At 46.9% G+C, this 558,093-nt stretch overlaps 3 protein-coding genes and 1 long non-coding RNA gene across 7 annotated transcripts; 1 reads left to right on the top strand and 3 right to left on the bottom strand.

Annotated features, from left to right (window-relative positions):
- The first annotated feature begins 73,779 nt into the window (after positions 1-73,779).
- Positions 73,780-87,041, top strand: COMMD9 (COMM domain containing 9). Its single transcript, XM_045808494.2, has 6 exons — positions 73,780-73,848; positions 81,802-81,927; positions 83,652-83,791; positions 84,865-84,899; positions 85,290-85,393; positions 86,461-87,041. The coding sequence occupies exons 1-6, from the start codon at positions 73,798-73,800 to the stop codon at positions 86,599-86,601; spliced, it is 597 nt and encodes a 198-aa protein (XP_045664450.1). The 5' UTR covers positions 73,780-73,797; the 3' UTR covers positions 86,602-87,041.
- Positions 87,042-119,432: 32,391 nt separating this feature from the next.
- Positions 119,433-343,004, bottom strand: LDLRAD3 (low density lipoprotein receptor class A domain containing 3). Of its 3 annotated transcripts, none has more exons than XM_045808495.2 (6): positions 342,904-343,004; positions 274,629-274,775; positions 237,719-237,844; positions 223,050-223,184; positions 124,368-124,713; positions 119,433-122,485 (listed from the first exon to the last, which is right to left on the bottom strand). In XM_045808495.2, exons 1-6 carry the CDS (start codon positions 342,947-342,949, stop codon positions 122,245-122,247), a joined length of 1,041 nt encoding a protein of 346 aa, XP_045664451.1. In that variant the 5' UTR covers positions 342,950-343,004; the 3' UTR covers positions 119,433-122,244. The 3 variants fall into 3 exon arrangements, with proteins under 3 accessions (XP_045664451.1, XP_045664452.1, XP_045664453.1); XM_045808496.2 differs by lacking the exon at positions 342,904-343,004 and adding an exon at positions 306,300-316,271; XM_045808497.2 differs by lacking the exon at positions 342,904-343,004 and adding an exon at positions 289,105-290,659.
- A 57,881-nt stretch (positions 343,005-400,885) lies between these two features.
- Positions 400,886-406,902, bottom strand: LOC148107857 (uncharacterized). Its single transcript, XR_015721422.1, has 3 exons — positions 406,155-406,902; positions 405,797-405,926; positions 400,886-405,378 (listed from the first exon to the last, which is right to left on the bottom strand). It is a non-coding gene; the product is annotated as an uncharacterized LOC148107857 (long non-coding RNA).
- Positions 406,903-448,937: 42,035 nt separating this feature from the next.
- On the bottom strand, positions 448,938-557,632 carry TRIM44 (TRIM family member 44). Of its 2 annotated transcripts, XM_045808499.2 has the most exons (6): positions 556,645-557,632; positions 536,908-536,985; positions 514,362-514,601; positions 502,401-502,420; positions 468,207-468,235; positions 448,938-453,418 (listed from the first exon to the last, which is right to left on the bottom strand). In XM_045808499.2, exons 1-6 carry the CDS (start codon positions 557,311-557,313, stop codon positions 453,210-453,212), a joined length of 1,245 nt encoding a protein of 414 aa, XP_045664455.2. In that variant the 5' UTR covers positions 557,314-557,632; the 3' UTR covers positions 448,938-453,209. The 2 variants fall into 2 exon arrangements, with proteins under 2 accessions (XP_045664455.2, XP_045664456.2); XM_045808500.2 differs by lacking the exon at positions 468,207-468,235 and having other exon boundaries at positions 453,246-453,418.
- Between the last annotated feature and the right edge of the window lie 461 nt (positions 557,633-558,093).

The following is a 558,093-nucleotide window of genomic DNA, read 5'->3' as shown; positions in this document are numbered from 1 at the left end:
CGAGAGAGAGCTCACACTAGAGGAGATCCCCGCCGCTAACCTCCACCGAGGGATCTCCGCCGCATCCCCCTACCAAGGGAAACTCTACCAAGAAGCCATGGGATTGTTTCTAAGCCTTAGTAGAGTCCCAGAGAGACTGGGACTTTCGCTGTTGTTTCAAGAACAGTCCCCAGGCCGATTCCAGGAACAGTGGTTTTAAGTGCATTAATGAAAATATAATTCCAGTGACGCCTCTCCCTTAGATTTGCAAAACCCTTTTAAAGCTTCCAAATTCTCCTTCCAGCTGAAGGTTTAGTGAATTGGAGGGTCCCTCAGAGTTTGAAACAACAGAAAACAAGCCGATCTCAAAATTAAAAACAATGTAAAATTCTTTTCTTTTTTTTTTTTTTCTTTCATTCTTTTTTCTTTCTTTTTTTTTTTTTTTTCTTCTTTTTGCAGGTGCTAAGAATTTGAGGCAGCTGTTTTCAGGACTCACTGGCTTGTATAATTTCACCCTATGGTTGAGCAGGAAATACTTTTAAAATGCTGTCCGCTCAAACATCACACTTAGGCTTTGAAACCACAGTGACATTTGCTGAAGAAAAGATGTGTCTTTTTATGTCAAAACTGAGAAAAAAATAAGTGTTTATTTTGATCACTGTGACCTTACAAGACCTATGTAAGCAAGGGTTGCTTGGTCAGGGTGTGCCCAAGGGAGGAGTCTTGAGGGGGTTTGAAGAAGTTCCCCAAGCCCCACTTGTCCAGTGATATTCAAGGATTCCCAGTTCAAACCCCAGGGTGGTGAAGAGACTTTAAATCTCATCCCAGAAATCACACGCATGGAAAAGCTCCAGGCTCCAGGCACGTGCCTGGGAGAGGAAAGCAGAAGGGGCAGGAACTTGAGAGATGGCCTCCAGGCAGCTGTGCTGACGTCTCAAGACCCCAAGGCTCGAGCCGATTGGAAGGTCAGAGTTTGTATCCCACCTCCTCCTGTTACTAGCTGCAGGATATTAGCCAAGTTACTTAACCTGTGCTATGCCTCAGTTTACCCCCGTGAAAATGGGGATAAAAGTAGTAGTGATCCCAGGAGTGCTATGAGGATGTAATGAATTCATATGGACAAAGCGCTTAGAATCTCTGAGGGATTTCAACAGAAATTAAGCCATTATTATTACTATTATTATCTCTCAGGTCAGGAAAGTGAAAAAGGAGCTATTTCTACAGGGCTGCAGGAAGCCCTGGTTGGGCACACCCACTCTACATTCTAACTCCCTCATCTTCTTCAAGTCTTTGCTGGGGGGGGGGGGGCACCCTATTCTATTTCAAGCTGTAACTCACTCCTCCCTCCCAATCCCTCTCTCTGGACTCTTTTCCTTTTGTCCATTGCATCTATCACCTTGTAAGGTATTACAGAATTTACTTTTTTTTTTTAGAAAATGTATCTCTCTCCTACCACCTCCTACTTCCAGGCCAGAACATCAACTCTACAGGAACATGGATTTGTTCTATTCACTGATATTGTTCAAGATCCTAGAACAGGGGCGCCTGGGTGGCACAGCAGTTAAGCATCTGCCTTCGGCTCAGGGCTTGATCCCGGCGTTATGGGATCGAGCCCCACATCAGGCTTCTCTGCTATGAGCCTGCTTCTTCCTTTCCCACTCCCCCTGCTTGTGTTCCCTCTCTCGCTGGCTGTCTCTATCTCTGTCAAATAAATAAATAGAATCTTAAAAAAAAAAAAAAGATCCTAGAACAGTGCCTGGCACATAGTATGCACCCAGTAAATATCCTATAATCCATAAATGGATTCATTCAGCAAATTGATACTGGGCTGGTAGGATGGGTTGGGCACTGTGCAATAAGAAAAAAAAACTTAATCACTAGGCCTATCCAAGGATAAAAGAGCCTCCTTCTGGAAGAAGTGTACTCCCTAGTAAAGAGAAGTACCTACAATGTGGGCGATGCCAGCTTGGTGGGGAAGCCATAAAAGAGCATTCAAGGACTGGAAGGGAGGTTTAAAGAGGTTAAAGTCTCTTCTAAACCTAAGAGTTACGAATTACGTAACCTGAATTTTCTTAAAATGAGAAGTAGCCAACATTTGGTATAAATCAGAGCCTCTCTCTAATAACTATTACTACCAGTATCTTATACTTATCACCACCCACATTTTTACCAAAATTCTATCTAAATGCCAGTGGAACATTGCCTTTTCTTAAGAAACAGAATTTTGTTAGGACAAACCAATACAGATCGTGCTATTTAAACATTCATTTATGGAGATGAAAATTGTAGGTCTTTGGAAGACGTATCGGGTACAGAGTTTGCCATGGCCTCAGCCTCTGGAATGGAAGGTGGCTGAACAAAGGTCCCTGCTGAAAAGGCAGGCCTTAGGCAGCCCCTTTAAGATCAAGGGCAGGTACCTAACCCAAATACAGCAAACTCTGTGACAAACTTCTGTGACCAGCCCTGGCCTGGAAGAGGTGCACTGCCCCAGTCAGATTCCATCTCAGGAGTGAGGACGCACACAGCTACACACGTGTGAACACACACGCAGAGCTAGTACCCAGAACAGAAGCTGAGAGGTCATGACGTTATCTAAACTCCCGATTCTAGAAGCCGCCTCATCTGTGGTCCAGCTAGTTGTAGATTACAGGTAGCATGTTTTTGAACCCCACGGTGTCAGCATTTTAAAAATTACTTGCCAATATGTAAGAATCAGAACACTTCATGCAAAAATGTGGATTTTTCAGCTTGCCTTGACAGATCTGAAAGGCCTGGTGCTGTTCATGCTGTGAGCCCCCACGGCCACAACCCGCTAGTGCTTGAGCCCGTCTCCCTCTAGACAGGGCAGGCAGGTTTCAGTTTGCCACGGTCTCAACCACTTCTTGACCCCAGCCTACTTCACCCGCTTCCCTGGCGTTCCTGGTACAGCCAGAGAAGGGATGCTGGCTCCTAGTTGGGAGGGGCCAGAGCTGTGAGGAAGCAGACATAATCCAGTAAAATGGCATGGGCTCGAATCATTTTTCTCCCCAGCAAGAGAACCTTTCCTCTAGACAAAACCTTGCTTGGCATGGTGTGCACACTGTTGAAGTAAAGGAAGCTCTGGAGTAGAGATGGAGGCAAGTGGGCATCGAGACAGGGAGAAGCAGAAGGCCCTCCTTGGGGCTGCCTTGGGATCAAAACCGCCACCCAGTTTCTGCTCTTCCAGTGCTGTATTGTTCTCCTTTTCCTTTGTTCCCGTAACAATGCCTGCCCACCTCATCTTCGTAACTCATTTCTGTCCCCCAAAGCCTAAGCAGACCAAGTTCAGAAAGGGCGAGGTGACTTGTCCAAAGTTAGACGCAAGGTGAAAAAAGGATAAGGCAGGGATCCCCGACATTAATTCAGTCCTCTCCTACTACACAGTACTCTCTCTCGGTAGGGTTAACTGCGTCTGTCTCTGAATGATAATTAAAATCACTTGAGTCTAGAAAATCATAGCATTGAATGCCTCAAGGATCTGTAGTATGCAATAGGTGTAAAATAAATACGTGTTAACTTTGGGCATTCAAGTTTGGACCTCCTTCCATAATACTTCCATGTCTCGTACAGTGTCTTAAAGGCATTCCAATGAAGAAAGGCTTCATATCCTTTCATATGTTTTCTCCTTTTTGCAGATGGGAAAATGCAGGTCCTGAGAATCTAAGATTGTGCTGAGGCCAGGCACAGAGTTTGCGAGGCGCACAGGCAGGCCCCCCAGGCACGTGCAGCGTTAGAACACAGTTTTTCAGGTTCTCAGGGCTCCGGTCATAAAATAAGTTAATGTAGTTACTCATGATAAATACCAGTCTAGATAGAGAACCTTGCGTAAGCGCTCAGTGTACATCCACAGCTCTGCACAGTCCATAAAAACAGGACCATCTGAGAAATCAGCTCAGCGTCTGATCTAACACCAGGATGTAAACTCAGTGACCTTTGGCACAGCAGGAAGACTTCACGCACGGATGAAAAAAAAAAGCTTGCCCTCCTTCTGTCGTCTTTTTAACTTCCACAGTGCACAAATTGAGGTACCTGAAGTTTGTTCTTTGAAGAACTGTGGATGATACAAACAAAAAATCGTTTTTGTCCTCTTCATCCTTTCCTTGGGAAAAATGGAGTGTTACTGGTACGTTGGTCACTAGTCTCTGTTTTTGACTTCCGGTATGGGCAAGTATCTGGCCTCTACTCGAAAGGGGGTAGTAATTGTTTTGAGATTGTATTTTGAGAATGACTTGAATGAGCACATCTTAAAAGTGAAAAGAATTTAGAATCCTACCCGAATTTTCCCTGGGTAATCCAGATTTCAGCTATTCCTTCCTGCAGTTCCAAGTCAGTTAGTTGACAGATACTGACTGATCACCTCTTGGTACCAAGTACCGGGGATGCCAGTGAACAAAACAAAGTCTCCACCATCAAGGAGCAGCAAACAAACAATAAACATGCAAATGAACACACAAAGATCATTTCAAGTGCTGGCCTTTGCTGTGAGGAGGCTATGGGGTGCTGGAGTGACCACAGGGAAGAGAAGTGCTTTATCCAGGGTCATCAGGGATGACCTCAGCCAAGGTAGCTTTGGTGCTGAGGTATAAATGATGAAAAGAAGAACCCATAGCAATAGAGGGATGTTCCAGACAGAAGACGTGGCCAATACAGAGACCTTGAGTCAGGAAGAAGCTTGACAAGCGAGAGGGATGAGAAGACAACCATTATGGTGGAAGCATAGAAACCAGGTGGAGAGCGGAACAAGAGGGGGTCCAAGAACTAGACCAGGGTCAGATCCCACAGGACCTGGTAAGTCAGGGTAGGGTTTGGCCACAGTGGGACGTCATCAGAGGGGTTTAGAGCAGAAGTAACATGATCTGGCTGGTGGGTGGCAGATGAACTAGAAAAAGGGCAAAATGAGGGCAGTCCCTTCGAGGAGGTGGCCTCAGTAGGCCAAAGAAGAGATGAGGATACTTGGATTAGGTGTGGAGCAATTATATTTGTCAAACATTGAACTAGAGATGATGGAATTTTCTGATGGATTGGCCACGTGAGGAGGGATAGGCACCATGGGTGAGGCTTCAGTTTTTTGTTTGAGCAACGGGGTGGATAATGGTGCCAGTCACTGAGCTGGGAAAGACAGAATGGAGAGTGCAGGCAGAATGAGAATCCCTAGTTCTGCGGTAGCTCTGTGGAGTTTGAAATGCCCGGGTGAGAGCCATGCAGAGATGTCCAACAGACATTTGCATACATGAGATGGCATTGAGGGCTTTGAGGGATAAATTTGAGACCTCTCAGTGTATATAAATGGTATTGAAAACCAAAGGACTGCGTGCGATGCTTTGAGGAGTGAGTATGGACAGAGAGGAGAAGCCAGGAAGAATCGAGGAGTCTAATAAAAGAAGAGCAAGCAGCAGAAGAATGAAAAGCAATGAGTCGCTAATGAGCTAGGGAAGTCCAAGGGAGTGTGATACAGAGCCCTGGAGAAGAAGACGTACCGGGAAGGAAGACTCGGTCAAGGATGTCCAATGCTGTCCAAAAATGAAACGAGAACAGCGAATTAACTTTGACAAAGCCACATTGGTGACCTTGATAAGGGTCCTTTCAGTGGGGTGGTGTGGGAGGAAATCCCATCAGAGTGGGCTGAGGGGAGACAGCATTGAAGAGAAGGAGACAAGGAATACTAAACTCTTTCAAAGAATTCTGCCATGAAGGGGAGCAGAGAAATGGGGATGTACCTAGAGGGGGGGTGCAGGGTCAAGAGAAAGTCCGTTGATTTGATGGTTTGATTACTTTTAAATGGGTGAAAATGAATAAGGCATGTTTTGAAGGCTGATGGGAATTATCCAATGGAGAGGGAAATTGATCTATGTCCCTACTCACAGTTCAGCGGGGGGGGGGGGGGGGGGTAGGAAATAAATGCTCTTTTGAGCACATTCTCCAAATGTGGCACATTTAAACACACTTCAGAATTTTTTATTTTTTATTCATTGAATCTTTATATTTGCAAGCTCTTTTACTTTCCTGTGATTATGGAATTGTGTTGATCTGGTTGGAAGAGTTAAATATTTTTAAATGCAATACATTCACGTGTTGAGATTATGATCAGATGTTGAGGCAAACACTGCCAAAGTAAGATTTTGACATGCACAGGCAAGGTTCTCGTGTCAGGGCTTCTGCCTTACACAACTGCAAGGGACATCAGTTGTTTGAATTACAGTGTGAATGGTGTCTTCTGCAATCGGGCAAAATGGCTGGTTTGAGCAGATTCTTTGGGCTCGCTCTTCCACCAACCAACCACTGGTGCAGATCCATCTCCAGACTTTCTCCACTGATGTAGGAATCTGGCTGTATACATCAACCCGCTCACCACTGCCACATCCGAAGATGCTGATGTTGTATTGCCCAATCTGTCTCTCAGAAGGCCTTTTGCATCCAGAGGCAATGGAAGACGTTCATAGCAAACCACGTACCCCAATTTTTTGTGTCACAATGTAAGATCAGCATATGCCCAACCCAGCTCTGCACCTTCAGGCAAGACTGAATACTCAAAGGTGTTCCCAAAAAAGTTATTTCATTTTCCGTACTCATTGTAGCAGTCATTTGAGAATGCCTGCCCAGACCATACTCTCTTCCAGATTTTGCAGGATGGGGCAGTGAATCATCCTACCACTTGTGCAGTTGAGTGGTCTTGGGAGGGGGCATCTGACAGAAGAGCAGGTGAGGAGCACCAGTCAGACTCCCCCTTAAGGATTCAAATGCTATGTAGGATGGCTGGTCTCCTGGCACCATATCTCTCCCAGCGGGAGCTGGCTCGGTGTGTTCCTGGCCCCCTGGCAGCACTCAGACTCATCACTACCCTCTGACTTCAAGTACTCAGGACTGGCCTCCCTAAGGCCTTCATCCCTGTCTCTGCCCATCAACGCAAGAAGCTGGGGCTCAAGGTTACCCTTAATCCTTCATACTGTCATCACCACATGGCCATTTCCATTCCCACTTCTGACCAGTCTCCCAGCCCTTCCCCATTTCCTAGAACCTTCTGTTGTATTCTCTGGAAACTTCAGATGACACTCTTAGAAGAGGACTCCAAAGAACTTTTGTTCATGTGGGTTATATCCATCAATACATACTGGATTTGAAATTAAACATGAAAATTAACTTACTAACTTTAAAATAACTAATAAAACCATCAAATATTTTATGAAAACTAACCGTATATTTTTAAAGTCAAGGGAAGAGTGGCGTTGTTTTACATTTCTGCAAATCTCTTTAACTTCTGGCTTAATAGAAGACAGCTGGAATCTCCTATCCACTTCTGCATTCAATCTGTGGTGTTATCACACATCACGTAGCCTCTGGAAAATTCCACTGTGCACTTGTGAGAGAACGAGAGCAAAAAGACAAATAATATCGTAGTCTTACTATGAAAATAGTTTTTGACTTGTGGATCTGTGACAGGGACTCAGAGACTCCCTGGGGTTCCTAAACTACACTTTGAGAATCACTGTTCTAACTGAGCCCTCGTTCTCCCCTGAGGACTCTCCCTCCCCCAAAATCCTCTCGAATGGTGGTAGGTTCTCTCCAACACTCCTTCTATCCCTGGACTGTGAAGGAGAATGCTTGCTTTCCTTGCTCCTTGTGCCACTTTCAAGACTACATCCCCACCCTAAAAATCCCCATCGAACCATCAGATGAGTCTACTCATTTCCCCTCCTTGTTGTGGTCATTGCAGACTGCCAGGTTATTCCTCTCTTTCCTTGAAGCTTTAAGTCCTGGTTCACTGCTTAGCTACTGCTCCTGCTTTAATTCCTGATTATTTCAATATTCATAGACAAAATCTTTCCAACGTCCTGGCAGCTCAGTTCCTTAACTTCTGCTCCAGTGATCTTGTTCTCCACTCTACTGCAATCACTCACTCTCACAGTCAGCCTTGACTTTGTCGTTTCCTATTGCCACCCTCTTCCACTCTCTTACTTTCCAGTTCACTCCTCCAGTACCCTGACTCCCATAATTCTGCAACTCCCTGAAATCTATTACCTTTCATGGCCTGTCATCTCTCACTTCCCTCCTCACCCAGATTAGATTCCATTATGATATTAACTTCCTCACATGCACCCTACACTCCCTTGCCATTTCTCACTTCATTGTATTTGCTTTGCTAGGTCAAGGTTGTTCAGTCTGATTCTCCTCCTCCTCGGTGCTTGCATCAGTTTAAACATGCCTGGAGAAACACACCAGACCACACTGCCTGATTTCACTTTAAATCCACACTCACCCCGCTCCTGGGTTCTAATGCCACTCAGCATCCACACGAGATGTCTGTAGTCTAGTCACTGTCCCACCATCTCCAACATTCCCAAATTTTCTCACACATCCTCACTCTCATCTGAGAATCTTTGTTCCTTCTTTGATCGAGAGCATAGGAACGTACTTTCCATAATGGTATGGACTGAAGGTTTGTCTCCCCACAAATTCGTATGTTGAAGCCCTTCTCCCCAGTGTGATGGTATTTGGAGGTGGGCCCCCAGGGAGGTGATCAGGGTTAGATGAGGTCATGAGGAGAGAGCACTCATGATGGGATTAGTCGCCTTACAAAAAGAGAAGGAGACACAAGATTGTTAATCTCTCTCTGTCTCTCTCCACCAAGGAAAAGTCATGTGAGCACACAGCAAGAAGGGGGCATCTGCAAGCCGTGAAAAGGGTCCTCACCAAGAACCAAATCTGCCAGGACCTTGATCTGGGACCACCCAGCCTCCATATCTGTGAGAGAACGATGTCTGCTGTGGGTTCCCAGCCTAGTTGTTACAGCAGCCGGACCTGATGGAGACACACATGCTGCCGCGGTTGTGCCTATCCACCCGCCAGAGTCAGCTGTCGTGCTCTGCCTCCCTCCTACTCCCCCCTCATCTTCCCCCCTTCTTCTTCTTCTTCCTCTCTTTCTCTCTCACACGCATACAGGAAAACACAAATATGGAATCAATAATAACAACAATTACAATTGACATAAATGTATGACGTACTGACACCGTGCCAGGTGTTTCAAACGCAGTATCTCCCCCATCACAGACAACACTATGGCATGGGTGCTGTGATTACTCCCATTTTACAGATGAAGAAATCCAGGCTCACGTGGGTGGTTTAGTCCTTTCTCAAGGCCACACACTTGTCAGAAGTAAAAATAACCCCAAGGGTTTATTTCCCATTGTAGGCGCTTCCCTCCCCTTAGTCAACTTGACCTCCCAGATGAGGGAGAGGAAGTTGCATAGCTGTTTGGGGAAGATAAATATTCTCATTCAAAACACCAACTGCAGGGAGCTTTTGTGCTGGATGTGGGAAATAAGGAGAATTCTGCAATAGCAGAAAGTGGATGGATGAAAGATGCCCTGTCCCCTAAGACAGCGGTACCCAGCGGTGCTTGAATGTCCCCTGCAGTCAAGACGAGCCAAGCTGGCAGGTGGATGGCCGGCCTTCACAAAGAACTCTCTGTTCATTCTCTAGCATTAAGTGGGGCAGTTCTGGCCTGATAGGAACGCATACCAGCCCATTACTCACCGTCTATTCTATTTCTCCTCCCAGGGATGATATTCACGTACTGGAGTTCGGGTGTTTCTGCATGGCTTCCATCAATGAAGTCTAGCTTAGACTTAGACTGTTCTCTGAGGAAGGGTGATACCACGAGACACAGCTACTGTTACTGGAGAAAGGTCCCTTAGCCAAATAATTTTGGGAACTACTACATACAATAGCATAACAGGCTGAAGTCTATCAAGAACTCGGAGGTGGTCTGCAGGAAAGAAACTCAATAATTTAATTGCTTTTCATGGAATACTATCAACAGTTCGAGGATAGGGTGCTCCACAGAACGTGAGTGGGGAGATGCTATCCCAGGCAGAATTGCGTGCCAGTCAAATTTGCTTTGAAGAGGGCCTGGGATTAAATAAGATCAAGGCAGGATCTTAACTGAGTCTACTGAGTAGACTCCGCTTTCTGATTTTTAATTTCTTGGATGACTAATCTACTGATAGTATCCTAAATTTACAGGGAAAAAAATATCCCTGCTTCACTTTCCACTGCAGAAACAAAACGAGTAACCTTGAACAATCATTCCCCTGACCTGCCTAAGTATCTCATCTGGGCTGGAGAAAAGAGTGACGAGCCAGTCACCTTCTTCCTAAGAAAGGATGATGAGGCCAGAGATCGATGTGAACTGAGGACCTCTGCTAGGAAGTGAGCACGAGCAGCCGTGTTTGCTGTGGACACGCTGGGTAGCAGGTCCCCCGGCTGGGCCCTCAGCAGACAGGCACCCATTTCCTCCCTCCAGGCTGCCTCTGATGCACCACTGACCCGTCCATGTGGGGAATACCCAGAACCTAGCACTGAATACCCAGAACCCAGCACCGTGCCTCCGCTGAGGAGACACTCAATAAATATTTATTAACGGAAGGAAGGGAGGGAGGAAGGAAACAGATTGAGGTTTGTAGATGTTAACTTGCCCAATGTCACACCTCTTGCAAGCAGGAGAGCCAGGACTCAAAGGCAGCGTGGCTCAGTTCTTCTACGCCTCGCCAAGCTGCCACGTTTTTGTGAATCAACGCACGACCAGCCCCTAGGAGCCGGCTTGAGGCTCCAGCCACACTTGCTCAGGGCCTTAGCTTCGGCATTATTGTAGTTGGTGCAATCAAAATTGGTGCATTTATAGGGCACTTTTGGGGGGCTGCCCGATAATAACATCCAAAATTTGTTGAGCACTTCCTATGTGCCAGGCACGACACTAAGAACTGGACACAACTCGTTTCCATGACCGTCCCGGGAAATCGGTGCAATTATAACCCCCGTTTTACAGATGAGGAAACTGAGGAGCAGAGAGACTAGGTGACCACCCCTAATTAAGTGGTGGAATGAGGATCTGGCACTGAGGCACTTTAACCCTCAAATCCCTGCTCTTAGTCTATTTCCCTAAGTCCGTTCCCTCTGTCCGATGACAGACATCCTGAAGGAAAGAAAAGACAGAGGCAAGTACCGCGCGAAGCTGGATAATTAAATATATTTATTTCGTTACTTTAACCCTTAAAAGTGCGTAGTTCTAAGCACATCACACGTATCCCCTCATTTGATTCTCATACTACCATGAAACAACAGCATGGGGCTGGTCCTGTTATTACTCCGACTTCATAGATGAGGAACCGGAGGCATCGTCTCCATGGGTGGGAAACTTGCCCACACAGCAGGTGACAGAGATGGGACCCAAACCCAGACAGTCCGGCTCCCTCGACTTTGGGCTGAACCACCACAGAGTGCTGTCTGCTGAGAGCAAGAGGGCATCTCATTTAAAAGTGAGGTACCCTCCCACTAGCAGGGGGAGGAGGGTAGCAAAACAGGAACACCGAGTCCTCTGCAGTCCTGGAAGTTCAACGGGAGCGGGGAGCTTGAATGACATCACTGTTCGATTTAGATTTCCTGGCCCAGTCGGTTCCTGTGCGTCCCACTGGAAATTAATAGCTGATTGTTTCTTTGCATTCTTGTGGGAGGGGTGGGCCATCCTCCTCGGGCTGCTAGCCATGGAAAAGTAAGCCCTCAGCCAGCGTCAGGCAGGTAAAGGGGACCAAATCCCTGTGACAGAGATGGGTCAACTCCTGCTTACTTGGCTGGTCTAGGAGCTGGGCCCTCATTGTCCCCTCGGGGGCAGGAAACCTGCCCTGGGCTCGGTTCACAGCTCTTCTGATGGAGGGAGCAGGGATGGAGGGAGCAGGAGGAAGGAAGGGAGGAAAGAAAAGCCGGGTCAGATTATTTGTTAGAAGGGACAGAGGTCTTCTAAGGAAGTGATGCGGAGCCGGACCCACAGCGTCAGTGGAAGTGGCAGAGCCGATCACAGTGAACCCTGCTTAGCTCTGCAAGACTGTGCCCACTACGCTGCGAAGAGGTGGGACAGGAGCTCCGAGGCTGGGAGTGATACCCAACCAGGGGCAGGACAAGTGCCCAATGAATATATGTTAAATATCTTAGGACACCCATATAAGTTAATAGCACCTCGAGGAGCGGGGCCTTACTTTTCTCTGGCCCATAAATGCTTGCCTCCCTTTTCTGTTTAACCCTGTGACTAAAGGGATTCTAAGTGAACCCGGACCACAGGCCTCATTCCCAGCCACCCTTTTCCCCCACCTCACCCTGTGCTGGGTCTCCCCGAGCTGCTGGCGGTCTGGGAAGGCAGTACCGCATACAGGTCAAGGGTGCCAGCTATGGAGGCGAACCAGCTTTCAACGCTGAGCCAGCAACCTACCAAGGCGACCTTGGGCAGCTTACTTAACCTCCCTGGGCCTGCTCTCTTTCTCCCTTGCTCTCTTTCTCCCCCTGATGAACACCCACTTCCCCCTCCACGAGCCAGGTCAAGAATTTATCCTTCCCCTGCATCCCAGGCAGGCTGCCCTAGCACTTAGCACACCGTCCCTTAGCGCCTTGCCTCAGTGTGTCATGGTGGTCACCTCACCTGTCTCCACGCACCAGTTACGCAATCAACGACACCATGTTATTTATCTCCAAATCCCAATACCTAGGCAATTCCTGAGCTATCACAGAGGTCTTTCTGGAAGAGGAAAAGTGAGAATGAGGAAGGAAAGACAGAGGCAGGGAGGAAGGGAGGACAGGCATAATTGATCACCCCTCTAAAGCAACAGGCATGGTTTGAAAAGTACTAGAAACATGTTCTTTCCCCCAAATGTCCGTACAGCTTGCCTAGCCTCTAACATTTCCTGCCTAGGAGATTTGTTCCTTAGGGTAAAGATACTGTCTCCAGGATCTCCGTTTTCTTTTCCAAGGGTAATGTGTGCAACTATTAACAGCCAAGCACCTTAGCATTCGTTTATAAGATGGATTTTCAAAGGACAAGTGGGGGAAAACCCCGTCAGGACTTTTGTCCTAAAAGTGAAGGAAAGAGGCCCCCCAAAAGGGAAGGGACATATCCGTGACTTAAAAAAAATGTCAATCTCAGTGAGTCAGAGTCATAAGAACGAGAACACGCGATTCCCATTCCCACTCTGCCCGCCACCCACACCCCGCCCCAGTTCTCTCTAGCGCACACCCCTGGGAGAAAGTTCTTTTCAGGCTCCAGCTGGTACCCCAGTCTCGTAAGCAAGATCGGAATCTCCAGTGACTGCTCCACTGCTTTGGTGCTGACAGAATGTCCCCTCTCTCTCTTTCCTTTGAAGATAGGGACCCATTGGTTATCACTTCAACCTGTGAGTTTGGACTTGGTAAGGCAAAGGACCCTCATCCACCATTCCAGAAGTGCAAGGGACCTCAGAGGTCACTACCTCCAACTCTCTGCCTCATGACGGCCCCTCGCCAGCACCCACAGGAAGGGGGCAGTCTGGACCCTCGGAGGGAAGACATGGAAGAGATGTTCACTGCCTCTTGAAGCAGCCATTCCATTTTGGGACACTCCAATGGCTAGATATGACCTGGAATCAGCCGGCCTGAAGCCTTTATGAAGGAGAAAAACAAGTAAAGCAAGTGATGTGTGTCAGATGACACTTGGGGAAATTCTGCAGAAGGTCAAGGGTAAGGAACGGATGATGTCTTTGCCTCATTTTTTGATAGACATAGATTTACCTGCATAAGTGACCAAGTGTGATGGTTAATTTTACATGTCAACCTGACTGGGCTAAGCAGTGCCCAGATGACCCATAACACGCTTCTGGGTGTGTCTGTGAGGGTGTGCTGGAAGGGATTAGCCTTTGAATTGGTATACCCGGTAGAAGAGATCACCCTCACCGACGCGGGTGGGCCTCACCCAATTGCGTGAAGGGTGCGCATAGAACGAAAGGCAAAGGCAGGGTGAATCTGCTCTCTGCCTGAACTGGGACACCCGTCTTCTCCTGCCCTTGGACATCGGTGCTCCTGCTTCTCCTTCAGACTCAGCCCGGGGTTCACCCATTGCATGTTAACATAAATAACATTTTCATGAAGACTGACTGTATTTTCCAAAAACAAACTATATGCAGTGAGAAGAGTGGCATCGTTTTTCATTTCTGCCAATCTCTTTAGTGCCCAGCTCAGGAGAAAATAACCGGATTCTCATACCTGCTTCTGCATTCAGTCTGTTATAATAGCCATGTCCTACAGCTGCTGGAAAAGCCCACCGTGCTCTCGTGTGAGAATGGGAAAAGAAAAGGCAAATAATGGAGCACTGTATCATTCACGTATTAGTATTAGAAGAGTATTGAGCTCAAGAACCCCACGAAAGGTTCTCAAACAATTAAGAGCAGCTACATAATTTGCAGTGCAACTGAACATTTGGGGTCCCTTGTCCGAAAGGCATTAAGAATTTCAAGGCAGCCGCACAGAGCGTTACACTGAGCATGGGGCCCGTCGTGACTTGCACGGGTTCTGAGGGCAACTTCAAAGGCCCCCAGACCACGCTTTGCTACTGTAGGATTCCACCTGCATCTTGAATCAAAGGGCTGGCTTAGGGCCACAGTGCACACCGAGGTGCTACAGAAGTCAGTGTGCGTGTGTGTGTGTGTGCGTGCACACGTGTGCATGCGTGCGTGCATGGATCTAAGCTGCTGGATCACTGGGTGTAAGTGTTCTCGAGCAGTAACATATTCATAATGCGAAAGGCGTCATTGTGCAGGGCTTTCCCTGGGTGCGTGCCGAACCTTGTACCCTCTTCAGCCTCTTACTCCATACTGACCACACACACACATACGCACACACACACCCCTAACTGAGGCACTGCACCCCTCGTCTTCCTAATGGCTGCACACCAGAAAGTGAGATACTTGACGTGGTTTCCTGTTTTGTGTTTTTATTGTGGTTACGGGCTTTGATCAGCCAAACTGACATGCACGGTCCTCATTTTCCTGTTTGGTGCCTGACACATAGTAGGCTCTCTGTGCTTCTACTGAGTTATAGCTCTCGTGGCTGAGGCAAATTCTGCCTATTAAATGCTGTCACCAGCAGTTGGCTGGCCGCACAAGCACACGCTTTGGTCCTCCCTCCTGACAAGTAGGCTCTTGGGGAGATCTGCCATCCCACTACCGATGCGTGGACGAGCGTATTCAAATGACAAGGCGCTGCTCTCCGGCAGGGAGCTAGCAACTCAGGCATGATGGGCCTGAGGCTCACGTATGTATTCGGCTCATGAAGGACATGCATTGTTGTTGTTGAAGCAGGCTCCACACCCAGGGTGGAGCCCAACGCAGGGCTTGACCTCACGACCCTGAGAGCAAGACCCGAGCAGAGACCAAGAGTCGGATACTCAACCGACTGAGCCACCCAGGTGCCCCAAGGACATATGTTTTTGTAGTATTTGGAATGATGCCCTCAGAATTCTGGTAACAGGGGCGCCTGGGTGGCACAGCGGTTAAGCGTCTGCCTTCGGCTCAGGGCGTGATCCCAGCGTTATGGGATCGAGCCCCACATCAGGCTCCTCCGCTATGAGCCTGCTTCTTCCTCTCCCACTCCCCCTGCTTGTGTTCCCTCTCTCGCTGGCTGTCTCTATCTCTGTTGAATAAATAAATAAAAATCTTTAAAAAAAAAAAGAATTCTGGTAACAAATTAATCCATTTTAATGAACATTATGCACGTTTATAAATATATTGTGGATCCATTTACAATTCTGGTCAAATTACCTCTCTCTTCGGCACAGAGAAGTGACTGCGGCTGCTCTCCCACTCAAATAAAAAATCACGCGATAAGGGAATTAATTTCTTACCTAAAACAGCAGGGCGTTTTTCTATCCATATTAGATATTCATCCTGCTGCAGGTGCAAGGACCCAGGATCTGTAGTTCAACTCTGCCACTTTACAGATGGGGAAATTGAGGCTCGGAGACAAGAAGTGACTTATTTGGGGCATCTGGGTGGCTCAGTCAGTTAAGTGTCTGCCTTCGGCTCAGGGCACAATCCCAGGGTCCTGGGATTGAGCCTCACATCAGGCTCCCTGCTCAGCGGAGAGCGTGCATCTCCCTCTTCCTCTTCCTCTCCCCCTGCTTGTGCTCTCTCTCTCTGTCTCAAATAAATAAATAAATTTTTCAAAAGAAAAACAAAAAGAAGTGACTTATTTGTCCAAGAACACACAGCTATCTAGGGGCAGCTCTGAGATGCACACCCACTTCTCCAAACAATTCGGTAACGGACCATCCACACCAGGAGAATGTGGGCTCTCAGGACAGGGTGAGTCCAGATTACTGAACATTTAACCCCTGATTCATGAGGGGATCATTAACAAGTAAAGCCAAAAACATCTCTTCCGAATCCAGCTGGACTGCAAACCCTCTGCTCTTGCCCTGAGAGCTCTATCCCTTCCCAGATGTTTATTGGAAACCTCTTTCCTCCCTCCTCAGCATCTTCATCCTCTTCCCCTCCACCAGCACCCTTTCCTTCTTGACAGGGTGTATTCAAACCTTCACACGGCGGGCTGCCCCCTGTAGCTGCAATTCTATTTCTGTCTCCTTTCTACTGCCCAACTCCTGGAAGTGATAGATACAGGGAGGCCTCCCTTTTCTCACCTCCCTGGACCGAGCTAAGCCTTTGCAGTCTGGCTGCCATCCCAGCGCTTTGCAGAAACCACCTGATCAAGGGTCAATGATGTGCTTGTTTCTAAATCAGATGGCTTTCTCCTTGCCATCAAGGATGTGCTTCCCTAATAGCGACAGTTGTCATGATAATATGGAAGCTTTTATACTAAAATAGGTCAGGGGTTAAAAAGCCATTTGTAAGTTCAGGAGTTAAAAGCCAGACCACCTGGTTCACCTCTCGCTCCCAAAACTGAAGCGAGTTGCGCCTCAGCTTCCGTATCTGTGAAATGGGAACACAGCCGTACCCAGCACATGGAGTCTGGGTGGAAGTCCATGAAATGTGCTTGGCACACAACCTGGCACATAGTACATGCTCAACAAAAGTGAGTTGTTGTCGATGTAAAATTCATAACTCGAAGGTGACTAAGAGTTTACTTCTGCAGTACCCATTCACAGGGCCACCGAATGGAAGTGCTGGTTTATGCTCTGAAGTTTATGTTCCTCCTGGCTGCTCTCATACATCCCTCTCTTGGGCATAGCTCCTTAAAATAGATCCATTTGGAGATCTGTTGAGGCGAATGACACTTCCTCCCCCAATGGTCTCCCTACGTGTCTCAGAGACCTATAGGATCTGTACTCGGAGTGCCCAAAATTCACTTCAATGAAGAACAAATTCAAATGAACCTTAAATTCACGGGACACCCATGGCTTGCAACAAACATCTCCAAGTGGCTCTCCCCACTTCCCTCAAGCTAAGCCCTTGCATTCTCCCATCCCCAGGTGGCTCCTGAATTTCCATGAGGTTTCCAAGACCCACACTCAGCTGTAGCCAACTACTTGAGATTTTTTCCAATTCACTCTTTACTTTTCCTTGCTTTTGGCTGGTAAGTGCAGAGTATGTAAGCTCAGAAATCGTTCAGGTACTATAGGATTTCTTCCTTGTTCTACGTAATGACGATGATGATGGTGGTGGTAGTGGTGGTGGTGGTGGTGGAAGATAGATCTAGAGTGCTTACTAGGTGCAAAGGTTGTTTCTAAGCACTTTCCAATGCATTCCTTCAAATGCACATGCAGAATTCTGCATTTTCTCACTTCCAACTTTTAACAAAATGACCTCTGCTCTCATTTTCATTATGAGCAGATATCTCTCTTAAGTAGCACGCTCAACAGTCTCACTGCTTTTGTGCATATAGGAAATGAAGGATTTAGTAATAGTTGTATGACACCTCAAAGCAAGCACACATACAATCCAGAAGCCGTAAATAAGGGACAATCAGGTGGCTGACTTAATATACCTGCCCCGGTGACTTCGTCCTCTTCAGTGCTGCTGGACGCGCTTTTACCTAGAGTGCGATTTTGCTCTTCATTATAAAATAATATAAACTGAACAATGATTACAGAAGCTTCTACAGCGCTAGTCTGCGTGCTTACCAGGTCCCGAGCTCCGTGCGAAGAGCTTCACACATGTTATCTTACGGAATCTTCAAAACAACCATGAGCTGACTATTGTTCTTACCTCCATTTTACAGATAAGGAAACTGAGGTTAAGAAAATAATTTGCCCAAGTCATACTAAGCGGAGGTTCAGTCACAGGTGCATCTGACTTCAAAGCCCAGGCTCTCAGGGGCTCAGTTTCTAGGTTGATTTGTGCAGCAGAACGTTCTCCCTGTTGTCCATCCACACCTGACTGTCCGTGCCTTCCCCGGCTTCTCTCCCTTCTCCTGCTCCCGGGGGACTCTTTCAGCCCTCGAGGTGAGCAATTATTTTCACAGCATCCCTGATCTTGCCTACACACTCTTTAAAGCTGTCTCATCCATCCCCGTCTCCCTAAAGATGACCACAGCTCCTGGCACACAGCGCATAAACGATGCGTATTTGTGGAATGAATAAACAAATCACCTGTCTAACGATTATTTGGAAAATACAAACCATTTCATCCTCAGTGAATGATCTAAAAGCTTCAACATTTAAGCTTTTGTGGTTTGGGGCCCATGCAGGGCTGGAACTCACTGTAAGCACATCGATACAAGGCATTGGTTCTCAACCAAGAGCGATGTTGTGCCTCCCCCCACCCCCCCTCCTGCCAAGGACATTCAGCAAAGTCTATTAACATTTTAATTCCCATGACTGGGGGTGGGGAGAAGGGGTGAAGAGGCCTGTGGCATCTAATGGCAAGGTCCCACAGTACCAGGGCAGTCACCCACAACAAGGAATTTTCAGATTCAAGGTGTCAATTGTGCTGAGGTTGGGAAGCCTGATGTAACAGTTTGGTTTGTCTTCCGAAAACTGGTGTCCTGGCGGCCAAGATGGGTCAGGAATACAAAAGCCCTCCTGTTTATCTGAGTGGCCAGTGCTGAAACCCAGGGTTGGCATTGACCTCTTGTTTGAAAGGAAGGAACAGGGGAAAAATTGGGAATCCAGCTCGAGGATCCAGAGGTCTAACTTCTTTTTTTTTTTTTTTAAGATTTTATTTATTAATTTGACATAGAGAGACAGCCAGCGAGAGAGGGAACACAAGCAGGGGGAGTGGGAGAGGAAGAAGCAGGCTCCCAGCAGAGGAGCCTGATATGGGGCTCAATCCCAGGACCCCGGGATCACGCCCTGAGCCGAACGCAGATGCCTAACAACTGCGCCACCCAGGTGCCCCCAGAGGTCTAACTTCTGACCCTGACACCTGGAATTACCATGATGTGCTGCTCTAGGCAAGCCGTTGGGTCCAACTTCTCACCTATAAAATGTGCGTGTGTGCATGCAGGGCGTGGCGAGGGAGCCCTTCTAGCTCTAAAATCCTCTCGTTTTCATGAATTCTGAAAGTCGAACTTCTTTTTTAAACTTATCCCCCTGGTTCACATCCAATCTCAAGTCAAGCATTATGTTTACTTTTAAGACCCTCTTGCAATTGCCTCTTTTCCCTCCTGTGCCAACCCCACCTACACACAGACGCACAATTGCCCCGCCCAGGCCCTCACCACCACCGCTTGGATTATAGGACCGTGCTCCTCATGAACCTCCCTTTCTCCAGCCTTAATCCTCAAAATCAGGAGCTTGACCTGGATTCCCAGCAGCCACTCATATGTGACCTGAGGCACATTCTCTCTCCTCGTTTTGCTCTCCACCCTCCCCGGAGGGTGGCTCAGATGCTTCAGGATCCCTCATCGTGGAAACTTCCCCAAAGTCAGCAGAAGTGCCTCTTCTTCATTCACACTGTAGTACCCTCTTTGCCTAAAAGCAGGGCATACATTTCCCCTGTGAAAGATATCTTCCTGGTACCAGGAAGAAAAGAACACTCTAATTACCTAAGATGGGGAGCTGACACTGAGATGAGTCTGCTCTATAAATAGCCCTTATCTTGCCTTCGTTTCCCCAATATGTTTCCTAGTCACACTCCCACACTCTGCCACCCCCAGAAACCCAAAGCCCTCTCCCTTGTCCAACTACTTTGCTGCAATTGATCGCCCTTTGTTATAATAGCATCTAAGCCCCCTAATCGACCATTCTTGGAGATCTTCAGGAATCTTGCTTTTCTAGGAAGCTCCCCATGCCACATAACAATATTAACATCGAGTAAACTGTGTGTGCTTTTCTCCCGTCACTCTGTCATTTGTCAGCTTAATTCACAGTCCTGAATCTCAGAACCTAAGACGGTAGAGGAAAAGTTTTCCTTCCCCTACAAAGGCAAAAGTATTATTAAACAACTATGGCCCGCAGCTGTTTCTACATTATGTGCCAGTTAGGGATATTCTTTATTATCTTTATTATCCCTGTGGTGGGAGAGTGGGGAGAAGTGGACTGATTTTTTGTTTAGAAGAACATGGTGATGAGCCTTTAGGTATAAAAGGTTCCCTGGCTCAGATCAGAATGAGGAAGCAGAAATAAAGGAAGTGGAATGTGTTCTCTGTAATTAAGTAATAAGAATTCTCTTTCCCCCTTGCAACCTGGGCCATACACATATCAGAGAGGCCCAGGAGTTCTCTAGGGGAAGAAAATGAAAGCAGTTGCCCCTCAGAGTCAGGGCCGGCGCAGGCCCCAACAACACAGAGCTTGACTAGGTCAAAGTCAGAGACTTTTTAGATGCTATGGCAGTTACACATTAACATTATCTGGTGCTTTCTATGCGCCAGGCATGGTTCTGAGCCCCTTACAAGTATCAGGGTGATTTAATCTCCACAATGATCCCAATGGTGTTATCTCCATTTTACAAATGAGGACACTGAAACACGGAGAAGTTAAGTGACTTGCTTAACACCACCCAGCTGGTAGGAGGCACAACTGGGATCTGAACCTGGACAGTCTGATGTGAAGATTGGTGCTTTTCACTACTTTACTGGTATTGCACGTGAGTGTGCTTGATGTAATTCTGTTAGACCAGAAGAATATGGGAAGTAAAACTGAAAGAACTAAATATACCCCCTTGTCCCAGGGGCTAAGTGGTGCGGAGAGCTGAAAGTAGCCCCAGCATCAGTGAGGAGGGGGCTGGAGGGGATAGAGAAATGGGGACCGCGGGAGGTGCGAGATGGTGCTGGTCTCTCTCCTTTGCTGAGTCCCCTGTGGGGATGGGCAGGTCTCAGAGTATTTTTTTTTCTGGATATTGGAGGAAAGAGTGAGTCCAGTTACAGCTGGACCACCGCAAGACGCCTTAGGTATGGTAGGGTTCAGAAGATGAGTTGTTAAGAGAAGTGATAAACTAAACCTTCCCCTCTTGCCATCAAGGAAGCAATGAAGGAGGCTGCACCCCCATGCCCACAACCAACCCCCCACCGCCATGAAGGGGAAGATGTGGAGTGCTCTGTGGCGGGGGTGTGATTATTCCTGCTTGTTCAAAGAGTGGGCATCACGGGATTCCGGAGAAAGAACAGAAGGCCCCTTGCCTTCCTTCCCATGAACAATTGACCAGAAGGAAGCAGGGACGCTCAGCCCCTGGATTTCCCCGCAGGAAACCTGGACCCTACTAGGGCCTCCTGCTTCCCCTCCCTCGGCGCGCTGGGTCAGTTCCAGGTGAGCTCTCTGCCTGTTTGGAAAACAGAAGCCAGAAGGGGCCAAGTGCAAACTCAGACCGTGTGTGTGTGTATGTGTGTGTGCATGTATGTGTTCAACTTCAACTCAGATGCTTTTAGAAATAGCAATTTTTAAAAACCTCTGATTCATCAGAGAGGGAGCACGAAAGGTATTTTTCTTCTCGTTTACCCTGCATCTACTGTGTGCTGATACTCTGCTTAGCCCCGAGAGAGAAAGAACGTGTCAGCCTCTTCAGGTGTTTGGGTGGTACTTAATTCCTGAAGCTGCTTAATTACTTTCCTGCACCCTGTTTTTCGTCAATAAACTGGGAACTTGATAGCTGCCTTGCAGAGGTGTTGGGATAGCCTTAAATTTTAATTCCGTGTGAAAGCATCTAGTACCGTCGCTGACACACGGCAATCTCCTCGAGTTCCACATCTATTATTAGTTTTTCATGAATCTGTTATTCATGGAGAGATTCCACCTCTCCGAGATCTCTCTTTCAGCTGTGGCCGTGACGCATACATGGGAAATGACGCACATATGACACAGGGCAGGACGGGAGAGCATTACCAGCCCAGATGGGCACAGAGAGAGTTGTGCCCGAATGTTCTGTGGAGGGAGATCCCCACGTGTTCAGAAGAGCAGGACTCTGGTGTGCAGAAGGGTGAGGTAGGGAGCTCCATGCTTGGGGTGTCCTGTCACCTTCCACTAGTACCCCACACTGTGCTGTCCTGGGGCGCATCCCTGACATCCTTCATGCATCACCTGCTTTACTGGAGAGGCACAATAGCTACGATGAAATCTGCGTGATAGATGAGAAAACTGAGACTCACGGAAAGCCATGCCACCAAGCCACAATCAGCTTGATTGAGTCAAAGAAGGCTGTGGGGTAAAATGTTGCAAGGTTAAGGGGGCAGGCCAGTCACGCACAACTTCAGGCGGAAGCTCAGAGGGTAATCTGGCAGTTGTCATAGTAACAACCTGAGTAGTAAGGACCATGACAACAAACTATGAACTGTTACTAAGCACTTATTTGTTGGGCCAGGCATCATGGAAAATGCTGTGTATAGACTCGTTTGGTTCTCATGGTAACTGTATGAAATTGGAGGTATTATTACTATTATTATTAACTTTCTTTCCTTTACATAGGAAAAGTGGAGGTGTTGAGAGGTTCAGAAATTTTCTCCAAGGTTGCTGGGCTCTGAACTGGCAAGGTCAACTGCAAACCCAGGTCTGTCTACCCCAAAGCTCAGGCACTAAACCACAGCAGCTGCCTCCTGAGTCCTGCGGAGACCAGTGTGTTCTGGAGTATTGTAGAAAGAGGCCTTGTAGGGAACATCCAGCCTGCTCTCATCCAATACCCCTTGTGGCTGGACCATCCTCTGCCTGACAAGAGATGACGGGTCACAGCGGTCCAGGCACAGTCTCTGGAGCTGGGTGAGCAGTTCCTTTGCACTTCACCACCACGTGAGGACTCTAGTTTCCCCCATGCCCGCCCTCTCTCCAGGCTAACCATGCTCCTCTTCACGGAACTTCCACACCCTTCACCTTCCCAGGGTCTGTCTCTGGCAATGATCTAGTTTGCCCATGCCTGCCTTACAACCCAGCACCCCAAACTCAAAAGACAGCCCTGCATATGACTTGACTGGTACAAAGAACATTGGGACCCTCTCCTTTATTTATCATACAATCACACTTTCACTTTCATTGTTTCACACTGCAATAGGTCTTAAGAAATTGCTGAATTTTTTCAAATAAACCTCTTTAAATCAAGTCAAAGCTTTTCCAAAACTCTATGGGTAAACACACTCTGATACAGCTGAAAAATCCAAATGCTTAGTAATGTCATTTTAGAAATTTGAAGAAGAAATTTCAAAAGCAACACACAGTGTTGCATTTTAAATCAAACAACGGAGAACAGAGTAAAGGAAAGGTGAATGATCTTCCTGCTCCCCACATCACCCTTTTTTTCTCCAATGTAAACAATATTAAGTTTGGAGCTACCTTTACAAAACAGACACACATGATACAAGGGTTCTTTTCAAAAAGATTACATCCTATTCCAAGTGTCAGCAAACCATGATCTACAGCCTAATCTGGGCCACTGCCTGCTTTTATAAATAAAGTTTTATTGAAACACAGCCAAGCCTATTTTTTACGTATTGTCTATTGATGCTTTTGCATTGCAATGGCAGAGCCTGAAATATTTGCCATTTGGCCCTTTACAGAAAATGTTTTCCCCTCTCTGCCCTATGTACTACACTTCAACCTTTCACTTAAGACAGTATCATGAACACCTCTCAGGTAACTGCATATAGATCTAACGTTCGTTTAAAAAGCTATCTAATATTTCATAATACGGATGAACTATAATTTATTCTCTAACTTCACTATTTGTGATCTTGTGATATAATAAGAAATACGTATTTTGTCTTCCTTTCTGGTTCCTGGCACAGAGCTTCTAAAACCCTTGGAATTTCCTGAGTAATGGGCTGAGAGGAGCATTTTTATTATTCATTACAAAGCCCTTTGCAACCATACCTGAGTTTATGCTAATGAGGCGACACTTGGTGGGCCCCTAGATAATTTCAGGATGGGGGGCTGGTTGCCAGAGTAACCAACCATGTGATTGGAAGGCAGAAACTTTCAACCCTGTTCCCATACCCCTCCCTACCTCCAGGGAAGGGAGGGGGGGCTGGAAACTGAATCACCAATGGCCAATGATTTCATCAACCGTGCCTATGTAATGGAACCTCCATAAAAACCCTACATGAAGGCGTTCATAGACTACCTGAGATGGTAAGCGCATCCATGTGCTGGGTGGGTGGTGCCCCCAAACTCTACAGGGACAGAAACTCCTGTGTTCAGGATCCCCCCAGACCTTGCCCTATATACTTCATTATCTGGCTGTTTGCTTGCATCCTTCATAAAATTGTTTACAATAAACTGGCAATAGCAAGGAAAGTGTTTCCCTGGATTCTGTGAGCCCTTATAGCAAATTATCCAACCTGAGGAGGGTGCCATGGGAACCACCAATTTGTAGCCAGGTCTGACAGAAATGTGAGTAACCTGAGAACCCATTACTTGTGATTGGCATCTGAAGTGGGGGGTCAGTCTTTTGGGACTGGGCCCTTAATGTCTGGGGTCTGCGCTAACTCCAGGCAATTAGTGTCACAATTAAGTTGACCCGTACGACACCAGTCGGTGTCCACAGAGCGCTAGAGAATTGCTTGGTGTGGAAAAGCCACACGTTTGTCAGAAGTAAAATGTGGGTAAAAAACATCACAGAAGTAGTATCATTGATGGACTCCTCAGATCGCATTCAGATTTCGGCCACTATGGACAATGCCGTAACAAACATCTATTTTTTTAATCCTTCAGAAGAATCTGGACATGATAGAGAGATCACAGGGCTCAAGCATGAAGCTCCTACTGTGCCAGGGAGCCTCTTCAAGCAGCAGTCAGAGGCAGCTGGCTGGTGTTGCCAGGCTCCCAGAGGAGGAATTAAACCTTTAGAAAAGAGAGAATGTCTCTACACAGAGATATGGCCCTGATAGCTTCGCCTGGATGCTCTCCCTAGCTTTCTGCTGTGCCCTCGAGCTCTTCCCTGAGCATCAGTCTCTGTCACTTGAGACACCCCCACCTCACAACCCGGGTGTTAGGGTGGGGCTCCCCACCACTCCATCCAGGCAGGGTATTTGCAGGGCAAGAGGAGTTTGGCTCTGGCGACAGAGTGCCTTGGGTCCTAGAAATGGAAGGAATACACACAGATCACTTGTTCCTAATCTTTTTGTGGTTGTAGATGCCTGAAAGGTAAAGATCTTCTCCCCCACCCCACCCCAGAAAAGCCTGTGTATTTTTTCTGTATGGATTCAGCATAAATTCAGAGCACGCCCGGAATTCCTGAAGATGCTGTCCGTGGTGTATGATCCTTAGGCTAACCACCCCTGCCCCACGTACATTGCAGCCACGTTCCTTATGAGGCTTACCCTCCCCTTGTCATCACTTTGACACAGCAAATTTCTCTGTGATTCATTAACTCTTCCTTCCTTGCATCACTGACCTTGTGCCTGCTGTTCCAAAGGCTGGCTGTCACGTGCCTCCTTCTTCCTCTGGCCATCCTGTTGGGCAAGATAAACTCACTTCCCAGCCCTCAGGCACCTCCTGCCTGGCACGAAATGCCCACTGACCAACTCTACTGACAAGCACCATTCTTCCTGCTTCTCTCACCCTGACCTGCTTTCCTAGCCTCTGGTGCGAGCCTACGTTGTAGAGCCTTTTTTCCCTCCAGCCCTTTGCCATCTGGATCAGTCTTCCGGAACGTTCCTGAGAGCCGTAAATCTTTCAAGTAAACTAGATTTTCCTTTCTGGCTCTTGCCTGTAGATGTGGTGGGTTTGTTGTTCCTAATTTTAACAAAGGAAGTTTGTCAAAAAATACTACAAAAATGTCAAATTCAGTGGCCGTGGGGGCTCTCCACTGGTATTTGTTTGTGCTGCCCCCTACTGGTTAGAAAAGTAGCACCAAATAAACCTGCCGACTTGGTCATTTTGTTCACCAGGTTATCTTGGTTTTTAAACGGAGTCTTAGAAAGTAATGCTTAGAAAGTAACGCTGATCTTCCTTATTTACAAAGGCGGAATGCCCTGTGGTCTATTTTAATGGCTCGTAATGTCCATTAACCATTTTTGCCCTTTGACCTAGAAATTTCCTTCCCAGGAATCTGCCTTAAAGACATAGTAAGGAGTGCAAGCAAGAGATTACCTCCAAAGAGGGCCATCTTGTTATTGGTGGTGTAAAGACTCAGAAGGAAGTTAAATGTCTGGCAACAGGTGACATGACACAGGCATAGGATGGAATATTATGTTTGCCCGAAAAATGATGTTAATGAATAATTGTCAATGATATGGAGAAATCTTTATGTTAAATAAGCAGGACACAAAACCATGAGCCCGTGTACAATCTCAACTAAATGTGCCCAAGTAGTGCAATTAGATTGCCTTACACACTCGTATGTTTCCCTGTGTTCCTGTGAGCATGTGATATTTGCAAAGTCAAGAAAAATACATAAATCTTATTTTTGCATGGTGGAAGGTACACAGAGAATCATTGAGTGCATTGAGAATCAAATGACCCCGATTTATAGCCTGACTCTGTGTTCTTGGATGAGTGACTCAACCTCTACAGACCTGTTTTCTCAGCAGTAAGTCGACGTCTTAATAGCGCCTGCACCACAGAACAGGGTAAGACTTGAATACGCATTGCGAACGTTCCCGAACAATCCTTGTCTTCCATTCGTTTCCCCCCATATATTTATCTTTGCACAATTTGCCGCCTCAAGAAGCTCAAGCCTTCCTCCCCTTGTCTTATTTTCCCACAGTTCATCCCCCACCTTTTTTTTTTTTTAAAGATTTTATTTATTTGTCAGAGAGGGAGAGAGAGAGAAAGAGCACAAGCAGGGGGAGGGACAGAGGGAGAAGCAGGCTCCCTGTCGAGCAAGGAGCCCGAAGCGGGATTCCATCCCAGGATGCTGGGATCATCACCTGAGCCAAAGGCAGATGCTTAACCGACTGAGCCACCCGGCGCCCCTAGATCATCACCCTTTTTAAAAATGGTGTATAAACTCCCAGGCTTAACCACTTTGGGGGGGTTTCACTTCTTTTCTTTGAGCACCCCCCCAGTATAAAATAAACCTTTTTTTTCCTGTTCACCTGTCTTTTGTCAGTTTAATTCACAGTCCCCAGACACTAAACCTAATAAGGTAGAAGAAAATGTTTTCCTCCCCTACACTACCCACATTTGCTAAACTCTTAGTAGGGAGGAATAATGTAGCTCCTCCAACCTGGACTGTATGCTCAGATGAAATCCCTTCTTGCTGTCTTTTTTGGCTGTTCAGACCAACCATCTTGCATGTGTTAAAAGATAAAGTGAACGTTAAGTTTATTTGAGCAAAATCAAGTCAAATCAGGCAGCATCTAATCTAGCAGAAAGATAAGGGTTCCAAGGAACTCTACGAAATGACAACTTTTATAGGCAGAAGGAAGCAGGAATAAGGAAATTATACTAGGGAATAAAAACGTGGATTGGCTATTGCCAGGTTATTTTCCTTGAGGGGATGGCAGGCGCCTGCCAGGCAGAGCACCAGTGCCGACCAGGAGATTTCTGATTGGCTCGTTTAGGATTCCATTTCTGGGAGAGCTGAAACTGTAATTAAGTCAAGTCTTGGCTTGGGGAAGGGGGTAGCATAAGGAACTCCATTTTGGGAAAGGGGCTTCAGGATTTCAGACGCAGGATTATAGTCAATCTCAGGCAACCAAGAAATTTCGAAATAGATAGAGGGCCATTAAGGGGTCAAGACTTGAATTCTTACATACTTTTCACACGAAGCTTGGGGGTGTCAGTAATAAAATATTCTAGCCGATCTACAGACCTTGAGTAAACACGCCCTGATAATAACTGAGACCCCCTTTCTGACCTCCATTATTCCCAGCAACGTATTGCTAATTTCACCAAGGCAAATCCATTTCCGACACTTAGCTGGCTAATTGGCAAAACATTTGGTATTTCTCAGAGGTATAGACAGCCGATGCACTTCAAGTGGTCCCTCCTGGAATTAGACTTTTCTTTTTTTTTTTTTTTTTTTTTAAGATTTTATTTATTTATTCAACAGAGATAGAGACAGCCAGCGAGAGAGGGAACACAAGCAGGGGGAGTGGGAGAGGAAGAAGCAGGCTCATAGCGGAAGAGCCTGATGTGGGGCTCTTCCCAGAACGCCGGGATCCCAGAACGCCGGGATCACGCCCTGAGCCGAAGGCAGACGCTTAACCGCTGTGCCACCCAGGCGCCCCATGGAATTAGACTTTTCTGACATAATGCCAGCTGACTGCTTGGGAGCATGGGCACCTGATCGGAGAGGTAGCTGCCCCAGATGTCACTTTAGATAATATTCATAAATAGCACGCGCTCTATGCTGACATGATGCGGAGTGAATTACAGCCATCGCACCTGTAAACAATATCGCTAGTCCCTGACACGTGTCCGCACACAACAGTGATTATTAAATCTGCTGCAAAAATTCTAGGTAACACCATCTTCTGAATTTTGCATTTCCTACATGAACTCCCTTACAGATTATGAACTAGGGATTCTTTTCTTCTTCCCTCCCTCCTTCTCTCCCACTTCCCACCCTCCCCCCTTTCTCTCTTTCACTCTTCCTTCTTTTCCTCCTTTCTTTTAATGAATTCTTTTATCCCCATTTCTTTCTGAAGTGTGGCCACATTTAACGGGGAGGTAGGCTGTACGGGAAGGGTCCCCAGTCAGAATACTGAACAGGTCAATGCTGAATCCAAGGTTCCCAGGGCAGAAAGGCGATCCCCACTCCACCCCCACCCCTTCCAGGTCTCACTGCACCTCAGGAATCCCATAAAAAGGCCTCCTTTGGTATTCCGAGAGCTCTCCATTCAGGGTGGTTTTATCGGAGAAATTAAACCAGAAAGCATTCAGCTCAGATAACAGGATTAATTAACATTCTTCTCATTCTGCAGACAAACCCTCTGGGAGGAGTGCCACTCAGGTCTTACTGAGGTAGGACTGGGGCGGTCTTGGAGCTGCCCCCGGCTGGAGGGGGGATTTCCTGAGGTTCATTGGGCGGCACGGTAGGCTTTTCTAGGAAGGGTGTGTTGGAGTACAGCTCCCCTTTGTCCTCTTGGGGCAATTATGTCCTCCTGTCCAACCGCCTGGTTCTCGGCTTTGTATTTCCAGGTTGGTGTGGACAGATTGAACCTGGCCTTCCTAAGAGTAATCATGGTAAGAAGAGCAAGAGGTGACATTACGCTGGGGTCTACACCAGGCTGAGCACTTGGAATTTGCAAACTCCAAAGGAGAGGCCCTTCAGGAGCACGTGGTCTCCGCTCTCACCACCCACCCACCTTGAGTCTGTTGCATCCTCCCCAGAGGTCTGCCTCCTCAAGGGTTCTTGAGCAATGGCCCTTCCACTGAAGGCCTCACATAAAGTTGGGCCCACAGGCTTGGAATTGCAGTGCACACCGCATGGCGGGAACCTAGACGGTTTTCCATTCGCTGTCTCCTCCCGCTCCCACACCCACATTTCTTTCCTCTTCCAACTGTCTCTTTATTTCTCCTCTTTCTCGTCCCCACCCTCAGCCTCTATTAATTCCCTTGATTTTCCAGAGCCATTAAGCACAAGGGCTCACCTTGCAAAGCCCACTGGCATCTCAGCTTACAAAGCCACCTCAGTCCCCTGAGCCCAACAGCTTGGCCTCAAGCCCTTCCCTCATGGGGAGGGATCTCTCAGCACGTTCCAGCCACATTATCTGGTATAATCCTCACAACATTCTCGAGAGGTAAGAACTCAGGACAGTTATCATCCCCGTGTACACAGCAAGAAACAGGCTCGGAGATGAACTTGCCCAGTATCAGTAGTCCAAAGCCATGAGGACTCTTAAAGGCTCTGTTGGCAGTGACCACCTGTGCCAGGGAGCCCAGATCGGCCCCTGTAAGCCTGTGTGCTTCACTCTCCAGAGGGCTCTGGTCTGGGATCTTAGGATCACCCTAACTACAGCACAGGTGTCAGAGATGCTTGTCCACAGCTTCAGAGATGCTTGTCCCTGCTGGGTCTTGCGACAGCTGTCACCCAGCCGAAGCAGCCATACTCCGCCTGCCTCTGCCTCAGAGCGCTTGAAGTGGGCTCAGTGTTCCGAGGCTGACAGGCAGGTGACCTAACCTAAGCCATCGCTCTCTGCACCGCGGGCTCCATTCATGCCCCTGTGGACCCACAGCCCAGCCCAGGGGGCTCAGGCAGGCTGGGGACCACGGAGGACGCTACGACACTTGCTCGAGCTGGCATCACCTGCACCCACCTCCCTGGGAGCCCACAGGATTGAGATGGACTACACTTGTTTGCAGGGTAACGTTTCAAGTGACAGGTGGAGGGAGGCTTAATGGAATCAACACATTCTCTTTTCCAAGAGGGACGGAATCGGAGACAAGGGAAAGCCGTCCACCGCAGCTGGCTCTGAGATGGCCCCAAAGACGCTGCAGGGGCTCACCCGGCTTCCCTTTAGGGCCCTGATTTCCTCTGGGTCAGGTTAAACTCCATTCAGAGCCTTTCTCTGCTTGCCTGTTACTGGTATAGGACATCAGCTCTGTGGGGTTGTGTTTTTCATGTGGGGCAGGGGGACAGGTCCCCTCTTGCTTTGCTCTTCCTTCAGAGCAGGGCTCCACGGAGGGGTAACGTGCAGGGCTTAAAGGCAAAGACTGGAGCCGGGATGCCTGGGTGAGTCCCAGCCCACCCACGGCTATTAGTGTGGGCCTTCATTTCCTCATCTGTAAAGTGGGGACAGGAGCCGTACCTCTTCCAAAGCCGACTGAAGCCATGCAAAGTAGAGCACGTAACGCAGTGTCTGACGGCGAGTGTATCGTATATACACGCGCGCTTCATGCGATGGGTAGAATTCGCTGCAGACGGGTCAGGAACACGAAGGTGGCCGTAGGTGTCGGGCTAACAGGGAGGAGGCCAGTTCAGAAGGAACAGCTTCCATGGTTCCAGCTTCCCGGCCACCTGGGCCCGTGGGCAGACAGACCCACTGTTTCTGAAATCTTCCAGTTTTTCACAAGAAGCCAAAAATCCAGAGTTTTGCATGACATCTTCTAATTCATAAATACTGACAACAAATTTAAAAAGCATTATTAAACACTAGGCTGCACAAAAAGAAACGAGTCAGGGGGCCTGATCCTGTTGGAGGCAGACCAGATGGGAGCGAAGCTATGCGGGGACCACGAACTACAAAGGTGGTGAATTGTTTTCATTGCAGCCATAGTGGGATTTGATTCTCAAAAGGGAGGAGAGGAGACATAGGCGGGGGCAGCTGAGGCTCAGAAGCGGACTGGGAGGTTACAGTGCCCTGCGTGGCGGGCACGCCTCAGGGAAAGGCCATCCCGGCTGAGGAAAGCGTCTGGTTGGGACAAGGTGACAGGAAAAGTCCCAGTTGTGGATGGGTATTTTCAATAAGGCCACTAAATCTTCAAATCATGAGATCACCCTTGCTTTCCAGCTACCTTCTTGACATAGTGACTCAGAGCCTGGGCTCAGGAATCAAGCTGCCTGGATGAAATCCTAGCTCCACCCCTCACCACTGTGTGACTTTGAGTAAGTGACCTAACCTCTCTGTGCTTCTTTTTTTTTTTTTTAAGATTTTTTATTTATTTATTCGACAGAGATAGAGACAGCCAGCGAGAGAGGGAACACAAGCAGGGGGACTGGGAGAGGAAGAAGCAGGCTCATAGCAGAGGAGCCTGATGTGGGGCTCGATCCCATAACGCCGGGAACACGCCCTGAGCCGAAGGCAGACGCTTAACCGCTGTGCCACCCAGGCGCCCCTCTGTGCTTCATTTTTATTTGTAAACATTAGTACTGTCTATCTCATAGCTGTTGTAATAAAGAAATGAAGTGAATGCATGTGAAAGGCCTAGCACATAGTAATTACTTGATAAATGCTATTTTGAGCATAAGTAATAGTCATTTAAATAACTGCCCACTCTTCGTGCTCAACAATGCAATGGAAATTTGTGAAGTACTTCGTGTGTGCAAATTTGTATTTTTTTAAAGTTTCTTTTCTAATTTATTATTATTTTTTTTAGTAATCTCCACACCAGCGCGGAGCTTGAACTCATGACCCAGAGATCAAGAGTTGCATGCTCTTCCAACTGAGCTAGCCAGGGGCCCCTACATTTGCAAGTATCTCTCTTTTTTTTTTTTTTTTAAGTAGGCTCCATGCCCAACATGGAGCTTGAACTCAAGACCCTGAGATTAAGACCTGAGCTGAGATCAGGACCTCAGCTGAAATCAAGGGTCAGACGCTCAACCAACTGAGCCACCCTTGAGCCCCTACATTTGTAAGTTTTTAATAAGACTCCATGGGAAATTTAGGACTTGGAAGACAGGCCCCATGCATTATTCGCTACTAAATCCCCCACACTGAGCACCATGCCGAATGTACGGTAGGGGGCCAATGATGTTCATTGAGCAACGAGGTGCTGTCCTCATGGAATCTAGAATGATGGATGGGGGCGGGAGACAAGACCTAAATGTATAAAAAATTAAAAATGAAAAATGTATGCTGTTCAAGTCATCAAAAGAAGAGCAGTCTGAAGTAAGCGTGTGGATATCTGAACAATTTAAATACATACTCATTGCTGGAAGAGCTCAGCTTCAAAAGAAATCATCCCAGATTCAAGCAGAAAGGGGGAGGCCTCATGGTGACAAAGGCGTGGCTTGGATATGAAACAAAAAGGCATTCCAAGAAGGCTGAGTAAACAGAGACAGGGTGATCAAGTACCAGGTGTGTTTCACAGACAGTAAGCAATGGAATCTGATGGGGACAGAATGTTCAGAAGAGCTAGTAGGTGAAGGAAATCTGGGAAATCAGGTTGAAAAAGACTTTTAATGCCAAGCAAAGGTAGAAATTACTAGATATTGCCCCTTCCTTTTTAAAAAGCATCCAATTTTTTTGCCCAGAATGCACTATACTCCTTAGCCTCACTGGTAGCTGGGTGCAACCATGTGCCTAAGTTATGATTTGGTTAAGACCACATTCTTTTTTTTTTTTTTTTTTTTTGAGAGAGAGGGAACACAAGCATGGGGAGTGGGAGAGGAAGAAGCAGGCTTCCAGCGGAGGAGCCTGATGTGGGGCTCGATCCCATAACGCCGGGATCACGCCCTGAGCCGAAGGCAGACGCTTAATGACTGCACTACCCAGGCGCCCCTAAGACCACATTCTGATTTAGTTAAGACTTAAGGGAAAGTCCTACTTGCAAATTCTGGAATGTGGGCACAATGGCTGGAGCTTTAGCAGCCATTTTAGATCATGAGGCAGACTGCTAAGGTTGATGGAAGAGGAAGGAAGGAGCCAGGGTCCCTGATGACTCCACCAGTTTCAGAAATAATGGTCACACAAGAGAGAAATAAACTGTACTGTTTAAGCCACTGCTATTTGGTGCCTGGTGTCTATTTTAAAACACAGGCAAACCTAATGCTAACTAATGCACAAGCCAAAGACTTCATACTTTATCCTGGGATAGTAGGTGAACATTGGAAGTTTGAGAGCTGGCAAATAACAAGATGAATACATACATATGTATTATTCATATTTATTCATATATATAATATATTCATATATAAATATATGAATAATACATATATATATATTATATATATATATGAACCGGCTTGTGCAGTTATGGAGGTTGAGAAATCCCAATATCTGTAATCAACAAGGAGAGCCAATGGTACAGTTTTAGTGGGAGCCCAAAGTAAAAGAAGACTGAGCACCTGGGTGGCTCAGTCAGTTAAGCATCGCAGTCTTGATTTTGGCTCAGGTCATGGTTTCAGGGTGGTGAGATCAAGCCCTGCATGGGGTTCTGTGCTGGGTGTGGAGCCTGCTTAAGATTCTCTCACTCTCCTGCTGCCCCTCCCCCAGGCCCCCCCCTTTCTCTCTCACTCAAAAGAAAAAAAAAAGGAAGAAGAGACCAATTTCCTAGCTTGAAGACAGTCAGGTGGAGACAGTGAATTCTCTCTTACTCAGCCCTTTTTTCTTTTATGCAGGCCTTTGAGTGATCGGATGAGGCCTACTCACATTTGGGGGAGCAATCGGCTTTACTGAGCCTACCGATTCAAATCTTAATCTCATCCAAAAAAACGCCCGCACAGACACACACAGAATAGCGTTTGAGCAACTGTCTGGGCACCCAGTGGCCCAGTCAAGTCGATGCATAAAGTCAACCATCACAAATGACTATGTGCTAAAAAGTGTTTAGAGGGGAAAATCACCCAAAGAATTGACATAAAAACGTTAAAAATACACATTCTTCTTGATTGGTCTAACTAAAATCGACAGGCTTGGGAGCTCAGCTGGACCAGAGAAAATCAAATAATCCAGTGTACTACTTAAAAAGAAGGGCTCCTGGGGCGCCTGGGTGGCACAGCGGTTGAGTGTCTGCCTTCGGCTCAGGGCGTGATCCCGGCGTTGCGGGATCGAGCCCCACATCAGGCTCCTCCGCTATGAGCCTGCTTCTTCCTCTCCCACTCCCCCTGCTTGTGTTCCCTCTCTCGCTGGCTGTCTCTATCTCTGTCGAATCAAAAAAAAAAAAATCTTTAAAAATAAATTTAAAAAAAAAAAAAAAGAAGAAGAAGAAGGGCTCCTGAGTTAACTGCCAGAGATCAGATCCTTGCTCCTTCAGTTAGCAGCTCTGTAACCTTGGGCAAGTTACTGAACACCTCTGTGCCTTGGTTCTTCTTCATCTGTAGGACAGTGGGAAGACAGTTTATGTGCTAGCGGTGCTGTAAGAATCAAATCAGGTAAGCCGCTCGTTCGTTCACAGGTGTTTGTTTTATTATACATGTTATGTGCCTTATACCATGCTTGGCGCTGGGTACACGGAGGTGGACAAAACTGTTAAGAAGGGGGTTGCCTAGCTCGTGAGTAAGACATTAAACAAATGATGAAGGGAGATCACTTCTGCAGTGACAATTGCTTGGAAAAGTATGGTGCAAATATAAGAAATAGTGCAGAGGATCATGGGGGAAGGGAGGGAAAACTGAATGGGAAGAAATCAGAGAGGGAGACAAACCATGAGAGACTCTTGACTCTGGGAAACAAACTGAGGGTCACGGAAGGGGAGGTGGGCGGGGGGATTGGGTAACTGGGTGATGGGTGTTAAAGAGGCACGTGATGTGATGAGCACTGGGGGTTATATGCAGCTGATGAATCATTGAGCACTACATGAAAAACTGGAGATGTACTAAATGTTGGCTAATTGAATTTAAATTAAAAAAAAAGAAAAAGAAAAAAAAGAAGACTATGGTGCATAGTATACACTGCTAGTAACATGCAAGAAGGTTTTACATGGGAAGCAAATGAACAGTTTTAGTTGTTTGTAATAGCCAAATACCGATAACATATCTTAGAGAAGTACTTGTCTCGCTATTGATGATGACATTTATTCATTCAACAAACACTCTTTGAGAACCTACTGGGCACTATATTTGCCAATGAGGGGATACGGTGGAGAGCAAGACAGAAAAGTCCCTGACCTGCCTGAGCTGACATTATACATTCGTTTACAATTAATTTAGTTGTCCTTTCTAAGTCCCTTTAAGTTTAGAAAATAGAATTCATCTTATTAAGTAAATAATGCCTTGTGGGTAGGCAAATAAGGCAAAAACGGTGACAGTGGTACAGAATGAACCAGGCCTGGGACACGCTGAGCCCAACATAGCTCAGTTAGCACCTGCTGGAAGGAGTTTCCAGACTGGTGCTCGTTCCAAGAAGCGCATGGCCACACCCCCAACCCCCAGCTTCCTGCTCATCCTCTCTTTATATCTCAAGTCTTCTGTTTATTCCTTTGACTACGTTCTGGGGTGTATGCAAGTCTAAATCAGTGTATTTCCACTTCGAAATTAAAACAAAACCCACTGATTGGATTAACGGTGGCAAAACTTTGGAAATCAAGGAAACTTTGAATAAGAAAATGTTTATAAAGAAAGGGGTTTTTCCCTTTTGCTTATTATATAGTTGGCTAACCGTGAGTTGCACCTTAAAGAACCTGTTTCTCCGACTCTATTAATATCCTGTAATTATCCTGTCAAAGCTCCCGCTTAAGCAGACCATACTGTATCTGCATTCCAAATAAATACCAGGTACTTGAGAATAATCTGTGCCTCAAGTAGAGGAACGGAGCCTCACTCCCCGGTGAAATGAACAACATAAATATGTTGCCGCCCTCCCCTGAGCCCTCAGCACCCCACTCCTGTTCCCACACTCAATAATTCCAATCCCCCCCCAGGGAGATGGGAGGTAATGAACTGTATAGTAACTTTTATTTCCACAAACTTTACTCATTTCACACACACCCCCACACATACACCCTGCCCCCCAAGCAGACAATATTTATAGAAAGATCGCCCCTCAAAACATAGGTGGTGGCTGAAATGCCCGTTTAGGGTAGAGGTAACAGAGCAAGTGACCAACTAAAATACCAGTAAGTCTTTCAAAACTGGCATCTAACAAAGGTAAGCAGGGCTCAGGGGAACTACGGAACTTCTCCTTAGCCACCTCTCTTGATGAACAGTCCTGGATAAAGTGCATTCATTCATTCATTCATTCAGACACTGGTAAACCCAGGCGAACAGAAAGGAGCTTACAGTACGGTGTGTGAGAAAGATAGTGATCTTATTGTCACACAAATATAAGATTACAAACTGTGAGAAGCACCATATAGGAAAGGTATGTGTAAAACAAACAAGGAGTTTGCCCTAAGCAGAGGAGTCAGGATGAACCGAGAGCTGAAAGATAGGGTGTTTAGGCAAAGAGTGAGGGGCAGGTGTTCCAAACGGAAGGAAGCAGTAAATGAAGCCCTGCTGATGGGCTAGAGTGGCCAAAGGCAGTAAATACTGGCGGGAGCTCCTCAACCCAAAAGAGTAAGTTACAAAGGTAGGCAGGGACCAGATTCGGCATGTTTGGGGAGCCCTGCATGCAAGGAGTTTGGCCTTGATTCTGAGACCGGTGGAAAGCCACTTGACGAGCTTTAAGCAGAGAGGGTACTATGATCACATGCACATTTTGAAGACAAGATACAAGCAGCCAAGTAAAAAACTAAATCTGCTACACGTGACCATCTGAGATAAAGACTACATTTCCCAGCCCCCTTTGCAACCAGGTATGTGCATGTGACTAAATTATGCCCAATGGCATGTTAGCAAAATACCAGGAGGGAGGGGCTTCCAAGACCCTCTTTTAAGAGGCAAACTACATGTGTTCTTTGCCCTCCTCTTTGTCCCTTCCTCCATCTTGCAGCTTGAACACCAGATGCTGCCATCTTGGACAATGAGGAAGAAGCCACTAGGGAGAAGAAATGAGAAAAAAGATGCCGGGTTCCTGACACTGTGGAAAGCTTACCAACCTCAGACTGTTCCTTCAGCTTTTTAATTTCTTGAGGTATAACTTATATACAGTTTTTATATACAAAAAACTCCTGCATCCATCTGAAGCATGTAATTTGATATATCTGAGTGTTGTATACATCCGTGTAATGACCAAGATGGAGAATATTTCTATCATCCCTAAAAGATTTTTTTTTTAAGTAATCTCTACACCCAACGTGGGGCTCAAACTCAAAACCCTGAGATCAAGAGTCACATGATTTACCAACTGAACCAGCTAGGCACCCCTCCCAAATTGTTCCATGCCCCTTTGCAATTCACCCATCCCCCTATTTCCAGCATGAGACAACCACTAATCTGCTTTCTGCCACTATAGACTAATTTTCATTTTCTAGAACTTTATATAATGAAATCATATAGCAAATACTCTTTTTTGTCTGACGTCTTTCATTCAGCATAATTATTTTGAGATTCATCCATGTTGTATCAATAATCCCTTCCTTTATACTGCTGAGTAGTCTTCTATCGTATAGAGGTAACAGTTTGTTTAATCCATTCATCAATTGATAGACATTTGGGTTGTTTAGTGTTTGGGGCTATTGTGAACAAAGCTGCTATGAACATCTATGTATAAATCTTTGTGTAGACATAGGATTCATTTCTCTGGGTAAATACCTAGCAGTGAAATGGCTGCATCATATGGTGGACGTCTGTTTAACAATAGAAGAAACAGCCAGTTTTTCAAAGTGGGTATAGCAGTTTACATTCTCATGAGCAGTTAATGAGAAGCCTGGTTGCTCCATGTCCTTGCCAATACTTGGTATTGTCTGTCTTTAAAATTTTAGATATTCTAATGGGTGTGTGGTGGGCTATCTAGATTTTTACATGAGAAAAGAAAACTACCATCTTAGTTGTGTTTAAGCCATGTTAGTTTGGATTTTCTGTTACTCTCAGCCAAAGTACTGCTATGGATTGCAGAAAGCAAGACTGGAAGGAGGAAAACCAGTTAGGAGACTCCCGGGGTTCAGACAAGACATGGTGGTGGATCCAAGTAGGGGAGGGCAGTGAGGATGGAGAGAAATGGATGGATTGATGAGGCAATTGGGAAATAATGGATTTAGGATCAGAAAATTAGGTATGGGTTCGGTATGGAGGGTTAAGAAAATCACTTGGGTTACACAGCAGAGGAGCTGGGTCTTAGATCCAGGCTCATTTCATGCCAGAGGATGTTCCTAACCACCGCTCTCTTTGCCTGCTAGATGTCAAAGTCATGTGGAGGAGAAACCAGCAACTGCTCCAGCTTCCACTGTGGCCAGTCTCTGGTTTTTGCTGGTTGAGTTGTTTGTATCTTTGTTCTGGTGTGGGGGACAATGTTTTGGACAGGAAGGAGGAGGATGTAAAAATGCTGATGTTGGCATTCATAAAGACTTTTGGTACTATTATTACTATTTTTGTTAATACTGATAAAATTATTAATATTGATTTCTGTGTGTATCTCCTCTTTCAACTCCAATTCCATGGTGGCAAGAAATTAAAGGAGTTAAATACGTATAATCCCACCGGAAGCCAAAAACTAAACTAAGAGCTCTGGGTGGATAATTTTTATTTCATTCTTGTAATAATCCTGTGCTTTTCTGCATTTTACAGATAAGGGAAACTAAGACTCAGAGAGATTAAGTACCTTGCCCAAGGTCACACAGCTTGTAAGAAATGATCCTTCCTGTGTTTTGGAACATCACTCCCAAAGCAGAAGGATTATAAAGAAGGGTCTGTTGGGATTCAGATGGGTGGAGAAGAGCACAAGAGATTAAACAAGAACAGCCAAATGATGATTAGTGAAGCTGGGCAATAGGACATGGGGGTTCACAGGACTCTCCTGATTTTACATATTCGAGTTTTCAAAAATAAGCAAAAGTAAAATAAGACAGCATACATCATTGCTGCTAGTGTAATTTAATACAAGTTTTTTGGAAAGCAATTTGGAATTCACATCAAAAGTACTAAAGATGTTTACGTCTTAAAAGAAAGCCTCAGCATTTTTGCAGACTTTAATAATGGACTCATGGGCACACATCCTAAGGAAATAATCCGGTATGTGTAAAGGTCACTGAGAGGATGTATATTCCAGAGGGGGTTATTATGTCAGAACAAGGAAAACAATCCTAATGACTGTCAATAAAAAACGAGTTAAAAAAATAAAAAATAATGAAAATTTTAAAATAAGTTAAAGAATTCATGGCGAAGGACTGTGTTGGTATATTATGCCTTCTTGAAAATGGTGCTGTTGGAGAATACTTACCAACATAAAAAATGTTCACAATAGGTTTAAAAAAAGTAACAAAACAATTGGTACCCTATGATCAGATTTTTCCTTGACTTCAAAGAGAATGGAGAGATACATCTCAAAAGTCATCAATGATATTTTGTAAGGAGTGGATATGTGAATGACTTATTTTCTGCTTCTCTATTTTCCAAAATATGTATTTGCTTTCAGTGTAATTAAGAAATTAAGAAAAGAATAGGCTAAATAGACTTTTAATGTTAAAATAACCATATTTTATAGACTCAGCATCAGTATATTTTCCCTAGAAATTCTGGTGTGATAACACACCCTGAAGTAAAGCACATTAATTTCAAGTGCCCAACTTGATGACTCTCCTTACATATGTCCACACCTGGTAACCATTACCCAGATCAAGACATAGAACATTTCTGGCACCTCATAAGGTTCCCTCATGTGCCCTTCTCTTCTGTTGTCCCCTTCCCCTTAGAAGTAACCTTTTTTTGACTTCTATAAACACTGACAAGTTTATACTGTTCTTTTTTAATTTGGAACTTATTTTATTTAAATTCAGTTCGTTAACATATAGTGTATCATTAGTTTCAGATGTAGAGTTGAGTGATTCATCCGTTGCATAGAACACCCAGTGCTCATTCCATCACGTGCCCGTCTTAATGCCCATCCCCCAGTGATGTGCTGTTTCTATCATCGTGCAGATGGAATTATGCAGTAGATAGTCTTTTGTGTCTGGTTTCTATAACACAACACAATATATGCTATTCATCTATATTCTTATGTGCTCCAGGGGTCCAGTCTTTTCTACTGACTCAACAGAACTTTGTTATATAAATATACCATAATTTATATATTTAGTATTTGGGCATTTGGGCTGTTATTGACCACTAGGAATAATTTATTTATGGACTTTATTGTTTGAGTCTTTTTGTAGGCATCTACAATCATTTCTCTTGGGTATATACCTAAGAGTGAAATAACTGGCTAGCTTTTCTTAACTTGTAAGTTATTTAACTGGTTAACCAGTGAGATAACTGCCGAACCGTTTTTCAAAGACGTTGGACCACTTTATATCCCCACCTGCAATGGTACAAGACTTTCCGATGCTCTGTATCCTTACCACCCTGTGGTATTTTCAGCCCATTACATTTTAACCCAGTTCGTTTTAGGTAGGCATTCTCCAAGTGCTAAGCAGATTTATAGCTGATGATGCTGGACTAACCAGGACCATTTTAAGTGCACGTGATAGAAAGCCAGGGCAAACTGTGTCCACAAAAACAGTCACTTACTGGCTCATGTCCCTGGAAAGGCTATGGAGTAGGTTAATGCTTCCCAACATTTTCCTGTCATGGTATAGAGAGAAAATGACAATATGTATAGAGCGCGTGGGGGTGATACTAACTTGAGTTGACTCTGGTGGCAGTTGGAGGCAGCCTGCTCATCTCATCCCAAGCAGACCACCCGAGAGGCTGACGAGACCCATTTCTCAGGACACCTAGAACCCTGCTGCCTTTGGTACCCGAGTTGGGAAGCTCTGAGGTAGGTCTCATGTAGCACAATAAAGAATGGCTATGGGAACAGGGCCAAGAGATTGAACTCACTCCCTACTGGTCCATCTCTCATCTCTGTTTATCTCTTTCCTTTGGCCTTACTCTTTCTCCACAGGCTGGGGGTGGTAGCCACCCAGAGCCCTCAGCTTCAGCTGGCTCTTCAGAGAATGGGAGGTGTATTGTTTTCCTAAGGCTGCTGGGACAAAGTACTACAAACTAGATTGCTTCAAAGAACAGAAACTCCATTTTTCACAATTCTGCAGGCTAGAAGTCTAAAGTCAAGGTGCCACAAGGACGCGCTCTCTCTGAAGGCTCAGGGGAGAAACTGTCCCACGTGTTTCCCTTAGCTTTTGGTGCTGCTACCCATCCGTGGTGTTTCTTGGCTTGTAGACACCACTTGGCTGTAATATCGCCTACAATCTTTGCCTCCATCCTCACATGGTGTTCTCCTCATGTGTCTCTGTGTCTCTTCTGCCCTTCTTGAGGGACAACAGTCCTACTGGATGAGGGCCCACCCTAGCTGAGTAGAACTTCATCTCAATGTGATTATATCCGCAAAGACGCTGTTTCCAAATAAGGTCCCATTCACAGGTACTCAGGATGAAGACTTCAACCTATCTTTTGAGGGGCACACAATTCAACCCACAACAGGATGGCTATTCTCCTCTCATTCCTAACATTCAGATAAATCCTGACTTAGGCCATGTTTTCAGTCCTTCAACTAATCACCATGTCCCAAGGATACAACCCTATGTTTAACCCTGTGATGAGGCCAGAGTAGTGGTAGTGGGCAATGATTTGATGGTTTAACACCTAAAGGTCACTTGGAGTAGAGAAGGAATTCTCCCAAAGAACCCAAAAGAAATGGTATGACCAAAGTGTGCTAGGCAGATGAAAATAATAGCCACCACAGTTCACTCTAAACCATGAGGTTAAATCATTCCATTTTCTAGGGTTATATGTATTACCAATTCATTTTGAGAGGTTCACCAAGTATTTATGTTGAGTATATCAGTGTGGGCATTTTACTGAGATACTTTTTAAAACGAGGTACTTGAATTACTGGTCACACCTGCCTTAAAACTTTCCTAAGATGAAACAGTTGGGTAGGTCAAAGATTTCCTGACTTTGAGAGAACTTCATGGATAAAATGGTTGCCTTAATTTCTGAGGCAATGTCAGTGTAGGTTCATTTCAAAGAACGTTTTTGGAACAATTATAAAGTATAGATATATACCAAACCATGAAGAACATTATTCTGAGGAGTAGTCTTGGAGGTGGTGAATTGTTATGGGCTGAATGGTGTCCCCCAAAGCTCATATGCTGAGGTCCTAACCTCCAAGTACCTCAGAACGTGACTAAATTTGGAGACAGAGCCTCCAAAAGGTTATTAAGGCAAATGAGGTTTCTAGGGTGGGCCCTAATCCAATATGACTGGTGTCCTTCTAAGAAGAGGAGATTAGGACCAAACACACCCAGAGAGAAGAGCAGGTGAGGACGCAGCAAGAAGGCAGCCATCTGCAAGCCAAGGAGGCCTCAGAAGAAACCAACCCTGCCAACACCTTGCTCTTGGATTTTTAGCTTCTAGAACAGTGAGGAAATACATTTCTGGTGTTTAAGCCACACCCAGTCTGTGGCATTTTGTTATGACAGTCCTAGAAGATGAGTGTGGGGATTGACAAACCACACAGAGGATTAAAACAGGCGGAGGAGTGGAGTGGATGCTCTGCGCTTACCACGCGGTCATGGTCACAGTCACGGTCACGGTCACGGTGGAGGTTCCCCCAGGCACGCCCCTCCTGCACTCTCGGGGGTGCTGCGCGGCCAGTCAGGCAGCTCCTCAGGTGCGTCTGGACTAGGTTAAGCACATTAGTGATGCCCAACCTCGATGGGCACAATTCTTTCAAGAATGAGTTCATGACCTCACCCGGGCAAATGAGGTGTGAAAGGACTTTTGTTAGAGGCTTATGGGAAAGAAACTTTCTTGCTCTTCTGAGAGCCACTTGGAGAGACCTTTCCTCTTTCTCTAGGATGTGGAAGAGGAGGCAGGGAACCCCTGGATCTATTGATACCCATCTGCGGCCATGGATTGAAACTGTTTTACCATTTCCATGATCCCCAAAGAAGGCGGAATGTAGAGAGGGGAAGAAAATAGTATTTGAGGACATTTTAAAAAAAGATTTTATTTATTTATTTGACAGAGAGACAGCCAGTGAGAGAGGGAACACAAGCAGGGGGAGTGGGAGAGTAAGAGGCAGGCTCCCAGCGGAGGAACCTGATGTGGGGCTCGATCCCAGAATGCCAGGATCACGCCCTGAGCCGAAGGCAGACACTTAACGACTGAGCCACCCAGGCGCCCCTATTTGAGGACATTTTTGAGCACTGTATTAAGCCGTAGAGGACTTTGCAATGACATGGGACAATAAATGCCCTTTCTTATATAAATCTGTTACTTTAACTGCAAGCACCCTACTCTAATGGTTAGAAAATCAAACATTTTTTTTAAATAGGCATGTTTTACCTTTACAGTTTTAGAGAAGTAACTAAAAACAACCGACAGCACTGAAACTCAAAGAATTACTTTTGAAAAATTGTATAATAAGAACAGTAAAAAAAAAAAAAACAACAAAACCAGGAGGAACTCGCTAGCAGGAACCTATTTCTAAAAACCAAATAACACCATTACAAGCAATTATAATAAACAATTATCCTTTCCAGATTATCTACTACGTACTAAGCATACTGTAAGCAGTATCTCACTGAATCTACGGGACAATCCCATGAAGAGGGTCCTATTAGTATCCCCATTTTACAGATGACAAAACAAAGTTTCCAAAAGTTTAAATAATCTGCTCAATGTTATAGCAAGAAATAGGCTACACAAGGATTGAGTCCTACTAATCCATAATTCTGAAGCCCCGACTCTGAACCAGTACACACACGCTCCGTCTCTAAGCATGTGGCACACAGTCCTAACCCTCACACCCCTTCCTGGGTAGAGCCAGTAACAGATGAGGAAATTCATACTCCCAGAATTCAGTAACACGAGGGAGCTCCCACAGCTAGTGATTATGCAGGCAGGTGAGCCACAGGGCAGGGAGTATTAAATCTTAGAGACCAACAGGCAAATAATTGATATATGGAAGGAACCACCAAAACTTGACACTCAAAGGGGCCTTAAAGATCCTCATTTCATTACCTTCTTTTTGTATCTGCAGAATTAAGGCCCAGAGAAGTTTCGTATCTTGCCCGAGGCAACACAGCATGTTAGTGGCAGAAGGGCAATTAGGACCTGGGTCTTCTGTCGAGGAGAGCTTTTTTCTGGCACACAGAACTGTGTTCGATGAGCTCCGTGTATAGGGTGCTTGCTGAATATGCTTGATTTTGGAAACTTCTCCTGTCTTTTTTTTTTTTTAAGATTTTTATTTATTTGAGAAAGAGAGAGAGCAGGGGGAGGGGCAGAGGGAAAACAAGAGGCAGACTCCCCGTTCGTTTAGTGGGGAGCCCAATGCGGGGCTCGATTCCAGGACCCGGAGATCATGACCTGAGTCGAAGGCAGATGCTTAACAGACTGAGCCACCCAGGAGCCCTTTTCCTGTCTTAATGGAGTAGGGTCAACCCCCAGTGCTGGCTCTTCTGAGGATAGCCCCCATATTCTCCCTACAGAAACACCCACTTCCCTGTTGCATGTGGCCTTGGAAGGACGGATAAAGGGCCTTCCTGTGATCATGTGACCTGAACTGGACAATGGGAATCTCTCTCCTGGGAATTTGATTTTTGGCTACCCTTTTTTGATAATAAATCTGTTTTTCCTTAAGGAGTTCAGAGTCAGTTTCTAGGGCCCACAACCCAAGAACCTGGATCAGTTGGGGTTTTTTCAGTTACAAGTTTTAGAAATACCAAGCCAAAAATGCTTAAGCAAAAAAAGGGGATTTAGTGCCTTAGATGAGGGATGTGCAAACTATTGTTCTTGGGCCACATTCTGCCCACCACCTGCCTTTGTAATAGTTTAATTGGGACACAGCTATGCCCATTGATCTGTTATTGCCCATGGCTTTTATGCTGCAATACCAGTGATGAATAGCTGTGACGGAAACAAAGCCCCAAAACTTTGCTGATCCCCAACTTCAAAGCAAATCAGATGCGGCTTGATGCAGGGGCTCAATGACATTTTTGAAACCCAGATCTTCCATCTCAACTTCCGGCTGCTTTCCCCACGTTTGAGTGGGATTCTCAGACTGACTCTCCCCTTGTGGTTACAGCCCACGCAGGGACAACAGCTTTATCCCTTCCACAGGCAAATAAAAGTCTTTGGTCAGACACTCATCAGCCCATATCAGCCTTTCTCTGTGTTCAGAGAGACGTGATTGGTGTAAGTCAATCAGGATTCATCCCCTGGAGCTGAAAGTGGGGTAAACCAGGATTCTGGGGGAGAATGCCCTGATCTGCTACACTTGCTGAATTCCCTGGTGTAAATACTCCCTCCTACTGAGGGTGACTTCAAGCCATCACATGTCACTGAATGCAACCCTGGGAGGAGACACACAGTAGCACATTGTTATGTGTATTTCCACCATAGATAAAATAGACAAATGGTCTCAAGGGCATAGATAATAACAAAATGTAGCAAAATAATCAGGAAGTGATAAGCTTTGAGCATTTATTACTTTTGCTTTCCCTATGCTATTTAACTGCACGTTTATATAATTTAATTTTTATTAATGGCCATGTTTGACAACTGGCTTATTCTTAACAGTCAACTCTTCTTCTCCAGCTCTGACACAGCATTGGGTTAAGCTCACCCAAACCATTATGAGAACTTCTTTTACCAGAACAAAAAATAAATAGATAATAGATGGTAAACAAAACAAATGAACAAAATCCCACACAAGTGTTCACTATGGAACACTAACTGATAAACCAGGTAAGATGGGAAATAGCATGTGGTTTTAAGGAAACAAAATATTTATACCAGCAGGTGGACCCAATGGTGGTGCTAAGCAGAAGAGGCTAGAGATTTGCGTGTTTACGCAGGCTGCCCATTATCACTCCAGGACCTCCATAAAGCATCGGTTTATGCTGACTTCAGGTGTAGGTAAAGTAGGTAAAGTAACACATTATATCTTACTGATGGCTGATTCAGAGAGCTCCATAGAAAGAAATCAGACCACTTAGGAGGGCCAGATTCTAAGGAAATTTCAAAGCACAATACCATGGAAAAATGGATAAGTATTAAATGCCGTTCCCATGGAACCAAATTCATTGATAGCACAAGTGGTCTCTGGAAGCATTATTAATAAATAATAAATGTCTTAAGTATAGTGCTTGACGCTTTCAAAGGACAGTCCTATGCACTGCCTGCTTTTGGCCCCATGCTCACTCCCTTGAGTAGACACCATCTCTACTTTATAAATGAGAAAATAAGAAATGTCAAGTGGTAATTGCTGGAAACTAATTCTAGTCTTTTAATTCCAAGCTCTTTCTATTCTACAAGCTGTAATCTCACAGATAACATACTTTTGCCTCGGGATGTGTCCACACACCCACAGGTCAAAGGTTAAGAACAAAGTCACCACAAGAAAAAATACCCAAATACTAAATGCTTCTATTTAAGTTATACTTTCACAGGCTAATGAGTCTATTAAGGTATTTTGTATCATCTAGCTATGTTAGTGCACAGAACGGTGTTGGTAAATTCGCCTCCACTAAGTGGTAGATTTCAACACCCTTAGCTATGGAAAATATAGTGGTTCAGAATTCAGATTCCAGGAGCACGGACCTGAATCTCAGCTCTACCAGCTAGCTGGGAATGTTGGGCAAGTTGCTTCATCTCTCTGCAGCTTATTTTCCTCGTCTATAAAGTGGATATAATAATGGTGCTAACTCATAAGGTCATTTGAAGATTAAATGAAATAATATATGAAACATGCTTAGGGGCCTCCGGGTGGCTCAGCCGGCTACGCGTCTGCCTTGGGCTCTGATCATGATCCCCGGGTCCTCAGATTGAACCCTGCATGGGGCTCCCTGCTCCCGGGAGAGCCTATTTCTCCCTCTCCCTCTGCTGCTCCCCCTGCTTGTGTGCTCTTTCTCCCTCTCTCTCTGCCTCTGTCAAATAAATAAATAAAATCCTAAAAAAGAAAAAATGCTTGAACGGTGCCTGGCACACAGTAAGCCCTTGATAGATGCTGGTGGTTAGTACTTTTACCATAATAAAATAATCCACACAATGATCCCGAAGCTGCACTTTGCTTTTTGGCTCCTACATCGCATGGCTGTTCTTTGTTTACAAAGCTTCCCCGCTGCTCCAAGTCCCTTGCTACGTACAATGGTCCTTGTTTGATGCCTCCCCGGCATCAGCTTTCTTCCCGTTATTGGAGAATTCACTTTTCACCGCTGCTCAATCCTGCAGTTCCTGCGGGGACCGGTCCACACCCAACTACAGGTTGGATCCCGTCTGATAAAGACAGCCAACCTTTTCTCTTGCCCACGTGATTGGATGAGGCGAGGGCACGTGACCGTTGTGGGCCAATGAGAGGTTTGAATCCCCGGTCTTAGAGGAGACAGAAGAGATTCCTCGTCTTTCTGTGCTCAGTATAGGGTGAGGGCTCCAACTGCTTTAGCTATTTTGCTCTTAAGAGGAGGGAATGAGAAGGTACCCAGGGGTGGGAATGACCATGCATAGAAGTGAAGGATGACGTCAGCAGTAATGAACACAGAGCGAAGTTATGGAAAAAATCCCAATCCTTGGTGATGTCATTTGAGTAAAGCCTCACCCGAGGCCCAGCACCCACTCTAGACTTTTCCGATATGAGTGTCAACATTTTCCTTTTATCGTTGAAGCCTTCAAGTTGGGTTTTCAGTCACTAAGTTGCAAACAAGAGCTCTTTCTGAAAGACTGGGCCTCCCAATACCATCTACACAGAACCCTCAAAGAAAAGGAAGGATTTATTTTGGCTGGAATATATATTCTTCACAGTGCTGGCTTCCACTTCTAAATTTCCTTTATAACTTTTATATAGCACCTGTTCAAAAGTTAATAACCCATTTTATTTCCCATCAGGAAAGAAAAAAAAAGTGGTGGGTATGAAGTGCCTCCAGTATAAAGACAGAGAGAAAGAGAGAGAGAAAAAAAAAAGAAAGAAAGAAAAGAGAAAAAAAGAAAGTCATTACTATGCGATTTGTACTTTTAGGACCTCCTAGTAAAAAAAAAAAAATTGGGAAAATTTAAGAAAATCACCTCCGATGAACACCTTCTTTTGTTCTATTTGGGTCTCTGACATTTGCTACCAAATTTCCGTCTTTTCCTTTCATCTCTCTTCCCTCCCATCTATCCTGTGACCCACCCCATCTCAATTCTTTTTCAGTTTTCCTGATAACCAGGACATTCCCCTGGCTACACTCCATGGATGCCCAAACTTCCATTTCACTGTATCGCTTCACCTCGCCCCTGAAATCCTGCCCTAGTGCACGCTTCCCATCCCCCTTGTACATAATGATCCGCAGCTGACGGTAGCTCCACGCACCTGTATCTACCCTCTTCACGTGTGTTGAAAATGAACCCAGATGAATACCAACTGGCTGGGTTTCAGGGATTCATCAAGTCTCAGGATTAAAAAGAAATTAGCTAATCCAATGGTTCTAACTGGTGTGTATCGATCAGCTGTGTGCAGTAATAAGCAAGGACCTACAAATAGAGCCCAGTAATTTACTTAAGTCATTGAATTTAAGTCAGCAAAACAAAGGTTGATAAATAGCACTAGATTAAGATCGGAGATTTCTGTTTGTCAGAAACCATCTGCAACAGCTGACGTTCTCCGATCCAGACTATGGAAAGAGCTGCTGCAGATCAATAAGAAAACTTGGCACTCACACAGGCACTTCCCAGAACAGGATATTCAAATGACTATATGTCAAGTGCACAAACACATTCCTTACTTGGAAGACACCAGCGAAAACTACCAGAAACCAGAATGATAAGCAATTGGAGCTCTTATAACAAGGCTCATGGGAATATAAATAGATATAGCCATTTTGGAAAATTCCTTCATGTCAGCTAAGCAGTTTGATATCTCCTAAAGCTGACGTGTACAACCTGTGATCCGACAATCCCACTCCTGGGTGTATCACGGAACGCATAAAATAACTCTGAACATAGACCCAACTCAGGGGGAGTTGTATTCTAAAGTTTGTATGAAAGGTGAGAAAAAAAATCCCCAAAAGGCAAAATTACTCTTGAAGTTTCCTTAAATTGCCCGTAAAAGACAGTATTCAGACACGCTATGTCTGCCATTTAGTGTGTGCTAACCACTTTACAAAACACGGTTTGTTTAATCCTCATAACTCCATGAGACAAGTTCTAACACCCCAATTTTACAGATGGGCTCAGAGGGGTAAAATAAGTTGCCCGAGGTCACACAGCTAAATGAGGACAGCGCTAGGGTTTAAACCAAATCCCAGTCCGTCTCCACCCTCCGACCCACTCTGCACCACCTTTCTAGGTGCTCGCCTTCACTAGGGTAGGCAGGCCCTATAAAGGAGGGGAAGAGAAAATGAGTTTTGAAGTTTCCCTGCCCCAACTACCCACACACCTATCTCATCCATCAACCCGGATGCTAGCCTGCCTCAGGAAAGTGTTGTTTTGGATTCTCTTCTCCAGTTTCCCATTGAGAGCCTTAACCTAGACCAGGAGTCCATGAACTACAGCCTATGGGCTAAATCCAACCCTTCCTCCCTCCCTCCCTTCCTTCCTTCCTTCCTTCCTTCCATCCTTCCTCCCTTCCTTCCTTCCTTTCAAATTTTTATTTATTTATTTTACAGAGAGAGCACGAGAAGGGAGAGGAGCAGAGGGGGCAGGACAAGCAGACTCCATGCTGAATGCAGAGCCCCATGCAGGGCTCGATCTCATGACCCTGAGATCATGACCTGAGCCAAAACCAAGAGTGGAGGCTTAACCGACTGAACCACCCAGGCTCCCCACCTGTTTCTTTAAAGTTTTATTGAAACATAGCCAGATCCATGAGTCTATGTGTAGACTATGGCTGTTTGGGGCCTACAATGGCAAGAGTTGAGTTGTGACAACACAGACCATACGGCCTTCAGTGCCTACAGTATTTATTATCCAGCTCTTTACAGAAAAAGTTCGCTGACCCTGGCCTAGCCTAATCAACTTTCCTTGCAGCCAAATCCCTCTAAGGACCAGAATGAGGTTGTTTTCATCATCTCTTAGTTCCAAACAACAAGCTTGCTGGTCACCCAGGGGTCCCAAAGAAGAGACGTCTGGATGCTCTGAGTTCCGAAGAATTCTGAGGGCCCTTAAAGTTGATTTCTGCTCCAAAATCCCCCACCCCTCTTCCTCTGGTAGCTAATGCTGGAAGGACTTGTCTGGGAGCAAGGTAACTGCAGTCCTCCGTGTGGACCGCATTTGTGTCTAATCACCCCACAGCACGATATTGATTCTGCATACCCTTTACGGCATCACATTAAGTTTGTGGCAAGCCGTATTTGATCCCAACACTAAACTCCGCTCATGCATATTCCATCTTCATAACTAGTTGTTCGTGGAATATGGCCAATTGCTCAGTTTACACAAAATCAAAGGGAACCTGGTCACAAGTGCTGAGCTATTAGCGTGTACCCCAAATTAATTCTTAATGGGTAGCTGATGAAAGGAAACTACTACAAAGCTAACAGCCCAAAAAGAATTTAAGTTTTCCGAAATGAAATATCAAGAGAGAGCCATTAGTGAGTTTACGAATTGCGTAGTGATTTAAAATTTCTAAAGCCGAAGCTATCAGCTTAAATTAATCAATTTCTGTCTTGACTAAAGTAGTCAGTTAAATAGCATTGGGATTTCCTAAATGCATCTGAACTTTGCAAATGTGAATTTTATACCCGGAAAAGAGGCAAATACACTTCCCTATCCTAGCAGTTCAGTTCAAGGCATAAGCTTTTAATAATAATAGCTACAGTTTTCTAAACTTTTACATTGGACCAGACTTTGTTTTTACATGCATTATCTCATTTAATCCTCCCCACACCCATATAAATAGGTACTATTATTATCCCCATTTTACAATGGAGAAAGCTCGTGTACAGAGTGATTAAGTAACCTGCAAAATTTCCCAGCACGATCTAGATAGACCTAAGTGTTCATTCTTTTAAGTCCCATAGTGCCTTATACACATCTCATAAAAAGTTATGGATGCCCATTTTCTGCTGGGAGAAATCCCATTTATGTTTTGCGAGCGATGGGGCTATTATTTATTCAAAAAGCATAGATTATGCTGCTATGAAACACCAGGCAGTGTTCTGTGTTTTGCAGGCACGATTTCACTTTGGGTTCACAACAGCGCCTCCAGGCCTAGCATTACCGTCATTTTTCAGATGAGTAACCCAGGGGCTTGCCCACCATCACGGAGTTAGTAAATAACAGAGCAGTAGGGACTCAACATGGGTCTGGGCATTCGGACGTCTGCAACGTGCTTTGATGCACCATCTTGATACATCAACTGAGTCAAGTTGGAGATGTCGGGCCATCGTGCATTTGATAGGGTAAGTGTGTGCTGGAGTGGGGGCAGGGCCAATGAGCCCTGCTTTCTACAAAGAGTAAGGAATTTAAAGCTCCCAAGAGGCAAAAAAGGGAGAACAACATTGGGGGCTGATGTGGGAATAGGGCACCAAGGGAAACCACCCAAGTGCCGCCAGCCGGGGACTTTAGAGGGAAGAAATCCTAAAGGAGGTGTGACTGTTGTCTGCGGTGGTGCGCGCACACATGTGAGTGCATGGGCATGCACTGCGATACCCCTCCCCTCGGCCCCTCCTCACACCTGGCCAGGATACTGTCAGGAAAGTCCACCTTGCTCACCAATGTGTACCTTCTAGGGTAACTCAGTGAGGCACCAAGATCTGATTTTTGCGAGGCCAAGACAGAGACCGCTCCTGTGGACACAAACACCCAAGTCCAAGGGACCCACTGACTCCATCCATAAGTCATTGACGGGGACCTTGTTTTGGTTCCTTCTGGCCTACCACATGATTCAACTGAATTAAGTACCCTGCAGCGCCAGGTACTAAACAGGAGGTGGGGGGAGGGACTCATCCCAGGGTATTTGAGATCCAACTTCTGTATCACTTACTATGAAACAGCCACTTGACCTATATTAACTCATTTGCCCTCATGAAGTGCCCCAGCCTTACGAAGGGGGCACTATTATGATTGCCATTTTCCAGAAGAGAAATTGAGGCACAGAGAAGTTAAGTGACTGGGTCAAAACCACTCAGCTGCTGTAGGCAGCACAGCTGGGACTTGAACTCAGGCAGACCAACTTCAGAGCTCAGGGTCTGGACCCCTACATTAAACTGCCCAGTGCATGCAGCCTGGAGTATGGTGCACTGAGGAGAATGGCTGCCATTGTGGGGCACTAACCTCCGACGTCTGGTTGCTGAGTTGACATGTCCGTACTCTCTCTACTATTCTTCCTCAATGCACAGTTAATGGGTATTGTACATAAAGTCAATGGCCCTTGGCTGCTGCCGGACCCCTATGTGGACGTGTTTGGCTTTGTCATGCAGGAAAGACCCTGGGGCTGAGGTGGGACTGACACGCCAGATGTCTGGTCCCCAAGCCCCGTCCTGCTCTAAGCACCTCCCACTCTGCCTGATTACATCTGAGGGCAGGCTTGTCTGTCATCGGCTCACCTGCTCCTTCAACCAGAGACAGTACTTAGCAACACAACAAAGCGAAGCTTATCTCTGACCAGACCATGGGGACCAGGACAAAACTATCTTTGATGTATTAGACGGTTTTAAAACCTGAAACACACTTAACTCTTCGAACCTTGGACATTGCTGTGACTTAAAACTTCTTTCACAAGGCGGAGTAAAAACGTAACAGACTTAATTGAGGGAACTCTCTAATTACACCTGCTTTACTTTTTCTTCGGCGCAACTAAGATCAAATCATCACCAACAGAGCTCCAAGTAAATTTCTCACCCAGGGTGTCGTCAGGCCCACGGCTCCTTTCCATGAGACAAGAAAAAGGCTGAGAATTAAGGACCGGCTGCTGTTGGGATGTGGGAGGAGGGAGGAGGGCTCTCCTATTAGAGGAACCATTAACTTTTAGAGTCGTTTCCACAATAACATTAAGCCATTTACTTTGCAATTACGCAGGGAATAAACACTGATAGGGCGTTCTGCGAGCACAGCTGCATGCCAGCATCTGGCACTACCTCTGGAATCCTAGAGGACACATCTGCCAGCAGAGTAGCACCGGACCAGGCCCTTCGATGCCAGAAGGCACACGTGGATGCTGCACCAGCCAGCAACGCCGGCAAGGGCCAGGTTGCCCTGCCCAGGCAAGAAGCCGTACACTCTGTTCTGCCTTCTGTGAAGAGTTGGGATCTGTGCTACTGAGCACGCCAATAAACGACGAAGCTAGCAAAACTAAGCACCAGACGCTCTTGAGCATCTGTGACGGGCCAGGTGGTGTCCCCTGCGCTCTGTGTGTGACTCTTCATGACACGGAGCTGGGTGCTGGTATTTTTCTTGTTTTACATGTGGGGAGGGGATGAATTCAACACTCACACCCATGCATCTTGCTAGTGCCAGAGCCAGGAGCATAGTTTTATTTTGATGCTGGATCCCGTGCTCTTCACCATCACCCTATGCTGCTTCCCGAGTGGGTGGCAGCAAAGAGTTGTGCCAACTGGTCGTTCAGAGCCGTGGTGAGCTCAGACCTAGCAGTCGTGTTTCTGGGCACCTACTCAGTGCGAGGCACGCCCAGTGAACGGAGATGTGGGGAGCAGACCCACGGCATAGCCGACATGTGCAGACGGCGTTTCTCCGCCTTCCAAGTGTCCCGCCCGCCCAGTTCTTCACTTGCACCTTCTTATATTTCCCCACTCACCACTCTTTCTTTCTCCCTCTCCCAAAGTCATGACAAGAGATAACCAGGTGACTTATGAGAAGGGGCAACAATTATTTTATTCTATACCATCTATGTCTCCCCCCCCACCGCTAAGTCATTTTCTAGGTCTCTACCTATATACAGGTAATGATTTACATGTTTCCGCAAAATCGTATTCTGCGAAAAGTCTCCCTCTCACCCAGGCCCCTACCTACCCTGTGCCCACCCCAAAGCTCTACCTATCAGTATTTTCTTGTGATTCCCTCCAAACCTTATGTACACCTAGGACGCTACACACTTAGGTTACCCTCCCTCATTCCTTCCCATTCTTTTTAGAGCTCTTTCCATGTGAATACCCAGAGTATCTTCATTCCCTTTTTAGCTGCATAGTATTCCATTTTATGGTTATACTATATTTGTTTACCCTTCCACCGACTAATGAACATTCAGATTGTCTCTAATACTTTGCTATTTATAAGTTGGTGCCCAAGCTCCTTGGGTCTATATCTCCATTGGTTAGAATTCAGTGAAGAAGGAGGGCAGATATTGCATGGAGCACTGACTGTAACATGCAAACAGTGAATCACGGAACGCTACATCAAAAACTAACGATGTACTGTATGGTGACTAACATAACATAATAAAAAATTAAAAAAAAGAATTCAGTGAGGAGGGAGGTTGCTGGGCATCTCCAAATTCCAACACTATCTATCACTACAATCTATCAGAGCAAAGAAGCAAAACACACTCAACGAAAGCCCCACTGTAAGAAGATCTTTCTATGCCAGGAGAGACTGCCATGTCTATCTATTCCCAAATATTCCATTTCTCTTCAGCCCAGAGAAAAAGTGACATTTTGAACTAGGCAATCTATACAGAGAGCATTTTTTTAAACTATAATTTGAAGGAGTTCATGAAGATAATATACAATTCAACCCAGCCTCACCTACCAACTCAAGAGAAGGCCAAGTTGAGGACCTTTGCCTCCCTGACTGGGCCAGGAGGGGCTAAGTAATAGTCCTCTCCACTAAGACCTTTGCATCCCCAGCCCTCCCCCATCTGAGCCAGAGATGCGTGCCTGTACTTGCGACAATGTTGTGTCAGTGCTGGTTTTGTCCCCAAGGGATGCCATGTGTTACTTCTATTCCTTTAAAGTTTTTCGCCAAAAACAGCTGTGCCAAGCAGCCCCTCCTTAGAATGGGACTAGCCCGAGAAAATGACAATTAGGACAATCTGGATGCTCTTTGATTTGTCCCAACATCTTTGCCTTCCCTAAACTCAGTCACTGTGTTCTCAAACCATCTCCCCTGCTTCCCCCAGCCTGTAGTTAATGGTGTTGGTGTCCCACCCACATCCCCTTAGGTGGTAACATTTCAGGGCATGCTGGTCCGATTTTCCATGACCAGCATCTGCATCTTTTGTCTAAGGGCTCTCTCCGGCTACCAGAGTCTGTTTTATACATGCACGAGGCAGGCTGGAAGGGCTTATTAGCTAATACCAACATCACTGCCCACTGGGCAGCCTTCAACCCCTGACTTACCCAAGCTGGTATAAATAACCCAGCTCCTTTCCCATTCAGGGGGGAAAAGTTTAAGGATTGCATTCTATATTGTTTTCCAGTATCCCCCCCAGCAAGATTAAGCTCATTGTGGTAACTTGCTTGAAAATGGGCCATTCACTGGCCTTCCCTTGCCAGCCTCACTTCCTCCCTCCCTGCTGGTGCTTGCTTCATTTTCCAAATGAACAATTGGCTCTGGAATCCTTGTCTTTAGGTCTTCTTGGTACCAGAAGTCCTCTTTAGAAGCAGTGTCTCAGGATGGGACTCTGGAAGTTGGATCACAGATGGTCTGGGTGGCCTCGGTGTAGAAGCCACTTCAAGCCACAGAAGTGCTGTTAGGGGTGAGGGGGATTAAACTAGGGTTGAAGGGCAGGAGTGCGGATCTCAGTTCCCTTAGCATGGGAATTTGTTCCACAAGTTTTCTGTTTTCAGTCTTTTACTTTACTTTAAGGAAAGTTATGACTGGTCATCATCTTGAAGACTCAGTGACGGAACAGAAAGAACTTAAAAGAGGACAAGGGGAGACCTGAATGGTACAAGGGGTGGACTGTAGGGGTACTCTCAGTGTTCAAGCCTTACCATCTAGATTCATCTCTTTACCTAAGGACGTTCTCTGGCCACCAGGATTCACTCTGCTCATGCACATGTCTAGAAGAGTCAGGAAATGAGTGCACTGGGAGCAATTCTTACCCCGTGGCTAAGGCAGTTGGTGTGTGAATACCCCTGCTCCCTCTCCCGTTGGGTGGGATAATTGTAAGATGTGTGTTCCATGCTAGTTCCCAGGTTTCTTAGGATTTCTCTTCTGTCACCCACACAGTAGTTTGATTGACAACACACGCATTGTTGGTTACTCTCCTTTGCATACCTCACTTTCCTACTGTTATAATAGTGCTTCCCTTATCTTCCAAGTAAACTACTTGCATGTGAATCCTTGTCTCAGGGTCGGCTTCTGGGGGAACCCAAACTAAGACACTCCATCCCATCCTCGTCTAATGCTCCTGAGATAGATTCTGAGGAACTATTTCTTACTAAAGTGTGAATGACTGATAGGGTCCAGAGAAGTGAGTTTAAAAGAAGAATTATCCTTAAGGCAGTGATGCTGAAGCAGTAGTCTGGACACACAGGAGCCCTCTACAAGAGTGCTGACAAATTATGATCTAGGGGTAAAGTCTATTTTTGTAACAACTGATTGCATTTAGTATTACACTGTCAGACAGACTTGTAAGCTGAGAAGTCCTTGGGGACAGAGTAACATGGGGTACAATTTGCAGCACATAAGAGTAAAGAAGCCCAGTGTTATAAGGAGCCACAGAATGATCATGTGTTCCTTTGAGAGGATGCAACAGATTTCCAGGTCAGAGTGGTAAATTACTTTGCTCAAATAGTGACATAGGGTTGAAGAACAACCATGTGACTAGAAAGATAAGCACAGATGATTGCACATACACTGGATCACTGTAGCAGTGACTTTGTTGTATGGTTGACTTGTTGAATGTGGTTGAGTCTCTTCATCTCTTCAAGCTTCAAAGTGTGTCAAAACACACATACACACACATAAATCTTTACTTTTGGTTTTCAGATTCTAGTCAGTGGGAGAAATCTAGGGGGAAGAGAAGGCAGGGAAACCTCTTCTGGGAGGCTGGACTCATACACCACCACCGCCACGACCAGTACCACCAGCACTGTCACCAGTACCATCACCACCATCACCAGTACCTTCATCATGGACATTTGTAGGGTGGTTTTACTACCTAAGTTGTTTTCAAACTGGGTTTTAGGGAACCCTAAGGTCCCCACGAACCTGGCAGGTTCTGCCAACAATGAAAGACTCGGTGCCAAATAAATATTTAAGCTGACTGTGGTATCCAGTTATTAGTTTTATATATTGATTTTGTTAGGAAGAAAAAAAACCTCACCCACTAGAAGTACAGTTTGGAAACCATAAATACGCATGATCATTTTATTCTTGTAACCACCCCCAGCTTGCACAGGAGACAAATGAGGTTCATAGGGATTAAATGACTTACCCAACGTTATGGACGAGACATGAGCTGAACTGTGGTACAAAACCACACCACGTCCAGCGCTCTTTCCTCTACATTCTGCTACATTTGAACACTGATGATGAAACACGTGGTTTAGCAATTTCTTGACCAGTAAGTCTGTTTTGTTGAGAAGGGGTCAGAGAACAGTTTATAAAAAGTTCTTAGAATTTGGGTCGTTCCAAGGAACTTAGCAAAACATCTCCAGTTCATTCCCTCCCTGAGCTATATTCTACACGTTCTATTCCAGGGGCTGCTTTGATGGGACATGTTCTCACAGCTGGTCCTATGTGTCGGCTACACCATCCAGACCCCTTGGGCCACACTCAGAAATAAGCCTGGTAGCAGTCAGCTTTGCTGCAACACTGCAGCAGAAGACTTGTGACGTATGAAAACAGGCATTGATTTTTCTTGCATACAGGTCTGCAGGTTGGCGAGGGCGACTCCGGTTCAGTTGGAGTTTGGGTCTGCTCCATGTGGCTAATCCTTGGAGGCCAGAGAGAAGGAGCAGTGGCTACCCAAGGTGTGCTCTTCTCATGGTGGTTGCGAGAACACAAGGGTAGCCAAACAGTGCACACATTGCTTAAAGTCTCTGCTAGAGTCATATCCATTCATAGTCCATTGGCTAAAGCATGTCCATGGCCAAGCCCAAAGTCAGCGGGGTGAGAAATATACTACGTCCTAAGCTGCAAGGGAGGTGAATGAAAATTTGATGACTGATACTCCAATCTATCACGTTAGCTAAAAAAGTGATTCCAAAGAAGGGAGGCCAAGTACCTCTTTCCAAAACCGTCTAAATCCGCAGACTGATATTGTCCTATTAATAAAGTCAGTCCTGTAAGCTGCCAAGAGGAGACCATCCCAAAGGGGCCTTTCCTGAGAGACCCCAGGGGAGTGTGACATGGCAGTTTCCCAGGCTAGCAATCCCCAAGATAGAAATTACCTAGTTACCACTGGAATATTTTTAAAACTCACTACTTCATTTCCAGTGATCTGCCCTAAATCAAACTTCCAAGCTTCCTTTCATAGAGGATGGGACCTGCAGACAGAAAGAAGGGGCATATGTGGGTGATTTCTAAGCTTCACCTTAAAAACTCAATTTCTAGCAATGGAAGTCTTGGCCACAATGCAGGACAGTGCAGTGACTAGAAATAGACACTCCCGACTCTGACAACACGAGTCTTTCCTTACGTTGGATAATATTGGTTCATCCATCCAATTCCTCAACATCCGTTTCCTCTTCTCCCTTTCAAATACACCCCTGATTCTGCTCGAGGAACTCCCTTCCTCAAGGAACAGGGACCCATCTCCAACACAAACGCAGGGCACCGGCCAAATTGGTGAAGAGGTGAATCCATTCCCTTTGCCCGTGATTGGCTCAAGAATAGAAAAGTGACCTAGAATCAGCCTATCAGACAAATTGTGCCTGTCGGAAAAGTGTGCTGGAAGCAGAGGGGAGGCAGGTCTTCTAGAAAAAGTTACTTATTCTAAGGAGAAAGCAGCAGAAAGACACTGATGCTTTCTCTTTCTCTGAACCCTGCTCTGTCTAGATAACCCTGCTAGAGCCCTACTTCTTCCTGAAGACGGAAACAACAGGAAGATGGCAGAGCAAAGAGTTGGAAAGGACAGGTGTCCTGAGGGTATCACTGAACCGCTAAATCAGCCTCTCCCTTGAAGCTTGCCCTAACTACGTCTGTCCTTTTTTTTTTTTAATATTTCTTTTTTTTAAGATTTTATTTATTTATTTGTCAGAGAGAGAGAGCGCAATCAGGGGGAGCAGCAGGCAGAAGGAGAAGCAGGATCTCCACTGAGCAAGGAGCCTGATGCGGGACTCGATCCCAGGACCCTGGGATCATGACCTGAGCCAAAGGCAGATGCTTAACCAACTGAGCCACCCAGGCATCCCTATATCCTTATTTTTTAATGAGATAATAAAAGATCCTGGTGTGTGACTCCTGACTCACAGCTAAAGGCATCTTCAGCCATGTCTCAGCCGTCTACTAGCAGTGCGTTTGGGCAATTGCTTGATTTCTCCAGCTGCTGCTTTGCCCCAGCACCGATGTCATAGAATCCTTGTGGAGGTTAAATGATGACACACCTGTGGGGTATGGTGTCCGGTAAGGGTGCAAATGACGCGCAGGTATGACTTTTGGTACCATTGAGTGAGCAAGTGCAGGCCTGGGCTCATAACTGCAATTTCTGTGCTTCCCTATATTCTCATCCTCTGGCTGTGGCAATAAAACCTTCACAGTGGGAAGGATCTGTGTGTTTTTAGGGTGGACTGAGAAGTATAAGGTCTCCCATCCTGACCACTAAAGCCTGCAGAGGGTAAAAGTCCCATGGGAAAAAGTAGATGGGGGGGGAATACATTTACTTATAAATATCATATAAGTATTATACGTTCTGGGTTTTTTAAATTAAAAACATTTTTATTCAAGTATAATTAGAATACAGTGTTATAGTAGTTTCAGGTGTATAATAAAATGATTAAACAATTCTATACATTTCTTAGTGTTCCTCACGATAAGCATACTCTTAATCCCCTTTATCTATTTCACCCAACCCCCATCCACCTCCCCTGTGGCAAGCATTCGTCTGCTGTATTTAAGAGTCTGTGGAGTTGTTCTTGTTGGTTTTTTTTTTTTTGCCTCCTTTTAAAATGTGTTTGTTCACTTGTTTTGTTTCTTAAATTCCACATATGAGTGAAACCATATGGTATTTGTCTTTTCCCGAATAATTTATTTCACTTAGCATTGTATACCCTTTAGGTCCACCCGTGAAAAGATCACTCATCATCAGGTAAATGCAAATTAAAACCACAATGAGATATCACTTAACACCTGCCAAGATAGCTAAAATAAAACCCACAGGAAATAACAGGGTTGGCAAAGATGTGGAGAAAAAGGAACCCCCGTGCACTGTTGATGGGAATGCAAAGTGGTGCAGCCACTGTGGAAGACGGTGTGGAAGGTCCTCAAAAAATTAAAAACAGAATTAACATGTGATCCAGTAATTCCACTACTGAGTATTTACCCAAAGAAAATGAAAACCCTAATTTGAAAAGATATGTGCACCCCTGTGTTTATTGCAGCATTATTTACAACAGATAAGATGTCCATCTGCAGACTAATGCATAAAGAAGACGTGATAAATATGGAGATATCTTCCACTGATAGAGAGCTGTATCAATGGACTATTACTCAGCCATGAAGAAGAATGAGATCATGCCATTTGCAACTGCATATTCTGTTCTTAAAAATATGAAAAAATTCAGATAAGCACTATGAGAAAAGAAAAGAAAGTCCACACTCAATCCCATCACAATATTATTCTTAAAGAACAGCTCTGTTGAGACACAAGGCACATGCCATACAATTTACCCAAAGTGTACAGTTCAATACTTTTTTAGTATATTCGCACGGTTGTGCAAGCGTCATCACAATTTTACGACATTTTCATCACCCCCCCAAAGAAGCCCTGTACCTCTGAGGACTCATTCCCCATTACCTCGACCTCTCTACCCCCTGGTATACACATTTTGTGTATCCGTTCATCAGTTGGTGGACATTTGGGTTGTTTCTAGCTTCGGGCCAATATGAAGAACGCTGCTATGAATACTTGTGCACAAGTTTCTGCGTGGCCCTGTGTTTTCGTTATTGTGGGTATCTACGTCAAAGTAGAATTGTTGGGCCATATGGTGTAATTCTCTGCTTTACCTTTTCAGGAGCTGCCCAACATTTTCCCAAAGTGGCTGCACCACTTTCTATTCCCACCAGCTACACAAGGGTTCCAATTCGGTCAGATCCTCGCCAGCCAACACTTGTTAGTACCCGTCTTTTTGATTAGAGACCCCCGAGGGGAGGGAAGCGGCATCTCACTGTGGCTTGTTTGCGTTTCCTTGATGAATAGAGGGAGGTACCATTATTACCTTCCGTGCATCAAGCAACGGAGGCGCAGAGAGGTTCATTCACTTACCTGTGGTCACTCGGTACGGGTGCAGACTCCCGTGTCTACAGCGGTATATGCAGAAGGAAGTTTGCTGCAGCGCTGTTGGCGGCAAACAGTAGAAGAACCTCTATGTCTACCTGCAAGGGTTTGTCCTGCAGAAGACCGTGACGCAGCTATCACCGATGAGCCAGGTCCATGTAGGCTGATGTGGAGTGGGTTCTAAGACACACTGGTAGTGAAGAAGCCACTCACAGAATCGCGTGTACAACACGCACCTATAGACCCAGGCCTAGAGATAGGTGTGATGCACGCATAGATGCGGGCTACACTCAAAGCTCCTCACAACGGCCCCTGGAACTTAAGCTCCCAGGAGAGCAGGGGTATTTCCATTGGTGCCCTGCTGTATGGCCAGCACCTAGAACCGGAGGTAGTAAGTAGTAGCAGCTAAATAAATACTTGCTGTTAGATGAACGATTCCCTCGGAGAGAGAGAGAGAGGGCAGTATATTTGGAAGCGCGCATGCTGTGCTCTGCAGACCCTCGTTCTCTGCGTACAAATTCATGCAGTACTTGAATCATTTTTGACACACACATATAAAATAACCTGGAATTCTTGGGGCCTTTTGCAACAAAAAAAACACCACAACAAAACAAGGCCCCAGAGATTGACGTAGAACTGAGAAGTGGCCCCAGTGGCTTCCCAGTGCCCCTAGCTTGAAGTGAGTACTGACACCCCCCCTCCAGCCCCGCCACGCTCCATCTATGGACCGGACGACCCAGACAGGAGACGGTCCCATCCCCGCCCTGCCAGGCATCCCACCCTGATCGATGAGCCACTCTTCCAGCTAACAGGAATCCAATGTCAAGATGACGGCAGTGAATCTTGTTTTCATGCCTGAGAAGATCTTAAAAATCAATAAGCATTAGAAGGACACAGCCAAGTGTTTTTCTTTTTATCGTTTTTTCAATATTTGTTTAATTTGTCATCCCGGCTGAGCCCAGTGAAGGGGGCCCGAGGATCAAGGGCTCCTGGCGGAACAGCACAGGTGTCCTCCTAGTGGCTTTTGGAGCTAACGGTGTGCTGGGTAGGCTGGGAGACGATTAGGAAAGCAATTGGCGGCTGTGGCCTCCCTGTGCCAGGAAACGTAGGGTACGGGAATGACAACAGTTGCAGGTGATGAAATTCTCACTGTGAAGATAGCAGGTGGCACCAAAAATGATGCTTAGCGGAGGCCAGGACAGGAGAAATGTGAGTCAAGGCCCAGTAGGCTGCTCCTCCCAGGTGGACGTGACGTTAGGGACCCACTCATACCCTCTCCATGTGTTAGGAAGAGGATTGCTCCAGGGCCCCTTTCTCGTGCCTGAGTGGGGCAGTTTCTCGGTGGGGTGTGGACTGGGCGCCGTCTTTGACTTCCCCTGCACACCACCATTTGACCACCAAGTCCTGCCAATTTCGCTGTGAAATAACTCGGTCCTGTCCGTTTTCCCCATCTCCGAGGTTACTACGTGAGTTCGAGTCACCTTCCCTACTCTCCTGGGCTCGTGCAACTGCTCCCTAAGTGCTCTTCCTGCCTCGAGGCCTGTTTGCCCCCAGATCTTTGTCCACAGAGAGCATCCTGGCCCTGAGAGGTGGGGTGGCGTCGTGGGTTAAAAGCATGACTCTGGAGCCAGGCTGCCTGGATTCCAATCCTGCCTCGTCCAGATTGGTGGCCTCGAGCTGCTACTTCAACATTCTGGGCCTCAGTTTGTCTAATCCGTGAAATAGTGGTGCTCACTTCTAGATGCCCGAAGCCAGTGAGGATTAAGTGTGCTAATACAGACGGCTGCTTACAGCAGTGGCTGCCAGACCCCAGCTCGATACACACCACCTTCCCTTCTCACCTCTTGGTAACTCCTTGATTCACATTCAACACTCTGGTTAAATGTCTTTTTTTGTGGTTCCTCTAACAAAACAGGCTACCAAGCACTCACACAACACATGCTGCCTATTACATTCTCCCCAGGGTGCTTCTCCCGTCCCCTGTCCATCGGCCCGTCATCTCTCCACTCTTAGATGCTATTTTCTTTGGAAAGCTTCTCTCACCCATCACATTCCAATCAGGCGCCCTCTTTTGTGTTCCCACGGCACCCTTACTTCCCATCGATGCGCCTGCTACTTTGTATTTTTAAATTTTTATTATGCAAGTTTTCACACAGAAAAACCAAAAGCCAAAAGAATAGTAGAACAGTACAATGAACTCTCATATACTCCCAACAACTGGTAACATTTTACCATATTTGCTCTCCTTTTGTGTGTGTATTCATTTTGTTTCCAAGTAAATTACTGACATCATGCTCTTTCACCCCTAAATATTTCAACTTGTATCTCCAAAAAAGGAAGAAAGCTGAGGAGTGTTCTCCCACCTAAAATACGATGCCATAATCACACTTTCAGAAATGAATCATTCTCTAATGTCGCTGAATACTTGGCCTGTATCCAGATTTCCCCAGCCCTTCCCCAGTTCCCTTTTACAGTCTTTCTGCTACATTTCATTTGAATTGCTCCTTCACTTGGGCTGTAAGCTCTGAGAGGAATGGAATGTGTCCCCTTTACTTCCCTCTCCCCAGCACTCAGCTTATGGCAAGCCCTCAGTACCTATTTGTTAAAAGAAAGAACAACCTCGATGCCCCACTTCCTCCTGCTGAAAAGGGTCTTCAGCCTGCTCCAATCCCAGCCCAGCTGCCCCCTCCACGCACACACACACACACACACACACATGCTCACCCGTTGGTAATGACATAGCATCAATTCAGTGGGCCAAATCAGAAGCCAGAGGGGCATTCTAGATGCCTCCATCAGTTGACCCACACAGCTCCCCCACTGTCTCCTGCCTTACCCATTCCCCTCTCCATTCTGGAGGCCAGGGCTGTGGTTCGATCCTTCATGCTCCCTTGCCCAGCTCCCTGTCTTGTTGCCTCTGATGTTCCAGTGTACCCCTGTCTTGCCTCAGAGCTCACTTTTCCCAGGGCCCTTTCAACGACCCATCCCTTCCTGGCAGAGTACCCACGAAGGCCCTGAGCGTAATTCTGCTGAGTGGATAGAGAGAAATACAATCCTCTCCTTCCCTGGTCAAGTTCACAGCAGCCCTGGTGCGTTCCTGCCCTGTGCCCTGGGTGCCAGACTCCAGCCAGCCCAGCCCAGTGCCGCCTCCAGATGGATCCCCGGCAGCCTCGGCACACAGCTTCCAAACGGCTGCCAGACCCATTTGTCATTCTCCCTGCCCTAGGAACCTGTGGGAGGATGGGCAACAGCAGGCCCGGACTTTTTATAGTTAAAGAAAATAATGAAAAATCTAAACAGAAAAAGTCAGCTTAAAAATCAAGATCTTTCTATTTTGAAGTCTGCTTTAGGTAACGTACCTCCTATGAGATACAGGGTGAGATGATCCAGCCCCTTCTTGCCTCAAAATAAGATTTTCAGAACGCAATTTTGCTTTGTGTGCTTCTACAAAGAAAGCTAGTCCACTGCCCTGTCATTACTCCTGATGGAGTATGCTGGGGGAGGGACAGAGCGTTCCAGCAGAGACCCCTTGGGTACACGGAGCCCCTCGAACGCTGGACCCATCACCCCTGGCACCGGCCCCTGCAATTTCAACTGCAGCACTCAAACCAGGCGGGGACTTTACCTTTTCACCCTGGTAACATTCTGCTAAGAAGGAACTTCTTCCCAGCGCAGAACAAAGGCCAGCCGTCAAAAGCTCTCAGAAGCCTGGTGGTGATCAAAGCGGATCTGAAGTGGATCAAAGCGGATCTCTGCTCCCCGCTGGCCACTGGCTCTACCATCTGTCCTGGGGGAGCTCCTGAACTGGTCTAAGCTCCAGCTTCTCCCCCTTCAGCTAGACGAGGACACTCTCATCCTTCTCATAGGGGTCTTCATGAAAATTAAATGAGGCATTGTAGGTGTAGCAAGTGGGAAGACTATTCGAATCTCAGTGTGTGCCGAAGACAAGCCATCAGGGGACACATTCCAAGGGAGCTGCGATGCCATCATGCAGGACTTACAAAAGAAACCAGTTTCCCCCTTATTGGACCACCCTCAGCCTGCAAAGGAGGGCTGGAGGAGGAAACAGTGGGAGCGAAGAGGAGGAATCTTGGAGCGAATGGTAGGTGTGCTCCCAGTCCCAGCCGCCCACTCTGCACCTGCCGGGAGTGATCTGTATGCCACAGCCTGAGCGCCACTAAAGACCCATGTCTGCATCACACCTTCAAAGCCCAAAGCGAAGAGACATGGAGCGGCCAGCGGGAGTGAGGGGGCCTAGAGGCTTTGGATTTACCGGGGTAAAGAGGAGTCGAGTATTTCTGATAGGCCAGAGGGGTGCCACCGGTGACCTTGGGAGTGGTATAGATCCTCTGGAAGAGGGCCACCAGGAGGAGTGCAGACCCTCCCCCAGACAGGCTGCAGCACCTGATCTGGCTGAATTGTGTGCCCCCCCCCCGCCCCAAACTCGAATGTTCCGGCCTGGACTCCCAGTACCTCAGAACGGAACTGTATTTGCACATAGGGCTTTAAACGAGGCGACTGAGCTAAAATGAATCCTTTAGAGCAGACCCTCATCCAATCTGACTGGTGTCTCCATCAAATTGAGCTGCCCTATGACCCAGCCATTGCACTACTGGGTGTTTACCCCAAAGGTCCAGACGTAGTGAAGAGAAGGGCCATATGCACCCCAATGTTCATAGCAGCATTGTCCACAATAGCTAAATCATGGAAGGATCCGAGATGCCCTTCAACAGATGACTGGATTAAGAAGTTGTGGTCCATATATACAACGGAATATTACTCAGCTATCAGAAAGAACGAGTTCTCAACATTTGCTGCAACATGGACGGCACTGGAGGAGATAATGCTAAGTGAAATAAGTCAAGCAGAGAAAGACAATTACCATATGATTTCTCTCATCTATGGAACATAAGAACTAGGAAGATCGGTAGGAGAAGAAAGGGATAAAGAAAGGGGGGGTAAAGAGAAGGGGGAATGAACCATGAGAGACTATGGATTCTGGGAAACAAACTGAGGGCTTCAGAGGGGAGAGGGGTGGGGAATCAGGATAGGCCGGTGATGGGTAGTAAGGAGGGCACGTATTGCATGGAGCACTGGGTGTTACACGCAAGTAATGAATCATGGAATTTTACATCAAAAACTAGGGATGTTCTGTAGGTGACTAACATAACATAATAAAAAAATATTATAAAAAAAAAGAAGACGAGATTTGGACACACAGAGAGGTATCAAGGATGCACGCACGCAAAGGGGAGAACATGCGAAGAGCAGGGAGAAGACGGCCAGCCACAAGCCAGCGAGAGAGGCCTCAGAAGAAACCAAGCCTGCCAACGCCTGAGGCTTCCAGCCTCCAGAGCGGTACGAAAATTAGTTTCTGTTGTTTAGGACGCTCAGTCTGTGGTATTTGCTTTGGTGGCCCCACCAAACTAGCAAGCACTGCTCAGACACTAGGGGCCGGAAGACGGGGTCTTAGGCAGCCAGCTCTAAGGGACCAGCAGTTTAGAAACCTCCAAAATGAGGAAGGAGGGTGTTCCCTGAAGTATCGATAAAATTGTGCCAAGAGATAAAGAATCAGGTGTAAACACCCACCAGGCCCAGCCAGCTGACCGCAGTATTAACCAAGTAAGGACTCCCTGCTCCTCTGCGTCCTCCTCTCTCCGTCTCCTGTCCCTGTGCGGGGCGGGGGGCGGGGGGTGTCAGAATCCCCAGTGAGCCAGAGGGACGCATAGGTGGGAAGCAGGAAATGGACCGCAGACTCCCTTCCCTGCCCCAGGCCCCTGCTGGAGGAGGAAGAGAGTTTCCATGGGAACAATGTTTGAAGGTCCGGGTTTTTCCACACACCTGAACATAGCCATTACGGGACTGAGACAGTGCTGGAACTAGAAAGGGAGCCAGAAGAGCCATGGGTCTGCCCTAATTTTCATCCTGGGGCAAGGAAAGAAGGGGACACCACCGGAAAAACCTGAGGGGCGGTAACAGACAAAAGTAAAGTTGGCCTCCTGAATGTACCCCCATGTGTCCTGTTTATGTACCATACGTCCTCCTACACAGGGGGCAGCTCAGCCCAGACTCTGGCCAAGTGGGAGACGGCATTTGTGCAGCAATTACCATCATTCCAAATTCATTCCCTGCCACCATTGCGCAGGTCCATCGCCATCAAGCAAGGCACGAGCTAACAACAGACGAACCATTTCAGACCTTCTGCACTCCCCAAGCCAGTCGCGTAAGTGTAAACGGTCTAGAAAGCCAGGGACAGAATACCACCCTTTATACCTCATGACCCAGAGGAGGACACTTAACTCCAAACCAGCCACAGGGCGGGGCAGGCTTTCGAATCACACAACACTCCGGTGAGAACTGAGCTCAAAACCCGCCTCTGCCATGTGACAGCTGTGTGACCCTGGGAGAGTTACTTAGCTTCCCTGCACTTCAGTTGCCTCCTCAATAAAAGGGAGATCATAAAAGTATCCATCCGATTGAGTTATTATGCAGCACGAATGAGGACAGAGATGCTAAGCCCTTGGAACATTGCCTGGCCCAGGGCAAAGGGCTCAGTACACATAGTTGTCATTATACATCTCCGCCTCTCAAGGTGAAACCTTGGAATGACCTTGATTTAGTGTACAGAACGTTATGTAACAAGCATATGATGAAAAGCACAGATTCTAGGACCAGGAATCTAGGGCTGGAATCAAGCAAGAATGGAAAACACATTGTATAAGTGTTTGCCGTAATTGCTATCAATGCGGTAAGATACATACAGCGATATGTACACAAATACGGTAAGAACAGGAGGAGCTTAATAAAGGCAGCAATGATTAAGGAAACAGTCATTTCCATAAATCCACATGGACCCTGAAGTTTCTCGTTACCCAAAGACATCAGAGGCACTGAGTAAGGGTCAGACAGGCAGAGTGTGTCCCGAATTGGGAGGCTGCTGAACTTGACCTCAGTTGCTTTTGCTTATCATTTGTCTGCCAGCAGACCGTGGCTCTCCAGCAAACAGGGAATCTGGAAAACAGAAACCCATCCTCCTCGGGCTGGACTCTGAGCCATTGCCTCCAGGCCCCGCTCCCTGCCAGCAACTCTCAGCCTGTCTCCCGTGTTACCTGGTCTGGTTCCTTCCTCCAGGGCAGGTCCCACCTTGCAGGGGAGAGGTGAGGGGCCACCACCTTCCAGCCTCCTGAGAAGGTGACATTTTGATGGGCCCCGCTGTCTCTGGGCCCAGCTCGGTTCCCACCGACCCTGGGCCTGAAGACTGCCGGAGAAGCAGACAGAAAAGATGAAAAGCTGATACTTCCCGCAGGAAATAATTGTCTACCTGATTCCAGAACTGAAAAACATAAGTATAACATTGGAGAAAGGAGAGCAAAGGGCCATTCAAGGCCATTGTTACAGCCTCCTTTCTGTGTATCAGGGAAACAAAGAGGCCCTGTGTGTGAGGACAATGCCGTGTGTTACCAGCCACTTCTGTGTTACTCCTGGGGATGGGAGGGTGAGAAACGAGGCCACAGTGCCCTCCCAGCCTGATGCGCTCTGGACCTCACTAATTATAACCTCCAGGCTAGCCAGAGCCAGGAGAGGAAATGTGGACTCCCAACTCATGGAGTTCTGAAGTGGGGATACAAGAGACACCCCCTTGGGAGGGACCCGTTGGGTACCTGCTAGTCTTCCAGGCATCACAAATTGGCAAATGCCCTCTCCTCTCCCACCCCTCTTCTCTTGCTACCTTTCAGAGACTCACCACTAGTTGAGCTGGAAAGAACGGCAGACATCACCTCTCCAAACACATATGTCACCGACTCCAACCCCTGACTTTAGTGAGGACGAGGGTCTGGCTGCGTAGCATGCTAGCAGGGATTGCAAAGCCAGGTGAATCGTTACGTGGCAGCCTCCGCTGAGCCCCCCCCGCAGTGGACCAGGCGCTCTATTATGAGCAAGCTCACAAAATGACCTCATTTTCTCCTACCTTCAAATCCTTGATCTGCCACTAATTACCCCTGGATTATGAGTTCATTTTCTGACCCTTCGTTTTCCCACTTGTAAACTGGGCATATTCATGGGTCACTGTGAGGATTGCATGAGTTTAAACAAGCAAAGCTCTTAGAACCGTGCTTGGGTCATACAAATCACTCGAGAGGCATGAATGGGAAATCAGATGTCCTCCTGCAACTTGCTTAGGCTCACGGTGAGACGAGATGCAGAGAAGTGGAAACACAGGATCTCAAATACAAACTCAGCCTGGCCATCGACTACAGCCTCACTTTACCCCCTTAGGTCACTGAGGGAAGCTGGTCACTAACAAATACTCTCCGGCCAGGATAAGGCAGGTGACATGTGGGGAGGGCCAACTGTGACATAACAGGGAGCAGTGGGGACAGTGGGGGTTTGGAGAGCCTGTGCCTATCTTCAGGGAGGCAGGCAGGACTCAGCTCCAGCCAACTACCACACTGTGCAATGTGAGAGCAGCATGGCTAGGCCCGTCAACTTTTAGAGAAAAGCCAGAAATCTGGATTTTTTAGGTCACATTTCCCAATTTTGAAATACTGTGTTAACCAAGTCACTGTTAGTGCAAAGTGAGCCCCAGATCATGCCTGATCTGGACATAGACAGCTTGTCCAAGCCACTGTGCACCTGTCATTTTCAGGTCTTCTGTCCACAATTTCCCAATGAGCTGATCAGTCCACTTCGAAACCAGTCTTCGACTTAGAGCAGATGGTATGAGATCAACACGGTAAAGCAGGCCCTTTCTCTGTGGACACCTGCCCTCGTCTCCTTCCATGAAATGGGGGTGAGGAAAAGGGAAAACAGGGAAATATGAGGGCTCTCCCTAAAAGACCACAGGCCCGTTGGCCTCATCCACTTCCTGCAGGTGTTCCTCTGATAAAGAAGTCGGCCCAGACTTGGTGGCAGGACCCAAGGGCAGACTGGGGGCTTAAGCCCCCATAATCTCCATCAGTCACCTCAAATGAACATCAGTAGCCTAGATGATAACATGGGCCACTATGCAAATTTCAACTCTGAAGCAAGCTTGCTGGCAACAAGACACTGCCTCACACCCACCAGGACGACTATAATCAGACAGACAGACATAATAACCAGTGTCGGTGAGGATGTGGGGAAATTGGAACCCTCAGACATTGCTGATGGGAATGTAAATGGCGCAACCAGTCTGGCAGTTCCTCAGAAAGTTCAACACAGAGCTACTCTGTGACTCCTGGATACATATCCCAAGAGAAATGAAAATGTAAGTCTACAAAAAAGCTTGTTCAGGAGTGTTCAGAGCGGCATTACTCATGACTGCCAAAAGGCAGAAATGATCCAAATATCCATGACCTGATGAATGGATAAACAAAATGTGATTAGCCACACAATGGAAATTTCTCGGTCATCAAAAGGAATGACGTCCTGATACATGATACACCACATGGACGACCCTTGAAAACATCCGGCTAAGCGGGAGAAATTGATGAAAACACCCACATCTGATTCCATGTGTCTGCCATGTTCAGAACGGGTAAATCGAGAGGAGAGAAAGGAGATTCGTGGTAGCCTGGGGTTGGGGTGTGATGGAAACAGAAGAGGGGAAGATAGCTAAAGGGTGTGGTTTTCCTTTTTGGTGGTAAATATGTTCTTGCATTGTGGTGATGGTTTCACAACTCTGTGAATATACTAAAATCCACTGAATTGTATACTTTAAATGGATACATTGTATATGTGAATTACCTTTTAATAAAGCTGTTAGCAACAACAACAAAAGAACTCTCAAATTAAGATTGCTGCCCCTAATCGCCTTCTATTTAAAAATTCTGCATCCATGCTGCTCTCTTCACATCAGCCCCACTGGAGAAGACCGGACAAGCATTCTAAAAAATGATTTTCCTCAAAGGCTCAGGGCTCACAGGAGGGTGCCTTGCTAGCCTGGTTTGCCCAGGACTGTCCCAGTGTTAGCACTGCAAGTGTCGTGTCCCAGGAAATCCCTCATTCTTGGACAAACAGATGGTTGATCACCCTAGTGGCAACCCTTTCTATTAGCACAGGAGCACTCTGTCCTTTAGATCTGCCAATGGCTCAAATGGAGTCTTCAAATAAATAATCCTCCTCTCTTTGGGGTATAAATCATCCTTGAGTTCCACATAATGGTCAAAAGGTATTTTAATTGTTGTTTCCATTTTACAGATGAGGAGACTGAGGTTCAGAGAGATGAAGTAACATGCCAGAGGCACACAGGAGCCAGGAATTGAACCGGAGTCTTTTTCCAAAGGTACCCCCTCCATTCATTATCTTGTCTCTCATCATACCACTGGGCTGATTATCCAGGAACACCCTCAGATTTTTCTTGCCCTGTTGGGAAGGTAATCAGACATTCAGACAGGAGAAGCACGAGTTTTCTGCTATGGGAAGACAAGGAGACATATACAGCTTGACAGTTAACTGCACAGACTCTGGAGCCCAGCTGCTCAAGTTTGAATCTGGGCTCTGCCACTACCTAGCTGTGTGACCTTGGGCAAGTTACTTAACTTCTCTGTGCCTTGATTTCCTCATATGTAAAATGGGAAAAATAATAGTAGTGTGTGTGTGTGTGTGTGTGTGTGTGTGTGTGTGTGTTTAACACATAGGATTGTTATAGGAAGTAAGTAAATCAGTAAGTGTGAGAAGCTTAGAAAGGAGCCTGGCTCATGACAAGTTTATTTAAATGAAAGCAAGCACAAATTCCTATACCCAGAATTGGAAAGAAAATAATCCTAACAAAAACCAGGTAGTGGGACCAGATTATGGAAATAAATTCCACCATTCTATTCTGTTCCTGTCTGTGAAAACATTTATGGTTTAGGAATTGCTCTAAGTTCTCCAGACCATAGATGAACCTTTAAATGCATCATGGTAGTGGCAGTCTGGGAAGCCCTACCAAAAAGGGATGACATCGTGCAGGGTCACAGGCCCTACCCATCACTGACTGGAGCCCAGGGGATCGCCATGTAGCATACCTGCCCACAGGGCCAGAGAGCTGGATATCCCCTCGGGGGCAGCACCTATCACTCAGCTCTGCTCTCTGCAGCAGGTGTGATCGACATCATTTTACAGGTGTGGAAACCGAGGCTCAGAGAAGTTCAAGAATTTGCTCAAGTTACAGTTAATAACATGTAGAGTTGGGATTCAAACTTAGGTGAAATTCTAAAGCCTCTATGCTGTATTGTCTTCATGTATTATTTATTATTGCTGTGTAAAAAATTACCAAATTTAGTGGCTTAAAACAACATACATTTATAATCATACAGTTCTTGAAGACCAGAAATCCAGGAGTGGCTTAGCTGGATGGTTCTGGTCCTGAAAGTCTCATGATGTAGTCAAACTGTTGGCCATCGCTAAGCTCTGCCGAGTCTATTGAATCTGCTTCTAAACTCAGTAATGAGGTTGTTGGCAGGCTTTAGTTTCTTGCTGGCGATTGGCCAGAGGCTTCAGTTCTTTGCCACATGGACCTCTCCAGAGGGCTGCTCACAACATGACAGCTTACTTTCCCCAGAGCAAGAGATTCAAGAAAAAGGAGTAGGCAAAAGAGAATACCCAAAAAGCTGCAGTCTTTTACAAATAATTTTAGAAGTGACATACCATCACTTCTGCCACTTGATATTGGCCACACAGACCAATCCTGGTACAGTGTGGGGGGGACAACATAGGGTGTGAATACCACCTGCAGGTGCATTCCCCAAATCAGCCAGCCCACCCACACAGGTCAAGGAAAATCAATTTTCCCTGTCTTGGGGAGTAGACAAGCCCAGCCAAGCCAATTTCCACCCGGGGAAATCTATCCCACATCTGCGTCCTCCAAACTCCACTGTCCTAGAGTCCCCAGGCTGAGCCATCATCATCTAGCGATCTTGTCCTATGGGCCCCTTCCCATCCCGAAGCGGCCGTCACCATCCCGAAGGACTACAACCCCCAGCATTCCCTGCGGCGGCTCCGGAGCCACGTGACGAACTTCTCCGCGTGCAGCCATCAGGTGATTTGGGGAAGATGGCCGCGTTGACAGCGGAGAATTTCGCGGCGCTCCAGAGCCTGCTGAAGGTAAATTGGCGGGGTGGGGACAGCGTGAGGCGGGCCTTTGTCCCCAGGCCTTGGGACGGAGTGGGAATTGGGATCAAATGGACCCTGATTTAGAGCCATGACTCTGCCACTACCTCTCTGGGGGACTCCGTCGTTGCGCATTTCCGAGCTTTTAGAAAGCGGGCTCGAAATTAATACCGTCCCGACAGGATGGTGGGGGAACAAATAGGATCACGGACGTGCAGGTGCTGTACAAATGCCCCCTACTAAAAGTCTCTGGGGCTGGTGTCCAGGATTGGTCTAAGATCTAGATCTTACAGTAAGTGCTAGATCTACGTTGCCATTTCCCCATTTCATCGCGCAGCCCCTCTTCGCTCCGTGGTTGAGAAATCTCATCCTCTGCGTCCTCGCGGCCCCCTGAGTGAAGTGGGCGTGTGTTCTCCTGAGTCCGGGTGTTCTGGGCTTTGACCTGTGTAAGGGCCCAAACGCTCTCCTGATAATCGTTTGAAAGATTGTGAGACTTCTTAAAACCAAATGAAACGATGGATTGAAATTACTTGTTTAACTTCTGATTTTCCTGATGGAAGAAGGGGCGGTTTTATTTTCCTTTGTAGACATTATGCGTCTGTTTGCCTGTTTTCTGCTTTTCTTGCAGAATGTAAGATCCAATTGGGACTTTTTTTTTTTTTTTTTTGGTTTTAACTCCAGATGAAAAGGGTTGAGTTCATAACACTAAGCAGTTCATGGCACAGCATCTTCATTGGTTGGTTCATTCAATGGTCCCTCCTTTGTTTTAACAGTCTCAGCAGTATTCACTTGTATTCTCCATCCCTAAAAGCATCTGCTCTCTGATATTCACAAATGTATCCCCAACAAGTGTATCCTCAACTTCTGGCACACAGCATGTGCTCAGTACATGAATTAATGGAAGAAGTAACAAAGCTGAAATTGGAAACCTATGGCTCTCAGCTCACAGCCCTGGGCCTTTCCACTCTCCTCTGTTCTGCCCACTCCCCACCCAATGCCTATTCATCGTATGGACTTTTTTTTTTCTGTTAGTAAGCTTTTAAAAAGTATTATTAACGTGTAACACAGAAAAGCACACAAATCGTAAACGCACAGCTCAATGATTTATTACACACCCATGTAACCATCACTATGGTCAAAACCAAAATATTACCAGTACTGCAGAAGTCTCTCTCTTGTTCCTTTGTTACTTCCTTCACCTCCCCAGTAGTAACCACTATCTTTGTTTTTAAAATCAATTTAATATTGCCCATGTTTGAACTTCACATAAATGGAATAATACAGCACATACTTTTTTATTCCTGGCTTTTTTTGCTTGTCATTATGTAGCAACAGTTAATTCATTCTCATTCCTATTCTGCTATGTATTTTCTTTTTTAAAAAATTACTTAGGGGTGCTTACGTGGCTCAGTCGGTTGAGCGTCTGCCATCAGCTCAGGTTGTGATCTAGGGGTCTTGGGATCCAGCTCCACGTCAGGCTCCCTGCTCAGCGGGGAGTCTGCTTCTTCCTCTCCCCCCACTCTTGCTGGCTCTCCTTCTTTCTCTCAGATAAATAAAATCTTCGAAAAAATTTAAGTTTTTATTTTGAGGGAATTATAGTTTTACATACAGTTGTAAAAAGTAATACAGAAAGGTCCCATTTACCCTTTACCCAGTTTCCCCCTATAGAAACGTCTTGCAAAACTATAGCATTATATCCCAACCAGGATATTGACTTTGAAATACTCAAGATATGGAACATTGCCATCACTACAGGATCCTTGCTGTTGCCCTTTTATAGTCGCATCCACTTCCCCTCTGCCCTCACCCTCTCCTTACCCTTGGAGGAGGGGAGGCTTGTGAGAAGAGGATAGGCAGAGGGAGAGAGAGAGAGAATCACAAGCAGGCTCCATGAGTGCAGAGCCCGGCATGGGGCTTGATCCCATGACCCCGAGATCACGGCCTGAGCTGAAATCAAGAGTCCAATGCTCACCTGACTGGGCCACCCAGGAGCCCCTCTCCATTTCCCTTTTTAATAAGGACACCGGTCCTATTGGATTAGGGTCCACCCTATGACTTCATCTTAACTAATTAATCTGCAACAATTCTGTTTCTAAATGACATCGCATTTTGAGGTACTGGGAATTGGGACTTTAATACATGAATTTTAGGGGGACACCATTGAACCCATAACAGGAGCTTTTGCAGAGCAAAAGTTTTAATTTTGATGAAGTACAATTTACCAACAATTTTTCCTTTTATGAATTGTACTTTTGGTGTCATGTATAAGAACTCTTTGCCAAGCCATAGATCTCCAAATTTTCTCCTCTTTTTTCTAAAAGTTTTATAGTTTCATGTTTATATTACATTTTACATTTAAGTACATGATCAGTTTTGACTTAATTTGGTATATGTGTGAGACAGTTTGAGGTTGTTTTTTTTTTTTTTTTTTGGCCTGTGAATGTCCAGTTGTTCCAGAACCATTTGTTGAAAATGCTGTCTTTCTCCATTGAATTGCTTTTGCAACTTTGTCAAGAATCAGTTGGGCAAATTCGTGTGGGTCTATTTCAGGGTTCTCTGTTTTGTTCTGTTGATCTATTTGTTTATTCCTCTGATAATACCTCACAGTCTTAATTACTATAGCTATGTAATAAGTCTTGAAATCAGATTGGCTGATTTCTCCTACTTCATTCTTTATCAGAATTATTTTAGCTATGCTAGTTTCTTTGCCTTCTTATATAAATTTTAGAATGATTTTGTCTATGTTTAAAAAAACCTGCTGAGATTTTCATAGGAGTTGTGTTAAATCTGTGTATCAGTTAGGGGAGAATTGACATCTTTAGTGTGTTGAATCTTCCAGTCCATGATATACCTCCCCATTTATTTAGATCTTTGATTTCTTTTATCTGTGTTGTGTAATTTTTTAGCATACAAGTCCTGTACATGTTTTGCAAGATTTATACCATAGTATTTTTCTTTTTTTGAGCAATGGCAAATGATATTAAGTTTTTATTTATTTTTTAAAAGTTTGCTTATTTTGTGGGCACCTGGGTGGCTCAGCTGAGTGTCCTACTCTTGGTTTCGGCTCGGATCATGATCTTAGCATTGCCATATGGAGCCCCACATCGGGCGCCGCGCTCAGCAGGGCATCTGCTTGTCCCTCTCCTGCTCGTGATTTCCTGTGTGTGCTCTCTTTCTCATTCTATCTCTCTCAAATAAATAAACACAAAATCTTTAAGAAACGTTTATTTATTAATTTATTAGTAATCTCTACCCCAACATGGAGCTTGAATTCACAACCCTGAGATCCAGAGTCGCGTGCTCTTTAGACTGAGATAGCCAGGCACTCCAGATAATGTATTTTTAATTCCAGTGTTTATATGTTCTTTGCTAGTGTATAGAATACAGCTTAATTTTTGTATGTATCTCGTATCTACAAACATGCTGAACTCACTTATTCTAGTAGTTTTTTTGTACATTCCTTGAGACTTTGTGGACAATCATGTTATCTGCAAATAGGGACAGTTTTGTTTCTACCTTTCTGATCTGTATATATTTTATTCCTTATTCTTAACTAATTTCAGTGGCTAGAATTTTCAGCACTATGTTGAATAAGAGTGGTAACAGCAGACATCCTTGCCTTGTTCTTAGCTTTAGATTTTCACCGTGAAGTGTAATGCTGTCTCTAGGGTTTTTGTAGATGCTGTATATCAAATTATGGAAGGTCCCTTCTATTCCTAATTCTACAAGAGTTTTCATCACGCATGGATGTTGAATTTTGTCAACTGCTTTTTCTGCATTGATTAATATCATGTGATTTTCTTCTTGAGCCTGTTTTTTTTCCCCAAAGATTTTATTTATTTATATGACAGAGAGAGACAGCCAGCGAGAGAGGGAACACAAGCAGGGGGAGTGGGAGAGGAAGAAGCAGGCTCCCAGCGGAGGAGCCTGATGTGGGGCTCGATCCCAGGACTCCGGGATCCCGCCTGAGCCGAAGGCAGACGCTTAAGGCCTGAGACACCCAGGCGCCCCTCTTCTCGAGCCTGTTAATATGGTAGATTACATAGGTTTTTAAATACTGAACCAGCCTTGCATCCCTGGACTAAATCCTCCCTGCGTATAGTGAATAATTCTTTTTATATATTGCTGAACTCTGTTTGCTAATATTTTTTTAAAGGTCTTTTACCTCTGTCTTTGTGAGGGATATTGGACTCCAGTTGTTTTTTATGCTTTTGTACAGTCTTTGTCTGCCTTTGATGTCAGGGTAGTACTAGTTTTATGAAATGAACTGGAGAGTGTTCCATCCTTTTTTGTTTCCTAAAAAAGATTGTGTAGAATTAGTTAATTCTTTTCTTAAACATTTGTTAGAATTCTCCAGTGAAACCATCTGGGCCTGGAGATTTCTTCTTGGGGAGTTTTAAATTATGAATTCAATTTCCTTCATTGTTATAAGCCTATTCAAATTATCAGTTACATATTGGGGGAACTGTAGTAGTTTGTGTTTTTTGAGGAATTTATCCATTTTGTCCAAGCTGCCAAATTTGTGTGTATAGAGTTATTTTTGGTTATTCTTATTTTCCTTTTGAAGTCTTTAGTGACTGTTTCATTCCTGATATTGGTAATTTGTGTCTTCTCTCTGTTTAACTTTGCCAGTCTTCCTAAAAGTTTGTCAATTTTATTGATATTTTCAAAGAACTTGTTATTTGGTTCATTGATTTCTCTCTCTCTTTTTTTTTTTTCCCTGTTTTCAATTTCATTGGTTTCTGCTCTTCGTTGTTTCCTTCCTTCTTCCTTTGGGTTTATTATACTTTTCTTTTTCTATGTTCTTGAGGTGGGAACTTTGATTATTGATTTGAGAACTTTTCTCTTTTTTAATATATGTGTTTAATGCTGTAAATTTACCTGTCAACACTGTCATGGCTGTGCCCCCAAATTTTTGTGGGTTTTTTTTCATTGTTATGCATTAGTATAATTTTTATAGTATAATTTTAAAAATTTCCTTTGAGGCTCCTCTATGATCTGTGAATTATTTAGAAGGGTGTTTAGGTTTCCAAGTGTTTGGATATATTCTTGTCATCTTTCTGTTAGTGATTTCTAGTTTATTGCATTGTGGTCACCAAGAACACACTCAATATGATTTCAGTTCTTTCAAATTTGTTGAGGTTTGTTTTATGGCTCAGAATATGATCTATCTTGGTATATGTTCAGCGGGCACTTGAAAAGAATGTGTATTCTGTTGCTACTGGGTTGTGTTCCATAAGCATTGATTAGATCGATCAATGGTGGTGTTGAAATCTTCTGTGTTCTTGTTGAATATCTGTCTAGTTGTTCTATCAGTTGTTGAAAGATGGGTGTTGAAGTCTCCAGCTATATGTGTGGACTTGTCTGTCCCTCCTTTCCATTCTCTTTTTACTTCTTATGTTTTCTAGCTCTCTTGCTGGGTGCATACATATTTAGGATGTCTTCTTAGGAGATAGAACCTTTTATCATTATATAATGTCCCTTTCTGCCTCTGGTAATTTTCTTTGCTGTGAAATCTATTTTGTCTGATATTATTGTAGCCACTCTTGATTTTATTTCATTAATATTTGCATGACATATCTTTTTCCATCCTTTTAATCTGTCTCTATCATATTTGAAGAGCATTTCTTATAGACCACATTTAATTGAGTTCTATTTGCAGCTCATATTTAATTTCCCACTTACAGCTAATGTAATTGAATATTAGAGCTTAAGTCTGCCATTTAATTTTTTGTTTTTTATCTGCTCTTTTCTGTTTTTTGTTTCTCTTTACTTTTTCTAGACTTCCTGTGGGTTATTTGAACATATTTTTGGAATTCCCCTTTGATTTATCTGTAGCATCTTAAAATGCATTTCTTTTTATAACGTTTTTAGTGGCTGCTCTAGTTATTACATTTATATACAAAATATCAGATTCTATCAGTGTCATCATTTTACCAGTTAGAGCTGAGGTATAGAAACCTTCCCTTTATATCCCTTCCCTCATTTGTAATATAATTGTCTTAAATATTTCCTCTGCGTACATTTAGAGCCGCATTGGACAGTGGTATAATTTTTGCTTCATCCATTAAACAGAATTTAGAAATTCAAGAGAAGGAAAATCTATTGTATTTACCCTTATTTTTGTTTGTTGTGTTCTCTCTTTCTTCCTGATGTTCCAAGGTTCCTTTTATTGTTTCCTTTCTGTTAAGAGAACGTCTTTTGTGACAGATTTTCATAGTTTTCTTTCATATGAGAATGTCTTGATTTCCTCTTCATTTTCTGAAGGATATTTTTTGCTGGGTGTAGGATTCTGGGTTGACAGTTCTTTTCTTCCAACACCTGAGAAATATTGTGCCACTTTCTTCTTGCTTCCATGAGTTCTGATTTAAAATCTGCTATTATTCTAATGATCCCTTACGGATAAGATATTGTTTCTCTCTCACTGCTTTCAAGATTTTTTCTTTGCCTTTAGTTTCCTGGAGTTTAATTATGGTGCGTCTTGGTATGGATTTCTTTGGATTTATCCTGTTGAGAATTTGCTTAGGTTCTTGAATGCATACAGTTACGTCTGTAGCTAAACTTGGAAAGTTTTCAGCCATTATTTTAAGTACTTTTTCAGCCTTGCACTCTTTAATCCTCCCCTTCTAGGACTCTAGTGACATGAATGTTAGATTTTTTTGGTATAGTCCCACAGATCCTGGAGGCTCTGTTCATTATTTTCAGTTTGTTTTCTATGTGCAAACTGGGTGATTTCTAGTGGCTCTGTCTTCCAGTTTACTGATTCTTTCCTCTGTGCCTTTCATTCTGGTGCTGAGCCCGTCTACCAAACTTTTAATTTTGGTTATTGTATTTTTCAGTGTTAAAATTTCCATTTTGTTCTTCTTTGTATCTTCTGTTCCTTTACTGGGACTTTCCGGTTGTTTTTATTTGTTTCAAACATGTTTGTACTTACTTGTTGAAGCATTTTTTGTCATGGCTGCTTTAAAATCTTTTTCAGATAATTTTAACATCTGTTATCTTGATGTTGGCATCTAATGATTGTCTTTTTTCATTCAGTGTGAGATCTTTCTGACTCTTGCTATGATGAATGATTTTAAGTTGAAACCTGGGCATTGTCATGTTATACTCTGAGATTCTGAAGAGTTTCTGCCTCATTATTACCAGATGGAGATGAAGGTTCAGATTCTGCCTTTGGCTCCTACTGACACCCAAAAGTGGGGGTTCTTTGTTACTGTTGGGCAGGGATGGAAGTTCTGGCCCCATGTGCTTACTATTAATGCCAAGGGGTGGTGGGACTAGTTGCCAGTCGGTGGGGATGAAGGTCCCATCTCCCTATTTGGCCTTCTCTGACACCACCCTGGCGGGGGTGATGCGATACCTCATTGTAGCCTTAAAAGGGGGGAAGTCTGCATTCCCCACTCAGCCTTTGCTAACATAGGTGGGAGTGGGGCTACTGTTTTTTCTGTGGTGTTTGGCTCAGTAGAGCAGTTATCTCATAACAGTTTTCTGTCTTGCTAAGCTTTCTTAGTCCCTTGGCTAGAGAGAGCAGGTATTTGTTGGAGTTTTTTGTTTGTTTTGTTTTTGTGTGCCCATTGGCGTTCTGGGCTGCCCTGTCCTTCAGCTCAAAGTCTGGGATATATGAACAAGAAGAAAATCCAGGAAACTCAGTACCATGTCATTTCTTGGTCTGGAGGGGGAGGCCCACAGCAGGTCCGTCTTCTGTCTGCTCCCTCTTGGAGTGGTCTAACCTCTGTTTCCCACATAGTGCCCAGCACTTTCAGTTGTGCTGAGAAGGGAAAATAAGACAAACTACATCTGTTTCACCGCCCTGGAAATGGAGATGTCCTGTGCACCTTTAAACCTTGAGTCTCAAAGGTATACATCATGACTGAGACAATACTATGTTCTGAAACAAGTATTTTCAGAGTCTTTTTTTTTTCTCCCCATCTGTGAATTAATTCATAGGCCTCCTCAAAAGATGTTGTCAGACAGCTGTGCCAAGAGAGCTTTTCCAGTTCAGCCCTTGGCTCAGAAAAACTCTTGGATATTACATGTTCCAGCTTGTCTGTGACCCAGGAGGAAGCAGAGCAAGTAAGTATGGTCAGAAATGACCTTTGGCCACTGGCTTCTTAGCTCATTACTCTCTTTCTTAACTTCCCAATCATTGCCACATCCAAGGAAATTTTCCCCCTGAAATGTCTGTTGACATTATAACAAACTTAAAATAGATTTTCATTTTAATGCTAGTGAACTTAAAAGCTATTGTCTTTGAACCTTCACTTCCTTATGATAAATGAGGCACGGATGGGAGACTATACCCAGAATCAGAGGTCCTGGCCATTTCCTTTTCAGACTTGTTCCCTAGACGGTGTGGACAAAAGCCAACCTTTCTGCAATTTTCTTTCCCTATAACTTGTCTCTGCTGATAGATCGTCAGCCAGATAGCTTAAACAGACTTCTTTGGGGGCACTGGGCAGAAGCTCTGAGGCCTGAGTATGGTTCGGAGGACGTGCTGTTGGACCCTACCTGACCCCAGCTGGTGGCCAAGAGGAAGAGTGAAGTGACTCAGCTAATGCAGTCCTCACAGCCTTCTCTTTTTAGGGCAAATATGCCTCTAAAATAGAAGTTCATTCAAACAGGCCTGCATTATTACTGTTACTATTTTTAAACCAGAGCTGTTTTCATTGAAGTCACAGTGAAAGGCAGCAGGCAGATTATGGAAGTGAGTTGTAGACTTAGTTTGGCTTCCCCAAAAGTAGACCCTGAGGCTAAGAGTTGGTTGCAAGTGATTACCTGGGGAAGGAGAGTCTAGAAAGCACAAAGGAGGGAGTGGGGACAATCTAACAGGGAGGAGGGCCAAAGCCAAGAAAGAATGTGTCGATGCCCAGGTACTGCTGTGGGCACTGGGGCTCAAACTTGGGCCCTGTAAGAAACCCTGGGGGACACACCGCAGAACTGTCTCCCTGGAGGGTGGGGAGGCTGGGGCAGTGATGCCCTGACCTCACCCCTCCTCGCCTCTCGCCTCTCGGGTTGTGCCTCTGCGGCTGGGCAGCCTCCCAGGGCCTCAGAGAAAGCCCTAGAGCAGCCCCCTCCAGAGCGTCCTCCGAGTTTCGAGTTTCGAGTTTCGAGCGTTGCTGCATTCACAAGCGGCCCCAGGCCATCCTTGGCTACAGTCAGTTGGAAGGACCTAGGGCAGAGCACAGCAAACCTGCAGGGTGGTGTCAGGCCCTCCTCTTCCACAGGGGAGTCAGCACAGCCCCCCATCCATTTGTTTTCTTCGCCTGCTCAGTGACAGCCTAGGGGCAAGGGCGCCCTCGATTCAAAGCCCACACCCCGCCAGAGCCAGTACCTGTGATAGCAAGTCAGTGAGCGCAGCTTCGGGGTCTGCCCGCTCAGGGGAGCCCATGGCTCTGGGCCCCCAGGGGTTTGTGCAGACCTCCCAGCCCAGAAGCAGTGGCCAAGGCAGCGTTGCCTAGTAACACAGCCGACTTTTCACTTCTCTCACGTTACCAGGGAACAGGCTAGAAAGTGAACTGAAGTCAGATTCTGTGCACAAGGGAAGGGGACTTATTAACCCTTTGCTCCCAAGCAGAAGTTTCTGGCACGTTGACAGGTTCCTAAGTCGGGCAACTACCCCCGCCTTCTAAAGCAACAGGTGAACTTAGAGGTGGACAGAGGCACGTGGGCATCAGCATCTGGGAGCGAGGCCTCAGGACCCATGGGACTGTTCGGACGGCTGTGGCGATGTGTGGCGGGCGGGGGGATGGAGCCGTGCCCCCTGCCCTGCTTCTCACCACCGCCGGCCTGTCCCGCAGCTGCTCCAGGCCCTGCACCGCCTCACCAGGCTGGCGGTGTTCCGCGACCTGTCCTCTGCCGAGGCGATCCTGGCTCTCTTTCCCGAGACTTTCCACCAAAACCTCAAAAACCTGCTGACAAAAATCATCCTAGAACACGTGTAAGTGCTCGTTTCTTGAGAGTTCCTTGTGATGCTTATATAATGATATCTTAGGTCGAGAAATACCTTCGGTGTCCTTTTTAATGGCTAAATATATTCTTTATGTGGAGAAATTATATAAAATTTAGTTAAGAAATTCCCTAGTGTTGCATGTTTAGGCTACTGGCAGTTTTCACTTCAGTTTACCGTGGAAGCGTTGCTCTTGTGCTCACTTATCTCCTTACTGGTTAAAGGCCATAGTGAGGTGCTTTCTGTTCTCAAGCTGACCATGAGAAAGATTGCGCCAACTGGCTTTCTACCAGGAGGCGTGAGTGCGCCCCCTCCCTACACCTTCATCGGCACCGAGGGAATTTTTTTACATTTTTCCCTAGTTCACAAATGGCAGATGCGCCTCACTTGCATTTATATTATCTTGGATACTAGTGATGTCATATATCCTTTTCGTACGTTTAATTGGTCATTTTTGTTTCTTTTGTGCATTATCTAAATATTTCCTGGGAAAACCCTGTAGATACGTACAACTGAAGCAGACCTGATTAGCTGCTGGTCAGCGGCAGGCTTGAACAGAATTCTTGGACAGTAATGAGAGATAATCCCTGCTTGCCGAGGGTTTTAGTGTTTATTTAGAAACTTTTCTCACACGTGATCACATTTATTCTGCCTCTGCTTTGCATCTCACTGTGATGCTCTTGGCTGTAGCATTAGACGGGTGTGTTTGGGTGTGTTTTGCATAAAACGCAATACTTTGGGGAGGAGATGCTCAAGAAAAGAGAATTGGTAGACTTTTCCTGCTTCGTCTCTGAGAGCGGGAGCACACTAAGAATGCAATACAGGAAGGCTCTTCTTTCTTTTTGCCCCCTAAGCTACGAAAACTAACAGCACTTCTGGCCTTAACGTCACTGAGCTGTGTAGACCAAACAAGAAACTGCGTCTGCCATGCAGCAGACGTGTCTGAGGTCCTTCCCGGTCAGGGAGCGATGACAGGCTCCAAGATGCCAGGTCCACGGGCCTCCCTCATGATCAGTTCTCATCCCTTTTCCATTCTTTTGTCCTCATCTTTCCCTCTTAACCAGCTCTACTTGGCGGACGGAAGCCCAGGCAAATCAGAGTGAGTACCAAGAAACCCGCCTCCCTCCCTGCCCTTCCTTCCCAGCCCCGGCTCAGCTCTGCCGGGCGGCCCGAGCGCGTCGCCGAAACTCAGCGTGCATGAACCTCATCCCAGACTCGCCTCTCGTTTTGTGCCGACATCTGGAGGCTCGAATGTCAGGCAGAGGCGTGGCGGGGCGCCCGCCGTGAATCACTGCCAAGTGCAGGTGGCGCGGAGCCGCGGGGAGGAAGGCCCCGGCTTCCTGTGCGGTCTGGAGCCCCGTCTTCCCCTCCCTCAGAGACTAGCTCTGTGGCTCAGGAGCGTGACCCAGCCCTCGGGGCTACCTGTCCCAGAGTCAGGGCTCGGTGAAGCGAGCGGCGTGGGCTCTGAGCTGGCCTGTCGCCTTCACAGTCTCTCTGCCGCGCCTGGTCGACCTGGACTGGAGAGTGGACATCAAGACCTCCTCCGACAGCATCAGCCGCATGGCCGTCCCCACCTGCCTGCTGCGGATGAAGGTGCGTCCGCTGCGCCGCTCGTGGGAGGGAGACGAGGGGCCTCAGGGGCTCGGCACCCCGCGCCCGCACGAACACCAGTCTCCGAGCTCTGCGACCTCTGACCCCCTGGAAACATATGCAGCACCCCCAGATGCGCTCTGTATTTGTCGAGGACACGGTCACTACTGTACTAACATGTTATGGACGTAATTAAACGTACACTGGAAGTAGAAATTTTTAAAGGAGAAGACACACACAAAACACAAGTTTTAAGAAGGGTTAGCTTTTCCCTGAAGTTTACCTTCTACGCTAACGGGAAAGTTTAGCTTTCAGGATGGGGGCGCGCCGTCAGATTTCAGATTGCCTTCTTGATAATGTGGGTGTCCCTCAGGCGACCGCTTGTCCAGCTGATGGTGGCGCCGCTGTTTGTGACGTGGCCCAGCCAGCGTGCGCGGTCGCGGCTGGGGAAGCGTCGGCCCTTCCTTTTCTTGTTGGCACGCTCTGGCCTCCCCGTGTTACCTTCACTCTACAGATCTTTTCAGGAATCTTTTTAAACCCTGTATCTATGGTTAGGGTTTGTTTAGTGATGCCCTGTTTACTTAACCACAGACCCGGAAACTCAGCACCTGTTAGAAAATGAAAAAGTAAGGGTGCCTCTAACAATGAAGTTTGTAAACATTAGTAGAGTTGATTTTTGTTTTGGAAGGAACAAGTAAATATAACTAGGAGCTGTAATGTTTTTTCTGCCCCCAGTGAATTCTCACCACCCCTAGAGCCCCCTGCGTAAAGGACCTGTATGGGCCCGTGCAATGTCTCCTCACTCCAGTGCTGAGAGGCAGGGGTCCGAGGGGTGAGTGAGCCTTGGCTTCTCCAGTACTTGCCCTGAGCGCTCCTCTCCCAAGCCTCTGGGAAGCTCCTCCTGTCTCCTCATTTGCTGAAGGCCAGGGCTAGGACTCTGTGTGGCTCTGAGCAAAGAGCCTGACTTCAGAGGTTCACCGGAACAGGGGAGGGCTCTCGGGTCCAGGGCTCACCTCCAGGGCGGTGGGAAGAGGGGCGGCTCTTACGTTGGGGCCCTGTTCTCTTTTCAGATCCAGGAAGATCCTAGTCTATGTGGAGACAAGCCCTCCGTCTCAGCGGTCACTGTGGAGCTGAGTAAGGAAACGCTGGACACTATGCTAGACGGCCTGGGCCGTATCCGCGACCAGCTCTCCGCCATGGCCAACAAATGACCCCAGCCAGCTGTCGGCCCCACGGCCGGGCCCCAGCTCCTGGCCAGCGGTGTGCGCCTCCCAGCTCCCGGAGTAGCAGCTGCAGCCGGCGGTGGGCCGGGTGGTGGGGACCGGGAGGGGGCTGCCCTCTGGAAGGCACGGCTGGACCGGGAGGAAGTGGCCGTGGCCCCACGCCGTTGTCCTCACTCATCGTCTTCTCGTCTTTCTGGTGCGGGTGAGCAGAAGCGTCCGTCTCTGGAAGACTCCATCACCGCTGCGGCGGTGTGAGGGCCGTCCGCACCGTCAGCTGTCCCTGCGTGGCTGGCTGGAAAACTCAGGTCCACCCTGGGGAGCTCATGTAAGAAGTTCCTTTCCAGCATGAGGTCTGGTTGGTCCGTTTCCAGCACGGGAACACAGGGGGCATCACGTGGGTGAGGCCAGCAGTTCCCACTTCTCCGGAAGCCGGACAGAGCCCGTAGAGCAGGGCCACTGCAGTGGGGCCCACGCCCGGCCTCAGTGCAGACCTTCCCGAGCCCCCGCGGGCCCTCTTCCAGCATAGGCAGTCTGGGATGGGTGTGCATTTCCTCCTTCGTGAAGCCAGAGGGCCCTTCCTTGATACAATACAGCCATTCCAGGGGAAAGAAGTGGGAATGACTGGAAATAAATAATCATTCGAAAAACTTCATGACTCTAGTCATGTCTTTCGAAGCTTCTGTCCTTAACCTGAGTTGTTGCCTGATGCCAGTGCTGCCTGTCATTTGTAGAGATGATCCCAGCTTCGCATTGCCAGCTAAGTTCGTGAGCATGGTGTGACCTGAAACCAGGCTCGTGACCCTCAGCGCCTTCCAGGTGTCCGTCTGTCACGTGGAGACGAAGAAAGCAAGGCTGACGGTGTGTGCGCGTTACAGGGGCTGCGGTGGAAGCGCTGCAGGGATCTGGACCTCGGCGGGGCTCGTGGGGAAGGCTGACCCCTCATCGGCCCCGTCACCCCGTGGCGACCGCACGCGGCCTGCTCTCAGTGCTTTGTTCTGGCGGTTCCGGCGGTGTGTGAGGACGCAGGGAGGGTGAGTGGAGGAGGTAGAGCCCTGGGGCCAGAGGTTGGGCTCCAGTTGGACTGCCGGGGTCGGGGGTCGGAAGCCAGCTCTGCCTCTCAGTGGCTACAGGCTTGCCCCTGCGTCTCAATTCTCCCCCTCCCACATCTAAGAATTCAATGGGGATAATAACGGTACCTCTTCTGTAGGGCTTCTGTGAGGACGAAATGATAGCGTGTCCCTAAAAGCACTTAGCACCGTGAGGGTGTATAAGAAAGGCTGGATCGTGTTCGCATTGATTCTTAAAGGAAAAGAAGGTGGAAAGCTCTCTGCAGTCACTGTTCCATTTACTGTCGCAGGATTGGTGCGACAGTGAATGTCATTATCTTCTCTTTATCGATGAGGAAATCAGCTCATTGAGGTTAAGTCGCCTGCTGGCAAATGGCCTCATTAGGACCTGGGCCCAGATTTCTCTCCCTTTCTATCACACAGGACTCTGCAAGGGACGTGGAGTTCTGTGACTTTAGCTCCATTCGGAAAATACTGGAACTGAAGTAGAGATGAGAAAACTTACTCCTAAGACACTAGGAGTGTCGAGAAGGAAGTCCCGAGCTCCTCTTTGCTGTTTCTTGGAAGCCGAGCAACCTTCTGTTAACGCAGTTCTCAACATTTGGGGGCTGTATCCATTGATAATCTCGGAAAGCTGTGGGTCCTTTCTGTAGGAAATGAACATTCTAGTTTTTATATTCAGTGACAAGAGTTCGTGGACCCTGAAAGGCAGCCCACTGTTTCCAGATTGAGAGCCCCTGGTCTTACTGTCAGGTTGAGGACAGCCTTGTGAATTCAACCCCCCTCTTTTCCTTCTAGTCCCTGTGACCCACAGTCCGATCTCCAAGTCCCTGTTCCCTGGGCCTCCCAGGGGCATCCATAAGAAAGTAGCTGGAAGCAGCATAGGTGTCTGGGCAGTTGAACGTCATTGGTTCAGCCAGATCAACCTGGACAGAACCATCTGGGTGCATGACCTATAGAGGGCATTCAGTAAATAACTGGAAAGCTCAGTGAATGTTTGCTACCCTTCACCCCGCATGCTCACTTAAGGCGTTTGTTTTCTGCTGTTAGGGAGGTTGGGTTGTGGATACTATATTTCTAGTTGGCCTGATCCTATCTCAGAAAAGCATCCTACTTTCTATCTATTGATAAAGCCAGTTCCCTCATTCAGTGCTTGTCTGGATTTCCAGTAATATTTTGTGTAATGAGCAGCCATCTGCTAACTGTCCTTTCCTTAGGGCATGGCAAGGTGTGGATGTCCAGACTCCAGCCACAAAAGGGCAATGACAGATCCGGTCATTGGTGCCCGTGCTCCTGGCTGCTCAGCACTTTCCACCCACCAGGCCACAGTGGAGAGCATATGGCTCAATGCTAATCAACGCACATGTCCCATAGATCGTCTCATGATTGTACATGACCCAGATTGGGCTGGTCTGAGTCCTTCCCTATGACTTTTTCTGCCAGAATCTGCCGGGAAAACCATCTCGTGCCTCTGGGCTCTGGCAATGAAGCCAGGATGCTTGGGTTCTTCCTGCCATGTGGAGAAAGCCCATCTGCAGGGGGAGAGGCTAGCTTAGAGCAAGGCAGAACCCAGAGGCTGGCAAGAGGGTGAGAAAACCCGGTGTGCCTGATGCCAATCCCAGCCTTCCTCCTAGTCTTTCCTAGCGTAAAAACGTACCTGGGATTTGTTTTTATTGGGAATGGTAAGATACGCACGAGGTCAGGAAGGAAGAAGTTTATACACACAGATCCCTAGAATCAGGCATGGCACATCACACAGGGCCATGTGGGGAAAGACCAGGGATGGTCAGGAGGCAGGGAGGGCAAGCGGATAGCGTGGAAGGAATGGGCAAGGCAAAAGAGGTACATTGAGTAAGCTCAGGATTGGCCGGTTGGAATGATTTGGGCAGGCTCTGGACTACACGAGGAGTCCCTAGTTGTGCAGTACCTGGTCCTGGGGTGACTTAGGGCAGGGGGACTACTGTTTGGTGTGTGAGAGTTTGATAAAAGACATTTGGGGTGTGGCTGTAGATTGATTTCTGTATTAAAGCCACGTTCTCAGGGGAGTTAGGGATCAGCCCCATGAAGGAGAGTCTCTAGGATTAAGGTCCCAAATGCCAGAGCATCAAAAATACAGAAAATAAAGTGTGGTCAGTGTGAGGTTATGCAGAAATCACACACAATCCCAAGGTTGCAGTGGCTTTTCGCTTCACAGACGTTTACATTTCCTCCCGACCAAAAGAGAGTGGGGACAGGGAGTAAGTGTTCTCACCGTCGTCACTCAGAACAATGGAAACTTTGTCCCGGCACATGCCTCCACGATCACTGCGGTGGGCTGAGGGAACGTGGCAGGTGGCGTGCTCGCTCTTAAAGCTTCTGCCCAGAAGAGACCAGCAAGTCACACGGTCACACCTAGCTGAAGAGGGCAGAGAGCTTCAATCCTACGGCACACCGGGAAGGAAGGGAAGGGGACCTTTGTGATCAGCTCTGATGACTACTGCCCACCACCACCTGAACCAGAAGATGTCTCTTCCGCTGCGGCTGATTCGCACTTGCAAACGATGCAACGGCGAGCAAGAGCACCCACGTGCGCCATGTCCGTGTCTTTTCTCACAATGATCCTCATCGCCTGTGCGGCACTGGAAACATCCCCCCAAATGTCTTCTCGCCTCCACCTTAACCTCCGGGGGTCGGGGGAGCATCTCCGCGTCAGGTAGTCCATTGTGCATTCGACTCCGAAGTCACCTTGCGGGGCCCAGGGTTGAGTTAGAACTTGGATCTGGGTCTTTGAACCTCAAGGTCGGTAGTGTCTCTATCCCTGCCTCCACTTTGGGAAAAGAACACTTGGATTCTTCGCAGACGGCTGAACCTCCCCATAGTCGGGCGACTTTCCGCTCTCTGCTGCTCCCGTTCTGCCTTACGACTTCAAGCCCTTTGCCTCCCCTTCTGCTGATTTTCAGGTCCAAAGACACTGACGTGAGGACCAGACGTTTGGGTCTTTCCCACACGAGCCCGTTCTCTAAACACGCGGAGGGGGCACCGTGTCCAGCGGTGATTCGTCACGCTCTGTGGTCTGGTAGTTAGGAATTTCGAGGAAGCGGGTCCAGTGTGGGGTAGAGGGCTCTTCATTATTTCGCTCAGTGAGCTCAGATGCTATCAGCGGTGAAAGAGAGTTTTTAGTCCTTTAAAACAATTTCATCTAGAAACCACTGGCTACCTGGCATTTTGAAGGCTTTCCAGTGGTTGAACATTTACAAGAACGATTTTGAACCGGTAACCGCCGACTTCCAAATGCTAATCATTACTTAATATCCTCTGACCTGCGTGATGTGGCCTTTTGTCCAACTTCCTGTTTCTTTAGTGCTCACAGTTCAGTGGCTTAATTGTCCTTTTCACAACTACTCTGAGAAAGGGAAAAAAAAACAACAACAACAAGATTTCTTAATAGTATTCCCTGGTTTGTGCCAAAGGACCCTAATCTCCGAGGAGACAGAAGCAGTCTTAGCTTGAGGAAGTGTCAAGAGCTCTTACAGGTAAGTCTGAGCATCTGAGTTTCTATTAACCCCGGGCTCGTGGCAAAGACGCTGCTGGGCTTTCACGCGCCGGTAAGTGGAGATAAGCTCCTTAGGTGAGGCGTCTCACAGATTTGCAGTAAACTATGAAGCGGACGCGTTGACTGAAGAACGGGACTTTCTTGGCTGTTGGTATCACTGTTGCACTAGCCATCCGACCTTAGACACACGCCACACAACGAAATACGACACTGTCCCAGCAAGTGGAATGATCAACGAATTGAGAGATGCTCGGGGATATCAGAAGGCACTGGGGCCAGTGTTAGAAACACGCTGGATCAGAAGATGGCCTCTGCTGGGGGTTTGGGGGCCTCTGAGAAGGTTCCTCCTCAAGGCCTTCCTTTGGTTTATTTAGCTTCTGGGAGTGAGCGTCACTGTATCCGGATGGGGATTTGAGGTTGCTTCAGCAAAAGCTCAGTTTCCGCGGATGAAAGAACTGAGTTTCTCTCTTGCATGTGAAAGTCGGGCTGGTAGAGGTTCGAGGAGGTAGGATAGTTCTACTCCAGAGATGCGGGTCCCCCCCACCCCGCCGTCTTGTTGCTTCGCCCATCACCAGGTGTTGGCCCTCATCCCGTGTGCAAAGCCTGTTCGCCGCTACACCCCATGCTTGCCTCCCAGCCCCCAGGAACAGGGCAAGAGGAAGAGGACGGCGTACCTAACTGTTACCACATATTTCCACTCCCGTGTCACTGGTCACAATCACGTGGCCTCATGCAGCTGCCAGGTAGGCTGGGAAGCGCAGCCTCTGGCTGGACCGTTGCGTGTCTGTCCAGAGCTGGGGGTGGGGGTGGCGGAAGTGGTGGGCGGGGCTCATTACTAAAGCAAGAAGGAGAGAAAGGACAGTGAGAGACAAGCGCAGGCACGGTTCTAAACAGCCGCTCAGTTGCTCAGTGTGGCTCTGTGTATCAGTTGCTTTCCGGGAGCAGGTTTAGTGGAGGATGAGATGAGAACAGAAGAGCTCTGTGGGTGTGCAGGGGGGCTGCTGGTGGAGGCGAAGGGTGCGTCCTGAGGACGAACCGTGTCTCCTTGCCTTGGACCCATCGTAGCTCGCACAGTGCCCAGCACACAGACTTCCGATCAGTGCTCATTCATGTCCCACCATCCTCCACAAACCCACAGGATTTGACCTGTATTAATAAATGATGGTTGAATTCTACCCAATTGACTCGAATGGCAGGCGGATGGAATTCATGCCAACTCCAGTTGCTGTTCCTCCATCTATCTCGGTAGTGCTCCCTTTTACTTCAGATCAGTTCCTTTACCTGCAGAAGGACCTGTGGTGGCCGGGCCCTAATTCACCAACTAGGATTATTCTCCCATCTTCCGCCATGCTTTCCAGCCCTGGTTGACTTAGGGTCTGGCCGTGCAGAGGCCTGCTCAGGGCAGTCTCCCAAGAACCCTCATTTGGGGGAAGGGATAACCCTGGGATGAGGGTAGGGGAAATCTGCTGGCAAGGAGCAGCCATCGGCCCTCTGAGCTCCTGCCACTGTTTTCGGGGACCAGCATCTCGAAGGGGCCCGCAGAGCAAGGGTGCTGAGTTCTGTCCAACTGCTGCAGGGACAGGAAAGGAGCAGCAAGCCCTGGGCCTGAGCACGGACAGCAGCGGACTCCCAGGTCTTATTCTGTCCTCTCTCTGGAATGTCTTCCCTTAACCCCCGTTTAACTCCTCTTTGTCCTGGATAGCAGCACCTAACAGGGGCCTAGGGAGTCAACTCAACTGGTCTGTCTTCTCTTGCCTGTATTTTCCCCCATCATTCCTCTTACCAGATTGTAATTGTCTTTGTATTTCCCCCGCCACACACTCTGTTCACCATTGTGTCCCCATCCCCTGAGTGCACAGATAATGGCCCTGAGAGCTTCCTGCCATCAGCTGAAATGGGATTCCGTCCCCAGGGTTACTTCTATAGAAGAGGTCCCTTGTCCCTTGTCACTCCCACTTCGGGGACCCAAGACTCCTCTTACCCCAAAGGCCCCAGCGGATGGGAAGCTTCCTCCTCCCGCTCACCTGGGCGTGGCTGGCACTTCCCAGGACGGCCAGCAGATGGCGCGGTTGCCCTCCTTATCCTCTCTCCCTGGCCTCACCTCGCAAACAAAGACCTGGAAAGAGTGGGGAAGGTGGGCTAGTGGGCAGGCCTCTCCCAGGACCCTGGAAAGAGGAGAAACTTCCCGCAAAGGAAGCGTCCAGGTCCAGGCCCCCTCCCCTAGAGAACTGTCCCTCTCAGGAGCCACAAAAGAGAGAAGGAACACAGGGCTGTGTGGAGCCACTCAGGAAGCCCGTTCCCACCGCTCCCAGGCCCAGTTTCAGAAGCACCCACTGTCTCTTCCTTGCTTCTATGCTGGCGGGTGGATGCCAGAAATCCCACCATGGGGGCCTGTTAGATACGACTCTCAGGTCTTGCTAGCGGCAACCGCACAGGTGCAGCACCTGGCCCGGGGGCCTTGCGTCCTGGAACTTTCTAGCTGCACACCTTGGGCCCGCGGCGGAGTGAAGACTCAAATTCAGGGCGGCTTGAAGCCAAGTCTCAGTTTCTTCATCTCTAAGAAAGAGAGATGAAGTTTAATCTTTCCTGACAACACAGCTTGGAGGGGATTAATTATCCATGAAGGCGTCTGAGAAGTGGAAGGTGCCCGATCCATGTTGGTTAAACTTCAAAGGCGCGGATGCCTCTGCGGGGAGATGCAGGGCGAGGAGACTCATCCGCTCTTCTCCGCCAGTGCGCTGGGTGGGAGGCGCAGGGCAGGGCTGGCCAGGAGCCCTTGTCCTCTCTCATCCGGATTATTCCGAAGGCTCCTTCGCTGCTCTCCCTGCCTCCAGCCCTGCCACCCTCTCTTCTTCCCTCCCATCCTGCCTCCTCCCTGCAGGTGTTTTCTGTATAGAAATTGAATGCCATCCCTTTGCCTAAAATACTTACATGGCTTTTCAAACACTCTCAGAATAAAAGCCAAACTCAGAAAAATGTCATTCAGCGTTATCTTTTTTTAAAGATTTTATTTATTTATTTGAGACAGAGAGAGAGAGCGCGCACGAGCAGGGGGGAGGGGCAGAGGGAGAGGGAGAAGGCTCCCCGCTGAGCAAGGAGCCCGAGGCAGAACTCGATCCCAGGACCCTGAGATCATGATCTGAGCCAAAAGCAGACATTTCACCAATCCATCCTTCCAGGCACAGCTCAGCGTTCTTTACAACCGATTTCTGCCCCCTGTGTTAGTCTCAGGAAACAAGATTAAAGGAAGGGGCTTAACCCCGATGGACAGCGTGAGTTCCAAGGGCTGGAGGGAGCAGGCCCTGTGTGAGGGCTGGACAGGTCTGAGCACCGAGAATGGAAGTGGGGACAGGCCGCGGAAGGAAGGAAGGGGTTGACAGCCGGCAGGGCCCGTCCTCCACCTGCCTCTTCTGGAGGACAGAGCGGGGCTCGTGCTCACCGTCTTGTCCCCAGTACCGGGGCGCCGGCTGCCCCTGCAGGTGTTGAGCCCGCATCTGTTGGAGGGATGCAGGCACGAATGAAGGAGTGAGAATCCTGACGGGGTCTGAGGTCGACTAGCCACATTCAGGGTCCGCTAGCCACGGCCTTTCGCCTGCAAGAGGACACCCCTCCTTCCCCCCACCGCTGCCAGGCCAGCCCCCGTGCCTAACCGTCTGCTAACGTCCGAGGCTGGAAGGGGCAGTGCTACAGGACAGCGAGACCAAGAAGAGCGCTTGTCCAGGGGGACGAAATGGTGGCATGGAAGGTGGAAATCCCAGAGCCTGGTCCGCCCGCGGCCTCTCTGAATTCTCTGTCCGAAACCTCGCGGGGAGGTCACCCTGGCAGGAAAGGGTCGCCCTGCGTCTGCCCCCGTGGTCAGCCAGGTTCCTGAGCATGGCTGCCTGCCCTCCTGTTTCCCAGGGCGGCCTTCTCCCTGGCGCGGATGGTGGGTGGCTGGTGCCCTGTTCCCCCATGACCCCATTCTCTGCATCCCCTGCCTCCGCTCTTGCCCATAGGGTGGCTTCACTTCAGTGTTCTCCAGGAAGAACTCCTCCGTCTGGTTGGCTTGCTCAGCTGCCTCACGGACAGAATCCACAGCATTTGAACAAGCAGAAAGCTCTTTGCTTGTTTAGCAGGGATGTGGGATGGCCCACCGTCCCCACAGTCCTGGTCATGCATGGCCCTCCTCATCATCTGTCACCTGGAACACTGGATGGGCTCCCTTGCCCTGTGCCTGTCTTCCCCTAATCCAGCCTCCACAGTGCTTTCTAGAAAGTACATTTGACCTTGTTTCATCCTTTGAACCCAATCCCCCTTTACCCAGGCTTCTCCATCTCAGTAAATAACAGTTCCGACCAGAAATGTGGGAGACGTCACTGCCTCCTCCTTCCCCTAATGCTACCCACAGGCATTCTCATCCCCTTCCCTCCACTGGCAAGCCCTTGATTCTATCTCCAAATATATTCACGCTGATCCATTTCTCTTCATCTCTGCACCAACTTAGGTCATGGCATGGTCACTTGGCAGAAGTCCTTGTCCATGAGGACGTCTGTCAGCCTCTGCTCTTGATCTTGCCACTTCCCTCATTGCACTAACCTCCCATCAGTTCCAGGAGTCTTCTAAACTCTTGCTGCTGTAGGGTCTTTGCACTTGCTGCTTCCCCAACGCCTCTTGGAACACTCCTTCTCCTGGTTTTCATGAGACCAGCTCCTTCTCATCTTTCGGGGCTCGACTAGAAGGTCACTTCCCCAGACTTTCCTGGGCTATTCTCTCTGAAGAGGATTCGTCCTTTTCATCTCCATCCCAGAATCCTGTTTCTTTCCTTCCTGATCCCCAATATAAAGTCTTATTAACTTAACACATTTATGTATATACTTATTTAGCCTGTCATTGTCTGTCTCCCCACTAGAATGTACCATCAGGTACACGAGAGGCTCATCTGTCTTGTTCAACGCGATATCCCCAGGGCCCACCACAGGCCTGCGCGGGGTGCGTGCTCAGTTAATATTTGTTAACTGAACGTAATAAACAAATGGCAGATTCACCATGTCACGGCCCTGCTTTAGTCTGTCATCACTTCCCCAAACTCCCCAGGGCCCCGTTGCAGCTTCTTCACCACCTGCTTGACTTACCTTTTCTGGCTTCCCTGCCAGCCGATGGGGACTCAATCAAGTCAGAAGGGTTAAGTCAGAACAGGGGCCATGATGCAAACACGAGCACGGGGCAGGGAGGTTTAAAAGAAAAAGTGGGGGAGGGGACATGGGACCTTCATGATGATGGGCAGATGACCTTCTTCACGATCCTGGGTAGGGCTTCACTTCTGTGATGTCTTTTTTTTTTTTTTTAAACCATAACAAGGATTAAACTCTGGACCAAGAAGCCAAGGTAGCAGGTGGAAATCAGAGGGGGCACCTCTCCCCACGGTGGGTGGCCGGGGGCTGGGATTCCCCACTGCCCACTCAGGCCGGGCTGCAACCGAATTCTTAAAAGAGCAAGTCCTCTCAACGAGCGGATCTGAGAGCAGGAACCGAGCCCGACCTAGCCCCTGCCCCTGCCCCAGAGCTTAGCCCTGTACTTGGCCCATCGTGTGTCCTCAGAGAAGAGCAAAAGCATGTGTCCTGGGGGCCAGAAAGCCCAACCCACTCAGGTCACGACTGAGGAGCAGCAAGACCACAGGAAGCCCTCAGAGGCGGGGTCGTTCCGAACGAGAAGCCTCTCTAGGTAGATGGCAGGGGAGGGGGCTCTCTGCCCATACCATCCCCGAGTCCCCAGATGAAGCTGTCCCGGTGCCCAGCTTCTGTTCCGCTCTGCAGGCGGAGACAGTCATCTGGCAGCTCAAACTTGTCTTGGCCGGCTCCTCGCAGAGTGGCTCTGTGCTGGGGTTTCTCCTCTGCTGCGCCCAGCCCAGCACCAGGCGGTGGCCGGGGGTGCAGGAGGCGTTCCTGAGTCTGGGGGCCAGCCCCTCTAGGAAGCCTGCCTACAGGCCCTGGCGTGCGGCTCTGGGGACGGCCCTGGGCACAGCTTTAAATCCAGCCTCCACGGGGCGGGGGGCGGGTGTGTGTGTGTGTGGGGGGGGTGTGGGGTGTAGAGGGAGTGAAGTTTCCAGAAGGAGCTGAGGGTATCTCATGTGCCTTTCCACCAACCACAGTCCTTCCGAGCAGCAGGAGCTTCTTCACAGCGAGGCCAGAAACCGATTTGTGTTTCTGATCAACCCCCTGAGATCCATCTACCAAGAGGGCGGAGTGTCCCCACTCTCCCCCCTGGGCATCAGCCGTTGTCGCAGACCGCCTCTGGCAGGCCTGTGCCCTGGCTCTTCCCCAGATCTGGAGCTGGACGCTCCGAGAGGGCCATTATCTGCTGGAGGTCACGGAGCTAAGTGCCTTCTGGTCCCAAGGCAAGTGGTGTCCTGTTTTTGGAAAACATGGGGCTCACCGGAAGTTAGTGTGGAGAAGCATCATCCCCAGCAGAAGAGCAGTCACCAACCAGAAGAGGAAACCCCCGGGAGTGCGGGGGATCAGAAGCTGTGAGCTCCGGGCTGCCTCCTGCTGAGAAGGAAGGTCCCAGAGATGGATCTACGGACAGAGAGACCTTGTGACAGGAGGAGCCAGTGGGCCGAGAGGATGGAAACACAGGAGAAAGCTGGAGGTGGGACGAGGGACCCCTATCACCGGGCGCTGTCCCGGAAGGGGGTCCGTCGGATTCCAGGCAGCTGAGGGTGAGGCCGGAGCCGGCAGGTGGGTGGGAAGGGCTGGGCAACGCTGCTGGCTTTGTGGGCTGCTCTCTGGCTCTGGGACGAGAGTGGAAGCTGGTGCTTTAATTCGGGGTGCTTTTGTGCGTTTCCCAGAAGCCTCCATCTGAGCAGGTGCCCGTCTCCTCCAGCAGCCACTCAGGACTCCTGCCAGCCCTGGCTGTCCTGCTTCACTCCTTGACGGCCCATCAGCCTCCAGGTAGCTAGCTGGTCCAGCTGGCTCTCCCTCCCTCAGCCCCATGAGACGCGGAGGGGAGATTCGTACATCCTCGGCCCCAACAGACTCAGAGCTTCAGTGTCCCCTGTGCAGCCTCCTCTCCTGGCCACCCTCACCCATACCTAGGCCTTCGCACACCTGCCTCTGACTCAGACTCTGGGCCCTCAGGGTCAAGGCGGCATGGCCTTCTTGAAGCACCTCTCGCTGGGCTTGGGGGAGGGGGATAGAGGCACATCCCATCCTTCCCTTAGCCTGCCAACCGCTCTCTCCAAATATCGTCTCCATTTCCTACCTTCCCAGACACAATCCCTCCAACTCTTTTAGACTTTATATTTTGAGCTGTGAGTCCTCAAAACATTTGCAGCTCCTTCTTTGCAAACCCAGTCTCAGCATGGAATACAGCGGCACTCGGCATTGACTATTTTGTGCTTGGCCTTTTAGGACCATGGTGAACACAACAGTTGCATTTTAACATCAAGGTTCGTTTTATTTTATTTTATCTTAAATTGGTAATATATCATATGATCAAAAATATCAAAAGGAGGGGCGCCCGGGTGGCACAGTTGGTTGGGCGACCGACTCTTGGTTTCGGCTCAGGTCATGATCTCAGAGTCTTGAGATGGAGTCCGGCACTGGGCTCTGTGCTCAGCTCGGAGTGTGCTTGGAGTTTCCCTCTTCCTCTCCCTCCGCCCCTCCCCACTGCACTTGCTCTCTCTCTCCCTCTCTCTCTCTCTAAAATAAATAAATAAATCTCCCCTCCCCCCCAAAAAAAAATCAAAAGGAGGGGTGGCTGGGTGGCTCAGTTGGTTAAGCGTCAGACTCTTGATTTCAGCTCAGGTCATGATCTCAGGGTCCTGAGATGGAGCCCGGCATTGGGCTCTGTGTTTGGTGCGTAGCCTGCTTAAGATTCTCTCTCCCTCTTCCTCTGCCCCTCCTCCATGCTCTCTCTCTCTTAAAATTAAATTAAATTAAATTAAATTAAATTAAATTAAAATTTATCAAAAGAAACAAAAGTATGCACAATGAAAACTCGCTCTCACACCCCAGTTCCCAGGTCTCCTCCCACAGGCATGGATAGTATCAGTTTCTTGCGAATCCTTCTAGAGATAGATTTTGCCTGTGCAAACATCCTGCCCCTTAACCCCGGGGTCAGCAAACTTCAGCTGAGCTCCCCACCGAGGCCAAGTCCGGCTCACATTACGCTATTGTTCAGCCCGAGAAGGAATTATGGTTTTCACATTTTTAAAAGATTATAAGAAAACCAAACCAAACAACAACAACAACCCCCCCCCAGAAGAAAACAAAAAAACCCCAAAAATATGCAACAGAGGTGGCCTGTGGTTTGTGAAGCCTAAAACATTTACTCTCTGGCCCTTTACGGAAAGTTTGGTCAAAATTTAATCAAAAGATGGCATACTCGATACACCCCGCTTTTATATTCACTCGATCATCTATCCCAAGCCCCCTTTCTATCAGTATCACTCTGTGCTGCTTCACGCGTCTCTAAGGGCACACGGGATCCTGCGGTCCAGGCGGACAGCTAGGTTGTTACCGCCCCGCTGCGGTTAGGGACACCGGCCCAGGGCACCAGCCCCGCACCGCAGACTGGCTGGCCCGTAACCGTGGGGATGTGTCTCTCACGGCCCTGGCGGCCCAGCGTCCGAGATCAAGACACCTGCCGCTTCCATGTCCCGGGAGGGTCTGCCTCCTGGCTCGCAGGTGACCGCCTTCTCACTGTGTCCCCACGCGGTGCAAGGGGGCTCTTCTACGAGGGCCCTGATCCCGTTCAGGGGGCCCCACCTCCATGAACTGAGCAGCTCACAGACCCCCCCCCCCAATGCCGTCACCCTGGGCCTTCATTCTCAAGGTAGGAATTTGGAGGACTCAAACGTTCAGTCTGTAGCCCTTTCCCTTTATCCACCCCCTTCCCACTCCCCCTTCTTTTCCTCCTTTCCTCATTTTCCCCTCCCAGCTATAATGCTGGCGTCTCAAAGACTATTGAGTGCGTGAGTGAACAGACTTCTGTCTGGGAGGGGAGGGTTGTCAGGAGACTGTTGCCCCAGGGAGAACCAAGTCTCTGGTGGTCTCAGCGTCAGACCTGCGGCCCCTTCTCCTTCCCTTCCTCACCTCTCCGCCAGCCAGTACGGTGGTGCCCTGTCTCCCCAGCACCTTCATGGGCTCTTGGGCACCCCCCACACCCCCCTTCACCTGCAGGAGGCAGATCTGCGAAGGGGGTGATCCCCAGGTCACTGGCACTTCCTTCAGACTTCCTCCAGCCTCCTGTCCCCTCTGTATGTGGCTGCCAGTCACTGGGCTCTGCAGGGCATCTCAGTGCTCCATCCAGAGCAGGAGCTGAAGCCGCGTGGGTAACCACACCCTGGGCTGGGGCTGCCAGGGCCCAGGGCTACAACGGCGCAAAACTCCAGTTCCCCTGACAGATTGGATCCTGGCTTGATCCAACGTCCTTTTTCCCGTCCTCCCAAAGCTTCTCACTTCCGAGCTCTGCTCTCATGAGAGGAGTACCAGCCAGAAAGGCCAGCCGCCAGCTGCCCAAACCTGCTGTCCGCTGAGTCCCAGGATGGAGGAGACTGCTCGTGTTGGGGAAGGGCTGGAAGCAGGGACCCTCCCCAAAGCCTTTTCTGTTCTGGACAGGGCAGGACTGGCTACCACCAGCCCCCTCTCCCCAGAGCTCCACCTTGCACCATCATCGAGCAAGGGGCCTCTGCGATCTGGCCCCCGGAGCTGTGAGCAGGGGCTCTTGTCTCTAGTTCTGGGGCTCCAACTGCCCACTTAGCTTGCAAGGCAGAGAACATCCCAGACACAGGCTGTGTGTGGATGGACAGTCCTCTGATCTCAAGCCCCAAACCTCAAAACCTAACTGACTTGTCCATTTCCTTTCCCCTCTTTCACGCAGGACTCAGCAACACCTCTGGGTCCCGAAGTCACAATACGGCTCCACCTGCCCGCTCCCTCAGTTCCACCGTCCACACTAAGTTGGAATAAGAGCATCTCTCATCAGGACTCCTCAAGCAGAGAGGGGGAGAGGCGGGAGGCTGGGATGAGGTGCTGTTGGGGAGAGCCCCGCGGCCAGTTTAAGTGCAGGAGTGATGACCTCTAATGGGTTTAACGGGATCACGTGGCTACCAGGAAAGGCGTGGCCTTCAGGGGGCAGCAGCAGAAGCAGGGAGACCTGCTAGGGGAACTTGAGGAGTCCTGATGAGAGGTGCTCCCCCTTCGCACCAGCTCATCCCGCTCGGGAATGCTCTCCCACAGATCCGCACGACCTGCTCACAGAGCTCAGCCCCACTCAGCCTTCTCGTCCTGGGGCAGCTCGCTGGCAAGATCGGGTGTGCGGCCGCCTGTCTCCTCCCCACGGAAGACGCGCTCCGGGACAGTAGGAAGCTTGGGTGTCGAGTTCGCGGTGGTGTCCCCACGTTCTAGAACTTGCACTCCCTTTTCCGTAGAGCTCCACAAAAGCTGTGTCTCGGTCACGTCCCTGGAGACTTTCAACAAACACCTTTATTAGGCAGGAGGTCCGGCAGCCCCTTACTTTGGTTTCTGAAACTTCACTAAAATTCACAAATTAGAGCACGGATCCCGTCTCAGAGGATAGAGAATCCTCCAGCTGATCGGCTCCTCTCTCCTTTGATGTGGACTCTTTTGATTTCCTCCACCTGCCGGCCTCACTCCTTCCGCCCATGCCGCCCGCCCCCAGCCCCAGCCCTGCCTGCTTGCCGCTCCCCCATCAAAGGGAGGCAAGGTCCACCGGGGAACCCCTGAGCTTGTGGGAAATGAACAAAAGGAACGAGGGAAGAGAGACAAAGATAGAGAACGTGGAGGGAGGGGTAATACTAACAGGGGCAAGCCACGGAAGAAGTTGGCCAAGAGCGTGCCAGGCGTCTCTGAGAGCGCCCAGCCCTGGCCTGGTGGCTCATGGCGTCGTGGACACACGCTCAGGCAAGCTTGCTCCTGGATGACCAGCCCTCTCAACAGAGCTAGAGAGTCTAGGGCAAAGTCCCAGGAGGAAAGTGACATTTGAACACCAGCTTTGCCTTGGAATTGTTGAAGAGTCAGGGATGGGGGTCTGAGCTGGTCACCCACCTCTTGATTTCCTTGTCTCTTTGTCTCGTCCTTGACCTCCATCCCTGGAGGATTTGAGAAGAAAGAATAACAGCTCGTAATTTTGAGTATCTACTATCAGCCAGCCACTGTTCTGAGCGCTTGGAATCACACAACAACCTTGTGAAGGAAGAACTATTATTATTCTCATTTGTACCAGATGAGAAAACGGAGATCCAAGGAAATGAAGTGACTTACCCAAGTCACACAGCTAATAAAAATGAGAACTAGAATGTGCTCCAGGCCATCTCCTTCTAGACTCTGGGCACTTCACCACCCTCCCTGCATGGCTCTCAAGCAAGAAATCAACATGAACAAGGCTTGTTAAACGCGACAACCCCATATAATAATTCAATTTTCATCAAGCCCTTCTCTCGTGGCTCCCAGCATCTCTCCATGTCTCTGTGACAGGACTTCTACCCCAGGGATACCAAGGGACCCAGATGGGAGTCGTGCCCTCTGGGACCCCAGAGCCCAGCACCGAGCCTGGCACAACAGCCACACAGACGGGTAAGCAGTTGGGCTCCTCTCGAGAGGGCTGTTGAGGAAGGAGTGAAGACCGATAAGACAGTAGAGGAGCTGGAGCCGCAAGTTATAGCTTATTGATCATTCTGTTCGTAATAAAAAACAGATGATGTTTATTGCCCGCTACTCACACAGCAGGCATCATTTGGAGCCTTCAGATATTCATTGAAATGCTTATGCTGTTTGTCTTACAGGTGGCCCCCAGTGATCCTCACTTCTGATATTCTTACCTTAGTTTCGTCCCCTCCCACAGTAAATCAGGGCTGACCTGTGTGACCAGGAAATTATATGACGGAAGTGACAGCGTGTGAAGGAACTGCATCTTCCTCTTTGGTGTCCTGGATCACTATATGGAAAGGAGCTGAGACGTCTGGCCATTGGCTGCCTGAGTGAGCCATCTTGGAAATGGACCCTCCAGCCCCACTCAAGTCTCCCGATTTCGCAGTGCCAGCCCACATCCGACTGTACCCTCAGGAGAGATCTTGAGCTGGAATTGCCCAGTGAAAAAACCCCTGAATTCTTGACTCATGGAAACTGTGACAGATAATAAATGGTTGTCTTATGCCACTAAGTTTTGGGATAATTTGTTATACAGCAAGAAATAACTAATACTCATTGAATCATCCCAACAACTCTATGAAGTAGATACTTTAATTGCCCAAAGTTTACAGCTAGAAGGAGGAGAAGGCAGGATTTTTCTCAGGCACACCCCCCTCCCCCCCAAAACTTGTCTTCTAGTTGGACACCTAATGATGCTTCTGTGGTGGGAGATCTACTGGGGGATGTTGAGCAGACCACAGTGCCAGGCTCCCCAAACTGGCCAGTCCTCAGGGCCACCTTATTAAAAATAAAGACTCCCAGGACCTTTCCCTATTTTGGCTCCGTAGGTCTAGAAGGGGACCTTCAGCCGTTTTAACACTTGAGTATTTCAGGACTCACTAATATTCCCAGAACTTCTCAGCAGACAGCCATGGCTCTCCCATTTGGCTAGTTAGGGGACACTAGATTATACAGCAGTGACCAGAAATTTCAGTGGCTTAATCCCCAGAGGTTCATTTCTCCCTCCCATCTCAATCTGATACCAGTTGGGTGGTCCTCCTCCATCTTGAGCTAAGCCACCTGGAACACGTGGCTTCCAAAATCCCTGCAGCAAGGCAAGAGAAAGAAAGGAGTGATCATGGGACACGTTTAGAAGGGTTAAGCCTGGGAGTAACTGATAGTCATGCCCACCCACATTCATTGGCTGGAACTGAAAGGGAGGCTGGGAAATGTGAAGAGCAAAGGACTATCTGAGGGACCACGGACACCCTCTGTCACACCCACTGTTCAGCCTTGAATTACGTACTGTGTTGCATATTGATGTGTTCCTCTTGATTCCTCAGTCAGATGTGAATTCTCTGAGCTCAAGAGCAACCTTGCATTTCTCCCCTACAGGGCTGAGCCCTTGGACACTGCGCAGTGTATTCTTCTAGATAAATTGGTAATAAATGGCTCTGCACAGAAGCAGTGTGGCGAGAGGGTCTGATAGGTCTGGGCGCAAATTCTGTCTCTAACATTCTCTTGGCACATTTTCTGAGCCTCAATTATTTTGCCTGTAAAATAGGAATGACGACTGCCTTACGAAGTGATCGGGGGATGAAACGACGTGATTTAGAATATAAATTACCTGCCACGTTTCATGTAACATAGCGAGATTCAAAACCTGGTAGGTATTATAGCCTATCACACTAGGGGCACTAAGGAGGCGGAGCCTTCTGGGGTCTGTGAGCCCCTTGAAATCATATGCAAGCACGCATATGCATAAACACATAGGGGCCCTGCCTTCCTCACCCTCTCTTTATTTACGAAAGCGCACATGTGATAGCTGTCAGTGTAAAATGGTTAAGCATCACAGATCCTAACAACTCACGTGTCAACGGCGTCCTACAAGCCGGGCAGCTCTGAGCGCTCCGAACACACGACCTGTTCAGCCTGAGCGTGAACCCCGTGAGGGGGCTACTGTCGTTAACATCCTTATGTCACACTGTACAGATGAGGAAACCGATTCACAGAGACACTACATTGTCAAAGGTCCTGAGCTGGTTTCAGCTCAAACCCTGGCAGCATGGTTCCAGGGTCCTTCTCCACCAGAGGTTCTCAAGGTGGACCAGCAGCCGCAGCACCTGCGAATGAGTTAGAAACGCAAATTCTTGGGCCCCCCTCAGACCTACAGAATCAGAGCGCTCCAGGTGATTCTGGGACACCTTGAAGTTCGAGAACCCTGCGCTGTGCTCTTGTGTGCTTCCCCCCTGCGCCCCCCCGCCCTGCGCTCCCCCACCTGTAATTAGTCCTTCTGGATCCCAGAGAAGTGCTGGCTGCTTATTAGATGAATGAATGAACGCTGTCCCCCGCTCCTAACTCCCGTTCACAGTCCTTCCTCCTGCCCCCGAGGTCAGAAGCACCAGAAGGAAACCACGCCCCGCAATTGGAAATGCCCTCCTCATCCTCTCGGGGCACTTGCCCTGAGTTCTTGAACTGGGCAAGTGGGCCATCAGATCCGCTCCCTGGGTAAGATTGGGCTGGTGTCCCCTGCTCGCTGCACGCCCAGGAGAGCGGCAGGTCGTGGCTGGCTGGGTCCGGAGACGCTGTTTTGTTCCTAGCCCCAAACCAGACACCTCCAACCACGGCACCGCAAACAGATTGCGGCCCGGCCTCTCCCGGCCTCCCGCCCCAGCTGTTCCTGCCTGGCAGCCGCCCCGGCTCGGCGCTCCTGTCGCATCCAGATGGAAGCGGACTCAGCAGGCGCAGCAGCCCCGGGCAGGCAGCTGTGTGTCTGACTCGCAGGAGAGCCCCGCAGACCCGGCTTATCGGGAGGGCTCACGACGTCAGCGCAGAGGCAGCCGCGAAAATGCCAGCCTGTCCCAGCCCCCGGCCAGCCAGGGGAGCTTTCTCACGGTGGTTCTGATGTCTGTTAAGTGATGCCAGGACAACCAGGACGACCCAGCGCTTCCTGTGGGTCGGACGTCCTGCGTTACAACAACCCTTCGGTGGAGACCGTGTTAAGATCACCTGTTTCACACGTGACGGAAATGAGCCTCAGGCTGGGATGTAATGAATCCAAGCGCTCTGAGCAGATGCGTAGTGAAGACAGTCTCAGACCCCGGTCTGTGCGACCCCACGCCCCTAGGTCTAACCACTGCTCTCGATGGAGGAAACCAGCACGGCGGACTTTCACTTGGGCCTGAGCTGGCCAACAGGGGCTCCTCATGTAGCCGTGACCCACTTTTCCAGCCTTCTGGGAGCCTCTTTCTAAGGCTGCCAGCGTTCACAACCGTTTATTGAGCAGCTCCTGCTTTTGTTTAGAATTATGACATCTTGTTTCCCATAAATCCATGAGAACCAGTCCATGAGAACCAGGATTTTTTTTCTTTTTGGATCCCTGCTGGATTTCCAGCAGCTAGAATAGTACCCAGCACACAGTAGGCACACGATAAATACCTGTTAAATGAACGAGAGGCTCTGACCTCCAGATCTTGACCTGTTGCAGCCACAGGGAAGATGTAATTCTCTACTTGCATTATTTTCTTAAAAATCCATTACCACAGGGGCAGGGCTGGGTCTAATCATGAAAAATGCTTTTGAACTGGGGGATGGGTGATGAACTGTGAGGCAAGGCGAAGTGTGTGGTGTGCGCGCTGACTCCCCAGAGCACATTCTAACGCCGCTGAGGCGGCACCTGCCGCAGACGTGGGACGCCGGTGGCATTACTTGGATCAAGGATCTTGGAACTTTCTTCTCTGGCTTTTGTAGTCCCTGCAGAGATGCTGCCTTTTGGTGCTCTTGGCTTGGAAAGTGAATTCTGGGAGGCGGTAAGGCAGAGGGACCCAAAACTTAGGCTCTTCGCAGTGCTATGACTTCGAGACAGGCCATGCACCTTCTCCAAGTCCCATTCTCCTCCTCCGTAAAATGGGACTAATAACAGAACTTCCCCCCCATGATTCTTTTTATCATCACCATCACTTCATCCATCATTACCACCATGCTTTGGGCCTCTAGGGCGCTCCCCGTGCCCAGCGCTGGCCTGTCAGGCCCCTGGTTTCACCAGGGATGGACAGAGAGGTCATGGGCTCTTCCAAAGGCAATGGAAGCAGTGATGCAGCTGTGAGACAATGTGGCAACCTCTAGAAGCTAGAAAGGGCCAGGAATGGATCCTCCCACGGAGGCCTGAGCAGAAAGGCAGGCCTGTCCACACCTTGATTTTAGCCTAGTAAGACCATTTCCGGGAGACTAAGACTCTGATCTCCAGAACTGTAAGTTAATAAGCCACTAAGCCCAACAGCATTAAGAAACTAATACAAGGGCCTCTAGTCTTGCTTTATCCTTCTCTGAAATCAGGACTCCAGCTTCTATTTTATTCCATAAAAATCAAAACACACTTTGTTATATTAATTAGTTCTAGCCTGGAGAAAATACAATTTTCCGATAATACACTGTAAGGCCAGTCCCGTGGGTGTTTCTGGCCCTGCACTAGTCTGTGTAAACCAGTTTGTGCTCTGATCTACCACCACCCTTCCCTCACTCAGCTCCACCCTGCAGAGAACTACATTTTCGAGAACCGTCTTGCAAATGGCTTCCAGCTTGTTCAGGCCGATGGGCAGCACCAACAGGAGGTGGGAAGGGGGGAAGCCATAGCAGCTTGCTTCTCACTCTGCCTCAGGTGACTTCTCCAGCTGTGGCTGCATCACTTCTTGGGCCCAGTTCCTGATGGAAATTCCCTCCTGCTACAATTCCAGGTCCCCCTGGGCATCATCCACTGTGACTTTGGCTCCTGCTGGTTGGTTTCTGATACTGGGCCACTCCCTTGTTCATTTCCAGCCCGGATGTGAGATGACTTCTTATAGTTGCTCATCTCTGGGTTGTTGGGCTCCTCAGCACCTGTATAACCAGTTCCCTGTACTAACTGCCCGTTGTTTGAAGTCCCTGGAGTGGCTAATTTCCTGACAGCCCTTTTTCTACAAAGGCACTGCAGACAGTCCTACGTTCTCTGGCTCCCAAACAGTCTGCAGGCTCTGAGGCTGTGGACTCTGTCTTCTGGGACCATGACAGCCCTTGACCCCGTGCTGGGCTAAGTCAGCTCCATCTGGTTTTGGTCATGGTTTAAAAGAGGGGAAACCAAATATGGCAGCCATGGCTTGTTCTCCATTTTTCATTCTCCCTGACATAGTAATAGAATCCCAGACCTTGGGATGCCTGGGTGGCTCAGTCAGTTAGGCGTCTGCCTTCTGCTCAGCTCATGATCCCAGGGTCCTGGGATCCAGCCCTGTATCTGGCTCCCAGCTCAGCAGCAGTCTGCTTCTCTCTCTCCCTCTGCCTCTGCCCCTGCCTGTGCTCTCTCTCTCTCAAATGAATAAATAAAATAAAAAATAAATAAAAAGACTGAGGCCTTGGGAGTACATAGGTAAGGTGGAACATAAACTTGGACCTAGGCCATCGGGTTCAAACCCTACCTCCTTATGAGCTCTGTGACCTTGTGTGCAATACTGAATCTTTCTGCATCACAGGGTTCTCATCTGTGAAATGAGGATGATGGGAGGGCCTAACTCATGTAGTTGCCCCGTGTATTAAATGAGAAAATGTCTCTAGAGCACCAACCCAGGGCCTGGAACATAGCAAGTGCTGGATAAACGTTCCTTTCCTCCCACACCGGGATGGTGGAGGCAGTGAGTCTGAGCCCTGGGTTAGGAGCTGAGTCTGAGGTTCCAGTGTTAGCAGGGGGCCACACTGGTGTCATGAGCCATGGGGTGCAAACTGAGAAAGTCCCCCCAAACCTCTCCGTCCACCCGGTCTCTGGAGCTGAGGAGACAACACTTGTCCGGAAGGCCCTTCTCTCTGGGGGAGGGGGAGAGCTGGGGAGGCGAGGCACGGACAGCAGCGGTCCACCAGCAACCTGGCCCCCGCCAGCCCCTCCCTCCTTGCTCAGACGATGAGTCTGTCGGGAGGGGCAGTAGCCTGTTTCATCACCCTAATTGCTGTGTGGTTTGCGTTCATCAAGGAAACAGCAGGGATTCCAAATTAAATTCCAACACTCAATTTATTCAAGATGTAAGGCCCGTTGAGAGACTCTGCAGACTGCCCTGCCCTCCCGCTCGGAGGCTGCCAGCCTGCCGCAGCCCACCCTGGTCTCCTGGGACCGAGGCTCTCCGGAAAGGGGATTCTCCCTGGGCTGCTGTCCAGCTGCATTCCCATTTTACAGATGGGGTTGCTGAGGCACAGAGAAGGGTCTCGCGCATGGAAACCGTCCTGGGGACACGGTGGCCAGCGCCAGCACGGGCTGGTCTGTCTTCGGGAATCGTGCATGACAAAGTATCTGTCCGGCACACCCTGAAGATGACAAATGAGCCAATTCTGAACGGTAGTAAGGGCCGTGGGAATCTCATTCGGAAAACCAAGTCATTCCTCCAGCATTCATTGGCCTGAAAGAGGCTTCTGAACAGAGCGCAGGTTACCAACCCTCTCGCTCAGGCTTCCTAGCGATGGGCCAACCCCTTCCGGGCAGACCCACCTGCCAGCGCTTTTGGACAGGTGACTACCACCTAGTCCCCCGGGAAGCTTTCATGAGTCACACAGACACCAGAATGGAGACGACAAAGTCGGTGGGAAACCACAGAGGTGAGGAAGCCACTGAACTGAGTAGGGGCCTGGCGGGGACGGCTCATGCACGCGTGGCTCCCTCCTTGTGCAGTTCTGCGCTGACAGGCAGGCGCTGGGTGCCGGGCCCCCAGAATCCCCCTCCAGGAAAGCACCCTGTGATGGCGGCCGTCAACGGTTTGCGGCCAGAGACTAATTCCTCCCAGGTAAGCTTTGCATTCAGATGAGAATTAGAGCAACATGCCCAAACACCCTTTGGGGCTCAGGGGTCCTTAATGTGGAAGGGTGTGGTGTAGGTACATCAAAGTGACATGTGCTGAAACCCGGATTATGTGCATTCTGGAAGGAAGACTTTGCACAAAGCCAGCCCTGTCCGGCAAAGCTGTATTTTTCTAGGCTCCTGGACTCAGCTCCAAAACCAGCAGACTTCCTACCACTTAGCAGACCGCACTGCGCCTTCGGGGAATGGATCGATTTTGAGAGCAGTAAGGCCGCAAACAATGTCTAGGGAAGCAACATCCAGTTCTGAGTGAGAGCCTGGAGGTGGGAAGTGGACGATTCAATTCAGGCCTGCTGCCGTCATTTGAAGGAGGCAGGCAGTGACTTGCATGTACCAGTTTCCCCAGAGGAACGGGGAACGGAGAGGAGGAGGCATCACTGCCATGAAACGACCGGAAGTTTAAAACTTAATTGTTGCAGCCTGGCCTTTGAACTCAAATCTGACACGGAGGCCTTTTTACGTTTAGGTCTTAGAACAAGCTCTTTTATGTCTCAGGCCCTCAGTTTCCCAATCTGGAAAGTGGGTGGAATAATGATACCCAACTCTCAGGCTTCATTTAGAGCAAGGATCGGCACGTTTTCCCCATTAAATGCAGATGGCAAATACTTTAAGGCTTTGGGGCCAAACGGACACGGTTGCGGCTACTCTACTCTGCCTTTGTGCCTCGAAAGCAGCTGTAGAAATAGTAAATGTATGGGCATAGGTGTGCCCCAATAAAACTTTATTTATAAAACAAATGGTGGGCCAGACTGTGAGTTATGGCGTGCCAATCCCTGATTCAGGCGATTATATGAGCCAATGCAAATGCTAGCAAAAGTGCTCGGCACAAAATTGCTGACCAATAAATGTTGCTATCATCATCTCAATATCATCATCATCATCATCATCATCATGGGCGTTACTGCTCTGCATTTGGCCATTTGGGTCATCAGGTGCTGCCTACTACATATCTCTATCTCCCCTCCCAGCCTTTACCAACTTGTTAAATCAATTTCCAAAAGGGCACTTAAGTGGATTAATTCAGACTCCTGGGTGCAAATGCATTCAGGACTTTGCCCTGAAGTGGTGTGCTTAACGCAGTTTCCCAAATCTCTTAGCAAGACATTTCTCCAAAGAAGCCATACAAATGGCCAACAGACACATGAAAAAATGCGCAACATCACTCGGCATCAGGGAAATACAAATCAAAACCACAATGAGATACCACCTCACCTTGGTCAGAATGGCTAAAATTAACAAGTCAGGAAACGGCAGACGTTGGCGAGGATGTGGAGAAAGGGGAACCTCTTACACTGTTGGTGGGAATGCAAGCTGGTGCAGCCACTCTGGAAAACAGTGTGGAGGTTCCTCAAGAAGTTGAAAATAGAGTTAGCCTATGACCCAGCAATTGCACTACTGGGTATTTACCCCAAAGATACAGACGTAGGGATCTGAAAGGTCACCCCAATGTTTATAGCAGCAATGTCCACAATAGCCAACTATGGAAAGAGCCCAGATGTCCATTGATAGATGAATGGATAAAAATGTGAGATACACACACACACACACACACACACACACACACACACACACTGGAATATTACTCAGCCATCAAAAAAAGAAATCTTGCCATTTGCAACGATGTGGATGGAACTAGAGGGTATTATGCTGAGTGAAATAAGTCAATCAGAGAAAGACAATTATCATATGATCTCACTCCTATGTGGAATTTAAGAAACAAAACAGAGGATCACAGGGGAAGGGAGAGAAAATAAGATGAAATCAGAGAGGGAGACAAACCATAAGAAACAAAATAGAGGATCACAGGGGAAGGGAGAGAAAATAAGATGAAATCAGAGAGGGAGACAAACCATAAGACTCTTAATCATAGGAAGCAAACCGAGGGTTGCTGGAGGGGAGGGGGGATGGGGTAACTGGGTGCTGGACATTAAGGAGGGCACGTGATGAAATGTGCACTGGGTGTTACATAAGACTGATGAATCACTGACCTCTACCTCTGAAACTAATAATGTACTATATGTTAATTACTTGAATTTAAATGTAAAAACCCTGGAAAAAGAAAAAAAGAAAGCAAAAATATCAATAAATCCACTCTCCAGAAATTAGAAACAACAACAACAAAAAAGCAAGGGCGGCTTGGATCCCCGCTGAAGTAACATTGATAAGACTTCCCATTTAGAGTTTCTATCACCAGGGACTTCATTTGGAAGCAAGACGGCACAGATTTCCCACTGCTGCTTGAGGAAGTAGAGATGATTACAACCGTTTTGTGTGTAAGGAACTGAGCTTTGGTTAGACTGATCTGTGTGAAGTCACGAGGAGCGGTGGGAGCTGGGCTGAAATTTGGTCTCAGGTCCGTGGACTCGAAATCCAGTGCTCCTTCCCTGCCACGGCAGCTGCAGATTTGCTGGTTTAAACAGGGAAGCAATTCATTGAGTCAATGGCTTGGAGAGTTTGTGCAAGGAGCAGAGAACCAGGGCTGGGGCTGTGTAGGAGAACACCACCCCACGGCCCTGGAGCCCCAGCCGGCCCCAGCCACGCAGAGCACCTTCGCTGCGGCCTGAAGCCTGACGTTCCTAAGCCACCCTCAGAACCAATTCCGTCTGCATGGTGCCTCCTTCTTCACCTTCTTTGCTTTCAAAGGGAAGTCTTCACGTGAGCGTCCTAGGAGCTGAGCCTCGGCCACGTGTCTGGGCCCCAGGTCCCAAGGAGCTTGCACAAGGGAGTCACTTCTTCCTTGGGGAGGCAGGACTCACAGGAGGGTGTGGAAAACCTAGGAAGGGTGTGGAAAAGGTGCGGGGCCAGCTCCTCTGTGGGTATACACCCCAAAGAAGCGAACCCAGGGACTCAAAGATCCACCTGCACGCCCTCGCACACAGCAGCATTAGTCTCCGTCGCCAAAACGTGGCCACAAATCAAATGCTCGTCTATAGATGAAATAAACGAACTGTGGCAGATACCTACAAGGGACTCTCATTCGGCCTTAGAAAGTGGGAAATCCTGCCACACGCTGCCACATGGGGGAACTTGGAGGACATTATGCTGAGCGAAATCAACTAAGCCCAAAAAGACACTTCTGCTCATATGAGGTCCCTAGACTATTCAGAGAGACAGAAAGTAGAACAGAGCGTGCCAGGGCTGAGCGAACCGGGGAGGGGGGCTACGGTTTAATGCGGACAGAGTTTCAGTTTGGGGTAATGAAAATTTTCTGGAGATGGAGGGTGGTGATGTCTGCACGATGACGTGAATGTGCTTAGCGCCACTGAACTGCACACTTAACAGTGGCTACGATGGTAAATTCTATGTTCTATTTTACGACACACACAAGCAAAGGTGCTGGGCATGACAAATGTCCATTGCCAGAACTTAGGTTTTCATTTTCCAGAAGGGGAAACAGAGGCCCAGAAAGTGACAAGACTAATTAGTGGCAAAGTTGGCAATTGTCTGAATCCCTGGTACTTGTTCTTCCCAGAAAGAAACTGCTGGTAGAAATTTGGATGCTGGCTCCTCAGCCTTGCTCCCTCCAGGTTCTAACAAGTCGGACAGGGGCCAGGCAAGCAATTAAATAAGTGAAGTGGGTTGGATGGGAGACGGGAGGGAGAAGCGGTGGCCGCGATGAGCAAACGTTCCATGCGAACAGGCCAGCAGCTCCCCAGCGCTGGCGAGCCCGACGTGTTGGAAGGGAGCCCAATGTTGCTCTAGTTTATGGTTCTTCACAAGAAGCCAGACATCCAGATATGAATTTGCCTGAACCTCAGTCATTGGCAATAGATTCAAACAAACAAAAAAAAGTCTACAAGCTGATGAAAATATATGTAAGGGTTGAATACTACCCTTGGGTTTCTGGCTTGCAAACCCAGTTTGTGAGTACAGAGGCAAGGACCCAAGATAAAAGTTTTGATAGTAAACGCCAAGTGCCTGGTAATTTTTCAAAGTATAGGCTCCCCAGTAGGGGTCGATAAGTAAAACATGGCTATTAACTAAAACCCAAATGAGAACATTCTGTTACATTCTATTTGCCAAATGTAAACCTTTGGATCTTCCAGGGGAGGATTAGGACTGCAGATTACACTCGGAAGGCTCTGAGCCACCCCATTTGCTCCAAGCAGCATGAAGAGACTTATCTTTAAAACTCAGTAAGCAAGGAACGGAGCTTGGGAGAGAGGACAGGGAAAGAGGGAGAGAGACGGACAAGGAGGACAGGTGTGGAAGGGTGGGAGAGACTGGATGAGCATTCCCCTTTCAAGGCTGACTCTTCCTTCTGGAATCTCTGAACTCTTGTTCCCCCTTCGAGTAATCTGTTCCCTGGTTGACATGGCCAGATTGATATGTTTACCTGATTGACTCTTACCTAGTACATTTGCTTCTGTGAGGTGTTCGTGAGCAGGAGAGAGGAAAACCATGGGGAGAGGGGCCAGATGCCTCTATCTTGGCTTCCAACTTTTTGACTTGACAGCCAAACCTACGGTCAACCCACAGGCCATTTCTCTCAGGGGAGGAGGCATGTATCTCACTCCCATCTGCAGGAATTTGCTCACCCAACACCCATAACTGTCCCATTTTGAGTTTCCTTGGGACCCACAGTGGGCAGTAGGAAGTTTTGTTCAGGGTCAAAACAGATCATGAGTAAAAGTAACCCCAAAGCAAAGCCTTTTCTATTTCCCAACACAAATTGCCCAAACAGCTTACCAGAAATTATACCAAAGAATATAATGGAATCATCCCAGTATTGAAAACAATGGCCTCCAATGATTGGGTATACCTAGAAAAATTCAGGGTCAAAATCAAATTCCCTTTCCCCATGAATTACAAAGAACTTAAGGTCCAATACTCATCAGACTGATTTGCTACATAATAAGAAATCTCACCTGGAGGATGGAGGGTCTGTTTTGGAAATGACTGCATGGCCGGGCATCCTGGTCCCCCCCGTGGGCTGAGGGCCCATTGACTCCATTCTCGCCCAAGGCTGGGAACCGTGCTCCCCAGAATCCTCTTTCTCGAATGGCTCCAGGTGAGTGTGCCCATGAAGGGAGCTCATGTGAGGTGCGAAAGGCGAGGTGCAGCTGCGTCGTTATTCTTGGGGGTTTGGGGCGGCATGGCTTTACAGCCCTGTGAGCTCTCCCGTTGCAGTACCATTGGGGAGTTAATGTGGCTTCTCCACTTGCCTTGCAGGCCCCGGTTTCTCTGCCTGTCCCTGGATGTGGCTGGTGTCATTGGTAACTGGGTCTTGGGTCCTTTCAGGCCATCACTTGGCCAGCTCTCGGTAAGCCCTCATTTCCATATTCAATCCCTTATTCCTGTAATGCTTGCAGTGGCTCTAACGCATCCCAGCTGATACACACTGGGCAAACACAACATCATCTTCACAAACGAGCCACTTATTAGATTTAAGCCGAGTCAGCAAGAGGGGTCAAGACACTCACATCCAGTCATTTCCCAGGACCTGATTCCAACGGGAGGGATGAGTTATTGAAGCAGTTTATTTTTCACTTAGAAGGAAGCTATCTCCTTCTTTTCTTTCTCTAACTCTCTAACTCTTCTCTGTTTGAGCTAGATGCCAACACCTCATCTCTGACCCCAGGATGCCACCATTTCCGACCAGGAATCGGTGATCCTAGGGAGTTGCCAGGCACGTCGGTGTGCCCTCTAGCTGATTCACCGACTGATACACCAGAACGCACTCCAAGAGGAACGTCTGGCTCAAGTTCTTCTGCAAAAGAATCATGTGTCATGCAGGGGTCGCTGAAAGAGCAGGCCCCCCGTGGGCGTGCATTTAGGTGTCACCTCCATCCCTAGGTCCTGTCCTTCACAGTCCAGTGTATTATCCCCAAGTTCAAGGTATTTCTTAAGTCGGCTCACCTCTTGACCCTTGGATAATATTAGCATTGGTCCAAATTACATTTCCAGACCTCACTTTTCAAACATACTCCCCAAAGCTCCTTCCCAAGTTCCCATGCACTGCTTTGGTCTAGGAATCCCTCAAAATCATTTAAGTGCTAACTAGATCTTGGTGAAGAGCGAGCTCTGCTATTTCTCTCTTCCAAGAGTCTCCAAGTGGCCACAGCTGAGGTCCCCAAGACGGCAATAGGAAGATTCTAAGTGGACATGGGTCATGATGGTTTTCTGATGGGGAAGAGTGTTCCATGTGTCTGGAGATGGGTGTTCCGGGTAATGGGAATAGCAGGAGCAAAGGCCTGAGCGGGGAGAGTGCCTGGTGGGATCCGGAGCCAGCAAAGGGGCCAAGGTCGCTGGAGCAGTGAGAGGGAGGAGGAGAAGAGTAGAAAATGAGGTTGGATAGGTAATGGCGGCTGATGGTGTGAATGTCCAGTAGATCACAATTTTGACTTTTACTCTGGGAGACTTGAAAGTTATTCAAGTATTTTGAGAATTAGGTTAAAGGAAGTCAATCTAAGAAGACAAATGATAAAAGATATGTGGGGTTGAGAAATTGTCCTAATAGGGGAGCCACATTTGCGTTGGACAGAAATTTTCACTGATCCTAGACATTGAATCTGATTAGATGCAGAATCTGGTTGGGTTTCTTCTTTGGGGAAGGGATGACTGTATTTTATGAGGGGAAACAAGTGTATGAACATATATTTGGTGGCTGGTGTCAAAATCCACTTCCGGTTCTTCCAGGACACACATCCAATCTATCTTCCCAGCCTCCTTGCAGTAGCCGTGGCTGTGAGACTGATCAGACCCTGGGTAAGGATGTGAGTGGACGGGAATGACCACTTCCAGGCCTGGTCCATAAATGCTGCCCATGTGTTCTCCATTTTAGAGAAAAGTCCAGAGGATTTCTCCATGTGTCTTTTGCTCTGTTGGCCCACAGGGATGATTTATCAGGATGAACTTGAAAGCCCAGCAATGGCAAATACTGCCTGGTATTGGAACTTAGCAGGAATCACCCTTGCTCAGCCCAGAGACCCACCCAGAAGTGGGTCTGAAGAATCAGTCATGTTAAAATAAACAAGCTTGCCCCAGTATTGCATCCCAGTCCCCCATGGTCATGCCTTCAAGTCCCAACCGTGATGGGAATTCAGCCCCTCAGCTCCTGTGACACCAGCTGTGCCAGAATTTCCAAGTTGTGGTTCTCTGGACATTGATGCATCCTGGCTCTTAGTGGGGGCACATAAAAGGGTTAATTTGGAAAGCTTAGTTAACAGCATGCATAATTGAGTCTAAGTCTTTGCATAGTGTAACAAGGGTGAAAAATGGGAATGTATCTCTGATCCATCAAATTAGAAATCCTGTGCAAGTTGGGGATGAATCTTGGTGGGATACCTGCACCATTTCCATGCTTCCAGGGGTCCGGGCGAAAGCCCTAGATCCCAAAAAAGAAAGTTCAAGCTTCTTTAGGGCAGAACTCCTCCTATCTTTATCCATGTGACCTACCCCAGATGAATCTCTCATAAAAGCATACCTAACCCGGGTCCAATATACCTGTAACCTGAAACTGACCTTGCCCCCTACTTTTAGAGAAAGGCTGTTCTCTTCTGAAATTTTCACTGTTAACACTGCCTCTGCTCTTTTCAGCCCTATGTTGCCTGAAGCTTGAAGTTGCGTGCATTTTCTTATGTGCGCCAGAAATTGTGCCAGCCAGTTGTGGGTCCCATTCCTTGGTGAGTGAGGCTCTACAGTAGACATATTCATATGTTGGCTACTACGAGCCCCTCCCATATGGGAATCATCCCTTTCCCATTTCACGTAATGCTGGCAGGACTGTAAATCAAGAGACTGATTCCCACACACAGTATTGGCCATATGACCAAGGACGACCAGTCATAATTCCATTTAAGGGAATTTCTGTAGACTCTAGGAGAAGAAATAGTATCTCTTTTTCTGAGATTGCAAACTTGGATCTTCTGGGACCCTCTTTTTCACCTACTGTGAAGCCATGACACCAATGCTGGGCAAAGCAGGGTGCTGAAGTGGAGAGGGAGAAACAGACTCCTAATGACAGGTGTTGAGCAACTAGAGCCAGCCCAACCTGAAACCAACAGTCCCATATCCTTGGACTTAGTTGCATTAGCCAATATATCTTCTAAAATTTAATACAATTAAGCATGTTATGAATTGGATTTCTATCACTTGGGGATTATTGGGGAGTGATCCCATGATCTTACCTAATTATAAGATGTCAAGGGAGTCAGCATATTACCTCACTGACATTTTTCCTGAAGGTCTTACTGGGTGCACTTATCACACCTCCACCGTAGTCATCTGAAGCTTTTTTTTTTTTTTTAATAGTTTTCCCTTTCGATCTACTACTGCCTTGCCTCAGGTTGCCAGCTAAGTGGAGAATACGGACAATCTTCTCAGAGCACTCATTCCCATGGACTTTTCTCTGAAACACAAAATGTTATGTCAGTTTATCAGGTTAGAGAATCCTTAGTGAGAGTAATTTTTTTTTACTAGGACCTCTGCATTCAAAACAACTGTTTAGGACCTCATTGGGAAAGCCTCTACTCATCTTAATCCTGTATTTCTATTCACCGGAAAAGAGTTTACAGGGTCAATTAAAATTAATTCCACAGGTCTTTGAATTGCTTGCCTCAGAAGTTCTATTTTTTATTTTTATTTTTTGGAGATGGGTGCAATTTTAAGGGTTCTAATATTCCGGGCCACTAACATACTGTTTCTTTTCTACAATGCTGCTAGCCTTGGATACATGAACCCAATGTAGGAATGCTCTTTTAGGTCAAGGGTTGGGGAACCCCAGCCCACGGGCTAAAATCCAGCCAGCTGCCTATTTTTATGAATAGTTTTATTGGAACACACCCACACCCACGTATTTATTGTCTACGGCTGCTTTTGTCCTTGCTACAGAGACCATAAGGCTGCCGAGCCAAAAATATTTAGTATCGGACCCTTTACACAAAACGTTTACTGATTTCTGCTCTAGATTGATGCTTCTCAACCATTTCCTCATCCTGGCACCCCGTAAATAATGGTACTTGGAGAGATGAAGGAGTTAATATCTTGACAAACCTTTGGAGCATACTGCTGGGGGAAGGTCTCCTCTAGACCACCTGGGGCAGGACACGGCCGGGTATACACTCGGCAGACCACTGTCTGAGAGCCCGGCCTTCTTTAGGAGACACCTGGGGATGGACACGTGATCTAAACCTTGGTTCCATACATTCTGTGTTTAGAAATCCATGCGGATTTCGATCTTGGCCAAGGCCAGGGTTATTTCTCCTGTTCATGGGTGAGCTCTTGGGCACCCTGACTTTCTGTGGAAACTATCCGTGCAGCCTCAATTAACATATAGTTCCAAAATGAGACTCGGAAAAGCACAAAGACATTATCATCACTGGTGGGGCCAGTCTGAGCCACTGGGGTTCAAAACTAATGACCAGCTAACTGTGCGAGAGCTGTAGTGTGCCCCTGAACACGTGGTCAGAATGTGTTTGCTGTCACAGTTAACTGTCCTTTTCCCTCAAATGGCACCCTAGTGACGGCAGTCAGTGTCCACCTTCTGAACGGACATGCTGGGTCCCATGATACTAACTGGTGTCCATGACTTCACTTCTGTATTTCAACCCCACGAGCTACAGAATCCTTAAACGCCCATCACATTTTCAGGTCCCATCACTATACTCCTCCTTTTTCTCACTTTGTTATGGCGTAAATTCACAGCAGAAGCCATGAGGAGTGGCCGCGGACTCTTCATACTGCCACAGAGGAGAAACACGGGTTAAGAACCATTTGCACCAATAGAAAGAATGAAACTGCAAGTTTATTTGAAAGTATAAAAATTAAAAAAAAAAAAAAAAAGAAACCCAAACCAAAACCTGACCAAAACACGAAAAGCAACCACACAACAAACTTTCCAGTTTACATCAACTTTGAACATCGCACACTATTTGTCAGCCACTTTGTTGCATTTTTTTTAAAAAGTCAGTTTCAGAGGAGGGGGCTGAGTTAGGGGATAAGATATGGGTTACAGGGATGTGAATTTGAACATGAAAATAAAAAGAACTTGCTGGTCTCATTTGAGGAAAAAGAGCAGAGATGGTTTTCTGTAGATTTAGGCAATATATAAAAAAATAGCCTGGATGGAATGAGTTAAAAAATATTGCTGGCCACTTACTTGCCATCTTGAGTAGGGGGAAAAAAAACAGGAAAAACCCCTGCAGCTTTGGTGTCCTATTTATATATTTTTTAAAAGATTCATTAAAAAAATCACCATCTATAATAAAAATGTCCCTGTGTTTATTTAAAAAAAAACCCAACAACAACATTAATAGGCTTTCTTATCTACTAAGACCATTTGTTTTTCCTAAGATGCCTGGAAGCAGAAAAGTGAGTGAGATTAATTCACTGCACAATTAATTAAAATTAGAATCCTTTCCTCTAAATAACTTCCAAAATACCAGAAAGAAGCACGGGCCCATCAAAGGGAGAAGATATAAAGCCATTCTGACTCATAGGAGATGAAATGCTCAGCCGGAGTTCTTAACACACTCCGGCTCCCATCAAAAGTTCTTTCTTTATTGGATTACGCGGAAAATAACTCAAGTGTTATTTAAAAAAATGAAAGACGCAAGCAACCAAGGCTCCTTTTCTTTAACTTAAAAAAGACAGAAAGAAATCAACAAGTGGCTAGCCTTCCTCTAACACAGTTTGGATTTGGTTAAAAAAAAAAAAAAGTTCCAAGAACAGGATCATTAAATGCCACGTCGTACCCCCCCACTCCTGCAGGCTTCACTGAAATTCGCATCAACGAGGTCACTGAACATTTCTCCTGCTGTGGAAGAAGTCCTGAACTGGTGACAGCTGCCTGGAGTGGTTCCACCTGGTTCCAGTTTTGCTCCCCATCAGTCAGTGTGGTTTCCTGCCAACGAACGCCCACATTTCTACCCACCATTTCTCCAGGGAGTGGGCCCTGTGGCTGGCTGGGCACAGAGGAAGAGGAAAGCTAGCATAAACACAGAGACTGTGAACCGAGGGAGAAAGGCATCCCTCTTTCTGCATCCTTCAAGAACTCGATAAATAATGACTCAAAGTGCAACAATGCACAAAAGCCTGGCACGCAGGTCAGTCTGGAGTGACTTGGTATCAAGGCTCAGTGGGACAAAGGTGTGATCTCCTTTCGCATCTTTCTTTGGACCTCACTGAAGGAAAAACAAACAAACAAAAAAGACAGCTTTCCTATACACATATAAATAATCCCTTAACTAGAAGGGAAAAAACAAACACACTGTTTCAAATGCATTTCTAAGAGATTAAAAAAAAAAAAAAGTCCGAATGGCAAATCTTGACTCCAAATTGTCTACTGTCCACGTCTTTTAGAGGAGAAACTATGGCAGGTCAGAAGCAGCCTGAGCCTGACGCTAACCCTAACCCTAATGCTAAATCAGGGTGCTGGTCTCTGGGCCTTGGGAAGGGAAGTGTGTGCCGCGCAGGGAGCCAGGAGCCCTGGTGGGAGGTACTGAACATGGTTCTCATGCTTGTCAGAAACCACAGTGCCAAGTCCAAACGCACAGGGAAAATGACTTCTGGGGGTGAAGGTAACCTGGGAAGCTAGTGCGGAAAGCTGCACGAATGGGCAAGACAGGCTGGGTGTGGTTTCCGGGGACAGAGGACCAGATCCGATTTTTGGCCAATTCAAGGTGGGTCCTCCTTCCTTGGATCAGGGCAGGTCACAGCTGGAGGGGTGACAGACCAGAAGCCGGGGGAAGGACTGTGGACCAAAGCAGGCCCGGGCTCTCAACAGCCTGCATTTGAGGAGCCGAGAACTCGGCTGAATGTATGGCTGGGGCTTCCTGCCTATTCTGGGATGAGGCTGATGACAGACGCCGCCAGACCCTCCAAACGAGGATTTTCGGGCAAGTTTTTAAAGCGAGTCTCTGCAGAGTAGATGGTTTGAGTTGTTCAGAGAACCAAAATGGCCCCCTGATGGCTCAAGGGCATAACCCTTGGCAACGTCTCCTCTGGCCGCTGCCTCCAATGAACTGAGGGCAGCGTGCACAAGAGTGCAAGGCAGGGTTTGCGGCTCACCCGGGTTCTTTCCAGGGCGGCCATCCGTGCCGGCCTCCTCGGAGCACCAACCAAGCCCAACCCCCAATAGAGCTGCAGTGAGCGGCCCACGGAGAACCTGGCCCAGTGTCTCCTGCCCCTCTGAACACCCAGCATGGCACAGCAACACTGCGTTCTCGAGGACTCCCCAAATACTGCCTTATTCTGCCGCCTGCAAACTTAGGCTGCCTATTCGGCACGATGCCACCAGTCACAGGACAATGATATGACAAGTGAGGTCATGATCCTGGGCTCCGAAGGACGAGTGACCTTCCAGACAAGACGCACAATACATCAGGTCACCCGAGAGGCCGGAAAAACGCCAGGTCTCCCTCGAAAGAACATCCCTGAAATTTGGGGCGGGGAGGGGGGCGGGAAGGGGAACGGAGAGACAGCTGACACCCCAAATCCCTCCTTGAGGCACCCTGAGGAGCTTCCCACGAGCGTAAGTTGTTAGGATGGTAACAAGTCAGAGCAGATGAACCCATATGGGCTTTGGAAGCGCCGGGTTTAGACTTCTGCGGTGCCCTGGCCAGGCACGGAGTCCCTGGGCCCCGGGGTGCTCTCCGGAGGAGGGCCGGCCTGCCCGGGGCTGTGGCCGCTGTCTTCCGTGCTCAGCAGGCTGCTGGCCGCCTGGGAGCCGGCGCTGTCGGCGCTCCCGGAGCGCGAGCGGTACGGGGGCAGGTCGGCTTGGTTCAGAGACTCGGTGTCGGACGAGTAGGGCGGTGGAGGAAGGTCGTACCACGCGGGTCTGCAGGGAGAGGCAGGATGGGGCGGGAGAGGCAGGGGAGAGCAGAGGGAAGACAACACGTTAGGAGCCAAGGTCAGGGGGCAACCCCTCTCTGCCCCCCACCCCAGTCTGCGGGATGCTGGTGTGCCCCCCAAGGAGGACGGCTATCCGAGGACTAGGGTGACCCCTGCAACAAGACCAAGGGAACGGAAGAGGTCGGTGTGCTGCAGCTGGCGTGTGCTGAATGGGCGGTGCCCAAGCCACGTCCTGTGGGTCGGCTCCGGGGCAGGGTGGGGGGACGATGCCCAGCACCAGCGAGGGGCCCTGGGGCCGAGCGGCTGGCTGGCTGTTCTGGCCGAACCTCTGACCGTCCACAGAACTTGGGGTTCTTACTGAAAGCCAACTCTTCCTGGCTGTGTGGACTTGGGTGAGAGGGGACCTTCCCATTGACTCCGTCTCTTCTGTCAGAGGAGGTAATAAGGACACTGGCTGGCCGGGCACTAACTTCACAGAAGATAGTCTGTTTTGCAGCTCTTCCCGCAGGCTTCCTGCCACCCGCTCTGCCTTCACTACCCCACTTAACGCTCATGACATTAAGAGGCGGACATTACTTTTATGCCCATCATACTGGGGAGTAAACTGAGGCAAGGGGGCATGAAATGACTTGCATAAGACCACAAATAACTAGGAAGCAGCAGCTCTGGGATCGAAACCCAGTGCTCTGTCTTTGGATTTGGCCACTTTAACTTGACTCTACACTGGCTGGTCCAGGTGAAGAGGCTGTGTGGAGAGTGAGGCTCTGGGCTCTTAACACTTATTTGCAAAGATGTCTTAAGCACTGCCCCCTAACGCTACCTTTACCTTTTATGAGGAGGAAAAACAAAGATTAAATAACACAAGAGCTGCCGCTGGAGAGGGTCCAAGAGGAGCCCAGTCAGCCCGGGAACATGAACTGCAAAATGCCTCTCGCCACACCCGGTGAGTCCTGGGCTCGGAGGAGGAGAGCACGGGGGACCTAGAGCCAAAGTGAACTTTCAACATGGGTTCTCTGGGATACCCTGGAGGTCACCAAGGAAGGGAGGGGGAGGCTGAGCCGGCAGGATTCAACTACAGAACTCTGCCTTTTCACTTTCTCTGTTGCGCTTTCTGGCCCTCATTTCATTGGAAATGAGGGCCCTACTGTTTTGAAAAGCTTGGGACTGCTCTATGCTACCTCCTTTATTTTATAAATGAAGCCAAGCAAAGAACTCATTCATCCATTTCATTCATTCATTCATTCATTCATTCAACAATATGAACCACCCTCTAGTACGGCCTGGCCACTGTTCTGTGGTAGCAGGTGAGGCCCTGGAGCTAGCAGGTGGGCTGACCACGTGTCAGCGTGGCACTACCAGGGAGCACCAGGGCTCTGAGGTGGCCAGGATCCTAGCTCTATGTCCTTGGACAAGTCACTTAATATCCCAGAATCAGTTTCTCATCTCTAAGGCTGAGGCACTCCCCCAGTGACCTGCAGAGAGGGTTAAATGAGATGATGCAGGGGCGCCTGAGTGGCTCAGTGGGTTAAGCGTCTGCCTTCGTTCAGGTCATGATCTTAGGGTCCTGGGATCAAGTCCTGCATTGGGCTCCCTGCTCAGCAGGGAGTCTGCTTCTCCCTCTCCCTCTGCCCCTTTCTCCTGGCTTGTGCTCTCTCTCTCGCTCTCTCACTCTCTTAAATAAATGAAAATCTTAAAAAAAAAAAAAAAAAAGGGATGATACATGTGAATTGTTCTGCCAGGACCCAGGACAGGCGGCCCCCGTGGCCGCCGTCAGCAGCCGGGTGCAGCTCTCGGCAAGCCCTGGGAACCCGTATCCCGCTTTCCCCGTCGATGCCCTCCCCCGCCCACCTCCGCCCTCCGGCTCGCACCTTTGGTCCAGGAGGGCCTCTGAGTAGGAGGGCGGGGAGCCCACTTCCGAGGCGTTCTGCTCGGCCTGGCTGGCCACGTACTGGATGCCGTTGTTGACGTTGTAGGTGACGTTGCAGTGGTGGGGGTGGTCCAGGACCACCAGGCGGGAGAGCAGCACCGGGTGCTGCAGCCGGTGCACGGGCAAAGTCATGAGGTTGTTCCTCTTCCGCTGGTGATGCAAGACCAGCGCCAGCAGCGCCACCACCAGCACGAAGATGACCGAGCTGCCGATGATGGCGTACGTGATGCTGGGGTAATACACGAGCTGGTTCTCTGACGTCACGAACACCTGCCCGCTGCCTGGCTCTGAGAAACCCCAGGGGGAGAGAAAAGGAGACAGCTCAGCGGTTTGGCTCACACCTCTGCTTCCGACTCAGTCCCAGGAAGCGTGCAAGTGTTCGTCGCGACACAATCCGCCACAGCCAGAAACTGGGAAGCCACCCCCACGTCCAGTGACTGGTGAGGGGCTAAACGAAATGTGGGACAGCACACGATGAGCGGAATATTATTCGGCCACGAAAAGTACTGATGCGTGTTACAACATGGACGGATCCCAACAACGTGATGTTAAGCAAAATAAGCCAGACACCAGAGGCCACATCCTGTATGATTCCATTATCACGTGAAATGTTCAGGGAAGGCAAATGTACAGAGATGGAAAATGGATCGATGGTTGCCGAGGGCTGGAAACTCACTGGGAATTCACGGGAAGTGTGTACTATGACGTATATGAAGACCCCTGGTTGGTATTATGCAGAGCGCTCACTTTATGCCAGCCCTATGCCGAACACCGGCGAACATGAGGGACTCTGGAGCCAGACTGGGTTCAGACCCCAGCCTCTGCGCCCTCCGGAACGTACTATGTGCCCCTTGTAAGGCGGCAGCCTCTCTGTGCTGTAATTTCGTCATCTGTAAAGCGGGGACAGTCACGGTGCCCACCTCGCTGGCTGTGGTGGGCATGAAATGAGCGAATCGTGTCGGAGCACTTGCAACAAGGGCTGACGCTGTGCTATGCAGGGACGGGGTCAGGACAGATAAACGCACGCTTCAGCCCCTCTACTCGCCTCACAGCAATTCCACGAATCAGGTGCCGTAACTGCCTTCTTTTCAAGATGAGCAAAGAGCATCTCAGAGGGTCCAGGCCCCCTGACGAGGGTCCCATGGTTAGTAGGTAAAGAGTGGCCTGACATCAGCGCCTTGCCCCTCACACTGTGTCCTGCACCCCCTGACCAGACCGTTAGGCAATCTGCAAGCATGTCCTCAGAGGCCCTCAAGCAAAAGTCTGGGACACGTCCGACCCCCACAGGTTGCCAACACCCTCCTCTCCAAATGCACTAATAAGCCATGCTTCAAATCCTCAGGCGAGGGAGGGGCTTTCCACTCAGCGGGACACGCCTGGCAACCAAGACACGGTCCAGGCTGGCCCAGCAAACCAGCGTGGTCCCTCCTGGTCGAGAGCTAGGGACCCCTCATCTCTGCAGAACCACAACCACCACTGCTGTGGCCCCGCTGGAAGAAAAACAGAAATATAGCCCAAGTGAGCCGATCTGGTGGCCACCTCCTGTGCCTGGCCCACCCCGGCAGCACGGAGGCTTTCGGGATCCACAGGAGCCGAAACGCACATGTGACATAGCAGCAGGAGCGGCAACGGCCGGGTGTCCGGGCCCCGTGTCCTGGAGCTGGGCTAAGCTTACCGATCCCTCGTTACTAGACACGCACCTGTTCTGTTCAGCACAGTACCCCCAGCCAGTCTGCAGGACGGTGCCTGGCACGGAGCAGACCCTGCATACGTGCCTTCAACTCAGTGGGGAAAGTATCTGTGCGTTCACACACCCTGGGAAGGGAGGTGCTATCATCATTATTATTATTCCAGATATTATTATGATTTCCAGATAGCAACCTGACTCAGAGGTGAATTAACTTGTCTAGGTTCACATAAGATGCAAGTAGAAGACTCAGGCCTAGAAACCACCACACGCTGGGAAACACGCTATCTCTTCTCTTTCCTAATACAAACATCTCTCGATTTCCCAAACAATCCTAACCTGCGACAAATGAAGATCTTCAAAAGCTTCGATGTTCCTGTGGCCACTGTTGGAAGGATTACCTGTACAGTAAGATCCCCGACAAACCCAGCACACGCTGCAGACAGTGGAGGGACAGACGCGGTTTGGAATTTATCCCGAGACAACTAGCTGTGGCACTCGGGGGGGGGGGGTGTTGCTGGTGGAGTTCTGTCTGCTCTCAGTTTAGCTAACTAAAAATTGGGTGGGAGCTCCTGTGTGTGTGTGTGTGTGATGTTTCAGAGCTCAGCTTTCAAAAGAAAATATCCTCTTTATTTTGTGATCTCCAGCCCAGAGCTGAGGGGTCAAATCCCGGGGCCACTGCTTCCAGCTGTTGCTCGAGCAAGTGACTGCCCTCTTCGGAGCCTCGAGTGCCTCCCTGTCTACAATGGCGGCGGCTGTGGGTAAATCACAGTAGCCAAGTCCTTGGATTCGTGGGAGGGTAAAATACACTATATATGCAATGTGCCTGGCAAGGGTTTGAATTCCATTAATGCTAGTTCTTTTTGCTTTTTTATGGTGGTAAAATACACACAAAGCTTACTTTACCATTCTCACCATGGCTAAGGGTTTGGTTCAGTGGCAGTAAGTACATTCGCGTTGCTCTGCAACCATCACCATCCTCCATATCCGGAACGTTTCATCATCCCACACTGGTTCATGCTAATTCTGAGTGTTCACATTCTTTCCATTATCCTCCCCAATTTCTCTGGGCCAGACAGAGACGGGGAGAGTCCCCTTTGCAGGGGGCAGGATGGCAGAGAGAGTAAGGATCAAGTGAGTTCCTCTTTAGAGAGCTGTGTCTCCTAAAAACTGAAAGCCAGTGCATTTTCCTCCGGCAAACAAATAGGTCCGGAGATTTTAAAACACTGACTTCCGTGTAACCACGTGAAGTTTTAAGAATACAAGAGGGAGCGCTTTAAAGTGAATGGAATATGAAATGATTGCAAATCTTAACAGTCTCATTTATGTCTCCGAAAGCAGGCTCTCTCCAGCTCGGCCCACTTTGGCACGCGAGAAGCAGCAATCACATTTACTCGAGAAATTATGATGTTACATAACTCAGTGCTGCCTGGTCTCGTTTTTGCTCTGTGTGTAAAATGTCATCTTGTATTAATTCATTAACTAGATTCACTTTTCTTAAGAGCTTAATGAGCCCGCTGGCCAAATTACTAATATCAGAGTTGCCTGGGACCTGAGTTCTAAGTGCATAATCCATAGATAATGAAGTTTCCATTTATTCTGGCTGTCCCTCAAACGAATGCCCTCATGCTTCAGGCAGCCTGAATTCCTGTCCTGTATCTGCCGCTAAGACCGCAGTCATTGCGGGCAATCTGGGTACCACCCAGAGACCGCTGTGCTCTCGAAACCTCCAGGGCCCCCCCACCCCGCTGCTGCCTGTGGGGGAGGAGGCTGTGCTGTCCCCAGCTCCGGGGCTGTTCTTCACCTCACTGTCCTCACAGATTTGTACGGTTATCACAACAGCTTTCTGGCAGGTGGCAGTCAAGGAAAAGGCACGCCTTTTCCTAATTCACAGAGAGGCGCTGTCTGGCCTGACGGAGGCAAGGGGGGAGGTGACGCTTGAGACGCACTGTGCCTTTGCTTCTAAAATAGTCCTTCCTCCAGAAGCGAATCGAATTTCCTAGAAGGTACACTTTCTCACCTATCACACTGGCAAAGGCAAACCTGGATTTCCCATTCTGCTGGCCAGGTCTTGGGAAAACAGGTGTTACTTATTCATGTGGGGCTGGGGGAAGGGTGAACGGGTTATCACCCAGGGTGGTCACAGGGTTCACCATACACATCAAAATAGAAATGTACCTGTCCTTTGGTCCAGCCGTTCCACTTTCAAGACTCTAGAGTCACACACACGAGAAGTAACTTTTTAATATGCATATTAACTGAAGCATCATTTGTAATGCGCCCCTATCGGAAATGATCTGAATGTCTCCCAGCGGCAGCCGGGCCAAATCCATACGATACCACACCTATTTAAGTATGAGGGCAGCTCTACATGTCCTGATGGGGAACAATCTGAAGGAGACCTTGATCCGTGAAAAACAGCAAAGTTCAATAGAGAACGCATGAAATATTTCTAGGCAGACGCACGGAACTGGTAATGCTGGTAGCTGCCAGGGTGCAGAAGAGAGGTGAAGGGACGTTTGTTTACTCCTTTCTACTCTCTGTACTGTATTGTCCCTTCCAAAACCATGTCCATTGTCCACCACCTTGGTACTGCCTAGGCCGACAGTACGTCTGTTCGTTTTCCTTCCTTCTCTCCCTGTAACATGAGGACCCCTCGGGGTCACTCACTTAGGAACCCCCACTGACTCACCACTCCCAGAGTATGGCACTAACGCCTCCTGCCTGACCTCTGGAGTCCTGTTCTGGAATGTTCACTGCCCCATTCAAACCGACTCCTCATCATTCCTCTGAAAGATCAACTCCTGTGCGCCTTTTTTTTTTTTAATTATTTTTTAAAGTCTGTTTTTCCCCAGATTATGATCTTAGAAAGTCAGGTTGATTGAGCTATCTATAATTTGCACACAATCCAATGTCCCCTTTTACAATGAGCAGCGAGAGGCGTTTCACAGAATGAAACAGTTGCATAACCACGACCACAAACGAGACAGGAACCTTCGCGTCCCTCCCCAGAAGTTCTCTCGTGCTCCTTTGCAGTCCATTCACTGCCCCTGGAAAACACTCCTCTGTTTTCTGCCCAAATGGATTCACTTTTCCCAGCAAGGCTTGTCACTGGAACCACACAGGATGTAGCCAGATGTGTCTGGCTTCCTCTCCTTGCATGGTGCTTCTGAAATCCCCCATGTCTCTGAGTATCAGTAGTTTCCTCCTTCAGAACGCGCAGTCGCATTCCATCGGACGCGGGATCACAATTTGTGTCGAGGGAGGGAACTGTGTTGTTTCCAGTTTCTGGAATGCAGGTCACTGCACGGACATATATTTTCCGATTTCTTGGGTTTACACCTTAGGGGTAAGGCTGCTGGGCCATATGGGAAGGGTACGTTTAGCTTTATAAGAAACTCTCCCCATTTGTTCACGGTGGCCACAGCATTCGGCCTCCCCCAGACGCTCTGCACCCTCACCAGCATGTAATGAGGCTAGTCTTTAACTGTAGCCACGCGAGCAGGTGTGCAGTGACGGCTCCCTGAGGTTTTAAGTTGCATTTCCCAGTGACTAATGATGTCACGCCTCCGTTCACGTGCTGATTTCCCACCTGCAGATCTTCTTTGCTCAAGTGGAGCAAAAATCTCTTTAAATCTCTTGCCCATTTTAAAATTTGGTCATTTGGTTACTTGAGTAGTAAGGATCCTTTGTACGTTCTAGGATACAAGCCTTTGTCCAGAAATGTGTTTTGCAAATATTTCCTCCCCGGTTGGTGGCTTGCCTCTTCCTTTACAGTGCCTCTTTGAAGATAAGTGCTTAAAATTTTTTTATGAAGTCTATTGTATTAATGATTTCTCTTACGCTTCCTGTTTTTTGTACTCTATCCAAGAAATCTTTGCCTAGAAGACGTTTCATAGCATTAGCTCCTACATTTCCTTCTCCCATCCACTGCAAGTTAATTTTTTTTTATGGTTCAAGGTGAAGTTCAGTGTTCTTTCCCCCCCCCCCCCCCGGATAATCAATTGTTCTAGCACCGTTTGTTGAAAGCTTATCCTTTCCTATTGAATTACCTTGGCACCTGACGATACAAGTCTGGGTCTATTTCTAGATTCTCTATTCTGTTTGATTGAACCATATACCAATCTTTGTGCCCGTAAGTGTGTTGGTAACTAGAGCTTTACAGCAAGTCTCAAAATCAGGTATTGTGAGTCCTCTATGCTTTTTTCCTTCCAAACTGGACCTTCTATCTTATTATACAAATCCAGAGTTGGAGGGGAAATAAAAAAAAATCCATTAACATTAAAAGCAAAACAGAAATATTCATCACCTCCCTCCCCTAAACCTACTAGAACAAAACAGTTAAGAGCTTGGTGTAGACCAGGGTTTGGCAACCTTTTTCTGTCAAAGGCGAGACAGTCAATATTCCATGCTTTGTGGGGCAGACAGCTTCCGTCACAACTACTCAACTTCACTGTTGTCATACAAAGTCAGTTTCAGATGAGATACATCCGTGAATGAGGACAGTTGTGTCCCAATCAAATGTTACTTACATAGAGGCAGCAGCTGGGCTCACTGGCTGTAGTTTCTCCATCTACAGCGTGTACCCTTCAAAACTATTCTCCATGCATAGCCACACACACATAAGTACTTTTGTTCCTGCTACACAGATATTTCTGCGTATGGACATCTTTCCTCACCCACCCACACCTTTGTTAAAGAGTAGCTGTGTGGGATCCCACTACACAGACGCATCACAACTTACAACCAACACCTGCTGATGTACACTTAGGTTACTTCCCTTTTCGTTGTCGTTGTTGCTGTGACCAACAATGCGACCACCCCACCCAGGGAGACCACGTGGACCGTGAGAGCCACGAGAGCGGAGCCAGGCTTGCTCTCTCCACCATCCTGTAGTTGGTGCTCAACGCATGTTGAGTAAGTTAGTGACCTGTGGGCACTGGTGTCATTTCTTAGGACAGACTTCCAGATACTGGTCACATCCTTGGTCCTCTGCTCTCCCAGGCCCGAACATTCGGGCTGTCTTGAACTCTCTCTTCTTCTCTGTCCACAGGGGGCCACCACGTGTGGTCGGTTTCTGCAGCGTGGGGTTTCTCCACCTCATCCATGTCCACGTTAGGAGGAGAAACTGCCTTGGGGGTCTTTCTGTCTTCAGCCTCTCATCCTCCAATCCTTCGGCAACGCTCCCATCAGTCTGTGTCACTGTGTGATCCTTGTAAAATTCTTTGCACCAAGGACCCTCGATGGCTCGCATGGCCCTCGTCGCCCACACTTGCAGACTCTGCAGCGTCCCCCGCCTTGGCTTCCCAGCACCAACCTTCAGGAGGTATGGGGAAAGAAGTCCAGGGCTGGGGAGAAACACTATTTGCCTTGGGCCTACCCCCCTCCTGATTTGAATTAATTAATAACACAAATAATACTAACCACCACCATCCATATTTGCTTTGGACTCGAAAACAGAGTAACAATAATAATCTCATCCTAACAATGATCACGGAGGTTCCTGCCCGACTGGCAGTATCTTCTGTGTGGTATGTATATTCACTCTTATAATCCTTCCACCATCGGTCGCGAGCTGAATGATGTCCCTCCCAAAGATAGGTCCACTTGGAGTCTCAGACTGTGATCTATTTAGAGTAAGGGTCTCTGCAGATGAAATTAAGGGAAAGCTCTTAAGATGAGGTCATCCCAAATTAGGGTGGACTCTCCAGCCAGTGAAGCGGAAGAAAAGGAGAAGATGCAAAACAGACGAGGGAGAAGGCCATGTGCAAGGGACACAGGGACTGAAGTCGCGCAGCCCAAGCCAAGGACTGCCTAGAATTGCAGAAGAGAGGCAAGGACGGATTCCCCTCTGAGCCTGCACAAAGAGCCAACCCTGCCAGTGCTTTGACCTGGGGCTTCTGGGCTCCAGAGCAGCAAGAGAAGAGGTTTCTGTTGTTTGAAGCAGTCCAGTTTGTGGGAGTTTGTTACGGCAGACCTAGGCAACAAATACACCATCCTATGAAGCCGACGATTTTAAAAAAGAGGAAATGGGAAGCAGGGGAGCTGAAGTAACATGCCCATGTGGTCCAAAGCCTCGGTTACTATTCACAACTACTGGTATAGTTTGCTAGCTGAAAAACCGACTGAGCCATCCCGACGCCCCAACAAACCCGTGATGATTGACAGCTACAGTACAGGACTTCTCAGAGGCTTTACCAGGCAAATATTCACTGTGATGCTTTACGAGAGGACGTGGCTATTTCACCAACCGCAGTGCTACCTGAGATGGACAGGACCCCCATCATATTCCAAAAAAGCACATTCCCAACATTCTGGAAGTTGTCTTTTTACAAATCAGATAGGGGCATCCCCGGCCCTACTGTCGGGAGGAAGCTCTGTGGCTGCAGCTGTCCACTGATGAGGTGGACGCTGAGAAGCAGATGCCTCGGCCCCCTTCCGTCTCCATGCAGAGCAGCCCCCACCTGGGAGGCGGGGCCTGGTTAGGGTTCAGCAGCAGGGTCCCTGACGGAAGCAGGCCGAGCACCGGGAGCCTGACCGTGCAGCAGCTGCTGAGCGAGATGCGAGACTGCACCCGGAGGGCTGCATGACACCCTGGCCCCCTGACACCTGACAAGACGAGTCGTCAGGAGCTGATCCTATTCAAATGTGCGTGAAGCCCAAGGCTGCCCTGGGTCTGCGAGTTCGCCAGCCTCCTGCATAATCGGGTCACTCGTGCGACGCCTGCCCGGGAAACCTGATTACCCAGGATCTGCTGAGTGGGCACCCCTGGAGCTTCTGAACGCAAAAACTTTCTGAATTATTTAGGGGAAATGGCTGAAGAGAGAAGCATTACAAGAGGGGCTCCCAAGAAGGAGCTTTACTGACACAAATGAATTTCCCCCTTCTGGAGATTTCAGAAAGTCTCAGCAATACGACTGGGGCCCCAGACGGAAGGGCTATCTGTTTTGCACACCCTGGCGTCTAGGGCTCCCGTCCCAGTGCTCCCAGTGCCGGCAGGACAAGGTGTCCTCAAAGAGAAGCACAACACACAGCTGATCCCAATGAGCACCCCGCACACCAGCCCCTGGCTGGCCCCTCGTGGCCTCACACCCTCCACACCACTGCCACCCTTGTCCCGGCTGCGGTATAAAGTCCAAGTCTTCACCATGGTCTCCTTTTCCGCCTCTCCCTGGCTTCTTGTGCTGCAGACTCACTAGCTTTCTTTCTGTGGTTTCAGAACATGCCAAGCACACACCTGCCCCAGGGCCTTTGCCCTTGCTGTGTTCTCTGCTCTATAGGCTGCTCCCCGGGCAACTGCATCACTCACACTCTCTCCCACCCAAGTCCCTGCTCCTAGGTCAGTGTTAGCGAGAGGACTTTCCGAGCCACCGCCAGGCCTCTCCATCCATCCCCTCCCCTGACCTTATCTTTCTGCACGGCACTTGCCACCACCTGTCATGTCCACTGTATTTGTATGTAATTATCCCAAAGTGGTCAAGATGGCGCCCGGACCCAGTCAGGCCAGGCCAAGCCTATGGAGACCCTCAGACTTGACCTGACTCAGCCGCCGCTCACCACCCCGCCTGAACCTTCTACTTCCCAAGGGCCAAGTCCCAGCTCCTCATTGTGACACTCGGCTCTTCCCTCTTGGTTCCTCCCTCCCCGTCTTCTCTCACTGCTTCCACCCCGACCTGCCCTCCCAGGCCCTGGCTGGCCTGGCCTGGAACAGGGTGCTCAGTGCTCCGGATCCACCCACAACCCTCCTGCCTGGTGCCCACCGCCTGCCGAAGTGCGCCCCGCAGCCTCCTGGTTTCACAGGGGAGAACGGAAGAGGTTCATGCAGGGACCGTGACGGCCGTTCCCGGACTCAGGCCTGGGGGTGAGCACGTGGCTCCTAGGACCAGGTGAGCCTCTGGCGGAGGAATGTGGCCAGCACCCGCGTGTGGCTCACAGACAGGACGCGGGAGGAACAAACACGCTGACCTTTTCTCTTCCACTCCCCTCCCTCCTGCTGGTGCTTCCCACTGGTCACCACAGGACGCCAAGGGGAGGAAGGGCCAGCTGATGCAGCCCGGGAAGGGGACAGTGGTGCCGGGAGGAGAGGCAGGGAGAGGGGCTGGAAGGGACCACCCCCTCCCCCATCACAGCCTGGCAAATTCGACCATCCTCCCGGCATGCGCTCAAATGCCACCGCTTTCACGAAGGCTCCTGCTGTCGCCGCTATTGGACGGACATGCCATCCTTCCCTCTGCTAGACCCCTAATGACACCTTGCTGTAGGCCGCGCCGACGTCATGCTGCAGGCGAGGGGGCCCGGTGCTGAGCAGCACGGAACGGCCGCGCCTGCGACCCCCTCGGGGAAGCACCTGTCTTCAGAGCTGGCCCGCACGCCTGCTGCCTGCTGACGCGGGAAGAAACGGAGCCCCCCAGATGAGCGAAGCAAGGGCTGTTTCTTCAGAGCTTGCCACAGCAAGGGAGTCAGCCGCTCTCCGCTGCATTCCTGCAGAGCCTCCGAGGCAGGCCGAGGGGCTTCGGGAAAGCTTCAGAGCGGGCTGAGGGAAGGCCTCAGGGGTGCCCCGAGTGGGGGCTGCTGGCACGCACGAGAAGCAGGACAGCCCCTGTGACTGGTTATGTATCTGGCTTTCTCTGCTTGGCCCCAAGCTGGAAGCAGGGACACACATTAGGGGAGCTGTCAGTTTATTAACCGGGTCTTGGATGCTTTGGGCCCAGGGCTGCAAGGGCCATCGCTGGGCTTCCTGGCTGGTCACTGTAGTGGCTGGATGGGCGTCCTGGGCTGGTTGCTGGAGGCTGGGGGTCACAGTTCTGCTTTCACAGGTGGTCTGGCCATTGTCTGTTTATTCAGTCTTTCACCGACGAGCCTACCCACATCGCTGAGTCTGGCCCAAATCCCACTGCTGCTTGAGTCTCTGCGACACCTTGGGCCAGTCTCAGGCTCGGTCTCCTCGTTTGTAAAGTAGGGGCAGTAAACACCCCCCTGCAGCATCCCTGGGGGGCTGAGCGCCGACACAGGTGAAGTCCAGACGTGGGCAGTGCATTCCGCCCAGACAGTCGCTGATAATACCACGCACCTGTCTGTGCACAGAGGGACGGAAGGTGGAGCATGAATGCGGATGGCGGGACCCAACTAAAAAGGGGGTGGTTAGTCTACGTTTGGGAGTCTGACTGACTGGCTGAAAGTTCTGGTTTTGCCACAGACCGGGAGTGACTTCGGGCTATTTACTGCAGCTTTGTAAGCGTCCTCTGTAAAACTGGGCTTAAAAACCCATACCCAGCACAGAGTTGATGTGAACGTTAAAGGCTATTGTGTGAAATGTGAGCCAAGTGAACTGATGGTGAGCTCGCTTCTGTGGCTTCCTAGCATCGGCGCAGTCTGGTCCCCTCACGTGGTTAAAAAGGCCTCGTGAATGCAGGCTAGCGGAGAAGAGGGACACTGCCCAGGGGAGGCAGGAAGGACAGTGGGATTTTAGGGACACAGAGGCTGTGGCCTTCCAAGGATGGAAGGGAACGGACACTCCCTGGTGGGCTAGTGATTAGAATTCCACGCTGTCTCCAAGGACGGAAGGGAAGAGCTGAGGAGGAAAGTCTGGCCAGCAGTACATTCATTTATCTGCTTAGTGGCCCAGACTGCGGGGCAGGCCGTGTGCTCAGTGCTGGGGATTCTAGAACCAAAACAGCAGAGACCCAACTGGGAGGAGCTCCCCGCACAGAGAGGCCCTGGGACCCACTTCTCTCCAGCTCCCCATGACCTCTACGGCCTATGGCCCATTCTCTCCAGCACGGAAGCTTCCAGGAAAGGTCTTGGCTATTGTAAAGGAAAAGCATCCCCTACCCACCCTTTCTTGTTTAAAAAAACAAAAAAACATCCTGTGGGGGCTGCAGCACGTTTATGGGCCCCTACTCCAAGCATACCTCGTGTCCCAATTTAACTGTGGACTGAAAAAGTTTAATTTAAAGGGCAGACCGGCAAATGGCTGAATCCAAAGAAAATCACGAAAACCCCACTGAACCATTACCATGGCAACTCATGTTTCTAAAATTAACTGGAAGAAGGGGGAGGGGAAATCCACGCTGCTAGACTGCCCCGCATCAGATGGACCCGGCAGGAGCCGGGCTGGCCTGAGCCTGAGGGAAATCAGGGGACCCATCTGCCAGGAGGGAGCTAGGACTCTAGGGCCATCCAGGGCCAGGAGACAAGCACCAGAAGATTAGATGCAAAATGAGAGAGAGGGGGGAGGAAAAAGACACGAGAAAGTTGTAAAACTGAAGACAGAAGGAAGCAGATATCTTCCTGGGAATTTTCAGTTGTTCCTATCCTAACAGACCAAAGGGGTTTTGGCCCTCCCAGACCCTCACTTATGCCGCCTGCTGGGCAAAGGGGGCAGGGAAGCATCCTTGAAAGGCCCTGCGTTTTCAGCAGGCGCTACTGAACCAGCCAGCTGTTGCCGGTGGCCCCTAATTTACAAGCTGCTCCCAGCAAGGAGGGCGTCGTGGCTTGGAGGCAACAGCCTGTGGTCCCGGAGCTCTCTGAAGCCTGCTAAGGACTGCAGCACACCCTGAGAGCTTGATCTCAGCCTCTGATGAGGGAGGGTGCCAATGATAACCTGGGGAGCGAGCTGGGGAAGGGCCTCTGCTAAGGAACAGGCACAGGGCAGTTACAGAACCAGCTGGAGAATAAGGAACTTAATTGGCTGCTTAAGGTGGAAAAGGGCATTTTTTATTAGGAACTTAGATTGCTACCAAAACGCAGTGATGAGGGTAATTGGAGCGAGGGCCCTGGGTGGCCTTTTTAGAGCTCTGTTCAATTGTGTCATGGATTTAAAAATGTCAACAGAGGAGGGCCATGGAAGGAAGGGGGAGGGGCGGACAGTAATCTAGTTCTTTGGTGCCTCTTCTACGTTAGAAAGACCACGGAAAGCAAAAGCCAGCAGGGGAGGGGTGTGGGCCTTGGTGATGAGCTCAAGGACTGGGATCCGTGTTCTAATCTTTCCACCCACCAAAGGGGAGACCTCCGAGCCCTCTCTCTCCTGTGCGCTGAGGGGCTCTGGGCAAACCAGGCTCCCCCCCCACTGACAACAGAGGCCGTTCCTGCTCGCGCGTGCTTGCTTCCAACGGATGCCCTGGCCGCCTGCAATATGCTGAATCAGGAGGGCTGCACAGAATTCCTCTTTCTACTGTTTACTCCAGCTGCAAAATTAAACGCTTAGCACGCAGTCTTTGAACTCAATGGCCCGTTGGTTTCTGGGCCGGTACTCAGGCTGGGCGAGCAACAAGACAGCGGTCTGTGGAGCCTGCAACGTCAGTGGCCCCAGCCCCAGCGGCATCCTGCTAACTCAAGCAGGATGCAGGGGCGGGGCGGGGCAGGGGGGGTGGTTGAGGCTTTGATGAGTTTGTGAATCCTGCGTAATCCTTACACAAACAGCATTGCAGGGAGAAGCTCACCTTAAAAACCAGGGAGAGGGAGAACCTACCTCAGGCATACCATCGGCGGCAAATCAAATCTCATCAGTGGGAGCTGAGAAAACAAACAGCATCCAGTATCCGTTCCGATCCCGCAGGGGCATCCCGGCCACCCCAAAGCCGGACGTCCCAGCTGGGTCCTGCCTTCCCTATTCCATTCATGACCTTCCCTATTCATTCGTGTCCAAGGGGCAGGTCCTGCCAACTCTGCTCCCAGATTCTGCGACAAGTTACCATGATCTGTTGCGTGGATTCCCACATGAACTTCCCAGCTGGCTTCCCACTCTCCAGTCTTGCTCCTCTCCATGTGCCACGCGGCATGCAGAAAGCTTTTTAGGAAGTAAATAAGAGGGCGGCGTTGTCCCCGAAATCCAACTTCCTAACTGCGGCCTCCAGAGGCCTCTCTGACCTGGCCCTTGAGTCTTCGACAGTCTGACTTGAGCCATTTGCCTTGTAGCACTCCATGCTCTAGCCCTGGGGTCAGGGAAGCCTGGCCTGCTGCCTGTTTCTAGAAAGAAAGTTTTCCTGGAATACAGCCATGGCCATTTTATACGTATAGTCTCCATCTGCTTTTACGCTACCGTGGCTGAGCTGTGTGGTTCGGACCACAGGCTCTAGGCACACAGAGCCCCAAACACCGACGGTCTGGTCCACACGGGTGTAATTTCGATCCCCTGAGCAGACTGACATGTAATGAGCTATGAGCTGAGAGGTCCACCAACCGCTTTCATCCAGAGCAGTCTCTTTGGGAAGTCACTCTAATATCCAAAACGCAGCAGTCGTGATAAGCTGAAGAACCGCACAGAAAGGAGACAGAGAAACTGGGAGGTCAAGGGAGACATCAAGCACACCCCTTCCCGCCCTGCCTCTCTTGGCTCTAGCTTTTGGTTGCATCTAGAAGAAGGTGACAGAGATTTCCCAGAGGACGTGAAAGACTTGGCGTCAATCCAGGATACGAAATACCCGAATGGTTAAACATCTGCTTGCCCTCTGCGGCCACCACCTCCCTGTGTGGCCGCCCATCCCGTCTGACGCAGCAGTCCCGTCCTCTGAGAGGTGCTGGGAGGTCTCCCATCTCCGCTTCCTGAAAGGAAGGCCTGGTGGAGCTTTTCATGTTCTCCAAGACAAGGTGCTGGAGGATCCCTTCGAACACCACAGGGCCTCCTGGGCATGGGGTCAATGAACCTGCCTGTTTGAGAAGAGACGAGCAACAACAGGGTTGGAGGCAGTGGAGAAGTCAGTTACCTTCTTGATTCTTTAAAGAGGAGACAATCACCCCATATCCCCAGGGCCGTTTTCAAATCCATGTATCCCTGTCAAAAGCTTTCCAGACACCGCAGACAGGCCAGAGAGCTCAGACAAGCATTTTTTCAACACTAATGGGGCTGTGTTAAAACCAGCGAGTGAAGAAATCAAAGCCTCCTGTCACTGACAGAGGACCCAAGCTGGCCTCCTCAGGGAGAGAAATGAGGGGATGTGATGTGATCCGTCCCATGCCGGGCCAACAGCAGAGCAGGGTGCGTCTTCACTAACCATTTACTGGGCACCCACTGGGGGATGGCCAGGGTGCAAGGAGATCCCGGGTCACAGTCATGGGGCTGGAGTTACTGGAGAATGGACAGGAGCCCAGGGAACCTCAGAGCTCTCACGGCTGCTTAGAATTTTTTAAAATTTATTATTTGAATAGAGAATCAATTCCTGGTTCAAAACTCAAAAGGTACGTACGGATCTGCAGAGAAAAGTAAAGCTGCCTCCCCTATCTGTCCCCAGCCACCAGAGTCCCCTCCCCAGAGGCAGCCACTGGCACCATTTTCTTTTCGTGTGGGCTTCTAAAACTAGTCCAGGCGTCTATCAGCAACTACCTATTATTTTCAGTACACATTTTAAGTATTTATGATTTTTACTTAAAATTTTTTTTCACCTAATGAACCACATCAATACACTAATTTTTAAAAAACCAAGTACCGTTTTGCCTATTTAATAAATACCTATACAGCACTTCCTATGGGCTAGGCTCTCCTTTTCTTTAAAAACACTTTTTATTTTGAGGTAGGTTTGGATTTACAGGAGAGTTGCAAAAATAGTACAGAGAGTTCCCATAGACCCCACATCCAGCTCTCCCCAATGTTAACACCTTACCTAACCACAGAACGGTCAAAACGAAGAGGGGGTGTTGGAATGGTAATGATATTCACAAAATTCCAGCATTTTTTCAGGCTTTTCCAGTTCTCCACTCATGTCCTCTTTCTGTCCTACCACCCAATCCACAGCACCTGCTTCTAAGCTGTGGCAGCTTCTCGGGTCTTCCCTGACCACGACCCTTCAGAGGAGACTGAGCAGTGATTCTGTAGGCTGTCCCTCCACATTGGCTTCCCAAACGTCGCTTCATGAGCAGAGGTGCTGTGCCTTCTCTGTGTGTCCTACCAGAGGTTGGAGGCTGTGTCCCCACCGCTGACAACCACGGCCACCTGGTTCCGTGAAGGTGGCCTCTGCCCGGTCTCTTCACTGTCAAGTGATTTTTCCTTTTGGAGTGAATACTGTCTTGGAGGAGATCTTCGCGACTATGGGACTATTCTGCTTCTGCTCAGACTTCAGACTCTCCCCCACGCATGTTAGTATTCTTCAGGGGTCCTGCCCGCAGCAGTTATGACTCCGCTGTTCCAATGGGGCTTCTCCAGTTCCCTCACGCCTTCTCCATTCATTACCTGGAATTCAGCAGCATGGAAGGAAGCGTTGCCCCTTCCTCCTGTTTATTTATTTGGTTACTTATTGACATCAGATAGACTCGTGACTATTTACTTCACTCTCCAAGCTATCATCCGATACTATTATTAATTAATTGTTACGTAGGTTGTTGCAACTTTTGGCCACAGGGTGCTTTTCTAGGCTGGCTCAGCTCCTGTAACCTTTCAACACACCCCCAGGATTCTGTTTCTTTGTCTATTTCAGGGACTACTTGTTTACTTTCTGGCAGAAAATACTTCAGACTCAGACCTGGAATCGACTCTTTTTTTTTCTTTTTAAGATTTTTATTTATTTATTTGAGAGAGAGAGAGAGACAGTGCACGAGAGCCAGCGTGAGCAGGGGGAAGAGGGAGAGGGAGAAGCAGACTCCCAGAGGAGCAGGGAGCCTGACGTGGGACTCGATCCCAGGACCCTGAGATCAAGACCTGAGCTTAAGGCAGGCGCTTAACCAACTAAGCTACCCAGGCAGCTACCCCGACTCTAACTCTTTTCACAAGTAGCTGCATGGTGTGCTCCTTGTAGAGATGTGCCCCTGGTTATTTAACCAGAACCCATGATGGGCACCTAGGGTCTACTTCCAATCTCTTCCTATCATCATCTTTTACAACAAAAAGATCCTTGTGGATGGGTCATTTTGCAGTTCAGCAATTGTTAAAGTCAAACCCGAAGTCTTTACAAAGCCTCCCGAGCCCCTCTCTGACCTCAGGTCCTGTCACTCCTTCCCTTCCCACCCAGTGTGGTGGGCAACCCCGAAGATGGCCCCTCTGATTCTCTGCTCCTGGGATTCAAGCTCCTATGCAATCCCATTCCTGCGAGTCGGGCCGGATTTATTTTCTCTCTTCTAATGAACAGAATATGGGAGAAATTACAAGCTGTCACTTCCAATATCAGGTGATAGAAAGCCTGTGGCTTCTGTTTTGTCTTAGGTCCTTGTTCTCTCTCCCTCCCTCGCCTGCTCTGAGAGCCACGATGAGAGTTGTGCTAGAGAAGGCCACTTGGCGAGGACCAGAGGGAGGCCTCCACCTGCCAGCCAGCCAGCGAGGAGCGGAGCCCATCATCCCAGCAGCCCACCAGGAACTGAACCTTGTCAACAGCTATGCGAGTGAGCTTGGGTGCTGACCCTCCCTGCGCGGACCCTTCAGATGACACCACAGTCCCGGCCAATAGCATCGCTGTGAGCTCTAAAGACAACAGAGCAAGAGCTACTCATGTACAAAGGGTTAAGTCAACTCACGTCTCAGGAACCGCTGAAGGTGGAGAGCAGTCTCACTAGTCACAGGGCTCTACGGGTAACTCACTAGTCACAGGGCTCTACGGGTAAATCGTTCTAGATGCCCTTCCTTCTTAGGACTGCCCCTCTCTTGGCCCACTGTGTCCTTCCCAACATGACCTCCAGGCCACATCCTCACCGGCCTCCAAGACTCAGATGGCCCCTGAGCTACTTTCTCCCTGACTTCTCCCCCATCCCCCAGCCCTCTCAACTAGAAATAGCTTGTCTCTGCTACAACCTCCCACTGCCCCTCACCTGATCCCCCGCAGGGCACTTCTTACTCCCTCCCTTGCTACAGAGTTATGGACACAGCTAGTTTCCTACAAAGAAAACCCTAAATTTCTTGAGTGTCGGATTCCCATTTCAGTCATGTTTATAATGCATTCCTCTTGCTTCGAAGCACTAAGTTCAGGCTTACGCACCTACTGGGTGCTTCATAATATCTGTAGAGCCAGTAAGTAATAATAAGCCTTAAATTATGGGTTAGAATCCACTTACAGTCACAACGCTTACCACACACCATATTAGCCATTATAAGCATTATTATCACCGATCGGTATTTCATAAATGAATGTTCTCTTTTCTCACAAGGATTTAGTTCTCTGGGCTCCCCATGGTTTTCCTCCCCCATTTTAGAACTTCCAAGTTTAGAGGAAATAAGAGCTAATTCCTGGCCAAAAGTTGAGGACCTCGGGCTTAATTCTGCCGTTTTTATGTATCAACCGTCCCTTCTGGTGATGCCTTCACCCAGAGCAACAAGGAGACCCTGGTGTCAATAGCAACCTCAAATCTTGGCTGGAGGCTCAGGGCAGAAGCTTCCAGGCAGAAGCCAACCAAATTCCTGTCAATTAATATTCTACTCCTCATTTCTGAGAGTTCGCTGGCCACACTATCGCCCCAGCAAAGCCTTCTTGCAATAGTGTCTATGTCCAATTGTACTAATTGAACACACACATAAGGGAGATAAAGGAAGACTCGGCTAATTGTATTTTTTTGTTGGTTCTAGAGGAGGAAAACTCATAATCAGTCATGATTACAGATGCCCCTGTGGTCTCAACAGTACAGACCGAGGCTGGCACTCTTCTGAAGCATCTTGTCGGATGGCAGATAAACAAGCTCTTAACTCTTTCTCGCTCCATACAAGACTTCTGAGGGAGTAAGAGGAGATGTTGCAGATTTTCCTCCTTCCTTTGGTTTAGAAGCTCCTTTAACCCCGAGTCTAAGCTAAAGATGCTGTCATTTGTGGCATTTCCCCCATCATTGGTTCTCTTTGTGGATAAAAGATGAACACCTTGGGGGACGGGGGGGGGGGGTAAAAGAAAATAACAGGGCCAGCCCTGAGAAGCCCGTGACTGTCTCGACCGTCTCGACAGAGAGGTGCTGAAGGAGAAGGCCCTGGGCTTTCACTCTCTTCAGAGACGGGCTGCGGGCTTCCTTCAGCCTTTCACACTGATGGGATCAACTGTGTGTGGGGGGTGTAGTCCTGCTGATGGTAGGACTCTCAGGAACGTCCCAGCCTGTGGAGACCAAGAAGGGACCACGGTTTTGTCACCTTAACTTATCTGAACTCACAGAATAAGAATAAGGCAAATGCAGATTGGATGGATCAACTGAACATTGATCTTGAGCCCCGGGCAGAGCTTGGAATATATAAATCTGAGTTCCAGAGAATTCTGGCCTTCTATTAATGAAGGGGACAAAGGAGCTGGGAACCTGGGGGAAGGGGGCTGGGGGTGCACAGGGGCAGGTGGTCTGAGCCTGGGGCTGGTAGCTCTCTGCAGACTTTTGCAAAGTATGTGTGACCTAATACCCCGAACAGGATGCTGGTAGGAGGCAGGAATGTCTAAGGGTGGAGCGCTATTTTGGGAAAACTTTGTGAACGTAAGAACCCAAGGAAAACTGAAATCAGTAACAAAGAACTCTGATGACAACAAGAAAATCCCAAAACACCCGGAGAAGAGAGCAAGACCCATGAGCGCAGCCCCACTGCACACCCTGGGAGAGACAAGGGAGCGGGAGGTGGAGGACGGGGCCTGGGCCAGCGTGGCCGCTGGCTGACTCACTCTCCAACTTTGGGCAAACTGCTTACTCTCTCTGTGCCTCAGTTTCTCGCCTCCTGATGCTGCCCCTGACATGGCATAAAGACTTGGCTCGGACCTGATCCACCTGGACACCGTATATACGACGGACAGATATCCAGGCTGTTGTGCCCAGAGCCTTCTGCTCTCCCTCCGACCCGCACACTGTGACCTGCTTCAGTCTCACGTCAGCGAGTCTGCCCATAAATACATTCAGCCCCAAACTGCTTTAATTACAGAATGAGGAAATTGCTCCACTTGGCGAAAGCTTCTTCCCAGTTCGACTAATGGCAGTCTGGTAGGAGTGTGTGTGATGGGATTTTTTTTTCACTAAAACCATCGGGCTTAATGAGAATTGGAAGAAGGCCATGGAATCAGCATTCACTGGGGCCCAACCCAGCCCTTCCGGTGAGCTGTCACTGCCTGAAGAAATCACACACCATTCCAGATAGTCACTACTGACCTCCAAGTGACTGAGTGCTTCAAAAACCAAAAGTAGTCACTGACTAAGACAGCTTGACCTAACAGAGAGGGGAAAAGGCTGAGAGGTCTTTCTGTGGTTGTGTTATCTGAAAATGGGAACCTCAGAAAAAGTGCCCTGTGTTAAATAAATACAAGACCCTGTAATGACTGCAGTGAGACACACTCTAGATTTCTCTTATCCTTTGCTCTGGAGAGTCTAGAAAGTTCTTGACGAGCACCCAACTATCACCTCCTTTGTAGCCAGGGAAATCTTTGAGACTGCCAACCCTTAAGACTTGGGTTCTTGCCACCAGCAGGCAAGACTGAAGAAGACGGCCTTTGTAGGGCCATGTGTTCCCACCTGGTGAGCGGCTGCCCCTGGACATTAAAAAGGGGTTGGGAAGATGATGCTCTGTTGTCCAGGACGGACTCTAGCCTCTAGCGGCTGCCAGACCTGCGTTTGAATCCTGGCTCTACCAATGACTAGCTCTGCAATCTTAGCAAGTCACGGGAACTCCTAAGTCTCAGTTTTCCTCATCTGTAGAATGGGCATAACAGCAGCCATCTCCTGGGGTAGTTTGAGAAGATCAGACTTGGTCGTTATAAAGTACGTAGCACAGTGGCTGGCAAACAGTCTGAGAGCTCAGCAGACGTTTGCTGCTGCCCCTGGCAGTACCCCCAAATCTACCACCTCTGTGATATTCTTCTTCATGGCTTCTTGAATGGGGCCTTGCTTTACTGGTTGACATACCCCTGGAATGTCCATCTTTAGCACAAGGGCAACCCCAGAAAAAGAAGCAAGCTGAATAAATTCCACTTGCAGCCACAAGTGAGGGGTACAAGGATTTCTTTCTTTTTTCCAGCTTGGACAAACATGAGAGTGAATGAGTGGCAAGTGACCCTGGGCAAGTTCCTTAAGTCTCAGATCTCCACCCTGGGCAAGTTCCTTAAGTCTCAGATCTCCACCCTGGGCAAGTTCCTTTTCTCAGATCTCCGTGGCCGGGTAAGAGAGAATAATGCACGTCAAGGGCTTAGCATTTGAATGGCCTGCTGTAACCGCTCGACCCAGGAGACACTGTTCTTAATCATATGCTTGTTACAACCCAACTCCTATACCCTGCGCTATAGAAAAGGAGGCCCCAGGAATGCCCAACGAAGGGTCTTTGACACAGGCCACATTTATTTATTTATTTATAATATTTTTTAAATTATATTATGTTAGTCACCATACAGTACATCCCCGGTTTTTGATGTAAAGTTCGATGATTCATTAGTTGCGTATAACACCCAGTGCACCATGCAATACGTGCCCTCCTTACTACAGGCCACATTTAAACAAAGTGGCCTATGTACCAGGGTTGGGCTATGCTTACTTGCCAAAAAATGATCATCTAAGGTATGGTTAGGGCCACACCCTGGACAACAGTGCCCAAGAAAGCGAGAAGTCTACAGAACGAAGAGGACAGTTGAGAAAAAAAGCACCTGTGATTTTCTCCTTTATGTTTCTGGGGGCTGTTAGTTTGGGGAGGCTTTGCTAATAGTTTGGGAGACTGAAACACAATGCAGGCTCCCTGAGCTAAGCCAGCTAAAAGTTTAATTAAATACAATTGCTTGCTGTGCGTTCTTTTCCCAAACGGCCTCATCCATATTCATCATGGTAATTACAGTAGTGAAAAAATTCACGACTAATTATTCCATGCTCCCCATCTTTCACATGCCTAGAATTTTTGCATAATTACTGTTGAAATTAATTACAAGTTAGTTAATTTTATACTTTGTTCTTTCAAAACTTAATTGAAAATTAATTTAAAAGATACAAAAAAACCCACTCCAAAACCAAAACACAATCTAACAACCACCCAACAAAACCCCCATCACCAGCCACGATGGCAAGCCTGGTTACTCAGACTTATGACGTGCATTAAAAATGTGACGTGATTCCTTCTAACTCAGACACAGGGTTGTGGGTGTCAAGCTACAATTGTGGCCGGTCCCTGGAGTCAGACCTCTACCTTTCTACCATCCGGCAACAGAGACAAGATTTGTGATGGGTGGAGAGGCCTGCCAATGGTCTGGCTGTCTTCTGGCCAGGGGCTTAGCGTTTTATGTTGTAAGAATAATTGCATCTCCAGCCTCGAAGAAGTCCGAGCGAGGCTCCCATTTTTACCCCACCCAGCTTCCACCCTCAACTGTCTCCACCGATTAACTCTCTCAGGACCCACTGCCACGTGGCACCCAGGGCACTTCCGTTTCATGCTGAACGAAATGAAACATTTCTTTCTCCCCATTCTGTCACCGCACTGGGCGATCACTGGCTCCTGCACTGGGTCACTCCCGCTGATCCCGTTCCTGGGCTCTGTTCCGTGTGGGACCTGCCAGGAAACACTTATTGGGTGCCCACCCTGTCCTGCACTTGGGTCTAAGGCAGACGTGTGAGTTTCAGGTCATTTCAGCACTTGACATAGTGCCTGATATGTCACAGGTAACCAACCAACCAATCAACCCATAGTGATTTCTTGACGGACTCACTGAATAAAGAACACTGCCAGGACGCATAAATGCGTAAAGAAAGAACTCCTTGCAAGCCCACGATCCAGCATCCCCAGCCCCACTTTTATAGAGGAGGAAAGGTCCGTTCACATAGACGAAGTGTATCTCTTGAGTTCACACAGCCAGTGAGTGGCCAGGCTGCCACTCTCTTTCTGCCATGCTGGGTTACCCCTCCATGCTCCTCTCGATGCCCTACCATCCCGACCGTTCAGATTTTCTCTTCTACCAGCCACTCTCTTAGTAACATGCTTTTCTTACCCCCAAGTCCTGAAGCCTGTTGGTGATGACCTGAATATTTGTGTCCCCTCCCCAAATTCCCATGTGGAAGCCCTAACCCACACGTGATGCTATTGAGGCAGGGCCTTTGGGAGGCAATCGGGGTTGGATGAGGTCACGAGGGTGGGACCCTTCTCCTAGGATCAGCACCTGTTAAGAAGGAGACATCAGGGAGCTCTCTCTCTCTCTCTCTCCCAGCAGTGCCAGGACACAGCAAGAAGGCTGCAGAAGAGGCACCCAGAGAACCAAACTGGCCTGTACTTTGATCTTGGACTTTCCAGCCTCTCCAACCACGAGAAAGAAATTTCTGTTGTCCAGAGCACCCGGTCCATGGGATTTAGTTACGGCAGCTGAACAGAACAAGATACCGTGCCACAGTTTTACTGAAGGACCTTGGTTACTCACCTTATACATTTTGGACTGACTCAAGGAGGAGCTGTGAGAGTATGAAGGAAAAGAGAAGTGAAAGCCAAATCAGGGCAAGTCTTTGTGGCACAAAGGAAGCCGGACGGGGTACCGCTGAAAGGCCGAGGCAGGCATATGCATGCTAAGCGGGTGCCGTCGCCCCACCTGGAATGGGACAGAAGGCACATATGTGCGAACAGGGTCCTCAGCCAGAGAGCTGACGTGTCTTCGATTGTGCCACAGAGGACAAGAATGAATCAACCTGTCACCGAGTAGATGGGGAGGAAAAAGAGGTGGAAAGTCAATTCACAGAGCACAAGGCCATTGATGGGTTTTGTTTTTGAGTCCATGAAAGTATCTCCTTTGAAAGTGACTCATAGTGACCTGAGCCTTCAGCAATTTCAAGACAAACAATTCATCCTCCAAGAGACTAATAAGGTTTGGGGGTCTCTTATGACCCTAGGAGCAAATTCCTCAACAGGAATTCTTTAGAATTCGGGATCCCAACACAGAAGAGGTACTTAAAGAAATAAGATGATGGGCATGCATATGAATTCTTCCTCCACGTGTTAAGCAGAGGCTCCTGGTCCAGAAAAGCCTTTTAAATGCTGGCTGCAAACCCAAGTTATGTTTTCAGAGGGAGCCATAAAGTTTCTGGGTACCATTTGCACATGAGAATATGCTCCAGGGAACCTGGAGGCTCTCTGCCAGGCTCTCTGCAGGGCCCAGGGAGCGGGCGTGTGACAAGAGCTGCAGGGGGATGTCAGGAAGGGCTGGCTCTGACACAACCATCCGGCCTTGTGGGAAGGCAGGGGAGGGCCGGGGCAGGGAGGTAAGCAGGTAGGTCACCAGCTGGAGGGTCCAGAGTGGCTCTCAGTAATCAGGAAGTCAGTCCCAATGGCTGACCCACAAAGGTGTCTGTGGTATGCTGCTTGGTGGAAGAAAGCACTTTAGGGAAAAACACACAGTTTTTAAGAACAGGATGCCATTTTTGGGGATGAGGACACGTGCATGCGTGCGTGTATTTTTATTCATTCATAAAAAAGATACGGAAGGCTACATACTAATATGTTAACAGTAGTTATCATGGGATGGAGGAATTATCAGTGGTTTTTTGTATTTTCCTGTATTTTCTGAGTTAGTTTGTAATGAATTAATGCTTCGCTTTCCTTCGCTCTCAGGGCAATCATCCCCTCCTCAGGGAAGCCTGAGATGACCTTCCTGATGAGGACAAGTCTCCTCGTTTGTGTTCCCCTGGAAGGAGTTACCCGCCCCTCCCCAGCATGGCACATTCTACCGTCAACAGTTTTACTCCGATCTTGCACATAGGGCCTGCCTCCCCAGGAAACTCTGTCCGTATAGACAGGGACCATGTGGCTTCTGTTTTGTTCTTGCGGACAGTTTTGTTCCCAGCATCTAGTAATAGTAATGATAATTAATACTACTATTAGTACTCCTCCTCCTCCTACTCTCAACAACAGTAGCAGTAAAGGTGGCGGACAGTTCGACAGTACTGACGGTGGGCCAGGCACTAGTCCGAGGACTTTAGAATGAGGAAAGGGTGGTTTGCTTGGTGGCCCCATTTTACCCAAGGGGAAACCACAGCACTGGAAGGCCATGTGGCCGGCACAACCTCACTCAGCGATTTGGGGCTGGAGCTGGGATCTGCACCCAGGCCGTTGGCTCCTGCGTCCGGGCTCCTAACAACTTCACTGCACTGACCTTTTCTCCAGCGCACGGGGGTCCCCGACAAAAAGCTGTCACCGAAAGGTCGATCACACACTGCTTTCTGGAATTCTCAAAATGTTCTCTTTTTCTAGATGAACAGAGATTAAAAAAAAAAAAAAATCGCTCCCCTGGGAATGAACCATCAACACAAAAGAGGTCGTTTTGAACCACCAGAGTTTTCTGGAAAGAAATTTTCTTTTTCAGACATCCGTGCGTGCCTCTGAAGAAAAATGTTCCCCACGAGGTTCATTCGTTATGACAAGTCCCAGTTTTCACTTCCCCGAGTCCAGAAGGGATGAGGGGGCAGACTGGGCTCAATGCCTTTTTCTTTCCACATTCTACAGCTGGGCCTCTGGACTCAAATTCCCATCACTTGATAAAGTCAAAGGTTCTGGTTCCTCGTAAGTGGCTTATCAAAGGAAGAGACAATCCTTCATTTAAAACCTTCCCAGGCTCACAGTAAGAGAGCCCGACCCCAGAGGACGGGCGCTGCACTACCGCTAAGGTTAAGTCACGCCAAGGGCCTGGCGCGTTGCGTGAGGGATTTGGGTAAAACCATGTAGGCATGGGGAATTACCGATTCCTCCCCCCAAAAAGCAGGCAGAAGTGGTTATACTTGCATGGTCTTAGCAGAACATGACTGTCTGTGGAGCTAAAGGGCCCCCTGTGCATTGTTAGCTAGAAATATTTAACGGATTAGGACCGCGTGTACGGGCAGACAGACCTCATTTGAGTTTTTTACATGATGTGAAATCCCCAGGGTAAAACCCAACATGCTGGCATCATTCCAGGTGGAAGCAGGAGATAAAACTGGAAGAATCTGGGCTGCTCCGTTCATTGCAACCCAGGAAAGTGAGCGTCTCCTTTATAGCTTATTGTTTCAGGATTAGTGTACGTAATGTCAGCGCCACGCTGCATACCGATGAGATGGGCCTCACGTCAGGAAGCCTGGGAAGCGGTTAAACTGCCACCCACCTCAGAGCCTACGGGAGTCATCATACACTGACTTGTCCTACACACAGAAGGCAAGGCTCCACTCCCTCCTCTTCTGATCGTTTCAAAAGCGAGAGAAAAAAATATAGACTTCTTCCAACTCCCTTGTGTCTTAGAGTAAGATAAGAACACATTTTCTACCATTTCTACCATCCTTCGGCTCACGCCAATAATACGAAATAACTCCGTGAAGCCAGATGTATCCGATTTCTGCCAGGGCTTAGAAACAGACCCAGCTACCAGGCAGCTGTGAAACAGAGCAGCAAACTGTCGGGATTTAATGAGGCCAGCTTTTTGGATGGGGTATACGTCTTTTTTTTTTCTTTCCTTGGGGGGGGGAATGGATATTTTGGCAAAAGGCTACGGTGGACTAGGACTGTGGCGTAAGTACGTCCTTGATTCAGGGGATGTCTGACTGTAGCAGTGGCACAGTGACTTCCCTTTCTTTACTCAACGACCCTGACCTTGAGCAGGCATAGACCCGGAAGTGTCTGCATGTTATGCACAAATGGGGAATGAACAGTGGTGTTTCTCTGGCTCTCCTGTCCTTCCTGCCAAACCCACCAGGTGTCATTGCCTGGTCCAGCGTCCTGGGTGACTGAGCCCCAGAGGGACTTAGTGTGTATTTTTCCCTAGGAACAGTGACTGACATCTGGCCATAGAGAGGCATACGCAGGCACTCATTCGATGTATCCCAGGGACGGACGGTTTTCAGCCCCTTTGTCTGGCTTTCAGAATTATTAGCTGCTTTCTCCCTTTTAAAAAATGTTCAATTCATATTCAGCTGTTCTTCCCATACTCTGAACCTTAGCAGTGAAAAGCCACTTGAATGTTCCAAAGGGATTAGAGGCTGGGACTTCAGAGGCCAACAACAGTGGGTCAGCTGGAGCCACACAGACGCCAATCACAGCGGATTAGCTGGAGCCAGGCCAGTGTCACAAACAGCGGAGAGGTGGGACTACAGAGGTGGTCCTTACTGGGTGCTTCGGGTCCATGGGAAACAAGCTCTCAGGGACTAATGTGTTCACACAAACAACCATTTGTAATATGGTTCTTACCACCAAGCCAGCCCTGCAAGAAATACTAAGGGGGATGTTGTAACATGGTTCTTACAGGAAAATGCGAAACCTTCCTTACTGGTTCCACATCTCCCCATTCCCACCATCACTGACCTTCATCCTAAATACTACAGTGATGGTGAGGAGGGGGGTGGCGATGATGATGAAACCTTACCAAGGCTTTCCACATGCCAACATCTTTTTTTTTTAAATAATAATATTTTTTATTATATTATGTTAGTCACCATACAGTACATCCCTAGTTTTTGATGTAAAGTTCCATGATTCATTACTTGTGTATAACACCCAGTGCACCTTGCAATACGTGCCCTCCTTAGTACCCATCACCAGTCTATCCCAATCCCCCACCCTCCCCCGAAGCCCTCAGTTTGTTTCAACATCTTAATGAAATGTTCTCTATGGGTTCTGTACCTCACTTCCTCTTTATAATAATCCTATAACGTAAGTACGGTCAGTTATCACGCTCATTTTAAAGATGGTAAGACTGAGGTACAGAGAGTTTTAGAACTTGTCCAAGGCTGCCAGGAAGAGATGCAAGGCCATGTGGGTGGGCTGTCTCCAGAGCCCATTCTTAGGCCCTGCAGTGAACTGCTGCTCTGCCCAGCTGTCAGCTCTGAGTGGGCAGGGACACATCTATTATCGCTATGTTGTTGTAAACACAACAGTGCTTGGGACACAGCAGGTCTCGACAGGTATTATATTTGTTTTTGTTTTTTTTTTTAAAGATTTTATTTATTTATTCGACAGAGATAGAGAGAGCCAGCGAGAGAGGGAACACAAGCAGGGGGAGTGGGAGAGGAAGAAGCAGGCTCATAGCAGAGGAGCCTGATGTGGGGCTCGATCCCGGAACGCCGGGATCACGCCCTTAGCCGAAGGCAGACGCTTAACCGCTGTGCCACCCAGGCGCCCCTATATTTGTTGAGTAAATGAATCAATGAGTGGGTGAGTGGAGGATGACAGAACTTTAGAGGACTGGAGTCCCTGAATATTGGTCAGAATTTCAGACGGGATACAACGTTCTTCTTCACGTGTCCTCACTGCTTGGAGGAACAGCTGAGTCTCTAGACAACTGGATTTATTCTCGGGTTCTGGCAAAGGCCGTGGATCAGGGAGGGAACCGTGAACCCCTGCAGAACGGGGCTGTAGCTCATCACCGAGACTCCAAGTGCCTGGCAAAGACCTGCACACCCAGCAGGAGGCTTTCAAACAGGCAACTTCATGTGCAAAGCAGGGGGTAGACTTTTGGAGGACACAGCAGTCATTAGGGGGTTGACCAATGTTTCTAAATGTCTCTCCTTCCAGATACACAGTAGGATTAGACCTCCCTGTCCCCTTAAACATTAGACTTGCCCAGAGGACTCGCTTTGGTCAATGAAAGGTGAGAGGTCTAGCTCCCTGGGTGACTAGAATGACAAGGGCTTGCCCTACCCATCCATAATGGACGTGCAGGGTGAACAAGAAATCAACATCTACTGTTCTAAACGGCTGGGACCTGGGCCTACATGTTACTACAGCATTAGCTAGCAGACACTGACTGATACAGAGGGGTAAGTTACACGAACAGAATATTCGGGTCCCGCACCTGAGGAGCCGGTGTTGTATCAAAGCAACAAAACATGCACAAATGAAACAATGTAGGGAAGAAAATTCATCTGTTAGCAACTGAATGCCGGGTGTGATGCTACGGGATTTATGGGGCTGTTTCACGGCGGTCTTATGCACTGGAAGCCGGGAATAATGACACTGTGCCCAGCTCCCAGATGTGCGTGTTACAAGTGAGGACGCGAAGAGGTAAAATTACGTTCCCAGGGTCTCTCGGCTAGTCTGTAACACAACTAAGATCGGAAACCAAACCTGTCAGACTCCAAAGCGTCATGATCCTTCCCACGGCGCTCCGTGGGAAGTTTGCCCCAAACTGCAGGAGACCGGCGCTGGTTATAGCAGGAGTGCTGCCAAGCCAAGGAACCAAGAAGTGACTAGAGCAGGCTTTCTGATGGAAGTGAGTTCCCAATCAACTCCTGAAATAAGCAATGTTCTTTCTGTTCTTTTTTAAAAAGATTTTATATATTTATTTGTTAGAGAGAGAGCACAAGCAGGCGGAGCAGCAGGCAGAAGGAGACGCAGGCTCCCCACTGAGCAAGGAGCCCGACGCGGGACTCGATCCCAGGACCCCGGGATCATGACCTGAGCCGAAGGCAGATGCTTCACCGACTGAGCCACCCAGACGCCCCAATAAGTGACGTTCTTAAGAGGGAAGCCGGGGAGGGCGTGACAGCACGCAGCCCGCCGAGGTGGGAGACGCCAGCGCGCACGAGGAATGAGGTGACCATCTGCACAGAGAAGAGGCAAAGCGGAGAGCGGGGAAGGAGGCAGCTGTGTGAAGTTTTAAATAACAGGCTGGGGTGTTGTGATTTTATAACCACAGTGGGCTCTTCAGCGGGGGCGGGAAGTGATAAAACCAGTGTTTCTGGAAAATTGTTCCGGCAACCGTGTGGAGGATGAGCTCCCCCAGAGACAGGGAGAGAGACTGGCCAGGCAGGAGGCAGGCAGGCCTGAGTGAGGACAGAGGCCGAGGGTGAGGAAAGGAAGGAAGGACGAATGAACTTCATGACCTGAGCTCTTACCGGCTGCCGTGTATTAGGTTATGCAATTTGTCCACATCAGCTCATGGAATGTTCACAACGATCTCGGGAGATGCCCCCATCTCCCCCCATTTTACAACTACGGAAACTGAGGCTCAGAGAGATTCAGTGGCTTTCCCAGTATGACGCAGGTAATCGAATACTGAGTTAATAGTGTGTGATGGGTCCTGTTCTAAGAACACGTCTTACGTGCTCTTTCCTTCTACATTGTAGGTACTACCCTTATCCCCATTTTACAGAAGACAAAACAGAGGTTCAGGGACATGCAGGAACCTCGTCTGAGTCACACCCAGCCGAGAAGTGCAAGGTCAAGATTTGAATCCCATCTGGGGTGGGTTCCAAAGCTCCTGCTTCAGAGCACGGGGCTCGTGAGCGCGTTTGGCGTCTGCGGCCCTGGGGCTGGCTGGGCTGCCGGCCCATGAGTGTGCACAGGACCCGTCTCAGAAGAAGAGCCTCTGCTCTTCACCCCAAGAGGTGCTCAGGGATGAGTCAGGTAACATCCTGTGTCTGGAGTCTGTAAGGAATGTGGCGCAATCAGCGTACCTAATCCAGGCTCGCCTGGGAGGGTGGGGGAAGAGAGCGTGAATCCTTATCCCACTCTGCAGATGGACACCATGTGGTTTGGCTCTGAAAACCAGGGCAGAATTGTAAGTTACCACACAAAGGCGCCTTGTGCTGCTTTGTGTGTGACCCAAACCCACTGAGAGGGCACCCCGGCCACCTCGTCTGGCTTGCGGTAGACCGACACGCTCAGAATTGGATTTTTCAATAAACCACTCATCCTGCAGTTATTCTGCACAGAAAAAAGTCAGGTCATGGGCTTCCATCACCAAGGTAGACCTGGACTGGGAGATGAGGGGGGGTGCAGTGTGGTTCGCGTCCGGGCCATCTGTGGCGAGGCCGGGGACCCCACGAAGGAGCTTCTTCTTGGACAGCGCATTTCTAAGCACAGAGGCATGGTTACGGACCACTTGTTTCTCCCCGAGCATTGTTCAACTTCCGTTTCTGTTTTTATCAAAGGAACACGTGTATACGGTTTAGAGTCAGAGAGTTGTGTGGGCTGCGATAACGGATATCGCCTTCTTTGACCCCCCTGTCCCAGAAGCAATCATGTCCCCCTATCTTCAGTTGGGTCTTCTCCTTGTTCACCTGCCTATTTCTGTGTAACATGCTGCTAGGAGTGCCTCTTGATTTTTCAGGGTTGGGAACTAGCTGCTGACTTTGCACTCGAGGAGGAGGACTTAGCCCCGGTTTATGGCCACACACTTCCCTTCTCGGCAAAAGTTTCTGTTCTCCCTGGAGTGACTAGAGCCTTTCCCTGCCACCGTGTTCTACACATTTCTCACGGATCCAAACACAACATTGTCCCCAGACATGTCGTCCCCAGCTTGGTCAATCTTCTCTACATTTCAGTCCATTAGGGATTCTAGCAGTGTCTTCACAGAAAAATGTCGCCACGAGTGTGAGCCATGCCAGGCTGCACAGCCACCCAAGGGATGCCCTTCGTGGCATCCTGGACAGCCTCATCCACGCTCACTCAGGTCAGATCCCGATTTCCCCTATCCTGTGTCTTCGTCTAGCTTTACTCTCTTCGTTTTGGTAGAGCATATTCATTGGTAGTTTTCTGGACAGGCCATCTAGAAGTCTCTTTCTTCTCACTTCTGAAAACGTCTTTATGGTGGAGAATTTGAAATTATTCACTTCAGAACTGTTGACTCACATCTGGTGTTATTAAGAAGTCTGACGCCATTTTGATTCTTGAACCTTTGTATGAAACCTGTGTTTATTCGTTTATTTCTTTATTTTTGAATATTCTCCCCAGAAGCTTGGAGGATCTTCCTTTGGCCCAATGTTCTGAAATCTCATACCAGGGGGTGGGGCCTGGTGTGGTTTATCCTCATTCATGGATCTGAACATTAAGGTGGGCCCCTTCCTGTCCAGAAGCTCTGTCCTTGGTTCAGGGGGGGATTTCCTTCAGTGTTTCTTCTCTTCTCTCCAGAAGGCCTATTATTTGGATATAAATCTAACCACATCCTTCATTTTTCTTATCCTTTCAATCTTATTTTGTATTTCTTTTTGCTTTTGTACTTCCTGGGATATACCCTTAAATTTATTGCAAACTTTTTCATATTTTAAATTTCTGAGGTCTTTCCTGTTGGCTTCCCTAAAAAGGGAGAGGGGGCATCCTGTTTTTATTTCAAGAATGCAAGATCTTCAGCTATCTTTTAGTTTAGTTTTTTTTTTTTTTTTAAGTTTTCTTCATATATAGCCTGTTTCCTGTAAGGTCCTTCTCCCTCCTCTTGTCTTCTCTATCTGCGTGTGTGTTGTGTCTTTCATTGTCAAGGCTTTCCCCACGGGGTGGGTGGTTCTCGGCTGCCTGCTCACTTCTAGGCATGGATACTAAAAAGCACCCAGCTGACGTTTGTTGACAGCCCCATCACCATATGATGATTCCACTGGGCCATCTCCTTGGGGATTTCCAATCCCTTAAACCGGTGAGATTCCCCCAGAGAAGACTCTTCTAAACTCCTGACTGGAAGGAACTGGCTGACTATTCTGGGAAATGGCCTGAGGAAAAAGAAGGGTGGTTTCAACAATCACTATGGCAACTGGCACTAAATCCATTTTCAGAACAGAACGGAACCTCCATCCTCACCCAGGTGCTTGACTCCTGATGTTCCGGAGACCCTGTCTGCCGCCCGGTGGGGGAGGGGCAGTCGCCAGGCTGAGTCATGCAGGGAGGGGATCTGCAAGGGTGACAGCTTCCTGATGAAATTCCAACCGATTTTCCTGTTTTTAGCCCCAATGCCACCCCTGCTCTCAGGGCTATCTCATGCTGCCCATCCCCAGGGATTCTGGAAGTGAATTTGGTGGCTTCTTAGTTCTCCTGCGTGCCAGGGAGGACCGCGTTGCCTGAGCCCACTAAGTCAGTTTCTGCTCATGCATCCGTGCTCCAACTTCCACATCTTTACTGCTGTTTCTTCTCCTCTTCTCTGTCCTTGTGAGTTCACCCTTTAAAACACTATTTGAGCAGATTTTCAGGAGGAAGCAGAGGTGAATGTGTGTGCCCGGGCTGCCATTTTAAACCAGAAGACTTGAAGGTAGGTCGTCCTAGCATGTCCTCCTGAACCCCAACTATCTAAGGCACCTGGGTTTTCAGGGAAGGGCTGCTACCAGGATCCTGGATGTCTGTGTGGTGGAGACTGGTCTCTTCCTAGCGTGGTGTTCTTCTTAGTGTGGAAGAACACCGGGCCAGGAGTAGGAAAGGAGGGATGAATCCTAGCTCTGATTCCTACTCCGAGGTTATCCTTGTGCAGGCTCAGGAGAACAACCCCAACCCTGTGCACCTTCAGGGTTCTAAGGGGGATCAAATGGGATACTGTGTGTGAAAGCACTTCGGAAAGCATAAAGTACTACAGAAACACATGGCTTTACTATTACTTAAAGACTCCCTTTCACCTCCTGAAATCCAATGTAATATTATCTTGGCCTGTTGTTGGGGAAGAGAGGTGTCTCCAGTCATCTTACAAATCACCCTTGAGACGTTCAAAAGAATGTCCTCTAGTCACACGGACATACGACACAGGACAGTGTCTCTCACTCCACCAACACAGTCCAATCAATTGCCCAAGCCAGCCACGCTCCACATTACCCAAAAAGAACACTCCAGAATCCCAAGGAGTTTAACCCAAAAGGGATGAGTGAGATGGAACTCTCTTTGGGGGTCCATTCCACAATGGGTCTGCCTCTCAGCTGAGCTATAAATCCATCTTGAGTCAGGTTAGAAATATAGAAAAAAAGAGTGGCTAAATATATCCAAACAATAGACATATTACAACCATTGCAAAAAAAGAGTTGGGGAGGTAGCTCTATTTGTGGTGATGTGAACCCACCATCTATTAAGCGATAAAAACAAGACGCAGAGCAATGTGAATGCATCCATCTTCAGAGTGAAACAACGAAACCTTATATACGGGTATGTATTGCTGCTCTACATACCTAAATATTTGTGTTATACACACACACACACACACACACACACACACACACACACACACACACTGAGAGAGGGCCTGGCTGCATTCTCACCAAACCACTAATGCTAGGCCTTCAGGAAATGGGACGGGAGGTGGGGAAAGATGTTCACTTTCTACTTTACACACCTCTGAGTGGTTGAGAATTTTTTTCATAACATGGATATATTATTTCTGATCATAAAAAATATTAAATATAAAAGAGTAAGAAAGAAAAAAAATCTGGGAAGAAAAGTAAAGGCAGTTAAGAAGTCAGATGAAGATGTGGTGGAGAAACGGCTAAGAAAGGTACCAGCGTTGGCGGGAGGTGGGGGCAGGTCACACACTTCTCCTAGAGATGTACGACAGGTGTACCTCCCCACAGCTGGTGACCACAAAAGGACCCTCCTCAGCCCATGACAACAGCCTGCACATTTAGGCAGGCTCCACTACCAACTCAAGGGGAGGAAAGCCTCATCTAAAAAAGACCTGTAATTTCTGTACAATGAAATGCACCCATCTTGAGTCTACAGTTTAATCGAAAGTTCAATGACTTTGGAAAAAATGCATATACCCAGGCAGCTCAGGGGGAATTTGTTTTTAACATAATCTCCTAGCTGTGTGTGGCTGAGTGGGGGGACTGAGCTCACTAGCTAGGATCAAACATAGGAATGGGCTGACTGTCTCAACCCCAAGAGCCTGTGACGGGTCAGGGGTTGTCGCTCGGTGTGGGACTCAGATCCCACTCATCTCACTCATTCTGAGCAGCACCTGCCCGGTGGTGCTTTCTAGCCTTCTGTCTGCATTTCCCAAAGATTCCCTGATTCTATATCCTCCTAACATGGGTGTTTCCCGGCTCAGCAACTCTTACGTCTCTTGGCAATGACCATGATAACGCTAGAACACACATGCAATCTGTCTGGCAAGGGTGTTCTGAGTGGAAAAGATCCTGGGATGTGGACCAGCTCTCTCCGACAAGCCAGCTACCACTGTCAATTTCCCTTTTCAAAATGGGAGCTCTTAGCTCCCGTGACGCGCTGGAACAGGGGACTGTTTTATAGGCGTTGACAGTATCTGCATATAGTTGCTCTGGGCTAGCATAATCATCATGATAGCTCACGTTTATTGAGTGCTTGCTATAGCCAAGCATTCTATTCGAAGCAATTTACATGATTTATCTTTACCAACAACACCATGAGATGGGAAGCATCATTATCTCCATTGTAGAGATAATGAACTCAGGCAGAGATGCGAGTAACTCGCCCAAGGTCTCAGAATTAGTAAGTGTCAAGACCGGAACCCCATGAGGCTATGCGTTGTCTCACCGGGGAAGGATGGGCAGAACCAGGGTTGCAAATGTCATCTCCTGACTTCCCGGCTACGGCTTTCTTTGCCAGACTCTGTGGCCTCTGTGTAATATATAAAACTGTCGAGTCCATCTTTCTTCTAAAAAGAGGTAAATATACAGTCCTCTCTAGGTATTGCTAGGGCCACAGAGGGGTCTCTTAGCTCTGTCTAGACACAAAACCAACAGAGTGTAATGCATAACAGTGTTTTATAGCCAGAGGTTTTTATCTTGTTTCTTCTCTGAGGAGTTGGCTGATAAATCAGGCTTCACAGGTAGAGAGGAATGTGTGTTTTCAAGAGTGACTTTCAGGAGCGGAGTGAAGGGCAAGCAATAATGTGGCAAAGTGAAGCATCCTTCAGAACCAGTGGCAATCTCACCTCAAGAGGCCAATTAATCCATTTGAGGGAATAACGAGGACGAGAGCGACGGAGCCTGGGTGCGGACTGTCTGCCCGATTTTCCATGACGGAAGCTGGAGCACTCCTTCCTGCCTGCACTCATCCGTCTCTGCGGTGAACACGAGCCACCCCGCAGCACTGCACCCATCAGACCGCGTTTGCGGGCTACCGGCACCCAGCGATCAGGAGAGGGAAGATGAGCTCCAGGGCATCTGGCCGGCTGTGGCTCCCAGTCCCTGAATCCCCAGCAGCTGAGGATTCCCAGCCTTTACGGCATCCCCATCGCCTCCTTCTAGAAGCACCGTTTGACCTTTTTATTGCACTGAAGTAAGTGCGGCTTTCAGATTTGAGCCATCTCATTGAAATACCCCGAGATACCTTAGGAGAATGGAAGTGAGAGAGCTGGGCAAAGACAGGTAAAGCGTTCTACCCAACAACAGGCCAGAAGCAGATCTTCTGTTCTCTGCTCTATTAATGTGGGCTGGAGTGGACAGAGGCATGCTTGTCAAATTCTAGCATAGAGACTTCCAGTTCTGGTCATATGGTGGGCTAGCTATTCAACCAATTTTCCCATCAGAAAAAAATAACTTACAGTGCTGGAGGAAAATATTTTTTTAAGACGTCTTAAGATCATTGAAGAGGTGATAAAAAGTAAAGGGTAAAAACCTGGAAAACTGAGATAACTTTTTGTGGTGGTCTGCACCAGCTTGGGTTCCAGGTCTTGCCCACAGTGGGAATCTAAGGGAGACCCTTCCTTCACGCCGTGACTCGAAGAGCTAACTCCTAGGGTCGGGAGGAAGTAAACCTCTTCCCCCTTGCCCAGGAAACTGCAGGGAGGGTTATCTTTGCAACAGGAGCAACACGGGAGATGTGGAGGAATTTATTACTATGGACAGCCTCTCATGGACAGTGTACCTTGGGTTTGCATTACTTAGATGGTCTCGGGGACCTCATCAATTGGGATTGAAGTGGTAGTGTACTAGAATACTCCCACGCACCTAGCAGAAGCCAGACTCAATCTCTCTGAAGAAAGGCAAATTTATCACAGGCTTTAAAGAATCTCCACAAACAATTTGTCAGAGATAAGGAGCAATATATAGCCCAAAATACCAAGCACTTGAGGAACCAATGCACCGTGAGTAGACCAAGAGGAACAGCAGACCATCAGACACAGAGCCACAAGGACTTCAGATATTAAACTTTTCACACCAAATCATAAACATGCTTGCTATTTTTAGAGAAATAAAGGGTTGAATACATCCATCTGCAGGGAATAGTATGCTACTAAAAAAAAATATGACTAAATAAATTTTAAAAAGAACCACACAGAATGTCCAGAAGTTAACAACACTGTAACTAAAATCGAAACCTTGACGGACCAGTTTAACAGTAGATTAGAAACAGATGAAAAAAGAATGCATGAACTGAAAGACAGCTCAGGAGGAATTACTCAGAATGCAGCAGAGAGCAGGGCAAAGACAGAAAAGACGAAGAAGCAGCTAAGAGACATGGAGCGAGGCGGTCTAAAGGAAATTCAAACTATGATGTGCAACAGATCACCTTTGGAGCTTGTTGAGATATGGATCCTGGGGCCCTAATACCACCCAAGTCACTTCTTCAGGAATACTTGGGGTCCAGGAATAGGCAACGTTAACAGGTTCGGAAGCCACCTATACACTAAGAAGTAGTGGAATTCCAACTTCTGGGTGGCAGACTTCAGAAGCTAATTTTCTTTCTTTTGTCCAACATGAAGTTTTTCACCTCTCCTTGACCAAACCCTTCTCACCTGTACAGCTGCACAGAACGTGTGATGTACCTTTTTGTATTATGGTCAATGTACTTGAATTCAATTGGGGTTTACACAGCAGAACCAAAACATGTTTGAACTGTGTGCATCCACTCATACATGGATTTAAAAAAAAAATAAATACAATACTACAAGTGTATTTTCTCTTTTGCATGATTTTCTTAATAACATTTTCTTTCCTCTAGCTTACTTCATTGTAAGAATACAGCATATAATACATAAAACACACAAGATATGTGTTGTTAATGTTACTGTTAAAGCTTCTGGTCAACAACAGGTTATTAGTAGTTAAGTTTTGGGGGAGTCAAAATTTATGTACAGTTTTTGATGGCACAGGGACTTAGCACCCCTGACTCCTGTGTTGTTCAAGGGTCATGTGTATTTCCAAAGCAGATGACATTGAAAAGAATTGTTTAAATTTTGCCTTGAGTAAGTGTGCATTCACTACTGATGTTTAACATGGTGTTTGGTAAAAGTACATGCTGCTTGTCTTGGACTCACTTCAGCCTATGGAAAGTGCCTCTCGAAAGCTAGCTAACTACCACGGTGTGTGTGGGGCTAGCTCACTTCACCTGCCATGTCTCACCTGTCCCACCTGTAACACGAGCGTCCCACCATCTATAGTCCAGGCGGCACGTGTGAAGTGCTCAGCACAGTGCCTGGTACACCGGCAGTGCTCAAAAACGTGGAAGCCATTATTAATAAATGACGAATCCATTTCCTGAATTGCAACAGACTTCTCCTGTTGTCTCTCCAAATTCCTTGTGCTTTTTCAAAGACAGCACCTTCCTGGCACTGCTGCTGTAGGCTTCTCCTTTGCTTGACTCTTAATATCAGGCTGTCTGTGTGTGTAACAGTAACGAAGAGCCTGCATGATTAGACGACGCACGTGGCCCCTGGTAATTCCAGGGCCGTCTTCCCAAAGATGCAAAAGGTGACAGATAAGGGGGAAAGCCTTTGTGACTTGTCATCATGTTCTTCCCTATAAAATGGTGTCCTGCACTGTGAGGGGTCTGTAAGAGCTGCAATAGGGAACTGGAGGTGACTGGCCACTTCCCACCGTCCCCACTTCAGAAGGCATGCACGAGGGGCTTGTAGAATTTCTAAAGCCCCGTGGAACACGTCTCTCCGCAGTGCAAATGCACTAATAAGGCAGCAGATGTTGCCAAGAGCAGAACCCACTCCTTTCTTCTTAAAGGAGGGCAGGATGGGGTGGAAGTGAAAGGGGGATGGGGAATGTTGAGATGATGCCAAAAGTTTGAACCTGGGGGACTGAATTCTGAAGATCACTCAAAGCTATTATACTTCGTCTACATTTCCCACCTTCCTTCCTATGTCTCTTTCAAAATCTTTTTTTCTCCCCCTTTATGGTGTGTCTTCCAGCTCCCAAACCTGCAAATCTGCATACGTCTTGGTGATCAGTGTTACACAGTTTCAAACCTCATTTCTTCTACCTGGAAAGGACTGGATCACAAGCAACAACTTCATGCCGAGGACATAATTCCATCCCAGGACCGTTTCCAAGCAAGCGGAGTGCAAGCCCACCTCCTGTTTAAAGCTGATCAATGTATCCTCCCGAGGTCGTCTCAGTGCAGTGATTCGTTCCTGGTCATTTCCACTGTCCCTGTCGAGATAAGCTCCTCATTTCTGTTGTGTGCAGGCTCAGATCAAAGGATCAGAGCCAAAGTTAGGGAGACAGGATAAGATGTTTTCTAGTAGTCAAGATTGGTCGGCTTGACCTTTTATTTCAAATGCTTCGGGTCAACTGCAAGCTCAAGCTGTGTATGTGTGCGTGAGAGAGAGGCAAAGAGAGGGAGAGAGCGAGGCAGGCAAAACTGACTCCCGTCCCCCCTCAGGGCCCTCCTATTAACAATTTAACGACACTTCACATTTTCAAAGTGTTATCAAACCATTAATAATTGAGCAACTTCTCAAAACAATGTTGGGCTGCCTTCTCAGGAGAGAAGGAAAGCTGTAATGAGAAATATGGCAGTCTATTGAGAGAAGCCACATTTAATTAGTCCATTTTAATTTAATTTAGGTAGGGTCTACACAAAGTCGCTCGCAACCAACCCCATAGCAGGAGATGCTGGAGAAGTTTCAGAAGGCTCCTTCGTGAAAGCCTGGGGCGCTTGCTGCCAGGACAGCGGTCAAGAGCTGAGGCTTCTGTGTCTGAGGAGCTACCATGAACCCCTGCCTTCAATGGCCTTGGGCAAGTCACTCCCCTTAATTCCATCTCCTCATCTGCATAATGTGAAAAAAAGGTATCTACATTTCAAAGATTTGATATGGAGATTATAGTCAGGAGATGCTTATGAGGCACCTAATTGGCTCAGGGCTGGGCTTGCAGAACATGTAGAAACACACCCGCAAAAAATAAATAAGTAAATAAATAAATAAATAAATAAATAAAAATTTAAAAATGCAAAAAGCAAACTGAACGATAATTATCCAAGAGCAGCAGGGGTAGCGAGGAAGACTTACTTTTTCACCCAAGTCCTGTATTCTTAAAAAGCTAATGTTCAGCCACGTATGTGGTGGAGTTTCCAAACCGCCCCAGAGACCAGCCACCTGAGGCCACACTCAACCTCAGGAGGTGATCAGCCCCCAGACGCGTTCCTGATCTGTCCTTCTTGCGACGCACCCCCGTTTCTGTCATTGGTCGCTCCACCCTGCCACTTCCTCAAGCCAAACATGTTGGTGTCAGCGTCGACTCTTCTCATACTCCACACCCAATCCATAAGCAATTCTAACCGACCCACTTCAAAACACAGCCTGAGTCTCTCCAACTGCTTCTCACCACGTCCACTGTGACCGCCATCGGGCCTGGGGCCCCCCTCCCATGCCTGGATCCCTGCAGTGGCTACCATCCACCTGCTTCCCTGCTCCTACCACCACCCTGTAAAGTCTATTCTCAACACTGCGGCAACAGGAGTCAGACCTTGCCATGTCACTCCTCTGCTCAAGGCGCTCCATGGGCTCCACCTCCCCTGGAGTAGAAGCCAAAGTCCCTCCCACACGCACAGTGTATTCACCATCTGGTTCCCAGACTCCTCTCTGTCCCGGCTCCTCCCACTCTCCTCCCTCACTCGGCTTCAGCTTCATCGTGCTCCCTGCAATGTCCTCCTACCTATATATCATGCTTCTAGTCTATCTAGAATAGAGGCTCCTTGAGGACAGGGACTTTCACTCATTCTGTTCCCTGCCGTATGTCCAGTGTCTACACCAGCGTCTGGCACAGAGCAGATACTCAACGATATATGCTGAGGCGACGGCACCCAGAAATAGCGCTCTAAGGAAAGCAGCATGGACATTGGGTCCTTGGCAACTCAGGTCCACCCGGCCACAAGCAGCAGAAAGAGGCAAAGAAGCAGATGAATTGCAGGAGCAGAAGAGCTGTGGATTCTGCTGGAAGGGACCTTCAAACAGTGCTGTGGGCGACCAGGATGCAGAACCGGATGTGGCCCTTTGGGAAAGGAAGCCACATCCACAGTGTCTACTGTGATCAAAGTCCCGGGGCAGCCATGTGGAGGGAGATGGCACTGGGCAGTGAAAGACAGGAAATGACAAGATCTGTTTGGGGAACGACAATCAATCCAGTTTCGCTGGGGCGTGGGGACAGTGTGTGAAGTCCCCTGGAGTCCAAGCTCTGAGGGCCGGGGTGAGGGGCCTACTCCTCATCTCAAAGGCAAACAGGGTGGTCTCTGGAAGAGGCTTGAGTGGGGAGTTAACCCTGGGACGAAGATTGGGAACAAGAAATCCGACACTGACTGCAGGATGGACTGGTGTGAAGGAGAATGAGAGGATGGGAGGACCACTCGGCAGAGGAACGATGGAGGGCAAAGAAAGGTGCCGGGTTCTGGAAGGAGAGGACCCTCCACAGCAGAGGGAGAGGCGCAGCAGGAGAGCAGCACCTGAGGTGGAAAGGATGCTGAAGAAACTCATACTGGGTGGCCTTAATCTTCTCTGTAAAGTGGGAAGCATGAGCTTCTGCAAGATGGGGCTGGAAGACCGAAGAAGACGACGGTTTACAACTATGATAGAAGATGGCCCACCAAGTCGCAGGAGATCAGTAAGAAGGATCTGTGTCACCCAGGACAGGGAGGATCTAGCTGATGCTGGATAACCAGGGTCTGCACTGACGTGAGTCAGCACGTAGAAGACTCTCTTTGAGGGAAGTCAAAAAGCACAGTGAGCCTCATCACGGGAACGCAGAGTTACTCGTTATGTGCCACTCCTTGCAGCCACACATCGACCTGTCGACACATGGACAAGCATCACTTTCAAGCTCAAAGAATGATGAGGGTTGTGTTCAGTCTGAGGTCCATCTGGAGACAGTCCTAACAGTCACCTTGATTTGTTGAATTAGGTAGCTGAGAAATCACATTATCTCGGAGTTTGGTTTCTCCACGCTATCACTGTGAAGAAGAACTCTACTTTTGCAGAGTAATTTTGTTTCTTCACCACTGATTTTGATTGATACCCCCTGGCGAAAATTGAATTCACTGGTTTCAGACTTCAACACGGGGACGTGCACGCGCGCACATACGTACACACACACACACATACACAATTGTTGCTGAAAAGTGAAATGAGTGACATTTACAGCTCTGCTTTCCTCGTGGAGGCTACCCTATTGACCACAACTGACATTTACGTAAACATTCCCTGGCAAAAATAAATAAATAATAATAATACCTCCTGATTCATATCTCCTTCTAAAAATGCCAACAAATGTGCCCGAGGCAGGGGAGAAAAAAACCAGCCAGAATAAAATCATCTATCCATTCCCCTACAACAATGTTATTTTGTTAATATTATAACCTTAATTATTTCCTGGGCTCTTGATAGCTCGTGTTGTTAGTCTGACCCTCACCCGGGTATTGATTCTCCTCCTGCTAAAAACGAGCACCCGCGAGGCACCAAGAATTGCCTGCTCCAGCTTATTGCTCTGCCGGGAGGTATACATGCACATTAAATCTTGACAGCATTTAGGCTAAAGCAATCTTAACTTTATGATCTTGTTGGTTTTTAAAGCAAATGTTAATGAAATATGCATTACTTATGGCAAATGGCAATCCCAGTGGGGTACATTTTAATTAGTATAGTTTGTTCAATGAAAAGCAAATTTAAACTCCTCCTTATGGGTCACCAGCTGCCCTCCCACCTGAGGGCAGAGGGAGAAGAGAAAGTAGAGGAGGAGACAGGTGAGCATCTTCAGACCGACTCTCGAGTCGGGGAGACATGAGGGGTGCCCTGACCAGTTCCTTCTCAGCCACAGTAGCTCTGAACTTCTCTTCTACGAAGCACAGTACTGTGTGCACTTTCCAGACTCTGGTCTACCTGGCTCTATCCTTCAATGCAGCAGAGTGCCAGAAAAGTCATGCGACGATGTTCTTAGGCTTGCCACTGGCTAATTACTTACAATACTGCATTAGTTTTCAAGGGCTGCCCTAACAAAGCACCACAAACTGGGAGGCTTAAAACAATATAAATCAAGGTTCTAGTGAATCCTTTGTTGCCTCTTCCAAGCTTCTGGGGGTTGTTGGTAATCCTTGGCGTACCTTGACTTGTAGATGCATCATTCCAATCTCTGTCTTCTCATGGTCCTGCGTGTCTGTGTCCAAATTTCTTTCTTCTTATAGGGATGCCAGTCATATTGATTTTAGGGCCATCCTAATCTGATAAGACCTCATGGTGATGGTCAATTGTATGTATCAATTTGGCTTTACCTGGCTTTTAGTCAAACATCAGTCTAGATGTTGCTATGAAGGTATTTCTTTAGATGTGGTTAACATTTAAACTGGTAGACTCAGAGTGAAGCAGATTACTCTCTATAATGTGGTGGGCCTCCTCCAAGCAGTTGAAGATCTTAAGAGAAATGACGGACGTTCTCCCAGGAAGACCGTGGCTTTACACTCAAGCCTGCAATCTCAACTCTTCCTTGGCTCTCCAGCAAGCCGGGCTGTTGTGCAGAATTTGGATTTGCCAGCTCACACAATCATGTTATTCTTTCAAATTAGTTAATCGATCTCTTCTCTCTCTCCAAAGATAGACAGACAGATATAGATTCTGTGTTTCTAGAGAAGCATAATTTGCTCATCTTCACTTGATTACATCTGCAAAGACGATTTCCAGATAAGGTCACATTCTTCATTCCTGGATGGACATGAATTCTGGGGGAACATTCTCAAATCCAGCGTAGATATGTGGACGAGGGCCTCACTATTCAAACTGTGGTGCTTGGATCAGCGGCAATGGTGTCTCCTAGGAGCCCGGTAGAAATGCCGTCTCTCTGGCTCCATCCTGAACCTAATGAATCAGAACCTTCATTTTAATGGACCTCCAGGTGATCTGTATGCACAGGAGTCTGAGAAGCCCTGGACTGGAAGATCACGCTTCCAACCATCATGGCATTTATAATAAAAGGCTTGGAGTGCAGACATTGTAAAAGTCAGACAACTCTGAAGTAAAGGGTCAGAGAAAGGGACTGAGAAAGAAAGTAGAAATAGCAGAGAGTTTCAAATTAGGTCACGTCTCCTTAATATGCACCTTACCAAGAGCTGAGCCTAGATAATATTTGTCACACGAGAGGACAAAAGAATAAATGAATAAACTGGGCTCTTTAAGATAGAGAGGTTTTCTAATAAACTGGCCCCTATTTATAAGGAAAGTCCTCAGGCAAAAGAGAGAAAGAAATCTCATTTCCACCATCCCAGCCCAGGTCACCTCTCTCCCTTTGTTCATAGAAGCACCGCTACGCGGATGTGATTACTTGGGGACAGTGTCGCGCTCGAATACTGACGTCCTGCTCTAGGCTCCCACTGTAACTCATGTTGACATGGAGAAATGTTTCATTTTCAGATCCATATGTATGAATTTTTAATGAACTGTGTCAAAGAAATCAAATATTTCCCCCTCTACCCCCACTCCGAGGAATCAGATTTTGACCTCCTGCCAAACAACTATAAATCATGTTGAGCACGAAGAGGAGGAGGAACCAGGGGCTGCTACACATGGATTAGCCAGTTAATTTCCCTCTGTCAGACATTCAGCCACACTGTCACAGGATGGAGAGGGGAGGGAAGGAAGGACGGAGGAAAGAGGGAGGGAAGGAAGGAATGAAAGAAGGACTGGAAAGAGCAGGCACCCAATGTTATAGACTAAACAGTTAAAGTCAGAAAAATTAAAATCCAGATAAGGTTGCTCATTGCCTGAGAACTGGGTGGCCCTATCCATCACCAGATACTTCAGAATATCAATCTGGTCCCTGCTCTCGTAGTTGGTTACAGATTTCCTCGTGTAAGGTGACTTAAAAGTGGGGGGTGGGGGCGGGGGGGGGTGGAGATGAGCCCTTTCAAAGAGTAGAATGAAAATAAATTATTTCCTTTTTCAAGAGCCCTTTCCTAGAATTTCCATGAACTATGCAAAATACAGCAGGGTCTTCCTAAATAAAGCCTCGATCAACACGCAGAGGGGGAGCTGAAGCATTAAAGGTAATTAGATCTTATTTCCGGCCGAGCAATGCGGAAGTGATTTAAAAACGGTAACACACTCTGTCGGCACGGACGTGGTGAAAAGATTTTATCCAATTGCTTGTCGGGGTGTAAAAAGATACAATCCATTTGGAAAACCATTTAGTAATTAAAGTGCAACGAGCCCCAAGTGTTCATCCCTGGTACAAATCCTATCGAAATCTGTCGTAAGGAAGTAATCCACAAGATGAAACAAAGCTATGTAGACCATTATGGCTTTGTGTACAAGAACTCCACGGTAAAACCCGAATGTTCACCAGTTGGGGTGTGGCTAAGGAAAGGAAGTTGCCTCCACCTGACAGACCATCATGCCATCATTAAAACGCTTATGAAGAGTTTATAACAACATGTGAAACTAGTTATTAATACAAGCGGGGAAAAGGTAGGATGCAAAACTGAATAAATATCATTGTGCAAGAATAAAAAGCCTCCATTACTTACGTACAGAAAAGAATATGACAGAATATGGCAATATTCAAATTGAAATACACCAATTGCTAATGATGATTATCTATGGTTGGAGGAAATATGGGTGAATGTTTCCTTCTGCTGAGTTTCCAAACGTCCTATACTAAGTTTGTGTACTTTTATAATGGAAACCTGATTTTATTATGCTTTGGTAAAGCAAGTCAGATTTAGAAGTGACATTTTGAAAGCTGCCTCCTTCAACAAACAGTAAAATTGAATCATAGCTAATTCAAGGTGAAACAAATTTGTAAATACCAAATTTTCACATCTAACCTCCCAATCTGGAACACAGAAGAAATCTGGTCAGCTGCCTGCTTCCAAAGCATCTCTTTCTGTCCAAAAGACTGCACTTAAGAAGTGAAACGAAGAGCCAGAGCTGTCAGCTTTAAACTACTCAACTCTAGGATGAGTCAACTAGCTGTCACAGGCACTCCATTTGCTGAAGTTCATTCATCGGAAGGAGGTGCGCCGTGCGGTGCCTTAGAACAGGCGCACAGGGATGGACAGGCGTGGATGGGACTGGACGCTTCTCCTGCCAGAGATCAGCCCCAATCCCAGCATTCTCCTTTCTATGCAAATCTGTTCACTTGAAAGCTCTCATCTCCTGTGTCTGGGCCCTCCTCGAGCAAGATTTTTTGCAGCAAGCCATCTGGTTCTGGGAATGAGGAGCCATCTAGGGCCATATGCAGGGTGCAGGAGTAGGGGAACTATTCTGTTTGAATGATGGGCTTATTGGATATTTTCTAAGTGGCTGAATGCTGTTCAATTTTAAATAAAGTGACACTCAGGTGACCTAAATGGGTCACAAGGTGGCAGCAGCAACAGCATGGCAAAGCAGGGCAGGGATGTGGGCTCTTGGGATGGGCACTGGGGATGCTCAACGCCCGTGTGCTCCCCATAAGGCCCCTGTACACTCTTCCATGGCCTGGGAACTCATGTACGGGGACAGCGCATGGCTGAGACCCCACAGGACTCAATCACACTGCTGGCCCCTCTGAAACCCAGATGTCACGAAGGGCAGCGGGGAGGGTGGAGTCCTAACTCAGTCTTGCCCCCAACCTCCTGTCTTCTCACTAGAAGCTCTAGGTCTCCAATTTCCTGACCTAGTCTGCCAGGACTGGGTGAAAGCAGGGAAAAGCAAAGCCATTTGGCACTAAGGACAAAGTAAAAAAGGGAGCAGAATCTAGGTGCCTTACTCGGCCCTCTGAACGAGTGGTCTTCAAACACTTTCATTAATGACATTTGGAACACACCAATATAGACATGGACTTATACACACGATCCTCGGTCAAGCCATATATCAAATATACAGCTTTTCTTTTTCCTTAAAGTAAAATACATTTACTAAAACTCTAGAGAATCACCCCATACACATCCCTCTCTGGAAAACTGTTCTAAATACTTTCTTGTGTGGTTATCAAGTAGGCATGGCAGGGATGGGGTGGGTACCAGGGCCAGGAAAGAACGTTTGCCATGCCTTGACCATCCTGTTGAAACAAGGAATACTTAAAGGCCCCCCTACATCTCACTGGTAGGTATCTGACACCAGCGTTGTCCAAACTCCAGTTTTGCACACTGGTCACCGTCCTCTATCTTGTCACAAGCAAGGCTAAAACTTCATTAATGTGGAGCCCATAAACTAATTCAAAGCACGCAGGGCTATGATATATTTCTGTGCTGGGCATCAAGGAAGAAGGGTCTGCCGAGTAACTATGGTAGAGAAATCATGGGGGGAATGTTTAATTGCTGGAAGGAAAGAGATTCTTTTCAGGCTCCATTTACATCGAAGCAATCCATCTACCAATTAAAAGCAAGTTCTTATCCAGACATTAAAGCAGGCAACTGCCCGTGTTGGAAACCAACCAAAACTTCTTATCTTCAGCCTTCCATAATTCCAGACCTTTTCCTGATCCACCCTGGCTTCCTGCCTAATGCATGTACATTGCCTTTTCTGCCCCCACTTTTAGCCCCTGATCCCACAGGAGATGCCTGTGCAGACACATGTGGGCAAGGTGGTGAGGAGATCTTCAACTCCCTGGGGAGGAAGATGCCATTTGGCTTCCAGTCCACATCTGTCCTGCTGAACATCACAACTGCTGAGCCCCCCTGGAGAGGATCCGGTTCTAACGACAGCCCCATTCTACCCCTTACGCCTGAAATATTCCAGAAAAGAAGACCGTCAGGAGAAAGGGACGGGGGAAGCTGTAATGTCAGCCAACACTTTTTAAAAATGGACACTCCGTACAGAATGGTGCATTCCCACGGCAAATCAAGCATTCACTGCACCCCCCCCGTGAGCCAAGCTCAGGACCCCGGCTAATTAAGTAGCTCAAGTGGGGAGCTGGGAGCTCAAGGGCTCTCGCTTGGCTGTCGGTGGAGGGGCTCGGGGCTGAGGCTCCGGTTCACCCTGCCTGCCATGTCTAGCAAGTCAAAGCTAATGCAAGGAGCAGAGCCACAGCGGCCCGGGCCTCCCCTCCATCATGTGCACCCACAGCCCAGCGCTCACGTGTCCTTTCTCCGCATTAACATTCTGTCTGGGCTCTCCCTTCACACTCAACAAGCCTACCGCAGGCTGTAAATAAGGAGGTGAAGGGCAGGGAGGGACGCCAAGGAAGGGCTTCTTCTCACATGTGGTGCACAGCAACAAAAGCCAGTTTACTAATGTGATCTGAGAAGACCCAAGGAAGATCGGATGTGCCCTCACTTCTCCCCTGATGAAGAATCCCGCCGGTGGGAAGTGACTGATATTCCAATTCTTCAAAATGCATCTTTCAAAAATGTAGATTAAACTTTCAAAAATAGCTTTGAAGCTCCTCCAACCCCTTCTTCTCAGCACCCCCCCCCCCATGGCTTAAAAACTACCATGCCAGGAATTTATATTTGGTTCAAATTTGCTTAGCACACCAAAGCTAAATGCAGCTTATACACTGATCTTGTTTCCAAAACCGCTTACTTGTACACGTATGAGACTGTAATGGAATGATTTATGGTTTTCGTTGAGCTCGTTCACTGCTGATTCTCGGAGATCTCTCTAGGGGTGATTATTTTTGGATATTTCTATGTCTGTGAACTGCACAACTCTTGACAGATGTTAATTCATTCTCAGGGAGCCTCATGTTAACTGATTTACATGTTTCGTTCATTTAAACATTCAGTAAGCACCCAGGAAGCATTAAGTATGGCGGGGCGTACGAAACTGATTAAGGCACGGGCTTCCGTCCTCAAAGAACTTATTCTTGTTCTCACTCATCCGACCAGTCAGGAGCCGTGCTGCCACCGTGACCAAATTTCCTGGCGGAATCAAACTTCCCTGGTCGGAAGCCACATCGCGTGTGTCTGTAAATGCATCTGTTCTAGCCCTTTAGCAAGAGGGCCTTGCTATTAATTCCCGGAACAGAAACGGCCTTGGCCTCTGAGAATGGCTGGATTCCATCCATCCAACCCCAAACTGAATCACTAGAAGGTAGGCTGACTCCACAAGGGCAGGGAGTTTTGCCTGTGTGGTTTGGGGTTTTTTTTGTTTTTGTTTTCACTAGTGTTTCTCTTTGTAAGGACGTCTACATATTGATGGCTTCTCCGCCCTTTCTGGAAGTTTCTGTGGCACCCAGCCTGCGGGGATTCTGAGGCCCAAGCTTGATTTCCATTTGCAATACAGCCACTCTGAATTTCCGTGTTGTGACCCAGAAAGTGGGGGTAATAAAACCCGCTGCACAGGATTCCTGGGAGAAGTCAGCAGGCTAATAACGCAGGAAAGGCACTACTAACACAGTGCCGGGCACCCCAGGAGCTCTTGCCTTCCTGCCCCGTGGACAGAGACGTCAGAGACAGAGAGCCCTGGCTGGGGAGAAATGGCGAGACTGGCACTCACTCGGTGAGGGTACAGATCCCGCTTCCAGCAGCTCCCAGAGAGTCACTGCATAGCTTTGGGGAGGGCACAAGCACATTTTCAGCCTTGGTTTCTCCGCTGTGAAAATACTTTCTCAAACTGAAAACTACTATACAAAGGTAAACCATGACGGTAAATGGAATCAGACAGCATTATTTTATTCAAAGATCCTCTCCTCTGATAGCAAAATTCCTGGCTTGAACTACCGGATACAAACATTTAAAAAACTGACCTCTAAGAGCCTAATTAGAAGGAAAAACTCCCAGAGACAGTATTTTATTTTATTACTTTATTTTATTTTGCTGCAAGGCTAAATATAGGTTAAGGGGAAAAAAAGAACTGCTGGGATATGCATTCATGGATCTTATAATTAAATACTTCAAGGAGGATTTGGCCCAACTGGCATTGCTTAACGGAAACGCACTCCCCCCGCCCCCCCTCAGCCTTATCTCCTCTGGCTGGAAAATCACACTGGCTTTCTGGGAGTACAATTTTCCTGCAGGTTTCGGTGGGCAAAGGCCCTCGTGGCTGGCCTGCACACAGAATTGGGGGGGGGGTGTCTGAGAACAAAGACGGGGCGGCTTGCAGTATTTCCCACAAAGTGGCAAGTTGGAAATTTATCATTTCACTTCACCAGAATGTTCATTCACCACACAGACTCAGGTTTACTCTTTGTGTCTCAGGCAAGAAAAGGGAAGGTGGGGGGGGACGGGAGGGGAGATGCTTTTAATTTTGTCAGACTGCTCTTATCTGCCTCAGTCACAGCCACTAAAGCAGCGGAATTATAAATTCTCCCACAATGGTCTTATCAACCAGGAGCCACATGGGGCGGCGCAGGACTGAACATTTTCAAGGGGGTCCCCACAAAAGCCCTGCATCGGCTGCCAAGGAGATGCTGGATGTGCAGAGAAGGAAGACTCGGGCCTGGGGCAGAAGGAGAGGAATCCAGGTTGGCCCCCTATCACATCCTGGCCCCCTGGGAACGAGGATGGGCTCTCCTTAGGAGAAGAGGTCACAGGACTTTGTCACCTGGATGCCAGGTCCCCGACCTCCCCTTTATCCTGGGCGTTTTCACTCACTCACACGACACGTCTCCTACTCTCACCCACTGTTCCTCCTCACTGACATGGCTAATCCACGTGGGGCTCAGCCTTTCCTTAATCTCCTCAACTCAAGAAAGTCACAGTCAGAGGCTGCGACTTTTAGTCACGTGCTCGTTCCTTTATGCATTCAACAACATCTCCAGTGGGCATCCATCAGGCGACAGGTGCTTCTCCAGCTGTTTGGGATAAATACATCAACACAACACAAATTCCTGCCCTCACCGAACTCGCAGGCTCGCAGAGGGAGGCAGACAATAAGTATAATAAATAAATTATATTGCTTGTCCGAAGGAACCAAACAACCACCAAAGAACCCCAGAGCGTGGGAAGTGGAAGGAAGAGTGAGCAGGAGTACAGGTGGGAGGGGTGTTGCAATTACAAACAGGACAGTCAGGTGGGCAAGTCATCGAGAAGGTGACGCCTGAGAAAGAATCGAAGATGGACCCTTGGCTGTTTGGAAGAAGCATGTTCCAATTGGAAGAAAGAGCAAGTGCAAAGGCCCTGGGGTGAAAGAGTCCTGCCATGTTTGAGGAACTGCAGGGGACGTGTTCTTTAAAACTCAATGGAACACAAAGGGACAGCAACATTCCGGGAAATGTTCTAGCTGAGGCAGCTCTAGGAACTCACGTGCTGAACTCCTCCTCACAGAATTCCCGCCGCAGTGGCTTGTTACGAAGCATAGAAACTAACACAGTGGGCCAGGGCCAGCATAAAATTAAGAGAGAGAGAATATATTACACACATCAGGGCACGGCATATAGAACACCCTCCTCTCTATCCTTGACTGTGATGTAAAAATTACTTCTTATTTTGGGTTGGGGTCGACAGAACTTGAAAGCTACCGACCCACAGGCTGCCTTCTATGGAGCCCCAACCTGCCCACCACGTGGCAGTGTCTTCTGCCCCCAGCACCTGGGAGCATCTACCCAAGAGTAATCCAGATTCCTTCTAATGCAGGCTGAAGAAGTGAAGCCCAGAGAGAAAGGAAGGCACTTCCTCACCCATCCGACATTGCCTGTCTCAGGCATGACTAAAATAGAGACCCTCTCCTTTCTCCAGAGGTGGACACCCTGCTTCCTGACTGGGGCTCTCTTTCCTTATCATTGACCCCCACGCAACAGGGTGGGCTCTAACTCATGGGCAGTTCGCTGGAAAACAACTCCCTGGCTTGACCAACGTTCATCTGTTCTCTTGCCCCAGGACTCAAAGCTCACCTGGGATTTCTAAAAACGATGACTAAAAACGAAATTTAAGAAATCAACAAAAGCACTACACACGGCTCCTGAGTAACAATGTGGGAAACTCTTCAGTCAACCGCCCCGACTTTTTCATTTCCAACAAAAATAGTTTGTCTGGCAGCCCCTAGAGGTCTTGCTTTATCTGGACAACTCATTTCTGGTTTTTGTAATATGTCCTCCACTAAGCAGGAAATTATTAATGTTCCCATTTAAAGGCGTGAGGGGGCAGAAGGCAGGGGTGGGGGTTCGCTATGACAGCTCTGGGGGTGCAGGAGACTCCGTGCAGAATCTGGACTCCCCATCAGCCCCCCCAAGAGCCCCGTACAGCCCTAGCCAGAGTATCCTGAACAAGGCCCACTCTTTCCAGCAGGAGACCCAACAGATTGCTCTTAATAGAATTTTTTAAATTGCTTAAAATTGCTGCTTCTATTCCAGGCTGAAAATTACAGCCCTTGCTCTGTTTCCCATCCTCCCCCCAGAGTTCCTCGGAGCCCCTGAGGAGATCTGTACTAACAACGACATCATCAACAAAACCCGAATGTACTTTGTGTGGAGAAAAATATTTGCAGCTTTTCAACCAGATCCAAAGAGGCTGTGACTGACACACAGCCTCTCCCAAATGGATTGAGCCTTTGCTCTCTCTCTCACTCTTTTTTTAACATGGTAAAAAAAAAAAAAAAATTACCAGTGTGATTTATGTTGCTTTCTGAAAACATTACAAATCAAATGCTAAAAATTGTTGCAACCTTACTGTGCTGAAGATGATGAATACTGACCTTCCTCCTTTGTCATTCCACCAGGCGTGTGGGTGGCGTGAGGTGGGAGGGAGGTGGCTGATGAATAAGTCATTGTTTCCAAATAATGCCACATCAGAGTATAAGTGCTGAGAATATCCATCACTTAACCTCCCCCCAAGAGAAGGCTTTGTGTGGGTAAACAAACAGATCCCAATCTGTGTGTATTTAAAGATGGTACGTCTTCCGAAAGTTGTGCACAGCAGTGAGGTTCACTGCCCTGGGAAGATCCAAGGTCCTTCAGCCCATGTTGACGATGACAAATGGGGGGGGGGGGTGTTGTTCCTAGTGGCCCTGGACCACCTGGTTCATGTTCTGCCGAGGCACCTGGCCCTATTCGGGGTCCTACTGGGCAGAGCTGGCTGGCTGAACACACCTGGACTTTGAGTGTGCAGTGACCATGTGTCCGTCCAAACTGCTTTTAAGTTGGGGATGGTGTCACCCTCTGCAGGTAACCAACTGCTTCTGATTCAATTTTGAAGCCCCAACCAAGATGGAAACTATGGGACTTTTTTTTTTTTTAAGATTTTTTATTTATTTATTCGACAGAGATAGAGACAGCCAGCGAGAGAGGGAACACAAGCAGGGGGAGTGGGAGAGGAAGAAGCAGGCTCATAGCAGAGGAGCCTGATGTGGGGCTCGATCCCGGAACGCCGGGATCACGCCCTTAGCAGAAGGCAGACGCTTAACCGCTGTGCCACCCAGGCGCCCCATGGGACTTCTTTTTTATCCCTCTGAGTGCTTAGTGTTCAATGAGATCATATAACCTCCACTCGGTTCTCCTCAATTAAAAAGCCAAGGCTTTTTGCCCTGGGTTGCACCCTGGGATTGCAAGGCCCCATCCCAGACCAGTAGAGTCCATCTCTAGGGGTGGCCTTGGCATCAGCATTGTAAAAACAGCTCTCTGGGTGATTCTAACATGCAAACAGCACTGAGAATGGCTAAAGAGGTGGAGGGCCAGGCACTGACTTGTCTAGGAATGCGGTCCCCCCAGGTCAAAGTTCCCTCTCTTAGAACCCTGCAGGTGGCCTTCTGGCTACGGTGGCAGTGCCTTGAAGCTGGAAGGAAGACAGGCCCAGGGCTTTCGAGGGCCCAGGCTAGACTCCCATAGAGGATTTTTACAATAGGCATGTCCCACTCCTCTATTCCCCGCTGTAAACAATTTCCTGACCATCTACTACAAGCCGGATAGCCCTGACAACACAGGAGTGAACAAGAGGCCCTTTCTTCTCCTCAAGTGATGGATACGAAGGGGATGAGAATATGCCACCCCAAAATATGCTACTTTGGCATAAGGATTATCGTGAGCAGAAGGCAACTGAGAAATGGTAGACGCAGGAAGAGTTCTCTGCCTGCCCGCACATCTGCCTAAAAGCAGGGCGTAAATTTCCCTTTGTTGAGGTAACATCATTTCCCCTGTGAGGCGTCCTCCACTCTTACACCAAAGCAGAGAACAACTTCTAACCACCAGAGCAGAGAAGACACTGAGATGAGTCTGTATAAACACCCCTTACTAAGGAACACTTACCTGTCATTAATTTACCATATTTTTACCTTCCCACAATTTACCACCCCTCAAAGCCCACATCTTTTTCTTTTGTCTGGTTACTTCTTCACAATTTATCATCCTCTGTTAAAATGGTATATAAACCCCTGGGTCTCAACACTTCTTTGGATTTTCAGTTCTTTTCCGTGAAGTCCCCATGCACATGAAGTTTAAAATATTAATATTAATAAATTTTTTTCTCCTGCAAACCTGTCTTTGTCTGTTTAATTTGCAGGCCCCCGTGAATCACCTAAGAAGGTACAGGTTTTCTCTCCCCTGCAGGTAACTATGTTCTTGGACAGTCCTAAGTACTCTGCATTCTCTGCATCTCTCATTTAATCCCCACCACCAATCTCCGAGGTAGGTATTATCATGCCCACTCTGCAGAGGAAGAAACCCAGGCTCCAAAACATTAAGCGGCTGTCCAATGTCGCAAAGTGAGGGACTGACACCAGTCCGACTTGTTCTGAACTCTGGGAGCCAGACTGGGGAGAAAGCAGGCAGCAAAAATGAACTCAGGAGCAGGGGCGTAAGTCAACAGAGCTGCTACGTAGCAGGGTTGTCTCAAAACAGAGTTTTTAATTACAATTCTTTAAACAATAGAAGAAGAAACTAAAATAATTTAGAATTCTTAATGACATTTTGAGGCATAGCTTCAAACACCCTGAATAAATAATGAATGTCACCAAAAGGACACGGAGCAGAGTGGCTGAATCACTCACAGCCAGTGCCAAGAGCAGGCTGAAAAAAGCAAACACTTGACAGCACGCTCCGTGGGTTGTTAACAACATCTGAAAATCTTTCTAGATCAGCAGATTTCCTAGACAGCCACGATCTACTCTGGGGAGCCTGTCATCCACCAGTTAATTTCTGATCAATGAGAAACCAGAGGATGCCAAATAAAGCAGTTCAGACGTGGAAGAGTTGTGGGTCCGAGGTCAGAGGTCATCCGTTTCCTAGCAGAGTTCAAACTGAGGTGGGGAGAGAGAGGAAGAATGGGGAATGAGGAAGAGGTAGGGGCCTGAGGAAGAGGAAAGAAGGGAGAGAAAGACGCAGCACACAGACAGACAGACTGAGCCTGAAGACAGGGCAGGCACCCTGGAGAGGCACGTGTGGTGGGAGGCCACAGGGCAGCTGCTTGGGGTTAGCTGGTGACCCGTTTGTTTGTCGTGGAAAATTTTGTCCCAAATGAGGGTGCCGTTGGATGGACACAGATGTCCCTCCGTGTCTTAGTCAGTCGGCTGCCATAATGAAGTGTCACAGACCAGGTGGCTTAGGTATAAGTTGGTTGGGGGGTGGATCAGGGTACCGGATGTCTGGGTTCTGCTGAGAACCATCTTCTGCATTGCAGACTCCTGAATTTTCATGTATCCTCACACAGGAGAAAAGAGAAAAAGCTGGCTCTCTGGCCTGTTCTTACAAGGGCACTAATCCCATTCACGAGGGCTCCACCCTCATGACCCAATCACCCCCTGAAGGCCCCACCTCCTCACATAATTGCATTGAGATTAAGGTTTCAACATAGGAAAATGGGGGGAGGGAGGGAAACACCAACATTTAGTCTTTTTAAAGTTTTTTAATAATCTCTACACCCAACGTGGGGCTCAAACTCATGACCCCAAGATCAAGACGCACATGCTCTTCTGACCAAGCCAGCCCCTCAAGCACTGAGTCTCTGATGCTCTGACACAGGCTCTCTCACCAGGATGCAGCAGACCCCCGACCAGGTGACCTGCCTGACCCCAGCTACAGCTTCTGGAAAGGCTCTGCATGGGAGGACAGAGGTGGGTTCTTGGGTCAGTTCAGTTTAGGACACACTGGTTAGACGATGTTAAACAGATTTCTTGTCAGCAGGATTTCTCCAAATCTCTTGTGTGATTTCCAAGAGTAGGACAGTACCGCCCACATTTAGGTGACCACAGGGGGAGCACTGTAGATGTAGGGCCATAGAGGCATGGCCTGAGCAAAGCTACTTGGGCACAGAAGGAATCGGTGAGGCCTGAGAGCCCCTGGGCTGTGCCATGTGGGGTCTGGTCTTCTCTTGCACAGTAAAGGTGAGAGTCACCATTTATCCCTTCTGCCTTCCCTGCAGCCCGGGGACACGGGAGGTGGTAGCAGGATGAGTACAGTCTTCCCATTTCACTGCACCTGGCATTTAAAGTGTGACTTCCAGTAGGTGTGATATTCTCAAAGACCAAAACTGGGACTCTGCCTGACGAATGACACTCTGAAAGAATGTCAAAAATGTGAGGGAACATTCCAGATCTATGTATCACTTGTAGAAGAGAAATAGGCAGAGCCTTGGGGATGACTGGGGAAGTGCAGATGAAACCAGAACCAGGCGTTCCTGACCCTCGGTTTGAGCTCCTCCCCCTGCTCTGGCAGCCCTCCTGCTCATCTCCTACTGACGGTGCAACTCCAACCAATGTTTAAAAATGCAAGAGGAACTGTGTCCTCGCACTGCAGGGGAGGCAGAAAATCCCACCTCCCCATGGTTGCCCAGCCTCTTGATGGCCTTTATGACACTTCCACATTAGTTACCCTGTAAAAGAAACATTAACAAGAAAGCAAGCCAGAGAAACTCCCCAAGGCTGGGAGGGTAAATGGCTGCCCACCACTGGAGGAAACAAATATGCAAATGGTGTTGCCCTCCCTTCTCCTTTGTTCAAGAAGCGGAGAAAAAAAAGAGCATAAAGGGAGCATTTGGGAAACGGGTCACTGGGATTGTGATGAGATGTTGCACTTAGCCATTCAAAACGAGAGACTGGCTAATTAGATCACGTACTTGGTAACTGGGTCTACATTTACAACAACTTTACAGGCTGACCCAAAAAACAGACAAACTAGGGTAATCCAGGGTAATCTGCCCCTGGCGGGGAGAAGGAGGCTCACTGGTAAGTCTGGGTGGATGAGCCAGCAGACAGGGCAGGAGGTCTGGGTAAAGCATAGATACCCCCAAGGCGTTCAGGTGAAGGTTCTCTCCCACAACAACCAGAGGTTAGCCAGTGGTCACACAGAAACCTACATGAAATTTACACACCTCACTGGAAAATAACCTCTGGTTCCCCCTGGGCCCATATGCTTCCCACAATGGGAGGTGGCATGTATTTCCTCTTGGAGTATAAATTCAACACATATTTACCGTGGGTTGTCTCCTTGCTGGGAGGCCCTGTTCCCGGAAGTGGGGACACAGCACTGACAACACAGAGCTCCTGCACTCACAAAGCTCACACTGGTCAAGCACCTCCTCTAGGCCTGGCATCTCACTGAATCCTCACGTATGAATATCCCCTTTCTTGGGGACTTGGAGGCTCAGAGCAGGGAAATAACGTGCCCCAAACACACAGTAAATGAGAGTCAGGACTGGAGCCAGGGGAGCAGGACTCCAAGGTCTTCATTCACAAGCCCTAATTATTCCTGCTTCCCTTAAGAGAAGAAAAGACTGTCTGATTAGAGCTCATTTTAGAGCTCATTTCCCCCAAGTTAGGGATCCCCCAGACCAGCCCTAGGTGTGACAGTTCACTAGGAGGACTTGCAGGACTCAGCCTTTAACTGTACTCATGGTTACAGTTTATTACAGCACAGAAAGCAAACTGAGCAATGGAAAAGGTCCATGGGGTAAAGTTCAGGGGAAGCCAGATGCAAGCTTTCAAAAGTCCTGTCTCTATCTTTTTTTAAGATTTTATTTATTTATTTATTTATGTGAGAGAGAGAAAGAGTGTGCACGAGTAGGGGGAGGGGCAGAGGAAGAGAGAGAAGCAGACTTCCCACTGAGCAGGGAGCCCAACAGAGGACTCCATCCCAGGACCGCAGGACCATGACCTGAGCTGAAGGTAGATGCTTAACTGGCTGAGACCCAGGCACCCCTCAAAAGTCCTCTTTAGTGGAGGCACATAGGAGATACTTAATTCCCCTACCAATGAGTTGTAACAACACATAGGAAATATGTTCATTGGGGAAGCTCATTAGAGACCCACTGCCCACGGTTTTTACTGGGGCTGGTCAGGCAGGTGCCCTCTGTCTAGCACGTGCCACAGTTCCAAGCTCCCAGAAGGAAAGTGGGTGTCCAGCATAAACCACACTGTCTATGCAAACACATTAGGCCCAGTGGGCCTCAGAGGTGGTTTGGGTTCCCTCAGGGGTTGTCTGGAATGTCAGCATTCCTTGGTTCTGCCAGTTTGTAGTTCACTCAGCAATGGGGAGTTTGATGGGCTGGCTTGGGAAGAGAGGTGGTGTCCACAGATGACACTGCAGGCATTGGTCACTCTGGGGTCAACTCCCCAAAATTACCCAGCTGAGGGGGTTGGGGTCAAGTCTAAAAACCTCTCAGCACCCCCAGTCCCTTAGCTTATGATCCAGACTTTCCCTGCAATTGCCACCAAGAGATAAGATAACAGACTTAAAGTGTCCCAGGCTTTGCGGGAAAGGAATTGTGTATTTTGCTTCTTTCAGCTCTATTTATTGATTTTAAAGTCTAACCTATTCATTTGAACCCATGCTAATAATGCCAGAGTCTCTACGACTGTGTAAGCGGTACTCAACAGGATGAACAGTTTTGGCCAATGAGCATTTATTAAGCTCAAAGGAGGAGAGGGAAGATCACAAAGGAATGAGATGTGGGACCCTGACCTCACTCAGGGTTCAGCACCTATTAGAAGGGTAATCGAATGTCATGGAAAGAACAGGGGCTTTGGAAACAGACCTGAGTTCATTACTGCCCAGCTCCATCACTTACGATGTAGTTTTGGGCAAGAAACATAACCTGTATAATCTCAGTTTTCTCATCTGTAAAATGGAGGTGACAGCATCCACATTCCAGGGCTGAGATGATCTAGGTTAAAGGGCCTGGCAGTGTGACCAGCAGTGCCTCCGTCCTGTATTCGAAGAGAACAGTGGCCCCTATTGTCAGTGGCGTTACTGTGAGTCTGAACCCCAGGAGAGTGCTAATTTGTCTGAGCCGTGACGGAATTCAGATGTGACTATGGTTCACCGAAAGGAGACATTTGAATGAGAATCTGAACAACTGGAGATCATTTGCCTGGCTGTATCTGGAAGGGCATTCCAGGAAGAGGGAAAAGCATGAGTCAAAGGTGGAAAACCAAGGCGTACCTACACACAACGGTGAACAGCACAGATCTGGAGAATCTTGACTATCGAGCGAGTTCGGCTTTATGCAGTTGGCACAGAAAGCAAGACCATTAGGAGGGCGTTGAGTCAAGGGAGGACGAGGGGCAGGGAGCCCCATTAGGAAGCCACTGTGAAGGCGGGATGCACGGGCATTCAGCTCCAACAGGGGATTTTTAAAAGGACCCAGTCATGCCTCATTCATTCAACAAATACCGTTCTCAGTCCTAGGACAGGTGGTGTCTAGGGGTCTAAGGCAGACGTGGCCACTAGGAGGTGGCAAAGCTCTTCCCTGCAGAATGTGACACCGCACAGTTTCCAGGTAAGTGACACCTACCTGCAGCCCCAGCGGTAATTTCAAGAAAGCAGTTTCTGGGAATGGAAAAGGCTCCCCCACTGTTTCTGCCCCCCTACAGCACTCCCCAACTCCATCACCCATCCCCACCTCAGGCCTAATGTACAGAAAAGCAACACTGTAAAAATGAAGCAGGGCTTTACCCTCTCACTCAGCAATGCGGGGTCGTGGGAAGACAGGTGCTCCCCCCGCCGAACCCCTGCTCTCTGCAAGGTCGGCACCTGCCTTGGCAGCCCTGGCCCTGCGCTCATGCCCTCACCCCCAGTGGCTGAGTCCCAGGCGATGGCTGTCTTCCCAGTGATTGTCTGAGATGAGTGAGGCAGGACAGGGTAGCGCCGCCAGGCACAGACCCCTGAGCACCAGCCCAGAAGCAGATGCACAGTGCCGACATTTTTAACGAGAAGTAAACAGGAGCTGGGGTCAGACTCAAACTCCCTCTCGTCCTCATCTCTCATCAGCCCGCGGATGTTGTTATGCAAGGTCAGTGACTCAGCCCAAGACAGTGTCTCTGGAATCATTTGTCTTTTTAGGGCCTTCCAAATTGGGTTCTTCTGTCCTTTCCTTGCCATTTACCGCATGCTGATACTCTCTTTTTTCCTCTTGCTTTCTGCCAACTTAATTGTGTCCAGGGCAATTTCTGCATTTGCCTCTCCAGGCTCTTTCCATTCTCTTATACATTTGATTTGAGATTTCATCTCCTTATTTCTGCACAAAGTCCCTTGACGTTGTGTCTTCTCTCCACCCAGTCCTGAATGCCTGCTCACTGCCAAGAAGCCTGCAGAAAGCCCACCTTCCCTGGTCCCCAAACAGGGTTAAGTACTCCCCTTATCTGCCACACTAGTATTCAACAAAACTCCCCTGTTGGCCTTGGTCTGTTCCTCTTTTTAGGCTCTGAGTTTCCGGAGAGCCCACATCTTACTTCTCTTTACAATTCCAGTGCACAACATGGGGAACAGTTCATGGGAGGTGCCAACGATGTTGGCGGAATGGATGGCTAAGTGGAGGGATAAATGAGGGCCCATTTCACTAATTTCAGTTGCCCCTTCTACAGCACCTACCACCACCTTTGAGAAAAAATGTTATTTCAATTCATTACCAACACTGTCTGCCTACTCTAACCAGGGGGACCCATACTTCACCAGTCTAGTGAGGTGTGGGCGGCAGGAGACAACTGACTTCTCCATGTCCCTCAGAACCTGGAAGATAAGGTTGGGGATAGAGTTGTTCCAGGGCAGCTTCCTTGCCGGTGCAAGTGCCCAGGGGTCACCAGGACCCACAGTCTAAGAGACTGGAAAACCCTAATATGGCCCTATCGCCCTCCTCTGCTTGGCCATCTCTCACACCTCCACTTAGACCACCAACCCTTTCGCTTCTACACGCTTCTCATCACAACTGCTGTCAGACTCACGCCTTCCCTCCAGTCCCACCAGTAAATATAACTGCCAGAAGGATTTCCCCAAAGTAGGCAGCGAGAGAAAAATAATACAGGTTGTGAAGTCCCAGCTAAGGAACAGAAAGGCTGGATCTGTCGCTAGATGAACGACGATGTCCCCAGAGTCAGCATAGAAATGCAGAGAGGAAATACAGACGGAGTGCATCAGGACGGGGGGCTGAACACACACACACACACACACACACACACACACACACACACACACACTCCTGAAATGATAGGGAGGAGGTCAAACACGAACCACACAGGGGTGCAAGACTAAGAGCACATACGTCATCACTGGTCCCCTAGTTTATAGTTTTCTTTTTGCTTTTCTAGAATCCCTATACCAGCTTGTACTACTTACAGAAGAGGAAAAGGAAATAAAATATTAATGGGGAAAAAAGGGAACGAAGTGAAAGAACAGGTACTATAGACTCAAACTGGCCCCTCATGCTCGCTGTGCCACAGGGCACTTGGGAAGCTGGGTACCGCTCTGCAGAGCAGGGAGAGGTCGGAGTCCCAGCAGCCTGGCATGAAATGAAGTGTGGTGTTAAATAAATCAGACCACAGCTGTACGATGGGGTATCTGGAACAGATGTACAGTGTTAAGAATTTGTAATGACTTGAGAAAATGCCCATGATTCTATGTGTAATGGGCTGAATTGTGTCCCCCAAAAGATACGTCCAAGTCCTAACCCCCGGTCACTGTGCACGTGACCTTATTTGGAAGTAGGGTCTTTGCAGAGGTCACTGAGTAAAGGACCGGATTTAGGGTGGGCCCTCCGTGCAATGACTGGAGTCTGTGTGAGAGCAGGGACGGGGAGATGTGAGGCACAGAGACGGGTAGGGAAGAAGGGCAGATAAAGATGGACGCAAAGAGCGATGTGTCTACAAGCTAAGCAATGCCAAAGACTGCTGGAAGCCTCCAGAAGCTAGGAGACAGGCATGGAACGAGTGCCCCCTCATAGCCTCTGGAAGGAACCAATCCTGACGACACTGACTTTGGACTTCTGTGCAGGAACACATCTCTGTTATTTTAAGCTACTGAGTTCGTGTCACTTATGGCAGCTCTAGGAAACCAATACGCTACGACGAGTAGAAGCCACTTACAGAGCTGTTACAGTGATGCCGAAGAACTGGACATGGGTGTCGATTACTACCTTTACCGAGAGACAAAAGTTACTAAAAATGCACAAGCAATGTGCCATCCCACCACTGATGATCTGCTAACAGCAAAACCTTGCAACCACGTTATGGTTCTTACTCACCACACACTTAATCTTCAAAATAATCTGGGGAGGTGAGAGCACCGGGGACATATACAAACGAGCGGCTGGAAGGTGGTCAAGAACTTGAGCTGGTGGAGTCTGAACACAAATGTGGGTCCCTTGGTGCTTCTTACCAGCCCCTGTCCGGTGGGCTATTTACTTAGTTGCTACAGACGGGATTGTGTCCCACCCCCACCCCCCGATCCGCACGTTCAAGTCCTAACCCCCAGCACCTCGGAATGTAACGATATTTGGAGACTAAGGTCTTTAAGAGGTGGTTAAGTCAAAATGAAGTCTTTAGCTGTGTTCTAATCCATTCCGACTGGTGTCCTTACAAAAAGAGGAAATTTGGACACACAGGAAAAGAGAGACATTAGGTGTGCACGCATGTGAGGACACAGAGAGAAGACAGCAGTCTCGAAGCCAAGGAGAGGGGCCTCAGGAGAAACCTGACCGTGATCTTGGATGTCTCGTCTCCAGAACTATGAAAATGTCAATCTCTGTGGTGGAGCTTTGTAACCTGGGGTATTGTGTTATGGCAGGCAAGCTAACCAAGGCTAACAGAGGCTGCAACACACAGTCTTTATGCCCATTTCTCCTTTTCCAGTGGCATCCTCTCTGGACTCAAACAGGAAGCAGCAAAAGGCATCATTCCCAGCTACCAGAATGTTCTACCCCAGGAGGTTATTTCTGGGCTAACAATAACAGCCAAGACTTCTGGCAAATCCACCTTCCGCAGAAGGTCCGCCAAACCCAGCGGGAAGGTGAAGTGGTTAAAGCCACATTCGTTAGACGTTCCAGCCTCTGGTGGTTTCTCATTTAGAGCCACAGACCACCAGTGGGGTAGGGTGGGGGCCCCCAGGCGTGGTTTTCTTTCAGGTGAGTTGGGGGAAAGTGCTCCTGGCTGGCTCAGTTGGTAGAGCACGCAATTCTTGATTATCTCAGGGTCATCAGTTCAAGCCCCACATTGGGCACAGAGCCCACTTAAAAAACCAAAAAAACCCCACAAAAACCTCCAAAACAAAACAAAAATAAACTTGCAATTTCTCTCTCAGGCCAGGGGATGCTTTGTCACTTTTAGACAGGAGGAGCAAGGCTGCAAGAGGCAGGGCATGGTGGCTGGGGCACAGACTCTGGAAGAGAGCGGGGTTTGGATACCGGTTTCCATCACTCCTGTGCTTCGAAGCAAACTGCTTCCCCAAGTTGAGACTCAGTTTCCTGATCTGGAATCCTACCCACCTCACTGCTGGGTATGAATGTGCAATGTCAAGCACTTGGCCCAGTGCCCACCCCACGGGAGGTGCTTAAGAAATAATTTTTATGGGGCGCCTGGGTGGCACAGCGGTTGGGCGTCTGCCTTCGGCTCAGGGCGTGATCCCGGAGTTGTGGGATCGAGCCCCACGTCAGGCTCCTCCGCTGTGGGCCTGCTTCCTCCTCTCCCACTCCCCCTGCTTGTGTTCCCTCTCTCGCTGGCTGTCTCTCTCTCTCTGTCAAATAAATAAATAAAATCTTTAAAAAAAAAAAAAAAAAGAAATACTTCTTATGTGTACTGATGGAAAGGTTGCACAAATTCGGCTCCTTTTTCACCGGTATTCAAATCCCACTGGGGTAGTTTGGCCTTCTCCCCCCTGCTGTTACAGGAGCCTGGAGACCGGGTTTTTGTGACTGCACCACGTGTTCAAAAGACTTTGAATTTCCATTCCCGGCCTTTAAAAATCAAGAGCTTCTACAGAAAAAGTCCAGCCTCTGAGTCCTTTTGCTAAGCTGGAAGAGGCGACGACACACAGAGCGAGTGGCCTCCTCCACGGCAGTGCCGGGCTGGAACGGAGCCGGGGCTTGCCTTTCAGGGAGAGTGTGCCCTCCCATGGACCTGGGTCCCCCCTGGCTGGCCACACCACTGTTCACCTGCTCAGCCTCCTGGAGACACCTGCACCTGTGACTCACGTGTAGAGAGAAGGGGGCAGGAACCAGAGAGCGAGGTCCACGTTCGCCGCCATCAAGTAAACGGGTCCCCATCAGCTTTGACGAAAGCTTGTGTAGCCAGCACTCGGAGTTAATGATGAGCCACATTTAAAGGAGGCAGGTGAACAAGCTGTACTATTAAGATTTCCACCTCAAGACTTCAGCAGTAGCTATTAAACTGAACATGATTACAATTACAGACAGCGGACTTCCAGAGCTACGCAGACAGATGGATTTTCTTGCGTCCAGCTCTCTTGCAGCTCGCTTAACAAATCCAGCAGGGACGTCTGAATGCGGTCTAGACTGCAGTCCGCCCTCTCGTCTGAGGACAAACGCAGAGAGAGGCTCAGGGTGTTCCTGAGCTCAGAGCCGCTCTGACAGAAGGCCATGGGGGCTGCCGACTGTGGGTGCGCTCTGCTCAGCACCCCCCACCCCCCAAACACTGTGGGCTGGCTTCTCCAGAGCGAAGAAAAGAGGAAGGCTGGGAGCAAGCGAGATTTATTTTTCTCAGAAAATGGAACAAATTAGCTCCTGCACATCCCATCTGAGATTCAAGGGAAGGTCCCAATCGTATGGCTTAAAAAAAAAAATCACTGATGCTGCAATTTCACAGAGCAAATCAATACTGCAGCTTCGATGAGAATGTACTGCCTTCAGAAATGCAGATGAAGCTATGCTTTGAGTCTCAGCCTGCCTTCTGCCCAGTTTCGCCCAGTTCTGCCGAGGTCCCTTGACCCTGAGGGCTCCAGCTGCCTACCTTTTCAGGTAACAGGAGGAGCTCAGTGCAGACCATACCTGTCTCCACCGGCTGGGGATACCGGCTCAGGCCCGTGTTGCCATAGAAACCACTATCTGAACACCCTGCCCTTTGTCTATATCCATTAGCCGACATCCCCTCCTCCACCGTCCCGCTCCCTTTATTGACCGACTCTCTACCCCCCCACCCTCCCAAACTCCCCTTTCCCTTGAACTCTGGCCACGGCATATACAGCAGCCCAGAAAGCATGTCTAACTACATCTATCGGATCTGTTCTGGAGCACGTGACTGCTGGGGGAGAGAGAACCCCTGGACCTCAGTACCACTGTCTCCGTTTTCCTGAAGGGAAGCATCCGCTCTCCCACATCCTCCCCAAGCCTTCCAAGACGCACATAAAAACCAATCCCCGCTTTCCCTTTACTTTTATCTTGGCTGTGTGCTCTGGGGAGTTTTTACAAAACAAACGAACATGGACGTCAAGGTATGGAGAGCATAAATCATTGCAAATCCTCCCAGGCCTCCAAAGCTACAAACACCACTTAGCTAAGGACCAAAGAAAAGCCCGATAGGTGATGATTCTTATTAAATAAACACTACCCTACCTTCGCCTTGCAGCCTAGTTGAGAGACCATTTTCACGTCTATTCACACCATCAGATCAGATCCTCATGACAGCCCAGCTCGAGAGGCGGGGCTGGTAACACGCATATCTCCTGTTGGGGTGGAGACTTTAAAAAATACATACAAAGGCTCTGGGTTTTATATTGTTCTTGAGGGTTGTGTTTTGGTTTTGTTCCCTTTTGTTTTTATTTTGGCCTTTCCTCTCGGTCTTTTCAGGGAGACCGGATATTTGCAATGGCAGATGATGGCTCGAGGTGTAATGTGCAGCTCATTTACGTATGTTTGGGGAAGCTTCTGTCTTGGATGGCAAATGCAATGGATTTAGCACGCCAGGGCGGCACACTCATCCTCTGCCCTTCCCTCCAGATCAGTCCCTGCTGTTTTTCCTTTCAAATACGTGATCTGATCGTACTAGCTCTTTCCATAGGAAAGAACTCTCCTTATTTAAATACAAAAATTTTTTAAAAAAGAAAAAAATATACAGAAAAAAATTAAAAAATAAAGATGTGCGTGTATTTATTCAACAACACCCAGATTTAAAATGAGTTAGCATTTGTCACTTTCCGTTTATTTAAAAAATATCCAAAGGTCTCCTTTTACAGCCTTTTTCAATTGTTTTGTCTGCCCATCCCCCATCCCACTGACTCCAGGTCATCAATTTCTTGAGTCTGTTTTGCAACTTCAAAGTCCATTTTTAAATACTTTCATATACACATTTAAACCTCTAGTCAATAGCACTGGTTTGCCTGTGTTTTTTTAAAGTGCACACGAGTTGTATTATCACCACATTATCGATCAACACCTTGCTATTTTTTTTTAAACATTTTATTTATTTGACAGAGAGAGAGACAGCCAGCAAGAGAGGGAACACAAGCAGGAGGAGTGGGAGAGGAAGAAGTAGGCTCCCAGCAGAGGAGCCTGATGGGGGCTCAATCCCAGATCACTGGGATCACGCCCTGAGCCGAAGGCAGACGCTCAATGACTGAGCCACCCAGGCGCCCCAACACCTTGCTATTTTTAAAACTCAAGAGCTGCAAGGTATTCCACCACAGATCTGTCGAATCCTCTACTGATGGACATTTAGATTACTTGAAACTTTTTCATCATGAGAAACAGCCATGACAAGAAAATCCTTAATCCCAACCTTTCAGAAACACGGCAAGATTGACTCCAGGGTGACAAGGGACCCTCGCTGTTCGGATCTGCCTTGCCCCTGTCCACTGCAATGCATGAACATCTTCTCCTAGGCTTATGGTTCCTTGAATTTCCTCTTCTGCGAACTGCCTTTGTTAAGCACAAGTAACCACATTTGCAGGTAAGAGACACAGCTTTCCAAGGCAAAACAAATCACTCCCCTTCTCTCGCCCATCATGACTGACTCTTCTTTTCACGGCCGCCAGAGGGAATATTTACTTTTCCCTGGCATGGCGCTTAGCTCACTGAGAGATCTGTCACTTTCCAGGGCATTTCCAAGGACATCAGGCTGACCCCACTCCGGACAGCCTTCAGGGCTACAGCACCAATAACCACCCAGCGCCCAACTCTACAATTAGAGAGCACGCTGTCGCTCTCGCGGGCTACCTGCAGCCAAGGCTCTGGAAGAGAGGTTCTCACCTGTTCCTTCTGCACTACTTCTTCCTATATCCGTTCACAAAGGGCATGCCCAGCCTCCCTCCACTCTCATCTCCTCGAGACAACGTAAACACTGGTCACAGAGAATCTCCTAACCCCCTTCCCACTGCCCTCCCTGAACTGGTGAGGTTGTAGTTTAGTGGAAAGGGCACAGGCTTCCGTTCATCAGCTGTGTGACTACCAGTAAGTGACCTACCATCTCTGAGCCTCAGACACCTTCCCAGTGAAAATGGTGGTGGTTGTAAGAAACGGGAGAAAATACGCAAGAAGTGATTGGAAAATATCAAGCACTCACTTCATGGTAACCAAGGGCAAGCCATGAGGCCCTTGTAAAAAATATCAATGTTATCACACAAGGAGCGGCTCTGTGGAGATACGGAGAAGTTAAGACGTGGACCAGATCCTGGGTGGGGACACAGAATGAAGACACGCACAGGCTAAAGTTGGGATCATCTAGTACTCACTGGTGAATTCTGCGGGCTGGAAATGAAGTCTTTGTGGAGAAGGTGAAAGGCTAAGCTGGGTCTGGCGCCCCCAGGGACACTTGGCAACGTCTTCGAGACATTGTTGGTTGTCATGACTTGAGCATGGGGGTGCTGCTGGCATCTCATAGTGGAGGCTGGGAATGCTGCCAGACATCCTACAGGGCACAGGACAGCTGTCCACAATGAAGAATGAGCCACCCCAAGTGCTAGTAGTCTGGAGATCGGGGAACCCTGTGTTAGGGCACAGGACAGAGAAGGGCATTCTAGGGCAGGGAGAAGATGTGAGTGTAGCATTTTCCTGAGATTCTAAGGACATTTATTTGGCTCCAGCCAAGGCCACAAGGTGGGGGATGATTGGCGGGAGAGAAGGGGACAGGCAGGGTGTGCAAAAGGTAAAAATGGTCATGATTTCTTGTAAAAGTAATGACCTGAGGTCAGAGGGCAGCTGTCTGGACTCCCTCCTGCCTCACAAGGCTGTACTCTCCAGACAGGCTGGACTCACCGACTTAGGGAAGGCTCAGTGGAAAACACCACCCAGACCACGGGTTCCAAACTTCCCACCATCACTGACTCGTCTTTATTGCCCAGCCCCCGCCCCACCCCGACCACAAGGACCGCAGGTCCTGACAGCTGCCATCTCCTTTTCAAGGGAAAATGTAAGGGGCAGTCTGGCTGCAACAGCTGGCAGCACAATGCAATGACCAAGTCCTAATTCATCTGATTCCCACTTTTTATTAACCATGAGCCAATGTAACCGCCCATCCAAGCCTCTGATCAGCGTGAGACGACAGGCGTTGCTAGGAGGCTGACAAGAGTCCAGCCAAAAGCAAAACAAGCAAAGCAAAACAAAACAAAACAAAAACAATCAGGTGTCTCTAATTCAGACTAAAAATGCCAGGTGGACTGCCCCCACCGATATGTCTATGGAACCCATTTTGGGAACCCATAATATGGTCTGATCCCTTCACTGTACAGAAGACGAACCTCAGGCTGAGAAAAACCATCAATGAAAACTAGTCCTGCCTCATGCGTCAGGCACTGCACTAGGCACGTGTGACCCATCACCTCACCCATCCTTCCAGGCTCCCAAGGAAGGGGGTCCTACGATCATCCTCATTCACTTGCTTTTCAGAAAGATCAAGAAAGCGAAGAGCCAGGACTGGAACCCAGGTCTCTGTGGCTCCAGAGTCCCAGCCTCTTGTCCCCAGGGCGATGGTCGGTCCTCTTGCAGGGGGCGGCCAGCTTGGGTCACTGCCAGCCTTCAGTCAAGTACTCAGGCTCATGCCGCTCAAACACAACAGAGGAAAGGGTGAGGGGGCAGCCCCCCAAGTTACTTACGCCCAGTAAATTCCACCCTCCAGACCCAGTCTGGCTTGTTTTTCCCTTTAGTGTGAACACTTTGATGTTATTTAACCTTAAAAAATAACGAGCCCAGCTGAGCCAGAGACGTCTGTGAATATAGACAAAACAGTTTACTCATCACTGGAGCAGATAAATATGTAAATGGTTCTTCTGCTCCCCTTGCCTTCATCTGGGCAGCAGGGAAGAGCAGCGTTAACAGCATTTTTCAAGAAGTGGTCTAGGATTAGGGGGTGGAATTATTATTTATCCATTCAAAATATGAGTCTTGCTAATTAGGTCATAATGGTACTCATTCATCATGTGAATTTGAAGCATATATTGTATTGATCTGCAATGTCTATGGGCACAAGGTACTTATTAATCCCAGCTTAGCTCTGCCGAACTGCTCTCATAAACCTTAAGCCCTCTCGGAAACCAATTTAAGTGATCCGGGCTGACTGCAGATGACGAACTTACCGTGATTACAGTCCTCCACTGGCGCTGCTAGAACCGGGTGCTTGGCCTTCAGTATCTCCCCCACCCCCAACTGGAGAGGATCTGCTCGGTCCGGCAAGAGAAATTATGGGTAAAATGAATTCACACGGTTATGTCATTAGAAGCTGGGTGGATAAACATCGAACTTGTAGGTATGTGAACCGAGTCCTGTATTTTAAAACACGTTCAGGTAGCTAAAGGATGTAAGTGCCTGGCCGTGGTGGCAGGAGGATGTCCATTCATCTGCACAAACAGCCCGAGAGGGGCCCTATCCCAGAGCCCTGCTCCCTGGCGAAACACCAGTGACAAATGAGGCTCAGTACGGCTTCATTATGCTCCATGGACTCTTCCTAACGTTTCTGCTGAAGGCTGGCTCTGCCTTTATCAGCTGTAGGGCTCTGGGTAACTTAGCTTGCCCCTCGGTCCACCAGTGAGGGCATCTGTGAAACGGGATAACGAAGCCTATCTACGCGGTGGGGTTGTTGTGAAGTCTACGCAAGAGTGTGAGCCAATCACCTGGTGTAGAGTAGGTGCTCGGGGTGTCATGCCTCAGTTTACCCTGAAAGTGGTCAGCTCGCGTGCTGCAGCTCACACCCACGCAGGCAAACTGCCACGAGCACAGGACTCACTGTGCATGGGCTCGTGGGCACGCGTGATGAGCGGGGTTATCCTAAAGGGACGACGTGAGAAAGTCTTTGGGAGTCGGACTTTTGGCAGTGTCAATCCACGAGATGTAACAAAAAGGAAGAATTCTGTGATCGGGTACTTTTGGGAAATGCCGGCATCTACCCCTGCACCCCCCACCCCACTTAGGGATTCCTAATGCACCCAAGTATATCCAAAGCTCGAAACAGTTCCAGGACAGAGAAGATGCTTTAATTTGGTTTTCTTTAGCCATACTTCTTAAATCACAGAACTTTTCTCGGGGGGTGGGTGGGAGAGAGCATAGAAGTTAGCACGTTAGACACTCAGGTGAACGAAAAGACTCAGAATGGAAAAGAGGACAGGAAGGTCGCAATTGTCAGCACTGGAGCCCCCACCCCCACCCCAGGGCCTAAAGGCCAGAGGTGGCAACTGTCCCAGACAGTCCCAGATTCCACCTGAGAAAGGGCAAACATTGGCAACGTATCTTCCACGAGTCATATGGCTCAGAACTGGAAGGGTACAGGCACAACGTGCCCCAGACATTTCCCTGGACCTCTGGCTTTGACCGGAGTGAGCTGGTTCCAGGACAAGCCAAGGCTAAACCTTGTGTTCACATGATTTCTACCGCCAAGCGGAGATGCCGCATCTCGGGGCGGGGTCAAAAGAAGGCACAGCCTCAGGTAACTGAATCGTCCACCGCGCATCACTCTTACTCTGCTCCATCTACAACACGGAGGGAGACAGAGAGGGACCAGGCGAGGAGAGAGGGGAGGGGACCCACTCTGCTCCATCTCCAACACGGAGGAAGACAGAGAGGGACCAGGCGAGGAGAGAGGGGAGGGGACCCGAGTAATTCGTGTCTCCCCTCCACTTAACATCCACATGATGTCGGGCAGCCGGCTGCCCTCCGGGGGACCCAGAAGGCCCAGGTCCCCACCCCCACCTTGCCCACTCCGAGTTCTCCTTCCTGCCAGGGCCCGATGACAGATTTTCCGGGCAGACGGGAGGGTCCAACTGTAACCGCATGAGCCTCGCAGAGAAGGCAAGGGTGATCCCATTTCTCCACAAGGCGCAGCAGCAGACGGCCCATGTTGCCACTCCCCCTGCGATTCTGACCATTCAACTGAAAGCTGGGCGTGCACTTGAACATCTAGACCGCGGCCTCCTCCCCGATTTGAGAAGGGGGCCCCACACGGGTTCGGAACAAACACATCTCATCTCCCACGCTGCCATTAAGATAATACGTAAAATTCCCTCTCACGGCTCCACACCTTTGGATTAAGAAATCGCTTCCTTGAGACATGCCAGTACGACAGACCCCTTGGGTGAGGATGTGAGATGGGGCAGCCTACCAGCTGACGGGAAAACGGGAGTAGGAGAACCCAGTTTTTACAGGAACCTAAGAAACTGCTCATTAATACTGTTAGTTCACCTGCGACACACGCTGCATAGTAAGGAGACTAGCAATGACACTTCACAACTTAAACGGCAGTAATGAGAGCTGTATAATGCGTTTCGATTTATTAGCCCCGGCGCGAAGGAAATTTCTCGGGACCTCCCTCCTCAGTTTCCGTAAGACACTGATAGTATAATTTTGCATTGTAGGAGGCAATGTGCGGATGAACACAATTTGTTCCCCAGTATCTGGTCACCCACCCAAATGTCTGAGGTCCTTCTGGACCATTCCTGTTATACTTGGTCCACAAGGATCCAGACTGATGTGCATGCATGTGTGTACGTGTATATGTATGCATGTATGTGTATGGAAATCGGGAAGAGGAGAGAGCTGATAAAGCCAACTTTCTCAGCTTTCGGTTCTCCCAACTAGAACAGACATTAAGAACTCATGTCCCCCCAGAGCTGGACCATTCTGTCCTCCAACGTAGAAAATGGACTCAGCCCTCTGGGGGGATAGGGGACATTATGTCCCAGTAGGTGAGACCACAAGTACATGGGTGGAGAGCTAAGGTAAGTTTCACCTTCCAGATCAAAAGTAAACAAAGGTAACATTTTTTTTTACGTTTTATCAGTGAAGTATAGTTGACATACAATGTTATATTAGTTTCAGGTGTACAATACAGTGAGTCAGCAAGTCTATGTATCATTCCACGTTCATCGAGGTAAGTGTATCTATCACCATACGGTATTACAATATTACTGACTATATTTCCTATGCTGTACTTCCATCTCTGTGACTTATTTATTTTACAACTGCAAGTCTGTACTTCTTAATCCCCTTTATTATGGCTTTTTGTCTCTCAAATAACTCTTATTCTGATTTCCCTCAGGTTTCCCTCAGGGAAGTTTGTTCCTCTTAATCGCCCTCACCAACCCCCACCCTCTGGCAACTACCCATTTGTTCTCTGTATTTATGAGTCTTTTTCTATTTTTTGTTTGTTCATTTGCTTTGGTTTTTTGGTTCCACACAGAAGTGAAATCATAGGATATTTGTCTTTCTCTGACTGACTTAATCCACGCTGTTCCAAACAGCAAGATCTTATTCTTTTTTACGGCTGAGTAATATTCCATTGTCTTTATATCAGCTCTTTATCCGTTCATCTACTGACTGAACCTGGGCTGCGTCCATAGCTTGGCTGTTGTAAATTGTGCTGCTATAAACATAGGGGTGCATGTCTCTTTTCAAATTAATGTGTTCATTTTCTTTGGATAAATACCCAGGGGGGAGTTACTGAATCATATTGTATTTCTGTCTTTAACTTTTTGAGGAACCCCCCCTCCACTATTTTCCACAGTGGCTGCACCAATTTACATTCCCACCAATCGTGCACAAGGGGTCCCTTTCTCCACATTCTTGCCAACTTGCTATTTCTTGTCTTTTTGATACTAGCCATTTTGCCGGGGGTGAGGTGGTGTCTCATTGGGGTTTTGATTTGCATTTCCCTGATGATGAGTGAAGTTAAGCATCTTTTCCTGGGTCTGTTGGCCCTCTGGATGTCTTCTCTGGAAAAATTTCTAGTCAGGTCCTCTGCCTGTTTTTTAATTGGAGTGGGGTTTTTTGGTGTTAACAATGGCAAGATTTAATGAGCATATATGTGTCAGAGACTGGACAGGTGCTATCATAATCATCCCGTCATGTAGCCTTTCAAAAACAACAACAACACACTCTAAAACTCATTTTATTGTGCCCCCAAATGGAGGAACTGAAGCACGGGAGGGGAAATCACTTGTCCACGGTCACGTGGTAGGTAAATGACAGAGCCAAGGACAGGACTCAGACCTGCTGACTCCAAAATGGTACCCGGTCCTCCACATACAGCCGCTCACGGCTTTCTACTTAGGAACTCCTTCAAACAAGCCCCTGACCCCAAACAAGCTTAAATGGCTTTTTCGCATAACAAGAGCTGTCTGGGCCCTTTCTGGGCATGGAGTTGTGAGGGGCTCCAGACCGCAAGGGACACGTGGATAGGAGAGACCACAGCCACACAGCCATCACCACCAGCTGAAGAGCAGAGGACAACAATGGAAACGCATCATTTCCTGGAACCCTCACGAAAGCCCCAGTGTCGCCAAGCCCTTAGAAATGTCTCTACCACAACACACAGACTGTAACTCTGTGACCTGTGCCACGTTACTTAACCATTCTGGGCCTCGGTGTCCTCATGTATAAAATGGGCAACTAACAACACTCCTTTTGGGTTGTCCTGAGGATTAAGTAATTTAAAATACAAAGCATTTAGGAGAATGTTGGGGACACAGAATTATAGAGGTGTAGCTACACTGCATTCCTCCTCTTGTGACAACTATTAGAATAACCACACACCGTCAAAGCATGTGCGTACGTGCGTATCGCACACGCACACACACATTTTCTTTTTTTCTCGTCTCTCACACAAAAACTGGTGACTGGGTCACATTTTCCAATGAGTGAGTAGACTTGGCAAAGGGGCCCCTCACTGCAGCCTTCCTTATTGTCTGTCTTCAGCTCTCCTCTATAAACAGGTTCACAAAATTGATGCTTAATGGCCTAATATCAGGTTCATATTAATCTCACCCTGTCTGAGCTTCAAAGGGACAAACTGTTCTGACTATTAACAAAACGGATTTCAGCAGCAAGTTTCCAAGAGATCAGAGCTGGAGAAAAATACTGGCGGATCTAAAAAGACAAACATCTTTCCTCGGTGCTCTTTTAAAGCCATTTGGATTTAGAGAGCCACCACGGGAAGCCTGAGAAATCCAACAGCCTCCTCCTGGACAGCACAAGGCCCCACAGACACTAGATGGCGCTAGAACATGCTCGAAAGAAAGATGCCCCACACCTTGGCCTTCCTGGGCCTCACCCTTCCCACCCCACTCCTCAGATAGGGTCAGGCAGGCAAGATGTGGCACAGACTGTGCAAATTGGAATACACGACCCAAACGTGGATAACCAGTCCAATGTCAGTAGTAGTCGAGGACGGTCAAGGAAGAAATATATGCTCATTTTTATCTCCCTGCACAAAATAAACCTAGGCTTTCTTTTCTGGATTTCAAAAGGCAAATCATCAGAACAAGGAGAATATATTTAGCACTACTTAACTGTACAGTTAAAAAATGGTTACGACCACAAATTATATGTTCTGTATACCTTACCACAATTAAAAAGAACTGCAAGGGAAAAGGGCAAATCATCCCCAATAATAGGGATGGCATTTTCATTCACTAAATAAGCACAAAAATGCAGTCAGGTCCCCTCTCTTGCTTTTGCAGAACGCCCTCCAGTCGCAACGCAACTAAAAAGTAGGGATTTCACAAACTGGCTGGCTCCGCGGCCCTGGAGGACACTGCCAGGCAGCTCACATCTCCGTCCGCTATGCAGCCCTCACCCGATGTAAATACCGACTCTCCCATGTTTGAGAAGGGTCTGATGCAGGTTGTCCTCATCCAGAGCAAGGTTCAGAGCCCCAGACAAGCTCTCCAATGCGGCTGCCGCTGCTCCCAGGCTTCCTATTTGCAATTCACTGGTGTCAAAAGGCAAGAGACCCTGGGGCACCTGAGTGGCTCAGTTAAGCGTCTGCCTTCAGCTCCGGTCATGATCTCGGGGTCCTGGGATCAGGCCCCGCGTCGGGCTCTGTGCTCGGCGGGGAGCCTTCTTCTCCCTCTCCTCCCAGCTCATGCGTGCCCTCTCTCCCTCTCTCAAGTAAAAATAAAATAATAAAATATTAAAAAAAAAAAAAAAAGGCAAGAGACCCACACTGAAACCCGGATCACCTGTGACGGCGGGGCAAGCGCAGCCCGAAGACCAGAGGGTCTCAGACAGCCTCCTAAGCACCTCACGCTCAAGTGGGAAGAGCGGCTCCTCTGGCTCCTGCCATCCCTGAGCTGAGACCTGCAAGGCTCAGTGTGGAGCCCAGAGCCAGTCGGGAGCGTGCATCCTGCGAGGGGCCACCAGCAGGGCAGGGGGACGACCCTGGGGCCCCGAGAGTGGGAAGTAGGGCATGGGCACTGGACTTGGACTCAGCTCTGGCACCTTCTAGAAAAGTGAACCTGGGTGAATCTCTACACACTGGCTGCCACCACCATGAAGTGCGGATGACGACAACGATCTTCACCAGAGGATCACAGGGCTCACTCTGTGCAAAGGACCCAGCAGAGTGGCTGGCACGGAGCAGGCACTCGGCCTGGGGCTGAGACCTTGAGAATGACAGGACGGCAGGAGGGACTCGGACAGGAAAGCTGGGATGCATCACAGTCTGGGCTCAAGGGTGTCCCTGGCCTACAGGACCAAACTGGCGCCCGCAGGTCACAGCCCTGCAAGGCACTTTGGCGTCACCCGGGCAAGGTGGCACTGCTCCAGACCTGCCTTCCAGACTGCCCTTCAAACCCGCTCCTGATCCGGGACCAAGGCCAAGATCTTAATACTGTTTCTAAGACCCCACCCCACCCCACCCTGGTTGACCTTGCAAGACAGGCGTCTCCACACCCCCCTCTTCATGGGTGGGCCACGTTCTCTTCACTTTACGTCCTCACACTTGCTGTGCTCTTTCTTCGCCTCAAACTCCTACTCACCCTTCCGAGCCCTCAGCTTAATGTCCTTTCCTCAGAAGTCCAGCTTGTCCACCATGCTGTGCACAGTTTCTTCCACAAATTATCATGTTTGAAATGGCTTGTTCAGTGCCTTTCTTCCCACAATGTAGTGAACTGTGAGCGTAAAATCTCGGCTGATAAAAGTTAGCCATTACTGTTATTATCCACTCAAGAAATATTTCCTGAATATCTCCTGTGTTCCAGGTAGAGCTCTGGGGGCTGGGGATACAACAATCAACAACAACACCACACACACACACACACACACACACACACACACATGAATTTATTAGAAAAGTATAAAGAGGCTGTTCTTATTCTGTTGGGAAGTACGCTGAGAACTAATGCCATAACTCTTCTAAATTAACATTCTCCCTTCTCACGACGACCAGGCATTCATATCTGGGAAGGCCCACTAAATCCTCAGGCTGGAGGTGGGGGCCCTCCCCCTCGCCATCGTTCCCTCCCAAACATCAACGCTAGAACTGGGGTCTGTTACTTCTACCTTGCTAACTTATCTTGGGTCTGCCCACGTGCCTCCATCCACGGGGCGGATCACCACCAGCCCTTTTGTGGATTATACAGGTGGCCTGTCAGCCAGGTCTCTGTGCACCGATCTTGGCCTCTGCCCTTGCTCCCAACCTGCAAACAGAGCGGTTTTTCTACGAGCAAATCCGACTACCTCTGCCCTTTGGATTCTCCTTGCTCTTGGGATGAAGTCCAATGTCTGTGGCCCACGGGCTTCTACGGCCTTTTACTAGAGCCCTCTGGCATCTCTATCCGAGGGCCCCGAAGGAGCATCCGTGCACGTGACAGCTGAGTCATCTTTATTTGTCGAAGCACCCAGCACAGAGTTAGGCAGACTGAGTCACGGTAAATGTGTGAGATGCCCCGACGCTCCCCACCTAAGAGGAGGCAGAGGAGCCCCTCTTACTGGGCCCCAGGCTACGGAGCGGGGACTTGCACAGGTGCTGATGAACTGTTTGCCTGGACACTGCACTCCAAACAGGAAGTTAATTATTTATCCTCCAATTCCCATCATACCTTTACTAGCAAGCCACACAATGGCTTTAGGTTTCTGAAAACCCTCTGCCATCGACAGGTAGCATTCGAGGTATGAGCCTCCCACCGCCTGATTCATCACATCAGTGGGTGTGGGCGGCTCCTGCCTCTCTGGACATATATCCACCAGGAGGTGGCTTGGTCTTTGCTCTGGGGACACAGACTGAGAAATTCCCGACATATCCCTTTGGAAGAGCATTCGAGCACCTCAACGAGAGGAACTCTGACCCCCAGGAGGAATGCCAGGGAAGGCAAAGGCCAGTGTGTCTCTTGGATGCGTGCAGGAGAACACAACATTAAGACAAGGTGATGGAAGATAGTGTGATTCAGAGCATGAGCTTTGGGGCTGGGGTCCAATTCTTACAAGCTGTGTGATGTTGGGCAGGTTACCTAAGCTCTGGGAGCCCCTGCACCCTGACCTATAATGTGCAGATAATGACAGAATCAACGGTAGAGAGTAGATGTGAGGAGCTTGGATCAAGAATGGAGCATGGTGGCTCAGACGCGGTCAGAACTCTACCATGTACCCTGATTCCCTGTGGTTAACTTTACTCCTGCTGCTACTTCCAAGATGGACAAAAATGCACGAAATGTAGTCAAAGCCTAAGTGTCACACTAAGAGTAAACCAGCAGCAGACATCTTACTGAGTAATTGCTATGTGCCAGCCCTGGCCTAAGAGTTTCGCAAACATTACTTAATTTCATTCTCAGCATGACCTTAGGGACCAATACTATTTTATACCATTTTAGAGATGGGAGAACTGAGGCACAGAGAAATTAAGGAACCAGCCCAGGGTTAAACAGTGCCTATTACATGCATTTAAAAGCAGAACCGCAAAAACCCCTCCTCCAGTATGATTTTATTTTCTGATTTTGCCTTTCACAATACACTATTCGTAAGAGATGTTCTTTCAAACCCCTGTTCAACCAATCCCCACCTCCCGTGCAAACCTGCAGTCTTATTATATTACTATTTCCTTAGCACAAATAAATAATAAAACAAAGATAGTCTTTAAAAGCTGCATATTTAGCTTCTAAGAGTCATTTTTCCAGGCTTCTATATATTCAGCTCACAAGATCAAGTGTTCAGGGGCATGGGTATTATTTATTTTTGAATGTACATCTTTCTTTCGAAACATGAAAGTAATGCACTCCCTGTGGAAAAAATGGAAAACGTCTAAAACCAGACATAAAAGTCCCCAGTGATCCACCACCAGAGATGACCGCCCGCCCATTTCGTGACTCTTCCTCCAGGCTGATCCTGCACAATTTTGTTTACAGAACCCAGCTCACAAGATCCATCACTCTGCAGTGGGCTTCACGCCGGGTGGCGACGCAAATTACTTAGCCATTCAAGACACCCACTGGTCTTACAACACAGGTCCTTTGTAGATTATAATTCCACAGAGTTCTTTCTTCCTTTCAACAGAAATTAAAAAGGAAATTAAAATCACAGACATGCCACAGAACAGCAGGGGCACTAGAGTCCCCAGGGAATGAAAACCCAAGGGCAACTCAGACCACCCAGCACCCTGTTATTGGATCTGTTAATGAGCTTCCACTGGAAAACCCAAACAAGGCCGACAGCCCCAGGAGATGACCTGGCACCAGACCCCTCTGCCTTGAAGCCTCAGCCCACAGCCAGCTGGCTTCCTCTGGGGGGCCAGCCTCCTCTTCCTGACCACTGGGAGAACCAGGCTCCCCCCATTTCCCTGAAGCTGGGAGTAGGGGAAATGAGGCTGGTAGGGTGTCCGGGATAACTTACTCTAGAAGAAAGAAATCCTGCTCTCAGCAGGTGGGAGCATCAAAGGGTGATGCCATGCCCATGAGAAGCTGGTGGAGGTGGGTGGAAAGAGCGGGCAGCAGAGGCCAGCACAAGGGAGGACAAGAAACGAATGGACTGCAGGGAAAAGTTCTTTTTTTTTCTTAAGATTTATTTATTTTAGAAAGAGCAAGTGTGTGAGAGAGCAGGGTGAGGGGCAGAAGGAGAGGGAGAACCCTGAAGCCGACTCCCCACTGAGCGAGAAGTCCAGTGGGGGAGGAGGGGTTGATCCCAGGACCCTGAGATCCTGACCTGAGCCAAAACCAGGAGTCAGCCGCTTAACTGACTGAGACACCCAGGTGCCCCCAGGGGAGAGTTCTAAAGCTTCCGGCAGGAACCTGCTAAAGCCTCAGAGGTCAAAGGCAAGGACAAGAATGGAAAATGGGACTGGAACGTCCACAGTGGACTCTGTGAGAGACAGGGGAGCAGAGGCACGGCATACGGACGGATTAGCATGCACGGTTGAACTGGTGCCAAAGCAGCTCCAAACGGACTTCCGCTGCCCCTGGCTGGGCCCCAGTGCAAGTCTGCAGCTTCTTCCATCAGATGCCTTCCAAGGGGACTGAATGGCCTCACAGACTGGATCAGTGGGGTTGTCAGAGGGGATGGAACAGGACCACAGAGCCCACCTGCCTCACGTTCCTCTTACCCATGGGGTGGGTAGGAAAGTATTCTTTTCCACCAACAAAATCACCTGCTCAACTCCACCAAAAAATATATATAGAACTTATATGTGCTGCTAATAATAATATGAATAATGGTGATGACATTAGCAGTTCACATTTCCTGAGTTCCTTAGAGCATATCAGGCACTGTACCATAAGCATTTTTACGGCTTAGTTAACTCACTCTCCATAATAACCCTATTATTATCCCCATTTGCAGGTGGAAAAACAGAGAACAGAAAGATACAGTCATGGGCCTAAGGTCACACAGTGTGCAGTAGGTGGCAGGGCCAGGATCTGAACCCAGAGAACTGTTTCCAGAGCCCATGCTCTGAAGACCCTCCTGCCTGTACTGCAGAGTCTGGGCACACAGAACTGAATAATGAAGTACAAGCTCGGCTTGCAGAGAGACTGTGGAAGGAAGACCTACAGTCACCAATACACAAAGCTAAGAACCGCCCTGAAGAAACAAACAGGAAGCTGTGATCAAGAGTACGAAGGCCAAGGGGCGGACAGCCTGCTGAGACACAGTGGCAGGGACGCCGCGCTCCTTGTAGGGGCAGGGTTCTCGGCACAGGTGGTAGCACCCACAAAGGCCCGTAGACAGGAGAGTGCCTGCCATGCCTAAGACACAGAAAAGTGACCCGTGTGGCTTGGGCCAGCGGACAGGAGAAGATGTGCCTGGAGACCGCCTGGGAGCTGGAACATTCGAGGCGTTGTAATCTTGGTAAAGAGTTCGGATTTCACCCCAATTACGGTGAAAGAACTCTCAAAACACCGCCTTGCAGAGCCTGATCGGGAGGGCCCTGGTTACGTAACTTGCCAGGTGCCCCCACGCCGTGGACTGCTCCAGGTCACCAGACCCCTCTGGGCACTGCTATCCTCATCTGCGAAACAGGAATAATAGTAAGACCCATCTTACAGGCTTGTATCAGAAGAGTCCATTATATATGCAAAAAACATCTAGACTAGCGCTGGGCACATAAGAGCTTATCTGTGTTTTCCTTGGGGGACTTTGCCTCTCAAAGTCCAAGTCTCTGCCATGCATCCAACACATTTCCTACGTTATTACGGGAGGCGGTGGTCAGGGCAGAGCCAAGAAAGAGAAGAAACAAAGCAAAATTAACTTGCGATCAATACTGCTTGTAGCCATGACCGTGACAGGCAGCAGATAAACACACACACAGAACCGAAGACCAGCTTCCTTGGCCAGCTGTTGCCATCAGCTGCTTTGGACAATTATGCAGGCAGACGCATAACCTTTATAGAATTCAGCATTCCCTGACATTTTATAGGCGGCTCTTCTTTTTATCCCTCCCCCCTTTATTTAGTCTGCTTTCGACTGTGAGGGTCCAGCTGCCGGCTTCACTCGGATGCGCTGACTTACAGTAATTTTGAGTTAAGCTTTATTTAACAGTCTGTGTAAATAATGAGTCAGAGGCAGACTCAGTAAACGGCAGCGCGGGCTGGAGTCAGAGCTCGGCTCTTAAGGCGTCTGGGTGGTAGGCTCCGAGGGTCAAGGTGGGGAGGGAGGTACTCTGCCACCGCCCAGGCAGGCATCCTGGAAATCAAGACGTCTGCAGGGTCAAGGGCTGCCATTTGTGGCCAGAACTTAACCCCTCATCCCAATGCCACTTCCAAACTTCGGTGTGAAATACAAGGCTGTTCCCTGTTCCTCCCCCTTTCTCACACCCACGCCCTTGGCCACGTAACCCTGCAGTTTGGCTCTCCTGAGGCAGAGTGTGTTTCCCGCCCCACGGAGCCTGGGCTTGGCTGTGTGATTTCCTCTGGCCACAATGGTGCCACAGCGTGTGCCACGGGCAGAGCCTTTCAAACCTGCTGGTGCAGCTGGGCATGGGCCTTTGCACCTCTAACACCGCCAGGAGAGACACATGCCCTGGGTGGCCCATGTCTCCCCGAAGAAAGAAAACAGGTGCAGCTAAGGGAACCCAGTTGTAGGAAGGAGGCGGGCCTGGCCCACCTCCACTGAACCTTCCCAAACTGCGGACCGGGTAGAACTCTCCAGTTGCGCGTATCGCACCACGTGTTGAAAGAGTCACTGACGGTTACTCATTTGACAAGGTCGGCTGGAGTCCTTAACGGTGGGAGCGGGGAGTGCGCAGAGAAATAAAGTAGCAAGCGGGAATGATCGTCCCCTTGCGTATCTCCTTCGCTGGGGGCGCGTCTTACTCCTCTCGCTCAGGGTTCTGGCACCCAGGACAGTGTCTCTATGATCAGCGCCAGCGGTCACGCAGCAACAAGGAGTCCTAGCAGCCACTAGCTCCCGAGCGCTCTCTCTGTGCCCAGCCCTACACTGAGCCCTTCACAACATTATTTCATCGGAGCGTCACAATATATGAGGAGATGGGTCTGGTCCTCATTTTTCAAAGGAGAAAACGGAGTCTTGGAGAGGCGACTTTATCAGCGTTAACCCTCAACCCCACAGAGCAAGCCCGTTCTCTCCCACACGCTGAGCCTCCATTTTCTCGGCCACAGTTCTATCTTGAACAGCATCTCCAAGCGGCTCGTCCAGATCCCCTCACTTGCTCCCTTGCGGTTTTCTGTTTGTTCACCTGGTCACCCAAACCAAAGGGCAAGATCCTAGGGAGCAGAGACTATGTCTTTAGACTGTAGTCGTGAAAGGGCACCTTGGTGGCTCAGCTGGTTGGGCGACTGCCTTCAGCTCAGGTCATGATCCCGGAATCCAGGGTCAAGTCTCGCACGGGGCTCCCTGCTCAGCAGGGAGTCTGCTCCTCCCTCTGACCCCCCCCTTCTCATACTTTCTCTCATTCTCTGTCTCTCAAGTAAATAAATAAAATCTTAAGACTGTAGTAGTGAAGAGCTTCAGCTCTGAGGTCCCAAGAGTGTGGGTTCAAATCCAGGCTCTGCCATTTACTGGATGACTGGATAGCCAGGGTTCTCTAGAGGAACAGAACCAACAGAAGACCAGATAGACAGATGGACGGATGGACAGACAGACAGACATAGATAATTATACTATGAAGCATTGGCTCAGGTGATTCTGGAGGCTGAGACATCCCATGATCTGCCCTCTGCAGGCTGGAGGCTCAGAGAAGCTGGTGGTATAGTTCCCATCCAAACCCAGATGTCTGAGAACCAGGGAGCCAAGGGTAAAAGTCGCTGTCTGAGTTCAAAAGCCCAAGGACTGGGAGCACCAATGTCACCAAGTATGAGGGCAGAAGACGGATGTCTCGTCTCAACTGGAGACTGACTCTGCCCCTCCTCTGCCTTTCTGTCTCCAATGAATGGGATGAGCCCCACCTGCACTGGGGAGGGCCCTCTGCTTTACTCGCTCGACTGACCCAAACGCTAACCTCTTCCAGTAACAAGCCCCACAGACACACCCAGAAACATCCCACAATTCTCTGGTCATCCCTAGCCCAGAAGAAGGGACACATAAATTCAACCACCACGATGAGCTTATGCAAGTCCCACAATCTCCCTAACCTCATTTTCCTTCCCTGTAAAACGGGAATCCTAACAACAGGAGGAACTTCTTCAACAGATTCCAGTAAGGCATAAAATGCTCGTGCCTGGGGCCCTGGCACGCAGCGGGAGTTTACGAAGACTAGTGATCGCTGCTCTCTCTTCAGGGGTTCGCAGAGGCAGGCGCTGCCTTCTCCAGGAAGCCAGTCGGTCTCTGGCTTTGCTGCGCTCTCATACTGGTGTGGCCTCAGCTCTGCAGGCCAGAGGCAATTTTTCGGCTTATGTCCTGGGTGAGAAGCACAGGAGCTCCGCATTCCTAGCCCGACTCACCTCGGACAACCCATCACACTTCGCTGGTTCGCAAGAGCCTACCCTCCCTGCTGGAACACTGCGGAGAGATCCCGCTTCTCCTGAATTCCACAATAGGCAATTTTTCCCCAGAACGACAATCATGGGATCCCCGTGCCACACCCTCTCCTCAGATCTGCGGTGAGGCCTTGCTGGTCGGCCGTGCAGCCCCGGAGCAGAGCCTCCCAGGCCCATACCCTGTCCACGAGGCCGTCGGGAAGCCCGGGTGTATGTGGCCATTCGATGGCATGTCCATACTTTTCCTACTCACGCTGTGCCACGGGCTGCAACGTCTGCACTCCAGCCTCGCCCCTGCGCTGCACCACCCGTCACTCCTCCCCCTCTCCTCCCAGAGTGAGGCGATGATCCCTCTCCCTCGCGGCACCTCTGGCTTCGGCAGCTCACTCACTTAGGCCAGCTCTATGGACCTCACGCCTCTAATTTGCTCCCATAAATCAATCCTCTCTTCCCTTGGCCACCGCTCTTCCGTCTGGATTGTTCCTCTAGTCGTCTATTCACTTCCTCCCATTGTGTATCCAGCAAATGGTTACTGAGTGCCAACGATGTGCTGGGCAGCGGGCACAGGACAGTGAATGCGAGAGGCACCTTGGCCTCGCTGCTGAAGGAGTCAAAGAGCGCACTGGTGTCTGGAGCTGGGCTGGTGGATTCAAATCTGACCTCTCACCTATCAGCTGACTGACCCAGAGCAAATGAACTAACCTCTCTGGGCCGCATTCTCCCCATTGATAAAATGTAGGTCATAGTTATGGCCTCATGGGGTTCTCACGGTTTAAATGGATGACACACACAGAGCGTTCAGAGAAGTGCCCGGCACACACTAAACATGCACGGGACAGACCCCACTACCCACAACTATGGCGACAACTCTCATGACCTATGGAGTAAAAAATATTACTATTCTGGCGAAGGCGACTACACTGCCTTTATGAAGGCAAAGAATGTGGTATTATGAAGTCATCTGATGAGCAAGGATCTGACCACTTAAAAAAAAATGTTTGCTATATCATCACACAGCTTTGTCTTCTTTCTGAATATAAATCCCTAGAAGGCAAGGGCTGTCACATGCTACCTGTGAATTTGTCCCCAGACTAGAAATATAGCTGAGGGAGTCTAGGTAGTGTATTTATTAAAAGCAAAGCAGACAAGGGTACAGAGACAATTTCAATGGAGAAAGAACAGTCTTTGCAACAAAAGGGGGTGGGACAACTGGATATCCACAAGCAAAAGAATGAAGCCGGACCCCTCCCTCACACCACACATAAAAACGGACTCAAAATGCATCAGAGACCTAAATGTAAGAGCCAGGACTATAAAACTCTTAGGAAAAAAAGTAGGAATAAATCTTTGGCACCTTGGATTTAGACAGTGACGTATGAGATCTGATACCAAAAGCATAAACAAAAGAAAAAACACATGAATCGGACTTTACCAAAATTAAAAACTTCTGTGCAAAAAAAGACACCATTACGGCAGTGGAAAAGACAACCCATGGAATGGGAGAAAATATTTTCAAATTGTAGAACTGATAAAGAACTCATCAACCCTGTGGCCGGGCATATTTGCAGGGAAATAAGAGGATGGCTGAGAACAAACTCTGGGGACCCTGACACTGCAAAGTGTAAACAACGTACTTTTAATGAAAAATGATAAGGAACAAGGATGGAAGCAAAAAAAAAAAAAAAAAAAAAAAAAGACAAGAGCAGAACCAAGCTTAGTTGAGGATCCAGCAAATTAGTATAATTCCCTCTAGTTTTTGTTTCACGTTTCAGTTCATATTCCAGCTTTAAATATAGCCTGTGTTAAATATGACGTGAAGCCATACTTTCACACCCTCTGTGCGAATTTTGCAATTCTAATAGAAAACACGCCATAAATTAGTCTGAGGTGACTTGTCTTTTCCAAATGTCTCGGAGTGTGATCGTCTAGAATGGATGATCAGTGACTCCAGAGACTTTTTTTTCCCCTCCCTTTTCTTCCAGATTCTCCCTCACCACTTTTGCTCTAAAAGATCACTCTTGCGACCAAAAGGCAAATCTCTGTTCTTGCTCTTGAATAATCAAAGAAATGTCCTCCAGACGAATCAAGATTTACACACGGCTGTTCACCCGGTGCCAGTCCGCAGAAATGGAGAGAACCACATAACGTAAGGGCCTTTCGTACTCAGTGATGCACTCCAGGTACCTAAGGTTTGGTCACATTTGCTGAGTGAACCAAGGCTGATGTGAGATTACTTCCGTTGTTTACCAGTAAGACAGCTTCTCCAAGGACGCAGCCGGAGAATCGTTATTATGGAGACGCTCTGGACAACAGAGGCCCCTCCACGAGCATCTCTGACTTGCCGGGAGCAGGTCTGCTCCACCCCCACCTATAGCTGAACATTCACCCTCTGGAATATTCCATGGCTATTTCCACTTTTGTCAGGCCAGGAAGCAAGACGCCGGATGGAACGAAGCCTGTGGGCTGGCTCCTCGCAGGGAGGCAAGAAGGAAAAAAAAACTTGTGAGCTGGCAGAGGCCGAGCACCCTGGAGAGGTCATGTGATTCTTCTACATTTTGTGTTCCTCCAGAGAGGGAAAGGCTCGGGCCCGCGGCTACGCGGTGGTTGGTGATACAGGGGAGCTGCTGACCCACGGGGAATGGAAACCACACTTAGGAACACCGGCTCTAAGTGCCTGGCAGCCTTCTCTCACGTTTCTGTCCAGCCATCCTGGAGGCAGGACTTGTCCCCTTGGTGTTGAAGAGGCTCAGAGTGGTTAAGTCACTCGCCCAAAGCCACAGAGCTACTAGCTGGCAGAGCTGGTGCCTGACCCTATGGCAAGTCTGACCCCTTCCGTGTTGTACCACGAATACGTCTGATAGAGTCGCCAAGGGCGGTGACAGAGAGGTCTCGCTCCTAAAATTCACACCCAAAGCCTGATGGATTGTTTTCTTTTTTTTTCTTTTCTTTCTTTTTTCACTTTCTCCCATCTAATGTTCTCTGTCTTCTCTGTGCCTAGTGCAGGGCTGGCCAGGGAACATAAAGGTCCCCCAGGCTTCTGTGCATCAGGGATTAGGACTCAGCTTCTGGGAGAAGCACCTGACACACCTCCAGGGATCACACCTGAAGTGTGATCCCACTCGGGGGATGTGAGTGCAGGGTGACCAGGAATAGCTTCGTGTGACTGAAACCTGACATGGCAGTCGGGGGCCACAGGCTTTCTGGCCTACGTGTGCAACACCGTGTTCGAGAGCACACTCAGGAACACAAAGACCACGTGAAAGCTCTCTTAGGAACTGAGGGGTCCGGGGAAGGGTGTGGGCCAAACAGCGGCTCAAATCAATGGCTCGGGGGTTCCAATGAGCTATTGCTGCATAACAAATGATCCCCAACCTTAATGACTTTTATTATCTCTCACAATTTCTGTGGGTCGGGAATTCAGGAAAGGAGCAGGAGTTCTGGCTTGGGGTCTCACGTACGGTGGCTGCCCAAACACGGCTCTCTCTCCAAGGGCCTCCTCCATGGTCTCTCTGTGTACTTGGGCTTCCTTACAATATGGCAGCCTAAGGGCAGGTAGACTGTTTACATGGCAGCTGACGCTTTCAAGAGGGACTCTCCCGGAGAGCAAGAGGAAAGCTGCATTCCCTTTTCTTTCCTAGCTGTGGAAGTCACAGAGCATCACTTCTATGACACTCTCTTAGGCAAAATAGTCACAAATGCTGGCCCAGTGTCCAGGGGAAAGGACAGGGGCTCCAGTTCTTGATGAGAGGAATGGCAAAGAATTTGTGGACATACTTTAAAATGGCCACACTGTGGCTGGGAGAAAGAAAGAGAGAAGTAACTAGCCGTGGATAGCACGGAGATGTGTGTGCGGTGGGGAGGGAGGCACCGCGTGGTCACTTCCCCATATACACAGCATATTTCCAGAAGGGAAGCAGGCAGGCACTGGCAGACCAAAACAGTTGGAAAAATGAATAAATAAAACGTTCCGAGCCACAAGGGAGAGGCTGCCTAACAAATCAGCTAGTGAGGACAAAGCATCTGACCTTGGAGATTTCCTTAGATGCAAAGTGAGCCAGATCTGAGGGCCACTGGCTTCCGCGAGAAAAGCAAATGACAAGTCAGGTTCTTGTCAACTGAAGAATAACTACCGCCTTGATCAAACTCCAGGATCAAGGTAAAAGCTTGGCTCTCAAAGGGCCACACGACAGGTTTACAATAAATGAGCTCATGAAAGAAGAAACAAACATGTCAAGTGCCTCTCCAATTAGGCGTCTGGGACGGAGAGGAGCTGCCCCGGAATACTCAGGCTCGTTTGGTCGAGAGGCCCAGGAAGCAAAGCGCACGCTGAGCGTCCTCTCTCAGGCTGCGTGACTAATGCCACTCAGACGAATCTGGGGTCTCGTGGTGGCCAGGGCAAAAAAAACCCGACAGGGCAGGCTACTGGCATAAAGCAGCCTCGAACTCCTGGCTCAGTTGACAAGCGTCTGTGGCAGACACAGGCTCATCATTCCCCAGCAAGCACCCATTCTCTCCTCTTCTGCCTCTCAGGACATCTACTCCTGAATTTTAGCTGGACAGATGAGCACCCCCAATGATAACGAACACAGGGCCCAGCCTCTTGTGCAGCTTGGTGCGGGCAGCTGACGGCACGGAGGTCACTGGATTATGAATAAAGATGAAATGGCCCGTCCTGGTTTTCTCCTTCTTTCCTTCTTTCCGATGTCTGGGAATTCGTGGCCGTTGGAGCAGCTTCAGGAGTGCTGAGGAGGGGAGAGTGCCTGCTGGCCCAGACTGCTCCCGTCTGGGGTGTAATATGTGGGAGATTTCATCTTCGTTAAGGCATGGAGTCCCTGACTATCGCAAGTCTTCCAAACTAAGAACCTCACGTTGGAAAAATCAGGGAAGAAAAACACTTGATGCAGATCCTAAAGGTCCCAAAGGATTTGTGTGTTTCCCTCTTTTCTCTGCCTCTCCCATCTTCCCATTCCCTCCTGCTTGTGTGAGTACGAAACGTATGCCTTCCATGACTCAGGGAATGGCTGACACTGACTGTCACCTGTGGTCCACGCGAGTCAGCTCATGTGGAAGGGAAGGTTTACTCTGGGGGACAGAGGCCTTGGGCCTCATGGAAGCCAGGGCAGAGAACTGGGGGGCCATCCAGATTAAGCCAATACTAAGAGAAGGAGATATCCTTCTCTTTCTGGGGGGCTGCCACCTGTGGCCTCTAATGTCCTCCAGGCAGACATGTACCCCCTACTCTGAATTCTGCCCTTCCCAGCTGTGGCTTCCATGTGGCCGTGCCCTGTCCTTCCATGTTTGCTCAGCCTCTTAAGGCTGACTCAGCCCTGAGCGTGTGAGTTTGAGGGAGACATTCCGATTTGCTGCTGGCCAGCCCATGAACCGACTGGCCTTGAATCATGTGTCCATGCCTCATTGGGTCCACAGTGGCTTAGGTGGTTAGGAACAGCCTTGGAGCATGGAGGGCTGGTCCTTCCAAAGGTCGTGAGTGGAGTACAGAGTCGGGAAGGAGCTGAGGTCAGGGCAGCTAATACAACGTATCTAATATATGTTGGTATCCAAAATACAGAGCACATTAATTCATACTCTCCAAGGCAAGGGTTAAAGCAACGTTCTTAAAGTTGGTAGTGTTGATCAAAGGGGTGGCTGTGCACTCCTGACCTTTCTCTCAACTGAAAGTTAGTACTAGAGAACAGACCTGCTCCTAGGAATTCTCTTGACTTCTCACAACACCTAGCAGAGTGCTTGCTGCCAAAGACCTTCAATAAAAGCTGACTACCGATGCAAATTTGAGCAGCTCACGTGATTACAGAAGGGACAAGATCTCAAGGAAGAGAATTCACAGAAGGAGAACATGGCTGTGTCATTTTGTGGCATTCTAGAATCACAGATTCACCAGACTGCTGAGTTTTCAGACAGCAGCAAGGAGGAAATGAGAACGAGGTCCTCCAGGAGGATCTGGGAGAATGGGACAAGATATTTGCAACATCAGGGCACATTTCCACTTTTCACAGGCCAGAGTTCTCAGATAGCCAGACTGAGACCAAAAAAGAAAGATAATCACAGGACTGTATAACCCAAGAAGGACACTCAAGCTATTAGTCAGGGGTAGGGGATGGCGAGTATCCAGCCCGTTGGTCATCGACCCTCCCAAAGAATGCTCATCCTGGGGAATGCACAGAATCTATATTCCACAGTCTCATTTAGACTAGTTTCCCCATTAGACTAGTTTCTCGATTAGACTTCTGCTTGGTGGGATTGCATAGCCCAAGAAGAGCCACAAAGAATCAGAATTCTCATTGTATGCAATGATAATCGGCCCCTCCTATGAATCCCCTTACCAGGGTTGAGCATCTCATTTCCCCTGATTTTCTTCCTCTGGCTTCACCTTCCAAGGGAAGCATGCAGGGAGTGGGTCTCCATGGGCCAGCTCCAACCCACCCTGACAGCTTTCTGCCCCGCCATGCACCCCCATCCCCCACACATACATACGCACACTTTGCTCCCGCCCTACCCTCTGGCTGGATGCCCAGCCTCCCGCTTGTTTCTGGGTCCATTTTTATTTATCCTTAAAGACTAGGCAGAGACTTCTCTTCTCTGAAGTCCTGCCACACTCCCCTAGGGAAACTGTCATTTCTCACTGTCCCAGTCATGCTACTCGGTCCTCTCCTACAGCATTTATCACACTTTCCGATAATTACCTGCAGTGCATTCTGTTTCTCCCTTGCAGACTGGGAGCAATTTTAATCTGATCTAGCTGTGTGTTTCTTCCAGAACCTGGGTGGGGCCGGGCAACAGGAGGCACTCTGCCAATGGTTTGTGGGCATGAGTATCAGGAAGAGTTAGGAAAGTAGTAAGATGCTGGGGGAAGGGGGGACAGGGAACTGAGGGCCACAAGCTGTCCACGGACGGGACAGATAAATGTCACCTGCATAATCAAGCAGCGGCTCCGAAAACTCGAAAGCAGACTTGCAGAGAGGCAGTAAGCCCTACACGGGGTCCACTGCCTCAGGTGTCCAGGCTGGACGTCCCACGTGCCAAGGAGAGGGAGGGACAGGTGGACAGACGGAGGCGGAAGCCAGGAGAGCCAAGAGAAGGGAGACGTGCGTGAGCAATGGGGGAGAGCCGAAAGAAACAGCTCTGAAGATGACCACGGGGGCTGCGAGATAAGGAAGCAATTACGATCTCGAGAGGATCATTCCGACTTGCTTCTCGATGAGGGGCAGTTCAGACAGCCTCAAGCTCCTGCTGCAGTGGTTCGAGGAAAGGCAGCTTCCGTGATGCAACCACTCAATTATGAAGAAGAAAACCGCACCGGTACCGGGAGGCAGCAATCAATGTCTCCCACCCTCCTTCAGTTTCTTCCAACAAAGTCAGCATTTCTGCCTTTCCTCACCCAGCTGGGCTCTCGAACTCTCAAATTAAAAGTGGAAAAAAGGCCCCCGCAATCCTGCCATTAATAATACCTCCAGCAGCTGTATTCTAAGCAAAGCCAAATGAGTTCTGTGGTGCCGGTTCCTTCCCAGGGCCTCTCTAATGTAACTCTTGGCATCACTTAGCCACAAATTCTGTAGTCGATACGGACTACCCCTCAAATCTGAAGTTGCGACATTTTGGGTTGGATCTCCTAAACCCAGACTACTATTTTTTTTTTTTAGGTATAGAAAGGTCTTTTCCATTCATACTTGAAAAATTATAATAAAAACTAGTATTCTCCCATCTCATGCCCTCCATGATTTCTCCAGAAACGCTCTTTGGCTGCTTAGTCACTTGGTTTTATCTTGCTGCATGCCCTCGGCTCTCCGGCATTCTTCCAGGTGTTTATTTGAGAGGGTAGGCTAGGACGCAATCACCGACCCTAATTCTCCCTTCCTGGGGCTAGACATCTATTCACTGGAAGCCTGGGCTCCGGCTCTCCACCGAGGCAATCGCTGGCGCATTTAGGTTGGCTGGGGCACTGGGACCGGCCGGGGAGAGATGGCTACAAGTGCAACGGTCCTCAGGTCCCTGGAAGCAGAGGGGTGGATGATCTCGGTCACACACCCGGAGCGGTGCTGACTCAGGCCCCAGCTCCAGCACCGCTGTGGAGACAGGGTTAATGAGGCCTGCCCCCCAAGCCCAGGAAACGAGCATCTCTAAATATAAGCTGGGAGACGTCCGCTTCACCAAGCGCAGCTCTGCCACCCTGAAGACAGGGAGAGCAGCACCTCTCCCCCCGCCCCCTCCAGAGGATTCATTCTCGACTACCATCCCCTCCACACGCCACAGGCTTTCACTCCTCTCTCAGCCCTGGTGCTCCGGTCACTTCCCAGCACTTCCCGTCCCCTTGTTTGCATTTCCACCGCGACACTCGGCGCACAGCTGGGCCCTGCCCGAGTGCGGCTTCTTGGGGGCTGGAGGAGTTTGCTAGGGCTGCTGTGAACCCAGCACCACATACCAGCTGGCTTCAACGACAGAAATTTACTGTCTCACCGTTCTGGAGGCTGGATGTTGGCGGGCTTGGCTCCTTCTCAGGGCCCGAGGAAGACTGTGCTATGCCTCTCCCGTAACCGTGGCTGGCTTGCTGGCAGTCTTCGGAGCTCTTTGGCTCATAGACGTGTTACCCCTTCGTGTTCACATGGCGTGTGTGTCTGTGTCCAAATGTGTCCTTTTTATAAGGGCATCAGTCAGACTGGATTAGAGGCCCACCTGACTCCAGTAGGACCTCATCTTAACTAGTCACATCTGCAATGACCCTATTTCCAAATAAGGTCACATCCTGAGGCACTGGGGTTTAGGACTTCAATGTATGAATTTTGGAGGAGAACACAATTCAAGAGAGGCCAAGACCATTACTGTTTCCTCTGCATACAGCTCAAGGCCTGGCACGTGGAGCCACCCCATTACCTGCCCACTGACAAAACACCAGTAAGGATTGCTTGTTGGCTCTCTCTCTGTCCCTCCCTCCTTCAATCTCTCTCTCTCTCCCCCCGCCCCCCCCCCCCACACGCTTCTACAGAAGAAACAGGACAAAGCTGTCACTGTTAGCTTCTGGGGAGGTGCCAAACCTCACGACCAGCTTTCCAAATCCTCCTTGAGCGTTATCACCAGGATACAGCAGGCAAGATAAAGAAACTGCAACCCAATTGCCAAAATACTCAATTAACTATCTTGGCATTGGTGGCTTTTTTAGAAATGCTTAACTCTCCAGCATTTCTCATGGAGTGGGAAGGGGGACAGGCATCATTAGTCTTTCCTACTGAAAGGAAAACCTGAGTACAAAAAGAGGGAATACAGGCCAGCCTTCTTCTGCAGCCTCCCCCCATGAGCTCACAGGACCAAGGGCTGGGTGTGCACGGACCACCTGGGAGTTCCTGGTTCCCAGGCGAGTGATAACCAGATGGCAGTGTCACAAGGTGACGTGAAGAATGTTCATTTGTTCCCATCCTGGCTTCACACCATGTACTCGCTACACGGACAGCAGAACCAGGAACCTGTGTGCTCCTCGAGCTCTTCATCTAGAAATGGGGATCGTTTTCTGGGAGAGGACATTCTCTCACAGGAATTTTGTGGGACTGGCTAGGAACATACAGGTACACTGCTCAGACTGGTACCTGCCATTTACTTGGTGCACGGAGGGCTGGCTACCCACATATATATGTATCTGCTCTATGCCTCATGTCCTTTCCCAGGCCCGACCCTCTCACCGTCACCTGAGCCTTCAGAAGCTCTCTGTGTTAACAGCAATCAGAATTGGGACCCACTTAAGAGGTATTCGTTTTATTAGGTACTTATTACTGTATAATAAATTACTCCAGAATGTATAGGCTTAAAAAACCAAACCTGTATTACCTGCCAGTTTCCGTGGGTCCAAATCCCAGGAGTGGCTTAGCTCTGGCTCCAGACCTCTTACGACGTTATGATCAAGGTACGTATCAGGGACACAGACAGCTCAAGGCTGGGCCAGGGGAGGAGGCTTTGCCAAGCTCCTTCAGGCAGCGCCTGACAGGTCTCAGGTCCTCGCTGGCTTTTGATCAGAGCCCTACCTGGTTCCTCGCCTCGGGAGCCTCTCCACGAGGCAGCTCGCAATATGGCAGCCGACTTCTATCTGCATACGCAGGAGAGAGTAAGCAAAACAGACGCCGAAGTCTTTTCTAATCTAATCTTGCAAGTAGCAATCAAAGGAGCTGTTACTTTCTTTCCTAAAACTGAGTCGCCATCTCTACACCCATGCTCACAGCAGCCAAAAGGTGGAAGCACTTAAATGTCCACCAGCGGGTGGAAGGATAAAGAAAATGTGGTATAGACGTACGATGGAGTATCCTTCAGCCTCAGTTAAAAGGGAAGGAGAATCCTGACACACGCTACAGCATGCATGAACCTCGAGGACATTCCGCTAAGCGAGCGAAGCCAGTCACAAAATGACAAATACTGTTCGATTCCACTTATATGCGTTACCTAGAGCAGTCAAATTCATAGAAACAGAAAGTTGAATGGTGGTCGTCAGGGCTTGGAGCGGAGAACAGGGAGCTGTTTAATGGGGACAGAGTTTCAGTTTTGCAAGATTAAAAAGTTCTGGAGATGGGTTGCACAGCAGTGTGACTATACCTAACACCACTGAACTACACACTTAAAAATGGGTAAGGTGGTCAATTAACATCAGGTGTATTTTGCCACAATTGAAAAAAAAAAACAACATGCAAGTCACAAGGTCTAGAGCACATTCAAAGGATGGGACTCTACCAGGATGTGAACCCCAGGGGGTAAGGATCCTTGCAGGATGCCTACCGCATTCAGTCATTTATCCAAGGTTGAAAAGAATCGATCTGTTCAGTTAGGATTGAATCCAACATATTGGAGGCTACCTGAGTGCTGGCCACACCCTCCATCTGCCCAGCAGTACCTGCTGGCTCTCACATGTGTTCCTAAGAAACGGAAAAGCCACATGCAAGCCTGCTTTTGGAGTTACCTGGTAAACAGGTGTTTCCAATCAATGAACCCCCAATTAAAAATCCATTCCACCACAGTGTTCTTTGGTCTCTATGACATCCCGGATGGAATAGAAAAGTATGGTAATGGTTGCACTCTCACGGTCCACTCCCACTTCCAAGCCCTGACAGTCTATTGTTAGTTTTAAAGGCCACGGATAAAGAAGGGAACTATATCGGGATGAGCAAGAAGGGGAGGAGAGGCGCACATAGCTGGTATCTCTAAAGTGGAGACATTGCCTTTTCATACTCTCATCCAGCCGGAAGAAAAGTATTTCAAGCACCCTATTTCCTGTCTTTGGGCCAGTTCTCTCCACTCCATCCAAATAAACATTATAAAATGTCATTTTCTTTTCCCACATCAAGTGAAAGCAAAGACGCATTTTTCAAGGGCTGGGAGACCAGCAGAAGCAGATCGGATATTGTCTGATTAAAGGAGCTCGTGGGCAAAAGGTGCTCGGCGCAGTGTCTGCTGCATGGTAAGACTCGATCACTGTTCGCCGTTATGAGGACGACAACAGGCCAAACCCTGCGCTGGATAAGACCACGTTCTGTCTAGTCAAGATGCCTCTGAAATTCTTCAGGAAGATACTGCATGAAGCTCAGTCTCTCAAGGCCCAGTACGAGTCAGGTTTGCCCCCAGCACCAGTACACTGGTATTCCTTTGTTCAAGCACCAAAATTAGGAGCCAGTCTGCATTTAGAAGCTACACGACAGGGGCGCCTGGGTAGCGCAGTCGTTAAAGCGTCTGCCTTCAGCTCAGGGCGTGATCCCGGCGTTCCGGGATCAAGTCCCACATCGGGCTCCTCCGCTGGGAGCCTGCTTCTTCCTCTCCCACTCCCCCTGCTTGTGTTCCCTCTCTCGCTGGCTGTCTCTATCTCTGTCAAATAAATAAAATCTTTAAAAAAAAAAAAAAAAAAAAAGAAGCTACACGACAGAGAAAAGCATACCCTCTGGTACTAGAATCATACCCCGAGCAGGAGGATGCTCACGTCGTAGGAGGAATGCGGCACGGCAGACTGGCCAAGGGGCCAGCAGGTCCGGATCCTCATGTCATTCTCACTGCAGGGCACATCCCCCTTGAGGGAATGCCAGAATCATCTACTCTATTTAAACGACAGCAAAATACTGATTATTTTAATAGATTGTGTATACTTGAACTTGCATAACTTAAACACATACACACTATTATACCACATAAGGTACAAATGAAACACAGCTTCCTGGGGCTCCTGGGTGGCTCAGTCGGTTAAGCGCCTGACTCCTGATTTCAGCTCAGGTCATGATCTCAGAGCTGTGAGATCGAGCCCTGCATCAGGCTCCACGCTGAGCGTGGAGTCGGCTTGAGAGTTTCTCTCCCCTTCCCTTTGCCCCTCCCCCCTGCTCACGCTCCCATGCTCACACACACACTCTCTCTCTCTCTCTCTCAAAAAATAAATAAATAGGGGCGCCTGGGTGGCACAGCGGTTAAGCGTCTGCCTTCGGCTCAGGGCGTGATCCCGGCGTTGTGGGATTGAGCCCCACATCAGGCTCCTCCGCTATGAGCCTGCTTCTTCCTCTCCCACTCCCCCTGCTTGTGTTCCCTCTCTCGCTGGCTGTCTCTATCTCTGTCAAATAAATAAATAAAATCTTTAAAAAAATAAAAAATAAAAAAAAAAATAAATAACCACAGCTTCCTAACCTAACACCCTACAGAGAAATCTTTTCTAGTATACAGCACTTACTGAATGGACTCTGTGCAGGGCCCCGTGCTACTAGGTAGGATCTGTGGAATTCGAGGGGGGAAAAAGGCACACTTCCTGTTCTCTGGCAGCTAGCAACAGTGCCTTTCCACAATGGTCACCCTTGCTCAGAGGCTGTCATACTAAATGGCACCTGACAGCTGTCACCCATGCCCTGAGGGGACTAGTTTTCGGAGAGCTTACTTTCTACAGGGGTGTCATTTGGGTACAGAAGGCACAAAGCTGAGATTCTAAGTGAAGCTGCTCCAAGTTACGTATTTGCCAAGAGCTGGGCTTCGTGTGCATGTGTCCACCACTGACCTACCCAACACCTCATGTTTATAATACAAGAGTATGATGCAGAGGAAGAGAAAGAGCTGGACTTAGAAATACAAACTTCAACCAGCCATCGGAGAGATGGTTCTTAAGGGCGAGGAAAAATCTGCTTCGGCAAAATGCAGGGACAAGCACGTGGAGGGTAGGGGGATGCTGCCAAAACCATCAGGACAAATTCCCTACCCTCCACGTTTTAGACGTAGGGGTTGGTGAGTCTAGGATGCAGGAACACATAACAAACTCTAAGAAACAGTACTTACAGCAAATGTTCCTCCATCCCTCCTATCTATGCTAATACCTCCTTGACTTTGGGACGGCTCCTCCCCTACTTGATATCCATCACTGCCGATGGCAGATGCCAGAGGAGCTATACTGGCATATGTTTTGGTTTATAAAAATCTGACTCTGCGCGAAGGCTAGACACACCTTATTGTTCGATGAGCAGTTTAAAAACTACCAGGCAAGGGGTGCCCGCGTGGCTCAGTTGGTTGAGGGTCTGACTCTTGGTTTCGGCTCAGGTCACGACCTCAGGGTCGTAAGATCAAGCCCTGCATTAGGCTCTGTGCTGAGCCTGGAGCCTGCTTGGGATTCTCTCTCTCCTTCTCTCTCCGCCCCTCCCCACTTGTGCACTGTCTCTCTCTCTCTCCCTCTCTTAAAATAAAAGGGGGGGCACACCTGGGTGGCTCAGTCAGTTAAGCATCCGACTCTTGATTTCAGCTCAGGTCATGATCTCAGGGTTGTGAGATCAGGCCCTGCATCTGGCTCCACACTGTGTGTGGAGCCTGCCTGAGATTCTCTCTCACCCACTCCCTCTACCCTCATGCCCGGTCACTTGTGCACACTCTCTTTCTCTCTAAAAAAGCAAAATAATAATAATAATAATAAAAATTTTTAAAAATCCCAGGCAAATGGCAAGATTAGAAACCTCTCTAAAGTTAGTATAAAACAGTAGTTCTCAGAATTACTGTATATTTCAACCACTTGGAGGACTCATTAAAACACAGACTGCTGAGTCCACTTCCCAGGTTGATTCTGTTGGTCCGGGATGCAGCTTGAGCTCTGTATTTCCAAAGAGTTCCCACATGATTCTGGTGATACTGGTCTCAGGATTATACTTTGAGAATCATCAGTGAAGGGAAAACTCAAAGAGAAGATTTTCCAGACGAGAGGATAATCAGAAGTTAATTCTACCCAAGACTCACCTCCCAGAGCTCTTTTCTGCACAAATTTTGGCAAAATCTATGTTAGTAAACATTTTGTCTTTTTTTCTCTGTGGACCTTAGGCATACAGACTTGGACTGGTCATAATCCTTGATGTGTGACCTACCCTCACCAGTGGCCTACACACGACTCATTCATTCATTCATTCATTCATTCATTCATTCATTCATTCATTCATTTTTAATAGCATAATAAACATCAGCCAAAATAAAGGCTAGGACTGTGAAAAGGACCTACTTGTAACTTCACGGAACTTATTCCATCCAACCTGCCTCCCAATGTATGAGCGACCCAGTTAGCCCCCTTTCTCTTGCTTTTCTGGTTTACAATTTTATTCAAACTATAAACTGTGGTTCACACGGCAGAATACCGAATAACAGTCCAAACAAATGAACTCTACCAACAAACAATAATGTGGGTGAATCACAGCAATAGGATATTAAGTGAAAAAAGTAGTGACTGCAAATAGATCATACCAGTTTACAACATTAGAAATATATATTTTTTACGATACCTTAATATTGATAAACATTTTTAAATCTTTATATATTTTTTTAATCACTGAAAAAATACGTGTTTACCAGAAGAGTCAATGAGTAAAGAAAAGTGCCCGATCAGTTTTAACAGAGGAGGATATGACCCCGCTGTATCCTTCTGGGCTCCCTAAAAAGCTCACTTTCCCATCCCCCCAACCGCATCCCTTCAGATTCCATAAAATTACCCTGAGCTCAAGAGTCCTGATAGGAGCAGGCAATTCACACGAGAGGAACAAAGTAGTAAACAAACACACGGGGGAAATGTTGACTCTGCTCATAATCAGAGCAATGCACATTAAAGCATTTGGGGAGCTCTCATTCTATGACTACTAAATTAGCAAAAATGGAAAAAACAGAACAGCAGCGAATACCCGGGATGCGAAGGTGAAACTGACAAGCACAGACAACGCTAGCACCCGGGTAAAGAAAAAATTGTTTCCAACAGCTGCGTGTGGCAGTGTAAGCCATGAACTGTGCAGATGTCCCACTCTGCAGAATTTATCCTGAAGAAGTAATGCAAGAGAAACAATCCAGGTGGACCCCAACGATGCAACAATTTAGAAAACCACGGTGGAGCATCCTGACCGGCTGGGGCGAATTACAGTTTTGAAGAGAAAACGTGTATGTGATATTTCATACAGGAGGAATACGAAATGCAAAATGGTAGGTGCCTCACAGGTAAAAGCAAGGGTACGGGGGCTGCAAGGTAAAGTGCAAACATTAATGTGGCTATTGTATTTGGAGGGGGTATGGGTGCTGTTTTCTTCCTTTCGGTGTTACTGGGTGTGGTGATGCAATTCTTTTTTTAAAGCTTTGGAGGCTTCCTACCTTGCGAGCTTTCACAGCTCTCCTCGTCACTGTTGTCTTGACAGTTATTTTGCCCATCGCAAATGAAGCTCTTGTCAATGCAGAGGCCGTTCTTGCAGTGGTAGCGCGCAGTGGAGCAAAGCAGAGGGTTCGCCGCTGTGAAGGGAAAACAGAGCAGGTCACCAGGGAGGCCAGCAGGGCCCATGGAACCAGGCGGTGCCCTGCTCAGGAAGCAGTGAGCTCATCTTCTAAGATGGCTGACTCAAAGATCATCCTGGGAAACTGGCCAGCCAATGACTAGGACAGGATAAGACCTACCCTGCCCCATTCTAAAAGCTCCTTCCCCCAAGTCACCAGGCGGTACCCTGTAACCACACCAATGTGGCCGGAAGGCAATGCCTCAGTCCACATGGTTAACCTCCAGGCGGGCTAGCTGCCTCTGAAAGTCCTGGGGCAAAACCTGAATCTCCTGGGAGAGTCACGAATGAAATGGTTGGTAGCATGAGACACACAGAGAAGCAAGCTAGAAGGAGGAGCTGAGTTGGGGAATCCGTGAACCTCTGCTACCCAGGGAATGACGGCATGATCTGGTCCAAGAGCTGTATTGGATTCTTCTGGTTCTATAACTATAGACCGGCCTCTTAATCCCTCATGTATCTTTATGGCTCACCACAGTAAACTCAGTGGTCTCCATTTCTTTGCAATCAAAGAGGCCCATTAACCTACTCGGTCAGCCTGAGCGGCACCCCTGTGAGGCTCCCTGTTCTAGGCACTTTCAGAACCTCAAAAGAAATGACGGGTATGGTCCCTCCCCTCAAGGAAGAGAGTGGCAACTGGCCAGTGTGAGGTCAACGCAAAGCTACCTAACAACACACAAGCAAATCTCCACAGAAGATCAGGATTTCCACAGCACAATTTACCTTGTTCCCCTGTTCCCTGCAGTGCAATTCAAACGAGGCTCATTCCAGGGCTCTAGTTTCAATAAATGAAGTAGCGAAGTAGAAATCAGTCCAATCCCAGCTCTGCCGCTTATGAGCAGTGTAATCCTGCATAAATTACTTCGTGTCTTTGAACCTTGGTCTCTTTGCCTGTAGATGGGACAGGCTACATAAGTTGTGGGGCCCAGTGCAAACAGAAAATGTGGGTTCAGCTCTTCAAAAATTAAAAATTCAAGAAGGGCATAAAATCAGGCATGGCGCCCTTCCAAAGCTGAGCCTGGGCCCTGTGTAACTGTGCAGGTGACAGGCCCATGAAGCCAGCCCTGCTCAGAGCATTAATTTGCCCATCAAATGAGATGACATGTGAGCAAATGTGCAGTGCAAAATCTGACTCGCAGCACATGCTCAGGGAATGTTCGACACGCTCCCCTATCACGTTTGTCTGGGTCCCACGAGCGTGGCCCTCCCTGCAGAGACAATACTGGCGATGATGAGGAGGGCACATACTGGATGTCAGGGAATGGACTGAGCCCACACCTGCATTACACGTGGCGGGAAGAGCACCAGATCGGGGTGCCAGGCCCAGCACAGAGATTGCGATGCGATCAGGGGCAAGTCAGCTGTGGTATCCCTCGGTGGACCTTAACTGCAAGATGGCATTTGTAATACATCTTTCCCACACGCTTCACTGAGCTATTGTTAAAATGCACACAGATCAAGGCGGCAAGGGCTGAAGACTTCACAGGGCTTCATAAACCCGAAGGACTGCAGAGGTTTTTGGTTTTGTTTTGTTTTTTTTTTTAATATTTTTAACTATGTAACTCAGGAAGTTTGACTTGAAAGGTCAGAGGAGGTAGAAGGATGGAGGAAGCCAGTGCTCTCTGCTTTAAAGATAATGGACCAGTGTAAAGTCACCCAAAAGTAGTCTAGCCTGAAAATATAAGTTTTAATTATTTTAATTGCTGTGGGCCAGAGGACGGTTCAACTTGATCAGAATGAAACCAAGGTCTGATTTCAGCCAAAACCAAAATGGGGAAGCTCAAACCACAAATCACGTTCAGTTTCTGTCCAAGGCAGCCCTCCAAACCCTCCGGCATCCCGTGGTGGTGGCCTTCAGCTTCCCTGGGACCTTGGGGGTCACGTGTATGCAGCTGAAGTGTCGGCAGCAATCAGCTCACTCAGATGGACAGCCTCGGAAAGGGGCTCTAATTGCTCCAAGATGGGGCGGTCGCACACGTACGTGAACACCCTGGCGGGGAATCTGTGCCCAATCAGCCTTGCTGACAGGGCTGGCATCTACTTACTTTTCTTCAGCCTCACACCCTCTCAACCCTGCAAACTCACTCACAGAAAAGAAGTGACGTGTGTGTGTGTGCGTGTGTGCGTGTGCGCACACTCACGGCCATATATGCACACACGTACATTACATACGTGTGTGTGCGTGGACGTGTATAGACAGATCACACACATCTGCAGGATAAACTAAGACTGGTGATACCCTAAAACACAGCTCCGATAAAGAATCCAGACTGATTGAAAACCAAGTCACAGCCCGACTTTAACACATATAACCACACGGACTAGTAGCCAGATTATTATATAAAGATCTCTCACAACTCAAGAGGAAAAAGACAACTCCGTAGGAAAATGGGCAAAGGATACGATCAGACAACTGCCACAAAAGAAATGGCAAATGGTCCCTAACAGCTGGAAAAAATGTTGACTGTCATCGGTAATGAAGCACCACTTTGACCACAGCAGACTGGCCAAACTTAAGGTCTTAAGAGACCGCCAGGTTGCTGGCAAGGATGTGGAGGGAGAGAAGCTCTCGGGGACCACCAGTGGTATGCAAACTGGGGGATCCACCTCGGAGACCAATTTAGTAATTTCTAATAAAAAGGTGCCCGTGCCCTCCAGCCCCGCAATTTCACTTCCAGCTATACACTCCAGGGAGAATCCTGAACACAAATGTTTACTGAAGCTCTGTTTGTAAAATAAAAAAAATAGAAATGACCCAAATGTCCATCCACAGGAGAACAGATGCGTGTGTTATGTTGGTGCAACAGAGTTCTACAGCAGGAGGTGGCTCACCTTTTCTCTAAAGGGCCAGTTAGGACATATTTAAGGCTTTGCTCACTATTCTGCCTCTGTCTCTGTCAGGGCTACTCAACTTTTGCCATGGAAATCCATCAACAGAGGGCATGGCTGTGCTTCAATCAAACTTTATTTATAAAAACAAGTGGCAGGCCAAATACGGCCCAGCAACCGTTGTTTGCCAACCCCTGATGAACAGTAGTAAAAAGTCAATCAACCCAGGGGCGCCTGGGTGGCGCAGTCGTTAAGCGTCTGCCTTCGGCTCAGGGCGTGATCCCGGCGTTGTGGGATCGAGCCCCACATCAGGCTCCTCTGCTATGAGCCTGTTTCTTCCTCTCCCACTCCCCCTGCTTGTGTTCTTCTCTCGCTGGCTGTCTCTATCTCTGTCAAATAAATAAATAAAATCTTAAAAAAAAAAAAAAGTCAATCAACCCAAAACAAAACAAAAAACCCCCAAAATCAGTGAACCAGAGTCAAGATCCATAAACATCACAAATACCACAGTGTGGGAGCAAAGTAAGCTCAGGACAGTAGATGCCTCCGGGGAGAAGGGAAAAGGATAGACTCCAGGAAGGGGTATACGCTGTGAACTTCTAATGATATCTGGTAACATTTTATTTTAAAAATCTAAAGCAAATAAGGCAAAATGGAAACATGATTTTTTTAACTGAGGTAAAACTAGCATACACCATTATATTAGTTTCAAGTGTACAAAATACTGATTCGATATTCGTATCTACTGTGGAATGATCACCACAGTAAGTCTAGTTGACATCCGTCAGCACAGTTACAATTTTTTTCTTGTGATGAGAGCTTTTAAGATCTACTCTCAGCAACTTTCGAGTATACAATACAGTGTTATTAACTAAGCTATAGTGATACAATTATTATAATACATTATTAATAATAAAATAGATCATTAACTATAGTTAATACAGTTATAATAATATAACAATAGGCAACTTGATTTTTTTTTTAAAGATTTATTTATTTGAAAGAGAGAATGATTGCAAGTGGGGGTAGGGACGGGGGGGAGAGAAAATCTCCTGCAGTCCCGCAGACTCCCACTGAGTGCAGAACCTGACATGGGGCTCGATCCCACGACCCCGAGATCATGACTGGAGCAGAAATCAAGTCAGCCGCTCAACCGACTGAGCCAACCAGAAGCCCCGGTAATGTGATTTTTAAAACGGGGCTGGAGGGCTTCAGAGAGGAGGGGGGTGGGAGAATGGGATAGGCTGGTGATGGGTAGTAAGGAGGGCACGTATTGCATGGTGCACTGGGTGTTATACACAACTAATGAATCATCGAACTTTACATCAAAAACCAGGGATGTACTGTATTGTGACTAACATAATATAATAAAAAATATTATTATAAAAAAATAAAATAAAACAGGGTGTTGGGGACGCAGGTGTTCATTTAATTCTACTTTGCCTTTTCAGTATGTTTGAAAGACTCCACTAAAAATGTTGAAGTGTCTAGTCTGGCAGAAATGTCTCAGTGATCACGTACTTTCCTTTACTCTTCCCTCACAGAATGCCATCTGGCCCACCAACACCTGTTTTGGTGTCTTCCACACTTAGATGGCCAGTTGCTCGGAAGACGCAGGTCCGTGCTGGCCTCACCCACACCTGGCGTTCCTCCTTATCAACGGCTCCTCATAAAAGAGCATATCCTCGGGGCGCCTGGGTGGCTCAGTCGTTGAGCTTGAGCGTCTGCCTTCGGCTCAGGGCGTGATCCTGGCGTTCTGGGATCGGGCCCCACATCAGGCTCTTCCGCTGGGAACCTGCTTCTTCCTCTCCCACTCCCCCTGCTTGTGCTCCCTCTCTCGCTGGCTGTCTCTCTCTCTCTCAAATAAATAATAAAAATAAAATCTTTAAAAAAAAAAAAAGAGCATATCCTCGCCACTGTCCAACAGGAGGGCAGAGAAACCGAGGCAGAGGAGGCCACAGGAACACTGCCCAACCCCAGCAGCAAGAACGAGAAAAAGGCCTCTGAGCCATCAAAACGCACATGGCGTGTGCACGCCCTTCGAGGCCTGGGGGCTTCCTCCTCGAGGGGCCTTCAAGCCTTCACCTCCCTCAGGCTCTATTGATTCTCCAGCTCTGTAAATTCCAGCAAGGTTTGCGCTCCCATTCCCAAGGCCACAGCGAAGAGAAGGAGAGGCGATGTTGCCTGGCCACTCGCAGACGAACCGCCCGCAAGAAACACAAGCAGACAACTATGGCAGGAGACGGAGAAGCTATAAAAAGCTGCCTTCCGAATTCCAAAAGCACAGCAGCCTAAGATAGTTTCAAAAGAGACCAGAAAGTTCTAAAAGGAGCCAAAAGCAACCCTGTATTATAGCCCAGTCTAAAAATTAACGTTCCTAAGATGGCCCTGCGCTGTCGCCAACGGAGGTAAACTGAAAAAACCGGGATGCCATGCATCGCAGAGAGATCGCTGTCAACCACGGCCCTCCAAGGCATAAACACGTCCAGTTATTGGGCAGACTCACTTAACCAGAGGAGCAATACACCCCCCGAAGTTTCTCTCTATTTCTTCCAGGGCCTCTGCCCGTCGACCAGGCTCAGCCACACTTGAGGGTGAGCACGCGTGGGACTATGGCGGACCGACCCTGGAGGCTCTGGGCGGACAGGGATAGAGTCTTACGGGCTCCCAGGTCCCATGGAACCCTACCCAGGACCCTAAAAGAGTAACTGTTTGATGGACAGCTCATCAACCGAGCAGCAAACGCTTCCTATATCAGGATGTTATGTCTCAGTATTCTCTAGCAATATTTAATGTGCTCCAAATGTATGTTTTCTTTGTCCTTGGGAAGGTTTACCAGTCACCGAAAAATGTATTCCTTTCCTCAGTTAACTAGAAAGAACATTATTTATCCCAATAAGGGTGGAGAAAACTGTCCATAGAGTCAATTTCAAAAACTCAACAGCAGACTCAAAAGCTCTTTAGTTATTATTAGCACAACAAACACAGGGATCCGAGGATCTGTTTCCAAGCCCACAACACTCAGGAAAGAGAACGTGTCCCCCCTGCCATGGGGGAGAGAGGAAGGAGTTAAGGTTAAGCTCCGTGGTTAATTAAACTGCCAGCGTTTACGTCAACCACATCTGAAGGAGAAGCGCCCAGGGCCCACTGCGGTTGCCCAAAAGCAACCGACCGGCTTGAAGACAGGAAATGAAGCAATCTGTCTCTAGCAGGATGTAGGAAATGTCGCCTTTAATCCATATAAAGTCTGTGAAGTCGGCCCCTCTTCCACCTCAAAGGGTTCTTCATAAAACACTTCAATGAGAAACTCCTCATCACCAGCTCCCTCGTTTCCCATCTGCTCCCCATCCCCTGGCAGACGCTCACTTCCTCACCGAGCATCCCAACCTCATGGCCTCCAGGGAGAGCTTTGCTTTCCAGCTCCAATTTCCCTGGAAACCAGGCAGCTGGGGGAGCTGGAGCTGCCCGGAGCCTTCCTCTGTTCCAGGATGGAGGGCCCCCCAAGCCCCTCTGGAAATCATCTGTGCCATTAACAAGCACGACTCCCTTTGTGCGGGAAAAGGCGTGCAGCCCCGACCTGCAAAGAGGCAGCCTGGGCGCTGCCAGCTGCAAGTTCTTGCCCTCCTTTCAGAGTCTGCTCCCCGAGGCCTCTCCCAGCAAGCCCTCCGCCCACTGAGCCAGCGTGGCCCATGCGCAGCCACGTTCTGGAGCTAGCCCCTCTTCTGGGTCTGCAGGAGGGGAAGGAGTCACCACTCTGGGCAAGAGGCAGGAGGCAGAGTCCTCAATCCCGCTGAGTCTCTAAAGGCTCAGAGGATTGGAATTTTCAAAATCCCTCTCAAGTCCACTGGGTGCTGGTGGCAGAATTCTGATTCACTGCTGATGACAGTCTGTTTCCTCCTCCCTATAAAGGCTTCCGGGACATGCCCACCTCCTGTCCAACACCCACGCCTGCCTTTTATCCAATTTCACGGCTTCAACCACCGCCTTCCCACGGATGGCCTCCTAGACCCTTCCTCTTGCAATAAACATCATTCCCCTGATGCCCTGTGGACACTGCAGCCTGAATACCCCCTCCCTCACACCCTGCATGTCTGCAATGGACGACCTCCCCCCTCTCGCTCTTCTTATAGCTCCACTCCTATTAAAGGGACCACCATGTCCCAGCTCTTCAGGCTCCAACCACACATGACCTTCTCCCTCTTCTCACCCTGCAACTTGGCTCAGGTTCAACTGCTCCTCATTGGGTATAAAATATAATCCCCAGGGACACCTGGGTGGCTCAGTCGGTTAAGCACCTGCCTTCGGCTCAGGTCATGATCCCGGGGTCCTGGGATCAATGTGGGACTCGGCAGAGAGCCTGCTTCCCCCTCTCCCTCTGCCCTCCTTCCTGCTCGTGTGCGTGCTCTCTCTCAGAAAAAATAAATAAAATCTTTTCTAAAAGGGGGGGGAGTAATAATATTACCAACGTAAAATGAGATAGGACATGGAAAGCGTATAGAAACGTGCCATATGCAAAGTGAGTGCTCAGCAGCAGTTTGCATACCCCCCAGCCTCTGCCTTGAGCCCTTAGCCTGAAACTCCCCCCCCATGGAACTGCAGGGCCAATTTTTAATGGTACCCATCCACCTAGGTCCATCTCCTTCAACAGCTCCCACTGATGAGCCCAGAAGGAAATAATCTCCCCCATCACTGGTTTCCACAGCACTCCCAACTGCCAACCCATCCAATATTATAATTATTTGGATGTGAGTGTTTTTGTCTCCCTTGCTTGAGCGTAATCTCAACAATGCCAGAGAGTCCTGTATCTGTCCCATCTCCACATCCTTTGCAGTATCTCGCACAGGTCTGGCATAGAAATTGTGGAGAGAAGATGAGAATCTGAAAGAAGGTAAGAGCTGGGGTTAATGAACAATGTATGGCTTAAATATGCCCTCTGGGTAGCCATCTGAGACCACAGAAGAGGATCGAGACACCCATTTGTTAGGAATACATCCTGGCTGCCTGTCTTCCTGCTTTAACCCTTTGTTCGATTAGCTGCTTGGCCCACTCGTTCAACAGACATTTACTATTGACTCTTTCCTTTAAATAAGCACTCCACTAGGCACAGGGGATGAAAGAAAGCCCAGTCCGTATTCTTAAAGAGCTTGCATTCTAGTGGGGGAGACAGGCAGGTCAATATGCAATGAAGATAGAGCATGAGAAGTGCGATTTATTCCATATATATCTATTGCATGCTAAGGCCTGAGCCAGACTGCACACTTGGCCCTGGGAATACGGCTGTGAGCCTGACAACAATACCATCTCACGAGGTCACAGTGCGGCAGGGAAGACAGAAAATAAACACAAAGTGGTGCTACAAACAGTGAGGCAGGGGAAGGAGACAGAGTGGGAGACCAGGGAGGTAAGGAGTTATTTTTTTTTTATAGGGTGCTCAGGGCAGGCCTCTCTTTTTCGGTAGCATTTGTTCAGAGAAGGTCCAAGATGGTGGTGCAAACACACTGGAGAATGAGCCAGCCCGGCCCTGGCAAACCAGTGGTCTCTCCCTAAGGAGACAGGTCATTCAAGCAGAAGGACGGAGCCTTTAAGGAGACACAGATGGGGGGCTTTGGAGCTCTGGACGGAAGAGTCCCCCTGCTACAGCCCCCTTCTGCCCCAGCTCATCCGATGCAGGCCCGACTCCTTGAGGGCACCACTGGGAAATGGAGCATCTAACCAGGCCGACACAAATAGAGCTTTGGGAACAAGGCAGCGCTGGGGGGGTTCTGTGAACAAAAACCACAGGTACACTGGTGAAACCCGGCAGCTGTTCAGGGGGACAGGCGAGAACTGGTCAGCAGCGGAAGAAACACAGTCTAGGACACGGTGGTCCTTCTGGGCACAGGTATGCTGAAAGCAAGAGGAGGAGATCCTTAGCCTGAATCAGTGGCCCATGCAGGTCGCCCAGGCCACGCTGCCATCTCGGTTCTGGGCAGGAGTCTCCGTCCTCACACCAAATGAGGACTCAGGTCAGGGCTGTGCGGCCAGCCGAGCCAGTGTCCCACGTCCAGCCAAAGATGTCTGAGCGCAGGGGAGAAGAAGGGGCCGAACACAACCAAGGGGAGAAGGACAAAAAGTGAAAGGGTAAAATCTCAGCATTGTGAGCCTCCAAGAGGGAGTCCTGGCTCTCGCTTATCTTCACTCCTGAGTCAAATGAGTGCAAACGGCGGGAAAACCTGTCCGGAGAAACAAAGTTCTTCAACAACAGGACGCTCTTGGGATGTCTGGGGGGCTCAGTCGGTTAAGCAGTGTGCCTTTAGCTCAGGTCGTGATCCCAGGGTCCTGGGATTGAGTCCCGCAGCGGGCTCCCCGCCCCCTCTGCCTGCTGCTCCCCCTGCTTGTGCGCGTGCTCCCTCTCTCTCTCTGACAAGTAAATAAATAAAATCTAAAAAAAAAATGACTCTCCTGTTATTCATGAAAAGTCAAAATATAACCCAACAAAACCTCTCTTTTCTTTTTACTGTTTTATTACAGAAAATTTCAAATATCCAAAAAGAGAGACTAGCATAGTGAACCCCCATGTTCCGATCACCTGGCTTTAAAAATTACCCACTCACTGACGATTTTATTTCCATTCTAGCCCCTTCCAGTACCCTTCAGGTGATTTTCCTTTATATGCTTCTTTATTATTATTATAAATATCTAATATGCTATTAGTTACTATATATGTACATATACATCTTTATATATAAGGACTTTTTAAAAATAATAAACAGAATATCAGGGCACCTGGGTGGCTCAGTCAGTTAAGCATCAACTCTTGGTTTGGCGGCTCAGGTTATGACCTCGGGGTCCTGGGATCGAGCCCTGCATCGGGCTCTGCGCTCAGCGTGGAATTTGCTTGAGATTCTCTCCCTCCACCCCTCTCTCTGCTTGTGCATGGATCTGACAGTCTGTCCTCCATGGGGCTGCCAACATGTTCCGCTGTCCCTGAATTTCCCATGAACTCATGGATGGTATTACAGAGTGCATGCTGTGTCCCCCAGAGTTCATATGCTAAAACCCTAACCCCTAATAAATGGGATGGTCTTGAGGCTTTGGGAGGAGATTAGGCTAAGATGAGGTCATGAAGGTGGTGCTCTCATGATGGCATTAGGGCCCTTCTGAGACGAGCAGCCAAGGGATTTCCCTGCGTGTGCGTGCACCAAGGAAGGCCAAGTAGGGCCATCAACAGGAAGAGGGCCCACACAAGAACCCAACCACGATGGTACCCTGCAGGCTGGTCTTCCAGGACTATGAGAAGTAAGTTCTGTTTAAGTCACCTAATCCATGGCCTTCTGCTACGGCAGCCAGAACTGACGAAGGCAGATTTAGAGGCTCGATCAGATTCAGGTCGGAAGTGGAGGCAGAAATACCTCACCATGATGACGTGTGCTCCTGCTGGCTCACATCTGAAGGCAAACAACATCTGGCTGTCTCTTTGCTTGTGATGCTCAGACAGACTTGTGAGAGGTTCCAGTTACGGGTCAGAGACACTCATGACACCCACCCTGGCTCTCTCCCTGAATGCAGCTGAATAAAAACCCAGCCAAATACATGGACAAACACAGCGGCTCTTTTAGATTCTGGAAAGGAAACCAGAGCAGCCAACCGGGGAAGAAGACCAAAATTTGAACTATCACCGAAGTGGAGGTAGGTTTACTACTCCCTCCCTACCCCATCACAGTCCCAGGAAACTGGAAAGGATCAGAGCAATCGTGGAGCAGGAGGAACTTGGAAAAGCAACTCCATAACATTATTTACGAACTTCTAGGCAGATCCCCACCTGGCACGGGCGTGGATCTGGTCCTAATCAGCACCCCCAAGACTTTGAGAACCACACTCACAGACCACTGCCCAGGTCCCAGACCAGCTAGAGGAGGTGTGCAGGCACCACGGACCCAAATAGCACTGCAAAAACAGCTTGCAAACGATTGCAACCGCAGCCCACAGAGGGGCTGTTAGGAATTCGTGGCCTGACCCAACAGGGTCATTTGCTCACTAAACCAAAAATATCAACATTCTCCGTAGGATTGAAACAAAACCCAGAGTGTCATACATCATCATCAAAATATCCAGAATATAATCCAAAATTACTTGCCTTGCAAAAAATCAGGAAAATCTCAATTCTCACGGGAAATGATAATCAACAGACACCAACGCCAAAATAACACAGATGTTGGAATTATGTGACGAAGACGATAAAGCAGCTATTCCAGAAAGACTCCAACAAGCAAGCAATCACACAAACTCTCAACACAAATGGAAAACAGGAGGTCTCAGCAAAGAACCCAGAAGATATAAAGAAGAACCCAAAGGAAGCTTTAAGAACTGAAAAATACAGTAACTGAAATTAAAAAAAAAAAAACACACCGTGTATGGGCTCGGAAGCAGACTGGAGATGACAGGAAAAAACAGTAAACTTGACAAAAGGCTACTAGGAATTATCCAACCTGAACAATGAAAGGAAAAAGATTGCTTAAAAACTGAACAGAGCCTCAGGAACCTGTGGACAATCACAAAAGATCCAAAGTTGTTATCCGAATCCCATTAGGACACAGAGAACTTGAAAACGATTTGAAGAAAGAATAGCTGACAAGGTCCTAAGTGCGGCAAAAGACGAAAACTTACAGATTCAAACAGAACCCGACACAGAATAAACTCCAAGAAATCCCCCTAGCTAGACACACTACAGTCTAGCTGCTGAGAGCTAGACTGGGAAGAAAAAAAAATCTTCAAAGCCGCCAGAAAAAATGAAGCATTTTCTATGGGGAAACCATTTGAATGGCTGCAAATTTCTCATCGGAAACCACAGAAGCCAGACGACGTGGCACAGCATTTTTAAAGTGCTTTAAAAAAGAACTGTCAACCCAGAATTCTATATGCAGTAAAAATATCCTTCAGGAGTGAAGGTGAAATTGAGACATCATTGGATGAAGGGAAACTAAGTGGGTGTGTTTGCCAGCGGACCTGCTTCAAAAGAATGGCTCAGGGAAACATTTCAGCCAGAAGGGAAATGATACCAGAAGGAGACTTGGAACATTAGGAACGAAGGAAGAGCAACCAAAATGGCAAGTCTCTGGGTAAACAGAATAACAGACTGTTCTTCTCTGCTGAAGTTCTTTAAAATGCATTTGAGAGTTTAAAGCAAAAATGAAAATATTGCCTTTTGGGGTTCTGAATATATGGAGACGTACTATCTCAGAAGACCAGAACGTAAAGAGATCTATCGCGTGCTAAGGATTCTGCATTCTACCTGAAGTGGTACAGTGTTGATCCAGAGCTGTCTGTGAACAGATGGACGGCTGGTCCCAGGCGTGTTCAGCCCCATCCATTCCCTATAAAGCTCCCCATTAATTTTTCATCTAATGCTTTCAGGAGCCACTGACGATCCATTTCTTCACCAAGGTTACAAAACAAGATACTCCAATTCTCTCATTCTTCCATGTTAGTTGGTATTCTTCAATCAAAAAAAAAAAAAAAAAACAAAAAACAAAAAACAAAAAACCCTTTCCTATCTGTGGGCTATTTAAGACTCAGAAGTACAATGCATCTAGAAAAAGGAGGATAAATGCTGGATTCTCCCCTTTTATTTACCAGCTTCAAAATAGTGAATTAGAACCCATCGTTTTTAGATGGTAGATATGCCACAGGGAAATGCTAGCTTAATCCCCAATGAGTTGAATTTGGAATGCATATAATTAAGTCATTTAGACAATTAGAGACCATATCCAAACATTTAAATCATACAGGGTCTTTAATATGGAAGAGAGTATGCAGGATGGCACAATGATTTAGAACATACGTACTAGAACATATCACATGCTTGCTTTTGCTTTTTATTGCCATTGAATTACTCTCTAGTATGTACATATGAATACACACACACACACACACACACACACATAAAATTCCCCCTTAGCGTATAAGATCCCCATGGACAATAGGAAGCTAAGATCAAGCTGATACACACTTACTAAAGGACGTGGTGAAATAGAAAACAAGTACATCCTTGGACATCCTAAGCCAAAGGCCAAATGCTAGTAAACAGGGTCTTCCTCTTCATCACTCAGTTTTAAGTCCCTAGGGGTTTTCAAAATCAATTACCCCTCGCCAGCCACCACACTAAACACTTTTCAGGTACCACCTCGTCTAATTGTCTCAATGACCCAGGAAGCAGGCTCTCGGGTGTCCCCATTTCATGAGACAAGGAAACCACTGTGCAAGGAGATTATGAAACACAGCCAGCCCAGCTTCATCAGGGCAGAACACAAACCCAGGGCCGGGCTTTCCAGATCCAGAGTCGTTCTGCTCGATCGGGCTGCTACCCAGTCGGTGATGTGCATCTTCCTAAGCTGGGTTTCTGCTACTCCACTCACCAGTCAGCAATCTACCCACTAGGCCGTATTTCTGCCCTTCGGGATCCAGAAGATGAAATAAGGCAAAAGGAGAAGGCACACGGGAGAGTTATATACTCCTGGTGTCCCCACTGGGAGGGCACAGCGACAGCTGTTCCCTGGTAAGGCATAAAGAACATGGGAGATGGTCCCCCTCCTCTTCAGGGGCTTATTACACCCAGAACCAACAGGGTAAGGGAAAGTCAGTGTCTCAAAACAATCAATGACGTCATTACAACATGTTTTGAAAAAAATTAATAACGCAAATAACAATTATATGAACGATGATCACAACCCTTACGAATAACATATACGTGGATATCTACGTAAGCACACATACACACATACGCACACAGAGAGAGGGAGGAAGGGAGAGAGACGCCTGGCCCAAAAAAAGCCCACATCTGAGCTATGTGTCATTCTGGGCAGTTTCATTTTCCTCTTTATGCTTCTTTATATTTTGCGGGGAGCGCTGGCCCGGCACAAAAGACCCCGGGAAAGAGATGTCTGAAGGTCACCAACGCTGCTGTGTGTGACGTGGTTTTGGACACAGAGATGCTGGCCAGGAAGGGACTGTGTGTCTCCAGGACACGGAGTAGGAGCTCAGCACCAAGACTGCTAAGAGGCAAAGGGGGGCAGAGAGAACAAGAGGGGGCGTGCGTCTGTCCGTGTAGCACTATTACACAGCAAGTGGAAGGAATCGAGGCAGTCTGAGACAAGGAGAACTTCAGCTTTCTATACTATTTGGGTGTTTTTTCAGGAATATTTTCTTCTGATATATCTATATCTAAACATGTAAACATGTTTTTAAACATCATCCCAAGTGGGAAGGAAAGCCAGCACAGCAACACAGGTGTTGAATGGGACGGTCCCTCAGAGGAGGGCGTGAAGGAGCAGAGAATCGACTTGGCCCCTCGTACCCTATGTGACGCTGGACGAGTTCCCTGGCGTCCCGACACGTCAGATGCCTTATTTGTGAATGAGGACCATTCACGCGCACCTGCAGAGCTATCGTCGGAACAGAACACAAGGTAGGTCCCAGGCCCGGAGCACTCGGAGAGTCCCCACGAAACGGGAGCGGAGCGCTTACACGTTTACCCAGGACAGAAGGGGTGAAGAGCAGGATCTGGGCAGCCAGAGAAGGCGCCGGAGCCCATGGGAGTGAGAAGCACAGGGAGGAGAGGGGCCGCGCTCGAAGCGCCGGGCCCATCGGAACGAACGAGGGGGGCATCCGGGCGCTCCTCGTACTCACTGCAGTTCTCCTCGTCGCTGCCGTCCGGACAATCTTCAAACCCGTTGCACTGGAAGCGGCCGATGATGCAGTGGATGCCGCTGGCACAAGGGAAGAATGTCGGGCCGCATTTTGACTTAGCCTTGGCTACAGGAGGCAAAACAAGACAAACAGCAGGCCGTGAGGGGGTGACGTCTCTGACCCCTGGCGTACCCATCCCACCAACTCTGAGCGTGCACAGGGGTCCCTTCACATTTCCCTTGAAGACCCCAAAGATTTCTTACCACCCTCCACCCACTGTCAACGCCCAGCCAGCCTGGGAGCCCACACGCATGATCCTTGAGGAAGGGGGTGGCTATACCCGCTGTGTTTACATGGCCCCTGCACAAAGCCGGGCTCAACCAGAATGTGCTTCACGAAGGAACGAATGGGTGAGCAGACGGTGATGGAGGCTACCTAGTCTTAAGGGGCTTAAGGTTTCTTAGAACCATTCACAATTCATTCCCCGACTGTCACAGTCATTGTCTGCATTTATTAAGTGCTTCCCATTCTAGGCAGTGTGGCCAGGGCTTTCCGTGGATGATCCCATTTAATCCACCCAGCATCCACCCAGTGCCATGGTGTGCAGAAAAGAATTAACACCACGGGCCTGAGACGGCTACCCTGTAGAGAGTCTTGCTTGCTTGCAAGGTTGGCCCTCGCGTGGCTGGCATCCAGGGACTTGGATTTCTGGAGGGTTCCCACCATTCTCTCCTAAGAATGGCTCCAGCGCCTAAACTATATGCAAACAGTACAGTTTATGCTGGACACCTGCTTTTCTCAATCGGTCCCCAGTAAGCACCGCAGGCACTGAGTCCGTAACGAGCTTCGCCAGTAGAAAGCATTTCTCACGACTTGTTGCTGGGAAGTTAAGTGTATCCTATGTACCACTTCATTGGGAGAGGACTCTAGAAGTCTGAACCTGGTTTCCTCTGGACTTCACTCCTTTTGCTTCTTCCCTTTGCTGATTTTGCTTCGTGTCCTTCCACTATTCTAAGTCCTAGGACTATATACAGAATTCCTGGAATCCTCCCAGCAAACCACTGAGCCGGGGGGCAGTCTTGGGGACCGCCGGCAAGGATGGGTATGGTTCCTATCCCCATGTCAGAGGTGTGCTTTGAGCGGTAAAGTGACTCACCCGGAGCCACACAGTTACAAAACGGGACACTGGGGTGGGAGGCCCCTGGCACTAGATTCCAGAAGCCAAGCTCCCAACCAGCTCAACTGTGTTGCCTCTGCCGGTCTGTCACTTCTCACAACAGAGGCCAGACTCCGGCTCAGAGAAATTCTTCCTCTGCTCCTGCTATACAAACAAGTTTTAACAGAAACCGCTGTAACCTGGGCTTGAGTGAGTGTCCTGCTAACCCAACAGCCCTGTGGGCTAATGGACTTTCCTGGTAATGGTGCCGGCTGCCCTGGCTGGTGATTACGAGGTGTAAGATCAGATCTATTACTGCATCCCGGTAGCGAGCCCCGACGAGCATCCCTCTCCTCTCCGGCCTTAGAGGCACGACCCATTGTCCTCAAGAAGAAAGGGCCATTTCTCGGGAACAAACAGGCAGTAAATCACCTCCATGTCCCTGTCATCAGGAACATGCCAACTTTAGCAGCATGACCCACAATCAACAGGGTTTTAAGGTCTGGGACGTGCCTGGGTTTTAAATGCTCCATTCACTTTGTTTCAATCTGGAACTTCTGTAATGGTGCTGTTGTACTCTTCGAAAGCACAAACTTGGGAGACGGTGTCTGGGTTCAAATTGTGGCTCTACTTTTTATGAACTTGGGCAAGTTTCTAAATATCAGTGATTCTCAGTTTCCTTATCAGTAAATTGGAGGTAACATCTGACTCCCAGGGCTCTAGGAAGGATTCGATGAGATAATCTATACAAAATGCTTATAGGCACAGACCATTGTATACAGCAGGTGCTCAATTAATGGTAATGCTTATGCTATTCATCATCATCATCATTAATTATAGAATTTTATTTTATTTTTTTTAAAGATTTTATTTATTTGACAGAGAGAGAGAGACAGCCAGCGAGAGAGGGAACACGAGCAGGGGGAGTGGGAGAGGAAGAAGCAGGCTCCCAGTGGAGAGGCCTGATGTGGGACTCCATCCCAGAACGCTGGGATCACGCCCTGAGCCGAAGGCAGATGCTTAACGACTGAGCCACCCAGGTGCCCCAATTATAGAATTTTAAAATTACTTCTTAGGCTGTTAATTTTTTTCCTGATCGTTAAAGTTAAAAAAGCTCATTATGGAAGATCTCTAAGAAGTAATATGAAATGATGGCCAAGATACACTGTTAAGCGGAGGAAAAAAATAGAGTGCACAAGAGTAACTATAGTATTTTAACCCACCAAAAGAGCAAAAAAGAAGTATATAAGAAAATCTACATGGATTGGTTCATCTGTGCAGAAGAAAGGACAAACCAGAAACTAAAGAGACCGGTTATGTGCAGGGTGTAGGTGGGAAACGGGTGGAAAGAATGGGGAAATCAGATTAGAACGAGACAGCTGGGATGAGTCTATACAGCTCTGAGTCTTAGAACCCCAATATTTTCCATACCCCAACAGTAAGCAATTAAAATCATCCACATGCACGTATGTGTGTGGACACTCAAAATAGGATAGAAACAGCAGAAGTGAATGTAACTGGATTATGGAGGAGTAAGCCCACCACACTGAACCAGCCTAAGTAACGCAGGAAACCGTTATTTTGCCTGGATTCTATACAGCTGAAGAAAAAGAATTGTACACAAATAGGGCACTCTACTTTTATTTGTCACAGGGGTATGGATTAGCAGTTCTGAAACTACCTTTGTGTGTGTACTAGGACTGAACAAATAAGTAAATATACTGCAAATAACCGCGAGGTTTCTCACTCTCAGAGGAAGAAGTTAGAAATAAAGAAAGTGGAGAGGCTAAATGATCCCTGAGGCTTTGGACTGGAAGTAAAGACACCAGTATAAAGTCAAGGTTTGTAAAGACAGACAGATAGGTAAGAGAGAGAGAAATATTTATAGAATTTTTAAAAGATTTTATTTGAGAGAGAGGGAGAGAGAAAAGTGAGAGAAAAATAGCAGGGAGAGGGAGAAGCAGACTCCACACTGAGCAGGGAGCCCGTGATCCCAGGACCCCAGGATCATGACCTGAGCTGAAGGCAGATGCTTAACCAACTGAGCCACCCAGGTGCCTGGAGAGAGAGAAATACTGATCTGCTGTGCATATCGGTCAGCATACATACGTATATTTCCTAGTTCCATCTGCTAAGAAAGACGAGAAGCAACACACTCCAGTAGCAAATGAGCACACCCAGCACCAGATCGTGGTTTCTAAATACCATTGTCCAATAAAGGGAGCCAGGGTTCCTTGGAGAAGTGGTTAATTTCAGGGGGAAATTCAAGATGAACCTGGAGTGTCTTGTATCAGCAGGGAGTAAAGAAGTGCTCAAAATATGACGGAGGCAGGTCAGAAGGAGCTCCTCAATGGCCAGAGCTACGACGCTTTGAGTGACAAAATAATGATAGTTTTGGACTATAACCCAGAAAATACAAGAAATATCTGCGAGTCCATACCGGCGTCATAAATTGTTGGATAAATAAGTAAATGGGGAAGAAGGGAAGTTGTTCCTTATAAGAATTCCGATGATTAAACAGAGAGGGATGTGGGATATAGAAAGTCACCATTTAGCGAACACCACAGTAACAATAGTTACAGGCAAGACCCAGTGATGGATCTCAAAGAGAGGACCAGCCAGCCTTCCTCTGGCCACCCTTACAGGCTGCTGATAGGCTTTGACATCTGAGAGCTGTAAACCTCCATTCACAACGTCACTGCCCTCCTGGCAGCTTAAAAAAGCCTAAAGCCCTTATCACAGCATCATGCAGCTCTGGACATCTCTCCAGTGCACGCCCACCTGGGCGCCCTACCTGGCTACGTGGGCCTCCTCGGTCCTCTGGAAGCTGGTGCACACAGGTCCCCGCCGCGGCCCCAGCCTGCGCTGCCTTTCTCCCAGGGTCACATGGCCCATGCCTCCACTTAGACACTGGACTGTTGACCCAGGAACTTGGACTCCCACCCCCTTTCTCGAGCCCTCACTCAGCTCCTCCTCCTTTCCTTCCTGGGAAAGGACATCACCGGCTTTGTGCTGTGCTGTTTGAATGATGAACATACACTCGTTTGAATACTTTCATTCAGCCCTTTCGACAGAGCTGCGCTGCACAGTGCCGACACCAGGTCATAGATACTTGCTGAATACACAAACGAGCCTGTAAAAGAGAGAGTGGGACTGGATACAACAGCTAGCTGACTGAATGCTGACTCGGCCAAGCACTATGCTCTAGGTTCTACAAATACCGCCTCACTTACTCCTCACAAAAACCCATTTCACAAACAGGAGAGCTGAGGTCCAGAAGAGAAGGAGCTTGACACTGCTAATAGGTAGAGTCAAAGCTCACACTCTGCTCCTGACTCATCTGCTCTTCTGCCTCTTTAGATATTTCTAAGCCCCAGTCCAGCTCCACCGGATTAGACTTTAGAAGACAAAGAAAAAGAATATGAATAATTGTAAATGAATTAACGACCATTCAGTTAACCAGCGCTTTGGCCCTGCCCCTGAACCCTTTCCAAGAATTACTCATGAGACCTGCTGCCTCAGCAGCAACACTCCGTTGCTGTCTCTGTCAGAGGGAGCCCGTCCCGTTGTGACTACACCTGCACCGCGGGACACCTGCTACGACAACCTGCAAGGCAAATCACAGGTGGCCAGCCGAGCACCTGGCTGAGGCCCCCAGAGAAGCCAGCCACTGACAGCAGCTGTCAGCCGCCCCCTGCCCGCACCACCCACTGTGGGGCTCAGGGGGGCAATGGACCAAGGCCGCAGGGTTCCCCCCCGGCCCCCACTTCCCCGAAGGGGAGATTTCCACATGAAACTCAGCAGTCCCTGGCAGAAGGTGGACAGGGTGCCTCCAATGCCACCGATGACCTGAATTCAGTCTTTTTCAAGGACTTGCTCCCTGAACTTTCCAAGGTGGCAGTCTTCACCAGTGGGAGGACCAGAACCAATGCTCTCCCGGGGGGTGAGTTTCTTTCCCGATCGGTGTCCTCTCCCTCCTCAGGGTCTGGTTGTCACAGTTCTGATTTTCACGGATCCGTGGGATAAAAAAATTTTTTTTAAAAACAAGATGGGGGTGGGTAAAGGCCTAAAACAGTTGCCAACTTTTTATTTTGCCAGCGAGGACACACACAAAGAAATCTGCAATCATCTCTACTCACTACTGTCCCCCATGAAAAGCCGCTTTAGCCTCCGAAATGCAGGACAAACAACACCGCGTCCTCGCACCAGTATTTGGGGATTCTGTCAGGACTGGAGCGGAACCAGGACACATCGCGGTGAGGCCACACGGTGAGGCCCCCGGAGCAAAGACCTGATCGCCCCCACACAACATCTGGAGCACAGCTGCTAGCTCACACATCTGCGCTCAATGACTGATCCTCAGTTTTCACAGCGGAGAAAACTGAGGCCTGAGGAGGTAGTCTGAGCCTTGCCCAAAGTCACACAGCTACTTAGGGTCAGACTGGTCTAGAATCCAGTTCTCAGTCCCCGAGTCTAGCCTCTTCCAACTACACTATGCTGGAGGCAGGGTGCCATCGAGTCACGCGCTGCCAAATCCCACCCCGAGGATCAGATTCGGACAAGAGCCCGGGAGGCTGAAAGCCCCTCTACCACACGGCCAGAACCCTCCAAGCCTTGCAGAGAAATGCTCTGGACCAGGCATTATGCCTGGGGCTCCCAGTCTGCCCAGAAAGGGCTCAGGGCTGCTCACGGGTCCGGAGAATGTGGTGCTGCGGCATCTGTGGCTACGAGCCCACACCGTCCCCACATGGTCATCCCACAAGAGTCAGACAGGAGCCGTGATGCCAGAGCCTCTCTGTTCAGCCAGGACAGCTGGAGCTCGCTCATCAGACCTGCGGCATGTCTCAGGCTTCGGCACCCGCTCCAGCCATAAACACGGGTATTTGGGGTCTCTCTTCCAGATGTCTGTAGTTGGCCAAATGAGCAGCAGCTGCCATCTCCACGCCCCTGCTTGCCTTCGATTCCTGCTCCAGGATCCCGCCAGCGTGTGCCCGTGACAGCCCAAAGAACCACAAGCAGGAGCGTTAAGCTCTTCTGTAAAATTACTTTTCATAAACTCACGACACAGCTCACCGTGAAAAATTCAAACGACAAGAAAACGTACAAAGGTCAATGTAAAAATTACCCCACGCTGCTGCCCAGGGAAAGCCACAGTGGCCACTTTGGTAAATGTGCTCGTAAAGCACGGTCTCAAGAACTCCTGTGTGCAAACAGATCGCCCTAGGACCTTGTTAAAATGCAGTGGGTCTGGAGTGGAGCCTGGGATCCTGTATTCCTGAGGCTCCCAGGTGATGTCAGTGCTGCTGGTCCAAGCGCTTCCCTTCCGAATAGCTAAGGACCATGGTCTCGTCCATTGTTCTAGCTCCAAGGCCCAGAAGAGTGCCTGGTGCACACGTTACTCAGTAATTACTGACTAAATCAATGAACAGAAATCTGAGCATAGAGCTTTGCTTAAATGCACCCATGAAACACAATGCTATTTGAAACTTGCTTTTGTCACTTGCCCATATAGTGTGACATCTTTTCATGTTGGTAACTACAGGTCCACACTACCAGTTTTACTGGCTACGGGTAATTTTGCTGCATCTCTGTACCCGTAAGTCCCATGACTGATGGATACTGGGGTGTTTTCAATAAACAATGCACACACAGATGCATAGGTTATTCCCCCCACTTGTACAGTATCTCTTGAAGATACAACTGCGGGGTCACAGGATACGTGTATTTCACATTTTGGCATCCTTTTGATCATCGACTGCCTCCTCCCAGAGGAACTGGTAGTGTCTTCTGGCCACAGATGGCTACAGGAAGAGCCTCCAGCCCCCGATCGTCCATCGGAGATAGGCCGATTCTCCCCTGCTCGCAAGGATATTCCTAGAAGCACACAGGCTGAGAACACCCCACAGTTCTTCTGTGTTTATGTTAAGTTGGTCCTTCACTGCACCCGGGGCTCTATTATTCTCCATTTATCTCTGTCTCCCTTCATTTTAACATCTGTGTATTTCATTACTTTGCCAAGGAGGGGACATTCCTATCCAGTCAAGGAAACCATGACTCTTCTTTTTATCTTTTAACATTTGCACCAGGCGCAGAGCATCAATCTTTGCTAGAATTGGTTTCCCCGGGTTACACTAATCATAGGCTAATGCACAGTGTCCCTCCTTTCAGGAGATGCTCCTTGAGCCAATTTTCCCAGGCTGCATCGCCCCCTCTAAGGGCCCGACAAAGGGCAGGTTCTCACTCCAAGGACGGTCCTGCTTGCTAGTATTCCTCCAGAATGTCCTGTCCTGTGACGCAGAGTTTAACAAAGAAGGGTGTCAGTGATCGTCCTGCAGAAGAATCTTCAGGGAGCCCTCTCCCCTAGGGGCATCTGCATTCGTATCAAGCACAGAGGATTCCAATGAACACTCACACGTGACCACCCCATCTGACAGAGTCTACCTATAACTTAGGCCCCAAGAACAAATGACCTCATCAGTCCTTTCTTTCTGATGTTGCCATGGCACAGACCAGCAACTGCTCCAGGAATTGTGGCTACAGGGTTCCTGTGGGGCCTCCTCTGGCCACCACCCCCAGTCAAGTCTAGCACTCATCTGCCAGATAGCACAGGAGAAACCATGGGCCTCTTGACGATTTTTCTCCATCTCGACAGGTTCTCTCTTCCTCCATGTTCACATGCAAGACACAATATCACTCTGCTTAACATGCAAAAGCTGCAAGCTTGTATTCACCTGGTTGCTGTCCTAGCAAAAAGGCCCTTTAAGATCTTAAAAACCCCTCTACCAGTGCTGTCCACATTTTAAGGATTTGCACTTTACCTGTGCACGATACAAAATAGGGGTAAAAGGTCCAAAAAGTGTGTACGGTCCCCTCTGGGCAAATAACAAAATACTCCTGAGCATCCTGCTCTCTGTCAGGCACTGACTCAGTTCTGTGGTGATTCAAATAATACTCCCTAACTGAGAGTGGAGGAAGGACACAGACAAGTCAGCGAGACTCTGCCTGCAGTGCCGTGAGTGCTCTGATGGGGGAGCTAGAGGACACCCAAATCTCAAAGTGAGGCAGAGACTGACGTCAGAATAGGCCGCTCAAAGATAAACACGCCTCAGCAAAGACACTTCGCACGTAGCTACGGTGGAAACTGATGTAATGTTTAGACACTCTGAGGCCTTGCTCATTTATTCATTCCACTCATGTTAGTTCACATACTCTGTGTCACACCTGCAAAGAATAAGGATACAATGGAGACCGCTCTGCCACACAGAAAAGTTTAGTGCTGGTGGGACTGTTCCAAGGTGGAACAGCATGTGCAAAGGCCCAGAGGCAGAAACAATGTGGTATGGGGAGAACCGAAAGGGGATCAGTATGAACTTGCTTCTCAGGTCAGTAAAAAGTGCCTGGTATGTTTTCTTTAATTAAAAAAATGTAAAACCTGATTTCTCATGAGAAATGTGCCATGAGTTAGTTGCAATGCAGCTCACACTAAAGATGGGAGAATTATCTACACCAAAGTATAAATTAGAAAAAAAATCAGATTATAAAATCCATATAGTTTGGATCAACATGCACAATGCTCCCCCTCCCTTCCCCAAAGTGAACGCCTACATGGAGCATCACTGGCTAAAAATTTCACAAAAAGTAATGGGTCTAAAATTGCTACTATATTCAGTCCCTTGGTTCATTCTGTAAAATGTCAAACCGTGGTTCCCTTGAAAAGTCAAACATGACTTCATGGTTGGAAGCAAAGAAGCAAAAGAGCCTTATAAAAAGTAACAGGCTTTTTAAAAAAGAATATGCCTGGATTCTCTAAGAAGTCTAGGAGACAAAAAAAGACAGGTGTTTCATTGTGGTCCTGATGCAGAGGGCAAACACCCCAGAAAGCTAAATCAACACCTGGAATTCAAGCCTTTGCGCATTCATTATTACTTGAGCAAAAAAAGCCCGTGGCTTGTTCCGGCAGTTCAACTCCCCATGACTACTGGAGTGAACTCCGAGTTTTATCCATCAGATATCACGATGTATTATTTCTTCCTCAAACACCATACTGGCTGCTTCAGAGATACACATTGGGGAGCAGAGAGAGCAAAAGATCACAAGTTCATTGGAATATAAATACAGAAAGAAGGCACTGAGCTGCAACAGCTTTAACAGAAGACTGCTGGAAAATTCTTTCTAAACATCTCCTCTTTCATAAGAATAAGGGGTGTGCAGCCTTGGGGCTAAGAAGTCAAAAGGGCTTAGGGTTCAGAAGCATCTGGGCTTCTATCCCCATTCTGCCACATAATAGCTGAGACCCTGGACAAGTCAGTGAACCTCCCTTGACCTCAGTGTCCCTGTCTGTAAAAGGGGCATAGAGATAGCACAGACCTCATCAGTTGTTGGGAAATAACATGAGATCTTGCATATAGAGAAAACAGCACAATGCCTGATATCTAGTAGGGATCTGATTGTACCTTCCCCTCCCAAACATGGTCCATGTGTCTACTAACTGCTCTTCTTCCCGTATATGGATGGCCCGGAAAAAGATGAGGTGGAAACCAACGTAATATTTAGACTAAGGCCTTACTCTTTGTTATTCATTGCATTCATGTTAATTCTCAGACTCTCTGTGCCACACATCAGACTAAGTGGGGTTGCAAAGAGAATCAAACATTCAAACGTAACTTCTGCTACCAAGCTGTCCCTAGCCAAGGAACACCTGGCTAAAAAGAAGGAAAAAAACAAAAAACAAAAAAAGAAGAAGAAAACAAAGCGCAATAAACAGATCACTGCAACGAGATGTGGCAAGTCCTTTATAAGCTGTATAAACATTTGCCTTTCAAAACTGTACTACGGTCGGGTTAGAGGTCAACCTGTCAGGGTTCAAATACTGCCACTTACTGGACACAGGATTTACGGCAACTGATTTCACCTCTCTGTGCCTCCATTTCCTCATCAGGGAATGGTGATAGTAACAGTATCTAACTCGCTGGGTTGTTGTGGGGATTAAATGAAACAATTTAACGATTGCTTAATCTTTCTGAGGAACACAGTATTAGCTATGATGGTTAATACTGTATTAGCTATGGTTACATATAGTACATATTAGCTATTATTATTTAACATACTACAAAATATAGTATTACATATAGTGTTATACAATATTGCACGGTATTATTACACACCATTAGCTATTATTATTACTATTTATTCCTATTATTTCCAAACAGTTTCTCCCCTCGCCTGGCAGACCCAGGGTGCACAGCACAAAGGAGTGCCACGTCAGCTGGCTAGGGGACTAGTAGGGGTGTGTTGATGAAGAGGGAGATGGAAGGGCCTTCCAGGCAAAATGAATGATATGAATAAAAGCTCAGAGTTGCGACAGAGTGGGCCCGTCTGTACAGAGATATGGGAAGTTTAGGGGGTGTAGAACACGGATGTGGCAGGAGACGGGGGTGGGAGAGGCAGGCAGGGGTCTGGACACAGCCCAGGAGTCAGCCATCTTTATAAAGCAAGGTGACATGTCAGATCTGTTTTTTATGAAGAAAACTGTTATGGACTCACAAGGATATTATGAGGCTCTGTAACATGGAAATATTCTCCTCACTCCCAAATAGCCCTGAGGGAATTCAGGAGACAAGTCTATAATATTCTTTGGGCTTTTGGGAAAAAGAGCACTGTAAACAATAAGGGGATTCAAAGTGTCCGTCCTGGCCCTTTAAAATAATTTTAAGAATGAAAGGGAAAAAGCCAGTAAGTCTGGAATTAGGACATTATCTTATAACCTAAAGGGTTTTTTTTCAGGTTATTTATTTTACCTATTTGTAATGTACATACATAGGCAGGAAGGTATGTTTTGTATGTCTATATATATTGGAATGAAAATTCCAGAAAACCCATAAGCAGGAAACCAAGACATTCCCAACTGAGTCTTCTATAGACAAAGTCTGAGAGGAAAAGCTCTAAAAAGATAATAAATAAATGTGGGTCAGATAACTTAGCTTCCGGAGGCTTTTCACTGCTTAGAGGAAAAACTTCCTGACGGTGGATCAGAGTTCCTGGGATGAAAAACAGATGTGAGAACAGACATCCCAGAACAGACTAGTTTCCAGTTTAAAAAGAGTGCTTTGATAAAGGCATCATCGAAGAAAAGGTGATATCCGAAGGGCAACTCCTAAGAAATGGTGGGGGGGAGGGAATAAAAAGGGGAAAAAAAAAAAAAAGTAGAGGGAAGGGCAAGGATGTGAGAATCAAAGTTCTCAGGTCTGAACAAAAGCTAATAAAAGGAGAATCTATTCTAGATCACTTTCCATCTTGATGGGCAACGAGGGACATCACCTTTGCCCAAAGAAGAAGGTTTGACTTTTCAGAGCCTCTACCCACTCCCACCCTCTGGGCCCTTGGCAAACGCTGATGTTTTTCTTCCTAAAACACCTTCATTTCTGCGCATATTCTCTACCTTCAGACTTGTGTAAAGGAAGTTCATTTCTGATTAGCTTCCTGGAAGTGTCTCGGACAGCCCCCCTCACACACCCACACGAACAGAAGCAGCCTGGAGCTCAGACTCCGTCTCCTGAATTGTTACTGCAACGCCAGCAAAGAGCGACAGAGAAAGGCCTGTGATGGAGGACTGAACTGCTCGGAGACCCACAGGACAATGGGGCATGTCTTCAGAGACGTGAGGCGCAATGCCCTGCTGGCTAGTGCCAACAGAGCGAGATGGGAGGCAGCTCTGAAAAGCTGAGCAGGACGACATCCCGCCTGTCACGGGCTAACCTGAAAACAACTACTTCGGGGGAAAATACCGCTTAACCCACCACAAATCTGGCTCCAGGACAGGTTTTCACCAAAGGCATCCGGAGGTTTTCGTGATGCCTTCAACACCAGTCACAGGAATCACATAATCCCATGGATATCACTTCTTAGTAGCTATGGGCTGGCTTTAAACACAAAACACTGACCCTCGGCCTCTGACTTATCCTATAAGAGGAGTGACTCAATCCTGACTGCACATTCCAATAACCCAGGAAGCTTTAAAAAACAAAAAACAAAACAAACTATCCCAAATCAAGGGAGCTAGCGTGAGTATACTAATGTCAAACAAAACAGAAGCTAAGACAAAAAAAAAAAATGTTCCTAGAGACAAAGAAATGGCCACTCCATCAGGAAGACATAATTATACGTACCTTAAAACAGAGCCCCAAAATACATGAAGCAAAAACTGACAGAACTGAAGGGAGAAACAATATTTGAGCAGTAAGAGTTGGAGAGCTCAATACCCTACTTTCATAACGGATGAAGTAACCAGGGTGAACATCAGCAAGAAAACAGACGACATGAACAACACAATAAACCAACCACATCTAACAGACATCCACAGAAGCCAGAATCCAAAAGCAGCAGGACACACATTCTTCTCGGGTGCACATGGAACATTCTCCAGCATATTACAAACCTATGACGTCAGGTCATCAAAAAACCTCAATAGATTTAAAAGGGATAAAATCATACAATGTATCTTCTTCCATCACAGTGGAATAAAATTAGAAATCAAAAGCAGAAGGAAATCTGAGAAATTCACAACTATGTGGAAATTATCAATAATTACCAATACTGAAATAACTATGTGGAAATTACTGATGATCTCCAATACTGAAATAACCAATGAGTGGAAAAAGAAAACACAAATAAAATTAGAAAATACTTTAGGATGAATAAAAACAAAAATACAACATACCAAAATTTATGAGATGCAGCTAAAGCAGCATTGAGAGGGAAATGTATAGCTGTAAATGTATATATATTTTTTTAAAATCTCAAATCCACAAAAACTGTTTTTTCCACAAAAAAACCCTCTTAGAACAAACAACTTCAGCAAGATTGTAGGACACAAGATGGATATACCAAAATCAACTGAATTTCTATATGCCAGCCATCAAATATCCAAACATGAAATCACTAGAACAATTTCATTTATAATAGTTTCTTAAAGCAAATAAAATACTTAGGAATAAATTTAACAAAAGAAGTACAAGACCTGTACGTTGCATATTACAAAATACTTTTCAAAGAAATTAAAGAAATACTGCTCGAAGAAATTAGAGAAGAATTAAAGAAGAATCCCATATTAAAGAATTAAAAAAGATAACCCATATTCACGGATTAGAAGACTAAGTATTGGTCAGACAGCAATACTCTCCAAATTGATCTACAGATTCAAACGCTTAAGGATCAATAGAATAAAACTGAGAGTCTAGAAATAAACCATCACTTTTACAATCAATGGATTTTTGACAAGGTGCCAAGAAGTCACTGAGGGGAAAAGACAGTCGTTTTAACAAATGGCTGGGACAACTGGATATCCACATACAAAATAATGAAGCTGTACCCCTACATTCCATACAATGTAAAGTCATTTGTTAATTAAAAAGATGAAGTACTGATGATCCGACCCAGATGAACCTTGAAAACATCACGCTAGGTGAAAGAGCTAGACACAAAGGTCACTTCGTACATGACTCCGTTTCATGTTCAGAATAGGGAAATCCACAGAGACAAAAAAATGTATTGGTGGCTCCCAGAGGCTAGGGGTGGGAGGAAGGGTTTTTCTTTTTTGGGTGATGAAAATGTTGTAAAATTAGATAGTGGCGAAAGTTGCACACCTCTCTGAATACAACTAAAAAAAGAAACAAAACTTTCTAAGAACTTCTGAGATCCAGGAGAGTGGTGACATCAGAAATGAAAAAGTTGCTCTTTTCCAGGAAGATAATAAATTGGCCAAATTCCTTCCCAGTTCTTCTGGTTTGCTCCCCAGGCAACATTTGGCAATACTGGGGTGGGATGGGGCACCTGGCTGGCTCAGCAGACACAGCATGCAACTCTTGATCTCAGGGTTGTAAGTTCGAGCCCCATGTTGGCTGTGGGGATTACTTAGAAATAAAATCTTTTAAAAAAAAGGATTGGGGATGGGAGGGGAGGAGTGAGTGCTACTGGCATCCAGTGGGTAGAGCAGAGAAGCTGCTAAATGTCCCATAAGGCACAAGCCACTCCCCGCACCAAATAAAGAATTATCTGGCCCCAAAACGTCAACAGTTTCTAGGGTAAAGAACCCTATACTAGGAAAAGGTCAATCCTGAACTTTTGCCTTTTCTGATTTAAAGAAAGAAATAACTCTCTATTAATGGTAAACAGAACAAAACAAAACACAAAGGGTTAGGAATCAAACAGAACCTGGATCCGAATCCTGATTCCACTCCTTCCCAGAACTGAGACCCTGGACAAATTACCTACCTGCCCTGGGCTCTACTCCCTCATCTGTAAAATGGGACTATGAAACCGACCTTACAAAACAGTTGTAAGGATTAAATGAGAAGATGCTTGGTATGAGTAAGGGCTAAGAGCTTTTATTACTATAGTTATTGTTTTTTTGTGAAGCCCCAAAGTGGATTAGTAGCAAGAAATGGATGACTGGGTCATCTTAAAATAGGACTATTTTCTCCAGGAACAATTAGTATATAAACTAGGACATTTTATGAGCTAATAAGCAATTGAGACATAACAGCTGACATTCCTCACTAGTATATTATGCACTAGCCCAAGAGCGACTGGCCAAATACCCTGTTGCCATAGGAATAAAAAGTTTCTGTGAGTCTGACTCATTTTCTTTCCAGTAAATACTTTCTGTTTGTCAGGCTACACTTCACATGCAAGTTCACTGCACAGTGGCAGAGCCCCTTCTCCCTACTGTACCTAACATCTTCCTGTTACTCAAAACCCAATTTACTGTTGTAGAAATAGCACCAAAAACAGGACGAGAGGACGGGCTGTCATTTGTTATGGGACTTTGTAATGGAGCTCCCCAGTTAGGAGTGGATAGGAATGGCTCAATAGGACATATTAAACCAGGCCTTCCAACACCTCCACTAGACTAGGGAGTAGCTTGAGAGCCCCTCATCCTCACCAAAAATGAGGGAGAAAGATAAAGAAACCAACACTTGCTAAATGTTTACCATGGGTCCTGAGGCACTCTGGTGGACTTTATCCAATTTATATTCCACCAAAAAACTGAGAATACGGGCCACCCACATTGCATAGAGAACAATGACAATCAGAGAGATTAATGTACCCAGGGACACACTTTCCATATATATTTGTTTTTGTGCCATCTCAACTCATAAATTGTTTGAGCTGGCTTAGGAAAAAAAAATCAGTAAAAAACAAGGAAAATGGGGGCGCCTGGGAGGCTCAGTCGGTTAAGTGTCTGACTCTTGGCTTTGGCTCTGGTCATGTTCTTGGGGTCGTGAGATCGAGCCCCGTGTCAGGCTCTGCACTCATCTTGGAGTCTGCTTGAGATTATTTCCCTCCTCACTCTCTCCCCCATTGTGTTCTTCCCCCTAATCACACTTTCTTGCTCTCTCTAAAATAAATAAATAAATAAAATATTTTAAACAAACAAACCAGGAAAATGGAATGTTACGGGGGAAGGCAGAAGAAAAGAAGGTAGTAGACAAAATGCAGATCATAAAGTCTTACAGGATTATAAGCACCAGGGCTCAAATTTTAGTAGGAGTCTCCTAGTGGCCAAAGCAACAAAGGAAACACGATAAGGAATCAGGGTAAAGTGTACAGAACACTAAAACTTAACCATGTAAGAAAAAAGACAGTCTTGGGACTCTCCTCATAACCTAGACATAAGGGAATAAATCACAAGATGCGAGACAGTCACAGAATTTGAACCCAGAGCAGATAAAATCCCCGTTCTGAAAAGGCTGGTGTAATGTGCACGCTCAGGAAGCCTGCGTGGGGACGCATCGTTTGTATCCCACAGTCATCTTCTCAACAAACGGTGTGGTGGAGTGAGAGGACGAATCCGCTTCGGCAGTCAGACTGCTTCCGCTCCAGTCCTGGTTCAGCCCCATCTACCGACACGATCTCCAGCAAGCTACATAATTTTGGTGCCTCAGTTTCCCCAACTGTAACACGGAGGCGGTGATCATAGTCCCCAATCTCATAAAGCATTAAATGTGGGCATTAAATGTGAGTTATTTAGAGCACATTTTAGGCTCCCCCACATCGATGCAAGCTATTACTCTGCCCCCTGCGCCCACCACACTCTACCGTGACCGACGGTGTGTCGGCACTGTTCTCGGCAGAGGTGGTCTCGCCTCCACGGAGCTCTCACAAACAGAGAAACAAAAGCAGACAGCGCCAAGTGCTCCATGGGGATAAGAAGACAGGATAGTGGGTGCATGGTTGGTTTGGATAATCGGGAAGGGAATTTTGGAGGCAGAAGCAGTTCCGGTGAGATCTAAATGACAAGAAGCAGTCAGCCACACAGGGATGAGAGGGGAGAGCAGCCCCGGCAGAGAGGCCATCACAAAAACACACGGACGACAATGACCGGCAACACCCTCAAACTGGAAGGATACCAGGCGGGGCAGGAGCAGTGTGCCCAGGGGGCGAGGTGGGGAAAGCAGAAACCAGGTCTGGGAGGGCTTCCTCAGCCCAGTGAAGGAGTCTGGGTTTGAGTCCCAGTGAAAGCGATGGGGGAAACATTACAGGGGAGTGATTTTATTTACTTTTCTTTCTTTTTTTAAAGATTTTATTTATTTGACAGGACAGAGACAGCCAGCGAGAGAGGGAACACAAGCAGGGGGAGTGGGAGAGGAAGAAGCAGGCTCACAGCGGAGGAGCCTGATGTGGGACTCGATCCCATAACGCCGGGATCACGCCCTGAGCCGAAGGCAGACGCTTAACCGCTGTGCCACCCAGGCGCCCCTTATTTACTTTTCTAAAAAGATCATTCGGCTGCCCTTTGGAGTAGGTTGAGGCAAATGAAGCGGGAAACCATTCCAGGAGGCGGCAACAGTGCCTGGAACTGTGTGGGAGTGGGGAAGATGGAGAGCGATGAAGGGACTCAGAACCTTCTAGACCACCGTTGACAATGGGGCTGGAGCAGGCCTGGTGTGGGCGGACTGCCGTGTCCACGGAAGGACGTTCCGCGGTCATCCCCGGCTTCCACCACTAGAGGCCAGCACCATCCCCAGTTGTGACAAACACCAACGTCTCCAGACATTGCCAAATAACCCAGGAGGGCCCAAATCACCCCTGGCTGAGAACGGCTGCTTTAGAGGTAGAGCTGGCCGGGCCTGCTAGCGGACGGGATTAGGGAAGGGCCAGTTAGCAAAAGCGAGGCCTCAAGGAGGATTCCTACATGTTCATCCATACAAGGTAAGATCCTAGCAAACGTTCACGGCGCTTGCCTTGTCCGCCACTGGACCCACTTTTCATTTTCACGGTCGTACAGTCATTCGTTCAAACAGTCCACAGAGTCAGCCATACTCAATGCCAGGAGGCAAACGGACTTAAGGAGCTTGCAATCTAAGGGGGACACAGACATACAAGCGAGTCAGGTCAGTACAGGACACACACATCAGAAGACTCCATGAGACCAAGCAAAAGCAAGAAGGAGAACATGCTCTTTACTCCCGGGGGAGACAGGGGAGGCACCATGGAGGCTGAAGGCTGTGCTGGAGGACAGAGGTCCAGAGGGAAACAGCGTGTGTAAAGGCACGGGGAAATGAGCCTGGGTGGCTGGGGATGTGTGCAGGGAGGGGGTGGCAGGAGCTGCAGCCAGTGAGACAGGCAGAGCCAGCCAGGAGGCCTCTGTGAGCCATGCTCCAGACTCCCTGACTCCATGGGGGACACAGGAGCCACTGGAAGGCTCATACTCCTCATAGCTAAGGATTTAAAAAAAACCCTTCAAAGCACGTATCTAGTTGAGTGCTCACAGTATACCAACCCCAGTGCGGGGCACTCACTCTACATAGACAAGGCGCCTCATCCCTTCCTCCACAGGACAAAATGGCAGCCTAGGGAAGGTCAACGACTCCGTCAAGACTTCGTGGCTGACAAGTGGCAGGGCCAGGTTCCCAGGCTGGCAGGCTCCAGAGTCTTCTGTCTCCTGTTTTAAGCAAGGGAGTAGTAACATGATCTAATATGTGGTTTAGGAAGATCACTCAGAAAATATACATTTGGGCATCACTAGTTTATGGACGTGGAGGAGGTCTCCAAGGTGAAGGGGGAGGGGAGTATTAGATGGGAAGGAAGGAATTTATTCCTGGTGAATGATAATGCAAGAAACAGACTGAGAGGAGCTCCCCATCAGGAAGAGGGGCTCCCCACCAGGGGAGAGACTGAAGACAAGGAGGTGAGCTCCCAAAGCCAAGGACAGGTCAGACTCTCCTGGGGAAACAGGACACACAAAGAGTGGCCTAGCCCCAGTCCAGGCCCGTGAGCCCACCTTTCCCAGGATGGCCTGAAGCCACAGACAACTCTGTCAACCACAGAGGCTTAGGGGCCACAGAGCTGGGCAGTGTTTCTCACAGTGTGGTCCCAGACACACCATCAGCTCCAGGGTCCCATCGTAAGCTGGTGATCGGGATTCCCTAGGAAGGTCCTGGGAAAGCACCTACTGAGGCCTCTGGATCATTCTGATGCAGCCGGAAACCGTGGTCTCTAGACCCTCACTGCTCACAGTGTAGACCGCACTGGCAACCCTGGGCGGGGGTTGTTAGAAATTCAGACAATCGGCCTTGCACCACACTCACTGCATCAGAATCTGCGGTTGATGATGTTTGAGACGTTCTGGACTCGAATGGAAGGAGGGTCCTGGGGGAGAGCAGAGAGGTACCCTGGCACCCTCCTGCCGGACCTATTCAGTGCAGACTGCCCTGAGATCTGCCTGCGGCTGATTTTTACAAAGACAGCAAAGAATCGCTGAAAAGAACCTCCAAACGGGTTCTGATGCTTCAGGCCCCTGCTGCACCCTCCAGGCAGAGGAGCAAAGTCAGGCATAACTGCAGACACTTCAAATGCAATCCTTTCTTGCATGGGAATGGGGTATACACCCCTTTGACCATGGAGGCCGGAAGCTGCATGGAGAGCCTGGAAACCTTGGAAACCTCTTCACACACATCCGCCATGGCACACACTTACCTGCAGGGGGCAGCAGAGCAGAGAGGTCAATCTGCTCCCTGAAGCCTGACTCTGCCTTCCTAACTTGACTCCACCACCCAAAGCTTCAGCCAATGACTTAACCTCTCCAAGTCTCAATTCCTCATCTGTCAAATGTGGATACTGGTAGGACCTCCCTCCTGGGGCGGCTGTGAGGACTGAATGAGATCAGCCACGCAGAGACTGGGTATAGTGCCTGGTCCACAGCTCAAAGTTTTATAGTCGGACCCCAGAGCCCCTACACTAACATGCTCACTTAGGGTCACCACCATTCTGCATAAGCCTCAACAAACCTAAACCCACTCCTACATGTGTATGCCCCCATGCCTGAAAACCACTCTGCATTTTCACAAAGGGAAGGACATGCTATTTTAAATCACAGGCATCTCTAGCTGTAACGGGGCTGGAGAAGATCAAAAGTCATTTGACAGATGAGAAAACTAAGGCCCAGAAAAGCCAGAGTGCATCCGCACAGCAACAGTTCGCTCTCTGCCCCACAGCATGCCAACCAGCACGACGGAGGCTCGCGTCCTTTACAGGGCTTAGGCTTGGGCTTCTCCACTGAGCACAGGCACCAAGGCTGTGACGGAATTGCTGAGCAGAGGAGGGCTGAAGGTGCTGTGTGCCACCCCCACCCCTCCCCGGGGCTGGGCTAAGCACGGTGAGTGTCCCTACAAGCCTGGAATTAAATGGAAAAGCCGCTGAAGCCGCTGGGTGCCCCGTGTTCCTGAGCACGAAAGCCCCTCATTAGCCCCTGCCTCTCGTCTTTAAATCCAAGCAAAATATCAGGATACGATGACTGAGCTGATAATAATAGGCGTCTATGCAAAGGCTCAGAGAGAGAGAGAGAAAGACAAGGCTCTCCCAGAGGTCACACCCCTTGAGACTCAAAGGAAAAGGAGAGAGCCTGGAGGAATATTTACCCTTAAAAGAACAATTAATTAACAAGGAGAAATTAGGATGGGGAAGCTGAAAAGGAGGATAGGAGGTCAGGCTGTTTAAGCAAATCAGGCAGGTGACCCCTTTATAAGTCCTAAGGGAGAAGAGGGTGTGTGTGTGTGTGTGTGTGTGTGTGTGTGTGTGTGTGTGTTTTATAGGTGGGAGGAATCCTCTTCCGGCTTAGCAATCCCATCTGGCTCCTGGGTAAGAGAACACCAGCTCTGAGAGAGCAGCAGTCCAAGAGGGATACAAGAAAGAAAGCAAAGATTTGCTTCAACAAGTCCTTGTAAACAGTCATTGTTCTTTCATTGGTTCACCCAACAGAGGTGTACTGAGCGTCTTCCATGTGCCGGCAGTGGACACTGTTCGGTGGGGGGATAACAGCGAACAAGATGCATGCTGGGCCTTTCCTAGTTGTCCGAAGCTTCTAGTACTACCTAGAAGATGGTTCCCACCACTCTTGACTGCATCTGCTTGTTTGTAAGTCAAAGGTAGAGAAGGGTTATGGGAGCAGGAGCAAGGTAGGGTAGATACCTAGAATGAAGAAGAAGGTCAGGAAGGCTTTTGGGCAGGGATTTGGTTATAGAATGAGAGGCTTCTGTCTATCCACCAATCCATCAGTTCATCCACTGATCCATCCATCAACCCATCTATCCATGAATTTATCCATCCATCCATCCATCCATCCATCTATCCATCCAGTCACCCACCCATCCATCCATTTATCCATCCATCATCCATCCGTCTATCCATCCATCCATCCATCCAGTCACCCACCCATCCATCCATGTATCCATCCATCATCCATCCTTCATTCACCCAATTATCCATCCATCCATCCATCCATCCATCCTCACCCTTCTTTTTTTTTTTTTTTTTAAAGATTTTATTTATTTATTCGACAGAGATAGAGACAGCCAGCGAGAGAGGGAACACAAGTAGGGGGAGTGGGAGAGGAAGAAGCAGGCTCATAGCAAAGGAGCCTGATGTGGGGCTCGATCCCATAACGCTAGAATCACGCCCTGAGCCGAAGGCAGACGCTTAACCGCTGTGCCACCCAGGCGCCCCCATCTTCACCCTTCTTAAGCAGCAGCCTCCGCTGATGTTTTACAGTTCTGTACTCCTATCAGCAGGGAAGCCAAAGAAGCGGGTGCTGTCAATCCTATAAAATAACCATATCTCTGGGAAGATGCCAGAGGAGGAGATCTCTACGTAGAAGGAAAGAAGAGCTCAGGAAAGTAAAATCACATGCCCTACGTTCCATGCAGACTCAAGAACAAAACAAGAGCCTGCACCCCCTGCTCTGTTCAGCTGCGGCATAGCAGCCTACCCTAAAATTCACTCGGAGAGGCACTGTTCTGTTTCCTCTGCTGTCTGTTTTGTTTTGATTGTACTCATGTCCTCCGCACAGGGTAAATATGACATCACTCCCATGTAATTTTCCCAAAGGCCAGCCTCACGTATAAGACTTTAAGGAGGACTGCTGATCAGTGGGAGCAAAAGCCTGGCAGAATTAGCAAATTAAGTGATGAAACAAATCTGCCTTTGTACTCCCACTGTCTGGAATGAAAAACAAAATATTTCTGAAATGCAGAATGCAGGGGGAAACTGGCTCAGGAACGAGAACGTTAAGGAGGAGCGCAGGGGATGTTTGTTTCACATATGTATTGTATGCACACGTGCCAAGATTTGGTTTGTATCAGAGCATGACTACACAATCCACGGTTCAGATTTCTTCTGAAACACGCCCTGCAGGGCAAAGAGAAGAGTGGGATGTGAGGGGTGCTCTAGGAACCACGTCCGTGGCCTTGTCTGTGAGGGTGGCTGACGGCGAGTATTAGGGTGACTGCTTTAAAAGGGACCCCACCATTTCTTGGATGTGCTCATACAACGTTTCCAGGCAGCCCCTGTCATAACTCGAAGGCGCCTGGCTCCTACCGGTGCATGGCCCATTGGCAGGGTCAACAGCACTGAAGGGACGTTGCCCAGAATGGCATTGCCCAGAAACTGTCTGCAACCAAGAACAGGTCTCTCCTGGGGTAAGAGAGAGAGGATCCCAAGCAGACGTTCACCAGTCACTTCTGATTATTAGGGCAGTCAGGTCCCCAACACCCACCATGCACCCTCTGCTTCATATCCTCATATTCATCACCCAGTCACACAGCCACAATTAGTGAAGCTACAACTTGAAATCACATAAAGCCTGAGCAGGTGTAAGCACGGGGAACTCGTTAGTACCTAAGGCACCCCAATGCTATCATTAAAGAGTTCCAAAAAGCAGATCTGGGCTCATCGCGTGAAACAAATTTCTGAGGACTCATCTACAGTGGTTGGAAGTGAGCTCTGTCCTGGAAAAGGACAACCATGGTCCTGTCTTTGGAATGGCAGGTGCCAAGAAGAGTGCCAAGGGGGAAATGGGGCTTGTTAGGGAACCGGTCCAGTGGGATTCAACTCGTTTTGTCTGTTTACTGCAGAACCCTCCGTGGAAAAAAAATCTTATGCAAACCCACCAGGTATTAAAAGAGAAAACTGTAACTGCTTTGCTCTCACAGAGAGAAGAGCCCAAGTCAAGTCCAAAGTCCCCTTTGCATGGCTGTCCTCCTTCCTCCCACTGTGGGATTAACCCTTGGCACCCCAAGAAATAAAGTCCGAAACACTGACAGGAGTCTCATCCCTTGACATAGAGATGAGAGGTCAGGCCCCAAACCGCACAGCTGGATCCTTGAAAATTTCTACTGGTCTTTACAGCAGATAATCTAGACCCTTCACACATTAGTTCCTATAATCTAGGCAGCCTGACTCTTTACATTTCTTTCTCAATCACCCTACGGCTACCTGATGCATGGACACGACAATGATTATTAATAATGTGTGATTATTAATGCTAGGAGCTAATTCTTCTCAAGAGCTTAGTAAGTGTCAAGCATTGTCTAAACACTCAACAGGTATAAATGCCTTTAAACTCTGTGGGGTATCTGATTATTCCCTCTATTTGATTATTCCCCATTTTACAGATGAGGAAACTGAGGCACAGAGCGATTAAATAACTTGCCCAGTATGCCGAGGAACCAGGACAAACCCAGGCAGGCTTGTGCGCCTTGAAGCACTCCACACTGCCTCCTGTGCAAACACAGTAAGACGTTAGAGCAGAACAGTAGTCCCTTATCCCACCTCCCAGAGACACCCACGGCTAACGGGGATTTAATCTTGTTGGCATTACTTGAGATTTACAAAGGCCGGGCACCTCTTGCTGAGAATTTCATTTCTGGCTGAGATGAAGTCATTTTCTTTCGTGGGCAGTGCAGGGAAGGTACTTGAGATCCATTCGCTCTCTTTTGGAGACACTGCGCATGAAAGCACCTTAGAGCAAACCAATCACTAACCCTTAGCACGCGGCCATCACGTCGCGGGGCGCCCTCTGGTCAGAACGCTTTGCTCTGGAGGCCCAGACACTAGCTGGGAGGCTTCTCACCTGCCTGGGCTTCTCAGAAGGGATGCTCTGGGGGCGCCTGGGTGGCACAGCGGTTGAGCGCCGGCCTTCGGCTCAGGGCGTGATCCCGGCATTGTGGGATCGAGCCCCACGTCAGGCTCCTCTGCTATGAGCCTGCTTCTCCCTCTCCCACTCCCCCTGCTTATGTTCCCTCTCTCGCTGGCTGTCTCTATCTCTGTCAAATAAATAAATAAAATCTTTAAAAAAAAAAAAAAAAAAAAGAAAAGAAGGGATGCTCTGGTGGGTATCCTTCCTTCCCTGATCTCATAAGAGGCTCACAAGACACGCTTCGTCCTCACTTCCTCCTTCATCGGGACTCAGAGAACAAGTGAGTCCCACAGTGCAGTGGCCACAAAACTCTCCTGGGCTGCTGGGTAAGATGCAGATTCCTCGGCCCCCCTCTTGAAGATTCTGTTTGGAGTCACCCCCAAATCTATGTGAACAGATGACTCAGGTGACCCGCCAAGCCCACTTTAGGAAACGCTGGTTGGGGACTGTCCCTAAGCGCCCAAGAGCCCCGGGGGGTGACAGCCTAGAGCTTCATTCAGTTGCTGTTCACGAGAAAACTCAAGGAAACTTAGTTGTTTATGTTTGGGGTTTAGTTTTATTTTTTGTTTTTGTCACTATCCGGAGGAGCAGTTTCCCCTGCGCCATCGAGAGAACACTGGGACACTCTTATTCATTCAGAAAACGTCCTGGTTGTGTCACCTGGGTAAGTCTGGTGACTGCCACACAGCAGCGGGCAAGCAGGACGCCTGTGTGACCACACCTTTCGCACAGGACCATTTCAAGCACAGGACAATGACAAGAACTGCATTTGCTGAATGTTTACCGCATGGCAGGTCTTGTTCGAAGAGCTTTCTGGAGAGCCATTTAATCTGCATAACCCAGTGAAAGGCAACTATTCCTATCCCATTTCACAGACGCAGCACAGAAGTACAGAGAGGTGCAGTAACTTGCCCGGGGCTGCACAGCTGGGAAGCAGTAGAGCAGGACTTCGGCCAAAGCCAGATCTCCCATGAGCTGCTCTTAGCCACTGACCAGGCAAAGCAGGTGTGCTAAGACAGGCCCAACCCTGAGGGAGCCAGGGCTCCTGCAACAGGCACCTTTGGCTCTAGGGTATCCCATGGGCCTGGCAGAACCATTCATGGACCCACACACAGCAGGCTCTTCCTCCCCTCCTCTTCCTCCTCCTTCCTTCTCTCCTTATTCAAGTACTAAACCATCGTGGCTCCCTCTGCCTTCTCCTGCTCCCACCCCCAGTAAATCTCCTGGGTGCCTAATCCCATCCCATCCTGGTGTCTGTGTCTCAGCAGACCTGAGTAATACAGCCCGACTCATAACTGCTATTCCACGGCCTGTCCCCAAAGTCAGGGTGGCCAGACAGGCTCTTCCCCAGGTTACCACTAGAACCATACCCCAGCATGCTGTGAAAAAGCTAACTGGGGAAGTAGAGAAAGAGGGGGGCGGGGGGCTCACCTCCATTTCCATCTCAGAGCAGCTCAGAGGAGGTCCTGAGTAGTGGCAGGGATGGGGAAGAGAAGGGACATGGTGTTCGGCCTTGAGTGAAAACACCGGGCATGGTCACTGCTGTACCCCAGAAACACACCCCAACTGTGGGCAGCAGGTGACACAGTTTCCCTTGCCCCTTCCCAGCATCAGACTGGCCAGTGTCCTCCATCCCAGGGAGATGGGAACAGCCTTGGTTTCACTTTTAATGTCAGACAGCAAGCGGCCAAGCCCTGCCATGTTCCACATCAAGACCATCTGCTCCCTGTCATGCGACAGAGCCTCCCTCGGCTTTCCACCGGCTGCCCGCCTGCTTCCCGGGCACTGGGAGCACTGTGAGTATCTGGGAGAGCGTCAAGGGGCAGGCTGTGCCAGGAGCTCAGCAGAAAATGGCCCAGTGACAGGCAGCATAATGATGGTGATGGGCTCGAGCAAGCTCCTGTCACGGCTTCCCCTCTTGTTGGCCAAAATGTTCAAAATGGCCAAGCAAGAAAAATATATCACACTGGGTGACCACCCCAAAATCACTGTGTAAGCGGGCCGCCCTCCCTGGAGCACCTTCTCTTAGCACAGGAGACCGGTAAAAATCACCGGCTTATTGCCAGATCCCAAAAGAACTCAAGAAGCCAACAACCCTTCCACCCGACAAGAGTCAACAGGAGCCAAGATGGTCTTTGGGTCCCTGCGTATTTAAATCCCATGGAGAATCGGAGACGCTGATTACCTACCTGCCTCCACACCCTCACCTCCCCCAAAATGAAGGGCACTGATGATAGAAAAGCAACTCAGGTACATGCAAGCCACATGTTTCCAAAGGACTCAGAGAAGATACTCTAGTTTGGAATGAACCTGATGCTTTTCAAGGCCGTAGAACATGAAACACCCACCTAGAACTGATCTCAGTCCCTTCCCTTCATCCACCGATGCTAGAAAACACCTTTTGGCCCTAAGTCATTCCCTACGTATTATGGGACTCCTTTTGCAGGAGTCTTAGCAAAGGACATGATATTAACAATGTCAAAAGCCAAAAGTTCCTGAAATGCTTTTTTAAGAGGAGCATACAGTTAGCTTTTGACCTCAAAGATTCTCAACCCCCCCTCCACCCCCCCACATCTTCTCCCACTCTAAACCATCAAACACTACTCAAGTGTTACAAGCAAACAGATCTCTCTGGTCACGTGTCTGCATTATGGGAATGCACCACATCCTCTTCTTTTAATTATTACTTTCTCATCTGTCTCTGAATTTTTTAAAAAGCCATTAGGCAACTGCACACTAGCTGTGTTGCAGATGAAAGCACAAGTCTGCATAAAAAAAAATAAAAATAAAAAGGCTGCACAGTCACAGCCTAACTTGGATCAGCAAAATTTGTCTCAATGTGCCAGGAAAAAAAAATTTTTTTGACGTTCTGTGATTTTGCAGCCATTTAAATTTTATTAGCAATTATGGAGCCTGTTACCACCAACGACATCATGTGGCTACAGCCAAGTCCTAGTAACAGGAGCGTGTCTGCACGACAGGGGCCCAGGCGACCTGGCCACACTCATTCTAGTGTGAGGGAAGAACTCGAAACACTCCCAGCTCGGAGCCACTTCATTAAGATTCTCCCCTTGCAGGCAGGGAAAAGGCAGCGCCCGGCGCCGATAATAACAGAGTTCTCTGCAAGTGGCGGGGAGGGCTGGCCAGACGGAGGAAGGCTGATATTTGTGCAAGAGTTGATTTAAAAGATGACTTCAAGATGACTCCATGCCACTAACTTCTCAGCTGGTGACAGTATGGACATGGAAGTTGGCAGTTCCCGAGAAAGGGGTGGCAGGTCCCTGATAGCAGCTGGCCTCACCTGGGAGGGACGGCGGAAACCGGGAGGGACGGCGGAAACCAGAAGGGGCCCGATGGGGTTTCTGGCAGATGCCATGCGAGTCTCCCTGTCAGCACCGGACTGGAATGACCCCAGCGGGGAGTACTTCTGCAGGAGAATGGTCCACCTTCCTTAGCTTAGACAACCTGCTGGAAAGCGGAACCTATAGAGCACCTTCCAGAATATGTTTGATGACTGCAGGAGCCCAAGGAAGCAAAAATTCTCTGGCAACCCCGGAGACTCTCCCTTTCAGGGAATCATGCACAGCTGGGGAAGGCAGAGGATGGCAGGGCGGGTCTTTGAAGTGCCTGCTGTGCACCAGACGTCAGCTCCTGCACGTCGGATTTTCCCACATCCCTTTTCAGACCTGTTCCCATTTCACAGATGAAGCAACTGAGGTCCCACGAAGGGAAGTGACTAGCCAGGGGCGGAGCTGGGATCTAAACCAGAAATGTGACTCCATGCGGCCCCGTAAGAGTACAGCTAGTATTTACTGAGTGCTATTACTATGTGCCAGCAGCTACTGAAAAGGTTTTCAAGGTTTTAAGCTCATTTAATCCTCACAGGAATTCCATGGGATTTAAGGAAAACGGAGGTGAAATACCTCACCCGGGTCCCAAAGCTCACCTGTGACAGAGCCAGGACCCGAGCCAGGCAGTGTGATTCCAGAACCAGACAACCGCCCCCAGCTCTGCACCTGCACCCTGTCCTCAAGCACAGCACCCTAAGGAAAAACGCACATGTGGTGCATTGATCGGTTTGGAAACGTCACCACTTTGGGCTGAGACATCGCCTGCTAACAATCAGAGAAAATTCTATTGCACTGAATCCAACACACCATGGATTGCAAGGCGTGCCACTAGTTCACATACAACTAAGAAAGAAAACACTCGGCCAATTAAACTAGGACACCCTGTTTTCCTAGCCCATCCATTACAAGCGGCGTTTCCACTCCAGAGATCGGAAAACTTAAAGATGCGTGTCTCAGAACTGAAGAACTACGGGAGGCCTTCGCATGAACAAAATGGTGAGACGCATGACAGCACAGAAAGTATCCTCACGTGAAATCTGATCTTTCTAGAATACCTGATAATCCTGACTTTCAGGTGCAAGTTCCCGGTTTAGGAACACTGGCAGCTCACCGGTGTTTTTAGCGTCCTTGGGCAGGACAGAGGAGACCTGACTGCACACACACACACACACACACACACACACACACACACATACACACACCCCACCGGCTGGGAGCCCTCGGGGCTTCCTCCAGGTGGGCGGGAAGGCAGAGAGCTACCGCAAGGTGCAGCCAGAGCACCTCCCAGCCCCGAGGCGCTTCAAGGCCGAGAACTCCCACAGGCTGCCTGCACGCTCGCCAGCGTTCCGAGTACTCTTTCATCATGGAAATGGCCCCATCAAGATGCCAGGTGACAGAAGTAGACCACAGAGAGCTGGCTTTTTAAAACATATTTATTCATTTTCTCATATAATGTCCTCTCCCCAGGCTTTTAAACCACTCCTGCTCCTATCCAGGACCATTCTGCTATAAAGGAAGGGGTAAAACAAGTAACAACAAAATACCCCAAGTGGAGGCCCTGAGAAGCCGCACAGCCCACGGGGCCCCCCAGGGAGCTGTGGCCGCTGCTGGCCACTGCGCGCACGCGACCTTCTCGGTATTCACCCAGTGCCCCAGGTTGTGTCCTGGAACCTGTGAACATGACCTTACTTGGAAACAGGGTCTTGGCATATAGAACCTAGTTAAGAGGAGGTCATAATGGATTAAGGTGGACCCTAATCTAAAGATGGGTGTCCTTATAGGACAAGAGAAATTGGTACACACAGACAGATGCCCGGGGAAAAGGCCCCCTGAAGGTGGAAGCAGAAATCTGCAGGGCTGCAAATTTGCAGGGCTGCATCCACAAGCCAAGGAATGCCAGCAGTGAAGCAAGGAAGGACCCTCCCATGTAGAGCCTTCGGAGAGAGCACAGCCCTGCCCACACCTTGACTTTGGACATCCAGCTTCCGGACCTGTGAGAGAATGCCTCTCTGTTGTTGGAGGCCACCCAGTGTGTGGTATTTGTTATCGCAGACCTAGCAATCGGATACACTCAGAGAGTTTCAGAGCACTCTGTGTTTCCACGTGGTGTGCAAAACTGTCACCATCTTCAAACAGCTACAGGGCCCTGTTAGAAAAGTTAGCATCAGGTGAAATTCATGTTGGGTCAAGTAGAGCTCGACAACCCAGAAATGTCTGCATGCAGCTGTCGGGTGACCACCTGGGAATGTAGGCTGTGATCCCAACACCTGGACTGAAAGCCTCTCCCACATGGGTGCAGGGCACAGAGGGCATGCCGGGGGTGGGGCGGGGGCGGAAAGAGAACCAGGAAGACTGTTTCTTGTACAGGTTCTAGGCCGAAAACCTTGCAGGCCGCTCCAGGGCATGGTGCAGGTTTCAGGCCAGTGTAGCAAAGGCAGGGACTGCAGAAGGCTGTTGGAGCGATGAAGCAAAATGCCATCATCAAAATCCACTTAGGTGCTTAATTGTGCGGGGCTGCGGCAGAGCTGGGAGCAAGCTGACTCGGCCACTCTGCGGGTGGGGGCCAACGGCACGTCCATTACCCAGAGGTCCCCAACTGAACGCAGGACAGCTCCCTCTAAACTTCCCTCCCTGCAGCCCCGAGAGCCTGCCAGGCTCATCTGGGACCCTCAAATATTTGCTTCCTTCCCTTCTGCACCGGCTGCAGTGTGTGGCCAGCTCCCTGGAGCTCTCAGCTAAAGAGAATTTCATAAGAGCTCACGACTCTGTGTTCGAGACTCTCTAAAGTGCGAAGAAGATATTGACCCAGCAAAAGAAGGTGTTGCCATGGCTTAGGTTCTCCAGGGGAGAGCAGGAAGAGAGGGGGTGGAGGAGAAGGGAATGGGAGGTTCTAGAAGGGGTGAGCCCGGGGCGGGCTGGACCAGTAATGTCCAGCATTGCACAGGCCAGGAATGTCAGGCTTGGATTTTAGCAAGAATGTCAAAGTGCTTATTGAGGGAATAATGTCAGTTGGCATTTACTGAACACTTAACCCGTGCCAGGCACCCGGCTCCAAGCCTCGCATACATTAGCTCATTTAAGACAACAGTGCCCTGCGGTCAGTAAAGCTGATCTTCACCCTAGCTGTACCAGCAAACAGTGCCTGTTGTTCAAGGTCAGCTCGTTTCTTACCGGCTTATGGCCTGGACATAGCGCCTATCACGTGTTTTCAGTATCACCCCTGGCGCAGGGACCGTCACTAAGCCCCTTCTACAGATGAGCAAATAGGTACAGAGTCAGGTAAGATGGTGCCCAGGGCCTCCGAGGTCATAAAAGGAGGCTGGCCCAAGGGCCCTCTTCCCAACTACGGGATTTATGGTCTCACATTCAAGATGAAACCCGTTTGGTGACGTGGGGGGCAGGCCCGGAATTACCGAAGATGTTTTATTTTTTTTTTATTTTTTTATTTTTTAAAAGATTTTATTTATTTATTCGATAGAGATAGAGACAGCCAGCGAGAGAGGGAACACAAGCAGGGGGAGTGGGAGAGGAAGAAGCAGGCTCATAATGGAAGAGCCTGATGTGGGGCTCGATCCCATAACGCCGGGATCACGCCCTGAGCCGAAGGCAGACGCTCAACTGCTGTGCCACCCAGGCGCCCCTCGAAGATGTTTTAAAACAAGTATGTGAACAAACAGAAAGACAGAGCTCAAAAAGAGGTGTCGTAAACACACACAGGTCGTGGATGCCTTCCACACAGGGAATGCCACAGAGGAGAGCGCGGTTTCGCTCTCCACTGTTTAACGGACGGAGCATTAAACCACCACGGTATCCTCTAGACTCTTCTAAGGTCCAGTTCTGTTTTGTGAAGCTCGACGTCTTCCGAAGGCTTTTGAAATTCAGCCCCTAACAATGTCTCGCCAGATCCCAGATCCGGAGGGAAAGGGGCATCTCGGTCACAGAAGCAGGGGCGGAGGGCACGGCTCCAGGGGAGGACCAGCGGCATGACGGGAGGGGGGTGATAAAGGGCCCCCTGCAGCCCAAACAGGGTTCCCATTAGCTGCCCCTGGGAAGTGAGCACATTAGATTCCCAGGGCTGCCACCACAAAGTAGGGTACCCTGAGCGGCTTTAAGGAACAGAAATGTATTCTCGCACATTTCTGGAAAGAGTCTGCAGGGCCACAACCCCCTCCCCCCGAGACTCTGGGTGGACTTTTCCTGGCCTCTCGTCAGCTTCCGGGGGCAGCAGTCAGAGCCTGGCATTCCTTGGCTCACAGCTGCATCACCCCGATCTCTGCCTCTGCGGTCAGCCGGCCTCCTTCCCTCCTATCTTCACACTGTCTTCTTACAAGGACACCCGTCACGCTGGATTAAGGACCCACCCTACTCCAGTATGACCTCATCTTAACTAATTCATCCTTAATGATCCCAATTCCAAATAAGGTCCCATTCTGAGGAACTGAGGCTTCGGTCAACATATCTTTCGGGGGACGGAATTCAACCGATAACAGTATGATTCTTACTTTCAAATTATCAAAGAACAAAAAGCAGAAGCAGGATGTCACCTTGTTACACAACAGCAGGGCAGCTGTCACCTACCGCGTAAAAATTTTTTTTTTAAGATTTTATTTATTCATTTGAGAGAGTGTGCAGCGGCATGAGCTGGCGTGGGCGGGGGGGGGAGGGCAGAGGGAGAGGAACAAGCAGAGTCCTGGCTGAGCAGCAAGCCCGACGCTGACCTGGGGGGTGGGGCTGGGCTGGATCCCAGGATCCTGAGATCACAACCCAAGCCTAAGTCAGATGCTCAACCAACTGAGCCACCCAGGCGCCCCTGTCCTTAACTTTTTAAATGGCCACCTTCTCTCTATATCTTCATGGTGTCCTTCCTCTGCTCTATCTCTGCATTCCAATCTCCCCTTTCCATAAAGACATAAATTTCCACTTCCCAATTTTCTGGGGAATTATGCATGTGAGCCAAGTACTAGTGCTTTGGTGGAAGAGCTGAATTACTGCTGACCTTTGATACGGATAATACCCCAGACTCCAGTTTTGTCCCCTCATCTCTGCCTGCCCTGTAGCACCAAGCTTACAAGAAAACGTTACATGTGGCGCCACCTAGAGGCAAAAGATGAGAAAGACGATAAAAAGGAAAGGAAGAGTTTCTATACCCCCGAGTTGCCCCCCCTATTTATTTCTTGGGTGTTTCTTATTCCAAACTTGCCCTCAGAAGCCTGTTGTGGATTTCTGCCATCACACAAGAGCAGTGAAAAGTCGTGCTCAAGAAATGGCTGGAAACAGTAAAAGCAAATACAATGCAAGTTCCATTTTTGTACTTTTCTATCTCTGAGCTTCCTGGAGACGCGCGTGCACATGCTCAGCCTGAGATTTGGAAGTTTGTACCTGCCTGATCAAAGACATTGATCAATTCCCTTTTTCAAAGACGAAGAGCACTTTGTGACACAGAACTCAAACCTCCACGACCTCTCCCCCGTATGGTCAGGACCCAGAGAGACGGCAGCTAAAATCCAACACCAGGCTAGAAGAAGATTTTAAGGCTCATGACTCCAGGTCACGTGTGAGTTCCGGAAATCTGGACTGCTGTTTCATTATTACAGCGTGTGGCAGTAATCACACTACAGTCTCTTCTTGCAAAGACTCCCAGCACTAATGGCCATTTCAGAAATCATTTACAGAGAAGAACATCATCGACGTTTCTCAGTCTTTTTCAAAAGCAGGTTAGTAGCAGTAACACACAGGAGAATCCGATTCTGCACCGTAACAGCGAACTAGGAAGAGAAAGCCTGCGATCTCTGACAGAGGAAGGCGATGGGCACTTATCCTCTGGGACAACAGGCCAGCTCTGGTCATCTCTCTGTGGCTCAGGTCCCTCATACGGAAATCACAACAGTCCTTTCCTCATAAGATTTGTGACAATCAAATGAGTTAACACAGCGCAAAGTGCCTGGGACAGGGCAACCCAGAGGAAACTCTCAAAGTATCTCTGTTTTCATGGGGCTTCCGTATTTTTCTAAAACATCTCTGTTCCTTTTACTACCAAAAAAAAGTTATTTGATAAAATGATCATTTTATCCACCAAAAGCAGAAATTCACTCAAACTATCCCAAAATGAGCCTCTTCTCTCAAAACGCTAAAGAGGAGGTTCTCCAGATTCACAAGGTGGAAAATTTAATGACTCAACCCCGGTGGAAATTTATTCTAGTCCATTAATAGATATTTCACAAAGTCAGAAACATGACTAGTAAATAGGGCTATGGGAAAACATTCAACCTCTTTAGATGATAAAAAAAATAAAACTTAAAGTATATAACTTTTCTATTAAATTAGCCAGAAAAAATATTTTTTGAAGATATTACCCAATGCTGCCAAGACTAAAATAAAACCAGAATTCTCACACGTTGCCAGTGAGCGAGCACACGCTGGTACGAACCTTTAGCAAAACAAGCGGGCATCGGTTTCAAGAACCAAAAAAGGCGCCTGTCCTTTGACCCAGTCATTTCACTTCTGAGCACCTAGCCTAAGAAAAACTCTCAAAATGGGGAAAGTCATGTCCACCCTCATATTCACAACACTGGACACTATTTCTAACAGTGGAAAAGTGGAAACAACACAAATGCCAAATCATGAGTCAATAAACTATATTATACCGTGTGAATGGAATGTTTTTCTAAGCATTAAAACTGATAGAGAAATATGAAAAAAATACATTAAAATGTTAAAAGGTCAAAATGTTACTGGGGAAAAAGATCAAAATATAACATTGCATACCCACAGCGATTACAGCTGGGAAAAGCCCTGAATAAAAACTTCTAAGATGCTAACCGTGGTTTTGTTAGAGTTCAGGCTTTAGATGTGATGCTGCTGTTTTTCTCCTCCCCATTCTCCCCATTTTTACAGTATGTGATTTTTATTATGTTTATGATTTTTAAAAAAAAAGTTTCTTCCTGTCTTATGAAAATCCTTCCTCTGCTGTAGATACAGAATGGCTTCTCACCGCCTCATATCCCACCACGACATAGCTCTCCAGGCTCTTCTCTTACCCTTTGGAAAGGGCAAGAATTCTCCTTTTTTAAGTGTACTATCTTTGAAATGCCAAAGTTATTCCATAGGATACTGGAGGCAATCACCTCTCTGCAGTGAGGACATCAGCCACCTGCACTCCTCCCCATAACTACACACTGTTCTAAAGAATCGAAGAAAGGACAAAGAGGTGGCATGAATTCTACAGCACGCTCAAAGAGCCCTCGAGAAGATGGTGCCGTTGGGACCCTGAAGACCTCAGCGGGGCCCAGCCTGGCTAAACCATCATGTATACTGCCCTCCGGGTACGGGTAAATTCCTTCATTGAGACCAAACATTTAAACACCCAACACAGGGCAATGGTTAGGGTACACCCCATCAACGTGATCGGACAGTAGGCAACCTCACGAAACAACAACCGTGAAGGTTAAATATGGTCATATGGCAAAGGGCCTGTAACGTGAAGGAGAAAAAAGCGGGTAACTCCATCACACATACGATACCCAGGCGCTGTGCTGTGTGCTGCACGTGCATTTCACCTCCCCAACAATGCTTACCAGAAGCCCTGTTATTCTCATTTTGGAGAGGAAGCCACTGAGGCAACCAGGAAGCTAAGGCATTCTCATTCAAATCCTCCCCGTGGGGAAGGTCTAGAACATCGTGGTAATTTCCCTAAGATCATGTAGGATGGGATCTGGGCAGAGGGGTGGGAGGGAGCGCGGGGATTTGGACAGTCTGTCCCCAGTGTTCATACCCTCAACCCCTGGACTGGGAAGAAATATGCAAGAAATTCAAAACGCAAGTAGAGTATGTTGTAGAAAAGCGACCTCTTTTCCTTCCCTCTCTTACCTAAACCTTTTAATGTTCTTTTCTTATGATTTAAAGACAAAAAGAAAAAAAGAAAGGCAACAGAAGAGAGGTTCTTTAATGCATGTGTTTGTGTGTACGGTTTTTTACATTATGTTTTGATCAAAACCCCAAATAAATGCCAATCAAGTCTTTACTACGCCTGGGGGTTATGGGTAGGAACTAAGGAGGAAAAAAAAAAGACTGAGAACAGCCAAGACAAGCCTGTTCCAAACCAAACCAAACAGCGCCAGGCTGCTGCCTGCCCCATCTTTTTTTTTTTTTTTTTTTTTTAATATTCTCTTTCCATCACCTTTTCCAGTTTGTGCATGAATTCTGAAATCATGGAACGGGACTGACACAAGACACAGAGTGTCACAGAGTATCCTAACATCACACAGCTGCTATGGACAGAGCTGGGAATAAAGCTTAAGTCTCAGGTCCAAACCCTGTAGGCTTTCATAAACTGACCCTGTGCTGAATGCTCCCGGCTCGGCAAAAGAAAATCTGCATTGACTAGAGCTCATAGACACACCGTATTCCAAAAATGCTCATTCCCCACCTTCGTGGAGTGTTTAATAATGCTCAGAACTGGACAGATTACAGAGTTCATGCACACGATCTCATGTGTAACTCAAAGTACAAACGTTACGTTTCTAGCAATTTCGAAGACCTAGACACAGAGAAAGCTGAAATAGACATTAAGACTTTTTAAAAAATTCTGCAAAAATAAAAATGCATTATGTATACTGGTCTGTTTGGGAAAAAGTCACATGAAATAAACAAAATGAATATTTCCCCCACACACACAAAAATATTCCTAATCCACCGCCTCCCAAAGCTTCTAATATTCCTAAATCACCCCCCAAACCTTCTCTGAAGAGTGGGGGGCAGGCAAGCAGGGATACCAGACCCCGAGATGGACGAGGGGCCAGTCTCTGAGCTGGCAGCCTGCCCAAGGGAGCACATGAGCAGGGAGGGGCGGCTGGCTGCAGAGGTGGGCTCCAGCCCAGTGTTCCTTCCCGTGCGTCAACAGACTGGGCCTCAAATCCCAGTAACAGCTACGTAAAAGCTCAAATTATCATCTCCTCAGCCATTTCCTCAGCTGGCTTCCAGAAAGAGAGCACATTCGGAGCCAGAACACACAGCTCTGTCAGTGAGGCCCTGTGGCCTGGTGCCCGAAGCCCACGGACGAGCCAAGAACCAGTGTCCAGCTGTGTGGTCCCAAGGCAGTGACCCACGAGGGAACCCTGGGCCCAGCACTCCTCGGGTGTCATTCCCACCTGCCAGGGTGCCATGGCCGAGCTCACTCTGCAGTGCCGAACTACAGGGCAGGGAGCGCGATCTTCCGACACCCCGGACATCCTCACTCACATCTGGAGCCTCCTTTCTTCTAGGTCACCACAGACCCAAATCCCATTTCGAGGGCACAGAACAGAAAAGAGGCTGAAGAAGGAGGTGGGGTGGGGAGGGTAAGAAAGAACCCCCAGCTCTTGGTGGCGCCCATCTGAAGTGGATGCCCAGGCCCTAGTAGCAGAGCAAAGGGCAGGTGGAAGCAAATTACAACGTACTCACTACCAGCTCCGCGTGGGCTACTTGGCACGATGCTACGCCTCATTTAATCAGTAAGAACGTCTCACGGTGTACAAGACGTGGAAGACTGTTACCCGCCCGGGGCCTTGGGGTCAGGCGTCCCTGAGTTCAAATCCAGATCTGCTCGTTGCTAGCTAGGAGACGCTGAAGCTACATCACATCTGGGAGTCTGAGTCCTCATGAGTAAAGCAAAAGTAAAGACAGCACCCCGGTGTGGGGGTCAGTAGAGCCTGGTGGAGGGGTCCTCTGTCGTCCCACAGCTGTGGCTCCGTCCCCACCAGGACTCTAGGCTCCACACCGACCGTGCTGCTCCCAGGCAGAGCAACAGAGTGGAGAGGGCAGGACTGCTGGCCAGAGGCCCAAACCCACCAGCCTGTAGCATGGGGAGTGGGCAGGGTCTGAGCCAGGTCAGGCCCTCGTCCCCGCGGCCCCAGGACCCTTCCCACCCCCACCCCGGCGAAGGGCCAGGCCACTCACGGCACTCCTTCTCATCACTCTTGTCGAAGCAGTCGGGCAGCCCGTCACACTGCCAGGCGCCGGGGATGCACCGGCCGTTGCCGCACATGAAGTTGCCCGGAATGTTGCACTCGTTGGTGAAGTTGTTCCCAGGGAGCAGCTGGCTCTCTGCGGGAGAGAGGGGATGGGGAGATCAGATGGGCAGAGGCGGCAAGGAGCCACATCCCCACCACTGAACGGGCTCTTGTTCGACGTGGGTCACGTTCGTGAGACTTCTGGTACACGACCTGACTTCCCTGGGCCTCAGTTTCCTCATCTGAGAAATGGACTGGTAATCCGCCCCACCCCACCCCACCCCCACTTCTCTTCTTCCAAAGAGAAGTAAATGGAAAAATATGGGGAACACCTGTAGCAGGTGCTCATTGACGTTCTTCTTTCTCTGTCGAAAAGCTCAGTCATAAAACCCAAACATTCTTTTCCAGGCCATCAACAGTGGCTAAAAACGAAGGTTCCAGGACAGGAGTGAGCACTGGGCTCCCACTGCCTCTAAGAGCAGGAACTTCGGGCTCCTTCTAGGCCTTGGACTCCGGGGCCCCATAACGACTGAATATTTGAACCTGGGCCAGTCGGCAGGAACACTGGGAGACCATTTCCCTTCAGCCCACCAACCCACCTGAGGTCACATGGGGAGGAAGTCCAAACTGAAACTTGAACTCGAGCCTTCTAAATCCCATGGAGAGGGCCCCCAAGGCCACTGGACTATCTGCCAAGAGTTCCTGGAGGTTTAGAACCAAGCCCCAAAGTTTAGATCCCACTCCACTGAGCACAGTCACCAAATGCCAAGGCCCTGACCAGAAAGGGCCAAGTCTCAGGCTGGAAAGCAAACAGGGAAGGCCAAGGTCATTGGGAAGGGGGTGCTGAATTCATCCCCCAATGGACCCCAGGGCAGATTTTAAGGGGAGCCAGAATCTGATGATTCTCACCAGTCTGAGCCAGTGTGGTCAGTGGCCAGGAGATAAGGAGCCAATCGGAGTAAGGCTGTCTTAGGGGAAAAGGAGAGAAAAAGACCAGGATCTCCACGGGTCCCTCCTGAATCTTCAACAAGCATTTACTGAACATTCATGACCAGACACCTGTGTGGGTCCTACCACGCAGAGTTGAATGCTGGGGGCCTCCCCCTTCAGGCTGGGACGGCATGAGGGTATGCTAATGATCTTATTGCCAGGTGCAGAGAAAGAGGGGTGCCCAGACCTGCCTGGGAGCAGAGGAGCAGAGCAGGGTCCACGGTCCTCTTTCACAAGCTTTACCAAAGAGAAGCATCTCATGCCAGATCCCTGACATGATCTCTGCTTCATGCCACTAGCCTCTACGTGACTTCTTATTTTTACCAGTGCGTCTCCTCATAAACCCCTACGTACCCTTTCGCATACCACGTCTGTTACTCTACGAACTGTTCCCCGACTTCTCCAAGCATAAATGAGCCCTCACTCTGTTGGGTAGCTTTCGTACCACGAGGAGATGCTAAGAATATTTTACAACGGAACAAGGAGGCAACAACAAATTGGAACGGACACAGGCACAGGCAAGCAGTACCACGTCAGCCACGGATATTACTCGTACACTACCCACCCCACTGCACTGAATTAATATCTATGTGCCTGTCTCTCTACTGGAAATAAGCTTTTGTGGTTCACTGAAGAATTCTAGAACAGCAGCTACAGTGAGGAGGGGCCTCACCCTGCCCCAACTACCCACACTGGAACCCTGAACATCTCCCTGACCCCTCCTCACTCCATCACCCCCTACAGAGGGCCAACCCCACCCCTCCCAGCCCCACATGCCAATCATAGTGCCACAGGCTCCCCTCCAGCCCCAGTGGCCTCCATCCCCTACCAGCATGCCGCCAGTCTCCCAGCTTGGCCTCCCCGCCTCCCCCCCACGTCGTCCTCTGTGGCCAGAGGGACTTTTCTAAAGAGCAAATCGATTATGACACTTCCTCACTTTGAAAAGCCATTGAATGGCTCCCCCATGTTCTTAAGATAAAGTAAAAATTCAAGGCGTTAAGGAAAGGTTCCAGAAAGAGGTGGCATTTGCAGTGGAGGCTGACAGATACAGAGATGAAACACAGTGCCCTTCAGGCCCAAAGAAAAGAGCGCAGGAAGGCTCAGCCCAGCGCACTGAAGGGGATGGAAGAAAAACCCCACAGCTCGGATTGTGAGGGCCTGCAAACATATCATGCCGCTATCTCCCCTACTCCACCAGCGGGGCGGACGGGACGAATCGTGGCACTCTGTGCCCTGAGCCCACACTCAGTATCGGACTCCCTCTCAAGAACGGACCCCAAAAAACCACCACCAACCCTGAGAAAAGCATGAAACCAATTCACCACCTTCAGGCAAGAGCAATCACAGGAGAAGGGGAATCGTAGGAGAGAAGCCTGGAGAAGTGGGCAGGCGCTGGATCCCAGCCAGACACGGCATGCACGACGCAGAACGCCCACCCATTCCAGCTGGTTCCGAACAACTGCTCTGGGCTTCACCAGCAAGCTCCCGGGGGACTCTTCGGGGCTCCAGGACGCAACTGTCATTCTGTTTGGTTCGGAGATCACGTACGCTTGCCTTTGTAGGGCTGGCTCCTTGAAGGCAAGCCCCCCGGAAAAGTCACCGTAACTGTGAAGTCTTGCTCTAATAAACAGATTTCCGGAGCCAGAAAATCGGCCAGATTAGATTCCAAAGCACTTGCTCGGAGAGTCCACAGGCTGGCAGGACACAGACTGGACAAGTGAGAGGGCGTGGGCACACTACATGTCCGCCCGTGACACACAGGTGGTCCTGCCAGCCATGGGCTTGCGCAGGTTTGGGGGCAGGACCGGGGGTCCCCCGGGGCCGGGGAAGGCCGACACAGAGAACACTCTGTGAGCTTCTGAGCAACCCTGCTACGCATGCACGGGGGACGGAGCCTTGCGCTCCAGGAAAGTGACCCTACCGCTGAACTCAGAAGCATGAGGAGAAACCAAGGCAAAGAGAAGTTAAATCCTGTCGGCTCTGAATTCAAAAATTTTCCTTAAAACCCATACGATGTGCTTTTATTAAACTGGCATCATCCCATCCAAACCGCCATGTCTTCTTGGCCCCTTTAAACCACTGGTTCTCAGCAGGGGACAATTCTGCTCCACTCCCCTGCCAACCTTGGGGGACACATGGCAGCGTCTGGAGACATTTTTGGTCGTGGCATCTAGTGAGTCGAGGCCAGGCACATGGCACGTCGACAACACACCAAGCTTCCCCTCCCAACAAAGACCCATCCGGCCCTAAACGTCTGTAGCGTGAGGCCTAGAAATGGAGGAAACCATGTCTCTTCTCACGCCCCCCAGTTCCTTCTCCTCACAGCACAGTGAAAGTCTGAAGTGCTACCGATGGCTTCTCCGTGCCCTGGTTAATACACCAAAGACTCGTGCCATGGTTTCCAAGGCCTGTCATGATCTGCCGGGCCTACCGCTGCCACCTCCTCTCCTTGAACATAAATGTCCTCCCCACATTGAGGACTCCACGCATTGCTACTGGCTGAACCCAATGCCTCAGCCACCTTTCACCTGGTGTTACAGGTTGAACTGTGCACCCCGCCCCCATTCGATATGTTGAAGTCCTATCCCCCAGTACCTCCAAATTTGGGGACAGGGTCTTTAAAGAGGTGATTAAGGCAAAATGAGGACATGAGGACAGGCCCTGATCCAATATGACTGGTGTCTTTATAAGAAGAGGTGGGACACAGACGCGCACAGAGACCATGGGAGGACGCAGGGAAAAGACGGCCATCGGCAAGCCAAGGCGAGAGGCCCCAGAAGAAACCAGCCCTACCCCAGCCTTGAGCTCAGACCTGGGAGGAAACACACTTCTGTTGTCGGAGCCAGCCACTCTGCAGTGCTTCACTACAGCAGCCGAAGCAAACTCGCGGGTCTGGCTGACCTTCCGGCTCGTCCTCAGCCCCCGGCTTACCATCACTTACAGTGGACACCTCTTCATCAACACCCAGTCTAATGCGGGTCCCCTCGTTTTTCACTCTGACAGTGTCCTGTGTTGTCCTTCATCCCATCTGTGCTCGCTGTCCTGTCTACACTCCCTCCCCACCAGGCTCCCAAAGGCAGAGGGGCGCCTTTTCATTCAGCACATCCCTGGTACCCGGCAGGTCCCCAGCAGGTGCCCTAAGAAGAGAACCAAGGGTCCAGTTATGATGCATTCCCATCCCTCACACTCTTCCTCGCAAAGTTCCATCCACTCTCTGCCTCATCCCCGAGAAAGGGAGTGGGATCTGGACACACACAGTTAAAAACAAGGGACATGGGGGTGTCTGGATGTGTGCACGTAAATTACTACCCCGTCTGCTTTAAAAGAGGCAAGAAATCTTTTCAGCCCGGCAGCAGGACTTTCTAGTGGCTGAAATATTTATCCCATCTCAGTGTCGTGGGACACATTTAGAATCCAAAAAAGACAAGCATTAGCACGCAGTTGGCTAGCTGGGGTTTCTCCTTCTCCCTTTTCTTTTTTTCATTAAGCTGAAAAATGAAAGAATTGCCCATTTTCACTGCAGCACATCACTTACTTAAAATAACTACACCATCTGCACCAAGAACGAAAAAAAATTCCAAGTCCTCCCCCAACGGGCAAAGGCAAACAGCGTGCTGCAGCAGCTTCTTCCGAAACTTCTGGCACCCACAAATTTATATTTGATGAGGGGGCCAAGACTGGAGCAACTGCAAAATCTCAAGACAGCTGCTGCATCCACCCCAACTCCCCTTCTGGAACACGCGCAGTTAGTGATGTCGACTTTTCCGGCTGAGAAATGGGAAATCTCTTCTACCCGCCAGAGGCCTCTGCATGCTCCGCTCTCCCTCTGCTGATCCCCTCCCCTCCCCCCCACCGCGCCGGGACACTCCCGGTTATGATGCAGACCAGAACTGACATCTGCAAGCTATCCACAGGCCCTGCTTTCCGATTTCTGTCCAGTTGCCTCCGTTTTCATCCTTTGTCTCCCAGCAATCTGGTCCACAGGCTCAAGGAACAACAAAGCAAGACAAACATACATACAGACAGCTCCACATTCTGTTTTTCAGCTCTCAAATAGAGCTTCCCTAAAACCTCCCCGGAGAATTAACACACCTCTTCCCGCTGCCTGGTGCCAAGAGGCATAACGCTACGGGGCTGCTGGAAACCAGCCTCTGGTTCCCCGTTGACTCCCTTCTTTGACACGCACAGACGTTCCATGTCCTGGCTGCATGCAAAGCACCAAGGGAGCTGGTCTGCCGTGATATGTTTGTAAACGTGCCTGGAAAATCCCCGAAGGTCCCCCGGACTGCATGCTGCTCCATGTGGTGGCATCAGGGTCCAAGGGAAGCAGAGACATCTGTCCCAAGCACATCCCAGAGCAAACGGCTTCCTGCTGACCGTCGCTACAGGCTTCATCAAGAGGGAACCATCTGAGCCGGGCTGAGGATGTGCCTCTGGCTCCAAGGACCTACGCTCAGCCAGGTCTCTGCTCTGACTCTGCACACAGCTCTGCCCTGGGAGAACAGTCCCGTAGCCCCCAACTCTGTCTACCCGTCTGTTCGAGGAAGATACAGCCCAGGGAAACTGGTAAGAAGGTATAAAATGACTCATGGGTTGAACCCAGGAACTGCTGACCCTTGGCATTCACAGATTTCACATTTACACAGATTCCCTATTTACACGTACAATACATCCTATTTACACGGACACTGAAGGAAGATCGGGCGTAATTTTGCTGCAGGAACAATGGATGGATGGAGAGAGTCACCCGCGCGGTGAGTGAGCCTAGCTGTCTGCCCAGCACCTGTGCTGTACACGGTTCTCGTTCGCTCTTCGTGGGAAATGCAGCACAGCAACCCCTTACAAGATGACAAATACTTTGTTTCCTTCCTGAAATGAGTTAGCAAAGAAAGCCAATGGCCAGTATTGACGGGGCAAGCAAAGAAAGAGTGAAGAGGTCTAGGAAAAGGACAGCTCTTCACCAGGAAATAGCTTTATAAATTATTTTTGTCCCGTATTTATAGCCTCATTAAGGCCCTGAAGCTGTTACTTACATTTTTTAGTTATGCTTCATTGCATTTCATGAGGAAAATTATGTAGGAATGGCATTAATGTCGTGGGGATTTGCAGAGCCTTCCGTCTGCAGCCCCTGCAAGGTCCACGGTCCACGGCTGGGGGCTGGGGGTGGGGCTGGATGGCAAGGCGGGGCTCCTCGTGGTGCTGACCCTCAGAGGTGCACACGGAGCCCCACCCTGCTCTCTCCTCTTCAGGCTCCTCTCAACAGCCCCTAAGAATCGGTTATTATTGACTTTTCCCTAGGGAAGATCTAACATCTTCTACTGTGGCTCTCAACGTGGCAGGAGTCTGACATCAGTTCTTCTTCCTTTACAAGAGCCCCTATGAAACAGGCAGCCCATTTTGCAGATACAGAAACAGAGACTGATGATGTAACCTGCCCGAAGTCACACAGCTAGCAGCTAGCATGGAGGTGTGTAAACTTTTCAGGCCAGGCTGTAAAAATTTTAGGCTGTGTGGGACAAGAGGCCAAATTAAAGATACACAGGTACTTATATAAAAGGAGAGGAAAAAAATATTCCACAGAATTTTTATTGGTGAAGTTCAAAATGTTATAATAATGGAGAACAAATTTCCATAAGATAGACCAACTAATGAGAAGAACAGAATTTGAGGGGGTGGGTGGTGGGAGGGGGCAGGTAACATCGCATTTGATTAAGGTTCAAAGTGACAGTGTTCCCTATCACCAAAATCTACTGCCAATGTTTAATTTTTTCCACCCTTTAGAAATGTTAAAACCATTCTTAGCTCAGGGACTGTAGTAGGCTTGTTCTGACCTGTGGGCCACAGTCCGCAGACTCTTGAGCCAGAAGATGAGAGGTCTACTCAAAATAAAAAAAGGACCTTAAGGTTGGGGCGCCTGGGTGGCTCAGTCGTTAAGCGTCTGCTTTTGGCTCAGGGCGTGATCCGAGAGTCCTGGGATCCTCCACTGGGAGCCTGCTTCTTCCTCCCACTCCCCCTGCCTGTGTTCCCTCTCTCGCTGGCTGTCTCTCTCTGTCAAATAAATAAATAAAATCTTTAAACAAAAAAAAAAAAAAAAAAAAAGGACCTTGAGGGCCCCACCCAAAGACACCTGCTCTCTATCCAGTACCCCCGCCACACTCTGAAATGATCTGAAGGCACCGACCTTGGCTAGCCTGTTCCCCCTATGTGGTCAGCAGCTAGCGAGGAGCCAGGCACCCAGCAGACGCTCCGTAAACACCTGCTGACTGAAACAGGCATGACGCATCTGGCCCCTTCCAATTCTGACCCCCTCAAGTTTGCCGACTTTATCTAAACCCCACTTGAACCCATTTATATTTCCAAAATACAATGGGCAAATGAGATCAGGTCTGAGAACAATTCTGAGCACGTGGCAGGAAAGGGACAGAAGTGAAGAGCCACCAGGTGAACTCTTATGCACACCAGTTCCCTCGCCAAGGGCCGGCTGCAAGTCAGGCCCAGGGTGTCCAGCCCAGGTGAGAAAGCCCTCTGTCTTCTTAGCTTTGCAATCAGCAGCAGCAGGAAGTGCGAATCAGGCAGTGAAGCTGCCCTGAAGGACGAGACAGGGGACAGCTTTATGACCAATTTTATCAGGCTTGCAGATAAGCCAGGCTTAAGAGAGGGCCAATCAACCCTGCACTTAAGCACCTCTCAGAAACAGCCACGGGGTCAAGAAGAAGGATTTTGCTCTGACCCCAGGTTCAGCTCAGCCCTATCTGCCTGGGGCCGGCTGTCATAATCCCTACAGTCACTGGGGACCATTCTGCAGCTTACGTGGCACTCGGCACAGAGACACCCAGCCAGGGTAAATGTGGAAAATGAAAATACCAAATCAAACCAAGGAATCAGGCCAGAAATGCAAAATGAGCTTCATTTAGGCTGAAAACCACTACCTTTATGAGCTCAGGGTAAGGAAGGATTTCTGAAATAAGAAAAACACAGCACAGACCAGAAAGACTGATAAACACGACCACACTAAAGTCTAAAAACTCCTGGTCAACAAAAGATACCACAAACAAACTTACAAGGTAAGCCACTAATGGCAAGACTGCCTCTGCCGCATTTATGACCCACAAAAGATCCCTACCAAGGATGTTCCTACAAGACCGTATCAGAAAACACAAGCCACCCAGTAGGAAACTGGACAGAGCATCTGAACAGGTACTTTCACTGATGAGACAACTCAAAACGCCACTTAATATATACTCCAGCTCACTTGTAATCAAAAAATAATTAACAGAACCAGAAAGTTCTCTTTCACACCCATCAGACTTGCAAAAATTTGAAGTCTGACATTTTCAAGTGGTGAGACGATGTGAAGCAACGGGGACTCACGCTGCACGGGGCGGAGTAACTGAGAGCAACCCGGAAACTTTTCGTGAGGCGGAAGACGCTCCTACCCTTGGACCCCACTTGGACCCCACCAATCCTCTTCCGGCACATACCCCAGGCCTGAGGAAAAACGCATGAGAGACAGCAGCAAGAGAACCTTTGCTGCTGGTTCCGTGAGGATATAAAATTGCAAGACAAACTGAACGTTCATCAAAAGGAGATCGGATGAAAAAATCAGGACACATTCCTACAATGGAATACAACCCAGGGCTTCAATGTAACGAACTGGGGTGCCATGACTCCCTACGGTAAAGCTGAGAAATCTAATGCTCAGTGAAAAAAAGCAAGTTGCAGAATATCATTAACATCAAGCTGGAAAACTGTAAGACTTTAATGGGTAGACAGAGATGCAAAAGTATTTTTTAGGGATACCTGGGTGGCACAGTGCGTTGAGCAACTGACTCTCGATTTTGGCTCAGATCATGATCTCAGGGTCCTGAGATCGAGCCCTGTGTCGGGATCCATGCTCAGTGGGGAGGTCTGCTTGAGATTCTCCGTCTCCCTCTGCCCCCTCCCCTCCATGTGCGAGAGCATGCTCTCTTTCTTTAAAAAAAAAAAAAAAAGGTATGTGTGTATATATATATATACACACATACATATTTTTTGAAATGTACAGGAAAGAAAAATAGCACATTCATGAGAGTGGTTACCCTCTGGCGAAAGGGATCAGAGGGGACACGATGAACTTCAAATGTAAGATTTCTTTCCTTACAACAATCTGAAGCAAGCACTACAGAGTATTAGAATTCAGGGGAGCTGGGTGGAAGGCACAGGCTTTGTGTTATTCTTGGTACTTTCCCCCTTCCTTCAAAAAATGTTTCATTAATAAAATTTATTACAAAGAACAAAAAATATGCTAATATTTGAGGAAAATCTCTGAAAGACATATGGAACCATTTGCCACTGATATCCTAGCTTCAAAAGCCCCATCAACTATAAAAGGATGAGAGATAAAAGGGGGCAAGTGTTCACAGTGGGGAAAAAGAGCAAATGCAAGGACATCCATCTGGGAAATTCGGTCTATTATGAGCTCTTTTCATTTTCTGAAAGGCAGCAACAGTTGCAGAGCACCAGCAAATTGTGGAGGAAAAAAATAAACACATCTCATAAGATAGATTTACCCACCCAACTCATTAAGCCATGACATTCCAAAAATAAAAATAGCAAGGCCCAGCCAGAAGGTCAGATATTTTTTAAATACTCACTCCCTGAGACGTCAGGGTGGGAAAAGCCACAGTAAGGCGGTCTTTCTCAGAATAGCCCATGCCATCTGCCCCCTCACCCCTCCATAAGGGGCTGCAGGAGGCCAAGCAAAGAGGGGCCTGGCTCTGATCTGGCACGCCCAACCACACCTGCCAAATGCCTGACTCCCTAAAGCTGTGTGACTTCAGACAACTGAGCTACCCTCTCTGAGGGTAGCTTGCAAAACTGGGGTAACCCCACCCCCTGGGCAGGGTTGCTGAGGGACAGAGAGATAGAATATCTAGACATATAATAAAGGGATGAAGTAAATATAACAGAGTAGCTGGCGGATACTTGGGGTTCAGTAAATCAGACGTATTGGCTACTCCTTCCTTCCTGCCATGCATTCTCCCTGACTCTCCTTATAGAGCTGGTACTGTCAGTGGTACTCAGAGACTGGGTCCCTTTTCTCCACCTGCCGCCCTAGAAAGGACACAGCCTGGGCAAGTGGACCTGGCTAAGAGCGCATGTTGCTTACGCACGAAAAAGTGGACTTGGGAGACAGACCCTGGGTTCTAAGAACATAGTTAAGGAGTTCACAACGTGACCTTGACTGTTTCTCTTCCAACATACACAACAGTCTCAGTTTGATAATTCCTAAGAAATAAGTACCACTTCTTGGATCATCCCTAGGGATCTTTAACAGCAGCCAAACTATGAACATGACTCAACCCTTCGGAACAACGTGGTTATGACGCAGGTCAAAAGAGAAAGGTACGTGGGCTTCTCCATCAGGATCTGAAGGAGTTGCTCCACATCCCTGGCCCTCAGTTTTCCCATGTGTAAAATCAGGCAGGAACAGATGACATCCAAGTTCCTTTTTAACTCCCAACTTGCTATTCCTGCTTCTGTGGACACATACCCAGTCCCCATGGCAGGCAAACACTCGCCATCTGCCTGTCCTAGATACATTCTTCGGCATGTAAAAATAATACCTGGGATTTACATAGAGCTCCTCCACTACAGAACTGAAAACATCCCTGCAAGACAGGTACTCAAGGTCATTCCTCCTTTTTCTATACAGAGGGACTTCAGACCCAGAGGTCAACCAGCCTGTCAAAAGTCAGCATGGAAGCTGGCCAGAGAATCCAGGTTCCCAGACCCCAGATGACACTGTTCTTGCCTCTGCTCGGACACTGCTGGTCCCAGCCTCCCCTGCAACTGGAGGAAGTAATCTCCAGGGCTCCCGGAATCAGATCTAGGGACTCAAGGGCCTCTCCGGTTCACTCCAATTATCCACAATCTTCCATCACGCCTCAGCAAATGAATGGCGCTTTGGCTTATCACTTCCGATCAAGGGAGGAACTCTGCCAGGGAAATCACAAATGCCAGCCTGTTACCATCAAGCAAGGGTGGAATACATATTAACTGGTGCGTCTTCTTAAATTTTCTTAAGTAGCCTTAATCCATTAAACCGGTCCATCCAGCTTCTACAATCTGCTCACTCGGGCACCCTCCCTCCGATTGGAGCGTGAAGACAGGCCCTCCATCATGAGGAATTAGCTGACTTCTTGAGCAAATGATGTTTGTACATCTAGCAAGTGCCAGACTTAAGCAGTATTTACTGCTGGCGTCCCTGCTTGGGTATGCACGTCTGAATGAGCACGGCTTTCGGAGAGAGCAATTTACCTTCGTGAGAGACTTGTCGGATTTGGTAAATCAAAGGGGCTGACACCGTGAAGACTAACCTGTTTGGGTTTTCCAGAATGCAGAGGGTAGCTTAGGACGATGGCCCAGAAGAGAAATCAAATTAAAGATTAAAGAGGGATTACAGAACTTGTCTCGCTCAGGTCAGCCAGGAGCCCACAAGCTCTGAATTCTAATTCCACCCCTTCCCAGCTCAGGGAATGGCTTAACCCTCTGGGCCTCAGTCTCCTCATCTATAAAATGGAGACGGACCAAATGCAACCTTGACAAGCTCCCCGGGCAACCCAAGGGGCACACAGGGGCACACAGGGGCAGAGCTGAAAACATCAGAGGTCTTGGTGTGTTCCCCCTCACACCAGAAAACCTAAAATAATTTAAAAGTCAGTGGAAGCTTCTGGGATTTTCACACATTTTATAAGACAGCGTGCAGATAAAGGCTATAAGATGAGCCAGAGTTCACTTGTTAAAGGTATTATTATTCACTATTAGAGAATTACCATTATATAAAGGCTAGATGCAACGCAGGCACCTAATATGCCATTTGACCCAAGATTTCTGTTCTAGTGTAGTTCCATGATTAATACTTAGAGGAAGGGTGAGCTCAAGTGTGAAGGGACCCACCTCGAACCATGCACAACAGAATCCCACCAGGCAAGAGGAGAGATCACAAGGAAGCTGCTCGTTGAGAAATGATCTTCAATAAATCGAATGTGCCCCACGTGAGGCTCCGCTGAGGCTGCCACAGCACTCTGCGACCAGGGGCGGCTCGGCACCGAGAGTCTGGAAAGAAGTCCAAGGCCTGAAGAACCCAAGACCACGACTGATCTTTCAACAGGTGCGAACCCCACAGTGTGCACGGTCTTCAATCCCCGGACGCCCAGCTGGTTCCCACCCCCTTATTCCTTGAATCTGTCCTCATGAAGTCAGCAGCGGCCTCCTGATTGCTCAAAGCCACAGGCTACTGTTCAAGCTCCGCTGCGATGGACCAGCTGGACCGCTCACTCCCGAAGCTCATTCCTCGGCCTCCCCCACACACCTGGCTCTCGGACCATTCCCCCTCAGTCACCCTGGAGACTCCTCTCCCTCTGCACATCCCTCAAGGGTCTTCAGAGTTCTGCCTCCTGTGTGCTTGACAGATAGACACGTGTTCCCTGGATAAAGCTGTTTCATCTGTGGTCAGGCTCTGCCTCCAGCTCAGCACTCTCCCCTGCACTCCGTCCTCCGCCCACAGCTGCACACTACCACCCCTGCTGCTTGAGATACTTCCAGCCTGGGCACAACCTCAGCACGTCCAAAACAGAGCTCTGGATTTTTCTTCTTAACCTGCTCTTCCTGCATCACTGGCATTTCCGTTGGGAGAACCACCAACCACCCTTCTCCCTCACCCCCACCCACATCAATCAACCAGTGCTAACTGCATCCCATACCCACCCTTCCTCACCATCTCTACCACTCCCAATCCCCCACTTCAAATCCTACCCTCTTGTCTGTTTTGCATTAGTGCCTTCCTCGCTGGCTTTCCTGGCTCTGGTCTTGACTCCTAAAAGGCATCTTTCACCAAAAGTAGAGCAAATCAGACCATGTCACTCACTGTTTCCAATCTCCTCTTGGCTTCCATCCCATTAAGGGTAAGGCCCAAGGTCCTGGGGTCAACACAGGAGGCCTGTGTGTCCTGGCCAGTCTCTCTCCCCTACAGGGCTGCCCTAGCCCACCAGGTGACTTTACAAGCTCCCATCAGACCTCCCCACAGAACCCACGCAAACCTCTCTCTTCCCTTATCACAGGGCTCTACTGTGTGTGTGTCAGTCGTCCCCACCATGAGGAACTTCTACACCAGAGGAGCGTGTGTTCTGATGTAGCCCAGAGCCGAAGACAGATGTTCGTTGGTATGGATAGATGGAAGGAGGGAGGGGAGAAGAGAAGGAGGAATAAATAGTGTGGGTGGATGGAAATGCGGACGGTTGCTTCTTTGTGCTAAAATACTATGAAAATCACTTTCACCAAACATTTTATGGATTATTCCTGCAAGTCAGGATTATTCCTCAACCCTGTGGACAGTCCGCATTTGTATGCAGCTTAAGATTTATGGAACAAAAACATATTTCTTCATGCTCAGATAATAATTTGATCTAAAGTCATTTATTTGAAAAATGAGAGTGGGGGGAGGAACCAAAAATATTTTTTATTCATATTATTATTCTCTTTCCTGAGAGGTCCATGGACCCTGGGATTTTCTACGAAGCAATCTTCACGCCTGGCTTGGCTTCAGCTTAAGCCAATCATTCTTCATGGATGAATATGAAATATTCAAAGGTAGCCCAACACTTTCTACCATAACCTGAGCAGGCAAGAGCCTGCCTCCAGAACTCTTGGGCAAGAGAACTCTGCATATGATACGGGCTGTCAGCAAGATCTGGCAAAGCTGCCCGTGAGACAGATCCAGCCTTCCGTCATGACCCATTCTCTCAGAGCCAGCTCGCAAGAAATCACGAATGGACACACGTTAGGGGTGAGAGAAGAGAACCAGGTTCACGTGCATCTAGTAGCTAAAAACACCCCTGAGAGTCAGACCCGTTTCTGCTCCATGCTGGGCTGGAGGTGGCCTCGGTCAAGCCTTGAGGCCTCCATCCACACGGAGGCTGACTTCCCCTCTCCCCAGGGTAAATCCCAAACCGTCAGTACCCTACACTTGGCCTTTTGTTTGTTTCTTTCCGTATCCAGGGAGTAGTGACAGCTGCACCGAAGACTGTGGCATTTTGGGCTGGGACTCTGCTCTAGAAGCAGCGAAGAAGCAAGCCTTCAGCGAGTGCAGGCAGAGAGGGTGGCCTGGTGGAACGAAGGGGCCTCCAGGGGTGTGGTCAAGGGTCTGTCTCCGTCATCAATGGCCATGGGAGCCCCGACGCCCGCTCCTAGCAGCCCTGACATCCTCGCACTGACAGTCCAGTTTGTTTACCAATATGGAAGATGGTAACTGTCCCCAGGCTCTGGGCGCAAAGCAAAGAATACCGGCTCCAACGAGACCCTGCCGAGAGTTGAACCAGCCCTGATCTAGGAGATGTGAGCAGAATAAAGCAACGTAATGAAGCAGAACGGCCACCACGGCTTGAGTAACTCACCCCGTCCCTTCTTCTGTCCATCATGCGCCTTGATGCTGAAGACATGAGAGACCACAGTTTTGCAAGAGAAATGAGGCAAGGGCTCCAGCTTCTCACCGCACGTTGGCGATAATCAGCTCCGACAGGCGCCAATCCCTGCCTGGCACCACTCACTTTCTTCCGCACATCACGATTTGCCCCGTGCTGCACAAATGATAATGCGTTTACAGGCGGCAGGGACTTTCCAGCCAGGAGGAAAAATTTCACTTAATTAAATAAAAACAAACAGAAAACCAAAGCCTTTCACCGGTGCCAAGAAGAAGACCAACTACTGGTCTTTTGTGGACTTGAGAGGCAGGGATGCCAGTCAAGCTGCTGTTCCTCCTCGATCTCGTAAAGCAATCCCCCGCGTCCCTAACTGCGAAGAACGCCATTAAAATCAGGAAGAAAAGCGCAAAGAGAAATGGATAAAGAAAATGACCGAGCATGTCCCAGGACGTAAACACGACTAATAAACAGCAGGACAGTGCACAGCCTCACGGGCAGTTAAACAAAGGCAAGTGGATATGTCATTTTTAAAAACAATCTGAGAGGCCAAAGCTAAAAAGATGGATAATTCTGAGAGCTGGCGTGCACGCGAGGAAGCTGGCACTCTCACACTACTCGTGAGAGTGTAAACTGGCGCACCCTCGAGGCCACTGGGCAGTCTCCGGCACTGTTCATGGTGCTTACCTTTGGGTTCCATTTCTAGGAATCGTGCTTAGGAGTATGTAAGTGCACAGAGACACCCATAGGGGGTTCTTTCCCCGTATACCTACTTGTCATGCTCAAAACATCAAAGAACTGAAATAGGGACCAAGAGGGAGATGGGTAAACGTGATAGGGTGTATCCGTGCTAGAACACGGCCTGTAGGAAGAACATCCTCAAGAGGGTCAGAGGGGGGAAGCAAGCTGCAAAACAATCCATAGAACATACGCTATTTTTGCTGATCTCTAGAGACGTACGTGATAATAGACAGGCACCTGTCTTTACGTACACATCTGCAAGGTCCTCGAACATACACTCTGAGCGAAGCACCTGAAAGGTCTCTTGAAATCAGGAGTATGTTGTTATTGGCATCTTTTCTTTGAAACAAATTCCTTAAAATACCTCCATCGTAAACAAATGGCTGAAGAAGTGAGAAGAGTAACCAAGATGAGCCGGGGAGGGCTTGCCGAGCATGGTTCATTAGCAAATCACTCACACGCACGGCTGTGGCATCTTTAACCTGAAGAAGCAAAAGCCGAAAGGAAAAGGTCCTCCTCGTCGCCAACTTACAACATAACAAAAAAGACAGAAGCATTCCCTGAAAACTTTAGAGAAGTTGGGCAAGAGCCCTTTTACATAATGATGAAACTAAAAGCCCCAAATGTTTGGCACCCAACGAAAAAATAAATAAATAACCAAATAGGGAATCATTTGGAGAAACCTGGGCGTGGCTGTTTCTTAATGAGTTATTCTGGGAAATTACCCAAAGGCTTTACTCCCTTCTATTTCGTTTCAGGACACAGCTACCGTCCCCAAGAGAGCTCCTGAGCCCCCTTTCCACAGCCCCATGCCACCCTTCCCTCCTGCCCACCCCAGGCTGGCAGCCTGCGTGGAAGTCCGAGCTCTGACTCTGATCAGGGGAGAGAAATGAATTTGTCCTCTGTGAGGAATGCAGCGTGTCTCTCCAAGGCGAGCTTGTGCTCACTGCGAGCCCACAGTTATGGCTTGCTCTGGACTCCTGCTTCCTCGCTACGAGACCTTCCAGGTGGCAGAAGGCCACACTTTCTGCTGGAAGACAGGGGCTCATGCATCCGAGAGCGCCGGACCCGGGAGCCCGAGGCTGATGGGGCGTCTCTGGTCACCAAGGTTCCGGAGTCGCCCTCCCAACCTATATTGGGTGGAGGGTCATCCCACAACCCGCCTTCTGGAAAAGTGGACGGAAATTAGGTGTTTTTTTAACATTGAGCGAAAGGAGCCAGACACTCCTAGTCTTGCTAGTGCAGAACCAGGCAAAAGCAATCTATGATGTGGGAAGTCAAGAAGAGGGGTGGGAGGACCAGGTGGGGACACCGTGGGGTTGCTGAGGTGTTGTTAATGCTCTATTTCCTGATCTGAGCACCGGTCCCCAAGGTGTGTTGGCCTCGTGCAAATCCACAGAGCTCCCCACTAAACATCTGTGCCCTCTTCACTATATATGTTAAATTTCTGTAACAAGCTTACTTAAATAATAAAAGAAAATCTTTCCAATGGGAAGCTGGCTCCCAGGCACTGACTCTGTCCTTTCTTTTCCACAGCCCCAGCCACTGGCAAATGCACTGGTCAAAGTCACGCCAAGTCCAACGGTCCCCGGTGCCGTGGTGTGGTGACGGGCAGGAGACTGGCAGTGTGAGCAGTGGGGAATGGAATGTCCAGCATTTATTTTTAATTGATTTGCTCATTTTCTCCTATCAAAACAGCCTCACTCCTTTTCTCCAATGCCCAAAATGGCATCAGCCCCACCCGGATAAACCCCAAGCATGCAAACTTCTCAGGCCTGGCACAAGGCTCTGCGGTCCCATCTACTGAACCCGTTTAAAGAACGAGCCTGCAGGAAGCATCTGGAAGGTCTGCCAAGCTGCTCCAGCCCTCACGCCAAAATGAGTCTGAACCAGGGGTGTGACTCTCCCCTTCCATGTCAGGGCCACCACTAGTCACCTTTGCCCTCACGCCCCAAACTCTCCTGGGGTTAGTCCTGGTTATCAGGGATTCTTGGGGTCTTAATAAACTTCTCCGTGCGTTTAGTCTGGGGGGGTTCCCCTCTTTTGTTAAACAAAAAGGGTTTCTGTTTGTCTTTGACAAAAAGAAAAACGTAGAGTTGACAGAAAACTATACGGACAGAAGAGTGATCCGGAATGATTTACAGTTGATGAGCCCACAGAGTAGACAACTGAAGGCTGATCTCTACCTGAGGCTAAGTGAGGACCTGACTCTCCCCCCCCCCTCTTTCCTGCCTCCCTTGCTACAAATCATCTTTCCAAAAAGGCACTGCCAAGTCCCTACCACCACTGCCCAGATGTTCAGGGAGAAGAGCCTCAGCTCAAGGAAAGCGTAGCTGGTCACAGCTCACCAGCAGGGCGGCTGCCACTTCTGGGGGGCACAGCAGGAAAGCAAGGAGCAGCGAGGGGAGTCTCTGATCTGAAGACATCATCAGGTTACCCACCCATTGCCTTCTTCCGGCAACTTTGACTTGTCTGGCACAACCGGGAACATCATTTTACATAATGGTGTTACCCCATTTTCATTAAAGGCCAGGTTGGTAACACCATGTTTTGTGTTCGCTACACACTTATATTACGTTCCTGTCCAGCAGCCCTCTGTCTGTCTGTCTGTCTGAGATCAGTTTCTTATGTGCCCACAAAACAAACAGCTTCTGTTCAAACTTCAGACCAGTGCAACTCAATCTCCTGACACCTCCCCCACCCCGAGAAAAATCCCAAGCTTGTGTAAACACGGAAAGACCTGCTCGAAGCTCAGACTGAGAGCAAGGCCGGTGGTGAGGTGTGCAAGGAACACCTCAGGCCACGCTCACCAGGCCCAAGAATCACAGACCCACAGTTCAGCAGCAAGCCACAGATCCAAAAATCACACAGGAAGGCCTGAAAAAGAAAGAACCAACTGAAGTCTTTTTAAAAAAAGTTTCTTTATTAAGGGGGGGGGGGGAAGGGGGTGCCAGTAAATCCGGACTTGATCAGCTGTCTTCGGGTGCCTTCCAGATTCTAGCGGACAACATGTAAACGGAAGGAGCTGAGCCCCGGATGGTCCCGCCTCAGGGGTCAGCAAAGCTGGTCAGTGAGAGGCAGGAAGACTTCAAGGAACAAAGCTCGAACACACTCCCTTGGGGGTTACGAGCACATGAGGAGGAGCAGGAAATGGATTCTGTAAAACGCCATCCAAAGGAAAAGACGCCCGTCCCTCAAAGTCCCTCGTCATAAGCAAGCTGCCAAGAGGCTGAGGGGCCCTTCAAGCAAGCACATACTTTCAGGAGAATATCTGCTTTTACCAAACTCCACTGAATCAGGTGCTGTCCTCAGTACTTGTTAAAGAACAAGAGAGAAGAAAGCCCAGAAACATTTACAAGACGGTTAGGTCTCAGGATGTCCGTTCAAACAAGTAAGAACAGCACCTCCAGCCCTACATACACCAAATATAATCATCGATGAGCAAGCCAATGTAGGCGCAGCAGATTTCTTTATAGTCCAAAATTAAGAACTTCAGAACTGTAGCAGAAAAGTAGGGATTTAAACATCGTGGATTTCCATTCTCTGCCCCCAAGCACAGCGCTTCGTTCCTACCTTTTCCACCCGCTGTGTTTCCGGTTTCCAAATTCCCAGAGGTTCACATCGTTGATAGAGATAGAGTACTCAGAATTCCTAATCTCCAATTACTTAGACTATAGATGGGAGGCAATCCAAATGTACTGATTAAACTCAACAGGAGGAAACCACCTTCAAGGACAGTGGCCATGAAAAAGCAATTTCAGACATTTCGTGTTAACAACAGCTGTGGCTCCTCCCACCCTCTTGGACCGCAGCTATGCAGACGATGAAGTTACACACTTACAAGTGCTGGTGACAGGCCACCCTTCTCTGCCTATGTCACACCCACTGGGCGCTCGTGCTTTGGGCATGTTATTTAATCCACAAGCATCCCTACTGACCAGATCATATCCCCGTCTCACAGATGAGAAAACTGAGGTTTAAGATGCCAAACCAGCCAACGAACACTGGGATGTAGACCGAGGTCCATCTGGCTCCCAAAACACTCTTTCCTCCACCACCGTCGTGTTCCCGAAACAGCACAAACGGACCGCCTTTTCATGAAGAACGCATGAGCTGCAATGCTTTGGCTCCCTCCCCACCCTTCCAAAATCACAATCTGAGTCTTCTTGGAAGAGCGGAACTTCTGACACACAAACCCTAACAATTACATGTCTGAAGCGTGGGAGACCCATCCAATCTAAAATCGGGCAACTGCTGTGTTCTCACCACCAAACTGCCTGAGCTGATGTTCTGACAATGACACTGAGCCACCGCACTGGGTCCGCGGAACAAGATACTTCTATTTAATATCGACGCGTTATCTGCTGCGTGCTGTTTTGTGGTAAGCATCCATTCAATTATCCGATGCATTCACTCACCCAAAAAGAACTTACTGAGCACCTAACATACTTTGGATTGTGGCAAGTACAAGACCTGAGCACATTCAAAGCCTACAGTTGACCAGAGGAGAGGAGCATGCACCGAAGTCGCCATAATTATAAAACGTGGTCATTAATGGCAGAAGAAAAGAGTAGAGATTGGGAGGTAGGAATCACTAAGGAGGGAAAAAATTATTCCAGGGAGGCATTGTGGAATGCTGCACGGCAGTTTTCAACCAGGCTGGCTCTGCAGGGTGGGTAAAACGTAGACCTGCATTCCCGACAAAACGTGAAGCTAAGGAGACGCAGGAAAGCCAGCAGTCACAAAGAGGAACGAGGGAAAGAAGTCTGAAAAAAGCTTTAAAAGCGACGCTGTGGAGTTCAGACTTCACTTTGCACACAATGAGAAACCAACAGCAACAGCTGTTTGTTTATTATTACGAAGTAATCTCTACACCCAACGTGGGACTTGAACTCACGACCCCAAGATCAAGAGTTGCATGCTCTGCTGACTGAGCCAGCCAGGTGCCCCAACAGCAAGTGTTTGAGCAGAGGAGTGACATGAGGCGAGGAATACTTCACGCAGGTTAACCTGACAGCCCCACACAGAAAGACACCGGGGTAGGGGAGACGGTAAGAAAATCTGGCTGGGAAGCTACTGGAAAGGTTGAGGCATCTATTTGTGAATCAAAGAGATGGGCCTTAATTTACTAACGCCAACAGATTGTCCCCCTTTTTTTTTTTTAAAGAATTTATTTATTTATTTGACAGAGATAGAGACAGCCAGTGAGAGAGGGAACACAAGCAGGGGGAGTGGGAGAGGAAGAAGCAGGCTCATAGCGGAGGAGCCTGATGTGGGGCTCGATCCCATAACGCCGGGATCACGCCCTGAGCCGAAGGCAGAAGCTTAACTGCTGTGCCACCCAGGCGCCCCAGATTGTCCCCTTTCTAACAAGAAATATTACGAAAGGCTGGTCAAAGTTAAATAAATAAATACATTGAGTCTCTCTGACTATTTGCTGAAGGAGGAGACAACCCAAGTCATCAATCTCTGGCTCTAGAAAACAGCAGATGGTATTTTTGGCAGCACATCCGCTGTCCTAGTTATATGTTTTGCTCAGGCTAATGGTGCACTTTGTTTGCATTTCCTTAGCCTGCACCACTGGAGCACGGGGCAGGCAATCCCAAAATGCAATAAGCAATAAAGGAAGTTACACTGGGCTTCAAATTTGCGCATTCGCATCACCCAGACACAAACACATCCGCGTAGAGGACATCCTTCCATCTCCTACGCTCCCGGTATATTCTGAAGCTAAGCACTCCGTACATAATTCTGACCAGTTTCCTTCAAATCTTCAAAACCCCAGAGGCAACAAACACAGATTTAAAAAAAAAGCAAGGAGTAGAATCAGATTGGAATTGGTGGGTATGTGCTGGAAAATTCCTGATCCTGGTTACTGATTTCCGGAAAATAAGTGCTTCGTAAGACAAATAAAACAAGCTTTTCGAAAACTATGTTTTCCTAGACCTGACTTTTGATGTGCTCCTTTCCGTAATAATAATAATAACAAAGGGGCTTGTGCAGGAGACTAGTGACTCATAGCGTTTTCTGCATGTATTAAATTTCTGCTATGTTCTGGAAGCAAATCAAGAACAGAACAAATGGAATTTGCATTTAACAGCACCAAACTCACTCATGAGGGTCCACACAGGGGTTATAACAGGGCGGGAGAGCCGTCCTTTCCAAAGAGCTTCATTTCACCCTCCAATTCCACCTTTACCCCTTTCAAAAGAACCCTTCAGCTGGTGGGGGGGGAGGACATCCATCTCTGTTGTACTGGACACTGATTTTTTTTCAGGGAGGTGAGTGAAAAAAATGCCACAGGACTGTCTCGTGTACTTTTTTCTTAGCCTTCTTTTCAGCCAAGAGACCAAGACAGTCCACAAAATCCTGCAAGGAGAATTCATCATAGGTCTTGCCGATAAGGACTGTTCCTGAACCCATGGACCTAATCTGGAGTCTGGAAACATTTGATTTTAATGAAACAAAAAGGTCCATCTCAGGGCAGAAAAGGGATGTGGATCCTAGGAAGTGATGCCAGGATACGGAAACGAGCTCTCCAGGAAAGTTCCAGGAAGAAAAAGGTGGAAAAGCCACCATGGACAGCACGTGGGAGAAGGACAGGCATTAGAACAGCACAAGATCCCTTTCACCGGGTACCAGGAAGCAGGAGGAAAATGAAGGTGCGTACTTAGGTGTTGATCTCAGACTCCTGGAGAAGGCAGAAAAAAATACAATGGAGGGAGCTATCTGGCACAGCCCCACGTGGAGCAAAAGGCAGGCGAGAGAATGGTCGATTAAAAGAAATAAAATCACTACATACACTATTTTCATAACCAAAGTGGTAAGGGACCGCTGTAATCTCCAGAGTTGTAGTTCTACTGTAAAAACATGTTTTTAAAAACAAGGCCTCAGTGGAAATAGAAGTCCAAGCTGGAAAGCCTACAAGGAAAATAGAGCAGTACTTCCGCATACAGCACAGTTTCCTGCAGAAACGCAGTGAGTAAGAAGGGATTCATGTCTTAGGAAGACAAAACAAAGGCCTCAATTCTTTGGAACATGCTTATTAATACCGAGCCAGTTAAACCCAGGCCTTTCCCAGTTGCAGTCCACCAGCCCATAAATGTTCAGTAGGAGGAGACCCAGGCACGCAGGCACACACCCACCGGGCACGGGCGCCCCACACATGCGTGGGCACACAGAGCACATTCACCCCGCATCTCTCACCCCACAGGACTGGGATCCCCGCAGAATGGGCCACAGATCTGCAAACCCAGTCATGCCAGAGGAGCATCTATTTCTTTTTCTTTATTTTAAGATTATTTATTTATTAATATATTTGAGGAGGGGAGGGCCACCGGGAGAGGGACATGCAGACTCGTGCTGAGCTGCGATCGCGCTCAGGACCCTGAGAGCAGGACTTGAGCCGAAGCCAAGCGTCAGGACGCTCAAGTAACTGCCACCCAGGTGTCCTGCAACGGAAGCATTTAAAGCTCTGGCCCCTGAGCTCAACCAGCTCCTGGGGGAAAGAGTCTCTCTCTCCAGATTCTCTAGTCGTCCTTATACCTCTCAAGCCTTGAGGCGGTCCCAAGGCCGAATGGGAATCCCACGCTCTGCAATGCACCCTGGACTTGGGAAGACGGAGGCTTTTCTTTAGCAACAAGCCCACCTCCCATCGACAGCACTGGCTCGATCCGACCCACGTTTTCGGACTTCAAGGTAGACACACAAATGGCTTTTTGAGAGAATCAAGGATTCTACCCAATTTGTTTACTGATCCTGCCTGGTCTGTGTAGCCAAGCGTTCTTTACAACTGATAAATAATATGCCCTCCCCGAATATAAACGGCACTGATGATAATTACCATTTATTGAGTGTTCTCCGTGCGCCAGATGCCTTTACAAACATCTAATATTTATAACAGCTTTAATCAAAGGAATCATTAGCTCCATTTCACAAATGAGGAAAGGCTGCTCGGGGAGGTTAACTATCTGCCCAAGGTCACATGGGTAATTGAGGATCTGGGCTTCCTACCAGGGCCAAGTCTGCCTACAATTCATTTTGTCTTCTGCTGGACTCTTTTCATCCGGCCACAAAAACATGACCATGGGAAAACCCAGTTGGCTCACACCCTCCTCCCAGCACCCCATAGAACAAGCAGCCTCCGTGTCCGCCTACAAGATTCTCCTTCAGGTTTCCCCCCAAAAAGAAAATTTATGAGGATTTTTACAAAAATCACTGGTCTGCAGAGGCTGTGAAGTGACTTCCAGTTTTAAGAACTAACAAGACTCTCCCCAGAGCTGATTATTAGGGCTGATGCAGCTCATAAAACAGACCATAAAATCATTTCTGTTATATTAGTTTTGTGTTTCTCTTTTCCAGAGGCCCGTGGAGGGGGGGGGGGGGTACTGCCATGGAGAGGCCTTCCCACGGCCTGCGGTCTGCCCACACCCAGGGAAGCCTGTAGACTTGTGTCTTGGCCTCTTTCCTTCCTCGCCCTCATCAGAGGATCTCAAGTTGGTACAAAGGAAACACCATTAACCAGCCTCTTCTACCAGAGGGTGATCTCAGATGGGTCCCAAGAGCCGGTTCTAATTTACTTAAATGATTGAGATCTCCAGTTACTCAATCCTGCAACACCGGCCAGCAGATATAATTGCAAAGCAGGTAGGCTAGACTCACCAATCTGCCAATGTGGTGCCAGCTAACGTTGCAAATTACAGGGTATAAATTTAGCAGGGTGGGTCCTGACACACATTCCTGCAAATTACACGTTCCCTTGCTCGTAGAAAGTGCATTAATTACCCTGGGTGCGTGCACTATTTCCACTTACCGGGGGCTTTCAGGAGAGCTTGAGAGCAACTCAGAGTAATCTACGAAGATTAAAGCATAAATAAATAATGCCTGCTGGGGAGGTGAGACTTTTCCAAAGGTCCTGGAATCGGAATTGTTAACGTTCTCCCTGCAGGTGGAGAGGGAGTCCCTGAAAGCCCACTGTGTGGAGTTGAAAACGCACTGACCCGAATTGAGACACAAATAGGGGACGGGTAGAGCTGAAAACTGAACACGCTGGTGATGTAAGGGCAGCAGCTTCCTTCCTCTTGCAATAAAAGGGCTGCTTTCCCTGCAAGAAGAACACGCATCAGGTGCAGCAGGGCAGACGCAGCCCGGAGTGAGGGCTGGACCCACGGGCCCATTAGATTTCGCCCCGTGTAACAGAGCGCTGCCTACGTGCCAGGCACAGATCCGAGCGTGCAAAACCTGCATTTTCACTGATCCGTCACGGCAGCCACACGATGCAGGACGGAGCTAGTGCCAACTTTACGGAGGAGGGAAACTGAGGCTCAGAAAGTGAAATACCTTGCCCAAGGTCACACATAATCAGAAAGTCGTGGCACCAGGTCTGTGTGACTCTCAAAGTCCTGCTCTGCAACCCAAGAGCTGCCGCAGAGGCTCGTCGGGGCTCTGGGGGGAGGAGAAAACACCACCCGTTCATTCAGTGCCTCCGATGGGCACACAGCTCGGTGCCTTCGCAGGGGCTGTTCCGTTTAATTCTTGGAACAACTCTGGGAGCTGTCCCATCCTCTTGACTGCATCCATGAGAAACCAAGGCCAGGAAAAATCAAGATCATCCAGCTCCTAAGTAGCAGAGCCAAAAATGTATCCCGTCTAGAATAGCTAAGTTCAAGACTTTCCTCTAAACGAAGATCCTTGTCCTCATTGGAGTTCACCGTAAATCCAGTAACTACGCAGCCTACGTGCTTCAGGGAGAAAAAGGACCAAAGTGCTGGAGCTAGAGGAGAATGTGAAATGGTCCTGCCCACAGGGGCCCTGAGCCCATACCTCCAGCGGGATGGGGAGTGAGCCAGCCGTTTCCAAGGCACAGCTATAGTAGACGCTGGTAGTGGGTTTTGTTTAAGTTACTCGGTATGCATTTGTCCTTCTGCTTTCCTGGAATGAGCTCGCTCTCAATGGCCACGATGTACCTGGACTCTAATCAAGGGTCCTCCCCTCTCCAGCCAAACGAAGGCTATGTGATCAGAAGCAGAACTGAGATGATGGCTCCCTCCCCAAGTGTGACTTCTCAGACAAAAGACAAACGCACCGAACACAGCCCATTCCTTCCAAGAAGCAGGATGAGGCAGGACTCTTTTTACTGTAAAACGAAATCTCTCTGACACCAGCCCGCTTGGAAAGCTCACTGGTTTCCTGATTGAGGGATTCCACTGTAGCGGGAAAGCAAGGCCGAGAAAACGCAGGTGTACTGGGGGAAAGCAACCCGTGAGTTCCCTAAGATCTGCATGCAGTCTACACTTCCACAGACAAGGGATCTGGAAGTGACTGTGGCTGGCTTCCAGAGACATGCACTCACTCGGAGAGGAGACACGGCCCCACCTGACCAGATACGTTGAGACCGGGCCTTCAGATAAGTGACTTGTCACAGCCAGACCTGCATCTTGTCGCATCTGATATTGATGGGACATTTCCTCTCAGTAATCATCATTTGGTGGATTAATTAAACTTGGAATTCCGGAGCACTCAAGGTCACGACCTCAATCCTGACTCCAGGAAATTGCACATTCTTTGTCATAATTGGAACTGTGCATGGCTTTACCTAACAAAAATGTGTACGGTAACCTAATAACACGTGCAAGGTTACACTGCACCAGAAGGCTAATGAGTAAAACTGACACACTTGGATGGGAAATGTCTGTCCTTACATTAATAAATATGTAATAGAACGGTGAGCTCCTGTTGTACAAATACCACCTTATTACTTAGCTGGTCGCTCTCTCATTCATTTCTACTAAAAAGGGGGAAGCACCCACGCAGGCCAAGATAAAAATCACTGGAAAGCCCTTTACCTGGAGCAACAGTTCTGAACTCCTGAGGTGAGTCTTACTGCCCTGCAGCTAGGTAAGATTCTGGGGGACCTTCTCCAGTCTGGGAGAGGCCTGATGCCTGGATTGGAAAACCCAATATGACCCAGGGTGGGTGCTAAGACAAGGCCAGAGCTTTTTAAAAAATCAGGGAGGGAGAAGATGATGCTAAGGGAGGGTTATCAATGGAGCTCTTGGAAATGCCCCCCTGGTCAGGGCAGTAAGCACTAACAGAATAACGCGGGTACCAGCCGTGACTCTCGTCGTTAACGGAATCGTAAGGATGACGCAGGATGACAACGGCAACATAGGCTCAAGGCAGTAAGCTCCGGGGTCCTGCCCGTTGGACCCCGTCTACGGCAACTCTCTCCACTCCGGCCCATTCGATGCTGAGGGGCACGCATGGGTGGGGAAATTCTGGGAATTTTGTTAATCTAAAGAAAGGACTAGATGTGCATGAATAACAGCTACAAACACGCTATCCACAAGTGACGTTTCAAATAGATGAAAACTTGGAAACAATACAAATGCCCCAAATCAGGGCACTAAATGATGGAACGTCTACTGGACAGAACGCAACATAGCTATTACATCTGGCATGGAAGAACGGGGGGGGGGGGGGGCTGTGGAAGCATCCTCCCTCGAGGAGGGGCAGCCCAGTCAAGGGCGCCACACGGGGTGCTTGTGCACAATCAGCTCGGGTTAGAATCACCATCCTAGGGGCGCCTGGGTGGCTCAGTCGTTAAGCGTCTGCCTTCAGCTCAGGGCCTGATCCCAGGGTCCTGGGATCGAGCCCCGCATTGGGCTCCCTGCTTCGCTGGGAGCCTGCTTCTTCCTCTCCCACTCCCCCTGCTTGTGTTCCCTCTCTTTCTGGCTGTCTCCCTCTCTCTCTCTGTCAAATAAATAAATAAAATCGTAAAAAAAAAAAGAATCACCATCCTAAGTTGGGAGACAAATACCGAAGAAGCCTACAGCTTTCATAATACAGATCACAGAAATCAAGTGAATAAAAATGATATGGAACAACAGAGTTGGGGTAGAGAAGACTGAGGATACACTCAAAGAGAAGTGTTTTAATGAACAGAAAAAGGCTCAGCTCATGTAAAATGGAAACAGAAAGTTTAAAAACTGTACTCATACGTGTAATGTGTCCAAAAGGTTGCTAGGCCAAATTTTTTCTGAAGGGTAGAATTAGTGATGATTTTTATTTTCTTCTTTCCAGTTAACTAAATTTTCAACAACAAGTAACAGGAACAATAGCAATAAAAGTTATTTCTCACAATTTTTTTTTTTGGAGGTCTTCCTGAGAGATTTTTCACAACTGTAATGGGGACAGAGGCTACCCCAGAGCTCATCTGTCATACAAAGGAGGCTGCACTTTGGCTCTCAAGAGACCACTTCCACCCAATAATTGGATTAAAAGATATTTTTTGATAAAGACAGTGCACGGTAATGCATACATGGAGCTTATTATTTAAAGACTTCCTCCACAGGAACCTTTCTGTGGTAAGTGGCCTCGAGTGTGCGCCTTGGAAATACGACAGGTACTTCTCATTGTGAGCACGTGTCGACATGACACTCACACCTCAGAACATTATGGATTTAATACCTGACTGGTCAGACTCTGGGAGACAATCACCTTCTCCTCAGAGTCACTGTTTTCTCCAAGCTCTCTTTCCAACCATCATCTGCTTTTCCGGGCATGTTCCTGACAGAGAAGGTCCCACTGAACTGCTAGGACATGCAGCCCTGGGGTCTGGGTAAACCAGTTCTACCAAGTCAGCAGCCAAGACTCCCTCAGAGAGGCAAGGGCTCCACTAGAATGGGATCCTCCCCATCCTGACTTTACCAGGTCCTGCTGCTTCACCTCAAGGCTATCTGAGTCATCCTTCCTTCCCTCCTGTAACTGACCCTTCCCCACTCTGCCTGGACCGTTATGGCAGCTTCCTACCCAAGTGCTGGGCCCCCAAGCTCTTCCCCACAGAGACTCTTCCCACTGAAGCCTGATCACATCACTGTCCACACACCATGTCTCCCCCCAGCTCCTATATCCAGAACCCCACTGGCTACAAGACTCTGGGCCTGTTTGACTGAGATTCCACCTACCTTTCTACTTGTTTCACCCAGAACATTCTCCCTTGCAAGCTATGTTCCAGACACCCCACACAATCACCTGTTCTCTAAACATGCTTTTTAACGGTATGAAATATTTCAAACATATAAAGAAGTAGAGATTTCAACATAGTAGACTCAAATACCCCGACCCCCAAATTCACAAATACTAATATTTTGCCATACTTCATCTTTCTTTTTTTTTTTATAATGATTTTTTATTATATTATGTTAGTCACCATACAGTACATCCCCGGTTTTCGATGTAAGGCTCGATGATTCATTAGTTGTGTATAACACCCAGTGCACCATGCAATATGTGCCCTCCTTACTACCCATCACCGGCCTATCCCATTCCCCCACCCCCCTCCCCTCTGTAGCCGTCAGTTTGTTTCTCATAGCATACTTCATCTTTCTTAAGGAATAAAACACTACTGAGATGGACAGTTGAAAGGTCCCTCCCAACTACCATCCCAGAGGTAACGACAATCCTGGTGTGTATCTTCTGTTTTCTACTTTTACCACACACACATAATTCAATCGCAGGTGTGCATTCTATATATATCCTATACATTTATACATACACCTATATATAACATATGGACAGATGCATATATAGAATGTTGTACATACATACACTATACACATAGATACGAAATGGACAGATTTTGAGGTTTTAAAATAAACTCAAGTGGCCCATATCATAGATCTTTCCTCTTTACCACTCTAAAGTTCTTTAGAGATTTACCCACATCAGTGTGTGGAGACCTAGTCTATTCATTTTAGTTGCTAGACAGCACTCCATTTTATGATGGTACATCTATTATTTACTCAGTCTCCTTAAATGGTCGATAAGACTGTTTCCAAGGTTTCACGACTGCAAACAGGACTGCAGTGAACATCCTCGCACACGTCTCTGCAGGCACATATGGAGACCTTCTCTTGAGCCACAATGCTGACCCACAGGACACATGATTCACCTTTCCGTGCTGTTGCTGTGCCCAGGGCCCCTGAGGAGTTGGGTCACCACTGTCGCTTGTGCTGGACCCTGACCACAGCTGCCTGAACCCAAAAGGGGCTGCATTCAAGAAGGCACTGCCAGGGGCCAGGGGCAGGCAAAGCATGCCCAGAAAAGATGAACAGGTGGCTCCAAATTCTTCCCTTAGGGTCTTTAGGAGTAGGGCCCACGCTGGCCAGTGAGCCATGGGAACTAAGCTGGAAGAGGAGGAGGGAGAGGGCGCTGGGATGGTGTGCACCGAAGCCTGGAGGCAGGAGCGGGGTAGGAGGAGAACACAGCGGGCATGCAAAGAGAAGCTGAGAACACCTAGCGGCGACCGAGCAGGTGTAAAGACAGATGAGCGAAGGGGCAGCCTTGGTCTGGGGAGGCTTCTGGCTCCAGTCCAGGCCCCAGAGGAGTAGCCCTGCCTCCAGCTCCTGCCATCAGGGAGGCCCTCCTTCAAGGATCAGTAGATGTCACTTCTGCCATAAAACCTTCCTCAATCCAGCCAGCGAACCACTCGCTTCCTCCTCCGGGCACACAGCACTCTCCGCGCCTCTCTTGGAATGCTCACTCGGGTCCAGGCGGGACCCGGTTAACGGACTCCACAGTGGCCCTCTGCACGAAAGGGTAAGGCCCCGGCGGTACACATGTTCCGCCACTACTGTGTCTCCTGCACAACGGAAGCACGGGGCTCTGCACACAATCGTGCCCGCTCACTGTTCCGTGACTGAATGAAAGCTGGGAGCACCTGAAAAGCAGGGACCACGTCATCTCCATTTTCATCAATTATCCAAGGCTTTCCAGGGTGTCAGGTACAGAGTAGGTCCTCATTAAATGCGTGCCGAACAACTGACTGAAACGCGGGCTTCCGGGAGCACACGCATCGGCCTGAACTACTCTCCCCGGGCTCGTACCGCTGATCACATTTCAAAGTGGAGGTGACCAGGCCGAAGGATAATTTATCTCCCTAAAGACGCTAAGTGTCAGTTAAATTGCTGTATTTAATAGGGCCTGACTTAGATGGGCCATTCTGAACAAAAGCAATAACTGGCCCAGTAATGAGCCTGCTTTAAACCGCTATTACTACTACCACTCTGAGTCCGCGGGGTTCCTCGAGCCGTCGCACCGGGGCCCCAGTCAGAGGACCGCAGCCTTCACGACCAAGCCACAGGCTCCCAGACCCCCACCTTCCGCCTCCCTGGACCCGCGGAGGGTGTTCTCCCAGGGAATCCGGGACAATCCTCTCCAGAGGTTCACTCCAAGATTGTTTTGTTGTTTTGTTTTTAACCATCTCGTCCACCAGGCTCTCCGTGATCTCGCCTGGTCGAGCACAAAGCCCGACAAAGAGCGAATACGCTCTGGCCCAGAGGAGACGGGGCGGGAAGGCCTCAGAGAATCAATCTAGTATTAAATGTGTTTGTTCTGTTTCTTGGGCGCATCCAATACTTATAGCCCCGAGGAACGTTTGCCAGCATCAAAGAAGAGGGAGGGAAGGCAAGGGCCTTTCTCTGCCACGACAGATGATAATCTCCAACAGATGGGACCAACACGGGGCTCACACATTCTGAAACAGGAAGACAAAGGAATTTGCACAATCAGAAATCAGCTGAGTCCTTCAGTTCAAAAGGGCAGTGGAAAACACCTCCTCCTCGGCCTCGGCAGTGCCCGGAATAGAGGAAGAGGGAAGGGAGGGCCACGCTGTGGGATGGCCCTCCTCCGGGCAACACCCTTGAGGTCACCTGGGAGAGTCGATTCCCTCCGGCCGAGACCAGAAATCTGAAGAGGCAGCCAGGTGTCTTCCCCAAGCTCAACCCGTCCCCATCAGATGAGCCGCAACGAAAATACAGTGGTAAACGAAGAGGTCCAGAGTCTGGTGCAAGCTGCACAACCTGCTTGTGCCTCAGCATGCCAATCTGTCCAATGGGAACGAGGAAAGGTGTCACCCAACCAGAAACATAGCCATCATTTCTAAGCGTGGACATACGGGCTATTCTGTACATGACGTGCTGGGCCCGACGCCCACCATCCCCCGAGGCGAACATACACGGTCCGCAAGTGCTAGAGAAAACTGAGGTTTGGGAGGGGAGACGTTACATTCCCAAGGTTCCACGGGAGCAGATGGCAGGGCTGGGCCTGGAGCATCTTGGCCTCTCTTGCTGAGAAGCTGGCACAGTTTGGGGTACCTGGGTGGCTCAGCTGGTTGAGCGCCTGACTCTTGGTTTCAGTTCAGGTCATGATCTCTCAGAATCATGGGATCAAGCCCCGTGTTGGGCTCCACACTCAGCAGGGGGGAGTCTACTTCTCCCTCTCCCCCTGCCTTCCCCCAAATCTTGTACGTGCACACGCACTCTCCCTCTCTCTCTAAAATAAATAAATACATCTTTAAAAAAAAAAAAAGAAGGTGCACAGTTCATAAGAGACTTGACGCCAACAAAGATTAACCATTACTGTTTTGTTACCTGTTATTTATATCTGCTGCTCTCATTGCCTTTGCTGTGCTCCTAGCCCCTGGCTTTCTCAATCAGGCACAGAAGGACGTCGGTTCTTGGTCAAGAAACAGAGCTCCACCCCACACTGCCACCACTCACAGGGGCCTCTGGCTGTTGCCCCGAAACCCAGCCAATGGTGGATTTCCCATCTACGCACCAAGAGGGCCCCGAGGAGCCCTGCTGAAGGCCAGTCCTCTGGAAGGCCAGGCCGCTCCTCCACCCACCTCCAACCCGAGTGCACGTGAGATTTTCTGTTCCTGAGGCTGGGCCCCTTGGACCAGCACGACATTCATAATGGGAAGAAGCAAAGAAAACCTTTAGATCCACGTGAGTCTTTTTAACACAGGAAATGGCCCTGCTGGGAAGAAGCAAATATTTATGCAAATAATTAACCAAGGAGGTACAGTGTTCTGTCCAAATGTTGAGCAAAACGTAGCGAAAAAAAAAAAGCCCCGGCCAAGAAATGGCCTCCCACAGACACAGGAGGCAAGAGCAGGTCAGAATCGGCTCCTAGGGCCTCAGAAATGAACCCTGTAGTGAATGCAGGGCAAGCCTACACACTGACCAGGCCCTTCGGGGTACCTCCAACCCCTATCTCCCTCCCCATCCTCTACTCCAGGAAAATTTTCTTGTCTGCGTCTCTGGCCAAGGCCGTGTTCGCTGACAATTCACTGATAACCAACAAACTGAATCACGAGCTGGAGGGAAACACCAGCTCCCCTTCTCTCCTTAATTTTCTATAGGTATTTTCTCAATTTTCTATGCATCCTTACCTTGAATTTTACTTTCAGCGGAAGAACCAGAAGCCAGGTAGTCTAAATAACAGGCAGCTAGAAACTTCTAAAGTTTCTACCCTGCAATGCTCAGAAAATAGCATCTTTGCTTGAAAAATAAACAAGTGGGGCCGCCTGCCTACGCTGTGGCCATGCGGTGTGCCGTGAACGGAATACTGGGCTTGATGCAAAACCATGCCACCAGCCCTCCTCTAGGTCGTGAGCTTTCCTAACCATCCAGACTCCATGTGAAGGTGTTTACAAGGAGGCTATTCACTGCCAGTACCTTTTCTTAACCCCAAGTGCTGCTCAGTCTTTTAAAAAGACCTCTAGGCTAGCGCAGCTGTCATGGGTGTCAGAAGACAGCTTATAGTCTCAACTTAGTTGTTAACACATACTGGATAACCTTGCACCCACTTCTTAAGCTCTGGAACTCAGTGTTTTCCAGCAGTAAAATGGAGAGGAATCTATAAAAATAAGGGTTATGGAAAATCAATGTGGTGGGTCATCTCCAGCAACTTTTTTTTTTTAAAGATTTTATTTATTTATTTGACAGAGAGAAAGACAGCCAGCGAGAGAGGCAACACAAGCAAGGGGAGTGGGAGAGGAAGAAGCAGGCTCCCAGCAGAGGAGCCCGATGCGGGGCTCGATCCCAGGACTCTTAGATCACGCCCTGAGCCGAAGGCAGACACTTAACGACTGAGCCACTCAGGTGCCCCATCTCCAGCAACTTTTTAAAGAAATACAATGGAATAGATTGGAATCAACTAGAATATATCAGACACAAAAGAGTGGGTTTTGATTCAGCTTCATATAAATGACCTAGCTTGTGCTGCAAACGTGATTTTTAACAGCTTGATTGATACATAATTCACATACCATACAATTTTACCCACTTCAAGTATGCATCTTGCTGGCATTTAGTGTACTAGTTACACAACCATCACCACACCAGTTTTAGACTATTTCATCACCCCAAAAGGAAACCACATGCCCATTAGCATTCACTCCCCAGCTCTTCTCAAACCATCACCCCAGCCCTGGGCCACCACCCATCTACTTTCCATCTCCACAGATTGACTTATTCTCGACACTTCCATATAAACAAAATCATACAACATGTGGTCTTTTGTGCTTGGCTTCGTTCACCTAGGATCATGTTCTAAAGATTCGATCATGGTGTAACACACGGCAGTACTTCATCCCTTTTGATGGCTGCATAATATTCCATTGCATGTATAGACCACATTTATTTACATCCATCTACTGAATACAGCAGGGTAGTTACCACTTCGGGGCTATTACAAATAACACAGCTACGGACCATTCATGGACAAATGTTTGTGCGGACATAAAAATGTGTTTCTTTGGGTCACTGTCAATGTTGATGCCAGTTCGCTACAGGATTACCAACAGATAGCTACATCGTTCTATGATTTTTCTTTAAAATCAATCTATCAACTTTTGCTTTGAAAAGAAAATAAAGATCATCAAATCAAAGCTGCATTCCTATTGATGCAGCCACCAGGGAATCTGTGGGCAAAAGTACTCCACTATCATCTTGAAGAACCTAACATTTCAGATACTTTCGGCCCTTGGAACATGCAACTTCGCTGTCCAAACAGATTGGGGGCGGGGGGAGAGGGGGGACAAGGGGCATTTCCATGGCGACAGAAGCTGCTGAACCATCAGGAGAATTCAGTAATAGGTCAATTTTCTTGTTTGAGCCAGCTCCAAGCTGGATCGAATTCCAAGATGTAAATTCCTACATCGCAAGGTTTCAGACACAAGGGCACTCACCAGATATAGTCGGAGGCCACTGCAGGCTCTTTCCAATACACACACACACACACACAAATTCAATTTATAAACTGTTCCATATGAAATCTGACTCCTACAACGGAGGCTATAAAAGAGCTGATGTCAGGGGAGAGGCCATACTCAAAGCAGCTCCCTCCACTAGCAAATCTGCATTAATAATTTAGCTATTAACAGCCATGTAACCCAAGAAGCTTGAGAGGGACGACTCTGTGGTCATCTGGGACACCGGGGACATCTCCATCGCTGCCTCCTCTCTGCTTCAAAATCTGAGACTGTTGTCTTAAAGGGCTTGTCATCCTCTGAGAAAGGGTACATGACAAATTTGCAAAATCTAAGGAATAAATACAATTCCTATATGCCTTAAATTTATGGCCCTCACAAAGCCTGCAAAATATGATAAACCATTATAGGTTTTTCCTGTCTCCCCTGCCTTGGCCACAATTAATTTCACCATGTTTGAGTGTAATACAGAATGTAATATATGGAGGCGGGAGATTTAGGGCCCTCATTGCCTTGCAGTAAATAAGCTTCTACAGTTTGGGGCCCCAGAGGTAAAAGAAGCAATAACGACAGTCCTCATTTTGGGGAACAATTTGTGTGCATTTTCTGTTTTGCATCGTTAAGCAAGACAAAAGTGCCCGAAGGAAACCGACAGCACTGGGCTAGTCACTCAAAATCCAAACGCCAAACCTGTTCCATAATTGAGATGTGTGGCGTCTCGTATACATACCCTAGAAGAACATCATATAGGAAATAAAAGCTGTGCATTACCAAAAAAACAACAGAAAATGCTCTGGTTTTACTGATACCATAAACCTCAAAGGTCTGAAAATACAGCAAAATTCAGTTAGAAAGTTCCAGGTGGGTTTTCCCAAACACTCTCTCGAGAAGAGTGATGGAAACTATCATGTATTGAAGGCCTACTGTGTGCACATACTGTGTTTAAGCCTTTATCTATTCTACTGTAGAGGGTAGAACTGCGTCTCCCCACCCCCAAAGATAAGTTCAAGTTCTGACCTCCAGTACCTGTGACTGCGACGTAACTGTAAGGAGGGTCTTTACAGATGTAATCAGGTTAAGAAGAGGTCATCCTGGATCCGAGTGGAGCCGAACCCAATGTCTAAGACAAGCAGCACTGTCAATCAGACCCAGATTTTAAATGTCGCATGCATTCAATTTCACCAACATTTGCTGAGTGCTGAGGAAGCGTGAGGAAGAGAGTCTGGTAAGAGATTTACAGAAAGACAGCCCCTGACTCTGAGGAGCCCAGGTCTTCATTTTTTTCTCAAGTACACGGACCTGAGCACATGCTTGGATTTAATGAACCCATGATCAACAGGTGTGCTCTGTGCCACCTGTGATGAAGAGTGGTACTCACCTCCATCTTTGGCGCCTATACCACCATCCCCATCTGCACCGCCCCACTGCCCCCACTTCCCAGGCGGACTAGTTTGGGCCAATGGAATGTGGGCAGAAGTGACTCCTATCACTTTCAGGGTGGGAAACAGAAGCAACAGCACATGACAACTCCTGCAAACTCATCCCCTGCTACGCCAATCTTCCAGGCGGGAGAGCCTTGATCGGCCCCGGACAAAGTCACCGTGAGGAGTGGAGCCCCTCCCGTTTCTGCCCCCCCACCGGCAGAGTCTTTGTGTAAGTGAAGAGCAGGCTTCTACGGGTTAAACCAATGAACTACTGGGGAAATCTGTTACTGCAGCAAAGGCCTATCCTACTCTGACTAATACATTCTCTAACATACATCCTTACGAGCATACCCCATAAGTAAGCAGCAGGTTACCTTCCAAGACCCAGAGTCTAAGTGGGGCTCAAGCATGAAAAGGCCCCAGTGTAGACTTTCAGCATTACCATCCCATTCTCTAGAAAGTTCCACCACCTCAGCAGGCCAACTTACGGACTCTGCAGAAACACTCACTTCGATGGAGCGCACGACAGTCCTGACTCATCTAAAATGAAAACCTCGAAATGCTACAGGCTGATAACTGAAGGGACAAATACAATGGACGATCTGCACAATCAGAGAGAGGGTGAGTGAGGGAGGCATCGAGTAAGGAACAGTGATTTTCGAAATGAGCTCTGCAGAGATGCCTCCCAGTCAGCTTGGGTGGGAGAGTCCCGGGGGGGGCACAGACTTTCTCCCCACCCACAACCCACCGCACCCAATTCTCACCTAACAAAACCAGCCCAGATGACCTGGTTTACACATTTTGCTACGATGTCACCACTTCCTCAGAGAAAAGGCAAGATTGACTTGAACGGGACTCTCCACTGAGGATGTGCCCCTGGACAGGTCATTTCACCCCAGAGAGTCTATCAACCAAGCAATAACACTTATCCTGCAGGGCTAGCATGGGAAATTAACTGAACCGACTGCACAAAACTGCCTGGTGTACTGTAGACAGTCAACAAATACTCTTTCTCTGCCCCACCAGCATAAATACTAGCCAAATACGTCTCTGCACATGGGGCTGGAAATGTTTATTTGGCAATTAGGAGTGTGAGAGCCTTTTCTAACATCTTTGGGGGGAGCCCAAAATCTCTAGGTAAACTAGAGAGTAATGCTATTTTCCCAAAAATGGAGTGCTCTAATTCAAGTACTTAATGAGCACCAAAAGACAGCAGATTTCTCAACAAGCAGGGAAAAAACCATCATAATCAACAAACTGTTTCTCCTCTCCCCCATGCAACCAAATAGGGGAGATAACCCGAAAAGCTGGGGGATAGCCTCACAGGCCACACACAAAATGCCTAGACATGAAATATCTCCAAACTACTAGAATTAGTAGTTGGCACAACCAACTGGCACAACCACCCTCTCTCTCGTTGCCAAGGTTAAGGAGAACCACAGAGCACCTTTCGCCATAATAAAGAAAACTTCCTTCACTGTGGAAACTAAGCTAGGCACTTTGTATATATCATCACTTCTAATTTCCAGAATAATTCTACAGGGTGGGACATGGGTCTGTGACAGTGATGGCTTAACAGCCCAGCCCAGTTTTTGCATTAGCTTCTTCCGGTTCCTTTGGGGGATTCCTCCCTGGCCTCCGTCAGAGAGAGTGGGTATGAGCTTCCTAGGATTGCTGTAGGCCTAGGTGGCCACACACTGGCTGGCTTACAATAATAGAGGTTTATTCCCTCACAATTCTGGAGGACAAAACTGTCTCACACAGGTTTGGGGTAGGCAAATCTTTTGAGGGGCCACCACTCAACTCACTATACCTCCCTCACTACAGGGGTCTAAGCTAGCCACTCAGGGCACCCCATGCCCACCTCTGCCCCCAACCCTCTACCCAGCCATACAACCCAGGTGGGTCCACATAGGGAACTAAATGGACAGAAAGAGGAGGCTGTAACCAGCTCCGTCTACTGGAAACACAGGGCACACCACATATGGAACTTAAATGTTTCTAGTAGCCAGAAAGTTAAAAGGAACAAGTACAATTCACTTTAATAGTACATTTTATTTCACCCAATATGTCCAATGTAGGGTAGATTCAGTCCTTGTCTTCAAAGAGTCTACAAAAGAGGCCCCAAACATGGGACTCATTACGGCAACCCAGAAAAGCTGAGGAAATAAAAGTGAGGACGGAAGGACCAAAGAACTCCAACTCGCAGGCCATGAGGCCAAGTAAGAAAGGACCTTTCTTCAGCTTTCGATGGAAGAACCAAGAGTAGAAAATGCAGCTTTTCTGACAGGCACCCCAAGCGTGCCTCGAATACCCACACACACACACCATGTTCCCAGCCTGGGCAGAGCAGGGCTACCGCTGGCTCCGGCTCACAGCTGAAGCTAGGGCAATGCCAACTCAGGGGGAGATGCCAAACACCCTTGGATTTCCAAGGCCATCTTGCCAGAGGGCTGTTTGTGATGATGGCGGTTTTGGCAGATTGCAGGCTAGGAAAGGGCCCCACTGGAACTAACTTCCCTCTGCAAGGAAAGGGGTGAACACTGCAGTATTAGGACTATCTACGTGAATGTTAGAGAGGTGTACTCTTGAAAAGTAGGAGGATATGAGAGCAAGTCTTTCAACAGGATGTGTACATACTCTTAACAGTATGAAGAGCCTACCACGTGCTAGTCGGTGATACCCCTTTTTTATAAATGCTATCCCATGTAGTCTTCACAATAATCCACTGAGGTAGTTACTGCCTCATTTTGCAGATGAAGAAACTTGAGATCAGAGAGGTTAAGTGACATGGTTAAAGTCACACAGCTGGAGGGTCCAGTCCCAAGTCATTCTTGCCTACAGAGAGCCCTGGCTCTCCCTCCTTGCCAGCCTTCCCACTGAAGTCTGTATTTCCCCAAGGTGTGGCCTAATGACATTGAGCATGGGGAAAAGAGAACTGAAAGAAGCAGTCACAGCTCTAAGTAGACCATCGGCCTCCAAAAGAAAGATTTTCTAGATTTTTTTTTTTTTTTTTTTTTTTTTTTTGGTATGTGAAATTTCCCAACCAATATGAAAACCAAAACCTAAATGATAATGCCTTGACTCTCCTGGGGTTAGCAGTGGCCCAAGGGTCTCCATCAGCAGCTTCCAAACTGAGGTCCCCAGTGGCCGGGGGTCCTGAAGATTCCCAGGACTGGTTCAAAAGGGCCAACCACACGCGTCCACTTGCCTAAATGCCGAGCAATTAGCATATCAAATGCTTTGTTCGAACACATTAGTGTGGTAACAATAACGACATCCTTCCAGGGGACTCTCTCCTCTCAGTTATAAATGTCTTCCATTAATGTTTGAACAACACAAATTATTATCTAATAATTGCCATTTGGTAACAAGCTATTTCAAAACATCTGGTTTGTGGAGGACTATTCTGAAGAAGTCCTCGGCTGGGTTGGACACAAAGGAAGCGGACTGTGGAATACACTGCAAGGGAGTTATCAGCGCCTGTGTCATCCCCATTGGGCAAACCGAAACCGGCTCCATGAGGCGCCCTACAAGAGCCCAAGTTTACCATTAACAACATAACATTTCTCATACTGTCGTTCTCCCAAACTGCTTAACAAAGCTCACATTCTTTCATTACCCTTCACGGTGTGTGAGCAAAGTGAATAAGAATTTCCATTTTATGTATGCAAAGAGAAACAGTAATCCCATTTCTAAAAGGAGTAACTCAAACCAACTAACTAACCACCAGTAGATTAGTTCCCTAACAAGATGGTGCCCATCCGGATAAGGTCAATGGTGAGAAGGAAAGACAAATGCCGGGGAATCCTGGTGGTAACTCCCTATGTGGTTTGACTTTCTATGGGTCATACATTTCTCTATAAGAAGGCTCAATTTCCCCAGCAACAGAATGGGGATAATATCTGCCACCTGGGAATGAAGATCTAGCTATAAATTACTTCGGACTGCCTGGATGATCAGCATTACGCAAATTGGTGGTACCATTACAGAGCAACTAAACACAGTCATAAATCTTATAAAAATACTTCCATGGAAATTAAGGCTCAATTAAGAGGCTCCGTTTAAAAAAAATGTAAAAAGTCTATCACCTTGTTATTTTAAAGACAACAATATTTAAAGCCAGCGTAGCCACTCCTAGAGAAGGGATAAGCAGAGGCCACTTTCAGGCAACCAAGTTGAGCAATGGAAATCTGAGTAAGGTATAAGGGTCCACAGTGACCCCAGGCTGAATCCAGACATGCCCATCAGGTGATCCACCTCAAAATAGCCACCATAAGCTCTAGGTGACCAAGGGGCTACTTACACCAGGACACAGGTACCAAAATGGAAAATTCCATACGTTCCCATGCCTTCTTACCTTCCCTTTAACCACAGCCCCCCACCACCGCCTCTGGCAGCGGATCTCTCCTCTGCTGTCCTGCCGGCCACTCCCTTGCAGTGTATTCCATAAACTATCCATCTATCTATCTCCTTTGTTCTGCCTCCGGTGAATTCTTTCATCCCCCACGCCACCGGCCTCCACCAGCTCAGGTGGCCCCACAGGATATAGGACCTTTCTCTAATAGTCTTGATAAAGCTCCACATTGATAAACAGTTGGCTAATAAGAAAAGACAAAGACAGATATGGCAAAACAGCTGCAAGGCAGGCTAGCATCAAGAGGCCAGGAGATCGCTCCCAAGGAGACAGCCACTGGCTCAGGAACCTTGTCCCAGGTACAACATTCACACCGTATGTCTCTGCACAGAGCTGCAAGGTCCGGCTATCTTATAAATTCTCTCTCAGACACGGTACATAGGGAAAAACTTGAGCTAACTTGACTCAATATAACCTTGCTCATCCAATGCCTTCGGAAGAACAGCAACAACTTAAAACAAATGGACCAGAAACTCTGAGACTCACGATCCCAATACTCATCGAACTTGAAAAGGCATCTGCACCCCCATGTTCACTGCAGCATTGTTCCCAAGAGCCAAGACACGGACGCACCCTGAGTGTCCATCAACGAATGAATGGATAAAGAAAATGGGCTTCAGTAGCTGTACCCCTCGAAGCAAAAGCAGCATTTAAGCTAAAGCACTCATTCTCCCTCTCCCTAACCCAAGGCGCTTGGACTGCTAGGGAAACCACTCTGAGTGTGGGTGTTTAAAATGTAAATGTTTCGATGAGCTGACTCCGGAGGACTCAGCTGGTGATCAATTTACCTTTTAACTGTCTTTTCCTGCTCAATAGTTTGCTCTAGGTAAAGCAGTGCCTCCTGCTTACATGAGACCATGAGGCTAAGAAAACACGGAAACCCTTTCAGGACTGACACCTAGAGGGGCCAAGTCTAGGGCTCTGGGTCCAGCCACAGGGGCCAAGCACAGCTGTGCTGGGGACCCAACGATGTACAAGAAATAGCCCCTATTGATTCCAGGGGCTTAGTACCTCAAGGAGAGCTGATGCGTTCAGGAAAACATCGAACACGCATCAGCACCAGACACGTGTCACATGAATGTTAAGAAAAGAACGCGGGAGGCTGCTCTGTGCTGGACCGCCCGGACCGCCCTGGGCAGGGACTGGATGGAGCAGCTCTGCACTGCAGGTATGCAAACCTCCAGGGAGCACGAGCAGGAGAAGGGCAGGATCCAGCTCACAGAGCACTACAGTTTGCATTTCTGCCTTTGCTGGAATGGGGGAGACGCTTCAGTGCCATTTCCCTTCCTCTCAAAAATGTGAATGAGCTTCTCGTTATTTTCAACTGGCCAGCTTAGCCTGCATCAACCCCAGAGCATCGTAAGCCATCACGAATCAATAAAAAGAGCTCACCCTGGGGCATGTTCCACGGAGCCTTGCACAAGAGAAGCCACAGCTCTGCAAATTGGCATCCACAGCACAGAGTGGCTACTGTGCATGTGGGGTTCTGACTTGATGCCACTGTCCGTTTTCCCTAACCCTCCCCCCCCACACACCTTAAGGCACTTTATTGGGTCTCTCCCCAGCCAGACTCTCCGGGATACCTCTCATTCTTTCAAAGCTGCCTGGGAGGATTGGGCATGCTTCCTATAATGCACTAACCCAGCGAAGCCAGCTACCGCTGTACCCTTTCTTGTCCTAAAACAAGTGTTCAGAAGTAAAACTCTAGTGTTTGGTCTGTTTCTCCTCATAATTAATCCCTGCATATACCTCCTATTGTGTGTTTTTTTTCCTCCTGTATTACGAAGAGGGCTCCCAATCTGACCTCAGCACATTGCTGAGGGTCTCTTTTGCAGCAGAATGTGGCTGTGGGACTACATTTTGGCCCACAGATGAAGACAGAAGTCCTGTATGTGACTTACAGGAGGGATCCTTAAGAGGAAAGAGCTCATTCTGCTAAGGGTCTTCCTCCTTCCTCCAGGCTGGAATCCAGATGACATGGCTGGTACTCAAGCAGTCACTTTGAGCCATGGAGTAGTTAGCAGAGGAATGCGTGAGAAAGGGAGCCTGGGTCCCTGATGACATGGAGCCATCAAGCCACCCCAAATCACCTACCTCCAGAAAGCTCTGAAAGTCACTCAACGGGCTAAGTACATGCCTGAGCAATGCAGTTTTCATGCTAATAAATCAAGTTATTGAAGTTGGCTTGAGCTTCAATAGACTGAGAGCGCCCAAACAAAACACATTGACAAATATATTCAAAGCATGCATATTTCCAAGACTCCAAGAAAAATAAAAAGCCAAAGCAATACAGCTGAACATGCACACAAAGACACGCATATGTATACACACACACACACACACACACACACACACACACACCACTGAGGTCACTGTCCACCCTGCCACACGATGGAATTCAACTCAGACAGACTCTTGCAGGAAGAGAAGTCCCAATTATTCCAACATCATCTCAGATACTTCCAAGTGTCCTTGCCACCCCCGCTACACTGAGCTCCTGGAGAGAAGAGACTGTGTGTTTTTCAACTCAGTAAACCCAAGTGCCTGCCACAATGCCTGGAACGTGGTAAGTTTGATAATGAAGGAAATAAAATTCAACCACCAGGAGAGGGTTAAAGAGTGTACACAAGACACACCAACATCCTCCTTCCGTGTTTCTAGTAAACACCCCCATCCATTCTCCTGAGGCCCATCCCCCTCTCCCGTACACAAGCCCCCTACAGAGGCTCCCCTGGCCAGCCCACATCACCTGCTGTGAGGGAGAAACATTCCAGCCCCACCACCGCTAAGTCCTGGGTCATCCCCACCAACCTTCCTCTTCCTACTAAGACACACCCTCCACATTTCTGGAAGAGCTGGATCCACAGAATCAATCCCTCTAACAAGCCTCTTCTTGATCGTGAAGGCACATAAGGGTCTAACTGTATACATTTTCAAGTTCAACTTCTACCATGATCCAATTCACCGGCAACAACTTCAGAGAATTATCTGGCAGGTTTATCGCCAACATCAGCTCATTCCACCCTGATGGTCCCCAACTCCGGGACCAGCGTATTTCTACTTCAGGGCCTGGCCCAGTTCCCCAGCCAGCACCCTATACTCCTGGGAAACGAGCCCTCCAACTCCTCCTACCCGAGAGCGAAACGGGCCCCTCTGCATCAGCTGATTCTCCAACCCTGCCAAAGGCATATTCTAAACGGCCATTCTCCTGAGCCTGGCCACTCAATTCCTTATTCACTTGTTCTGAGAAGTTTCTACCAGCATCACCACATGTGAACAACACTAAAATTCTTTTTTGGTCTCACATTCTTCCACTTTTTAAAAAATCCCTTACTACCCCACCCCATCTTCTTCCAGGTGAACTCTCTGCCCTGGCCCATGGACTGCTGCCATGCCCCTCCCTCCATTCAGAACGACTGCATTCTCCTGCAGCTGTCCACCCTGTACAACTCAGTGCCCGAGATCACACCACTAGCACCCCAGTGCATACACTGTTTGTGGGAGCTAGGACTCATCTTTTATTTTATTTTGCTTTATTTTTTAGAGAGAGAGTGCATAGGGGAGGAGACGCAGAGAGAGATGGAAAAAGAGAATCTTAAGCAGGCTCATGCCCAGTGTGGAGCCCAACGCAGGGCTCAATCTCACAACCCTGAGATCCTGACCTGAGCCGAAATCAAGAGTCAGATGCTTAACCGACTGAGCCACCCGGGTGCCCCCATCATCTTTTAATTACTGTTTAAACCCTCTACTCCCAGCAGACCAATCAGTCCATAACAACCTTTGGAAAAGTAAATGGGATATGGGGCATGGGGGAGGGGCACAATCTATAGGTAATAACACTGACTTAAGGAAGTGTGAAGAGAACACAGCTGCTAGAATTCTCATCCTTCTTCCAGAGGCCTGTTCTGCATGCTTGTATTCTCCAGGGAAGAGCACTGGTACAATCCATCAGCATCTCTAACCCCCACGCGCAGTTTATCCTCTTACTGTGTTCTACTGGGATAACACTTTAAAGCTGCAACATCGCACTTGATTTCATCTCGAGGCAGTGGTGCAGCTAAAAGGTAATATTCACCAATATGAACATAATCTCTAATAAAACACAGAATTCCAGCTCCAATGCATAGAAGTGAAGCTGCAAACTTCTATTACACCCAAGCAGTTGCTAGGTTAACTCCGTCTGGAGCCACGGAGTGTGGGCATAAAGGCAACAGGCAGCCTTTGTATCAAGTTCAACCAGGGAATGAAGCCAATTGGCAAAGGTCTCAGAGAAATGGAGCCCGCAATTGGCCAGGGTTGGTTGGGCTCATGGCAGGGAGTCGGGAAAGAAGGGCACCTCCTCTCCATCTTTATGCAGCCTTCTCTTCCTCTACCATGCCTCCAAAGCTGGTGGGGTTTTGGAAATGGATTCAAATATTCATAGAAACTGAAAGTCTAATAAAGGTAGGGTGGCAGACACACTCTTAAGAAGGCCCCTGCAGAGCCTCCCCCTCTCCAGGGATCAAGCCCTTGTGTGATCCTCTCCTCTTGAATGTGGACAGGACCCACGACTTGCTTCAGATCAACAGAATAAGGCAAAGCCAACAGCATGTATGCGATCATGTTACAGAAGATTGCAGGGCCCCTCTTTCTCTTGCTGACTTGATAAAACAAAAGGCCATGCTGTGACATGACAAGAACGGAGACCAGCACCCAGCCAACATCCAGCAAGAAAATGAGGCCTCCATCCAGCGGCCTACGAGGAAATGAATGCTAACAACCATGCGAGTTTGGAAATGGATCCTTCCCCAATCGAGCCTCAGATAAGACCACAGCTCCAGCTGACCCCTCGACTGGAGTCTTGCAGAGAGCCCAGTTATGCCATGCCCGGTCTCCTGACCCACAGAAAATATGAAATAATAAATGTGCCCTATTTTAGAACACCAAGTCTGTGGTAATATTGTTACACAGCCATAGAAAGCTAATGCAGGTCAGGTCAGGGAACAGGAAGGGATTATTTAATAAATGAATGGAACACAGAGATAGCCACCTGGCAAAAAATAAAGTTGAATCCCTGACTCACACATGACACCAAAATTAATTCCAGATGGGTGAAAGATTGAACTATGAAAAAATGGATCCAAAAAAGAAAACATGAGTTTTTTAATATGTAATTCTGGGACAAGGAAGGCCTACATGTGACAGGAAAACCTAGAAGAATTTCTTCATCTAGAAAGGATGAATCAGTCTAACTAAAGTGAGAAAATCTATCTGCCATTTGTATCACAAAGGGGCTAACTTCCTTAAAAATAGCTCCCACAAATCCTAAGAAATCAAAGTAACCCCTCCACAACAAGAAAAGACCATTTTGAAAAGATGATCACTCAGGGGCGCCGGGGGCTCAGTCAGTTAAGCGTCCAACTCTTGATTTCAACTCAGGTCATGATCTCAGGGTCAAGGAATAGAGCCCCGCATCAGGCTCTGTGCTGGGTGTGGAGCCTGCTTAAGATTCCCTCTCTCCCTTTGCTCCTCCCTGCCACCTTCTCACACTCTCTCTCAAAAAAAAAAAAAAAAAAAAAAGAGAGAGAGAGAGAGAAGAGAAGAAAAAAGAAAAGAAAAAAAATTTCACTCCTTTCAAGAGAAATAAAATAAGGTACCAACTGGATGAAATGTTGCTGACACAGTGGGCTGGAAAGCAGTGCGAAATCAGCACCCTCATTTATGGCTGGGGACAGGGGGACTGGAACAGACTGTCTGGAGGGCAATTAGGCATAACCATCAAAACACCAAATGCACTTAACTCTTCAACTCAACAATTCCACTTCTCTAGATATTTAAAACAACCTAGGTATCAGGCTATTTAACAGAACACGGTTTGTCTCAGCGAAGACGCAAGTCATCTTAGCTAGCAACAGCAGATAGGCTAAATAATTTATGGTACAGCCACATAACAGCACCATGAATACCATAAACCATAAAAGTAAGTGAGGCGGCTCCTTCTGTTCTGACAGAGAGATCTCTGAGATATATTCAGTAAATAAACGACAACAATAACCAGAAAACAGGTGCCTCCAGGGAGAAGACGAGGGGTGGCTGGGGATTAGATAAGAGCGAGACTTCTCACTGCGTGTTCTTTGGTACCTTACGAATATCATACCATCGGGTTGTGTTTCTTCTTCAAAACGATAAAACTCAAATCAAAAAAATATATGCAAGTGGTAGAAAAGCACGTATGATATAAAAGCATTACATCAATGCTATATACACACAATATTCTACACATGGACCATGATATTAAAATACTACAAACGTTATATCTGTGTATTATATATTATATATTATGTTTATATACTCTATATTAAACAGCTACCTCTGCAGGAACACACAAGAATCCAAGGACTGGTTTCCTCTGGGCTGGAGAACTGGTAAAACTGGTCACTAGTTAAGTAGGTAACAAGACAGCAGGGACGAGAGAGGGAACTATGTTCTCACTGTGTGTTCTTCAATTTTTGTACCGTTATATGTACCACCAATTTAAAAACAAACCATTAAAAGACAAGTTTAAGCCACTGTGCTTCCTCTGGTCCTCTGTCTTTCTTCCCTTAAGACATCCTGATGGATCCCCCAACACCCCCATGCTCGCGACTCCCCGTCTTTGTCTCTGGCTGAAGAACCGTAGGTGTCCTAAATAGCAGGCATCAGAGTCACCCCGTTGAAGGTGTGGACTTGGCAGCACCATCATGCCATCCCCCCAACTGTCTGTCTCCACACAGAAGCGGAGTGACTTGGGGCAGAACGCTTAATGCTTCTGGGCCTTGGTTTGCTCATCTGCAAAATGGGGTTAATACCCTTCTAGGTAATTCCTACTATATTATTTCCTAGGGGCTGCTTCACCAATTGTCATAAGCCAGGTGGCTTAAAACAACAGAAATGTATTCTCTCACAGTTCTGGAGGCTAGAAGTTCAAGATCAAGGTGTCAGCAAGGCTGTGCTCTCTCTGAAAGCTGTAGGGAAGAATGCTTCCTCGCCTCTCCCCTAGCATCTGGTGGTTGCTGGCAATCCTCGGCGTTCCTTGGCTTGTATATAATCACTCCAATTTCTACCTGTGTCTTTACGTGGCCATCGTCCTCAGCGTGTGTCTGTGTGTCCCTTCCTGGTAAGGACACCAGTCCTTGGAATCAGGACCCACCCTAATCCAGTATGACGTCCTCTTAACTAACTGCATTTGCAAAGACCCTACTTCCAAATAAGGTCACGTTCAAAACTGGACTGGAACATATGTTTTTTTGTGTGTGTGTGTGGACACGATTCAACCCACCTGGAAGATCATGGGAAGATGGGAGCGGTAACGCCACGAGGCCCTGAGAACACTGCAGGCAGGGGCACACGGCGAACACGCAGCAAGTGGGAGCCTCGTTGCTATCAGACACACAAGGGACTAGTTTTCTCCCACACAGCAGGCTCCTGCTCAGAAGATCAGGGCTGGCTTCTCCACTCCTCATAAAAACAAAAACCGCAAGCAAGAAACCAAAAGCTAACAAGCCGGCATCCTTACAGCCGATGTGTTGTTAAGACTTTGAAAACAAACAAACCAGGGCTGGGTACCAAGTCCCTGATGTAAATATTTTGTCAGTGGGTCTGTCTGAGAAAACCCCACACTTGAACGAGGGCCCCATTCGCCTCCTCCTGGGAGGAGTTGGTCTGCCAGGAAGGAGCCCCCTGGGCGGCTCTAAAGGCAGAAAAGTCTTCCTCAAGGTGCGCACCTCTGGTTCCAACACCTGGCTGCCTTCCAGCCGAGCAACAACTTCCAGAAACAAAGGCCGGGAAGCCCTCAGGCTGTAGGGGAGATACAGCCCCGGGGTGAAGGCTGAATCCTGGGCAGCACACACTGGGCCTTCCCAGGAGAGCCAGGCGACATGGTGCGGCCAGCAAAGCAATGCAGAAATACCCTCTTCGTCCCCCCCTCGGTGGAAACCGAAAAACCCATCAGGACGATCAAAGCTGCAGCCCACGCTGTGAGACTGACTTTGAGCTCATTAAGTCATAAGCTCCCTGAAGGGTGGACTTTCTCCATGGATAATGCTGGGAAATTAGTAAGTGAGTGGCCTGGGAGAACCTGGCCCCCCTTAACCAACTAGCCAGACAGAGCTTCCATTAAAGGAGGAAAATGTCTGAAATTCTGCAACCGTCCTTGGACAGCAGTTCGAAGATTCCATTATGAGCTTTCTGGGAAGCCCTGTGGGAGGGTTCTCACCAGTTTTGAGAGAGAGAGAGAGACCCCCTCATGGAAGGGAGGTGAGAAGAGTCTGGAAGGAGAGGGCTGGAGTCAGGGCTCGAATCCGGCCTGCTCGGTGATCTCCCCCCTCTCCCTGAGCTCTGGTTTCACCAGAGGGAGAAAGGAGGCCTGGAGCCCCAGCCGCCACCTTCACGAGATGCACCCGATTCCAGGACCCGGACCCGCGTACACAACGGTGAAGCTGAGCCGGGCGCGGTGCACACACCGGACACGTTTCAGAAAGGACCGCTCATCACAAAACAGAAATCTGTGTATCTGTATCGTCCCATCTGCCAGGTGCCAATGATGATCCTGCACTCGAGGAGTGTCGCCAACTGAACCGTCCCCAGGTCACAAGACGACCAACCACACAAGTCCCCAAGGGCATCAGAAGTGCCTCAACACGTCACTACGGTTACTCGAAATAAATGAAACAGACTCCTTGAAAAGGTTCCCAAACGGCATGCCAATGCCATCCCGGAGTTAGGGACCCACGCGCAGAAATAAAAGAAGGCGTCAGGCTCCATGCAAACGTCAACTCTGCGACCCGGCCGTGAAACGACTCAGGTACACCTGACACCTCTGCCTTCAGAGTCCCCATCTGGCAAATGGGGGTTAGCAGGACCTCTGCTCCCCGCCCCCCAAGGCTTCTTATAAAGATTAAGTGAGAGCTCTCTCCTAATGCCTTCCTGCCAGGTGCTAAATAAATGGTCAGTCTGCCCCCTCTACTGCTCTTCCCTCCCTCGTCTCTCTGGCTCTCCTCCCCACTCCCATGGTCACAAGATCCCTCCCCAGTTCCTGCAGACATGGGCAGAGCTCCCTGCCCTAGAATACCTTTCTCGAAATCCTAAATACCCACAGGCCTGAACGCCACGTACCTGCATCCTCCCACTCCCACCATCCCTCCATCCTGCAGCTTCCTTCCCCGACACCTGAAGTCACGCTTGGGGACAAAACAGCCTCCACCAGTGGGTCCCAAACGTGTGTATGGGAACACCCAGGTCCACCGCAAGGTGTTCACTGATCAGCAACAACCTTAGACACTTCAGGAGCCATTGCTGGGAATTCACCCTACAAGTAAACTATTCCGTTGAAAAGACCCATCTTTTTTCTGAGGATGAGAAATTCCTACATTTTTGGAGTAAAACATGGTTTCTTGTATAAAACAGTGATATAATAATAAAGGGTGGGTTTTTTACGTTGTTCTCATTTGATCAAATAAAAGTAGATGACCCGACATCAGGAGCCCACCGTTCAGGGTTTATTTTTCATTATTTTACTGGTCCAGACAGCAATCCAAGTCTGGGACTCGCCTGATGCCTGGCAGTCTGCACTTCCTCCCCAGCTCAACTTCTTGACCCTCACGTACACACCCAGCTTCTGCTCTCACCATTCCAGCAAAATCCAGGCCCCTTCCAGCAGCCTGCATCTGACAGCACATGCCAAGACCTCCTCGCGCTCGGGCACACGGGAGCCTGCGTCCCGGCCAACCCCAGTCTGGCTACACTGCTCCCATCCAGGCCCAGGCCTCCCAACGCCCACCACATAAGCCCAAGCTCCCCCTGACACGCGAGGTCCTCATCACCACCAAAGCACGGGGCTGCCAGCCGGGAAAGCCCAGAGCCCACAGTCTGTCCCTTGCCCATGTCCTAGCAAGGTACTGGCTTTTCTGAGCATGAGTTCTTACTGGGTCAAGTAGTGATGGTGACAGTCCCCATCTCAGAGGGATTTCTTTTTTTTTTTTTTTAAGATTTTATTTATGTTATTTGAGAGACAGAGAGTGTGAGCACCAGCAAGGAGGAGAGGGGGCGGAGAGGGAGAAGCAGACTCCCCACTGAGCAGTGCTCTATCCCAGGACCTGAGCCGAAGGCAGACGCTTCACTGACTGAGCCACCCAGGCACCCCTCTCCTAGGGATCTTGAACAAAGCATTTTCTGTGGTGCCTGCGACACAGGAAGTGCCAACGACTGGGAACAGGTTAGGAGTGTTCGTAGGAGAGTATGCCCTCGTTCTGGCTTTGGCTCCCACTGTTCCTTGAAACTCCAGCGAAGCTGTCATCTTTGGGGTTCCCCAATTATGTTGCATACCCTCCCACCTCTGGGACTCTGCCTATGTCAGCCTGGCGTTCCAGCCTATCTCCCACCCCTTCCTCGAAGCCCACATCAGGACCTCCTTCCCGATCCTTGTTTATCCATCACAGTAGGAGTACGCGTGGGCCTCCTCGGAATTCCGCAGCATTGGGTCCGGGCCACTCTTGGGACCGACGGCTCTGCACGCTACGACACTCGCCTTACGGAGCCCTATCCATCTGCACTCTCCCTCTCCCGCTGCACTCCTCGCTCAAAGTCGGGGAAACTGGACATCCGGCAGGGCTTGCCAGTGTCTTACAAGTGAGCGAACAATAAGTCATTGTTTTGAAAGGCCCCAGTGACGTAGTCCCCAGTCTATCATTATAAAACAGATAAGCAGACTCAGGACGAAGACGTCCTGTGTCCCATGTGAAGTGTCCTCCCAGGACCACCGTTAGCAATGTTTATACGTGTACACACACCCACACACACACACACACACATATATATATACAGGGCTGTGTACACACACACACACACACACACACGCCCACCCCCAAATTGCAGGCAATGCCTGAGGTAACTAAAATTCGAGTCCAATGGGATTGAAATCCATTGTCCTTGGGACCCGGCCCTCCCCCCGCCCAATTCTGACTACTTTGCTCTCCCATTAACATTGACAACTTTGTACTTCAGACTCCATGGTAGTTTTGCTTGTCTTCTTTGGGTTTAATCTTTAGCACGTTATTTTCCTACCTTCATCCAAGTCACCTTCTCCAAGTGGCAGTGTTATCTATTTTACGAAGCCAGCCTATTACTCTGTTTTGTTCCCTCTCCCCCACCCCCAATCCCTGTTTCTAAACCCACTAAATGGCCTTTTGATGGTACCCGATGTGTGCAAATAACTCAAGTCCACAGAGATTTCCATTTCTTCCCACTCTGCTCTCATCCTCCATTTCTCAAAGAAATGAAAATTCTTTCAACAGAAAAGGGAACAGTCAGGGTTCCTCTAAACAGTCCCTCTAAATGTACTTAGAGAAAGGGCATTTCTCTTTCCAAAACCTTTGAGGCTCTTCAGTTCACCTTAGGAACTCATTTCAAAGGAGGTGCTCCAGAGAACCCAGGAAACGTAGACCCTCCCAGAAGCAAGCTGTTCCTTCCCTCGAAGTCAGAACGGAACCAACATATGGAAAATTACCACCAGTCACTTCGCCTGCACGATGGCTCCGCAGGGTATGAACACCCCCCTTAGATACAAAACTCACTACGGAACAAAGTGTCTGCAGCACCACAGACCCAGGTGAGCCATCTGGACGTGCAGCAGAACTCTAATGCATCCAGAGTTCTCAGGACTCTGCTTCCAGAATCAAACTGAGCACCGGCCCAGGTCGTGTAGGAGACCACCCCCTAGACCTGGCAGACAAGCCCAAGGGCAAACTCCAAACACTTAGGTATTTTCAGAGCCACCGACAGAAAGAAAGGTATTTGAGTGTACTTTTTTTTTTTTAAAGATTTTATTTATTTATTCGACAGAGATAGAGACAGCCAGCGAGAGAGGGAACACAAGCAGGGGGAGTGGGAGAGGAAGAAGCAGGCTCATAGCGGAGGAGCCTGATGTGGGGCTCCATCCCAGAACACCGGGATCACGCCCTGAGCCGAAGGCAGACGCTTAACCGCTGTGCCACCCAGGCGCCCCTTGAGTGTACTTCTGAAAGACTAAAAAGGCAGGGAAGAAACATCTAGGAAAGGGGGAAATGGGTAGAATACATTTTTAAAATTCATGCAAAAATTAGTCAGAAAAACCCCACTTCAAGGTCATGAAGTTTTAGGATTGATCAATGTCAGGTGGACCAACAGTCCTCATCTCTTGTCTTAAGACCACAAACAGGATCGCAACAGTCTCTGGTTAAAAATACGCTCATGGCTCTCCGAATAAAACTCAAAAGCCTTAAAGTAACCTGCTGTCCATTCAAAGAAAAGCGCATATGTAGGTAAAAAGTCTTATATTCATTCAACAAACGTTCGCTGAGCACCCACTTCCGTGCCTGCCCCGGGGTTAGGAACTGGGGATTCCGACATAAATGACACTCCCAGCCCTCAAACCCCGTCTCAGAGCATGGATCGGTAAGCATGTGGGGCACTGGGCTAAGAGGCACCTTGCAGGCATGGCCTTGTCCACTCTCCCCAAGCATGCTATGAGGCTGGCGGTATCCTCGACAGGGTTAAAGAGCCCGCTGAGGCACAGAGAGGCTGTGCAACCAGCCTAAGGTCAACAGCCAGCATCTGAGCCCAGACCAATTGATTCAAGAGCCTGTCTTCCGGGTCATCATGCCCCCATACTTCCGTCAGCGGTGCGCTCCGGAAAGTGGCTCCCCACGGCTTTGCTGGCTTGCCCACTCTCAGTTAGGCGGTCTCAGCAGCCGTGTCAGAGTCGAACACAGGCCTGCCTTCTAGATGCTGTGCCAGAGAAGCATCCTGACACCCAAAACCCATGTCAAAAGGAAACAGTCTACTCTCCCGCAGAACTAGAGCTCATCAGCCAGCCCCAAAAGCTGGAGTTCCCGACCTGGAATTCCTGCCACACCAACACGGAAGAACCTTTGCGGAAGGCCCTCAGGCTTCTCCATCTACACCCAAATGTTGGTGGAATGGGGGGGCGGGGAGGGCTGAGGCCTGGCCACGGCCTGCCACACCGCCCAGGCTAGTCATCAGGGGAAAGGACATTAAAACCACAGCACGATACCACTGTGCCCCTGGGAAACTAAGAACCCTAAATGCTAAAAGACTAGAAGATGGGGTAGAGAAGGGTAGGACCATCTCGGAGGGTGAGCTGGCGAGATCTGGTCAGGTTAGAAACATGCAAACCCTTGGCCCTGGCAACTCTACCTGGAGACTATTATCAAGTCCTGCTCTGGTGCACAGGATCTCCACAGCAGTGGGGCCAGTCGTGGTGACAGCCGAAAGCTCCTGTCGAGACATGAATAAATGAAGTGCAGTATATTCATATAACGGAATACCGCACAGCAGTTAAAAACCTGCCCCTATATTGGGGCGCCTCTATATTGGGGCGCCTGGCTGGCTTAGTCGGTGGAGCATGGGACTCTTGATCTCGGGGTCAAGAGTTTGAGCCCCACGTCAGGTGTAGAGTCTACTTAAAAAAACACACACCTATATGCGGCAACGTGGATGGACCCCGACATTGTAAGAATACATAAAAAGTAAGTTGAAAAATATATACAGAGTGACAGCCTTTATGTACACTTGAAAACGTGATGGCACTGGATGGTAAGAGAGTAAAACATGAACAGAAAGGATATACCTCATTTGAGGATGGCAGTGACCTCTGAGCAAAAGACAAAGTCATGAGATGAGGGAAAGTCTTTGATCAGATCTGTATCTGCTTTTCTCTTTAAAAAAAAAACCTGAATTAAAATAACAAATGTTAAAAATCCGATCTGTGCGATAGGTACGTTGGTATCTGTTACATTATTCTTAGGGTTTTTTTATGATGTTTGAAAGATTTCAGAATTTAAGGTAATTAAAACAGCAAGTTATTTTAAAACACCCAGGTTACTCATCATCGTCTAGGTTTAAGAACCACTCCAGCGTAGGGATGAGCACAGATACGCTGGAGTACCATGTGTCGAGTCCCACAAGATGCAAGGCAAAGGCAGACGGAAGGCAGGGGAAGCCGTTAAGAAGGGAGATTATGAAATATTACTCAGCCTTTAACAAAGAAGGAAATCCTGCCATTCGTGATGCCACGGATGGACCGTGAGGGGATTATGGTAAGTGAAAAAAGTCAGACAAAGAAAAATACTGTACGGAGTCTCCCTTCTATGGGGAATCTAAAAAAAAGAGAAAGCCAAACTCATAGAAATAGAGAACAGACTGGTGGTTGCCAGAGTCAAGGGGTGGGGCTGGAGAAATGGGGGACAGTGGTCAAAAGGTACAAACTTCCAGTCAAAATAGTGACGACAGCTAACAACGCCGTACTGTAGGTCTGAAAGGTGCCCAGAGAATAGATCTTAAAACTTCTCATCACGAGAAAAGAAAATCCGTGACTGTGAAGTGATGGATGCCAAGCGAACTTACTGTGGGAATCATTTCACAGTATCCCCATATATCAAATTTCGAAAAAGTCAACTTAATTCTGTGGTTGGGGGTCAACTATGGGAGGACCGCTTTCTAGACAAGGAGATTCACTGGCAGGGTCTTGAAGGGTGAAGAGGAAACTTTCTTTGAGAAACTGTACAAACACAGACACGGTCTAAATCAATAGTCAGACCAGACAGTCAACAAGGGCATACACTCCACACATAATGGCTGCATTTAGCTGCGGGGAAGGAAGGAGCCGCGAGACACCATCCCTTCTCAGTCAAGCTGGCCAGAATCATTTCTAAAAATCCAACAGGAGACAGGGATTGCCTGGGCACCAACACCATCTCCAAGAAAGTCAGAGCAAGGGTTACTTGTTTCAAAGGACCCCACTGGCAAGGTGAAGGGAGTATTCCTGCCGAGGCCTGGGTGCCTGGGCACAGAGGCTGCTGGAAGGGACAGGGGAAGGAGGGACTACCTCTGCAGAGCCCTCCTGCAACATCCCCACTAGGATTCACAAGCCAGACGAAAGCAGAGCACATATTTCCAAATGAATCAAGAGGAGTTTTGTTGTTACTACTGTTTACCGTTTGCTGTGGAATGGTTTCAGCCTCCCCCCGCCCCCATCAGTAACACTACTCTACCAATCTGAACAGGGAAGGGAACATAGTGGTTTCCTCTTCCCCCAACTCCTGTAAATCACTGCTGTGAAACATACGGGGAGTGAGTTCGTGTGAAGCGATGGACTGAAGTGTTGGGTAGACCAGAAGGTCCAATGCCAGGCAACAGGCTTTGGAACAAAAGCAAAACCAACACCAGTACCCAGGTCAGGTCCCCAGGGTTCTGAAAGAACCTGCAGGGGGAGACGGATTCAACAACCAACTTGCGCCAAATCTCAAGCTTTTGGTGAGTGGGGACTGTGAGGGCCAGATTTGCCTGAATTTAGAAAAATGCCACAGTGTCCCTCCAAGCACCAAGGGGCAATTTACAACACACACATATACTCTCCCTCTCTCCAAATTTGAATCCTTCTGTTTCATAAGAATTTTTTTTCCATGTAACAACTATTCTTCTAGAACAGCGTCATCCAAAAGAACTTTCTGAGAGGACAGAAATGTTTTGCATCTAAGCTGTGCAAAAAGAGAGCCAGCAGCCACATGAGGTTACTGAGCCCCTGAAACCTGCCTGGTATGAATGAAGAACTGAATTCCTGATTGATTTTACTTAATTTTAACCAATTTAAGTTGAAGTAGCCGCACGGGGCTAGTGGGTAGCTTATAGAGAGAGCAGCTCTACAGTATCAGCGTTACTGTCCGCATAGTACTTTAGCATTTAAGGGGATAACTCACTTCCTAATGACTCTTTTGTCTGTTTCTAGTGTTTTGCTTTTGAAAGCAAGGCTGCCGCACACATCGCTATAGCTCAATGTTTGTCTGCATCTCAAAACTATTCAATTAGGATAAAATCCTAGAAGTGGAATCCCGGAGTCAATGGGGAATGATGTTCCCTGGCTTTTCCTACATGTTAACACGAGCCACCTACAGTAACATAAATGTGAACACTATCTTACCTACTACAAGATGTGTTTGAATACATGACTCCCATGGGATCACAATCACTACATAAAATTAGATGGGGCAGGTAATATCATCGCCACTGACTTGGCTGGTTTAGGTGGTTTTTATAGCCACCACCAAAGAATACACCCAGCCATTCTGTGATATGAGACCATCTGTTGCCCCCAATAAGTTTAACAAAGGACAATGCTTATGCTGTATTCACAAGTGAAAAGAGCAGGATATGAAAATACATTCCCAGCATGGTCAAAAGTATGTACAATAAAAGAAAATAAACCAATGTGTTAACAGTCTAAGTTTGTAGCACTGTAACTTGTGTTTTTCTAAATTCCTCTCTAAATTTTTATAATAAACCTGAATAATTATTAAAATAAACAACTAACATTTCGTGGGCAATTGTAAAAGCTAAATGCTTTATGTGCAGTAGCTCATTTAAACTACTATCACATGGCAAGGACCATTATTATTCCTATTACAGATGAAGACACAGTGTGTTGGTAAAAGTTTAAGAACCTTGGCCAAGGTCACGGCGGTGCACGGGATGTGAACCCAGGCTGACTCCCTTGAAAGCCTCTAACCCCGGCACCACGTCCCTGAACTTCATTAGGTGCGTAAGTCATCTCAGGATCTTGTTTTTCTTTTCTTTTTTTCTTTTTTTTTTTTAGGAGGGGAAGGGGGAGAGGGGGAGAGAGAGAGAATCTTAAACAGGCTCCATGCCCAGCGCAGAGCCTGACGTAGGGCTTGATCTGAAATCATGACTTGGGCTGAAATCAAGAGTTCAACGCTTAGCCAACTGAGCCACCCAGGCGCCCCTCATCTGAGGGTCCTGCTAACGTATAGATTCTGGCTCACGTGATGCTGCCGTTGCTGGCCTGTCCACCATCCTCTGAGTAGCAAAGCTCTCCACGGTAATCCTTATGCTGTAATCTCAAAGTTTGAGAAAACACACTCGACTCAACCAGGAAAATGTCTGCTCATACTTGAAAAACCAGCAATGCTTACTGATCTATAAAAGCAGAAATAGACTTTCCTTCTCAATAACTTTCTCGAAGTCTTCTTCACCATCCCTCTGGCAGGCCCAAAACTGCCCTTGGAAACTCTCCTGTGTAGACGCTGCCCCTGGGCAGCCACTGGTGTCAGACCTGCTCAGCCCAACTGGAAGCTTAATCAACTTTCTCATCTCATTAGCAGGGAGGATTTTTTTATCCCCAAAGCTTCCGTTAGCAAACACTTCCACGAGCCCAGGGAGCAGGTGTGCGAAGGAAAGGCTGCCGGGAGTGTCCAGAGGAACATGTCAGGCCCACCCACCACTCCGCGCTGCGGACACCAGCACACTTTCAGTCTGCATTTCCCTCTTCTCATGGACGTTTTCTTGGAAATATTAAAATTATGTATTCTTTAAGTATTTTAACCTTTCAAAATTTGGCAAGCACTAGCTAATTTTATACTTGAAGAACCTTCCACAATTATGAATTAAAGCACCCTTTAATTATGTTCCTAATTCTTCATGTCTTTTTATATGGAATTCTCAGATATTCATTGTTTAATGAACCTTTAGCTATTTGCAGTAACCCTGTTTATCTATCTTAATGCTTAATGCTATGAAATTACTTATCTGATACCATAAAACTAGCCCTTGCACAATGGATTTTATTTCCCTAACTTTTCATTCTATTTATATCTCTTGGTTTTTACTATGTCTCCTACAATGAATAGATGGGTGATTTTTTTTTTTTTTCAGTAAGACTTAGTGACAGTTTGTTTTATATTGCTCTTACAACTGATGTATTTATATCACTCTCCATTTTTCTCCAAGATTACATTTATTAACGCACTCCCTTTCTGGAATCATTTATGTGGTTTCAGTAGCAAATTTTTATTTCCTTTGAAACTGGACCAGAAGATAACCTTAAGTTTCTTACTAGTTAACATTTTTAACAGTGATGTTTTACCAAACACAACTGTTTTCACCTTTTCCTCTTGGTAACTTCTCCTATTCCTTAAGCAAACTATGCAAACTCCCTTCAAATGGAATTAAGATGGACAGTTTTTACTGACCTGTCTGAGACCCTATTCTATGCCACATGCTAGCCTCACAACGTATGTCTAATTTATCCCCTTATTTTAAATGGTAGTCATCACTTCCCTCTTTGTCTTTTTTAAGCCACGGGTTTCTCTGGTAAAAATCTTTGTAGGTCTTTGAAAATGAGTGAGACCATTCCAAAATCTGGAGGAGAAAGGATATGCCACCAAAGGGCACAACTAGCTTGATCGGGGAAAGAGAAACTTCATTGTTCCTTCGCCTGCTTTTCTTCAAAATCACAGCCCCGTGTCCTTCATGTCACCTCCGTTCCTTCTAGGAAACTTCCAGGATATCCTATTGTGTGACTGATATCATGTCAAGCACTCACTCAGGAGCTGGACCAGAAGAGCCACCAAGGTAGCTGTCAAGGAGCCTGCCTGACCCCATCCTGCCTCCTGGAACTTTTAACCACACAAGAAAGGAAGAGTTCTTTTTTCTGTCCAGGATTGTGGCTGAGTCACATTTTATGAGTACCTTCAAAAGATCCTGACACTCTCCCCTTGATGCTGGAGTGTTCTTTTCCCCAAATCTATATATCCCAATGTCTGGGCATCTCCAACTTCTCTAGTATGTTTATAATTCAAACACTTAGCATCACTATCATATTTTCAATATCTGTTAGCTTTTCTTGTATTGTCCTTGCCACCTCCTTGGGCACCATAAATGACCTTGGGGCATGCTGAATCTCTCCCCTGCTGCGTCACTGCTGCCCATCCTAGGTCCCACCAGGGGGTACAGTATCTCTCTAACACTTCCAAGGCTAGCTCTATCTTTCACTGATCCAGAATATTCCTGACATAGGACATATCTTCAACCTTATCTCTTCTACAGGAATTACCACCACCTCTCTCCAGGCCTGCTTCCCCAGGCCCCGCCAGCCAGCCAGCCGGGCTCACGAGCTACTATCATACTTTCTCGTCAAGCTTATGCCGATGTTTTTACGAAATCTGTTTTTGAAACCCTTTGTTCAGTTCTGGTCTGGTTTCTCTCAGCATCGACACTTTTTTACAGCGTTGGGATTATTTTCTGATGAGACACTCTATGTTGCTAGTCACCCTTCTATCGTCCCCCAACCCCCCCATTTTACTTTTATAATAAAAAACAAGTTATATTTAGAACTTTCCAAGCCAACTGAGAGGCTTTTTTTTTTTCAACTGACCACGGAGCTACAAGTGTGACGAAGAGTCCTTTTTCAGCCACATCCAATTAGTTTAATGACTCCCGGAGAACACTGCTCTGATTCAAGGCTGGGCTGAAGGAAAAGTTTCTGGGCCGCCATCAAAGACCATGCACTCCTGATATCCCCGAAGCGAACTTCACTGGGCCTTATAATAACGAGCAGGGATTTTTTAATGCAATAAAATTAAACACCCTTTATGCTTTCATTTCTCTATGCCAACAGACACACAAGTGTCCCACGTGGAACACTGGCTCCTTGGGTTTGCAAGTCTCCTCAATCAAGGTATTCATAAATTCCACATCCCTCCAGCACCCAGTTCCCAAAGGCCTGTTCCAGAGGAAGCTAAATGGCTGCCCTCCCTCTCCGTGGCCTCCCTCCAGGCCAGAGACAACCTCATCTTCACACTGCACTATTTGTCTGTCAAAAATCACAGCTGGATCCGAGCACCAGCCAATTCACCCAATTAACAGTCTCCTGATATCACAATGACTCATGAAAAGGAGAAGACCTGGGAGAGGGTTTGGAAGCCTGAGGCTCTGCCTAGAGCTATTAACACCTGACAGGCCTGTGGCATTACTTTCTCACAAGGCACGACCCACTGCCCACAAGAGCCCCTTGGTTTGAAGCAACGAGATGGGGCAAATTATTTTTTACTTTCTTTCCGGTGCAGTACGTTAACATTTCACCTTCCACAATAAATAATATCAATGCCTAGTTCAGAAAAAGTTCTCCCATGTGTAAACCATAGAAGCTTAAGCCCAGGTCAGAAAAAGAAGGAAAAAACTTCAGTTTTTCTTTTTATAGGAGGCATTATAATTTATTTTTGTCTTAAAAACCTATTTCTGGACTTTATAAACAGTGGGCCTTTCTCTTTGGCACCCAGCGGTATTTGAGGGAAGTACTGACCAAAAAGAAACCGCTTCAGGTTGGCATTCCAACAAAATATTTCCATCAACAGGGGAGAAAAAAGTCTCCATCATTAATACATTCAAAGGCAAGTCTCCTGGTGTTGAGACAATATCCTTGCTGTTATTGTGCCTTTTAATAAAACAAGCCTCCACAAAGGCCAATTTAAATAGCTAAAATGACAAGTTCTCCGCAGGGAGGAGTGGCAGAACATCAGTTTAAATCTGCCAAAGACAAGGCACCTGAATAAAATCAACTTAGGACACCCCCTGACTCCAATGGCTCTCTAACATCATTCTATCCAACACGATAAGCATGGAATCAATATTGACATCACTAGCCAATGATGGAATTGTCCAGCACGAGCTAGGGAGTGCACTTGCTTCTTCTAGCAGACATGAACTCGAGCTGGGTGTCTACTAAATGCCAAAGCAGTAAAGCCAGTGGTGAAGATCAAAGGTTCAAGTTCTACGGTCTTATGTACCAATTCTGAAACCACTTCTCACTGGCTGTGGGCTTGGGGAAAATTACTTAGCCTTCTAGTTTCTTCATCTATAAAATGGCAGAGCATACCACCTACCTGAATAAACTGTTTAAAAATGAAATAAGATTCATGTGCAGAGGAAGCATTAAATGAATTATGGTATATACATATACCAGAAGATGTTTTTAAAAGTGCTTTTAAGAGAATGGATAGATATATAAGAACTGAAAGATGGTCAAGAAGATGCATACCTTTGGTATTCTAACACATTTGAAATCCGGATGTACCTAATTTATCTTTAATACTAAAACATTTCTGAAATCAAGATGTGCTCAAACAGCCAACTTGTGATAGCACAGGGCAGGTGGACGCTGTGATTTATTGGTCATGGCACTACTTGGGTAAACTTGGTCACAGCCATTCATGGTGTCCTCACTTCCGTCCTGTGCATTGACACTACTGCAGAGGTAGAATCCATCTGCTATTCACAATGTCTCTTAAAAGATTACCCTAAAATTCTGCATTGAAATGAAAAACTTTCGTGCATACAAAAAGGCAAGGAAACAGTGTAAATATGGTGATAGGGAAGCAAACACCTGTCATTGGAAAAATGACTGCAATTCTATAATTTTTTGCAAAGCAAGAGCTAAGAACTTTAAAGCACTTAAGAGAGCAGGGCGCCTGGGTGGCTCAGTTGGTTGAGCGTCCATCTCTTGGTTTCCGCTCAGGTTGTGACCTCAGGGTCATGAGATAGAACCCTGCACTGGGCTCCGTGCTCAGCAGGGAGTCCGCTTGAGATTCTCTCCCTTTCCCTCTGCCCCTCCCCTGTTTATGCAGGTGCACATGTGCGCTCTCTCTCGCTCTCTCTAAAATGAATAAATAAATCTTAATAAATAATAAAGTAATTGAGAGAGAGAGATACGCACAAAGAACCGAAGCCATACTGCAAAGAGGAAATGTCAAATGCTTTGGAATAATCGAACTGTCCAAACAGGAGTAGGGGGTGAAAGGCAGATGTAACCAATTCACCAGCTCAAAGCAGAAGTGACAAAATATATATTTAGGTAAATACATGAAAAATACATAAAGTGAAAACGAGTCAAAAAGCTACAAATACAGAAAAGTATGAGCTCATTAAACTGTGTGTGTGTGTGTGTGTGTGTGTATATATAAATCCCTATTAGCGCTAAAATAATATATACTTGTTAAAAGTAATTTAGAAAAGGGGAGAGAAATGTAAATGACAGACGACGGAAAGTTTTAATGTTTTATTGTAATGATCCTATTTTGTTTGAATTTTTATAATGAGCAGGTATTTGATGTATTATTTGTGTAATGTTTTCAATTCAAGATGATTACAAGAAAATAATATACGTACAGCCTCGGCACCCTGCCAGAGAGAGTAAGCCTTCAATGAGGGGCAGTCCTCACTATGCACCTAGATACCACGAAAGGCACAAGAAATATGACATATTCGCTGAACGATAAAGAAGCCACAGAAGAAATGTCTTCTTCAAAGAAATGTCTTCTTCAAATCCCAGAAGCCAAAAGCTACAAGAGGCTTAGAACACCAACATGTGTGTCCCAATATTCCAACTGGAAAGCTAAGGAAGCACCTCCGAAACCTATTCAAGGACCCAACCGTTAAATATCCCCAAAGACGCGCTATCCACGTGCGCCCAGGCTTTGAGACGTCCCCACAGCTCTGTTCCCATCACGGTGGGGCATGCATCAGCACACCTCACATTCAGGAATGCCTTCGAGATACTGCTTACAGACAAGTGCCTTCCCAGATAAGGAAAGAAGGTAAATAACTCCACGTCCCTCATCGGATCACCTGGCTCTTCAAGGGCAAAGAACACGTTCGACACAGCTCCATGCCCCTGGAGCACGGCGCAGAGCCTGGACGGGGCCGAGCTGGTACTGTGCTGATGAAGAGCCCAATAAAGCTTTGAGAAGAATTTTCTAGTTGATGCAAAGACAAAAGGCAACACACACTTGCGTGCTTGGGAAGCCAGAGCTCCTCCTCAGTGGAAAGGCTCTCGGGAGAGCACGGGATTGGAGGCACAGGTGCCTGACCTAAGGTAACACGCACTTGTCCCTTGCCAGTCCAGCATCCCTCGTCGTGGGGCCTTCCTTTCTTCCTGCACAAAAGACAGTAGACAATGCATGCTGCTGGTCTGAAGAGAGGAGCAAGGAAAACACTCGAGGGAGGCTGGACACTGAACAAAGAGAAACGACAGCTGGAAGGCAAAGTGTCTTAAAGGAATCCAAGTGTTCCAAAGCGACACGGAGCCTAATTCTAAAGAGACTTCAGAAAACAAAGTCCGAGATGAAAATTTCCCCCAAACCAACTTGCCGATGATTTTCCCCGCCACCTGCAGAACCGACTCCAGTTGTCAAGCCCTTTGATGGGAAGGGAGAAGGAATGACGGGGAGGGGAAGGGGCGCCGAGACAAACAATAACTGCTCTGTGGAGCGGAGGAAGGGGGACTTCCAGGGTTAAGATATCAACACACAGCTCCCAAGGCAGACTTCCAGGCAGGGCGAGCCTCCCCGGTTTAACATTCAGGAAACCAGGTGGCTTCGGGCGTCAACTGTCACCTTCCTCGGTGAGTCTCTCCCAAGAGAACTGAATCTACAGTCTAAAATTCCAGAAGTTTTCACTGTGATACAAGGGGAAGTGAGAAAAAAGGGGCAGTGCTGGGCATGTCTAGTTACAACTGTACTTTCCCATTGAACTTGTGGGGCGGTGGAAACAGAAAGCAGAAACAGATGACTAAAAGACCCCTTGGAAGGAGGAGGCCAACCTGACTTGTTGCATCTAGAAAGTATTTTTAGGATGAACAGTCACAGTACCCAAGGTGCATGGCCACGGGGCTTGTTCACACTGGACCAGGAGTTCTCAATCAGGGGTGACTCTGCCCCCAGAGGGCAGTTGGTAACATCTGGGGACATGCTTGGTTGTCACAATTGCGGGAGGCGAGGAGGAAGAGGAAGCCGCTACTGGCATCTAGAACCAGAGATGCTGCTGAATATTCTAGAATGGCAGGGCAGTCCCCATAACAAAGAACTATGCAGCCCAAATGGAGCACAGAGGCTGGGAAACCCTGCACTAGACTAACCTCATCCCCCAACCATGTCCAGAAACTCTAACGACCCGGCCTGAAATAAACATCTGCCACCCCTCGGACCGAGCAGTCCAGAAGTCCACTTATTCTGCTAAGCAATATTAAACATCAAGCCAATGATGTGACAGGCAAATGCTGCATCTTCAAAGTACCTGGCTGCTCTCCCAGCAAACATTTTTAAGGGCGCTCCTCACCATCCGAAAGAGTAGATTTTTTTACAATTACAAGGAAAGAAAGGCTCTTTTATACTTACACACATACACACACACACACACACACACAGGGGAGCGACCATCTTAAAAATCTCCTTGGTGGTCAGGTAGAGGCACTGGCAGAAAAAAACTACACCATTCAGATGGCCCAAGCATTTCCAGAATATTCTGAAGAGAGGAAGAGGAAAAGAGAACAAACAAGAAAACTCTGCAACCAAAAATAGCTCCCAGGGGTTCTAAAAAAACAAAATTTGTCCCCGGGGGCTATCTCATCGCTAAGAATAGTTCCGGGGGCCTATGGCATGTAGTATCTTTTATTTTCTTAACTGTAAAATATAACAAATACGTAAGAAAAGGGGAAGGGGCAGGGTGGCTCTGTCGGTTAGGCATCCGACGCCTGATCTCAGCTCAGGTCTGGTCTCAGGAGTGTGAGTTTGAGCCCCAGTAGGGCTCCACACTGGACATGGAGCCTACTTAAAAAGTAAAAAATAAATTAAAAAAAGGGGGGAATATATATTCTCAATTAATGAAAACAAATCCCCCAAGTGACTACAATTCAGGGCAAGAACTCCACTGTGGCCAGTGGTATCTTCCTGCCACGCGTATGCCTCCCCATCATGCATACGGCAAGAAGACCCACGCTGTTTTGAAAAGTTCCATCTTTCCTCAAGGACTGAGATTTATTTTATGTATTTCCCATGAGCACCAACTGCTTAGTTCACAGCAGTGACCACAAACTGAACAGATTCAGGGAGGAGGGGTGTTTATGGAAACAATCTCATTGACTGTTAAATTCACAAAAGCAAGTGGGAGGAAAGGCATGGAGGCTGCGTGCGTGATTCCTGCAAAGAAGCCAGACTTCGTACCCGAGCTTCAGTCCTCACTCTGGTGTCCTGGGTCTGAAGGATCTCTCGTGAGCCATAAAATGACTTCCTGCCACATAGTATCATTGGAAAAACTCAACAAGATCATGTGTTTGAAATGGCAAGAAAAGCATCTCACACATACATGTGCCATAAACATGGGGTCCCCTTTGCTCCCAGTGCCCATGCAAACAGGCGAGACTGTGAAGGTCAACTCTCTAACATGAGATTCTTGGACTACCAACTCCCCTAATGCCAACATTCTCTAAAATGTTCCATGAAGGTGAGATACAAGCCCACTTTCAAGGTACCCTGGGGACTTCGGTAAAAAAGGTGTCTACGTCAGTCTCGGAGGCCCAGAATGGACCACCCTGCCCTTTCCTACTCACACCGCTGCTCCTCCCCCTCTCCTATCAAGGTCAGAGGCCTCAGTGGACTGTCAGATAAAAACACCTCAAAGGCCAGGAGGGAGCCTCTGTCCCATCTCTTTGAAGATGAAAAGCAACAAGGGGTGTTTATTTGTACTTGGGTGCACAGTGCCCAGTCTCCTCCACCCGGGCTGGCCCGCGAGGCTCCTCAGCTAGTTAAAAATAATAATAAAACCCACCCGTTCGCACCGTTAAGTAGATCTTTCCAGGAGAAAAGGTCAGTACTCACACTCCTGGGAGTACACGTGGGGGAAAATCAAGCGTGTTCACTGACAGAGAATGTCAGGGAGTGGAAGCAAAGGACAGCCCGGGAGGAGCTGAGGCTGACCGCCTGGGGGGCATGGCCACCATCAGACACGTCGCACCCCCTGTGCGCTGTAACCCAGCTAGTCCGCCGCGTGAAGGAAACCCGGACACTGGATGGGCCGAGTCTTTCTCACAGGATACATTAAAAAATAACGACAGCTAATAATCGATGCTTCACTTCCCTGACATGAACAACATAAACAAAGGAAGAAAAAGAAAACACAGAGAGGTGTCTGAGAAGGTTCCTGAATAATAAAGGCCTCCAAATTGCTCTTGAGATGTCAGTGGCCTTCCAGCCCTGCAAACACCCAGAACTCAGGGTAGGGATCAACTCAGACCCCAGTTTTCTCCACAAACTCTCAAAGGGGAGACAGCAGTCCGAAATACTGGTTTTTATCATCGCTCCTGTTGTTTCAACTTTTCAGAAGAAGATCGAGGAGCTGGATATGGGGTAGAAGGGTAGAGTGTCTGGTCCCGCTATGAACCCCAAACTGAACCACACACGGGCTTCTCTCTGGACTGGGAGGCCAGGAGAACCCGGTAGCATCAAGGAAAATGACCGGACCCGTTTCTGGTAACACTGTGGGTCAATGGAGAATTCAGGCCACAAGGATGATGCTTAATGTAACATGAAAAATGCACACACCCCCAACCTGCCTAGAAGTTTCTAAACCAGCAACTGTAAAGGTGATTCAAAGCCACACAAGCGGCCTGACCACAGAGGATGGAAAACCACCACAGGGACAGTCAGGCAGTTCCACGACCCCCAATCTCTCCGTCCCCACTCTTACTATGTATTGTAGCCCTATTTTATACACATATTAAATGACCAGCATTGACCAGAGAAGGACAAAATTAACTTCATCGCTATTTTTACAGACATGGAGACTCCACCAAAGCAACCCAGTACCAACTGGGAAATGCAGAAAATAAGTTTCCACTGAGCCACAAGCAACTTTGAGGACGCATGCAAGAGCCAGCTTCTAGACTGTCCTCCTTGGGTGTTATCACAGGACCTCTCACAGCTCTGTACATGGAGGGCATGAATTCAGCCAGGTCTTCTTGTCTGAGATGCCCAGAAAACTGCCTGTTCTAACAGCCCGCACATAATCATTCACACCAACCCATACCTGCCAATATGCCCTTGGACTCCCTCCCGGGAGTGGCCTGATAGTTCAGGAGAAACAGGGCACTCTCCCCCAGACTTGGCCGAAAACCCACAGCAGCCACCACCATTCCACACGCACTGGAAGGCACAGCAAACCCATATCAAAATGGGGTCTCCAGGAGCAGGGATGATTTCATAGGTCTGAGATGTGGGAAAGGCTGCCCAGTAGATTCTGAGGATGGCCAGGACCAGGGACTTCAAGGAAGGTGGGAGATTTCTCTTTCCAAAGGCACCTGGGGGGGGGGGGGGAGCTCAGAATGAAGTGAGCCTCAACTTCCCAACCAACACAGCACCACCGACACCTCCACAGCAAACAGCTACAAGCATTTGGGGAAATCAGCCGTAAATAAGCCATGTGGATAGCACAATCATCAGGCAAGCAAGCTTCTGCTTAAGAAAGTTCTTTGGGCCCTGTCACCCACTTTCTGGGCATCAGCTGCCGAGAAATAAACGTCAGGGGGCGGGCTGAGCTGAGGAGGGCAGCTGACAGCTGTGGCCAGCGAGGCCCGGGCAGAGGAGGAATGGCTCCTGGGCTGGAATTCAGAGCGTGCCCACATCAGCAGAAAAGTTCCAGGGGACAGCACGCTGTCAGGAAGGGAAAGAGGCTTGCTGCTTCCCAGGACCTCAGGATGCAACACCAAGGTGATGCCAGGTTCAAAGGGCCGCCAAATGAAGCCCGGGTGCACTCCCACCGGCACCACGCCAGTCAGAGAGCCCGCTGAGGGACAAGTCGGGTGGTCAGATGACAAATAAACGTTCTGCTCCCAGGAACAGTGGGAAAGATTAATAATTCCCAGGTTCGGCCCTGCTTCATCTCTCTTTACCCGAGCCAAACACAGTCCCAGGAAGGGAGCGGAAAGAAGCGGCGATGCTATCTGCCCGACGTCCAAGGAGGAAACTGAGGCACAAGGGTGAACGCGAGAGATGCGGGAAGAGGCCCTAGGGAGGTTCGCCCAGAGCCGAGCACCGGGAGTCTGGGGAGAGGGGATCAAGGAAGAGTTCTCTCCCCTCCCCTCCCGTCCCCTCCTCCCTTCCCCAACACACACAACACACTCGCGCACGCACACACACACACTGGAGCTACGCCCAATCGGGGCAGCAGCCGGGCTCCCCGGAGCCGGGCTGCACACAAAGCCCCGCCCGCGCACACAGCACTCGGCACCAGCCGGCCCGCACGCCCACACAATAGGACGGCGCGCACCCCGCCGCGGCCCCTCGCCCGCGTCCCGGCCAGCCCGGCGCCGGGGGCCGCTCTCCGTGCACGCCCGCCCGGAGACGCAGCCCCGGCGCGGGGAGGGCGCGCCATCGCCGCCCGGCCGCCGCGCCCCCGCCCCGCGCCCCGCGCCCCGCAGGAAGTTCGCCCGACGCCCTCCGACTCACCCGCGGCGCTGCTCAGCAGCAGGCACAGCGGCCCCAGCAGCCACATGGCGAGGCCGCCGCTCCCGCTGCCCGGCGCCGTCGCTGCCCCCGCGGCCGCGGCGCTGACCCCGCCCCTCGCCGCGCCGGCCCCGCCCCCCCGCTGTCCTCCGCCCGCGCGCCCCGCCCGCCCCGGCCCGGCCTCCGGCCGCGCTCCGCCGAGTTTGGCCCGCGCCCCGCCAAGCGCGCGCCGCCGCCCGCGCCCCGTCCCGCGTGCCCGGCAGCAGGGGCCACCGAGGGGGCAGCCGAGAGCCGGTCCCCCTCGGCCTCGCCGCCTCCCGCCTGGGCTGCGAGGATCTCCCAACAGCCCGGACTCTGTTCTCTGCCTCCTCTCTTTTTCCTCCTCCCTTAGCGCCTCCATCCTCGAGGATGCGGCGCTCACCCCCTCCCCCAGACCCGAGCTGGAGTTCTTTACTCAACTACAAAATCAGTTTACTCCAGGGAGGGACAGAAAAAGTTTGGGAGAAAGGGCCAAATATTATGAGAAAATATGCGTTTTATTTTTAGGAGCGAGAGTGGAATACCGTGACCAGTGCTTCTCAAACTTTAATATGCGTCTGACACACTGGGGTTCTTGTTGAAATGCCGACTCTGCGTGGGTCTGGGGTGGGGCCTGAGATTCTGCTTTTCTGAGGAGCGTCTAGGTGGTTCAGAGACTGCCATCAGAGAACCTCAAGTGGAGGAGGGAAGCTAATACCTTCAAGAGAGTTAATTCATCTGGATCTCGAATACCTATACCAGTGGAACACTGGGGCCCCAATTCGAGAAAAAGGAAAAATGTAAAGGCAGACGCCCAGAGGCAAAATGAACAGCTGCTCCAGAATGACTTGGAGCTCCAAGCACTGGTGAAAATTGCCAAAGGATTTAGATGGTGGAAGAATGCAGTGACACTTTTGTGCCCAACTCTCCATCCCCTCACCCTCCCCAAATGTGTAAAGTTGTGTAACTTTGCGCAATCCCTCTGCAGAGTAGTCCTGCTGCCCCAAAAAGTTCACCCCCCCCAAAAAAAAGATTGAAACTAATACAGTTGCCAAAAACTGGAAATAACTCGTGTCCATCCACTGGTGAATGGATAAACAAATTGTATTGTATCATTTAATGGAACAACATGAGCAAATATCAAAAGCATGCTGAGAGAAACACTCGAGCCCGGAAAGGTATATTCTGTATGATTCCATTTACAAGACCTGGGAGGAGGAGGGAAGCTGAACTGTAGAGATCAAAAACACATCAGTAGTTACCAGGGTCGGTGTCAGGGGAAAAAAATGAGTACAAGGGGCACAAGGGAACTTTATACATTTGTCAGAACGTATGCAACTGCACCCATAAAAGCCACACCTAAACAGCGTGAGTTATACTGTGTATAAGTCGCACCTGTTTGGAGGAGGCCACAGGGTGTGGGTGCTGGGATGACGAGTCAGGGAGATTGTAGCCAGCAATCCCACATCACACTGGGGATGCACTGGAGGTAAGCTGGAGGATGCTGAGGTTCAGTGACTTTTTAATTGTCAGCTCTAGTCTGGAAACGTGACAGCTGAAGTGGATCCAGTCAAAATTTAAAAATACCAAATACAGTTCAAAGTAATGAGAAAATGTGATGCAGGAAAGTTTAGCAAGTTCCACGCTACGAAGTAGTTTGTCTAGTATGGAAAATATAAATAAATTCTCCAAAACATCTAGCATGCAGGGATTATATCCCGGAATCCATGAACACTAGCGGGACTATCCCATGGGCTTCCGGGAGTTTTAAAGTTCCTAAAATTGTGTGCAAGGCTTCAGGTATAGGTGTGTATGTGCATTTTTTCCAGGAAGACCCTAGCCTTTGCTAGTGAGACTCAAGAAGGCAAGTAATTTCTCTGTCAGGGGCTCATTTCCCTTCAAACATTAGGAATATGGGACAACGGATCTGACCCACTGCCAACGTTCTTGTTTCCTTAGGTTGCTTTTGGGCACATGAACTTCAACTTTAGGAATGATTTAGTGTACTTGGCTTGCTCTCCACATGTCTCTCTTTCTCTCTCTTTCTCTCTCTCTCTCTCTCTCACACACACACACACACACACACACACGCACACTTCTTTTAAATATACTAATGTCCTTGAAATGATTGAACAAATGCAAAGCTCTCTTTAAGTTAAATTGTTTTCATACTGAATCATTCCTAACCTCCTCACCATATACGCTGGGCAGGAGGTGAAACCACTCTTTACACTTCATTACTCTCCTCTTTTCCAGTTCTTTAGAATCCCATCAAAAGCATTCGGTTTCTGGAAAACGTGATAGGTTCTAATGCTAATTGTTCAGGTCACAGACGGCCAGTTGCAAGTCTTTTTCACAGTTGGTTTAATAAAAATCAAAACCAGATTGTGTTTGTTACTTATTTACCAAGTGATATGCTCTGTCCTTGGACGTGTGCTTTCAACATGGCTTCCCTTTGCTGGGGGGGATGAGGGGATTTGGTTCCTCTGGGTCAACGGTATAATGCTCTACAGCTCCCTCCATTTTCCCATCACTCCACGTGGCAGCCCCAGCCGTATCACGGGTAAAACGCACAAGCTGAGCTTGAGCCCTGGTGTCTGGGATGTGCTCCCATGCTCCTTCCACTTGTCACACACTAGCTCTGTAACCTTGGGCAGGTCATCAGCCTCTCGGAGCCTCCATTTCCTTGTGGGTGAAACAGGCACAATACGAACACTTGGATCTTAGGGCTGCTTTCAAGATGAAATGAGATAATGTATGTAAATTCTTTGGTACATACTTTGCACATAGTAACTGCTTAAGAAAAGGTAGCTGTGGCTGTGGTTGTGGTTCATATTGAAATTTAGCTGCGGTGGTGGCCAGTCTCCAAGATGGCTCTCAAAGCTCCTTGCCTTCTGGTATCCATGCACGTGTACAGTTCCCTCCCACACAGAATGGCCTCTGCAACCAATGGATATTGTGGAGGTGACGCTGGGTAACTTCTAAGGCTGGGTCACAATGGTTGAAGCAGCTTCTTCCTTGTGTCTTAGATCCCTGGCTCTGGGGAAGCCAGCCACCACGTGATGAGGACACTCAAGCAGCCCCGTGGAGAGGGCCACATGAGGAGGAACCCAGCTTCCTGCCAACTTGGCAGCCATTGGAAGGAACCATCTTGGAATGGTTCAAGCCACTAGCGTTCAGATGAGAGCAGCCTTCATGAGACATCCTGGAGCCACCCAGCCACTCCCAAATTCCTGATCCAGGGAAGCCAGCAGAGATCATAAATGTGTATTGTTGCTTTAAGCCACTAACTTTCAAGGTGATTCACTATGTGGCAATAGATGACTAGGCCATCTGCCTTCAAGATCATCCATAAGATTGACTTCATGGTTCTATAGGATGTTTTATATGAACGAATACAAGGAAAACACTTAGACCTTTCCCTAGTACATAGTAAGCACTCAGTAAATGTTAATTTGGTTGTTATCATGGTTTGTTTTTCAATTATTGTCATCATCACTACCTTTCTTCCAAAGCGTCTAAGATTCGGGCCTTTCAAATTTCAAAAAGACCATTTCAAACTTGAAGAAGAGTTGGAACCATCTAGAGTCTGGAAGAGACAGAACCACCAAAAGGACTAAGGAAAAACTGTATTTATAAAAAGTTTACTGCAAATAAGGAGGCATATTGCTTCATTAGAGTCATAAAAGATCAGGCAGAGAGGTAACAGAAGAAGTTCTACGTCCCCCCGTCACCCCTATAGTGCATGGTTTCACAGGGGCTCCGTATTTCCTGCTCCATGCTGCCCCTTTCCTTCATGCATTTTCCATTCTTCTCTCTTGTATGTGAAGAACACAGAAATTCACTTGAGGACGGAGCCAAGGAAGGCTTGCTCCACTCCAGACTGGGGTGGGCGGTGGGAGCTGCCTACTGAGAGACTACGTGACAGAAGAAGGCACTATTTCTCTTCCGAAAAACACCACATACACACACACACACACACACACACACACACACAGAGACTACCCCCAACATATAATCAGGAGACCACAGAGTCAAGTGACTAAGGGAAAAGGCTTCGAGGTGGTTTGATACACCTGGACTCCTAGGTCCCACCCCTTACCAGCTCTGCGAGTCACTTTATCTGAGCCTCAGTTTCCTGTGAAATGAGCATAATACTTGCACCCACTCCCTAGAGTCACTGTATGAACCAAAAGGACACTCACTCCTTCCCTTCGTTATCTGACAAACATTTATTGAGAACTGCCTCTGTGCCAAACACAGCTCCAGGCTCTGGATCGCTGCAGTGAGCAAAACCATGTCCGCATCTTCACGGAGTCTGCGGTCTAACTGGGGAGGTGGACAAATATCAAAAGGGGGAATGACCATGTAGTATAACATCTGGTATCGTAAGGGCTATGGGAAGCATTTACCAGACCTCCTGGCTCAGAGCTCTGATTTCTTCGGCTCTTCCGACTTAGGACCTTCATGTGAGGGAGAAGTAATACCAGGAAACATGAAGCTGGAAGCTGCAGACTATCTGTGGTAGGCAACCTCTCAGATGACCCCCAACAATCCCCCTTCCTCATATTCACACTCCTGTGTCATCCCCTCCTTTGGGTGCTGCCAGACCCAGTGACTCGGTTCTAACAAATAGAATACTGCCAAATGTATGGGATGTTATTTCCAAAATTAGGTTACAAGAATACTTGGGGTCCTATTCTCTACCCCTACCTTCTGTCTGTCTGTCTCTCTCCCTCTTGCTTACCAGCTGCCTTTTTGTGAACTGCCTAATGGAGATTTTCCAATGGCCAAGAACTGTAAAGACCTCCAGCGAACAGCCAGTGAGGAATTAAGGCTCTGAATCCATCAGTCCAGAAAGAATGAAATCTTGCCAATAATTACGTAAGTGAGTGTAGAAGATCTTCCCCTAGTCAAGCCTTCAGATGAGACCGCAGCTCTGGTGGACACATCAACCACCATAAACACTGAGTCCGTGACTACTTAACACTATTGAATCTCACCTGGTGGCCCGTGGAAGGCAGCGTGAGAGAATCATGACTAATCAATGTCTGTTTCCGACATCATACGTTTATGATCACATTTATCTTCACAACAACCTCTGAGTTAGATATTATCATCCTCTTTGCACAGATGGGGAATCTGAGGCCCAGAGAATTCCCCGGAGATGGGGAATCTGAGGCCCAAAATAACTCACGGAAAACGGAAATTCAGAGCCAGATCCTTTTGATTCCAAAGAATTTCCACAACACCACACTGAACCTTACTGCCTACTGTAACAAAAATAATCCCCAATTCATAAAACCAGAATGTGCTTGCAGCTTGAAAGATACTGCATTCACTGGGTTTAGGGCTAGAAAGGTAAAGATACTCAGCGCATCAAACAGAACTTGATTTAGTATGTAATACAATTCGACTCCCAGGAAATTTTTCTGAATGCATCTAATTATTATAGTTTCCCCCCACCACCAAAATGCCAAGCAGGAGAGTTCTCCCAACTAGAAATCAAAGTCATCCAGAGCTGCCAAATGAATATATATATAAATACACACACACACACACACACACACACACACACACACACACGCACACACATTTTTTAAATTACCAGACTAATCTACAGAAAAATCCTGCTGGGAACCAACAGAATTCTTATAATTCATATTTAATATAGTCACTAGCTTACGGAAGAGAGAGCTACTGACATTTACTGATGAAAATGTTGCATCATCTGAAAGGATGAAATTTTTACCCCTCATTTAAAAAAAAAAACTGCAGCTTGTTATTTATTTTAATGCCTCTGTTTTACTGTCCCTTGAATGAAGTTGTCTATACTCTAAAAAGGGTGATTTTTCACTTGTGACCAGTCCTGGAACCAAGAAACAATTATATGAAAATGAATTTAACCTGCAATTTATCATCAGAGCTGTTTTGTCCGTTTTCATAGCAGGCCCTTTGTTTTTTTCTTTCTCAGTTGGAAAGGGGGGGAAAGGTGGGTTCATTAAATGTGTAAGGCTACTCTTGGCCTACTACCTTGAGAGGAAATCTGTCCTCGGACCATATAGGTCTACAGTGCCCGATGCAGCCACCGGCCACAACTGGCTGCATGTGGCCGCATTGAGACTTGAAATGTATCCATTCTGCATCATGTCATCTCAAAGTATAAAATGCAAACTAGATTTCAAAGACAGTACAAAAAAGAAATGTAAAAGATCTCCATAAGATCACATGTTGAGATATAATATTTAGGTTTGGAGAAGTAAATAAAATAATACTGACGTTACCTCTCCTGGTTTTTTCTGCTCTTTGAATGTGGCTGCTGGAAAAATTCCAACTTCATACATTTGAGGTTTACAGCATACTTCTTTTGAACAGCGCTGATACAGATAATATTTTATTTGGTAAACGAACGTATGACCCGCCGGTGTTCCTTATGTCACAGTTGACTATAAATCCACTTGAAAATCACTCCCCTAGGAAGCACTTTTTTCTTTCCAGTTTCTCCACCAGACTAATTTGGCCCCTAAACCCTGTTGACCTTATATTCTAGGATCCAAGTTGATTGATACAAAAGCAATTGTAATGTCATAATATCAGTATGACAAATGTACCACAGGGTCAAGAAGGGAGGGGAAGACATGAAGAGAGAAGAGAGAAACCATCTTTATAAGCGACATGAACATTTGACACTTGAATTCTGAAAAGAACCCAACACTGAATAAGATCTCCATTTTCAGTAGGGAAATTTATATAGTAATTAACTAACAAGCCAAAAGTCACAGGAGATATTCACTCAGTGACAAATGCGAGAAAATGTTTCTAGCATGCCCGGGTCTGATTACCTTCCCCAAGTAACTAACTCTCTTTCATAGGCAAACAGGTAAGCAGTAGATTTTAATAAGAGCACTCAAAAAAAAAAAAAAAACCATCTGGAAGGTAAATAGATTTACATTTTTTTTTAAAGATTTTATTTATTTATTAGACAGAGATAGAGACAGCCAGCGAGAGAGGGAACACAAGCAGGGGGAGTGGGAGAGGAAGAAGCAGGCTCATAGCGGAGGAGCCTGATGTGGGGCTCGATCCCACAACGCCGGGATCACGCCCTGAGCCGAAGGCAGACGCTTAACCGCTGTGCCACCCAGGCGCCCCTAGATTTACATTTTTAATCGGACATTATTGGAGCATTTTCCCCGCACTGTGAAAACTCTGCTTTAATAATGTAGGTTGTTTTTCTCAGAGCACCTCAGCCTACTTCTTTTAAACACCTCTTCATTTCGAGCTAGATTCTTTGGGCTTGATTGATTTTAATGTTTAAAAGCTTAATTCTGAGAGCTGTTTGATTGCCTAATCTCAAGCTGCCGCTGTGTGGGTTTGTAGTTCAACCTATGGGATGGGGGCCGGGGGCAGAGAAAAAGGATTTTTATTTTGCAGAGTTCTCAGTGAATTCCCGCACTCAGTGTGGAAGGGAGGGAACAAAAAAGACCAGGAAGGGAAATTTTTACAATTTCCAGGACCCTTCAGCATACAGATAATGAAAACACAGTAGAACTCTGGTATTATTTGCTTCTGTCATGCATTAATCATAGCTCCTTAAAGGTAGCTAGGACTTTCTACCTTGTCATTCAAGCCAGAAATCTGCGTGGACCCCTTGCATCCCATCTCTCCCCAACACAATCAGTTACCACCGTGTGTGTATTCTAACTACTGAATGTGGCTTGAATCCAATTCACCCCTTCTCCTTCCCTGCTGGCCCTCCCTTCCTTGAGATCCTCTTGTACCTGTGCCTGGGGACATTCAATTCTCTCCTAACTAAACTGTTCAGATCTTGTCTTGTTCCTTCCCAATCTACTGGAAACCTCCGTGGCCTCCGTTGCCCACAGGACAAGCTTGGACTTAGCTGAGTACATTCCTCATGAGCTACTGCTGAGGCTTACTGTCATGGGAGTCAGGGGCAGAGAGAGAGGTGAGAGGTGAGACCAGAGGAGTGGGCAGGAGACTTTTGGTCATGGTAAGGCCATGGTAAGTTTAGTCATTATCCTATGAACATTAGGAAGTCACGAATGGTCTATTTTAAGCAGGGACCTGGCATGAACAGATGTGCAAAATCTGTTTTATCAAAAGCAAGCGTTCCTGAATTAAAATTAAATTATATTATATTAAATTACATTAAAATAAAAGCAAGGGCTCTAGAATCAAACTTAAATTCGAAGTCTGACCATGCCACTTAGCTGTGTGTCCTTGGGCAATTTATTTAACCTTTCTGAGCTGGTTTCTTCAACTACAAAATGGGGGTAAAGACCCTAGTGAGACAGGCACAACTGCAATATCTAAATGAAGTAGTTTTTATCATACTACTCGGCACATAGTAGGCACCCTACTAATTATAACTAAATATTATTATTAATAACTTCTAATCTTCCTGTTTTTTTCCAAGAAATCTTCCATGTGCCTTCAAGACTGAGTTAAGCTTCCTTCCCGTGTGCTCTAGTAACCCCTGTATTTATCCCTGTTTGTAGGACTTATGATTTTGATCATAATTACCCATTAAGATTGTCTATGTTCTTTCCCCCACCAAACTACAGCTTCCTAAGGCTGGAAACTATAGCTGTTATGGTGAGAGTTCCCTCCATATTCACTGAATAAAAGAATACCTTAAAGTGTTTCATACTTCTATTTGCATGATCCCTTTTGTCCTATCTTTTTTCCCATTTTGCAGTTGAAACAAAAGCTCAGAAAAATATAGTTTTAAGCACAAAGTCCTATAGTCAATAATGCCAGAGCTGCAACCTGTCTCTTCTTGTATACCAGCATGGCCTAGAAGATGGAGAAGCTGAGAGCAGTAACACCCTCCAGAACGACCTTCCAAGAGGAAAGAGGGTGTTTTCACAAAGCTTCATGAAATGGCAAAGTGAAGAATAAAACATTTCAGCTGGAAAAATAATAGGTAGCCAGAAATCAACCCCAATCCTACCAGAAATAATAATTCCAGGAAATGGACCTCCATACTCAAAAGGGAATATACTCCAGGATACACATAATAAAGTCACCTTGGCAATGCTTGTGCTTCTGTGGCCAGGCCAGGGAGGGATTGAATTTAAAAGAGAATTGCAAGGAGGACATCTGCCCATGCTAGCCCATCCTAAAAAGTGTGCCAACCCACCCCACGGCATTCAGCTCCCTGCCACATAACCGTGAGCCTGATCACAACAAAACTCCAGAGTAATTACAACAAAACTTTCCAAGGGGGAGGAGATCGGACTACGGTAATGCTAGACGCTGTCCACGTAGGCCAGTTGGCTCGAACGTCACAGCATGGTGCCAATGAAGCCAAAGTTGATACTGGTATGGGCCAGTTGGCTTTGCATTGAGGGGGAAAGATGTTCTATGGTCACTGGCTAGAATCTTCATCCTCACTTGTCCTGCCAATGACAGTATTTGGGATCAAAAGGGAATTGGGTAAAAGGATTTGGAGAACTTAATGCCAGTCTTGACAACCAGGACTGACATTCAGGCAGCGTACGTCAATCGAGACAGCCAATTGTCAAAATAAAAAAATTAAACAAAACAAAACAAAACACTTCTGGACTAGTTGGCAAATAGCACTGAGTCCCCTGAGTGCCTCCTACATCATGCCAGCTGCCCAGCTCCTCCCCTAAGCAAGAGTGAGAAGTGCCAGGAAAGGAAGAGAAGTATCGTTTCCATGAGTTTCCAGTATTTTATAGGATTTGCCAAATGTGTACAAATTAAGCAATGTTCATCAGTTTGTGTGTTTTTCAATTAAATAAAAATATTTCAATTAAATAAATAAATTTCAATCAGATGAGGAAAAAAAGTCTCAACACGCATCTTGAATTTTGGTCCCAATGTTAGTTTTCTGAGAATAGAAAGGTTTTTCCACGAGAACAATACAGCAAATATTTATTGGGAGCTTTCTTAGTTGGGATCCCCGCTGAGCAGAGCTTGAGACAAGGACTTGGATACCGGTAGTTTATTGGGAGGTGATCCCAGGAAGCAGAAGTGGGGGAGGGATGATAATGGCAACGACTGGAGAAAAGTCAATGAAAAGGTACATTTCTTGAGCTGGTTAGTGCTGTGGGCAACTGAGGTTCAGTCCCAATTGCGGGACCCTCTGGTGTCCTCATAGACCACACATCAAATTATCCCACTGAATCGGGGAATGAGACATTTATCCACTGACTCCTGTCTCCCATTGGTTGAAAGTTAAACCCCTGCACTTCCAGGTTGTCCCACTTTGGAAAAGACCCTGAGCCAGCAAAGCTGAGACACCCAGTGGATGCTGGTGGTGGGACCCAAGGGGGATGGGGGAGGGGGGCAGGGAGATGAGGAGGGTGGGGGGAACCTGTCGCTGTAGCCACAGCACAAAGCCCACATGGGCCAAGTGAAGAGGCTTTCTGGGCACCAGGTACCTTACATTCCAAAGGTAGGTCCTATTATTTTCCTCATTTTCAGAAGGAGAAACAGAGACATGAAAAGGTAAAGTTTCTTATTAAAGGTCACAGAAATGGCTGAAATTCATACCTGTGTTATCCAACTTCTGCATCTCAGCTTTTAAGCACGCGAAAATACTGCTTATAATGAGACTTCCAAAAAGAAAAAAAGAGCAACCATTTGGGGATGGGGGGAGTGAGGCAGAAACAATAGTAGGGAAGATTTTATATCAATACTCCCTTCTTTTTATGAAAACAGAGAAAGAGAGCCAATCTGGCTTTAGATTTTAAAAACTCTGCAAAATGTCTCATAATGACTTGACACAGAATTGCAGACCATTCACGACCCCCAAACACTCAAATATATGTACGTATTTAAAGGTGCTTATTTTGCCCATTATTCCGTGGAAGCCCATTGGGTATCGAGGCCACCGATGCTCCACGCCACAGCTCTAGAGAGGCTGAGGACCCATTTTCTAGTGCAATTCCTGATGCAGTCAATGATGCTTCCTGGCTTGGATTTTTAAAGAGCACTGTGCTCTCTGAAACAAAACAAAAATGTTTTGGATAATGTTAAAGACAGATGACATTTAGAGAGATAAGCAGAGCTGCTGTATCCACGTTCAGCTGGTCTACCGACAGAGCGAATGAGAATTACAGTTTGGGATGAATTTGTTAACAAGCCCCTCATTGCGCTGGGAATGTGGGGTAATATTCTCTATGTGATGTGCCAGCCATCTGCAGAGCTAAGCAAAGCTGGAGATCAGAGACATTTGGCTCCTGTCAGGTTCCAGGTGAATGATCTCCAGGGAGGCGAGGGGAAACTTTCTGCTCAGATGATAAAGATCCTGAAATGACATGGTTCTTCTCATTAGAGCCCTTCCGGCTTTATCTCCTCAGTGTCACGCCCTGTGCTCACTCCCAATTTGATTTCACTGGAAGGTTCTATAAGTGAATTTGGAGCTTCTGAGTCATGACTGACAGCACGCTGCTCTCCTGCTCTGCCCCTGGGCCTTCCTGTCCAACAAGTTCTCTCTAGTGTGCTGTCTGCCCTCCTTTAAATGAGATGGTGAGGGCACATGTGACACATTTCCTGTGGGGACTTGGTAAATCACAGTTAGAAAGCCACTACCCATACTTTTCTACTAGTGGGGGGAAAAGAAATAGGAACTGCTTGAAAGGTCTAGAACACCCAAAAAGAAAGAGCATGTAGGATGATGCCACAGTAGAGAAGATAGTGATTGTTTCCATTATGTGATGCTATGGTAGCCATTGCACCCTGGGTCAGTCCCAAGGGGAAGTACCACTTGATAAAGCCCAGGCCAACCATGAAACTAATTTACAAGTTTTTAACCAGAGGCTTCCAGATATTAAAAAGATTCTGACTCATAAAATCTCACATATATCATGATCTCTTTTCTTTCCTCCCTGTTTTATACTCTGCACACTATCCAGCACCCGCTTTCTGAAATTTCCCAGAAGCACTTGTTATGATCATTCATGCAGCACATAGTCCCTCCCTTCCCTCTCACACTGTGGGCCGAGGAGGCTTCCCGCCCCCACTGACGCAGGACCGGGCCAGGTGACTTGCTTTGGCCAATGGAATATTAGCAGATGCAAAAGGAGCAGATACCTTAGGTTGGCTTGTGGGTTTTGGCTTGACCTCTGTTGCTCAGGTGATCTACCGTGACAGCATGCCCTGGGTATTTTCTGCTCATTCCATATGGGCCCCAGATCACGCATAAACCCTGGAACCAAGCCCAGGAAGCTCACAGTCCGAAGCAGAACCACTCAGCTGAACCCAGCCACCGGCGGCCTGCCTGTAGGTAACAGCAGACCCATGTGCAGAAACCTGTGCTGTTAGCCACTGGGTTTTGAGTCACCTGTCCTTGGTCACTGCGTCTCTTTGTCCTTCTCTTTCATTCTTTTTTATTCTAATCCACAAAAACCCAAAAGCATGGCATCCCTCTCTTAGAGGAGAAGAAAGGGAGAGCCATACAATGGAGGAAAACCGGAATCTGCCCCAAGACACAGAGAAAGGGAAAAAGGCTGGAACCCTTCATGTGTTGGTAATTGCTGAATTGTCACACACATAATAATCACTACCATTTAGTTGTTCTATGACAGACACAGTGTTAAGCACTTTATAAACTCGAACCTATTGAATCCACCCAGTATCCCAAGGAGTCAGAATTAATGTCACCATTTGACGGAAAGAAAACTGAGTCTTCCTAAGTCGCCCGTCTTGTTATAAGGAGCCAGAGCTGGGATTACAACTCACGTTTAGGCAAATCCCATTTTAGCAAGCAACCTAGACACTGAACCAGTCTTAAAGTGAAAAACCATTCTTTAATGTAACAAATTGGCAAAGATTAGAAACACTCTAACACTGAGTCCTGGCACAAGTATGAAAGCGGCATCCCATAAAATACAGGTGAGCATGTAAATTGGTGCTAATGTTCTGGAAATCAACCTGGCAATATTTATTAAGAACCTGAACATTCACATACCCTTTGAACCAGTAATCCCACTTCTCTGATTACATTCTAAGCAACTCATTAGAGACGCTACCAGAGATTCACGTTCAAGGTTGTTCTTCAAGACATTGCTTAGCCCCTGTGAAAAATTGAAATGAACGAAAATGTAGAATAGTTGCAGTATAGTTAAATAATTGGTATGGCTACCGTCTGGAACAAGCTGCTGCCTGTAAGATATGATTAAGAATCATATTTTAGCAATAGGAAGAAAAGTTGGTGCTCCAGGCTGAATGTGTGTGTCCTTGATCCAAATTCGTATGTAGAGATCCTCACCCCCATGGTGATGGTGTAGGGAAAGGGGGGGTACTGTGGGAGGAGCTTATGTCCCGAGGGTGGAGCCCTCGTGGTTGAGATTAGTGCCCTTATACCTGAAGCCCCAGAGAGCTCCAGTGCCCCTTACGCCGGGTGAGGACACCGCAAAGAGTTGCCATCTACAAATCACGAACTGGGTGCTCGCCAGATACTGAGTCTTCAGACAAATTGATCCTGAATCCGCCAGCCTCCCAAGCTGTAGGATGTAAATTTCTGTTGTTTACAAGTCAGTAGTCTGAGATATTTTCTTATAGCAGCCCGAATGGACTAGGACAGTTTGCAATACTGTTTAATTGTTGCGGGGGTGATAGGATATACAACTGACTATAATGATATGACTCCAGTTTTGGAGAGAGAGAGAGAATCAGATAATACAATAGAGAATGCATTATTTCTGCATGGTGATTATGATTTCCCATGGGATTTTTTTTTGCATACTCTACACATTTTGTGTATTTCTCAAATGTTATAGAATAAGTGAATATTACTTTTGTACCTGGAAAAACATACTTAGAATATATGTATTTTTGGAAAAGCCAGCAACTATTCTCCCTGTCAAATATAAGCCCCCACGAAGACAGGGTTCTTTATGTTTTTGTTCACTGAGGTGTGCCCAGAAGAATGTCGGGCTCTCCAAATGTGCTCCGCAAATGTCTGTCAAGTGAACGAAAGGTGCAGCCTGCCGGTATGCAAACCCAGCACGCGTGCTGAGGTTATCCACTGCTCCATCAACAGCTGCCTTCAAAGCAACCAAAGGCTCATACATTCTGCGGGGCCAGAACTTCACATAGGACATAGAGCTTATCTTGCTCCTTGGTGCCTAGGGCCTTTGCTAGGAAGACCGGACAAGCCAGAGGTGCCTGGAAATATTAAGAGCAGGAATCATCTCGAGGCTTCTTCTCTCGCGTGTCTGGTGCCTGGGATGCGATGAGTCAGAGGCTGGACTCAGCTGGGAGTCTCAACGGAAGCATCTACACACATACACCATGTCTCCATCCAGCCTGAGCTTCCGCGGTGGGTTTTGCACAAGCAAGAAATGAACGTTGACCATGCTAAGACACTGCCACTTTGGGACGTGTTGCTGCTACTGAGCCTACCATATTCAGGACCAATGCAATCATTCTCAAATACAGAGCTCTGTCACGTGATGAGCTAGCCCTGAATTTACCCTGTCTTCTTATCTCTGTTAGCCCAGAGGTCAGCCTGAGCAATGTCTTTCTAGTCCATCCCCTGCAATCTGCAAAGCAGAGCCACTCCCCCCCACCCCCACTGAGGCACATCAGATAGGAGTGATACAGACTCAGGGGCCCACCCTGCCACACCAAGTACATGTGTACCCGTGGACAGGTTACAGAATCTCTCTGAGATAAGCATGATGATGTCAGTGCTGGTCTCAGGATTGTCGTAAGAATGAAATGAGATGAGGTACCTATTACATGGGACTTGGCACAAAAAAGCACTTCTTAGGACGCCTGGGTGGCTCATTCGTTAGGCACCTGCCTTTGGCTCAGGTCATGATCCCAGGGTCCAGGGATCAAGCCCCGCCTTGGCATCCCTGCTCAGGGGGAAGCCTGCTTCTCCCTCTCCCACTCCCCCTGCCTGCGTTCCCTCTCTTGCTGTCTCTGTCTCTGCCAAAAAATAAATTCAAGAAGAAAAAAATGCACTTCTTATTTGTGCGTTGTTGTATTAGCTCTGCTGTTAAACGGTGTCCGTAATCTCTTCATCTGATGACTAGGATGGTGTCAGCTATGCACAATTAAAAGAAAAAAAAGGTCATCCCATTCGGAGAGGATTCAGCATGTTTCATGAGGTTTCCGTCAGGGGAGGGGGGAGGACAAAAGAGGGGATTGAAGTCCTAAAGCCATAGGTAGGAAGTGAGAAAAGGACTTCCCCTTTTGATGTATTAAATATATGCTTGTTTATATACTGCCTGGTTCCATAGGAGAAGAGCGAAGGCAGATTTCACGCCGTCTCATCACTTGGAAACAAAAACAGACACTAAAACAAGAATGGGGATATAAACTAGAAGCAGAGAGTAGCTCCGTGGGAGGCTCGCGGCCGACTTGGGCGGAGGGTCGCAGGAAAGGCCTCCTGTTCTTGCACGGTCCAGGCTCCGGGCTCCGGTCTCGCCGTGCGCAAGGTGGGCTCCTGGGGGAGGGCGGTGCGCTCAGCGGCCGGCACCGGGGACTTCACGATGCCACGGCGCATGTGCCTAGTCCGGGGCCGTGGCGCTGAGTCACCCGGAGGTACACGGCGCAGCTGCCAGGCCCCACGGGAAGAAACGACGAGAAGCATCCAATTTTTGTGTTCATCACCAGCACTCCGCTTCAGAAGACTGTCTACAAAAATCTCTCCGGCTTGCACTTTTTAGGCCATTTAATTTTTTATTGTTGAGCATGAACAATGAAACAGAGCGGTTTCCTGTTTCTGGGCCCCAACCCCCACTGCTGAGGAATTTGGGTTTAAATTGCCGGAGAGGAACATTTACATTCTATAAATTAGCTCCACTAAAGATGCTTAAGCGTTTATGAAAACATTCCCATTTTATACTCAGCTTTATGAAATCTTAAAGGAAAAAAAAAATCCCAAACTGCCACGAGAGGCTAAGCTGGCAGAGAGAGCAATCTGCTCAGTGCAAATATGCCAACAGCTTTACAAATGAGTAATACGGAATCAGGATTAAGAGCCTGCAGATCATTTATCAGTGACAAGGATTCTTAGCCTCTGTACTCCAGGCCATGCAGACTCGCACAGGCGAAATCCCGCGCCTCAGAAGCAATATAGAATATTAACTCATTTACACCCCCATTAACGGCGGCGGCAGGGAATCCCACTGCGCCCCACCTCGCGTGTTCAGGACAGGTATTTGGACGTACAGCGAAGAGTTTGGCTTCAGGGGAGACCTGGGCTTAAATCCTGGTTTAGCTACTAACCGTCTAGTGAGCTTGGACAGTGGAACTAACCACTCAGAGATTCAGTTTCCTCCTCTGAAAACTGGGTACAATAAGGACGTGCAGGTACACATGAGGGATAGTTCTTGTGATAGCCTCATTTCTGGACAAACAGAATAAAGGCAACAAGACCACAGAGGAGTTTCATCCTGTGCCTTGAAATAAACGTGTTCTGGCACACACATGAAAAAGAGTGTGTGCCAGACAAAGAAAGGGAGAAGCTCTCGTTCATTTACTTCTGTACCCCCTTCTCCATATTTTCCTGACTATACCTGGGCCTTCTCTGGCTCTAGGGAAAAGAGATCACGACCCAAAGCAAAGAGAGACAGAAGAAATTAATTCTGGCTTGTGATTCTGAGGGTGTTGGTTTAAGAATAATTTTGATTCTTGACTTTATAGACATTTCCCCTCAAGTGCTTACTTTAAAGTCTGTGGCCTTCCCATTCTGCTGCCCCCTAACTCCTAAACGCACCGTTCTCATTACCCTCTTAACCTCGGGCAGGCAGCAGGCCCAGGAGCGTAAGGGTTGTACGGTCTGGCTGCTAGGCCACAGAGCCTGTTTTGTAGTCTAACTTCTTTGGACATCAGATACCAGACCCCTGACAAAGAGAGGCCGAGAGCTGGCACCGAAGCTCTTGTGCACTAAAACTTATTAAAGCATTCAAAGGGTTTCCAGTACTTTTCACCTGCTTTCTATCTTTTCTGTCCATCAGAATTAGGTGATCACCCCAATGGATAAAAGTCATGTCTGAAGCTCCATGCTGAGCAGCACTTAGGGGTTACCATCTCCAAGCATGAATACCATAGTTAATAATCCTTACTGCCAACCACACGCTATCACTCCCTGCACAGTTTTAGCTTTAATATGACACATTTATTCTCATTGCATTTCATCCCAGCCTCAACGGACAATAGCTTAGCAGAGAGGCAGTGCTTGCTTAGGGATGGGCTAGACCAGCATTTCCAATAGAACGTTCTGGGATGATGTGAGTCTTCTCTGTCTGTGTTGTCCTACTAGCCAGGTATGGCTAGCAGCCACTGGCCACATATGGCAATAGCACTTGACATGTGACTGGTACAACCAAGAAGCAGAACTATAAATTATATCGAATTTTAAGTAATCTACATCACTGTCCTGCGTGGCTATTTGTTACCATGTTAGACAGTACAGAGCTGGACACTACCCACTTAGGGCTTGTGCTGGACCAGTGTTGTCCAATGAAAATACAATGTGAACCACAGATGTAATTAAAATTTTTCTAGGAGCCACACTTAGAAAAAAGGAGAAAAAGAAATGAAATTAATTGAAATAATCTACTTTATTATTATTGACTCTTCAAAATACTATCATTTCAAGATGTAATCAATAAAATATGAATGACATATTTGACAATTTTTTCATACTAAGTCTTCAAAATTTGGTGTACGTTTTATAATTACAATACATCTCAGTTCAGACGAGCTGTATTTCAAGTGTCCGACAGCCACATGGGGCTAGTGGCTGCCATATTGACAACACAAGGCAGATATTAGACCCCTGGGGTTGACTTTTCTACCTGGAACGTGGGCATGTTTACAGCAACTGTAATTGAAAACACTGTTGTATTTAACTAGGGATGTTAAAGAATTTTTAACACAGAGTATTAAACACAAAACCAAACTTACGACATTTATTTTTACCCAAGGATATGTAGCTGTGCAAAATATTTGGTGTTTCCTTTCCTTTCTGTGTTTCTTGATCTTTTGCTTTGAATTAAATAAATTCACTAATTTCACTCACATGTCAATATTTACTGCTAATTATACAAGGACAGTTCTAGAACTTGAAGAAATGCAATGTGATTGTGTATCAACATTCTTAAGCTTGGGGCCTAGTAATTTCCATATCAATAATTTCCATTAGCGTAATGGGACACAATAGAAGTTTGCTCCTGGAATGAAAATGTGTAATGAAAAAAGCAATCATAGAGAATCACTTGGCAGCCAGGGAGGTAACCAATAAGCCAATGACCTGATCAATGGGTATTAGGTACATTAAATGCAGAAGATGATTCAGAAGTGTCCATTAGCAGAAATTTTAACAAATAAATTACATAAAAATAATCAATACAGCTGGCTGACAGTGTAACCTGTAACAGCGGATTCAGAGGCAATGGCAAAGATTTGCATTGCTCACACTTGAGTGCCTTCTCAAGTTCAACACTGCAAACTACGCCTCCTCCCCTATCTTGAGTCTCTTCTTTAATGCTGTCTCTAAATTAGGTTGTTGTTGCATCCTTACCGCGTACTCATGAAAAATGGATAAAAGCAGTCATGTGGGTTTTCTGTCTCTCCAGGACACACCTTGCTGAAACATGCTCGACATTTGTTAATGGCTTTGGAGGCAAGAGCCATGACGGTACAGCCTTTGCTTTGGAAGACAGAGGCAAAGAGAGACAAAACTTGAGAGGGACGTAGCATGGGGGGGGGCAGTTGTAAACGCTGGACGGCTGCCTTTTAAACTTGGACAGGAAAATTGTTTTATAATGATTGTCCCCCACGTCAGCCTGGCTCTCCGCAGGAGGAAGGGAAGCAGGATACAGTTGCTGTGGCCTTGGACTCTGCCAGACTAATCAGGATCGTTCCTTCCACTTGACAACAGTTTGTGTCGTTTGATTTTGTTCGTCCAATAAGTGTTTATGCATTACAAACTTAGCAGACTGGGAGAAGACAGGATAATGATACCACTATTATGTATCATTTAGCTGGTATTAAGCTTTCCTTTGCTTCTCCGGCAGAAGCAAAATTGTGCTTTGCTTAGGAAAGCAAGCAGCACTGGGCTACAAGTCATCCTCACTTGTGAAAGATGTGCCCTGCATTTAAGGGGTTTGGTCCCAGGACACACGCAGGGAACCCAGGAGCCCCACCTGTCTTTCTCTCATCTCTTTGCACGGTATGTTAGAAAGGAAGAAAAGGGCTACCCTTTACTGAACACCAGTTAGGTATCAGGCACCATGCTAAGCACAGGTAGGTAATACTAATTTTATGGACTTCTTCCCCCCCACAAAGGTTTTGCTAGTGATGGAAAAAATACATTATTTTAAACATAGAGAGGAGAAAACCCTCTGCCCCTCCCAGTAGCAAAATCCCAAGATTCCAGAAGACAAGGTCAGGAGGGCCCTTTGATATTTTTTGTTCCTAACAAGGAAATTAATCTAGAGGTGGTGAGGTGAGGCTGTTAGCTGTCCCTCTTTTCATGGTAAGGCAATGGTAATGTTGTTACTGGGTGCCAGGATTAAGCTACTTAAGGGGAGGTCAGAAAAAGCGAGAAACATCATCTTTTCAAAGTGGCAAATACTATTAGGTCTCAAGAGGTACAATTTGAACATCTCTTTGGGGTAATTTCTGGAAAAGGGAAAGAGCCCATTAATTATGTACTTAAAAGTAAGCAACACATCCATTGCTTTTAAGAGAATCTATGACATGACTATTAAAGGGGTGTTAAAGGGTAACAATTTTAAAGGTAAAATCATAATTCATTAGTGATATAAAATGAACACGTGTCAAAAGTTTTACTTCATTCATTCATTAATTAGGGAACCAGTAAGATGATAGAACAGGTTGAAAGGTGGATTCAAAAAGCAGGTATCTACACAGAGAGGCTGATACAAATTTGCTTAATAGACGCAAAACTGGCTGGAGGGAGGATGGTGGGGGCAATTTTCAAAATTCACTTGCATGTTGTGGTAGGCAGAATCCTGAGGTGCCTGGCCCCTGGTGCACACGTCCCGGATCGTCCCCTCCCCTTGAGGATGGGCGGCACTGTGGATCTGATGGATTTCTCCCCCTGATTAGGTTACAGCAGGTAACAGAGGTGAAGGGATTTCGCAGATGTAATTAAATCTCCGAGACTCTGAATTAATCAAAAAAGAGATTATCCCTGAGTGGGGCTGACCTAATTAATCGAACCCTCCAAGACTACTGGACCTTTCTTGAAGGAAGAGATCTGAAGTATGAGAGATTCTGCTGGCCTTTGAGAAGCACACTGCTGAGCTGGAGAGGACCGCATGGTAGGGAATGGCAAGGGGCCTCTAGAACCTGAGAGGTGACAGCCAGCAAGAAAGCAGGGCCCTCAGTCCTACAACTGCAAGATGAATTCTGCCAACCACCGGTGAGCTAGGACAAGAAACCTGAACCACAGATGACATCGGTATGCTGACACCCCGAGCAGAAGATCCAGCTAACCTGCGCCTGGACTCCGGCCCCCACAGAAAATCCGAGATCGTACAAGAATGTTACAGGAAGCTGTCGAATTTGTCGTAGTTTGTTAAACAGCAATAGCAAACTCATACACATGTCTGCAGAAAAGAACTGTTCGTGTTGCTATGGGTGAGCTACAACTTACAATGCTGCAGAAGAGCTCAAGGCAATGAAAGATGCAGAGACCCCAGAATCAACCTGGAAGACAAAGACCTAGGTTTTCATTGGATGCATTCAGTAATCCATTTGGTCCTTACCACGAGCAATATTTCATTTGGTAAAGCGCATGTCTCACAGACAATATTGCTTGATTTTATTTTTTATTTGAAGAGAACCTTTTTTGTTTTTCCCTGGAATGTATTTAGATTACACTTTAATTTGTTTTTCTGGGCATGTGAGGGGGTGGGGGGGGTAGCTCCCTACCAGGCATAACAGAGTGGAAATCTACAAAGGCTCCAGAGAGCACCAGCAGGGCTGAGCACCATGCAGCAGTCAGTGCTGAGCAAATGGAACTGGGCGAAATCCAACCTGGACTCTGAGGGTGATGTCCCATGTGCAGTGAAAGTTGAGGCTGCTCTCATCCATTCATCCATTTATCCTCTCAATAAATAAATCCAGTGCCCAGTGGGTTCTAGATAGGGAGACAGTGGCCAATGGATACAACACACTCCCCAACCTCACAGACTTTACATTCTAAAGGAGCAAAAATAACCCAGATTCGGAGATCTAGATTGAAAAGCACCAGATTTGGAGAACTATAGATTTGACCGTTGTGGTTAGCCAGGAAGACTTTCCTGAGGTTAGAGGTTGACACCACACCCCTGTGGGAAGAATTTCAGAGATAATTCGGTTGCTAATCCTCCTAGTAAAAGGCAGATCCAGGCAGAGAGAAGGAGGGCCACGGCTCCAGGTCCTCCACGGATGAACGCAGATTTGATCCCTGGTGTTGGGTTTAGCCTTTGCTGCCGCATGGAGGCTGCCCTGCAGCCCTGGATAAATAAATCCAGAAAACAGAAGATAATACAGAATGTTCTATTATGCTGTGCTGTCTACCTCTGCAGCTAGTAATGACCATAGCTTACACGTGGAAGCGGCTTGCATACAGTCACTTATGTAATGTTCACAACAGCCCATGGACGTGGGTACTGTCATTACTGCCACGCTACAGATGAGGAAGCTGACACAGAGGTGAGGTGACATCTTCACAACCGCACAGCCAGGGAGTGTGAGAGCCGGGACTCACACCCAGACAGTCTGGCACCAGAGTCCTCGCGGCTCACCGTCCCATGGAGCCGTCTTCGTAATAACGGTTCCCTTGGGCACGGCCGGAGCCACATCTGGGAGTGGCTCTCAAGCATACTCTGCCTTGCGATTTGCTTCTATCACCCCAAAACTCCAGGAGCCTCAGTAGCAGGAGTCCACGTTCAGCTGTCCTACCGGAAATTAAGGGATTTTTCTATTCTTCTCCGGCCGCCGCGGGGAGCATGCTGACTGTACCCCAGGTAAAACGAAGAGTTATTTTACCATCCTTGCAAACCTTTTGCCTACTTCAAAATGCTTCTTGCCTCGTCTCTGAGCCCCTGCTCTCTCGTCCGGGCGTTCTGTCTTAAATATATGCTGCTCATCTCCCCACCGGGGTCCAACCCCGGGGGCACGAGCTCGGTGGTGGCAAGCCCCTGCAGCTGCCCGCAAACAGTCAGTCATACAAAGGACGACTGAGGGTTTCAAGTTTCCTGTTTACAGTCACCGTCCAATGGGGAGCTCTCCGGGAGAAATTAAAGACCGGCAACAAATTAACAAGGGTTCAGTTATTTTACAAGGGAGAACAATGGTTCCTCTGACCACTTTTGATTCACTCCATCTCTGGTTTCCATGGAGCATCATAAAAGGATCTATGCGCGTGGCAAGAGAGTGGATGGAGAGAAGCGGCCCCCGGCAAACAGAAGAGGAAGCTTCGGCCTGATGGGTCTTCATCCGGAAGTGAGTTATCCCCAGCGCTTGGGGAAATGACAATGACTAGTTCCAGTGGTTGCTTTCTTCCCTTCTCGGAAGATCTTTGCCCCTGAGTTGTGGTCTCTTCACAGGCTTAGGCTTGCCTCCATCTTTTCCGTTTACAGCCACTTGTTGCAAAAGCCGCGTAGGCAATCAGAGGCACCTCCTGAACTGCCTCTGGGAGGGAAACAGTTGAAGAATTTTCAAGGGCTGACTCTGGAACTTAGGGGTGCTGGGGCTCTCTGGCTGCCCAGGACCCATCCCTACTTCTCTTCACAACTCCACCGCCCCTTTCCCCCTTCTCAGTCACATGATTTGAGAAGGCTTAGAGCCCTGACTCAGAGTGGAGCATGTGACTTAGACTCAGCCAATCAGTGCACGGCATTCCCGTGGCCACCAATGATTGGTTCATTGATAATCATGTGACTTAATTGGAGCCATTTAGAGAGGCACTAAGACTTTCGGTGGGAATTCTGGGAAGGAGATTCTCACTCTATTCTTGCTGGACTTAAATGAGGTGTGAAGCTGGAGACCCAGTAACCATCTTGCTGCCAAGAGGCAGCAGTGGTCTTAGACTATGGTCAAGGCAAGAAGAAAACAGAGAGACACTGACTCTTGAGTACAGTGTCTGAGCTCCAGAATCAGTCTGTGTCTGAGCAGGCCCTGTTTACAAACCTTTGGATACATGATTCAAAACCATTTACTTCGGGCTTGTACTGTCTTGGGTTGGATTTTGTTTCTTGCAACGGAAAGAGTTGCCTGTTTCCCCATAGGGAAAAATTGAGAGGAAGCTTCGAGATTAAGAGCTGCCTGAGGAAGGGCCTTCCCAGCCCTTCAGCCAGGAAAGTAATCCTCACCCGAGGGTATTGGTCCCTTTACATTTATCGTGAGAAAGCAAAATCTGCAAAATATGCTTTTAGAACCATTAGCCTTTCCATTCCCTTCCATCTAAAACTGACATTTTTATGGGGGGGGGGGAGTCTGTCTAGTTTATTATTCAAGTTATTGCTGGGCCTACCTAAAAGTGAACAGACATGGGTTGAAATCCTCAGTAAAAGTCTTCCGTGTCTTTTTTTTTTTTTTTGGTCACCATGCCTTTTAAGTGCTTACAGTATTCTCTCAATTATATCACCTTTTTAGCTAAGTGGTGGTATATGAAGACATACGGCAGGGGACCCAGAATCACCAGAATCCTGCCTTGGCCTACCAACCCTCTCTCTCCCCAGTGCCCCAGGGGAGCTGTAAGTGAATTATTTTTAGAGAGCGCTTTGGTCCAAAACCTTAATGGAAATTCAAGTAAGGTTGGACCTCATGTTCTTTTTCTTCATTGTTCAGTTCGAATGCTGAGATATAACCAGTCAGTTGACCTAGACCTTCCTTTTCTGGGAGCGCTAAGCCCGGAAACTTAACTGTTTTAGTTTGCTGATATGGGGTTAGGATAAGCTGCTCGATCTTGGGGCCAATCTGGTTACTTTGGCCATGTCAAGAACTCTGAATCTGCTTCCTGTGGGAGGATGAATGTGTGTCCAAGGAGAGAGAAAGTGAAGGGGTGGGGAGAGGGGCATCTAGGGCTGCCCTGCCTTTCTGGCCACAATGAAGGCGGAGAAAGAGTATTCCTATGTTAAATGTGCTATAACCTTATTTCTGTTGAAATGTCCACCTTGGAAAAGTGTGAGCCAGTAACTGTCCTGGTATTAATCAGATCCGTACTCTCCCAGAGCAGAACAAAGCAGGAAGTTAAAGGAGAATTTCTGAAAGCTTGTTCTTAATAGTTATGTTATCAAGTTAGGATAATGCCAGCTAAGATGACAAATCATCTCTAGAATTTCAACAGCCTAACACAAGAGAAGTTTACTTCTTATTCGTGTAACAATCTAGGGTGGGTCCTTCTTACTGACCCGTGTTTCTTCTACACTTTGTGATTTAAGAACTCAAGTTCCTGCAGTCGGAAGGCTCCACTTTAAGGTAATGGTTTTCAGCTTTCATTGTACTTTGTCATGACCTGATAAACTTCAAAAATGCTGATACGTGGGCCCCACCCTAGGAGATTCCCATTTCACTGGTTTGAGCAGCAGCCTGGGCACCCGTCTGTTTAAGATACCCCCAGAGGAGGACAAAGGGCAATCAGTATTTCACTAGAACGTTGCCCTAGGGCAGTTGTTCTAACCTGGTCCCCAGACCAGCAGTAACAGCATTTGGGAACTTACACAACGTGCAAATTCTTGGCAGCCAACCAGATACGGGGAATAAGAACTCTAGGGTACTGTCCAGCAGTCCGTGTTATAGTAGCCTTCCGGTTGGTTCTGATGCATATTCAAGTTTGAGAATCGCTCTTCTAGAGCCTCAAAGTTTCCGCATCTGGGTGGAAGGGGGGAGAAGGAGTTTGAGGAGCACACCTGCTACTTAACTACCTTGGACTGGCAATGATCTCACGGTCTCCTGGCAATATCTAGTCACGTGGGCCCAGCTAGAGGCAGAGAAGACTGGGAAATGTGACCCTCACTGGGCAGCCTGTTCCTGCCATAATCATACATTCTCGAGTTGTCTAGATTTCCACACTGGTTCAGGATGGAAGAAAAATGAAAGACAATTCTAAGTTCAATGTGTAATGTAAATGGCCAAGACTCCTAGGTCATGGGAGTTGAGACTAAACAAAAACCTAGAAGAAGATATGCAAATCATTTGTTTTGATGGAGAATAGTATGGGTTCCTTTGGACAGAAAAATTAACACATAAAAATTTCACAAATTTATAAGCAACATACCCTGTCTTGTAATAGCCATTTCTCACTGAAGTGATAAAATCTCCTGAGTTCTCATTCTGATTAGATCTCTCTGTGATTCACGTGGGTTTGCATTCACTTCCCCCACGAGCTCAACAGCAACTCTGAGAAAGAGATGGGAGAGTGAGGATCTGTAGGCACAAGGTCCTTTCAGACGCCAATCCCGAAGGAATCTCCCCACCCAAGCGTCCATTATACTGTGATGGAGAGAACAGAGACTTTAAAGTCAGGCAGTTTGTAGTTCGTGCCCCGGCTTTGCCATTTCTTTCCTGTGTAACCTTGGGTGAGACGCTCAACCTCTCTGGGCCTCAGGTTCCTCTTCTGTGCAAGAGTTAAAAAATTCTGGTTTGTAGAATTATTGGGACGACTACGTGAAATAATAAAGGTGCCTTAAATATCTTAGATCTTCTAATCCCTGCTCTCCTCTCCTGACCTTCAGGGTGGGAATAGAACCATAGAATCCATGCAGATGATGTGGGCCAGATTCCATTCCAGGAGAATGCCATCTATTGAGTTTTGGCTGCCTTGTGATACCAGAAACAATTCAGGCCATTGTTATCCCCAACAGGACACATCCAGGAGAAGCACTTAAGATGCTTTGAGTTTGTCTGAGGGTGGCTAAGTCCAACCCATTCTCAGTAAAGCTATTTATAGTGAGAAGCCTTTCAAGTCAGGCCTGCCTTTCCAGTCTGCCTCATTGGCAGGGTGATGGGCCCTGGGCTCTGTTTGTTGTATGTTGCTTGTGGTTTCTTTCTGCTCTGGCTTCAGTGGTTTGTTTCATTCGGACTAGATGCCAAGGGGACCATATGGTCCAGTGAGCTAAGAAACAGCGGATATCCGGGGACTTTGTGTTGTCTGTGACACTTCAGAAAGTGACTCCATTAGCCAGTGATACAGAACAAAGAGAACCTGTGACTAGTTCATCCATTTGAGCCCAGAGACAACTCTCGCCATTTGAATGTTTGAAACAAACGCCAACCCCTGGAAAGCTCAAGTCTCATTTGGGCTTCAAGGTTCTTTATAGAGGTCAAGTGACCAGGGAGGGGCTGGAGAGGAGGTGATACCAGGCAATTACTGGCACTTAACAATTTTGTGCATCCAAAAAAAAAATAGATAGTTCCTAGATGTTTTAATGTTCAGGTCTCCGAGCCAGTTCGGAGCTTATAACAACACAGCAACAACTGTAATTAACTCATATGTGTACAGCGCCTTCCAATCTATAGAACATTTCTGTAGAGTCTAGGAAAGCTGATCCTTCCCATTTCCCGGAGCACGTAAGTTATCACACTTACTTGTCTTGGTCAGCAATCCTTGGTGGCATGGAATATATACCCACGACCAAGTACCAGCTGCATGTGTGATAGTCCGATGGCAGGCCACACCTCCTAAATAAAGCAGCCCTGCATCAAAGTGCCGTTTTTCTCCCCAGTCTTGCCTGAAGCTAAAGCTTGGCACTCGATTCTTGCTGCCAAGTTTACAACATGGTTGGGATGGTGAGAGCTCTACAGAATTCCTGTGAAAGGTAATCCACATTCCCCCCACCAACTCCCAAGCAGCTGTTCTTAAATCTGCAAGGACATGTCCCTACACGAAGTCTCTGGGTATTGTACTAAGATTGTCACATGTCATTAACACAGTTCAATTCTGCAACTTAACTGATTGGAAAACCTGATTCAATTGCAAATTTGTTTTTGGCAACTGCACCGGCATCTTCCCAAAATATATTAGAGTTGCCATTGACAGATGGTTTGAGATGGGCCCGGGGAGGCTGTTGACAGATATCTTGAGATGGATCTTATTACATTGACGTATCTAAAGAACGTCGTATGGGAAATGTCTTCAACAGACCTGGAGGCTGACAGAACAAGATGGAAGCCCTTCGAGAAAATTGCCAAGAAAAAGACTGAGAATGGGCACAGCCTTCTGGAGGTAATCTGGCAGTGTGTACTGAATCTTAAAACATGCATACCCCTTGACCCTGTATGTGTCTTTTCAAGTTTTAGTTGAAAGTGCAGCTCAGACATGTGTGCAAAGATTTATGTGTAGGCTTTTCACTGTGGCATTAGCCATCAAAGAGTGAAGAACTGCAAACCATCCAAATCCCGCACTTTGGATACACTGATTATATTTATTCCAGGCTTATTGTGATGAAAAGAAACCAGGTGGAGAGCTGTTTGGGTAGGGGGATCTAAGTTTTGCAAAAGGAAAAAAAAGGCTGGAAAAAGAAAACATTTTCTAAATGTTAATAGTGAGGATCTCTTGGTGGTTTATGTAATGAGTAAATTTTCATCATTTCGGGTCTTTTTTTTTTTTTTTTGTATTTTTAGTGAACTTCCTGAGAATATGCTACTTGAAAAGGTCATTTATATAAACAACAATTTATAGAAAATTTTGGACAGGAAAAAACATCAGCAAGAACCCATACAACTACTTAAAATTTTATATCCTAGGCTCTGTCTTTGTACATGGAAATTTTTTATATAGTCAGAGAGTACCCAGAGCTTTGTATTCTATTTTTTACAATCTAAGTAAGAATAACACTTAAAAATCTGTTGAATCTGGAAAATTGAGAGAGTGTATGTACCTATACACATATTATAATATAAAATATTAATTGCTCAAAAACTGATAATCAACATATATGGGGTAACGCTCCGAATCAGAAAATCTGCTTACCCCCAAATTTTAACTTCTCCCTCTTTCCATAGCTGAACTAAACTCTCTGTGGGCCTAAAATCAGGGATATGAAACAGACCCCCCAAATTTTAGCCAATTTGGCAGATTTTTGAAATCAACTAAATACTCTTAAAGAATATAAAATCTGAACACGACTCAAGCCACTGTAGAGAGAGAGAATAATGGATCTGAAAAACCAATGGCCGAAAAATCGATCGAGCATTAAGAAGCAGAAACTGTGGTAAGCTGATTTCTGAGGTAGACACACACATGAAATCGAGGATGACGGCCCAACACAGGAGGCCGTGGCTGTGCCATTGACTTGATGTCCATGATGACAGTAACCACCAGGGAAATTTAGGAAAGTGTGAAGATTCAGTATTTAAAATCAAAATCAGGCTTGATGCGGAAAACAAATCTACTGCCTTCCAGAAACAATGCAGAAGCTGCTGTTTTTGTTTTACCAAGGCCTGCCTCACACAAGTCAAGTCAAAATATTACTTTCATCAGAGAATTATTTTTGTTCTCCCATGAAAGAGCACAGGAAATATGTTATGAAATTACTTGCCAAGGTCAAGAAATCTCATAATCTTGACAAGAGGAGGGGGAAAAAAGAATTGTGCCTTCGTCTAGACCAGGAGTCGTCAACTGGGGGCAATTTTGTCCCTTAGGGAATATTTGGCAATGACTGGAGACAGTTTCAGTTGTGACAGCTGGGGGCTTGGGGGGAATGCCCCTGGCATCTAGGGGTAGAGGCCAGGACCGCCTCTCCAACAAAGTCTTGTCCCCCCAAATGTCAGTAGTGCCAAGGTGGAGGAACCCTGGCCTGGTCAGTGACAAATGACCTGGTCCCTGCCATCTCTTCAGTACCTGGGGAAGGGTGAGGTGGAGGGGCGTTCTGTGGGGGTGGGTGGGATTCCTTTCTCCTAGAGTCTACCTGTGGTTGGTCTGAGACTCCTGATGGCTGAGGCCACAGTTGCATCTTTCATTAGAACTATATGAGAAAATTTAAATTTGGTAAAATCTCGATTTCACTGGAATTTATATAGGCAAAAGTCATCAGTTTAGCCAGCTTTTTTTTTCCCCCTACACAAAGGAAAAGGAGCAAAATACATGGAAGAAAAAGCTTATTTTAGGAACTTCAAAAACATGTCTGAGGGTCAAGTACAAATTCTACCCAATCTCCTGTTTTGTCTTCTGGACAATGGGAATTGGGGTCCAGAACGTTTAGTCCGAGGTCCAGCCTGACCCTCAACTATCAAAGAAGAATTAAATTGCATTGGAAGTGAACTGTGCCTCTTAAGGCAGGAAACTCGACTCATACTTTTCAGTAAGATTTCAGCATCAAGGGTTGACGTGCAAAGGATTTTCTGGTTAACTCTGAGATGACCTGGAATCTCCCATTCCCTGGGCATTTTGACAGATCAGAGTTCCTGTAGTTAACATTCCTTAAGACGTTCTTGACATTGGCAAGGTTTACAGGAAGGGCTACCAACAGTGTTAAAAACTCCAATCCAAATTTCCCCTCTCTACACTTTACGTTTGTAACATTGGAATGCATTAAAATAAGCATGTCACATTTCTGTGCAAAAGAAAAACAAGTCCGCTCCTTTGCTTTTGAAATCTACATCAAACAAAACATCCAATAGGCAGGGAAGAGTTAACAGCAGGAGAGGGTAAAATTTTGGTTCCGATTTGCAACATATTCCAGATGGGCAGCATTATGTGTTCTGTGTCAGTTTGGGGGAGTTCGGAAAGTTTGATTTAAACATTGGGATGATAGTCTTGCGAGGAACAAGCCACATCGAAGTAAATGGTTTTGCCTGACTCCACCTAATCTCCTGACAGGTGTCCGTACAGGCGGCAATAGTTGGGACTAACTCTCCTCCAATGTTATTGCTAATTGGCAGCAGCAGACCGGACGCGAGGCTGAGTAGGTGAAAGATGGGCGAAAACTAACACAAAGCCAAACTCTGAAACTCCAATCAGCTTTAATTAGGCCAGAAAAATCATCAACAGCTTGAGAATACACACCTACGGAGAGAGTGGGACCCAGAGGGCTGCGAAGCGTTTCTGGGTCCAGCTAAGGATCTTGCACCCTGTCACCCACCTCCCCTGGCTTTTGGGTTTTCCACCTTTATAAATAAGCTGCTAAAAATGGCTATTTTCTGTTCCTGCCAGATGTAGCAATGCTCCATTTAGAAAATGCAAAAGGATCCTTCTAAGATCTGGTGCTAGGAGGTGGTTCCCACGTCCCTGTCTCTTTCCCTGACTCTACAGAATATCCTAGATTGTGCAAAGACTCCTAGCCAGAGTCCAAAGCTGTTAGCCAGAATCTACCCACCAGGACCTCCAACCAAGGGACTTTTTAAAAATGTATAAAACATGGAATAGTGGAAACGTCATCAGTTTTGGTTCTTAGACCCGGTTTTAAAATCTCCCCACACGGCTTTCTAGCCATGTGAACCCTAACAAAATCAGTGTGGTTCTCTGAGACTCCCGGTCCTTGCTGGTGCAGTGGTTTCCTCGTGGTTGCTGCATAGGACGCGGTGAGGATTCAAGTCAACCAGACGCCGGAAGCAAACCGCTGTTGCGCAGTCTCCAGCACTGGGCTCCCTGCCCCCTCTGCCTGCACAGCGCTCAGATCTCACCGGGACTGCTTGACTGCTTGTCTGCACTGTGGAGAGTTCTGTTCCAATACTTTTTTAGGGAAAAGAGTTAAAGCATTCGAAACTGAACCAATAGTGACGATTTAAATCAAACAAAGCCAACTTTTGTAGCCAGTTCTGGGACGGACTTATGACAGGGATAACTCATTGTCTTCTGTTTTCCGCACACAGCGTTCTGACTCATGAGAACGGGAAGTTCTTAATGATGATCCCCAAATGCTGGGGAATCCTCCATCATCCCTGAAAAGGGACATCGTGTTCTCACAGTACTGGTTAGGAGTCTTCGGAATTAGCTTGGATCTGGATTGAGATGGGGGGGGTGGTATTTCAATGTGTCTCGTGGAGCCAAAGCTTGTGTCCACTTCTCTCTGTGTATCTGTCCCGTCGTTAGCTTCCCAAGCACCAGCTTTTTCTTCACATCTCAAATGGCATAAAAACAGCTCCCCGCCAATTCTGGAGGTGTTGTTTTGTTTTGTTTTAAAGATTTTAATTTATTTGACAGAGAGAGCATGAGCACAAGAACAGGGAGCAGCAGAGGGAGAGGGAGAAGTAGGCTTCCCACTGAGCAGGGAGCCCAATGCGGGGCTCGATCCCAGGACCCCGGGATCATGACCTGAGCCAAAGGCAGACGCTTAACCGACTGTGCCACCCAGGCACCCCGATTCTGAAGGTTTTATATTACAGGCCCAATCACACGAAGATCCTGATGCAACTAGTTAGTGCCCCCGGGCCAAATTCCAAGGGAAGAGGAGCCGATGGAGGGTCCACCATCCGCCTCAGCTGCAATCGTCTGTGAGCGGGGAGGCAGGAGCCCATCGCATAGACAGGAAGCCGAGGCTTACTCCTGCCATCCTGAGAACGGGGAGGAAGGAGGAGTTCTCGGGGTGGCAGGGGGAGAAGAGGAATGTCAGTAGGCATAGACACACCAATGGTGTCGTTCCACTTTATACAGTAGGGATAAAAGTGAATAAATACGTTTCAGAATAATTTTTAATGGCCAAGGTCACCATCGAAAAAGTTTTCTGCCTATCCCTTGGTTAAGCCAAAAATTCGTTTAAGCCAAAGTTATCTTGCCCTGCATTCCAACTGTGGCCAGACACAGATGATTGCCTACCTAACAGACGCTTCCCCTTTGTTCTTAGCTGGCAGGATCCCACATTTAGTTGGGTGTCCACCCTTCCCTCATAATGGCCATGGAAAGGTGACCCTATCCCTGTGTTTAGAAGTAGATGGGTTTGTAGTGGCGTTGGTGATCCTGTTTATCTTTCTAGTGATTGGCTTAGGCATAGGCATATGACACAGTTGTGACCACTAAAACATGATGTGGAATCTACCGGTGGGCCTTCTGCAAAGATCTTTTCTCACTGATAAAAAGAAAGCCACAGGAACGCTCCCTATTCTTCTAACACTTTAGTATCTAGGTGTGATGCCTGGAACTATGGCAGCCATCCTATGACCATGAGGGGACCTAGCATGAGGATGGAAAAGCAAGAAGACAAAGAACTTAGGTCTTTGATGACCCATTTGAGCCACCGGGTTAATCCACCTGGAACTAGTTTACCCCTGGGATTCTTGCTTTATTTATCTATTTATTTCAAATCTGAAGTATAATTGGCACATAATGTGATATTAGTTTCAGCTGTGCAACATAATGATTCAATAGCTGGATGGATTGCAAAACGATCACCACAATAAATCTAGTTAACATCTGCCACCACACATAGTTACAAGTTTTTTTTCTTGTAATGAGAACTTTTAAGATCTGCTCTCGTAGCAACTTTCAAGTATGAAATACGGTACTCTTAACTATCGTCACTATGTCGTATGTTACAGCCTCGATCCTTGTTACTTAATAAAAGAACTATTCGTATTGTTTAAGCCAGTTAAGTTGATTTTTTGTTACTTGCACCCCCAAACATCTTGACGCACCTCTTAATTAATAGAAATCACAGAGCAACAAATAAGACATACATTAGTAAAAGCTGACTTCATAGCATGCAGAATTATCCTGCAGATGCTTAGGGGAAACGTCCCTTAGGCAACATTGATACGATAGCCAAGAAATCATAAATCATGGCTAATGCTCCCAGAGCCTTATCTAGACACAACATTTTGCAAACAGACCAACATTATTTTTGTGTATTTATAAAAAGCAACTCAAAGGAATGATTTGCTTAGAGTAGGTTTTCCATGCTTCAAAGTCCTTGCTCCTTTCGACAGGGAGCTGGACAAGTTGAAGGTGGTGTCATTGTGCGTTCTGCTCGCTCCGGTTTGATAGGCTGTGTTCTCATGACAGGTCTGTCCCCGCAGTGGGTGTCTGCAATGCTTTGATGTGGGCTGCGTTCGGACAGCCTAATACTTGGGGAAAAATGTGCTGAAATTGAGCAAGATTGCTTTCTGCCCAGCTGTTCTCCAAAGGCTCAGACATTTTTAGCCTGAGCAAAGAAGCTTGTATTTGTTTTGACAGTCTTGGCAGGGAGAACAATGGTTGATTATCCCCGCACTTTACTAACAAATAAGGCCGCCTCCAGCAGAGATAAAATATGGGTCTTGACTTGATTGCATTTCATGTCCAAGGGAATTATCTTCTATTCAGTCTGATGCCCTTTCATTATGCAGTGTATCTCTTTCTCTCTTTCTTCTTGCCTCCCAAAGTAACCCGTGGCTTTCGCCCTGAGAAGGCAGATTCCCCAGATCACCGTGGGCATGGCGATTTGATTATCATATAAAACATGCATCTTCGCTTCTCTAATTTGATGTCGCGGAAGCCAAATTGTTTGTTTGTTTTCGGTTATCCAGACGTGTACGGTTAGTTTCTTCTCTAATTTTCTATCTTCTTGCTTTTGGTGCTTCTTTGTGCCGCTAATATCATTTGAGCAAATGGGAGTCTTGGATTTTACATAAGAGCTGCATTTAGAAGGGCTATCCCAGATGCTTTTCTTCACCCGAGCAGAGAAGCGTCTTGTGCAGAACAATTGTTTTCCATAAAACAAAGAAAGCTTTCAGTATTTTCACGAAAACGTTTCTCTTTTTTGCTCTATTATTTGCCACTTTCTGGACAATGCAAGGACTCTCGTAGAATACTTTAACTCCATTTATGCCCTTCTGCAGAGGTAGGTTTGGGAAGGTATTTAGGAAGATAAACCTTGCCAGGTAAAAAGGCAGGGGAAGACATTCCAGGTAAGGAGAGGAGCGAGGCCATGGGCTCCCCCATCAGACCCTTGGTCTCTCTTCCCTGTGTCCTGTGAGGCTGGCTACTATTACGGCCTCACCAAGCAGCCCTGCCCTCTGGTTTTCGGGTTTGTAGCCAGTGGGAGGTCCTGGCAGGGGACTGCAAGGTTAGAGCAGTTGGACTATTTCTCCTCTCCCTCCCCTGCTCTCTGCAAGCCTACCCTGGCTCTGACAGCAGCTGCATTTTCCCTGGGCCACAGCTCCTGTCGGGGGCCCCTCCTGCGAGCTCCAACATATCTGCCAGCACCACCCCTCCCTCCTGCTCCTGGGGACACTTGCAGAAACTGGGGACAGCCCCCTGTTGTTGGTCACGGGGTGATCGGTTCCCTTAACCGAACCATCCCTCTGTCCATGGTCCCTAGGGCAAACTTCTGGCGAGGGTGCCATCATTTTCCTGTTGTGACCCTTGATGTGGATGCATCAGGGAGAGCAAAGTCGGGTGTGTTCAGGGACAGTCTAGTGTGGTCTGACCGGGGAGCTGAGATGAGGGAGGCCTGGAGATGAGCCTGGGGAATTAGGAAGGGGCCTTTTGAGGGTCTGCCCCATCCAGTCTGGGGTTCACCCTGTGGGCTATGGGAATCAGGTGTAGTTGGTAGAGTTAGGGTGACAAGGCCTGGCCTAGCCTTTGCAAGGGTCGCTCTGGTGCAGCAGAACAGAGGAGGGACTGGGAAGGAGGGACTGAATGCAGGGAGACTGGGCTGGGAGCAGTTGCTATCATATTTCACATCCCCTGGCTGCCCAGTGTTCAGATGATCAAACCCAAACTCCTAGTTGTGGTCTGCAAGGTCCTAGTTGATTTGGCCTCTGCCTACCAGTCTGGCCTCACTTATGCCTCCCCCCCCCCCAACTCACCACATCTTTGTCAAACTGTCCTTTTCTCCCCTGGCCAGGAAATAGGTCAAGTGCCTTCCAGCCCCAGGGCATTGTAGTTACTGTTCTCCTGCTGGGACACGATGCCCTTCTCACCGTTCAAGTCTCAGTTCAATGCTTACATTCCCCCAGAGCATTCTAACAGGGTGTGCTCTCTAAAGGGCCTTCCTCTGGAAGCCACATATTACTGGAGGCTTTCTCCCCATAGGATTTATTACTGTCTGGAACATTATCTTCCCTTCATTGTTGACTCATGTGTTATCTGTCTCCTTCCTGCACATAGAGTATGCCAGAGAGTGACCTGTTCTTACTCACCAGTGTATCTGGTGCCTAGAAGATTACCAGGAACAGAATAGATGCTAAATCACTATTTTTGGAATGAATGAATGAACCTATCTTTCCACTGGGCTCCCCTACATCTATCCCCTGCCCCCCTCAGACACACATTCCACCCTTTATCACTTCAACCCCATTCCTACATTTCTCTCACCAACAAAATAAGGACCTTTTCAGCAAAGACCATCACAGCTGATGCCAGAGGATGGCTCTATTGGGGGGAAGACACCCACGGGGAGTGGAATCTGATGTGGTCTTCAAAGAGAGGTGGGGGCTTGTCTGTGAGTAGCCATTTGGAGTGAATTCAAGTCCTAGAACACCAAGAACCAAACCCAACCAAAAAATCCAGACCAAAACATTCACAAAAGAAAAACAGTTGGATACTCTAAGTGTTTCTAGTGCGGTGTGACGACCACTCAGCAACTCAAAACAGCACTCACTCACCAGCTCCCAGTTCTGTAGGTCAAGAGTCCACACACACTCTTCTGAGCTCTGATCGGTGGACCTGGGGGTTCAAATCAAGGTGTCAGCTAGCTGGGCTCTTGTCTGAAGGCTCTAGGGAAGCTTTTACTTTCAAACACATTCAGGGTGTTGGGAGAATCCAATCCTTGGGGTTGTGGGACTGAGATCCCTTCTGGCTGGCTGTCAGATGCGATGTCTCACCCAGCTCCTTAAGGCCACTTGTCCTCATCCTCACAGAGCCCCTCCATCTTCAAGGGAGAAGCAGCGTACCAAACACTTTTCGCTCTTCAAATCTCTCTGACCTTACCTCTGCCAGCCTTTTCCACTTTGAAGGGCTCTTGTGACTACATTGGGCCCACCCAGTTAATCCAGGATAATCTTCCTATTTTAAAGTCAACCCATTAGCAACCTTAAGTACAACTACAATGTCCCTTTGCCTGTGTAACTTAACTGTAATGCCCGGAGCAAAGGTTGCAGGCACCAAAATTCTCCGCTGGGCATGGAGCCCAATGCGGGGCTTGATCTCACAATCCTGAGATCATGACCTGAGCCAGAACCAAGGGTTGGGTACTTACCCAACTGAGCCACCCAGATGCCCCTTAATAATTTTTCAAAGACTGATGAGTATAAAGCAAATGTCCTCATTGGGATGCTCTTTTTTTTTAAGATTTCATATTATTTATTTATTTTTTTTAAAGATTTATTTATTGATTTGAGGGGGGGGGCTTGAGCAGAGGGAGAGGGAGAGAGAATCCTCAAGCAGACTCCCTGCTGACCAAGGAGCCCTGTGCGGTGCCTAGGCCCCTGAGATCATGACTTGAGCTGAAATCAAGAGTCAGCCCCTTGACTGACTGAGCCACCCAGGCGCCCTGATTTTATTTTTGTTTTAAGTAATGTCTATGCCCAACGTGGGGCTCAAACTTACAACTGCAAGATCAAGAGTCACATGCTCCAGCTACTGAGCCCGCCAGGTGACCCTGGGATGCCATTCTTGACGGCCTGGAGCTCTTGTTAATCCAGGGCTAATGAACCCATCCTAGATGGTGATTTTCTCTCAGCTTCTCTAAGCATGGTCAGCAGATGGTTGACACGCAGAATCACAGGAGCACCCAGTGACTCCGAGTTGCTGTATTTCTGACTGGGGTCTAGACTTCTAGACTTCTTTGCAGTCCAGGGGAGTCTTAAGCCCTTGAGGGTGGAGCCATACCGTTCTCTTCTTCCCCTGTATCATGGCAAAACTCTGTCACCCCAACTATCAAGAGAAAAGTCACAAATCATTTCCTGAGAGAAATGCCAGGAGGGCTAACAGTGTCTAGCTCATGAGGAAGCCATTTTGGCTTCTATGTTAAGTCAGAGGGCTGTCTCCAACCCTGGGATGGGAGCCTGGAGTGAGGGAGGGGGGCAAGGGGACAGAGCCAACATGGCTGAGTAAGCGGTTGCTAGGTCCAGGGAATCAGGTTGTCTGCTCTACACAGAGACAGGCAGGTAGATAGGCACACAGTACACATTTCACTCAGGTCACTATCTGTCCTGAGGCTGGCCTCTCGGACAGTCAGGAGAGAGCTCTCTGAATTCCTGCCGCATCCTAGGAAGCAGAGCCAAGCCCAGTGGTAGCTTCAGCCTCGGGATGTCACAGCACAGATTCTTTCTGGATTTATCGCACTCCCGCCTTGAAGACAGATGCAGGGTTTTACCGCGTCCCGTGGACCGCGCTTCCTCCCTGCCTGCTTTGCTCACGCATCTCTTATCCCAGGCTTGCGGTGAAGTGTGTTGGCATAGATTCGGGTGCAGATAACAGCTGCTGGGAGGTGCCTGGGGAGGTATGAATTCGGGGCTGTCACTTCATTTCCCATTTAGGCAGCTGGCCAGCACCTAGGTGATTTTTCTGGATTTGCCACACGCACATCTGAAGATGAGAGGAGGGGAGGGTGGTCGGAACAGGGAAGAGGCTGGGTGCTGAGGAGAAAGGGCTTTGGAGGCAGCAAGCGCCAGACGTTGGACCCACACCTGCCACTTCCTGTGTGACCCTGGGCAAGTCATTCAACCTCTCTGGGCCCCCTTTGGTTATCATTAAAACACAGGGCTTTGATCTATTCCTCGTAGACCTGCTTTGTGGATTAAATGAAATAATATTACAGTGTCTATTAAAATGCTTATCATACTGTAGGCCTTCGTTTCTGTTAGGGCCTTTCCTCCAATATTAGAAACCTGCTTGGCAAGTTAGTTCACTGCTCAGTGCCTCAGTTTCCCCATTTGTAAAGCCGGGACAACAATAGTACTTCGTAGGGTTGCTGCGAGGCTTAAATGAATGAATTTCTGCAAAACTCACTGGGACGTGCTGAGCACATGAAAAGTGTTCAAGAGGCAAGCATGATAAATCACGTGCCTCCACTGTGTCGCTATCTCATCTAGGGTCATGAGGGAATGGGACAGAGAAGGCTGGAGCCCAGGATCCCAAGGTAGGTCCAGTCTCCTTAAGCATAAGGAAGTAACTACCCTTCTGCTTTTGTGGACTAACCTTCCTTTCCTGTCTGGGATGGGGGAGCCTTCCCCCGCAGGGAAGGCCCAGCTACCTGCCTCTTCTTTCTACATAAATTCAAGAGTGCAGACAAATCATGTTCGTGATCCACCGCGGCATAATAAATGATCCCAAAACTCAGCGGTTTAAAACAAACCACTTTTTGGTTTCTGGGGGTCAGGAATCTGGGAGCGTCTGGGTGAAGTGCTCGTGGCTGACGGTGTCTCAGAAGGTTGTGGCCAAGCTTGTGGTCAGAGTTGTATGACTCCGAAGGCCTGACTGGGACTGATGGACCTATTCCCAAGATAGTCACCCCTCTGCCTGTTGGCAGGAGGCCTCAGTTCCTCACCACCTCGGTCTCTCTATAGAATGCGGTGTCCTTAAAACATGGCGCTGGAGGGTGGAAGAGAGAGACGGAAGCAGCGGTATCTTTGTCTCTCGTGACGTAGCCTCAAGTTGGACACGTCATCATTTCTGCAATAGCCAGTGGGTTCGAAGCTAGTCATTAAGACCAGCCTACACTCAAGGTGAAGGGAATCAGGCTACATCTTTCAAAGGATGTCAAAGGTTGTCAAAGGATTTAAGGACGTGATTTAAAACCACTACACCATCATGCCGGTAATGAGAGGTGCGTGGCAGGTTAGGGAGGGAGGGTGATTCCCAAATGCGCCAGTGTCTTTCTTTGTTCTTTGTCCCTCTAACTATGCAGTTTACCTTTCTTGGAAAAAGATTTGAAATTGTCTATTTCTAGCAGAGTTAAAAATATGTCCAGAAATGGAACAGAAAATGCTTATGCTTCATACCACAAACTCTTTGCAAGTGCCTTCTATAAGCCATGTCCTGTACAGGGCGTCGGAAATAAAGAAGTGATTGATGCACATCCCTGCTCTCAAGACACTTGCTGTCCAACGGGGAGAGAGAGAGGTAGAGAGGAAGTTAGAATAACCTAGGACACCACACCTGAAACCAATATTATACTGTATGTTAACTGACTGGAATTTAAATAAAAATTTGAAAAACAAAAGAATAAAATAGGATAAGGGTAGTCTTTCCTCCTTGTGTTCCATTTCTATACCCTCTTCTTTCCCAGTACTTATTGCGGATAATATTTCCTCATTTATTTGGTTATAGTACTTGTTTATTACCAGTTTCCTTCTGGTGTATTCTCAGTGCCTAGCGCTTGACTGCTCCGTACAACGCTCAGTAAATACTCGTCGGTGAGTCACTGTGATGTGGGGCGTGTGGCAAACTGTGGCAGCAAGTAGGATGGATACCCACCCAGCCGCAAAGGAAGGCTCCCTGGGGGAAGGATCCTTTGTTGAGATTTGACATAGGAATAGGAATTATCAAGGTGGACCGTGTGTGTATTATTCCTGTGCTCAGGAACACCATTCCAAGCCAAAAGAATCTAGTACATTCAAGGGGCTGCAAACAGTTCTGTATGTTGGAGGCCAGAAAGAGGCAGGGGTTGGGGAGGGATGTGGAGAGCGAATTGCAGAGGGAGTAATGAGAGATGAGAATAAAGATACAACAGAACTGGGTTATTGAGAACCTACCTCGTGAGAAAATCTGAGGAGTATGGACTTTATCCTAAAAGCAATGAGGGAACTATTGAAGGTAGGGAAGTAGGGGAATGGCAAGGCCAGGGACCAAAGACTTTGTTGTTCTAGCAAGGATGTGAAGGGCCACCCCAGGCCCCACTTCTGAGGTCTGAGAGTGGGGCTACAGGTGCCCCAGGGGCCAGTTTCCAGAAAGTTACACTGCAGAAGTTATTTCCGGACCAGCTTTCTGCAGAGTGCATAGCCCCCCAATCCCCTACTACTCTAGGGGCGGGGGCAAGGACATGGAACACCATCTGTCTCAGGCCCACGAGGCCAGGCCCCCATCCAGTGGCCCTCAGAGCTCGTAGAAACCAAACCCTGCTGCTCTTCGTTCTCTGGCTCCCTTTCAGAAGCAGAGCTGGAGTGGGCGCTTCGAAGCCAATTACTGGAGCACAGAGACTGTGAGTTGGAAAACGCATTTTCCCTGCAACATGAGAAAATGTGCTGCTTCATTGGATCTCCCCTCTGGAATCATCTGTGGAACGTGCAGAATCACAGAAAAGCCGTTTTCTCTCGGAGACATATGGAAAACAGTTTGTTTGCTTGGAGGGAAATCATAACTTGTTGTGTTTTTTTCCCCTCAGAGGAAAATTAAAACTCTCACACATTAAGTCTTTTCAATCCCTTGTTTGTCTTGTGCTTTCGAACCAAAATGCAGGCATGGGGAAAGTGGTGCTTGTAGGTGAACAGGAAATCTAAGTTGGAAATCTAAATTACAGTGGCCAAACTATCAGAATTCCAAACTCGAATCACCCCTTCATTGTCTCAAGGGCAAGAACGGGGTCATTAGGCCACAACACCAAATGCCACATCTTTCACAGAAGAGAGGACGGCCTTGATTGCACGGTCGTGCCTGCATGGGGCGGGGGGGGGGGGGGGGAGTCAGAGTGATAAATAATGGCAGAGTGTGAAATCTCCAAACGTAATTTCCAAAGTAGTCTTGAAATAATCCTTCCTTTGGAGACCTGATATTCCCAGTCAAGATGGAAACAAAAGAAAATGGCCTATCTTTCATTTGGTTCACTGGTCCAGAAAATGGGCCCTGGGAAGATAAAGCAGAGCTGGGTGTTTGAGGAGAATAGAAGGAGCCAGTAGGCATTCGTTGGGGATTTTCTTTGCCTAAGCGTCTCCTCAACCTGGTCTTCCCCTCCCAGGAGACCCACTGGAGCTGCCTTCTTCCTCCCTTCAGGAGCTCCCTTTGGACAATCTGACGCTCTTTTCTTGGTAATAAGAGAAACCATATGCAGGGCTTCAGGGATACATTCTGAATGATGATTTATGCCAGCTTGTTCACAGCCTCCTCTCCCCATCCACAATTCTTCCAGAGAGCATTTACCTGATTTGGAAAAAGTTTATCAGCTCTCCCAGAGAACAGTGTGCCTCCTAACTGTGGATGAATGTAATTCTGATGGTTCTCTGACGGCTCCAAGCTTTACAAACTGAGTAACACAAATGTACAAAAAACTGCTTGACGACTTCTGAAGTTGATTACCCCTGGCCGGGGGGGGGGGCTGGGAGTGGGGGCAGGAGGTGGAGATTGACTCTCTGGATAGGCTATTTGAATAGCCTTGGGGGTATTTCCAGAAATTGGACTTACATGAGCCAAATTAATCATGCCCTCCTCCTTGAGAACATCTTACTAAGCACCTAATATGTGCCAAGAGCTTTACTCCATGCATGTAACGATTCACGCACACACAAAAAAACATGGCCGGTGAACCTCGAGCAAGGGGAACACATGAGGTGAACTCTGCATCCAGTCTAGTTTTCTGCCAGGGGACACTTTGCAAATGGCAGCACAAGAAAGTAGATCCCAAAAGGTAGCAGTGGTCTCACTGTGTGGAATCGACAGAGTTCAGGATGCTGAGGTGGCTGGAATTTATGGGGTAAGGTATCAAAGAAGAAAGGACTGAACAGAGAAGTTGCCTCAGAAATCTGTACTCAGGTCTTTGGCAAACACCAAGCTGTGCATGTACAGGCCCGGAAGGGCGAGACGGAGAAGAGAGGGAGAGACTGTGAGCTCGGGGGAGATTCTTGAGTTTACACAGTGATGGAAGACAGAGCTGCTAACACACTGTAACTATATTATCTATGTTACCGAACACTCTGGGCATTCAGTTGGGACCCCAGAAAGGCCAATCCAGAGAATAGGACTATTCTAGCCCGAGCACATGGACGATTCTTGACCCACCATAACGAAGCTTTAAAAAGCCTCAGTGGGGTGCCTGGGTAGCTCAGCCGGTTAGGTGTCTGACTTCGGCTTGGCTCGTGATCTCAGGGTCCTGGGATCGAGCCCCATTTGGGGCTGCCCACTCAGCGGGGAGTCTGCTTGTCCCTCTGCTCATGCACTTGTACCCTCCCTCTCACTCTCAAATAAATAAATACATAAATAAATAATAAATATTTTTAAAAATACAAAATCCTCACTAGGCCCATACTGGGCCACAAATAAATGAAACACTTGCCAAAGTAATACTCGACACTCAATACCCCACATTCTTCAAAAAGAAAATGACGTAACCCAAACTCAACATAATAGCATTCATAATGTCCAACATTCAAAAAAAAATGGTTAGACACACAAAGTAGCAAGAAAATGTGATCCTCGGTCAACCCAGAATTCTACCTCCAGCAATGGCCTTGATAAAAACAAAGGTAGAATAAAGACATTTTCAGGTAAGAGAAGTTGGATTAATCACCAGTATACATGCATAAGAAATGTTAAAGGAAGTTCTCCAGGCAGAAAGAAAATGATTGCACAGGATATCAGATCTATAGGAAGACAAGTATTAGAAATCGAAAATACGTCAGGTATAAATGCAACAGACACTCTTCTTATTTGTTAGTTTCTTCAAAAGACATTTGACCGCTTAGACCAAATATAGTAGCGAAGCATTGTGAGGTGTACAATCTATGTGGAAGCAAAATGTGTGGCAACAATAGCACAGAAGATTAAAAGGGGTAAATGAAAGTATATCATGTAAGGTTGTTGTATGTGAAGAGCTATGAAATCAGCTCAAGGTGGGGGCACCTGGCTGGCTCCGTCAGCAGAGCACACGACTCTTTTTTTTTTTTTTAAGATTTTATTTATTTATTCGACAGAGATAGAGACAGCCAGCGAGAGAGGGAACACAAGCAGGGGGAGTGGGAGAGGAAGAAGCAGGCTCATAGCAGAAGAGCCTGATGTGGGGCTTGATCCCAGAACGCCGGGATCACGCCCTGAGCCGAAGGCAGACGCTTAACCACTGTGCCACCCAGGCGCCCCAGAGCACACAACTCTTAATCTCAGGGTTGTGAGTTCAAGCCCCATGTTGGGTGTAGAGATTACTTAAAAATAAAATCTTTCAAAAATTAAATAAAACAAATTCAGGGTAGACTGTGATAACTAAAGTAAGTTTATTTTAATCTCCAGGGCAACCACGAAAAATTAAAACAAAGAGGCATAGCTAAAAAGCAAATAGAGAAGATAGAATGGAATGCTAGAACACATTTACTTAATCCAAAAGAAGGAAGGAAAAGAGGGAAATAAGAAATGAGCAAAAATGGGACAAAGAGAAAACAAATTGCTAGATGGCAGAATTCAACCCAACCAAATCACTACTTAAATTATATCTAAATACACTAGACAGTCTCACAAAAAGAACAGTACTGCCAGCCTGGATTCAGGAAAGGAGACCCAGTTATATGATGTTTATAAGAGACACACTTTAAACGTGAAAACACATACAAGTTAAAAGTAAAAGAGTAGAAAAAGATAACCATGTAATAATTGGTTGTAAAGACCAGGAGTGGGTATATTAATATCAAAGTCAAGGATAATTACCAGGGATAAAAAGAAACATTACCTAATGACAAAAGAATCAATTCACTAAGAAGACATGCCATTCCTAAACGTGTATTTATCTGTTAACAAGCTTCAAAATACACGAAAGCAAAACCGATAGAATTGAAAGGAGAAATTCACAATAAGAGTTGGAGAGGTTTATCTTCCTCTCTCAAGAATTGATAGAATGTATAAACAAAAAAAAAGCAGATTAGATATAGAGGATTATCAACAAATTTAACCTAACTAGCATTGTGTTGAACACAACTCAACAATTGCAGACAATGTGTTATTTACAAATGTACATGGAACAATCACCAAATAGACCATCAACCGGGCCACAAAACACATCTCACTATATTTCAAATGGCTATGGTCTTAAACAGTGTATACTTGGCCATAGCAATTAAAATAAAAATCAAGAGCAAAAAGATCTCTGGCAAATCTAAATATTTTGAGAGTCAACCACACACTTCTAAACAACCATGAACCAAAGAAGAGATCACAAGAAAAATGAGAAAATGTTTTGACCCGATGATAAAACCACAACATACCCCAACTTGTGAGTTTCAGCTAATGGAGTAAAATGTACAGTCTAAATGCATATGTCGGGAAAGAAAAAGGGCTAAAATCAATTATACAAGCCTTCATTTTAAGAGACTAGAAAGAACAAATCATACACATAGTAAATATAAGGAAATAATAGAATAGAAATCAGTGAAATAAAAAGTAGACAAGCAATAGAGCCGATCAAAAAAATCAGAGATTTTCTTTAAGAGAATAATGAAAAGGGTAGCTCTCTAGCTAACTAAGCAAGACAAAAAGAAAGACAACACGAATTACCAGTATCTGGGATGAAAGATGGGACATGAAAGATCCTACAGTTGTTAAAAGACAAGATGACATCTAGGGGCGCCTGGGTGGCACAGCGGTTAAGCGTCTGCCTTCGGCTCAGGGCGTGATCCCGGCGTTGTGGGATCGAGCCCCACATCAGGCTCCTCCGCTATGAGCCTGCTTCTTCCTCTCCCACTCCCCCTGCTTGTGTTCCCTCTCTCGCTGGCTGTCTCTCTCTCTGTCGAATAAATAAATAAAAAATCTTTAAAAAAAAAAGATGACATCTAACAACCTCATGTCACTAAATTAGAATGCTTTCATGGAATCGACAAATTCTCTGAAAGACACAAATTACAAAATTCACAAAATAAGAAGTATGACCTATGAATAATTCTATATCTATTAGAGAAATTTAATTTGTAATTAGAAGAACTTCTACAGGAAACTGCAGGCCCACAAGACTTCACCGGCAAATTCTATCAAACATTTAAGGAAGAAATAATATCCCTATCGCACAAACTTTTTCAGAAAACGGTGGAGGAGGAAACACTTTCCAACTCATTTTATGCATCGTGCGTAGCTCTAATAAGGATTTATGGACATTACGGACATTACAAAGAAAGAATTACAGATTAATATCCCTCCTGTGTCTATTTGCAACATTTCTTAACAAAATATTGAAGAAATTGAATATTTCGAAAGGATATAATGCATCATTACCAAGTAGAGTTTATCCCCGTTACGTAAGATTTAACGTTAGAAAGATTGCAAGATACTGGGTCAATATACAAAAATCAATGGCATTTATATAAAAGAGCAACAAACAGTTGGAAAATAAACCAAAAAATTCAATATCACTTACCATAGCACCCAAAAGATGAAACACTTAGCAACAAAGTTAATGAAAGGTATCTGAGAACTCTCCACTGACAACTACAAAACACTGGTGAGAAATATTAAAGATCTAAATAAATAGATATTTCACGTTCAAGGATGGAAGAGTCAACACTGTGAAGATGTCAGTTCTCCCCAAATTAATCCACAGAAACATCACAATTCCTATCTCAGCAGTCCTTTTTTTTTTTTCTTTTTTTGGTAGAAATTGACAAGCTAATTCTAAGATTTATACGGAAATGCAAAGGTTCCAGAACAGTCATGTAATTTTGAAAAAGTACATAGCTGCACAGCTTATATCGCCTGATTTCAAATCTTATTATAACACTACAGTAATTAAGACAATGTTGAATTGGTGTAAAAATTGTTAAATAGATCAGTAGAACGGATTATAGAATCCAGAAATAGAATCACATAGATGCAGTCAATTATGTTTTTATATCAGAGCTAAGGTAATTTAATGGGGAAAGGAAAATCTTTGTTTTTGTTTTTGTTTTTTTGTTTTGTTTTGTTTTGTTTTAGGTGCCAGGAAAACTGGGTATCCATATGGGGGAACAATGAATCTTGACCCCACCTTACATCATACTCCCAAATTAGTCCACTGTAAATCAAAGACCTTAAGTTAAAAGCTAAAACTATAAAGCTTCATAAAGAAACACAAGAATATCATCCCCAATTTGAGATAGGCAAGGATTTCTTAGAAAAGACAGAAAACACTAGCCATAAAAGAAAAATTTAATAAATGAGATCGTCTAAAAATTAAAACTTTTCCTCATGAGAGAGACCATGAAAAAAGTCAATAGGCAAACCATACCCTGGAAGGAAGTATTTGTTTATATAGCCCAACAAAAAAATCCAGCATATATAAAGAACTCCCCTAACTCAATAAAAGGACAATCAGCTGTAACTAACAGCCCAAAGACTTAAACAACCACTTCTCAAAGACACAGAAAAAGCCCATAAGCACATCGATAAGGTCTCAACCTTACCAGTCATCAAGAAAAAGTAAATTAAGGTCGTAACGAGATAACAGTGCACAGCCGCTGGAATGACTAAACTTTAGAAGTTTGACAATAACATGTGTTAGTGCACTTGCGGAACAAGTGGCTCTCGTACATTCCTGGAAGGTGTGTAAGGTGGGACAAGCCCTGGAGAAAACGGTAAGTCTGAGAAAGCCAGGAAATCTCTCCTGGCCTCCCCCCACACCCCCCACCGCCCGCATCCTCCCCCACCCAACCCTGCCCATCTTACAGATTCCAGAGTGAGCTTTTCCAAAAGGAAATCTGATTGCGTAACTTCCCTACTTAAAACATTTCCATAGACTTCACTGCGCTTAAGATAAAGTTCAATTTTAGAGGCCTAGAGGGCCCTTCGTGGTTAAGTCTCCGCTTACCTCTCCACTCCTTTCTTAGGCTTCTTCATTATTCACCCCTTTACCCCTCAACCGTTGTCCCAGTAATGCTGCTAACCAGCTGGCCCCAAGTCAGTGCCTTGAACCAGCAGTCGCTTATTCTCAGGGTCTGGAGGTCAGCTGGGGCCATTCTGCCTCAGGCTATGGCAGCTGGGGGTGGGGCGATCTAAACTGGGGTGGGCTGGGGCACCTGGGTGGCTCAGTCGGTCAAGCAGCTGATGCTTGATCTCAGCTCAGGTCTTGATATCAGGGCTGTGAGTTCAAGCCCCACGTTGGGCTCCATGCTGGGTGTGGAGCCTACTTTTATTATTATTTTTTTTATATTTTTTAATGATTTTTTATTATATTATGTTAGTCACCATACAGTACATCCCCGGTTTCCGATGTAAAGTTCGATGATTCATTAGTTGCGTATAACACCCAGTGCCCTCCTTACTACCCATCACCAGTCTATCCCATTCCCCCACCCCCCTCCCCTCTGAAGCCCTCAGTTTGTTTCTCATAGTCCATAGTCTCTCATGCTTCATTCCCCCTTCTGATTACCCCCCTTTCTTTATTTAAAAGTAGGCTCCATCGGTAGGGGAAGAAAGGGATGGAGCCTACTTTTAAATAAAGAAAGAAACAAATGAACAAGCTTGGGTTGGCTGAGTGGCTCTGCCTCTAGAGGCAGTTGTGTGGGTTGGGCTGAAGGCTCTGTTCCATGTGTCTCTCATCCTCCTTGGACCAGCGGACAAGCTGGGCGTGTTCTCACGGCAGCGGCAGAAGCTTATGGTGGCGATTGGAACACCTAATGCCTGAGACCTAGGTTCTTAAGATGCCTCTTAAAATTGGCACATTGACACATCTACCAGCTTTCAGGACCACGTCAACGGCAATGCAGAGAGATGTGCTCTTCACTCCAAGAACTGGGGCCAATAGCTCAACCTACTCCAAACCCCATGCTCCTGGTCACCCGAACCATTTTCAGCACCCCTCCAAGTTTCCCAGGCTCCTCTTCTGCCCTTCATCCCATTCTTTCCGCATACACTGCCAACTTCTCACCCACCCTCCATGCTCCTGGAGCCTCCCTCCATCAAGGTCAGGCCAGCGCCCTGCTATGAGCTCCCATGGCGCCCTGCACTTCCCTCTCCTGACACTTAATGCACTGTGGGAGCTGCTCACCTGTCCCGCCGTACCCCTCGCCTCCTCTGAAGGGTTAGGTGATCTTGTTCTTGATGTGTGACGGAGGCGTGGGAAATTTCGTTCCTGTGTCCAGTCTTCAGTTCCTGGAAATAGAGTACGGGGTGTGTCATGGTTGGGCCTCAAAACTTTGGGAGGGCCCGACTGCATGTGGGGTGACATACACTTTTCTTTGGGGTACAGACAGAAACGAAAGCATAGTGGGTATCTGTTGCCTTTGCCCGCCCACATCTCTTTGGCCTTTTAGAAATCACAGCAGCTGGCCTTTGGGGAGTAATCCGGCTTATGTGCCCTGCCTGGGTCAAGGTCGAGCTAACCACATATTCTCACCCACCAATTTGAATCAGGTGGAGCAAACTGATGGGAAAATAATCTGAACAGACTTTTGGCAAAGGCAATTCTTTGATACAACTGCCCATTATTAGCTCCTGCTACCCGGACTCCCAGAGCTGCTGGGGTTCCTACACTCTCCATGAGGTCCTTCAGCCCAGCTTTTCCTAGGATTCTCTACGCGCTCATAAATCCTTTCAACAAACGCCTGCATTTCATTTTAATTAAAACACCCAGAGTCCATTTCTATTACTTATTACTAAATAATTAGAGCTTGTACTTAACAACCAGGTGCTCAGCAACTTCAGGCCCCACCCTGGGGGTCTGCTCTCTTCTTCTAGGCCGCCAGGAAGCGGGGAGGCAGCTTGCCAGCTTTGACTCAGGGTGAATCGACCTTCGAGTGCTCATAAAGCTCATTTTAAGAGGCAAATCTCCGGAAGATTTAAGGCATCTTGCCTTTGCCAAGGAGGGAAAGGAACTTCCTGTGACAGCTGCAAAGACAAGTGGCAACTGCCTACCAAGTCCCACATGTTAAAAATGTACCCCATAATTACACTTGCAGAGCCGGTCTTTTGAGTATTCTTAGAGCTTTGAGGAAGGAGATAGTTACTAGAAATTACCAGGGTGGGCAAGCGAGAAGGTGGCCTAGGAGCCACCATGTTGCACATCCAGATAAATCTCCCTGGGGAGGAGCCCCACTGATTCATTCCTATCGGTATCTCTAGGTCTCTACCGTCTATATCTATACCGCTATCGACGGATCCATCCATCGATCTCGTCTGTTGTTGGACTTGAATGTACTCTCAGAGGCCCTGGGCATTCTCACGTTTCCCGTTGGCTGGACAGCACGGAGCTGGACACGCGAACGTGGTACGTGGCCCAGCTCACCGAAGAGGAGGCCCGGGGCCCAGCTCACTGTTGAGGGCTGATACTCACTTTGTGATTAAGCTCCCAGTTGCCGGGTGACACAGGAGAACAAAAGCATCCAGTCATCAGTTCCTTCTTGCCAGAAATTTACTCCATCCACGTAAAAATAAATTATGGAATCCTGTCCTAATTTGGAACGAATGACACCTTTAGTTTATTCTTAATTGTCCTTCTATGCAAATTTGTCTTTTCCTTTCTAATTTGTCATGTGAGAAAGTTAAATTAGTCTGAACATGTGGGAACAGACTCCACCAATTTTGAGCTCTTTCCTTTCTTCCCTTAGGCATTTAGTCAGTTCTAATTTTTGGACTCCATTTGTTTGGTAAGTCAGAGAGAAGATAACAAGACTGGGGGGCGGGGGAGGCAGGATTTTAAAGATAGAAGTACAAAAGGAGCTGCCATCTGAGGGCTCAAATTAGGATGGAAAGCACATTCTCTACAGCTATATCTTACCATAATTGAAAGTTTAAAACAGAGTGGATTTGATTTGAATCAAGAGGCTGCAATTAAATTTATTTTTCTAAAAAGTGCACTGGGAGTACGTAATATAGCCTAACGCCTGCTCCTCACAGCTAACTCAGAGAAAAGGGTATATTTCATTGTGAATATATTTCATTTTAAAGGGTCTATTTCATTTTAATGTAAGGATTTTTTGAGAGGCAGCAAGGTATGGTGGGAAAGACATGAGGTTTCCAACAGACCCGAATCCTTTCTCCTGTCCCTGCTACTTACCTGCTGGGGTGACTTCCCATAACTCCCCGACCTCTCTGAGCCACAATTTCTTCCACAAAAAAATTAACCTCTGTCGCGCCCTGCCTAACCTACAGGGTAACTGAGCTCCACGAAGCCACGGTACTTGGTTAAATGTGAGGTGCTCAGAGGATTTGCAGGACACGTTCCTTCCGAGCAGGGCCCGGCATCTTAGCAGCCGCCAACTGATTTGATTTGGACAGGTGCAGGGAACTGGACTCTTCCGGAACGTGGTAAGGGCCACAGCCTTAGATTCACCTGGAATGGGTTTCCTGACTCCACCCTTCTGCTATCCGTCACCAGGTGTATAATGGGAGGTAAGCTGGCAGAGCTTTCAGAGGGTAGTCTGGCATTCTGTATTAAAATTAATACCCCTACGTTTATACTTCTAGGAACCTATCTCGCTGAGATATCTGCAAAGGTACATAAGAAATAAACATAGCTGATACGGATTTTTACTGATTTCTAGGTCCTATAAATGTATTCATTCATTCCATCCTCACAACGACCCTCTGTTATCCCCGTTTTACAAATAAGGAAACTGAGGCACAGAAAAGTGGAGTAACGTGCCCAGTGTCCCAGAGCTAGTAGATGGCTATCTGAGTCTGTCCGGGCTGCTGTCACAGAATACCGTAGACAGGATGGCATATTAACAACACAATTTTATTTCTCAGAGCTCTAGAAGCTGAAAGTCTTGAAATACCAATATGTCAGCATCGCCAAGTACCGATGACTGTCTTCTCGCTGTGTCTGCACATGGTCGAAGGGACAAGGGAGCTTTCTGGGCTCTCTTTTATAAGGTCACTGCTCTTATCCATGAGAACGTCATCCTCATGACCTAATCACCCCCGAAAGGCCCCACATCCAAATGCTATCACACTGGAGATTAGGTTTCAACATATGACATCGGGGGCCACGAACATTCAGTCTATAGCCGTGGCCCGGCTGAGACGTGAAGCTGGGCGGTCGGGCCCCAGACCCTACGTGTCAGCCGCTTTGCGTGGGCAGATCCAAGTTTTTTAGAGCCTGAAGCTCATGCAATCTTTGAGAGCCTCTTTAAAAAAATTATAAATACAAGTCAGGCACAATAGTGAATATTTATTTACAATGAGAAGGGGAATTACAAAAATAACAAATTATTAAAAGCAGACAAATACCATAAGCATCCCAAAATTCAGAAAAGTAACATAATATTTCTATTCCTCTATTGCCTGATGCCCTCTCATCATGTTTTTTCTCCTGCATTTCTTCTGGCTACAGACTCTTTGATCACTTCTTACACGTAGGATGACAATTCGGAAGTGCGGTAGACCAGGAAGGCAGTTCAGTCTCTCCTGTAGCGCAGTAAATCGAAGTCTGTTTTGTATTATTGATAGCTGTGATGCATAAAACATGCCATCTCACACAGACGTACCCACTGCGTGTGGTACTCCGGCACATCGGTGCCCTACAAAGACGGAAATTTTGATAAATTCTATTCTTCGTGATGCCCATCAAAAAAGAGAAAGCACACGGCATGTTTATAGTGGCGCAGATCTGCTGGACTATCAGGTATGTTTCCGACAGATTTTCGTGAGCAACAAAGCCCTTGTCCTACCTGGGAGGACTGGAAGAACCTTCTGGCACGGGCTCCCGGCTCTGTACGTCTTGGACCATTTCTCTTCCGCTCCCCGCAATTCCGTCCTGTTGTCCTCAGGCATGTTTTTCCTGAGTTATGACCGATGGCCCCGAACCTTTGTATTTTGACCTGGTAGTTGGCACAGGGGGTAGTCGGAGCATTTCTGGAAGCTGTCCTTACGCCGTGCAGCCAGAACGACTTGCACATATCTCATTGAACCAGACCTGGAAGGGGCCTGGGTGACGAGGGACCGGAATCAGCTCCTTCAGCTTTCTGGATTGGCCTCATGTCATTCTACAAAGAAGATGCTCATCACAGCTGGTTTTTAATGGTAGGAAACGGGGTGAACCTCAATGGCCATCCGTCCAGGACTGGTTAGAATAGGAAGTGTCTGTATAGAGCTTAGGAAAAATGAACAAAATGTCTAGATGTGGTAAGGAGAGGTAATCTTCCCCTCAGGGTAAAGTAGAAGATACAAGTGGCAGGATAACATAGATAGCGTGACTCTTTTTACGTATTTATGGAAATTAGCCTGTTTGTAAACTCACAGACTCATTCTGAAAGCAGCAGTAAGACACTGTGGGGAGTGTGACTGCCCCTGGGGGGGGGGTTGGACTGAGAATTGGCAGGAGGGCTCAAAGAGAGAAATTTTTAATTTTCACTTTCTCATTTTCCATCCTGTTTGAATGATTTGACTTGGAGTATCTGCCAGCCCCAACCAAAAGAGATTAAGAGAAAACGGAAATGTGTTCATTCATACAACTGTTATGCAAGAACGTCAGGCACGGCTGGAACCAGGTGCTCAAAAGGTGTTATCACGAATCTGGTTTTTTACATCCTTTGGCTCATCTTTCTTCCTCTGCAGCTTTATCCCCAGGCAGGCCCTCCCTTTGTAAATGGCAAATGGCCTTCAGCCACCCTAGACTTGAACTTTTATCAGCTCCGCGATCCCAGGGAGAAGACAGAGAGTTCCTCTCCCCTAAGGTTTCCAGTACAAGTTCTGGGCTTGCCTCAGTTCTACGCAGACGTCCATCTCAGAACCAGTCACGGAGGCCAGAAAGATGAAGGAGGCCAGACCTGATGGTGCGGTCAGTTTCACCCAGACGACGTGGGCTGAGCACTGTGGGAGGAGGGGGGAGGGGCTTCCACCCAGGAAAATGTTGGTGCTGTTACCTGAGGTTGAAAAATGACCTTGGCAGGAAGGGGGGCCTTCTACCACACATGCATTCCGTTTATACTTTTAGTGGGAGGCGGAATTAAAAAACGAAACAGTGTGGATTGTCAGGGGAACATCTCAGAGCAAGTGAAATATCTCACTTTTTTGCTGGTAAAGCAAAATGGGAACGATTGATGACAACGATTGAATCGAGAGTAGAGAAAATTCTTTTTGGCTATTGTTCCCAAAGCACCTAAAGTTGCATTTGGTTGCTGGAAGAATTAGTCTGATTGAATAATTAATGGTTAATGTTGGGTTGAATTAAATAAATTATAGTATTATCCATATGATGGGGAATATTCAGCCATTAAAATGATGTACTGGGTGAATATTGATATGGGAAAGTTTCCCACAGTTACTTTTAGGGGGAAAATGCACATTGCAAATAATATTAACAATGCGATCTCACACTTTAAAAAAACTGTGCGTATATGTATATAGTGGAAAGACTCAAAACTAATGTGCCAGTGTTTCATCTGTGTCCTCAGGGTTAAGACGCCATGAATGGCTTTTATTTTATTCTCTTTTCATATGTGTATTTTCTAAGCTTTTTCCAATGAATATTTATTAACTTTTTAAACATGATTTTAATTTTTATCAGAATCATTACTTTCAAAAGTCAGTCTTATGAAGCTTATAAAAAACAGTCCCTGCCACCTTGTCACCCCAGTCCTCACTTACAGATGCAACCACTTTTAACCCTTTTAAGTGCTTCTTCTCGTATTTACTTCCATTTTTCTAAATAACTTGTTTATATTCTTGATTTTTCAGATTTATATATCATATGTTGACTTCCTAATAAGGAAGATGAAGACACCCTTGATAGGGCACCCTCCCATATAGTTCTCGCATACACCCTATATGCTTTAAATCACTTTTATTAAATTTATATTGTTGTTTTCATGATTAGGGTCATATGAATATTGTCCACTGCCAAGCCAACTTGTGTATTGACATCTCCTTTCCTAAGAACCTTTTATTTTTTTTTAAGATTTTTATTTTTATTTTTTTAAAGAATTATTTATTTTAGAGAGAGACAGCTCGAGTGCAAGTAGGGGGAGGGGCAGAGGGAGAGGGAGAGAGGGAGACAAGCAGACACTCTGCTGAGTGGGGAGCCGATGGGGGCTCGATCCCAGGATCCTGAGATCATGACCTGAGCCGAAATCAAGAGGCGGTTGCTAAACTGACTGAGCCACCCAGGCACCTCTAAAGATTTTTAAAGTGAACTCTACACTCAACATGGGCTCGAACCCACAACCCCAAGATCAAGAGTTGCATGCTCCACTGACTGAGCCAGCCAGGCGCCCCCTAAACACCTTTTGAAGACTTTAATTTGACTTGCCACTAAGTGAAAAGCTGCTAAGTGGAAAAAAATGGTTGCATTGATTTTAATGGGGAAAACATGGCTGTAACCCAACCCAACCCAAGACACCCAAATGATTTTCACAGAGAGAAAAATATATCACTGAGTAATAAAAACATGTTTAAATAAATAATACATAGTAAGTTGAAATAAATAAACCCTTTATATATATGGTGATGTAACAAAGGCTTATTTCATTGGCTGAATGAGGAAGAATAGACTCGAGGGCTTGGCAGTTGGAGGAAAGCGTCATTCTCTGGAAGGCATGTTCTTGCTGGACCATCATCTTCACCAACGTTTTTGGGCGCATGGTTCTCTTTCACTCAGACTATGCTTATAAGTTGGAGTATGGTAGATGCTTTCGGAGTTAAATAAAGGCTGAAAACCAGAGTGCTTCAAATCACATAGAAACAGCACGCATACCCAACAGAGTGTTGTAGAAGGTCTGTCTGGTTTGGTGTTCCTTGAATAACAGAACATTTGGGGCTCATTCAAACGCGGCAAGTATCTCAAATTTGTCCAGTACGCTGGTCTCTGACTGGAAACTTGAATCAACTGGCAAGTGTGTCATTGCCTAAGATGATACTCCCTTCTTGTAGCATTTATATTTAGTGCGCTTCTGGGAGACAATACGTTATCCCAACGCAAAAATAGAATGAGAGACGGAAAATACTTGTTATCTGAAAAACGGTATGATTTTCTAAGAGGTATTATGAAGAGAACATTTTATTAGCTTTATAGGAAGTAATTGTATGATATTTTCTTTTCCTTGCACTTCATTGCTTTTTTAAAAAATCGATGTTCTTCAAATTTCTGGTGAAATCTTCTATAAAACTATAGAATGTCCCTCTACACGCTCAAGTATGTCAGGGAGGTCTATCACTTTCATTTTTTACCCCTAGACACGATCTGCCTGGACACCTCTCTTTTCCTGCCTTACTCTGGATTGGTTTTCTTCTCGTGCAGCTGTTTTTCTGGTCTTCCCTCTTCCAGCCTTCTGAAAATTCCTTCTCCCCTGTCCTGTGTTGGATGACCTGCTGATTCCATCCTTTTTTCTCACATCACTCCCTCATTTTGATGGAGCACATCCTTCAGTAGCTTCTTTGCAAAGGTACACAGGAGGTAAAAATCTTAAGACTCTGAATTTCTGAAAACGTCCCTATTCTACACTCACTCCTGACTGATAGTTTGGTGGGCTAGAGAATTCAAGTTGGAAATGACTTTCCTCCCGAATTTTAAAAGCATTGTTCTGTAGGTTTCTAGTTAAATGCCATTCTGATCTCTAACTATTTCTCCTTGACAGCTTTTATGATCTTTACTTCTGATGATCTGAAGTTGGGGGATGACAGGCTTTCATGTGAGAATTCCTTCATTATGCTGGGCTGTTCAAAGGCTCCTTCAATCTCCCTTCAGTTCTGGAGAATGTTCTTCTATTATTTCTTCGATGTTTCCTTCCCTCCATTTTTCTCTCTTAATTATTTGGACTTTGGATCTCCAGCAGATCGTATCATTTTCTCTCATTTCCCAGCTCTGTTCTTATGTCTGAGTTTCTGTATCTTCTGTATCAAACCTATCTTTTCATCCACCCACTATGTTTTTCTTTCTGCTCTCACGTTTTTAATGTCTAGGTGTTCTTCTTTTTTTACAAGCTCTCATTTTGTTTTGCAGTTGCAATATCTCCTCTTATTATGGCTACTAATTGAAATTTGGGGGAAGTGTTATTTTGCTTTCTTCTTTGAATGGTCTCCAAATTAACTTTCCTTTCTTCCTTCCTTCCCCTCTCTCTGGTTCACTCTTTCTCCTTTCCTCCCTTTCTTTCTTTGTTTCTTTTAGATTGTCATTTTAGTCTCTGTCTTCCATGTTGAGACATGTCTCTTAGGAGTGGATGGACATCCAGGAGAGAAGCTCGAAACTGCGGATAGTCAGTGTGACTGGCTGGCTGCCGGGCTTCACCATAAGCACACTGGCTAGGACCTGGCTGTCTTGGTGGTGACTCCTCGTTGCTCATGTTTTAAAGCCAGTCTTCTGCACTCCTTAGAATCCCCAAAGCTCCTGTCTAGATGGGGGTGGGCCAGGAGTCGCAGTCGGCCAGGTGGGGGAAGCATGTTTGAGGGTACAACACTTCAGAAGGCAAATCCTCTGTTTTATTTAATTTTTTTTTTTAAGATTTGATTTATTTGAGAGAGAGAGAGCGATCACGGAGAGGAAGAAGCAGACTCGCTGCTGAGTGGAGAGCCCGATGTGGGGCTCGATCCCAGGACCCCGATATCATGACCCAATCCGAAGGCAGATGCCCAACTGACTGAGCCACCCAGGTGCCCTACAAATCCTCTGTTTGAATAGGTGTCTTCTGCTGCTCTTGGCTGTGCCTCATGTCTACAGGTCCTTCACCAGAAACAAAATCCCCCATCACTGCCAAGGTGGAGAAGGGGTGTTCTGGACTATGAGAGCCGAGGCTGGAAATCTCCTTTTAAAAGAGGCTGTTTTAAAGGTCATCCTGTTTACTGGATATTGTGCATTATGTTTTAACTTAAGAAAAAAAGCACATTATTTTAATGGAGAAGGGCAATGACACTCTGCTTAAATCAAACCTCACTTCATTAAGACCAAAAGAGTCCAAGAGCACGCGCATCCTAGCGCCCTAAGATATCAGATCGCTCACCAAGAAAATGTCCAGTTAGCAGAGAGCCATGACCAACTTCTTGAATTCTGGACTCCAAAGAACAATGAAAGGACATCATATCCCCATCCCCACTGAAGTTACCTACAACTTCCTACTCTGAAACTCTTCTGTCAGTCAGCGGCTCTGTGGGTGTCCTGAATTAATTAAAGCTATAGTTAATAAACCTGTGTTTTGCTCACCACTTATTGAGCACTTCCTAGGTGCCAGGCTTGTGTGAGGAGCTTTTAAGGCATTATTTCATACCTGTATTACTACATTTGTGCCCTGCCCAATCCAAGGGCTGTCGCTGACTTTGTAGCTTAGATCAATGGTGGCCCCTGGGATTTGTACAGTGCACAACCTGAACCGTAATACATGGTGGCTCTGCCTTTAATTCTCCCAACAATACTATAAGGGAGTTACTGTTCAGATCATTTGACAGATAATGAAACTGTGGTTCAGAGAGGCTAACTAACTTGCTGACATTCTCACGGTTAGCAAGTGTTGGAGCTGCGATTCTGATTCCCAGATTGCCTGAGTGCGAAGCCAGGATGCTTTGGTGGCAGGGAGGGCAGGATGGGGTGGGGTGGAGAAGCTGGGGGATGCACAGCTCCACTAGCTGTTCTCAGCGGGTGCCGCTCTGCCCTGAAAGCTGCCTCCTGCTCTGCACCTTGATGTGCTTTGCCACGGTAGGGAAGTTCTTCAGAAAGACTTTGTCTGTTTAAACTCTGGCTCCATGATGATTGATGGTTCTCAGGCTCAGTGTGTGTCTTCTGTCCACGATGCCTGAGGCCGGGACTGGCATATGTGTCCCCAGTGCACTTACTCCCCTTTGCAGCCAGACCGCCAGAGGGGTTCTGTGTCTGGAAGGAGTGAGTCCCTTCTAGAACAGTCAGAAGGCTCAGTCTGAGGTGAGAAGAGGGAAAGGGAGGAGAGACAGAGAGCCATTCTTAGGTCCCAAACAGTATCTAGGAGGGAACTTGAGCGCAACCAAGGCTGTGAGAGTGTGATTTCTCTCCCAAGCCTTCCGAGCTGCAAACAGTGGGTAGGTGCCCTACTCCAGAGCCCCTCCCATGGGGGTGCGGGTGAGGTGGGGCAGAGGGACACACTCGTGTGTAAATATGCAGTCTTGTGCACGTGTGTGCATGTGCGTGGTGTTTATGATACTTGTGTGCACACGAATGTCCAAGGAGAAAGCCTGGAATAATCGTGATGAGGATTAAAACCTGTGAAACCGATTTTCTGTAAGAATGGGACACGTGTGCATACAAACACACACACACACACATATACACACAGACTTGCATACCCAGACCTCTTTGCATTTGAGGTTTGTTTTGCCTGCCATCCCCAAACCAGGCAGATTTGGAGACTTCTATTTTTATTTCTGTTTCTGTTAAATTGTTCTCAATCTTCTCAGTAGTATTAGCCACTTACTGTTCTTACAGTAGCTAGATAGCTACGGGTTATGTATTTTCTACTCCGAGCCAGACATTGTGCTCAGCCCTTAACATGCATTATCTCATTGGCCCTTCCCAAGAACCCCATAGACCAGGTGTTATACCCAATTTACAGATAAGGAAATTGAGACTCAGAGAGGTGAAACATTGTATCAGGGTGTCACTGTTTCTAATGAGCCAAACACACATCTGAACCCAGATACAATTCCAATGGGCTCATTCCAACGCACTCATTAATTCAACAAACATTTCTTGAGCACCTACTATATTCCAGGCACTATTCTGATTGCTGGGGATATTGTAGTGAATAAATTAAAACAAAAATTCCTGGCCTCATGGAACTTACCATCTATCAGCAAAAACAGGTAAGCAAGTTAAATAATAAAGTATATCGAGTGAAAATATCGTCAGGGTTAAGGAGGCTAAAATAAAGCAGGGAGGAAGAATTGCTGAAACTCCTGATAAGGCAAGCAGGGAGAACCTCATGGAGGAGGTGACATTTGTAAAGACCTAAAGGAAGTGAAGAAGAAAGCCATGCTGTTATCTAGGGGAAAGTATTCTAGGCAGAGGAAACAGCCTGTGCAAAGATCCTGAGGTAGGGGCACGTCATCTGTGTTCAACGAATACTGCAGAAACCAGCACTGCTAGAGCAGAGGCCACATGTGGGAGAAAAGTGAATGTCATGCTTCTTTAGGTGATGAGACAAGAATCTGTGTGTTATCGTTGCTGTCCCTCTGACAAAGCAGGTTCATTCGACTCCACATTTCTCTGTACTCCACATTGCTGGTATCTTTCACTAAAGTCTACAGAGATCGGGGGCTGGGATTTGTCCCTAGGGCAGGAGGGCGGCAGTCTCGACATCTCCACGGATGTCCACCGAAGCTGAAGGCACCTGCAGTGTTAGCGGGTGGAGGGAGAGTCTGGTAGGGAGGGAAACCTCAACTCTCTCACTGCAACCACGCTGACCTCAAGTAACTTGGCAGCCAGCCTGGGGGCAGCCCCGCAGGGCTCTGCCCAATTATACCCCCGCTGCCCCGCCTTTTTCTTCTTTGTTAGAGCCAAAAGAGAAGCTCTGTGTGATTCTTAAGACCACATATTTAGCTAACCTGCTCCGGCCTAAGTGATATTTTATGAGGAATTAATCTAATGGCTGATCATCTTTCACACGCTGACAGTGGGCAGCGCGTCCTGGGAAGACCTCACTGCTGAGCCAACCTCGCTGGTCTTGGCAGAGCCCGGGCTGGAGAAACGGCCCGCGTCTTGCCTTGGCTCCAGACACAGGCGGAGTCTGGGGGTTTGGGAGGTCCTAAGGAAATCAGGGGCAACCCAAAGGAAATCAGACGCAGAGAACACAACAAATTGAATTTTTGGAGGAAATTGCTTTTTGCCTCTCATGTCTACTTCCCTTTTATTTAATTTTTGAGACTCTGTATGAGTTAGTTATAGGCAATCAACTCAGTATTTTCCACCCATTAATCAATACATATTAAATGTTAAGGAATCCAGTTTTTTGGATGGCTGGTGGCCCTGCATAGCCACAGTTCCAGAAAGTCTGCCGTGCCCTAACCTCCTCTCTAGGGATCCCTTCCCCCAAGTTGTCCCCGTGGCTCCTTGAACCCTATCTCCTTGGTTGTAGGAGATCAGCTGTCTTCACCTAAGGACGGCCAGTCCGTACACTGTTCATGAGCCTATACGGTGGTCTTGGGGCCAACAGGGACAAGGGTGACTAGTCAGACTCCCTCACTGGGAGAGTTTGCTTCCAAGAACATGGGCTCAGAGATCAAATAGACCAGAATCTTGGGGCACCTGGGTGGCACAGCAGTTAAGCGCCTGCCTTCGGCTCAGGGCGTGATCCCGGCGTTATGGGATCGAGCCCCACATCAGGCTCTTCCGCTATGAGCCTGCTTCTTCCTCTCCCACTCCCCCTGCTTGTGTTCCCTCTCTCGCTGGCTGTCTCTATCTCTGTCGAATAAATAAATAGAATCTTTAAAAAAAAAAACCCAAATAGACCAGAATCTTGTGCGAGGGTGGTGACATGGAGGTCCTTGAGCCTGGACTACCTCATCAGTGCTGACCACTAATTGTGGGTCCTGCTCCTAGGAAAGGGGGCTGAATTAAGAATGGGAGGGACATGGCTTCAGCTTTAGGGGGAGAAAGAAGGCAGGTGGGATGGGCTGGGGCAGGGAGAATAGTTTGGCAAACCTCACCCTCGGCATCAGAGCGGAAGAGAGCTTACACATACCACCTCAGAGGTTATCAAGGAGCTAAGGCCAAGAACTAAAAGATGGAGGAAGAGCTCTGAGGAAGAAGACGCAGCTTGGCACTGACTGCATTAATAGGATAATAATGGACAACAACAGATGGGCCTTTGATTTGAGTGAGAGACTCTGGACTACGTGACACCGAAATGACAGGAGACAACAGCCAAAGGAAACTAGAAGGAAGCACGCGACCCTGTAATCGAGGTCCAGGGTGACATGGAGGAGCCACTCACAAGTGGGAGAACTGGAAGCCAAGAACCCTGGAGAGGTCCACACATGGGGCTGTGTTCCAGAAAGGTCTTTGGCCTGGTAGCATAAAACAAGAAATTTTACGGACCATCTTTGTGCCAAGTTCTTTGATACCTTCAGTGAATTCATTATTATAAATGCTGAACTCCTTTGAACAACGTGGTCACCACCCCAAGGCAAAGGGGCATTGGTCATCGGGCAGCAGTGGGGAGGAGGAGGCCAGGCAGGCCCGGGGTCCCTGGGGGGAGGGGGAAAGCAGATGAGAACCGTCCTGGGAGGGCAAGGAGGTGGAAGGAGAGGGGACTACGAGCTGAGGCTGCAAGACTTACGGAAGGGAAGACCCATGGGTCTTCACATATAAATCACAAATTCAAATATAAAATCATTACCAATTTCAAGAGACTGAATAGCATGAAACCGCAGGCCTGGCCCCTCTGAGTATAGGTTCGTGTAACTAGATTAGCGGCAGGTCCGCGAAGCCGACCCGCTCAAGTGAGCAGAGGCAAGAATCGCAGCGTCCTAGAAGCTGGTCCCAGAATTCCTCTCGGGGAGTGAATCACATGTGAGTTGAAGGCAGCATCCCGGGAGCAGGGGTATTGGCAAGAACCGAGGTGACAGAGGACGGAGCTAAACTGCTCTGAGAGAGGCCAGGAGAGCAACTGTCCCTTTGTTTCAGAAGGGACCAGGTGGATGGGGGCCCATGAGGAGGTGTGGGTCTGGAGACGAGGGAAGAGTGGGGGAGACAGGTCCTTGCTGGTAGGGTGGCTGCGGGACCACTCCAGTCCTGGGAAGCATAAGGCTGAATTTGAAGTTGTTGGCAAGTCTGTGGTCAAAACTCTCTTCCTTTTCTCCCCTCCTCCTCCCTGTGACGGGGGACACTCTCCTATGCCTACAGACGCTTAGGAGTAATTGTGTGTCTGCAGGCGCGTGCGTTCACGCGCACACACATGCATGCACGCTCACGGGCAGGTCAAGGAAGGAAGTTCACATCAGATTTAAAGGGATATGGACCACAGTAGCCTAAACAGAGGCAATTATCTTAAGAATCTAACTCCCAGGAATCTGAGAAGTCCTAGGGGGAGTCTTTGAACTTCCATGAGATGTTGAAGCAGGAGGGGGCATCCAGGCCAATCTTGTCGAGATCTCCAGGGTCTGAAGGATATGTGAGCCAAAGAAGTCTTTGGAGTCTAGGATGGAAGTAATCCCGAACTGCTAAGTAGCAGCGGTGATGATGATGATGGTGTCAAAGACTGTTCAGTACAATTCTCTACCACCTGGCAAGAAGGGACTCCGTCCCTCCGTACGGATGATGGTACTGAGGCACAGAGAGCTTCGGTAACTTGTCCCAAGTCACGTAAGTAGTAAATAAGACACAGTCCATCCTGATTGAACTTGGGGGACTAACTCTGCTCTTGCGGTTTGTTTGCCAGGGTGGGCCGCGGACAGAGCCACCCGCTGTGGACTGCACAACCAGGGGCCTCCATGCCTATTTTGATCTGTTCACAGTGCTCTCTGCAGCACAGAGCCTGAGCAGCCACTGCAATACAACGTTTCAGGAAAACATCTCCATGAGCGGCTGAGTGCAGCATGGCTAATGACTCATTCAACAAGGGTACGGACACTGACCACCTGCCAGGAACCGTGCTCGGCCCTGAGGGTCCAGGCGAAGTGGCGTGGTTGCAGAAGAGACTGTCACATGGGGCTGTGTTTGTACAACTGTCCAAGTGATGGGGGTAGAGAGAAAGGAGCATCTCATTCTTCCAGAGAGAGAAGGCTTCAAGGGGGAGCCACACCTGAGCCGAGGCCTCAAGGATGAAGAGTTCACCAGACAGACCCGGAGTGGGGGGAAGGTCTCATTCCTGACAGAGGAAATTGCATGAGCAAAGTCAAAGAACTGTTGGTTCACCCTGCCCGGGGGAAAGCCAGTCTCGCTCTCCCAGTCTGCAGTGGGGTGTGGAGTTCACGTGCAAGGTGAATACGTGTGTGGGAACTTGGATCCCGAAACACGTTAAGTGGTCTTGCTAAGAGGTTAGATCTCCGAGCAGTTGTTCCCCTTATCCACGGGGGATGTGTTCCAAGACCCCCAGCAGCTGGTGCCGAACCCTACGTACACTACACACACACCTCTGACAAAGGGCAATTTCCAAATGAGGCACAGCACGAGATTGACAGCAATGACCACTAATAAAATAGACCAATTCTAACAATGCCTTATAATAAAGGTTACATGGATCTGGTCACGTGCTCTCTCTGAACACCTGACTCTGCTGTACTCACCCTGCTTCTTCCCGTGATGACTTCAGACGGTAAGACGCTTGTGTGGTGAGATGAAGAGCGGGCAGGACGCAGGTGCTACTGACCTTCTGGCCATACGTCGGAAGGAGGACCATCTGCTTCCTCAGCATGGCTGGCCGCGGAAAACGGAAAGCATGGAAAGCCAAGCTCTGTATAAGGGGGGCTGCTGCACTGAATGGGTGTACGGAGAGGCAAGGACCTAGGTCTTATGGAGAGGAACCCCCACCTCACACCTGTAAGACTGATTAAATCAATGGAAGTCACGAGAAGGGACATGGAGAGACTCCCAGGGCCCGAGGACAGAGTCACGGAACAGCATACCTATTACGTGCTTACTTACTGAGAGCTGGCCTTTCGTGACTTAAATGCCCACTGGGCAGGTAGATACGGTGCACGAGTTGGCAGGTGTCAGAGTCCATGTGGCGCGGTGGGGACTCTGGAGGACTGAAGCACACACACCCCATCCAAAGGGGACAGCTGTTATCTGGTTCCCATCTATTGTTGCCATGAAGGAATACATGTTTGGTTTTGCCAGAGATTCCGATTTTTGAGAAGGCAGAAATCCAGAATTTTAGGTTAAATTTTCTGTGCTTTAAATGAGAACAACTAATTCAAATGTTTTCAAAACACTGTAAGAGGCCAAACAAAACTCAAATACAAGCAGAGCTAGCCATCTCGTTCCCCTTTCCCCTGTTTATCATCCATCCACCCATCCGTTCACCTAAACTTCATCCATCCATCCATCCATCCTCTTCCTGTTCAAGTACACTCCTTCTCAAACCTTTACAGGATTGAAACACATTCTCCATTTTCTCCACCTGCCCTTGGCAGTCCTATTTCCCTCCAAGTTCAAGCAAATTCTATGCTTGTAAAGTGGTGCAAATAAGGGCAAGCTTGCACCTGCCCCTTTTTACAGAGGAATTTTCGCTCTCTCTCTTGCCCTTGCTGTGCTGCTTGAAGTAGGAGGATATTTTTTTTTCTCCCCTTGGATTTGAGCCTTCACAAGTGTTCCAGAACAAAATTAAGCCAAATAGAAAATTAGGTTCCCCTCCCTTTTCTTGGAAATATCTTGCCACTGGGCCACGCTCCCTGGGAATTAAATAAATCTTCAAAAGGAGATCAGAAATAGATTTCTCGGTGGGGTTTCCAGACGTCCGTAAATGGACTTCTTGCAAATGGCTTAGGTTTGACAAATTCTAAATTGTGATTGGGTGAATGTGCAATATATCTGTGCAAATAACCTTCTTTTTAGCTTTCTCCTCCATGTTCAATTGCAAGTCCTCCTCCTTAATATCCTGCTTCAACTGTGCTTCCTTACTTTCCCTAGACTTTTCTTCCGGCTTGAGGGTAGGGGATGGGAAGGGGGTGGGGCAGATAACCAATATTCATTGTGCTAAATGATTTTTTAAAAATATTTTTATTTATTTAAGTGAAAGAGAGAGAGCATGCACGAGTGTGTGGTGGGGAAAGGGCAGAGGGAGAGGGAGAAGCAGACTCCCCACTGAGCAGGGAGCCCAACACGGGGCTCGATCCCAGGACCCTGAGTTCACGACCTGAGCTGACAGCAGACGCTTGACCAACTGAGCCGCGCAGGCGCCCCTGTGCTAAATGCTTGATACATAAGATGGTGTTCGTATTCCTGGCTTCAGGGGTGTGTATCCTGGCCTGATCTAAATGGAAGGCATTACTAGGTGTATGAACTCTTTGAACCTCAGTGTCCTCAACTGTCAAAATGGGACAAAGCTTCCCTCTCCACTTCCCCAGGTAAAAGGAACTGTCCTCAAAGGGGGCTGCTGAGGTGCCTGACACACCACCGCGACTAGCCCCTCAAAGGAATGAAACCTTGGCTAAAATGTACATGTTTCCCGGGGGTTCTTCCCATCATCAAGTCAGCTTTTTGTGTTCATTAATTCAAATGTAGATTAGGAGGCCCACAGGGACTCGGAACACGGAGTGGTGGGTGTCCACGGGGCAAGACGGAGCCAGAGAAGGATGGGCACAGAAGCAGCGGGAGGGAGCATGGTCCTGGAGGTCCTGGGCACCTCAGGGGCAGAATGAGTGCTGGCCGGGGGGGGGGGTGGCAAAGGACAAGAGATCCCTCTGTTCCATCTCTAGGCCATTTGTCTGCTACCTCCCCAACTGGAACCCTTCCCACACTGGGAAACAGAACAGTGTCATGGAGGGTGGGTCTGGTGATCCTTGACCCTCAGTCTCCTTTTCTATCAAAGGGACAGGATTGCTGGGAGGGAGCAAACAAGATGAGTTAGGCTAAAGTCTGTGTGGGGGCCTGCCTTCTCTTCCAGCGGGCTGCTTCAGACCAGGCTGGCAGTCCAGGGTTCAGCCTCTCCTGATACCGAGGGAGCTGGGCCCCTGTGTGAGGGCAGGACAAGTGACCCGTGAGCCCTTGTCACCTGCGGACTCAAAGGGGCGAGGTCATCGCAAGGAAAGCAGCAGCCGCTGTTCATTTGTGCTAAGTGCTCCACAGACATCCCAGGTCACACTTGCAACATCCGCCTGAAGTAGGGACTCTTTTTGAGTCCCGTCTTGTCTCGTGACACAGCAGTGGAAGCCCGTGGGGGTTCAGTAACTTCCCCAAAGCCTCAAGGAGTGGGATAATCAGGACTGAAGAGTGGTGACAGAGACCAAATGGGCTGCAAAGCCTAGAACAGTTCTGTCTTGGGGCACCTGGGTGGCTCAGTTGGTTAAGCGACTTTCTCCGACTCAGGTCATGATCCTAGGATCCTGGGATCGAGTCCCGCATCGGGCTCCCTGCTCAGTGGGGAGCCTGCTTCTCCCTCTGCCTGCTGCTCCTGCTGCTTGTGTTCTCTCTCTCTGTCAAATAAATAAATAAAATCTTAAAAAAAAATTCAGTCTTTTACAGAAAAAGTGTGCCTCCTTTTGCTACAGCAGAACAGAACTTCTGACCCCCGGGTGTTCTCTCTCCCCTCACCCTGCTTTGTCATTCGTGGGTTTTTTTTTTTTTAAGATTTTATTTTTTTAAAGTAATCTCTACACCCAACGTGGGGCTCGAACCCATGACCTCGAGATCAAAGGTTGCTTGCTCCACCGACTGAGGTAGCCAGGTGCCCACCCTGCCCTGCTTTGTTTTTATTTTTATTTGAAAGCACTCATCCTTACGTCATGTTCAGTGAACGGTACACACACACACGCACGTACACACAGTATATCGTACGTATGCATGTATATACACATCCTTACGCTTTCATTTACCATGTCCTGCTCATCCCGTCGTCCTGTTCATCACTCTATCCCTGTGCTGAAAACACCTGCTCCGATCGCGCCCTTGGGAAATGCAGGTCGCGTGCACGGGGGAAGTAAGGGTAGTTATTTTTAATAATTTCTTTGCCATCCCCCTGTTACGGACTGAATGTTTGCATCCCTCCAATATTCACATGTTGCACTCCCCCCCACCCAGGGTGATGGCATTAGGAGGTGGGGTTTGGGGGCCCCCTCATGAATGGGAAGAGGGCCCCGAAGGAAGCGGCCCCGGAGAGCTCTCACTTCTCTGCCACGTGAGGACCCAACGAGAAAACAGCAGTCTGCAACCCAGAGCAGAGTTCTCCCCGGAACCCGGCCCTGCCGGCACCCTGGTCTCAGCCTCGGCCTCCAAGACTCTGTGAAAGAAATTTCCCTCTTTCATAAGCCACCTGGTCGCTGGTATTCTGTTGCCAAATCGTGGGCTGAGCCCCGCTAACTGCCCAGCCAGAAGAGCACGGTCCCCACCAGACTGTTCTGGCTGAAAGTGTTCCTAACACCAGCTATAAGCACAGCCAGACCTGGGGTCCCTGCACTGGGGGGGCCCACGATCGCATCTGAGTAAATGGCTTTCTCCCCCTCCCCTGGCCCCAGGCTCTGCCCCCCGCCCTGGTTTGCTTCCTCTTCCTCGGAGCTCACCTGCTCATTTCCTTCCTCGGGGCCCCGGGTGGCCGGTGAACAGGGGCGGACAGCTGCCGGTTAGCACCCAAGGCAGGGGAAATGCGTGCGACTTCCTCAGCAGCACGCAGGGAGAGTGAGGTTCCGGAGAAGCGGAAGGAGGAGTTATGAGGCCAGCTGGCAGCTTGCTGGCTCCACTTCCTAACCCTCCCCACCCCCACCCCCCGCCCCTGCCCCCAGCAGCCAGCAGGGAGCAGGAGGCAGGGAGATGTGACCAGGTCTGTGATCCCAGCTCTGACGGACAGACGGGTCCTGGGTGAGAACTGTGACCGGCTCCAGAGGGGCAGAACGGGCTCTGTACCTTCCAAGCCTGTGCTTAGCTTCTGTGGTTCTCAGGGCTTTACCCCAAAGCGCCTCTGCATCGAGAACCCCCGTGAGCCTACTTCAGACTTTTCCAGCTGGGGCCGGAGCTGGCAGGCCTAATCCAGCATAGCCGGGGCCCAAACTGCCCACCCTTCTCGTGGGGGTAGAGAGAAATGTTTGTCTGTAACGACTTTGATTTTCCTCACAGGCTCCAGCTGCCATATACATTTTCCAGTCTGACCCTGTAAACTTCGCTCGATGCAGGTTGTTAGAAGTCATGGCTGTCCTCTTTAAGTAAAACAAGCAAGCAAACAGAAGACTTCTCATTCTCTCAGGTCTGGATCTGTGGAGAAGGACGGTGGCAGTGGGGGGTGGGAGGGGTGATGGCCTCTGGATCCTGGCTGGTCTAGGCTGCTCCTTGCACCGGGCCTATTGGGTGACTGTCCCTACCTGGGCCCGGGTGGCAGCCGGCAGAGCTGATGGCTGGTATACCATGTAACCTGGTCCAGCTTTGGGCTCGGTCATGTCTGGGGCATGCTCCCCAGCCCGGATCAGCCCCATTTTCTTCTCACGGTTGGGCACCGGCCAGGTTCTCCAGCTAGCCCCTGGTCTAAGTGCTCAATAGAGCCAAGAACCGAGTTATACCGTCTTACCTCCCCCATCTGTCCTTTTCTTTCATTGTGATTCTCCTGTGGGCAATCTCGAACATACGGTGTTTTCATGCGCGTCCTGACCCACAACGTGATACACCCAGAAGGCATTTACTGAAGAGAATGGAATAAAGAGACGAAGAAAAGTGTAGTGAGGGTTCATGGAACCCAAGAGGGAAAGTGTGACCCACAGATGAGCAGGGACCGTGGAGAAATGACCACGTGAACAAGGAGCTGACTAGCAGGAGCTATCATCAGATGTGGGGTCAGTGAAACCTGGCCTACAGGCCAAACCTGGCCTGGCACCTGTTTTTATAAATAAAGTTTTAATGGGGGGCACCTGGGTGGCTCAGTCGGCGAAGCATCTGCCTTCAGCTCAGGTCATGATCTCGGGGTCCTTGGACCGAGCCCCACGTCGGGCTCCCCGCTCAGTGGCGAGTCCACTTCTCCTTCTCCCTCTGTGATCTCTCACTCTCTTTCAAATAAATAAATAAATAAAATCTTTTTTAAAAAAAGGTTTAACAGAACAAGCCACACTCATTCATTGACATATTGTCTACAGCTGCTTTATGCTAACACGGCGGAGTTAATAGTGGGACAGAGACTGTATTGCCCACAAAGCCTAAAATATCGACTCTGTGGCTCATTCCAGAACAAGTCTGCTGACCACTGCTCTTACGAGCTGCATGGTGTCCCCCTAAATTTTCATACATTGGAGTCCTAAACCGCACTCCCTCTGAATGTGACAGTGCTGGAAGATAAAGTCTTTATAGACGTAAGTTAAAAAGAGGTCATTCGGATGGGCTGGTGTCCTCATAAGGCGAGGAAATATGGGCACGGACATACAGAAGGAAGGCCACATGCAGGCAGAAGGAGAAGGCAGCCATCTGCAAGCCCAGTAGGGCACCCTCAGAAGAAAGCCATCCCACCGGCACCCGGGTCTGGGACTTCTAGCTTCCAGAACTGTGGGAAAACAGATTCCCGTTGTTTACACCACCCAGTCTCTGGCCATTTGTTTTGGCAGCCAGCCAGCCTCCTGGCTCCCCTTTGCTTTACAGCAAACGCAGACCACTGCTATAGAGCACACGGCTCCTGCTGGCACCGCGGGAAGGCGGACGGGGAGCGAGGGGGGTCAGTACCCTGCCCGCTTTCTGCCCCACTGCGGGTGCGCCATGGCTGACCCCCACTGGGTGCTCCCACCCAGAAACCAACCAGCCAGCACAGGAGTCCGGGTGGTTCAGTGCATAAGCTTGGCTCCCCAGGGTGCAGCGCAAGGCGAAGAAGAGCAGGAAATGGATCTAGGGGCAGAGAGAAGAATAACTGGCCCAGAAGAGTAGAGAGCATGGTGTCACGAACCCCTTGTACCCATCACGCACCTTCCACGATTACCAGCATCTCCCGGTGTTATTCCATCTATATCTTGTATCTCTTATTTTATCTATATTGCTTGTATCCTATATCATCTGTATCTCTAGCTCCTATTTTTTCTGGAGTATTCTACAGCAAATCCCAGGAATAAATACCACTCACCCAAGAATAGTTCAGTATGCCCCTGTAATAGATAAAAACATGTTTTGTAAGCACGACGATGCTTTATCATACCTAATAAAAATGTTTAAAAATTCCTTAACAACATCAGCTCCTCCTAGTCTAGACTCAAATTTCCCCATTATCTCAAAAATGTCTTTGAATGGTTAGTATGTTCTAAGCAGGAGCCAAAATTCATACCTACAGAACCTTAACTCGTTGGAAGAATTGGGTTACTTGTCCTGTTCTAGAACTTCTCACGTTCTGGGTTCTCCTGGCACATCACCGTGTTGTCATTTGACCTGCTCCCATGTTCCGCGGAACTTGCTGGAAACTGTTCGGTGGAGAGGCTTGATTAGGCTCAGGCTCAGTTTTCACGGGCGGTGCCTTCTACTGCATGACATTATAAGCAGAGAATATCTGCTTCTCGCACTTTCCACAGAGTCCGTGATGATCACTGGGTTCAGACATGTCTGCCTCATCTCTCTGCTCTCAAGCTCCCTATCAACCTTTTATCTAATCATGTTAGCGGCTCTTGATAATCCACTGCCAAATCTCATACTTCGTCTGTGTTTGCAAAATGGTGAAGTATTAGGCAGGGTCCTGCAGAGAAACAGAACTAACGGGAGATAAGGATTTACTAGGAGGACTGGCTCCTGTGATTACGGGGGCCCCATAATCTGCAAGCTGGAGACCCAGGAGAGCCAGGGGTGTAATTCAAAGTGAGTCCAAAGGCCTGAGAACCTCAGGAGCCGATGGTATAAATCCCAGTGTCAGGGCAGGAGGAAAGCTGGGTTCCACCTCCGTGGTCAGGCAGAAGCAGCAGTAAATTCTCCCTTCTCTGCTTTTTTTGTTCTCTTCAGGCCCTCGGTGGGTTGGATGAGGCCCACCCACATGGGGGAGAGCAAGGTGCTCGACTCAGTCAGCCGATTCACAATGTCAATCTCTTCCAAAAACATTCTCACAGACACAACCAGGAATCATGGTTTGCCAAGTCTCCGGGCACCCCACGGCCTGGTCGAGCTGACTGTAAATTTCACCATCACAAGTGATTTTCTTTTTTTTTTTTTTTAAAGATTTTATTTATTTATTCGACAGAGATAGAGACAGCCAGCGAGAGAGGGAACACAAGCAGGGGGAGTGAGAGAGGAAGAAGCAGGCTCACAGCAGAAGAGCCTGATGTGGGGCTCGATCCCATAACGCCGGGATCACGCCCTGAGCCGAAGGCAGATGCTTAACCGCTGTGCCACCCAGGTGCCCCCACAAGTGATTTTCTAAATCTCATTCCTTCTGTACTTATTAGGTAGGATTCTTCTATGAAGAACTTTCCCTCATCAACTATTTAGTGGCCCTGAACTGTAATGTTTTCAAAAAAGACAGAATAGATAAATAATTCCTTTTCTTGATCAACTATCAGATCTGAGTTGGTGGAGTTGCTACTGATGATTTTTGAGGGTGTCATTAAGGACTCAGGATTTTAAAAAATATTTGATGTATTTAAATCCATTGTAGTCAATATTTCTTTTGATGCCCAAATTGTCCCATCTTTGGCCAGTGGGAGCCCATTCTACAATTTGGGCTCCCGTGTCCCTTGGACATGAGAACATTAGTATTTGATAATTCCATTGCTTTCTAGCACGACAGGATGCCCCAGGCTCGCCATGACCAGTAATCAGTCATTTTTCTGAGAAGCCCTGTGTCTGCGTCCAGAGGAAAACAGAGGCTGAGCCGAAAGCATACATTCTAGCCCTTAGCTTGGAAGTGTGCAATTCTAGGAGGACAAGGAAGGTGAGCAAAGGGGAGTGAGGCTGGGGGTTGGGCAGCGGCTGGGGGCGGGGAGATGAAGTACAGGACAGGTGCATCCAGGCAGCCACAGATTCACAGCAAACACAGCCAGTTGCTTGGTTGGACAGCGCCCCTTAAGACCGGAGATGTGAACCATGGAGCCCCGAAGAGCCAGTTGGTGGGGGTCAGAAGGGAGGTAGTTCACCTTCTGTAGTTTTCTCATTTGCTGTGTCACGTGCTGTGACCCTCTCTGCATCCCTGAGCTGTGTCTCCTGGCTCCTGTCACAGGCAGAGGGGAAGCCAGAGTCTCTACACATCCAGGCCAGTCAGTGTGTTGTTAATGGGGTCTCTCCTGGCCTGTCACTGCCATGCTGGAGGACTCCCCGGTGTATGCTGGTGCCACTGGTCACGGACACAGCTTTACAACCAAGACAACCGTGTGAGTTATTGTTAGGGCTGTGTGGGCCAGGAGCAAGACGGGTGCAAGGCCCGTTGGCATAGGTGGGCCAAGGAGAGGCACCCGCGTACGATAACCGGGCCTGGTTCCTCCGCCCCTCTGCCTCTCGGCTATGCTTGCACCTTCTTCCCATATTCAGCTCTCCTATGGAATGAATTGTTGTCATTCCTGGCCTGAGACGGGAGGTACAAGTCCAATTCTTTAAGGCAATTTTCAGGTGCAATGTCCTAAAAAGACCGACCAAGGCTTAGCAAACCAAGCTACATTCCCCCCGCCACAGCTGGTTCAATGGCCAAAACATATATCCACTCCCTCACTCCTCTACCAGGGCTACAATTTCCAGCCCAGGTCCTTACTAGAGCCCCGGGGAAAGCATCCCTGTCCAGGTTCCCAGACCTCTGCTGAAGCTCACATCTTCCACGTCTTCTGGGAACGAGGGTGAGAAGGCCGAAACTACATCCACCTCTTGGTTTCCGAAGCCACACGTGTTAGCGCTGGGCAGTGACTCTGCTTCAGACTGAGCACGGAGCCCGGCATTGCTACCCCGCAAGGTGCCGGGGAGCGGGCCTTGTAGCTGCGACTTCTCCAGGCCTTTCCACCAGTTCTCATGGGGCCGGTTTTCTCTCGGTGATGAAGCACATGGAAAGCGAGCGTCTTTCGTGGTTCTGAGCCCAATGTGTCATACTTGCTTTGCAGTAAAATGTGCTCTCTGGTCTGCGACAATGTAACATAGGCTATCATGTCAATAAATGGAGCGTTTTGTCAACCGTCAGATGGGGGTGCTGACGGAGGCCTTGTGGGAGGAGTAGGTGGTGATTCTGGTAAGAATGACTTTCCCTTCCAAAGTGGAAGGAGGCTGATGTCATCTGCTTGCCACAAGGAGGCTGGATAATCTCCCCCCAGATGGGACCATATCGAGGGCTCAGGATCAGTCCCTGCTCCTGGCATGTTGGACACTCAAAGCAAGAGCAACTATAATGAGAAGGCAGGACTCCATGTTTGGGGGCCATGCCTAGCCTCCAGTCCTGCCCCCATGGCTACCTAGTTCCTGGCCCACTCTGCAAGCCCTGCAGAGGCCCAGGAGGGAGGCAAGTGGATGACAACTAGATATTTTGTGCCCATTCCCATAAGTCCACTCATGTACCGGATTTCCCTGTTTCTGCTTTTATTCAAAGTCTCTGCCACCAGCCACTACCACCTAAGGGTTGATGAAATGCCCATTCTGTCATCAGGGAGCCCTACACTACATGACCACAGCATCAAAGAGTGCATTTTATTACCAAGCATGTATGACACACTGGGCTCAAATCAAAGACGGATTGTTCTTCCATGTACCTCATCACCAAAGCCCGCCTGATAAAATATGGTGGGATGGCATGGCAAAATGTCAGCTCACAGGCCAGCCGAGGGAACTCTGGGACCCTGGAGGTGATATAAGGACTGTAGTCTTTTTCCTTCCAGGCCCCTGAACCCTGACCCCTGACCAATAAGCTGAGACCTTTGCTACTGACAAGGAGTCGATATTTCCACACAGTAAGCCAAAATACTGCTGGTAGTTCTGCCTGCCGGGAGAATTTCCTTCACCACTGTTTCTGGGGACTCCCCTCTAAATGGGGCTGTAACATGGCCGTAGTCCATTCCTGGCTAGAGTCATCATTATTCTAATGCTTCTAGAGCCAGGTCCAAGTCCTGTTGGGTGACTCGGAGGGACACCAGTCTCAAGTGGAGCTCAGAGCCGAAGAGAACTCTCCAGCATGGGCAGACAAGCTTCCCTGCCCCGTTGGCTGGGGGACCCAGCAGATCTGAGGGCACGAGAGGTATTTATGGGAGATAATGATGCTGTGAGGTTTCTAAGAGACTCAGTAAGAGAGAGGCAGCATAGGCCCTGGGGTTCTGCAGCCAGGCCTTGCCTTGGTTCTGGGCTCTATCAGAGACGAAACGCCTGACCACGGGACGCAGAGGGATTATGTAACCACGGATGTTCACTAAGATCTGAGTATTATCAGCCCAATGAGTCATGAGTTTGGGTGGCTACAGCCGGCATCCACTGAATGATAAAAACGATACGTTCAGGATTTGGCCCAACCGAATCCAGACAGCACGAGTAAGCGACATGAGCAGGTGGTCCAGACCGGCACCGCCTGCTTTCACACCAACACATCTCTCAGCAGAGCAACAATAAAGAAGGTCTGCTGCTTTCCTCGCGGTGTATTGTTTTTGACCTCTGTGTTATTAGGGATAAAGAACAAACGAACTCGCCACATCAGCTGCCCCGCCTCGAGTGTCGGCGGTGCCGCACCTGGCAGAGCAGCTGTGCCGTGGTCGGGGCTGCCACCTGATCAGGGTCACGGGAACCCCCCACCATGCTCCAAGACCAGTCTGGGCTTTGCAAAGGCTGGGAATGGGAATTAAACAGAGCAGTGATGAGAGCTGCTATCCCGTATCCTTGCAGTCTTCCACTGTAGCACTGGTCTGTAATCTCTTTCAAAATGCCATAGTGCTTCGATTTACTGTGTTGGCTGGAACAGAGGAGGGTTTCCGTATGGCCCTTCCTACCAAAAGGACGCTTACCCTACCAGCCAGGGAACCAGTGTGGGGAATCTGTTAAGGATATTCATTGCACTTATGCATTCCAGGCAGAGTTTTCACTGGGAACTAGAGACATAAACAAGGGGTGGGTCCTTAGGGGCGCCTGGGTAGCTCAGTCCTTAAGCATCTCTCTTCGGCTCAGGGAGTGATCCCGGCATTCTGGGATTGAGCCCCGCATCAGGCTCCTCTGCTGGGAGCCTGCTTCTTCCTCTCCTGTTCCCCCTGCTTGTGTTCCCTCTCTCGCTGGCTGTCTCTCTCTCTGTCAAATAAATAAATAAAATCTTAAAAAAAAAAGGGGGGGTGGGTCCTTAGATTTCCTCCCAGTGTACAGTTATCCTGGTAAAAGGCAACGGGTCTCTTTGGGGAAAGACCAGAGAACTATCTACTATACATACTTGAAATGGCATCACAGGATCCATCTGGCTGCTGCCGTCAGCCTTCTGCTGGCCAGTGCTCAGCACCTTTTCATTATAAAAATTGAGAAACACTCATGTTCATCAGCCTCACTACTAGGAACACCACGGTCTGCTAGCCAATGTCTCAAATCCCTGTAGGTCAAGGACACCAAAGGCCACTCTGGCCTTCCTGGCAACTATAGTAATAATGCCTCTTGCCCGGTGGTTAAGTGCTGCCATGTGGTTTTTGTCATTCCAGAATCCCAGTGTTCCTTTGGAAGCAGAGAGCCTAGTTCCACAGTAATCTCTCCCATTGTCAACTGGCTTTCAAAGGCGCCAGTGCCCCTCTCCCAGGTGAAATCTCTATTGCTTTAGTAAGGGAAGCACGGCGCGGTCCTCCAGGAGCACACAGCCAGGTGAAGGATCTTCAGGTCTTACTTAATACGTCTGTTCTACCATTAATATTTTCCTGAATGTTTTGTCTTTTTTAATGTTCTGCCAAAGCAGTTCTGACATGATTACCTCATTTACTGTAAGCCATTGTCATGTCCAAGTTTCAAGGAGCCATTTTAGATAACTAGACTGGCTCCAAATACCCTTGCCGAAACTTGGGTCCCAAGTGGTAGGTGTGTGACTTCATACCATTAGCCCCATATTCTGCCTCTTCTGCCAGTGTAATATTCTAAAGACCCACCTGCACACATGTTTCCTGATCCCTGCTGGTGCAACTCAGCCAGTGCCTAGAATTTATTTTGGCTGTAGGTGATTTTCTCCCGGAGGGGGGACTGTACTTCCCCATTCAGGCTGTGCAGAGATCTGACCCTGGTTATCAGCCTATGAACAATAAGATGAGTAGAAGAGGATCTTAAGAAAACCAGGCTTCATTCTGTGAGGCACTTACTTTAAGTAAGGTCATGGATTATTCTGGTATACAGAAAAGGGGAGGCTCTTCTCCTCTGATAAAGGGGATGGGGCTGCTTTTTCCAGCCAGAGTGATTCTGAGCAATGCTGAGATTCAAGACTCTCAAGCTCATCCGCCCAATGTCCTTACCCCAAACCCCCAGTGCCTGGTCCTGAACCCCATTCTTCTACCTGGCTCTGACTTTGACATAGGAAATTGATTGTGGCTGCACATTTAGTGTCCTGTGTAGTTCCACACCTTTATAATCAGACCCAGATCTGATGGTTATGCATTGTCTGCCCTTCGGGGTAGAGACGAACACTCTGAAGCTGCCACACAGGCCCTCTGGCTTTCACCGGGTGCCATAAAGTAGCAATGAACTACCTGAACGAGTCCTGAGCTGATTAGTTTCTTTTTTCAAAGTCTCCAATGCCCCCAAAAGCAGTTACTTATGCCAGTCTTTATAATTATTATCACCCCTTTATTAATCAAGTGCAGCAGCCACCTGATAATTGAAAACCTCACCTCATAACAATTAACCGCAGGTGACAGCTTTAGTAATTGTGATATCACCACTTATCAGGGGTTCCACTAACTAAAAGCAATGGGAGACTTAACTGCATTCAGTCGGGCGGACGAGCCAACACCAAAATCCCATCCTGAGAGTCTGTTTCTTAAGGGTCACTTCTAGTAACAACTCTCTTCGCCTAATTTTGCTAGAAAATTAAAGGTGGTACAGACATTTATGCTCTAACAGTTTATTGGGGTGAGCAGTTCCAGGAAAGCAAGAGAGATGGAAAAATGGGGGAGAGGCCAGAAAGGAGGGAGAGTAATCACAAAGGGGAATTTACTGAGCTGGGTGGAGCTTTGCAAAAACCAAAACCAAAACCAACCAACCAACCAACCAACCAACCAACGTGATGGTTGCTCGGCGTCACTGGACATCACCAGAAACTGCTGTGATTCTGAGCAATCCACCAGGAAGAAAGAAAGGCAAACAATGTGTCTATCTAGTGTTTCCTTCTTACTGCCAAATGGTATTTGTGCCAAATAGTTCTATATATACCCTGAGACATGCAGGTAGCGCTAACTGGTCCCTCCAAACAGCTGATGGGGAAGCCATAACTTCTGTGGGTCCTACTCAGGTAGTGCATAGACCCGTCATTGTCTGTCTCCCAGCCAGTGCTGCAAAGGGTTCTCCTCACCCTGTGGATGTAGTAACAACAGTGAGCATGTCTTTGCAATCACAGAAGCAGTGGGAGCCTACACAGGAATGCTCGGGCCGGGAAGCAGGGCAAATGACCGAGGCTTGGAGGACTGGGGGCAAGAGAGACTGAGTAGGTCTGGGGTACACATAGACTAGGTTAGGCATACCCTGGTTTCTTTTAGAAGGAAATAGTATTCAGATCACAATTGAGGTATTAAATATAGTCATTGCCACAGAGTTGCCATTGCTTCAAAAACTTTTCCTTGGACAGCAGAATTTCTCTCTCTTTTAGAAACAAATTATGAGTTCATATTGATATTTCCAATTAAAATGGAAGATTACAGGGTCTCATTTGGGCTTATACTTGTGTCTGATGTCTTTTACACTGAAAATCTTGGTTTGCAGTGACATTCATAAAAGTACTTACTTGCTGATCCTACAGTATGAATGTGGTAGTTTCAACATAAAAAATACTAATCACATCACTCTCTCTGTCAGACTGTATTAATCTTCACTCCCATTTGGTGCCCATCTCTTCAGTATTTCTTGCTGAGAGAGGAACATACATCCTTGAGGTTTCGAACTCGGATTATATGACTTTCTCTGGCCAATAAAAGATGGAATAAGAGTGATGGTCACTTCCAGGAAGAGGTTTTATGAGCCTGAGTATCTTTTCCTTCTGCCTCAATGACTGGCAAACATTCCAGACAGATGCTGTTCTCCCCCTTGGGTCATGGAGGGAAGAGGACATACGTCAGAGCTGTAGCTAACATTCAATAAACATGTAGTGTGGGGAAAAAGAAACTTTAGTGGTTGAAAGGCACCAAGATTTGGGTTTATTTGTTATCACAATAGAAATAATCTAGTCTATCCTGATTGATATACCACTGAATACAGTTTTAAGATTCCTTACGGTTCTTTTTAGTCCTTCGGATATATCCCATTAAGGATATACTGCCAGGGCACCTGGGGGATGCATTGGTTGAACGTCTGACTCTTGATTTTGGCTCAGGTCATGAGCTCAGGTTGTGAGATCGAGCCCTGTGTCAGGCTCTGCATTCAGCATGGAGTCTGCTTGAGATTCTCCCTCTCCCCCTGCCCCTCTCCCTACTTGTGCGCTCTCTCTCTAAAATAAATAAATAAGGGACACCTGGGTAGCTCAGTCGGTTAAGCATCTGCCTTCGGCTTGGGTCACGATCCCAGAGTCCTAGGATTGAGTCCCACATTAGACTCCTCGTTCATCGGGGAGCCTGCTTCTCCTTTTCCCTCTGCCAGCTGCACCCCTTGCTTGTGTTCTCTCTGACAAATAAATAAATATAATCTTTTAAAAAATGAAAAATAAAAAATAAAATAAAATAAATAAATAAAATCCTTTTTAGAAAGGATATACTGACAAAATCTGGTTTTCTAGAGTCATTTTCAATAACTCTTCTTCAGGTGGCTAAACTACCAACCTAATACACAAATATTGTTTCCATTTCCTCAACTGTTATAAATCTTCTTTTCATCTTTATTTAATTTTACATTTGAATTAGAATATTTACATGGCTCTAAAGTCAAAATTATACAACAAATTACATGTAGTTCAGTCTAGGTTCCATCCCTGCCCTTCTATCCTCTTCCTTCTCTCTCCTTATAGATCCCCATTCTTATTGGTTTTTGATTTATGCTTCCATTATTACCTTTTTTTTAAAAGAGACAGTGTGTGCACACGTGAGGGATGGGGAGGGGCAGAGGGAGAGAGAGAGAGAGAGAATCTTAGGCAGATTCCATGCTCAGCATGGAGCCCAACTTGGGGCTCAATGTCATGACCCTGAAATCATGACCTGAGCCAAAATCAAGAGTCAGTTGCCTAACTGACTGAACCACCCAGGGGCCTCCCGTTATTACCTATTGATAAGATAAGCAAATATGTTTCTTTTTCTTTTTTTTAAAGATTTTATTTATTTATTCGACAGAGACAGAGACAGCCAGCGAGAGAGGGAACACAAGCAGGGGGAGTGGGAGAGGAAGAAGCAGGCTCACAGCAGAAGAGCCTGATGTGGGGCTTGATCCCATAACGCCGGGATCACGCCCTGAGCCGAAGGCAGACGCTTAACCGCTGTGCCACCCAGGCGCCCCAGCAAGTATGCTTCTATATTCATATACCCCTCTTTCCTAAATGAAAGATAGCATACCATAAATACTGTTCTGACCTTTTCCTAACAATATAGTCTAGAAACTATTTCACATAAGTATATAGAGGTCCTTCTTATTTATTTCTCTGGTTTTGTATCACTCCATTGTATGACTGCACCCTAGCGTTTCAACCAGTGGCCAGTGACGGACTTCTGGACTGTTTCCATTCTTTTACTATTACAATTATTGGCAGTGCATATCCTTGTGCGATCTCATTTTATGTTTTTAGCAGTTTATTTTTTGAGCTAGATCCCTAGAAGGAGAATTGCTATGTCAAAAGGTAGGTGAATTTGTAATTTTTCTAGATGGCCCAAATTCCCCTCCATGGGTTTTTGTATCCTTTTGCATTTCAGCAACTTATGAGAACCTGTTTCTGAGAATTTTATTAATGGAACATGTGGTCAGACTTTGGATTTTTGCCAAGCTGATAGGAAGGAAATCCTATCTCAGTAGAGTTTTAACTTTCACTTTTCATATTCTGGGAAAGTTGAGCCTCTTGCCATGTATTTAAGGGTCATTTGCGTTCCCTTCTGCAAACCATTCATATACCCTGCCCATTTTTCTGCAGCGTTGATGGTGGTTTTGTTGTGTTTAGAAGCTCTTTACCTGTTAAGAATATTTATCTTCCATCTATGATACAAGTTCTATTTTAAATGGTATGATCCCTATCCAGGGGAATTTGGGGACATTGAGCAAAATTATGAATGTATCTTCCCTTTGACCCAGAAACTGCACGGAGACAATGGACCTGGTGTTGCCAAGCTGCTGACCCAGGAGCCGCCTACCTCTGGGCTTTTTGTTATGCAAGAAAAAAAAAACTCTAAGTGACTTTTTAAATGGTATTGTTTTTAAATAGTATTGTTATTTGAAGATGCTTTCCTACAAATCTTTCTTTATTGATCTTTCCTTACTGAAGACACTTGAATATATACATCTGTTTTTCTAAATATCAGACCACTGTAAATTTTGTTTAAATGTTTTCTGCTTCCCCAAGGCAGGTCAAGAACATCTATTCTCTCTAATTGCTATTTGTCACCCCTCTCATTTATCTGTTATATTTTCTTCCACTTTTTCCCACCACGACGTAACCCCACCCAGCGACACAACATAAAGCAGGAGTCTCGGGTGCAGAGGTGAAGGTGGGTCCCCCAGTGCACCACCAGGGGTCCCAGGGAAGCAGAACGGAGAGAGGTGTGGTTTCATTGTTTTTTCTCCCGTCTTTCTTTGGCATGAGCACTCTGGGACTAGCAAATGGATACCTTGGTACTCAGGGCAGCAGGACTGCTCTAGCTTTGCATGCCCTGGCGATGTCCGAGGAAATTGCCAATTGCCTAGGGTAAGTGTGGAGCCCGGACCCCGACTGGCCTCCACTTGGCCCAGCCAAGGGCCCCCTGGGCTGTGTGTCTTCTTTGGCTATCATCCCCTTGGCCACATAAATGGTCTCTCTGCTCTCCCCGATCTCGGGGGAGCTCACAATATTTCAAGAGTCTGATGCTTCGATTCAGCTCATGGCTGGGCCTGTCATTTCATATGGAGGATTCCAGATTCGGCACGAACGTCCATAGACTCTATCTGGGAGAAATAAAAGCACTGGTACTTAAGGATTTATATTCTGGGTTATTTATTGCTATATCGTTTGTACTGGCCAAAAAGAAAAAAGAAAAAAAGAAAACAACATAAATGCCTATCAGTAAGGGCCAATAAATGATGGTACATTCATACAACGGGGCATCGTGTTGCTCCTAAAACATGAGTTAGAGCTGGATCTATCGACCTGGGGAGGGTGGCAGTGACGTACCGTGCTTGATAAGGCACTGCAGTGAAAAACTGCTGCACGTTTTCTCTGATCTTCTTTCAGGGAGCCAAAGAGGCTTCCTTGGTTTACGTCTACGTGTTTGCTTATATATTTTTTCTTTTTTAAAGATTTTTTATTTATTTATTCGACAGAGACAGAGACAGCCAGCGAGAGAGGGAACACAAGCAGGGGGAGTGGGAGAGGAAGAAGCAGGCTCATAGCGGAGGAGCCCGATGTGGGGCTCGATCCCACAACGCCGGGATCACGCCCTGAGCCTAAGGCAGACGCTTAACCGCTGTGCCACCCAGGCGCCCCATGCCACCCAGGCGCCCCTATATTTTTTGAATATTTTGCATCTGTGTTAACTGTGGAGGACCCCGGGGGGGGGTGGGCCTTGGGTCATGTGGCCGCCGGGAGGGTCTGAGCACCTGCAGCAGGTGTGGGCGCGACGCAGTACAGACAGCGCCTCCCCCGGAACCAGCGGTAAGTGAATCTCTGCTGTTAGTGTCGCTCTGACCGTTTTCAACGCACATAGAGAAAGACATCGGAGACACTTCCAGGCTGTTCATACTGGTTACAGGATTGGGGGTGGGGAGAGAAAGTCGGGAGAAAGAGATAAACTGTGATTTTCGCAAAATAGAAATATCATGTATGGTACAAATTAAAGTGAAATTGTGGAAATTAAGATCCTAAGTTGTCTCTATGATGTGATAATGAACAGGAAGCCCTATATGTGTGTGGGGAAAAAATAAAAATATTGATTTAATTAGGTGACTGGAGTGCAGACAATTTTTATCTTCGATCCTATGCTTATTTTGATGCAGTTTTTCCTATCGACTCTTTGAAAAGAGGGCCTCGGAGCGCTCCCGGCACACAGGTGCTCGGGAAATGGTAGCTACGGTGAAATGAATTTTATTTTAATAACTGCTCCCCGCTCAGCTTCCCAGCCTTCGGCGCCCTCCACAACACCCATGGCTCTTCACAGGTGCCCTGAACTCCCCTCGACCCCACTGCGTCGCTCCTGATTATTCCTGTTTGCAGAGCTGTTTTGGTTCCGTGACACTAAGCACCAGGGAACCGTGATTGAAATGGTTGTTAACGACTGAGCTGCGAAAGAAAACAGGGCCCGACGCTGAGGGCTCTTACCTTTGGCCACCTCATCCTACACGAAAGGGATCTCCTCATTTATTTTTTGACACAATGCAGAGCCAGTTTCCAGATTGGAGTTGCAACACCAGGGGGTCACCCTGGAGAGAAGATAGTAACACTTTAGTGTCAAATGATCTCCTCCCACTTAACCAGGGCCAGGGCCCCACGCTCCAGTAATGTAGGCATGCAGAGGTGCAGGCCGAGGGTGGGAGAGGCCTTGGACAGGGGGTAGAGGATGGGGGTGGTGAGCGTCACCATGGCCTTGGGACAAGCACAGTGGGAGCGCCACTCGTTCTGTTAATCTTGCGTTCAGTATTACTGGAAATTTCGACTGGCCTTGACCATGAAGGGACTCTGTGACTAGAATTTTACCGGCCCTGTCACAGAGGAATGAGGGCGTCTGATTCTCAAAATACAACTGCACACCTCACATCCTATGGAAGAGGAGGTCATGGGAGTGTGTGATGGACCTGAGGGATTTCAGGGCCTTACGGACTACCTCAGATCCTCGGGGCTTCACCTGCTTTATCAGGTTCTGCCGGCTTCCTCTGCAGCCTGGGCCCCCAGCTCGGTGTTGGCCATCGCGCCTCTGTGGGCTTCCTGAGGCTGATCCCGTGCAGAACCAAGCCTCTGGTTCTTCCCAACACTTCCAGACTCGGATACCACATCACAGCGAAGGGCAGAGCGTCTGGCCTCCCAAAGCACTCGCAAAGGGGCCCAAACGCTGCCGCTCAGAAATGTGCTGGATTAACTCCACATGGAACAGACTTCGATCAATGGGAAATAAGAGACGGGAGGGAAACTTACAGATACAGTTTCATCCCTCTTTTCACCCGACTGCTCCCAGAGACAGCTAGCTGCTCCATACAATGTGTCTGGAGACTTCCACACAGCTGAACAAGGCACCTGCTGACCACGTGCTCTCCTCAGCTCATCCTGAGGCAGGGGCAGCTCAGTCGTCACCATCTTGCATTGTTTTGCAATCTGCAGCTTTGCTTCCCTCTGCCCTCATCTTGCTGCCCTAGGTTTCTACAGCGCAGTACAACGGTCCGCACGTAATCCTCACCCCAGGATCTGTTTTCTAGCATACTGTGGCAGAGCAGTGGCTCCCCGAAGACGTCTATGTCCTTAATCCCCAGAACCTGCGAATGTGTTACCTTCCCTAGTAAAATGGATTTTGCAAATATGATTAAGTTAAGCATCTTACAATGGGGAGCTCATCTCGGATGATCCAGGTGAGCCCAGTGTGATCGCAGGGATCCCTACGAGGGGGAGGCAGGAGCGTCAGAGCCAGGAGAAGGTGATGTCAGGAGGGAAGCCGAGATGAGAGACATGCAGCCGTGAGCCAAGGAATGCGGGCTATTCCAGAAGCTGGAAGAGGAAACGATCGCCTCCCCCGGGGTCTCCAGAAGGAACCCTAACAACAGCTCTGTGCCCCCTAAGACTCACTTTACACTTCCAGCATCCAGAATGAATGTGTGGGAGATTGCATGTGTGCTGTTTTAAGCCACTACGTGTGTGGTAATGTGCTGTGGCCGCCATAGAAAACTAGTAGAGGAACCTTGGCTAAAACATCTCTTAAGGCCCTGGTTTCCACCATGATCCTATTTTGCTTGATTAAAGCTGAACGTCACATTGTATTTTCCCTTTGAATTCCTTCTGTGAACAAATCCTAATCGCTTCTCAGGCAGATGGATGACCTGGGTCAACTAGGGCAGAGATTTATTCTCAGAAAGGCAACTGTATACATACATGTTTATCTCTACACAAATAACCGAAACAGGAAGTCTGGGAGGAAATATTATAACAGTGGTAGCAGGTGGGTTATTTCCTGCTTGAACTTTTGTGGATTTCCCCACTTATCTCTAACAAACAGGCATTTCTTTTATAATTAAAAAAAAAATCATTTAAAGTGATTAGGTATGAGATGGGCTAAGAATTCGCACCAGCCTCTGGTACTCTAGAAGTTAGTATAAAGTCTAGACCACCATGAGCTGGAGGTGGTCAGGGAAGTCTTCACGGAGGAGGGAGGAATTTGAGCAACACCTGCAGGATGCGTATCTGAGGGGTAGAGAAAGGGAAGGAGGCATGATGTAAGCCAAGAAAAGTGTCTTTTCTGAGGTTAATAAACCCATCTGACTTACAGGGAATATCTGCAGAAAATGTAATCACAATACAAAGAAAAAATAATTTATGCAGCATTTGCTTTTTTTGCTGGACATTGTACTAAGCACTTTGCTGGATTATCAGATTTAATCCCCCCAACAATCTCATGAGGAAGGTTCTGTAAATATCCTAAATATATAGACGAGGACACGGAAGAAAGAGATACCATGTTAACTTGGCAGCAAGTGATCCGAGTCCAGATTCAAATCCCACAATCACTCACAGCTTATGTTTGAGAGGTGGATTGGAGAAGAAGGCTGGATAAGAGCCCTTAAGGCCTCAAAATATCAAAGGTATTAATTTTCTTCTGCTGCACGTTATGGACTGAATGTTTATATCTCCTCCCCAGTTCATATGTTGAAGCCTAATCCCCAGGGTGATGGCATTTGGGAATGAGGCCTTTGGGAGCCCTCATGAACGGGATCGGTGCACCGTAAAAAGAGACTCCAAGGAGACGATCTCTCTCTCCACCCTGTGACCACACAGCAAGAAGGAGACCATTTACAAACCAGGAGAAGGGTCCCCCATCAGGACATGACTATGCTGGCACCCTGATCTTGGACTTCTCAGCTTCCAGAACAATGAGAAATAAATTTCTGTTATCGAAGCCCCCTGGGCTACGGTATTTTTGTAAAGCTGTTTCACCGAAGACCCTGCATACCAAATTACTAAACATTTAGCAGACTGAAATGATACCCGTCTATTACATCATAGGTCTGTGGGTCAGAGGTCCAGGAAGGCTCATCTGGGGTCTCTGTTTAGGGTCTCACAAGGCCAAACTCATGGTTTGGGCCAAGCAGGGCTCTCCTCCCGAGGCTCTGGGGGAAAAAATCAGCGTCTAAGCTCCATCAGGCTGCTGGCTGAATTCAGTCCCTTGTGGCTGTGGACCAAAGGTCCTGCTCCCTTGCCGCCTGTGGAACCCTCCTCTTCTATGAGCGGCTGGAGAAAATGGGCTGCTCGTGAGGGGCTCATGTGACTCTGTTAGTCCCACCTGCATAATCCCTTTCTGCTCTTTCCTAATTATGGGAATGGCAGCTCACCAGGCCCACAAGCTTCGCGGCACTCACAGGAGAACCGATGAGTGTCACAGTAGGGTTCTGCCTGCCACCCCCAGACTAAGGATTTGGGGGTCTGTCCTGGTCAAGGAGCCTCACTGGAGTTTTTGTAGAGGAAGGCACCGAGCCGAAGGGTGGGTTTTAGAAGGATCCCTGGGTGTTAGCGTACACTCGGGACTGAGGTGTGGAAGGAGGGAAGACGGGAGACCAAAGATCAGAGACCGACCCGCTGGTGAAGGCCTCCACGAGGGCAGGCGTGGGGGAAGCTGGGAGAAGACAGATGGCAGGGAAATTAAGATGGTGAGTCGTGCTGTAGGACTTCCGGCCTTCCGGAACACCTCCGCATTCCCTGTTTCATCTGGGCCTCATTACGCACCTGGGGGGAGGAAGGCAGTAGTCTCTCCACGGGCAAGTTTCTGAATCTCTGCTTCGAAGGTCATACTCTGGATCCGTGGTCCTGGCCGCCCAACTTGGGCTCCCTGTTCCTGGAGCTCAGGAACCGGAAGTCGGGCCTTACTGTCCTGGGCCACCTGGTTCCTGCCCTTGTATCCCTGCTTGCGTCCACAGGCTGTTCCTTCCCAAGGGAAACATCTAGGGGCATCGGGCTGGCAGGCGCAGGGTGAGGACAGGGGAGATTCCTTTCATGCTCCGGACACCAGCCCAAGCTTTCTCAGTGAAGCTGTGAGGGGGGCAGAAGGGAAGGGAGAAAAGGGAGGGGGCCACAGAGGGAGGATTTTTCCTCACCCCTCTAAGGGGGAGAGGAGATGTGGCAGGAGAACTTATTTTTTTTTTTTAAATCATCACTTTAAAAAGGGAATGATGTCGCTTCTCGGCCTTTTGGCTAAGATCAAGGGTGAAAAGGGAATGACGAGGGAAAGAGCGTGGAGGGAATGTGGAGACAGAGGGAAGGGGGTGTGTTGGGGGGTCCTAATGACACCTGTCGATCGTAAGTGATACAAGTTTATAGAGGGAAAACGTGGCACCCCAGAGGAGCAGGAAGGAAGAAAAGCCACTCCCATTCCCACCACCCAGAAATAACCCCCTTAAGATCGTGGAGCCAGAGAGTCCAAGTGTTGCATGTAAATGTGTGTGTCCTATAACAGGTACGTACTGTTCTAGAAATCTGCTCTGTGGTTGATCAATACCTGTAATGGCTGTCAGGGATGGGGTCGTGGGGCCTGTTGGAGTGGCCGCCTCTTCAAGCAGACTCCTGTAGGAGCTGTTTCCCTCCCTTCCCCCATAACCAGTGGACGGACATCAGGCAAGCCCTGTCTTCCGCGCTCTCCAGGAAAGCAGTCCACTTAGCTTGCCCTGGACTGCCTATTCTTCAGAAACAAATCACTTAAAAAAAAAAAATCACTCCATTAAGAAGTTCAGCCCAGTCATCTCAGGCCTCAAATGCTTCCATTTTCTCCAGTCCGCCTGAAAGGGAGAAAAGCAGAAAGGAGAATTTTAAATGGCATATATTGATTGGCTTGGCTCACTGAAAGAAGGCACTTTTACCAGCTTTTCAAATTACAATTTATTCAATAGTGAAAGAGTAACTCAATTTGAGAAAGAGTCTGACACCCCGTAGGACTTGCTTTCTCTCCACTTAAATTATATCATTATCGTTGTTCACTCATCATTCTCTGGAAGCCACTGGGCAAAGCACAATTTTTGGCACCTGGGAGATAATCAATAAAGATGGCTGAATTAATGAGACTCTAACTGGCAGGGAAGTTCAAAGTGCAGCGACTTGGGAAATTCAATGTGGGATGAAATGTGTTGAGCTTGCAAGATTTACCCCCTCTGGTCAGCACTGGGACGATCACAGGGTTTGGAAGCACCCTGACCTGGGTTCAGGTCCTGCGCCCTTTATGTCTGTGAGTACTTCATACCTCTGGGCCTTAGCTTCCTCGTCAATAAGAGAAGAGACATCTCTCCTGCGTGTTTGCCGTGAGGATTCAAACAGATGCTCTCCATCCAGTGCATCTACAGGAGCAGAAGAAAGAAGGTGCCTCAGATCCTGTCCTGCTGGAGGTTAGGGTTTGATTTCCTGAAGGGGAGGTAGCTATATCTTGAGTCCACTAAAACAGTTGTTGAATTCACAAAAAAAAAAGTTGGTTCATCTCTCTCTCCCTGACAATATCCACTTCGTGGGCCTGTTGTACACACTGGCATGTTCATGTGAAGCTCTCAGCATAGATTTGTCCTACAGTAAATGGTATGTAGTAGTTAGCTCTTGCTGCGTAACAACCGCCCCCCCAACAGCTCAGTGGCTCACGTAAGAAGCATGTATTATTGCTCGTGAATCTACATGTCAGTTTTGGGGGTTTTTTTGTGGTTTTTTTTAGGGGGCCAAGCAGGACCACAGACATGAGGTCTGTTTCCAAAGAGCCTGTGAACTAGGCAAACAGTGGAAACACACACGTAAAGCTCACAAATCTTTGCACAGGCGGTAGGAGCTTGTAAGTGTGTGACTGGCTGGGAGACAGGAGTTCTGGTCCGGCTGGGCTGTGGGATTCGGGGCAAGTTCCTTCCCTCACTCTGCCTCACTTTCTATATGTAAGGGAAGGAGTTGGATCAGACCATCTTGAGAATTTCCTCCAGATATGGATTCCCTTGAATATACGTAACACTACCTGCCTACCTACGGTTTAAACGTATGGGGCCGGTCTGGTGCAAAACCAGAGCTAAGCCGTCCAGGACCCATGTGGCAGCTCAGTGATCTCTGTGGTCTCCCCGCTTTGCCACTCTTAGAGGGCTGGCTTGCCATCTCAGGCCCGAGGCAGTCACTGTGCCTCCAAGCAGCCCATCTTTGCTCTAGGCAGGTAAAAGGGAGCGGGCAGAAAGGGAGCAAAGGTTTATACCCACAGAGTCTCTTTCTATTTGTAAGGAAATCAAAGGCTTCCTTGGGAGCGCGTCCTGATGACTTATGTTTGTCTTATTAACCAGGGCTGTTCTCCACGGCTTCCCCGGCTAGAAGCGGGCTACACGTTCTGAATAGGAGTCGGGTCAGCAACTCGTGCTGCGGGCTGCACACATTAACCACAAGTTCCCAGAGTCCCGTGGGAGTGCCCTGGGGCCCTCGGACCCACAGGGAGCTCTGGCCAGTCAGAGGCTGTCCCTCAGGGAACATTTCCCAATAATTTCATGGGACTATAAGTTCTAAAAAGACAAGGACACTGCTTGCCCTATCTCACCGGATCTTCAGAATCTGGTTCAGGGCCCAGTGCATGAGAGTTGTGCGACGAACATTTGTGAATGAATGAATCACCCATCGATGTGTCTGGATTTCAATGGACAGGGCACTCAGGGAACGAGGGATCTGGATAATTGGATTTTCTGGCAGCCTGAGGGTGAAGCAGAAAAGCTTATGATTTCAAATTAATTCCAGCAACACTGAGTGCCTTCCGCATCCAAAGCTCCAAGGTTAAAACCACACGTGCTATGTATGTGTAATGGCCAGGGTCCTGCCGAGAAAGATGGCCCAGTCAGGGTCAGGGTGAGGCTCAGTGAGGTTCCCCTGGCACAGGTGCAGCGGGCTTAAGCCAGGACGAGCACTCAGACCACCTGACCCCCATTCCCATGCTTGCTTCTGGCTCCTGAGCCCCCGCCCGCAGCAGTCCACTTGGGAGAGAGCCTGCTCCTTCTTTCGCTTCTGGATTCTTCTTGTGAACCATGAGACCAGGGTGGAAAGCGTGGCCTTTCTGGCAGGAGAATGAATTTTGCAAAGTGTGGACTGGAATTTAGGGGCCAGGGATGGGGGTGCTCTGTTTTAGCTTTTTTCAGAGTGGCAGGAAAACTGGGGTGGCAGGGAGCAGGGCTGAGTGCTCGCTGGGCCCCCGCTGACTACAGGTATTACTAATAGAGCCTCTGTAATGTGCCACGCACGGTCCTCAATGCTTCACACACTGCATAACCCCAAAGGAGAGTATTATTATTTTCATTTTCCTGGCTCCAAAACAGAAGCACAGAGAGGTTACATTACCTGTTAGAGGTAGAAATAGGATTCAAAAAGCAAGACTGGATACAAAGGCCAAGTTCCTTCTTTTATTCCAATGGTTGCCTGTCAGGGGCCTGCAAGGTGATTTTGACCCATTTGGACCACGAAAATTGTGTGAAAAAAATGAAATCAGTGGCCAACATCTTAAAATTGTATAATTTCACATAAAAACCTGAATTTCTGACTTCTATTAAGAAATGGAAGATTGGAAACCCTGAGCCCATATTCTCATGTGGCCACGATCAACTGAAGCTGAGTGACAGCTGCCTTCTTTAAAGGGGACATTTGCTCTCACTTGGCCACAGTCCTCACCACTCCCTATCACCCCAACACTGAGGCTGCAAACCAGTGGCCATACCTTACCTGCCTGCACCATGGGTTGCCTTCCACTCAGGCCACTCCACTTATTTACGTTGTCTGCTTGGCTCCAGAAGGCACATGGGTTTGTGTCTCCAAAGGGCCCATGTCGCTTGCTGATGGTACACGATGATCTGGGATGAAAGAAGCAAATATTTGACCTTCTGTTGCTAAGTCTGATCTCGTACATCCTTAATGTTTATCTTCAGGTTTTATAGAACACTTGATATATTAACACAATAGCCATGGCCATATTTTATAAATGAGTTTTATGCACATCTATTGGGGGTATTGCTCAGAACATTTTTCTGTTGGGGCCCTGAGACAGAAATGTTTGAAGACCACTGCTCTTTATTACCTCCTGCACAGTAGCTGTGAGACGTAGTGAAAACCCTTTGACTTTCTAGGCCTATGTTGTTGTTTTTTTTCATCTGGAAAAAGGAGGTCTTGTTCTGTCTACCTTGAAGAGCTGTTTCAAAATTGTAACCAACCAGCAACCTGTAAAGCCGAGCAATAAACACGGAGAGCCACCCAGAGAGAAGTAACTTGGCACGGCCAGCCACGTGGTGGCCACTCCTCTTACCTTAATGTCGACCGGGAAGGGGACTGAAAGGTTCCCTGCAGGGGCTTGAGTCATAAAGCCTGGGCTGCTGGCTGACCCGCTCCAACCCCCCGCACCGCAATAAGGATTCATTTCCAGGTTCATTAGTGCTGTTGAGGTGCTCATGAGGAAGCAACCGCTCCACTCTCATTAGAGAGAAGCAGCTGCCCCATTTCTGTTCACCTTCCCCTCACCTCCAGCCTACACCTGATCTCCCAGGAAGACTTTTTCTCATTTCCTTCAGCGCCGGTGGCCTCCTTTGTCCTTGGGTTCACTCTCGCTTGTGGAGAGTGCCGATGTAAAGGAGGACTCAGAAACACAGGCGGGGGTGTCCGCAGAGCGTCTGCCCCAGTGTGGGCATGTCGAAGCTCCCTCCTACCAGAAGGGAAGAGAGGAACTTGAGATGAGGCTCTTCGTTGCCTGTTGAGGGCAGCTCCGCCTGAGATGGGGCCTGAGCCTCCTGGGGGTGAGCCCTTTGGTGGACTTAGGGGGTGAGGCAGACCCCGAACACAGAGTGAATCTTTGGAACAGGACACTCCATGCACTCACTCCTTTCCTTCCAACACCAAGGATGAGTGCAGAATTGTTCAAATCCCCAAGGTGCAGCAAGAGAATGTTAGCCAGGACCACAGCCTATTCAGCAGTGGAGAATGGATGACCAAACGTCCTGCATTGCCTGGGACGGAGAGGTTTCCTGGAATGTGGGACATTGCAGATGGAGCCAGAATTCAAATCCTCACAATCTGTCTCTGAAGGCCACGTGCCAACCCGCGCCTCCACCGTGCCCTGAGTAGGACATAGAGAGCCCCTGGGGGTATGAGCAGCGTGGCAGGCAGGGACCCTTTGGAGGAGGAAAGTGAAAGAGCCTCAAATATAGGGACAAGTTCTCTGTGTTATTTCTCTGTCTGAGAGCGTGGCAGGAGACAGCAGAGAAGGTAGCCCCCTACCCACCTTGTCTGCAAAATGAGGTTCCAGGAGAAAGAGGGCCAGAGCCTGTGAGATGCTATGAGCTCCGGTTTATGGAGCATATGTTTATAACTCTAGTCCAAACCCTTGTGCGGTCGGTCTTCCAGATGAGGAAACCAGAGCTTTGAAGGGCTCAGCAATGTGCTCAGAGCCCACCTTAGTCTCTTTGCTCTGCTATAAAAAAAAAAAAAAAAAGCCATAGGTTGGGAAGCCTATAACAGCAGAAGTTCATTGCTAACAGACCTGGAGGCTGAAGTCCAAGATCAGGATGCCAGCGTGGTTGGATGAGGGCCGTCTTCTGGGTCACAGACTTCTCCCTGTATCCTCATACGACAGAAGGGGCTGGGGAGAGAAGTGGGGTCTCCTTTAAGAGGGCACTAGTCCCATTCACAAGGGCTCCACCCTCGTGGCTGAAGGGAGATGACCCTCCATTGAAAGTGATCGAGTTTGTGTTTGACCTCGGGTCTGTTTGCCCCCAGTGGCTGTGCTTTTTAACCATTAGGCGACACTGTCTCTCCAAGAGGCCTTTCTTAAAACATTGATTCATTTCTTATCATTATAACTCAAAGCTGGCAGGGGAGGGAAGACCGTGGGTGAGAGCTTTGTTCAATCTTCCTGTGCCCTTTGAGCATTCTCAACTTTCTCCCATTGGTTGCTGGTGGTGAGGCAGGGAGAGTGAGCCAAACTTCAGCATCTGGTATTTCCTCGTTACTAACATCTGGTCAGGAGAGAAGGTCAAGGCTATTAAGTGTGACAAGGTCTTGGAGGTGTCTGTGGAGTTAAGTTACCCTCCCCCACCCTGTACTCCTATCTTTCCAGACTTGTCTAAGCCTTTAGGAATATGTGTGTGGGGGGGGGGTTACCACAGACATGTGCACTCCCTGGGTTTAATTTATCAGTGTTACAAGCTAGGTTTTGCCAAACTGCCTAAGGGCAAGAGCCAAAATTGAAGTGTTATTTAAAATATATGAGAGGGGGCGCCTGGGTGGCTCATTGGGTTGAGCATCAGACTCTTGGTTTCAGCTTGGGGCCTGATCTACTGTGTCTTGCGACTGAGCTTTGCCCTCAGCAGGGGGTCCTCTTAAATTCTCTCCCTCCTTCTGCCCGTCCCACACTTGCACACTCCCTCTCTCTCAAATAAATAAACAAATCTTAAAAAAAAAAACAACAACAACAAGAGAGAGACTGACAGTCATTTAAACAGCTTTAAAAAGTATGAGACCACTTCGACTGTAAAATACTACCTCCTTGGGAGATCCAGTTCAAAGAAAAGTTTTTTCCTTGGTCCTGTTAATACAAGTGTGCCTGCAATCTTCTCATCCCTGAGCAGAAGTCATTCACAAATAAATTTGTGAAAATTCATTCATTGAACGTCTCCTATGTGTCAGGTTCTGTGCTGGGTGGTGTGAGGATATAAAGATGAGATCGGCTAGGATCTTTCCCTCATTGAGTCCCCAGGTCATTAAAGGAGACAAAAGCCACAAATTAACGTACTACTGGGTAGAAAGGAAGAAAGGGAGAGCACTTCAGTGAGGGACAATGGCCTGAGCGAGGCTCTAGAGGGTGGACAATGGCTACACAGGGCAGGGGAAGAGCCTCGTGGGCTCACAGAGCACCGGGGAACAAAGAAACAGAAAGGGCAGGTCCCTGCAGGGAGGAACACCCCCCACCCCCCCGACACCAGCCGTCATTCCTGAAGATAGGGAGATGTATACATAAGCCAGAAACAGGTCTCAAGAGAACCTGATGGTCGACGGCAAGAGTTAAATGTTGGTTAAGTCAAAACCCCAAGAATGACACAAACTTGAGGAATTGCCAAACCTTGGGCACGGATGAAGATGCGAGGCGTTCAGTGGCGGGGAGAGCTTGGCATGGGCGGGAGGAGATGAGGTGCGCTTCACAGGTAGATCCGGAAGTTAACCTAGAGGTGCGCTGCGGAAGGACGGAAAGGCTTTCCTTGGCGGGAGAGGGCTGCCACGGGCATTCTGAGCAGAGCGAGTTGCTCGAAGAAGGTGGGGAGCAGGTGCACCTGGGGTGTGTGAGTTCCCTGGTTTGACCTGCGCTGAGGGTCTGCTCTCACTTCCTCTGCTCTGGACAAGGGACAGACTGGGGTGATGAAGGGTGCCCAGGTTTTGGGGGGCAGATGGAGCTGGGCTGGGTTGTACTCTAGCTCTCCTTAACAGATTTTAAGGTACCTCCCTCGGCCTGGGTTTCCTCATTTGCAGAAAGGCCTTCCCCAGGCTTCCCTTGCAGGGCCGCTGTGAGGCTTAGAGCTTTATGTCAGAGCCCTTTGTGGGCACGTTATAGCGAGTCCCAAGCCGCCTCGCCTTCCACTTTGCACCGTTAGGTCTGGGTGGCTCGGAGCCACGCAGCATTTGCGGAAAAAAAGCGACAGCCCCTTGCGGCTTTCTTCTGTGCATGGGGAAATCCCCAGAAGCCCCTGCGGGTCACATGCTCATCCGGAAGCACTCACCGACAGAGGGGGCGGGACTTCCCTTAGGCCAATCAGGCCGGCCCCGAGCTGGGATGCGGGGCCGCTTCTGTCCCAGGAGGGGTGGCGGCAGCTGCAGGGCTGGGAACCAGGCCAGCGTAGGCCCCGAAATGCCCTGTTCCGTGACAGTTTGCAGGACGCATGCGCAGAGTAGAGTCTCAGGCGGCAAGGGACGTAGCAGATCGCAGGGCTCAAGGTCTCTTTCCTTGATGGTGTCTAGGTCACTAAACCTCGAAATAAAAGGGAGAGGAGAAAACGAAGCGAGACTCTGAGAGAACCCGAGCCGCTCAGAGTGGTTGGTATCAAAATCATAACGTTGTCTAAAAAGTGCTTTAAATTCCGTAGTTCGTGACTTTGTTTCCTCCTTTCTTCTCCAGGGCATAACAGCCTATCCCTTTTCCTTTAGTCCACACAAGCACCTGGGCTCCTCGCGGGGACAGTTTAGAGTCCTTCCTGCTCCCGTTTTGTGCCATCTGGGGGTGTCCTGTGGTTGGTGCCCCTAGTGACTGTGAACGTGGTGGGCCAGGCTACCTGGGGATAGACGTCAGCTCCAGCCCTGCGTGGCTGCGTGAGTGTGGCCAAGCCAGGCTCCCTGTGTTTGTCTTCAAGGGGTCTTAGGAGACAAGTGCTAACCCTTGGTAGCGACGGTTAACACACAGTTTGCTCTTCTCTGTGTGGGAGAGGTGGCCAGTTGAAAAAGGGGACGATTTGTGAATACCGCAGGATTGGATTCTTGCCACTTCCTGCCATCTCATCAAAGAGCAGAACACAGAATAGGGCTATGCGAAGGGAGGGAACGTGCAGCTTAACGAAAAGCATGCACTCCGTAATGTAAGGAAATTACAGTATTATTACTTTCCAGCATAGCAACAAGATATAAATAGATGCTAATAAGTAAAATTAGGTTAATTGCTGAAAAAAGTACCATTCATAATGGGGTTGCATTATATAAATGTTTGCACATGTAAAAGTCCTTTAATGTATGTGGACTTTGATGCATTGGCATGAAAAATTGCCAGTTCTGCTACTACTAGCTATGTGATCTCAGGCAACTCTCTTCCCCTTTCTAAGCCTCAATTTCATTGGCTATAAAATGAGACTACTAATTTCTTTCTTCTAATAAAGGACCAGATGAGGTAATGTGTGAAAAGGCTTTGAAAACTGAAAAGCACAATCCTGTCCTTAGGTATTTCATAATTATTGTAACTAATAATCATCACAACTAGTCATCCACAATAAAAATGTATTCAAGGAAATTGTAAAAACTCATTGTTTAAAATACCGAACTTCAAAACGACCCAGAAAGACTAAATTCATGTTTTTCTTTACAACGGTATCTACAAATTGGAGGCATTTAATTTGCTTTTTTAGATCCTTTTTTTGTTAACAACAATGTTGGGCCTCACCACATCTTCTTTAGGGACTTCAACAGCCATTTGTGGATTGTTTCAGACAGAAATCTGGATGGTCCAGGTTCCTCGATTAAAGTAGCTCCCTTTATGAATGTGTTTTTCGGGTAAACATGAAAACCGGATTAAATCAGGCACTTCATTGTGGATAAGGAAAAATCAATGCCCTGTGGGATGAACTGTTTATAGTCTTCCTACAGAAATGGCTGCTCTATTTATACTTAAGGGTTCGGCTCTTTCAAACCAAGGCTGTTAGCTTCTCACTTGAAGTTCCTTCATCTAGCCATCACCGTACAGAGTCAATCATTGTGGGTTAAAAGCAACTAATGTCAGACCCCTGCTGGCCTCATCTGGCACTGCATGGGCAAATGCGATCTCTGGCTCCTATTAATGGGGACATTAGCTACAGGGCAGGAGAGCCGAAATTCCAAGGATTCAGTGTTGCCTTAATTTATTTTTAGGTGTCACTCTTCATCAAAATGTGTGCCAAAATGGGGGCAAGAAGAAAGGTCGAACTTGGCTTACAATGGAGAACAACAGTTCTTGAGGGGCAACCAGGGATCATAATCTCCCTTTGGGGCAGTTTAGAGCTTGAATCTGTCCCACCAGCTCACCCTTCATCGCTAACAGCACGTAAAATGTAGCACTGTTCTTCACGACGCTTTCAAACTCATTGTTGGTTGCATATTGTAACTTCCAGTGGGGCAGAAGCTTTCTCTCCAGCTTTTTCATTCTGCCTCTCCAAAGCAAGGAGGGAGGGAGGACTCTGAAGGGTCAGAGTCTAAGCGGAGTGCTCAACCATATATGTAATGGGACCACCATGATGGCAGGTGGACTCTGCCTAGAATGACAATGCTTTTCCTTCCTGTGGTCTGACCTCTTTCCTGTTCTTTCATGAAACCAAAATAAAATGGGGCCTGCCTCTGCACGGAAAATGGAGTTCAGGGTAAAAGAAGCAGAGAGCAGCCCGGGGAGGGACAGAAGAAACCCAAACAAAGCAAGAATCTCAGATGAAGCGAGCACAGCTCTCGTTTTGAGGAAGAGAATCTTGATTAGCGTTCCTGGCTGGTAGAAATCAGAGCCGGAGTGCGGAGCCCATTTCGGACGCACAGAGGTTGGAGAGTGGCAAAGTGGCTGAGGTGCCAGGTCAACTACCAACCTCGTGGTCTGGGCTGCAGTGAACTGGTAAGCCCCAGGGGATAAGCCACGGGGTGGGGGTAGGGAGCCACGAGGGATGGGGAGAGTCCTTCCACTTTCCCTGCTTTAACATGCTTGAGCAGATGAAGTCTTCTTCCTTCCTCCTCTCACGGCAGAAAGCTCCAAGGAGGGTTTCCAATGGTCAGGAGTCAGGGCCTTCACTCATCTGGTCCACCCTTGTGGTCCCATGACTTGAAGGTCACAGGAAGAAGACGGGGTTGCGCTGGGCATAAGTGTATCTTTCCACCAAGCCCCTCAATCCCTTCCTCTTCAGAGCTTGTGCCTCTTCAGTTTGGCTTGAGTGATGCAAATCCACTCTTCCCAGTAAAACAAAATCATCATCTCATTAGCATCCCGAGAATGTTCTGTGATTGCAGGAAGGAAAGCTGTGATTGCCAATCTAAACACGGAGGACTTGGTGATTTTCAAAAGCACTGTTGGCTGCATTGAGTGGGCAGTGAGAAACCCACCCTCAATTTTCGGTAGAGTGTTTCTCTACACGGATGGACTCTGAGATTCTTAGCTATTATCCAATTGATGGACACTTAGGCCACTACCACATTTTTGCCATTAGAAACAATGCTACGTGAACATTCTTATGCAAAAAGCTTTATATATATGTCATATTTCTTTGCTAGAGAGATTTCTAGAAATGGGATTGGATACCACCAAATTTCCTTCCAAAAATCTTTTTATACTTCATCAACTGATTTGTTATAATAATGCTAATATTGATCGTAACTATTTTATTTCTTGAGGGCTCACTACATATTAAGCGCTTTTCATGCATTATCTTATTTGATTATCTCATCAACTCAGTATGGCAGGTTGTATTATCATCATCCTCATTTTAGAGATGGGGAAATGGAGACACAGGGCATGTAAGTTACTCATTTAAAGTGACCTAGGGGCACCTGGGTGGTACAGTCGGTTAAGCATCTGACTCTTGGTTTTGGCTCAGGTCGTGATCTCAGGGTCCTGGGATGGAGCCCCACATTGGGCTCTGCACTCAGAGTGGAGTCTGCTTGGTATTCTCTTTCTCCCTCTGCCCCTCCTGCTTGTGCTCGCTCTTTGTCTAAAATAAATAAATAAATCGTTAAAAAATAAAAAAATAAATAAAGTGACTTAATACATGTGAGGCCCAGGCTTTCTGATCCATTATTTCACTCAAAAGAGAACCCATCTCCATTTCAGGAAGAGAAAGCTTGAGCAAAAGGCATAGTGAACTTGTCCATGAAAAGAAGCCAATGGGAAGCTCATCAGTGGAAGTATCGCCATCTTGAGTCTTCATTGACAAATCTTTGACTTTGGTGTTGATACAAGGACCTTAAGCTCAAGGTCACAGGAGGATTTCACTCCAGCTGTGTCTACAAAACCTCTTTTTCAGATGCATAATTCAATCAGTTTTGTAGTTGTTCTCTTTAACCTCGGCCAAACAGCTGGTTGCCGTGGTTTTCCCCTCCATTAAATTAACTGTCTGTCTCGTTGTTCTGCTGTGTCAGGCTGAGAGGACAAGAAACGGGATGGTGGGTAAATCCAGTTCAAGGCCATAGGTGTTGTGCATTCCTAGCAACAGAGTCCCTCTGTAAGTATGAAATGTCACGAGGAGAACCGGGGACCACTCGGGGGTTGGCTTCTTCCAGGCATGCTTGTGTCCATGAGCTCCTCTGGAAGATGTGCCTTTGTCCCTGGGAAAGAAAGGGTCAGAGTGGGCTAAGGAAAGGGCTGAGAAAGAGGAGGCGGAGGGAAGACAGCTGTCCCGGCAAGTGGGGATATTTTTTCCTTGCCATTGCTAAATGCTCTTGTTACAGTCCAGGGGATCTACTAATCTCCTAAGAAAATACCACCTGCGTCTCCTCTTCCCTCGGACGGGCATGAACTCTGTCCAAGACAGCCCGCAACCGCATGGAGGGTGCCACGCACACTTTCTGTAGAGGGAAGAGAAGAGGGTCACGACTAAATCACCAGCCTGTTGATACACACTCACACTGCAACTGATGCACGGCCATTCTGTTGGGGGGCGGTGTGTGTAGAAATCTCACTAAAGTTGTAGTGACATGGAAAACCGCACTTCTAAGAATTCCTTTCAGGGAGACAATTGTGTGGAGTTGGAAGAAATACATTGCAAGCCATTTGGAAGTGGGTGGGGGTGGGAAGCCCCAAAAGGGGATGTTGGAATGAGAACAGATGGTCGCTCAATGGTCTTTTCTAAAAAGGGGGTCAGGGCTTTTTGCTTCTGAGTGTAGTATGCAGGTGGGGGGCGTGGCCTCCAGTGGGTATGTCTATAAATACCCACATTTCCCTCTGGTATTATACACGCTCCCTCTCTCGGGCACATCCCAGCGCCATGCTGCTGCCACTGACCTGATGCTAAGTGCCAGAGAAGGCATCCAAAAATGGCCCATGCTCAAGTCTGTTAGAGGCCAGCACAAACTCCCGATTTTCAGCGAACTTACGCCTCAGAAAATGGATGTGACTGTTCAGCTGGAATGAAGAGGCCTGTCAAGGACAAGGCATCCTGAGCTCCTTCACCCTGGGCCCGGGGCACTGTGGGGCCAGACGTCTTAGGCAGGCAGGCCAGGGCCGTCTTCATTCATCACAACAGTCTCCTCAGGATGTGGGGGTGGGGGTAGGGGTGGAGGAAGAGAGCCAGAGCCAGAGAGAGAGAGAGAACCACAGCTTGCCAGGGCTGCACCCCACATTCCAGATGGTGCCGCTCTCACAAGAACATTTACTTGTGGTAAACGCTCATGTCTGTGCAAGCCCTAAGACGAGACACGCCAGCCCGTGGAAAGCATGCTTCCCTTTAGTATCAAAGAAGGAAGCCTAGGGTGTCTCCCAGAATGTTCTAATGTGGGCTCTTGAGTCACGAAACAGACTTTCTCTCCTGAGAGATAGTGGCCAGATCTGGATATGAACTCAGGTCCCCCAGCAGCCATATGACCTTAGGCAAGTCTCTACTCTCTTCCATCCTCAGTTTTTTCACCAGTAAAATGAGGTCTTTGGGACACCTCTCTAAATCTGTGTTTTCTATCATTGTTACAGGAACACCAGAAAACCACACCCTGTCCCCTTCTGGACGTTCCCTGATTATTAAAAGGTCTGAGAAGTCCCACGGGGAAGAAACCAGTTCAACTTTGCGTGGCCTCCTGGTCCACTTCCCAAGTTACTCGACTACAGCGCATTGTTTCACGGCTCATGCGCCTTTGTGGTCTCCCTCTGCTCGGGCTGCTAAAACCAAACACCGTAAACTGGATGATTTATCAACAAAGCTTGATTCCTCACAGTTCTGGAGGCTGGAAGTCCGAGAACACAGTCAGGTCCTGGTGAGGGCCTCCTCCTGGGGGCAGCCTGCTGATTTTACACAGCGTCCTCGCGTGGAGGAAGGGGCAAGGGAGCCTGCTCCCTGGGGTCCCTTTTCTAAGGGAACTGATCCCATTCATAAGGGCTCCACCTTTATGACCTGATTATTCCACAAATACTCCCTCCTAATACGGTCACCCTGGAGGTGAGAATGTCAACGTATGAATTTTGGGGATACACGAATATTTCCCAAACCATTTGGGGAATCGCTGCTCTCCATCGAGTCTGTGTATGAGTGCAGTTCTCCTGGCATAGCCCCAGCACGTGCACATACGTGCACACACACACACACATGTGCACACACACACAGAGTCATGGAGAGGAAGAAGGAAGAAGAAAGAAGGAAGGAGAGTTGGGGATTCTTCGAGGAAGCCTGTTTCCTGTGGTCGTAGATGTAGCTAAGGGCGGCTCCCAGTTTCCTGCGTCAAGATGTAATCTCTGGAATGACTCTGGAAATGAATGCTATCATGATGTGAGTCACGAGTCCACAAGTATTTCTCAAACAACTATTTTGCAGGAGGCAATTTTGTCAGCATCAGTAATGCGGCAGGGAACAAACAACACACCCTTCGAAAAGTTAGAGTCAGTAACTGTATGAACAAATAAATGCATATAACTGCTTTGCAAGTGTAATTGGGTGGGTGTGGTAGCGAGGGCTACGAAGTGGCTGAGCAGAGAAGCCAGTGTGGGGCAACCTGGGGCAGGCTCCATCTTCTGAGATGACCCCATTTTGCTGCACCATGGCCATCAGGATAAATAGTAATCACAAGCCGCTACTTACCACGTTCAGGTGCTGTACTGAGCCCTGAAGATCCAGCTGTTCATTTAACCACTCGCAGTTGGTTAAAGGCAGAGCTAGAACCAGAACCAAGTTCGTCTGCTTCTAAGACCCAGTCTCAAGAGCAAGCTCATTTCATTTCCCCAAGACCACACATGGCTTTTTCCTGGAGATTCGACACTGGGGTTAAGTGGTTTGTAATGTTAACAATATCTCCCTAACAATTTTGGCTACATTTTAGCTTTCACTTCATTCCTTCCCTGGTAGGTCTACCCTCCAGAGACCCTTCCCTTCCCCAATAACACACACAAAATCAATTATGTCGTATTAGCTGATGGCAATTGTGTTTAAACCTCACAAGGGAGAAAAGTATGACTTTATAAGTGGAGATTTTGTTTTTTTCATTCTATTCTCTCCCGGAGGTGGAGGAGGGATCTCAATACTTTTTCTGAATTTAGACATTGTTGTGAGTTTGGAGCCGAGTTGGCAGAGAGGATGGATACGCACCACACCTTATTTGTTTTCTGTGGAAGGGTCTCAGCTGTTTTCCCTCCCAAATTGAATTCGCTTACCCTTGAAGAATGACCCACGCAGAGAAATTTCCCAAACATCTGAAATCTGAGAATTTGCGTCTGGAATCCACGAGGCTCATGGTTTCCAGATGGAGAGACCGGAAGGAGAGGAGGTGGTGGCGGAGAGGAAGGAGGGTGGGAGGATAAAAGGCAGGGGGAAGCCTGAACTCTGGATCACTTCTGACAGCCTTGTGAGCCAGGCCAGGGCTCTCGTTTGCTCTGCTAAGTTTGCCATTTGACAATGCGCCAGGCCCGAAGGAATGCAGCGGTCTGCATGTCTTCATGAGGCTGTTCCTGTGATTGTTAGGAAGTAAGTCATCGTGAAATTGTCTTTTCTGAGGGCAGCGGCTGACCTCATAGCACAATATAAAAGCAAGCTTATGGCTTGGCTATCAAGAGGAGCATAAACACTCCAGATGGATTTTGTCACCATCCCAGAAATGGCAAAAGACAGACACTTCTAGAAATTGCGGCTTCTTTACACCACTAAGCCATATGCAACAGCGGACCCCAGGTGACCTAATTTTTCCTCTCCATGTCTTGTCCTTATGCCAGAGGTGGGGAAGGGGGCTTAACAGGAAACCTAGTTTTGAGTAAAGTAACAGGCAAGTATAGTTTGGTTATAAGTGCGCAAGGTATGATCTCGGAAGGAATGCCCTTGTTTGATCAGACAGGCCAGTATTTTCTAGGGAAAATAGATCAGAACCCACCTATTAGCAAATGGGAAATTGGTTTAAGTGCTGAGAAAATGCCCGTTTTTATTCTTAACTAGTGGTTTATCATGCCCTCCCCCTACAACCACCCCACTGATGTGTGTCCCCCCCCCCCCACTGCCAAGCCAAAGAGCAACCTTGCTCCTCTGTCATGGTTCTTTCCATTTGGAATAGTCTGAGTTTGATACCAGGATATAGCCATCCAACTGGGTCCAAAAGGCCCCAGAAGGCCAAATATGTGGGGAGAAACCAAATAGAGAAAAATTATTTCCTAATTATACCTGCAATCTCTGGATGTCCTCATAAAAATGGTCAGGCAGCAAACAGCCGCCTTCAAGCCAGAGAACCACACTTGGACTCGATGTTTTCAAGAGCCAAGTGAAGTATCCAAGCTCTTCTTAACCTGGTCTCCTGGCCTGGGAGGTGTAAATGTTTAACTACGCTCTGGCTTGGGGGAGAAAGCAAGCAGAGCTGAACACATTCTGTAATGGCGTAACTTCCACATTCTGTAATGGCGTATGAGGGGATACTGCCCGCTCCTCAAGCTGAGCGGTGCCCAGAGTTTATGAACTTCTTCAGAGTATGAGATGAATCTGGGGTCCAAGCCAGGCATTATAACGTTGGGAAAAGGTGGACAATTTTCCTCCCCGCTGCTCATCGTATTGCTGATTTTACTATTCAGAAGTGAAATGCGATTTAATCCCATCTGTGGTAAGGGTGTTACAAAATGTTGGGTGCAATGTAGCCATAAATAAGTAAAAGGAAGAGGGTGACAAAAAGAGGAAGGGAGGGAGGGAGTGAGGGAGGAAGAAAGGAAGGGAGGGAGGGAGGAAGGAAGGAAGGAAGGAAGGAAGGAAGGAAGGAAGGAAGGAAGGAAGGAAGGGGAAAAGTGTAGCAAATGACAAAACTCATCATTGCCACCAGCAAAAGATGGATAGGCAAGGAAAAATTCTTGCCTGTGTACCAAACGGAATGCAGCTAACTTAGACCATTTCTATATATAATCAATGTGGTGTGTGCTTTTACAATTATGCAGTGTTGACAGCAGTGCATCATGGGAGAGAGGATGGTTCCAGTCGCATGCTTCTGGATTTCTTTATCTTAGGGTCATCAGAGCAGGGCCAGGTTGCCACAAAGTGCTCAATGATCCGTGGGAAATGATTCATGTCTTCATTCCAGGGCTTAATATATGCATTACATCACTATTAGAAGCAAGCGACTCTGTGGTTGATGGCTCCAGCATGGATTAAGGTCAAAAGTGGCCCCGGAGACCGAATTCCCTAGAGAGGGCTTGCCACACAACTCCGTGTGTCCTTTGCTTCTGAGTTTTCTTCTCCTAGCAACGACTACTAAACACCAGCTTCCCAGGCTGGCATCAGGTCTACACAAGGGTTATTCTTCCTGCAGCAAAGAACTGGAGAAATACAAGGGAGAATCTGTTATTACAGGTTAAATTGTGTTACACCTAACTTGTGGTGAGGGTCCAGTTTCTTTTTATTATACTCCCAATTTTGTTGTAATGACTATTGCTTGAAATAAATGGGCAATTGACAGGGCCTTAGAGATAACAGGGATGCTTAAGTGATTTTTATAGTAGCAGTATTTGTTGTAAGAGAATCTGACCTGTACTCTGGTTATTGGTTTTATTCATCACATTGGAAGCTTGGCACTTCCATTGTTCATGCCATTGTATGCAAAGCACTGTAGCATGAAAGTCACTTGTAAAGCTACGAGAAAACCTCTCTAAACACAAGAGGCTCAAGGAACAATAAAACCTCAGGTAGGGGGATGCTTTTGTTTCGTTTTGTTTAGCTACAGGCTCTGGATGGTCAGAGGTTTATTGCTTTTCACCCCTAAAAGGTATTTGTTTTGTGTTGTTTTCTACCATTTGTGATAGAAACACTTCTAAAATGTTTGATATGCAAATTCTTGCCTTCTGAGCATCGTTTCTTCAGGTGTGACCCGCAGGGTCATCATTTTGAATATGGTTAAACTGTCCTATAACGCAACAATCCCCTTTAGGTGGTGAGCTGTGTGCGGAGCTGTTTTTGGCACGAATCGCTTTCCTAAAGACAGTGCTTTTGGAGCTCTTCGGTATACATAAAATTTTTTGTCCTCTCTATTGCTCTTTTTCCTTCTTGACCTGAGTTTTCTCTAGAAGTCTTCCTCACCCTTACATTTCATCTGCTGTAGGCTTGGAAATCCTCAAACATGTAGAATTGTGTGTGATGTAGGAATAGTTTCTGAGAAGGGGCTTGATGGGGAGATGTATGGACTTTCTCTTACGTATTTGCTTCATGGTATTTATTTCAACCAGGCAGAGCCTGATATGATCTTTCGAATGGGTCTAGCAGAGGGGCCAGATTTTTCCAGTTTCGGTCTCAATTACTCATATTCCATGCCCTTGTTTGGTTTCCTGTTATGGAAATAAGGCGAGGGGAAGCTCACAGGTGGCCGAGCCACAGGTAACTGAGTTGCTGCTGAGTCCCCGAACTGGCGTGAGGTTTGTGAGGCCAATGGTGCACTGTGGGCTGTGCCTATGATGGTGACCCCCAGGAAGTGGACTATAACATAGACAAGCTCCTTCTGCAGTCCCTTTCCAAGAATATGAAGCTAGCCCCATGTCAGGCTATGGCAGCCGTCTTCACAATGTTTACTTAAATGACAGACTCCATGTCAGAGTTGGTGACTTTGGGGATTCGAAGACTATGGCAGAAGCCATGGTTTTGCCTCTCCTGGTGATTTCATTATTTATGGCCTTGGAATAAAGGAGACACAGAAAATCTTGTAGTTCTCTCCCTCCGAAAGTGCAGTCGCAGGTCAGAAGAGGATTTCCCTGCCATCCTTACTATACCCAGTACTTTGTAGGTCGTACCAAGCAAGGCCTAACACAAAGGGCGAGTCCTCTGCCCCAGGGCCATGCTGTGTATGTTTAGTCACCAATCCAAGGTGGACCCCATGCCGCTGGGAAGGAGAGATCAAGAGCAGGGGTTGCAAGGCCTGTTAAGAGCCAGATTTAAATCCTGGCTTCCCGTTTCTGAGGATGTGACCTTGGGCAGAGTAGTTAACTCTCTAAATCTGTAACTGTGCAGTAAAATGGGAGATGGTAATATCAGTGCTCCGAGAATTCAGTGAGATAATGTGAAAAGCAACTAGGCCAGCGCCTGGCCCAGAGAAAGAACTCCCTAAATGGTAGCTAGAATTAACAAAAGGATTTAACCCTGGAGATCGCAGTATTTAAGTACAGATACGTACCCAGCGCAGCCAGTTGCTGACTTCGAGCTATCTTTTGGTTTTTTGCCTTTTCCTGTGACATTTTCTTCTCTGATTAAAATGGGCAGCCTGGCTTTGTGCTGGGTGTAGGTACCGACCAGGAGATATTCCAGACAGACTGCAATTTCTCCCTTTTAGGAGTATAAAGGAAATGGGGCCACCTGTAAGTTGGACCAGGAGAAGATCAATGAAACAAAATAGGGAGTTGTAGCTCTGAGGGGAAGACAATAAAATGTGAAAGGCCTGGGGCAATGGGATGTGGCCTTGAGATACTGGCACCAGGCAATAGGGAAGAAAACCTCCAAACACATTGTGGTTTGTTAAAACACTGAGACTCTGAGTGCCCCAGGGCTTGGCACCCCCCCACCCCCGCCCCCAGGCAGAAGTGGCCTCAGCCACACTGGGGAGGGAGGAAGGAGGGCCTGATGATTGCTCCAGGAGACAGAGAGTCTGCTGTCCGGGCTCTATCCGTGTGGCTCACTGGCTGACCTTCAGTGGCGGGCTCAGCTCATCTTGGAGAATTTCTCCGAAGTTCACACAGTCCCCGGCTAACTAACGAGGTCTGATGGAGACAGATTTGTTCGAAGGAAATTTAGAGCAGTGTTCCTAAACCGCGGCTCCTCCAGACATACCTGCTGGGTGGAGGGAAGGTCAGGGTGGGTTTTAAGCAGTGAATTTCAAGGCCTTAAGGCAGGACTTGGCGCCTTCTGGCTCACGCATCCATCTACTATCTTTGGGTTTTTGCATTTTCCCTCCGTGTATAGGACTGTTGGTTTCAGTGCAGCCTCTGGTCCTCTTGGGACAAATTGGACCGGAACTGCTTCATTGACAGCTCGATTCTATCTCTGTGTCAATCATCGCAAATGGGTAGCTCTAACGTTCCACCAAGATGATTTTGTTGGCCTACCTGTAATTTGCCCTACAAAGAGTTTTTATTTCTAGAAAATACAATAAAAAATAAAATCTGGTTAATCCAAATGGTAAAGCTTTAATGTTATTTGAAAACATCATTCAGGATCAAGTATTCTTTAGGTTATAATCTAACTTTTCTCAGAAATCTTAACCTAGGCAGAGACTGTTTTACTTTGAGGAGAAAACATCTCTCTAAATAACGATGACATTACGTGTGCTCGCGTGCCCCTCCCAGAGATCTCCTAAGTCGCTCAGAGACGTCAGGAGTAAGCGAGCGTCCTGCATCTAATAACCAAGCACCATCATCCCCAGCATTACCACAGCTAAGAGCGGAGGTCATCATGAATACTTACGCCTAGCAGGGTCCTGTGTTCACAACTCTCAGAGACAAATGGCATTTCCAGTAATAGTTTATTGATTTCCAAATGCACAGGGGTGCGGAGTCCAAACATCCTGGGATAGCGGTAAATCTCTCTTACAAAATAATTTACAGTATGAAAATGATATACTGAAACATTAACTCAAATGTGTAATTCCCTTGAAAGATCAAGTGTTCCCTTGTTTAATATGAAGGGTGAAAGGGGAAGGTGACTAAGGAGGGAATGTGACTGTGCACGGGAAAACAGGCAGAGGACAATGGGTTTGTCGGCTGTCCCCCCACCCCCATGCAGTGTGGCCTGTCACTGTACAAAGACTGGTCAGATTTGACTCCCATTAATGTCAATCTACTGTCCCCTCAAGGTCACATCAAGCCCAGCATGGGCTCTGTGGCATTTTGTGCACCAGCATGCCCACAAGTGTCTTAATTCGTTTTCCTTTTCCTGCTCTGGCACTTGCTCTGCTGTTTCGGGTGTGTTCTCAGTTCCCAACGCTACTGTTCTACCAGGCAGGTCCCCTGGGCCTCTGGGTCTCGGAATGGGCTGGGGTGGGGTCTTCAGAATGCTGCTGGGTAGAGGCAACAGTAACGAGATCTCAACTCTCCCCTATGGGCCTTCTTTCTCCCCTAAGGCTGGGCCGAGGTCATTCATAATGAGATTTGTGTTTTAAATAGAAAATTTCAGATGTGCTAGGCACAGAGTAAACATGCAACCGATGTTCTCATTACAAAGCATGTACTGAGCGGCCATTGTGTGAGTATGGAATTCGGGTATTGGCAAGGGAATATTTTCTAGGTGGGCGAGGGGATTTCCTATGCCCTGCCACAACCACAAGTCATAAACTCAGCAGCTGTGCCTTCAGGCCTGACCAAAGTTCCCAAACCCTTAGACACACTGGAGCAGGCCTGGGCAAGTCCCCTCAGGGCTGCCACGGTGGCTTAGGAGCTGACAACCTTCGCCAACGGGCTGCTCTCATAAGCACCCTGTAAGCAAGCACCGAGGCTCCGACTATCTGGGGACGCTTGTGATCAGGGCTGGCAGAAACCTCTGCAGGGGTAATGGCAACGAGCGGCTGCTCTGAATTCCCCTTAGTTCTTAAACTGCATGCGTGTGTGTGTATACACATATGCGTGCATATCGTGTGCGCACATACACACATCAGCTGTCAGCAGGAAAGTCCAGATTCACTGGACTCGGGAGTTAACACAGCCTCTCAGAGCACAGCACTGGCTGGGCTCAAATCTGAAGATTTCCTGTTCTGTAGGATTGCAGCACCAGACATTTTCGGATAAACTTAGAGAGCAGAACACCCTCTGCTTTTATTATTTCTGAGAACTTCTATACTCTTGAAGGCCTAGAAACACTATTTATGGGGAATGGCACCAAAAAGGAAAGGCTGCCCCAGCTCCTGGGGGCAAGCTCAAGTTAGCAATGTATACTTCATATACCTGCTAAGGTGGAAGAGGGAGGCCACCTCGATGCCATTTCTGAGCCCAAACGGTAGCCATGAAATGTAACTTTGAAAACGAATCCATAAGGTGGGACAGTCAGACTGCAGTGGGGGAACCGGAAGCCTTTTCCTTCCTCCGGACTGTAGATGTACCACGGACCACCATGAAGTGAGGGAGAGCTCCAGCATTTCCTAGCTGTGTCACTCAAGGCAAGGGGCTCTATTACTCCACATCTGTTCTATCATCTAACAAATGGGGGCCAAATACAGGGCCCAGCTCACAGCTGGTCCTCAATACAGGTCATTTCCCCTCCTGGGCTGTCAGAGCTGAGACTCCTAAGAGAACTTCTTGGAATTGCCCTGCATTTCTTGACACCAAATCAAAGGACAAACCCACTCTCAGCCTCCAGAGAACCCAGATTTGGAAAGCAGCCAGGGATTGCTGTGAGGACCCAATTCATTCTGGAGACATTCATTACCTGCCGCCCTTGATGACTTCTCCCCGGGGACTTCTGCAAACCTGGAGCCTGCAGCTGGTGAGCTTCCGAGCTCTCTTACTTTTACTGACCTGGCAGGAGGGAAGCCGCATCCTGCTGGCACTTAGGGCCGAGCAGCGCGCTCCAGCTCTGGGGGAAGCTGGTGCCACGGCAGGAAGCACCCCGGTTCTTACACCGCTAAATGCTGCTGGCGGGGACTCAGGAGCCGGGGCAGAAGCTGCTGTGCCGTGTTTAATGCTTCCCTGGTTAAAGTTTTATCAGGTGCTGGAGACAGCAGGAGCCCATAAAGCAAATCTGAAATCTTAAGTAAAAGCAAAAGTGCTTTCCTTGAGGATCACAGAGATATGATAATATATTGAGACAAGCTGGCATGTATTTTTAGATTTCTGTTCATATCCACTGCATAAATGCCTGGGTTTCCCAAATACTGATTTTAAGTAATAACATACAATCAGGAAGGGAGGAGCCAATGGTCTGTCCATTGTGAAGATAAGGCTGCTATTTGGAGATTAAACAATAATTATTGGGGAAAGACAAACACAAGCATCCAGATCCTAAAGTCTTCTTCATCTTCTGGCTTTTAAACTCTTATAAGAGTGGCCCCTGGTCCTTCTTTATGGATAGTTCTGTGGGATATGGTTGGGGGTTGTAACTAGTGGTATGCCAAATTCTCCAGTCTTTGCAGGCAGATAGGTAAAGCACCGAGAAACAGTCTGAGCCATTTGTTGGCCACCAGTTTGAGAGAAAAATACTTTTTTTTTTTTTTAAATAGCCCAAAGCACTCTCAGTCCTAACATCCTAACATATTTAGAGAGCTAAGATAATCTTAACCCAGAAGCATATACACCTGGTAGCTTCCTGGCCTCAAAGAATTTTATAGCACGCACAGGACTGAACAATGACATAGACAGGGTTCCTAAAGTACTGTTTCTGCCTCAGAACCATCCTGCATGCACGCACACACCCGCTGGCCCTAACGCTCTGAGATGGGTACACAGGTCACAGGCAGGCGGGCAGCAGGAGAGGGGCTTCTCCCCGTGAGGGCGACTAAGGGTCTAGGCCCTGGTCAGCTGCGTGGATACAGTAGCGATTGTACTTCTCGGAAGTGAACACCAAAATACCACTAAAGGCAGAGGACAGGGAACATGTACCCCACTTGCAAATAAGAATTCCCTGTGAAGTGTCCCATTTTATCTTAACTGTGTGTATGAACACTCTATTTCATAATGTAGCTGTTTTATCTAAAAATAAGGTCATCCCTCGACTACAAACCATTTCAGTAAAACTGATGTTTCAGAAAATGCAGGCTCTTTAACTGGCAGGTTGGTGTTCCCTGGTAATAGCTGCTTACCTGGGAGGAGAAAACTTGGTTGTAAGGAAATGTGACTTGGCAAGGGGGAAAGGCTGGAAGCCAAACCGTGGTGCATCTCTGCTCATGGTACTTGAGAGGGGAGAGCCTGAGTGTGGGGGTGGGGCTGAAGGCCTGTGTCGGGGTGCCATGGGAAGAAGGGTTCCAGCTGGAGGGAAAGGACGGTATACCTGTTGGGAGATGGGGCTTGATTCAGCACACCAGAGTGACGAGAACTCTCCCTACGCTGCATTTAAGCCAAATGAGGCCAAGGGGGCTGGAGCGGGGGTGACAAAAACCTACACTGAAAATTCTCACTTGGTAATACACATCCCAGCCTTCATGTTGTGACAAGACCCAGAAAACTGGCAGAATTCACCCAAATAATTCAGGTTCCGTCAGATCCTTTAGTGACTATTTTGGAAACTCAGGCAATTTGAGTTCAGAAATACTGATTTCAACTTTTAATCAGATCTCTTTGGTCCTTTTTTTTTTTTAAAGTCATTTCCTTTCTACCTCTTCAATCATTTTTTTCATTTCCACAGCACTGAATTATGGATCTGAAGTGCTGGATAACCTCATGTACTAAAAATATCCCTGTATTTCGAACTTTTAACTCCTTCTCCAACCCCGTCTTCACGCCACCCATCTTACTTCATGGAGCCACATTTTCACAAATGTATAACTGGACTTTTAGAGACTATCTACAAGGCCCTACTGTGCCCCCCACTATTTCATGCTTCAATATAAATAAAGTGGGGTTTTAGTAGCAGGTAGGGAGACAATTCTGACTGCCCTTCAAGATTATTCCAGATCCTTCCAGATAAAGTGATGCTCTTTGGGTATACAATCTCACGGGGGCTGGCTTTCCTGAGTAAGTTCAAAGCAGCCATTGAGGGACTACCTGAAGGATGCTTCTTAATTAACTGTTCCTGGTTGATCATAGGGGCACTTTTTCTTGACCTACCACAACAAGAGAACGAAAAGCACAGTCAGTCACAATAAGATCGGTCATCCCTTGGAGAGATATGTGCCTGCTGTGGATCTGGGCATGGATCCGGTGGAAGTACGTTTGTTGCTGGGCAGCTTTCACAGAACGCAGAAGCCGCTACATACACGCCGTCACATACACACAGGGGGGAGGGATGAGTTTCCACGGGGGAGGGCAAGCCTTCATGTGTCCTCTTCTTCACTGGCACCGCTGCAGAGGAAAGGAGAACCAGGTGAGTTAAGACATCACAAGAAGGGGGCAGCTTAGTCTTCTGGCTGAAGACACAGGCTCTGTTCTCAGACCTACCCGGATCCCAGTCCTAACCCTACCACTGCTGGCCACGGGCAAGTGACTTAGCTTCTCTAAGTTCTGGTTTCTTTATTTGACTACAGGGATAACTTTGATAATAAGATCTACTTCCTTGGGTTATTAGAGAATTAAATCAGAGGACACATGTCAAATGTACAATGCCTGGTACGTGGTAAGTGAATATCCATAAAAGCACAGGCGAGGATCATAAAGTTTTTAAGCTTACTTGACAAAATAAAGAGCTGGTAAAAATCAGGAGTTTGACTTCCCCTTAGCCTTGAACTCTCTATTGTTAGGAGGGAAAAACAGGAGAAGCTACGGCTTGGCACTCCCAACAGAGGTTCTCACTTGGAATCAAGCCAAGATTTCAATTCCTGCCCAGGACAGCCACAGGGTTCAAATGTCACCTCTTTAGAGAAGGTCTTCTATCTAAGTAGGATTCCCTGGTTACTCTCCATTTTATTTCATTAATTGTCCTTGTCACATCCTATACATTGTTTGCTATTTACTCTCCCCTCTACCTCCAGCTAGAGAGTAAAAAAGGAGCAACACTGTTTATTAGCTCCAGCACTAGGATTAGTAGAGAAGTATTAGTGTTACTAGTAGAGAAGTGTTCAATAAATCGTTGTTTTCAAAATGGGAGTGAGATATCAAAACAACAGGAAGAGAGGGAATGAGGGAGCTGAAAGGAATAGTCAGTCACTACTGCCCAGACCAGGGTGTCCAAAATGTCAGTAATACTTCAGTGGCCAAAACGTGAGCTGAGTCCCAGAGGCACTGCCAGGACCTCGGGTGCCTAAGGTTAGAGCCTCCCTGGCTTGGTCCTAGGAGAGAGCACTGCTGATCCAGGGACTGGGGTGGGGAAAAGGCAGGCCCAAACAGGGACGGGCAGAAGCGAGCACACTGAAAAGGTCAAACGTACCGAACTTGCCCAGTTTCTCGTTCACTTCTAGAGGCCACTGTCCTTAAAAGAGTAAGAGCCAACTTGATCAAGTGCTAACTGTGTGTCAGGGACACTGAGCTAGGTGCTCCTCACCCAGTCTTTCTACCACTCCTCACCACGATCCCAGGACACAGGGACTGGTGGTGTTATTCCCACTTCGCAGATGAAGAGAGTAAAGCTGAGATAGAAAATTCTCAGTCACCAGTAAGGTCTGTGTCCTTAAAACTCAAGGATGAGTTCTGGCTGGATCAAGTCTGACGTAATCAAGTGAGGGTGTTTGGAAGGGAGGAAAAATCTCCTTCCTCTGGTAGGGACAGGACCTGGAGAAGAGGGAAGGCCTGGGGTGCATCAGCTCCCAGCTATGACCTAGAAATTTTTGATCTCACAAGGGACTATCTATGTCTATATAAATTCTGCTTTCTTGCATCCATTTGGGAGAGACTTTAAGGGAAAATATCTCAGGCAGCAGACTTGCAATACTTCTGCTAAGGGTGAGAACATTCCAAGACACGGAGCCTGAAATGAATGCCGGTGTACTCTAGGAGCCCAAAGAACCCACTCAGCAACCTTCACGATCCAACACTCTGCCCTACTTCCATTCCCTCTTCCTGCCTGCTGTCCAATCACACAATGAAGGGTGCATGCTGGGAAGGACTGGACAGTGGACTGTCATTAAAAAAGCAGTGTTTGGTGGCATCTGTCCCAAAAGGAACAAAGGGTCTTTTATAAAAGTGTCTCACTAGAGTCAAGGCACAGTTGGAACTGGCGCCATATTCTCCCCTTTGGTATTATATCCAAAGCAAGCTCTTATTGTTCTCTTGTCAATTTTCCTTCAAATACGAGAGGTCTAGCATGATGACTGTGCCCTTTCCTTAAGCTGCCGTTCACTTCTTAGCATTCTTGAGATGCATAGTTTAAAGAGTTCATGAACCTACTTAAATTGTACACAAAATTTTGTCTGTGTGTTCCTTTGTTTGAGAAAGGCCACAATTTTCATCATATTCTCAAAAAGGTCAACAACCCTTCCCCCCAAACTGCGTTTAACAAAATTGAGAATAAATTAAGTGCTTTCCTAGTTGCCAGGTTCTTTACTCTCAGACTTGTAGAGTTGGCTTGGGGAAAAGATCAGAAGTCCTGACTGATAAAATCTTTTCTCATGACCCTCAAAGAGATCTGTTCTTGAGTCTGATATAGTTCATCTCACAGTTCAAAAGTTTGAGATCTTGGGATTCTGGCGTATCTGATTCTTTCATTTGCTAAACATTTACTGACTGTCTACTAGGTGCTAGGCATGATGTAGGCACAACAATGAATGATAGACATAGTAACTGCCCCCACAGACTTTACAGCCTAGTAAGGGGGGGGGAGGAGGGAGAGGGGAGGGGGAAGGGGGAGAGAGAGGGAAGGAGAGAGGAAGGAAGAGAGAAAGAGAAATGGGGAGGGAGAGAATTTTTTCCCACAATTAGCATCTTCAAATACAGCATATTCGCTTTCATAATTAACTAGCAAACTGTTTTTCACAATAATGAAGAAGAAAAAGGATCTTAAGTGAATGGATAACCCAGAACTTTGCTCACCCTGTGTGTGGTCTCTCCTGGAGGGTTACACAACACAATTAGTATGAGATAGCATCTCCTGAATGCTTCTTCACTTTGTATATAAGCTGGTCTGTGTTCATAAGATTTTATCTTAAATAGTCCATAAAAGTCTTTACTTTCTCCAAGGGAAGTAACACAGCCTTCTACCTCAGCTACTTGCCATCCTCCTCTGAAACAGCTACCGGCCACATTTAGATTTATAATTGGATCAGTACTCGAGATGTTATTGAAATTCTTTCTACTGTGTTGTCGTTGAGGTCACTGTTGCTGTTTAGAGAATGAACTAAGGGTGTTAGAAAGACAGCCCATTCCTGTTAACTATACTGGAATTAAAATTTAAAAACTTCATTAAAGAGAGAGAAAAGAAAGAAAAGGAAGGAAGAAAGAAAAGAAAGAAAGAAAGGCAGCCCACTCCGTAGTAGGTATTTACCAATGAGAGAGGCAGTATTATATAATGGCTCTGAGGTCACCAAGGCTGAACTAGGTTCAAATCTCTGCTCTGGCACTAATGAGCTGTGGAACCTTGGGTGAGTTACTCAGCCTCTCTGCATCTCAGTCTCTTCATGGTACTTCTGTCTTACAGGTTTACTGTGAAAGTGCTATTTACTTCATGCATTATAACCTGCCGTCCTTCTTATCCTGAATCAACACCTCCTCCTGACTTTTCTTCAATATTCCTAGTCCTGGCACCCGAAACACTACCCTCCAGAGCAAATGTGTTCCTATCCCCGAACGCCCTTAGGTTTCTGGAGAGCAACAGTGCTCCTTTGCTTGCTTGGGGAGTGCTTTGTTTTGTTTTGTTTTTTAAGGACAACTCCAGACCAAATGAAATACAGGTACTGAATAGAAGGAAAGGCTGAGTTCAGTGGCTCTGACCCTTCCACTTGGCAGGTCTCTGCCGAACCCTGGTGAGGACAAACACTGAGTGAAGCCTACCTGACTGGCCTCAGTCACAGACTGACGGAGGTTGAGAGTGCTGTCGTATCTAGGAGCAGTGGATTTAAAGCTGGCGCATATCCTTGCGGTACATAATGACTTGCCAGGGGGCATTTGGGCACATGTAATCTTAAGGAAATACACATCCAGACCCTTAACTTCCATATACACTCCTTCTTAAAACTGACCTTTCCAAGAACATGCCCGTGATCTATACGTGCTCTCTGCAGCCACTCCCGCTTTCACAATCACTCTACTGCATTTTCAGAAAAGAAATGCATACCTCTCCCCCTCCTGAATCTTACCGGGGGACAATTTTAAAATGCCTTCCTTCTAAGAGGAGTCCTATGAGAACAGGGCAAGAAATATTTGTTTTGCCCAATCAATAAACTCTTGGCATGGTTGTGTGCTCCCGTCTGTCCACAGACCTAAGAATTCAGATTCAGAAGTCAGATGGTTGTCATGAGGTATATACTAATAAGTTTATTTGAGTTGAAAAAAATGAAATCAGACTTGGATCTGACAGAAGGCAAGACTGATCTGGCTGCATGGTTTGACCACAAAAACCTTTGCCAATTAGCTTATACAGTGAATCTTGCCTGTGCATTTAATAAGCAGTGCCAAAGCTTGCCAAAAACATAGTAAAGCTCATACCACGTTACATGTCAGTTATCACACCCTTTTCAACTATCTATACTTGATGTGTTAATTTTAGGAGTGAACTTTAAAATGGACAAGGAGACATGTAATTTTTGGTAAATTTGGGGGGTATAAGAACACAAAGTTTAGCTGAGGAACAGAGAGCTCCTAAACCCTGACCAGGAGAGTGGTGTGCCTTTTACTACTGCCCTGGCCAGGGCTGGGGTGGGGGGAGCTGCGGGGGGAGGGGGCGGGATGGGACTAGGGAGCCCCAGCCAGCAGCCAGCTGACACACTGTGTCACACTTGTGGCCCACAGCTGGCACACTGTCGCATGAGGAATCTTGAGAAATTGAGGGAGCTGTTAGAGGTATGCCACAGCCCCCATCACATCCAGCGCCCAAACACCTGCTGATAAAGCGGCTGCGATGGATGTGTGTTTCCCTGCCTGGCAATTTTTCAGCTAGTCCACACAGATAGGCAGCTCACCTTTCCACTTCCTCCCCAGAGATGGCAGCTTATGAGAGGACGTTAATAAATGAGGTGGAAGGCACTCTGACCTCGCAAGTTTAATAGTTTCTTTTCCTGAGAATATAATACAACTTAATTTGATTTGGCATCACTCCTATCTGCTGAGTCTTTGGCTATTTATTAATTCATTATTGCTGTAAAAGGATTATTCAACTCAAGAGGATAGAGAAATTAAGAGGTATCAACAGGGAGAAGGTTAGATTCGAAAAGACAGATTTAGTATTCTCCAAGAATGAAGCCATGCAGGTATTGGCAAGGAGCTCACGGGCAGTGTCCGTTCACCATCCGAGGCTGTGGCCACCCAGTGCCGGGAGGCGTGAGGTCAGTCTGCCCTCGGAGATGGACCACCCGCCCCGACCCAGAGACACTCCCCCACCAGATGGAGCAGAACTGCCACTTCTGTGTCCCCCGTCACCTGCCCCAGCGGCCCAGCGTGCCAGTGAGGGGGTCATGGTGCTGGAAGGAATCAGAACTTAAATCTGTAGCAGCCACCTACGGAATTAAGTAAGGTCTAAATATAAAATAAGGTGAAATGTCCTCCCTTTATCCTGGGTTAACTGAGAAAAACATGAAAGGACTTCAAAGTTTTAGTCCTGGCTTTGCTGGTGACTCTGGGAAATCAGGATGTGTTGCATTACAAGTAAAATTTAGGAAGATTCCAAACCAGACAAAAGCTAAGCTCCTTTCTGACTTACACACATGCCGAGCTAACTCACGGCTCTCATTTGCTTTTGTTGTGTGTCCTTCCCCCTGTTCCCCTCCAACTCAATCCGAAGGCTGGCCTAAACGTTCCAGGTCCTTTCACTCCTTTCTCTGGCGGGGCCCAAACATCAGGTTGATCAGGACCTCGTACAGAGCCAAGAGCAAAAGCCTGTGGGGAGCAAAAGGCCCAAGATTCCTCAGTTCCTCGTGGGTCTTAAAAAAAGTTTCAGGTGGCTCCAGCCTGGCCGCATCTTCTTTTTTTTTTTTTTTTTTTTTTTTTTTTGGAGAGAGAGAGAGGGCACAAGCAGGGGGAGGGGGCAGAGGCAGAAGGAGAAGCAGGCTCCTGGCTGAGCAAGGAGCCCAATGTGGGGCTCGATCCCAGGACCCTGAGATCACGACCCGAGCCGAAGGCAAACGCTTAAACTGACTGAGCCACCCAGGTGCCCCGCATCTTCCTTTTCAAATCACAGGAAAGACAGGGAGAAGGATCCTTCTCTCCACATTGCATTCTACTTTATCCTATGAACCTTCTCTTCAATAATAACCATTATTCACAGAGGGCTGACTTAACGTTCTGTGCACCATGCTAAGCAATTTATACGCACAATCTCACTAACCCCCAAGAGGCGCTTTTGGGTGGGTATTATTATCTGCATTCTACAGATGAGAAAAGTGAGGCCAAGCAAAGGTGCACAACTTCTCGGTACACAGCTGCTAATGGTGGGTCTAGATTATACAGACTCCAGAACCCACCCAGAAGAAACCAGACTTGTGTAAGGGGTATGACATGGCCTGTATCTTTTGCCTCCCCACCCCCATTTACCCAGTCAATAAGTGACAGCCATTAAGTCCTCCAAGGCTCAGTTTTTTCACCTGTAAAATGGGACAGTAATACCTACCTCCAAGGGTTGTTATAATGAGATGGAAGGTACACGCAAATTCTTTTTGAGACAAAACAATCTAGGTAATGACAGGATTACTACAGAAGGAAAAGGCAACAGACCCTGGGTTTGTCCCTCAGCTCTCCAGCTGCCTCTGCCTTACAGACCCATGTAGGCGCCTCGGAGAGAGGCCTGGCGCTCCAGCATGGCCTCGGGTCCACACTGAACCGCACTGCCAAGCGTGATCGCCACACATCTTGCAACCTGTTTACTGCTTTTACAGGTGGCTCCCCTACCTGCACCACACAGGGGCGAAGTGGGTGGTGGCCTGTTTCCGTGGAAGGGCACCAGAGGCTCTGTTCAGGCAGTGCACATCTATAAAGAGACACTTGAACGGAAGTAACAGGCAGGCTTGCTAGCCTGCCAACGCCCATCTGCTCCCAGAACTGCCTTCTTCAGGACTGAGTCTCCTGTTGCTGCTGCTGGATTTGTAATGGAATCATTTCCAGCCTTTTTTTTTAAATTCAGAAAGTCACATTTTATTTTTTGCTGATCTGTACTTTCTGTAACAAGCAAGTACTGCTTCCATGAAAAGAAAAATCCACAGCATTATGCATCAGTGATAATTACCATTAACACACTGAAATATATTTATCTATACCCCCTCATGCATATATAAAAATATGTATTTTACAGGCTCTTTCAGAATCTGCTTTTTCTATTCAACTAGCAATCATAAATACCTTTCCTTATCAAGAAATATATTTCTATAAGATTGTGATTCATGATTGAATTGTATGGACTTATCGTACCCACTACTGGACATTTAAATTATTTCTACCTTTTCACTTATTACCCACACCTCTGTGACACATATCTACGTGGATGAGTCTTAGGTTCATCCTTAATTATTTCCAAAGGGAGTAGGAAGGGAAATGCCCAGGTCATAAACTTTAATTTTACAGCAACTTTAGATCTACAGAGAAATTACAAAGATAGCCCTGAGGTTCCAACATGTCGTTTCCTCTACTATTAATGTCTTATGTTAGTAAAGTATGTTTGTTACAGTGAGCCAATATGGGTATTCTAGCATTTACTAAGGTCTGTATTTTATTCAGATTTCCTTAGTTTTCCCCTGATGCTCTCATGCCGGGCCAATATGGGTATTCTAGCATTTACTAAGGTCTGTATTTTATTCAGATTTCCTTAGTTTTCCCCTGATGCTCTCATGCCGGGCCAGATTTCACCCAAGAACCACACTACATTTAGTCCTCACGTCTCCCTGGTCTCTTCTTGGCTGTGACAGTTTCTCAGATTCTTATTTTTGATTACCTTGATGGTTCTGAAGAGTACTGGGCAGGAGTTTTGTAGAGTGTCCCTTGGTTGGGATTTGTCTGATGTTTTTGTCCTGATGAGGCCGTGGTTCCGGGCCTTTTGAGAGGGAACTACAGAGGGACGCTGCCATCCTCCTCACATCATAGCCAGGACACGCACTATCAGTCTGACCTGGCACTGCGGAGGCTGACCTTGATCGCCTGGCCCAGGCTGTGCTGGTTAACGTTTCTCACCGGAGTTACTCTTTCCCCGCTGCCTATACGTATGTTTTGGAAGGCAGTCACTCTGAGCAAACCACACTTATGAAGTGAGGAACTATTCTCCCCCATCACGGAGGGTAGAATATTTGCATACATTATTGTAAATTCTTCTGAACAAGAGATCTGTCTCTTCTCCTTTATTTATTCAATAGTTTACTTATATCAGTGTAGACTCATGGATGTTTATTTTTACACTTTGGGTCATAACCCAATAGTACTCTATTTACTGTTGCTCAAATCCTTCAGCTTTGGCCTTTGGGAGCTCTCTTCATCGGTTCCCATGGCCGCAGACACACCCGCGTCAGCGTGGGGTTCCTGCGGGGGGTTGGTTTGGAGCACTTCCTTACCTTGGGGCACTACAAAATGCTGGGGCTCATCGCGTAGATTTCCCTCCCCAGTGCTAGAATCAGATATTTCTCCAACAAGCAAAGGAGATGTACTTTTACAGGTATTTGATATATTATCATTAAATTGCCCTTGAGAAATCACTTTATACTGATTTATAGTCATGAGAGTGCCCCCTTTCCTCACATCCTTGCTGACACTGGGCAGTTGCGAAGTGTCTGTGGGGATGATATGTGTGCGTGTGTGTGTGTGTGTGTGTGTGTGTGTGTGTCTCCTCTCTGAAATAATGTCCATGTTATTATTCGAGTTCCTGTTGAACTTCAAGAGGGAGATGCCATGGGGACACTTCTCTTTCTGTGGGCCTTCCTCAACCTCCCTACCTTCCTGCAGCACAGCAGGATGTCACCTGACAACCGCCTGCGGTGAGGGCTGGAAAGGAACCTTTCCCAAACTCCTATTACAGCCCAGGCAACTCCAGGGGGTGGAGGAACCAGAAGCAGAAAATAGCCCAATGGCTTACCTTCCCTGCTCCCTACACCTTCAGGAAACCCCTCCCCCTACCACCCAGTTTTCTCATTTTTTCTTGGCAAGTGAATAATGGAAATCCAATCTCTCTCAAGCAGTTTCCTTCCACAGAAATCTTTTTTTTTTTTATAAGCTTCTTTTTTTTTTTTTTTAAAGATTTTATTTATTCGACAGAGATAGAGACAGCCAGCGAGAGAGGGAACACAAGCAGGGGGAGTGGGAGAGGAAGAAGCAGGCTCATAGCGGAGGAGCCTGATGTGGGGCTCGATCCCGTAACGCTGGGATCACGCTCTGAGCCAAAGGCAGACGCTTAACCGCTGTGCCACCCAGGCGCCCCTCCTTCCACAGAAATCTTAAACATAAGATTTAATAAAATGCTGGACTTCAAATTTCCTGTTGCCTCAGCTGCTTTATCTTACAGGTTACCAAAGGGAGAGGGAGAAAGGATCAATAAATAAATACACACTTGACACTAATCTCTAATCTCTGTATGAATATGGGTGCTTTTTTTTTTTTTTTTAAGTATTTCAGATTAGTTCTCAGTAGTTTTGAGTCCTACGGTGACCTTGAATTGAGGTCCGGAAGTTGGAAACTGGAAGCAAACCAACTCTCAAGACCTCCTGTGACTATCTTGCATCGCAGAGGGCTATAAATGTGAATTTAAGAGTTAGAAGCACCTAGGCTTGAGTCACAGCTTTGCCGTTTACTAGCTGTGGGATTGTGGGCTCAATGTTCCTACCTGGAAATGAGAACAATTTAGTGCCTACCTGGAAGAGTTGCAGGAAAGATTAAGTGGGAATGAGCGTATATATAGTGCTTGGCGCACACGCACATGTACACACGTACACACACACACACACGCACACCCATATATATGAAGAGCTTGGGGTAGTACCTGGTACATAGAAAAGTGCTTGATACATTTTACAGTTACAGATGAAGAAATCAAGCCTAAGCGGGGCTAAAACTCATAGAGTGAGTAGATGGCATTGGGATTAACTGGAAGTCAACATCTCGGTTGCCGAATGCATCGTCAAGCCTGCAAGCCCCATTTTCTCGAAGAATGCCATTTATTAACAGAAGAGAAGAGCTAACAGTGATGTCACACAGGTGCTGTGGGCATCATGCTGTCATTTGAATGGGCTCAAGATTCCTTCCCGAGTCTGTTCCCTTGGTGTCTGGTAACAGGCCATTTGTTAATATCGGCGGTAAACACCTATAGTTTATTCAGTACTTTCTATGCACCGACGATTGTGCTCAAAACATTAGAAGCACCATCTGCCTATCCCATCAGGTCCACAGCAAGTTCTGTCCCCTGCCTGTCCCCTCCGCTTCTCCATGGCCACCACCATCTCTTGCTGGGATGACTGCCACTGCCTTCTGACTGGTCTTCCTACTTCTACACTTACTTCACTACTGTTTTGTTTTCAAGCTGCATTCAGAGTAATACTTCTTAAATGTGCAAAAGATTATGCCACTGCCCCACTTAAAAATCCTTTAATGGCTTCGTACAGCCTTGGAAGAAAGCTCATGGCCCCCATATCCCTCCATGATTTGGCCGCTGCCTACCTCTCTAACCCCTGCCGGCCACGCCGGCTTGCTCTCTGCTCCTCAAATAAGCAGAGCTTGTTCCTGCATGAAGGCTTTGGCACATGCTGTTCTGTTCCAGAAGCCCCTCCCCTCATGGCTTGGAATGACTGGCGGGCTGCTTAACAATTCAAGGCTCAGCTTCAATGTCACCTTCTCAGAGGCTTCCTCTGACCAAGCGCTCTCGAGCAGCCACCTCAGCCCTGCACTGTGCGGTCAGGCTGCTGTATTGTCTTCACAGCACTTGTCACTACCTAAAGTTATTCTGGGATGCTAAGGGTCCTTGAGTATTTTGGCCCCTGCCACATCACCAGTACTGGATAATGTGCCAGTGAAACCTCACCAAATATTTTTTGAATGAATCACCAAGTGAATTATCGAAACAACTCCTTAAGGAATTATTGTTCTAGAAAACTTCCAAGCCTTCCCAGGCTAACTGTGGGCAGCTTGCTGGTCTTAGAGATACTGCCCAGGCATCTCGCGGACAGCTTATTTCTAGAAAATGAGGTGAGCCCAGACTCTATTTCTTTTCTGTCACTGCAATCACTGGGCACATATAACCACAAGGGGCACCAGGTGTGGATGAAAATGCTGTATCATAAACAGGATTGCTCTTACAAATGACTAAGCCTTACTGACAAAGCCTGGGTGTGTCCAAGGAATGCTGGGTCACTGAGGGCAAAGCAGAAGCAAGCTCAGGTCCAGCCCTTCCCAGGCAAGGAAATCTGAAGAACCAATTCATCTGCTGGAGGAAATGTTCTCATCTGGCTTCCTTATAAAACAGCTGCACGTTTGGCAACTTCCCGCCCTTCGCAATCCAGCAGTGAGCTGTGCTTAAGACAGGCTTGGGTTCTAAGACTTTAACCATCTGCCCTTCACCCTCCCCGTGGAGGGAGAGAGACACCCAGGCCAAGATGGAAGTAAAGGGGTGCTTATCACTGCTCGCCTCCCCCCCCCTCAGGAGAAACGCCACCTGAGGCGTGGGTGCGCAAGGGGGAGAGCAGGGTTACCTGTCGTGATGGTAGTGACAGTGGGGCAAGAGCACAACCAAGAATGGGAGACGTGGCTTCAAGACTCCAGTCCAGCACACGTTAGCATACGACCTTGGGTGGGGTGCTTCATTCATTCATTCATTCATTTATTTATGTTCGATTAGCTAACATATAGTACATCATTAGTTTCTGAGGGATGTCTCTTTAAGCAAAGGTTTCCACATGTGTAAAATGAAGACAGTGATACCTGGAAGGACTCACTAAATGGGTGCTATCACTATTATTCGCTAGGCTCTGAACTCGTCACCTCACCAACATTTTCACATTCAGTTTTCTTAATAATAACCCTAACAGAATGAACACTCCATCTTACAGATGAAAAAACACGAGGAGCACAGAAGTGAAGTGACATCCCAAAGCCCCACAGCTAGGCAGGGCTGGAACGACAGTCGAGGCGTGGTCCGTGTTCTTCCCCCTGGGCAGGGGGTCTCGGTGGTGGTGAAGGCCACGCAGGAGGGCGCTTGTCCCGTCAGCTTGGCTCATTCCTCACTGCCAGTAGCAGAGGTGGGAACCTCTGTGGGTCGCTAAAGACCTGTCCAAGGCCTTGGCAGACTCAAACTCTAGTTTGGACACCAATTACCAGAAAACTTCTTCCCTGCTATACGGCATCCCAATAGGCTCTTTAAAAAACAAAACAAAACCAAGTATAGCTAGATGTCTTCCACGCTTACAACTGTGATCTGCCTGTGACACTCCTGCGGCCACCTGGCTGCAAGGTAGCGGCTTCCCTCGGATTCTCGCTCTGGTTCTTGCGGGCTCTGGCACACAGTCCTGCAAAAGGGCCTGCCACCAAGACTTAGCACAGAATGTGTCTGGGTCAGACATCGGTTTCAGCTTCAATCCCATCTGTCCTGAGGTGAGAGGCACCCACCTCTCACTCTTTTAATTAGGATGCAGAGAAACTCTTCCAAGGCTTCAGCTGCTCTTTGCTCCCCCGCCACTAGAAGATAAAATGTGAGTTCAGTTGGGATGATGCCCCCTCATCTGCCTGCGGAGAACTGACGATGAAGGCGGTCTGAAGGCGGTCTGATAGGTCCCTGCATTTCCTTGCAGCCTCCCAGGGTTCAGGGATTCAGCTCCCCTTGGTGTGGTTATATTGTAAATGTCTTTGCCACCTGAGCTCCTGAGAGGCTGACTCTGTTTCTCATTCACCATTTTATCCCCAGTGTTTAGCATCATGCCTGGCACTTAGGAGGCATTTTGGTGGCTGTCACACAGGATTTCACACAACCTGTACTGGCCCAGGAGAAAGAATTTAGCAGGTAAAGTGCAAGGTGGGGGAAGACTGGCCTTCAAGGCAGTAATTATGACCAGCAGAAAAGCAGACTTTTCTCCTGGGAGCATAAGATCTTCCTGGAAAAATGCCTAAAGGATGTAGTATAATCTATTAGGATCGTCTGCGTTGGAATAACACCAGGATTCCCATCTAGGCCCTTCTGAGCTGGATGACTTAGGCACAGCTACTGAACCTCTGTAAGCTTCAATCAATCTGCTTGTCTGTGACATGGGGTGTCATTCATTCATTCACTTTTTCAGTGAATAAATGCTTATTGAGCACCCACAGTATATGAGGCGCCATACTGGGTGCTGGCATCACAGTAGTGAGCAAGACTGACAAGGTCCTGATTCTCATGAAGCTTCATTTCTAGGGAAGGAGACGTCTAATAAACAAGGAAACAGATACTTTCAAATAGAGGAAAGAACTGTGGAGAAGGTAAGGCAGGATGCTGGGACAGAGAATGATAGGCGCATGTGTGCTGGAGGGCCACTGAGGCAGGGGAAATACCAGGATGGACCTCCCAGAGTGGACCGGAATACCAAATGAGCTGATGGGTCAAGTGTTTAGCTTCTTTACTACCAAGTAATGGGCACTCAACCAAATGCAACCGTTTTTAGATTGCTTCCATCCTAAAGCCGACTGCTTCTATTTCGCCTCATGATGGCTGAGCCCCTACTACATGCCAGGGAGGGCACTACAGAGGGGGCTCAGCTGGAGCTCTTCGACTGGCAAAGAATGCAGCCAATGCTCTATGAGGAGGAAGAGATGGTAAATTCCAGCTGCAGAGTCAGCAAAGACTGCCACTCAATGTGGACAGATGGATTGGAATTTTCCAGGAAGCCTATGGGGCCAGAAGGAGGGCGTGCCAGGTGGAGGGAACAGCCTGAACAAAGTCCTGAAGATGTGCACCCGCTCAGCATGTTCAGGGAGCCGTGAGACGTTCACAGCAGCTGGAGGTAGAGTGTGAGAGGGCACCCGAGAGAAAGAGTATCTCGCTAGCAGCTTCTCGTACTTCTTTCCATGGGTCATGTCTGAAGTGTCTCCTAAGAAGATGGGAGGCATGTGGATGGGAGAGAGCAGGAGGTGCGAAGGGTGTCAGGGCTCCATGTGACATCTACCACACTGCCAGCATGCCAGAATGTGAACCAGGGCTAGGTTTAAAATATTCCGCCTGGAGGGTGCGGTGGCATAGCGGTTAAGCGTCTGCCTTCGGCTCAGGGCGTGATCCCGGAGTTCTGGGATCGAGCCCCACATCAGGCTCCTCCGCTGGGAGCCTGCTTCTTCCTCTCCCACTCCCCCTGCTTGTGTTCCCTCTCATTGGCTGTCTCTATCTCTGTCGAATAAATTAAAAAAAAAAAAAAAAAAAGAAATCCTAAAAAAAAAAAAAAAAAAAATATTCCGCCTGGGCTCTGTGTGACACTCCCTACGGCAGCACAAACAGATATTTCAGAGAAGCAAGAAAAAACAAACACCCAGCGGTAGCTCAATATAAAGCCTACGTGGGGGCCAGGCAGGCATCAGGCTACTCCAGTGTGATTATGTATCATCAGTGCAAGTCTGACACTCAGCTTGGAAGGGTATCGAGGTGCCAATGTATGATGCTGGGGTCTGGAGTGAGTGGACGCACTCCCAAGCAGAGCCAAGGACTCCTTCCTTGCCAAAGTCAGACTCACTTGTCCAAGAGTCTAAGGCCCATGCCAGGGACAGTGAGAGAGCTTGGAACTAGGGAGACAGTGAACTACAAGGAGGTTTCTTGTGCCTCACTAATAACTCCGGCATCTCTGCCAGCTCACCTTCTCTGAGATGAGTGTAACTACGACGAAGTTTGTAAAATGGAACCATTCAGATGGAGGTCTGATTCCCGATTTATTACTCTGTCCTACCCCTGCCCCTTGCAGTAAACACTCTTGCTAGGAGTCCCCTCAGGAAATGAAGAAGGTAAGAAAGCTATCCCCACTCCACTATTCCAAAAGCTCATGATACAGCCAATAGGTCTGGACTGCAGGAATCTGCCCCTATTGATGCAGACAGCCAAGGAGGTGAACATCGCATCCAATTTACATTCAGCCAATCTTACCACAGGCTCTCCGGGATTCCACATCAGTTCTGTCAGATGAGAGACGGGCACCAGCGGGGCCAGAAGAGAAGAAGATGACCCAAAACACATGAACACACCAAACAGGAGAGAGCCCAAAACAAAGAAAGAAAAGAGTAAGGAACACTGCAGGTCTCCACCCTTTGCATATCATCACCCAATCTCAAGACTGAACAAAGTCCACTGCTCTGAATTAAAGGGCTGCCCTAGGCACTGGCGGAAGAAACAGATACCCAACATGACATTGGGTAAGAGGCAGCTGTGGCCTTTGTCATGTTCAAAAGATCTCCCCATAAACCACTAAACCTGAAGAACTTATCCAAGTTGTTCCTTTAGTCTGAGGTACTGCACTTCTGGCTGAGCCCCCAGAGTGAAAAAATCAGTAGACATTACAAGATGAGAGTAGGTCATGGGGCCCCCATACACCACTTGAGCACAGATGAGTTTCTGGGTGAGCCAGCTGTCTTCTCAGAAGTTGATGGGACAGGGTAGATGGTTAAGTTTTGCTAGGGAAAGAGAAATGGTAATCTTATTTAAAGGGCCAGGATTAGAGGCGCCTGTGGCGCAGTTGTTAAGCGTCTGCCTTTGGCTCAGGGCGTGATCCCAGCGTTCTGGGATCGAGCCCCACATCAGGCTCCTCCGCTGGGAGCCTGCTTCTTCCATTCCCACTCCCCCTGCTTGTGTTCCCTCTCTCGCTGGCGCTCTCTCTCTCTCTCTCTCTCTCTCTTAAATAAATAAATAAATAAATAATCTTCAAAATAAAATAAAATAACAGGCCAGGATTAGGGTCTAAGCAGAGGGTGCTGAAGGAAGCACATAAAGATAATTAAAGACACATTCTACCTTCCTTCTGGTTTTTTCTGAAGTCAGATCTGCTGTGACACTCAAATGACATCATCCCACCACTTCACACCTATCCCACCCACCTGCAGGAGAACTTGATTATGGCTCACTTCTCAACATAAATCAGATGTCATAACATTTATTCATGATACCTGAAAAGCAATTGCTCTCCACTGGCCCAATTTCAGGGCCTAGCCAGAGCAAGATAATCCAAATACCCTGAAGGGCACCAGGGGAATGTTTCCTTAATATCGAATAAGGCCCAGTCACCCTCCAAGGCTGCGGAGTCGAGAGGCATCGGTCTACAATCTAGATGGCTCCCTGCCGTCAGACTTCCCATCCTGGCTTTCAGACAGAGGAGCAGGAAGGACGCAGAGAAACCAAGGTTTGAATTCAGTCCTTCCACTTACTAACTGGGTCCCCCTGAACAAAACTTATTCTACTGGGCCTCAGTTTGCTCACTTGTAAAACAGGGTCAATGAGTCCAGGTCCCTTACAAAAGTACAAGCACATGGCACGTGGTAAATGCTCCTGAAGTGACTGCTTCTCTCAGGAGGCGCCGTGTAAGACCGTGCCTGACACATCAGACTTCCACTCTGCCTTGCTCTGCTCCCTTCCTCCTTCCTGGATTAGATGGTGGCTCGGGCTCTCGCTTCTGAGTCCCAATCAGAACTCCATCTCATACAGGATAGTACACATATCAGATGGTTCTTCTACACCCGCATGAGACTTTAACAAGAAACGTAGAGATCTTTTGCTTTCCCCACCCACTCACCCACCGGCTATTTAAAACGTTCCACTGCCGTCTTCACTCAGCCCTGGCGCCGAGGGGTGGAGGGAGGGAATGACAGCAAAATAAACATTCCAGCTAACCACTTTGGGGAAAAGATGAGAGAATTCTTTCAGGGGTTGTTTTTAAATTAAAAAACATTTGCTGTGAGACAATAGTCACTCCTCTCTAAAAACTATTTTTAGAGCCCTTGACTGAAATACACACAAGAAAGAAAAAAATAAGTTTAAAAAAACGACAATTCTGTATATGGAAGTTTCAGCAAAGCCTATGGAACTGCTTGCTTTATGTTCAGCTGGAAAGAGAAGGTTCTTTTCCTTCCCAAACTGCTTCTCTGATCTCTGGTGTCTCATGTTCCCCCAACTTTACTGAGATATAACTGGCATATAACAGTGTGCGCGTTTAAGGTAGGCGCTCTCATAATTTGGCACACGTATATGTTTTAAAATGTCTGCCATGATAAGGTTAACACATCCTTTACCACACATAATCGCCATTGTGTTGTGGCTCTTATGATGTAAGTCTGATTTCTTTTTTTTTTTTTTAAGATTTTATTTATTTATTCGACAGAGATAGAGACAGCCAGCGAGAGAGGAAACACAAGCAGGGGGAATGGGAGAGGAAGAAGCAGGCTCATAGTGGAAGAGCCTGATGTGGGGCTCGATCCCATAACACCGGGATCACGCCCTGAGCCGAAAGCAGACGCTTAACCGCTTAACCGCTGTGCCACCCAGGCGCCCCAGATGTAAGTCTGATTTCTGACAGTGCTTGGAGTCCTGCTGGGACGGATTCTGGTGGCTAACCCTATGCCTCTTCTTGCCCACTGGAGAGGGTGGAAAGACCAGGCTTTAGAAATGGCGTTAGATTAGGGGCCTAGCAACCAAGGCGGGAACGACCGGTCTCTGTAAAAAAAAGATGGTCACCCACTTAGCTCTTATTCATCTTAACCGGAACGAACGGTCACAACATGGCTGTAAAGGGCGCTCTTGCTAGGGGTTAAAGGCAGACGCTCAAATCAGGCCTACCATAGGAATGTAAAAACTGCCTGGAGGAGGAGTGTAGGACTCTATGAATCTGACATAACTCTGTACTACAGACTTTATTTTCTCTTTCATTCCAACTCCCCCTCCCCTCCCCTCCGGTAAAGAACAGTAATGGCATTGAAATCCACAGATAATCCTTAAATCTCTGGGGCAGCTCCAGTTCTAAACTCCTCCTTCACACTGACGGCTTTAACAGCTGTTCACAAGTCATAACAAGGACCTCTCTTGCTCCAGCCTGGAATAGCAACGCCCTCTCCTTTGCCCTACCCAAATCAGAACCGGCCTTCACATGTACGTCCTCCACGCACATTGTGCTGACCCCTCTGGCCTACAGAGACTATCCGCATTCCCCTCTCAGACCCGCAGAGCCCAGGACTGCTTGTCGGGCTAAGGGGAACTTGGCGGTGCTACTGCTCCTGGGAGAGCGGCACGAGTGTAGAATCCGGAGGCCCGGTGAGACCAGCCGAGCTAGAAGTCGCATTAGGGACATACGCATGAACAACTGCCATAGAGGCACAGCAGGAGTCAGAGCTGGCGTGAGGGGCGGAGTGGCAGCCTTAAGCAGTGAGCCATGTCCATGAACAGGATAATTCATCAAGCAGTCCAAACTTGGGAAGGTCCAGGCAGGCCAGGAAGTGGAGTGCAAGGGGAGCAGGACTAAGAGATCAGGATGGAGGCTGTGAACAGTGGTGGGCACTGGAGCCTCTTTGTAAAGTCCTGGCTGTGTGGTTTAGGGCACAGCCCATAAGGTTCAAGAAGTCAGTCGCACATGACTAGGCACGAAGCATGAAACCCATTTCCCTGGCATTGGTCACCAGCTACACATGTCTCTTGTGGTGGGATTAACCCTGTATGATACTTGGCTTTTCCTCCTCTAGACTGAGAGCTGTTGCTCGAGGGTGTGTCTTGTGACTGAACACTTACAACCCTCCTTAGCAGCTGTGTGTGTACTAGTGAAACGAAGACATAAGATCTGCAGTTTGCCTCCATTTCTCAATCACCTTCCCCTTGGTGAAGACAGTCCTATTTAGAAGGTTTAAAAAAAAAAGTGGGAGGCCGCCTAGACCCCCAGGTGGCAGGCCACGAAATGCTGGCTGGTTGGCTCTGGGGCATACAGGATGACCCTAAGGACGCTGCACGCCTCCTTTCCGTGATAACACGCAGACTCTGCTGAAACGTACCTCTCGCAGTCTGTGCTCATTATCTGTGCTTCTGTTCTGGTTTTCGGTTGGTGCTAAGAATGGTGGGCTTTACCCACACCACAATCCTCTACCGATTACACTTCCAGACACGCAGGACAGAGGTGGCCAAAGGTGTGAGGGAAATGTTTGGAGCCACTCCTCCAGCTGCCTGCCAGCTGCTCGGGGACCTAGCGCCTTGCTTTGCTGGAGCACAGCCTAGCTCCCTCCCCCAGTCCCCACTGCTTTCCCAGAGGTCAGCCACAAGTTCACATCAAGCAACAAGCGGCAATTACAAATTGAGTGCCTGCTGGGAATATCTTTCTAGTGTCAAGCAGCCATTAAAAGCACTTAAGGAAATCACAAAAGGGAGGTGAGAGAATTCTTGGGGAAGAGCTATAGGATAGGGAGGGCAGAAGGGTAGGCATCGGTCCACCTCCTACCTTGGAGGGAAAAACAGACCATAAAAAGCAGAACTGGTTCTAAGGAGTGAACCTGCCTTTGGGGAAACTGCAGAACACTGTGTCTTTCAATCCTGCTCCTGCTGGGGCCAAAACACTTCAGGGTGCCTGGGAAACCTTTTGTTAACACAGAGTAAAATGACATTTTAAGCAGCTATGTATTTTTAAAAATTATCTAGTAAGCATGCATTATATTAGGTAGTTATATACAATTTCTCATCCCATGTGGACCGCATCTCTGTGAAGACGGCCTTATGACTCCCTGCTTTACAGATGTGGAAACTGAGGCTCAGAGAGTTTGGTGACCTGATCACATCTGGAGCCCAGGTTTGCCCCACAGCAAAGCCACTGTTCTTCCCAGCAAAGCCACTGCTGGGCTGCGATGGGCCCCTTGCCGGGTGTGCATGGTGCTGAGCCGCCTGCTGGCAGTTCTTAGCCTCGGTGCACCAGGCAGTAGTGTGGCTGGCGTGGACAGCACCATGGCCTTTCCTGTGCACTGGATTCAAGGAAGATGGAACAAGCTATCTTAAGTGGGCTAGCGGAGTCTTTTCAAGGGACTCTTTCTTTAGTCTTTCAGTTGTCGATGACCATGTGAAAGGGAAGGACTGGGTTCTGAAACAAGTAGATACTGTCACGTTGGGAATGTCACTTTCCCCTCTAAGTTTTAAATCCTCATGTAAAATGGGTCCAATAAGCCCTATGTCAGAGAGCGGTTGTGAACACTAAATAAGATACCTTAGTAAAGTCCTTAACACTATACCTGGCACAAGGTCCACATAAATGATGGCTATTAGAGTAATTTCTGCTTTATTTCAGATAAGCGATCAGAAAATACATAGATTTGGCATCAACTTGTTCTCATTCAGTTGGTACCATTTATTGTTCAGGAAAAGCGTAAAGATCTTGCATTTGTTTCATGGCCAAGGACAACCATAACAAAAGAATGGCCACGGGAGCACAAACAACTCGGTTCAGGAATGAGAGAGCCATATTCTCCCTGGGCCTGGTCCTCTCCCTTGCTGCTCAATCATCTCAGAGTGGACTATAAGCACAGCTATTTAGAGACCAGAAACATATCTACATATGGCAGGAACCTTGAACATTTTAGGGGCAAAAGGCACGTGTAGGATGAATGAATGCAAATGGCTTTGCCGCTGGTTCTATAGTCCCCTGAAGGCACATTTGCTAGAGGGACTCTCTTCAGATGGGCAGCTCCTCGGGACAGCAGTGCCGGCGGGCTCCCAGGCTTGCCTGCCAGCTTAACCAAGCAGGTAGCAGTGACCGACCCGAAGGAGCACCGGGCGGCTACTGTGTTCTCACCCCAGCTCCTCACTCTAAGCCCAACAGTGGCGTGGAGACCCAGAGGTTCTTGGGTTGCAGTCTCCTACACTTCTGACTCCAAACGGCTCCAGTGGTAAACTGCATCTTCTTCTGTGATCTGTCCGTGGAAACCTGAAGCCCCCGCTGCGAGATGTGGCTCTAGCTGCACCCTCGTCTCTGCACTCCTTTCAGAGAATAACCCTGCCCCGGGGCCAAAGTAAAATGTGCTTCCCAAGGCTGCTCCTGAGCAAATGGTGAACAATGGCGCAGATTGCCCAGACGCGCAGAGCTCTGGAAGTGTTCGCCTCTTGCTGTTCCCATTTAGAGGCTGCAGCGGGCATTACTGGCATTTGAGTTTGCAATAATGGAGAACATGGGACTCAGAAATTCAACTAAGAGCTAGATACATTTGTGTTTTAACAGTATATTTGGTCCTACAGAATCTCCTATAAAATAGTAGACCTTTCAGTATAGGACAAGTGTTAGTTTTTTGGCCTCAAGGAAGCAAAGAACAATAACTTCTTTATGGTTATTGCATTGGTCTTATCTGGGCTTAGATTTCTAGGTAGATTTGGAAAAACTAGTTCTTTCAAATCTGTCTTTCAGGTATTGACAGAAGAGCCAGGTGATGCACTGTGCAAAAATTAAGGCTACAGAGAGCCTCAGAGGGGAAAGCATTCCCCATGAAACAGAAAAGGACAAATACTGGAATTCCAGTCTAGATTCTGGTAGATTTTTTGACAAGAAGAAGCTGGTGAGATTTAAGATAACTTAGATATAAAGAAAAGTTTTGCTCTCTCCCAAGCCAAATTTTAGAAAGGGTCTGGCCCTTTCTAAAACATTTCCAGACCCCCTCATCTATGTGCATATTGCATATCTGTATGTATACTAAGCTAGTAGTCCTAAACTGAGTAGACAATTTTTATTAAGGGCCAACTCCTTCATATTTAAAAGATTTAGCTGGAATAGGTGATATAAAAATATAGGATTTTATAGACATTTGGGCTACTCTTCTATTCTGCAAACCACCGTGCTACCTCCTTTTTAGTTCCCAGAACCGATAAATGAAGATTCCTAAGAATGGGTCTCACAGGCTATCTTCCAGGTACCCTTTCGCCACTGCAATCCTGAGCCTTGGAAAGGATATGTTTGGCATAGACGTATCTAAAATGATACCACCCCAAGTATCCCCGACAGACAAACAGGCTCAGGGTCTAGAGACTTATGGCCCACATACTGTTTCAAACACAGGGAAAACCATTTCTTGGATCGCTGAGTAACTCAGGCTCTCTCCACAAAGGAGCCACATTCTACCACAATCTGGCATTTCAAATTCCATGCCTACAATCACCCCCCTACCTCACGGACAGACTCTCAATGTAAAGATCAGTTCATGCAACTAGCCCCAAACAGAGCACCTTCTGTTCCCCAGTGGCCCTGTCTCACTAGCCACCCTCAATGTCAAAAAGGCTGTGACAGCGTGTGGCTCACTGGTGGGGTGATTTGTCGGCACCAAGCACAACAGCAACCTTGCAGGCTGTGTATACGAAGGCAAGAAGATTCTGGGGTACCCCAGGACCTGGATCCCTCCATCAGCTAAGCTGTTCATCTTCCCTTTCTAACAAAATCAGACTATAATTTGTGTCCCCTCAGCAGGCCCAAACACGCATTCATAAAGAAACCTGCTTGCACAGGTTTGCTGACATGCACGGCAAATTACCTCCAGTGTGTCCTTCCAGGAAAGGGCCAGACTCATTTCAGGCACACAATTCATTCTGACCAAAACGTTCTTTCTGCCGCATGAATGCAAAAACATATGCATACACACAGGGTGTCCCTCATTTCCTTGGCAGTAATGGGAGCCTGGGCAATACTTTATTCATTTTCTAACATAAATTAGAATGGAGCATCAAAAACACCAATGACATCTGCACGGATACAAAATGTACTCATTATGGTTGGTGCTATTACAATGAAAGGAAATGCATTCATAATGGCAGGACATTTGAAATAATGTGTTGCTGGATTCTCTGTTCATAAAAGCAATAATGAAGAAACAGGAGTGGGTCAAATAAATTAACAAGAGTAACAGGGGCATGGGGTGGCTTCAAGGGCTCCCATGACAGTGAGATGGCACACTTACCAGATCCCCAGGGAGAAAGTTCTGAGAGTTTAAAGGTATAAGAGGTGAGAAGAGCGTTGGGCTGGCATTTTGGAGAACTGAGGTCAGAGTCCTGGCTCTGTGCTATGCTAGCTTTGTGATCCCGTGTGAGTTAGGGCAACATCTCCTTACACCTCAGACCGTTCACCTATCAAATAAGGACAGCCTCCCTCTCGGGACTATAAGAGGAGGAAGTAAGAGAACAATGTAAAGTGCTTAGCATGGTCTGGGTTGTACTAAGCACGCAATCAATATTTGCTTTCATTTTTTGTGTTGTTATTGCTACATAAAGGTACAGCTCTGTGACTGCAGGATCTCAGTTTCTTCTGCAAAGTGGAGCCAATAATACCTGCTCTTCCTACTTATAAGCTTATCATAAGGAGTAAGTAAAATGAAATGTCTTTGGCAGATACCACTGTTGGGTTGATTCAGGGCTTGCTAACTTGCTTGCCTTGTTGGGTTTCTACTCTGGAGGGTGGGAGGGTTAAGTATCCGCACACAAAGCCTGTGCTGCAGTGCGGGATCGGGGGCATGTAGCCTGGTCCAAGCCCATGACACAGAAGGGTAAGTCTTCTGGTTTGGGTGGGGGTGCTCCTTGGGGGTACGTTTACTTTTCTGATTCACAGATGTGGCCCTTTTTCTATCCCTTTTCCATGCTTGAACACAGATATATGATACCCAAAGCTGAAGCCCCTTTTCAATCATAAGGCAACAAGCTCAGGGAGTTTCAGAGACACGTGGCAGTACTGACATCGTTAGGCACTGAACCAAAGCCAGCAGTCACCTCCCTCCCAACTTAATACGTGAAACAAATAAACTTCCATTTGCTTAAGCTACTGATACCAGAGTTTTCCTCAAAGCTGAACACAATTCTGATAGAATGCATCAGTACTCTGGAGAATTAAAAGCCTTACATGTAAGTATATGATCACTCCTCTGCCAAGAATTTCATTCCCTTGGACCCATCTGGCTAATTTATATATGTCCTTTAAACTCGGATTTAGTAAGATCTCCTCTAGGAAGCTTTCCAAAACCCTATCCCTAGCACTTGCCCCACTGTGTGGACTTCTCCAAACACTCCATAAACACCTCTATCGGTACATGTTACCCTGCTTTGTAATGATCCATTTACAGGTCTCTTTGCTCTCCAGATGGTTAAAATGTCTCAACAGCAAGGATTCTTATTTTAGTCATTTAAAAAATTTCCTAGCACTTCGCGTTATACCTGGCACATAGTGGATAACTCATTAAGGGTTTGCTGCAATATTGAATAAACCAATGAAAGAGTGACCTGAAAGGCACGGAGTAAATGATAGCCTGTCTAGCCTTATTATCCATTCATATTTCTGAAACACGGCAAATAGCTTTCTAATTCCTATTACTATGTTCAGGGTGTCTAGGTTAGGGAAGCATTGGTCTAGGCAGTGATTTTTAATGTTTTAAAAGTTATTCCACTTGAACCTTGTTTGAGTTCATGGCACCCCCCTCACTTCTACTCCCTAAATTATTTTAAGCCGTGTATTTTCTAAAAAAAAAATAATAATTTTATTTCCTTCTTTGTTGTTTTAGAATTTACACCTTGTGATAACCAAAAACATATTGGGAATAATCTCAACTGGCACCAAAACAAATGTTCACATCATCCAGTGGCTCCCTTCCCAGGTGTCTGAGTTCTGTCTGTGTGACTGGGCCTTCTGGAGACCTCCTACTGATCCTGCCATTTCTGGGCCCTTACCAGCCTCGAATGCAGTGTGCCACTGCCCAGGCAGAGCCTAAGGTATGGGGTTTTCTGCCAGGAAACAGATGTAAACCCCTGTGTCCACCCTCTTCCTATGAAGCCAACTTAGGTCCGTGACTTGTATAGATCACAGCCTTCTTAAAGTAAGATTATTAGCCCACTGCCAAAAAAAAACAGAAAAAGAATCGTATCAAACAATACTGTCATTTAGATTATAAATCAGAAACACAGCTCTACTGTTAAGCACATTAAAAAAAAAGTCTAAGAGGTGAAGTGGTCTTCACCAGAAGCCAGCCTCTAGTCCAGCATCTCGTCTGAACGTCCTGTTCCCTTTGCCTGCAATGCTCCCTGTACCCATTGTTGCTTGACTGGCTCCTTCGTTCAGTCAAGTTTCAGCTCCGAAGTGGCCTCCTCAGCTCTTCTTTGAACACCTTATCTACAGTCGTTTCTTCTCCCCAGTCCCTTTTAAAAAGGGACCTTATTTCATTTTCTAACAATGATATCTGAAATTATTTTGCGTATTTAGTGGTTTACTAGTGCTTTTCATTTTTTTGGTCTCTTTCCACTAGAGTTAAATCTTCCTAGAGAAGGGACCGCAACTCCTCTGTCTAGTTCGCCCTGTATCCTCAGCAACAGGAGCTGTGCCGGGCATAACGTGGGTGCTGAATAAACATGTGCTGAATAGGAGTAAGAAGAAAACGAGCGGCTTAGTAAATCTACTTTGCCTTTACCTGAGCTTCCTTTAGGGACTGGGAATGAGGATGGGTTTGGTGGCCACAATCAATACTTCGAGATGGTGAGGTTGGCTGTTGAGAGGCTCTGTGCAGTTATGGAAAGAACCATAGTCCTGTCCTGCCGCTTACAAGATGTACGAGAAATGGAAGATGTCCCTTAATCTCTCTGAACTTCAATTTTGTCATCTGTATAGCCAAGTGTTTCAGAGGCTCGGTGTAACAATTTAATGAGACAGTGATAGCACACAGTAAATAAGTCAGTTCCCCTCAACCTGCCCCTTAAGGCTGTAAAAAAGAGGAAGCAGTCCAGTAGCTCTGGGAAAGTGGTCTAATGCTTTTTCCCATTTGGGCAGTCACCTTAGCAACCGTGATGATTGTTCACAGAGATAACGTCTACCTGCTGTTTCAGGGAGTCTTAGCCTACAGGCCAATTTTGAAGTCCTGAGTACATTCTCAAAACACTAAGCCCAAGTCTACTTTGCAAGATTAGCAGAGATTTATTCCTCTCTTCTCAACTTTGTATCAACTTATATTAAACTGGGGGTTGATGCTATTCCACAGAGGTAAGCTTATAAATCCATTTTAAAGAACTTTGGGTGCTGATTCCTACACAACATGTGCTTCCTCTAGGCTCACTAAAACCAGAACATTCAAAGCCATCAAAAATCTGTGGTCTCCAGGCCTGCCAGACACTTTTGGTGACATCATCCTCGACAGCTATTTGCCTATTTAAACACATTTAATTCTTCACACTGAATTTATTCTGCCCACTCTTTTGTTAATTCAAGAAGCATTAATTGAGTGCCAACTGCATGTCTAGCCCTAGTAATCAGACTCAGCACACACTGGCAGTTATTAAATGTTAAGCACCATGCCTAACCCCTTATGAGCATCAGGTCATTCAACCTGCATTTCATCCCACAGGCATCAGGATTATCCCATTTAATAGGCCAGAAAACTAAAGCTGGAGAGTTTACATAAATTGGCTTAAGTGGGCAATAAAGGGTGGGTCAGTGCTCTGACCTAAGTCCTTCTAACATCAAACCCCACTCTGTTAATCACAATGCTCTAGTAAGTAGGCCCTGAACATGCACTTGGTACTTATCAAGGTGACAGCCACTTTCATGAATTAAAAAGAAACAAGGCTGGCTGTGGTCCTCCTCAGGGTAGGGTTTCCATCTTACTCTTCTTTGCATTCCCAACCCCCAAACTATGCCCATAGTGTTTGCCGAACTGATGATGAGCATGTGGGTCCTGTTAAAGAATCAGTAGAGCCCAACAGACAAGCTGGCATGAAAGACCTTAAAAGAACAACACAGGAAGACCAAGACACAAAACAGTACAGGATACAAAAGATGTGAGTGATTACAACTAGGGAATGGGTTTAACTTTAAAACCAAGCAACAAAATGAGGAGAATGGACTAGCCCAGACATCACAGACTCAAATGCTTCTAGGGATCTGGTAGATAATGTGAACAAATGAAATGAATAACCTAGGCCAGGTGAAGACTAGTCAATTGGAAAGAGCTTGCCCTGTCTAAGGAGCCGGCTGGCCAATGTCATGGGAAAATATGGATCTAGTATTGTCAAAACATTTGAATTTTCAAAAGAAGCTAAAAATATCTATTTTTTGATGTGGAATTGTCCAATTTTTAAGTGCTGGTCAGTAACTCATAAATTAAAAAAATATTTTATGAGCCAAACAAAACACTTCTTAGGCTAGATTTGGCTCATGACCCATCAGATTACAGTCTTTGGATCAGACTACATTTCACAATCTTTTAACCACTAATGACCCCTAAATGCCCTCCAGGGGCTTCAGAATTGGAAACTCTTTGTCTAACAAATAGCATTTTTGAATATTGAATTAGTTTTCTTATATGAATTAAATAATCAGTAACTGACAAATTAGGTCAGAAGGAGGGGAAACAGCTAAACAGCTAACACAGCTCTGCCCTGTCATAGTTACATGGAAGATTTCCCGCTACAATTTTTGAAATAGTGAAAATAGTCCATAGACTTTTATTTCTATCTTCATAGATCCTCTTGGGATTTGAGATCCGCCATTAGAAATCATTGGACTAAACTGAGCTCTTAAGATCTGGTGGCAATGACGCATAGTGGAAAAATGTGGGAATTTGAGTCAGGCACAACTGGATTGAATCCTAGCTCTTGAACTTATTAGTTGAGTGACCTCCAACAAATTATTCAGTTTTTTTTCACTTGTTTGCAAAATGGAAATAATTTGTGATCCATGTTTCTTTCTCACCATCACCATCTAATTAAAAGCAGCATCCTAGATAACAGCCCATGTAATACCACTATAATGATTAAAACATTACCACCTCCAAAATGAACAAAACAAAGGGTCCTCTGTCACGACCAGGAGCCATGATGATATATGCACACTGATGGAGGCTCATGCACCTAGTACCTTTCATTACACCTTTCATCCAAGGAACTCCAAGTGCTTGCTGGCAGCCCTGAGATGTAAAGGTGGACAGCCAGAAACCTGCTGTTTATGGATCCTGCCTAAAGCCATGACCTGCCTTAGGTAAGCAGAGGCCAGAGGGTCTATTCCTTAGCACCTCATGTTAAATGCCAAACAAAAAAACTGTATCATTGTTACCGTCTCTAACATAATTTATTAATAACTGAACTCATCCGAATAGTGCTTTACTATTCACAAAATTATTCAATGCGCATTTATCACGTGCTCCTCGCAAATCACCCACGGAGGCTGGTGAGGAACAAATCAACCCCATTCTGTGAATCAGGGAACAGGTTCTAAGAAGTTGAAACTGGTCATAGTCACCAAATTAGCGAGACATGGAAGTAGCTCTTGAGATTTCAAATTCAGTTTTTCTCTTATACTCTGGCCTGTAAGAGGTCAAGCAAATGAGAAACAGAGTACTATTAGGAGCCACATGTTGGCTGAGTGATCACTATTCTGTTTATCTGTGAAACGTTAGCTGTATAAGAAATGGAACTTATCTGCGATGGACACTAGATGTAGGCACTTAGGGGTGCCTTGTCTAATTATCGAAAACTGTTAAGAAAGACTAAATTGTCATCTTGGATTATGTACCAGTTTGCCTCTAGGGTAGCAGAGCAGAATTTCATTCAATTTTGCTTACCTTTCCCAGTTTACTCTGCTGCCCTGCCCCCACCTTGGGGAGGAGAAGCCTGGCAAACCACAGGCCTCCTCCTCCAGCCCCACATCCCCTTTGCTACTGGAGCTGTCCGCATGAGGTGCGACCACCTAACTCAAAGGCAGCTAGTTACTAGATGTGAATTAGCTGGGTCTTCTCTGGAGACTGTGCCGAGGGAATCTTGAATCCTGCATCAGGAAACTGCTAAACAGCTGGACCCGAAGCGGTGCCAGGGCGTACCGGAATGACAAGGGAAGCCGAGGGACAGAAGTAAACACAGGAGGCTGCTCTGCCATGGGCAAAGAGAAGCAGGACGGACAGAGAGACAAAGAATGGAGCCTGGGAGTCTTAACCAGTTCCCATCCTGTCCCCGCCAGGCACAGAAATACTTCCTTGAATCGGGTTCTGTGAAATGCCCTTTCTACGCCCCGCCATGGATCTGAACTAGTTTGGGTGAGTTTCTGCTCCTTACCAGCAATTTCTAATAGGAAGCTGCACTTACAACACAGAACTGCTGAAAGACTAGGAGGCTGTTAAAAAGAAACTAAATCTCTTTCTTTCAGATTGCAGAGAGGGAGAGAATGAATGAATGAACAAATGACCAAATGAAACTTCCAAGTTGAACAGGCCCCCAAATATGGCCTCAAGATATGTCAAATTTATTTCTATTATGTTCATGTTCTTTTTTGAACCGTAAGAATGCATGTTGGCAAAGCTCTCTTCTTACAGAATAAAGCGCAATGCCAACCAAGGACTTAACTAGTGATATAGCACACAGAGCACACAGTTTCCCCTTGGGAACAAACCGTGGCTCAAAATCCCCTTGTAATGAACAGGCCTTACTATTCTGATGTCCATTCTCCACCCTCCCCCAATCTACTTCCAGCTGCAAAGCTCTGAACAGGTTGCTGTTTGAATGGGTTATCATCCGTGACATCTTCCCAATTTGCTAGGAAGAACTAGTTACTTTTTACTCTGCCTCCCATAGCACTTAACACAAACCCCCACATGGTTCTCATACTGGTACAGTGTAATTCTCTGCTCATGAGTTCCATTTCTCAACTGGACTGCAAGTGCCTTGAGAGCAGGTCTGTGGCTCATCCTTTATTTCTACTGTGCCTCCCACCGTGTCTAGCACACGTGCAGGCGGAGTAAACCAGGGCCCACCAGCTGTGTCTCCTGGGAGGATTCCTGGAGACAGTAATCAAGATTTAAACTTTTTCTGTAACAAATCAACTGAAGTCACAACTATGCACACAAATTGGTTTAACCATTTCAACTGAGTAAGCCTGAAACTTTAAAAAGCCTATACTTAAAAACAGAGTGCCAATATCATGTCAGGACTTAAATGTCTGCCAGTTAAAAGATATATTTGTAAACACTGGCTGGTGCTGGAGATCGGAAAGAGGTTAAAAACCTCAAACTCATTAGGTACGACTCTCATCTTCGGTGAGCTTAGCCTACACAATAAAGTCAATACTGAAAAGTCAAAGTAGCCATTTAACTGAAATGACCACATGAAAAAAAGCACGTACCCAGCATTCGGGCTGAAGTGGTTAGAACGCCAGATACAGAGCTGGACTACGTTTCCTAGAAACACAGCTTCCAGGTCAAACAGACACTGGTTGATGGGAACTCAGCTTCGTAAATAAACTACTTCCGATGATGCACAGTGAAGAACAGTCTCGTCTTCCACGCCTGCACTCTCCCCATGGAAAAGCCAAGGAAGGGGGCTAGAAAGCCACGAACAACTGCAACGTGGTGCCAGAAGTGTTCTGTGGAAGGGTTCGGTGTCACTTATTCACCGTATTCTCATTCCAAACAAGGAGAGCAAAGACTTAAGGAGCTAAATTGTCATCAAGGTGCTACTTTTGTTAATGGAGACTCATTTAAAAAAACATCATGCTGAGAAGGACAGTGTCTGAGGCTACTCGAGGTGCCTCCTGCCACTCCCGCCACTCTATCAACATTATCTGAATCCCAGGGAAGGAGTGACTTAACTTACTCATCTAGTCACTGACAGAGAAGTTGGAACAAAGACCTATCTGGGTCCATCAGAGGCAATTCCTTTCTAATCTGCTTATTGCAAAGGAGAGCAGCCGAGCAAGGACAGCCCATCCTGCCTGAACCAAGTGATCCAAGAGATGCAAAAGAGAAGAAAGATATGGCTGTATTGTCTTTTCAGGGCAGTGACTGTTAACACATTAACCCTGCACAACGGATAAGAAGAGCCAGACTCTCACCAATCAGACAAGTTACCCCTCTTCCCAAGGGAAGGAGCAAGTAAAGGCTAAGAGAGGCAGAAGGGTGCCCTTGAGAGGAAAAGTTGTCAGAAATTCCTCATTCTGAGGATATATGGAGGTGGGGGGAAATAAGTTTTCTCCCTGAGCAGACTCCCAGGCTGACACTGTGAAGATGTTATCATAACGTGAAATATGCTGGAAGAAGCATATAAAGTTGCCAGCATACCAAAGATGCTGGAGAAACACTACACAAGGCTACCACTTAAGTTCCATGACCTCAAGGCCCTGTGTGTCCACGGATCCCACTTTGGAGATGAAAAACAAATTCTCTCTCCTATTTTGGATTCACAAAAAGCCCTGGAGAATATGAAGGCTATGAGCAGAGGCACAGTGGAAAGGCACATAATCCGGTGGGCTGAGACAAATGCAAAATGGAATTACCACATCTTCCTCTCCAAACCAACCTTTCCTCCCAACAGCATGGCTCCCCCCAGTCTGTGGTCTCCTAAGACAAAGACCTTGGAGTCTTACAGCCATAGACAGATAGAGCTGGAAGGAACCTAAGGGGCCACATCAGACTCGGGTCTTTCTCAAGGCTCAATGACTTGTCTGAGTGTACATAGGGAAGTAGTGGCCTCACTGGGCGTGGAAGCCAGGGCTCCCTATTTAGCTCCAGCTCTCTCTTTACTCCTCAAATACATCCATTCACTCCATCCTCTCCATCTCCCTGGCCTAGCCCCTGGGCCCCCACCTATTCTCTTCTCCCCACTGTTCCTGTTCTTATCCAGGCCTAGAACTTCAAGATCTTTCACCTGAACTACTGCAATGATGTTGGGGCCAAGACTGTCCTCTCCATCTGAAATCCCTTCCCACACTGCCCCAACAGCCATCCCCTGCTCTACTGGGGTTGGGTGCACGGTTTTGCCATTGCTCTTTTCCCTTTGCTGGCATGTTCCACATAGGAGCTGCTCCTTAGCCTTGGTCTTAGAACGGAGGAGAAGGGAGCAGAGCTAAAGCTGCTCCACAGTGGACATGTCGTTAAGGGAGAGAAAGAAATGTCTGTCGTTGTTGTAGCCACTGAGATTTCAGGGGCATGTGCATACCCCATGCACTTACAGTACTGCCTTGCACAAAGAAGGTACTCCACACACCTTTTTTGTTAACTGAGTAAATACATCATCTCATTAATCCTCACAGTAACCTTACTCTAGACACTCCAGCATCTCCATCTTGCAGATGAGAAAACCAAGGCCTAGGAAGTTTAAACAGTAGGACTAAGGTTCTAAAACCACTGGGTGATAAGCTGGAATTCAGATCCAGAACATCTGATCCCACATTCTTTAAATAGTGCATCACACTCATTCCGAGAACTCTTAAAATTGTGTGAGTCTGAAACACACATGTGGTTTTTAATGATGTATTATCTCACTTGTATTATTTCTTCATATATTACAGTCTTGACTATCCCCCACCATTTCCTCTTGGTTGTAAGCAACCGGCATCCTATCACAAGCCTAATCACCTGGGTAAGGCTCAGGAAAGACTTGTTTACTGACTGATGATAGTTGATTCAGGGCAAGAGCTCACTGTTCTTATTTCCAGTCCCCCGGGAGCCAGAAGTCTGGCTTGTGCACTCCACACCTTGACTCCGAGCTCCAGCGGCAGCATCTTATTTTAAACAACTTTCAGGTCTGATGGAGATGTACCCTTTGAAGGAGGAGATCACTGCCTTCTTCCCAGATGTCAGCCCTATCACTCAAAGGCAGGAAAGAAGAGAAACGCCTTCAAGAAAGATTGTTTTAAAAGAAGAAAGAGGAAACAGCCAGGCCTCAGCTGGAAAAGCAGGAGTCAGAAAAAAAAAGTCTGTTTATCTTGGGAAGTATCTTGTGATGATACATCTGACGTCGCCCCTGCTCTTCCAGACAGCAGCTTGCACGGAGGCTGGCTCAGACGGGCCGCTGTCCTCCAATCTCCTCATGCACGCGCACACGAGTCTGAAGCCGGATGGGCGGCCGCGGTCACGCCCGCACCTCTGCAGCCTGTTACTGGCCAAGGACAGGCAAAGAGCACTGCCCAAATCTCTCCAGGGGCTCTGCTGCCACAGCCCTGAGAGCAGAGTTTACTCCCTCCAAAGCCCTCCCTGCCACATCCCTGCCCTTCTCAGAACGCCCGAACACAGCAGACAGGGCAAGTGTGCAGCTTTAAGTGAAAACAACCAAGAAACTTGAATAACTAGGTTAAAGCCCCTTATTAGAGCAGATGTCCATGGGAGAAATTTCATTTACTTCATATTTATTTACTAAATATTTAAAATGTTTGTTTATTTACTAATGTATTTATTTCAGTGCAAGCCTACAATGGTGATATGAGAAGACAGTAGAGAGAGGTGGCTATCCAGATGGCTCTGGTTCAAACCCTAGCTCTCTCCCATTTGCTGGCTGTGTGACCATGGGCACATTATTCAATCTTTCCTTATTTAATTTTCCTCATCTGGAAAGCAGGGATGGTAACAGCCTCTACCCTTAAGGGGCTATTCTAAGAATTAAATGAAATCATGACATAACACCCTTAGGACAGTGCTGGGCCCACAGTAAGCCTTCCATCAGTGTCAGCTGTTACGGACACGATCATTATTATCTAAGGAATGGCCAAGGGCTCATAAGTCCTGGTCAGTAGTCATTTTCCAAGTCTGGAACATGGCAAAATATCGCTCATGTATGTCATTAGCAAATAGCGTAACAGTCCTGCTACGCGTTACTGAGAGAGAGAAATCAAGCGCAGATGTTGCCATTCCGGCGCTCAGAGGCTGTTGGTGTGACAGAGCACGCACCTGATTACAGGACAGAGAAGAAAGTGGTAAGTCCAGAGATGAACCATAAAAACCAGAGAGAGGATCGAAGAAGGATTCATGGAAGAAGAGGGGATGGAGGTGGATCTTGAAGGAAAGGCAGGAGTGGTACAGGTTAAAAAGCAGACAGCTGCGTCTCCGTAACAGCAGAATGCTAGAGGGACGGCCAGAGAAGCCGCTCTGAAGACGCACCTGGGACACCAGCCTAGCATGGCACTAGGTCCAGAATGGTGGTGTGTCCGCGGGGCCTGTAAGGCGGCTGACTCTTCCCTGTGCTCTTTACTTCCCTGAGCATTCTTCTAAGAATGTCTCCTTTACTAACTTCTTACCTCTCTTATGCACCTGAAAGATTCCCACTAACACAAAGCCTGAAGGCTCAGGGCAATGTTCACGTACATGCAAAGTGCTCAGTGCTTACTAGGCGCTTAGGAAGTATTCAGTAAGTGGTTTCTATTATAACGTTACTATTATTTTGACACAGATACAACATTTGTAATGTGATTCAGTTCAGAAAGAACGGAAGGACCTACAGTGGAAGCAGGAAGGCATGAATCCCTCAGCTCCACACTTCAGAGAGCCCGCCTCCTCCACTGAAACCCCTCTGGGTACTACGGTCGGTCTCAGCCATCACGCTGGCTCCAGAACCTGCTCCAGAGGCAGGTGACAGTTCCTCCCCCTCTCTATACTGCTTCCCCTCCATCTGAAGGTGCTGGCAGCAGCAGGTGAGGCTCTTAGTATAGCCCAGTCCTTCCTCTTCACCAACAAACCATCCCCCGTCTTCCTTTTGTGTGAACAACTAGATTTTACTTATTTGGTAAGGACCTTCATTGCTGCAGGATTCACGCTACAACTGTCAACACAACTCACAGCAACCAGAAATTTCACTGCCTTACCGGTCAGCTTCTATTGAGAAAGAAATGGGTCAGAATGACGAGTGCTTACGTGGGTCAGAGGGTAAGCAAGACGGCCCCTTCGATGAGGTATGGGGAGAAGGATGTTGGAACTACTAAGACCACATAAAGGCTGAGTGGCCAGGGGCGGAAAGACAGCAGAGCAGGAGTCTCTGAAAGGAGTCCTAATTGCCTGCGGTGTCGACACACAGTGTTTAAGACAGGAGGGTGAGTTCCTTTAAATCAATTTGTAACTGCAGAGGATGAGGCTTGCCCATTCCAAACAGCGTTAAGGTCAGATCTGGTTGGAGAAATGACAGTGCTACTCATTTATTTAAACATGGGCATGTTCAGAGAACTAAAACAAGACTAAATATAATCAAGAGAAGACTTTCCTATCATTAAGGTAGCCCTGTGTAAGTGAGCCGCCCCAGATACTTTAATATTAGCTGGTTCTAAGCAAAAAGTATGATGCATAAGCATTATTTTGATAGTCATCTGGGAACCCTATGGCTTAGGCAAGGTGTCCTTTAGGCCAGGGTTTGAGGATGAATGAAAGGGCCTAGGCTTAAGGAGGTTAACGTTGCCAGAATAGTCCCTGGCAAGCCTTACGGGGATCGAGTTCCAGAGCAGCACCGAAGAAAAAGCTTCATGTAAGTTCCCTACCAGTGCTGGCCCTGAGTGGCTCAGGCTCTGAAAGTCACATCCAGGCTTTCTCTTCCACGTTTTTTCAAAGGTTGCATATATGTTTGCTCATTTCATCTCCACCCGTTCCTCCCACTCTGAATCCTATGACCTTGTCATCCTCATTCTGTAGAGTTTTGTGGGCAACAACAGCAGACCCACAAATAACAGCTGAAGGTAAATGACCCGACGAGGTGACAAACTCAGAATGCTCTCAAGTGAGTCTAACGGTTTCCTATTCCAAACCAGGGTTCCCTCCACAACTCAGAAAATGGATTTTGCGGGGCTAGTTATTCATTCAAAAAATGAACTGTGTGCCTATGATGTTCTAGGCACTGAGACTATAGTGGTGAAAAAGGCAAGCTTTTTTACCCTCATGACACTTATTTTCTAGTGGGGAAGAAAGAAAATACTATATTAAATACATAACATATTTTCATGTAGTAACAAGTGAATGCAAAAAATAAAAGCAGGGTAAGGAATGGAGATCTAAAGAGGTAATATTTTGGCAGAGGCCTACATCAGGTGAGAGAGCGAGCAATGTGTGGTGATCTGGGGATGAACATGTGGGCGGAAGGAACACAAGCACAGAGGCCGTGAAGTCAGAAGGAACACCACGCCTGTTTAAAGAAGAGCAAGAATGCAGTGTAGCTGAAGTGAGCAATGGGGTGAGCGGCAGGCATGTGGGGAGGGAGAGGCAAGTGGGAGCCATATCTTCTACGACTTTACAAGCTCCCTTTCCCTCAGGTTACTCTGAAGCAAATTCCAGACATGACAGAACTCATACTAGAGCATTCTGAATGTACAAATTACATGATCTTTGTATCCTAAAAGATCATTCTAGGGTCTATGTGAAGAATGCAGTGGGGGAAGGAGGGAGAGTGAATAAGGGTGGTGACGGGAGAAAGCAGGAACATTCTCAGGGAGAAAGTATATGATTGGACCAGAATGGTGGGGTGGTGGCAGTGAGAAGTCCTTTGATTTGAGGTATATTTGGGGGCAAATCTGACAGGATTTGCTGATTAACTGGACATGGAGTGTGAAGAAAAGAGAGATATCGAATAGTGATATTAAGACATGATGATACCATTTACTGAGAAAGTGAAGTCAAGGGCAGAAGCACACTGGAGAGGGAGGAGAGAACAAGAATTATGTTTTGAACCAAAGTAGCTGTGAGAGTAAAGGCACAGAATGTAAACAAGAAGGCCTTACTTCAAATGGGGCTCTCACCACTTCTAGTTCTAGCTGGGAGACCCTGGACAAATCACTTATTCTCATCTAATCTGCTGATTATGTAATAATAGGAGGATAGCAAAACCATCTCTCAGTCTTATTAGAATAAGCACATGAGATGTCTGTGCACACCTTGTAAGTTGTAAGGGTGCTAAATCAAGGTCAATCTTCTTGTTTCCTTCATTACTTTTGATAAATGTTTATTCATTCATCTTAAAACAATTTTTTTGGTGTTTATTTAAATGAATGTATGAGCCTCAAGTTGGAATACAATTATGTTCTTAACAAATACCATTATAAAAACTTTGTATCATCCAATTGTTTCACTTGTTTATAGCTTTATACTTTTGAAGGGCACAAAGCATCATTTCCATTTCTTATTTGCATTTCTTACATACTACCATTCACATATATTATCTTACTTGCTCCTTAATACAGACAGAGTGGGCGTCACTGCCCTAGATGACTGATGAGGAAATTGAGGGACAGAGAGTTCTAGTAAAGGCCTGACATCTTGGTCTCATTGCCTATCTCTCTTGGCCTTTATTTTTCTTTAAAGATTTATTTATTTATTTTGAGAGAGAGAGAGCGAAGAGTGGGAGGGACAGAGGGAGAGGGAGAAAGAATCCCAAGCACTCTATGCTAAGCACAGAGCCCAACACGGGGCTCAATCTCAGGACCCTGAGATCATGACCTGAGTTGGACGCTTAACCAACTGAGCCACCCAGGTGCCCCTCTCTTGGCCTTTAAATAAAAATACTGTGATCCTGGTGTCTAATCCATTTGGCATTAGTGTTTGTTCATATAAAGGAAATTTCTGGAATAGAATGCTGAGCACTTTCATAATCATTAGTGGAAAAACCCACCACTACCCTTGGATGCAGCATTTAACAGTCGGCAAAATACTCTTACGTAAGTTAGCTTCTCCAAACCTGTGATAAGCACATGATTGCTACTGGATGTAAGAGGCACTATAATGTGACAAAAAGACAGGCCTACTTTATACACTGTCTGTGTCAGTGTACAAACCAAAAATGACCTTGCTCTGCATTGTTTTGTATTTAGTAATGCTTCTTGTCATTGATTCATTCATTTATTCCTTCATTCAATCGATAAGGGTCTACTCTGTACTAGGCAATGCACTGGGTGCTTGGTATTAATTGGTACAACTTTTTTTGTTAAAAAGTTAAAGGAGTTACATTAAGATGAAAAGAACAAAAAACTTATTTATGATGGATATACTACTGTTAATGAAATTATGGACATCCAAGTTGTTTTTTTCATGTCAATTTAAAAATATATCCCAATGGCCCTTTCTAGGCTTCTTTTCCCCAGGAATGTTTATCAGCTTCAATTATTTGTACCCCTGATAACTACACTTCCAGTTGTACTAGAAATAAATTACATCAGTAATAACAGTTCAAAAGTCCCAGTTATTTGAAGTACAATAAGGGGGAGATTTCAGCTGAGAGGTGTGGGCTCCTAATATATTGCCTTCTGTCTCTTATACCCTCTTTCTGGGTGGCAAATTCTTAGCATCAGGTCTCAACATATAGTAGAGAATAAGCTACATTCCTCCAGTTGAGGAACACTGCTGCTAGAGGATATTTATGTGACAGGAGTTAAAAGAGCCTTACAATCAATAAGTTTGGGGATGCTGGGCTAAACAAAGAGATAGGACTCATTATTACAAGGCTTCTCAAACTCTTTATTATACCACGGTACTTGTGGAAGAAGTCTAAGAGGGGAGACAGCCAGCAGCATGTGCCACACTTATTGGACAATGGAACCCTCGTTTAGAAGGGTAACTCAACGATTCAAATAACTAATTTCCATCCAATACACCTAGGAAGCCTCACATTGGGGGATTTCCATTTATAACCGCATATGACATGCATTTTTTTTTAAGTAGGTTGCTGACTCTTTAAGCTTGCGGAGAGTTGAGTAGACAGAACAGATGCATGCCCCTGAAATGTGGAGGAGAAACCAATCACTAGGTGTAAACAAGGACTGTTTTTGGTTTTGACTTCTACTATAGCTCCAACAGCTAGCGCTGCCTGGTACATGGCAGACACTTGGTAAAATCTGTTACATAAATGGATAAAGGGATGAAACTTGCAGAAAGGAAAGAAGGTTATGTTGATTTCAGTATGAGTGGCCACACTGTTTTTCTGTCTTCAATGATTTCAATTTCCATATCCAGCCTTCTAGACAGTGCTTAATTTATTTTCTTAGAACAAAAGACAGGATTATTCCAAAGCCTTTTGCATCATGACCCCATACTAATCTAATAAGAGAAAGGTTACACTGCTCTTTGTTGATGAACAGCACATTAATGAGGTCTCCTTGAAATAATCCCACCTCTATTATGCAGGCAAAATTACATTTTCCAGCATAATTATTGTGTCAGTCGAACTCCCAAATTCTGATATTAATTGTTTCACTTGCAAAGGCAACATCAACTTATTAGAGTTTGTTAAACCTCTGGAAAATTGAGGGGAAGCTCATAGCTTTAAGTAGTGATTATCAATCTATACTTCTCTTTTATTCTATCTTCTGTATATTTTCCTCCCAGCCAGAAGAACTGGGCAAGTTTTATTTCCTATAATTGGTTTTAAGAGAGAAACCAATGGGTTTCTTTAAACTCTGTTTTTAAATTATATACCACTTACATTTCTCAGTCCTTATTTGAGACTCTAGGATATAACCTCTTTGAGGACATGGACCTTGAATGTTTTGTTGAAAACTATTCCTAGGGGCAGCTGGGTGGCTCAGTCGGTTAAGCGTCCACCTTTGGCTCAGGTCATGATCCCAGGGACCTGGGATGGAGCCTCAGATTGGGCTCCCTGCTAAGTGGGGAGCCTGCTTCTCCCTCTCCCTCTGCCAGCCACTCCCCCTGCTTGTGCTATCAAATGAATAAATAAAATCTTAAAAAAAAAGAAGAAGAAGAAAACTGTATTCTTAGCACCAAAGACCATACATGGAACAAAGAAGGTGCTCTGTAGACACTGCTGGATAAACGCTATGTTGCTCTTCCCACAGAGACTCCTCACTTTTGTTGTTGTAGTTGTTATTTAATCTCTACACCCAACGTGGGGCTGGAACTCACAACCCTGAGATCAAGAGTCACATGCTCTACTGACTGAGCCAGCCAAGCAACCCTGAGGCTTACCATTTTAAAGTAAAAATCTCTCTCTTTCCCTGACCCTCTCTTTCCCTCTCCACCCACCCCCATCTCTCTCTCTCTCTCTCTCTCTCTCTCTCTCTCTCACACACACACACACACACACACACACACACACACACACAGAGGAATACAGTAAAGTCTTGCTATACACCATGACATTTCTTCCCAAAGAAAAATACACAAACATAGAAGTTTGGTTAAAATACACCATTAGGAGTGCCTGGCTGGCTCAGTCGGAACAGCATGCAACTCTTGATCTTGGGTTGTGAGTTTGAGCCCCACGTTGCATGTGGAGATTACTTAAACAAAATAAATAAACTTTAAAAATTATTTTTCATTAGAGGAGCTCTAAGCAGGCCTATTTGCATGTAATGTCCCCAAGTTACCTCTTCTTCCAAGCCTTAACCCACCCTGAGCCACAGAACAAGTTAGGAAGGAACCATAATTCATACTTATTCACCTGATCAGCACTGGAGACATAGGGTTAATCTATGAGCTAGGAGTGTGTTAGATCTCAGAAGCACGACAGGATATTCTCCAATATATCTCATTCAATAATTTTTATGTTGCAGCTTACCTTACCTCCACTAGAAAAAATATTATTTTCTTTTTACTGTAAATTGTTTATATCTACTTAAGTCTGATTTTATTCTAGACTGGAACCATGACTTCCCTATAGAGTAATATAGGTTTTCTTTTATAAATACAAATCAATAGGACAATAGAATTCAGCACAGTGACTTACTAGCTCTGTGACCTTCGGCAAGGTACTGACTATATCAAAGTCTTGACGTGAGAATAATAAACACCTTCGCGCTAGGCCGCTGTAAGGATTCAACGATATGGATAATCCATGTGGAATGCTTAGCTTACTTTCAATATTACAATCTTCGAGGGCTTATAGACTAACAGCCACCATGATCAAGTACCTCAACAAGTGCATCATCTCTACAAGTCTTCCTTTACTCTCTAATAAGCCAGTCTCCCTCACTCCATCCACGGAAGTAGAAACTCAAAACACATATGCTTCGTAGGCCCTGTTTTCTTCTCAAACGCGAACTCTTCCCGCAAAGTTTAGACAGCATTTCTGGATTGCTTCTGGCTGGGTGATACCATTTAGGGAAGTCATTCCTCTGACCCCTTGCACTTCTATGTAACATTCTTCCTTCCTCATCTGGTTCCTTAAAGAGTCTTGGTTGGCTGGGGACTTGACCCTTCATTTCAGTTTATCAAAAATTCCTAACCAGAGGGGATGAGTGCTGAATTCTAGGGGCATGCTGGGCTGCAGCATCTGTGCCTGGCCTTTTCATCTATGCAGCTTGCTGGTAATTGCTAAGTTTTCCCTCCTGAAACAATTATCCCCCCATTTCTCTCCCTGCCCCCATCCCACCCCCCAGTTAATTATCAGTTCTGGAATTAAACATGCTCGCCTCTCCTGCCGTTGCCATGACAACAGTTGGCCTGCACCTGCCACTGGGTGAACAGTGGCTCTTTTAGAAGAGGCGATGGCAGTTGCTGGCTCCACAAAAGCCAGGGAGTAAACTCATGTTTACCTGTCTGGGGAGAGAAGTTCTTGTTCTTTCCACCTTAGGCATTTTCCTGGCAAGCTCCATCTCAACTTCTGTCTCAGGCAAACTGCTTGTTGCCATTCAACAAAGAAAATGAAAAAATTTCCTGATAAAAATGCCAAATCCCTGTTGGCTTGTCACTTATTCCCAGCCAAGACGTTGGAGGACACGAAATCTTGCATCTCCTGAGAAAGGCAGTATAGTGCGGTGGTTGAAAGCACAGAATTTTAAGCCTGAGAGATCTGGGTTCTAATTCTGGTGGACTCACTTTCTGACTGTGTGACCATGGCTTAATCATATAACCTCTTATGATATCAATTTCCTCATCTGTAAAAAGAAGAACAGAATGACTATAGCTCACAGAGTTGTTCTGAAGCTCTGAATAGTATATGTGGGTCTAGGTCCTATTTATAACGTTCAGCACATATGCAGGTATCACTACCGTGTCCAGGCAGCCGTTAGCCCCTGGACAGCTGCAACAGTCAGGGCAAAGCTGGCAGCGCGGTCAGCTTTCAGTGGGCCTTGTCTGAGGGGCAGTCCCTGTGCAGGTGGGGTGCACCACCACGCTGCCCCGTTGCCTCTAGACCCAGAAGCGTCGAGCAGCCAGGGACAGCTGAGAAATGCTTCTCTCCCGACCTTTACTGCAACTCTCACAGCTCCTCCTTCTCTGGGCTGTGTTCCTCGTGCTCAATCTCACTTTCCTTTAAATAGAATTGATGGAACCAGAGGGGAAGGAGACATGTACTCACCAAGGAAACAAAATGCTTTTCCATTTTACAACCACACCGCAACCTACGGGGAACAATTGGTAGTGGTGCCAAGGAGGAGGGGGATGAGGCATTTATATAAGAAAGTGCTTTTCTTCCCTGAAACTCCTGCCTGTGGATAAGGAAGTATTTCTTTTATGAACGTAAAACCACTCATAGTTAGGTCCTAGGTCCAAAGAAGCACAGACACATACATGAATACTGGTCCTTGGCAAAGACCTCAGCATTTAGGCTACCCGAGTTTTATCTCAGCCTTTGGCCATCTCTCTTAACGTTCTGAAGCTACTTTCCTGGAGTTCTAGTTTTAAAGAAACTTACATTCATTGACTCGAAACTTTATATCATCTTTAAAAGAGAAAAGAAAAAAACCTAACAACAAACCAAAACACAGACACACACCAGCTTCTGCCCCCAGCATCTGTTACAGATGCCTGCTGAGGGTTTCTGCGTATAGAGGTGAATGCAGTTCAGCCACACGGAGGTACAAAAAAGGGGAAGGATCTTGGAAGCTGTTGGGAAAATGGAATTATTGACCTCTTGCCTGCCTCTCACTGGGAGGAAGTGAGAAGATGCTAGAGACTAGAAGGTTTCTCCTAAAATGAAAAAGACACCAGTAACAACAATTTCGCTGCGGCTGCCACAGTTGAGAGGGCATATGACATCAGATTTAGTTATTCTCAAAACACAGACTGGAGTTTTGTGACTTCCTAAAACTGATTGTTTAGAGCTCGTCCAGAATGGCTATGAAGACAAACAAGGAAAAAGAGAACTAGGCTCCAGCCAGACTCTTCAGCACCAGATCTAATTCAGGGACAAATGTAACATCGATTTAATTCTTAAACTAGCCTTTAAAAAATACCTTTGGTCTTAAATCTATTTGGAAAATGTTGAGGCTTTAGTATTCCTTTTCTCTATTAATTTGGAAGGAACAAGATAACTACTTGCCAAACCTGATTTTAAGTTTGAGGAAGGCAGGAGCTGTCAAAATAGGGGTATAAGATACAAATCACACAAACAATTTCCCTCTTTAGCTACTTTAGCTCAGTTGCTTGTTTTTCCATTTAAAAGAAGAAACCCAAAAGGAGAACACTTTCAATGCTTCATAGCATACTCATCCTTTAAGGATAACAGGATGTGCTATTTTGATGGGGAAACTGAGGCGCAAAGCAAACAATTTACCCGCAACAAATCATGAGATGTGACTACAGGAAAAAAAACCTGTAAGATTCAGGATTCTGTCCACTTCTTCTCAAGAAAGGACAAAGGGGTAGTACAAAACTCTTGGCACATCATCATAGCACGTGAGACCCTTCACAAAGCGGACTCAGCCATCTTTCAGTCTCCTTTCCTGCCACAGCCCAGGCACGCGGTGGCTCACCGTTCCCCACACGGCACATGCGTTTTTCCTCTGAGCTTTCAGGCACGCTGGTCTCTCTGCTTGGGTGCCCATCCTACCCTTTCTAACTGGAAAAGCCTCCGCCTCCGCACTCGTCAGGGCCCAGCACAGATGCTCTCTTCCGATTCTCTACTCTGCATTAGTAGTACCCTACTCTACAGCCGACGTACTCATTACAGAGCACTGTTATGGTTAAGAGTCCACATGCCTGAGTCAGACGCCATGAGTCTGAACACTAGTTCTACCACTTTTTAGCTGTGCCACCTCACGTATACATAACTTCTCTGCAACTCTAGGTAATGCGTTAACCACCAAATAGGACTGATATGAGAAATAAATGAGATAATATATACAAATGTTTCAAGGAAAACCATAGCATGCAAAGTGATATTCAGGCCCCTTCTACCAGGCCTTTCCTTTCTTTCTTTCATTCTTTTGTTTCCCTTTTCTTTTCTTTTTTAGCGTTATGAAGCCAGAAAAGGCAGGCAGATGTATGTTAGAATACAGGCTGTTCCTAGCCAGCATTCCTAGTGTGAGACAGATGGAAGTAAACTAGAGGCACCCTGGCTGAATTTTCCAGCTGTGAATGGGTTCTCTGGTTCTATACTAATATGCACAGAATAAAAAGAAAGTGACTCTCACAGGTAAATTTCTGAAAAGCAATTACTTTAGCAAAGGAGCCTTGCTTTGATTATTGATAGGCAGCATCATGCATAACATAGCTTTATCCTTCGTCTGGATGAGGAGAGGATAAACAGCTGACATCAGCAGGGGAAAACAAAGTCAGCCCAGGTTCTGAAAGAGGGAAGTGTGCTCAAGAGATTCTCTATGCTGAAGGCCAACTTAGATGTTGGAATCCCACTTCTGTATAATAAACAGCCCTGACATCTCCAGTCCATGCCACAAGTATCGGAGCCATGTTCCTTGGCTTCCAGCTAGGTCTTCTGAAATGAAGACAATGCAAAAACCAAACCAGGAATTTGCAATCAGAGGACAAAAGAAACCTAAGTGTATCATTGACTTAGTTCCTTTTTATGTTTCCAAACTAAGTTGTCAAGAAGACAAATGTCATATCTAAGAACACATGGTTATTATTGGGGGGGGGGGAGTACCTAATATATAGCCCCAAGAAAATTTTTTAAAAAACAAAATTGGGAAGATTTTTTAAAAAAATCTACTAAATTACAGAATCTATAAGCAGATTCCTTCCACTCCATATGTGATATAAGACTACTCCTTCACACAACGTTAGCCCAAAAAACTGGGTGGAGAGCAGGGGAAAGATAGGCTAGTGTTTACAGGGAAATAAAAACAGCCTACAAAGACACAACGAGGTTGAATGACTAGCCCAAGGTCACATAGTCAGTCTCAGGCAGACCAAGAATAGAAGGTAGGTCTGCTGACTCTCCTTGAGCTCCTACTCCTTCAGAACTCGCTGCCTGTTTGATCACAGACTCAGCATGGGTCAGATTCACACTGATCTCAGCAGGAGCTTTCTGTCTGAATAAGAGCCAGCTCTGATGATAAAAATTCTACAGAAGTCCCAAATATGGTTGTTACTATTAAAAAGCCATTTTCCTCTAAGTTAAAAAAAAGCACAGAAAATCTCAATAGCAAATCAAGATTTAATATTGATCTTGCTCCTTTTTCCTCTGAGCACAGGAGTTTCAGGGTCCTTTCCTCTCTGACTTCCTCCCACTACAACAGCTTCAAGGCAGCAGATCTTACTGCCACCCCCTCTCCTCGAATATATCTTATTTCTCAGCAGGCTCCGGGAGGAGTTGAGGAGCCAATCTGTGAGGGAGTGAACACAAGATCTCCTATAATAGCACAGAGAAGACAGAAAATTGCTGCCAAAAGTGTAAATTGCTTTTTTTTTTTTTTGCTTGAAAAAAAAAATCACTCTGGGCTTCAAAGACACCCTCTTAAAAGATGACTCCATGGGGGTTAATATCCATGTTCTACACATTAGGATTTCTGTTCATCCATGCCCTCCAAGAATCCTTGCCATCTATGTAACTGTAGCATGCATTTGAAGAGTAAACCACCAAACACAGGGGCAACAGGCAGGGAATTCTGCAGGGTCAAAGGAAGGCTTGGCTGTCCACTCCCCAGGGCATCTGAAAGTACTCCGTTTGCTGCTGACTCTGAAAGGGCACTGTGTGAGGGTAAGATGAAGAAATATCCCTTTAAAATGACAGAGGCTAAGGAGAGGAGAGGTAGCTTGAGAAAACAGAGGCCCTAGCAATTCAATGTCAAAGCAAGTAAGACCTCCCAGGTTAGAGGAGTAAGAGCAAAGCGATCCTCTGAGGAGTATGCGTGAATCCTCCTGGCTCTCCTTCAGGGTCACAGAGAGAAATGCACTGGTGGATGAGGACAGATAAGGGCAGACAGTCCAAATAGCAGTGACGGGCATGAACCCTGAAGCCAGAGTAGATTCAAATCCTACCTCTGCTACTTCAAATCCTACCTCTGTGATCTAGGGCAAGTTAATCTTTCTGAGCATTAATTTCCTCATTTTACAAGTAGGATAATAACTACATCATAACTACAAGCTTTACATGAGAATAGATATAAAATACTGTACACAGTAAACCCTCAATAAATGATAGCTATGATTATTGTTATTAATCAGTAGGACAACTACACAGTAAAATTCAGGGCCAGGAATAGACATGACCAACAGCACAATATTGGGACGTTCCATGTCAAATGGCTTGGGGAGTCAGAACCAAAAAGAGGAAAGGTGGCAGGGAGGCTGGTAGGAAGGGAGGACACAAGCTCTAGTACAGACAATTATGGATCCATAGCACAGGGATTTCCCTTTGTTCTTGTGGAGTGGCCGGAACCCAGTCTCCCTGGACTTCTGTGCAGATGGTGGACAAGTGGCTAAATGGACAGAATGCCAGCAAGGGAGACACAGGGGTAATAATCCAAGAGACCTGGACACAGAGTCTCCCGATTCGTTCTCTTCCATCCCCGGCAGGCACACCCACACTTCCCTGCTATCTCCCTTACACATCAAACTCTCATTCAATACTGTCAGCAATACAGAAGCCTCTGGAACAAAACTCTGCCTGGCTTATTGAGATGGTAAAATGTGTATCATAAATGAGAGAATTTCAGATCAAAGGCAATCCGCCCTGAAGTGTTAATTGGAATTAACTGAGCCAAATGGTAGTTCAACACAAATGGAATGGGACCAACACATATAAATTTAAAGTTTAAAAAGAAAATTTGACTTCGTTTTCTTCTTTCTGTCAAATCAGAACATGATCTTCATTGTATCAAAGGGTTCAATGTCCCAAAAGAGAGTTCTGTCAAGTCCCAGTCCAACAGATTGGACAGCCTAGCTCGAAGGAGACAACTTGACATCTTGGTTGCTGGTAATGAAACTCTACGCTTCACGACTATCCTGTCAAAATGACATGAGGGTATCTGCAATTAAACTCTAAAGCCAGTATCTTACTCTAAATAGTATCTTTGAAGTGAGTTAATCTCTTCCTAAGGTCCCTGTATTCTACTCAACGTGACTCTGACATGTAACCATGAAGACAAATTAGTGTGTTCACCCTAATCAGGCTCGTCCGAGCCACATTACATCTGCTAAGGTGCTTTCATTATATTGGTCTTGTCTGAACGCTCTTTCTGGGGAAGAAGGTCTAGGGCTCTGCTTGGCCTGGATTTTACGAAGCTAGAGCTAGTCTAGACAGTAGGAGAGATGGAGTGCCAAGGAGGTAATTTAGAGTCTGTCAAAACCAAAGGTCTGTGCAAAATGGTGAAAACCTGGTCAATAACTAGAAAAGATGTAGATTTAGGCTCCCATCATCACTACTTCAGTCTAACTAGTCTCCTATGCTCTAGTGTTAATCCACTTCCAATTCAGGCAGGCAGGGGGGACTTCAAAAATGCAAATCTGGGGCGCCTGGGTGGCTCAGTCGTTAAGTGTCTGCCTTCAGCTCAGGGCGTGATCCTGGCGTTCTGGGATCGAGCCCCACATCAGGCTCCTCCACTAGGAGCCTACTTCTTCCTCTCCCACTCCCCCTGCTTGTGTTCCTTCTCTCGCTGGCTCTCTCTCTCTGTCAAATAAATAAATAAATAAATCTTTTAAAAAAATGCAAATCTATTCAGGTTAATTCCCATTCACAATTCTTTCACGCTTTCCCGTTGCCCGCAAGACAGAGCTCAAACACCTTAGAAGGCCTGTAAGACCCTAAAGGATCTGGATTCTGCTTTCTTTCCTCCACTCTTCTCTTGTCTAGAGCTTTTGCACAAGTTGTTCCCTCTACCTAGAACAACGCTGCCCCCTGCTCCTCCTTTGCCTGCCTTCTCATCTTTTAGAGCCCTGTTTATATATGAACTTTTCTGGTAAGCCTTCCCTTATCCTCCAAGACTGACTTAGGAGCCTTCGTAAAGCAGCTTAAACTTCCCTTAGTCATAGGACTTGTCCCACAGTGTAAGGGCCCGGTGATATGCTGGTTTCTCCCTCAAGGACGTGAACCATGTCTTAGTTATTACTGTATACCCAGTGTATAGCACAGTGCCTGCCACATAGTAGGTCAGAAGAAAAGAAAGGGAGGGAGTGGAGGGAAGGAGAGAGGGAGGAAAGAAATGAACTGCAACTCAGAGCGAGCCTGAACCTGAGAATAGCTGAAAGATGAGTTTGAAGAAATTCCCTGAAGCTCTCTAGTTCTAAAGCAGGATACCTGTGGCTTTAGCCACAGTAGACAAGGAGCTAGATCTAGGCTGAGAACCACAGTTCCCAAGGGACAGAGCATCAGGAGATGCAGATGTGGGATAATGTTTGGCACCAAGAAGTGGGCAGAGGGTGTGGGGACGGAGAAGGAAAAAAGAAACTTTATTTGTTGGTTTATGAATAAAATCAAAGAAGGACTGAATTTTGGTTCCAGTAAGGTAACCTTGAACAGTTCATGTACCTTCTTTCAATGAGAAATTTGAACTAGATAAGTGATTTTCAAATTGAGTTCTTTGGAACCCTAGGTTTCTGCAGAAGCCCCTCAGGGTCTATTGTATTGAAGAGAGAAGGTTCACCAATGGATGTGGCCCCCAACTTTAACCACAGAAAACCTCTTTGTATATTGGGGTTCTACATAAAACTGTATGAAGAAAAAAAGGGGGGACACTTCTGCTAAAACTAAAGCTTGAATAGCAGCGGCCTAAATGATCACTCCGACACATCCTAGCCTGAACAGTCCTTGATCCTATGTGACACAGGGGACCCACCTGGACATTTTATTTTACTTTGTACCAGTACCCTTGACTGTGTGGATGGCAAAGCTGCAGCACTTCCTAGAGCCTGTTCTCACTGAGCAGCATGACAGCAAACGTAAGGAAACCAAACTCCAGGTTTACTGCAAGGCTGAGGCAATAATGAAATACACTTTCAAATTTCAAATGTAGTGATACAGAAGCAGAAAGGAGCATCTTTTTTTTTTTTTTCCTAAACCAAGTTAGGAAACATAATACCTATGACCTAGGATTCACGGTATCAGTGTCTCCAGTCAGACGCAAAGATGTTATATGTCAGAAACAAAGAATATTGGATCTAAAGCCCATTAAAAAAAGCAATCCAATTCCAGTCAAGAAAGAACAATGCAAAAGTTTATCTAGGCAGTCCACCTGATAGCCTAATTACCATTCAAATATAGTGCCTACTCTTCTTAACAAGGTATTCGGAAGTTACTGTCATTACATACTTTAAAGTCTACCTTTATCTGAAGGTTACAGGCAGGAAATGGCACAGATGGGGAGGGAGACGGGAGTCTTACAAAATAAGATTTTCGAAGCCCTGGCTTAAGATGTTGATCCCTCTTCTGTGCTGTTCTTTGGCTGTCCATATTTCATGGGGCATTAAAAGGCCACAAATGTCACTCTACTTCAATTCTGAGAACAGACAAGCGGCAATAATGTGATCTTACCTGGGTCCTTCCTCGTCACCCTGAAAGAAACAGAAAGAAACAGCATTAGAAATCAGCACCGGTAGAGACAGATTTAGATTTCTTTCTTTTCCCTCTCCTCTCGCAACCTGAAAGCAAGGCTTGTGCATTTACTTTAACGGAGACAAACCAGCAGATGTCCAAGGGCTAAGACAAGGGCTAATATAATCCTTTGCTCCAACTGCCCAGCAGAGATCAACTGATAATTTGCCCTTGCAAGCAGGTAAGTGAATGCACAGACCTAGGAGGCCTAAATAATAGCCTTGCCTTTTTATTTGTACGGCTGGCAGTATTTAGTTCTGAGCAAACCGAGAGCCCAAAATAGCGGCAGGTCTTGGGCAAAAGCTGACCAGCTCCAAAAGCATCACGCTGTTTCCTTCAAAGACTCATTTCTGCCTTGGTCTAGCATTTTTCTCTCCAAACATGAACATAGCAACTCTAATATAGGGCACACTATATAGGGTAAAAAGGCCACTGAACTGGGACTCAGAAAATTGGGATTCTAGTCCAAGTTCTGTTATTTATTAGCTATGTGCCCTTGGGCAAGTTAATTAATTAATCTGAACCTTGGTCTTCTCCTTTATAAAAGGGGAGCTCTGGCATTTGATGATCTACAACATCCATCAGTCCAACACTGGCTTTTCACTTTTGCTCATTCATTGTCCACAAAAACAATGTGTGAGGGTTATCTGTCCAGGTGCTGCAAGCTCTGAACCCAACTTTACCAGTGATCAGAGCAGAGTCCTTTGACTCTCTTCTAGTGATCACACAAAATTTTTCAAATGACTTTCAAGCCTTTTCCAAGGGACCTCACTCCTTTGGACAATGTATTTCCTAGTTGTTGATAACTCCCCAGAGTACTTAATCAATTTGATCGTTCCTATCGGTATAAAGAATGAACTCTGGAGTCAGACACTCTAGGTTCAAATCTTGACTCCATCACTCACTTGCTGTGTTACCCTGGTCACGTTATTTTGCCTCATTTAACTTTAATTTCCTACTTCATAAAATGGGGATAATAACTGTCCCTGTATCATAGGATGAATAGGAGGATTAAATGAATTACTATGTATAAACATCAAGCACAGTGCCTAAAACACAGGATACACTTAATAAAGGTAATTATCACTACCAGTAACAATTCAGTATGACAAGCTACTACAGGTGAACACTAAGGGTAAAAGATAATGACCTAACTTAGGAACTCCCATTCAGGAGCAGGGGAAACTCAGAAAGGGATAGAAAATGAATTATGCTAAGGGCTCTACCAAAGACATAAACAGAATGTTCAAGAGTCAGAAGGAAAGTGATAAACAGGGCCTATTCTGGAGAAGGAGGAAGGGAGGGCTTCACAGAGAAGGTGACATTTATATTGGAACTTGAGGGATAAGCAGAATTTTCCCAGGTTGGCAACAGAAGATGGGTAGGAAGGCACTGGATTAGCAAGAGCAAATGCACAGCAATTTAAAAAAATGTATGTTAAAGGAATTTTGAGTTTGATGATACTAGAGAATGGGGATGTGTTTGTGTCTCGGACAGGGTTGTGGCGGAGGTGGCAGTGGTGTGGGGTGGGAGGGTTGGTAGAAAAACTGAGGTAAAGGGAGATTGCCAGGGCACAAGCCTAAAGGGACAGTTGTAGCCAGAAAGGTGATTTAAGTCAGATTATACACTGGAGGTTGGATCTGGAGGGCATTTAGCAGACTGCTGAGGCTTTGCAATACTGGTCAGGGCACTAACCATCCACACTCTAATGAGAGAAGCGGGGTGAGTAGTAGAAGAAGGGTATAGGGATGTGGGAGCTTTCTTTGCATTTTGACCGACTGACATGTCTTATGGGAACTATAATATCCTAAGAAAAAATTCACACAATTTAAATTTGAGTTACACAACTATCAGTGACTTAATTAAACCTCAACACAAGTTTTCAATTATCTTTGGATGTTCAAACATAATTGTCTAGGAGAATCTTACGGAAAAAAAGTATCCAAACTTTATCCCATGATTTAGAGTGAGTCCTCATGACTGTGTATCTTGCCACAGTGGTTAAGAGATGGACTTTCTGACTTAGAGAAACATGGCTTCAAATTTACATTCATCAACTCTAACAGTAAAGCTTTTGGCAATTTGCCTTAACTTTTCCAAGGTTCCGTTTCCTGATTGACACATGGAGCTCCTGATTCTTACCTTGCAGGGTGGCTGTACAGATTAAAATAAATGAGAAAATATGTAAAACACTAAGCAAATGTCTGGTACATTGTAAGTGTTTGACAAATGGTGCTCATTATTGTACTTTAACATCACTAGGGAGAGTGAGGAAGGACAGAGAAGATGGGACACAAGACACCCATTTCTGCAGCTTATAGACAGGTGGCTGTTCAGAAGCAATAATCACTACCACAGAGCATGGGGGAAGACCAGGGTAAGAGTTTCAACTGTTGAATGAATACATGAATGAACACACACACGTACATATGGCAATTCTGAAGAGGTCAGCAGACACTCAGAAGATTGCTATCTTCCTTGTAAAAGATGTGCATGCTATTCCCTCCTATTCTGAAAGCCTAAGCTAATTCCTATCCATTCCTGAAGATCAAGCCTCACTTGGACATTTTTTCCCACTGACAGACTGAGTGGAGTAATCCTATTCTGTCCTCCACATTTGTATGGCTCAAACTCTTGGGCTGGTACTTACAGCAGAAAACCAAATGATGACACCATACAGTGTCTCCCTCTTTGGATTTCAACTCCTTGAGAAGAGAAGCTGTGTATTGTTAATCTCTTTATTCGCAACACCTTACACAGCACAAGCCACATAATAATTATTCAAAAATGGAAAGGAGGGAAGGCAAGATAAAAGTAGGATCTAAGATTAATTTCTACCCCCCATTACAAGTGAATCTTGGTTTCAGAGAATATTAGAACTGAAAGTTTGCTAAACACCAGCTTCTATTTAAATGACTTGTCAGGTTAAGCAATGCTCCCAAATCCCTCCATCAAATATCCTCAATGCTCTTGGCTGGTAGGCTACATTCTAGAATGTACCTTACCACCTTGTTTCTACTTCCACCAGTGGAAATGTCTGCTCACCAAGAATCAAATAATTTTGTTCCTAAGGCTGTTTAAATCAGTTGAACTTGTAATTATGACAACATATTTTATTAAATAACAAAAAGTGAATGCAAAAGGGAACCACTGCTTCCATGATAACTAAGCTGGATGCTTCCAAAGGATTCAATAAAGAGCAGTTACTTAAAACTGTCAACTTTGATGTAGATGAGACACATGCAAAATATTAGAAAAAATAAAGCACAAAAGTCTAGGATTCCACATTCAGCTTGCTTGGAATGTTATCCTGAAATTGGACCTTACAAACAGTGCAGTATGGATGTGGTTTATGCCAGAAACATAACATTCCCTCCAAGTGGCAAACCTGTATTCTCAAAGGCCTTGAGTCAAAAATCAAAGAAATATACAGACATATATTTCAAGTTTAAAATAAATGTTTAGGGTATGCATGTAGCATTTTTAATGATTTCCTCATTTGAACTTTTTCTAAAATACTCTCACGTAGTTCAGTTCTCTTCTCTCAAAACTGGACAAAGATGGAAGTAATCATGACATGCAAATAAAAATAAAGACACCATTTTTTAGTGTTTGACTTTGGCAAAGAAGTTTATAAAATTCAGGCAAAAAAATGAGAGACTGTCGAAACGGGTGATAAAAATGTACACTAATGTAACTGTTCTGTTACAGTTTACAAATATGTACGAGAGCCTAAAAAAGTCTCTTTGACTCAGTAATTACTTATGATTTATAAACAAAAGCATGCACCGTAATGTACTAAATGGCAGCAAGGAAGTTGGAAATAACTTAAAATTACATAAAAGTTAAGTTTGTATCATTGATTCAGGACTCAAACATAATGTTTATGAAGAATTTATGGTAACAGGAGGAAGATTTAAAATACAGTGTTAAGAAAAAATAGCACGAGGGGCTGAAGATATTAACTAACCTTACTATGGTAATCATTTTGCAGTATATATGTATATCAAAATCACCACACTGTACACCTTAAACTTAACATATAGTCTATTTTATCTCAATAAAGTTGGGGAAAAAACAAAACACATACACAAAACAGGAAAAAAAAAGAAAAAATACCCCAATGATAACCATCAATTTAGTGTGTTTACTTTCTGCTCTGTCTATAAGTTTTTAATATTCCATAATGAGTAAGAAGGAAATAACTTTATTTAGTTATTTGAAGACGGGAAAGACCACATCTCATTATGCCAGAACGTGGAACCGTTCACTGTGGGAAGGGTACTGAGACTCCTCCTGTACGCTATATTCTGTAAGAGGACCCACAAAGATTTATTAGAAACACATTTTTAAAATGAAATGTCACCAGGAAACCTTGTAATCTCTGGACTTCTTCAACCAGAAGCTCTGTGATTCTACTTGGCCTAATCAAATTCATCTGTACTGAAGATCTCTTAAAACAAACACATTGTGTTAATGGACTAGTTTTAAAATGACTTTCATAAATCAAAGGCAAATAGCACTTGAGCAGGTGGACTATTTACAATTTTTTGTTTTTAGCAGCTTTACTGGGGTATAATTTATAATATCATAAAATTACCTGTCTTAAGTGTATATTCCATGATTTTAAATTTACAGTTACGCAACTATTATCACAAACTTGCTTAAAAACTATATATATATACACGCACAGATATAAAATTATGATTATACTTTCCTTAACTTCTTTAGAAGCATATGATTGTTTAAAATTATAACTGTCTTGCAGTGTTTATAACATATGCAGGTTTTCTACTTGACAACTATAATATAAAGGGCATAAAAAGAGTATTAATTGGCCTATATAGTTTCGAGGTATCTATATTTTTTAAAAAGATTTTATTTATTTATTTGAGAGAGAGAGAAAGAGGAGAGGCACAAGTAGGGTAAAGGGCAGAGGGAGAAGCAGATTCCCCACCGAGCAGGGAGCCCGAGGTGGGACTTGACCCCAGGACTCCAGCATCATGACCTGAGCGGAAGGCAGACGCTTAATTGACTGAGCCACCCAGGTGCCACTCAAGGTACCTACATTTTATGTGGAGTGGTACTATATTAATTTTAAGTAGACAGAAAATTTAAGGATCTATATGTATATTACATATTACATATATATATATTATGATCCACATAGACACCATTACAAAATAAGAACAAAGCAATAGAGCTAAAAGGCCAAAAAATATATTAAAATGGAATTCAAATAGCTGTTTCAAAAGTCTAAAAGAAGGCAGGAAAAGACAAGAGGAGTAGAAATAGAGGGACAAACAGAAAACAAATCATAAAATGGCTGACCTCAATTTAACCATATTAATAATAACATTAAATGTTAATGGACTACACACTTCAATTAAAAGGCAGAGATTATCAGAATGGATAAAAGATAATAAGAACCCAGCCATATGTTGCCTAGGAGACACACACTTTAACAATAGATAGACCAAAAACAAATTGAGGGGGACGTACCATGAGAACAGTAAGCATAAGACTAGATTGGCTCTACTAACGTTAGATACAATAGACATGAAGACAAATAGTATTATCAGAGAAAAAGAGGGACTTTCATAATGATAAAAGGGTCAGTTCATCAGGAAGACATAACAATCATAAGTACATATTTGCTTTAAGAGACTTTTAAGATATCTGAAGTTGACAGAATTAAAGGGAGAGATAAATAATTCCTTAATCATCCTTAGAAATTTAACCCCTCTCATCAGTTGATAGAACTAGACACAAAAATCACTAAAAACATAAGTTATTTGAATACCTAATTGATATTTAATAGAACACTAACACCTCAAACTATAAAATAGCTGCACATACACATTCACCAAGATAGACCATATGCTGGGCCATAAAACAAATCTCAATAAATGTTATGGCTTGAAACTATTCAAAACATGTTCTCTGATCACAATGGAAAAAATTAGAAATGAATAACAGTATGACATGTAGGAAAATCTCTAATATTTGGAAACTAAACAAGACACTTATAAATAATCAATGAGTAAAGAGAAAAAAATCACAAAGCAAATGAATAATATTTCAAACTGAAAATGACAGTGAAAATAAAACATCACCAAAGTTCAGGATTCAACTAAAGCAGTGCTTAGAGAGAAAAGTATGGCTTTGAAAGCAGACATAAAAAAAGTAGTAAAATCAATGATCTACAAACTAGAAAAAAAGAACAAGTAAACTCAAAATAAGCAGAAAAAAGGAAATAAGAGCACATATAAGCAAAATGGAAAACAAAGAATAACATTAGCAAATCAAGAAGTTCTTTAAGAATAACAAAAATAATAAAATAGTAATTAGACTGTGAAGGAAAAAAGGGAGAAAATCACAAATTTTCAGTATCAGAAATGAAAGATGGGTTATCATTCCAGATGCTACAGACAGTTTAAAAATCACAACAAAACAGTGTGAACAACTTTACACTAAAAAGTATAACTTAAATGAAAACAAATTCTTTGAAAATTACAACACAAATTTAAACAAATAACACAATTTAAATACAACACAAATTAAAATTTAAATAAACATAAGATCAAACAAAATTTGAATAGCTCTATATTAAAGAAATTAAATTGGTTACCAAAAACCTTCACATTAAGAAACTTCAGGGCAGACGATTTTGTTGATAAGTACTACCAAATATTTAAAGGAGAAACAACACCAATTGTATATAAACTTTCAGAAAACAGATAAGGAGGGAATACTTCTCAGCTTATTTTCCAAAGCCAGCTAACCCTAATACCAAAGCCTGACAATGATGTTATAAAAATATCAAACTACAGATGAATATCCCTCATTGAACACAGACCCAAAAATCTTTTTAAAAACTTAAGGAATCGAGGGGCACCTGGGTGGCTCAGTCGGTTAAGCACCTACCTTCGGCTCAGGTCATGATCCCAGAGTCCTGGGATGGAGTGGGCACCCTGCTCATCAGGGAGTCTGCTTCTTCCTCTCCCTCTCCCTGTCCCCCACCTTGTGCTCTGTCTCTCTGCTCTCTCTCAAATAAATAAATCTTTTTTAAAAATATAAAAAATTAATGAATTGAACCAGATTATATATAATGATGAAGTGGGAGTTTATCTCAAGAATGCAAGGTTGATTTAGTATTGTAAAATTAACCAATATAATCAGCCATTACAATAAAATAATGGAAAAAAAACCCACATAATAATTTCAATAGATATAGAGCAAATATCTTATATATACTATATTCATTCTAATTATTGTCCCCATAGCTAATTGTGTCATTTTTCTCTGGCTACTTTGCTTTCAAGATTTTTTTCTTTGTCCTTCCTTTTCATACTTTGATTTTGATGTGTCTAGGTATGGATTTCTTAGAATTTATCTTGCTTGGGTTCACTCAACTTCTTAAATCTCTAGGTTTATTTCTTTCAACCAAATTTTAGAAGTTTTGAGCCATTATTTCTTCAATTTTTTCAGCACAGCAATCCTTTTCTTCCCCTACTGGACATGGGTGACATGTACGTTAGATCTTTCTTTATTGTCCCACAGGTCCCTAAGACTCAGTTTTAATTAGTTTTCAATCTTTTTTTTCTTGGTTGTTCAGATTGGATCTGTATCTACAAATTCACCAATTCTTTCTTCTCTTATCTCCAATATGCCACTGAGCCAATCCAGTAAATCTTTTATGTCGGTTATTGTATTTTTCAGTTCTAAAATTTTCATTGGGTCCTTCTTTATATCTTCTATTTCTTTGCTGAGACTTTTTATTTTTCATTTGTTGCCAGAGTTTGTTATTGCTCACTAAGTCATTTTCAAAACAGTAGCTTTAAAATCCTTGTCTGGTAATTCTATACTCTGTGTCATCTTGGTGGTGGCATCTTTTCTTGTTAGATTGTCTTTTCTCATTAGAGTTGAGATTTATTGGTTCTTGGTATAATGACTGATTTGGGACTGTATCCTAAACATTTTGAGTATTTAAGAATCTGGTTCCTATTTAAATCTTCTATTCTAGCAGGAAGTCAGCCTATTTAAATTCAGAACACATGTTCTATTACATTAATGGAACACTGTGTGTCGGCTATACGTCAATTTAAAATAAATAAATAAAATGAAAATAAAAATACAAATTATGATTAAAAAAAAAAGAAGAAGAAGAAGAAAGAAACAGAACATATGTCCTGGATCAGGTTTGTGGACTGTGGTTCAAATATCAATTTAGTTTAAAAGATTCTGCAGTGCTCTTCTGATCTGCCCCCCCTCAGATGACAAAACTCCATGCTATCATCTCCACAGTGCTGGCTGGGGAGGAGGAGGGGTACCAATCCATTACTATAGGATAAGAGTGGAAGATAAGGTTCTACCCACTGACCCAGCTGGGGAGGTATATTGCCTAGTTAATGTAGGAGTGGGAGGGAGGAGTTAGAGCTCCATCTACAGTCTCCAAAGGGGAGGGATACTATTTCCTTCCTGATACTGCAGGGCAGGGGTAGAAGTAAGAGCTTTACCTATAGGCTCCAGGGGAGATAGGCACCACTGACTACTGAGAGGGTCAGGGGTGATGGCAGTAGTCAGATTTTTACCTAAAGGCTCCAGGGGAAAGGAATAATAACTCATTACTGCAGGAGAGGACAAAAAAATAGGTTTCCACCCCACTGGCTCCACTACTGCAGTGCCAACTGGGCTGGGAAGAGGTACAGCTTTATTCATGGTATGTGTCTCCAGAATAGGCAGAATTGGTCAAAAGGTTTCTCTATAGCTGAACTGTCCTTTTCCTAGTCCTTTGGCTACAGACAGCAGGCTTTTCTTGGAGATTTTCTTTCCGCCTGTGTTCATTATGGTTTCCAGTTTGCAAGGAACCCAGGCCAGGATATATAGGAAGCAAGAAAAATCCCAGGGAACTCATTGCCATGTAGTTCCTCAAATCCCAAGATCCCTGATCGGGACCATCTTTTCTCACTTTTGAGAGTCTTCTAGTTAAGTGACTTAAATATTTTGTCCAGGGGCACCTGGGTGGCACCCTGGTTAAGCATCTGACTTCAGCTCAGGTAACGATCAGGGTCCTGGGATCGAACCCTGCGTCAGGCTTCCAGGTCAGTTGGGAGTCTGCTTCTCCCTCTCCTTCTGCCCCTCCTCCTGCTCATGCTCTTCCTCTCTCTCAAATAAAGAAAATATTTTAAAAACAAACAAACAAATATTTTATCCAGGAATTTTTGCTGTGATTAGAAGTAATAAAGTGAAATATGTTTACTCCATCTTGTTCAGAATCAGAAGCCGCAGTCTGATTTTAAATGCATCAAAAAATAAGATGCATTGAAGACTGGAAGGCTGGAAAGATGGCTATGTATAAATCATGATTCAAGTATATTAAAATGTTAATGGTAGAATCTAGGTGGAAGTATATGGGTGTAATCTGTAAAATCTTTTCAATTTTGCTGTATGTTCAAAAATTTTCATAATAAAATGTTGGGGGGAAGAACCTTTTGGCCAAAACTGAAATGCAGGTGATTAAAAAAAATCTATAACATGCAAAAGGCAGAAAAGAATTTCTCTGCTGAGTGAAAGAGAAGTACTGGAGATCTGCTCTGATCAATAAGTTACCAGATTAGCTGGAACGAGAGGCTATTAGACGAGAACAGCTCTTTGTAAAAGCTCTAGCCAGCTGAATGCTACTTTTTGTTTTTAATAGCTTATTTTGTCCACAGCCTGGTCCTTAGGGCTTGTTATTTTTGCATCCCCAGGAGTAATTCTATCAGAGTTAACAAGCATAGCGCAGCTGAGCAGCTGAAGTGGTTAAAGGACAGTTAATAATGGGGAGGGACTCAAATCATTACTTGAAATGAAAATAAAAGGGAGGGGGTTATCTCTCAAAAATAAATCTTTATTTTTGAAAAATAACCCAATCAACACACAGAATAAATGTGGGGTTTCGATCTGTGGGATCCCTTAAGTCAACTCTGGTTGAATTTTTTGTTTAAGACACAAAGTGACCACCTCCACACTATAAAAAGTCTCAGGAGAGCACCTGGGTGGCTCAGTCAGTTAAGTGTCTGCCTTGGGCTCAGATCATGATCCCAGGGTCCTGGGATCAGGTCCTGCATCAGGCTCCCTGCTTCTCCCTCTGCTCCTCCCCTCATTCATGCTCTCTCGTGCTCTCTTTCTCACAAAGATAAATAAATGAAAAATCTTTAAAAAAAAAAAAAAAGGTCTTAGGAATGCAAAGCTCTCTAGGGCACTGATTCTCTTCATTTTCCCCACATATACAAATGAGACACTTGGCATACAGCACACAGTAGGGAAAACACACAGGCATTGGGATAGGACAGACTTCAGTCTGAATCCTGGCTCCGTTTTCTACTAACTAAGTGACACTGGTTCAGCATCTCTGCAGTTCTCTGCATCTCAATATCCCATCTGTAAAACAGAGATAATGAATGCTGATATAGGGGTTAAATGAAATGATGAATATAAAGTGCTCTCTTGCCTATCTAGAAACTTATTTAGGCACATACTTTAATTCTGCAGAGGATACAATGAAAAGAACAAGACTTATTCTATTCTTTTCACACACTGATGAAAATTAATCAAGAACCTTGGATGAGTGAAGCAGATAACTGTCCAATGGTCTCTGACATTTTCTGTCAGGATGGCTCGGACAATACCTGCCTCCTGAATGATAACCTGGCTCTTCCATCTGCTCAGTTATTCTGTGTCCAGGCTCTCCTGGGCCAAGGCAAGACTGCTAGCTAAGTAGTAAGCTCAGTGAGTCGGTAGCAGGCCTGGAGAGTCCATAGGACTCCCCTAGGTTTTCTTCTAGAGAGGCCTATCCTTCTGGCATAAGCTTGACCAGAATTTTCAACACAACACTATGAAACCTTATGAACAAAAGCCTTTCCCCAGTGGCTGAAATATAAGTTCTAGAACATTTTTTTAAGTGGCTATCTTAAATTTTATTTTAGAATTATATTCTAAATGCCTGAATATGTTGTTTGGTAAAATGCTTAAGACCTTTTTTCCTGTTATGAAATAACAATGAATACAAAGACTCCCATTTTTAGTGATTCAACATTTACCTTGTGTCATTCATTCACACCCTTTTTGATCCTTCCAGTGCCACACATGCCTCCTTTAATCTAAGAGTTATGCCCCCAATTTATGCAGTTGGCTCCATCTAAAAGCCAGGCTGAGGCACCTTTTCACTACTCACAGTATCAGTCCAAAACCTTTCATTCTGGCCTGCTTTATGCTCCACTTCCTGACATTCTCATTCACCCTGTTCTCATCCCTATGATGACTTTATTTATAGGCTCATTTCACAACTTGGAATCTGTCAATTACCTTCTTCTCTGGCTCTGATTTCTGGCTTCCCTCCTTAGCTGTGATTAGTGTTTGTCCTACTGACTATACTCCTTTAAGTCATGGTAGACGAATATTCTGCCAGGCCCAACTGCTGGGTGCAGGCCCTCGAAGCCAATACTTCCACACTGGTTTACACACCAGTCTAAATACCCATACCCTGGGGCGCTTGGGTGGCTCAGTCATTAAGCGTCTGCCTTCGGCTCAGGGAGTGATCCCGGTGTTCTGGGATCAAGCCCCACATCGGGCTCCCTGCTCTGCTGGGAGCCTGCTTCTTCCTCTCCCACTCCCCCTGCTTGTGTTCCCTCTCTCGTTGGCTGTCTCTCTCTCCATCAAATAAATAAATAAAATCTTAAAAAATAATAATAAAATAAATAAATAAATAAATAAATAAATAAATAAATACCTATACTCTAAGCTTTCAACTCATTCATGTTTAGGGACCACAAAAGAGAATTTCCAGAGCTAATGTACACAGCAGTCAATTTCCTCCTATTTCTCCAGCTACTAATAATTGTAGGCATTCTCCTTTACCTCTGCCTTTGGCTCAGCTGATTCATTAGAGGTATCAAGTTGTTCCTTGGCTTGGGCCATCTGAGTCATCAACCTGTCCATGTGGGACTGGATGTCTGCCAGTATCTCAGTCACATGAGCGGTGGCCATTGCTTCCTGGATGTCCACTAGATGAAGGGCCTTTTGCTCCTCATCAGCAATCACTTTCTGAACTTTCTTAAATTCCTGCTGTATAAACACCTTCATCTGGTCCCGGGTTACCTGCAGAACACAGACAAGTAAAAATAATAAGCTGGACATACAAAGAATGGAAGGATAGAGCTGCTACTGTAAGTGCTTTGCAGCCCTGGCCAAAATATAAACCAACCATGGTTCCTATGTGGTCCTGAAATTTTGGGAATATTGTCTAAACAATGTTCCCATAATATTGTTGATGAATTTCTTAGTAATCCTTTTGCCTTTTTTAGTCTTTAGGAAGTAATTCCTCATCCTTCCCTTTTTGCTCTTCCTTTTGTTCATTTTTACACCAGCAATACCTGATTACTTTTTAACAATAGGTGAGTGTAAATCGTAAAAAATGAAATTCCTCTTCTCTCTCCATCTGGATACCATTTTTCTGTTTGGAGGGTAATTACTACTAACAGTTTGGTATTTACCTTTCAGCCATTTTTCTATCTAGTTACACACATATATGTATACAGACAATTATGTTGTTTTTATATAAATGGGTCATAGTGAACATTTGGTTCTGGGTCTTGCTTTTCTATTTAAAATACGTTAGTACATACAGATCTACTTCATTCATTATATTATTTTTAAAGTGTGTATGATGTGGATATATACAAATATGAATATTTATATATATAAAGATAAACATACCCATTAAATATTTCCCCTCTTAATGGAAATACAGGATATTTCCAAATTTTTGCTATTACAAACAACACAGTAATGAACATCCTTGGATATATCTCTTAATATTCGCATATGAGTTTTTTTAGAGACTTTTGGAGTCACTGAGTCAATTTATTATATACTCCAAAAATATGGACTAATACAGCCAAACTACCCTCCAAAAAAGATATACTAATTACATTCCCACAACAATGTGGGAAAGTAGGCATTTCTTTATACCTTCACCAATATTAGACCATGCCAAGCCTATTTATTCACTGATGAGTAAAAATATATTATTGACATATTTTGTAGCAACCACTGGCAGATCAAATAAAATATGGCTGCAGGCTATATTTGGCTGGGGCATAAGGGAAACAAAGTGAGAAACTACCAAAATAAGAACTTCTAAATTCTGTATCTTACCAGTAACTACACTTACTGATGCTTCCTCACAACTATGTGCATTTTAGGGATATTTTCAAACAATTCTGCACAGTGAATAACAATGGTATGGTAAAGGGAAAACAGAGAGCAGTGGACAGAGGAGAAAGGCCAAACAAGAATTTTAGAGCTGAAGGAGAAAGTAGCTGTCACCTAGGTGAATCCCTTTCTTTGACAGATAAGGGAACAGCCACAGCTGCAGGACACCTGCAGAAGATGCAGGGGACACCGATCTTCCTGCTCCCAGTCTGGTGTTTTATTCACTAGAACAGTCCCCGAGAAGGAAAGCCAAAGTGGGAAAACCTAAAAAGGAGACTGAGGAAGAGAAAGTCTAAAGAAGAGGGGAAGATGGGTCCATTTTTATTAGTCTCTTAAAAACTGAAAGAGGCTTGATACTTTCAGCAGCTTTTGTAACACTGCCGTAAGAACGTCCATACAAAATAAGGCCTGTAGGACACGGCTCTGTTCACACATCAAGTGACTAAGTGACATAAGCCCTCAGGAATTCATTATACTCTCTGCAGGTACTCTCCCTGGTGTGAAAGAGAAGGGGAGGGGGAGTGTTAAATGTTATTAATGTCCCTGCAAATTCTGTATCAGATTGAGAACTGTGATTTGTGTTTATTTATGTAATTCCTTTTTATTTTTAGTGTGTTTATTTCAAGGCTGTTATGCTTTATGATGACCTTTTATGAATGGATCTCGAACCTTGAAATAAATTAGGTCTTATAAAGACCTAAGACCTTCTCTTAGAGATTAAACCTAGGAAGTTTTAGCCAAGAGATAAACTTTTCTGAATGCCTGAGAAAATCTCTTTAACAGTTACAAGTGACTAAAAATGGAGAACACAATAAAAACTGACTCACAACTTATTTTACTAGCCCTCACATACACTTGTGGTTCAGCTCAGAAGCAGACATCAGTCAGGAAAGGTGTGGCCTGACTGCACTAGGTGACTAAATCATGGGGCTTAAAACAAAAAACAATCAAATTCTCTATTTTCCATGGTTTTACATAGGTTTCTCAACCTTTATTTTGTACAGATCAGGCCACAAATAAGAACCGAAGGCAGAGTAATCTACTCTATAAAACCTTTATCATTTTCACCCCCCCCCCCCCCCAGTTCTCTACTAATCAACAAACAGGTATTCCACAACCTAGTTCAAAATGCTAAGAACAAATTTCTGGGTCATAGTATCCATTCAAATTCAGAGGCCAAAGGAAAGACTCCCTGGGGGACCTGGCAATACAGTAGGCTGGGTACTGTGGAGAAAGGACCCCTACCAATGACAGGAGTGAAAAGGCTTTCAAAATTCCCTTTCAAGTTTCATTTCACCTCCTTGCCATCAAAACTCCATTCTGCTACAAACTGCACAGTTCTCCAAAAGCAGCAGACCCTTTCCATCAGCCCCTGCTACCTGAGAGCCACTGACATCATTTCTGCATTGGTTTCTTAGAATTTCTTCAGCCTTTATCCTACCTCACCTCAAAGGTGAGAGTGACAGTCTCATACTCCTCACTGTATTACATATAGTGTTAATAAAAAGAAAATTCTTCATGTGCAGAGAAGAGAAGGCTGGGTGTATCACAGAACAATGAAACTGGCATTGTTAAGCTTTTTTAGAGCCACAGAACTTCACTTACCCTAAACAAAATTTTAATATAGAACCCTAAAACATAACAGAACCGAAAGTAGAACTACTCTGGTTAAAAGAAAAATCTCCCCCTCCTCCTCGAAGTGATTTCTAGGGCACCAGTAGTGGTCTCCAGCAGAATCTCCCCTGCGGTACCTGGGTCCTCTACACAAATGAAACCCTAATAGGAGTTTCCTCCCTTTGGTCAACCGGCCCCTAAGCTGTTGAAACTTTAAAGCCCTAGGCTACAAGCCAGTTGATATATCTTTGTTATTGTTGCATTAGGGTGAAAATCTATGTTATTACTTAAACATAGAATTTTACTAAAATTACTTAAACATAGCATTGTAATTTGAAAAACTGGGCGGCTTATTTGTGAATAGTCCTAACTAACTAGTGAAGATCTGACTGTTCTCGTTAGAGCTGAGTCCAGCCTCCTCGTTTTATAGGTCACACACACACACACACACACACACACACACACAAACACATGTGCAGTAATAAAGTCCAAGCTTAGAAATCAGCTTTCCTTTGGTCCAGTCCAGCATACTTCGTGCTACAATATATTGCCTGTTCTGATGCCCTTCTGCCTGCTCTGCCTGCTTCAGGTTCTTCAAACTTATTTCTTCTTAATTGAGATATTTCCTTGGTCAATAGGCAGCTCTGTTATTATCCCCACGAGATGTTTTCCCCCCCAAGTAAATCTTGGGATAAAGGATGCATATCTGAAGAGTTAAGTTTCATCCCATGCTACTTTCTATATGCTCTTGTAGTTAATATTTCCAAGCTGGGCTGCACCCAAGAGGCGTACAGACTGGCACTTTACACATACATAATTAAACACATAAAACCTTGAATTAAGAGCTTGTACTTAAAAACAACACCATTCAATATGCTTGACATAGGTTGCAATCCATTAACTCCTAGCTAGCTGGCTTGTAGGAAACCAAAGTTTTATTTAGTTTTCTATTATAGGCAGATTATTAAAAAAAAAAAAAAAAAGCATACTAGCTAGAAAGCATCATAACTTTAGAAAGATTTGTTCCAGAAAAGTGTTGTTGACATGAACTGAGAAAGATGGAACAGGGTCAGGAGCAGTAAGCTACACAAAAGAAAAGCATCTGAGTCTACACTCATTGAAGAGTTCAGAAATACTTGGTTCTACTAGCCAAATTCCCTGCAAGTAAGTTTAAAGGAGCCTACTCCAGAAATGACCTTAAAAAGGTGAACTATATGAAATAGTTTGTGAGGACTCTAAATACCTCCCCAAAAGGTCAAGAAGTCCACTTTTACTCCCCTTTTCCTCTTCTAAATGGTCACTATTCTCAAATAGAAAAATAAAAAAATAAAAAAGCAGGAAATGCAATTTTTTTCTGATGCTACAAGCTGTCTTCACTCCCCCCAGCACAGTGCCTTCTCAGCATGACAGTGTCCATGGAAACTTTCAGGTTGGGAATCTCAAAGTTAAGGCTTCTGTACAGCCTCTAGTATTTATTCTGTCATTTTGCCCCAATGACAGTAGTTTCCAAATCTCTATCAGGCTCCAGTGAGGGCAGGTGAGGCAAGAGCTTCATCAACAAGGAGGACAAAGTCCTTTTTCAGTATCTTTCATGTATGAGAAGAAAAGACACTATTTGTGAATAAAAGCAATGGTCATTCCTAAGACTTGGAAAATTATCCAGCAACCTAGAAACACAGCAGACACGAGCTATGAACTACATTCCATTACTAACATTCTGAGTGCTGTCAAATATTTTCCTGACAACCTGGTTAGAAGCCTCAATTGCTTGGATTTTACAATGGGGGTGTTGAGAAGAGAAAAGGTTACTAAAGTGAGCACTTAATTGCTTCCTTAAACCAATTTTCTCATCTTCATCTCAACTCACAAAAGCAATCATGTATATCCTCTTTACCTCCTTTCATTACCCCATTGTGTAAATACAGCACCATGGGGTCTCTACCTTTGTATCCACCCAAAGAAGCAATAATGTTTACTGTTGCTGTTATTAATATTTCTATTATAAAAGACTGTAAGAAATACACCAAAATGTTGGAGAGTGCTTACCTCTGAGTGATAATAACTAATTGAATCCAACAAATATAAAAAAAAATTATACACCATGACCAAGCAGGATTTATCCCAGGTATTCAAGGCTGATTCAACATTTGAAAATCAGTGCATATAACCTATCCTGTCAACAGGCTAAAGAAGAAAAATCACATCATCATATCAATAGATGCAGAAGAATCATTTGATAAACTCTAAGATCCATTTATGATAAAAGCTCTCAAAAACCAGGATTAGAGGGAAACTTTCTTAACTTCATGAAAAACATCTACAAACAATCTACAGCTAACATCACAATAATGAAAAACTATACGGGTGCCTGGCTGGCCCAGCTGATGAGGCATATGACTCCTCATCTTGGAGTTGTGAGTTCGAGCCCCACGTTGGGTGCAGAGATTGCTTAAAAATAAAAATCTTTAAAAATAATAATAATGAAAATCTATAGTTTTCCTGCTAAGATCAGGAACAAGGCAAGGATGTCTCCTCTTACAAATCCTCTCCAACACCATACTGGAACTCCTAGCTAGTGCAATAAGGCAAAAAAGGAAATAAAAGGTTTACAAACTGGGAAGGTAGAAATAAAGCTGTCTTTGTTCACAAATAACATGGCTGTCTATGTAGAAAATCTGAAATAATTGACAAAAAAACCCCTCCTGGAACTAATAAGCCATTGTAGTAAGGTTGCCAGATACAGAGTTCATATACAAATGTCAATCACTTTCCTATTTACCAGCAATGAACAAGTGGAATTTGAATATAAAAACACAATACCATTTACGTTAGCACCCCCAAAGTGAAATACTTAGGCATAAACCTAAGAAAATATTTATGAGGGAAACTACAAAATTCTGATGAAAGAAATCAAAGGAGAACTAAGTAAATACAAAGATATTCCATGTTCATGAATAGGAATGCTAAATATTGTCAGATGTCAGTTCTCTCAACTTGATCCATACGTACAATACAACTCCAATAAAAATCCCGGCAAGTAATTTTGTGGATATTGATAAAATGCTTCTCGAGTTTACATGGAGAGGCAAAAGATGCAGAATAGTCAACATAATATCAAAGGAGAAGAACAAAGGTGGAGGACACTACCTGACTTTAAGACTTACTATAAAGCTACAGTAATCAAGACAGTGTGGAACTGAGGAAAGAACAAACAAATATATCAATAGGACAGAATACAGAGCCTAGAAATAGACCCACATAAATGCAGTCAACTGATCTTGAACAAAGGAGCACAGGCAATACAATAGAAAGAGTCTTTTTAACAAATAGTGCTACAACTGGACACCTATGTGCAAAAAAATTAATCTAGCCATAGAACTTCCATTGCTCACCAAAATTAACTCAAAATGGATCACAGACCTAAATGTAAACTGCAAAACTATGAAACTCCTAAAAGATAACACAGGAGAAAATCCAGATGACCTTGGGTATGGTGATGACTTTTTAAATACAATTCCAAAGGCACTATCCATGAAAGAAATACTTGATAAACTAGATTTCATTAAAATTAAAAACTTCTCTGTGAAAGGCACTGTTAAAAGAACGAGAAGATAAGCCACAGACTTAGCCACAGATATATTTGCAAAAGATACATCTCATAAAGCACTGTTATCAAAATATACAAAGAACTCTTAAAATATAATAAAACAAAGAATCCAATTAAAAAAGGGCCAACAACCTGAACAGACATCTCACCAAAGAAGATATACAGATGGCAAATAAGCACAGGAAGGATGCTCAACATCATATGTCATTAGGGAAATGCAAATTAAAACAACAATGAAGTACCACTACACACTTGCTGGAATGGCCAAATTCCAAACACTGACAACACCAAATGCTGACAAGGATGTAGAGCACAAGGAATTCTCATTCGTTGCTGATGAGAATGCCAAATGGCACCGCCACTTTTAGAAGATAGTTAGGTAATTTCTTATAAAACTAAACATACTTTTTTACCATATGATCCGGCAATTGTGCTCCTTGGTATTTACCCAAAGGAGCTTAAAACTTGTATCCAAACAAAAACCTGCACATGGGTATTACAGCGGCTTTATTCATAACTGCCAAAACCTGAAAGCAAGTCTTAAAGTTAGGTGAACAGATGAATAAACTGTGATACATGGACACAATGAAATATTACTCAACACTAAAAAGAAATGAGCTACCAAGCCATGAAAAGACATGAAGGAACCTTAAACACATCTTACTAAATTAAAGAATTTAATGTGAAAAGGCTACACATTGTATGATTCCAACTATACGACACTCTGGAAAGGCTATGGAGACAGCAAAAAGATCAGTAGATGTCAGAAGTCTAGGAGGAAACAAAGATGAATTATGTGAACACAGAGGACTTTTTAGCACAGTGAAAATACTCTGTATGATACTATCATGGTAGATAACATATTATACATTTGTCCAAATCCACAGAATATACAATACCAAAAGTGAACCCTAATGTAAACTATGGACTTCGGTGATAATGATGAGTCAATACAGGTTCATTGATTGTAACAAATTTATCTACTTCTTTGGTGTGAGATGTTGATAGTGGAAGAGGCTAAGTGTGTGGAGGCAGGAGGTATATGGGAACTCAGTATTTTTTGCTCAACTTTTAATATAAAAAGCTCTTAAAAAGCCTATTAAAAAAGTTAATACAATTAAAAAAGAAAACTAAATATCCACTGAAATGGAGCCTAGAGAAGGGGGGGGCATGTGGCAGTGGAATGAGCATCCAAAAGGCCAGGCAGGACAGTTCTTCGACCTGAACGTTCATCTCAAGCATGCCAACATTTTCATTCTTTGCCTTTCTAGTTAATACTAGACCCTTCCTTCCTAATCTGACTTCCCTTTTCTATAATAAACCAAAGTTCTTTTTTAAAGCCCTTTTCAACTTAAGCGCATCAAAATAATGGCTTCCATAACAGCCAAGCACTTAGCACAGGCTGCTCCTGTCATTTGAAGGTCCTTCTATAGGAGCTTCAGTCATCCTGAGGCTCCTCAGAAGAGCAGATTGTAGTGTCTTGAAAAACTCTAAAAAAAGATCTAATTAGGTGATCCAATGACTGACCAAAGTGTGAAGCCACTTACTTTAGAGAAATTTCAGGCTCATCAATGAGAAATGGACATCCTTACAGTATGCTAGAGGGACATCTGCTTCAGGACCTTATATAACCATAGTAGCACTAACCCTCATGATACAGCTCATATAATAAGGTGGGAGATGGAGTTAGGAGCAATGCTGGGTGAAAAGAGAAGGCATGCCTAACTTTGGCCTGATTCCATCAGTGGGTGTTCTCTTGTCTTTTAATCCATGACAACGACAGGGCCTTATGAATAATGATAATGAAAACATAAAGAGCTACCATGTGTAGGCAGTGTGCCAGGGGCTATTACATATGTGTTTCTCATCTAACTCTCAGGTAGCAATGATATTTTCATTTAATGTTAGGGAAACTGAAGCCCACAGTGATTAAGTTACCTGGCCAGTGTAATGCAGCAGGTAAGCTATGGAGCAAAGATTCACCTCAGGTCAGCCCTGTTCCGGGTCAGTGCTCTGACAACCACTCCACAGAGCACCCTGCTACCGAAAAGGAAACTGAGCCCCTGAGAACCAGCATTAATTAGACCACTGGAAAGCAACTCGGCACAGAGGAGAGCCCTCAGGATGAGAAGTCAGAGGCCCTGAGTGTTAGTCCTATCTTTTGGAACCAACTAGCTATGTGACTTAGGGCAGATCACTCAATCTCTCAGGGCCTCAAGCTCCTGCACTACTAAAAATGAGGAGCCAGTTTTCCTTTTATTTCGATACAACTGCATACATTTTGCATTCTTGGAGCAATATTTCACCAATCAGGATTTGTCTCTAATCACAACCGTTGCCAAAACAAGAAGGGTTTTGGGGGACTAGAAATCTGCCTTAGAAATTCTAAAGGTGACACAAAATAAGTGTAAAGAGAATACAATAACCTTTTTCCTTTGACAATGCTGCCCTATCATGCAATTACCCTCTCTCCTACCTTTCATGACCAAGCTTATTTAGAAGGTCATATAAAACCTGCTGTCATAAACACCAGTAAAGAGTCTACTAGTCACCAACCCTATTTAACCTCATTACTGACCTGTCTGTAGCATTTAGCACTACTGATGCCCCTCAGTCTTTAATTTCCTTCCAGGGTTTCTGTGACCCTGGACTTCCCTGGCTTTCTATCAGCTCCATTCCTACAATTTTACATACTCTCTCCAGGTGACTCTGATTGAAAAAACTCCTCTAACCAGGGTTTTTTCAACCTTAGCACTATTGATACTTAGAGCTGATAGCTTTTTGTGTAGGGAAAATGTTCTGTACCTTGTAAAATATGCAGCAACACCCCTGGCCTCTACCCAGGAGGTGATAGTAGCATCACCCCTCACCTCCAGACATTGTCAGATGTCCTCTGGGGCCCAAACCACTTCCTCTCCACACCTTCCACCTTAGTAATTTCATCCCACTTTTGCAATTCAATTCCTCCCTCCACAGAAATGGCTCCTACACCTGGATTTTCTCTCCAGGCCTTTAGACTCACAATTCCTTTTCATGTGTGTGTCTGCCTGGATACTTTTCTATTACTCGAACCATTAAGCCTCAAACTGAGTCCTCTCCCTCCTCCTCATTGTTATCATTGCTGCCTTTCCTGAGTGCCCAGACAGTAGGTACTACTGCAATCATTTCACGTGTGTTATGTCAATTAATCATCGCAACGATACCAAGTGATGACAATTATTATTCTATCAATTTTACAAATGAAGAGACTGAGGTTCAGAGGGGGTAAGAAACCTGCCCAAATTCATACACAGAGTAAGTGGCAAAGCTGGAATCTGCACCCACACAGTTTGACTACACAAGCTTCCCTTTAACCACAGTCTTATTCTTTCATATCTTCCCTTCAGACCTTGCCCTAGTCCCTGCCTTCCCCTTAACACCACCACGGTTTAGGAAATCACCCAGGCTCTGAATTCTGGAGCTAAGTTTTCTTTTCTCCACCAGGAACAGGTCTCTTGACTTAATATCTGGAGGAGAAACGATGACACCTTTGCTGGGCTCTTGCACAAAATGGTGGTCAATACATAAAATGTCAGAAGCCATCCCACATCTGCCTCTCCACCACACTGGCTGAAGAAGTCTGCCCTTTTATCTATGAAAACCCCCTTCTTTGCATTCCATTCTACTACTCTCCACTAATATCTCTACTCAATCTCTAGACCCAAATGCTCCATTTTTGCTCCACCTGCCCCCTTGCCCCAGGGCCTTTTAGCCCACTCCCACTCTCACTTGCACCTCTAACTTGCTGAATAAAACCCCAAGTCCCAAAGAGATTCCGGGTGACCCCCCCCCCATCTCCTCCTTGGTGTTTAGACCTTAGCTTTGTCTTATACAATCTTCGGTTTGGCTTGTACCTTCAACTCAGGTAGGAGCCCCGTATTTCAGTCAGAATACTCCAGCCTGCCTCTATTTCTGCCAGAGCGCTTCTTCCTGAGACTATAAATTTTGGTCCTTGGTACTTAGGCAAGTACTCTTGTTCTTTAACAGCTTCATGAATGTGCACCCGTAGAATGCTTCTTCTGAATCTCCTCCCTTCATGGTTTTCCCTCCCCCAAATACAAATAGGAATATATGCACACATGCACATGTGCACACACACACACAGCACTGGAGGCTCAGGACTATGTTTCCTAAACGCTTTGTATTGGAAAGATCCTAACAAACACTTGAATTGAATCTGCTAATCAGCTATGAAGCAGACAGCAACTGTGCACCCCCAGCCAGCTGAGAGACGTGGTCACAGCAGACTATGGACCAGCCCTTACTGCGAGAGATGGAGATGCAGCCACTGTGGCTGTGGCATCACTGCCAAGCATCCCTCCTCCCAGGGCTGCCTGTTCATGCTGTCAGCTGCTATGACTCTATTGCCATGACAACTTGATGTGGAACCCAGTGTCGTGGCACTGAACTGGATGCACCAGAGAAAAGTTCAACAGGAATGCTAGGCTCCCTTTGAATTGATACAATTGCTTGCTCTTTAGATGTTTCTCTCCTTGCCTGACCCCAGGGTGGCAATAAAGAAAGCAATCACAAACTTCTGAGCACCATTCTTCCTGAGTGAACAGAAAAATAATTCTGGGTGACCCTCCTGTAGAAATGTGAAAGTGGAAGAAGGAATCCCCAGAGACACCCAGGACCTATAACAGGAATAAGAGTGAGAACTTCTATTTCACCTTGTTTTCTTGTCTTTCTTCCATCTTAACCTGTGCATAAGCTAGAAAGACAGTTTCTGCTTCAGAAATTACCCTGCAGGAAGTGGGAGGTGGAAATTGACACTGAAAGTTTCAGGGGCAACTAAACAGAAATTATACTATTTTTAAGCCTCTTAGACTTGAATATACAAAGCACGCCTATATTATCTGCTAAAGATAAAAGCAATTTTAAAACAAGACTCACCCCTCCACCTTCATTCCACTTCTCTATCCAAACACTTTCCCTGCAAAGCCACAGTCATTTGTGTGCTATCAGAACCAAACAACTGCGTACCACCGGGAACACTGAGGAAAGGGCACTGAGATGGAGGTCTCGGTCTTCTTTGCTACAGCTGTCAAAATGGTAAAGCTCATGGAGTCTGCTGTGGTAGAGAAAGAGGTGTGAGTACAGACTCTGCTAACTCAATGCTTCTGAAAGATGAAAGTTTTATTTGTAAAATAGAGGTAATAATATCATTCTCACAGATATTTTTGTGAAGTTTACACAAAATAATACATAAAAAGAATTTACTATTCTCTGGGCACATAGGAACATCATCAGAACTATTCTGCTGGTCCAGATAACAGTAACCACGAACATTTATTGTGTGCTTTTCATACGGGACCCACTGAGCTTTCACAGATAAAGAGTCCCCAATTAGTCTTCTTAGAGAAAGAGTCTATAACCTTGGGAGTGCAGATTCTAATTTCCCAAAGGAACACAGGAAGGTCTTTCTCATACAACCTAGGCATGAAGACTAAGGATGTCAATCAGAGGCTCCTTGCCTCAGTTTTAGTAAATGGCCACAGGCTGTCCAGGAGAAATGTTTGCCCTTTCTAGTTTTATATGATCAGATACAGTCTACTTCAATGATATTGAGGCAAAGCACAGAGTGCAGGAAGGATAGGTTACATTCTGCCTCTCAGTTCCCACACACAGTCTGTAGGTATACTCAACCTCACAACCTGCTTCTATCATATTGTTTCTCCTCTGCAGACTAAAAACCTATTACACCCCTGGAGCAGCTAACAATCTGCTTACCTAAGAACCACAGGGCTTGTTAACTAACTACCACTGCTAAAATACTTTTTGGGCCCCCAAGGCCATGCTAACCATCTCCCTCCCTCCCTCCCTCCCTTCTTTCCTTTTTAAGATTTTATTTTTTGAGAGAGAGAGAGAGAGAGCATGAGTGGGGTTAGGGGCAGAAGGAGAAGCCCGCTCTTCACTGAACAGGGAGCCCAACACGGGGCTCCATCCCAGGATCATAACCTGAGCTGAAGGCAGCCGCTTAACCGATTGAGCCATCCAGGTGCCCGATCCTCCATTATTTCTCATCTCCTCCTCAGAGGTTTCCATTCTCAGGGTACTCAGTAATAAAAGTGTAATATGATTAGTCCTAGCTTACGGATGACACTAAAGGCTCAGACAAATCAAGAGGGACAGGTAATAAGTGCCAGAGGACTCAGGTCATCTGACTCCAACATCTGTGCTCTTCCGCCAAAGACGTAAAAGAAAGCATGTCATACTCAATAGTTTTTTTTCCCTGAAAGTCTGAACAAACTCTCTATTGGTATTACTATCCCAACCCATCTTCCATAGGTAAAAGTTAGTAACCTCCTACAACTACTGACAATTCTATACAGCGATCATAGAAAGGCAATTTATTGGCATCATTAGCCTTAGACAAGTCGTTAAACCTCTTAAATCTTTGCTTCTTGATCTGTAAAATGGGGATTATAATGCCTAGCTAATCAGGTTGAGTTAGGAATTAAGGAGCCATCAAAGACACTATTTCACTGGCCACAGAAGTAGACAGAAGCCATTCAACAAAGCATAGTCGTCAACTAAATCATTGGGTTGAACGGACATCCTCTACAGCTACAGATGGATTTTGTCCTTCGGCTGAACGCCGTCAGGAGAGATGTGATTCTCAAATTTTGCCTTTTATATATACACACAAGCATCTACATACAGACCTGAGGTAGACTGAGAGTTGCACTCTGTAACTTTAGCCTTAAGTTATCAAAGAAAACATCTTTTTCCTTGAGCAGACCTGAGTTTTATTTCCTAGCTGAATGAGAGGCTGGACTAACAGGAAAAGGGGAAGAAGGGAGACAGGAGAGAAGGAGGCCCTTAAATAAAAGTCTGGGTGGTTTTTATACTATTATTACAGTAAAGTTTTATATCTAGGCACCCAGGCTCCTAAATTAAATGTCAAATACAATCCTGCACTGGCAACATGAAGTGTGGCTGCTTTGGGGGACTCCTGACAGCTCCACTCCCCTCTCCATGTTGGTCACATAATAAGCCCTTCAAGCTTTGGCAGAGAGTATATTATCAAGTCTCCTGTCAGTGCAGACAGGAGCTAGAGCATGGGGAGAAGGACATCACAATGTGTTAATTTTATTAAGCCATTTAAAGCTCATTCCCTTTGCTTTCTAACAATGCTCCAGCCCAACAGGCAGCTCAGAAACCATGCCTACCCCAGTTTCAAAATGCCTAGAGCTGATCTGTACAGTACTTCAATTAAGAGCTCTGGTGCCCCAATAGAAAGAGGACGGCCAAAGGGGAAAGCTGCAGGAGAAGCAGGAAGGGGAAGTAGGAAGAAAACAAGAATCTCAGTGTTGTTTAAAGTGAGGACGTATCTCCTAATGTGTCTCTTAAATGTGACACTTAATTTCTTTTGTGACTCTTATTTTATTTTTCTTTTAATTGGGCACCAGGCAGCTTTGCTAACTAGAGAGTTTGCTCCATAACAATAAACATAATTGCTTCTATGCATTGATTTCTTGTTTCTATTGGGAATATATAGACACACAGCTGCACACTCCCAAGGCAGAGAGATTTGCCTCAACTTGAATGGGCAATGGAGCAACACTGAACTAACCCCAGGCAAGGCAGCCAGGCAAGGCCCAGAGTCAGCCACCCAGCCAGGCAACGAGACCAAGGGGCTCCAACCCTGGAGATTTAACTCAATTTATCTGAATGCTATTATCACTCAAAAGAGGTAGCAGTGGCCCTTTAAAGTGTCACTAATCCTGGGAAGTGTTAATTGATCAAAGTATAGAATCTAGTTAGTTGTAAACATGTGGCTTCTTTTTTCTCTGCAAGGATCTGAAGGCCTCCTGAACTGTGGGGGTGGGACTGCTGCTCCCACAGACTGCTGGCCTTCTGCTGGAAGCAGGGGTGGATCTGAGGACTGGGAGAAAGCTAGCAGCAGCCACCCTGGACAGGATGCTGTACTAAGCACTTTAAATGGATTATCTCATTTAATCTTCCTAACAAGCCTATGAAGTATGTATGATTATCCCCTCCTTCAGAGCTGAAAAAAAAGAAAAACCTGAGACATGAAGAGATTAGGCACAGGATCTGCCTGAGGTAGAACTGGTGGTCAACACTGGAGGTAATCTGACCAGGTGCAGTCGGATCCAGCGCCCGCACCGTTAATAACTGTAGAATACTGCCTCTCCCTGACAGGCTAACATCGGGTTTCTGCCCCCCATCCCCGCCTAGAAGAAAGGAGAAACAAAGACTATTCACTGATGAATGGGATTACTGGGTCATATGGCCACTCTAAGTCTAACCTTCTGAGGAACTTTAAGTGAAGGGCTAACAAAAGTGATTCAGACAGAAATCTCTTACCGTCTCTCACGACTTTATTGAGATATAATTCCCATATCATACAATTCGCCCATCTAAGGTATACAATTCAGTGGTCTTTAGTATATTCACAGAGTTGTACAATCATCCCATGATCAGTTCGAACATTTTATTTTCATCACACCAAAAAGAAACGCCATGGCCCTTAGTAGTCAGCCCCACCCCACTTCTCCATCTCCCTCAGCCCCGGGAATCGAGTCTCTTTCCCAGCTGTAGACATCTGCCCTATTCTGGACATGTCACACAAATGGAATCACTCAGTACGTGGTCTTCGGGGAATGGCCTCTCCCACTGAGCGCCGTGATCGAGGGTCAGCCTTACTGCAGCACGTACCAGCACTGCACTTCCTTGCTGCCAGTGTCCCGCTGTCTGGATACACCAGATTTACTCACCCGGTCATCTGCCGGGCTGCTTCCATAGTCTGGGTGGTATGGAGAATGCTGCTATGAACACTGGGGTGCAGTTTTGGTGTGGACGTGTTTTCATTTCTCAGGGATGTACCCAAGAATGGAATTGCTGGGTCATATGGCAACTCTATGTTTAACCTTCTGAGGAACTGCCAGACTGTTTTCCAAAGTGACTGTACCACTTGCAATTTTTCCACATCCCTGCCAAATGGAAAACTTCTCTTTATTGAGAAAACTGCAGAACCGTAGTCCTAAAAACCATCAGCCTGCTCCGGCTCTGCTATTACTGCCTGGGTGACCTCGGGCAGGAGCGCTTCCTCTCCCCCGCACCTCAGTTTCCTCTGCTGTAAAGCAGGGAATGCGAGATGGCCTCAGACTTCCCACTGAGCCTTCCATGTATTCGTTTAGTCCCAGCCTGGGAGACACCCTGGGGAGGGGGGGGAGGTTGTGGGGAGATGCCATCAAAGGGACAGCTTGGGGCTGACTGCATGACCGTGTGTCTGACTTTGCATTAACTAAATTTCCACTGTGCCTGAATTATCTTAGACTGTGACTGGCATGTCTGGGGAAACAAACAAACAAACAAACTTCACAGAGCGTGCTTACACTATTAGGAAGAAAACAGATATGCCATACTGGGTAAGACTTCCATTGGGCAATAACGGCAGACTGGCCTTCAGGATTTTAGTTTTCCAAGCTGCAGTTCAAAGACAGTGGATTCAAATGATAAAAATGTTTATAAGGGATGATGTCTGGTAAAAAAAGGAGGATACAAAATATGTATGCATGTCTATACGCACAAAAATACATAGTTACCTAATTGTATATATACTTATACACACATAGAGTAATAGTTATCTAGAGAGAAAATACTAACTCTCTATTTGAAAGGCAAAGCACCATGATATTAACCAGTTTTCTCACAGGTGTGCCTTAAAGTGTGATGTACTGACCATGTGCATCAGAATCATCCAGGCTGTATATTAAAGAAGCAGTCTCAGAACCACCAAATTAGATGTTCTGGGTGAGGCTCAAGAATCTGCATTTAAAAAAAGAGGTAACCATGTGGATGGAACTAGAAGGTATTATGCTAAGTGAAATAAGTCAGAGAAAGACAATTATCATATGATCTCACTCATATGTGGAATTTAAGAAACAAAACAGAGGATCATAAGGGAAGGGAGGGAAAAATAAAAGACAAAATCAGAGAGGGAGACAAACCATAAGAGACTCTTAATTATAGGAAACCAACTGAGGATTGCTGGAGGGGAGGTGGGTGGGGGGATGGGGTAACTGGGTGATGGGCATTAAGGAGGGCACGTGATGCAATGAGCACTGGGTGCTATACACAACTGATGAATCACTGAACTCTACCTCTGAAACTACTAATACACCATATGTTAATTAATTGAATTTAAATAAGATTAAATTAAATTGAAAAAAGAGGTACTCAAAGTTTACAAATGACTGCAAGTAGCAGATTTTTTTCCTTTTATATACTTGTCTGTTTTTTCCACAATTTTTCCACAATTTTTTCCTTCTATATACTTGTCTGTTTTTTCCACAATTTTCTACATGTATTACTTTTATAATTGGGGGGACAGGGAAAAGGGGAAGTTGTTTCATTTTGTTTTGATAAAGGCAGGGGGATGGTGAAGGAGGGCAAAGAGCTTGTTTCTCTTCTTTCTACCACCCAAGTGTCTACAGAGGATAAAAAGGGGCCGCATTTGCTCCTCAGTGGATTCTGCACCTCAGAGCCTAGCTTGGGCCTGAGACAACACAGGTATTTTCCCATTCGGTGGCCTCCATCACTCACAGGGAACTACTGAAGCACCAGCCTCATTCTTCATTTAGCCAGTGCTAAATGCTCTGGGCTGTCACAGCTCCTCTCCATCTCCCCATATTTTCTGTTGGAAAAGGCCATTCTCCAGTCCTGGACCCTGGGGTTGTGGACTGCAGTATCCAGTAAAGGCAGGTAGAAGGGGAATGTGAGGGAAAATCTGTCAGTTGAAGAGGCATACTGCTAAGGAGGACAGCACACACCTTTATATTTACTTATCTGTGGGTTCAACAATTGTTTGCAGGGGAAGAACATGGAGTACGACAAATGTGAGGTCTTAGTCCTGTCACTTCCGAGCAAGCTCTTTAGCCCCCCTAAACCTTGGATTGTTCCTCCATAAAACAGGACAAATAATATTTCTTTTCATAGCGTTATTGTAATAGATAACGCATATCTATTACCATGCGTATCTATTACTATCACATCACCTAGCGCCTACCAGGCTAGGGCTTGAGGGTACAGAGATAAAACACTATGCATGCCCTTCAAGATTACTACTTACAACTTCTTTTTTTTATGGAAAGTGTAGAATTAGGTCAATAATTCTAATAACTTTCCGACCAGAGGAACACTTTTGAATGAATCAACTTGATAACTGAGGCAGCTCAATTCTCTGTTTCAGTTGGCTGCATAAATACTGCCCCAGCAAATGCTTCTGTCTTGGGGCAGGGCAAGGACTAGCATGAGGCCTGGATTGACCCTGGTAAATAACAGGACCCTAACAACAAGAATTCAAGTAGGTTTTGCTTATATCCATCACTCTTTGTACATGCAAAACCCCTCGTTTTTTTAATGAGTCTTTTTTTTTTTTAATTTAAGGTTTTCCTTATTTTATTTGAGAGAGAGGGAGAGAAAGAGAACACAAGCAGGGGGAGGGGCAGAGGGAGAAGCTGACTCCCTCTGAGTGAGTGGGAAGCCTGACACAGGGCTTGATCCCAGGACCCTGGGTCATGCCCTAAACCAAAGGTAGACGCTTAACCGACTGAGCCACCCAGGTGCCCCAAAACCTATCATTTTAACAAGAGTCTGATTAGCAAAGGAGAGTGAAGGACTGGGCTATGTTCCATGTCAATGATATCAGCTACTAAAATGGACTGTTAAGTTCTCTTGCAATTATGAAATGCTATGTAAATGTTAAATAAAAATAAAACAATTCTCAGATCTATTTAATTTCATGTTGCTAGACAATTCTCTGGTTTTAAACTTTAGTAAGAACGCCTTAAGAGATTGAACACAGAAAAAAAACCTGATATGTTTTAGGCAGTGTTAATATGGCTAGGTCCCATATTTAATCCCACTCCAACCTGAGAGAATAATGTGAGCCACTTGGCTTGAGTTCAAGGCACTTTTCTTGAGAATAACTTCTTGTAAGATTAGTATGATTTCATGATTTCATGATACAAAGCTGTGTTTTTAACTGTTTCAAACACACCAGCCACAGGAAACAAGGAACAGTGCATGTTAGATGGAAAGAAAATCAATCAATACTAATAGAGAGAGTGGCTGTTATTAACTGCATAATAAGATGTTAGTTGGATTGAGTTTAGCATGTTACGTTTTTGGTTCAATGCTTTCTGAGAGCCTGGGCAGGGGGAAGGAAGGGAAGGGAATCAATGTGTTTTCTGAACTTCAGTTTCCTCTGGGTATACTATGAAAGATAACTGCATAGTCACTTCACAGGAGAGTTGTAAAGAACTCAGAATACCTTCAATTTCTTAAAAATCCAGGTATGGACACAGACATGCACATACACATCCCTGATTAACTACATCTTTTAATTTCCCTAAAGTCTAGCACAAATATAAGAAATCTACAGACAAAAATCGCACTTTGTGCAATAAATGTTTCTAAAAAGTATGACTGAAAAAAATATGTTTGTGAACTAGATCATCTCAAACACACTGGGATGCCTACTTTCAACTAACAAACTAAAGAGTGTTTGTTATTAAAAAATACTCTCTCCATTATATACAAAGTTCTAGATCCCTGGAGATATGCGTCCTTCAAATTAGGGCTCACCATAGCAACCTGCGTGCACCCAACTTAATCTGGTTCTGTACCTTATTTCCCAGCCACCACTGGCTCTGATTCCCGTCCTCAGGCTCACCCCTAGTGGCTGGGATTTGGTGTCTCCCGCTGTTCCTCTGCTCTTAGAACTCAAGCCACTCTTGTCACATGACATGAGCCTTGATCATCCCCGTAAATCCTTACCAGAACTCCTCTCCCTCTCTCGGCCTTGCTGTTTCTTTGCTGGACATGGCGCTTTACAGGAACCCTGTCCTCTCAGGCAGCCTCAGCCACCTCCCTTTCCTCTCCCCCGCTCCTCTGCTACCTCAGCTCAATTTGTTTGCTTTATAAGCCTGTATTTTTATGGATCTCACTTTTTTGAAGTTGAAATCACTTAGACTTATTTACAAGGGCTCTTCTGGCCATCTGCTGAAAGGAATGGAAAAAAAAATCAAAATGAGAGAAGGAAAATCACTAAGGTCAGCATAGCCTCTAGTCACCCCTGACCCACTGAATCAGCAGCTGTGGGGGTGGGCCCAGCTCTCTGTAGTTTATAAGTCCTCCAGGTGATTTTTATGAACATTGACGGTTAAGAACAACTGGTCTGGAAGAAAAAAGGGCATCTGACAAATATTTTGGACAAAATGAGGCTTCTATTAAGAAAAATTAAGTCTATGTTATTGATACAGAAGAATGTACAAAATATTCTGTGTAATAAAACCATAGGTGCAGTATAATTCTTGTAAAATATCTTAGAAATATATTTCCACAAGGAAAAATGTCTAGAAGGTTACATACCAAATTGTTAATAGTGGTTAGCTTGGGGGAAATTCATTTGACTTTTCCTTTATGGATATCTGTATTTTTTAATCTATAAGCATATATTATTTTATAATTTTAAAAAATGGTTAATCTACTCATCTTCCACTCCTCTCTGACAAAACTCAGAGGTAAAAATTAACTCAATCCCCAGTAGATTTCAGTGTCTGGACTAATGAAGTTTTGTGATGCTTTAGGGAATTCTAGAGGAAGTGAGGCAGAGATAGTGCCCAGTGCTCCATGACTCAAATCAGTGCTTCTATGAAAAGCTCCTGGGCCAGGAAATGACAGGTCATAAAGCCTGAGAGATTCTGCCCTTCTTAAATAGGCCAACTTAAAAAAGGGATGGTAGAGTTCTGAGGGAAAGCAGAACAGACTAAAAACTTCTCTTGGAAGACAACTACTTGTGGCAAAAATTATGTATATAGTGTCCCATTTTCCACCCCCCCATTTGTGATCTGGCAGTCATTCTGCAATTACATTGGTCCTTCTTCACGCTGGCTCCAGGTATATAGAGTATATGCATATGGCAGACCAGAATGGGGCCTGAAAATAAAGGACATTGGTGGAAATAATCCAGGACAAGATAAAGAGAAGATAAAAGAGGTGAGTGTGTATGCACATATCCAAGATCAAGTCTGGTCCTAAGAAATATCCTTTAGCTCATGATGCACCATGGGAAAATCCTGAGGCTTCCACGAGCTGCTCTCATGGGACCGCTCAATTTTTTCACCGCTGGCAAGTTTCCTATTAGAAGCACTCTACGCACTCATAAAGGACCCCGAAGCACTTTACCTGTATTATCACCATGCACAGAAGCCACTCAGTGTAATCTGTATACATCCTCTTGCTCTTCACTGCCTACAAGCATGTGGGTGTGGCAGAAACAGAAAATACAGTTGTCTCCTTCAGGATAGCTGTTGCCCCAGAAATCAGAAAAACTCGGTAAAAAAAAAAGCTTTCAGTAATCCTTAATAATTAGTTAGTTCATCTACACTAAAGGAAAACTACTTACACCAGGGGTCTTTCTACTAAGAGCTAAGAAAATTGATAAAGGTTACACCAATTTTTTTTCTATCAAGATACCCTCTATATCTGGAGCCCTAACTACACCAGAAGACAAGCGATATTACCAATGCCCCAATATTTTCAATGCTGTATGAAGAGAAAGTTCTTTTGTAGATTGGAGACTGCAACCACCTTTTGAAAAGCCTGTCATTGTCTGTGGCTCTGCCTCGATAGTGTTTTAGAAAATAGGGGCACAAGGTGATTAGATGATAGAAAGGAGATGAACCACAGTGCTTAGTCTGTAACATGACATAAAAGAAAGTGCACACCCAGTGGAGTCCATTTGAATCCCAGCTCTAAATTATACTAGATTCAGGGCAAATGGCCCTACCTCTCTAAGCCTCAGTGTCCTTATCAATAAAATGGGAATAATAATCTACTCTACCCGGTTGTTTCTAAAATCACAAGTATGTAAGAGCAGAGGGGGAAAAAGAAGTTAGTATTTAATGGGCAGAGAGAGTTTTGGTGTGGAATGACTGAAGAAGTTCTGGAGATGGATGATAGTGGTGGTGATGGTGGACAACAATGCGAATACTTAATGCCACTGAACTATACACTTAAAAAAGGTTAAAGTGGTAAATTTCATTATGTATATTTTACCACAATTTTTAAAAAAGATACGTAAGGCTCCTAGCTCAGTGTTCTGGCTCTCTCAGTGGGTAGTCAAGAAATGCTAGCCTGTTCCGCATATAAAGAACTTTAAATTTAAAAAAAAAGGAGTGGGGAAACAAAAAGTCAAACAAAATTGTGCTCCTTTCCCTATTTGATTGTGAGAGGCTTTGACTCTCAGGCAGAGCCAGCTGGGACCAATACCCAGTAATGCCACAGTAAGTCTCTGGGTAGGAGAAGGGAGGCTGTGTTAGTCATATTCCCTCCGGCACGTTCAGTTCCCAGTCTACCCCTACCCTGGTATGGAGTCTCCCAGAATATCAATCTTATAGCTCCCAATATATTGCAAAGAAAGCTGGGAAGCTGAAACCATTTCCCAGACCACACTCCAGGTCATGAGGACAAAAGCATTCACAGAGGCAGCTGATTTCCTGTAAGTCAGAGAGAGAGAAGACACTAGTGCTGAACACCAGCTGGGTGGGTCCGGAGCCTGCTCCAGTCCCCAGCATTAAGATGATCAGTACCTTGGATGCCTTTGACTGAGTTTAATGGACACAGAGGACAGTAGTCTCAAAGGCCCGTTAAAAGAAGATGAAAAATGCACTTGTCTGCAGTTCGGGGAAAACAATTAATGATTATATGTTGTAAGTCATAAAACAGAGAAGGGAAAAAACAGATGACTTATCTCTAGGCATATTAAACCACTGCTTCCGATAGGCAGGCTTAATTAGATCTCGATGCGATGTTCAGATAGATGATCATTAACATCCTCGTACTTAGCTCAAGGAGAACAAAACACAATACCCAATCAATTCCAACAATACTTACTTTAGGATCTGAGCTCTTGAACTTCAACCTCTCCACCAACTCTATCATAGCCGCCTTCAGTCCGCCTGAGTCTTTGCTCTAAAAGAAAGAAAAGTCAGGGGTCATTAGACAGCATTTTGTTGCTCTCTCAAACACAAACAGCATTTCATGGGACAATGAAATGGAAAGCAATTTTTTCTTCTTATTAGCCAAGAGAACTAAATGACCAAGGAAAGCTGCACTGTCCCTCTTCCTCTCTCTATTGGACAAAGAGGGGAGGACATAAATTGCCCAGTGACCTGAGAGAACTACTGGAATGAAAACTGAATGCAATTTGTACAGGCTGACTCAATGCTTCACCTTAGGGTTCAGCTGTGCCAGTGTTCACTGAGCACTGAGCTCTGAAAAGAGATTTTCATCTAGGATGTCCATTTTATGACCTAGTGATTTTCATTTTGAACTTCTACATACCAAATACAGAAGTATGCGGTACTAAATATTCTTACAGAAATAAAAACAAAGAAAATGCCCCAAGATTTAACTGGAAATGGTATTACAGTGTACTGGTTGAGTACAGGTTTTTGAGTCAGACATACAAGGTTTCAAATTTGGGGTCTGTCATTAACTAGTGGACTAACCTAGGGTAAATTACTGACTTTCTCAAAACCTCCTGTCCCTTCTATAAAACGTGGATTAAAAACAGGGTTATTTTGAGGCTTAACTGGAACAGTGTCAAGGTATTGCCTAGTATATGGCACATAGTAAGTATTCAACAAATGTCTCCTATTATTATTACTGCATTATAACAATTTACGTTTTTTTTTTCAAGATTTTATTTATTTATTTGACAGACAGAGAGAGGGAGAGCACAAGCAGGGGGAGCAGCCAAGGGAGAGGGAGAAGCAGACTCCCCACTGAGCAGGGAGCCTGATGCAGGGCTCGATCCAAGGACCCTGGGATCATGACCTGAGCCAAAGGCAGATGCTTAACCAACTGAGCTACCCAGGTGCCCCTGCATTATAACAATTTAGAGTAGCACAGTCCAAGACAAATGTAAGTCACAAATGCAAGCCACATATGTGATTTTAAGTTTTCTAGTAGCGACAAAAATAAAGTGAAATTAATTCTAATAGATTTTACTTAACTCAGTATATCCAAAATATTATCACTGCAACATGTGATTTCAACATGAGATATTAGATACATTTTTCCATGCCGAGTCTTTGAAATCTAATGTGTATTTCACATATACAGCCCAATTCAATTTAGACAAACCACATTTCAAGTCCTCCAAAGCAATACATAGCTAGTAAACTACTGTACCGGTCAACAGAGATTTAGAGAATAAACTCTAGAGCCACGCAGCCTGGATTCAAGTCCCGACTCTACCACTAACTGTGTGACTTTAGGCAAGTCACTTAGCCTCTCTATGCTTCTATTTCTTTACCTGTAATATGAAGCTAATGACAGCACTTACTTCACAGTGTTATAGCAAAATTAAATGAACTAATATATGTTAAGATGCTCAGAAAAGGGCCTGGAACATGGTAAATGCAACAGAGTCATGAGACATTTTTATTATTGTCTGTCTGCCTCACAATGTTTTAAACTCCTTAAGGGTAAGAACTACAGCTTCTATCTCTGTATCTGTGCCCAGCATCAAGAAGGGTTTGAAAAAGTCTGCTGAACAAATGAATGAAAATGCAGAAGACGTGAATGACCTAATTTTAATACATGTGTGTAGCATACTCCAAAAATCACATAAATTAGTTTATTTTCTTATCTCAACTCCTATGTGGGATCAGGTAGGATCATCACCTGCATCTTACCAGTGATGAAAAGGAAGCACGAAGAAGCAAACGACTGCCATTTTTTTATGGGGGAAGGGATAATCAGGAGCTACAATGTAAAAAACACCACAAATATCTGTTACTCAAAATTGGTCTCAGAATCAGTAATATTTTCCAAATTTGCAGAATCAACTCCAATTCCTCTAAAACAGGAAATTCTTACTAAGACCCTTTTACGTAGATTAAAATAGACCAAAGGCTCAGTCTTGCTTTCCCTCTAACTCCCATTCTCTCCCAAGTCTATCCAGCAAAAGCCTGGTGTAACATGACTAGATGGATATCTGATTTAGATATGCTCTCCAAACACAGCATAGTTGACATTCCCATTCTAGCTGGGGTTCTAAATTTTAATAATTTGTAGTTTTAAAATGATGGTTTACAACTCTCCAAATTTCATCACCAATTTAAATCTTTAATCTCTGTGATCTCACAGCAGACAGCTGGGAAAAAGAATCCGGAGGTCACATACCAGACAGTGGGTGAGACCTGAAGTACCTAAAAAAGGGTTAAGTTGCCAGACACAATCCTGCTTTTATGAGATGATCAGACAATAAAGCCTGTCTGGTGATATCATTCCTGTAACCTGCTTCTCATTGGCTGAACAAGCAGGTCACTTGTCCCTGGAAAGCTCTCTTCCCCCACATCCCAGCTGTCAGCGCCCATTTTAAGCTCTTCAGCAAGAGCCCTGATATATTATGACTTCCCCCCTGGCTCTAGAGAACAGAAAGGAATGCACCAAAACTGTGCCTTAAAACATTCAGAAAAGAAACAGAACGACGACGGCATCCCTCAGAAGCAGACAGCACGTTTGCAGGCAGATGTGCCTTGTGTGGAGAGATAAGGGAACCCTTAGCCTTCTTTCATAAAAATACAGTGTGTCAGCAGAATCCTTCCTCCTTTTCACCAAGCATCAGCAGCACTGCCTACCCAGGGGAGAGACAGAGGAAGATGCACTGATATTCTCCCTTCAGGATATTCACCCATTCCAATCCCTCCCCCTGCTTTAAGAATTATTCCCAAAGATTCACTGGGGTCTATATTGAGTCAGCTATACTCAGTTTCTAAATGGGTGGTGAAGAAAACATTCCTCAATGGCTTTTTTTTTTTTTTTTTTCCCATCAAATAAGCAGATGGTCAGAGAGGCTCCACTGGGCCGACCTGCCTCCAACGGCTGCAGGGCTGAAGCAGAAGTAGAAGTGGAAGACTCTGGCCCCAGGTTCACCTCCTTTCTTTCCCCACACACTTTCTGCACCGCAAGAAGCCTTGTATACAGAGGTTCAAGCTAGTACACCCAAGCTCTGCGTGTACTAAGCAGTCACCCTTGGCCACATCTGGGACCTAGTAACACACACATCAGGGGTAGAGTCTAATGGCTTGATCCACCTTTGGGAGGACAGACTCAGAAAGAGGCTCTGCAGGCCTCGAAGGCAGGTTCAAGACATTTTGTCAGGTAATTCTTGGGTCCTGGGTACTCGGAGAGTAGTCAAGAAGGGGATGGGCATGGTCCTATAAAGGAAGGGCCCTCTAAAGCATGCAGCATAGGGGAGGTGCACAGGGTTATCTGGGTCTAAGGTGGTATCTGAATGTCCCCAGAGCAAAGGGTGGTTATGTTTTAGTGAATTTCTGTTTGCAAAGGGCAGTCATCAGTCAAAAGGTAACCAGGATCGGAAATTCTACCCTCATACTTCCCTATTGTGGTAGAATACAGCAATTGCCTCTGAAACCTGTGCTCTAATTGAGAGGTAGACCACGACAGTAACAAAGCACAGGCTAATTCTAACCTTATAGACATTTGGTTCCAAAAATGTCCAGAGTCTACTGTGTCAGCCCTTGCAGCCAGCACTACAGGTGGCGAAGTAAGAGTCTCCTGATATCACTCCTCTCCACCTAGATCCCACCCAATACCTTCGAAGAACACAGGAGTGCAATGTGAACATATCTTGTTTACACACCTCTTTCCTGCCCTGAAAGAGTGCAGAATAAAAAGAAATAAGTGGTATGTTGTGACACCCACCTCTCGGAGTCTGATGACTCTGTGAAGATGCAGCAGGCTTTACAAAAGCCACCTCCTAAGGATGAGTCACAACAAAGCCAAAGGAAGGACAAAATGCCCTACACTTGAACTTGTTCTTTATTCTCCAAGGCACTTTTATATGCTCTTTCACTGGCATTTCACGATAAACCTGAAAACTAGTGTATTCACACTTTACAGCTGAGAAAATGGCTTGTGGAAATCAAATGAGGAAGCTACAAATCATGGGGCGCCTGGGTGGCGCAGTCGTTAAGCATCTGCCTTCGGCTCAGGGCGTGATCCTTGCGTTCCGGGATCGAGCCCCACATCAGGCTCCTCCACTATGAGCCTGCTTCTTCCTCTCCTGCTCCCCCTGCTTGTGTTCCCTCTCTCGCTGGCTGTCTCTCTCTCTAATAAACAAATAAATAAATCTTTAAAAAAAATAAAAATAAAAACCACAGGGCTCATACACTCTGTCATTGGCATTTCACAATTACACAGTAACTAAGAGGTGGTGTATTCTCATTTTACAATGGTCAAAAATGGTTCTGTGGAAGTGAAACGATGCCCCCCAAATCACAAAGCTAGTCAGTTAGCAGCAAAACCAGGATCAGACTGATCCAAATGAAAAAGATTTATAATATATACAACAGAAGAGGTTGGTGTCAACAATACATAAGAAAATACAAAAGGGATTCTTACAAGTAAGAAAAAGTCAAATAAGCCCAAAAGAAATCCAAAGGCTATGAACATAATAGAAATACAGAATGGCTAACATACATACGAAAAGATGTAGAAGATGCTCAGATTTACTAGCAATTAAGGTATTTCCTATCCATCATATTGAAAAAAAAGTTCTGATCTGATATCAAGTGATGAGGGGCTTTGGAGAAACTTTCATATGTTGCTGATATAAAAATGATGAAGCTACTTTGAAATCACATACCCCTCCAGTCCACTTCTCTCTTTATCCCCATAAGAAAATCTAGCTCATGTGTCAAGGAGACTTGCACAGAAATATTTATGGTAGCACTGTTTGTAGTACTGAACAAACTGGAAACACTCTAAACATCCATCAACAGTAGGGGGCTAAATAAGCTTTGGAATTAACAGAATGTGGAATATAATATAGCAAATAAAAATGAGGTAGATCTGTTATACGCCTGGATAAAGGCAAGACATAATGATTTTTTTAAAAAAATCTGCAAAAGGATACATACTATAAATATCATCTATTAAAAAAAAAAAAACTATTACTCTCCATGAGTGCTATATGTGTATGTAAAAGACCTGAAAGAAACGATTGGAGGAACTGGTATTACAGACAGTAGTAGGAAGGGTCTTAGACTAGCTAACGGTAGGCCTACTGTCTAATTAAGATTTAGAATACGTAAAGATGGGACTGAGGACGGGAGGACAGACCTACGGCTTCTTCAGTGCCTCTCTACGTGGGTTGCTAAAATAAATACTGGGGCGCTGTTCCCTTTACACCGCAAACATATGAACCAGCAGGTACGAGAGGGTTCTTCACCTGGTGTTTATGTACAGATTTCGGGAGTTTAAAACCCCTAAAACTGTACACAAAACTTGGAATGTACATGCACTTTTCTAGGGAAAGAGACATTAGCTTTCCTCAGAGTACCAAAAAAGTTTAACTTTCCATGTTAAGACAACCTCACACAAAGAAAAAAGACCCATGTTCTATTCCTACTTCTGCCACTACCTACGTGAGCCTAGAAAAGTCATTTTATATCTTTGGATTTCTATTTCTTAATCTGTGAAGAAAGAAAATGGACCAAATCGCAATCCACAAATGTGTAGCCTGCAGCCAACAGAACATTTTTTGGGGGGACTTTTACAGTGTTATCCCACACAGCACACTGGGAATTTTAAATTAGTTGCCAGCATTTAAAAATCAGGAGATACGACCTAACAATAAAGATTTCTAGCTTCTTTTGAAAATCTGAAAGATCTGATTGTACTGGGCTCTCGTTCCCACATGGCAGCAGCTGGCTGAAGCTAAGCCGCAGCTATCTGCTTTACACCAGGCAAGCTCTCTCCAGTCTGCCATGGTTATTACCCTGGTTTGCTTCTCACATTTGCTTCTCGAATTTACGTTACCTTTCTGGTCCCTGAAGACATCTGAAGTTGTTATCCCTGGAAGCAACACTGAAGGTTTTCTACCTCTAAGGGTCCTTGTATGTGAACACCAAAAACCTGGGATGTCTCTCTTCAAAGGGGATGAGGACACCTCATAAACACATGTCCACCCATTTACCCCCCAAACAAAAAAGTAATAGAGCTCATTTTCATGTAAACGTCCTCTGAAAATGTGTGAGGGGCAGAAACAAAGGTGGATTATGGTAGGTGAAAGCGGCATCAGAAGAAGTATCTCCTGACTTTTGTCTCTTGACAAGAAGAATCTCTGTAGTTTTATGGGAGTTAGTCTAACCTAATGCCAATAACCAGCTGGGCACCAAAAGAACAGTAATTTGTCTTTAGAACTGTAAATGTTAATCACTTAAACATCCTAAACTGGCTCCTAGATATTGAATTCTGTATTACAAAAAAATCAGAAGACGCTGAGTTCAGAAAGAATACTGGCTGGCTGTTTTGGTTTATTTCCTTGTGTTGGTAACATGCTTTACAAAAAAAAAAAAAAAAGATCAACCCAATTTTCTGTTATTTTTACAAAAAGGTTTTTTTGGGGGAAAACAGTGGAAAAGGACCAAAAGATAGAATATACAACAAGTCCTCCTAAGGAACCAAATCAGAAAGCTAAGGCCTTGTCAAAACGAAATGAAACTGAATTTTTTTTATCACCATGCCGTGTACAAAAATTCTTTACCGACACTACTTGATTTTCCAGCTCCAAGTCCACTCCTACGTCAGGCAACTACCAAAATCATTTTTGGTTCTGAGAAACCCATCACCAGGTCTTTCTAAAGCTAACTCTAAAACACGTGCCCCCTCCAACTACTCTTCACCATCTGTCCTACTCCTCTGGCCAAGCAACAGCACTGTTCGCGTTCTTGCTACCCTACCATCCATCTCCACACAGACACCAGAGTGAAGTTCTAAGAATGGAAGTCACATCACTCACTCCCTTGCTTAAATAGTCTATGGCTCCTCAGAATAAAATCCAAAGTCCTCATCACGACCTACTTGGTAATCTGACGTCAGCTACTACTCCCTCATCCCCTACCCTTACTCAGTTATTCTCCAGCCATCCTTTTTATCCCCCAGCAAGCACCTCAGAGCCTCTTCACATGCTCTTCCCTCCACCTGGGCCACTATGCCCCCAGATCTTCCCATCACTGGCTCTAACTCTACCCAAGTCACCACCTCAAACAACTCCTTCCTCACATCCTTAAATAGCCTCCCCCTCTTTCCCCCATCCCAGTCGCTCTCCTCCTCCTTCCCCTAGTTTGTTATTCCTAGTATTTATCTTATCGTCATTTGAAATATAATTTACTGTTGAACTTCCTTATGTCTGTTTTGCTCATACCTTATAAGCTCCATGAGAAAAGGGACTTAGAATTACTCACTGTTAAATTCCCTACCCAAATACTCTGATTGAATGAATAGATCAAAGGAAAAAATCATCATGCTACTAACTTCAAACACAATATAAAAATATCTTAATAAATACTCCACCTCAAAGAATTGTGGTAAAAATTAGATGAGATAATATGTAGGAAGCTTATAGTACAGAACCTGGCACATACTAAGTTCTCAATAAGTTTTAGTTATCATTGTTGTTGTTATTATTGAGGGACTACTAAGTACCAAGTACTGAGATAAAGAAGGGATGAACAGGAAAAAAATGACAAAACAATCTGTTATTAATCAAAATACTTTGTAAAATACCTAGGAAGAAAGCTTCAGATAGAAGAGAGAACAGTTTGAGAATATCCAGAAAGTACCTATTAAACACTTTCATACAGAAGGTAGACATTAGAAGACTGTGTTGGCACAACTTTAAAGTTTAGATGTATGTGGGAATAATTAAAATGGGGGAGCAGAGGCAACATGGGGTGGTGGAAAGAACATGTACTGTGGCATCGACCTGGGTTCAAACCCTAGTCCTTCTACTTACTAGCTAGGTGACCTTCCACAAAGCTCAACCTCTTTGAGTATCAGTTTCCTCATCCGTAAAATGAGAATCATAGTAACATCGCTTATTGTGGGAGTTGTACTGAGATCAACTGAAACAATGAATGAAAAGCACCTCACCTAAAATCACTCAATAACTATTATTACTGTATTCTCATCTCTGGAAAGAGCCTCAAAATTCAACAGCAGAAAGAGTTTCTGGACTGTCTTAGTTTTATAACCTCTGCTGAAGATTAGTATTTTCATTCTTCAGGCACACGAAGTCAGAGTCTACAACTCAACACAGGTTACACCCCACCAGGTTCACATCGACCCAAAGGACAGACAGGAGAACAGAGGGGTGCCTATAATATCTCTCCCATGACTGCCTACTGGAAAGAAAATGGAGGCTATTTCCTAACCAGAAAATAAAGAGTGTATTGCCCCTGCCTCCCCTCTGCTTCTATAAAAATTTCCCACAGTTCAGAATGTAAAACAGAATTTAAAGAGGACAACCAGTAAGACTTGTGAACCTAAAATTAGACCTACCAGCTGTGTTTTGGTTAGCTAGTGCATAAAGCACCAGCAGGACACTGAAACATACAGGAGCCTCTTCTCGAAGACAAGTTTTTCACCAGCCTATCTACCCACCAGAATAAAGCAGGCAGAAGGAGCAGAAGGAGAGGGGGCTGAACACTTTTCACCCAAAAAAACTTGATGTCCAGAACTTCTGCAGCTGCCAGACTAACTGGTTTGGAATTGAACTCAGAATAGAACCTTAGATGGCTTTATAATGGTAATAAGAATGAGCCACCAATGGCTGAGGGCTTATTATCTTCCAAGCACTATGTTAAGCTCTTTACATGTATGATCTTTGTTCCTCACTATAACTCAATAAAGAGAAGCAATTATTATACCGATGTGACAGATGAGGAAACCAAGACGCAGAGAGGCTGAGTGAATTATCCAACATGATGCAGCTAATAAATATGCAAATTCATAGATTGCAAAGCCTACTAATCCAAGACTACTTGGTCTTTCATAATCATTCTCCCATTTTTCCTTAGTAACAGACCCCAGTTTTTAGCTGACACACTACACTGTAGCCTGAAGAAAAGACTGTTTCCTAGCCTCCATTGCAACTAGAAAAGGCCACAGGATTGAATTCTAGCCAATGAAACATAAACAGCAACGTGTGCAGCTTCTGGAGGGGTGTGCCCTTCCTCACTTTCCTGTGCCTGCTACCCTGGAACCTGCATGTGCTAGCTCAACTCCAGCAGTCAGCTTGGTTCACGGCAAGAACCCCACCCCAGGGTGGCAGAGCAGAGCTAGAAAGAGCCTAGATTCCTAATAACACCACAGTTCCTCCACACCAGCCTAGACTGCTTACGTCCACACTTCGTTTACACAGAGAGAAATAAATATCTCTCTTGAGTTGTTATTATTTTGGATTTTTCCAAATTATTTCATTATATTAGATGCAGCTGAACTAATGTAAACACTGAAACACTAAATCATTATGCAATACTGTCTCTTTCAGTTCATCAACACCCTAGAACTAGATGAGATATTTCATATCATATATTCACCGAATATTCCATGTACATCTACTACTCAACAGGCACTGTGCTAGGTACTGGGAACACAAAGATAAATAACTTATAGTAGTAGCCCTAGAAGAGTTTATAACCCACATAGGACATGGAAAGAAATAACATTGATAGAGTATACTGTAATTAATGCTACAGTGATGTGTATAGCCTGTTGCTATGGGAACACAGGAGAGCTACCTAATAGTCTAGTCTGTATTTACCTAGTAAAATCCTATCCATCCTGTCCATCTTGAATACCATTCCTGCCAAGAAATCTTTCCTGATTCCATGTTTTCAGCTGAAATTAATTTCTCTTTTCTCTGAGCCCCCATAGCATACTGTTTGTACCTCTCCTCTATTTACACACAAATAAGCACCTGAAAAGACTATCTTTCCTATTAAACTATAAGCTTCCTAATGTTAAAAACTTTTCTTTATTCTCAATATTCATCATACAGCACACCATAAATGCTCAAAAATTATTCAGATAAATAAGATCGCTTAAAATACCAGTCTTCAATGCTAACTATATGCTATAGCTTGTACACATTAAAATGAATGTTTTCTCTAATACTCTATTGAAGTTAAAAGCAGATTAGTTTGCTACCTGATCAAAAAGTAGCTAAACACATCTGAAGTGAATTTATTATATAATTAAATGTTCAACGAGAATATGGTTATCTGGCCTACATTATGGATTGAGCCTTTAGCATATTTGAAGGATTTTGGTTTTTTAATTCTTCATTCATTTTGGACATCTGAAAAGGACATCAATATTAATATTTGTTTCACTGATGCCATGTTGGCTTGATCCCTGTGACACTGATAAACACACAAATACACATACAAAACAAACTCCCAAAACAAAAACAAAACACATATACAAAGGATTTAAGTCCACCAGGGCCAGAGATCTGTGTTTCCTACCCCATTCTCATCTTTGCCCCCTCTTCTGAGAGGTCCATGAGCATCTGTGCTCCTTCCTGCCACACAAGTTTAGACTGTGGCTCTGGATATTAAAAGAACCAACTGGGACAGGAATATGAAACTGAGCTGGTCATCTCAGAATGAACTGTAAGTTCAAGCAGAAGACACACTGAGCACTGACACAGACCCACCTCTGGCTTCTCAGTCTTGGGAGAGGAAGACGTGGGTGGGTACACCAGTGAATAGACAGGACATCCTTATTATGGGCTGCAGTCAAGAAAAGCTGGTGTCACAGGCACACAGTTCTTTATTCTCAGAGGGGTTGAAGAATAATAAGACTACTGCATCAGCAACCTTACCCTGAAAAGCAATAATTAAACAGCGTATAATGCCCATTAACCCATTCTATTCTGATCGAGAGGTCAGGAAAGAGAAAAAGGCGGCACTGGATTCCTGGGAGAGAGAGAAGGAAAAGCTTGGACATTTCTCCCTATGCCTCAGTTTCCTTCCTCTGTAAAATAGAGATAATAATAAAATGTACCCCAGGGCACCTTAGTGGCGCAGTTGGTTAAGCGTCCAACTCTTGGTTTCGGCTCAAGTCATGATAGTAAAACTGAGCCCTGCATTGGCTCTGCGCTCAGTGCAGAGTCTGCTTGAGATCCTCTCTCCCTCTCCCTTTGCCCCTCCTGCTCGTGCTTGCGCATGTACTCTCTCTCTCAAATAAATAGAATCAATAAATAAAATGGACCTCTAGGATTGTTATGAGTATCAAATTAATATGTATAAAGAGCTTAGAACAGTGCCTAGCACATAAGTAGTATATAATAAGTGCCAGCTATTAATCCATTCTGGCTCCCAGACACCAACCAAGGTAAGTCATATTGTTAGCATGCACCCTTAACTCTGTGGTCTTCCTCTCCAAAACCACTAACTCCAGTCTAATCATGCTAGGAACACAAGATGAATCCCAACAAAAGGACATCCTACAAAATACCTGACAAATCCCGGAGATTTGGATTTACTGGCAGGGATGGGGCCAATCACAGGTATTTTTTAAAGAATCACCCTCCACAGATGATTCAGAAATGTAGCACTACGATGAGATATACACTGTTTACTTTGAGGAACTCACCTCCTACTCTTCTTTCACTCCCTTCTACTTCATAATGACCTTTTGGTTGTCCTTCCAATATCCCGAGTTCACCTCTACCTTAAAACCTTTGCATTCACTATTCTTTCTACCTTAACCACTCTTCTCCCAGGCTTTTTCTTAATTTTATTATTTTAATAATGAAGATTATACAAAGAGTCTGTGCTTTAACAGGACACAATGAGACAGCTTTTCCCCTGAGTTTAACCCTGCAGAAGCCTTCCAGGCCCTCCCCACAAGCTCATACTCCCTCTACAGGGTAGTATTTTCACCTGTGCTAACAGAACATTACAACTACTAGAATTAAATTCTTCTTCTCACTCCAAGAGCCAACTATCCCTTTATGAAAAGTTGTAGGAACCAAAGCAATCATCTCTGCTACGAATCACTGAATTTTGCACGAGTAGTATTCAATTGGTAACACAAAAGAAGGGTTTTCCTAGATCTTTGCTAGATCTCATAAATTCAGTTCTCTGCCCAAATGTCATATGCTCAGAGATGCTTTCCATGACTACCTCATCAAAATGTAACCCTGTGCTATCATGCCACTCACTCCTTCACTACTGTAACTTGCTGATTTCATAGTACATACTATCATCCCAAATTACCTCTCTTTCTCCCCAGCTAGAGGGTAAACTCCATGAAAGATAGGGCCCTTTCCGTCCTCTTCACTGTATGAACTCCAAGACTTATTACAGGTTAAGTAAGTACATTTTGAAGGGGAGACGCAGATGCGCAATCCCAGAACTGCAGGCCTCTCTCATAAATTTTCCATAGAACCATGTGGGGCTGCTCCAACTGATAGGAAGTCATTCCCTTTACCTTAGTCTTCGTTTGTCTTATTCTAAACAAATAAATAAGACACTGAAATATTCTGTAGCCAGTGCCTCACGGTTTTATTAAAAGATAACTCAAACCTTTCGGATAATTAAGAATAATATAAATAGGTACGTGTTTGGCAGATCTTCAACCTTCCTGCCTCCCTACCAGAGCTGCTTCTTATGAGCTGACTAAAGAGCCAGAGTCATGGACCATTATGGGAGACAGCACTGACATACCTCCATCTCCAGCCCCCCCTAGAGCCACAGCTGTTCTGAGCATATGCCTATATCCTTCTAACCATCCTGCTATTAGTGCTCCCTCACCAGCTCTTCTCTGCAGTTGTTCCCAATGTCACTTAAATCTTCTCCCCAAATACCCATCTTAAGGGCACACTTGAGCGCAAGGGGTGTGGCTTCAAACCCTTTGGATCTGTCCATAATAAAGCCATGTTAAGAACTCCACAGTGTGCTAGACACGTACTTTTCAAATCACAGGACACACCCACTAAAGTGCAATATAATCAATTTAGTGTGAGAATCCACATTTTTTTTTAACAGAACAGAAAAACAGTAAACATCATATCTGGTAAGGCATACAGTATTCAATGTGAGTTATTTAAAAGTGTATTTGTGTGTGTGTAAACAAGGTAACAATGTAAAATACACTTCCCCTACTGTAGGTTATGTTCAATTTTTTAAGCTACTGGTCTAGAGTTCTGAGAACATCTAATTGCACTTTTATTGTTCAACAAAAATGATTAATTAACATAGCTATGAATGCAAATCCCCTTGACAATATAAGAATTTTCATATGAATAAGTCCATAAGCCAGATCAAGTTCCTTTGTCAGACCCAATGACCCATTTTCAGAGCCAGAAATTATGGTAAGAGAAACCTGCATATCTGGTTACATCATAATTTGGGCTGTGTAACTATATTTCTATGATACAGCGGGAACACACGTTCAATTCAAATTTGGACCCACAAAATCCTTTGGAGACAGAATCCTCTGGAGTGAAGAGGAAATAAGTACAGCAGAGGAGGAGAGGCAGGACTTTCAAAGTCGCTCCAAGGACTAAGTGTTAATCTTGTCCCTTCAAAGTGTTCACCTTAATTCTTTTGGCCTCGGCTTCAGGTCCCTCTTGCCATACAGTCACCTTGGTTCTCTGCCTTCTGAAGTTTGCTTTACAGTTAAGTGTCAGCAACCCTTGGCAAGAATTTGGCCTTCCTCCACCAATACCAGCCACTCACAGCCTGGTTAGGCACGAAGCTATCAAAACATGTATGTTTAACCAGACTCCTCATATTAATAATAAAAACAGCAGCTATCATTTACTGAGAACTTACAATGTGTTTAACATTGTTAAAGTATCTTCTCATGAACTAAACCATTTTATTCACATGAAAATCCTGTTTTATTTCATAACTTTATACCCATTTTAGAGATATGGAAATAAGGCCAAACTGTTACATAGCTTGCCCAATGTCAAAAAGCAAGTGGCAGAGCTGGGATACTTTGTCCCTCTTTAATCCTGCCTGTTTCATTTTTTCTTCATAACACTTACTACATGTTTATTTGCTAATTTGTTTTTCTCTGTTTCCTTCTAATACAATGTAAACTCCAATAGAATTAGGGACTTTTTCCATTCTGCTGCTATATCCCCAATGCTTAGAAGCTCCTGCCCTTGACCAATACTCCATAAATACTTGCTGAATGAATGCGGTGTAACAGAGACCCTGTTCCCTCACCATCATCATGCTGTGCTACTTTTAATATTCCAAGAGCCTTACTCTCTTCCAATAAGCAAATGTACACTGGCCTCAAAACATTTGGAACCAGAGTGAAATGAAACTAATTAAAGCAGCAATGAAGCTCTGATCAAGCTCAAATCTTTACTGGATCAAAATAATCAGCCCCTCATGCTAGCTGCCTAATAGAGTAAATGGCACACCCTTTCTGAGGGAGAGAAAAGAAAATTCTACTCCAGTGTCTACAGTTCTTTTAAACACAATGTCTAGTATTGGATGAAAAATTATGAGACATGAGAAGAATATGAAAATGTGACTTAAATTCAGACCCCAAAAGATTCAAAGAAATAGAGCTTTAAAAAATAACCAAATAAGCATTCTAGAGTTGAAAAACACAGTATCATAAATTAGGAATTTAACAAATGACATACAATGGAGTATTTGTAGCTGTTAAAAAAAGATAGATAAATAAATAAATAGTCATATCTGTGGAGTGATTTCCAAGACATACAGCTAAATTAAAAAAAGCAAAGCAAAAAAAGAGAATTTATATCGCCCCAAACACCATTAATTCCAGTTTCACCATGAGAAAAACATCAGACAAATCCAAACTAAGAGAAATCCTACACAACACCTGACTAGCACTCCTCCAAACTACCAAGGTCATCAAAAGCCAAAAAAAATGTAATGTGACCACAGGATCCTGATACAAAAGTCATTAGAGGAAAAACTGGTGAAATTCTAATAATGTCCACAGGTTAGTTAGCAATACTGTTCCAATGTTAACATAAGAAGAGTATGGGAGGGGTGCCTGGGTGGCTCAGTGGGTTGAGTGGCTACCTGCAGCTCAGGTCATGATCTCAGGGTCCTGAGATCAAGCCCCACATTAGACTCCCTGCTCAGTGGGGAGTCTGCTTCTCCCTGTCCCTCTGCTGCTCCCACTGCTTGTGCTCTCTCCCTTGTGCACACTCTTTCTTAAAATAAGTAAATAAAATATTTTTTTAAAAAAAGAAGAGTACAGGAAGCAGCTCTTGGTCTGAGAACATTTATTGATCTGCAAGAAATTGGAGATTGGAGAAACTGGAGTGCATTTGATAGGGGGTGCAAAGTGAGGTAGAAGAGAAGGTAAGAGAAAGCAAAGCTGATGGGATGCTCAGAGTGAGACATTTTTTTTTAATTTGTTTGTTTTTTAAGTAATGTCTACACCCAATGTACAGCTCAAACTCACAACCTTAAGATCAAAAGTCAGACGCTCTACCAAATGAACCAGACAGGTGCCCCCAGAGTGAGACATTTAGAAGAGACCCTTTCCACATAGACTTGGGATGCTCTCACTCCAGCTAGAGTAAAATCTTGAGTAAAGACAAACTAAACTTGCCACTATCGCACCCTCTGAAGGGGACTGTGGGAGTGTTGCCTTGGAGCTGAACAGAAGGAGGTGGGGAACTGCAGGACTGGATGAAAATGAAGTCTTTAACAAGTTGTAAACCTGGGCAGGTACCTTCTGAAAATTTGGTCCAAGAATCTCAAGCAATTCGTTTAACTTAAGGGGGTTCTAAACAAATTGTACTCTCAGGCCTTAGCACAAGCAAATGCTATCCTCTTTCGAAGAATACAGCTTCATGCCAAGGCTTGGGAAATCCCCACAAATAATTTTTCAAAGGCAATGAAGAGTTGTGCAAATGTAACACAAAAGGAAATAAAGAAACATGATAAATACAATCAAAAACAACAGCAGAGGAGATCTACAGTCTTCACATACTGAATTATCAAAGAGAGATTATGACTAACATACTTACAGTTCTTACAGGAATAAAGAGGACAGCAATAGTATGAAGAAAGATAGTAAGAGCATATGATTCACAAATTTATGCTAGTACATTTGAAAAGTTAAACAAAATGGACAAACTTCTGGGAAAATGTAACTTACCAAAACTGACCTAAGGAAAAATAGATAACTTGAACAGACCTATAACCATTAAAGAAACTGAATTCATAATCAAAAATACCATAGAAAATAAAGTAACAAAATTCTCTCTCTTTCTCTTTTTAGGTCCAGACAGCTTCCATGGTCAGTTCTACCAATCATTCTAGGAAGAAACATACCAATCTTATACAAACACTTCCCGAGCATTAAAACAGAGAAACTATGTGAGAAGCAATACACTGTGACTCCTACTATGAAGCCAACATAACCTTGATAGGAAAAGATCATAAGGGCAGTACAAAGAAGAAAATTTAAAGGTAATTTCTCCCGTAAATATAAATGGAAAAACATCCTACATAAATTATCAATAAACCAAATTTAAAAACATGAAGATACTTCACTATAACCAAGTTGCATTTATCCCAGAAATGCAAAGCTGCTTTAATTGTAAAATATAATGACATGAAGGGATGGAAATAAGACCATATATATGCACACCCCTGTGTTTTTGTGCACAAATATAAGAAGAAATATTTGAAAGATGAGCAAGAAACTAATAAAAGTGGTTACCAATAGTTGTTGGGGAAGAAACCAGGTGAAAAGGACAAAGGTGAACTAGAGACTTTTGAGACATGTGAACATAATACTGATTTTTAAATTTAAAAAATCAATTAACATAATTCACCAAATTAACCTAGTAAAAGAGTAAAATCAAATGAACACTCCAATAGATGCAGGAAAACCACTTGACAAAATTCAGTAGCCACTCAATATTAAGAAAAACTCTTAAGCTAGGATTAAAAGGGAATTTTCCTAATCTGATGAAATATGTCTGTGAAAAAAAACAAACTACTATCACACTTATGTGTAAAACGTTATAAATTATTTATCAATTAAAACAAGGCCAGAATACCCACTATCACTTCTATTCAACATTAGAGGTCCTATCTAAAGTAGTAAGGCAAGAAAAAAAACAACACATATAAGGATTGGAAAGAAAAACTGTCCCTCTCTGCAGATAATATGGTCATGTATGTAGACGTTAATGATTAGAATATTTATGAGAATTTAGCAGACATCTTAACACAAAAATAAATATATAAAGGTTAACCATATTCCTATATACAAACATTAAAAAACAAAAATTTTTAATCTTTTTTTTACGATACTATAAGATTTTAAGTACCCAGGAATAAATTTCAAAATGATATACAAGATCTTTCAGGAAAACTTCATCATGAGGCAATTTAGACCTAAATATATGAAACGTTATCTTGGAATGGTATTAATTCTCTATATATTGGTTTATAAACCGAATACAATACAAAAAACGTTCTGCAGGCTTTCTTAATACAACTTTATAGTATGCTTCTAAGAAACATAAAAGGCCAAGACTGGCTGAGACACTCTTCTAAAAGAACAAAGTGGAAGGACTTGCTCTACCAGATATTAAGAAAGACACATTACGAAGCTATGGTAACTAAGAAAACATGTTTTTCACACAGAGATACACTAACAGATCAATGGTACAGAATAGAAGACCCAAGAAACACATTCACAGGCATATGGACAGGTGGCACAGCAGATCCATGTAGGAAAGACAGGCTTTTCAATAAATGCTGCTAGAGCAACTGGCTACCTACATGAGGAAAAAAAGAAATTGAGCCCCCACTTCCACTATGGGAAAATCAATACTAAGTGGAACAAGACAATAAAAGCACTAACAATAAAAGCAATTATTGATAAATTCTACTACATTAAAATGAAGAGCTTCTACTCCAGGCACAATTTAAAAAAACAGACTAGAAGATATTTGCAACCCATAGAAACAAAAAAGAAGTCGGAATAAACTTCTATAAATTAATGCGAAAAAGACAGACAACCTAATAGAAAAATGAACAAAAAACCCTGAATGGGGCACTTCACAAAAGAAGAGATACAAAAAATACACAAAGTCCTCAGTAACTAGAGGGATGCAAATTTAAACCACAAGAAGAAACCATACATATCTACAAAATAGACAAAAATTTTAAATTCTCTAATAGCAAGTGCTGGTGATGAAACAGAACAACAGGAACTCTCATACACTCTTCATGGCAATGCAAACTGGTACAACCACTTTGGAAAATAGTTGGCAACATGTGGTGCTATTTAAGATATGTGCAGTCTGTGTCCCAACAATCTCACTCCCAAGTTTACATTCCATTTAAATATATGTAGATGTTCACCAGGAGACATGAACAAGAATGTCTACACCAACATTGTTTATAATAGGCAGAAACCTCAGAATCTGGAAATCAAATGTTCATCACTGATAGAATAGGTAACTTGTGGCATAGTCATAAAATGGAATTCCACACAACAATGAAAATGAACAAACCACAGCTACCCACTGGATGAATTTCACAAACACAAGGCTGAAAAAATGAAGCAAAACCCAAAAGAATGCACAATATGACATCAACTGTGTCAAGCTTAAGTAAGTTTAGGAATGCATACATATGCGGTAAAAGTATAAAGATAAACACAGAAATATCACCACAGAAGTCCAGAAAATGGTTACCGATGTGGAAGGGAACTGGTTATAATTGGAAAGGGCACAGGTCTTCAATATTGCTATTAATATTCTATGTCTTAATCTGGGTAGAGGTTACATCAGAATTTGCCTTATAATTTTTGGTTAGACTGTGCATATGGTTTTATACACTTTGTGCATTTTACAATTAAATAAAGGGAAAATCTCAACACAGGAGATTTTCAGTAACAAAGTATTTGTTATCCCAGTGCCAGGAATTGCAAAGTTGCTTAGGGAAACAAAAGTCGTCATAATATGACAACATTCACTAATGAACTGGTCACTCTGCTCAAACTTTCCTCCCTGGTTAACTCCAGCAATTTCTCTGACTATAAACATCCACAATATAAATAAAAGGCAAATCATTTACAAATTCGGTCTTTCAAAAAATATTCATTAATGTCTATGACTTTCCAAACACTGTTCTAGGGAATCAGCAAGGTCCAAGATAGATAAAGGTCCTGCCCTCCTGCTAAAGACGGAGGACACAGGAACTCCCATTCCAAGTTTGTCTCCAACCTCTCGTCCTCCTTCCCAAACAATTATCACACATGAAGAGCCTAAAAGAAACTGGGGGCACATATGACCTTAATACGGAAACCACCACTTCAGGGGGGCTCTGCACTACAGAGGAACCATCTGCTTGGGTTCACCTGGCTGAAGCATGGTTTCCCATATTCTCAAGTAGGCAAAGAGACTGCCTTACCAAGTCAAGGCACCAATCTCAACAATGGTGATGCTGTGGGAATTGGTTTACATGGGGTCAAAGCTCCCAAGGAATGCTTTAACTGTGACCCAAAGACCAGAGGTTTGCAATTTTCCAGTTATCGTACACTAGGCTTTGTGTGTATATGTATTTCCCTCGGGTCAGAGTCCAGAACTTTCAACTGATTCTCAAAGGAGTTCAACCAAAAAGAGTTTATAAGCACTGCCCTCAATAAGTTGAGCAGACTAACTTCTTAAGGTCATGGTGAAAGAGATTGTGGCCACAACTAGGCCACCTGAGTTGCAACACAGGCGTCCTGACCTCTAGGCCTATGCTCTGCATACACAATACTTACTCTTAGTTCTTCGAAGGCTTCGTCTAGGGTGGAGAGCTGGTGGCCCTGGTGAGTCCCAATGACAGGGCACAGGACACAGATGAGCTGCTTATCTTCCTGACAATAGGTGCTCAAATCGAGCCCATGGTCCGGACACTTCCTCTTGGCCACTCTCTCTGCTTCCATTTCTATTTCTGGGTCAAATTCACTTTCTGCCTCCGTTTCTCCCTCAGCCTCAGATTCTCCTTCCTGGTTGTCTTCCTCTGCTTCACTCTCTTGCTCATCCTCCATTTCTTCCTCACTGTCCTCTTCACTCTCTTCATCGCTCTCATCCTCACTCTCTTCCTCCGTCTCGCTCTCTTCTTCGGATTCACTGTCTTCCTCGGACTCGCTCTCCTCCCCCACCTCGCTCTCTAGGTCCCGCTCATTCTCCACCTTGGCCTCGGCTTCTTCCTTGACGTCGCCCTGCGCCGGGGTTCCGGAGGTCCAGGCCTGGGCGGCGCCGTGGACATACTGGGCCAGGTGGTGGCTGGGAAACTTCTGCCTGTGCGCCTCGGCGTGGCGGTGGCAGTAGCAGAAGGCGCACTCTCGGCACACTTCCTCGGCCCCCGGAGCCTCGTCGGGCTCGCACTCGTCACACGTGCCGTCGTGCGGCAGCTCCTCGAAGGCCGCGCCCACTCCGGAGGCCATGTGGCTGCGGTGACGCGGCCCAGGCCGCTGGGTCTCGGAGCTCGCCGCTGGGCCTCCGCGCGGCCTCCTCCCGACCTCCTTCCCGCCCGGGTGCCGTCCCGGGCACTGGCCGCGCCAGGTCTCGGGGCAGGCTTGGGGCCGCGGCGCCGCTGCCGCCTGCTCCCGCCAGCCCCTGCCGGGCCGAGGAGCGAGGGGCCTTCCCGCCGGCTCGACCGCTCGGCGCCCGCTGCGCTTCCTCCGGCGGCGCGGGCACTTCCGGCGCGGCGGCCCCGCGCCCCCGTCGGCCCCCGCGACGCGCGCCGCCCTGCTTCGCGCTGCCCCGGGCGAGATCGCCGAGCCGCTTGCCCCGCCGCCCCGGTTCCGCTTTCCCTTTCCCTGTCAGCGGCCTCCTTTCACTTCCTGAGTCATTTAAAGTGACAAGGGCCCTTTTCCGCGTTCCCCGGGGGGGAGTGGGGAGGGGAAGGGGGCACTCGGCAGCCCCGGAAGGAGGGGGAGGATGGAGGAGGTCTCCCACTCGCTCCCGAGGCGAGAGTCGGGCTCCGCCTCCCACGGTCCTGGAGGTGTCAACTTGACTTTTCAAGGCTGCTAGGCAGGTGTACGTGTGCATTTCAGTCTCTGTCTTTCCAGTTTGTCGCCGCCCGTCCCAGTCCCCACCGCCAGGTGTTCTGCAAGGTGCCAGGACTGAATGTTTTTTTACCAGACTGAACCTGATCGCTTGGGATTTTCAGAGGGCCACGGAAAGGGTTGTGTTTGTTCTCCCAGGCTTAGGGAATTTCAGAG

This window comes from Ursus americanus, chromosome 24, assembly GCF_024610735.1.
Source record: "Ursus americanus isolate L20-20 chromosome 24, mUrsAme1.1.p, whole genome shotgun sequence".
Taxonomy (NCBI): domain Eukaryota; kingdom Metazoa; phylum Chordata; class Mammalia; order Carnivora; family Ursidae; genus Ursus; species Ursus americanus.
This window is presented reverse-complemented; position numbering and strand designations above follow the sequence as displayed.

Excerpts from the sequence above, each read along its gene's own strand:
- COMMD9 (XM_045808494.2), top strand. The coding sequence starts at position 73,798 with ATGGCCGCGTTGACAGCGGAGAATTTCGCGGCGCTCCAGAGCCTGCTG. Across the intron at positions 73,849-81,801 it reads CGCTCCAGAGCCTGCTGAAG|GCCTCCTCAAAAGATGTTGT; the intron begins GTAAATTGGCGG and ends ATTAATTCATAG. Across the intron at positions 85,394-86,460 it reads CCTGCCTGCTGCGGATGAAG|ATCCAGGAAGATCCTAGTCT; the intron begins GTGCGTCCGCTG and ends TTCTCTTTTCAG.
- LDLRAD3 (XM_045808495.2), bottom strand. The coding sequence starts at position 342,949 with ATGTGGCTGCTGGGGCCGCTGTGCCTGCTGCTGAGCAGCGCCGCGG. Across the intron at positions 124,714-223,049 it reads GAGCTGTGAAAGCTCGCAAG|AGCCAGGCAGCGGGCAGGTG; the intron begins GTAGGAAGCCTC and ends GGGGTTTCTCAG. Across the intron at positions 122,486-124,367 it reads GAGGCCCTCCTGGACCAAAG|ACCCGCGTGGTACGACCTTC; the intron begins GTGCGAGCCGGA and ends CTCTCCCTGCAG.
- TRIM44 (XM_045808499.2), bottom strand. The coding sequence starts at position 557,313 with ATGGCCTCCGGAGTGGGCGCGGCCTTCGAGGAGCTGCCGCACGACGGC. Across the intron at positions 536,986-556,644 it reads AAGCCTTCGAAGAACTAAGA|AGCAAAGACTCAGGCGGACT; the intron begins GTAAGTATTGTG and ends TCTTTCTTTTAG. Across the intron at positions 468,236-502,400 it reads GGTGACGAGGAAGGACCCAG|AACTGATGTGGAATCCCGGA; the intron begins GTAAGATCACAT and ends CTCATCTGACAG.